At 44.0% G+C, this 562468-nt stretch overlaps 11 protein-coding genes, 2 long non-coding RNA genes, 5 other non-coding genes and 7 pseudogenes across 58 annotated transcripts in view, besides 63 other annotated features; 12 read left to right on the top strand and 13 right to left on the bottom strand.

The window, feature by feature from the left end:
• LOC105378691 (uncharacterized) overlaps nt 1-5763 on the top strand; it is a 7935-nt gene extending 2172 nt beyond the window's left edge. Inside the window, exons 2-3 of the long non-coding RNA XR_947287.4 lie at nt 3637-3823; nt 4833-5763. This is a non-coding gene — a long non-coding RNA (uncharacterized LOC105378691). The remainder of the gene's footprint in view (nt 1-3636; nt 3824-4832) is intronic.
• Nucleotides 1044-1338: a silencer, noted in NCBI's record as "tiled region #9521; HepG2 Repressive non-DNase unmatched - State 8:EnhW, and K562 Repressive DNase unmatched - State 12:CtcfO". NCBI's record gives its function as "represses a minimal TATA promoter and a strong SV40 promoter by Sharpr-MPRA in HepG2 and K562 cells {active_cell/tissue: HepG2 | K562}" and the evidence as "EXISTENCE:reporter gene assay evidence [ECO:0000049][PMID:27701403]".
• Nucleotides 77634-78274: an enhancer, noted in NCBI's record as "OCT4-NANOG-H3K27ac hESC enhancer chr1:45688973-45689613 (GRCh37/hg19 assembly coordinates)". NCBI's record gives its function as "activates a minimal SCP1, AML or CMV promoter by ChIP-STARR-seq in naive H9 embryonic stem cells {active_cell/tissue: H9 hESC(naive)}" and the evidence as "EXISTENCE:reporter gene assay evidence [ECO:0000049][PMID:30033119]".
• Nucleotides 94592-95491: an enhancer, noted in NCBI's record as "H3K27ac-H3K4me1 hESC enhancer chr1:45671756-45672655 (GRCh37/hg19 assembly coordinates)". NCBI's record gives its function as "activates a minimal SCP1, AML or CMV promoter by ChIP-STARR-seq in naive H9 embryonic stem cells {active_cell/tissue: H9 hESC(naive)}" and the evidence as "EXISTENCE:reporter gene assay evidence [ECO:0000049][PMID:30033119]".
• Nucleotides 94592-95523: a biological region, named in NCBI's record as "H3K27ac-H3K4me1 hESC enhancer GRCh37_chr1:45671756-45672655".
• Nucleotides 94744-95163: a silencer, noted in NCBI's record as "silent region_827". NCBI's record gives its function as "represses an Ori minimal core promoter by ATAC-STARR-seq in GM12878 lymphoblastoid cells {active_cell/tissue: GM12878}" and the evidence as "EXISTENCE:reporter gene assay evidence [ECO:0000049][PMID:35858748]".
• On the top strand, nt 94970-285176 carry ZSWIM5 (zinc finger SWIM-type containing 5). 3 transcript variants are annotated; one of them, NM_020883.2, is made up of 14 exons: nt 94970-95819; nt 213338-213694; nt 241328-241476; nt 242816-242966; nt 250322-250501; nt 258180-258356; nt 261037-261183; nt 262502-262639; nt 265276-265536; nt 265752-265887; nt 267106-267263; nt 280787-280950; nt 281428-281509; nt 282259-285176. In NM_020883.2, exons 1-14 carry the CDS (start codon nt 95225-95227, stop codon nt 283119-283121), a joined length of 3558 nt encoding a protein of 1185 aa, NP_065934.1. In that variant the 5' UTR covers nt 94970-95224; the 3' UTR covers nt 283122-285176. The 3 variants fall into 3 exon arrangements, with proteins under 3 accessions (NP_065934.1, XP_047282148.1, XP_011540163.1); XM_047426192.1 differs by lacking the exon at nt 258180-258356; XM_011541861.4 differs by lacking the exons at nt 280787-280950; nt 281428-281509; nt 282259-285176 and having other exon boundaries at nt 267017-267263.
• Nucleotides 95364-95523: a silencer, noted in NCBI's record as "silent region_826". NCBI's record gives its function as "represses an Ori minimal core promoter by ATAC-STARR-seq in GM12878 lymphoblastoid cells {active_cell/tissue: GM12878}" and the evidence as "EXISTENCE:reporter gene assay evidence [ECO:0000049][PMID:35858748]".
• Nucleotides 95492-96392: an enhancer, noted in NCBI's record as "H3K27ac-H3K4me1 hESC enhancer chr1:45670855-45671755 (GRCh37/hg19 assembly coordinates)". NCBI's record gives its function as "activates a minimal SCP1, AML or CMV promoter by ChIP-STARR-seq in naive H9 embryonic stem cells {active_cell/tissue: H9 hESC(naive)}" and the evidence as "EXISTENCE:reporter gene assay evidence [ECO:0000049][PMID:30033119]".
• Nucleotides 97492-97692: a silencer, noted in NCBI's record as "peak198 fragment used in MPRA reporter construct". NCBI's record gives its function as "represses an SCP1 promoter by STARR-seq MPRAs in K562 erythroleukemia cells {active_cell/tissue: K562}" and the evidence as "EXISTENCE:reporter gene assay evidence [ECO:0000049][PMID:32103011]".
• Nucleotides 166844-167138: an enhancer, noted in NCBI's record as "tiled region #10410; HepG2 Activating DNase matched - State 5:Enh". NCBI's record gives its function as "activates a minimal TATA promoter and a strong SV40 promoter by Sharpr-MPRA in HepG2 cells {active_cell/tissue: HepG2}" and the evidence as "EXISTENCE:reporter gene assay evidence [ECO:0000049][PMID:27701403]".
• On the top strand, nt 231121-231795 carry OSTCP5 (oligosaccharyltransferase complex subunit pseudogene 5; annotated as a pseudogene).
• On the bottom strand, nt 286000-289321 carry UROD (uroporphyrinogen decarboxylase). 5 transcript variants are annotated; one of them, NR_158184.1, is made up of 10 exons: nt 289290-289321; nt 288556-288718; nt 288360-288439; nt 288221-288283; nt 287784-288000; nt 287505-287666; nt 286999-287136; nt 286739-286839; nt 286569-286635; nt 286000-286238 (listed from the first exon to the last, which is right to left on the bottom strand). NR_158184.1 is itself a non-coding variant. In NM_000374.5 (10 exons), exons 1-10 carry the CDS (start codon nt 289307-289309, stop codon nt 286077-286079), a joined length of 1104 nt encoding a protein of 367 aa, NP_000365.3. In that variant the 5' UTR covers nt 289310-289321; the 3' UTR covers nt 286000-286076. The 5 variants fall into 5 exon arrangements, 2 of the variants coding, with proteins under 2 accessions (NP_000365.3, XP_047285914.1); NR_036510.2 differs by having other exon boundaries at nt 287784-287981; NR_158185.1 differs by having other exon boundaries at nt 288556-288668.
• Nucleotides 287278-287814: an enhancer, noted in NCBI's record as "H3K4me1 hESC enhancer chr1:45479433-45479969 (GRCh37/hg19 assembly coordinates)". NCBI's record gives its function as "activates a minimal SCP1, AML or CMV promoter by ChIP-STARR-seq in naive H9 embryonic stem cells {active_cell/tissue: H9 hESC(naive)}" and the evidence as "EXISTENCE:reporter gene assay evidence [ECO:0000049][PMID:30033119]".
• Nucleotides 289225-289354: an enhancer, noted in NCBI's record as "active region_959". NCBI's record gives its function as "activates an Ori minimal core promoter by ATAC-STARR-seq in GM12878 lymphoblastoid cells {active_cell/tissue: GM12878}" and the evidence as "EXISTENCE:reporter gene assay evidence [ECO:0000049][PMID:35858748]".
• Nucleotides 289395-289444: an enhancer, noted in NCBI's record as "active region_958". NCBI's record gives its function as "activates an Ori minimal core promoter by ATAC-STARR-seq in GM12878 lymphoblastoid cells {active_cell/tissue: GM12878}" and the evidence as "EXISTENCE:reporter gene assay evidence [ECO:0000049][PMID:35858748]".
• Nucleotides 290205-290334: a silencer, noted in NCBI's record as "silent region_825". NCBI's record gives its function as "represses an Ori minimal core promoter by ATAC-STARR-seq in GM12878 lymphoblastoid cells {active_cell/tissue: GM12878}" and the evidence as "EXISTENCE:reporter gene assay evidence [ECO:0000049][PMID:35858748]".
• Nucleotides 290251-299027, top strand: HECTD3 (HECT domain E3 ubiquitin protein ligase 3). Of its 2 annotated transcripts, NM_024602.6 has the most exons (21): nt 290251-290686; nt 290869-291029; nt 291282-291374; nt 291454-291589; nt 291892-292007; nt 292093-292206; nt 292349-292431; nt 292874-293039; nt 293254-293335; nt 293980-294162; nt 294304-294356; nt 294560-294624; nt 294780-294883; nt 295459-295578; nt 295692-295781; nt 296769-296975; nt 297198-297327; nt 297441-297515; nt 297639-297720; nt 297835-297906; nt 297999-299027. In NM_024602.6, the coding sequence occupies exons 1-21, from the start codon at nt 290318-290320 to the stop codon at nt 298081-298083; spliced, it is 2586 nt and encodes an 861-aa protein (NP_078878.3). In that variant the 5' UTR covers nt 290251-290317; the 3' UTR covers nt 298084-299027. The 2 variants fall into 2 exon arrangements, with proteins under 2 accessions (NP_078878.3, XP_047286443.1); XM_047430487.1 differs by lacking the exons at nt 290251-290686; nt 291454-291589.
• Nucleotides 290415-290584: a silencer, noted in NCBI's record as "silent region_824". NCBI's record gives its function as "represses an Ori minimal core promoter by ATAC-STARR-seq in GM12878 lymphoblastoid cells {active_cell/tissue: GM12878}" and the evidence as "EXISTENCE:reporter gene assay evidence [ECO:0000049][PMID:35858748]".
• MRPS17P1 (mitochondrial ribosomal protein S17 pseudogene 1) lies at nt 309310-309898 on the top strand (annotated as a pseudogene).
• Nucleotides 312805-313429, top strand: PPIAP35 (peptidylprolyl isomerase A pseudogene 35; annotated as a pseudogene).
• Nucleotides 314397-314978: an enhancer, noted in NCBI's record as "H3K27ac-H3K4me1 hESC enhancer chr1:45452269-45452850 (GRCh37/hg19 assembly coordinates)". NCBI's record gives its function as "activates a minimal SCP1, AML or CMV promoter by ChIP-STARR-seq in naive H9 embryonic stem cells {active_cell/tissue: H9 hESC(naive)}" and the evidence as "EXISTENCE:reporter gene assay evidence [ECO:0000049][PMID:30033119]".
• Nucleotides 314637-314686: an enhancer, noted in NCBI's record as "active region_957". NCBI's record gives its function as "activates an Ori minimal core promoter by ATAC-STARR-seq in GM12878 lymphoblastoid cells {active_cell/tissue: GM12878}" and the evidence as "EXISTENCE:reporter gene assay evidence [ECO:0000049][PMID:35858748]".
• Nucleotides 314757-314846: a silencer, noted in NCBI's record as "silent region_823". NCBI's record gives its function as "represses an Ori minimal core promoter by ATAC-STARR-seq in GM12878 lymphoblastoid cells {active_cell/tissue: GM12878}" and the evidence as "EXISTENCE:reporter gene assay evidence [ECO:0000049][PMID:35858748]".
• Nucleotides 314937-315206: an enhancer, noted in NCBI's record as "active region_956". NCBI's record gives its function as "activates an Ori minimal core promoter by ATAC-STARR-seq in GM12878 lymphoblastoid cells {active_cell/tissue: GM12878}" and the evidence as "EXISTENCE:reporter gene assay evidence [ECO:0000049][PMID:35858748]".
• EIF2B3 (eukaryotic translation initiation factor 2B subunit gamma) lies at nt 314980-451053 on the top strand. 6 transcript variants are annotated; one of them, NM_020365.5, is made up of 12 exons: nt 314980-315082; nt 320398-320554; nt 323115-323260; nt 359910-360069; nt 374836-374947; nt 404131-404220; nt 419836-419963; nt 421567-421757; nt 425880-425957; nt 426749-426897; nt 443768-443871; nt 450572-451053. In NM_020365.5, exons 2-12 carry the CDS (start codon nt 320407-320409, stop codon nt 450622-450624), a joined length of 1359 nt encoding a protein of 452 aa, NP_065098.1. In that variant the 5' UTR covers nt 314980-315082; nt 320398-320406; the 3' UTR covers nt 450625-451053. The 6 variants fall into 6 exon arrangements, with proteins under 6 accessions (NP_065098.1, XP_047289455.1, NP_001248347.1 ...); XM_047433499.1 differs by lacking the exon at nt 404131-404220; NM_001261418.2 differs by lacking the exon at nt 443768-443871.
• CCNB1IP1P1 (cyclin B1 interacting protein 1 pseudogene 1) lies at nt 342001-343482 on the bottom strand (annotated as a pseudogene).
• Nucleotides 369144-369252, bottom strand: RNA5SP47 (RNA, 5S ribosomal pseudogene 47; annotated as a pseudogene).
• Nucleotides 411231-411431: a silencer, noted in NCBI's record as "peak197 fragment used in MPRA reporter construct". NCBI's record gives its function as "represses an SCP1 promoter by STARR-seq MPRAs in K562 erythroleukemia cells {active_cell/tissue: K562}" and the evidence as "EXISTENCE:reporter gene assay evidence [ECO:0000049][PMID:32103011]".
• Nucleotides 423665-424336: an enhancer, noted in NCBI's record as "NANOG-H3K27ac hESC enhancer chr1:45342911-45343582 (GRCh37/hg19 assembly coordinates)". NCBI's record gives its function as "activates a minimal SCP1, AML or CMV promoter by ChIP-STARR-seq in primed H9 embryonic stem cells {active_cell/tissue: H9 hESC(primed)}" and the evidence as "EXISTENCE:reporter gene assay evidence [ECO:0000049][PMID:30033119]".
• Nucleotides 424337-425008: an enhancer, noted in NCBI's record as "NANOG-H3K27ac hESC enhancer chr1:45342239-45342910 (GRCh37/hg19 assembly coordinates)". NCBI's record gives its function as "activates a minimal SCP1, AML or CMV promoter by ChIP-STARR-seq in naive H9 embryonic stem cells {active_cell/tissue: H9 hESC(naive)}" and the evidence as "EXISTENCE:reporter gene assay evidence [ECO:0000049][PMID:30033119]".
• Nucleotides 425009-425680: an enhancer, noted in NCBI's record as "H3K27ac hESC enhancer chr1:45341567-45342238 (GRCh37/hg19 assembly coordinates)". NCBI's record gives its function as "activates a minimal SCP1, AML or CMV promoter by ChIP-STARR-seq in naive H9 embryonic stem cells {active_cell/tissue: H9 hESC(naive)}" and the evidence as "EXISTENCE:reporter gene assay evidence [ECO:0000049][PMID:30033119]".
• Nucleotides 458107-458376: a silencer, noted in NCBI's record as "silent region_822". NCBI's record gives its function as "represses an Ori minimal core promoter by ATAC-STARR-seq in GM12878 lymphoblastoid cells {active_cell/tissue: GM12878}" and the evidence as "EXISTENCE:reporter gene assay evidence [ECO:0000049][PMID:35858748]".
• On the top strand, nt 458322-481730 carry PTCH2 (patched 2). 2 transcript variants are annotated; one of them, NM_001166292.2, is made up of 23 exons: nt 458322-458714; nt 459536-459728; nt 469234-469423; nt 469531-469600; nt 469778-469869; nt 470532-470727; nt 471545-471666; nt 471814-471961; nt 472042-472173; nt 472263-472418; nt 472501-472593; nt 472944-473069; nt 473161-473279; nt 473384-473732; nt 473861-474173; nt 474266-474408; nt 474493-474673; nt 474807-475087; nt 475188-475325; nt 478190-478332; nt 478407-478506; nt 478906-478973; nt 480871-481730. In NM_001166292.2, the coding sequence occupies exons 1-23, from the start codon at nt 458643-458645 to the stop codon at nt 480884-480886; spliced, it is 3441 nt and encodes a 1146-aa protein (NP_001159764.1). In that variant the 5' UTR covers nt 458322-458642; the 3' UTR covers nt 480887-481730. The 2 variants fall into 2 exon arrangements, with proteins under 2 accessions (NP_001159764.1, NP_003729.3); NM_003738.5 differs by lacking the exon at nt 480871-481730 and having other exon boundaries at nt 478906-479637.
• Nucleotides 465161-465661: an enhancer, noted in NCBI's record as "H3K4me1 hESC enhancer chr1:45301586-45302086 (GRCh37/hg19 assembly coordinates)". NCBI's record gives its function as "activates a minimal SCP1, AML or CMV promoter by ChIP-STARR-seq in naive H9 embryonic stem cells {active_cell/tissue: H9 hESC(naive)}" and the evidence as "EXISTENCE:reporter gene assay evidence [ECO:0000049][PMID:30033119]".
• Nucleotides 479193-479848: an enhancer, noted in NCBI's record as "H3K27ac-H3K4me1 hESC enhancer chr1:45287399-45288054 (GRCh37/hg19 assembly coordinates)". NCBI's record gives its function as "activates a minimal SCP1, AML or CMV promoter by ChIP-STARR-seq in primed H9 embryonic stem cells {active_cell/tissue: H9 hESC(primed)}" and the evidence as "EXISTENCE:reporter gene assay evidence [ECO:0000049][PMID:30033119]".
• Nucleotides 479581-481096, bottom strand: LOC107984952 (uncharacterized). The gene is made up of 2 exons (XR_001738036.3): nt 481013-481096; nt 479581-480344 (listed from the first exon to the last, which is right to left on the bottom strand). It is a non-coding gene; the product is annotated as an uncharacterized LOC107984952 (long non-coding RNA).
• Nucleotides 479849-480506: an enhancer, noted in NCBI's record as "H3K27ac hESC enhancer chr1:45286741-45287398 (GRCh37/hg19 assembly coordinates)". NCBI's record gives its function as "activates a minimal SCP1, AML or CMV promoter by ChIP-STARR-seq in primed H9 embryonic stem cells {active_cell/tissue: H9 hESC(primed)}" and the evidence as "EXISTENCE:reporter gene assay evidence [ECO:0000049][PMID:30033119]".
• Nucleotides 481163-481819: an enhancer, noted in NCBI's record as "NANOG-H3K27ac-H3K4me1 hESC enhancer chr1:45285428-45286084 (GRCh37/hg19 assembly coordinates)". NCBI's record gives its function as "activates a minimal SCP1, AML or CMV promoter by ChIP-STARR-seq in primed H9 embryonic stem cells {active_cell/tissue: H9 hESC(primed)}" and the evidence as "EXISTENCE:reporter gene assay evidence [ECO:0000049][PMID:30033119]".
• Nucleotides 481163-482476: a biological region, named in NCBI's record as "NANOG-H3K27ac-H3K4me1 hESC enhancers GRCh37_chr1:45284771-45285427 and GRCh37_chr1:45285428-45286084".
• Nucleotides 481196-481915: a silencer, noted in NCBI's record as "fragment chr1:45285332-45286051 (GRCh37/hg19 assembly coordinates)". NCBI's record gives its function as "represses an EF-1alpha promoter that drives an FKBP-Casp9 reporter gene in an ReSE screen in HepG2 liver carcinoma cells {active_cell/tissue: HepG2}" and the evidence as "EXISTENCE:reporter gene assay evidence [ECO:0000049][PMID:32094911]".
• On the top strand, nt 481578-481692 carry RNU5E-6P (RNA, U5E small nuclear 6, pseudogene; annotated as a pseudogene).
• Nucleotides 481820-482476: an enhancer, noted in NCBI's record as "NANOG-H3K27ac-H3K4me1 hESC enhancer chr1:45284771-45285427 (GRCh37/hg19 assembly coordinates)". NCBI's record gives its function as "activates a minimal SCP1, AML or CMV promoter by ChIP-STARR-seq in primed H9 embryonic stem cells {active_cell/tissue: H9 hESC(primed)}" and the evidence as "EXISTENCE:reporter gene assay evidence [ECO:0000049][PMID:30033119]".
• Nucleotides 481826-481875: an enhancer, noted in NCBI's record as "active region_955". NCBI's record gives its function as "activates an Ori minimal core promoter by ATAC-STARR-seq in GM12878 lymphoblastoid cells {active_cell/tissue: GM12878}" and the evidence as "EXISTENCE:reporter gene assay evidence [ECO:0000049][PMID:35858748]".
• Nucleotides 481906-482005: an enhancer, noted in NCBI's record as "active region_954". NCBI's record gives its function as "activates an Ori minimal core promoter by ATAC-STARR-seq in GM12878 lymphoblastoid cells {active_cell/tissue: GM12878}" and the evidence as "EXISTENCE:reporter gene assay evidence [ECO:0000049][PMID:35858748]".
• On the bottom strand, nt 485990-493052 carry BTBD19 (BTB domain containing 19). 9 transcript variants are annotated; one of them, XM_017000448.2, is made up of 9 exons: nt 492669-493052; nt 491149-491362; nt 490968-491021; nt 489477-489536; nt 489085-489117; nt 488511-488579; nt 488306-488437; nt 488035-488201; nt 485990-487937 (listed from the first exon to the last, which is right to left on the bottom strand). In XM_017000448.2, exons 1-9 carry the CDS (start codon nt 492752-492754, stop codon nt 487568-487570), a joined length of 1185 nt encoding a protein of 394 aa, XP_016855937.1. In that variant the 5' UTR covers nt 492755-493052; the 3' UTR covers nt 485990-487567. The 9 variants fall into 9 exon arrangements, with proteins under 9 accessions (XP_016855937.1, XP_006710449.1, NP_001130009.1 ...); XM_006710386.4 differs by lacking the exon at nt 489085-489117; NM_001136537.3 differs by lacking the exon at nt 489085-489117 and having other exon boundaries at nt 488076-488201.
• Nucleotides 487587-487656: a silencer, noted in NCBI's record as "silent region_821". NCBI's record gives its function as "represses an Ori minimal core promoter by ATAC-STARR-seq in GM12878 lymphoblastoid cells {active_cell/tissue: GM12878}" and the evidence as "EXISTENCE:reporter gene assay evidence [ECO:0000049][PMID:35858748]".
• Nucleotides 491298-491387: an enhancer, noted in NCBI's record as "active region_953". NCBI's record gives its function as "activates an Ori minimal core promoter by ATAC-STARR-seq in GM12878 lymphoblastoid cells {active_cell/tissue: GM12878}" and the evidence as "EXISTENCE:reporter gene assay evidence [ECO:0000049][PMID:35858748]".
• Nucleotides 491898-492507: an enhancer, noted in NCBI's record as "active region_952". NCBI's record gives its function as "activates an Ori minimal core promoter by ATAC-STARR-seq in GM12878 lymphoblastoid cells {active_cell/tissue: GM12878}" and the evidence as "EXISTENCE:reporter gene assay evidence [ECO:0000049][PMID:35858748]".
• Nucleotides 491898-493203: a biological region, named in NCBI's record as "H3K27ac-H3K4me1 hESC enhancer GRCh37_chr1:45274044-45274893".
• Nucleotides 492354-493203: an enhancer, noted in NCBI's record as "H3K27ac-H3K4me1 hESC enhancer chr1:45274044-45274893 (GRCh37/hg19 assembly coordinates)". NCBI's record gives its function as "activates a minimal SCP1, AML or CMV promoter by ChIP-STARR-seq in primed H9 embryonic stem cells {active_cell/tissue: H9 hESC(primed)}" and the evidence as "EXISTENCE:reporter gene assay evidence [ECO:0000049][PMID:30033119]".
• Nucleotides 492788-493157: an enhancer, noted in NCBI's record as "active region_951". NCBI's record gives its function as "activates an Ori minimal core promoter by ATAC-STARR-seq in GM12878 lymphoblastoid cells {active_cell/tissue: GM12878}" and the evidence as "EXISTENCE:reporter gene assay evidence [ECO:0000049][PMID:35858748]".
• Nucleotides 493262-494461: an enhancer, noted in NCBI's record as "P300/CBP strongly-dependent group 1 enhancer chr1:45272786-45273985 (GRCh37/hg19 assembly coordinates)". NCBI's record gives its function as "activates an origin of replication core promoter dependent on BRD2, BRD4, P300/CBP, MED14 and CDK7 cofactors, with strong dependence on P300/CBP, by STARR-seq in HCT116 cells {active_cell/tissue: HCT116}" and the evidence as "EXISTENCE:reporter gene assay evidence [ECO:0000049][PMID:35650434]".
• Nucleotides 493262-494904: a biological region, named in NCBI's record as "P300/CBP strongly-dependent group 1 enhancer GRCh37_chr1:45272786-45273985".
• Nucleotides 493538-493787: an enhancer, noted in NCBI's record as "active region_950". NCBI's record gives its function as "activates an Ori minimal core promoter by ATAC-STARR-seq in GM12878 lymphoblastoid cells {active_cell/tissue: GM12878}" and the evidence as "EXISTENCE:reporter gene assay evidence [ECO:0000049][PMID:35858748]".
• Nucleotides 494055-494904: an enhancer, noted in NCBI's record as "H3K27ac-H3K4me1 hESC enhancer chr1:45272343-45273192 (GRCh37/hg19 assembly coordinates)". NCBI's record gives its function as "activates a minimal SCP1, AML or CMV promoter by ChIP-STARR-seq in naive H9 embryonic stem cells {active_cell/tissue: H9 hESC(naive)}" and the evidence as "EXISTENCE:reporter gene assay evidence [ECO:0000049][PMID:30033119]".
• On the top strand, nt 494224-495682 carry DYNLT4 (dynein light chain Tctex-type 4). 7 transcript variants are annotated; one of them, NM_001377536.1, is made up of 3 exons: nt 494224-494250; nt 494737-494791; nt 494900-495682. In NM_001377536.1, the coding sequence occupies exon 3, from the start codon at nt 494907-494909 to the stop codon at nt 495570-495572; it is 666 nt and encodes a 221-aa protein (NP_001364465.1). In that variant the 5' UTR covers nt 494224-494250; nt 494737-494791; nt 494900-494906; the 3' UTR covers nt 495573-495682. The 7 variants fall into 7 exon arrangements, with proteins under 7 accessions (NP_001364465.1, NP_001364463.1, NP_001364464.1 ...); NM_001377534.1 differs by having other exon boundaries at nt 494896-495682; NM_001377535.1 differs by having other exon boundaries at nt 494224-494334; nt 494896-495682.
• Nucleotides 494905-495755: an enhancer, noted in NCBI's record as "H3K27ac-H3K4me1 hESC enhancer chr1:45271492-45272342 (GRCh37/hg19 assembly coordinates)". NCBI's record gives its function as "activates a minimal SCP1, AML or CMV promoter by ChIP-STARR-seq in naive and primed H9 embryonic stem cells {active_cell/tissue: H9 hESC(naive and primed)}" and the evidence as "EXISTENCE:reporter gene assay evidence [ECO:0000049][PMID:30033119]".
• On the bottom strand, nt 495585-501198 carry PLK3 (polo like kinase 3). Of its 3 annotated transcripts, NM_004073.4 has the most exons (15): nt 500902-501198; nt 500628-500735; nt 500423-500539; nt 499824-499953; nt 499643-499730; nt 498720-498815; nt 498422-498620; nt 498184-498307; nt 497884-497975; nt 497551-497644; nt 497329-497412; nt 497074-497236; nt 496796-496925; nt 496196-496309; nt 495585-496088 (listed from the first exon to the last, which is right to left on the bottom strand). In NM_004073.4, the coding sequence occupies exons 1-15, from the start codon at nt 501109-501111 to the stop codon at nt 495897-495899; spliced, it is 1941 nt and encodes a 646-aa protein (NP_004064.2). In that variant the 5' UTR covers nt 501112-501198; the 3' UTR covers nt 495585-495896. The 3 variants fall into 3 exon arrangements, with proteins under 3 accessions (NP_004064.2, XP_047300411.1, XP_047300419.1); XM_047444455.1 differs by lacking the exons at nt 495585-496088; nt 496796-496925; XM_047444463.1 differs by lacking the exons at nt 495585-496088; nt 496196-496309; nt 496796-496925; ... (1 more) ...; nt 497329-497412; nt 498184-498307 and having other exon boundaries at nt 497552-497644.
• Nucleotides 500522-500571: an enhancer, noted in NCBI's record as "active region_949". NCBI's record gives its function as "activates an Ori minimal core promoter by ATAC-STARR-seq in GM12878 lymphoblastoid cells {active_cell/tissue: GM12878}" and the evidence as "EXISTENCE:reporter gene assay evidence [ECO:0000049][PMID:35858748]".
• Nucleotides 500962-501241: a silencer, noted in NCBI's record as "silent region_820". NCBI's record gives its function as "represses an Ori minimal core promoter by ATAC-STARR-seq in GM12878 lymphoblastoid cells {active_cell/tissue: GM12878}" and the evidence as "EXISTENCE:reporter gene assay evidence [ECO:0000049][PMID:35858748]".
• Nucleotides 501342-501731: an enhancer, noted in NCBI's record as "active region_948". NCBI's record gives its function as "activates an Ori minimal core promoter by ATAC-STARR-seq in GM12878 lymphoblastoid cells {active_cell/tissue: GM12878}" and the evidence as "EXISTENCE:reporter gene assay evidence [ECO:0000049][PMID:35858748]".
• Nucleotides 501342-502194: a biological region, named in NCBI's record as "H3K27ac-H3K4me1 hESC enhancer GRCh37_chr1:45265053-45265721".
• Nucleotides 501526-502194: an enhancer, noted in NCBI's record as "H3K27ac-H3K4me1 hESC enhancer chr1:45265053-45265721 (GRCh37/hg19 assembly coordinates)". NCBI's record gives its function as "activates a minimal SCP1, AML or CMV promoter by ChIP-STARR-seq in naive and primed H9 embryonic stem cells {active_cell/tissue: H9 hESC(naive and primed)}" and the evidence as "EXISTENCE:reporter gene assay evidence [ECO:0000049][PMID:30033119]".
• Nucleotides 501782-501841: an enhancer, noted in NCBI's record as "active region_947". NCBI's record gives its function as "activates an Ori minimal core promoter by ATAC-STARR-seq in GM12878 lymphoblastoid cells {active_cell/tissue: GM12878}" and the evidence as "EXISTENCE:reporter gene assay evidence [ECO:0000049][PMID:35858748]".
• Nucleotides 507831-508520: an enhancer, noted in NCBI's record as "H3K27ac-H3K4me1 hESC enhancer chr1:45258727-45259416 (GRCh37/hg19 assembly coordinates)". NCBI's record gives its function as "activates a minimal SCP1, AML or CMV promoter by ChIP-STARR-seq in primed H9 embryonic stem cells {active_cell/tissue: H9 hESC(primed)}" and the evidence as "EXISTENCE:reporter gene assay evidence [ECO:0000049][PMID:30033119]".
• BEST4 (bestrophin 4) lies at nt 508747-519735 on the top strand. 7 transcript variants are annotated; one of them, XM_024446367.1, is made up of 11 exons: nt 508747-508892; nt 511681-511798; nt 513858-514021; nt 514109-514203; nt 514879-515112; nt 515347-515501; nt 515899-515976; nt 516270-516467; nt 516590-516670; nt 516792-516946; nt 517092-517990. In XM_024446367.1, the coding sequence occupies exons 3-11, from the start codon at nt 513870-513872 to the stop codon at nt 517363-517365; spliced, it is 1422 nt and encodes a 473-aa protein (XP_024302135.1). In that variant the 5' UTR covers nt 508747-508892; nt 511681-511798; nt 513858-513869; the 3' UTR covers nt 517366-517990. The 7 variants fall into 7 exon arrangements, 6 of the variants coding, with proteins under 6 accessions (XP_024302135.1, XP_016856512.1, XP_047273779.1 ...); XR_007058647.1 differs by lacking the exons at nt 508747-508892; nt 511681-511798 and adding an exon at nt 519346-519430 and having other exon boundaries at nt 513405-514021; nt 517092-517905; XM_017001023.2 differs by lacking the exons at nt 508747-508892; nt 511681-511798 and adding an exon at nt 519346-519735 and having other exon boundaries at nt 513405-514021; nt 517092-517366.
• Nucleotides 509213-509904: an enhancer, noted in NCBI's record as "H3K4me1 hESC enhancer chr1:45257343-45258034 (GRCh37/hg19 assembly coordinates)". NCBI's record gives its function as "activates a minimal SCP1, AML or CMV promoter by ChIP-STARR-seq in naive H9 embryonic stem cells {active_cell/tissue: H9 hESC(naive)}" and the evidence as "EXISTENCE:reporter gene assay evidence [ECO:0000049][PMID:30033119]".
• Nucleotides 514177-514862: an enhancer, noted in NCBI's record as "H3K27ac-H3K4me1 hESC enhancer chr1:45252385-45253070 (GRCh37/hg19 assembly coordinates)". NCBI's record gives its function as "activates a minimal SCP1, AML or CMV promoter by ChIP-STARR-seq in primed H9 embryonic stem cells {active_cell/tissue: H9 hESC(primed)}" and the evidence as "EXISTENCE:reporter gene assay evidence [ECO:0000049][PMID:30033119]".
• Nucleotides 514863-515548: an enhancer, noted in NCBI's record as "H3K27ac-H3K4me1 hESC enhancer chr1:45251699-45252384 (GRCh37/hg19 assembly coordinates)". NCBI's record gives its function as "activates a minimal SCP1, AML or CMV promoter by ChIP-STARR-seq in primed H9 embryonic stem cells {active_cell/tissue: H9 hESC(primed)}" and the evidence as "EXISTENCE:reporter gene assay evidence [ECO:0000049][PMID:30033119]".
• Nucleotides 514864-514953: an enhancer, noted in NCBI's record as "active region_946". NCBI's record gives its function as "activates an Ori minimal core promoter by ATAC-STARR-seq in GM12878 lymphoblastoid cells {active_cell/tissue: GM12878}" and the evidence as "EXISTENCE:reporter gene assay evidence [ECO:0000049][PMID:35858748]".
• Nucleotides 515074-515203: a silencer, noted in NCBI's record as "silent region_819". NCBI's record gives its function as "represses an Ori minimal core promoter by ATAC-STARR-seq in GM12878 lymphoblastoid cells {active_cell/tissue: GM12878}" and the evidence as "EXISTENCE:reporter gene assay evidence [ECO:0000049][PMID:35858748]".
• Nucleotides 517053-517402: a silencer, noted in NCBI's record as "silent region_818". NCBI's record gives its function as "represses an Ori minimal core promoter by ATAC-STARR-seq in GM12878 lymphoblastoid cells {active_cell/tissue: GM12878}" and the evidence as "EXISTENCE:reporter gene assay evidence [ECO:0000049][PMID:35858748]".
• Nucleotides 520830-521290, top strand: RPS15AP11 (ribosomal protein S15a pseudogene 11; annotated as a pseudogene).
• Nucleotides 521174-521674: an enhancer, noted in NCBI's record as "H3K4me1 hESC enhancer chr1:45245573-45246073 (GRCh37/hg19 assembly coordinates)". NCBI's record gives its function as "activates a minimal SCP1, AML or CMV promoter by ChIP-STARR-seq in primed H9 embryonic stem cells {active_cell/tissue: H9 hESC(primed)}" and the evidence as "EXISTENCE:reporter gene assay evidence [ECO:0000049][PMID:30033119]".
• Nucleotides 521675-522175: an enhancer, noted in NCBI's record as "H3K4me1 hESC enhancer chr1:45245072-45245572 (GRCh37/hg19 assembly coordinates)". NCBI's record gives its function as "activates a minimal SCP1, AML or CMV promoter by ChIP-STARR-seq in primed H9 embryonic stem cells {active_cell/tissue: H9 hESC(primed)}" and the evidence as "EXISTENCE:reporter gene assay evidence [ECO:0000049][PMID:30033119]".
• Nucleotides 522796-526035, bottom strand: RPS8 (ribosomal protein S8). Its single transcript, NM_001012.2, has 6 exons — nt 525975-526035; nt 525435-525541; nt 524801-524900; nt 523786-523961; nt 523446-523575; nt 522796-522999 (listed from the first exon to the last, which is right to left on the bottom strand). Exons 1-6 carry the CDS (start codon nt 525976-525978, stop codon nt 522890-522892), a joined length of 627 nt encoding a protein of 208 aa, NP_001003.1. The 5' UTR covers nt 525979-526035; the 3' UTR covers nt 522796-522889.
• Nucleotides 523117-523185, bottom strand: SNORD38B (small nucleolar RNA, C/D box 38B). Its single transcript, NR_001457.1, has one exon. It is a non-coding gene; the product is annotated as a small nucleolar RNA, C/D box 38B (small nucleolar RNA).
• Nucleotides 523326-523837: an enhancer, noted in NCBI's record as "H3K27ac-H3K4me1 hESC enhancer chr1:45243410-45243921 (GRCh37/hg19 assembly coordinates)". NCBI's record gives its function as "activates a minimal SCP1, AML or CMV promoter by ChIP-STARR-seq in primed H9 embryonic stem cells {active_cell/tissue: H9 hESC(primed)}" and the evidence as "EXISTENCE:reporter gene assay evidence [ECO:0000049][PMID:30033119]".
• SNORD38A (small nucleolar RNA, C/D box 38A) lies at nt 523663-523733 on the bottom strand. Its single transcript, NR_001456.1, has one exon. It is a non-coding gene; the product is annotated as a small nucleolar RNA, C/D box 38A (small nucleolar RNA).
• SNORD46 (small nucleolar RNA, C/D box 46) lies at nt 524986-525083 on the bottom strand. Its single transcript, NR_000024.2, has one exon. It is a non-coding gene; the product is annotated as a small nucleolar RNA, C/D box 46 (small nucleolar RNA).
• Nucleotides 525412-525701: an enhancer, noted in NCBI's record as "active region_945". NCBI's record gives its function as "activates an Ori minimal core promoter by ATAC-STARR-seq in GM12878 lymphoblastoid cells {active_cell/tissue: GM12878}" and the evidence as "EXISTENCE:reporter gene assay evidence [ECO:0000049][PMID:35858748]".
• Nucleotides 525637-525710, bottom strand: SNORD55 (small nucleolar RNA, C/D box 55). The gene has a single exon (NR_000015.2). It is a non-coding gene; the product is annotated as a small nucleolar RNA, C/D box 55 (small nucleolar RNA).
• Nucleotides 525782-525991: a silencer, noted in NCBI's record as "silent region_817". NCBI's record gives its function as "represses an Ori minimal core promoter by ATAC-STARR-seq in GM12878 lymphoblastoid cells {active_cell/tissue: GM12878}" and the evidence as "EXISTENCE:reporter gene assay evidence [ECO:0000049][PMID:35858748]".
• KIF2C (kinesin family member 2C) lies at nt 533808-561738 on the bottom strand. Of its 6 annotated transcripts, none has more exons than XM_047441702.1 (21): nt 561533-561738; nt 560568-560662; nt 554090-554191; nt 553875-553923; nt 551011-551133; nt 548321-548443; nt 547742-547842; nt 546730-546825; nt 545592-545646; nt 545338-545500; nt 543929-544019; nt 543604-543667; nt 543435-543526; nt 542227-542369; nt 541091-541295; nt 540873-540983; nt 539592-539659; nt 539124-539229; nt 538917-539030; nt 534626-534749; nt 533808-534478 (listed from the first exon to the last, which is right to left on the bottom strand). In XM_047441702.1, exons 1-21 carry the CDS (start codon nt 561573-561575, stop codon nt 534396-534398), a joined length of 2151 nt encoding a protein of 716 aa, XP_047297658.1. In that variant the 5' UTR covers nt 561576-561738; the 3' UTR covers nt 533808-534395. The 6 variants fall into 6 exon arrangements, with proteins under 6 accessions (XP_047297658.1, NP_006836.2, XP_047297664.1 ...); NM_006845.4 differs by having other exon boundaries at nt 561573-561738; XM_047441708.1 differs by lacking the exon at nt 548321-548443.
• SNORD160 (small nucleolar RNA, C/D box 160) lies at nt 539468-539540 on the bottom strand. The gene has a single exon (NR_145793.1). It is a non-coding gene; the product is annotated as a small nucleolar RNA, C/D box 160 (small nucleolar RNA).
• Nucleotides 543697-543856: an enhancer, noted in NCBI's record as "active region_944". NCBI's record gives its function as "activates an Ori minimal core promoter by ATAC-STARR-seq in GM12878 lymphoblastoid cells {active_cell/tissue: GM12878}" and the evidence as "EXISTENCE:reporter gene assay evidence [ECO:0000049][PMID:35858748]".
• Nucleotides 561918-562087: an enhancer, noted in NCBI's record as "active region_943". NCBI's record gives its function as "activates an Ori minimal core promoter by ATAC-STARR-seq in GM12878 lymphoblastoid cells {active_cell/tissue: GM12878}" and the evidence as "EXISTENCE:reporter gene assay evidence [ECO:0000049][PMID:35858748]".

Raw genomic sequence — 562468 nt, 5'->3', positions numbered from 1 at the left:
GCTGGGACCACAGACACACCACCATGCCTGGCTAATTTTCCTTTTTTTTTTTTTTTTTTTTTTGAGACGGAATCTCGCTCTGTCACCCAGGCTGGAGTGCAGTGGCGTGGTCTCAGCTCGCTGCAAGCTCCGCCTCCTGGGTTCATGCCATTCTCCTGCCTCAGCCTCCTGAGTAGCTGGGACTACGGGCGCCTGCCACCACGCCTGGCTAATTTTTTGTATTTGTAGTAGAGATGGGGTTTCACCGTGTTAGCCGGGATGGTCTCAATCTCCTGACCTTGTGATCCGCCCACCTCGGCCTCCCAAAGTGCTGGGATTACAGGCGTGAGCCGCTGCGCCCGGCCAATTTTCCATTATTTCTTACCAACGGTCACCTTTCTTTTCCTCCCTTTGTCCCCACCACCTTCTGTACCACCTGGACACTGCAATGATATTCTAATTCTAATTGCCTCCCTGGCTTTAGGCTTGCTACTCTTTTTTTTTTTTTTTTTTTTTTTTTGAGGCAGGGTCTCACTTTGTACCCCAGGCTGGAGTGCCCTGGCGTGATCTCAGTTCGTTGTGGCCTTGACCCCCTGGGTTGAAGTGGTAGGCTTGCTACTCTTTAAACCAGCTTCCACCCTGTAGCCAGAGTTAACTTTGAGAAATGCAGATCTAATTATGTTACTATCCTGCTTTTTAAAACCTTTCAATAAGTTCTGATTGCTCCTAGGGTAAAGACAGAAACTTTTTCCATGGTTGATTAGGCTCAGACAAACTCTCCAGCTTTTTTTGGTTACCGCTGTCCCCTTCTCCATGCCATAATTTGTTTCTTGAAGGTTTTCTGTTCCTTCGCACTCAGGGCTTTTTTCTTTGCTGTTTTCTCCATCCTGGAATGCTCTTTCTTTCCCTCTCACCTTAACCTGGCTAACACTTTTTCAATCACCAAGCCTCAGCATAAATTTCACTTGCTTGCGGATGCCTTCCAAGACCCCTGAGACTTATGCCCAGTGTTGAGAGCACAATAAATATATGAATATGTTTATTCACATTACATATATGAATATATGAACCACAATAAATGTATGAACGAACCACTTACGGGCCAAGTGGGTGATTCTTAGGCTGCAGTTTTTTCATATGACCTGTAGATGTCATCATTGGCCTCAGCTTAACTCAGTCTAGGCTGAGTGGTCCCCAGCCTGGTGTGTTCATCCAGCAAGTTGGAAAGGTTGTCGAAAAGCCCAGCTTCTTCCCACAAGGTCTGATACCTTTCCATCTGTCCTGGCCAGCTGCCTTGATAGGGTGACCAACCATCCCAGTTTTCCCAGGACTGAACTTTCAGTGTTCCAAGGACAAGGAATTTTCAGTGCTAAAGCTGGGATAATCCCAGGCAGGTGGGAGAGTTGGTCACCCAACCACAGTCAGAAGAGCCAAAACTCCCATATCTGACCTGGAGCAAGGTCTATGCCCAGCAAGAGGGCTTAGCTTCAACCCAGCCAAGCCCCTCACAGCAACATCTGTGGTGGGCAGACCCTGCATGCAGCCTGGTGATTGTAAGAATTAAGAGAGAAACAGTATTTACACTGTAAATAAATATAAAGAGACTCACCTTTGCCAGGCAATCGCTACCATTTAGTGAGTGCCACTGGGTATAACACACTTACACATATTGTTTCTAATCCTTATAGAAATCCTAAGAGTACAGTTTACTCCCTTTTTGGAAATGAGAAAACTGAGACTCAGAGATTAAGTAACCAGCCCAAGTCACACAGGTGTTAAGTGGTGAAATTCAAACCCATGTCTGTTCAACCACAGAGCTCCTGTGATTTTCCCTGAACCTGCAGCCTGGCCATTTTTCTGCTGCTCTAATCTTCATTTGGGAACCCAGGGATATGAATGGGAAGCAAGAGGCAGGTGTGGGTGGAAGGGGTTGAGGAAGGGGGCCTGTGATCAGGGCTTGGGGAAGGGGATGGGCACATGGCATTGACAGCTTGCTTGTCCTTTCATGAGTGGGCTCTGCCACCTTGAGCTAAATGTGGACATAGCCTGGGGACATCCAGGGAGGCTCCTTCATGGGCCCTTATTCTGACACCAAGTTGGGTTCTAATTGAGGAGCCAGGGCTATGTTTCCCAGAGTCCAGGATGGACCTAGCCCACTCTCATATGATTGCAAAGGGACTTCTGGACATGGGAGAGCACGAGAGTTAGCCATAAACTGGAGGGACAAGTGCTGGGTGGGGGCTGTGACCAGGGTCATGCTCAGTGAATGACTGCAGTTAATTGTATAGCCAGGCTTCTCTCCTTCCCAGGGACATTGTAAGGCTGAGTTTTATTTTGCCCAGGCAGTCACTTAGGAATTGAGCTGCTTTTGAATAGTGAACAAAAGTTGCTTTTGTACAGGTATGGACCAAGGCCTGACTGTGATGGGCAGTGGCCTGGCAGCCAGATGTCCCCTCCACAGGAAGTGTAATAAGCCAGACTCTGGGATTCCTTCATATTAAAAAACAAAATACAAACATCCTTCAGGAATCTTAAGTTCCCTAGCAGGGAGCTGCTATTGAAATGCAGTGGGCTTTAGGCTGTGCAGGTTCACTGCATTTCCTTGACTCTGTCCAAGAGTCTTAGGGTGCAAAAATCTGCCAAGGCCACCTTGGCCCCAGACCTACCCAGCCCCTGTGTCTGGTGTGACCCATTGCCCTGTGGTGTGGCCAGTTTCTGCCCTGTGGCTCCACTCAGCTAGCCACATCATCGGACAGGTGGAGCTTGAGCAAGTCCTCATCAGAGCTGGGTCATGTCTCTGTCCTTCCACAGCTGGCCTTCCATCTTCTATCAGAGAACTGGGCCTTGCACATTCTAGGGCAGGCTGAGCATAATGCAGGGCTGGAGTGGACAGAAACGACTGATGATGCTGCCTTGTACTCGGGACTCCTGTGTCCTTCATTCTGAAAACACCTAGTGTGTTCCAACTGTGACTAAAGGGAAGAGGGAACTGTGAGACAGTCATCAACAGTGTACCCTTACACTGACCTGGGGCTTCTTGCCAGAAGCTCATGGAAGACAGTCACCTGGTGCGGTGGAAAGCACAGGACTTTATAGTCAGACACAACTGGGTTCTGCTATTTTCTTGGTGGGTGACCTTGGGAAAGTTACTCAACCTCTCTGAGTCTTGAGTTCCTCAACTGGTAAATAGGAATAATAATATCTATGTCACAAGTTTGTTTTGAGGTCTAAATTTGCTGATCAATGTCTATAAAAATGTATATAAAAATAAAATATTCATTGAGTGCTTATGATGTGGCAGGCCATGTTGAAGTGCTTTCTAAGCATGGTGTGAACTCATATACCCTATGAGCTGTGTACTTTCATTATCTGTGCTTTACAGATGCAAAGATTGAGAGAGGAGAGCTTGAGTAACTTGCCCGAGGTCACAGAGTTAGTAAATAGCAGAGCCAGGATTTGGACCCAAGCACTTAGGCTCTAGCTCACACATACTAAGCTACCAAACCATGGTGCCATATGGAGTAGGGCTGAATAAAGACTAGCTATTATGATTATTGTAATTTAGCATTAAGTGCTTTTTATATCCATGGTGCTAAGTGTTAATTATTAGCATATTTTGATGCAACATTTATCCTTTTTGTTCCTATTTTTCCACAGCCATGGCAACAAAGGGCCTTGTGCTCACTCTAGCAGAGCGTCCTGCCTTTGTCTGTGATCCAGCCTGGTGCGTCAGTCTTTGCAAACAAAAGATGTGACCACCCGGCCGCCTATCCCTGCCCCCACCAAAGCAGTAATGGAGGCTGAGGCCTCTCCAGTTGAGCCGAGCCAGGAGAGCAGCAGACAGGTACAGATCAGCAGGCCAGGAACAGGGCTCACAAAAGAGAGGTCGTGCTTAATAAACCTGACTAATTTCTTGGAGCGGCAACAATGCCAAGTGGACAGAGGTGAAATGAGGGACAGTAACTCAGTAACTCATCCTGATTCCGAGGCACAGAAGCACAGCTAAAATCAACAGAGAGAGTTTGTGGAGATGCTGCTGGGGCCTGAAAGGGTCTGGTGGGGCTCAGTTCTGGGGGAAGATGGATGGAAACTCAGTGAGGGTAAGAGGTACCTCTGAGCAGGGACAGAACACAGGCTGCCCAAGCTACCTGATTGAAATGTAAAGCTGACTAGGACGCTTTCCTGCTTAGATCCCATCCATTGGCCTCCCACCACCTAAATATCATAATCATGTGGACAATAATAACTGTAGTTATTTGATATTTACTATGTATAGGGTGCTTTACAGAGGAAGAAACTGAGCCATAGAGCTTAAGTAACCTGCCCAAAGTCAAACAGTTATTAATACACAACTGGGACTTCAATCCAGTTTACTGTCACAGGCTGACCCAACTACACTTTGGGTCCATCTGTAACTGTATTTGATGGCGGTCCCTTCCATCAGACAGGAAGCCCTTCTGCAGCAGGAGCCGTAACTGATTCGGTGTCTGCCTCTGTAGCCTTCCAGTTGAGCTGGATTTCCAGCTCAACTGAAGCGCCTAGGTCCTCTGTGCTTCTCCCTCTGAACACTCTCTGGGTGAGCTCATCCATGCTTTCAGCTTCAATTCCCACCTCCCGGAGGAAGACTTCTAGAGAAGGCATAGGGTTGACTCCCTAAGCACTCTTCCACCCCACATGATTGATCTTAGCCCATCACATTCATTCCATCCTTCTTGCCAGTAGTTGGTTTAGGAATGAAGATATGCTCCAGCCCTGCTCAGTGAGATGAAAGGGACCGTCTTAGTCAGTTCAGGCTGCTATAACAGAATACCATAGACTGGATGGTTTAAACAATACACATGTATTTCTTACAGTTCTGGAGGCTGGGAACCAAGATCAAAGGATGGGAAGATTCGGTGTCTGGTGAGGGCCTGCTTCCTGGTTCATTGACTGTCTTCTTGCTGTGACCTCACTTGGCAGAAAGAGGGCTAGAGAGTTCTCTGGGGGCCAGGCACTGTGGCTCACACCTGTAATACCAACATTCTGGGAGACCAATGCAGGAGGATTGCTTGAAGCCAGGAATTCAAGACCAACCTGGGCAACATAGTGAGAACCTGTAGTTCCAGCTACTTGGGGGCTGAGGCAAGACCATCACTTGAGGCCAGGATTTCAAGGCTGCAGTGAGCTATGATAGTGCCACTGCACTGCAGCCTGGGTGACAGAGCAAGACCCTGTCTCTAAAAAAATAAAAACAAAATAAGAAGAGAGTTCTTTGGGGGTCTCTTTTGTAAGGGCACCAAACACCTAATCACCTGACCTAATCGCCTCCCAAAGGCCCCATCTCCTAATACATACCTTGGGGGTTAGGATTTCAACATAAGAATGTTGGAGGACACAAACATTTATTCCATAATAAGGACGTTTGCTGAAGGCCTTCTGGGAAAGGTTTCCTCACCCCTAGGTGAGAGTGATGTAAACAGAAGTATCTCTTTTTCCCGGGAATGTTGTTAAGTCTGAAGGTGTCCTGGAACTGCTGCAGCTGTTTTGCTAACACCTGAGGATGGAGCCAACAGTAAAGGTGGCAGAGCGGAGAGATGGAAGGAGTCTTTGCCTTTAAGGGCACTCGATCTGCCAACCCTGGAGGCCACACTAACGCTGAATTTCCTCACACAAGGGAAATTAAACATTGTCACTGTTGGAGCCATTGCCAGTGGGTTTCTGTTATAGCAGAAAGCATGTTTATTGTTACAAACAGAGCAGCATTCAGACTTTTGTGGGCCCCTTCCTATGTAAACTTTTTATTTATTTATTTTTTTGAGACAGAGTCTCGCCCTGTCATACAGGCTGGAGTGCAGTGGCGCGATCTCAGCTTACCACAACCTCCGCCTCCCGCGTTCAAGCGATTCTCCTGCCTCAGCGTCCTGAGTAGCTGGGACTATAGGCACACGCTACCATGCCTGGCTAATTTTTGTATTTTTAGTAGAGATGGGGTTTCACTATGTTGGCCAGGTTGGTCTTGAACTCCTGACCTCGTGATCCACCCACCTTGGCCTCTCAAAGTGCTGGGATTACAGGCCTGAGCCACTGTGCCCGGCCTGTAAACATTTTTTTAAAGTTATATTTTATGACTGCATTAGCACAAAGATAAATTATATTAATATTATTTATTAAAACATCTTCTTTGCCAGGCGCAGTCAAGCCTGTGGTCCCAGCTACTTGGGAGGCTGATGCAGGAGGGTCACTCAAGCCCAGGAGTTTGAGGCTGCAGTGAGCTATCATCAAGCCACTGCACCCCAGCCTGGACAACAGAGCAACTCTGTCTCTTAAACAGGCTGGGTGCAGTGGCTCACGCCTGTAATCCCAGCACTTTGGGAGGCTGAGGCAGGCAGATCACTTGAGGTCAGGAGTTCGAGACCAGTCTGGGGAACATGGTGAAACCCCGTCTCTACTAAAAATACAAAAATTAGCTGGGTGTGGTGGTGTGCACCTGTAATTCCAGCTACTTGGGAGGCTCAGGCAGGAGAATCACTTGAATCCAGGAGGTGGAGGTTGCAGTGAGCCATGATCATGCCATTGCACTCCAGCCTGGGTGACAGAGCGAGACTCTATCTCAAAAACAAACAAACAAACAAACCAAAAAACTTTTGACTTAAAAGTTTGTTTTTTCTTCTGATTTAAAGGGAATTGTATTAGGGTGCTCTTGCACTGCTAGAAATTCCTCCAGCCTGGGCAACATGGAGAAACCTCATCTCTACCAAAAATTACAGAAAAATAAAAAATTAGCCAGTTGTGGTGGTGTGTGCCTGTAGTCTCAGCTGCTGGGGAGGCTGAGATGGGAAGATTTCTTGAACCCAGGAGGCGGAGGTTGCAGTGAGCTGAGATTGTTCCACTGCACTCCAGCCTGAGTGACAGAGCAAAATCCTGTCTCAAAAAAAAAAAAAAAAAAAAGAAAGAAAGAAAGAAAAAGAAATACCTGAGACTGGGTGATTTGTAAGAAAGGAGTTTTGGCTGGGCATGGTGGCTCATGCCTGTAATCCTAGTACTTTGGGAGGCTGAGGCAAGAGGATCACTTGAGCCCAGGAGTTTGAGACCAGCCTGGGCAACATGGCAAGATCCCATCTCAATTATTTAAAAAAATGAAAAAGAAAAACAAAGAAAAGAGGTTGAATAGGCTCATGGTTCTGCAGGCTGTACAGGAAGCATAGTGGTATCTACTTCTGGGGAGGCCTCGGGAAGCTTCCAATCATGGTGGAAGGTGAAGGGAGAGCAGGCCCATCACATGGTGAAAGCAGGAGCAAGAAGGCGGGGTGGGGCGGGGGAGGTGCCACACACTTTTAAATGACCAGATCTTGCAAGAACTCACTCACTATTGTGAAGACAGCACCAAGAGGATGGTGCCAAACCATTCATGAGAAGTTCACCCCCATGATCCAATCACCTGCCACCAGGTCCCACCTCTAACACTGGGTATTACAATTTGACATGAGATTTGGGTGGGGACAAACATCCAAACCATATCAGGAATTAAAGCATTTTTGTCAGCCCTAAAAGTCCTGGGGCACTCATGTCTCTACTGTGCTTAGCGGATGGGCTGGTCCTGGTTACAGCTCCCAAATATGTACTCAGGCCCACACCTCTGTTTTGACCTTCGAGCTCCCATGTCCAGCTGTCTTTTGGATAGTTCCCCTTTGGTGTCTTACTCAAATCCAACATGTCTCAAGCTGAACACAGTTTCCCCCAAATCTTTTCTTTGCCCAGCATCCCCTATCTGAGTGAAACATGTACCACCCAGCTAGTTGCACCAGCCAGAAACCTGGACCTCAACCTCTCCCTCACCCTGTAGCCGTGTCCAGTCACCAAGTGCTGCCAATTTTCTCTCTTACATGGCTCTTGAAAGCATCCACTTCTTTCCATTTTCACTTCTGTCTCTACTGCTGTTGTCCTAATCCGCGTTACCAGCGTCTCTTGCTTGGATTACCACCGTCTCTTGCTGGGATTACCACCATGGACACTAATGGTCTCCCTGCCTTTCACTTGCCCTGCAATCATTTATCTACACTGTCCCAGAAGAATCTTTTCCAACTGCTTAAAACCCACTGATGACTTTACTTCATTATTTCTCTGTTTAAATCCAGCTGATGGCTTCCTGTTGCTCTTATAACAGAGATCCAAAACTTCAAGGAGGTCTCCAAGGCCTTGTCTAGCCTGGCCTCTGCCCCTCTTGCTCTGCTCTCTTACCCAGCTTCAGCTACATGATCTTCTCTCAAACACACAGGCTCCCTCCTGGCACAGGACCTTTGCACATGATACTCATCTTAGTCCGTTTGAGCTGCTATAAGAAAATACCATAGACTGGGTAGCTTATAGAACAAAAGAGCTTTATTTCTTACAGTTCTAGAGGCTGGGAACTCCAATATCAGGGTGCTGGCAAATTTGGTGTCTGGTGAGGGCCCTCTTCCTGTTCACAGATGGCGCCTTCTTCCTGTGTCCTCACATGCTGGGAGGGCACACAAGCTCCCTTGAGCTTCTTTAATATGAGCACTAATCCCATTCATGAGGAACCCTCATGATCTAATCTCTCCCAAAGCCTCCACCCCCCAATACCTTTCACCTTGGCAGTTAAAATTTTAACATATGAAACTTAAGGGACACAAACATTCAGACCATAGCAATATTCTTCTATTTTCTACTCCTTCAGCTCAAAGCTTCTCAAGGAAGCTTTCTCTAGTCTAGGTCAAGTATCATTAACTATGTGGCATTAGGCAAGTTTCTTTTATTTATTTATGTATTTAATGAGACAGGGGCCTTCCTCTGTCGCTTAGGCTGGAGCGCAATGATGCGATTGTGACTCACTTCAGCCTTGAACTCCTGGGCTTAAGTGATGCTCCTGCCTTGGCCTCCCAAGGTGTTGGGAATACAGGTGTGAGCCGCTGTGCCTGGCATAGGGAAGTTTCTTTACTGTGTGGTGCCTTCGTTTTCTCATCTGTAAAATGAAGATATAATAATGCCTAACTCACAGGTTTGTTGTGAGGATTAAATAGAATGTCACATGGGAACTGCTGTGAGGGTAGCTGGTGCAGTGCCTGCTTGCCTAGTTGTCCTGGCCCCTGGCTAGCTCTCTAGAGGGGGAAAGTGGTGGAGAGATCCCTCCCAATTAACACTAGCTGGAGATGTTGGGCTGATACAGGTTCTAAAATGTGAGGATTTCAGGGAAGAGCATCTCTACAAGGGCACAGAAGATTTCTGAGTTACCTGAGTGAAAGCAAAGAGCTAATTGTGCCAGAGAGTCATTGACAATGCCTGGGGTTGGGCTAGGGTACTCGGAGAAAGAGGTCAAGAGAACTCACAAAGGTCAGGGAGAGAGAGGAGGTGAGTGGGAGTACACCACATTTCTGTCAAATCTCTGAGTAGCCCAGAGCCCTGGAAGGAAGGGCCCTGGTTGCCACAGGGTCTCTATGTCAAGAAAACCTGGGCTGTCATCCCTAGCCTGTCATTTATGAGCTGGAGGAGGGGGAAAGTCATGTCACTTCTCTGTGTTTCAGTTTTCTTACCTATAAAATTGAGCTAATGATTGACTTTGTGGGGTCGGTGGGAGGATTAAATGGGGCTATAATAGTTTGCTGGGGCTGCCTAATGGCTTGAGCTGAGACGTTGGTCTTCTCTGGCCCTTAGACTGGGACTTACACCATCAGTGCTTCTGGTTCTCAGGCCTTTGGACTAAAGCTGAAATCTATATCACTGGCTTTCCTGGGTCTCCAGCCTGCAGATAACAGATCATGGGACTTTGCAGCCTCCATAACTGTATGAGCCATTTCCTTATAATAAATCTCATTGTACTCTCTCTCTCTCTCTCTGTATATATCTGTGTATATATATATATATATATATATATATATACACACACACACACACACACACACACATACATACACACACTATGCCAGGCCATGTTTTGTTTCTTCTGATCTACAGACGATTAATTGCCTATTTAATATTGATTTTTTCCCTTCTTAGTTAGGGAAAATTTGCTGGCCACATGTCTAGAGGAAAAATTTTACATTCTAACCTGTCTTTTAGATAGGGTGGCCAATGAGCTATAAGCAGTAAGGCTTCCAGAAAAGCCCTTTAACTTTAACTTTAACTTTCATCTTCCTGCCCAGAACTATGATATGATGGCTGGAGTGCCAGTAGCCACATTTTAACCTTGAAGATAGAAGCTGCTTAAAGAATGGTGAAGCACAAAAATAGAATCCTAGGTGACTTTCTAGAGCATACCAGTCTTAGACTGCCTGCCTCTGGAATTCTCTTATGTACAAGAATAAATTTGTACAAGCCATCATAGTTAGATCTCTGTTACTACTCACCAATTACAATCCCTAATAAATAAACATGTCGCCTTTCTGCCGACTCAGCCTAGAGTTCCAGGAACTTTTTTTTTTTTTTTTAAGACAGAGTCTTGCTCTGTCATCCAGGCTGGAGTGGAGTTTGCAATCTTGGCTCACTGCAACCTCTGCCTCCTGGGTTCAAGCAATTCTCGTGCCTCAGCCTCCCGAGTAGCTGGAATTACAGGCATGCACCACCACGCCCGGCTAATTTTTGTGTTTTTAGTAGAGATGGGTTTCACTATGTTGGCCAGGCTGGTCTCAGACTCCTGACCTCAGGTAATCTGCAGGCCTTGGCCTCCCTCCCAAAGTGCTGGGATTATAGGTGTGAGCCACCATGGCCGGCCTCTAGGAATTTAAGTGGGCATTTCTATGAACATCCAATCATTCCTGAAGAAAAAAGGTGCTTATTATACCATATGGTGTAAGAACAAAGATCACTTACTTTTTTTTTTTAATGGAGTCATATATATATATATATATATGTCTATGTCTATACACACATATTTTTTGTCTGATTTCTTTTTTTTATTATTATTATACTTTAAATTTTAGGGTACATGTGCACAACGTGCAGGTTTGTTACATATGTATACATGTGCCATGTTGGTGTGCTGCACCCATTAACTCGTCATTTAGCATTAGGTTTAGCTCCTAATGCTATCCCTCCCCCCTCCCCCCATCCCACAACAGTCCCCGGTGTGTGATGTTCCCCTTCCTGTGTCCATGTGTTCTCATTGTTCAATTCCCACCTATGAGTGACAACATGCAGTTTTGGTTTTTTGTCCTTGCGATAGTTTGCTGAGAATGATGGTTTCCAGCTTCATCCATGTCCCTGCAAAGGACATGAACTCATCATTTTTTATGGCTGCATAGTATTCCATGGTGTATATGTGCCACATTTTCTTAATCCAGTCTATCATTGTTGGACATTTGGGTTGGTTCCAAGTCTTTGCTATTGTGAATAGTGCCGCAGTAAACATACGTGTGCATGTGTCTTTATAGCAGCATGATTTATAATCCTTTGGGTATATACCCAGTAATGGGATGGCTGGGTCAAATGGTATTTCTAGTTCTAGATCCCTGAGGAATCGCCACACCGACTTCCATAATGGTTGAACTAGTTTACAGTCCCACCAACAGTGTAAAAGTGTTCCTATTTCTCCACATCCTCTCCAGCACCTGTTGTTTCCTGACTTTTTAATGATCGCCATTCTAACTGGTGTGAGATGGTATCTCATTGTGGTTTTGATTTGCATTTCTCTGATGGCCAGAGATGATGAGCATTTTTTCATGTGTTTTTTGGCTGCATAAATGTCTTCTTTTGAGAAGTGTCCATTCATATCCTTTGCCCACTTTTTGATGGGGTTGTTTGTTTTTTTCTTGTAAATTTGTTTGAGTTCATTGTAGATTCTGGATATTAGCCCTTTGTCAGATGAGTAGGTTGCAAAAATTTTCTCCCATTCTGTAGGTTGCCTGTTCACTCTGCCGGTAGTTTCTTTTGCTGTGCAGAAGCTCTTTAGTTTAATTAAATCCCATTTATCAATTTTGGCTTTTGTTGCCATTGCTTTTGGTGTTTTAGACATGAAGTCCTTGCCCATGCCTATGTCCTGAATGGTAATGCCTAGGTTTTCTTCTAGGGTTTTTATGGTTTTAGGTCTAACGTTTAAGTCTTTAATCCATCTTGAATTAATTTTTGTATAAGGTGTAAGGAAGGGATCCAGTTTCAGCTTTCTACATACGGCTAGCCAGTTTTCCCAGCACCATTTATTAAATAGGGAATCCTTTCCCCATTGCTTGTTTTTTTCAGGTTTGTCAAAGATCAGATAGTTGTAGATATGCGGCATTATTTCTGAGGCCTCTGTTCTGTTCCATTGGTCTATATCTCTGTTTTGGTACCAGTACCACGCTGTTTTGGTTACTGTAGCCTTGTAGTATAGTTTGAAGTCAGGTAGCATGATGCCTCCAGCTTTGTTCTTTTGGCTTACGATTGACTTGGCAATGCGGGCTCTTTTTGGTTCCATATGAACTTTAAAGTAGTTTTTTCCAATTCTGTGAAGAAAGTCAGTGGTAGCTTGATGGGGATGGCATTGAATCTATAAATTACCTTGGGCAGTATGGCTATTTTCACGATATTGATTCTTCCTACCCATGAGCATGGAATGTTCTTCCATTTGTTTGTGTCCTCTTTTATTTCATTGAGCAGTGGTTTGTAGTTCCCCTTGAAGAGGTCCTTCACATCCCTTGTAAGTTGGATTCCTAGGTATTTTATTCTCTTTGAAGCAATTGTGAATGGGAGTTCACTCATGATTTGGCTCTCTGTCTGTTATTGGTGTATAAGAATGCTTGTGATTTTTGCACATTGATTTTGTATCCTGAGACTTTGCTGAAGTTGCCTATCAGCTTAAGGAGATTTTGGGCTGAGACAATGGGGTTTTCTAGATATACAATCATGTCATCTGCAAACAGGGACAATTTGACTTCCTCTTTTCCTAATTGAATGACCTTTATTTCCTTCTCCTGCCTAATTGCCCTGGCCAGAACTTCCAACACTATGTTGAATAGGAGTGGTGAGAGAGGGCATCCCTGTCTTGTGCCAGTTTTCAAAGGGAATGCTTCCAGTTTTTGTCCATTCAGTATGATATTGGCTGTGGGTTTGTCATAGATAGCTCTTATTATTTTGAGATATGTCCCATCAATACCTAATTTATTGAGAGTTTTTAGCATGAAGAGTTGTTGAATTTTGTCAAAGGCCTTTTCTGCATCTATTGAGATAATCATGTGGTTTTTGTCGTTGGTTCTGTTTATATGCTGGATTACGTTTATTGATTTGTGTATGGTGAACCAGCCTTGCATCCCAGGGATGAAGCCCACTTGATCATGGTGGATAAGCTTTTTGATGTGCTGCTGGATTCGGTTTGCCAGTATTTTACTGAGAATTTTTGCATGAATGTTCATCAGGGATATTGGTCTAAAATTCTCTTTTTTTGTTGTGTCTCTGCCAGGCTTTGGTATCAGGATGATGTTGGCCTCATAAAATGAGTTAGGGAGGATTCCCTCTTCTTCTATTGATTGGAATAGTTTCAGAAGGAATGATACCAGCTCCTCCTTGTACCTCTGGTAGAATTCGGCTGTGAATCCATCTGGTCCTGGAGTTTTTTTGGTTGGTAAGCTATTAATTATTGCCTCAATTTCAGAGCCTATTATTGGTCTATTCAGATATTCAATTTCTTCCTAGTTTAGTCTTGGGAGGGTGTATATATCGAGGAATTTATCCATTTCTTCTAGATTTTCTAGTTTATTTGCGCAGAGGTGTTTATAGTATTCTCTGATGGTAGTTTGTATTTCTGTGGGATTGGTGGTGGTATCCCCTTTGTCATTTTTTATTGTGTCTATTTGATTCTTCTCTCTTTTCTTCTTTATTAGTCTTGCTAGCAGTCTATCAATTTTGTTGATCTTTTCAAAAAACCAGCTCCTGGATTCACTGATTTTTTGAAGGGTTTTTTGTGTCTCTATTTCCTTCAGTTCTGCTCTGATCTTAGTTATTTCTTGCCTTCTGCTAGCTTTTGAATGTGTTTGCTCTTGCTTTTCTGGTTCTTTTAATTGTGATGTTAGGGTGTCTATTTTAGATTTTTCCTGCTTTCTCTTGTGGGCATTTAGTGCTATAAATTTCCCTCTACACACTGCTTTGAATGTGTCCCAGAGATTCTGGTATGTTGTGTCTTTGTTCTTGTTGGTTTCAAAGAACATCTTTATTTCTGCCTTCATTTCATTATGTACCCAGTAGTCATTCAGGAGCAGGTTGTTCAGTTTCCATGTAGTTGAGAGGATTTGAGTGAGTTTCTTAATGCTGAGTTCTAGTTTGATTGCACTGTGGTCTGAGAGACAGTTTGTTATAATTTCTGTTCTTTTACATTTGCTGAGGAGTGCTTTACTTCCAACTATGTGGTCAATTTTGGAATAGGTGTGGTGTGGTGCTGAGAAGAATGTATATTCTGTTGATTTGGGGTGGAGAATTCTGTAGATGTCTATTAGGTCTGCTTGGTGCAGAGCTGAGTTCAATTCCTGGATATCCTTGTTAACTTTCTGTTTCGTTGATCTGTCTGATGTTGACAGTGGGGTGTAAAAGTCTCCCATTATTATTGTGTGGGAGTCTAAGTCTCTTTGTAGGTCACTAAGGACTTGCTTTATGAATCTGGGTGCTCCTGTATTGGGTGCATATATATTTAGGATAGTTAGCTCTTCTTGTTGAATTGATCCCTTTACCATTATGTAATGGACTTCTTTGTCTCTTTTGATCTTTGTTGGTTTAAAGTCTGTTTTATCCGAGACTAGGATTGCAACCCCTGCCTTTTTTTGTTTTCCATTTGCTTGGTAGATCTTCCTCCATCCCTTTATTTTGAGCCTGTGTGTGTCTCTGTACGTGAGATGGGTTTCCTGAATACAGCACACTGATGGGTCTTGACTCTTTATCCAATTTGCTAGTCTGTGTCTTTTAATTGGAGCATTTAGCCCATATACATTTAATGTTAATATTGTTATGTGTGAATTTGATCCTGTCATTATGATGTTAGCTGGTTATTTTGCTCGTTAGTTGATGCAGTTTCTTCCTAGCCTTGATGGTCTTCACAATTTGGCATGTTTTTGCAGTGGCTGGAAGTGGTTGTTCCTTTCCATGTTTAGTGCTTCCTTCAGGAGCTCTTTTAGGGCAGTCCTGGTGGTGACAAAATCTCTCAGCATTTGCTTGTCTGTAAAGTATTTTATTTCTCCTTCACTTATGAAGCTTAGTTTGGCTGGATATGAAATTCTGGGTTGAAAATTCTTTTCTTTAAGAATGCTGAATATTGGCTCCCACTCTCTTCTGGCTTGTAGAGTTTCTGCCGAGAAATCAGCTGTTAGTCTGATGGGCTTCCCTTTGTGGGTAACCCGACCTTTCTCTCTGGCTGCCCTTAACATTTTTTCCTTCATTTCAACTTTGGTGAATCTGATAATTATGTGTCTTGGAGTTGCTCTTCTTGAGGAATATCTTTGTGGCATTCTCTGTATTTCCTGAATTTGAATGTTGGCCTGCCTTGCTAGATTGGGGAAGTTCTCCTGGATAATATCCTGCAGAGTGTTTTCCAACTTGGTTCCATTCTCCCCATCACTTTCAGGTACACCAATCAGACATAGATTTGGTCTTTTCACATAGTCCCATATTTCTTGGAGGCTTTGTTCGTTTCTTTTCATTCTTTTTTCTCTAAACTTCTCTTCTCACTTCATTTCATTCATTTGATCTTCCATCACTGATACCCTTTCTTCCTCAGTATCCGAATCGGATACTGAGGCTTGTGCATTGATCACGTAGTTCTCATGCCATGGTTTTCAGCTCCATCAGGTCCTTTAAGGACTTCTCTGCATTGGTTATTCTAGTTAGCCATTTGTCTAATTTTTTTAAAAGGTTTTTAACTTCTTTGCCTTGGGTTCGAACTTCCTCCTTTAGCTCGGAGTAGTTTGATCGTCTGAAGCCTTCTTCTCTCAACTCGTCAAAGTCATTCTCCATCCAGCTTTGTTCCTTTGCTGGTGAGGAGCTATATTCCTTTGGAGGAGGAGAGGCGCTCTGCTTTTTAGAGTTTCCGGTTTTTCTGTTCTGTTTTTTCCCCATCTTTGTGGTTTTATCTACCTTTGGTGTTTGATGATGGTGACGTACAGATGGGGTTTTGGTGTGGATGTCCTTTCTGTTTGTTAGTTTTCCTTCTAACAGTCAGGACCCTCAGGTGCAGGTCTGTTGGAGTTTGCTGGAGGTCCACTCCAGACCCTGTTTGCCTGGGTATCAGCAGCGGAGGCTGCAGAACAGCTGATATTGGTGAACAGCAAATGTTGCTGCCTGATCATTCCCCTGGAAGTTTTGTCTCAGAGGAGTACCCGGCCGTGTGAGGTGTCAGTCTGCCCCTACTGGGGGGTGCCTCCCATTTAGGCTATTTGGGGGTCAGGGAACCACTTGAGGAGGCAGTCTGTCTGTTCTCAGATCTCAAACTCCGTGCCGAGAGAACCACTACTCTCCTCAAAGCTTTCAGACAGGGACATTTAAGTCTTCAGAGGTTTCTGCTACCTTTTGTTTGGCTATGCCCTGCCCCCAGAGGTGGAGTCTACAAAGGAAGGCAGGCAGGCCTCCTTGAGCTACAGTGGGCTCCACCCAGTTCGAGCTTCCTGGCCGCTTTATCTACTCAAGCCTCGGCAATGGCAGGTGCCCCTCCCCCAGCCTCGCTGCTGCCTTGCAGTTTGATCTCAGACTGCTGTGCTAGCAATGAGGGAGGCTCTGTGGGTGTAGGACCCTCCCAGCCAGGCGCAGGATATATTCTCCTGGTGTGCCGTTTGCTAAGACCGTTGGAAAAGCACAGTATTAGGGTGGGAATGACCCGATTTTCCAGGTGCCGTATGTCACCCCTTTCTTTGACTAGGAAAGGGAATTCCTTGACCCCTCGCACTTCTCGGGTGAGGCGATGCCTCGCCCTGCTTCAGCTTATGCTCAGTGCACTGCACCCACTCTCCTGCACCCACTGTCCAACACTCCCCAGAGAGATGTACCCGGTACCTCAGTTGGAAATGCAGAAATCACCCGTCTTCTGTGTTGCTCACACTGGGAGCTGTAGACGGGAGCTGTTCCTATTCGGCCATCTTGGCTCCACCAACCAGTGTCATTAACTTTAAAAAAGATGGTCAAAAGAGAAGTAGGGGTAGTTCTTGACTTAATTACAACCTGTAATTTTGTACATTACACTTTGATATCTCTAAATAAAGCTTTTTTTTTTTTGGGATGGAGTCTGGCTCTGTCGCCCAGGCTGGAGCGCAGTGGCACGATCTCTGCTCACTGCAAGCTCCGCCTCCTGGGTTCACGCCATTCTCCTACCTCAGCCTCCCAAGTAGCTGGGACTAGAGGCACCTGCCAACACGGCAGGCTAATTTTTTTGTATTTTTTTTTTTAGTAGAGATGGGGTTTCACTGTGTTAGCCAGGATGGTCTTGATCTCCTGACCTCGTGATCCACCTGCCTCAGCCTCCCAAAGTGCTGGGATTACAGGCATGAGCCACTGCACCCGGCCTAAATAAAGCATGTTGAATGTTTGCACATCTGCTGATAAGTGAACATTTTTATCTCATACTGTGCTAAGCAATTCTGGTTTTGCCAACTTTGTCAGTACAAGATGATTTGTACAGCTATTTGATTTTTTTGTGCATTTTACTGGTATTTTATATAAATAAGTGGGAAATGGAAAAATGAAGTTGCTGATAGTGGTGACAAAATGCATATTTTATAAATTTATTACAATTGAGATCCAATAGCCACCATTAAGTTATGCTGAAAATGCTGACTCTTCATGCTAATTTGGATGCCCATTGGTGTTTATTCAGTTCATTCTGTGTTGATTTGCAAGGGAAAAAAATTAAAGAACATGTACTCATACAACCTAATAGTGAGAAAACAATAACTAAATTTAAAAATGGGCAAAGGAGTCTGGGCACAGTGGCTGTTGCCTGTAATCCCAGAACTTTGGGAGACTGAGGTGGGAAGATCGCTTGAAGCCAGGAGTTTGAGACCAGCTTGGGCAACATAGTGAGACCCTGTCTCTATAAAACACAACCCCCCCTTTTTTTTTTTTAGATGCAGTCTCGCTCTGTTGCCCAGGCTGGAGTGCAGTGGCGCCATCTCAGCTCACTGCAAACTCCACCTCCCAGATTCAAGCGATTCTCCTGCCTCAGCCTCCCAAATAGCTGGGATTACAGGCACACACTACCATGCCCAGCTAATTTTTGTATTTTTAGTAGAGACACGGTTTTACCATGTTGGCCAGGCTGGTCTCAGACTCCTGACCTCAAGTGAGCTGCCTGCATAGACCTCCCAAAGTGCTATGATTACAGGCGTGAGCCACAGTGCCTGGCCTCTACAAAAAAAAATTTAAAAAATTTGTCAGACATGGTGGCATGTGTCTGTAGTCCTAGCTACTCAGGAGGCTGAGGCAGGAGCATCACTAGAGCCCAGGAGTTCAAGGTTGCAGTGAGCTATGATCGCAGCACTCTAGCTTGGGTAACAGAGGGAAACCCTATCTCAAAATCAAAAAAAGAAAGAAAGAAGAAAGAAAGAAAGAGAGAGAGGAAGGAAGGAAGGAGAAAAAGAAAGAAAGAAAGAAAGAAAGAAAGAAAGAAAGAAAGAAAGAAAAAGAAAGAAAGAAAAGAAAAGAAAAAGGAAATTGTAAACTTTGTGAAAACACTTCAAAATGTTTTTTATAAAATACTGAAAAGGGAAACAACAAAAATGACCAATATGTTAGGGGTTAAACATATGACATTTTCTAGAAGATTGGGGCTGATGAAATATTTACTTTGCTAATCTGCAATGTATATGGGAATGCTATGGGAAAATAGCATTAGAATCAACAACACAAATAATTATTAAAGTATTAGTGCCATAGTGCATAGTTACCTGTTTTTACCTTAAGACCACATCTCGATAAATGTGAGCATTCCTTTCTCTAAATTTGCTACTTACGATGTGAAAGCAGCTCTTTTCCAAATGATCTAGAGTATAATTTTTAAGAAATCAGAAGAATTGTGTTGTTAGCTATTAGCTACTATTGAAGCTATTTCACTTGCAAAGGAAGGAAAGCAAACCCACAAATGTTGAGCAAATGCCAAAATGCCAAAAAGGTCTTACAAAATGGTACAGAGACCACAGGGAAACAGCTGTGTTTCTGACAAGCAGCGTGCTCCATCCTGGAAATACAGGAATTAAAGGAGTTAATGAACATGAGGAAGGAAAGGGAAGTATGATCCAGTCTTGGCTAACTTTCACCTTGGAGGAGCTAATAACAATTCTAGAAATAAAGCAGCAGGAGGAGAAACTACTGATAAGGGTAGCTCAAAATTTGAGGCCCGTGAGATTAAATCTGAGCCAATTTTGCTTTATTTTTGCTGAAGATTTTTTGCAGAGATGAATGCTGTTTGTATTTGAGAGTTGAGAAGACATAATTTACTTATTTATTCAGTCAGCAAATGTAAGAGGTGCTGGGGATCGTAATGTTTGAGGGAGACTTGAAGTTTCGTATGATGGATGGGCCAAGTGACGGTGCTGGGGATTGTGTGGGGTGTTCCAGGCAGAGGGAACAGTGTATGGAGAGGCACAGAGGATGGGCAGATGGTGATGGTAAAGGAATGATTTTCTCTATGTAATAGTGGGAAGGAAAAATGTTGCTCTTCAGAAAGATAATTCCTGGCTTATTATCACTTCCAGGGAAGGGACAACATTCGCAGCACGGATAGGTGGTTCTTTTTTGTTTGTTTTTTCGCTCTTGTTGCCGAGGCTGGAGTGCAATGGCATGATCTCACTCACTGCAACCTCCACCTCCAGGGTTCAAGCTATTCTCGTGCCTCCGCCTCCCGAGTAGCTGGGATTACAGGCATGCGCCACCACGCCCAGATAATTTTGTATTTTTAGTAGAGATGGAGTTTCACCATGTTGGTCAGGCTGGTCTTGAACTCCTGACCTCAAGTGATCCACCCACCTCAGCCTCCCAAAGTGCTGGGATTACAGGCGTGAGCCACCGCGCCTGGCCAGGTGGTTCTTTTTATTGAGGAAACAGCCAGTGATTCTTGGGAGGGGTAAGGAAGGGAGGGGGAGGTATGAGATAAAGAGAGCAGAATTGCTCTGCTCAAGAAAGGAAGAAGTGAGAGGAATTTGGAGTTTGGGGCAGCCTGGGGGAATAGGCCTGAGAAAGTTGGAGAGAGGGGGTCAGTGAGGAGAATAAATGAGAAGATGGGAAGGTCCAAGGAAGAACCTTAGGTCAAATAGAGAAGTCATCATGAGCTGGAGAACAGGAGAAGCAGAGATAAGGGGAACACGAGATTTTTCCAAGGAATATACAAAACACAAAGTTTTTTAGCACAGACTTCCACATTGTGTGGGACAGGGCTTGAGTAATTTTTTTTTTTTTTTTTTGACACTGTGTCTTGCTTTGTAACACAAGCAGGAGTGCAGTAGCATGATCATGGCTCACTGCAGTCTCAAACTCCTGGGCTCAAGTGATCCTCCTACTTCAGCCTCCAGAGTAGCTGGGACCACAGACACCCACCACCATGCCCAGCTAATTTTGTATTTGTTTTTTTGTGGAGACAGAGTCTCATTATGTTGCCCAGTCTGGTTTTGAATTCTTGGCCTCCAGTGATCCTCCCACTTCAGCTTCCCAAAGTGCTGGGATTACAGGTGTAAGCCATCACTTCTGGCCTGAATTTTTAAAAATTTTTATTTATTTATTTTATTTTTTATTTTTTTTGAGGCGGAGTCTCACTCTGTCACCCAGGCTGGGATGCAGTGGCGTGATCTCGGCTCACTGCAACCTCTGCCTCCTGGGTTCAGCAATTCTCCTGTCTCAACCTCCCAAGTAGCTGGGACTACAGGTGCGCACCACCACACCTGGCTAACTTTTGTATTTTTAGTAGAGATGGAATTTTGCCCCATTAGCCAGGCTGGTCTTGAACTCCTAACCTCAGGTGATCCATCCTCCTTGGCCTCCCAAAGTGCTGGGATTACAGGCGTGAGCCACCGTACCCAGCCATTTATTTATATTTTCATGGACAGAGTCTTGCTCTGTTGTAAGCTACTTAAGAGACAGGGGTGGGAGGATAGCTTGAGCCTGGGAAGCGGAGGTTGCAGTGAGCCAAGATGGTGCCACTGCACTCCAGAGTGAAGACAGGGGAGACTCTGTCTCAAAAAACAACAAAAAAAAAAAAAAAAAAGAAAAAAGAAAAGGAAGAAAGAAAATCCCTAGATATAATGGCTGTGCCACTTTGAGTCTGCAGTGAGCTACGATTGTGCCACTACACCTAGGCTGGAATGCAGCGGCACAATCATAGCTCACTGCAGCCTCAAATTTCTCACCTCAAGAGGTTCTCCCCTCTTGGCCTTCCAAAGTGCTATGATTACAGGAATGAGCCACTGTACCCGGCCCCTATATTAGTTTTAAAATGCATTTTTCTATTTAAAAATGTCATTGGGATTTTGATAAGGATTGCATTGAATCTGTAGATTGCTTTGGGTAGTACAGAAAATTTAACAATATTAAGTCTTCCAATACGTGAACACGTGATGTGTTTCCATTTATAACTTCTTTAATTTCTTTCAGCAATGTTTTGCTGTTTTCATTGTATAAATCTTTCACTCCTTTGGTTAACTTAGTTCCTAAGCATTGTAAACGGAATTGTTTCCAGTTTCCTTTTCAGATTATTCACTGTCAGTGTATAGAAATGCAAGTGCTTTTGCATATTGACTGTATATCCTGCTACTTTGTTGATTCATTTATTAGTTCTAACAGTTTTTTGTGAAATCTTTAGGGTTTTCTACATATAAAATCACATTATTTGCAAACAGATGATTTTACTCCTCTTGTCCAATTTGGATGCGTTTTCTTTTTCTTGCCTAATTGCTCTGGCTAGAACTTCCACCATTATGCTGAAAAGAAGTGGTGAAACAGACATGGTGAAAGTGGGCATCCCTTCCTGCTGCAGATCTGGAAAAAAAAAAAAGTGGGAATCTTGTCTTGTTCCTGATCTTAGAGGAAAAGCTTTCAGTCTTTTTCCACTGAGTATGCTATTTCCTGTGGGTTTTTCATATATGGTTTTAATTATGTTGATGTAGTTTTCCTTCATTCTTAGTTTTTCAAGTGCTTTTTATCGTGAAAGGGTATCAAATTTTGTCTGTTGTTTTCTCTGCATCAATTGAGCAGATCATGTATTTTACTTCCCTTCATTCTGTTAGTGTGGTATATAACATTTTTCAATTTTCATATGTTCAACCATCCTAGCATTCCAGGAATAAATTCCATTTGTTTCTGTTACATAATCCCTTTAATATGTGGCTGAATTTGGTTCACTGGTATTTTGTTGAGAATTTCTGTGTCAATATTCATAAGGGATATTGGTCTGTGGTGTTTTTTTTTTGTGATGTCTTTATCTAATTTTGGTATCTGGGTAATGCTGGCCTCATAGGATGAGTTAGGAAGTATTCCTTCACCCTGAATTTTTAATGAAAGTTTGAGAAGCACTGATATTAGTTCTTCTTTAAATATGTGGTAGAATTAACCAGTGAAGCCATTATATCTAGGGATTTTCTTTCTTTCCTTCTTTCTTTCTTTCTTTCTTTCTTTCTTTCTTTCTTTCTTTCTTTCTTTTTCTTCTTTCTTTCTTTTTGAGACAGGGTCTCACTCTGTCACCCCTCTGGAATGTAGTGGCACCATCTTGGCTCACTGCAACCTCTGCTTCCCGGACTCAAGTCATCCTCCCACTTCAGCCTCCCAAATAGCTGGAACTATAGGCACATGCTACCATGCCTGGCTAATTTTCATTGTTGTTTTTCTAGAGACAAAATGTTTTTAAAAAGTTAGCCAGTCATGGTGGCATGCACCTATCCTAGCTATTAGGGAGGCTGAGGTGGGAGGAGCACTTGAACCTAGGAGTTTGAGGTTACAGTGAGCTATGATCATGCCACTGTACTCCAACCTTGGGTGACAAAGCAAGATACAGTCTCAAACTAATAATAGTATTAATAATAAAGTCTATATTGTCTGGTATTTGTTTTGTCTCTTTTGGTTACTATTTGCTTGGAATATCTTTTCCATCCTTTCACTTTCCATTTGTGTGTGTCTTTGGATCCAAAGTGAGTTTCTTGTAGACAGCATATAGTTGAATCATGTGGTTTTTAATTGTTTTATTTTGTTTTAGAAACAGAGTCTTGCTCTGTCACTCAGGCTGGAGAGCAGTGGCATGATCATAGCTCACTGTAACCTCAAACTCCTGGGCTCAAGTGATCTTCTTGCCTCAGCCTTCCAAGTCATTGGGATTACAAGCATGAGCCACCATACCTGGCCTGCTTTTCTGTATATTCTATGACTTTTTTCTTACCATGGGGATTATATTTAACATCTTAATGTAATAACACTCTAATTTGATTTTGCACTAGCTTAGCCTCAATAACACACAAAAACTCTGCTCCTTTACAGCTTTTCCCCCACTCTTTTCAGTTACTGATTCCACAAAATTACATCTTTATATCCTTATGCCCCAAAACATAATCATTTTTAAATGCATTTATCTGTTAAATTATGTAGAAAACAAAATGTAGAGTTACAAACCAAAACTACAATAATACTAGCCTTTAGACTAATTATTATTATTATTTTTTAAGACGGAGTCTTGCTCGGTTGCCTAGGCTGGAGTTCAATGCTGTGATCTCTGCTCACTGCAACCTCCACCTCCCAAGTTCAAGTGATTCTCCTGCCTCAGCCTCCCAAGTAGCTGGAACTACAGGCACATGCTACCATGCCTGGCTAATTTTTTTTTAGTAGAGACAGGTTTTCACTATATTGGCCAGGCTGGTCTTGAACTCCTGACCTCAAGTGATCCACCCACCTTGGCCTCCCAAAGTGCTGGGATTACAGGCATGAGCCACCATGCCTGGCCTGGACTAATTGTTTTTTAATGTATTAGTTTCTTAAATTGTGTAGGAAACAAAAAGTTTTGGCCAGGTGCAGTCACTTACACCGGTAATCCCAGTACTTTGGGAGGCCAAGGTGGGAGAATTGCTTGAGTCCAGGAGTTTGAGACCAGCCTGGGCAACACAGTGATACCTTATCTCTACTAAAAAATAAAAAATAAAAATTAGGTGGGTATGATGGCACATACCTGTAGTCTCAGCTACTTGAAAGGCTGAGATAGGAGATTGACTTGAACCTAGGAGGTCAAGACTGCAGTGAGCTGTGATCACACTACTGTACTCCAGCCTGGACAACAGAGAGAAACCTCATCTTTAATTTAAAAAATAAAGAAAACAAAAAGTGGAGTTATGAACTATTGTTACAATAATACTAGCTTGTTATAATTGCCTACATATTTACTTTTAATGAAGTATTTATTTCTTCATATACCTTCAAGTTATTGTCTAGTGTTTCTTCATTTCACCTTGCAGGACTCCCTTAAGCATTTCTGGCAAGGCTGGTCTAGTGGTAATTAACTCCCTCAGCTTTTGTTCATCTAGGAATATCTTAATTTCTCCCTCACTTTTGAAGGACAGTTTGTTTGTTTGTTTGTTTTGAGACGTAGTTTTGCTCTTTTGCCCAGGCTGGAGTGAAGGGGCATGATCTCAGCTTGCTGTAACCTCTGCCCCCCAGGTTCAAGCAATTCTCCTGTCTCAGCCTCCCAAGTAGCTGGGATTATAGGCACCCGCTACTACAGCCAGCTAATTTTTGTATTTTTAGTAGAGATGGGGTTTCACCGTATTGGCTAGGCTGGTCTCGAACTCCTGACCTCAGGTGATCTGCCCACCTCAGCCTCCCAAAGTGTTAAGATTACAGGCATGAGCCACCATGCTTGGCTGAAGGACAGTTTTGACAGATATAGAATTATTGGTGTACAGTTCTTTTCTTTTAGCACCTTGAATATATCAGTCCACTGCCTTCTGGCCTCTGAAGTTTCTAATGAAATATGTGCTGATAACCTTATTGAGGATCCCCTGTGATGAGCTGTTTCTTGCTGTTTCAGGATTCTCATTTTGTATTTGGCTGTTGAAATTTTGATTATAATGTCTCAGTGTGGGTCTCCTTGAATGCATCTTACTAGGATATCATTGAGCTTCTTGGATGTTTACATTCATGTCTTTAATCAAATTTGGGATGTTTTTTGTCATTGTTTATTCAAATATTCTCTCCTTCTCCCTTTCTCTCTCTTCTTCTTCTGAGAATCCCACAATATGTATGCTGGTCAGCTTCATGGTGTCCCAGAGTTCCCTTAGGCTTTGTTCACTTTCCTTCAACTTTTCTTTTTTTTTCTGTTTTCCAGACTCACTAATTTTCATTGTCCCACCTTCAGTTCACTGACTCTTCTGCCTGCTTAAATCTGCCTTTGAATTCCTCTAATGAATTTTTCATTTCAGTTATTGCACTTTTAAGCTTCATAATTTACTTTTTGTAGATTAAAAAAAATCTATTTATATTACTATTTTGTTCATACATTGTTTTATTGGCTTTCTCCACATCTTCCTTTAGTTCTTTGAACATATTTAAAACTGTTGTTTTAAAGTCTTTCTTGCCAGCACAGTGGCTCATACTTGTAATTCGAGCTACTCAGGAGGCTGAAGAGGGAGAATCACTTGAGCCCAGGAGTTCAAGGCTGTAGCGCACTGTGATCACACCTGTGAAGATCCACTACAGGTGGGGTGCGGTGGATCATGCCTATAATCCTAGCACCTTGGGAGCTGAGGCAGGAGGATCACTTGAGGCCAGGAGTTTGAGACCAGCCTGGACAACATAGCAACACTCTGTCTCCGCAATAAAAATAAAAATAAAAAAATAAGGGCCACTGCACTGTGGTCTGGGTGACAGACAATGAGACCCTATCTCTAATAAAATAAAATAAAGTCTTTCTCTAGTACATCACCCATTAAGTCTTTTTCGGGGACAGTTTCTGTTGATTTATTTTTTCCTTTGGGCCATATTTTCCTGGCTTTTAAAAAATGTTTTGTGATTTTATTGTTGAAAACTGGACATTTGCATCTAATGTGGAAACTCTGGAAATCAGATTCTCCTCAGGGTTTGCTGGCATTTGTGATTGTTTTTGTTTATTTATTTATTTTTTAAATTTTATATGCAGTGTTTGTGCCAAAGATCAGCCTGAGATGAAAACTTAAGGTCTTCTCAGGTCTTTTCTGAAACTGCACCTTTTCCTAGGCATGTATACTTTTAAATTTTAATTTATATATTTTAACATACAAAAACCACTTTATATGCAATTGTTTTTTAATGTCCTAGTCTTCAGTGTCTGGCTCCCAAAAGGGGAAAAAATGAAAGAGAGAAGAAAAGGATCCTGGGCCTTTAAATCCCCAGGAAGTCACTTCAACTATAGAGGAGGGACTTGTGGCAATGGAGGGAGGTGCAACAACAATGGCCCTTTGACTCTCTGCACTTCTGTTACCAGAAGCAGTAATCAGCAATCAGAGCACAGATCCCTGATATTTGGAGAACAGAGCCATCCTGGCTCCCACAAGCTATGTGCAGGTTGCTCCAGGAACACATCATATCATTCTCCTTGTTGGTGGGAGATGGGTAGCTGCTCCTGTGGTAACAGTTGAAATTTACTGAAATTAACTACAATTTATCACCAAGTCTTCCCCTGGAAGTTGCAAGCTTTCAATAGACTCTGGATTTCCAAAACTGTTACATCAGACAGAATCTGACAGTGCAATTGTTGTCTAGGTGGGGAGATATATTCTTGGTTCTTCCTACTCTGCCAACTGCCCAGAATCATCTCCAGATTTTTGTTTAGATAGAAGTGCAGGTTCCACTCTAAGAAAACCTTGGGGATGTAGGTATCTGAGGGAGTTTGTAGGTCTTAGAGTGGAAGTTCAAGAAGATACAGAAGAATGATTGGGGACCAAAACAAAGAAGGAGGCTGGGTCAGTTGAGAGGATGTATAGAACAGGTAGAGAGTTACAAGGAGAGTTAGAAAGGTAAGGTGACACCTTTGGGTGGAATTTATCTTAAGCATTCCTTGGTGAAAGAGGTACACACAGGCCAGGTGTGGCTGAGAGTCTTCCTGTAGTGATTTGGTAACAACAGGGTACTGGACTCCTGCAGCTTCATATGTGGGTGCAATATAAAAAGAGGGGGTTAGGTGGCCCAGAGCATCTGTCCCAGGGTCACATGGTCACTCAGACCCAGGGCCCAGTTTGTGGGGGGTCCCTGCCTCCCTCTCCAGTCTTCATTGCACTCTGCTGCAGACCCAATAGCCTCCTTTTAGACCCTCCATCATGCCACGTTCTTCCCTACCATAGGAGGCACATGCTCTCTGCCTGGGATGCCCTTAGTCTTCCTTCGGATCTTGACTAAAACATCACTTCTTTGGATATACCCTAGATCCCCCACCATTCTCTCTCATCACATTGTGTATCATTCCTTCAAGAACTTATCACAGTTGTAATTTTACATTTATTTGTGTGTTCATTTGATTAAAGCCTCTCTCCTCTTTCTTGTCTGTAAGTTTCAGAGGGACCATGCCTGTTTTATATACCGGGTCTCCCAGCATTTATCCCAGTACTTACACAAAATAGTTGTGGTAGTTAAAAAATGTCCACAGGCCAGGCACAGTGGCCCACGCTTGTAATCCCAGCACTTTGGGAGGCCAAGGCAGGAGGATTGCTTGAGCCCAGGAGTTCAAGACCAGCTTAGGCAACATAGCAAGACCCTCATCTTTACCAAAAATACAAAAATTAGCCAGGTATGGTGGTACATGCTTGTAGTCCCAGCTACCCAAAAGGCTGAGTTAGGAGAATCACTTGAGCCCAGGAAGTTGAGGCAGCAGTGAGCCTCATGACACACGCTACCATGCCTGGCTAATTTTTGTATTGTGCCATACTGCACTCCAGCCCAGGCAACAGACTGAGACCCTGTCTCAAAAAAAAAAAAAAAAAAAAAGTCTACAAATGTTTTAACACTTTTTTTTTTTTTTTGAGACAGAGTCTTACACTGTCTCCCAGGGTTGGAGTGCAATGGTGCCATCTCGGCTCACTGTAGCCTCTGCCTCCTGAGTTCAGGCAATTCTCCTTTTCTCAGCTTCCCAAGTAGCTGGGATTACAGGTGCCTGCCACCATGTCTGGCTAATTGTTTTTTGTTTTTGTTTTTGTTTTTTGTATTTTTAGTAGAGATGAGGTTTCACTATGTTGGCCAGGCTGGTCTTGAACTCCTGACCTCATTATCCATCCGCCTCAGCCTCCTAAAGTGCTAAGATTACAGGCGTGAGCCACCCACCGTGCCTGGCCCAACACTTTTTTTCAAAGGCAGATGTCTATTTTTCCTCCTCGTGAATGTAAGGCCAGACTTAGTGACTTCCTTCTAACAAATAGACTGTGGTGGAAGTGACTGTGTGTGACTTCTGAGGCTGGGTTAAAGAAGATACAGCTTCCTCCCTGCATTTTTCTCACTCTTGGATCACTCATTCAGGGGAAGCCATACCATGCTGTGAGGTCACTGAGGAAAACCAGAACGCCCCTGTGGTATTCTGTCATAGCAACGCAAAATGGATTAAGACAATGACAAACCAAAAGAAAACAAACAAAAAATTGTTCATAAATATGCTAATTCATTCATTCAGCATTCATTGCAAAACTATTTTATTATTAGTCATCTATTGCTACATAACAAATTTCCCCAGAACTTAGAGGCTTAAAACAACAATAATCATTTATTCTTTCTCATAAGATATAACTTGGTATGGTGGCTCTCGCTAAGAATTAGCTAGATTCTGTGGGAGGCCTCAATTCCTCTCTAGTTGATACCTGGAGAGGAATTGAGGCCTCCCACAAACAGCCAGCAACCACTTGCTAGTGATGGGAGAAAGCTACCTTGAAAGTGGATTCTCCAGCCCCAGTCAAGCTTTCAGATAGCTGCAGTTCTGGTTGACATCTGAACTGTAACCTCACAAGGGATTCTCAGCCAGAACCACCACACCAAGTTATATCCTGTGAGAGATAATAAATGATTGTTGTTGTCTTAAGTCTCTAAGTTCTGGGATAATTTGTTATGTAGCAATGGATAACTAACCATAAAATATTTTGCAATTAATACTGAATGAACAAATCAGCATATTCATGAACAATTTTTTGTTTTCTTTTGGTTGGCATTACCTTCATGCATTTTGTGTTGTTATCCCAGAATACCACAGACTGGGTTATTTTATTTTATTTTATTTTATTTTATTTTATTTTATTTTATTTATTTTATTTTATTTTATTTTATTTGAGACAGAGTCTCACTCTGTTGCCCAGGCTGGAATACAGTGGCATGATCACAGCTCACTGCAGCCTCAACCTCCTGGGCTCAAGTGATCCTCCCACCTGAGCCTCCCGAGTAGCTGGATCCACAGGTGCATGCCACCATACCTGGCTGATTTTTGTATTTTTTGTAGAGATGGAATTTTGCCATGTTGCCCAGGCTGGTCTTAAACTCTTGGGTTCAAGCAATCTGCCAGCCTCAGCCTCCCAAAGTGCTGGGATTACAGGTGTGAGATACCATGCCCAGCCCAGACTGGGTAATTTTAAAAGAACAGAAATTTATTTCTTAAAGTTCTGGAGGCTGTGAAGTCCAACATTGAGGGTCTGCCTCTGGTGAGGGCCTTTTTGCTGCATCATCTCATGGTGAAAAGTGGAAAGGCAAGAGAGGGCGTGTGAGAGCAAGAGAACAAGAAGTGGCCAAACTCGCTTTTATAGCAACCCACTATCATGATAACTAACCTACTCCTGTGATAATGACATTAATCCATTGACGACAGCAGAGCTCTCAGAAACTAATCACCTCTTATCAGGCCCCACTTCCCAAGACTGTTGCCTTAAATTTTTTTTTTTGAGACAGAGTTTCACTCTTGTTGCCCAGGCTGGAGTGCAGTGGCACGATCTCAGCTCACTGCAAACTCTGCCTCCTGGGTTCAAGCAATTCTCCTGTCTCAGCCTCCCAATTAGCGGGGATTACAGGTGTATGCCACCATTCCTGGCTAATTTTTGAATTTTTAGTGGAGACAGGGTTTCATCATATTGGTCAGGCCGATTTCAAACTCCTGACCTCAGGTGATCCTCCCGCCTTGGCCTCCCAAAGTGCTGGGATTACAAGCATGAGCCACCGTGCCTGGCCTTAAAGATTAATTTTATAACACATGAACTTTGGGGGACACATTGAAACCATAGCAGGAATAAATCAGGAATTACATTAGTAATAATTCCAACAGGTGCCTGAAATTTTCTTTTACATTTTCTCTGTACTTTATGGACTTTCTCAACCATACAAATTGGAGTAAAAACACAAACAAGATAGCACAAATATCTAATCCTAGAAAGACTGTGTTGGTTGAGTGATTTCAATATGAGGAAAGATTAATTATACATGTACTTCCACTATCCACCGCCAAAGATTAGTTGGCATACAAGGCACAACGCTTATGGATCATGAAATCATGATGAAATTTTGGTCAAGAAAGGTTTTTTTTTTTTAAAAAAAAATCTTAAATGTAGATTTTTACCCAATCTTTAAGGCAGTAGTTGATTTACATTTTATTACATGCTTTAACCAAAAGTTTGTACTTTTTGGGTTAAAAAAGCCAAATATTTAAGGGTAATCAACCACTGCAACTGCTTTGTCTTTGTCTCTGTCAACAGTACCCTCTGAATCCTTTCAGTTTCATAGAGGATAAAGAGAATTTTCACAAGGAATCTTAATGTATTAGTCTGTTTTTATGCTGCTGATAAAGACATAAGGCTGAGAGGAAAAAGAGGTTTAATCGGACTTATAGTTCCACATGGCTGGGGAGGCCTCAGAATCATGGTGGGAGGTGAAAGGCACTTCTTTACACAGTGGCAGCAAGAGAAAATGAGGAAGAAGCAAAAGTGGAAACCCCGGTTAAACCCATCAGATCTTGTGAGACTTATTCACTATCATGAGAATGGCATGGAAAAGGCCAACCCCTGTGATTCAATTACCTCCCCTGGGTCCCTCCCCCAACACGGGGAATTCTGGGAGATACAATTCAAGTTGAAATTTGGGTGCGGACACAGCAAAACCTTATCATTCCAACCCTGGCCCCTCCAAATTTCACGTCTTCATGTTACAAAACCAATCATGCCTTCCCAACAATCCCCCAAAGTCTTAACTCATTTCAGCATTAACCTAAAAGTTCACAGTCCAAAGTCTCATCCGAGACAAGGCAAGTCCTTCCACCTATGAGCCTGTAAAATCAAAAGCAAACTAGTTACTTCCTAGATACAATGGGGGTACAGGTATTAGGTAAATACAGCTGTTCCAAATGGGAGAACTTGGCCAAAACAAAGGGGTTACAGGGCCCATGCAAGTCCAAAATCCAGCAGGGCAGTCAAATCTTAAAGCTCCAAAATGATCTCCTTTGACTCCATGTCCACATCCAAGTCACACTGATGCAAGAGGTGTGTTCCCATGGTCTTGGGCAGCTCTGCCCCTGTGGCTTTGCAGGGTACAGCCTCTCTCCCAAGCTGCTTTCATGGGCTGGCATTGAGTGTCTGCGGTTTTTCCAGATGCACAGTGAAAGCTACCAGTGGATCTACCATTCTGGGGTCTGGAGGATGGTGGCCCTCTTCTCACAGCTCCACTAGGCAGTGCCCCCAGTAGGGACTCTGTGTGGGGGCTCCAACCCCACATTTCCCTTCTGCACTGCCCTAGCAGAGTCTCTCCATGAGGGTCCCGCCCCTGCAGCAAATGTTTGTCTGGGCATCCAAGTGTTTCCATACATCTTCTGAAATCTAGGTGGAGGTTCCCAAACCTCAGTTCTTAACTTCCATGCACCCGCAGGCTCAACACCACGTGGAAGCTGCCAAGGCTTGGGGATTTCACCCTCTGAAGCCACAGCTGAAGCCATACATTGGCCCCTTTCAGCCATGGCTGGAGTGGCTGGGACATAGGCACCAAGTCCCTAGACTGCACACAGCACTAGGATCCTGGGCCTGGTCCTTGAAACCACTTTTTCCTCCTGAGTGGTCTCTGGGCCTGTGTTGGCAGGGCTGCCATGAAGGTCTCTGACATGGCCTGGAGATGTTTTCCCCACGGTCTTGGGGATTAACATTAGGCTCCTTGCTACTTATGCAAATTTCTGCAGCTGGTTTGAAGTTCTCCCCAGAAAATGGATTTTTCTTTTCTGTCGCATAGTCAGGCTGCAAATTTTCCAAACTCTTATGCTCTGCTTCCCTTATAAAACTGAATGTGTTTAACAGCACCCAAATCACCTCTTGAAGGCTTTGCTACTTAGAAATTTCTTCTGCCTGGCCTGGCGTGGTGGCTCACGCCTGTAATCCCAAAACTTTCGGAGGCCGAGGCAGGTGGATCACTTGAGGTCAGGAGTTCGAGACCAGCCTGACCAACATGGTGAAACCCTGTCTTTACTAAAAATACAAAAAAAAATTAGCTGGGTATGGTGGCGGGTGTCTGTAATCCCAGCTATTCGGGAGGCTGAGGCAAGACAATCGCTTGAACCTGGGAGGTGGAGGTTGCTGTGAGCTGAGATTGCACTACTGCACTCCAGCCTAGGCGACAAAGCTAGACTCTGTCTCAAACAAAACAAAACAAAACAAAACAGAAAGAAATTTCTTCCACCAGATACCCTAAATCATCTCTCTTAAGTTCAAAGTTCCACAAATCTCTAGGGCAGGGGCAAAATGCCACCAGTCTCCTTGCTAAAACATAACAAGAGTTGCCTTTGCTCCAGTTCCCAACAAGTTCCTCATCTCCATCTGAGACCAACTCAGCCTGGATTTTATTGTTCATATCACAATCAGATTTTGGATAAAGCCATTCAACAAGTCTCTAGGGAGTTTCAAACTTTCCCACATTTTCCTGTCTTCTTCTGAGCCCTTCAAACTGTTCCAATCTCTGCCTGTTACCCAGTTCCAAAGTCGCTTCCACATTTTCGGGTATCTTTTCAGTAACACCCCACTCTACTGGTACCAATCTACTGTATTAGTCCATTTTCATGCTGCTGATAAAGACATACCCGAGACTGGGAAGAAAAAGAGGCTTAATTGGACTTATAGTCCCACATGGCTGGGGAGGCCTCAGAATCATGATGGAAGGCGAAAAGCACTTCTTACATGGCAGCAGCAAGAGAAAATGAGGAAGAAGGAAAAGCAGAAACCCCTGATAAACCCATCAGATCTCGTTAGACTTATTCACTATCACGGGAATAGCATGGGAAAGACTGACCCTCGTGATTCAATTACCTCCCCTGGGTTCCTCCCACAACATGTGGGAATTCTGGGAGATACAATTCAAGTTGAGATCTGGGTGGGGACACAGCCAAATCATATCACTTGACCTGGTGAGATGTAATATTCATTATTCCCTGTTGTAATCCAGCACAGAAGTAATGCCTGATACACACACAGCAGACACTCAAAAATATTATTGAATAAACAAGTGAGTGAATAAATCTCTGTACTTATCATAATCATTCAGATGTTAAATTCTATTCCAGTTGCCTAAGTAGGAATGAATGTACAACTAACACTGGTAGAAACAGAGAAAGTCTGAATTATGCAGCATTAATCTAACAAGTACAGTGAACTACTGTATTATTGCTTGTTTGCTCGTGTTTACATTTTCTTCACAAAAATATAATTTTTGTTTTACAACTGTGTGGTAAATTAGGATATGGCTTATTCTGTGACCAGCTCATTCATCATCTCTTCCAATGTCATTATGGTGTGACTTTCTGAAATGCAGAGACTGAAAAGTTAAACTACGTTTCCCAGGTTCCTTTACTGTTAGAGTTCTAAATGAGACTTAGGTTCCTTCAAACAAATGCATTCACATGGGACCTGAAAAGGAACTGGGCTCCTAATAATTCCCTCATACAGTATATGGTAATTTCCCCTACCTGCAGACTCACCTTCCCCTACCCACAATCTATATGGTTCCAGGAGAGAGTTTTAGGAATCCATCTTTCTGGTCCCAATGGTCATAGAGCTGTTTGGTCTGGACCTGGAAGTGCAAGTGATGGCTCCCTAATTTGGCAGGAGCTTCCTGAAGTGGAAGAGGTGGCATGATTTCAGAAAGTTGGTGGCTACTGGGTGTTAATCCCTGATTCAGCTGGTAGTTTACTATTCTTAGTGGGAGCAGCAGCTTCCTTTACAGCTCAGCTCTAGAGTGTGGCTTTGAGAGTTGTTTCTGGAAGACTGGCCTACAGTTTCTCCAGCCCATCTAATCATACTGTAAGCCATTTAATATCTTGCATTACATCCATTTCTTTTTTTTTTTTTTTTTTGAGACGGAATTTTGCTCTTTTTGCCCAGGCTGGAGTGCAATGATGTGATCTCGGCTCACTGCAACCTCCACCTCCTGGGGTTCAAGTGATTCTCCTGCCTCAGCCTCCCAAGTAGCTGGGATTACAGGTGCCCACCACCATGCCCAGCTAATTTGTTGTATTTTTAGTAGAGATGGGGTTTCACTATGTTGGCCAGGCTGGTCTCGAACTCCTGACCTCAGGCGATCCACCCACCTTGGCCTCCTAAAGTGTTGAAATTACAGGCGTGAGCCACTGTGCCCGGCCACAATAAATCCATTTCTGTACAAAGGAGTAGTAATTTTTTTTTCCCTCTGCCACTGAAACCTAACCCAAAGCAAGGGACTAGGAGGTCCTGTACAACTGACATGATTTATTACTATGTAGATTATTAGAATACAGATGTAATTTAATATTTATGAAATTTCACATATTCTATTGTCAGGGCCATCCAGCTTCAAACAAAAATATATGCTCCTGCAACATTCTACAAATTGATTTTTCAAAAAATCCTACCAAATTTAAATTCTATTGAAGTATTCTTTTATTGTTTTCTAGTGCCATTAGGACTGTGGTTTGCATGCAACAGAATTATACTAGATTTAAGCAAAAGAAAAATGAATTTATATAAGGATACAGGTCATCTCATGAAACTCCAGGGCTAGGAAGTGGTAGAACCTCAGGAATAACCTGGAGCCAAGGATTGCAGTGCTAAAGAGAACTTAGGAAGCCCTCTTGCCAGCTCTCACTCTTTCTCTCTCCTTCATTCTTTCTCATTACTAACTGTAAGGAATACGGCTGTGCTTTGGTCAAAAATAGGCCAAGGTAAACATCCAGAGTGACTCAGCGAGTTTAGAGTGCAGGCGTATAACTCCACTTGTTATCACAGCCATGTAGCCATAACATGGGAAGGCCATTCCTTGACTCTAAGCCACTATTGTCTGTAAAAGGTATAATTGCCCTGATAACACTGTACAGGCATGCTGGAGCCAAGAGAAAGAGAAAGAGAGTCAAAGCTGTCCATCTTTGCAGACAGACAGAGGGGAGCCAGGACACAGCTTGGCTTGCTTGTGCCCAGAGAGAGTTTAGCTGCTGACCCTGAAGGCAAGGGAGAGCCAGCCACGCAGCTGTGTGTGGGAGCCGCCGGACTAAGCAGCCAAGACAGGGCGGACAGTGTGAGAGAGCTGTTGATGAGAGCTGCTGCTGAATAAAATCATCTTTCACCTGCTTATGGCCCCCCTGGGTGTTCTTTCTGCTCATCCACCCACTCCCCTCATACCCCAGCATGACAATTGGCGTAGTTGTGAACTTGACACTAGTGTTCTCTGTATCCTAATCCACTGGCTTAAAAAAAAAAAAAAGCCTCTAGGCCAGACGTGGTGGCTCACACCTGTAATCCCAGCACTTTAGAAGGCTGAGGCAGGCAGATCACTTGAGCCCAGGAGTTAGAGACCAGCCTGGACAACATGGTGAGATCCCTGTCTCTACAAAAAATACAAAAATTAGCTGGGCGTGGTGGCATACACCTGTGGTCCCAGCTACTCAGGAGGCTGATGTGGGAAAATTGCTGGAGCCCAGGGGATCGAGGCTGCAGTGAGCTGTGATCATGCCACTGCACTCCAGCCTGGGTGACAGAGCAAGACCAAATCTCAAAAATAAATAAATAAACCAAAATAAAAGGATAGACAGGTAGACTGAGGCAGAAATCTCCCAGACTCAATTCCAGAGTGTTGAGGAAAGTCCATGAGTAACCAGCTTCAGTCTGGTGCCTAGTTCAGCCAAGCTGCACAACTCTAAAGGGTGCCATTCATCTAAACCTCTAAAGGATGCCATTCTATGAAATAGTGCCCCTGGTGCATATTTTACAGAAGGGAATGTGAATGATGCCCCTTTGGCACCAATCAGCTGGAGTCTGGAGTCCGAGTTCCATACAGGAACTTGGCAATGGGTGCTGTGTTCCTGGAACCATATAGATTGTGGGTAGGGGAAGGTGGATTTGTAGATAAGGGAAATTACCATATACTGTACAATTATTAGGAGCTCAGGAGACAAGTTCATGGATGTGTATTACAAGAATGGTATACTGATTTTAAATATATTAGACCAGGAAGAGACAAATTATGGCCCACAGGCCAGATCCAGTCTGCCCCTTGTTTTTGGAAACATGGTTTCATTAGAACACAACCATGCTCAGTTATTTGTATATTGTCAATGGCCTCATTTGTTCTAGAATGGCAGAGTTGAGCAGTTGCAACAGAGATTATACAGTTCACAAAGACTACAATATTTACTACCTGGTTCCTTACAGGAAAATGTTGATCCTTTGCCTAGATCCTTGATGCCCAAAAGGAGGTCCACAAGCCTGCAGTCTCAGCATCACCTCGGAGCTTCTCAGGCCTTCACCTGGAACTACTAAATCAGAACTTGCATTTAAATAAGATCCCCAGGTGATTCAGAGGCACATTAAAGTCTGAGAAGCACCATGTGAAACTTATCAGTGGGCGCAAGCAATACTATTGAAATATTCATTCACAAACCCTTTTTAGCCTATGGGACACGATGCAATACCCCAGCATATTAGATTAGTGTGCCACTATCCCTGGATTTGATGTAGTGATTTTTTTTTCTGACTACGTCAAGGCAGAGTGTCATTACCATCAGCACAAATTCTTACCAAACATCTGCCTGGACAAAAGGATATCTGGCTACAATTTGTTAGGTACCTACTTATTCATTCAATTATAACAGATATTTATTGAGGGCATACTCTGTGCTAGGCATTGGACCACAATAATGAACAAATTGGCACAATTCCAGCCTTCATGTTGTTGTGGAGCTTTCATGTATCATCTTATCTATTTCTTTTTAAAAGCTTTTAGGTGGATATATTAATCTCCATGAGGAAACTGAGGTGCAGAGAGGCTAAATGACTTGCTCAAAGTCATACAGCCGGTGAGTGGCGGAGGTGAAAATTGAACATAAGATGTAAGTCTTTCTGACACCACAGTTTATGTTTTCTCCTATGCAGCAGTTTCATGCGTTCTCCTATTGCAGTGCCAAAGAGAACTTAAGCGTGATTCTAGGAGATTGTAATCTGAAAGAGATCTACATCCAGAGAACCAGTGTTTTCTAGATAAGAAATGGTCTCCCACTTGCCAGATATAGCCAAGATGATACTGCGTGATTGGGGCAGGTTGAAAACTGGAGAAGCCCAGCTCCTTTCCCAAGACCTTCTCTTCAGAAGCCACACACCTGCTACCTTTATCTGTGAGAGAGACAGATGCCTCTGATTCAGTTACTCCTTCCAGACACTTGGAATGAGAGATGCACCTGAGGCCCTGGGTAGGACAGGAAATGCACTCTCTTAGGGAGAAAAGGGGTTGGGGTTAGTGCTTCTTCCTCCAAGAAACTCAGAGTGAATTCCATTCACTGGGGTCACCTTACCTTTCTAGCTCTCCTTCCCACCTGTTCTACACACCCCTTCAACTTACCCAGCCCTTCTTCCTTGTCTTGCTTCTTAATCATTCCATTGTACTTTCTTGAACGTTCATTCTGAGAACTACAAGTATACCTCTCCTAGATAGTTATGTCCTCAAACTGGAGAAGAGAAATGAAACAGGCAGAGGGAGGTGGGGAGAGGGATGGAGAGACGAGGGCACAAGTGAATGATGGAGAAAGATATTGGGCTGGACCCAGGTAGTGAGGAAGGAGGAAGAGGTTGAACACATGGCTGGTTGAGGGAAGAAGGAAGAGCAGGAATGACAGGCATGGAGCAGGATGCTCTCTGATGGAGCATGAGGAAAAGGATGGCACCGAGAAGCTAGCAGCGATGGGCCAAAAACAACAGCAACATCATCATTCCCATCCCCATCTCTATCTCTATAATAGTGACCATATGAAGTAAGTACTGTAACTACCTCCATTTTATAGTTAAGGCAACTGAAAAATAGAAGGATTAGGTAAATTGTTTCTGATCACATGACTGTAATGACAGAGTCAAGATGAAGACAGAGGCAGGCTGGCTTCAAAATCCATGCTCTTATCTACCATCCTGTCCTGTCTCGCAAAGGCACAATGTTGAAAACAATAGGACATATTTCCCTTTAGATATCCGTGGCCCAGAATTGACCTGTTTGTGTTCATTTCAAGCAAGGCATTTTTTTATTTTTTATTTTTTTGAAACAGAATCTCACTCGTTTGCGCAGGCTGGAGTGCAGTGGTGCCATCTTGGCTCACTGCAACCTCTGCCTCCCAGGTTCAAGCGATTCCCCTGCTCACCACTACACCCGGCTAATTTTTGTACTTTAGTAGAGTTGTGGTTTCACCATGTTGGCCAGGTTGGTCTTGAACTCCTGATCTCTAGTGATCTGCCTGCCTCAGCCTCCCAAAGTGCTGGGATTACAGGTGTGAGTGACTGTGCCCAGCTGCATTTTATTAATAAGCAGAAATGGATTAATAATTACCCCAGTTCATCTATACCCCTTAAAAGCACCTAACATAATTAAACAATTTTAAAAAGGCAAACTGTCAGAATTAATATATAAATCTAACAAATTATTGGATTTTTTTTCCCTAGCTGATTTCTGGTTTGAACTGGGGACAAAGTTATTCTCACTTTGTCACAACCTTTATGTGTCCTGATTTTAGCACCTGTAAATAGTACTCACCCTATGGGTAGTATAGGGTTTCTTGGGAGGTAATGATTTATCAGTTAAAATGTAAGAAGAACTTTAAACAATTCAGCCCATTTAGCAGGCATTCGGTGAGCAGTTGTGGTGTGTTGGGAGCAAGGGGGACAAATAACAGGGCATCAGCTTTGAACTATTCAAAGTGAGCCAGTCAGACCTGGAGTTAGGAAGGCTCCAGGACAGTATGACAGAGGCTGGCGAGGAGCTGGAGCAAAGGGAGTATAGCGGAGGTAGCAAGAGCTGTGCCTGGGGCTTGAGAGAAGGCTTTGCTGAAGCTGCACAAGACCTCTGTCTTAGAGTTCATCTAAACAGACTGAGATAACGCGATAAGCACAAGTACCTTACTTGAGGGTGAGTCCAAGAAATATGGTGAGGGAGTAGGAAAGTGAGATAGAAAAGGGAAGAAAGCCATTAATGAGAGGGTTACAGCTGGGAGCAACTGGGGCTCCATCCTGTTGGGTACCCTCTAAGGGAATGGGTAGAAGCACACATCGGAATTGTCCTACCAAGGAGTAAGGAAGCTGGGGCATTTTCCACCAACTCCCACCCCACATTGATTATGAACTGCTCCCGAGGGTGCTAATTCTCTAGTACCTCAGCCTCCCTTTCACATAAGCCAAGACTCCTCCTGCAGCCAGATAAAGCCTTCAAGCCAAGAGATGCAGGTGTTAGAGGTGTATGGCATCCACTGTTCTCAGGGGCTGCAGGTGCCCTCTGGGCTGGGCCAAGGGCAACGCCTCCATTTTGGCAGCAATGTATGAGAGTTCCAGTTTCTCCAAATCTTCGAATCTTGCTATTGCTACACTTTTAAATCTTAGCCAATTTGATGGCATAAATTAGCGTATTTCACTGTTGTTTTAATTTGCATTGTAATTTTAAAGTTTATTAATCTTTTATTTTATAGTTAGAAGATATGGAATCTTGTTTAAGAAATCTTACTCTATCCTGAGGTAAAAAAATTCTCCTATATTTTCTTCTAAATGATTTATACAGGTTTTTCTTCACATTCAAGTCCTTGACATGGAGTTAATTTTTTGGGTTTTTTTGAGACAGAGTCTTGCTCTGTCGCCCAGGCTGGAGTGCGGTGGTGCAATCTCGGCTCACTGCAGCCTCCACCTCCCGGGTTCCAGTGATTCTCCTGCCTCAGCCTCCTGGATAGCTGGGATTATAGGCACACGTCACCATGCCTGGCTAATTTTTGTATTTTTAGTAGAGATGGGGTTTCACCATGTTGGTCAGGCTGGTCTTGAACTCCTGACCTCAGGTGATCTGCCTGCCTTGGCCTCCCAAAGTGCTGGGATTGCAGGCATGAGCCATGGTGCCTGGCTGGAGTTGATTTTTTATAAATGCTATGAGGTAGGGATCAATATGGGTAACTGACTGCCCAAAAATCATTTATTGAATAACTCAACATTTCCCCCACTGATTCATAAGGCTACCTTATAATATATCAAGTTTCCATTTAGATGTATGTCTGTTTCAGGGCTTTTTAATTCTATTTTTTGGTGGACATTTAGGTCCTTATCTTACTAGACTTCTTGGCATTGGATCCTGTTGACCCTCTCCTAAACATTGTACTCTCCTGACTTCAACAATGGTTCTTGTCTTTCCTCCTTTCTCTGACTGCCTTGTAAATGTTGGTTTTCCTCAGGGGCCATTCTCTCTACACAGCTTTTCTCACTCTACACCACAGGGAGAAATATTTTTTGCCTAAAAGCGAACTCAAGGAAAACAGAAATGTTTACTGGGTGCAGCTGTTTAATTATGCTTTTAATTTCAGAATAGTTTCAAATGTAAACAAAAGTTGTGAAGATAGGGCAGAGAATTCTCACATACCCCTCACTCAGTTTCCCCTATTGTTAACATCCTATATTACCATGGGACATATATCACAACTAAGAAATCAACATTGGTACGTGACTATAAATTAAACACTTTATTAGCATTTCACCAGTTTTCCCCCCAAAGTCCATTTGCTGTTTGAGGATCCTCTTCAGGACACCACATTACATTCTGTCATCATGTCTCCCTAGCTTCTTCTGGTCTGTGATAGTTTCTCATACTTTGTTGTCCTTGATGACTTTGACAGTTTTGAGAAGCACTGGCCAGGGTTTGTTTGTTTTTGCAAATGTCCGTATTTGTCCAGTGTTTTTCTCATGGTTAGACTGGGGTCATAGGTTTTGGAAAAAATCACAGAGGTGAAATACCATTCTCATCCCATCATATTGTTACTGAACCAGGCTTCTTCTTCCTGTCATGCAGTATGTCAATCACTGAGATGATGTGTTTTGCTGCAGAGGAAGAGTTTATTCATGAGGCAGCCAAACAAGGATATGGGAAAACAGGTCTCAAATCTGCCTCCCTGAAGATGGAATTTTAGGGATATTTATAGAATAGAGGAGCAAGATGGTCCAAAGCATGGGGAAAGGTGATCGTGGTAAGGAAAACTGAGGTAATTGGTCATCTGTGCAAGCATAACAGACTTCATGGCTCTTCATAGAATATATGTTCAGAAAATTACAGCATTAGCATGATCTGAGGGTGGAGTTTTTGGCCCTCTGACATCAAAAGGTGACCCATCAGATGCTCACACAGGCCCAGTTGAAAGGTTGGTGGTCTCAGCTGGCTTGAACTGGACAAGAACTGACTCTCTAAGTTCCTGAAAAACAACTTAAGCAACCATTACCATGGTGATCTATACATCAGAAATGTTATCTACAAGAAAGCTAGTGGAAATTTAGTTATATATTACTTAGCAATGTGACTTTTAGCTATATAGGTTTTAAAATCAACTAAAAGCAAATTAATAAAGACAAGTAAGGTAAGTTAAATTTGGTGGGCCTAATTGGGTTTGTCCTCAGTTTCAATATCAAGGGTACATTGCCATTAACATGAGGTATTAGTCTTCTCTCACACTGCTATGAAGAAATACCAGAGACTGGGTAATTTATAAAGAAATGAGGTTTAATTGGCTGATGGTTCTGCAGACTGTATAGGAAGCATGGCAGCTTCTGGAGAGGCCTCAGGAAACTTATAATCATGGTGGAAGGTGAAGGTGAAGCAAGGCATCTCACATGGCCAGACCAAGAGGAAGAGAGAGAGGGGGAAGGTGCTACACACTTTTAAACAACCAGATCTCATGAGATCTCACTCACTATCATGAGAACAGCAACCAGGGGGATGGTATTAAGCCATCCATGAGAAACACTCTCATGATTCAATTACCTTCCACCAGGCCCCACCTCCAACATTGCGGATTACAATTTGACATGAGAGTTGGACAGGAACACAGATCCAAACCATATCATTCTACCCCCAGCCCCTCCCAAATCTCATGTCATTTTCACATTTCAAGGTACAACCATGCGTTCCAACAGTCCCCCAAAATTTTAACTTATTCTAGCATTAACCCAAAAGTCCAAAGTCCAAAGTCCAAAGTCTCATCTGAAACGGGAAGTCCCTTCCACCTATGAGTCCGTAAAATCAAAAACAAGTTAGTTACTTCCAGAGACAGTGGGGGTATAGCTGTTGTGTAAATCAAGCTTGTCCAACTCATGGCCCATGGGCCACATGCAGCCCAGGACAGCTTTGGACATGGCTCAACACAAGTTTCTTAAAACACTATGAGATATGTTTTGCAATTTTTTTTTAGCTTATCAGCTCTCGTTAGTGTTAGTGTATTTTATATGTGGACCAAGACTATTCTTCTTCCACTGTGGCTCAGGGAAGCCAAAAGATTGAACACCCCTGGGGTAAATACTCCTATTTCAAAAAGGAGAAATCAGCCAAAAGAAAGGGGCTACAGGCACCATGCAAGTCCAAAACCCAGCAGGGCAACCATTAAATCTTAAAGCTCAAAAATAATCTCCTTCGAATTCATGTCTCACATCCAGGGCACTCTGATGCAAGGGAAGGGGCTCCCAAGGCCTTGGGAAGCTCTGCTCCTGTGGCTTTGCTGGTTCAGCCCCCAGAACAACTGCTCTCAGGGGCTGGCATTGAGTGCCTATGGCTTTCCAGGCACAGGGTGCAAGCTGCCAGTGGATCTTCCATTCCAGGGTCTGGAGGATGATAACCCTCTTCTCACAGCTCCACTAGGCAGTGCCTCAGTGGGGACTCTGTGTGTGGGGTCCAACCTCATATTTTCCCTCTGCATCACCCTAGAAGAGGTTCATCATGAGGGCTCCACTCCTGCAGCAGGCTTCTGCCTGGACATACAGGGTTTTCCATACATCCTCTGAAATCTAGGCGGAGGCTCCCAAGCCTCAACTTGTGTACTCTGTGCACCTGTAGGCTTAACACCATGTGCAAACTGTCAAGGCTTATTACTTGCACTCTCTGAAGCAGTGGCCCAAGCTGTACTTGGGCCCTTTTTAGCCACAGCTAGAGTTAGAGTGGCTGGCACACAGGCAGCAGTGTCCCAAGGCTGTCCTGTGCCTGGCCCACAAACCATTTTGTCCTCCTAGACCTCCAGGCCTGTGATGGGAGGGGATGCCTTGAAGGTCTCTGAAATGCCTTTGAAGCTCTTCCCCCATTGTCTTGGATATTATCACTTTGCTCCTCTTTACTTATGAAAATTTCTGCAGCCTGCTTGAATTCCTTTCCTGAAAATGGGCCTTTCTTTTCTACCACATGGCCAGGCTGCAAATGTTCCAAATTTTAATGCTCTGCTTCCCCTTTAAATATAAGTTTTAGTTTCAGGTCATTTCTTTGTTCATACATATGAGCTATAGGTTGTTAGAAGCAGCCAGGCCACGTCTCAAACACTTTTCTGCTTAGAACTTTCTTCCACCAGATACCCTAAATCATCTCTTTCAAGTTCAAAATTCCATAGATCCCTAGGGCAGGGGCACAATCCAACCAAGCTCTTTGCTAAAGCATAGCAAAAGTGACCTTTGCTCCAGTTCACGATAAGTTCCATATTTCCATCTGAGACCTCCTCAGCCTGTCCAATATCTGTCCATGTCACTATCAGCATTTTGGTCACAACTATTCAACAAGTCTCTAGAACGTTCCAAATTTTCCCTCATCATCTTTTCTTCTTCTGAACCCTCCACACTCTTCCAACCTCTGCCCATTACCCAATTCCAAAGTTGCTTCCACATTTTCAGGTGTCTTTATAGCAATGCCCCACTCCTCAATACCAACTTTCTGTATTAGTCTATTCTTGCACAGCTATAAAGAAATACCTGAGACTGGGTAATTTATAAAGAAAAGAGGTTTAATTGGCTCATTGTTCTGCAGGCTGTACAGGAAGCATAGCAGCTTCTTGGGAGACCTCAGAAAGCTTCCAATTATGGTGGATGGTGAAGGGAGAGCAAGCATGTCACATGGTGAAAGCAGGAGCAAGAAAGAGAGGGGAAGGAGGTGCCACACACTTTTAAATGACCAGGTGTCACAAGAACTCACTTACTATGGTGAGGACAGCACCAAAATGATGGTGCCAAACCACTCACAAGAAGTTCACCCCCATCATATAATCACCTCCCACCAGGCACCACCTCCAACATTGGGGATTACAATTCAACATGAGACTTGGGCCGGGACACAGATCCAAACCATATCACATGACCTGTCAGTGATGATGTTAACCTTGATAACCAAGCTGAGTTAGTATTTGACAGGTTTCCTTACTATATAGTTGTCCTCCACCTCTCCTCTCTTGTTGCATTTAAAAATTTTTAAATGGAATAAAAAATGAAATGGAAAACTAAATGAAGCTTTATTAAATACCATGGGGGAGTGTGCAGGTGCAGTGGCTCATGCCTGTAATCCCAGCACTTTGGGACACCAAGGCAGGTGGATCACTCGAGCTCAGGAGTTTAATCCCAGCCTGGGCAACATGGCAAAACCCTGTCTCTATAAAAACAAAAATTAACTAGGTGCAGTGGTGGGTGCCTGTAGTCCCAGATACTTGGGAGGCTGAGGTGAAAGGATCACTTGAGCCTGGGAGGCAGAGGTTGCAGTGAGCCAAGATCATGCCACTGCACTCCAGCCTGGGTGATAGGAGTGAAACCCTATACCCCCCACCCCCGCCAAAAAAAAATACCATGGGAAGAAATTATATTATTGGAACGTAGGTTATTCACTATTCACCAGAAGTTTGTCCTAGAGAAATTGGCATTACTTTTTAATCCATTAATATTTTAGAGTCTGGGTATATTTGGCCTTATCACTTCCCTTGGTTTTAACTACCATCTATAAGTTGATGACTCACAAATCTTCCCAGGTCCTGATCACTCCCTGCATCTGAAACCACCCTTGCAGAATTATAAGTAATGAGAGATAAATCTTTTTTTTTTTTTTTTTTTTTTTTTGAGACAGGGTCTTGTTCTGTTACCCAGGTTGGAGTGCAGTGGTGTAATCTTGGTTCACTGTGACCTCTGCCTACTGTGTTCAAGCAATTCTCCTGCCTCAGTGTCCTGAGTAGATGGGATTACAGTTGCACACCACCGTGCTCAGCTAATTTTTGTATTTTTTTTTAAGTAGAGACAGTGTTTCGCCATGTTGGCCAGGCTGATCTCAAACTCCTGACCTCAAGTGATCCGCCTGCCTCAGCTTCCCAAAGTGCTGGGATTACAGGCGTGAACTACCATGTCAGGCCAGTAATGAGAGAGAAATCTAACATGACTAATTGCATCTTGCTTCTAATCTCACAGGCTAAATTGCTTTTTTGCTTATTCTGGTATAGAGGCCAAGATAACTGTGAAAGGAATTTAGTTTATAGCTAAACTTTGAGGTAAGGAAAACTGACCCCCTTCCATGTTTGGAGATTGAAGATGCTTTCATAAAACAAGATTAGAATCATGGTAGGGACTTGAACTTTGCTATAGAATAGGCATAAACAATCACCTGTCATTGTTTAACTTTCTTTTCTTTTTTGAGATGGAATTTTGCTCTTGTTGTCCAGGCTGTAGTCCTGTGGCACAGTCTCGGCTCACTGCAACCTCCGCCTCCCTGGTTCAAGAGATTCTCCTGCCTCAGCCTCCCAAGTAGCTGGGATTATAGGTATGCGCCACCACACCCGGCTAATTTTGTGTTTTTAGTAGAGATGGAGTTTTACCATGTTGGCTAGGCTGGTCTCAAACTCCTGACCTCAGGTGATCCACCCACCTCAGCCTCCCGAAGTGCTGGGATTACAAGTGTGAGCCACTGTACCCAGCCAAGCTTGCTTTTCTATAAGCTGCTTTTGCTATCCCAGAGTCATGTAACTGGGGGTCACAAGATTTGTAACTTTCCCAACTATTCAAATGAATTAACATCACTATTGTAAAACCTAAAGAACTAGTCTTTGAGATATTTTTCAGATTTAGCATTTTGGCAACACAAGAGATGCTACCTGGTCCTTAGATGCCCCCCTCCCTGGAACTGATTAGACTGTGCAAAGACAATTTAAACACTCTTGTGACTTTATCCCCAGCCAATCGATAGTTTCAGTTCCCTAGACCCCTGTCTGCCAAAATGCCCTTAACACCCTAGCCTCCAAATTGTTGGGGACATGAATTTGAGAAATGCCTCCTGTCCTGCTTGGCTGGTCCTGTGATATTAAACTCTTTCTTTTCAGCATTATCTGCTGTTCTCAGTGCAGCAGGCAAGAGCCCATCAGGCTGTGACAGGTTGGCTACTTAATGTATTCAAACTCCTATAAAATGTTTCCCCTGTGATGTTTCAGAGACACTTCAAATTCAATGTACCCTAAGCTGAACTTTTTGTGTCCCCTCCATCAATCCCTGCATGACCCACATCTTCTCCTCCAGTGTTCTCTAGCTAAGTGAATCAAACCAAATCTATCCATTTACCTAAGCCAAAAACCCACCCTCCACCTCAAAACCTGAGTGATCTTTCTAAAACATAAAGTCTGTCTATATCACCACTGCCATGTCTATAATATTAAATCCTCTCTCAAGACTTCTATTTCCCTCTTTGGTTTCAACTTTTACCATTCCCAGACTTGTTCTCTACCCTCATGAGTGCCAAATGACCTTTGGTTCATTGAGCATACCCTGTGGTTTATGCCTCTGTATCTTTGTTCAGGCTATTACCTTGTCTGGAAGAGTTCCCTCTTCCAACTCTGTCTGCCCACTATCTTCTTATCCTTCAAGATTCAGCCCAGCATTTTATCTTTGTAAACTTCAAAACATCTAGCCCCATTCAGTCTTCCTCACTAGATTGTAAGTTCCTGAGGGTAGGGACCATATACGGTTCATCTGTTTGTTTGTTTGTTTTTGAGATGTAGTCTCACCCTGTCGCCTAGGCTAGAGTGCAATGGCATGATCTCGGCTCACTGCAACCTCCGCCTCCTGGGTTCAAGTGATTCTCCTGCCCCAGCCTCCCGAGTAGCTGGGACTACAGGCATGAGCCACCATGCCTGGTTAATTTTTGGATTTTTGGTAGAGACGGGGTTTCACTATGTTGGCCAGGCTGGTCTCAAACTCCTGACCTCAGGTGATCCACCACCTCGGCCTCCCAAAGTGCATAAGCCACTGCACCCGGCCTATGGTTCATCTCTGTAGCCCGCCATCCCCACCCACCCTGCTCAATATAGTACCTGCCAGTCAGACTGAAGTCGCAGTCACTCAGGAAATGTTTGGGACCAAGCTGATTTCCACTGTGCTCCTCTGACACTTAAAGCGGTTATTACATTTTATTATTATTATTAATCAAAATGCCTGGCACCTCACCAAGGAAGTGAGCTCCAGGAAGACAGAGTCTTGAGTCTTATTAATGCTACAGGACCAGTGTTTGGAACACAATAGGAGCTAAGTGAGTATTTCTTGGATGAATGATCAGAGCAGGAACTGTTAAAATTGAATTGCTTTTTTCATGACTCTTCAACCAAACATTGGCCAAACCATCCTGAGGGAAGTTTGGTCTCCTTTGTCAATCTACTTAAGAAAAAAAGAAATACATAGCTGAAAATGATGTAAAAATGGCTAAATTGGTAATGTGAGCATCACTAGGTGAAAAGTTTCAAAGCTAGGTTATTTCTCATAAATGGAACATTACAAAATAGGCATCAACTGGCCGGATGCGGTGGCTCACGCCTGTAATCCCAGCACTTTGGGAGGCCGAGGTGGGTGGATCACAAGGTCAGGGGTTCGAGACCAGCCTGACCAACATGGTGAAACCCCATCTCTACTAAAAATACAAAAATTAGCTGGGTGTGGTGGTGGGTGCCTGTAATCCCAGCTACTCAGGAGGCTGAGGCAGGAGAATTGCTTGAACCCGGGAGGCGGAGGTTGCAGTGAGCTGAGATCGCGCCACTGCACTCCAGCCTGGGTGACAGAGCAAGACTCGGTTTCAAAAAAAAAAAAAAGGCATTAATTTTCCTTAGCCAGGTACAGTAATATGCAATTAAATAGTTTTAATCTCATGCCTAAAGCATTGCTGTTTAGAAAAGTAAGACAGGTAATTGTAAAGTTTCAAAATCCAGCAAGTAAAATCAGGAACACTCCCAGAATTGAGTCTAGAGGAGACTGAGAGTCAGAAGAGAGTCTGGCAATTAGGAGAAAAAGGAAGCAGTAGTTTGACATTGGAAAGTGCCTGGCATGTAAGAGAAGAATCTGGCAAGGGAGGGACAGGTGACTAATCAATTACCACAGATTCAGTCTGCCATTGTCTGGGCTTTGGAAATAAGTTGATGAGGTTTGGATTTAATAAACATTAAAATTCTAAGAACACTTAAGAACTGCCCAGGGAGGCTGTGGAGCGATCATCATATGAGTAGATTTCTAAGGCTAGACCAGACACCCATCTATTATGGATGGTTTGAGACTACCACATCCATCCTGCTACCACAGAGAGAAGTTAATGACCCTGCAGATCTTCATTCCAAACTTCTGAAAGGCGGAGAGAGGTTAAATGGTGCTAACTTTGATTCTGCTGTTTCATCACAGATTCCTTGCTATTAATTCAGATACAATTGACAAGCATTTTCTCTAAACAAGAGATTTAATTTGTTGGTCTTTTCATAAACATTGCTATCCAATTTTTATACACCTTTATATATATATATACCAACATTTACATACCCCTATACACAGTAAAATTTCACTTGATACGTTTGCTTGGAATTTGCAATACTTTGAATGGGGTCAGGTTAAAGTTAAACTTTGCTTAGCAAACCCCTCCCATTGTAGATTAATATTCATATTTTGAACAAAATTTGAGAGTACATAAGATGACAAGTTTCCTTGAAGATTTTAAAAAACTGGAAGCCAAAGTGATGGTTACCCTCTGCAACAGCAATTTTAGGAGAGATTGTTCCAAGGTTTATCTTCCCACTAGACTATGGACTTCCATGAGGGCAAGGGCCTTGGTTTGTTTGCTGGGTATTCCCACCATTCAGCCTAGGACTTGGCACATAAAGGGTACACAGTGAATTTTCTGATAAAATTAATCAATCAAAGAAAACATGCTGAGATTTGGGAGCCCTGCCTTAGGACATAGTGAGAAATATATTAGGGGGAGTTTTACTTAGTTTGTACCCAGTTACACCAATTATTGAGAAATGTGTGATCTAGGACAAGTCATTCAACCTCCTAGAGCCTTAGTTTTCTCATCTGTAAAGTGAAGCTAGTGATAATACATATCATATAGAGTTATTGCAAGGATTTAGTGAGATAATGTATGGTCCTACCCGATACCAAGTATCACTATAAGACGGGGTTTCTCAACCTCATCCCTGTTGACATTTTCAGCTGGATAGTTCGTTGCTGTGGGGTACTGTCCTGTGCATTGTGGTTTAGCAGCATCTCTGGCCCCTACCCACTAGATGCCAGTAGCCCCCAACAACCCAGTTGTGATAGCCAAGAATGTCTCCAGATATTGCCAAATGTGCCCTGGAAGGTAAAATTGCCTCTTGTTGGGAACCACTGCTATAAAGTTAGGGTAATTAATTTGGTACGAGGATAGACAAATAGATCCATGGAACAGAAGAGAGAGACTAAAAACATACCCATGCATATAGGGAATGTGATCCATGATAAAGATGGAGTTACATCTCAGTGGAGAAGGGATAGGCTCTTTACTAAATGGTGCTGGAGCAACTGATTGAAAAAAATATAATTCTATCCCACATTATTCATATAAACTTTTAGAAGAAAATGTGGGAGATATCTTTATTGTTTCAGAGTAGGAAGGATTTCTTAAACAGGACACAAAAAGCACAAAACATGAAAGAAAAGGTTGATACATTTTACGTTTAAAACTACATATACCAATGGCATCATAGACAAAGTCAAAAGCTAAGTGGTGAATTGGAAGAAATGATTTGTGACCCAGATATTCAACAAAAGGTATCTATTAAGAATGTAATGAAGTACCAATTAATACCTAAACACCAACTACTGTAACAAATTACCAAAACTGGGTAGCCTAAAACCACAGAAATTTACCCTATCTCAGTTCTGGAGTCCACAAGTCCAAAATCAAGGTGTTAGCAGAGCTGGTTTCTTCTGGAGGCTCTAAGGGAGAATCATGCTGTGCTTCTCCCCTAGCTCCTGGTGGTTGCCACCAATCTCCGGCCTTTCTTGGCTTGTAGCTGCATCACCTCAATCTCTGCCTCTGTCTTCACATAGCCTTCTTTCCTGTGTTTGTCTGTGCCTTCAAATGGGCTTCTTAGAAGGATACTAGTCATATTTAGTGCCCACCCTAATCTAATATGACCTCATCTTCACTTGATTCCATCTGCAAAGACCTATTTCCAAATAAGATCACATTCTGAAGTTCCTGTGGACCTGGATTTTGAGGGATATTCAACCCTGTAGAGTCTGCCCTTCAGCCCCTCAAATTCACATATGTCTCATGTGCAAAATACATTCATCCCATCTCAACATATCCAGAAGTCTTAACTAATTCCAGCACCAACTGTTTTTTTTCCCTTTTTTTTTAACAATCTTTCTCTTTCTTTCTTCTTTCTTTTCTTTCTCTCTCTCTTTCTGTCTTCTTTCTTTCCTTCCTTCCTTCTCTCTTTCTTTTTCTTCCTTTCCTTTCTCTCTCTCTCCTTCCCTTCCTCCCTCCCTCCTTCTTTCTTCCTTCCTCCCTCCCTCCCTCCCTCCTTTATTCAACAAACGATATCTATTAAGAATGTAATGAAGTAAGGATTAATACCTAAACACCAACTACTCCCTCCCTCCTTTCCTTCCTCTCTCCCTCTGTCTCTCTCTCTCTCTCTTTCTTTCACAGACAGGGTCCCACTCTGTCACCCAGGCATGATCATATCTCAAACTCCTGGGCTCAAGTGATCCTCCTGTCTCAGCCTCCTGAGCAGCTGGGACTACAGGCACATGCCACTATGCCCAGCTAATTCTTAAATTTTTATTAAAAAATTAAAACAGTGGCTCATGCCTGTAATCCCAGCACTTTGGGAGGCTGAGGCAGGAAGATCACTGAGCCCAGGAGTTTGAGACCAGCCTGGGCAACATAGAGAGACCCCATGTCCATAAAAATAAATAAATAAACAAATAAATAAATAAATTAGCTGGGCATGGTGGCATGCACCTGCGGTCCCAGCTACTCAGGAGGCTGAGGCAGGAGGATCATTTGAGCCCAGGAGGTCGAGGCTGTAGTGAACTCTTTCTCAGACTTCCTTTCAATCTCATTTCTTTGAAGTCACTAACTATTCATTAACCATTGTCCTTGAATTAATATAAATACATGCCTCTGGCTATCTCTTCTTCCAGGCAAAGTGAACAGCCAGGTGCATTGCTCAAAGTTATGTACATTGGGAAGATTTCCTGTTCATTTAGAGCCACCATTGAGTGGGGCTGTGATGCTGTGACCATTCCCTTTCAGGTGATATCACCACATTGCACAGACTCATCAGAAAATCAGGCCTGGATTTTTTCTTCCTCATGTAACTGAGTTGAAGGACAGGTGTTAATGGAGTAGGAGTAGGTGCTGTAGGAGTCTGAGTCACTTGCTCATGCAACTCACATGTGTCTTCAGGACCAGCTCAAGGGTAATCTCACACATGTGATATATGAGATATATATGTAACATATTTGTATATACATATCTTTTTCTCTTACACTTGATGATAGAATGCTGCTATACCTGTCAAATTTATGGCTTGAAGGATCAGAGAATAGTTTATGATGGGCAACTCAAGTCACATGATATTATTTAGTCTCTATAGAAGCTGTTTTTCATAAAAAGAATGCTTGTCTGCAGAAGAAAACATAATTTTGTTCCAAAATACTGAGAGTTTAAACTATGATTATCCTATTATGACGTGGCAGAGGCTTTATTTTATCTCTGTCTGCTACAGACACTTTGAGCGCCACTGTATTCAGCTTGCATGGAAATCCAGATGTTTCTTTTCCTTGATTTGTGCCCCATTTGAAACTGGAAGCCTAATCAGGCATGGTGGCATGCACCTATAGTCTCAGCTACTTGGGAGGCTGAGGCAGGAGGATCTCTTGAGGCCAGGAGTTCAAGCTGTAGTGTGCTATGATCACACTGGTGAATAGCCACTGCACTCTAGCCTGGGCAACATAGCGAGACCCTATTTCTAAAAAAAAACAAAAAATTAAAAAAATCTGGCAGCCTTGGCCAGGCACGGCTGCTCACGCCTGTAATCCCAGCACACTGGAAAGCCAAGGTGGGCAGATCACTTGAAGTCAGGAGTTCGAGACCAGCCTGGCCAACATGGTGAAATCCTGTCTCTAATAAAAATACAAAAATAAGGTGGGCATGGTGGCAGGCACCTGTAATCCCAGCTACTTGGAAGGCTGAGGCAGGAGAATTGCTTGAACCTGGGAGGTGGAAGTTGCAGTGAGCTGAGATCATGCCACCGCACATCAGCCTGGGTGACAGAGCGAGGCTGCATCTAAAAACAAAAAAAAAATCTGGCAGCCTTATGGGTTATTTCGTGAAGGAAACAGGCCCAAATGTGGTATAGTCAGCCTCTTTCTCCAGCCCTCTACCTCCCACCATTTTCGCTTAACAGGCTCATGAACAAAGTGGTCCTGCTTTCAAAATCTAAAGAGATCCACTAGGCACTGAACTTTTTTCTTAGGGGTAGGAAGTACAAGCTGCAACTTGTCCTTCACCTTGAAGAATATATCTTGCCATCCCTCAGACCATTAGACCCCTGAAAACTTCACTGATGTAAGTCTTTGTCTTTTATTTTTTTTCCAAGGCAGAAGAATTTTTCTTAGTACAGAACAAAATGGAGTCTCCCATGTCTACTTCTTTCCACACAGACACAGTAACAATCCGATCTCTCTTTCTTTTCCCCACATTTCCCCCTTTTCTATTTGACAAAACTGCCATCGTCATCATGGCCCCTTCTCAATGAGCTGTTGGGTACACCTCCCAGATGGGGTGGCGGCCGGGCAGAGGGGCTCCTCACTTCCCAGACGGGGCGGCTGGGCAGAGGCACCCCCCACCTCCTGGACGGGGCGGCTGCTGGGCAGAGACGCTCCTCACTTCCCAGACGGGGCGGCCGCCGGGCGGAGGGGCTCCTCACTTCTCAGATGGGGCGGCCGGGCAGAGACGCTCCTCACCTCCCAGACGGGGTGGCGGTCGGGCAGAGACGCTCCTCAGTTCCCAGACGAGGTCGCGGCCGGGCAGACGTGCTGCTCACATCCCAGATGGGGCGGCGGGGCAGAGGTGCTCCCCACATCTCAGACGATGGGCGGCCGGGCAGAGACGCTCCTCACTTCCTAGATGGGATGGCGGCCGGGAAGAGGCGCTCTTCACTTCCCAGACTGGGCAGCCGGGCAGAGGGGCTCCTCACATCACAGATGATGGGCGGCCAGGCAGAGACGCTCCTCACTTCCCAGACGGGGTGGCGGCCCGGCAGAGGCTGCAATCTCGGCACTTTGGGAGGCCAAGGCAGTCAGCTGGGAGGTGGAGGTTGTAGCGAGCCGAGATCACGCCACTGCACTCCAGCCTGGGCAACATTGAGCACTGAGTGAGCGAGACTCCGTCTGCAATCCCGGCACCTTGGGAGGCCGAGGCTGGCAGATCACTCGAGGTCAGGAGCTGGAGACCAGCCCGGCCAACACGGCGAAACCCCGTCTCCACCAAAAAAATACGAAAACCAGTCAGGCGTGGCGGTGCGCGTCTGCAATCCCAGGCACTCGGCAGGCTGAGGCAGGAGAATCAGGCAGGGAGGTTGCAGTGAGCCGAGATGGTGGCAATACAGTCCAGCCTCGGCTAGGCATCAAAGGGAGACCGTGGAAAGGGGAGATGAGGGAGAGGGAGACCGTAGAAAGGAAAGAGGTAGAGGTAGAGGTAGAGGTAGGGGTAGGGGTAGGGGTAGGGGTAGGGGTAGGGGTAGAGGTAGAGGTCTTTGTCTTAATCTGTTTAGCTACTGTAACAAAATATCATACCATAGAATGGGTACCTTATATGAAGATATTGGATATTCCTTATATAAAGAAGTAAATATAGATATTTACTTCTCACAGTTCTAGAGGCTGAGAAGTCCAAAATCAAGGCGTTGGCAGATTTGGTGTTTGGTAGGGGCTTGGTTCCTGGTTCATAAATGGTATCTTTAAGCTGTATCCCCATCCCCATATGATGGAAAGAGCTAGCTAGCTCTCTGGGGCTTCTTTTATAAAGGCACTGATCCCATTCGTGAGGGCAGAGCCCTCATGTCCTAGTCACTTCTTAAAGGCCTCACTTCCTAATACCATGACCTTGGTGATTCATTTTCAACATAAGAATTTGGCGGGGGAACACAGACATTCAGAACATAGCAATTTCCTGAACTTTTATGATGTTTATTTTCCACTCCAGGCTATGCATGTGTCTTACAAAAGCATCTAGTCAGGGTATTTGTTATGTGACTTCCTGTTCATTGTACAGTCAGCAAAATGTCAACTACTTACAGAAGTTGGTTAGGTGTTATGGAAAGGTGATACAATCAAAGTCTCTACAATCTAGATTATGACAGAGTTGGAGAGTAAACACAGACTTGAGGCAAGATAGTGAAGTCCGTTTTCACACTGCTGATAAAGACATACCTGAGACTGGGTAATTTATAAAGAAAAATAGGTTTAATGGACTCACAGTGCCACATGGCTGGGGAGGCCTCACAATCATGGCAGAAGGCAGAAGGCAAAAGGCATGTCTTACATGGCAGCAGGCAAAGAGAGAATGAGAGCCAAACGAAAGGGGGAAACCCCTTATAAAATCATCCAATCTTGTGAGACTTATTCACTACCACGAGAACAGTATGGAGGAAACTGCCTCCATGATTCAATTATCTCCCACCAGCTCCCTCCCACAACATGTGGGAATTATGGGAGCTACAATTCAAAATGAGATTTGAGTGGAACACAGCCAAACAATATCACCCACTGGCATTCCTGACTTGCAGAGAATGGCCAATACAGAGCCTTTCAAGGATGGTAGTTCTCCTCTCACCAATGCACTTCTCAAAGCTTGGGTTAAAGGAGTCTCTTATATTTTTTGGAGACTACTGTAAGTAATCATTCTGCCATCTTAAAATCAGAAGTCCTAAGCCTTTCCCTTTTCAAACCACTTAATTTGTCTTTCATTTCTATCATTCCAATGCTCTTATTATCAGTAACCTCTCGTTACTAAATCCAAGGGACGCTTCAGCCTTTAGCAGCATTTAACAATTTCTATTCTTGGCTTTCATGTTGTCATTCTCTTTTGGAGTTTATTACATATCTCTGCTTCTTCCTCATCTAATGGCTGGCTCTTCCTCCACTATTCATCCTCCAGTGTTAGGGTGTTTTAGGGCTATTTCTTCAGCTCTTTTCTTTTCTTGCCACACTAACTTCTCTCCTTAGATGATTTCATTCATTGTCATCATTTCGGTTACCATCTATATGTCAGTTGTGCTCAACTTTATCTCCAGGCCAGAATTTTCTCTCCAACAGTAGACATAGAAAACTGACATTATTATCTCTGCCCACTCCCATCTTCATCTCCATTGTTCTCCATTTTACAAAATGGTTCCACCATCCAGTAATTGCTGAATCAAAGGGGTTTATTCATGAGTCCTCAAATTTCTTCACTCTCACATCAGTCCCAACACCAAAGTCTATTGACTCTGTCTCTAAATACATACATATATATATGTATATAAATTTTTAAATAGAGATGGAATCTTGCTATGTTGCCCAGGCCTGTCTTGAACTGATGGCCTCAAGCAACCCTCACACTTTGGTCTCCCAAAGTTTTGGGATTACAGGTATGGGCCACTGCGCCCAGCCTAAATACATTTCTGATACATCAATTTTTTCTCTACCTGTATGTCTACACACTAGTATTTAGTTGCCATGTCTTCCTGGTTTCTCTAGTCTGTAATAGTTTCTCAGTCCTCCCTTGTTTTTCATGACCTTGATTTTCTTGAAGAGTACTGGCTAGGTAGTTCATAGAATGCTCCTCAATCTGAGTTTGTACTATGTTTTCTCATGATTACACTGGACTTTTAGGTTTTTGGAAAGAGTATCACAGAGGTGAAGTGCCCTTCTCATTAGATCCTATCAACAATGAGTGATACCCACATGATATCACTAATGACGTTAACTTTCATCACTTGGTTAAAGTGGTATCTGCTAGCTTTCCATGCAGTAAAGTTACTATTTCTCCCTTTCCCTGCTTTATCCTTTTATAGAGAGTTACTCTGCATAGCTCATCTTTAGAAGGGAGAGGGTAGAAATTAAGCTCCAACTCCTCAAATTGAGAATATCTATATGTATTATTTATAACTCTTCTGAAAGAAGATAAACCACTGGGTTTTTTTGGTGTTTTTAAAATTAATATATAATATTTGTACATATTTATGGGGTACATGTGATACTTTGACACATGCATAAGAATGTGTAATAATCAAGTCAGCATATTTAGGCTATCATCACCTTGAGCATGTATCATTTATTTGCATTGGGAACATTTCAAATCCTCTCTTCTAGCTGATTTGAAATATACAATACATTATTAACCATAGTCATCCTACTCTGCTATTGAACATTATAACTTTTTCTTTCTGCCTAACTATATGTTTATACCTATTAACCCACCTCTTTTCATCTCCCTTGCTTCACACACTCTTCCCAGTCTCTGGTAACTCTCATTCTACTTTACCTCCATGAGATCAACTTTTTTAGATTCCACATATGAGTGAAAACATGCAATATTTATCTTTCTGTGTCTGGCTTATTTCATTTAACATAATGACTCCAAGTTCCATCCATGTTGCTAAAAATAACATGATTTTATTCTTTTTAAGGCTAAATAGTATTCCATTGTGGATAATACTACATTTTCTTTATCCATTCATCCATTGATGGACACTTAGGTTGATCCCATATTTTTGCTATCGTGGATAGTGCTGCAGTGAACATGGGAGCTCAGGTATCCCTTTGATATACTGATTTCTTTTCCTTTGGATAAATACTCATTAGTGTGATTTCTGAATCATATGGTAGTTCTATTTTTAGGGTTTTGGTTTTTGTTGTTGTTGTTGTTGTTGTTTTTTAAGAGATAGAATCTCGCTCTGTTATCCAGGCTGGAATGCAGTGGCACAATCATGGCTCATTGTAATGTCAAACTCTGGGCTCAAGCCATCCTCCTGCCGCAGCCTCCTGAGTCACTGGGATTACAGATGTGAGCCACCATTCCCAGTCCTGTTTTTAGTTTTTTGAGAAATCTTCATACTGTTTTCCATAATGGCTGTACTGTTTTACATTTCCATCAACAGTGTATAAGAGTTCCCTTTTCTCTGTATCCTTGACAGCATCTGTTATTTTTTCTTTTTAATAATAACCATTCTAAGTGGGGTAAGATGATATCTCACTGTGGTTTTGATTTGCATTTCCCTGATGATTAGCAATGTTGAGCATTTTTTCATATGCCTGTTGGTCATTTTATGTTTTCTTTTAAGAAATGTCTGTTTAGATCCTTTGCTCACTTTTTAATGGGATTATTTGTTTTTTGCTGTTGAGTTGTTTCAATTCCTTGTATATTCTAGATATTAGTCCCTTAGCAAACGAATAGTTTGCAGATATATTTCTCCCATTCAACAAGTTGTCTCTTCACTCTGTTGATTGTTTCCTTTGCTGTACAGAAGCTTTTTAGTTCAATATAGTCCTATTTGTCTATTTCTGTTCTTATTATCTGTACTTCTGAGGTCTTAGCTATAAAATCTTTGTCTAAACCAACATTCTGAAGTGTTTCTCCTATATTTTATTCTAGTAGTTTTCTAGTTTCAGGTCTCTGTTTAAGCCTTTAATCCATTTTGAGTTGATTTTTGTATATGGTAAGACAGAGGGGTCCAGTTTCATTTTTCCCAGCACCATTTATTGAAAAGGGTGTCCTTTTCCCCAATGTATATTCTTGGCACCTTTTCAAAAATCAATTGGCTGCAAACATATGCATTTATTTCTGGGTTCTCTATTCTGTTTCATTTGTCTATATGTCTGCTTTTTTGTTTTGTTTTGTTTTGTTTTGTTTTGTTTTTAACAAGGTCTTGCGCTATTGCACAGGCTGGAGAGCAGTGGCATGATCTTGGATCACTGCAACCTCTGCCTCCCAAGCTCAAGTCATCCTCCCACCTCAGCCTCCCAAACAGCTGGGACTACAGGTACTAAACACTAAGTCTGGCTAATTTTTGTATTATTTGTAGAGACAGGATTTTGCCACATTGCCCAGGCTGGTCTTGAACTCCTGAGCTCAAGCGATCTACCCACCTCAGCCTCCCAGAGTGCTGGGATTATAGGCATGAGTATATGTCTGTTTTTATACCAATGCCATGCTGTTTTGGTTACTATAACCTTGTAATATATTTTGAAGTCAGATAGCATGGTGCCTCCAGTTTTGTTCTTTTTGCTCAGGATTGGTTTGGCTATTTGGGCTCTTTTTTGGTTCCATATGAATTTTGTGCCCAGAGATTTTGTTAACACTGTCCAAACACTACAGAATAAATAAATTCAACTAACAGAAGTAACCTTAGGAATGCAGAAAATATAAAACCTTACAATTTTAACTCCTCACCTTGTATGTGGACATTAGCCAAGGGCCTTTTGTTGTTGATATGGTTTGGCTGTGTCCCTACCCAAATCTCATCTTGAATTGTAACTCCCACAATTCCCACATGTCATGGGAGGAACCTGGTGGGAGGTGATTGAATTATGGGGGCGGGTCTTTCCTGTGCTGTTCTCATGATAGTGAATGAGTCTCATGAGATCTGATGGTTTTAAAAATGGGGGTTTCCCTGCAAAAGTTTTCTCTCTTGCCACTGCCATGTAAGAAGTGCCTTTTGTCTTCTGCCATGATTGTGAGGCCTCCCTAGCCATGTGGAACTATAAGTCCATTAAACTTCTTTCTTTTGTAAATTGCCCAGTCTCAGGTATGTCTTTGTCAGCAGCATGAAAATGGACTAATACACTACTTTGGTACCAGTAGAGTGGGGCATTGCTGACAAGATACCCAAAGATGTGGAAGCAACTTTGGAACTAGGTAACAGGCAGAGGGTGGAACAGTTTGGAGGGCTCAAAAGGTGACAGTAAAATGTGGGAAGGTTTGGAACTTCCTACAGACTTGTTGAATGGCTTTGACAAAAATGCTGATAGTGATATGAGCAGTAAGGTTCAGGCTGAGGTGGTCTCGGATGGAGATGAGGAACTCACTGGAAACTGGAGCAGAGATGACTTTTATGTTTTAGCAAAGAGATTGGCAGCATTTTGCCCCTGCCCTAGAGATTTATGGAACTTTGAACTTGAGAGCGATGATTTAGGGTATCTGGAGGAAGAAATTTCTAAGTAGCAAAGCATTCAAGAGATGACTTGGGTGCTGTGAAAGGCATTGAGTTTTAGAAGGGAAGCAGAGCATAAAAGTTTGGGAAATTTGCAGCCTGACACTAAGATAAAAAAGAAAATCCCATTTTCTGAGGAGAAATTCAAGCAGCTGCAGAAATTTGCATAAGTAATGAGGAGCCAAACGTTAATCCCCAAGACAATGTAGAAAATGTCTCCAGGGCATGTCAGAGATAGTTACAATAGCCCCTCCCATCACAGGCCAGGAGGCCTAGGAGGAAAAAAAATGGTTTTGTCGGTTGGGCCCTTGGTCCCTGTGCTGTGTGCAGTCTAGGGACTTGGTGCCCTGTGTCCCAGCTGCTCCAGCCATGACTAAAAAGGGCCAAGGTACAGATCAGGCTGTGGCTTCAGAGGGTCTAAGCCTCAATCTTTTGAGCCTGCAAGTGCACAGAATTCAAGAATTGAGGTTTGGGAACCTCCACCTAGGTTTCAGAGGATGTATGGAAACACCTGGATGTCCAGGCAGAAGTTTGCTGCAGGGGTGGGGCTCTCATGGAGAACCTCTACTAAGGCAGTACAGAAGGGAAATGTGGGGTTGGAGCCCCCACACAGAATCTCTACTGGGGCACTGCCTAATGGAGCTGTGAGAAGAGGGCCACCATCTTCCAGACCCCAGAAAGATAGATCCGCTGACACTTGTGCCATGCACCTGGAAAAGCCACAGATACTCAATGCCAGCCCATGAAAGCAGCTGGGAGGGAGGCTATACCCTGCAAAGCCACAGGGGTGAAGCTGCCCAAGACCATGGGAACCCACCTCTTGCATCAACATGACCTGGATGAGAGACATGAAGTCAAGGAGATCATTTTGGAGCTTTAAGACTTGACTAGGCTGGGTGCAATGGCTCATGCCTGTAATCCCAGCACTTTGGGAGGCTGAGGCAGGTGGATCACCTGAGGTTAGGAGTTCAAGAACAGCCTGGCCAACACGGTGAAACCAAGTCTCTACTAAAAATACAAGAAATTAACTGAGCATGGTGGCAGACACCTGTAATCCCAGCTACTTGGGAGGCTGAGGCGTGAGAATAATTTGAACCCTGGAGGCAGAGGTTACAGTGAGCTGAGATGGCACTACTGCACTCTAGCCTGGGTGACAGAGTGAGACTCTGTCTCAAAAAAAAAAAAAAAAAAAAGAACTGACTGCCCTGCTGGATTCTGGACTTGCATGGGGCCTGTGGCCCTTTTATTTTGGCCAATTTCTCCCATTTGGAATGGCTGTATTTACCTAATGCCTGAACCCCTATTGTATCTAGGAAGTAACTAACTTGCTTTTGATTTTGGCTGATAGGCAGAAGGGACTTGCCTTGTCTCAGGTGAGACATTGGACTGTGGACTTTTGAATTAATGCTGAAATGAGTTAAGACTTTGGCGGATTGTTGGGAAATCTCATGAGGACATGAGATTTGGGAGGGGCCATGGGCAGAATGATATGGTTTGGTTGTGTCTTCACCCAAATCTCATCTTGAGTTGTAACTCCCACAATTCCCACATGTTGTGAGAGGAACCTGGTGGCAGGTGATTGAATTATTATTCCTGTGCTGTTCTAATGATAGTGAATGAGTCTCATGAGATCTGATGGTTTTAAAAATGGGAGTTTCCCTGCACAAGTTCTTTCTCTTGCTGCCGCCATGTAAGAAGTGCCTTTCACCTTCTGCCATGATTATAAGGCCTAGTCACATGGAACTGTAAGTCCATTAAACCTCTTTCTTTCTTAAATTGCCCAGTCTCGGATATGTCTTTATCAGCAGTATGAAAACGGATTAATACAGGTGTGCTGAGAAACAGAACCATTCTATTCCCTGTAAGGGCTGTGTCCCGTGCATTTCATGGCTATCACACTGGGCACTTGGAGGTTACAGTTTTGAGCTTCACCCAATCTGGTTTGATTCCAGCACCAAAGCTTTATCATGTCTCAGTGAATCAATATTTCTATTAATATTTATGTTTAAAATTCTTAAATATTTAGGCCCTATAAGGAAACCACACAGCAAAAATCTGCACTCTGTTTGAACTAAAACCTGACTAAAATAGTGAAGAGTTTTAGTGAGTCATGAAACTTGAAGAGATCTGAAAAAGTGGCATTTCTCCTGGCCTATTTACAGGAGTTTCATGTTTTTAACAACATAATTGCATTGTTCAGCTCATGCCTCCTCCCCACCATAGCACCCAGATTTCCCCTCTCAAAACAGCATTTAAGAACACTTTGCATTTTATTGTGGTATTTTTTTTTTTTTGTAGAAGTGGGGTTTCACCATGTTGCCCAGGCAGGTCTCGAACTCCTGGGCTCAAGCAATCCACCTGCCTCAGTCTCCCAAAGTGCTGGGATTACAGGTGTGAGCCACTGCATCTGGCCCTGCAGTTATTTTTAAGGTAAAATTTACATATACTTAAATACAAAAAAGTTAACTGTATAATTCTGACAAATAGATATACGTCTATAACCCATACCTTCAAGATACAGAAAGCTCTATTGTGTCCTTTCCCCATCACTCCTTTCCCCTGACCCCCAGAGAGAACCACTGTTCTGATTATTTTCACTTTAGATTGGTTTTCCTTTTCTAGAAATTCATATAAATGGAATCACACATTATGTACTCTTGTACATAGTCTCTTTTGCTTAGCAATGTCTGTGAGGTTTTTCCATGTTGGTACATATATCAGTAACTTGTTTCTTTATATTTCTTAGTACTATTCAATTGTAAGACTATGCCACAATTTGTTTATCCATTCGACTGCTGAAGAATGTTTGGGTTGTTGGCTGTTTTATGCTATTGTGAATAAAGCTGCTACAAACATTCTGTACAATTCTTTTTGTGGATATTTGTTTTTATTTCTCTTGGCTGAATACCTAGGAGTGAAATTACTTGAGTAAATACCCCGGAGTGAAATATAATGCTACATGTTTATGTTTGATTTTACCAAATATTTTTCCAAAGTGGTTGTTTCATTTTACATTCTTACCAGCAACATATGAGAGTTCTCTTTGATCCACATCCTTTCCAACATTTGGTGATACCAGTTGTTTTTTTTTTTTTGAGACAGAGTTTTGCTCTTGTTGCCCAGAGTGCAATGGTGTGATCTCGGCTCACTGCAACCTCCGCATCCTGGGTTCAAGCAATTCTCCTGTCTCAGCCTCCTGAGTAGCTGGGATTACAGGCATGTGCCACCACACCCAGCTGATTTTATATTTTTAGTAGAGATGGGCTTTCTCCATGTTGGTCAGGCTGGTCTTGAACTCCCGACCTCAGGTGATCCCCCCTGCATTGGCCTCCCAAAGTGCTGGGATTACAGGCGTGAGCCACCGCACCTGGCCAGGGTGATGTGATGCCAGTTTTTAAAAATTATAGCCGTTCTAGTAGGTGTGTAGTGGTTTAAATTTGCATTTTACTGGTGAGTAATGAGGTTGAGCACTTTTTCTTGTTCATATTGGCCTTTCATATATCTTGCTTTGTGAAGTGTCTGTTCAAATATTTTGCCTATTTATTAATATTAATTTTAGTAATTCTTTGTATATTTTGAATACAAGTCCCTTGTCAAATATATGTTTTGTGGATATATTCTTCCAGTTTGTGGTTTTGCCTATTATTTTCTTTTTGTTGTTGTTTTCATTTTGTTTTTGTTTTTCGGAGACAGGGTCTCACTCTGTCATCCAGGCTGGAGTGAAATGGCACAATCATAGCTCACTGCAGCCTCAACCTCCCAGGCTCAAGTGATCCTTCTGCCTTAGTCTCCTAAGTAGCTGGAACTACAGGCACATGCCACAATGCCTGGTTAATTTTTAAAAATGTTTGTAGAGACAGGGTCTTGCTTTGTTGCCCAGGCTGATCTTGAAGTCCTGGACTCAAGTGATCCTCCCATCCTGGCCTCCCAAAATGCTGGGATTACAGGCATGAACCATTGTACCTGGCCTCCTATTATTTTCTTAATGATATTTTTTGATGAATAGAAGTTTTAATTTTGATGAAGTCTAACTTATTACTTTAAAAATTATTATTGCTTTCCATGTCATATTTAAGAAAATTTGTCTACTCCCAAGCCTCCTTTCTCCCCCACCAAAGGCTTTAGTTTTAGGTTTTACATTTAGGTGTCATGAATTAATTTTTGTATATGGTGTGAGGTAGGAGTTGAGGATCATTTTTTTATGGATATTCATCTATTCTAGCACTATTTGTTAAAAGGCTTTCCCTTTTCTGTTAGATTGCTTTGATTTTCTGTTAGCTTGTCCTTGTGTTGCTATAAATAAATATCTGAGGCTGGGTAGTTTATAAAGAAAAGAGGATTAATTGGCTTACAGTTCTGCTAGAGCCTGCAGAACTTTATAAATTATCCAATCCCAGATATTTATTTATAGCAACACATGTTCAAGCATGACTCCAGCATCTGCTCCTGGCGAGGGCCTCAGAAAGCTTATAAACATGGTGGAAGGCAAAGGGGGAGAAAGCTTGTCACATGGTGAGAGTTGGAGCAAAAGACAGAGTGGGGAGGTGCCACAGGCTTTCAAACAACCAGCTCTTGCCTGAACTAACTGAGTGAGAACTCTCATCACCAAGGGGATGGTGCTAAGCTGTTCAGGAGGGATCTGCCTCCATGATACAAAGACCTCCCCCCGGGTCCCACCTCCAACACTGGAAATCACATTTCAACATGAGATTTGGAGGGGACAAATATCCAAACCATATCATTCCACCTCTGGCCCTCCAAATCTCCTGTCCTTCTCACATTGTAAAATACAATCAACTTTTCCCAACAGTCCCCCAAAGTCTTAACTCATTCCAACATCAAGTCCAAAGTCCTAAGTCTCACTTGAGACTCATCTCCTTCCATCTATAATCCTATGAAATTAAACAAGTTATTTATTTCCAAGATACAATGGTGGTATAGTCATTGGGTGAGCATTCCTATTCCTAAAGGGAAATAAGCCAAAAGAAAGGGAGAAACAGGCACCACAGAAGTCCTAAACCCAGCAGGGCAGTTATTAAAACTTAAAGCTCCAAAGTAATCTCCTTTGACTCCATGTTCTGTATTTAGGGCGCACTGGTGCAAGAGGTGGGCTCCCAAGCCTTGGGCAGCTCCACCCCTGTGGTTTTGCAGGATGCAGCCTCTGTGGCTGCTCTCACAGGCTGGAGTTGAGTGCCTGCAGCTTTCCCATACTGAGGTTGCAAGCTTGCTGGTGCTCTACCATTCTTGGGTCTAGAGGGCATGGCCCACTTTCCACAGCTGTCCAAGTCAGTTCCCTGATGATGGCTCTGTGTGGGGGTTCCAACCCCACATTTACCCTCAGCATTGCCCTAATAGAGGTTATCTGTGAGTGCTCCACCCCTAAGACAGGCTTCTGCCTGGGAACCCAGGCTTTCTCATATACCCCCTGAAATCTAGGTGGAAGCTGCCAAGCCTCCTTCACTCTTGCATTCCATATGTCCACAGACTTAACATCATTTGGAAGCTACCAAAGCTTGTGCTTTCCAAAGTGGTGGTCCAAGCAGTACTTGGGTCCATTTGAGCTGTGGCTGTAGCTGGAACAGCAAGGATGCAGGGATGTGGTTCAGGGCTTTGGTGCTCCACGCCTGGCCCATGAAACTATTCTTTCCTCCTAGGCCTCTGGGCCTGTGATGGGAGGAGCTGCCTGGCAGATCTCTGAAATGCCTTCAAGGCACTTTTCCCATTCTCTTGGCTATCAGCACCTGGTTCCCTTTTAGTGATGCAAATCTCTCTAGCAATTGGTTGCTCTGCAGCCTGCTTGACTTTTTTCTCTCTCACTTGGCCAGGTGGCAAACTTTCCAAACTTTTACACTATGCTTCCCTTTTAAATATAAGTTCCAACTTTAAGTCATTCCTTTCCTCCTGCATCTAATTTTGTAGGTGTTAGAAGCAGCCACATTAATTCTTGAATACCTTGCCACTTAGAAGTTTCTTCTGCAAGATACCCTAAGCTGTCACTCTTAAGTTCAACCTTCCATAGATCTCTAGGATGTGGACACAAGGCAGCCAGGCTCTTTGGTAGGGCTTTGCATGGGTGATCCTTAATCCAGTTCCTAATAACTTCTCAATTTCCATCTGAGGCTTCATCAGCCTGGCCTTCACTCTCTCTCTCTCTCTCTTTTTTTTTTTTTTTTTTTTGAGATGGAGTCTCACTCTCTCGCCCAGGCTGGAGTGCAATGGAGCAGTCTTGGCTCACTGCAACCTCTGCCTCCCAAGTTCAAGCTATTCTCCTGCCTCAGCCCCCCAAGTAGCTGGGATTACAGGTGCTTGCCACCATGCCCAGCTAATTTTTTTGTATTTTTAGTAGACATGGGGTTTCACCATGTTGGTCAGGCTGGTCTCGAACTCCTGACCTTGTGATCCGCCTGCCTCAGCCTCCCAAAGTGCTGGGATTACAGACGTGAGCCACTGGGCCTGGCCAACTCTATCTCTATCAACATTTTGGTCACAACTACCTAACCAGTCTGTATGAAGTTCCAACTTTCTCTCATCTTCCTGTCTTCTTCTGAGCCCTCCAAACTTCCAACCTCTGCCCAATACCCAGTTCCAAAGCCACTTGCACATTTTCAGATATCTTTATAGCAATATCCCACTCTCAGTACCAATCTCCTGTATTAGGCCATTTTTTGCATTGCTATAAAGAAATACCCAAGGCTGGGTAATTTTTAAAGAAAAGAGGTTTTGTTGGCTTACAGTTCTGCAGGCTTTACAGGAAGCATGCTGCTGGCATCTGCTCCTAGTGAGGGCCTTAGGAAACTTACAATTGTGGTAGAAGGTGACAGGGAGACAGCATGTCACATGGCAAGATTGGGAGCAAGAGAGAGAGAGGGAAGAGGTGCCACATTCTTCTAAACAACTAGATCTTGTGTGAATTCATTCATTACCACAAGAATGGCGCAAAGCTATGGACAAGGGATCTGCCCCCCCATGATATAAACACCTTCCACCAGGCCTTACCTTCAATACTGGGGATTTTATTTCAACATGAGATTTGGAGGGGACAAACATCCAAACTATATTAGTGCCTTTGACTCATCATATATACGTGAGTTTATTTATAGGTTCTCTATTCAGTTCCAATGGTCCATATGTCTATCCTTATGCCACCATAAGTTTTGTTTTTTTGTTTTTGTTTTTGTTTTTGTCTTGAGACAGGGTCTTGCTTTGTCTCCCAAGCTGGAGTGCAGTGGTGCAATCATGGCTTACTGCAGCCTTGACCTCCTGGGCTCAAGCAATCCTTCTGCCTCAGCCCCCTGAGTAGCTTGTACAACAGGAGTGTGCCACCATGCCCAGCTAATTTTTGTATTTTTTTTTTGTAGAGATGTGGTTTTGCCATGTTACCCAGGCTGGTCTCAAACTCCTGGGCTCAAATAATTCACCCACCTTGGCTTCTCAAAGTGCTGGGATTACAGACGTGAGCCACTGAGGCTGGCCCCTACAGTCTTAATGCTATCGTTTTATAATAGGTCTTGAAGTCAGGTAGTATGAGTCCTCTAGCTTGTTTCCCTTTCAGGGTTGTTTAGTCCTTTGCATTTAGATTCTAGGTCCTTTGCATTCTCATATACATTTAAGAAACTGCTTGTCAATTTCTACTTAAAAACAAAAACAAAAAACCTGCCTAACCTGATTGAATCTACAGATAAATTTGGGGAGAATTGACACCTTAACAAGACTGAGTCTTCTGACCCATGAACCTGTTATATTTCTCCATTTATATAGATCTTTTGATATACCTCTTACAACTAACTGTTTTGTAGTTTTCAGTTTACAGGATTTCCATATGTTTTGTTAAATTTATACCTAAGTAGTTCATGTTTTTTGATGCCATTGAAAATTGATTTTTTTTTTTTTTGAGATGAAGTCTCACTGTGTCGCCCAGGCTGGAGTGCAGTGGCATGATCTCAGCTCACCGCGACCTCTACGTCTTGGGTTCAAGTGATTCTCCAGCCTCAGACTCCCAAGTAGCTGGGATTATAGGTGCATGCCACCATGTCTGGCTAATTTTTGTATTTTTAGTAGAGACAGGGTTTCACCATGTTGGCCAGGCTGATCTCAAACTCCTGACCTCAGGTGATCCACCCACCTCGGACTCCCAAAGTATTGGGATTACAGGTGTGAGCCACTGTGCCTGGCCAAAAATTGAATTATTTTAAATCTCACTTTCCAATTATTTATTTATACCTCATGCATGAAGTTGATCAGATATTCTGAGGAACTCTCTGACTCATGCTATGGGGTAATTCCAGGCTTCCATGGCTGGGTCCCAGTTCTAGAAAGGTGGCCTGAAGATTGGATACTCCCTACCCAATAAGGCATTTATTTCATAGAATTGCATGAAATTGAACTACTAAAATGGTGCTGACATGCTGACTTGGGGTAAATTAAATTGTTTATATGGGTAGGGGCCCTAGAAAATTTTTTTTCCAGTATCCTTTACTTTTTAGGGGCAGCCCTAACCAGGTGTGTGGTTGTCCCCCTTCGGGGAGGAGAGAAATAGCATATCAGGAGAGTTCTGTTCTCCTCTTTGTGAGAACATTCACTCTGGCAAGAACCACTACTCTCTCTATCCTTCTGGGACCTGAGAGAAAGGTAGTTCACTATATTTCCCCCAATCTCACCAAAGCCTCTGAAATGGATCATCATAGGAAAGTAACTTATCATAACTGCATCCTTGACCAAAAATTTACCCCTTATTTCTATTTAAGTACACATGAAAGCATGGCAAAAATACATTTCAGGGAAACTGATTCCTTACCCCTGCAGCATGCTGTCTGTTGCACAAGAGCTAGTTATGTATCTGAAGTGTGAATGGGCCCAGTTGAGTCTTATTCTGACTTTCCATCACATTGAACTTTGGAGCCTTTTCAAGTCTGTGAAGTTGAGATGGGAACCATTATGAAAAGCTAATGTGGGCCGGGCCCAGTGGCTCACGCCTGTAATCCCAACACTTTGGGAGACTGAGGCGGGCAGATCATAAGGTCAGGAGTTTGAGACCAGCCTGACCAACATAGTGAAACCCTGTTTCTACTAAAAATACAAAAAACTAGTCGGGCACAGTGGCGGGCGCCTGTAATCCCAGCTACTCAGGAGGCTGAGGCAGGAGAATCACTTGAATCCAGGAGGCGGAGGTTGCAGTGAGCCAAGATCGCACCATTGCACTCCAGCCTGGGCGACAGAGCGAGACTAAAAAAAAGAAAGAAAGAAAAGCTAATGTGAATGTTCTGTTTACTTGTGGCTTTTATATAATTTATTCATGCACTTTTAGGCTAGCAGAATTATTCCCATGTTAGTTTAGTATTTCTAATTAACCAAAGTGAACATCACTGATGAGTGGCAAGGCCTCTCAACTGAAGGATGTCTTTATGCTGAAATCAGCACTACTCTGGCAGCAAAGGAAAGACCCTAAGCCTATTCTTCTGCACTGATGAGTAACTTTCTGGGTTCTTACCTGCTCTTAGCTTTTGTTCCTGGGAGAAAAGAGATTGTGATTTTTTTTTCTACGTCTGAATATGCCATCAACCAACAAATTTTCTATATTTAAAAATACTGATTCCCATAGAACTTGTGGCATAAAAAACAAGTGAATTTAATATAAATACAAAGTATTAGTTTGGTGCAAAAGTAATTGCAGTTTTTGCCATTACTTTTAATGAAAAACCGCAATTACTTTTGCTCCAATCTAATAATTAGCTGGCTAGGCATATTTTCTAGTGAGGAGTCCCGATGTCCTCATGGTCAGGACTCCACTCACCATATGAATAAGGTGTTGAAATGATATTTATTTGGTCAAAATGAGAGAGTTATGGTTTGAACTTAAGAAGAATAGCTGGTTCATAATTTACCTGTGGATGGATGTGGGAGACTGAACAATATGGTTTAGAGGCCCAGAAAAGATGTGTCATCTAATGTACAAATTAGAGAGCATGACACTAGATGTAATGTTTTAGTGTAATCAAAAGAAGTTATGAACATATTCAATTCACAGATGCGCTTTTCATTCTCCCTCAAAATTTTATATATTCTCTGATGACTATGTTACTTGTCTATTTTTTCTTCTTCAGACTTCTCATTTCAGCCCAAGAAGAAGAAGCTTCCAGTAAATATATGATCATTCCTAGAAATTTCACATGATTTATGTGACTCAATTATGGGTTTTGTTTGTTTGAGTTGGAGTCTTGGTCTGTCGCCCAGGCGGGAGTGCAGTGGCATGACCTCAGCCTACTGCAACATCCGCCTCCTGGGTTCAAGCAATTCTCCTGCCTCAGCCTCCCAAGTAGCTGGGATTACAGACATGCGCCACGACACCCGGCTAATTTTTGTAGTTTTAGCAGAGACGGGGTTTCACATGTTGGCCAGGCTGGTCTCAAACTCCTGACCTCAAGTGATCCCCCGGCCTTGGCCTCCCAAAGTGCTAGGATTACAGACGTGAGCCACCATGCCCAGCCTCAATTATGTTTGTAATGCTGCTTTTCCCATGCTGCCAAATAGCACTGTTTCACCATGCTATTTCGACCTAAGGCACCCACTATTTATCATCAAGGATCATTGCCAATGATCTTAAGAACTGTCTTTTCTTTTTTTTTTTGAGACAGGGTCTCGCTTTATTGCCCAGGCTGGAGTGCAGAGTGCAGTGGCACGATCTTGGCTCACTGCAACCTCCGCCTCCAAGGTTCAAGCAATTCTCCTGCCTCAGCCTCCCGAGTAGTTGGGATTACAGGCATGTACCACCATGCCCAGCTAACTTTGTATTTTTAGTAGAGACAGGCTTTCTCCATGTTGGTCAGGCTGGTCTTGAACTCCCGACCTCAGGTGATCCGCCCGCCTCGGCCTCCCAAAGTGCTAGGATTACAGGCATAAGCCACTGCGCCTGGCCAAGAGTTGTCTCTTCTTAAAACCCCTCTCTCCAAAATTTTAGGCTTCATTACTCCTCAATCTGTATTCTTTCTAAATGGGGTAACTAAGATAAATAAAAGCTTACTAGGTTTCATCTTGTCAAAAAACTCTATGTCTTGGTATGTTTTCTGCATTTAAAAAATTCACATTGACTTAGGAAAGTGTGATCTAACACTCAGGTTACACTCGGGGCAACTGGCAAGAGTAGGTGGTATGTGTTGGTGATAGTGAGACAGTAAGAGGCTGCTTCCTACCTACCTGCTCCAGGTGGCAGCAGCACCCCAGAAGGAAGGATCAGGGAAGAACTTTCTGAGCAGTGGTAAACCTCCTACAAACCTCCCTCCTCCTCTGGTAGAGGAGTGGGCAAAGTTAAGGCAATGAAGCCCTGACCAAATACAACTATGCCTCAACTAATCCTCTAAGATAGCTTATTTGGATTTTTCCCATACCTACCAGTACTACAATACATGTTGCTGTACACAGGTGAACTTGTCTGATTATTCCTTCGCAATATATATCTACAGCTGAAAATTGCTGAGTTGAAGATATATGAATAATTCTTAACTTTTTGATACAGGTTCTCAACTTGGCCTCCAGAAAGGTGGGTGAAAGTTTCTATTTCCCCATATTCTCACCCATATTCAGTGTTAAGGATCTGTTTCTTTTGCTAGTACAATAGGTTAACTATTGTTAAAATATAGGGTTGTTAGCAGATAATCTTTGTTTTTGAGTTTTGTAGGAACATCTCTGGAGTGTCAACATTAATATACAACATTTGTTGGTGGTTGATATAGTTTTTTTTAATGTTAGAGCGGTATTCTTCCTTCTTTCCTATTTTACTAAAACATCTTTAAATCATAAGGAATATATGCTATACATTATTAAATGCCTTTGGCAACATTTTTTTAAGATCGTGTTCAACCTTTTGGCACCTTTTAAGGTGCTCACATAATTTTTCTTCTTTGAAAATTTATGTGTTAAGTTGTATTAATAGATTTCCTAACAGTGAACCATTCTTACGTTCCTGGAACAAATCTTATATAGTTGTGGTGGATAACTCTTTAATATTCTGCTGAATCAGTGTGCTAAAGTTTTATTTATGAATTTTGGTCAAGTGAGATTTTTCTGTAACTGTTTTTGTGTGCTGTACTTGTGAGGCCTTTGAATTGGGGTTATAGTAGCATTGTGAAAGAAATCATGAACATTTTCTCCTTTTTCTTGGTCTGGAAAATTTTAAGGAATATTGAAATTATATGTTTATTTATGGCTTGAAATAATTTACCTTCAAAATTATTAATAGATGAATCTTGTGCCTTTTCTTGAGATTTTCTTGTATATCTTTTTCAAAATCATTCATGTTTATTGCTACGTCTAGTATTTGGCAAAATGTATTTTGTGAGACACTAGTCCTTTGAAGTAGTCTTTAAAAAACTTTCATGGCCAAAGAAGTCTTGGTGACTCACAATGGACATAACCATGTATTCTGCTGTCAAGAAAAAATGAGGTCTCATTCGTTTAACACAGAATTTCCAAAATGTATTTGATGTGATTTTCTTTTATAACCTAACACTTGTGGCAGAAGCTGCTGATTTTTCAGTCCCAGGATTTATTCTTTCTATCTTCCTTTGGTATTAGAATCCCCAAATCTGTACTGGGCACATGGGTACTCAGAACAAAGACAAAATTTTTCTTTATTCTTTTGTTTTTGTCCTTCTTTTAGATAGTTGCGACTGTATGATTAAGTTCTGGCCAGCAGGATGTGGGTGAAAGTGACATGTGTGTCTTCAGAGTGGTAGCTTTAAAGGAAGGGGCATGATCTACACAATAATTGCCCCTCTTACCAGACTTAATGGAGGGTGCATCTTGGACAAGATGCAAACTGCATGTAGGGTATCCCTGAACAACAAAATAAAAGAAGGCTGGGTGTCTGCCTCCAACAAATAACCATTTCAGCCCTGGGTTTTTATAAAAAAATACAAAACAAAATTTTGTCTCAAACCAAGACACCATGAATCTCCCTTGCCAAAGAAAGTAGCTTGTCTTCCTGTGTTTGCGTACACTAGCCTTGCTTTGGTTGAAAACTGGTAACAACCTAACTGGGATAGTTTTGCAAAGGGATATGCATCCTCCTCAAGAATCACTACAATCACCTTTGGTTGCCACTGGAATCATAAGTAGGATCCAATCTCAGTCTGCTCTAGGGAGTCAGATATTGTGTTAGTCCTTTCTTGCACTGCTATAAAGAAATCCCTGAAACTGGGTAATTAATAAAGAGAAGAGGTTTAATTGGCTTACAGTTCTGCAGGCTATACAGGAAGCATGGCTGGGGAGGCCTCAGGAAACTTTCAATCATGATGGAAGGGGAAACAGGAACATCTTACATGGCCAGAGCAGGAGGAATAGAGAGAATGGGGAGGTGCTACACACTTTTAAACAACCAGATCTCGTGAGAATTCACTCAATATCATGAGAACAGCAAGGGGGAAATCTGCCTCCATGATCCAGTTCACCTCCCACCAGGCCCCTCCTTCAGCATTGGGGATTACAATTTGACATGAGATTTGGGCAGCAACACAAATTCAAACCATATCAGATATACGGTATGACCCAGGAAGAAATAGCTAATTCACCATTATTACACGGTTTGGCTAATATATACAGTGTTAACAGAAACCTGAGAACATTTGTAGTAGGTTCTAAAGGTGTCAGACCAAGGTAACCGGTAGAATTAATTGATCATGTAGAATTATTAATTGGGGACACTTACTAGAGATTCCAGGTTTAATGTGTTAATGTATGCAGATGGAGATGACTGTAACAGCTTTATGAGTTGGTTGACTGAAATTTTAACTCAGGGGTGACATGTTTAATGAGGATGAGATACTGGAGCTTCACTGGCATGAAGTAAAGAAGGAAATCCAAACACTTAAAGGCATTGAAAAGTTGGAGTGAGTTTATTATGTGCAAACTGCACATTCATCTTCCCACTCTAACTCCTGAGGAGGCCTGGAAAACACTTCTGTCACTAGGGCATGGAGTGATACATACTGTGATTGCTTTCCTCTGTGGGAAAGGTATGACCATGTGAGTTGCTGCCATTGAAATGAACTCCCAGATTTCACTAGAAATGATGTGAGCCCAAGTAGCAGATATCAAATGACAGCACTTAACTGTGAAAGACAAGGTGGGTGGCTGCATTACTGTAAAGGGCAGCAGAGATGTTATCAGTAATAAAGATGCTGTGACCCTGTCTTGGTTTCTTTTGGCTGCTATAACAAAAATACCATAGACTGGATGGTTTCAACAACACACACTTATTTCTCACAGTTCTAGAGGTTGAGAAGTCCAAGATCAAAGTGCTGGCAGATTTGGTGTCTGGTGAGGGCCTGCTTCTTAGTTCATAGATGACTGGCTATTGTCTCATTGTGTGCTCACAGAGCAGCAAAGGCAAGGGGTCTTTCTGGGGGTCTCTTTCATAAGGAGACTAATTTTATTCATGGGGGATCCACCCTTATGACCTAATCACCTCCCAAAGGCCTCACCTTCTAATACCATCACATGGGGGGTTAGGATTTCAACACATGGATTTTTTTGGTGGGAGGGGGGATACAAGCATTCATTCTATAGCAGATCCGTAAGGAGCCTTGGTTTTAGCCAATTAATTATGATGTTCTTTGGAGTGAAACAGAGCAGCCTATCCTATGTCTGATAGCCAAAAACCCGACTTGAGTTACCACAATGGAGCATCATGGCCTCTCAGCCAGTTGACATACTTAAGCCAGTTTACAAATTGTACAGCCCTTGACTGAATGGGAGCCTTCTCTCCCTTAAGGAGTGATCCAGCAACATTAAATTCCATCCAGCTGCAAGAATACATTATAAAACCTTCTCTAGGCCTTATCCAAAGAGACCTTCGCCATTTGCTAGAGTGGCTGTAAGCTAGGAAAAAAAAAAGGAATATCCAGACCTTTAAGGTATTAACAGGCACTGTCTCTGAATTGATGCTAAGTAATTGGGATCCAAAATGACACAGGTGGCTCACAGTGGGGCTATCGGTGACAGGTGATAGATGGAATCTTAGCCTAAGTTAAAGTAGGACTGCTTTGTCCACAGAAATATCCTATGGTTGTTTCCCTATCTCCTGAATTGGCATAAACATGTTTATGAGCACCATTGTGGTAGAATGGGCTAAACCTGTCTATCAAAATAGCAAACCAAAAGCAATACTGCATCCCTACAGGAATTGCAGATATCAGTGCCATCAAAGGCTTGAAACAGCTCAGATGCTGATAACTTTCATGTCCACATTCAAAATACCTGTTTCAGCCAAGTGCAATGGCTCATGCCTGTAATCCCAGCATTTTGGGAGGCCGAGGCAGGCAGATCACTTGAGGTCAGGAGTTTGAGACCAGCCTGAACAACATGGTGAAACCCCTGTCTCTACCAAAAATACAAAAATTAGCTGGGCATGGTGGCACATGCCTGTAATCCCAGCTACTCGGGAGGCTGAGACAGGAGAATCACTTGAACCCAGGAGGCAGAGGTTGCAGTGAGCTGAGATGTGCCATTGCACTCCATCCTGGGAGACAAAGTAAGACTCCGTCTCCAAACAAAACAAAACAAACAAACAAAAAAAACACCTGTTTGGCCTCTACAGAGACTGGATGGATCTTAGAGAATGACTATAGATGATCAGGTCACAAGACAATACCATGAAAGGATGGGATTTTGTCTTTCAGCATGCAGTATTATGCTTTGAATCAGAGATCATTATATGGCACTGTCTCTTCCATAACCAGAAACCAGAAATCAAGAGATGGAAATGGCTATTCTCTCTATTACATGTAATAACCCACTCACCAGATTTTTGCTTTCCCCTTCAGCTACTTTGAGCTCTGTTGGTTTGGAGATCTTAGTTTCTAATGGGGAATAGAACAACGATTCCACTGAATTAGAAGATGAAACTCCATTTGACTATTTGGGCTCCCTACGTCACTGAACCAACAGGCAGATAAAACAGTTACTTTATGCAATGATTACTTCCTTAGTACCATGGGAAAATTGAGTTGCTGCTACACAATGGAGCAGAAAGAACGATTCTGACACCAGGGGATTCTCTGGAGCTGCTTTTAATACTTTCTTTTCCCTTCCCTTCCCTTCCCTTTTCCTTCCCTTTTCCTTCTCTTTTCCTTCCCTTTTCCTTCCCCCTCCCTCCCTCGTTTCCTTCCTTCCTTTCCTTCGTTCCTTCCTTCCTTCCTTCTTTCTTTCTCTCTCTCTCTCTTTCTTTCTTTCTTTCTTTTCTTCCTTCCTTCTTTCCTTGATGGAATTTCGCTCTTGTTGTTCAGGCTGGAGTGCAATGGTGCTATCTCGGCCCACTGCAACCTCTGCCTCCCAGGTTCAAGCAATTTTCCTGTCTCAGCCTCCTGAGTAGCTGGAATTACATGCACCTGCCACCACTCCTGGCTAATTTTTGTATTTTTGGAAGAGATGGGGTTTCACCATATTGGGCAGGCTGGTCTCAAACTCCTGACCTCAAGTGATCTGCCCACCTGGGCCTCCCAAAGTGTTGGGATTACAGGCGTGAGCCACTGCGCCCGGCTACTTTTAATACTTTCACACCCAAAGTTAAGGTTACAGAAAACTATAGCACTTTTTAAAAGCACAAGACTATTGAGGACTTTTCAGGAATGAAGTTTCAGCTCACCTCTACATTATAAAAGAGCAAGATGGCTAGTGGAAGAAGGAAGTCATAGATACCACCTATGGCCAATTATAGACGTGAGGACTGTAGTAGCATTACCTATTTTCTCTTTGTTTACTATATGTATGTTTACTTGTATATTTAACTATTTTATCATTCACTCTCTTTTTCCCCTTATTATTTTATATACCAGTTGTTGGAGGTTAACTTTACAATTGTGTCTTTAGGTGGAAGAATATTCAGTGGGACCATGACTAAATTTGAGGCTAAATTATTAGGTTGGTGCAAAAGTAATTGCAGTTTTATATCGTGAATTTTAAGTCATTATAACTAGGCTCAAACACTTATTTATTAATCAAAATAGGAACCATTAAAATCAACACATTTTTGCCAATGAGAAATAAGTTTATTTATTCCTGTAGCATAAACATCTGTGCTTCGGGATTCAACAAACTCTCTTGGAAAGCATTTTCTGCATCCTGCCGGTCGTAGAAGCATTTTCCCTGCAAAAAGTTGTCGACATACTTGAAGGAGTGGTAGTCAGTTGGAGAGAGGTCAGGTGAATATGGCGGATGAGGCAAAACTTCATAGCCCAATTCCTTCAACTTTTGAAGCGTTGGTTGTGCGACGTGCAGTTGGGCATTGTCATGGAGAAGAATTGGACCCTTTCTGTTGGCCAATGCTGGCTGCAGACATTGCAGTTTTCGGTGCATCTCATTGATTTGTTGAGCACACTTCTCAGATGTAATCATTTTGCCGGGATTCAGAAAGCTGTAGTGGATTTGACCAGGTGCAGTGGCTCACGTGTGTAATCCCAGGGAGGCCAAGGCAGGCGGCTGAGGTCAGGAGTGCGAGATCAGCCTGGCCAACATAGTGAAACCCCATCTCTACTAGAAAAATATAAAAATTAGACGGGTGTGGTGGTGCACACCTGTAGTTCCAGCTACTCGGGAGGCTGACGCAGGAGAATCGCTTGAACCCGGGAGGCAGAGGTTGCAATGAGCCGAGATCAAGCCACTGCACTTCAGCTTGGGTGACAGATTGAGACCCTGTCTCAAAAAAAAAAAAAAAAAAAAAAAAAGCTGTAGTGGATCAGACCGGCAGCAGACCAGTGACTATGACCTTTTTTTGGTGCAACTTTGGCTTTGGGAAGTGCCTTGGAGCTGCTTCTTGGTCCAGCTACTGAGCTGGCCATTGCCAATTATATAAAATCCACTTTTCGTTGCACATCACAATCTGATCGAGAAATGGTTCGTTGTTGTTGGGTAGAATAAGAGAAGATGATACTTCAAAACAACAATTTTTTTGATTTTCAGTCAGCTCATGAGGCACCATTTATTGAACTTTTTCACCTTTCCAGTTTGCTTCAGATGCCAAATGAACATAGAATCGTCGACGTTGATTTCTTCGGCAACTTTTATTTATTTATTTATTTATTTATTTATTTATTTATTTATTTTTTTTATTGATCATTCTTGGGTGTTTCTCGCAGAGGGGGATTTGGCAGGGTCATAGGACAATAGTGGAGGGAAGGTCAGTAGATAAACAAGTGAACAAAGGTCTCTGGTTTTCCTAGGCAGAGGACCCTGCGGCCTTCTGCAGTGTTTGTGTCCCTGGGTACTTAAGATTAGGGAGTGGTGATGACTCTTAACGAGCATGCTGCCTTCAAGCATCTGTTTAACAAAGCACATCTTGCACCGCCCTTAATCCATTTAACCCTGAGTGGACACAGCACATGTTTCAGAGAGCACAGGGTTGGGGATAAGGTCACAGATCAACAGGATCCCAAGGCAGAAGAATTTTTCTTAGTACAGAACAAAATGAAAAGTCTCCCATGTCCACTTCTATCCACATAGACCCGGCAACCATCCGATTTCTCAATTTTTTCCCCACTCTTCCCGCCTTTCTATTCCACAAAACCGCCATTGTCATCATGGCCCATCCCCAATGAGCCGCTGGGCACACCTCCCAGACGGGGTCGTGGCCGGGCAGAGGGGCTCCTCACTTCCCAGTAGGGGCGGCCGGGCAGAAGCGCCCCTCACCTCCCGGACGGGGCGGCTGGCCGGGCGGGGGGCTGACCCCCCCCCCCCCACCCTCCCGGACGGGGCGGCTGGCCAGGCAGAGGGGTCCTCACTTCCCAGTAGGGGCGGCCGGGCAGAGGCGCCCCTCACCTCCCGGACGGGGCGGCCGGCCGGGCGGGGGGCTGACCCCCCCACCTCCCTCCCGGACAGGGCGGCTGGCCGGGCAGGGGGCTGACCCCCCCACCTCCCTCCCGGACGGGGCGGCTGGCCAGGCAGAGGGGCTCCTCACTTCCCAGTAGGGGCGGCCTTCTTCGGCAACTTATTGTGTAGTTGTAAGAGGATCAGCTTCGATGTTTGCGCTCTTTTGGTCATTATCAACTCCCAATGGCCAGCCACTGTGCTCCTCATCTTCAAGGCTCTTGTCTCCTTTGCAAAACTTCTTGAACCACCACTGCATTGTACGTTCATTAGCGTTAGCAGCTCCTGGGCTAAATGCATTGTTGCAAGTTGTCTCTGCTGCTTTACGACATTTTTGAACTTGAATAGGAAAATTGCTCAAATTTGCTTTTTGTCTAACATCATTTCCATAGTCTAAAATAAACATAAAATAAACAGCAAGTAATGTCATCAGCAAAATAAATAAATAAATAAATAAAGCGAGAGTGTCCATTAAAATAATGTATAACATAACCACATTTATTTGAGAGTGTATCCCAATATCAAAAGGCAAATTCCAACAATGCAAAAACTGCTGTTCCTTTTGCGTCATTAGTATAACTAATGATGGATATAATGACCGGACTATGTGTCTCCTCATTTTGTGGAGTTGGTGAGAAATTCACTTATATAAAGTTTAACCGAATCTTTTTAGGTAGAAACATAGAGTTGTTTTATTGTTGTATGGAAGTTTGAATGTGTGTAAATGGGTGCATATGGAAGCCAAAGGGATGAATTGTGCCATTTATTAATTTATTGCTTCTCAGATCCAAATGTACCCTTCTTTGCCATGCTATTTAATATTGGAGATGGACCCTGTAAACAGGTTTACTTTGTCAGCTGCTTGATATTAGTCTTGTCAATAGGGAGTTCTGGAGAAACACTGCAAGGCCATAGAAGAAGAAAGATACTTCATTTCCTGGTTCCACTGAGCTGGTTTTTGACATCATGAAGGAGGCCTGGTATTGCTCTCCTCAGCAGCCAGCTTTGCCCTGCATCCTTTAGCATATTTCTCTGCTACCTAGCAGGTTGCTTTTACTGACCAGCTACGGCCAACCTGCGTCCTTCAGCAAGTTTTTCCATCAGCCAGTGGGGTGCCCCTACAAAGCAGATCCAGCTGCCTACATGGTCCGGCAAGTTTTTCCTCCCTCTGGTGAGTCAGTCCTATGAGCCAGCTCTGGTCAGCAACATTCGGCAAGTTCTTTCACTAACTGAAGGCATCTTGTTCCTGAGGCAGCTACTCCCTCTCCAAAGAGGTCTGAGTCTTAGCTTAGTAGTGGGACTCTTCTAAGGCTTTTGTTCTTTCCTTGTTCCCTTGTTTTGCTTTTCCTTCTTAAATTCCAGTCCTCACTGGGCTTGTATGACCACACTCTCCACTTCTTGTATGACTCAGTCTCTTTTGTTGCTTCTCCCTGTATGTCTACCCCTCAATTATTGGTGGTCACTTGGTTTCATCCTAGTTCCTCCCTGCCTCCCCACCCTCAACTCTATATACTTGTTCTGGGTGATCTTAACTTTTTCTGTAAGATCCCAGCTCTTACCCTAACCCTAACCAAATTCTTCTTTGTCCTAAGTTATTCTCCTAGGCTTCAGACCAATTTACACTTGGATTTCTCACAAGTACCTCAAGCCTAACATGTCCCAAAAGTGAACTCATCATTCTTTCCTTGAAATCTGCTACTCCTGAATTTTCTATTTTGGTTATTGACTTCAACTTTTACTACATAGTCCAAGTTAAAGATTTGAAACCACTTTCTACTTTCTTTATTTTTCATCAAAGCTTCTTTATTGCTCCAGGTCTGCTTAGTCCACCTCCCAAATAGTTCTTAAATCTGCTTTAACATTCTTCTCCTAACCCATTGAAATATCCATGGAACCATTCTCATTGCCATTATTTTCTGTCCTCTCCACACCATTTTCATGCTACTGCCATATTTCTACCTCCTCTTTGTATACAATTTAATCTGGTCATTCCCTTCTTAAAAATCTCTGCTGGCTCCTAAGTGCTTACAGGATAAAATGTAAGCTCCTTAGAATGGCATAAAGGGTCCTTCAGCAGGCGTCACTAACTCTTCATGTTCCAGTCAGTTCAAACTTTTTGCCATAGACCTTTCAAATCTAGAAATTTGTGTGCCTCAATTCTGGGAAATTTTATTGAGTTCTTCCTTTCCTTTTTCTTTTTTTAGAGACAGGATCTCACTCTGTAACTCAGGCTGGAGCGTAGTGGTGTGATCATAGCTCACTGTAACCTCAAATTCCTGAACTCGAGAGATCCTCTAACCTTAGCCTCCTCAGTAGTTAGAACTACAGGCATGTGCCACCAAGCCTGGCTACGTTTTTTAAAACTTTTTTGTAGAGATGGGGTCCCACTGTGTTGCCCAGGCTGTTCCCAAACTCCTGGCCTCAAGCAAACCCTCCTGCCTTGACCTTCCAAAGTGCTGGGATTACAGGCATGAGCCACTTTGCCCAGCTTAAATTATTTCATTGATGATTCCCTCCCCTTTGATTTTTTTGGGTGACTGCTATTATTCTGATGTTGTACGTTTTGAACTGGTCATCTAGTTTTCTCATCTTTTCTCTCCTATTTTCCATTTCTAACTCATTTTGCACTACTTTAAAGAGATTTCTTCAACTTTATTAATATGTGAATTTCTGCTATTATGTATTTAATTTCCAAAATTCTTTTTCCTTTGTCCTCTAAATGCTCCTTTTATTAATTCATTCTTGATGACACCCTATTCTTGTTTTATGCATGTGTTATTCTCTCTTCTCTCTGTGGAATTTTCTTCTCCTGGCAGATGCTTTATTTTCCCTAAGATTTTTTTTTTTCCATTTGTTGTTTGGTTGTTTTGATATATGTCTTTGGTGTGAGACATATATCTTCTTCAAAGATATAAAAATTCTTGGTTATCTGATCATGATTACAAGTTAAAGAGCTGATTGGAAGCTTGAGCACAAGGTGGGGCTTATTCATTTTGAGTTTCTCTGTGAACAGATCAACAGGAGCCATTTGTTGGAAAAACCCCTAATGTCAGTATTTTTAGGTCTTTCTTTTGGGATGGTCAGAGTGCCCGGTGAGAGTCTTGCATTTCCTGCCTGCAGAGGTCCAGCTGCAGCCAATGTTCTGGGAGCAGTGTGGGAGATGAACTAAGAGGGTCTCAGCATTTAGTATGTGTATTGTCATCTGATTTCTCTGTTTTTACAAGGTATCCAACCCTTTAACTATACCTGGCACCCCCAGACCAGAGGTCTTCATCATATCTTCCCCAGAAAATCAGCCTCCAAACTTCTACTGTAGTGGGAGAGGGATGGTCATGTAACCATAGGGAAATGGGGGAGGAGATGTAGGAAAGTAATCACTACTCAAATAGCTGTTACCCAATCCTCATTTTAGCCACTCTCCTTCATCCCTAGTTTCAGAAGTAATTGATACTGCCAGTTTTTATTAATGCCTGGGCATTAAGGAGATACTGGTGAAGACATAGAGATCTTTATATCTAGACCACTTATTCAAATATGACAATGAAAAGAGAGTGTGAAATATAACACAAGTCAGAGAGAACTGAGGGGTCAAACAGAGACTCTTTTCCTCTCAGAATAAGAGAGTTTGTACATACTGGAAGGGAAAGTGAAAATCCTCAGCGGAGAGACAGAAATTGAGAAGGTCTGAAAAATAGGGGCGAATTATGACAGGAAGATCCTGAAGGACCCAGAGAAGGTGAGTTGGAGGGCATAGGCAAAGAGCTTAAATTTGGTAGGAGGCAGGATAAAAAGAAGGCAGGATGCTGTGATCTTTAGAGAAAGAAAAGAAGAAGTCAGTGCAATGGCCTATTGTTTTTTGTAGAATAAGTGGATAACTCATCTTCTGAGGATAATAAATTCAGAGCTTTTTTTTTTTTTTTTGAGACGGAGTCTCGGCCTGTCGCCCAGGATGGAGATGGAGTGCAGTGGCGTGATCTCGGCTCACTGCAACTTCTGCCTCCCAGTTTAAGCGATTCTCCTGCCTCAGCCTCCCGAGTAGCTGGGACTACAGGAGACTGCCTTTGCGCCGGGCTAATTTTTGTCGTTTTTAGTAGAGATGGGGTTTCACCATCTTGGCCAGGCTGGTCTTGAACTCCTGACCTTGTGATCCACCCGCCTCGGCCTCCCAAAGTGCTGGGATTACAGGCGTGAGCCACTGCACCCGGTCGTTCTCGTCTTATATATGATTCTGGTAATTATTCCTTATTACTTTTCAGAAATTGAGGCAGGTCCAAGTTTTGTGGGACCAGGAGCCTATGCAATCTAGGTGTTGTCTTTAAGAAAAGGAACACAATTATGAATATAAGATTAAGCACAAAAGCAAATTAGTTACAAGAGTTTAAATGGGGCCAGGTGTGGTGGCTCACGCCTGTAATCCCAGCACTTTGGGAGGCCTAGACGGGCAGATCTCTTGAGGTCAGGAGTTCGAGACCAGCCTGGCCAACATGGTGAAATCCTGTCTCCACAAAAACAGGAAAATTAGCCAGGCTTGGTGGCATGTGCCTGTAATTCTGGCTACTTGGGAGGCCAAAGAAGAGGAATTTCTTGAACCCAGGAGGCAGAGGTTACAGTGAGCCGAGATCACACCACTGTACTCCAGCCTGGGTGACAGAGTGAGACTCTGTCTAAAAACAAACAAACAAAAAGGTGCGGTTTAAAAGCAGCCAGCAGCCAGTGCGGCTGGACGCAGTGGCTCATGCCTGTAATTCTAGCACTTTGGGAGGCTGAGGCAGGTGGATTACCTGAGGTCAGGAGTTCAAGACCAGCCTGGCCAACATGGTGAACCCTCGTCTCTACTAAAAATACAAAAATTAGCTGGGCATGGTGGCGCACACCTGTAATTCCAGCTGCTACTTGGGAGCCTGAGGCAGAAGAATTGCTTGAACCTGGGATGGGGAGATTACAGTGAGCCGAGATCGCACCAATGCACTCCAGCTTGGATGACAGAGCAAGTCTCTGTCTCTACCAAAAAAAAAAAAACAAAAAAAGAAAAAAAAAGCAGCCAGTGCAAGTGAGGGGTTTTGAAACTTATGCTTCATTATAATCATGTTATATCTATTTTTATTCAGAGATCAAACCTTCTCCTCTTATTTAAAGTCCAGTAACTGGGTCTTTGCGTCTCTGTGTCTGAGTTCATTTTATTTTTGTTTTCTGCCCAGGTCGTCAGTTTCTCTTTCTTCTTCAGGACTAGAGACACAGGGTCATGGAATCTGAGAGCTAGAAGAGACCATAAAAGATCATCTGATTTAAACATTTAATTATGGAAAAGAGAATAAGATCCAGAAAAGTGAAATGATTTGCATGAGGCTCCATCACCAAGGAGATGTGAATTAGCACACCCTCAATTGCAAATATTAGAAACCCCACATCAGAATAGCTTTAATGAAAAAGACTTCTGGTTAACTATAATGGGTTGAACATTTGCATTTATTTCTGCTCCTTCCGCTAAATCTCTCTAGATCAGTACTTCCCAAACTTCAACATGCATATGAATCAACTGAGGAGCTCATTAACATGCAATGCATCCAAAAATTCTGGGGTGAGGCTTGATTCTACATTTCTATCAAGCTTCTAGGTGATGCCAGTGTTGCTGATCTGTGGATCACATTTTGGATAGTAAGGCTCTGGATCAGGGGCTGATGAACTACAGCCACAGCCTGTTTTTTGCATGGCCTGTAAAGCCTAAAATATATACTATCTGGCTCTATATAGAAAAAGTTTTGCCAGCCCCTGATCTAGATGGCAAAAAGAGAATGAGAAAAGTATAAACCCATGGAAAGAACAAATGCGATAACAACAGAGGACCAACATTTTTAAACAATCTGGAAGATGAAAAGCAGATGGACAAATTGTCTTTGCTGAATGGAGTAAGAAGAAACCCAGGAATCTTCATGGGGTGAAATCCACAAAGAAGGTTTGTTTAGATTACATCCCTTAGAAAAACTCAGGGCTTGGAGATACCAGGTGCCTGGAAAAGTTGATAAGGGTGGGTGTATAGGAAGAAAGGAAAAAGTGGTAGACACACAACTGGGTCACTGATATCCCCTTTTGAGAAGGACTATTTGCTCCACTGCAAGGAATGTGTTTAGCTAATAGTTTCCAGCTGTTAGCTTCATCAGGTTCTACCTCAGTTTGTGAGCTGAAGGCATGCTTTTCTCAGGGAGGCTCTAGCCAATGACTGTACATGTGCCTTGCCATTTGTGCTTAATGCAGGACTCTTTTAATGGGAAATCTTTGCCCTGAAGCCCTCTATTCGGCTGCAAAGGTTGGCACCATGGTCTGACCATTCTGCCTGTCTGATCCCACCATGCCTCTGAAAATGCCCCATCCCTATGAACCCTCAGAGTTGGGGTGGGGACAGTGGAGGAGATTAGTGCCATGTTTAAAGATTGAGAGGGTGCAAAGGATGCGAGGGGTTGTGATCCCTACTGTAACCCCATTTAACTTGCCAATATGGCCCCTGTAGAATCTAGAAAGTTTCCAAAGGATGCCTGTAGATTACCACAATCTCAACCAAGTAGCAGCCCTGATTGTATGGCAGTAGCAACTGCCATACTGGACATGGTATCATCACTAGATTAGATTAATATGGCCTCAGGTACATAGCATGTAGCCATTTTGTTGGCAAATGCATTTCTTTTCTGTCCTAATCAAGAAAGAATCAGAATGACATACATTCATATGAAACATAGTTATTGTATTAGTCAGGGTTTTCCAGAGAAGATCTACAAGGTAAGTTGGCAAGCTTACCTTGCCTGGAGACTCAGGAGAGCCAATGGCTTAGTTCTAGTCTGAGTCTGAAGGTGTAAGAACCGGGAAAGCTGAGAGTATAGTTCCTGTGTGAATTGTGTGAGGCTTGAGACCCAGGAAAAACCAATATTTCAGTTTGAGTCTGAAGGCAGGAAAAAAGCTGATGTCCCAGTTCAAAGGCAGTCAAGCAGGAAAAACTCCGTCTTAGTAAGGGGAAGGTCAGCCTTTTTGTTCTATTCAGACCTTCAGCTAGTTGGATGAGGCCCACCCACATCCAGGAGGGCAATCTGCTTAACTCAGTCTACTGATTTAAATGCTAATTTCATTCAAAAATACCCTCAGAGAAACACCTAGACCAAATATCTGGGCATCTCGTAGCCTAGTCAAGTTGACACATAAAATTAACCATTACAGTTATTTATAGTTTTGCCTTGGGGTTATATTACATTTCTTGCCCTTTGTCATAATGTAGTATGATCCAGACCATCTCAAAGAACATCTTGTTGATTCATTATATTGATGACATCAAGTTGACTGAAAAGCATAAGCAAAAGTTTGCTAGGATGCTAGTGGCCTTATTAAGACACATATGTGCTGTGCAGGGTGGGAGAAAACTACAGTGAATTGGAGACAGTCATTTTGGTAAAACGCTTAGGGGCCCAGTTTCAGGGCATGTTAGGATATCCCCTTCAAAGTGAAAGATAAAATTGTTTCATCTTGCATCCCAAGTACATAGAAAGAAGCACAGAGCCAGATAGGCCTCTTCAGGTTCTGAAGGTAAGAGGGACTGCACACCTAGGAATACTGTTCTAGCCCCTATACTGAGGTAACACAGAACGCTATCATCCTTTGTGGTGCTTGGAGTAGGAAGGGGCTCTGAAGCAGGGCCAAGCAGTAGGGGAAGCAGCCTTGATGCTTGGGCTGTATAAGCCAGCAGGCCCAGTTGAAGGTATCTGTGGTGGGAAAAGATGCAATATGGAGTTTATGGGAAGCCCCAGTGGAGGAATCACAGTGCAGGTCCTGGGAATTTGGAACAAGGTCATGTTAGTCACAGGAGAGGATTATATACCCTAAGAGAAATAGCTCCTGGTGCCTTACTGGGCCCTGGTAGAGACAGGACGCTTGACTCTGGGGCACTAAGTTACTTTGAGTATGAAACTTTCCATTATGAGCTGGGTTCTGTTAGACCTGCCAAGTCATAAATTCAGCCATACCAGCATCTGTCATTAGATAGAGACATTACATCCAGGACTATAACAGCCTTAGGAGGAATAGAGAGCATGAGCAGGAAGTCTAGGCCTCCTATACCACCTGCTATATTTGCATTATTGCTCTTCCCTAAGCTTGTGCTTATATCTATATGAGAGAAGGTAAGTCTGATGTGAGCGCTGAAAAAGGAAGAAAAAGCCTGAGCTTGGTTTATGGGTAGGCCTGTTTGGAATGTGGATACAAGCCAAAAATGGACAGTAATGGCATTATAGTCATATTCAGCAGTGGCCCTGAAAAATGGCGGAAAGGAAAACTTTTCCAAATGAGTAGAGCTGGGAGCAGTGCATCTGGCTAGCTGCTTTGTGAGCAGGTGAAAGTGGCTAGAGAGGTGAATATATATATATAGATTCCTGGGCAGTGACCAGAAGGCAATGACCAGAGGGCTTGGGCCCTCTGGTCAGGGACCTGGAAGGGAAAGGATTTTTGTGTCACATATTAATGGCCACCTAAAAGCATCCAACATGAAAGAGGCATTGAACAGTCAAGCAGACAAAAATGACTTGGCCAGGTATTGCTAACTAGCCTGGTGCTAACTAGCTGGCTGCCCCAGGACTGGTATGATGGGGACATGACAGAGAACTCATGGTGGCATAAGTGGAAATTACATATAGGCTCAACAGCAGGCATTCCCATCTATCAAGATTTATCTAGCTATTGCTGCCTTGAATGTCCAACCTGTTGGCAACCAAAATGAACAACTAACCTCCTGATATAGCATTGTTCCTGCTACAGGCCAACTGTATCACACAGCACACCAGTCCCTTTCATTCTAAAAGGGTCAAGAGTTTGTTTTCAAAAGGAGAGATACCTGCATATGAGTTTGCCTTTCCTGCCTACAGACCTCAAATAGCCCCAGTACCCAAGGACTTATGAAATGCCTGATCCACAGGCATAGAATTCAACAAGGAATAGCATCCAACCAGGGAACCCACTTCACAGCAACAGGTGTTTGAGAGTCATCTGGTACTATAGTGTGAATGTCCCTTCTAAAACTCATGTTGAAATTTAATTGCCATTATAACAGCATTGACAGTCAGGACCTTTAAGAGGTGATTAGGTCATGAGGGTCCTGCCGTCATTATCATGAGAGTAGGTTAGTTATCACAGGAGTGGGTTCCTGATAAAAGGATGATGTTTGGCTCCCATCCTCTGTCTCACAGGCTCACTTTCTTCCATTGTGGGAAAACACAGCACAAAGGCCCTCACTAGATGTTGGTGCCATGCTCTTGGACTTACCAGCCTCCAAATCATGTGTTGAATAAACTTACATTCTTTGTAAATTACCCAGTCTGTGGTATTCTGTTATTGCAGCACAAAATGGATTAAGATATCTGGCATCACCATTGAATACCCTAGTCATATCATATAACACAATATCCAGCCAGCCTCATAAAATGCTGGAAAGACCTTCTACAGGCATAGAAGCAACCAGCCTTATAAAATGCTTAAATGCCCTTCTATAGACACATTTGATATGCCTAGTTCAGAGACCACATTTTGAAGGGATGGGGTGGCATCCTTCAAGATGATGAGTATGCAATGAATTAGGCACCTCTATATAGTGTTGTGGCTCCAACAGAAATGAGAAACCAAGGAGTAGAGACAAGAGTGGCCTCATTATTTATCATCATTTACAATGAACTTCTGGGAGATTCTGTGCTTCCTGTCCCCACAACTCTAGGTTCTACAGGACTAAAGGTTCGAATCCATTGCACCCTAACTTACGGCTGCTGCCAGGGCATCAGAGACTCCTTGTGCCCAGGGGCTAGCAGGTGAGAAAAGGAGTTAGCATACTGGCAGGAGTCATTGACCCTTAAGCAGGAGGCAGTATTCCTCTTACACAGTGTGAGCAGGAAGGAATACGTGTAGAACTGAAGAGATCTTCCTGATTGCCTCCCTGCCCCAATGTAACTGTGAACAGACACATGGAATAATCCTGGCCTATAAAGGTATGATTGCTGAGAGCTCAGAACTCTAAGGACTGAGGGTTTGGATCACATCTCTAAGCAAGTTCCAAGACCCGCTGAGGTGATAACGGAGGGTGAGGGGAATTCAGAATGGATAGTGGAAGAAGAAAAAGATGAGTTCCAGTTGTGGCCCCAAGACCAGTTGTAACAATAGGGAATAGAGCTCATCCCATTAACTATCCTCTTCTGAGTTTCCCCTCAGGAAGAGAACTGTGGAAGATCTGCTCCCTGATTTGCATGAAGAAGTAAATTGGTGAGGTAAAAGAAGTGAACTGTGGCAGCCATGAAAATGCTCTTCTCAGATTTCTGGCTGTGGGAGGCATACTTTACTGACCACTTTAGCTGCTGTGCTCCAAAATCTATCCCTGCATTTACCTCTGGATAAATGCTTTCCACAGGCTGCTGCCACCCAGTGATTTAGTACAATGAGAAGGAGTACTAAGACAGGTCCATTCCTAGAAGGCGCAGGACTCCTCTGATGGGCACATTTGGTCTTGCCTAACTTTCTTAGAACTATACTGCACTCTAAGACCCCCCCATTCAACCTTCCTTCCTTTCTTTTCTCTTTCATCTGCATTGAGATCTGATGTCTCTTACAGTCTTCCCTAGCTTCTAGCTTCCTCTCCATGTTCCCTATTAAGCATAACGTCTAATAAATCTCTTGCACATCTAATCCCATCTTGACTAATTCACACCCTAAATGTCCATTAGAGGGAGAATAGACAACATGTGGTACATTTATATAGTGGAATACTACTAAGTATAAAAACAGAACAAACTGTCATGAGAATAACATAGGTGACTCTCAATTATTATTATGCTTAATAATAAACCAGACATAAAATAATTTATGCCATATTATTCCATTTAAATGAATAATTGGTATCTCTGGGAGGTGGGTATCAAGCTGAAAGGGACATAAGGGACTTTTCTGGAATGACAGAAACATTCTACATTTTTTCTATGTAAAGACCTCATGGGTGTATACATTTGTAAAAAGTCTTCCTAGAAAGCAGACTCAGGGGGAAAACATCATCAAGCTGTACACCTGAGAATTGTGCCTTTTAATTAAAAGTACTCAAAAAAAAAAAGATTGGTGCTTTTTTTTTTTTTTTTTTTTTTGAGACGGAGTCTGTCTGTCGCCCAGGCTGGAGTGCAGTGGCACGATCTCGACTCACTATAACCTCCGCCTCCTGGGTTCAAGCGATTCTCCTGAGTAGCTGGGATTACAGGCGCATGCCACCATGCCCAGCTAACTTTTGTATTTTTAGTAGAGACGGGGTTTCACCATGCTGGCCAGGCTGGTCTCGAACTACTGACCTCATGATCTGTCCACCTCGGCCTCCCAAAGTGCTGGGATTACAGGTGTGAGCCACCGCCCCCGGCGATTTGTGCATTTTAATGCATGAAAATTCCGCCTCAATAAAGTATTGAAAAAATAATAAAGGAGATTTATTGGTTCATGTAACTGGATGTTGATAGAGGGCTTCAGGTTTTGATTCAGCTGTTTAGCAATGCCATCAGAAATCTCATTTTTTTTTCATCTTTCCCATAAGTCTTTTGGTATGTCAGCTTCAACCCAAGCCTGGCTTACCTTTGTATTCACAGCATGCTACCAACAACCTCCTTTTCTGGGTCGAGGCACTAAGAGAATTGCTTTTGTAAGCTCTCTTAAAAGAGTAAGAACTTTCTTCTTTCCTGGAAGTTGCTAGCAAACCACATATCTTATTGGCCCAATAGGTTATGCTCATTCCTGAACCAATCCCTACGACCAGGGAAATGCCATACACTGATTGACTTATCTCTGCCTATCCCTGAATGAATCACTTTAGAATGAGATATGGAATTATGCCAGTTGATCAGACAAGTTAGCACTTACCCTTGGAGCTAAAGTCCTCTAATTTTATGGCTGCTCCATAACTGAAGGAAGAGAACCACGAAGTCTACCACAAGAAAAATAGCAGTTGACTGGACACAGTGGCTTACACCTGTAATCCCAATACTTTGGGAGGCTGAGGTGGGTGGATCACCCAAGGTCTGGAGTTCAAGACCAGCCTGGCCAACATGGTGAAACCCTGTCTCTACTAAAAATACAAAAATTAGCCAGGCATGGTGGCGGGCACCTGTAATCCCAGCTACTCAGGAGGCTGAGGCAGGAGAATTGCTTGAACTCAAGGGGTGGGGGTTGCAGTGAGCTGAGATTGCATCACTGCACTCCAGCCTGGGCAACAAGAGTGAAACTCTGTATCAAAAAAAAAAAAAAAAAAAAAACCAGAGTTGGGTAATAGGTCCAATCAATTCAAATCATGGTCTTCTAGCCAGGCATGGTAGCTCATATCTGTAATCCCAGCACTTTGGGAGGCCAAGATGGGAGGACTGCTTGAGCCCAGGAGTTTGAGACCAGCCTGGGCAATATAGGAAGACCTTGTCTCTACAAGTGTGGTGGCGAATGCCTGTGGTTCCAGCTACTTGGGAGGCTGAGGTGGTAGGATCGCTTGAGCCTAGGAAGCAGAGGTTTTAGTGAGCCAAGATTGTACCACTGCACTCCAGCCTGAATAACAGAGCCAGACACTGTCTGAAAAAAAAGAAAAAAAAAATCATGATCTTCCTTTCTAATTCCTAAATATTTCTCATTCCCACTTCATTCAGTGTTTATGATATACCCAAACAAAGTGTTATCAGGAAGCACAGGTGTCTATCTTCTACATTTTGAAATAGAAGCCAAAATAAATTTTATTAAATAAATGACTGGGTTGCATACAGTTTGCTTGTCAAATGATACCTAAATCCTCATCTCTGAGTCTCACTCTATCCTTCACCTTCATCTCATCATTTCATTCCATGCAAAGGGGTTGAGGATGTTTCACAAATGCAAATTTAAAGATTTATTTCTAAGGTTGGATCAAAATTTTCCTGACATCAAAAGAGTTGTATTAAGATGTGAGGTATTCTTCCTGGTTATTGATTTTTGGTATTTGTGTTTTCACCCTGGGGATTGCAATGCTGTAAAATAAGTATCTTTAGACTCCCACAGTCTCCTTGAAATATGTCAATTCTCTCATCAGAGAAGAGGGATCAAACAGAGAGAGGTAACACAGGCCCAGAGCCATTGCTAGCCCATATGGTCACTTGGTGAGAATGAGAAAGAGGCACCCAGATGCAACCTGGTTGGTGCAGGGATGGGCAAATGGAGTGCAGGCCAGATTTCAGCCCCTTTTTGCCCGATGTCTAGATATCTTTTCGTCCAATGCCTTCTACAAGCCTTTATTACCTCCTTCCCACACTGTTGGTTTATCTCCAAACTCATCTTTTGCCTCCAGACTTTATCTTTCTCCTGATTCATCCTACATATTTCTGTCTGGTTAATATTCCTAAAACACTGCCTTTTATCATATAACTGTCCTGCTCAAAATACCTTTATTAGCTTCCCTCCACCAACCTAAGAAAATGCAGATTCCTCAAGTTAGCATTTTACAATGCTTTTAAAAGCTTTTCACAATGTCTCCTGTCTCTCTTGCAGTCTTTTCCCACTATTTCTCACCACAAACTTATGGTCCAATTAATCTAGCATTCTTGTTATTCACAACCACATATTGCATATTCCCAAATGTCTTATTTGCTGTGTTATTACCATCTGTATTTATATATTTATGTGCTTATTTTTTATTTTTTATTTATGTTTTTGAGACACAGTCTCACTCTGTCTCCCAGGCTGGCAGTGGTATAATCTCGGCTCAGTGCAACTCCGCCTCCTAGGTTCAAGCAATTCTCCTGCCTCAGCCTCCCGAGTAGCTGGGATTACAGATGCCCACCATCATGCCCAGCTAATTTTTGTATTTTTGGTAGAGGTGGAGTTTCACCATGTTGACCAGGCTTGTCTCGAACTCCTGGCCTCAAGTGATCCACCCACCTCAGCCTCCCAAAGTGTTGGAATTACAGGTGTGAGCCACCACGCCCGCCTAACATGGAGCTTATAGTCTATTTTGGGAAACAGACATTAAGCAAATAAACACATAAATATAGGCTAGGCGCCATGGCTCACACTTGTAATCCCAGCACTTTGGGAGGCTGAAGCGGGCAGATCACTTGAAGCCGGAGTTTGAGACCAGCCTGGTCAATGTGGTAAAACCCCATCTCTACTAAAAATACAAAAATTAGCTGGGCATGGTGGCATACACGCCTGTAGACCCAGCTACTTGGGAGGCTGAGGCAAGAGAATCACTTGAACCCAGGAGGCGGAAGTTGCAGTGAGCCAAGATTGTGCCACTGCACTCCAACCTGGGTGTGACAGAGTGAGACTGCATCTCAAAAAAAAAAAAAAAAAAAAAAAAGACAGTAACTGATTAAATCAGAATAACATATTCATTGATTCAAAGTGCAAATATTTTCTGAACATCTTCTATGTGTAGGCATTTTGGCAGGTGGTAGAAATAGGCCCTTACATGGAAATGGTTCCTGCCCTTCCACAGCTCATAGTCTAGTTAGGGGGACAGGCATTAAAGGAATATTCGTTCTCCCAAAAAACTCTGATAAATTATAGGAAAGAAAATAGTGTGTGTTATGGAAGCCTGTAAATGTGGTACCAGATTCAAGGTGGAGTAGGGATTATGCTATTTTGCAGTAATCTATTTATAGTTATTTACAGATATAAATCCATTTACCAATATAAACAGATTTCTTTTTCTTTCTTTTTTTGTTTTTTTAGAGAGGGTCTTGCTCTGTTGCCTGGGCTAGAGTGCAGTGGCATGATCATAGCTTACTGTAACCTTGAACTCCTGGGCTCAATCAATCCTCCTACATCAGCCTTCAGGGTAGCTAGGACTACAGGGTGTAGGCCACTAATCCCTGCTATTTTTTATTTCTTGTGTAGAGATGGGGTCTCCAGTCTGCTCTGTTGCCCAGGCTGGTCTAGAACTCCTGGCCTCAAGGGATCCTCCACTTTGGCCTCCCAAAGCCTTGGGATTACAGGCATGCGCCACTGCATCTGGCCTAAACAGATACTTATTGAGTACCTACTACACTGAATAAGCAAACAATTTGAATTACTTCTAATTCCAGCCAGCCTGGGCAACATAGGGAGACCGCCCCTCTACAAAAATTTAGAATTAGCTGGGTGTGGTGCTGTGCATCTGTTGTCCTAGTTATTCTGGAGGCTGAGATGGAAGGATAGTTTGAGTCCAAGAGTTTGAGGTTGCAGTGATCACCCCACTGCACTCCGGGCTGGACATCAGAGTGAGATCCTGTCTCTAAAAAAACTTTTTTTAAAGTGAATTATTTCTAATTCTTACAACATTTATGTGTAGAAGCATTATTACTAGCTCCCTTTTGCAAATGATTTAATAGAATCATGAATAGCATCACACACAGCAAGTGTGATTCACACCCAATTCTGCCTGTGCTCTTTAATTCTGAGATTACAGCAAAACCAAACTGTGGCTCCAGCCTGTCTCCAATCATTTACTCTCTTCTTACTCTTATTTTATCCTACACTCTAAATCTCTCTTACTTTGAAGGGCAAACTCAACTATAGAAACTCTTTTAATACAGTTCTTGGAACGTTTTAAAGTTGTAGAGATTAGTTTGTCAGCAAATTCTGAAATAATCTGAGCTTTCTTGATCGAGCAAGAAACAGTAACTTACAATTGCGTGTTGTTTATGGAGTTAGTGATGAAGCTGCCATTCTTGAGCACCCACTATGTGCCAGGCAGAGGATAAATTATAGTGAAGGAAATAGACATGATTCTCACTCTCATGGAGTTGACAGTCAGACATTAAACAAATATATAAAAATACAACTATGTAAAGGTGTAGAAGACTGAGCCAAGTGAGGAAAACATGAAAGACCTAATTCAGATTGGAGGTAGGGGATCAGAGAATTCTACCAAAAAACACGCAAAAGTGTTTTGTATTCTAGGATGCAAGGTGCTAAACCCTCCAAAAGACCCCACCAGGATGCAACCCCCGTGGCGATAAGATCTTGATGCCCCATTGTCAAGGGGTGGTGCGACTTTGTCCCACTCTGGGGTGGGGTGACCGCCGGCTTTATCCTACATTGTTGTGGCGTGAGGTGAGTTTTCATCATCCGAACTTTCTGATGTTTTCCCCTAGTGTCTTCTTTCCCAGCGTCTTTCTGCCAGATCTTCCGCTCTGCTGTGACAACCTCCTGTCACATCAGTACCGTTGGAGCTGGATTGTTTTTTTCTCCTTGTACCCCGCGAGCCTATAACTTCACGGAGGCGGCTCCTTGGATGGCTTATGGCCCCGCCATTTCATTCAGTCACACAGTCCATTCCTGTCTGGCCGGCGGCAGGTGGGTTGGAGGTGCGCGGGCGGGCGGGCGGGCGTGCGAGAGCGTCCGGCGCTCCTCTCCCCTCCGCGGTCGCCGGATCCGCGAGAGCGCTCGGCTCGCGTTCTAGGCTGTTTGCGCCTGGAGCGCGCCGCGGGCCCGCGCTCGCTCCCGCCTGTCTTCGCGTCCGCGGCGGCCAGGACACCGCGCGCCGCCTCACGCTACCCTGCAGGCCGCCCGCGTCTGCCCTCGCGGCGCGCTCCCGGGCCCGGCCGCGGTTCCCCACTCGGGCCGGCTGGCTCGCGGGTTCTCTCGCCCCGCCCCCCTCGGCGCCACCGCTGGGCGCTTGCGCGGGGCGCGTGGCCGTGGCCAGGGTCTCCGCCGCAGCCCGAGCAGCCGCCGCCGCCTCAGTCAGTCAGTCAGTCCCCAGCAATGGCGGACGGAGGTGAGCGAGAGGAGCTGCTCTCGCCGTCACCGGTCTCTCCGGCTAAGCGGCAGTGTTCGTGGCCCAGCCCGCAGGCTCATCACCCTCGCGGTTCGCCTGGGGCAGCCGGCGGAGGGGCAGGGGGCGTCGGCAGCAGCTGCCTGGTCCTCGGGGCCCGCCCCCACCTGCAGCCGGATTCCTTACTGGACTGCGCCGCCAAGACGGTGGCGGAAAAGTGGGCATACGAACGGGTGGAGGAGCGCTTCGAGCGGATCCCGGAGCCCGTGCAGCGCCGCATCGTCTACTGGTCCTTCCCGCGGAATGAGCGGGAGATCTGCATGTACTCCAGCTTCCAGTACCGGGGCGGCCCCGGCGCCGGCGCTGCTGGCGGCGCCGCGGGGGCTTCGCCGGCCGAGGAGGGGCCGCAGCCACCCCCCGGGGCCGCCGCTCCGGCCGGCTCCGCCCCCGGGGGCGTCGCGGCTGGGGCATCCCCCGGGCTGGGCGCAGGGGCCGGCGCGGCCGGCTGCGGTGGCGAGGGGCTCCCGTTCCGCCGGGGCATCCGTCTGCTGGACAGCGGCTCCGTGGAGAACGTGCTGCAAGTCGGTATGTGCTCGTCCAGGCGTTCTCGGGTCCTCAGCCTCCTCTTCCGCGGGTGCCTCTTCTCGGCCCGAGCCCTGGGGCCGAGACCCCGGCCTTCTGCCCAACTCCTGTACCCCTGCCGAAGGACGAACAAGTCACAAAAACTTTTTTCAACCTTTCACTCAGGTCCACCACTGCTCTTTCCTCCACTGACCCTCTACCCCAATTTCTTTTTGTTTGAAGAGTGAATAGATCTCTCTTCTTCACTCTTTCTATTCCCCACACCAAGGCAAAGAGAATGGGGAGGTATGACTTTTTGGATGTAATAATTTCAGAAATGTGTTGTCCTAATTTAAGTTTGGAGAGGAGAGGATTGTTAGTAAATCTGGAACAAGCGGTTTTAGAGGGAGCGTTTGAGGGACAGACTGTCAGAGGCAATCTATAGCCCTAGCCGATTGAGTCTCGATGAAATTAACACTGGGAAAAAAGCCCCAACAAAATACTGCATGTTTCAGACAGTTTTAATTGTCTGCGTTAGGATTTTTCCCCTGGACCGGTGATGCTTGGGAATCTAGGCTGCGGACTAACAATAACCGAAGATGGAAATGTGACAGCTTCTCCTCCACACCCCCACCCAAGGAAAAAAAAAAAAAAAGCCATACAATCTGGAGTGGGGGTGGGGTCTCTCTTCCTTGTCAGACTGGGGTAAATCAAAAGCTGGTCACGCTGGGTTTTTCAAAAGCTTCTCATTTAACAAGTCCTATTTGCTTTTATCTTTTTGTTATGGAAAAATATATTATACAAATGATTTCTTCCTTTACTCCTCCGGAGCTTCTAGTCAGTTTGTTAATCTTATTAAATATATAAATACAGTGCTTCTGATTTGTGGAATGGTTAAGGAGAAGGATAAAAAAATGATTAACATTGACTTTGCTATGTGGAAAATTAAAACACGAATTTTTTTCTATTTGGATTATTATGGCATTCTGGAAGTACATATCTTTATGCGTTTTATTGTACACTATATGCTCGTATTAATTGAAGAAAATACTGATTTTTGAAAGGAGTTGAAGGGAGGTTGTTTTTAGAATTAAACAAGCACAGAAAGACACAAACCCCAGACATCTAGCTCTCCAGGTAAAACCTGGAGAAAACATTTGAAAAATGTTTTTCTTTGAATCGTGCTGTTTCATATAAAGTAATCTGCTTCTGGTTATTGAGAATCATTGATTCCTGTGTTTCTAACCAAAACAACAGCATACCACAACTTGTTTTGCAAATGTGAAATGTAAATTTATCCTGTGCCAGAATATAGTGACAGTGGCTTGAGCAAGTTTTGTTTATTTGAAAGAGGTTAGTCCTTTATTTGTGTATATTTTTGAAAGAGTGACTTGAATAAATATGTAATTAAGGTGTACAGCTTTAATACTGAAACACTGAAAACATGAAAATAAATACAATCATTTTCCTATTAGTCTGTAAATTTTAATTTTTCTGAGTTTCGATCATTTATTTAACTTTTAAGATTCTTGTTTCAAATATTTTAAATGGAAAAGGATCAATTTAAGTGGTCATTTTATAGTAAGAGATGGATGAGGAAGAATTTTCAAACTTGAGGGAACAAATAAAAGAGAGGAAGAGTTTTAAAGAGGTGTCTATTTTTAAAGTAACTAAAGTGTCACTTTCCAAATGAAATAGGATATTTTGGGTAATCTAGATCATGTTTAAATCAGATATTTCCCCTTTATAATATGAAAGTTAATGTGGTTCTGGAGTTATAGGCTCTCTTATGGTAGTTTCAGAAGACACATATAAACAAACATGTTTTCTGATTGACTTGAGAAAAGACACATATAAACAAACATGTTTTCTGATTGACTTTGGATTTCAAAGACGAAGACCGGTGAATAAATTTATCACTTTAAGTTTATGCTACTTGAGAACCACGAGCTGTGTAATTTTTATTATTCTGACCTTAATTTAGGTTAATAAGTATAGGAGAGAAGGATAGCCTGTTCTGCATCTTTTTGAGTTCTGTATTTTGGTATGAACCACCTTTAATAGAGACTCATCCCCCATCTCCTAAACTTAAAGTTATAAGTAAATGACTTAATCTAGAGAGTAGGCTTTCTAAAAGTATTGCCAAGAGATGAGTAAGGAAGTGATTCGTATATACCAAGATAGTAATCGTGTTTTTCAGTTTATAACTGCACTTCAAACTCAATTAATTACTAAGTGATGCTAATTAAGAATTCTACATATTTCCTTACTGTTTCTAAACGATAGAACCTCAGATTTGGGAAGTTACTGAAGGCCGATGCTTTAGGAAGAACAGAAAGTTGGGGTATTTCTGTGACAACATCTTTTTAAGAAAAAGAGTCATAAGGGAATTTAATGAAAAAGGGAATTTAAATGAAAAAAGAAAGCACAAACAAAAAAGCCTTCAAGGCAAATAAATTAAAAACAAACAAAAACTTGTGGAAAGAGTAGGTAGATTAAATTCTGTAATTTCTAATTACTTTCCACACAAAATCTGGTAATGGGAAGTCATGAATTCTGGTTAAAAATTGGATACTTCAGATTTTAAATCAAAACTAAAACTTTTCCAGCTATGCTCAAAGGATACATTTCTTTTATGTAAGTACTGCATCAGAAGTAGTATTCCTTTTAAAAGGGGAAAATTGCAAATTAGTCTCTTCAGGGATGTCTGTAAGTTTAAAGCTATGTCAATAGACTTACAGTCTGATCTCAGTATTGTAAAGGTTAGAGTATGAACTCTATTGAAAACATATGAATGTTTTCAGCATCTGCATTTTTAACTTGTTTCAGAAGCCCATGGATATAGTAGTAGTATAAACTTTGGGAAAATACTTATTCAGGAGTCTGCAGATGGCATAAGAATAAGACACCTATAATTTACTAACGGTTTTAACATTTTGACCCTTTTGCTATCCACTGTATTTTAAATTGATTTCTTTGTATTTGGTAAAACTTAAAGAAGCTTTGCTTTTTCTCAGGAAAATCTGAATTGATTGAAGGAAAAAAAATTAACAGTTTTTCTCACTTAAACACAGAAATGTTATATTTACTTGGATATTTAGTTTTAAAAATTGGCTAAAGGCATGCAGGGGCCTTCTGCGCCTGGTACATCTTAGTTATGTACGTATTTATCCAGAAATTTTAAGTAGATTTTGACAGGTGACTTCAACAAAACCCCATAGTTTTAGTCTACACATTTTTTAATAAGTACATGATTTGTTCTTGAAGTCTTCAAGACTAGAACCAGAATGCTAAGTATTACCTTATGTGGAAGAGGTACAATTACAAAGTCAATAATGGAAATATAAAAAGTGGCCCATTTCAGGAAGTTATCTATAACTTAAACATCAAGTAGTAAGTTTAAAATTGTGTACACTTGTATATCATCAATAAACAGGTCTGTGAAATTTTTCTGTAGTATAACTTTTATGAAATTTATCAGTAACAAGTATTACAGTTTGTTGATTTTTATATGTAATTTGTTTTAATCTATATTGTTTGGGGGAACAAAAGATATCTACATTGAAAAAACTGTGGCATATGTGAGTTAGAATGAATAAAATTATAATAAAATTTCATGTGGAGAAAAATAACTTTATTGATATTTAAGGTATTCCATCACAGAAGGCAGCTGCATTCCTTTAAGCGGGTGTGCTTTTTAGCATAGAAATTTTTCAAGTTTTAAATCACATTATCTTTTTTTTTTCTGATCAATGAGTTCTCTCCCTCCACCCTAACACATCACATATGCACACATTTTAATGTTCAATAAGTGCTTGTTGAATGACTGAACGTTAAGAATGGATTTCTCAGTGTTGTAAAACAGAGAGAGACCTGAATTTTGAGTATGAGTGGTATTGGAATATATGGGGAAAACTCCAGATTTGTGCATATAATAAACTGATAGCATTAAGTAGTATGAGTGTTACAACTTAGGTGTATCTTCTGTGTTTAACCATCTATTTTGTGTGACGAATGGTGATTTATCAATTTCTTCAAATGAAAGCTTTAAATGAATTTTTCTAAAGGTGACTTTCTCAAGGATAGAGCTTTGGATTTTAAAGATGATGGATAAACTAAAGAGAGTGAATTTTATTTTAGAGGTTATCTTTATTTTAGGAATTTTAAAAATATATTATAGAAAAGGCTGGAAATTTATGCCTATGGGAGACAATTTTATTTCTCTTGTTTCAATAATAGCAATTAAAAAACAAGACATTAACTGTCAGTAATCTATTATGGTGAGGGTTATATGAATATATACATGTGTTAAAATGTATGGAACTATACACCAAAAAAGTCAAGTTTACTATATGATACCGTAGAAAATAAAATTTTTAAAAATCAATGCATTGATATAATGTACAAGAGAAACATATATATTACTGTAAAAATGCTGTATTAGTTTCCTATGGCTGCTGTAACAAAGTATCACAAACTGGATTGGCTTAAAACCACACAAATGTATTGTCTCAGAGTTCTGGAGGCTAGAAATCCAAAATCAAGGTGTTGGCAGTGCTATGCTCCTTCTGCAACCTACAGGGGAATCCTTTGTTGCCTCTTGCTAGCTTCTGGTGGTTTGTTGGCTGTCTTTGGCATTCTTTGACTTGGAGCTGCAAAATTCCAATCTCTGATTTTGTGGTCACGTGGCATTCTCCCTGTGTGTGTCTGTTTTCACATGGCCTTCTTATAAGGACACCGGTCATATTGGATTAGGGGCTCACCCTACTCCAGTATGACCTCATCTCAATCACATACACAACAACCCTATTCCCAAAGTCACATCATGAGGGACTGAGGTTATGTTCTGAGGTATTGGGGGTTAGGACTTCAGCATATTTTTTGGGGGGTGACATAATTCAGCCCATAACAGCTTCTCATACTTGTTTCTTGTTGCATATCTGAGTTTCATGTGAATTTTAAACTTTATTACATTAAGTATGGCTTAAGTTAGGAAATCACCACATTAATTTTATTAGGTAAGCATTATTTAGACTTGCTTGATTCAATTTGCATGATTATTTAATCTTAATACATGTGGAATATTTTTGACAAATAAGTGGTTATTTAAAGGTTAAAATTGTCATTCTTGATAAAAAATGATGACTGTGTGATATAGCACTCATGGTATACATATATGAATGAATAGATTACTGTGGGTTTTTTTTCATGCACACCATTTATAACTCAGCTTTAGAAATGGATAACCTTGAAAGCATATGAACAGTGTTTTAATGTCTGTTTCCAAACCCTAAATTACTATGGTTTACAATTAGTGCTTGATATTAGAAATAGATAATAATTTATTCCAGATAATTTTTATGTGAATTTTTTTACCTTGTGGTTTATTTATAGGCTTATTTCTTTCTAACATAGGCAGCATGCTTCTTGGACACTTTTAGCCTATCATGGAGCTAGTAGACTAAGAAAATCATACTTATTTAAATATTAGCTGTAGTATTATGTGATTATACGCTAAATTACTCTGCGATAGTTTTTGTAATCATATATAGTCAACTGATTAATTTTTGGTTTTCAGTGTAATTGTTCTCCCCCTTAGGATGTATAATGTGGTTTGTCCTAAGTTGGTGCTCAGTAAATGTTTATTGAATGAATGAGTACATTGTCATATCATTTTTTATATTTGTGTAGTATGACATCTCTCTTAATTGATTTATATGTAACTGAAGCCTAAAAGATGTATTGGCATTTGTGGCTCAATTTCTGGATGCTTCTGATTTTTAAAGCATTACATAGATAAAAATTATCCTTGAAGCTTATTATTAACTTGTTCTTGGTTCAGTCATTGAATTAACGTTTAGTCACTTATTACGTGTAAGGCTCAGTAAATAATTGTTTACCTGTTTTTGGTGGAAGTCTTTCTGTAGTACTTTGCATTTTCCTATCTTAGAGTACAAAGTTAGGTTGGGCATCAAAGCCTAAACTAAGGACTACATTACGTTGCCTTCCTTAGGTAGGGAGGAAGTTATAAACAGTGAATATTTGACTCTGAGAGTTTCTGAAGCCTGTTTTTGAAAAGTTCCTTGGATACATGTTTTTTGGTCATTTGCCTGTTCCTTATAATGGAGTGATGAATGTGGTATTTAGGGGAGTATAACATAGTTACCTTATTTAAAAGTAGACTATTGAGGCCAGGCGTGGTGGCTCACTCCCAGCACTTTGGTAGGCCGAGGCGGGTGGATCATGAGGTCAGGAGATCAAGACCATCCTGGCCAACATGGTGAAACCACGTCTCTACTAAAAATACAAAAATATTAGCCAGGTGTGGTGGCGTATGCCTGTAGTCCCAGCTACTCAGGAGGTTGAGGCAGGAGAATTGCTTGAAGCCGGGAGGCAGAGGTTGCAGTGAGCCAAGATCGTGCCACTGCACTCCAGCCTGGGCGACAGAGTGAGACTCCGTCTCAAAAAGAAAAAAAAAAAAAAAAGACTATTGAAGCAAAAGCTGAAGTACCCTTCTGCCTAGTGGTTTTCTTGCCTTAACAGCAGTTGTTTGCATACTTTGTATACTTTAGTCCTTAGAGAAATACAAATTAAAATTCAAGGAAATACCTACATTACACACACACTAAAATGGTTAAAGAAAAAAAAAAGACTGTACCAAATGCTGACAAGTATATGGAGTAACTGGAACTCTCATACATTGCTGGTATGTAATGTATGGCATGAATGCAAAATGGTGCAGCTACATTGGAAAACAATGTCCTTTATAGCTAATCATATACTTAAGCAAAAGATTCAGCAATCCTACTCTTAGGTATTTACCTGAGATAAATGAAAGTGTATAAGGGGATTTCAAAAGCTCATGGAAAAATGGAATTAAAGGATAAAAATTAAAAGTATAAACTTTATTTCTCAACATAAACTCCATCAAGTTCAAGAACTTTTGTAAGCAATGATACAAGCCACTTAGCACATCCCTAAAGAAATGAAGGTCCTAGGAATTCAACCATGTCAATGCAGTCTTCTTTACATTATTGACTGAAGAAAAATTGGTGCCTTTTGAAGATTTTTTTAAAGATTAGGGAACAAAAAGAAGTCAGAAGGAGCCAAATCAGGACTGTTAGGTGGATGCCTAATGATTTCTCATCAAAACTCTTATAGAATTGCCCTTGTTTGATGAGAGGAATGAGCAGGAACATTGTTGTGGTGGAGAAAAACTCTGGTAAAGCTTTCCTGGGCATTTTTCTGCTAATGCTTTGGCTAACTTTCTGAAAACACTCACATAATAAATCAAATGTTATCATTCTTTGTCCCTCCGGAAAGTCAGCAAGTAACATGACTTGAATATCCTAAAAAACTGTTGCCATGACCTTTGCTCTTGATCAGTCTGGTCTTGCTTTGATTGGACCACTGCCACCTCTTGGTAGCCATTGCTTTGATTGTGCTTTGTCTTCAGGATCATACTGGTAAAGTAATGTTTCATCTCCTGTCACAATTCTTCAGTGAAATGCCTCCGGATCTTGATCCTACTTGTTTAAAATTTCCAGTGAAAGCCCTGCTCTTATTAGCTGATCTGGATGCTGTGGTTTTGGCACCTGTCAAGTGGAAAGTTTGTTCAACTTTAATTTCTCAGCAGAATTGTGTAAGCTGTACAAATTGAGATGTCTATGATATTGTCTGTTGTTTCTGCTGTAATTGTCTGTCCTCGATTAGAGCACAAACAAGATGAATGTTTTTCCTCACAAATTGATGTGGATGGTCTGCTGCTGCAGGCTTCATGTTCAGCATCGTGATGGATCCTTTTAAAATGAGTTATCCATTTGTAAACTGCTGGTTTATTTGGGGCATTGCCCCATATACATTTTATAAAGCATCAGTGGTTTCACCATTCTTTCTCCCAAGCTTCACCATAAATTTGGTATTTGTTCTTGCTTCAATTTTAGCAGTATTCATGTTTCTCTGATAGGGGCTCTTTTCAAACTAATGTCTTATCCTTTTTAGTGCCTTAAACTAGATCCTATCCAGATATGTTATAGCAAGTTAGTATGAGTTTATCTTAGTGCAAAACAAAGTGAAATCCATGTGCAGTTTTTTTATAATACTCATTTTCCACAAACTTCACAAACTTTTTGAAGACCCTCATATGTTCACATAAAGACTTGTACTTGAATATTTATAGTAGTTTTATTCATAATAGCCCGAAACTAGAAATGACCCAAATGCTTACCAAATGGGGGAATGGATAAGGAAATTGTTGTATATCCATACAGATGGAATACTGTTCAGCAATAAAAAAGAACAAACTTACTGATAGGCTAGCAACACGGATGAATCTCAAAAGTATTATGCTAAATAAAAGAAACCATACCCAAAAGACTATATACAATTTCATATGTATGAAATTCTAGAAAGCCGAGATATAATGACAAAGTAGATCAGTGGTTTGATCAGTAGATCAAAGTAGAAGGGAATGGAGTTTGTGAATAAAAGTTCTCTGAAATGGAATTTAGAGGAAAGAGACTATTCCACAGAACAGCTTGAAAACCAGGAAGATGCAGCTGTTGGTGTAAAACAAAGGTGCATTCCAGAGAACAAGGGATTTGGCTTTTATACTGAAAGTTCCTGTCCAGGTTCCCAAACAGGTTCATGTATGCAAATAAAGGAGTCAAACTTTCTTAGTTCTGATTGGTCAACACAGCTGAGTTCTGATTGGTTGATGCAAGCCACAGCCTATTGGTTGTTTTGGGCAATGTGAATAGGAATAGTCAGCTATGAAAGTCTCAAAGTTAAGCAGAGGTGTGGGTTCTCCAGGAACTCAGAGTAAGTGTGTAACCTCTAGTCAGTAAATGGCTCTTGGGCTCTATTTTAAATGTAGGCCCAGTTAACCACTCAGGATTCATCTTGGGAGATTGGCTCAGGTTTGTAGGTGTGAGAAAACTTCTGGGTGATGGAAATGTTAATGACTGTAGTGGTTACATGACTATATTCTTTTGTCAAAACTTATTAAATTGTATGCTTAAATTGGCAAATTTTACTGATTGTAAATTGTACCTCAAAAATTTGATTTTAAAGAAAAGAATTGTGGGCTTCAGCCGGGCGTGGTGGCTCACGTCTGTAATCCCAGCACTTTGGGAGGCTGAGGCGGTCAGATCACGAGGTCAGGAGCTCGAGACCATCCTAGCTAACATGGTGAAATCCCGCCTCTACTAAAAATACAAAAAATTAGCCGGGCGTGGTGGCAGGCACCTGTAGTCCCAGCTACTCGGGAGGCTGAGGCAGGAGAATGGCATAAGCCCAGGAGGCGGAACTTGCAGTGAGCCGATATCGTGCCACTGCACTCCAGCCTGAGCAACAGAGCAAGACTTCCGCCTCAAAAAAAAAAAAAAAAAAAAAAAGGAATTGTGGGCTTCAATCTTGGTTTCACATTAAAATCACCTAGGGAGATTAAAAAAAAACCAAAAAAACAGTACCTGGCACTCACCCCAAATTAATCACGTCAGAATCTGCTGAGAATTAGGACCAAATTTCAGAATTTTTAGAAAGCTCCCAGGTAATTTTATATGCAGCCGAGGTTGAGAAATGCCGTTGTAGAAAAATGATCACCTGGCCAGGCTTGGTGGCTCACACCTGAAATCCCAGCACTTTGGGAGGCAAGACAGGAGGATCACTTGAGCCCAGGGGTTTGAGACCAGCCTGGGCAGCATATTGAGACCTCATCTTTAAAAAAAAAAAAAAAAAAAAAAAACTAGCTGGGTGTAACGGTGCTCACCTGTAGTCCCGGCTACTTGGGAGGCTGAGGTGGGAGGATTGCTTGAGCCTGGGAGGTTAAGGCTGCAGTGAGCCATGATGGCGTCACTGCTCTCCAGCGTAGGTGACAGAGCGAGACCTGTCTAAAAAAAAAAAAAAGAAAAAGAAAAATTAACACCTTTATTAGTGTTATCATTGTTTCTGAACCTGTTGTTGGCAGTCAAAACATTATGTAATCTTTATTCTACAAATGCTATGGACCATGTCAACTTTCTTTTCTATTTATTGTTTCACCTATCTTTATTAATGGATGTGAAGGAAAATCATTCTCTTAACTACTCAAAGAATGTCTCTCTGTATTTTGGAGAGGCCTTATTCCAAAGTAAAAATTGTCATTGTTACTATCATCAAAAGACATTTGTATTTAATGTAATGCCAAGCTATAATTTTCTTCATGTTTGTTCACCCATTTATTTATTTATAAAACCTATTTTTTTTTTAACTGGGCACAGTGGCTTACGCTTGTAATCCCAGCACTTTGGGATGCTTAGGTGGGAGGATCACTTGACCCCAGGAGTTCAAGAACAGCCTGGGCAACATAGGGAGACCCTGTCCCTATTAAAAAAAATTAGCCAGGCATGTTGGCACACACTTAGAGTCCCAGCTACTTGGGGGTGCTGAGGTGGGAGGAATGCTTGAGCCTGGGAGGTTGGGGCTGCAGTGAGCTGTGATCACAGGCCATTGCACTGCAGCCTGGGCAACAGAGCAAGACCCTGTCTCAAAAACAAAAAAACAAAAACTTTAAATTTTTTAGTATGATCTGTGCAAAACAGAACATAATTTCTATATTTAAGAGGCACACAGTTTACTATGGAATGTACATATAAAAATGGCGTTTAAAAATTTTCTATTAAATCAGTTAAGGGTCTGAATAGATAAAATGGCATTTACCACAATGTTCTGTAATAATAGAAGAAGTTACTATGGGGGAAGAGAGTAGGAAGTGATTAACTTGGGAAGTGGGGACTACAGGATACATTGCTCTATTTTAATATAATTCCAATTATAAGAAATTTTAGAATTATGTCTAATATTGCAATAAAGATTGAAAACACTTTACTGCTTACAAGTTAGATTAACCTCTTTTTTTTTTTTTGAGACGGAGTCTTGCTCTGTTGCCCAGGCTGGTGTGCAGTGGTGCAATCTCGGCTCACTGCAAGCTCCGCCTCCTGGGTTCACACCATTCTCCTGCCTCAGCCTCCCGAGTAGCTGGGACTACAGATGCCCGCCACCACGCCTGGCTGATTTTTTGTATTTTTAGTAGAAACAGGGTTTCACTGTGTTAGCCAGGATGGTCTCGATCTCCTGACCTCGTGATCCGCCCACCTCGGCCTCCCAAAGTGCTGGGATTACAGGTGTGAGCCACCGCGCCTGGCCAGATTAAGCTTTAATAAAATTCTTTCTGTATTAACATTTTTTATGCCCCGTAATACTTTGGTGCATAGTTGATCCAAAGGGGTAATATTAGTAGGAAGGAAGATGACAAGATGTTACCAAATATTAATCCTTTTTTCTGAGAGTAAACTTTACAGATTTCTGGCTTTAAAATAGCTTTTTGTTATCTTCAGATAATCCTTACCTTTTTTGTTAAAAAAAATTGTTGCTTCTTTTAGGTATAAACATACAATGGAACTAATCAGGAAAATAGCTTTTTGTGCTTCCATTATCTTTTGGTCTGTGAGCAACAGGAAAATCTATTGTGTCTTTGAAAGCCTTGGAGATAATTACATTTTTCCCCCTATTCATTCATGGTTTTATTGAATAGAGGCCTGTAGCACTGATAGATTCTGGAAAAGCCAGCTTGTTCTTATTTTGTTTAAATCTGTCAATACCTGCTAACTGATATGAGTAGCCAACATCACCAACATACATTGATGTTATTAGTAATATAAAATCCTTCCCCACATTATGGCTCCCTATTGTGAAAAACTCTTATTTTTGTCTCACTGAATATTATATTATTGTAGTCTTTACCATCACATGTATTTGGATTTATCTACCATATGTGCATGTATGTATATATATATATATATACACATATGCACACATATGTACACATACGTACTATCACAAATATGTAATTCTGGCTCCTTCAAAGTCTCAGTTTTTTCAACTGTAAAAGGGCAAAATGATGGTACCTACTTCATAGGTTGTTTTGAGAATTAAATTAGTTAATATGTAAAGCACTTAGAATGAGGCTGAACACATATTAAGTGCTATGTAAATATTCACTATTATTATTACAGCTTTTACCAAAATTGAGAGTATTCTGTATTTATCTTCCCTCCCTCAACCTTCACTCCACCTTCTAAAGGTTTTGTAGTCTGACTTATGCTTTCATTCACTAAATTAAAATTGATCTCTTAAAGGTCGCTAGTGACCTCATGATTGCCAAACACAGTATCTTTTTTCTAGTCCTCATTCTTCATGACCTCTGTATAGAATTTTCTGTAGTCTACTATACATTTCTCTTGAAATGCTTCTTCCTAGATTTTTGTTTTACTTCACCATTCTGGCTTTCTTTCTGTTTTCTTTTATTCTCTTACCCCACAATAGTAGGATGCGCCTTCTTATATCAAGTCTTCTAATTTACAATCTAATTTATTTCTACAGTTTCAACTACAATTTTATGAACATAAGATAGCATGATATGATGTAGTGGTTTAAAATTTGTTTAAAGCAACTGTACTCTAACTTTCAAAGGAAATCTTATGCTGGAATTCCAGCTTTTGCAGCAGATAAAATCTGAGCTGTGTTGGGGATTGGGGTGGAGACCAGAACTTAATCAGTATGGCCAGCTACTTCTTCCCTTTGAAACTCTGAAGCACTTCCAAATAATCCAAAGATCAGCATATATATTTGCCTGCCAGATATTTCTAAGTGGATATCTTAATAGCCACTCAAAACCGAACTGCTTGATAAGGGGATTAATATCCAGAATATATTAAAGAACTACAACTCAGCCACAAGAAAAAACCTAATTCAAAAATGGGAAAGGACTTGAATAAACATTTCTCCAGAGACAATGTACAGATGACCAATAAGCACAAGAAAAGATGCTCAACAGCACTAATTATTAGAGTAATGAAAATCAAAACCACAATGAAATACTACTTCACACCCATTAGGATGGTTATTATTTTTTTAAAAAGCCAGAAAATAACAAATGTTGGCAAGGATGTGGAGAAGTTGGAACCATTTGGAAATATAAAATGGTGTAGCTTTTGTAGAAAACAGTATGGCAGTTCCTAAAAAAATTAAACACAGAATAACCATATGAACCAGAAATTCTGCTTCTGGTTGTATAACCAAAATAATTGAAAGCAGGGAATTGAATAGATATTTATACAACCATGTTTTATAGCAGCATTATTCACAATAGGCAGAAGATGGAAACAACCCAAGTGTCCATCGACAGATGAATGGATAAACAAAAGGTCTATTTTCCTTCCTTCCTTCCTTCCTTTCTCTGTCTTTCTATCTACAGGAAATGTTATTTAGCCCTGAAAAGGAAGGAAATCCTAATACATGCTACAACATGGATGAATGTTAAAGATTATGCTAAGTGAATAAGCCAGACACCAAAGGACAAACATTATATGATTCCACTTACATGCAGTATTTAGGTAGGCAAATTCATAGAGATAGAAGTAGAATAGAGGTTGTCAGGGGCTGAGGGGAGAGAGAAATGAAGAGTTACTGTTCTGTTGAACTAGAATTTTAGTATGGGAGGATGAAAAATTCTGGAGATAGGTAGGAGTGATGGTTGTACAACCAAGTGAATGTGCTTAATACCACTGAACTGTCCACTTAAAAATGATAAATCTTAGTATATTTTACCACAATAAAAAAGTTAAAAGCCACATATATTATTTTATTTATACAAAATGTCCAGAATAGGCAAATCCTAGAGACAGAAAGTAGGTTAGTGGTTTCTAGGGCCTGTGAGTAAGGGGAGTGATTACTAATGGGTATGGGATTTCCTTCTGGGGTGAAAATGTTCCAAAATTAGATAGTGGCAATGGTTGCACAAATCTTTGAATACACTAAATAACCAAATTGTGTACTTTTCAAAGTTGTGTACCTCTCAAGGGTGAGCTCTATTATGTATGAATTATATAATAAAGCTATCATTAGAAAAGCAAATATTCCAATAAAACAAAAAGGAAAGGAAAACCTTCAAACATTATGTTTCGTAGAGAATGAGCTCTAAATTCCTAAGTGCCGTGTTTGGAGACCTGGGCCCAAATCCCAGTTCTGCCACTTTCTAGCTGTGTAACCTTGGACAAGTTACTTAACCTCTCTGAGCCTCAATTCTCTGTGTACTTTCAGGACACTTATAAAGGAGTGAGGAAAGCACAATTAGGAGGGCAGAGAAGTCGAATTGATGCAATCACAACGGAGACTTCAGTCAATCCTATGGGGAGCTCTGCAGCTGGGATGGCACTTGAGAATTATCTGGAAATAGATGTGGGCTGGCTGACCTGAGGGAGAAGAGGCATAACCCTGGGTGGGGTATTTTTCTTTATGTGGTAGAGATGAAGGTGAACTACACTGTTTCTCTTCAGGGAACTACTTGCTGCCCAGCTGCCGGAAGTGCTTTCATCAGACAGCTTCCAACTGTCAGCTGATTCACGGGCTGTCTCAGCAGCAGAGATCTGCTTCATCTGAGGTCATACTTTTCTAAGGGCAGCCTGCAAATGACTGAGCAAGGTAGGAGCGTAAAGCTCCAGCTATTTCGGCCGGGCGCGGTGGCTCACGCCTGTAATCCCAGCACTTTGGGAGGCCGAGGCGGGCGGATCACGAGGTCAGGATAAGGAGCGGGCGGATCACGAGGTCTCTACTAAAAATACAAAAAATTAGCCGGGCGCGGTGGCGGGCGTCTGTAGTCCCAGCTACTCGGGAGGCTGAGGCAGGAGAATGGCGTGAACCTGGGAGGCGCAGCTTGCAGTGAGAGGAGATAGCGCCACTGCACTCCGGCCTGGGCGAAAGAGCGAGACTCCGTCTCAAAAAAAAAAAAAAAAAAAAAAAAAAAAAAAAAAAAATTCCAGCTATTTCAGTCGAACATGGAACTCTCCGACAGGCAATACCTGCTCCAGAGAGCCAAATCTGGTTGGCTGAGCTTTTATCAGGCCTGCATTGCAGTTTGATTTCTTCCTCTTCCCAGTCCTGCTTCTGTTGCCGTTCTTTCACAGATGTTGATCCCTAGTAAGTGTGTTGCATTTCTCATTCTATCTTGGTGTTTCCTTTCAGAGAACTCAATCTGTGATACTTTGGTTGAGGGCAGCTCATGGAGGAGGACATAGCTGTAACCTCTCAGCAGCCAACTCTCCTGGCAGTTAGAGGAATAAATGCCTTGGTCCTGACGGAAGGATCCGAGCGCTACATTTCCTCTGACTCTTGGATTCATTTCGTAGAGTAAATTCACCCTATAAGGGAACCGCTCCTCCAGGATTGTTTGGTCTCTTTTTTTGGGGATGCTTACAAGAGTAAAATTAGGAGGCAAATCACAACTTCTGTCACTGAAAGTAGTCCCCAGAACACAGCTGATCTTGTCCCGCTCCTCTAATCTCCATTATGGATTCTTAGCCAGAATCTCTGGTGGTCTAAGTGGTTTACCTGGGAATGGGTGGTGACTGTTTTTTTTTGAGACAGGGTCTGGCTCTGTCACCCAGGCTGGAATACAGTGGTATGATCTCAGCTCACTGCAATCTCCAGCTTCCTGGCCCAGGTGATCCTCCTACTTCAGCCTCCCGAGTAGCTGGGACTATAGGCACGCACCACTATGCCTGGCTAATTTGGCTAATTTTTATATTTTTTCTGTGGAGACAGGGTTTTTCCATGTTGCCCAAGCTGGTCTTGAACTCCTGAGTTCAAGCAGTCTGCCTGCTTCAGCCTCCCATAGTGCTGGGATTACAGGTGTGAGCCACTGTACCCAGCAACTGTTTTACAGAAAAGCCTGAGCCTAGTTACTGTGACGTTTCTCAGGCCTTGCCCACTGCGTTTGTTCATTTACTGTCAACATTGGGCTGGGAAGTATCAAGAGATGCCCCAGTGGTAAATTAGATGCTAAATGTCCTCTACTCCCTGATGTTACTTTACTTTGTGTTGATAAATCTGCTTTATTTTGTAAACACCATCTGTTGCTGAGATAGCACATAATGTGACATTAAAATCAGGTAATTATGTAGGTTGTTTTTGTTTTGTTTTGTTTTTTGAGACGAAATCCAGCTCTGTCACCCAGGCTGGAATGCAGCGACAAGATCATGGCTTACTGCAGCCCCTACCTTCTAGGCTCAGGTAATTCCCTCACCTCAGCCTCCCGAGTGGCTGGGACTGCAGGTGCACGCCGCCATGCCTGGCTAACTTTTTGTGTTTTTTGTAGAGATAAGGTTTTGCCATGTTGCCCCACTGGTCCTGAACTCCTGGGCTCAAGTGATCCACCTACCTCGGCCTCCCAAAGTGCTGGGATTGCAGGTGTGAGTCACCAGCCTGGCCTATTATGTAGGTTTTAAAGATCAAATATAGTATTGTTGAATATGCTTTATTAATGGTTCTTTGATATATTATTAAAGTACTAATTGCAAAAGTTTTCAGATTATTACTTTGTGTGTTGTCCCTTGCAAATATTATTATTATTATTATTATTATTTTCTTTGAGACAGAGTCTCTGTCTGTTGACCAGGCTAGAGTGCAGTGGCATGATCTCAGCTCAATGCAGCCTCTGCCTCCCGGGTTGAAGTGATTCTCCTGCCTCAGCCTCCCAAGTAGCTGGGATTGTAGGTGTGCACTACCATCCCTGGCTAATTTTTGTATTATTAGTAGAGACAGAGTTTTTCCATGTTGGTCAGGCTGGTCTTGAACTCCTGACCTCAGGTGATCTGCCCACCTCAACCTCTCAAAATTTCTGGGATTACAGGCGTGAGCCACCGTGCCCGGTCCCTTGCAAATATTACTAATATAGCATCAAGGTAATTAGCAACAAAAGAAGTCACTCAACCAGAATGTTATCCAGTATGTTAGTGTAGTTTTATTTAGAACTTTATTTAGTAGTGAATGGTTTTTCAGTACCTATTCCCTTTTATCTATTCCCTTGGAGATTAGAATTGAAAAGGAGTTGGATTTTAACTTTCCTCAGTTATATATCTGTGTGATAAATATGCTGTCTAGCACACCATCAAAACAGGTTAGCCTTGCTAGGGTTTTTGTTTGTTTTGTTTTTATTAGGGAGGCTATCTTCTCTCTGTTTTGACGTCTAGGCTGCCTAATGAGGCCTTGAAAACCAGTCTCCAGCAGTGTCCCTGAAGACTTTGTAGTCTGGAATGAGGGGACCTTACAGCAGGTTTTCCCCACCTAATATCTTTAGTGAGATATACTTCATGTACTGTATAACTCATCCATTTAAAGTGTACAATTCAGTGGCTTTTACTATATTCACAGGTAGGGGCTGCCTTCACCACAGTCAATTTTAGAAGATTTTCCTCACCTCAGAAGAACCTTGCATCCTTTAGCTGTCACTCCCCAATCCAATCCCATATAGTCCTAAGCAATTACCAGTCTACTTTCTGTCTCTATGGATTTGCTTATTCTAGCCATTTTATATAAATTGAGTAAGAATATGTAGTCTTTTGTGACTGGCTTCTTTCACTTAGCATAATGTTTTAAAGGTCCATAAATGTGTAACATATATCTGTACTTTATTCCTTTTTAATGGTGAATAATATTACATTGTATGGATATACCACATTTTGTTTATCCATTAATTGGTTGTTGCATGTTTGGGTTGTTTTCCTTTTGGTTATTGTGAATAATGCTGCTGTGAATATTTGCATACAAGCTTTTGTGTGGATACGTGTTTTCATTTCTCTTGGGTATACATCTAAGAGTAGAATTGTTGGATCATGCAGTAACTATGTATAACATTTTGAGGAACTGCCAAACTATTTTCCAAAGTGCATCATTTTATAATTCTACTATCAATGTATGAGTGTTCTGATTTCTCCACATCTTTGCCAATACTTGTTATTATCTATCTTATTTATTATTTCCATCCTGGTGGAGGCCCGGAAGTAGTATCTCATTGTGGTTGGTTTGGATTTGCATTTCTCTGGTGACTAATGATGTTGAGATCTTTTCATGTGTGTATTGGTCATTTGTATAACTTCTTTGGAAAAAAATGTTTATTCAGATCCTTTGCCCATTTTTAAATTGGATTTTTTTATTCTTAAGTTGTGACAGTTCCTTATTCATTCTAGATACTAGTCCGTTATCAGATATGTGATTTGCAAATATATTTTCCCATTTTGTGAGGTGTCTTAACTCTCTTGATAGTGTCCTTTGAAGCACAAAAGTGTTAAATTTTGATGAAGTACAATTTATTTTTTTTCTCGGTTGCTTTTTTCTTTCTTTCTTTCTTTTGATAGTATAGCTAAGAAACCATTGCCTAACCCAAGATCAAGAAGATTTACTACCATGTTTTCTTCTAAGTGTTTTCTAGTTTTAGCTCTTATATTTTGTTTTATGTTTCATTTTGAGTTGACTTTTGTGATGTCAGAAGGGGCTTCAACTTTTTTTTAATATGGATATCCATTTTTTCCAGCATTATTTGGTGAAATGACTAGTCTTTCTCCATTGAATGATCTTGACATGCTGTTGAAAGCCAGTTAACCATAAATGAGTTTATTTCAGGACTCTCAATTCTATTCCATTGATCTTTATGTCTATCCTTATGTTAGTATCACATTGTCTTTATTACTCTTGCTCTAGTAAGTTTTGAAATTGCAAAGTGTGAGTCCTCCAACTTTATTCTTCTTTTTCAAGATTGTTTTGGCTATTCTCATTCCCTTGAGTTTCCCTATGAATTTTAGTATCAGTTTATTTTTTGCAAAAAAAAATCTAGTTGGGATTTTGAAAGCGATTGTATCGAATCCGTAGATCAGTTTGGAAGTTTTGGCATCTCTATTAGTGTTCTATAAGGAAACTACTACTGTAACAAATTACCATGAACTTAGTGGTTTAAAACAACACATATTTAATATTTTACAGGTCTGGGGGTTTTCTGGGCTAAAATCAAGTTATTGAGGGCAGGTATGATGGCTCACATCTGTAATCCCAACACTTTGGGAGGACTAGGGCAGGTAGATCACTTGAAGCCAGGAGTTCGAGACCAGCCTGGCCAACATGGCAAAACCCGGTCTTGACTAAAAATACAAAAATTTAGCCAGGCATGGTGGTGCACGCCTGTAATCCCAGCTACTTGGTGGCAGAAGCACCCGGGAGGCAGAGGTTGCAGTGAGCCGAGATCATGCCACTGCACTCTAGCCTCGGTGACAGAGCGAGACACTGTCTCAAAAAATAAATAAATAAATAAATAAATAAAACCAAGTTGTTGGCAGAGCTGTATTCCATCTAGAGGCTTTTCTTGGAAAGAATCTCTTTCCATGTCTTTTTCCAATTTCTAGAAGCTATCTGCATTCTGTGGCTCACAGCCTCTTCCTTTTTTATACCGTATCATTTTTTTTTTTCCTGAGGTTCAAGGGATTTTATTATTATTTTTTCTTTTTTTATTATTATTATACTTTAAGTTTTAGGGTACATGTGCACAATGTGCAGGTTAGTTACATATGTATACATGTGCCATGCTGGTGTGCTGCACCCATTAACTCGTCATTTAGCATTAGGTATATCTCCTAATGCTCTCCCTCCCCCCTCCCCCCACTGCACAACAGTCCCCAGAGTGTGATGTTCCCCTTCCTGTGTCCATGTGTTCTCATTGTTCAATTCCCATCTATGAGTGAGAACATGCGGTGTTTGGTTTTTTGTCCTTGTGATAGTTTACTGAGAATGATGATTTCCAATTTCATCCATGTCCCTACAAAGGACATGAACTCATCATTTTTTATGGCTGCATAGTATTCCATGGTGTATATGTGCCACATTTTCTTAATCCAGTCTATCATTGTTGGACATTTGGGTTGGTTCCAAGTGTTTGCTATTGTGAATAATGCCGCAATAAACATACGTGTGCATGTGTCTTTATAGCAGCATGATTTACAATCCTTTGGGTATATACCCAGTAATGGGATGGCTGGGTCAAATGGTATTGATAGTTCTAGATCCCTGAGGAATTGCCGCACTGTCTTCCACAATGGTTGAACTAGTTTACAGTCCCACCAACAGTGTAAAAGTGTTCCTATTTCTCCACATCCTCTCCAGCACCCGTTGTTTCCTGACTTCTAATGATCACCATTCTAACTGGTGTGAGATGGTATCTCATTGTGGTTTTGATTTGCATTTCTCTGATGGCCAGTGATGATGAGCATTTTTTCATGTGTTTTTTGGCTGCATAAATGTCTTCTTTTGAGAAGTGTCTGTTCATATCCTTTGCCCACTTTTTGATGGGGTTGTTTGTTTTTTTTCTTGTAAATTTGTTTGAGTTCTTTGTAGATTCTGGATATTAGCCCTTTGTCAGATGAGTAGGTTGCAAAAATTTTCTCCCATTCTGTAGGTTGCCTGTTCACTCTGATCGTAGTTTCTTTTGCTGTGCAGAAGCTCTTTCGTTTAATTAGATCCCATTTGTCAATTTTGGCTTTTGTTGCCATTGCTTTTGGTGTTTTAGACATGAAGTCCTTGCCCATGCCTATGTCCTGAATGGTAATGCCTAGGTTTTCTTCTAGGGTTTTTATGGTTTTAGGTCTAACATTTAAGTCTTTAATCCATCTTGAATTAATTTTTGTATAAGGTGTAAGGAAGGGATCCAGTTTCAGCTTTCTACATATGGCTAGCCAGTTTTCCCAGCATCGTTTATTAAATAGGGAATCCTTTCCCCATTGCTTGTTTTTCTCAGGTTTGTCAAAGATCAGATAGTTGTAGATATGCGGCGTTATTTCTGAGGCCTCTGTTCTGTTCCATTGATCTATATCTCTGTTTTGGTACCAGTACCATTCTGTTTTGGTTACTGTAGCCTTGTAGTATAGTTTGAAGTCAGGTAGCATGATGCCTCCAGCTTTGTTCTTTTGGCTTAGGATTGACTTGGCAATGAGGGCTCTTTTTTGGTTCCATATGAACTTTAAAGTAGTTTTTTCCAATTCTGTGAAGAAAGTCATTGGTAGCTTGATGGGGATGGCATTGAATCTATAAATTACCTTGGGCAGTATGGCCATTTTCATGATATTGATTCTTCCTACCCATGAGCATGGAATGTTCTTCCATTTGTTTGTATCCTCTTTTATTTCATTGAGCAGTGGTTGGTAGTTCTCCTTGAAGAAGTCCTTCACATCCCTTGTAAGTTGGATACCTAAGTATTTTATTCTCTTTGAAGCAATTGTGAATGGGAGTTCACTCATGATTTGGCTCTCTGTTTGTCTGTTATTGGTGTGTAAGAATGCTTGTGATTTTTGTACATTGATTTTGTATCCTGAGACTTTGCTGGAGTTGCTTATCAGCTTAAGGAGATTTTGGGCTGAGACAATGGGGTTTCCTAGATATACAATCATGACATCTGCAAACAGGGACAATTTGACTTCCTCTTTTCCTAATTGAATACCCTTTATTTCCTTCTCCTGCCTAATTGCCCTGGCCAGAACTTCCAGCACTGTGTTGAATAGGAGTGGTGAGAGAGGGCATCCCTGTCTTGTGCCAGTTTTCAAAGGGAATGCTTCCAGTTTTTGCCCATTCAGTATGATATTGGCTGTGGGTTTGTCATAGATAGCTCTTATTATTTTGAGATACATCCCATCAATACCTAATTTATTGAGAGTTTTTAGCATGAAGGGTTGTTGAATTTTGTCAAAGGCCTTTTCTGCATCTGTTGAGATAATCATGTGGTTTTTATCTTTGGTTCTGTTTATATGCTGGATTACATTTATTGATTTGTGTATATTGAACCAGCCTTGCATCCCAGGGATGAAGCCCACTTGATCATGGTGGATAAGCTTTTTGATGTGCTGCTGGATTCGGTTTGCCAGTATTTTATTGAGGATTTTTGCATCAATGTTCATCAAGGATATTGGTCTAAAATTTCTTTTTTGGTTGTGTCTCTGCCCGGCTTTGGTATCAGGATGATGCTGGCCTCATAAAATGAGTTAGGGAGGATTCCCTCTTTTTCTATTGATTGGAATAGTTTCAGAAGGAATGGTACCAGTTTATCCTTGTACCTCTGGTAGAATTCAGCTGTGAATCCATCTGGTCCTGGACTCTTTTTGGTTGGTAAGCTATTGATTATTGCCACAATTTCAGCTCCTGTTATTGGTCTATTCAGAGATTCAACTTCTTCCTGGTTTAGTCTTGGGAGAGTATATGTTTCCAGGAATTTATCCATTTCTTCTAGATTTTCTAGTTTATTTGCATAGAGGTGTTTGTAGTATTCTCTGATGGTAGGTTGTATTTCTGTGGGATCGGTGATGATATCCCCTTTATCATTTTTTATTGTGCCTATTTGATTCTTCTCTCTTTTTTTCTTTATTAGTCTTGCTAGCGGTGTATCAATTTTGTTGATCCTTTCAAAAAACCAGCTCCTGGATTCATTAATTTTTTGAAGGGTTTTTTTGGTCTCTATTTCCTTCAGGTCTGCTCTGATTTTAGTTATTTCTTGCCTTCTGCTAGTTTTTGAATGTGTTTGCTCTTGCTTTTCTAGTTCTTTTAATTGTGATGTTAGGGTGTCAATTTTGGATCTTTCCTGCTTTCTCTTGTGGGCATTTAGTGCTATAAATTTCCCTCTACACACTGCTTTGAATGTGTCCCAGAGATTCTGGTATGTTGTGTCTTTGTTCTCGTTGGTTTCAAAGAACATCTTTATTTCTGCCTTCATTTCGTTATGTACCCAGTAGTCATTCAGGAGCAGGTTGTTCAGTTTCCATGTAGTTGAGCGGACTTGAGTGAGTTTCTTAATCCTGAGTTCTAGTTTGATTGCACTGTGGTCTGAGAGACAGTTTGTTATAATTTCTGTTCTTTTACATTTGCTGAGGAGAGCTTTACTTCCAACTATGTGGTCAATTTTGGAATAGGTGTGGTGTGGTGCTGAAAAAAATGTATATTCTGTTGATTTGGGGTGGAGAGTTCTGTAGATGTCTATTAGGTCTGCTTGGTGCAGAGCTGAGTTCAATTCCTGGGTATCCTTGTTAACTTTCTGTCTTGTTGATCTGTCTAATGTTGACAGTGGGGTGTTAAAGTCTCCCTTATTATTGTGTGGGAGTCTAAGTCTCTTTGTAGGTCACTCAGGACTTGCTTTATGAATCTGGGTGCTCCTGTATTGGGTGCATATATATTTAGGATAGTTAGCTCTTCTTGTTGAATTGATCCCTTTACCATTATGTAATGGACTTCTTTGTCTCTTTTGATCTTTGTTGGTTTAAAGTCTGTTTTATCCGAGACTAGGATTGCAACCCCTGCCTTTTTTTGTTTTCCATTTGCTTGGCAGATCTTCCTCCATCCTTTTATTTTGAGCCTATGTGTGTCTCTGCACGTGAGATGGGTTTCCTGAATACAGCACACTGATGGGTCTTGACTCTTTATCCAATTTGCCAGTCTGTGTCTTTTTGTTTGTTTGTTTGTTTGTTTGTTTGTTTTTTTGAGACGGAGTCTCGTTCTGTCGCCCAGGCGGGAGTGCTGTGGCGCGATCTCCGCTCACTGCAAGCTCCGCCTTCTGGGTTCACGCCATTCTCCTGCCTCAGCCTCCCGAGTAGCTGGGACTACAGGCGCCAGCCACTGCGCCCGGCTAATTTTTTGTATTTTTAGTAGAGACGGGGTTTCACCGTGGTCTCGATCTCCTGACCTCGTGATCCGCCCGCCTCGGCCTCCCAAAGTGCTGGGATTACAGGCGTGAGCCACCGCGCCCGGCCCAGTCTGTGTCTTTTAATTGGAGCATTTAGTCCATTTACATTTAAAGTTAATATTGTTATGTGTGAATTTGATCCTGTCATTATGATGTTAGCTGGTTATTTTGCTCATTAGTTGATGCAGCTTCTTCCTAGTCTCGATGGTCTTTACATTTTGGCATGTTTTTGCAGCGGCTGGTACCAGTTGTGCCTTTCCATGTTTAGTGCTTCCTTCAGGAGCTCTTGTAGGGCAGGCCTGGTGGTGACAAAATCTCTCAGCATTTGCTTGTCTGTAAAGTATTTTATTTGTCCTTCACTTATGAAGCTTAGTTTGGCTGGATGTGAAATTCTGGGTTGAAAATTCTTTTCTTTAAGAATGTTGAATATTGGCCCCCACTCTCTTCTGGCTTGTAGAGTTTCTGCAGAGAAATCAGCTGTTAGTCTGATGGGCTTCCCTTTGTGGGTAACCTGACCTTTCTCTCTGGCTGCCCTCAACATTTTTTCCTTCATTTCAACTTTGGTGAATCTGACAATTATGTGTCTTGGAGTTGCTCTTCTCGAGGAGTATCTTTGTGGCGTTCTCTGTATTTCCAGAATCTGAATGTTGGCCTGCCTTGCTAGATTGGGGAAGTTCTGGATAATATCCTGCACAGTGTTTTCCAACTTGGTTCCATTCTCCCTGTCCCTTTCAGGTATACCAATCAGATGCAGATTTGGTCTTTTCACATAGTCCCATATTTCTTGGAGGCTTTGTTTGTTTCTTTTTATTCTTTTTTCTCTAAACTTCCCTTCTCGCTTCATTTCATTCATTTCATCTTCCATCACTGATACCCTTTCTTCCAGTTGATCGCATCGGCTCCTGAGGCTTCTGCATTCTTCACGTAGTTCTTGAGCCTTGGCTTTCAGCTCCATCAGCTCCTTTAAGCACTTCTCTGTATTGGTTATTCTAGTTATTCATTCGTCTAAATTTTTTTCAAGGTTTTCAACTTCTTTGCCTTTGGTTTGAATTTCCTCCTTTAGCTCGGAGTAGTTTGATCATCTGAAGCCTTCTTTTCTCAACTCGTCAAAGTCATTCTCCGTCCAGCTTTGTTCTGTTGCTGGTGAGGAGCTGTGTTCCTTTGGAGGAGGAGAGGCGCTCTGCTTTTTAGAGTTTCCAGTTTTTCTGCTCTGTTTTTCCCCCATCTTTGTGGTTTTATGTACTTTTGGTCTTTGATGATGGTGATGTACAGATGGGTTTTTGGTGTGGATGTCCTTTCTGTTTGTTAGTTTTCCTTCTAACAGACAGGACCCTCAGCTGCAGGTCTGTTGGAGTTTGCTAGAGGTCCACTCCAGACCCTGTTTGCCTGGGTATCAGCAGCGGTGTCTGCAGAACCGCAGATTTTCGTGATCCGTGAATGCTGCTGTCTGATCGTTCCTCTGGAAGCTTTGTCTCAGGGGAGTACCCAGCCGTGTGAGGTGTCAGTCTGCCCCTACTGGGGGGTGCCTCCCAGTTAGGCTGCTCGGGGGTCAGGGATCAGGGACCCACTTGAGGAGGCAGTCTGCCCGTTCTCAGATCTCCAGCTGCGTGCTGGGAGAACCACTGCTCTCCTTAAAGCTGTCAGACAGGGACATTTAAGTCTGCAGAGGTTACTGCTGTCTTTTTGTTTGTCTGTGCCCTGCCCCCAGAGGTGGAGCCTACAGAGGCAGGCAGGCCTCCTTGAGCTGTGGTGGGCTCCACCCAGTTGGAGCTTCCCGGCTGCTTTGTTTACCTAAGCAAGCCTGGGCAATGGCAGGCGCCCCTCCCCCAGCCTCGCTGCTGCCTTGCAGTTTGATCTCAGACTGCTGTGCTAGCAATCAGTGAGACTCCGTGGGTAGGACCCTCCGAGCCAGGTGCAGGATATAATCTCCTGGTGTGCCGTTTCCTAAGCCCGTCGGAAAAGCGCAGTATTCGGGTGGGAGTGGCCCGATTTTCCAGGTGCCGTCTGTCACCCCTGTCCTTGACCAGGAAAGGGAACTCCCTGATCCCTTGGGCTTCCCGAGTGAGTCAGTGCCTCGCCCTGCTTCGGCTGGCGCACAGTGCGCTGCACCCACTGTCCTGTGCCCACTATCTGGCACTCCCTAGTGAGATGAACCCGGTACCTCAGATGGAAATGCAGAAATCACCCGTCTTCTGTGTCGCTCACACTGGGAGCTGTAGACCAGAGCTGTTCCTATTCGGCCATCTTGGCTCCTCCCTATACCATATCATTTTAACCTCTGCTTCCATTGTCACATTTCCTGTCTCTGACTTTAAGCCTCTTGCCTCCCTCTTATAAGGACTATGTGATTACATTGAACCCACTCAGATAATCCAGGATAATTGCTACATCTGAAGAATCTTAATCACATCTGTAAAGTCCCTTTTGTCAGGTTCTGGATGTTAGGGTGTGGACATATTTGGTGAGGGGCATTATTCTGTTTACCATGCCATCATAACAACATCTCATCTTCTGATCCATGAACATGGGATGTCTCCCCATTTATTGGATCTTAATTTCTTTCAACAATGTTTTGTTGAAGTTTTATCTTTTTTCAACTTTTATTTTAGAATTGGGGGGGCACATGTGCAGGTTTGCTACAAAGGAATATTTCACGGTGCTGAAGTTTGGAGTACGTACGAATGAATCTGTTACCCAGGTAGTGAGCATAGTACCCAATAGGTATTTTTTTTCAACCCTAACCCTCTCCCTTCCCTATGTTGTATTCATCAGTGTCTGTTGTTCCCATTTTTACAACCACATATGCCCAGTGTTTAGCACCTTCTTGTAAGTGAGAACATTTAGTCTTTGAATTTCTGTTTCTGCATTAATTAACATAGCATAATGGTTTCCAGGTGCATCCATGTTTTTGTGAAGTACATGGCTGTGTAGTATTCCATGGTGTATATGTACCATGGGATGTACCTCATTTTCTTTATTCAACCCACTGTTGGTGGGCACCTGAGCTGATTCTATGTTTTTGCTAATTTGAATAGTGCTGTAATGAATATACAGGTACACGTATGTGTCTTTTTGGTAGAATGACTTATTTTCCTTGGTTGGATTTACTCCTAAGATATTTTTTTCTTTTTCATGCTATCATAAATGGAATTGTTTCCTTTATTTCATTTTTTAATTGTTTGTTGCTAGTGTATATAGATAGAAATATAACTGATTTTTGTATGTTGATCTTGTACCCCTAACCTTGTGGAATTCATTCATTTATTTATTTATTTTAATTTTAAATAGTATCTTATTGAATGTTTTATTCACAGAAAAATAAGCTTTAATCTACAATGAATGCCAGATTATACAGCAGAGAGCAGTTTTCTTAGTTTTCCACACTGATAGAAAGGTTCTTACTAAGTGAAAAAAGCCATAAAATTATATTCACCAATAGAGTACTCTGTCTCAAAACATTCCACATGATTGTTCACAATACTAATACAATTAAATCAGTCATTTACGTTAAAGTATAACAGTGATAAAAAATGCAAAATCTAATATAAATTACATTAAAACTTTTGTTATATCAAATCAGAAATGCAAATTTCTTACTAAATACAGAAAAATGGTCAAATATATAGTAATTTAAGATATTACATTAATGATACAGAATAGGAAAGTGGTAAACTCCAAAAATCTATAGGCATATCTGCAAACTTCAGACTTCAAAGTAGAATCTGACCACCCAAACATTAATGTAGCATTTGTCTAATTTTTGTTTTGTTTTGTTTCTGAGACGGAGTCTCACTCTATCACCCAGGGTGGAGTGTGGTGGCGCCATCCTGGCCCACTGCATCCTCCACCTCCCAGGTTCAAGCGACTCTCCAGCCTCAGTCGGTCGAGTAGGTGGTACCACAGGCATGCGCCACCACACCCAGCTATCCCTTCATTTCTGCAAAGACAGGGTTTCAGCCTGTTGGCCAGGCTGGTCTCCAACTGCTGACCTCAGGTGATCCGCTTGCCTCAGCCTCCGAAAGTGCTGGGATTACAGGTGTGAGCCACTGTGCCCGGCGCCATTTGTCTAATTTGAAGATACAGTTGTCCCTTGCTATCCGTGGGGTTTTGGTTTCACAACCCCCTAGGACCTGAGGATGCTTAAGTCCCTTAGATAAAATCACATAAGGCCGGGTGTAGTGGTTCACGCCTGTAATCCCAGCACTTTGTGAGGCCAAGGCAGGCAGATCACCTGAGATCAGGAGTTTGAGACCAGCCTGGCCAACACCCTTGTGGAATGAATTTATTACTCAAATAGAGATAAACTTTTATCTTCCTTTCCAATCTGGAATCCTTGGTCCTTATCAAGTCACAAAACTCAGTGTTGTTTGTGCCATAGAATGCATTGTATTAAGGGATTTTTCTGCTTGCATTAGACTGGGAAATGCTTTTTAATGTGCTATTGTGTTATTAAAGAATATGATCCCAGGGAAGCAAGAGTGAGAGAAAATGAAATGAGACAGGGAAGGAGGGTAAGGCAACATAAGGATGTGTCATAGAGCTGGTTACTGCTTGGTATCAAGTAGCAACTGATTGCTCAATCTCCCCGAATTGTCTTATAAAGCAGCAGAGAGAATCCCCTTTTATGCCCATCTTTCATTTCATGAGATTCAGACCTGGGAAATATTTTGCTATTAAAGGTATATTTTGCATACCCCTCTGTAACTTTCACCATTATTGATTTCACAGTTTGGGTTGTAGGAATTGTAGAAATTGCTCTATTGCTGTTACCACTCTGTATAACCTGCAAACTTAAGTACCTTAAATTCCCTGTGTATATGGTGTAGGTTTTTCAGTTCCAATGTGGAAAAGGGGGTTGGCCATAGTTCATAGCCTTGTTAGAGTCTATAACAACTCTTAATGATTGGAAGTGTAAAATAAATAAGAACAAGCATTCAGTACATTTAAGAAATTTTTTTCTTTTTCAGTGTCATATTCTTTTCTTCTTTCCTATTATTTTCTTTAGTGTTTATTCCTTATTTTCTGCATACGTTTTAGAAACATAATCACTGTATAGCAAAATAGCTAATTATGAGGTGTCATACAATGATACTGCTCTTCTCTTCCCTCCTCTCTCTAGTTCCTGAATCCTTAATCATTCCCTTTTCTTCTGACTTCCCTTCCTGAAAACTTTAGTCCAAACCTGGGAGAAGCAAGAGAAAAGGAAGTGAGATGGGAAGAAGGGATAGTAGCAGTGGCCTGAAAGGGTATATTGGAGCCCAACTGGAGCAGTGGCCTAGCATGGGGTGCTAGAGCCAAAGTGGGGTGAGGAGGGTATCCACATGAAGGGGGATATAATTTGAGATGTCAGAGTCTGAAAGGGTTGAGGATGACTTTTGTATAGGGGTGAAGGGGAGTGTAGAGCCATAGGGTGTTAGTGTTCAGATGGGGTGAAGTGGGCATAGCAGGGGGTGGCAGCAGTAGGTGCAGGTTTTTTGAGCTTGAGCACAGTGAGAAGAATGTCCTTATTGGCAGGGAGGAGCTGTGGTGGCAATGAAAGATTGGTTATTTATAGATATTGATCAACTAAGTAAATCAATTAAGGATAACAGGAGCCAAATTTCTCACTATCAGAAAAAGTAGCTAAAATGTAGACCAGGCCGGGCGCGGTGGCTCATGCCTGTAATCCCAACACTTTGGGAGGCCAAGGCGGGTGGATCACCTGAGGTCATGAGTTCAAGACCAGCCTGGCCAACATGACGAAACCCCGTCTCTACTAAAAAATAGAAAAATTAGCTCGGTGTGGTGGCATGCACCTGTAGTCTCAGCTACTCAGGAGACTGAGGCAGGAGAATCGCTTGAACCCAGGAGGTGGGGGTGGCAGTGAGCCAAGATTGTGCCATAGCACTCCAGCCTGGGCAACAAGCAAGACTCCGTCTGAAAAATAAAATAAGATAAGAAAAGATAAAGACCAGGGAGAAAAGGTGAATGAACTCTGGGTTTTGGATTGTAATTGGAGATACCCACGTGAACTCATGGTTTTTAGTATATATTGGAATATATATATAATATATATTATATATATATATGGCATTCAGTTAACTGAGAGGGCCTTAGAGCAGTAATATCCCAATAGCAATAAGCACACCTAATGCCCATATCTTGGTTTCCAAGTACTTTTCTCCGATAAAAGGAACAAAGCCTCCTTGGAGAAATGGCTGAATTTAGGGGTGAGGCAGAGAAAGTATCAAATGAGCCTTGAACATGTTCTTGTGCCAGAAAGCAGGGAGGTTCTTAAAGAATTATAGCAACACATCAAAAAGGATACAAAAGCCAGCTTTGAAGAGATTCCCATTAGCCAAATATGGGATGAATTGAGTGTCAAAATAATGATAATAATGGATATAACCAACCCATTGAATGAAATAGAAACCCATGAGTTCATTGTGTCAATGGTTTTTTTTTTTTAAAGGCCAGGTGCCATGGTTCATGCCTATAATCCCAGCACTTCGGGAGGCTGAGGAGGGAAGATCACATGAGCCCAGGAGTTTGAGACCAGCCTGGGCAACATGGCAAAACACCGTCTCTACAAAAATTTTAAAAAATTAGCCGGGCATGGTGGTGCATGCCTGTGGTCTCAGCTACTTTAGGAGGCTGAGGTGGGAGGATCGCTTGGGCCCAGAAGGTTAAGGCTGCAGTGAGCTGGGATTGCTCCACTGCACTGCAGCTTGGGCGACAGAATGAAACCCTGTCTCCAAAATAAAATATTTTTAGAAAGAGTAAGTTGAAAATTTGATGAGTATATTGGCATAATGTCAATATGGTTCCCATGAGATACTTTAATTATAAGGGGAAAAAGGTAACTTTAAAGTGAGGAATCCAGGCAAACACTACTGTGATCAAATGAGCAAAGTTAACCTCACCAGTGATGGGAGAAATCAAAATTGTGTGCCATTTGATAGGAAACAATAAGAACATGGCTCCACTTCTATGATATTACTGCCAAAGATAGATAACCTGAATCTAATCATGATGAAATAACAGGCACTACTGAGGGACATTCTTCAAAATAGCTAGCCTGAAGTCTTCGTAAGTATCAGAAGTCAGAAAGTTAAGACTACAGGTGGTTCCAGATTGAAGGAGAATAAGGAGACATAAAAACTAAATGCATTGTATGACTTTGGACTGGATCCTTATGGGGACATTTTTGGGGCAATTGGCAACAGTTGAATGGGGCCTGTGCATTATATGATAATGTTATGGTATTGATTTCTGATTTTCATGATTTTTATAGTTCTGTAGGAGAATATCTTTGAAGGAAATACACAAAAAAAGTATTCTGGGGTGATAAGGCAGTACGTTGACAACTTACTCTCCAATAACTCATTTAAAAATTATTTGAACTGTACTTGCAACTTTTCTGTAAGTTTGAGATTGTTTCAAAATAAAAAGGGATAAATATGATAATCTTTTTCTTTTTTTTGAGACAGAATCTTGCTCTGTGGCCCAGGCTGTAGTGCAGTGGCGCGATCTCAGCTCACTGCAAACTCCACCTTGCAGGTTCAAGCAATTCTCCTGTCCCAGCTCCCCGAGTAGGAGAGTATTTTGTATTGGGTGTGTCATGCCCAGCTAATTTTTTTTTTTTTTTTTTTAGTAGAGTTGGGGTTTCACCATGTTGGCCAGGCAGGTCTCAAACTCCTGGCCTAAAGTGATCCGCCCACCTCGGCTTCCCAAAGTCCTGGGATTACAGGTGTGAGCCACCTCACTGAGCTGATAATGAACTTGAATGAACTTTGATTAATAGTGAGTACTCCTCCAATTACCTATTTATTTTGAATTGTTTAAGAGAATATGTTTTTCTTAGCTTACATTAAAAATCTCCAATTATTTTTATTAAAAGATCACTTTTGAATGTTTTAGTTTTATTTCATATTTTGTTTTGTTTTTTTGAGACAAGGTCTCGCTTTCTCACCCAGGCTGGAATGCAGTGGCCTGATCTTGGCTCACTGCAACCTCTGTCTCCGGGTTCAAGCAATTCTCCTGCCTCAGCCTCCTGAGTAGCTGGGAATACAGGTGTATGACACCATACTTGGCTAATTTTTATATTTTTTGTAGAAATGGGGTTTTACCTTGTTGGCCAGGCTGGTCTCAAATTCCTGACCTCAAGTGATCCACCCACCTTGGCCTCCCAAAGTGCTGGCATTACAGTCGTGAGCCACTGCACCCAGCCTTCATGTTCATTTTAAAGGTTAAATTATAATCAGTACAAACATACGTAACTCATCTAATTTCATTTTAAATGATATTTGGTTCCTACTCAGATTATAAGCTAAAGTTTTTTAAGCAATTATGTCTTTATTGGTTATATAAATTTACAGTCTTTTAAAGCTGTGTAAATATTGCCACTTAATATAGTTTCACTTTTTATTTGCATAACAATAATAACAATATTAAAAGCTAACACAAAGTGCTGGGCGCTTTGCCAAATATTTAACATGTTATAATTTATGTAATCCATATAATATTCTTTTGAGGTATGTACTATTATTATCCCAATTTTACATATGAGGAAATGAGGCCCTGATAAGAAACTAGTCCAAATTTATATAGTTATGTGGGGCAGCTGGGGTTAGAGCCCGGCTCCTGTGTTCAAAATCTTAATCACTGTTCAGTTATGCACAGTGAAAAATGCATGGATAACTTAAGTCCTATAGAGATTGAAAAGAATGAAAAAAACTCAGTTAAATTTAGGAATTATATACTGAAATTGTTTCCTTTTCTGTCTATAAGAAAATTCAGACATAGGTTTTGTATTTGGTGTGTGACACTAATATTTATTGCCTTAGTAACATCCATTCTTGCCTTTTATGTAATATCACACTTTTAATGTACAGACTTAAAGAGAAATTATTTAGTTGGTGCTGTACCAGAGCAGTAGCTCCGTTATTGAGACTAATATATTCAGTTCATATGTTGTGGACCTATTATGTATTCATGCAAAAGTAACGTTTCCTCTAGTAGTACCAAATTGTTTAAATTGGTGATGATTATAATTTTTGAGACAAGGTCTTGCTATGTCACCCAGGCTGGAGTACAGTGGTATGATCATAGTGTACTGCAGCCTTGAACTCTTGGGCTTAAGCAATCCTCCTGCCTCAGCCTCCCAAGAAGTTGGGACCACAGGCACACACCACCATGCCCGGCTAATTTTTTTTATTTTTTGTAGAGACTGGGTCTCACTGTGTTTCCCAGGCTGGTCTCGAATTCCTGGTCTTAAGCAATCTTCCCACCTTGGCTTCCGAAAGCATTGGGATTATAGGCATGAGCACAATGCCTAGCAGCAGTAAGTTTTAACAAAGGAAGAAAAGAGGCACAACATTCTGAAGAGTGATTTTAAGAATGATTTGCATAATAATTATAAACTAAATATATGATTCCTTTGTTTAACTGCTCTAAACTGTGATCCTGTAGGTCCAGATAAGACTACAAGGACATGCTGTGGGAGAAAAAGATATATAGCAATCTTTGTAGTTCCTTTTGGGGGAGGATATTTTTCCCCAAAGAGTTCAGCTGCAAGAGGTAGTGTATCTGAGGCACCTATTAAAATATAAAGCTCTGTATTGTTGATGTTATTGTCTTGTCTAAGGTCTTATGTAGCTTGTTTGCTGCAGAACTACCAATTACAACAGCCATTCATTATCATGTTGCAAAATAAAACAGTTCAAAAATATAAATTAGCACTTTTTCAGCTTTTTTACGTAGTAAAATATTTTTAAAAATATTTTGTTCTTTTCAGTTCACTTCACTAAGAATATATCTGCACTGCTAATTTGGTTCTGCGTTCTTCAGTTATTATAATATTGCCTTTAACCAATATATTTGCTGTTTATTACCAATTGAAGTTGATATTTTATCTTCCTTTTTGGACAAGTTAACTTTTTGAGAGACGAGTACAACTATTAATATTTGCTCAGCAAATACGGTCAAAACAAAGTATAGGGAAGCCGCCAACCAGAATCATGTTTGTTTAGTTTCGCAACCGTGAGTCACATTTTGGTTCTAACACTAAATGGATTATCTTTCCTTTTTTTTTGAACATTACATCTGAGTTCACACCTCTGAGCATTCTTACAATATTATTAGATTTTCCTCTGCATTTTGGACGGTGAATTTGAGAAGATTTTAGAAAAAAATTTGGGACTGAAAAATTCATATAATGAACTTATGATTCTTTAAAGCAGAGACTGAATAAATATGAAGTATAACTTGAATAGTCTCATTCAAATCTCAAATTTTGTTACACTTTTTATGTTATAGAAACAATTGTAGTTCCAAATAATTATCTAAAAATTTTGCTAAAATAACTTCTGGTTAGTTGGTTAAATTTAAATAACTTGTGTTAAGTTGGTTAAATTTCTGTTAAAGTGTATTCGTTGAGTTATTCATTATTAGTAAAAATTGGTTATGGTGATGTAATGTTCTCTACAGTATTCCCTCAGAATTTTTTGATAGTATTGGTTAATGTTCACTCTTACAAAGCCCCTTTGATAGTGCTTTATTTCTTTATAATTATACCTTTGCACTTTTGTGGTTCTGATGAGGTTATGGAATTATAATAGTATGATGTCCTATCTTATGAAAATAGGCTGAACTATAGCTGAAAGAAGTATGATAACAGAGCTGTAGCAAGAATCTTTCACATGATTTTGATAGGCTGTAAAACTGTTAGTAGACTTTCGTTTCAGAGACAATGTCTATTTTAGATTAATCTTTGTCAGTTACCTACCACTGTAGGTAATTCAAATTCAATTGATTTTCTGACCTTGTAACAAAGAAATACCATACACTAGTTTTTTCAATATAAAATTAATTTTTTGAGTCTTAGCTACTGTGGTATAGTGCTAGAACTTTTTGAAAAGACAACAGAGGAATGTATTTGGCGTTTGTATTACTTTTTTGAAATAAGCTTGATTTTAGAGAATTGAAAATGTACCTGGAGGAATATATGCTATTCTGGAAACCAACAAAGAGTAGTTATTCCAGTGGTAGAATTTTTCAGTAACTGATCAGGCAGTTAATTATTTGAATAAATCCTCATGTTGAATTTTCTTAGTTCTGCACTGTTAAATGTAGTTTTTCCAAAAGTTGCATCTTCTAAAGTAGATGTGAAAATGTATGATTTATTTTTGAAAAGATTTCTGCATTGTGAAATAAATGTAATTACTATTTATTACATTTTTACTATTACTATTTATTACAATAATTATGTGTAAATTCAGTGCTGTGCCAAATATTGGTAATATTCTAGTCATTTTTAATTTAATAAAAAGTCATTTCAGCCAAGTGTGGTGCCTCATTCCTATTTTCCCAGCCCTTTGGGAGGCTGAGGCAGGAGGATCACTTGAGGCCAAGAGTTTGAGACTAGCCTGGCAGCCTGGGCAACAAAGCAAGACCCCATCTCAACAGAAACCAATAATTTTTAAATTAACCTTGTGTGGTGGCATGCACCTGTGCACCTGTAATCCCAGCACTTTGGAAGGCCAAGGCAAGAGGATCGCTTGAGGCAAGGAGTTCAAAGCCAGCCTAGTCAACATAGCGAGACTCTGTCTCTACAAAAGGAAAGTAAAAAAATTAGCCAGGCATGGTGGTACGTGCCTGTAATCCCAGCTATTTGGGAGGCTGAGGCAGGAGGATCACTTGAACCCAAAAGTTCAAAGTTGCAGTGAGTCATGATCCTGCCACCGCACTCCACCTGGGGTGACAGAGCAAGACCCTGTCTCAAAAAAAAAAAAAAAAGTGATTTTATAGCCTTTGTTTGTATAACATTTCCTCCTAAAATTAAAACTGTCTTCTGATTTATGTAGTTACCTCTTCTTAGGGCTTTAATATTTACTTTGCCAGTGTGACTCAGTATGTTTTTGAGTAAAGTGGGAGGGAATATCTCATTACTGTTGAGGATTCAAAATAATTGTTTCTTAAATAGCTTTATTGTTTTTCAAAAATTACATACTTATTTATAAATCAAACAATATATAAAAATTCAGAGAAAAAAGGTAAAAGTCCACCTTGACATTATTCTAGCTTTCAGATGGCTTTTTCGGAATGTAGGTACAGCAGTGTATCCATACAATGTTATATAAATAGGCTATAATAAGGCATTATTCTGCAACTTTTAAAATGTTTTAGAACTTTCCTTTAAAATGAAATAAAATAGCAATTTACACACACACACAGAAATGTTGCTGAGTTTTAGTATTTCACTAGCTTAGAGGTAAAATGTTAACCGTGTGGAATTTTTTTTTAAAAGGAGGATGATGTTTCATAACTAGTATATATGTGTATAATATAGGTTTTAATACTTTTTTTAGTGCATGCTGTGTATTAAGTGATGTAAGAAATGCTAACGAAAGTATTCAGATTCTACCATCTAATACAGAACACTAGTACAATAGAAGTTTTCTTATTTATTTGTTCCTTTAATAATATGAGTTGAATTAGTTGAGACTATGTATTAAGCTTGTATTGCTGAGTTAGGAATACAAAGATAGAATGGTTTGGATTTGTTTATAGTAGGCAACTGTTGGAGGTACCTGAATAGAAAAGTGACATGATGAAATATATTAGGAAATTTAATCTGGCAGTTCTGTGTCATTTAAATTGAAGTAGGAAGAGACAGTATGGTCTGATGATGATTACATGGGCTTTAGAATTAGAGAGGTTAGGATTCATATTCCAACTGTGTCACTAGCTCCTTAGTCTTGATTAAGTTGGTCTTGATTAAGTTACATATCTTTTTTAAGTAATGATATCTTTGTCTCTTTTATGGTATAATAATTCCTACCTCTTAGAGCTGTTGTAAAGATATTTAATGAGAACTTACTATATGCCAATCTCTGTGCTAAATGTTTACATGCATTATCTCATTTATATAAGATTGTCTGTTTTCCCACCTTCTGGTATGGTTGAGTTTTAAAGGAGGAAGGATTAGAAGAGTTTTTCAGATGCTTAGATACATAGGGAAATGAATGTGGGAGGGTATTCCAAGCAGAAGAAACTAGATATACAGATTGGAAGTGTAAAAGAACGTATAAAGGAACATGATGTGTTGGAAGAAAGATGAGCCTGTTTATGAGAGAGTGCGTAAGAGATGGGCATTGATAGTGGAAAGTTAGCTTGAGCCAGATTATCAAGAGTTTTGTATATCTTTCTGAAGAGTTTGGGTATTACTTTGTAAAGCAGATAGCACAAATTCAGTTGTTTATGGGGAACCAGGCAGGTAAGATAAAATGAATGAATTGGACTTGGTAAAGACTGTGATAAACTGAAAATTGCAAATCACATATGCCATTTTACCTAGATGTCCTTTCCTCTGTTCTAGCTGAGTTTTGCTATGTAGAAATTTGGGCCCAGTGTTGCCACATTTTCTAATTTTTAAAAGTGAAACCAGATATTTTTAAATGTGAAATTTTCCTATTTTCAAAACTAACTTAAAAAAATTAAAAACTCCCATGTAGGAAAAAAAATTCAATCTTTATTCTTTTTTTTTTTTTTTTTTTTTGAGATGGAGTCTCACTCTGTCGCCCAGGCTGGAGTGCAGTGGCGCGATCTCAGCTCACTGCAACTTCTGTCTTCTGGGTTCAAGCGATTGTCCTGCCTCAGCCTCCCGAGTAGCTGGGATTACAGGCATGCGCCACCACACCCAGTTAATTTTTGTATTTTTTAAAAAAAATATATATATATTTATTATACTTTAAGTTCTAGGGTACATGTGCACAACATGCAAGTTTGTTACATATGTATACATGTGCCATGTTGGTGTGCTGCAGCCATTAACTCGTCATTTACATTAGGTATATCTCCTAATGTTATCCCTCCCGCCTCCCCACTTGCCCCAGCCCACGACAGGCCCTGGTGTGTGGTGTTCCCAACCCTGTGTCCAAGTGTTCTCATTGTTCGATTCCCACCTGTGAGCGAGAACACGGGGTGTTTGGTTTTCTGTCCTTGCGATAGTTTGCTCAGAATGATGGTTTCCAGCTTCATCCATGTCCCTACAAAGGACATGAACTCACCCTTTTTTATGGCTGCATAGTATTCCATGCTGTATATGTGCCACATTTTCTTAATCCAGTCTATCATTGATGGGCATTTGGGTTGCTTCCAAGTCTTTGCTATTGTGAATAGTGCCACAGTAAACATACGTGTGCATGTGTCTTTATAGAAGCATGATTTATAATCCTTTGGGTATATACCCAGTAATGGGATGGCTGGGTCAAATGGTATTTCTAGTTCTAGATCCTTGAGGAATTGCCACACTGTCTTCCACAATGGTTGAACTAGTTTATAGTCCCACCAACAGTGGAAAAGTGTTCCTGTTTCTCCACATCCTCTCCAGCACCTGTTGTTTCCTGACTTCTAATGATCACCATTCTAACTGGTGTGAGATGGTATCTCATTGTGGTTTTGATTTGCATTTCTCTGATGGCCAGTGATGATGAGCATTTTTTCATGTGTCTGTTGGCTGCATAAATGTCTTCTTTTGAGAAGTGTCAGTTCATATCCTTCGCCCACTTTTTGATGGGGTTGTTTGTTTTTTTTCTTGTAAATTTGTTTGAGTTCTTTGTAGATTCTGGATATTAGCCCTTTGTCAGATGGGTAGATTGCAAAAATTTTCTCTCATTCTGTAGGTTGCCTGTTCACCCTGATGGTAGTTTCTTTTGCTGTGCAGAAGCTCTTTAGTTTAATTAGATCCCATTTGTCAATTTTGGCTTTTGTTGCCATTGCTTTTGGTGTTTTAGACATGAAGTCCTTGCCCATGCCTATGTCCTGAATGGTATTGCCTAGGTTTTCTTCTAGGGTTTTTATGGTTTTGGGTCTAACATTTAAGTCTTTAATCCATCTTGAATTAGTTTTTGTATAAGGTGTAAGGAAGGGATCCAGTTTCAGCTTTCTACATATGGCTAGCCAGTTTTCCCAGCACCGTTTATTAAATAGGGAATCCTTTCCCCATTGCTTGTTTTTGTCAGGTTTGTCAAAGATCAGATGGTTGTAGATGTGTGGTATTATTTCCGAGGGCTCTGTTCTGTTCCATGGGTCTATATCTCTGTTTTGGTACCAGTACCATGCTATTTTGGTTACTGTAGCCTTGTAGTATAGTTTGAAGTCAGGTAGCATGATGCCTCCAGCTTTGTTCTTTTGGCTTAGGATTGACTTGGCAATGCGGGCTCTTTTTTTGGTTCCGTCTGAACTTTAAAGTAGTTTTTTCCAATTCTGTGAAGAAAGTCATTGGTAGCTTGATGGTGATGGCATTGAATCTATAAATTACCTTGGGCAGTATGGCCATTTTCACAATATTTATTCTTCCTATCCATGAGCATGGAATGTTCTTCCATTTGTTTGTGTCCTTTTTTATTTTGTTGAGCAGTGGTTTGTAGTTCTCCTTGAAGAGGTCCTTCACATCCCTTGTAAGTTGGATTCCTAGGTATTTTATTCTCTTTGAAGCAATTGTGAATGGGAGTTCACTCATGATTTGGCTCTCTGTTTGTCTGTTATTGGTGTATAGGAATGCTTGTGATTTTTGCACATTGCTTTTGTTTCCTGACACTTTGCTGAAGTTGCGTATCAGCTTAAGGAGATTTTGGGCTGAGATGATGGGGTGTTCTAAATATACGATCATGTCATGTCTGCAAACAGGGACAATTTGACTTCCTCTTTTCCTAATTGAGTACCCTTTATTTCTTTCTCCTGCCTGATTGCCCTGGCCAGAACTTCCAACACTATGTTGAATAGGAGTGGTGAGAGAGGGCATCCCTGTCTTGTGCCAGTTTTCAAAGGGAATGCTTCCAGTTTTTACCCATTCAGTATTATATTGGTTGTGGGTTTTGTCATAAATAGCTCTTATTATTTTGAGATACATCCCATCAATACCTAGTTTATTGAGAGTTTTTAGCATGAAGGGCTGTTGAAGTTTGTTGAAGGCCTTTTCTGCATCTATTGAGATAATCATGTGGTTTTTATCTTTGGTTCTGTTTATATGATGGATTACGTTTATTGATTTGCATATGTTGAACCAGCTTTGCATCCCAGGGATGAAGCCCACTTGATCATGGCGGATAAGCTTTTTGATGTGCTGCTGGATTCAGTTTGCCAGTATTTTATTGAGGATTTTCGCATCGATGTTCATCAGGGATATTGGTCTAAAATTCTCTTTTTTTGTTGTGTCTCTGCCAGGCTTTGGTATCAGGATGATGCTGGCCTCATAAAATGAGTTAGGGAGGATTCCCTCTTTTTCTATTGATTGGAATAGTTTCAGAAGGAATGGTACCAGCTCCTCATTGTACCTCTGATAGAATTCGGCTGTGAATCCATCTGGTCCTGGACTTTTTTTGGTTGGTAGGCTATTAATTATTGCCTCAATTTCAGAGCCTGTTATTGGTCTATTCAGGGATTCAACTTCTTCCTGGTTTAGTCTTGGGAGGGTGTATGTGTTCAGGAATTTATCCATTTTTTCTAGATTTTCTAGTTTATTTGTGCAGAGATGTTTATAGTGTTCTCTGATGGTACTTTGTATTTCTGTGGGATCGGTGGTGATAACCCCTTTATCATTTTTTATTGCATCTATTTGATTCTTCCCTCTTTGCTTCTTTATTAGTCTTGCTAGTGGTCTATCAATTTTGTTGATCTTTTCAAAAAACCAGCTCCTGGATTCATTGATTTTTTGAAGGGTTTTTTGTGTCTCTATCTCCTTCAGTTCTGCTCTGACCTTAGTTATTTCTTACCTTCTGCTAGCTTTTGAATGTGTTTGCTCTTGCTTCTCTAGTTCTTTTAATTGTTATGTTAGGGTGTCAATTTTAGATCTTTCCTGCTTTCTCTTGTAGGCATTTAGTGCTGTAAATTTCCCTCTACACACTGCTTTAAATGTGTCCCAGAGATTCTGGTATGTTGTGTCCTTGTTCTCATTGGTTTCAAAGAACATCTTTATTTCTGCCTTCATTTCATTATGTACCCAGTAGTCATTCAGGAGCAGGTTGTTTAGTTTCCATGTACTCGAGCGGTTTTGAGTGAGTTTGTTAATCCTGAGTTCTAGTTTGATTGCACTGTGGTCTGAGAGACAGTTTGTTATAATTTCTGTTCTTTTACATTTGCTGAGGAGTGCTTTACTTCCAACTATGTGGTCAATTTTGGAATAAGTGTGATGTGGTGCTGAGAAGAATGTATATTCTGTTGATTTGGGGTGGAGAGTTCTGTAGATGTCTATTAGGTCTGCTTGGTGCAGAGCTGAGTTCAATTCCTGGGTAACCTTGTTAACTTTCTGTCTCGTTGATCTGTCTAATGTTGACAGTGGGGTGTTAAAGTCTCCCTTATTATTGTGTGGGAGTCTAAGTCTCTTCGTAGGTCTCTAAGGATTTGCTTTATGAATCTGGGTGCTCCTGTATTGGGTGCATATATATTTAGGATAGTTAGCTCTTCTTGTTGGATTGATCCCTTTACCATTATGTAATGGCCTTCTTTGTCTCTTCTGATCTTTGTTGGTTTAAAGTCTGTTTTATCAGAGACTAGGATTGCAACTCCTGCTTTTGTTTTCCATTTGCTTGGTAGATCTTCCTCCATCCCTTTATTTTGAGCCTATGTGTGTCTCTGCACGTGAGATGGGTCTCCTGAATACAGCACACTGATGGGTCTTGACTCTTTATCCAATTTGCCAGTCTGTGTCTTTTAATTGGAGCATTTAGCCCATTTACATTTAATGTTAATATTGTTATGTGTGAATTTGATCCTGTCATTATGATGTTAGCTGGTTATTTTGCTTGTTGGTTGATGTAGTTTCTTCCTAGCATCAATGGTTTTTACAATTTGTCATGTTTTTGCAGTGGCTGGTACCGGTTGTTCCTTTCCATGTTTAGTGCTTCCTTCAGGAGCTCTTGTAGGGCAGGCCTGGTGGTGACAAAATCTCTCAGCATTTGCTTGTCTGTAAAGGATTTTATTTCTCCTTCACCTGTGAAGCTTAGTTTGGCTGGTTATGAAATTCTGGGTTGAAAATTCTTTTCTTTAAGAATGCTGAATATTGGCCCCCACTCTCTTCTGGCTTTTAGAGTTTCTGCCGAGAGATCCACTGTTAGTCTGATGGGCTTCCCTTTATGGGTAACCCAACCTTTCTCTCTGGCTGCCCTCAACATTTTTTCCTTCATTTCAACTTTGGTGAATCTGACAATTATGTGTCTTGGAGTTGCTCTTCTGGAGGACTATCTTTGTGGCGTTCTATGTATTTCCTGAATTTGAATGTTGGCCTGCCTTGCTAGGTTGGGGAAGTTCTCCTGGATAACATCCTGAAGAGTGTTTTCCAACTTGGTTCCATTCTCCCTGTCACTTTCAGGTACGCCAATCAGACGTAGATTTGGTCTTTTCACATTGTCCCATATTTCTTGGAGGCTTTGTTCATTTCTTTTTACTCTTTTTTCTCTAAGCTTCTCTTCTGACTTCATTCATTTGATCTTCCATCACTGATACCGTTTCTTCCAGTTGATTGAATCAGCTACTGAAGCTTATGCATGCGTCACATAGTTCTCGTGCCATGGTTTTCAGCTCCATCAGGTCATTTAAGGTCTTCTCTATGCTGTTTATTCTAGTTAGCAATTCGTCCAATCTTTTTTCAAGGTTTTCAACTTCTTTGCGATGGGTTCGAACATCCTCCTTTAGCTCGGAGAAGTTTGTTATTACCGATCTTCTGAAGCCTTCTCTCAACTCGTCAAAGTCATTCTCTGTCTAGCTTTGTTCTGTTGCTGGCAAGGAGCTGTGTTCCTTTGAAGGAGAAGAGGCACTCTGATTTTTAGAATTTTCAGCTTTTCTGCCCTGGTTTCTGCCCATCTTTGTGGTTTTATCTACCTTTGGTCTTTGATGATGATGACGTACAGATGGGGTTTTGGTGTGGATGTCCTTTCTGTTTGTTTCTTTTCCTTTTAACAGTCAGGACCCTCAGCTGCAGGTCTGTTGGAGTTTGCTGGAGGTCCACTCCAGACCCTGTTTACCTGGGTATCACCAGCAGAGGCTGCAGAACTGCAAATATTGCAGAATGGCAAATGTTGCTGCCTGATCCTCCCTCTGGAAGCTTCATCTCAGAGGGGCATCTGGCCATATGAGGTGTCAGTCGGCCCTTACTGGGAGGTGCCTCCCAGTTAGGCTACTTGGGGGTCAAGGACCCACTTGAGGAGGCAGTCTGTCTGTTCTGAGATCTCAAACTCCATGCTGGGAGAACCACTACTCTCTTCAAAGCTGTCAGACAGGGATGTTTAAGTCTGCAGAAGTTTCTGCTGCCTTTTGTTCAACTATGCCCTGCCCCCAGAGGTGGAATCTACAGAGGCAGGCAGGCCTCCTTGAGCTGTGGTGGGCTCCACCCAGTTTGAGCTTCCTGGCAGCTTTGCTTACCTGCTCAAGCCTCAGCAATGGCGGGTGCCCCTCCCCCAGCCTGGCTGCTGCCTTGCAGTTCGATCTCAGAGTGCTGTGCTGGCAGTGAGCAAGGCTCCGTGGGCGTGGAACCCTCCAAGCCAGGCACGGGATATAATCTCCTGGTGTGCTGTTTGCTAAGATCGTTGGAAAAGCACAGTATTAGGGTGGGAGTGACCTGATTTTCCAGGTGCCATCTGTCTCCGCTTCCCTTGGCTAGGAAAGGGAATTCCCTGACCTCTTGCACTTCCTGGGTGAGGCGATGCCTCGCCCTGCTTTGGCTTATGGTCCATGGGCTGCACCCACTGTCTGACAAGCCCCAGTGAAATGAACCCGGTACCTCAGTTGGAAATGCAGAAATCACCCGTCTTCTGCATTGCTCACCCTGGGAGCTGTAGACTGGAGCTGTTCCTATTCGGCCATCTTGGAACCTCCTCTCCCAATTTTTGTATTTTTAGTAGAGGTGGCATTTCACTATGTTGGCCAGGCTGGTCTCCAACTCCTGACCTCAGGTGATTGCCCGCCTCAGCCTCCTCCCATAGTGCTGGGATTACAGGCGTGAGCCACCATGCCCAGCTTTAATCTTTATTCTTTATTTAGCCTATAAGTTATCAGTTTATGATATCTGTTGTACATAACTGGGAGCCATAAAATCTTTTTAATAACAAGTATGGTGACATGGCTTGCCAGATTTAATTTTCATATGGATCATACTGGTCTCAGTGTAGAGATTGGATGGTGAAATTAAAGAATGAACATAGGATGGCTGTTGTAATAGAAAAAGCGAGAGCAGAGGAGTGACTAACCTAAAAAGTGGCATTAGAGCTGGAAGTGGGAGATGGATTGAATAGATAATTTCAGTGCAGTGATTCCTAATATTTTCACTTTCATGGAGCAGTGTGGATTTACTGTTTGGAAATATTTTTATCTTACAAGTAAGCTGTGTTTATTAGTAATCATATTACCATAAAAATGTAATTGTCAGTTATAAGTTCCTATAGGCATAAGGTAACTAGTGTAACCCTTATTGACTTGATGAAATTCTAGTTCATGGTAAAAAGAAATATAAAGAAAATCCTGAAGTTGTAGTTAGCCTTTGCAACTTTATTGTAATTATAACTACAATAGGGAAAAGTGAACGTGCACACTTCTTAGTTACCACTCAAAATCAATCTAGCCAAAAAAAATGTGGGGGGAGGGAATAACTCACCTAGAAGTTTGACAGACCATAGTATACTTTGAATCAAGAGAACACATATTTTCCAAGTGTTCAGCGTCACCAATTATCAGGGAAGTGCACATCAAATCCACAGTGAGATACCATCTTACCCCACATAGAATGGCTGTTATTAAAAATACAAAAAATAACAGATGCTTGCAAGGATGCAGAGAGAAGGTAACTCTTACACACTAATAATGGGAATGTAAATTAGTACAACCACTATTGAAAACAGTATGGAGATTTCTCAAAAAACTAAAATAGAACTACCATTTGATCCAGCAATCTCACTACTAGGTGTTTATCCACAGGAAAATAAATCTCTATGTCAAAGGGATCCTGCACTTGGATGTTTATCATTAGCACTATTTACAATAGCAAAAATATGGAATCAACCCAAGTGTCCACCTACAGACAAATGGATTTTTAAAATGTGGTATATAGGCCAGGCACGGTGGCTCATGCCTTTACTCCCAGCACTTTGGGAGGCCGAGGAAGGAGGATCACCTGAGGTCAGGGGTTGACCAGCCTGGCCAACATGGTGAAACACCGTCTCTACTAAAAAAAAAAAAAAAAATTTAGCCGGGCATGGTGGCAGGCGCTTGTAGTCCCAGCTACTTGGGAGGCTGAGGCAGGAGAATGGCGTGAACCCGGGAGGCGGAGCTTGCAGTGAGCTGAGATCTTGCCACTGCACTCCAGCCTGGGCGACAAAGAGAGACTCCGTCTAAAAAAAAAAAAAAAAAATTACCCAGGCATGGTGGCGTGCACTTGTAGTCCCAGCTACCCAGGAGTTTGAGGCAGGAGAATCGCTTGAACCCTGGGAAGAAGAGGTTGCAGTTAGCAGAGATCATGCCATTACCGTCCAGCCTGGGCAACAAGAACGAAACTACTTCTCAAAAAAAAAAAAAAGTGGTACATATATACACAATGAAATACTATTCGGCCATAAGAATGAATGAAATCTTGTCACTTGCAGCAACATGGGTGCAGCTGGAGGTCATCGTATTAAGCAAGATAAGCCAAGCACAGAAAGACAGATACCACATGTTCTCACTCAAAGGTAGAAGCTAAAAAAGTTGATCTCATGGAAATAGTAAAATGATGGATACCAGAGGCTGGGAGGAGTACATGAGTAGGAAGGTGGGGTAAAGAGAGGTTGATGATAGAAGAAATAAACCTTAATATTCCATAGCAGAGTGGGGTGATGATAGTTAGCAACAATGTATTGTATATTTCAAATTAGCTATAAGAGAGGACTTGAAATGTTACCAACACATAGAAATGATAAATACTCAGGATGATGAGCACCTCAAATACCCTGACTTGATCATTACACATTCTATGCATGTGACAAATATTCACATGTACCCAATAAATATGTAAAATATTTTGGATCAACAAAAAAAGTATATATATTTTCTAATCAATGCATTGTTATCAGTCTCAAATACTTTGGTTTCAGGACCCTTTTCTATTTTTAAAAATTACAGCAGACCCTTAAAGAGCATTTGTTTATTTGAGTCACACCTATTCATATTTACTGTATTAGAAATTAAAACTTAAATGAAGGGCCTTTGGTGAGTAGAGTTCATCAAAAAAGTGACATTTAAATTGAGATCTGAAGTTTGCAAAGTATATTCTTTCTATCAGTGATTTTTAGTCAGTTTAACAATTGAGAGGCCGGGCACGGTGGCTCACACCTGTAATCCCAGCACTTTGGGAGGCCAAGGTGAGCAGATCACTTGAGGTCAGGAGTTCGAGACTAGCCTGGCCAACATGGTGAAACCCCATCTCTTCTAAAAATACAAAAATCAGCTGGGTGTGGTATTGGGCACCTGTAATCCCAGCTACTCGGGAGGCTGAGGCAGGAGAAGCGCTTGAACCCAGGAGGCAGAGGTTGCAGTGAGCCTAGATCGTGCCACTGCACTCCAGCCTGGCCAACAGAGTAAGACTCAGTCTGAAAAAAAAAATTGAATCATAATCATATCTCAATAACCTCTCCAGATTGGAAAATGTGAAGTCCAAACTAGTCATAGAAAATCTAAAAAACTTTGATTAACATTCTTTAACAATAATAATAAATAATATTTATTTGGTAGTTACTGTATGCTAAAAGTATTCTGTGTTAAGTAAGAGGTTTATAAACTTATTTAATCCTCATTATAGTGACATAAGATGATATTATTATCCTCATTTTACAAATGAAAGAAGTGACATTTAGAAGAGCTAATTAACTTGACTAGTTAAGTGGGCAGAATTTGGATCCAGAACTTGAAATTTTTATAGCAATAAATAAATATGGGAACAGAAAGCAATAAAGCAAGTTCTATATTATATAATATAGCTCTTATTTATAGTGATTACTATAACTTACACTAACTTATATGAAGTTATTAGTATAACTTAGTTGCTTAAAATATTAACATGCTGAAGTTATTGTCTTAAAAATGCTTTTAGGTTAAGCTTTTTAAAATGTGAATCTCTATAGGAGGTGAAATTCTGGTATGGATAGGATTCAGTACAGTTGTATTTGCAGTAGCATGTCATTTAAATTTTCCACTAGGCTATAGGAGATAACTGGTAGCCTAATATAAATTATTCACCTTTTTCTTTCCAATTTCACCTCCAGCTGAATTTCATTTGATTTGAGTATTTTTAGATTTAGCTTTATTTTGCATATGTTAGTGAGCTAGAATAAAAGAAAGACATATTAATCTCTTCCCAGGAGCCCTAATTCTTTATATCTTCTCTATTGTAATGATTTGTACTATTGTGAAAATGTAAATTTTTAGAGTTTTGCAGTCTAAGATTTGCAGTTCAGCTATTTAAGGCAGCAACTGCCACATTATAGAACTGACATTTATTAAGGATCTTTTATGTACCAGACATGTTGAAATCCATTGTCTAAATCATCACAACAAACCTATAAAGGTAATTATTATATCTATTTTACAGATGCAAAAAGATGCCCAGAAAAGTTAAATAACTTGCTCAAATTCTTACAGCTAGTTATATGCAGAGCCAGGTTTTAAATTCAAGGCTATTTGATTTTAAGGAGAGGAGTTCTGTAACATTATTTAAAATCTATAAGTAGTTCAGACCAGGCACGATGGCTCACATCTGTAATCCCAGCACTTTGGGAGGCCAAGGCAGGTGGATCACTTGAGGCCAGGAGTTTGAGACCAGCCTGGGCAACGTGGCAAAACCCTGCCTCTACTAAAAATACAAAAATTAGCCAGGCATGGTGGCACACACCTGTAATCCCAGCTACTCTGGAGGCCAAGGCATGAGAATTGCTTAAACCTGGGAGGTGGAGGTTGCAGTGAGCAAGCCGAGATCATGCCACAGCACTCCAGCCTGGGCGACAGAGCAAGACTGTCTCAAAAATAAAAATAAATTAAAAAAATATATGTATAGTAGTATACATACAAAATATATGTAGTTCAGTCAATAAATACTTGTCCCTTGGGAGATGATATTCACCAAACTTATAGTTGACAAGAAATTGGTATTTAAGATAGCTAAAGAATGCTAACAACTCAATTATAAAAAGAAAACTCAATAAGATATGGACAAAAGATGTGAACAAACACATCACAAAAGATTATATACAAATGGATATTAAACACATGAAAAAACATTCAATCATTAGTCATCAGGGAAATGTAAATTAAAACCACAACGAGATAATACTACATTCCCACCATAATTACTAAAATTTAGAAGCCAATGTCCATCAAGACATAGAGCATTCAGAAGTCTCAGACATACATTGTCATTGGGAATATAAATGGTATAACCACTTTGGAAAAAGGTCCATACATACACTTACCCTATGACCGAGAAATTCTCCTAAGTATTTATGCAAGCCAAATGAAAGTGCATTTCAACAATGTCAACAAAAAAACCTGTATAAAAATATTCAAAGCAGTTTTGGTCATAATAGTCCCAAACTAGAAACATCCTAGTTGTACACGGATAGGAGAATGGCTAAACAAACTGGTATATTCATACAATGGACTACTATTCAGCAATAGCAATAAACTATTGATACATAAAAAGAACATGAATGTATCTCAAAAATAATTCGTTGGCCAGGCATGGTGGCTCATGCCTATAATCCCAGCACTTTGGGAGGCCAAGGTGGGAGGATCACTTGAGCCCAGGAGTTCGAAACCAGCCTGGCCACCATGGGAGACCTTGTCTCTACCAGCAACAACAAAAATTAGCCAAATGTGGTGGCATGCGCCTGTAGTCCCAGCTACTTGGGAGGCTGAGGCAGGAGGATCACCTGAGCCCAGGAGGTCGAGGCTGCAGTGAGCCAAGATTGTGTGCGACTGCCTGGGCAATAGAGGAAGACCCTGTCTCAAAAGTAATCATAACCATAATAATATGCTGAGTGAAAAAAAAAACCTTACTGAAAAGTACATATTGTATAATTTCATTGTATGAAGTTCTAAAATAGGCAAAATTTGTTAATGGTTAAAAAAATCAGAACAATGGTTGCCTATAGAGGGGATTGACAAGGGCATGAGGGAACTTTCTGGGATAATGGTAAGGTTCTATTTTGATTATTTTCTTATTTTCAGTTTTGAATTGTTCATTGGAAGTGTGTAAAGTTCAACTGAGGTTGTGCTTTGAGGCTTTAACTTTGCTGAACTCTCTTATTGTCTCTGTTAATTTTTGTGTAGATTCTTAAAGATTTTCTACATACAAGATCATGCTATCTGTGAATAGAGAGAATAGTTTTACTTACTCCTTTCCAATCTAGATGCCATTTGTTTTATTTGCCCAACTGGCCTTTCTCAATCACCTGTGCAGTGTGTTCTTTTTTTTTTTTTTTTTAACTTCCCACACTACCCCGACATATGCAGTACGTTCCTACTCTACCCAAATTAGGTATAGTTAAGTGCCTTCTGGGTATGTCCATTTACATATCTTTTTAGCCCATCAAACTCAGCATGTCCAAGACTGAACTCTTTTCCCATCAAAGTCCTCCTCCTCCAGAGTCCCCTGTCTTGGAAATGACATCACATTCAACTAATTGTACAGCCAGAAAACTGAGAATTATCTTTGACTTCTCCATTTTCTTTGTTTCTTTTTTTTTTTTAAATAATTTCAACTTTTATTTTAGATTCAGGGGTACATATGTAGACTTGTTACATGGGTATATTGTGTGGTGCTGATGTTTGGGGTATGATTGATCCTGTCACCCATATAGTGAGGATAGTACTCAATAGTTAGTTTTTCAGTCTTTGCCCCCTCCCTCCTTTCTCTCTCTGGTAATCCCCAGTGTCTAATATTGCCATCTTTGTGTCCATGTGTATCCAGTGTTTAGTTCCCACTTGTAAGTGAGAACATGTGGTGTTTGGTTTTCTGTTTCTGCATTAATTCACTTAGGATAGTGGTCTCCAGGTGCATCCATGATTTCATTCTTTTTTTATGGCTGTGTAGTATTCCATGGTGTATATATACCATGTTTTCTTTTTTTCTGAGTTTTAATTTTTTTTCCTTCTTTTAACAAATTTTTATTTCCATAGGTTTTTGGGGAACAGATGGTATTTGATTACATGGGTAAGTTCCTTAGTGGTGATTTGTGAGATGTTGGTGTACCCATCACCTGAGCAGTATACACTGAACCCAATTTGTAGTCTTGTATTCCTCACCCACTTCCCACTCTTTCCCCCCAAGTCCCCAAAGTTCATCGAATCCTTCTTATCCCTTTGCATCCTCATAGTTTAGCTCCCGCTTATGAGTGAGAACATAACGATGTTTGGTTTTCCATTCCTGAGTTAATTCGGTTAGAATACTAGTGTCCAATCCCATCCAGGTTGCTGCGAGTGCCATTAATTCATTCCTTTTTATGGCTGCGTGTATTCCATCTTATGTATATACTACAGTTTCTTTATCCACTCATTGATTGATGGGCAGGGCATTTGGGCTGGTTCCACATTTTTGCAGTTGCAGGTTTATAGCGCTGCCGTAAACATGCATGTGCAAGTTTCTTTTTTGTGTAATGACTTCTTTACCTCTGGGTAGATACCCAGCAGTGGGATTGCTGAAATGGTAGTTCTACTTTTGTTCTTTAAGGAGTCTCCACACTGTTTTTCATAGTGGCTGTACTAGTTTACATTCCCACCAGCAATGTAGAAATGTTCCCTTTTCACTGCATTGATGCCAACATCTATTTTTGTATTATTATTTTTTGATAATGGCCATTCTTGCAGGAGTAAGGTGGTATTGCATTGTGGTTTTGATTTGCATTTTTCTGATAATTTATGGTGAGCATTTTTTCATGTTTGTTTGTCATTTGTATATCTTCTTTTGAGAATTGTCTATTCATGTCCTTAGCCCACTTTTTGATGGGATTTTTTTTTCTTGCTAATTTGTTTGAGTTCCTCGTAGACTCTGGATATTAGTCCTTTGTCGGATGTATAGATCGTGAAGATTTTCTCCCACTCTGTGGGTTGTCTGTTTACTCTGCTGTTTCTTTTGCTGTGCAAAAGCTCTTTAGTTTAATTAAGTTCCACCTATTTATCTTTGTTTTTGTTGCATTTGCTTTTGGGTTGTTGGTCATGAAATCTTTGCCTGGAAGGGTTTTTCCAATGTTGTCTTCTAGAATTTTTATAGTTTTAGGTCTTAGATTTAAGTCCTTAATCCATCTTGAGGTTTTTTGTATTTTTTTAGCTGGAGTTTCACTCTTGTCACTCAGGCTGGAGTGCAATGGCACAATCTCCATTCACTGCAGCCTCCCCTTCCTGGATGCAAGTGATTCTCCTGCCTCAGCCTCCCAAGTAGCTGGTATTACAGGTGCCTGCCATCATGCCTGGCTAATTTTTAATTTTTAGTAGAAATGGGGTTTCATCATTGTTGGCCAGGCTGGTCTCGAACTCCTGATCTCAGGTGATCCACCCACCTCGGTCTCCCAAAGTGTTGGGATTACAGGCGTGAGCCACCACACCTGGTCAATCTTGAGCTGACTTTTGTGTAAGGTGAGAGATGAGGATCCAGTTTCATTCTCCTACATGTGGCTTGTCAATTATCCCAGCACCATTTGTTGAGTAGGGTGTCCTTTCCTCACTTTATGTTTTTGTTTGTTTCGTCGAAGATTAGTTGGCTGTAAGTATTTGGGTTTATTTCTGGGTTCTCTATTCTGTTCCATTAGTCTTTGTGCCTATTTTTATACCAGCACCATGCTGTTTTGGTGACTGTGACCTTATGTTTGAAATCAGGTAATGTGGTGCCTCCAAATTTGTACTTTTTGCTTAGTCCAGCTTTGGCTATGTGGGCTCTTTTTTGGTTCCATATGAATTTTAGGGTTTTTTTTTCTAGTTTTGTAAAGAATGATGGTGGTATTTTGATGGGAATTGCATTGAATTTATAGCTTGCTTTTGGCAGTATGGTCATTTTCACAATATTGATTCTACCCATCCATGAACATGGGATGTGTTTCCATTTGTTTGTGTCATCTATGATTTCTTTCGCCAGTGTTTTGTAGTTTTCCTTGCAGGGGTCTTTCACCTCCTTGGTTAGGTATATTCCTAAGTATTTTATTGTTTTCCCAGCTATTGTAAAAGCGGCTGAGTTCTTGATTTGATTCTCACCTTGGTCACTGTTGGTGTATAGTAGAGCTATTGATTTGTGTACATTAATTTTGTATCCTAAAGCTTAGCTGAATTCATTAATCAGTTCTAGGAGCTTTTTGGAGGAGTCTTTAGGGTTTTCTAGGTATACAGTCATATCATCAGATGCAAACAGCGACAGTTTGACTTCCTCTTTACCAATTTAGATACCTTTTATTTCTTTGTCTCGTCTGATTGCTCTAGCTAGGACTTCCAGTACTATTTTGAATAGAAGTTATCTACCACATTTTCTTTATCCAGTCCACTGTTGATCAGTGCCTAGATTGATCCCATGTCTTTGCTATTGTGAATAGTGCTGCAGTAAACATATGAGTGCATGTGTGTTTTTGGTGGAATGATTTATTTTCTTTTGGATATATACCTGGTAATGTTGGGGAGTCTAATAGTAATTCTATTTTTAATTCTTTTTTTTTTTTTTGAGACAGAGTCTCACTCTGTTGCCCAGATTGGAGGGCAGTGGCACAATTTTGGCTCACCACAACCTCTGCCTTCCAGGTTCAAGCGATTCTCATGTCTCAGCCTCCTGAGTAGTGGTGACTACAGGCACACACCACCACATCTGGCTAATTTTTATATTTTTCGCAATGTTGGCCAGGCTGGTCTCGAACTTCTGACCTCGGGTAATCTGCCCACCTCGGCCTCCCAAAGTGCTGGGATTGCAGGCGTAAACCACTGAGCCCGGCCTCTATTTTTAATTCTTTGAGAAATCTCCAAGCTGCTTTCCACAGTGGCTGAATTAAATTACCACCAGTAGTGTGCAAGTGTGTTTTTTTTTTCTCTGCAGTCTCACCAGCATCTGTTTTTTCTTTTTTCTTTTTTTTTTTTTTTTTAACTTTTTAATAGTAGCCATTCTGATTGGTGTGAAATGGCACTTCATTGTAGTTTTGGTTTGCATTTCTCTGATGATTAGTGATGTTGAGTATTTTTTCATGTTTGCTGGCTGTTTGTATGTCTTCTTTTGAGAAGTGTCTGTTTGCATTTTTGCCCATTTTTTAATGGGGTTATTTGTTTTTTGTTTGTTGAATTGTTTAAGTTCTTTATAGATTCTGGATATTAGCCCTTTGTCAGATGCGTAGATTGAGAATATTTACTCCCATTCTGTAGGTTGTCTGTTTATTCAGTTGATAGTTTCTTTTGCTGTGTAAAAGCCCTCTAGCTTAATTAGGTCTCACTTGCCAATTTTTGTTTTTGTTGCAAATATTTTTGAGGACTTAGTCATAAATTCTTTCCCAAGGCCAGCATCCAGAATGGTGTTTTCTAGGTTTTCTTATAGATGATTCTTATAGTTTGAGATGTTATATTTAAATCTTTAATCCATCTTGAGTTATTTTTGCATATGGTGAAAGGTAGTGGTCCAGTTTCATTTTTCTGCATATCTCTAACCAGCTACCCAGCACCATTTATTGAATAGGGAGTCCTTTCCCCATTGCTTATTTTTGTTGACTTTGTCAAAGATCAGATGGCTATAGACGTGCTCCATTTTCTTTACTCATCATATTTAACCCATCACCAACTCCTGATGGTTCTGCTTTCTAATTATCTCTTGAACCAATGTAAAACTTATCTGCCACCACCACCTTGGCCAAACTACCATCGTCTCTTGCCAGGATTATTGCACTTGCGTAACTGGTTCCCCCAGAAACCACTCTTGACTTTCTCTTCTCTGTTCTTCACTTTTTTTTTGGTCAGATCTTTCTGAAAAGAAATATGATTATATCACTGCCCTGCTGAATGCCTTCTAATGAGGTCCTGTTCAAGTTCAGCATGGCTTGGCCCTGCTTGCCTCTCACTGGTCTTTGTATAAAAATCCAAGTATGGTCTACATGGCCCTGCAGAATATAGCCCTTACCTACCTCCCCAGACATTGTTGCCCTGCCTTTCTTTTGCTTCCTTGAATTAGACATCTATTGAACTGTAAAAGGGCAGGGATCATACACCAATGCATACTCAAGACCTGACACATGGTAGATACCAATAAGTACCAGTTGAGTAAATAAAAATTATGTGCCAAGGTGGAGATGGATATGTTCATTATCTCAATAGTGGTGATGGTTTCATGTATGTCAAAACTCACGTCAAACTTAACATGTGTCAAAACTTAACAATTATATGCTTTAAATAGGTACAATTTATTGCATGTCAATTTTTTCTCAGTAAAGCTGCTAAACAGAAAACATGTTCCTTTTTCGAGTCTTGGCACATTCTTTTTGTCTTGTCTTTTTTACCCTTCTTTGCTTACCTAATTCCTGCTTATCCTTCAGTTTTTGCTTCAGTGTATTTTGTCGGGCCTTCCTAATCCCACTAGGTTAGGTATCCCTGTTATATGTCCTATACTTTCCTTGAGAACATTTGTCATAATTATATATAATAATTATATGCAATTATGTAATGTTTAATGTCTTCTCTTTCCTTATAATCCTTCATAATTATAGAAAATGTGCCTTTCTTCTTCATTAATGTATCCTAGGGGTATATTATAGGCACTTAATATTTGTTGGCTAAATTAACAAATGAAATATATATTCATTTATTTATTTTGCAAACATCCATCAAGCCATACCATGAACCAGGTATTATTGTAGGTTCTGGAGTTACCACAGTGAATAAAACAGACTTTTATCTCAGCCCTCATGGAACTTATACTTAAAGGTTGACATAGACCATTTTTAAGTATATATAAATATATAACTTTTAAGTATATATATATTAACTCAATAATCAGATGGTAGTAAATACTATGGTGAAAAATAAGGCAGAGAAGTGGGGGAAATAAGTAGTGCTGAGGCATATGGAGAATTTGTCTCATTGTCCATAGAGACATATGTGGATTAGAACCTGGGCACTGAGGGATGACCTGGAAGCTCTGGACTCCTTGGAGTGACAGGGCATAGAAGACATTATGAAATTAGTTCTGAAAGTCTCAAGGCATAGTGAAGCCGTGAATGTTGAGCAAGGGGAAGATCAGGAGTCATGCTGGAATTACAGAGAATCCTGGGTTCCTTCTGTTCATCTTGCAAATGGCAATGTGGAAGTTTAGGTGATGTTATCTAGGTCACATAAAGGTCTGGGTCTTTCCCTGGATTATTGTTGATAGATTTATTAAGTACTGATCATGGGCAAGATCTTGTGGGATAAATGAAAGTAATATACCAGACTTCATTTTCTCGCTGCTCTCAAGAAACTCACTATCTGGTCGACAAGACAAACATGTAGAAAAATAATTATGATATAAAACAATGTAATAAGAGTAATAGTAGAAATGTAAATGTGCTAAAGGATCACAGAAGGAAAGAATAATTGCAAAGAGTTAAGGGTATAGGGGCAGAAAGGGGAGCTGGAAGGTGGATAGAGGAAAGATAAAATTTCAACGAGCAGAAATCGTAGTAAATGCATTCTAAGCAAATGAACATCTCTATTTGGATGCCTTTCTTCTGCCTCAAACTCAGCATGCTCGGTCATATGGTAATTGTGTTCAACTTTTTAAGGAACTGGCAAACTGTTTTCCACAGCACCTGCACCATTTTACATACTACTAGCAATGTTACAAGGGTTCCTGTTTCTCCTGATGCTCGTCAATACTTCATAGTTTCTGGTGTTTTTATTACAGCCATCCTAGTGGATGTGAAATGGTATCTCAATGTGGTTATTTGCATTTTCTTAATGATTGATGTAACTATGTTTTCAAAATGGTTATTGCCTATTCATGTATCTTCTTTTTTTCTTTTCTTTTTCTTTTTTTTTTTTTTTTTTTTAAGAGATAGAGTCTCACTTTGTTACCCAGGCTGGAATGCAGTAGTGTGATCAGAGCTCATTGCAGCCTCGAACTCCTGGGCTCAAACAGTCCTCCTGCCTTAGCCTCCTGAGTAGCTAGGACTACAGGTGTACACCACCATGCCCTGCTAATATTTAAATTTTTTTGTAGAGATGTGGTCTTGCTATGTTTCCTGGGCTGATCTTTGAACCCTGGCCTCAAGTGGTCCTTCCACTTTGGCCTCCCAAAGCTGGAGTTATAGGTGTGAGCCACCATGCCCAGAGTATATGTTCCTTCTTGTCCCTTTTATATGGTAGTTTAAAAGTTAATGGATTAATTTTTGTTTCAACGTAATTTATAGGGAAAAATGAACAAAGTATTGTTTTATAAAGAATGTGATAAACTTGAAATAGATTTATTATGAAGATAGATGTTATGTTTTAATATAAACAAATATTTAACTCTGTGTTCTGTACTTCCATGTGGATGCAATGGGTAATGAGCCTGTTATAGATAAATGAAAGCAAGATTTAACTCATATACTACAGTTATGTATGTTCTTTCATCCTTATCTCCATGATTTGATTTGGTTACCTTAATGTATTTTGTTAGGAAGGTTTTAAAAAGCTATAAATCAGTCCCTTGATAGTGCTTTGTAACATGTATGCCAATATGTGAAATTACTTTCATCCATCAGTTATAAATTTAACAATGGTATAGTGTTTATGTATGCCTTATATGAGCATAATCATTCCATAAAGATTTGTGCTAAATTGTATATTCAGTTGATGACATTTATCATGAAGCCTGAAAACGTAGTATGATTTTCAGTTAGTACTTACTATTGGTAGATTATTTTACTGTGTTTGTACATGTGACAATCATGTTTTTGTTTTTCTTTTAGTTTTAGAGACAAGGTCTTGCTCTGTTGACCAGGCTAGCGTGATGTGGTACGATCCTAGCCCACTGCAGCCTCAAACTCCTAGACTCAAGCAGCCCTCCTGCTTTAGTATCAGTTAGGACTATAGATGTGCCACCATGCCCTGCTAATTAAAAAAAAAAAAATTGTAGAGGTGGAGTCTTACTATATTGCCCAGGCTGGTCTCAAACTCCTGGCCTCAAGAAGTCCTTGCGTCTTGGCTTTCTAAAGTGCTGGGCTTACAAGGCATGGGCCACCATGCCCAGCCACAATTATTAATATGTATTTTGAAGAGTTTTGTTGTTGTTATTCCCTTAAGCAGCTGTGATCTTATGGTGTGTTGATACAAATTGAAGGAAGAAAAAAATTAGTATGAATATTATAGGACAAGCACTATAAGAAAAAGTGTCTGTATTTGGTATATTATAAAGGGTTCAGTGTCTACCTTTGAGGAATGAATATTAGCTATCCGAGGGAGGCTATCACTGTGTATAGCTTTGTCTGCTCCTTTTAGAGAAACTTCATGATGCTCTAGAATATGCAGTTAGTTACAAAGCTTTGGATCTCACAAAAGCCTGAATACATCTTTGATTGGTTATACATTAAAAGAAATAGCCCACAGCATGGTGCCAGACAAGTGTAGAGCCCAACCAATTTGATCCTTAAGCAGGGAGAAGAATTCTATTCACTATTAAGAGGTTAGATTATAAAATGTAGCAATTATTTCAGCCTAAATTGGTTTACAGCTTTTTTTTTTTTCAATGAAACTTCTCTTCAAATTGTGTGGCAAGAAGACAGTTTTCATTTTGATGACCTTTTTTGCATTGTGTTTTTCTTCAAGTCCTCCCACCCTACCCTTTGGCCTACTTTATTTAGTGTTCAAATCTGAATCATAATGTGCATCTGGAGGGATCCTGAATCATGTGATTGAAGTGTCTCATCATTTATGAACACTCTTTGAAGGCCTAATTTTGATGTAGTATTTGGTTATATCATGAATAAATGTGTTCCCTCTCTTGATGGCTTTATGGGTTTGTGCATATGTAACATTATTTTTTCTCTTTTTATCCATATACAATTTTTTTGTGTTTTTAAATTACAAAATGAAACAAAGAATGACAGCCACATTGGGCCTTGACAGAGATCCTTTCACTTGAAGGACCACTCCTGTAATGAATGATTTTGATTTAAGTGAATATTCATATATTTCTCTGAGTCTCATTTGTATGAAATGACAGACTGCAAACCACTTTGTTTGATTACAATCCCTTCACCTTCATTATCTTTTATGTCTATTTAAACTCTGGATTTGCCATATCCATCTTGACCCTCCCCCACATCTCTCTGTTTTTATTTTTTTTATTGCAATTTTCCTCTTTTCTGTGGGCATTCACAGATTGTTTTTGGAGTTCATTAAAAAGGAAGTGTGTTGTCTGGGTAGAAAATTACATTTGCATGCTTGAGAGAGGCCTAAGGGCTTTTGTGGGGTTTGGCATGGATCTTGTGTTTTTTGGGGGTGTGGGTGATGAGAAAAGGGAAGAGTAAGAAGAAGGGATTTTTAGAAAGGGGAAAAATAAGAAATGTTGAGATTATTTCTCCTATCCCCATTTTTTCCTTTCCATATTATATATGTCCAACTGGTTTCTTCCTTTTTTTTTTTTTTTTTTTTGCATGTGTAAACCACTTAACTAACAATGGAACAGATTAAGAGATCTTTCTTAGAACTGTATTTGAATGTACAGTTGTGTTCTGCAAAGCAGAAAACGTTTTCTATATGGTAATTCTACATTTACAAGTGAAGCTGCAAGTTGATAAACATATCTGTCTGTCTATCTCTTTTCCTTTGTGGTAATTGGAGGGAATTTTATAGAAAATTGTCTCTTGAATTAGTATGACATTTTATTTAAATTAGTATCTACGTAGAAGTTTAGCCATGTTTTGATTTAGAATTTCCCACTTTCAGAATTTAGATTTTTAGGTATAATGTTTAGCCCTTTTAAAAGTTGATAGTGCTAGCCGGGCATGATGGTGAATGCCTGTTGGTCCCAGCTACTCAGGAAGCTGAGTCAGGAGTTCTCCTGAGCCTGAGAGGCAGAGGTTGCAGTGAGCCAATATTGTACCACCGCACTCCAGCCTGGGCAACAGAGTGAGACCCTGTTTAAAAAAAAAAAAAAAGTTGATAATGCTAATCTTTTCTTTTATTAAAGATGATGTCACTTGTTATTCAGAACATATCATTTTTGTCCATTGGGACGTGGGGAAACCATAGAGCATTTATAATAACAGAACTGTATTTCTCAGCCTTGAAAACTTAGAATTCAGTTAGATTCACAGTTAATAACAGAAATGTGGGTAATGTAGGACCAAGGATGGTCATGTGGTGAGTCAGGAGTGGACTGGGTAATCAGGGAGTTACTTTGACTGTACTATAAAGCATATTCATAGGAAAGTAAGTTGATTTATAGAGCTGGCCAATGGAGCTTATAGTCAATATGAGTACGTACGTATACAATTGTGTGTGTGTGTGTAGTCTATAAAGTCTGGAAACAACTTTGGAAGGCTGAGGCGGGTGGATCACTTGAGGCCAGGAGTTCGAGACCAGCCTGGCCAACATGGTGAAACCCTGTCTCTACTAAAAATACAAAAATTAGCCAGGCGTGGTAATGTACACCTGTAATCCCAGCTACTCAGGAGGCTGAGGCACGAGAATTGCTTGAACCGGGGAAGCGGAGGTTGCAGTGAGCCAAGATTGCACCACTGCACTCCAGCCTGGGTGAGAGCAAGACTCTGTCTCAAAAAAAAAAAAAAAAAAAAAAAAAAAAGTCTAGAAACAGATACTTGTATTTTATACTTTTTTTTTTTTCAAATCAGTTAAGTTTTTGATGACATGATATTTGCTTTTGTTTTCAGACTATGGTTACAACATGGTAGGTATCTGTATAAACGAATAGTTATAAGTGCTGAAAAAAGCTGGACTACATCATCAGCTTTTTATTCTCTATTGGATATTCCCATTAGCATAAAAACATACTTTTATTTCTTAGTAAAAAATATTCTCTTAATTCTACCAGCTATTGTCCTATCTCTTTACTGTCTTTTGTAGCAATATTTCAAGAGTTATCTATACTTGTTAACTCCAATTTCTGTCCTCCCATTTTCTCTTAAATCTGTTCCAACAAGTGTTTACTATGCCAGATCCATTCTCATCAGAGCCACCTCTGCATTGCCAGTTGTCACTTCTCAGTCCTTTTCTTACTTGAATATCAGCAGTTTTTGGTATAGTTGATCACTGTCATCCTTGATTCATTTTCTTCATGAGGCTTTTAGGGTACCACACTCTCCTAGTTTTTCTCCTACCTTGTTAGCAGCTCCATCTCAGTCTCCTTTGCTTGTTCTTCCTGTTCTCTTTTTTCCTTGAAATCTAAAAATAGATAGTATTTTTAAAAATATCACACAATAAAAGTGACTTTTTTCTTTTGATGTACAGTTCTGTGAATTTTAACAGATGTATAAACTTAAGTAAGCTATACCATAGCCAGGATATGAACAGTTCCATCACCCCAAAAAACTCCCTCCCATTGTAGTTACACTCTTAACACTTGGCAGCCACTGATCTGTTCTCCATCATTATAGTTTTGGTTTTTTTTTAAGAATGTTATATAAATGGAAATATATAGTGTGTTACCTTTCTAGATGGCTTTTTTTACTCAGCATAATGGCTTTGATATATTCCTCTAAGTTGTTGCCTGTATCTATAGTTTATTCTTTCTTTTTGCTGGGTAGTATTCTGTTATATAAATGTACTACAAATTGTTTATCCTGTTAAAGGATATTTGGGTTGTTTCTAATTTTTGGCAGTTATGAATGGAGCTGCTATAAATGTTGATAACCAGTTTTTTTTTTTTTTTGTTAACGTAACTTTTCATTTCTCTAGGGAGAAATCCCAGGAGTGGGATTGCTGGGTAATATGGTAAGTAAGTGTATATTTAACTTAAGAAACTGACAAATGCTTTTCCAGAGCGCCTGTACCATTTTGTATTCACGCCAGCAAAGCATGAGAGTTCTGGTTCTGCATCTTCATCAGCACTTGGTATTGTCAATATTTTTTATTTTACTCATTTTCACTGGTATGTAGTAATATTTCATAATGATTTTAATTTGCGTTTTTCTAAGAGCTAATGATGCTGAACATTTTTTCATGTACTTATTTGCCATTTGTATATTCTCTTCAGAGTAGTACCCACATCTTTTGCCTATTTTTAAATTGACTTGTTCATATTCTTATTTTGAGTTTTTAGAGTTCGTTTTCTATCCTAGATGCAAGTCCTTTATTGGATATGTGTCTTGCAAATATTTTCTCCCAGTCTGTGGCTTGTTTCTTCAATATTTTAATAGTGTCTTTGTCAGAGCAAGAGTTTTTAATGTTAATGAAATCCAACTTACCAGTTTCTTCTTTTATGGAGTCTGCTTTTGGTTACATGTATAAAAACTCTTTGCCTAATCCCAGGTCACAAAGATATCCTGCTGTGTTTTATTCTAAACAGTTTAAACATTTTTGTACAAAATGTGAGGTTTAGATTGAGGTTTGTTTATTCATTTTGCTTATTGATGTTCAATGTTTAGTGTTCAGTGTCCAGTCCTATATATTGAAAAGACTGTCCTCGCTTCATTGAATTGATTTTATTTCTTTTGCAAAATCGATTGGCCATATTTGTGTGGAGACAGGGTCTCACGCTGTTGTCCAGCCTAGAGTCCAGTAGCACGATCATAGCTCACTTGCAGCCTCAAACTCCTGGGCTCAAGCAAACCTCCTGTCTCAACCTCCCAAGGAGCTGGGACACAACAGTTGTGCACCATCATGGCTGGCAATTTTTTCTTTTTTTTTTTTTCTAGAGACAAGATCTCGTGATACTGACCTTGCTGGTCTCGAACTCCTGGCCTCAAATGATCCTCCTGCCTCAGCCTCCCAAAGTGCTGGGATTACAGGCTTGAACCACCATGCCTGGCTGCTTTATAGTATTTCTTAAAGTTCATTTGATTCCTCTAACTTTATTCTTCCCTTTCAGAATTATTTTAGCTCTTCCAGTTCCTTTGGCTTTCTGTATAAATTTTAAAATTAGCTTGTCTATATTTTAAAATATCTGAGATTTTGACTGATATTGCATTAAACCTATATATCAAGTTTAGGAAAATTGAAATCTTCACTATATTGAGTCTTCAATCTGTGAACACAGTATATCTCTCTATTTATTTAGGTCTTCCTGGATTTCTTTCATCACTGTTTTATAGTTTTCAGTCTATAGATGCCTACATGTTTTGTTAGACTTATACCTAAATATTTTACTTTTTTGAAGTTATTATAATTGTTTTTTTTTTTAATTTATGTTTGTATTTGTATATTGCTAGCATAAAGAAATATGTTTGGTTTTTTTATGATGATCTTGTAACTGAGTCCTTGCTAACTGCACTTTTTTGTAAATTCCTTGGGAGTTTCTAGGTAGACAATCATGTTATCTTTGAATAAGGATAGTTTTATATCTTCCTTTCCAATCTGTATATTTTTATTACATTTTCTTCTTGTGTTGCACCAGCTAAGATTTTCAGTACAGTGTTCAATAGGAATGGGGAGAGTGTACATCATTGCCTTATTCCCGATATTAGAAAGGAGGCATTGAGTCTTTCACCATTTAGTATTTTGTTAGATGGAGGATTTTTGTAGATACCCTTTACCAGGTTGAAGAAATTTACTTCTATTCCAGGTTTGCTAAGAGTTTTGTTGTTGCTGTTGTTTTTAGTCATGAACAGTTGTTGTATTTTGTCAAATGCTTTCTTCTGTGTCAAATTGTATGATCATGTTTTTTATTCTTTAGACTGTTAATATGGTGGATTACATAAATTACTTTTCAAATATTGAAACAGCTTTGCATTCACAGAAGAAAGCCCACTTTGTTGTGGTATATTATTCTTTGTATATGTTTCTGGACTTGGTATGCTAATATTTTGTTGAGAGTTTTTGTGTCTATGTTCATGAAAAATATTGGTCTGTGTTTTCTTTTCTTCTTCTTTTTTTTTTTTTTTTTTTGAGACAGAGTCTCACTCTGTCGCCCAGGCTGGAGTGCAGTAGCACAATCTCAGCTCACTGCAACCTCTGCCTCCCAGGTGTAAGCGATCCTCCCACTTCAGCCTCCTGAGTAGCTGGGACCATAGGCATGCACCACACCCAGCTAATTTTTTTTTTTTTTTTTGGTAGAGACAGGGTTTCACCATGTTGCCCAGGCTAGTCTCAAACTCCTGGGCTCGTGTGACCCGCTCACCTCGGCCTCCCAAAGTGCTGGGATTATAGGTATGAGCCACCATGTCCAGCAGTCTATAGTTTTCTTCCTTGTGTTTTCTTTTTTTTTTAAATACTGTTGTTGTCTGGCTTTAGTACAGAACAGTGTTGGGATCATGAAACGAGTTTAGAAGTATTCCTCTTTCTTTTTTCTGAATGAAATTTTATAAAATTGGTATTATTTCTTTTTTAAATATTTGGAAGAATTTGCCTGTGAAACCATCTGTCACTGGAGATTTATTTTTCAGAAAGTTTTTGGCCACCTATTCAATTTCTCTTGTAAATATACAACTATTGGCCAGGCACCATGGCTCATACCTGTAATCCCAGTTGCTTGAGTCCAGGAGTTTGAGACCAGCCTGGGCAATGTGGCAAAACTCCATCTCTACAAAAAATACAAAAAATTAGCCAGGCATGGTGGCATGTACCTGTGGTCCAAGCTACTAGGGAGACCAAGGTGGGAGGATCTTCTGAGCCTGGGAGGTCAAGACTGCAGTGAGCCATGATTGTGCCACTGTACTCTAGCCTGGGTGACAGAGTAAGACCTTAACTCAAAATAACAACAAAAAACAAAAAGACTATTCAGATATCTGTTTAATCTTTGGTGAATGTTGGTAGTTTGAGTTTGTGAGAAATTAGTTGATTTCATTAAAGTTGTCCAATTTGTATGTGTAGTTATCTCTAATAATTCTTTTTATTTATTAATTTTTTTGAGACAGGGCCTCACTTTGTCACCTAGGCTGGAGTGCAGTGGTGTGATCTCGGCTCACTGCAGCCTCAGCTTCCCTGGGCTCAAGTGATCCTCTCACCTTGTTCTCCTGAGTAGCTAGGACCACAGACATGCACAACCATGGCTGGCTAATTTTTGCATGTTTTTGTAGAGATGAAGTTTCACCATGTTGCCTTGGCTGGCTTAGAACTGCTAGGCTCAAACAATACACCCACCTCTCATATAGTAATATAAGACAAAGCAGACTTTGAACACACAAAAAACAATGCAGATAAAGAAGAATATTATGTCATAATAAAAGGGTCAGCTAGTAATTCCACAGTGGCTCATGCCTGTAATCCCAGCCACCGTGGGATTACTGCCAGACCCTTTTATTATTACATGATATTCTTTTTTATCTGTGTTGTTTTTTGTGTGCGTGTTCAAGGTCTACTTTGTCTCATACTACTATAACCATTCCAGTTTTATTTTGATTAGTGTTTACATGGTAATATATTTTCCATGTTTAAACTTTTAATCGTTTTAGTCTACCTATATCATTGTATTTGAAGTGAGGTTTTTGTAGTCAGCTGGTTTTTGATAAATCTTACGGATTATGTTGATAGTTGTTGTTTTAGTAGGCAGTCTATCTGGTTGGGTTCAGACCCCAAGTTTCAACCTGGCTGCTATGGCCTATAATTCCAATGAATGTCACTTCTGTTTATTATATGCTGAATTGGACAGATCTACATGTTCTCTACTTGGGCTGGGGCCAGGAGTTCATAAACCAGTTTATGGGCTTGCTCTCCTGAGTTCTTCATCTCTGTGATCTCCCTAGTACTTTCTGGTTCCCTGAGGCTTCCCTTTTCTGTTCTCTCACCAGAAACTTAGAACAGTTACCCCTTTCTGATGTATACTTGCATATCTAGGTCCAAGCAGCAGGAAAACAGAAAAAGACAGAGTGAGAATTGGTCTCATCCTCTTAGAACTACTGCTCTACCAAAAGAGAGGAAAGTCTCCCTTTTTCAGAATTTTGACTTCTGATGATTCCCGTTGCTACTGGTGCTGCAGCTGCTGCTGCTTTCACTGCCATCACGACAGGATTGCCCGGAGGTTGGGGTATGAGTAAATGGAGAAAAGAAAGTGGAAAAAATGGGGGATTTTTCACACTCTCTCTGAGTATTAGGAGTTCTTTTTCCCACCCTTTGAGAGGCTTTTCCTGGATCTTTCTCTGTATGCACCCCAATACTCACTACTGGGCTTTTGAATGTGTTGAATTCAGTCTGGGTATACTAGAGGGAAAAAAAAAGGATAAACTCACTGCTGGTTCAGTGGTACTTCAAATTCTGGTCTCCTTTCCCAGTCTGTCTGCTACTAATGACTTTTCAGCATCTTCAAATACTACTGCATACATTCTTTCCAAGTTTGAAAGCTGCCTTCAGTGGGAGAGAGTAAAGTGTGCTTACTCCATCTTATCCATCTCTAGAAGCTTAATCTTTTTAACCTATTTATGTCTTTATATTTTAAGTGGGTTTGTTGTAGGCAGTGTATGATCAGATCTTGCTTTTTTATCCAATGTAATAATTTCTGCCTTTTTTATTGGGCTGTTTAGGCTGCTTACATTTAACATGGTTGTTGATATGGTTGTGTTTAAATCTACCATCTTGCTATTTGTTGCCTGTTTGTCATCTGTTCTTTGTTCTCTTCTTATTTTTCTGCCTCCTTTTTTATTATCTTTTGTGATTCCATTTTATCTCCTTTGTTGGCATATTAGCTGTATCTTTTTGTGCATATTTGAGAGTGTATAGTATATACCAGAGGTCAGCAAACTTTTTCTATAAATGTTCAGATAGCCTAAATATTTTAGGTTTTGTAGATCACACTATCTGTTGGAACTACAATTCTGCCATTGTTGCACAAAAGCAGCCATAGACAATAGATAAATGAATAACTGTGGCTGTATCCCAATAAAACTTTATTCACAGAAACAGGTGGCAGGTCAGATCTGGCCTGCAGGCTGTAGTTTGCCAACCTTTGGTTGTACCTTTAGCACCGTCTACTTTCAAGTGATATTGTACTATTTCACTAATAGTATTAGTACCTTATCACAGCACACTTCCATTCTCCTCTACCAGCCTTTGTGCTAATGTTTTCACACATTTTACTTTTATACAAAATGTAAACCTTAAAATACATTGTTATTGTTTTTCTTTTAATAGTTGTATTTTCAGGAGATTTAAATAATAAATGAAGTCATTTGAATTTATCTACATTGCTACTGTTTCCAGTGTTCTTCATTTTTATGTGCAAATTCATATTTTTCATTTGGTATTATTTCCTTCTGCCTGAAGGACTTCATTTAAAATTTTTGCTGTTGCTGGGCAGGATGTCTCACACCTGTAATCCTAGAATTTTGGGAGGCTGAGGTGGGAGGATCACTTGAGTTCAGGAGTTTGAGACCAGCCTGGGCAACAAAGCAAGACCCTGTCTCTACCAAAAAAAAAAAAAAAAAAAAAAAATCGAAGAAAGCAAAAGAAGGAAAGAAAAGAAAAAGAAAAGAAAAAATTAGCTGGGCATGGTGGCATATACCTGTAGTCTCAGCTACTCAGGAGGCTCAAACAGGAGGGAGGATTGCCTGAGCCCAGGAGTTTGAAGCCAGGCATGGTGGCTCATACCATAATCCCAGCACTTTGGGTGGGAAGATTGCTTGAGACTGTCTCTACAAAAAAAAAAAAAAAAGAGAGAGAGAGGGAGGGAGAGGGGAGGGAGAGAGGAGGGAAGGAGAGAGGGAGAGGGGCAGAGAGAGAGAGAGAGGGAGGGAGGAGGAGAGAGAGAGAGAAAAAAAAAGAAAAGAAAAGAAAGAGAAATTAGCCACCATGGTAGCAGGCGTCTGTAGTCCCAGCTAGTAAGGAGGCTGAGGTGGGAAGATCACTTGAGCCCAGAGGTCAAGGCTGCTATGTACTGTGATTGTGCCATGGCACCACAGCCTGGGTAACAGAGTGAGACTGTTGTCTCTTAAAAAACGGAAAAAAGGGCCGGTGTGGTGGCTCACACCTGTAATCTCAGCACTTTGGGAGGCCGAGGCAGGCGGACCATTTGAGGTCAGGATTTTGAGACCAGCCTGGCCAGTGTGGTGAACCCCCGTCTCTACTAAAAATACAAAAATTAGCCGGGCATGGTGGCAGGTGCCTGTAATCCCAGCTACGAGGCTGGAAAATCACTTAAACCCAGGAGGCGGAGGTTGCAGTGAGCTGAGATCACTCCATTGCACTCCAGCCTGGGCAATAGAGCAAGACTCGGTCTCAAAAAAAAAAAAAAAGAAAAAGAAAAAGAAAAACGAAATTTCTACTATTGATGAATTATTTCAGCTTTTCATAAGTCCTTGTCATCCACACGTGAGTTAATGTTAGTGAGGATAGGAGCTGGTTGCCAGGAGAATCACTCATGAGATTAGTGGGTTGGAACCTTCACTCTACCTGACCCCCTGATCTCCCCTGGGGAGGGGAGAGGGGCTGCATTTTGAGCTAATCACCAGTGGCCAATGATTTAATTAATCATGCCTGTATAATGAAGCCTGTATCCTCATGTCCCATAGTCAGCCCTGCGGAACCTGCTTATTTGAAAAGTTGACCCTCCATATGTGTGGGTTGCAAATCTCATGAATACTCTATTTTGTTTTTCTTCCTTTCTTTTTTTTTTTTTTTTTTTGAGATGGAGTTTCACTCTTGTCTCCCAGGCTGGAGTGCAATGGCGTGGTCTTGGCTCACTGCAACCTCCTTCTCCTGGGTTCAGGCGATTCTCCTGCCTCAGCCTCCGGAGTAGCTGGGTCTACAGGCACACACCACCATACCCGGCTAATTTTTGTATTTTTAGTAGACATGGGGATTTTGCCATGTTGGCCAGGCTGGTCTCGAACTCCTGACCTCAAGTGATCCACCTGCCTCGGCCTCCCAAAGTGCTGGGATTACAGGTGTGAGCCACCGTGCCCAGCCTTTCTTTTCATTTTTAAAAAATTTTCATCAATACTGTATTTTCTATTTACATTTGGTTGAAAAAAAAATCCTTGTATAAGTTGACCCATGTTGTTCAATCCCATGTTGTTAGGGGTCACTTGTGCATGTTTTCTATTTATGGAGATACATATTTAGGCAGTTTCATAGAAATGAGATTGGTAAGAAAGTAAACCCCAGTATTGGAGGAACTGCTTCCAACCCTTTCCACCGTTATCACCCTAATTCAGGCCAATGTGATCTCTCCCGTGAATTCTTTACAGTAGCCATGTAACTGGCCTCCTTGTTCCTACCCTTGCCTCAGTATAGTATGTTCTCAACACAGCAGCCAGGATGATAGTAGTCTGCTTAGAATGCTGCAAAAGTTCCTCATTTCACTTAGAGTGAAAGCCAAATTCCATACAATAGTTTACAAGACTCCAACTAATCTGTCACCCTTCCCTGTGTTACTGCTCTAACTTCTCTTTTACTGTCCCACTAGCTCATCCTGCACCAATCATAATGTCCTCCTTGCTATTCTTTGAACATGCCAGGCATGTTCCTGTCTTTGGATCTTTATATTGTCTATTGCCTCAGCTTGTAAAGTTTTTGACTCAGATATTCACATGGGCAAATCCCTCATCTTCTTCAAGTTTTTGCTGAGTTTTTACCTTCTTGTGAGGCAGGCCTACCCTGTCCACCATATTTAAATTTACAATTTACCTTCTAGCCCTTTATACCCAACCTTGATCTACTTTTTTTTTCTATAGCAGTTGTCTTCTAATATACTGCAATTTACTTATTTTTTGTTTATTGCCTTTCTTCTAAAATAGAAGGTCCACAAGGGCTAGATAAATATTTTTAAAAATCTGTTTGGATTAGATGCTGTGGCTTATGCCTGCAATCCCAATGCTTTGGGAGGCCACGGCAGGAGGATCACTTGAAGCCAGGAGTTCAAAACTAGCCTGGGCAACATAGCAAGACCCTAAAAAAATTAGCTGGGCATGGTGGTGTGTGCTTGGAGTTCCAGCTACTTGGGAGGCTGAGGCAGGAGGATCACTTGGCCTCAATGAGCTATGATTGCACCTTTGCCCTCTAGCCTGGCCGACACAGTGAGACTCTGTGTCTAAAAAATAAAAAAATCTGAAGGCATCAGAAAGTACCAAGGCAATGAGAATTTGTGAGGGTAAGATCTGGTAGAAGGGAGAAGCTAAGAGAGGTGAGCCCAACATTTAGGACCACTCAAGGTGATTGCTGTTTACAAAATTAGCAAGGATAAGAGGCTGAGAAACTGAATAGGGCTTTCAGCAGTCTTATGGGGCTAGAAGGGCAAAATGTGGAGAGCTGCTAAGGAGGAGAGCCCCTGGTAAACACCCCAGGCTTTTTATTGGAACCCTGAAGAATTATATATACCCTAGGAGTAGGGGTGAGCCAAAAATAGACTAGTATTCACAAGGGCTGAAACCTAATTTTTATCATCTCGATCCTGCTTAAAGCAATCTTCCTTTAGCTTAATTGCCTGTCAAATAAGAAGAGTAAATTTTTGGAGGAAGGTAACGTGTTCCAGAGCCTCAGGTTATTTCTACAGTTTTCCATATACAATAACTGAAACTCAGTAAAAAATAACCAGTTATGCAAACTGACAAGATTTGACTAAACACCAAGAGGGAAAACAAAAAAAGACAAGAGAAACAGGCCCAGGAAATCCTGATATTGTACTTATCAGATGTATACGTTAACGTCATTAAAGAAGACCTTCCATGTCTGTAGTAGGAGCAAAAAAAAGGGATAAAAAGTTAAAGAAAACCCAAATGGGCCGGATGCGGTGGCTCACACTTGTAATCCCAGTTGCTTTTATTTTCGCTATGAAATTTTGTAACCATGATAAATTATATTTTATATATTATGAATTTGATGTATTGTTTAATATATGAAATAAATTATGGATTTAAGATTAATGTAGCTGGCTGAAAGGAAGTGTTAGTTTTTTATGACCTGTTGTGAACTTCAATATTTCAAGGTTTTCTAAATAATAAAAAGCCCTACCAAGACTTCACACATTGAGGCTGGGCACAGTGGCTCACGCCTGTAATCCTAGCACTTTGGGAGGCTGAGGCAGGTGGATCCCTTGAGCTCAGGAGTTCGAGACCAGCCTGGGCAACATGGCGAAACTCCATCGCTACCAAAAATAGAAAAATTAGCCAGGCGTGATGGTGCATGCCTGTGGTCCTAGCTACTTGGGAGACTGAGGTGAGAGGATCACTTGAGTCTGGGAGGTAGAGGTTGCAGTGAGCCTAGATCACACCACTGCACTCCAGCCTGGGTGACAGAGTGAGACACCATCTCAAAAAAAAAAGACTTCACACATTGAGAAGTCCCTCCAAGTTGGACAGCTGTACAACTAAAAAATCCTGAAAATTTTCTACCATTAGGAAGTAGGTGAATGGGAGGAGTAGATGTGTCCAATGGACAATGAGAATTGGTTTGTTCTGATAATGGAAGATTAAAAGTCAAAGAAAAAAAATGGCTTATAGTCTTCAGTTTTCTTATCAGGATTATTAAATTCACTAATCTTAATTCTTAGTAGACATGTGTCTCTTTGAAAATGAAAGACTTTTTCAGAAGTAATCAAGAAATGTCAGAGTATAATTGGAGGCTGTAAATCACACAGTTCAAGCTGTTAAGACATTCCATAAGCATAGATAACGAAGTCTAAGATTTGACCAATAATTGCAGTCAGTTGTTTATATAAAGCTAAACCATTAGAAGATTTCAGTGTGACATAATCTGTTTTTTAAGACAAAACACATAACATTAAGTTTATCATCTTAACCATTTTTAAGTTCAGTAGTGTTAAGTATATTCACATTGTTATGCAGCAGTTCTCTAGAACTTTTTCATCTTGCAAAACAGAAACTCCATACCCATTAAACACTAATTTCCTCTCCTCCCTACCTCATCCCTTAGCAACCCCTTTTCTGCTTTCTGTTTCTATGACTGATGCAGAAAAATTGGAACCCACATGCACTGTGAGTGGGAATGTAAAATGGTATTTTTACATTATGGAAACAGTATGAAGGTTCCTCAAAAAAAAAAAAAAACAGAATTACCGTATGATCTAGCAATCCCATTTCTGAGTATATATCCAAAAGAATTCAAAGCAGAATTTAAAAATAATCCCATGTTCATTGTAGCATTATTCACAATAGACAAGAGGTGGACACAACCCAAATGTCCACTGATGAATGAATAGATAGAGGAAAGGTGTTATATACATACAATGATGTGTAATGCAGGCTTTAAAAAGAAAGAAATCCTTTCATATGCTACAACATGGATGAGCCTTGAGGACATTGTGCTAAGCGAAATAGCCAGCCACTAATTGACAAATATTGTATGATTCTATTCATATGAAGTATCTCACATAGAAGTGGCTGGCCATTACAGGTGTGAGCCACTGCACCTGACCGCTAGAGACTATTTCTGTTCTGTTTTTCTTCCCAGCTCAGGTTTTGCTTGCCTTCCAGTATCTTTCAGCATCATGCTTTTTTCCAATCTAAACCAAAAAGAAGGAAATGATTCTGTTTACATATGCACTGTTTTCCTGGGATTACCCTCTGCTGCTTTTTCCAGTCTGGATGGAAATTTTCTCTTGAACTCTGCTCTACAGCTTCCTGTCCTTTGAAGCCTTGAAACTGTTATAAAAACTAACTGGCATCAGACACAAAAGATTATTCATTAACTTTTCTCTTCAAGACCTACAGCCCTTTCCAAGCCTGAGTCTAACATTTTTAAAGGACTCATCTTTTTCCTTTCTCTTTAGCAAACATTTTAGAATACATTTGGAGTATGGATAGTTTTTAAACAATTGCTTTATATGCCATATTTAGTTTAAAAGTTATTTATTTATATTAATGTAAATTGTATTTATTTTTATACTTTTATTTTCACTAGTTTTGCTTCTAGGCAAAAAGCAAAATGCTCATGGATAGGAAGAATCAGTATCGTGAAAATGGCCATACTGCCCAAGGTAATTTATAGATTCAATGCCATCACCATCAAGCTACCAGTGACTTTCTTCACAGAATTGGAAAAAACTACTTTAAAGTTCATATGGAACCAAAAAAGAGCCCGCATCGCCAAGACAATCCTAAGCCAAAAGAACAAAGCTGGAGGCATCATGCTACCTGACTTCAAACTATACTACAAGGCTACAGTAACCAAAACAGCATGGTACTGGTACCAAAACAGAGATATAGACCCATGGAACAGAACAGAGCCCTCGGAAATAATACCACACATCTACAACCATCTGATCTTTGACAAACCTGACAAAAACAAGCAATGGGGAAAGGATTCCCTATTTAATAAACGGTGCTGGGAAAACTGGCTAGCCATATGTAGAAAGCTGAAACTGGATCCCTTCCTTACACCTTATACAAAAACTAATTCAAGATGGATTAAAGACTTAAATGTTAGACCCAAAACCATAAAAACCCTAGAAGAAAACCTAGGCAATACCATTCAGGACATAGGCATGGTCAAGGACTTCATGTCTAAAACACCAAAAGCAATGGCAACAAAACCCAAAATTGACAAATGGGATCTAATTAAACTAAAGAGCTTCTGCACAGCAAAAGAAACTACCATCAGAGTGAACAGGCAACCTACAGAATGAGAGAAAATTTTTGCAATCTACCCATCTGACAAAGGGCTAATATCCAGAATCTACAAAGAACTCAAACAAATTTACAAGATAAAAACAACCCCATCAAAAAGTGGGCAAAGGATATGAATGGACACTTCTCAAAAGAAGACATTTATGCAGCCAACAGACACATGAAAAAATGCTCATCATCACTGGCCATCAGAGAAATGCAAATCAAAACCACAATGAGAAACCATCTCACACCAGTTAGAATGGCAATCATTAAAAAGTCAGGAAACAACAGGTGCTGTAGAGGATGTGGAGAAACAGGAACACTTTTCCACTGTTGGTGGGACTGTAAACTAGTTCAACCATTGTGGCAGACAGTGTGGCGATTCCTCAAGGATCAAGAACTAGAAATACCATTTGACCCAGCCATCCTATTACTGGGTATATACCCAAAAGATTATAAATCATGCTGCTATAAAGACACATGCACACATATGTTTATTGTGGCACTATTCACAGTAGCAAAGACTTGGAACCAACCCAAATGTCCATCAATGATAGACTGGATTAAGAAAATGTGGCACATATACACCATGGAATACTATGCAGCCATAAAAAAGGATGAGTTCATGTCCTTTGTAGGGACATGGATGAGGCTGGAAACCATCATTCTCAGCAAACTATCACAAGGACAAAAAAACCAAACACCACATGTTCTCACTTATAGGTGGGAATTGAACAATGAGAACATTTGGACACAGGAAGGGGAACATCACACACTGGGGCCTGTTGTGGGGTGCGGGGAGTGGGGAGGGATAGCATTAGGAGATATACCAAATGCAAATGACGAGTTAATGGGTGCAGCACACCAACATGGCACATGTATACATATGTAACAAACCTGCATGTTGTGCACATGTACCCTAGAACTTAAAGTATAATAAAAAAAAAGAAAAAAAATTATTTTCCCGTAGGCACATTATAAATGGTGGTTCAATGTCTCAAACTCCTAAGTCTTTTTTAACTTGAATCACAGTGCTATTTAATTTATAAGTGACAGTAGCTATATCCTTGTTTTTAGGGCACAGGGACACATTTCCCATGATTTATTCTAGTATTGCATAGAGAAAAGTACTGTGCCTACAGTGTCCCAGTAATTTGTTTAACTTTCAATGCTACCAGCATAGAATCATAGACTGTATGAACTAGACGGGACTTCAGAGATAAAATAGTTTTAACTGCTTATTTTATGAGGGAGAAAATTGAGAGCCAGGGAAGCTATTATAAATGACATCTCTTTGAGTAGCATCTTCTCACCGCACATCAGTGAAATTTGCATGTTTTTTTCTTATTTTTTGTTGTATAAATTTAATGTATACAACATGATGTTTTCATATACAAGTACATATATAAATATATAGTGATATTCAATTACATATATACATAGTGAAATTATTATAAAATTATAAAATGTTTGTAAAATTATATATTATTATATAATTTATTATTATAAAATTCTAAAATTTTTTGATCTTTCTGCTTAGAATACCTGATCAACTCCTTAGTATCCGTCAAGTTTCAGTTATTCAGTGAGACTTTGTGTCAGCTGCCCTGCCCCAGCATATAAACTGGTCACTCCAATCTTTATGTTCTCTCCATACATTGTATAATTGTATATAACTTTTATATCACTTGTTAGCTACTAATTGTAAGAAGTCACTAGACAGCTCTATACTTCAGTTTGGTCATCCATAAAATAATAATAATAATAGTACTACCTTTTAGTAGCTACTATCATCATTAATTAATTGTGATTGTGATTTTTTTTTTTTTTTTTTTTTTTGAGACAGAGTCTTGCTTTGTCTCCCAGGCTGGAGTTCAGTGGCCCAGTCTTGGCTCACTGCAACCTCCACCTCTTGAGTTTAAGTGATTCTCGTGCCTCAGCCTCCCGAGTAGCTGGGGCTATGGGTACACACCACCGTGCCCAGCTAATTTTTTGTATTTTTAGTGGGGACTGGGTTTCGCCATGTTGGCGAGGCTGGTTTCAAATTCCGGAGCTTAAGTGGTCCACCCACCTCAGCCTCCCAAAGTGCTAGAATTACAGACATGAGCCACAGCACCCGGCTGTGATTTTGATTTAAATGCCTGACTTCCCCACCACTGCTCTGTGAGTTCATTGGCTCACCAGGGGCAAGAATATTATATATTATTCATCTTTATAAGCATTATATGTTTTTTATTAAACTTTTTATTTTGAGATAATTATAAATTTATATGCAATCCTAAGAAATAATGTAAAGAGATCCCAAATGCCCTTTACCTAATTTCCCCCAATGATAACACCTTCAAACTATAGTAGAATATTACAACCAGGATATTGACATTGATATATTTAAGATTCAAAATGTTTACATCACCACGAGAATCCATCCCATTGTTACTTTATAGCTATACTCATTTCCATCTGGTATTACTCTCTCCATCAACATCCTAATCCCTGCCAACCACTAATCTGTTCTCCTATAATTTTACCATTTCAAAAATGTAAATGTTACATAGATGGAATAGTATAATGTAGCTTTGGGGGATTGTCTCTTTTCACTCAGCATAATTCTCTGGAGATTTTAAGTTGCATGGTGCTGTTGTGTGTTATCAATTGCATGTTTTTTTATTGTTGAGTAGTATTCCATGGTATGAATGTACACTACAGTTTAACTGTTCACCCACTGAAGGACATCTGAATGACTTCCAGTTTTTAGCTGAATATGAATTATGAATAAAGCTGCTTTCAAGAGGTTTATGTGTTCAGTTTTAATTTTCCTGAATGCCCAGGAGTGCAATTGCTAAGTCATTTGTTAGTTGTATGTTTAGTTTTTTAAGACACTCTGAATCTGTTTTCCAGTTCACTGTACCATTTTACATTTCCACCAACAACTTACAAGTGATTCGGTTTTTCTGCATTCTCATCAGTGTTTGGTGGTGTTGCTATTTTTTTTTATTTTAGCCATTCTGATAGGTGTGTTGTGATATCTCATTGTGGTTTTAATTTGTTTTTCCCTAGTGGCCTGTTATGTTGAACATCTTTTTATTTGCCATCTGTCTATCCTTTTTGGTGAGATGTCTCTTCATGTCTTTTGCCCATTTGCTAATTGCGTTGTTTGGTTTTTGGGTTTTGTGTGTGTGTGTGTGTGTGTGTGTGTGTTTTAAGTGTTCTTTGTATATTATAAATAGTGTTCCTTTGTTTGATAATTAGTTTGCAAATATTTTCTCCCAGTCTGTAGCTTGTCCTTTCATCCTATTAATAGGTTCTTTAATAGAGCAAGAGTTTGTAATTTTGACGAACTCCAGTTTACAGTATTTCTTTTTATGATGCTGGGCATGGTGGCCCACGCCTGTAATCCCAACACTTTGGGAGGCCAAGGCATGTGGATCACTTGAGGTCAGGAGTTCGAGACCAGCCTGGCCAACATGGCGAAACCCTGTCTCTACTAAAAATACAAAAATTAGCCGGGCATGGTGGCAGGCACCTGTAATTCCAGCTACTCAGGAGGCTGAGGCAGGAGAATCACTTGAACCCGGGAGGCGGAGGTTGCAGTGAGCTGAGATCACACTGCTGCACTGCAGCCTGGGTGACAGAGCAGAACTCCATCTCAAAAAAAAAAAAAATTTCCTTTTATGGATTATGTTTTTGGTGTCAAGTCTAGGGACTCTTAGCCCTTGATCCTGAAGATTTTTTTCTATTCTTCTAAAACTTTTATAACTTTACATTTAATCTGTGGTTCATTTTGAGTTCATTTTTGTGTAAGGTGTGAAGTTTAAGTCAAAGTTTATTACTTGTATTATTTTTTGCCGTGGACATTTAGTTGTATCATTTGTTCAAAAGACTTTATTTTCTCTCCATTGTATTGCTTTTGTACCTTTGTAAAAAATCAGGATTATAGCAAGGTTGAAGGAAGCAGGTAAATATATGAAAGTCAATTGCTTTCCTATATGTCAGCAATGAACAACTGGAATTTGAAATTTAAAATAACACTATTTATATTAGGACTTCTCCCCACCAAAAAAAGAAAGAGAAACATATACATAACTCTTAAAAAAAAATGCAAGATCTGGCTGGGCATGGTGGCTCACGCCTGTAATCCCAGCACTTTGGGAGGCTGAGGCGGGCGGATCACGAGGTCAGGATATCGAGACCATCCTGGCTAACATGGTGAAACCTCGTCTCTATTAAAATACAAAAAATTAGCCAGGGGTGGTGGCGGGCGCCTGTAGTCCCAGCTACTCGGGAGGCTGAGGCAGGAGAATGGCATGAACTCAGGAGGCAGAGCTTGCAGTGAGCTGAGATTGCGCAATTGCGCTTCAGCCTGGGCAACAGCGAGACTCTGTCTCAAAAAAAAAAAAAAAAAAAAAAAAACAAGATGTATGTGAGGAAAAGTATAAAACTCTGATGAAAGAAATCAAAGAAGACCTAAATAAGGGGAAAGATGTTTCATGTTCGTGGATAGGAAGACTCAATATTATCAAGTTGTCAGTAGGCGAATGGGTAAATAATCTGTGGTATTTCCAGACAATGAGATATTTTTTGGTGCTAAAAAGAGCTGTCAAGCCATGAGAAGACATGCAGGAACTTTGAATGCATATTAAGTGAAAGAAATCAGTATAAAAAGGCTACATACTGTATGATTCCAAGTATATGACATTTGGGAAAAGGTAAAACTTTAGACAGTAAAAAAAAGAAGAAAAACCTAGTGGTTGCCAGAGGTTTGTGGAGTAGTAGCAGGGAAAGGATGAATAAGTGGAGCACTAGGGATATTTGAGGCAGTGAAACTATTCTGTATGATACTGTAATAGTAGATACATGGCATTATGCATTTATCAAACTCATAGACCTATACAACATAAAGGATGGACCCTAATATTAACAAATGTACTTTAAAACAAATAAATATTAGCTGGCACGTTTATGTGAGTCTATTTTTGGATTCCCTGTTCCATTGATTTATGTGCCTCTCCCTCCAGTGCTACATAGTTTTAATTACTATATCTCTGTAACAACTCTTAAAATAGTGGGCCAGGGGCGGTGGCATACACCTGTAATCCCAGCACTTTGGGAGGCCAAAGCGGGAGGATCGCTTGAGGCCAGGAGTTCAAGACCAGCCTGGGCAACATAATGAGACCCTGTCTCTACAAAAATTAAACAAACAAAAAACTAGCTGGGCATGGTGTGTGCCTGTGGTCACAGCTATTTGGGAGGCTGGAGGTGGGAGGATTGCTTGAGCCCAGGGAGTTGAGGCTGCAGTGAGCTGTGATGACAGACTAAGACAGTGTCAAAGAAAGAAAGAGAGAGAAAGAAAGAGTGTAGACTGTTTCTTTCTACCTTATTCTTCTTTTTCCGTATTTAAGTGCCTTTGACTTTCCATATAAATTTTAGAATAATCTTGTCTATGTTGTCTATGTCTGCAAAAAAATCTTTCCAGAATTTTGATGGGAATTACATTAATGGCATTTAGAAAGAATTGACATTTTTACTATATTGAGTCTTCTAATCCATGAACATGGAATGTCTCTTCATTTATTTAGATCTATGTTTTCTTTCACCAGTAGTATTTTATAGTTTCCAGCATAAAAGTTCTGTATATGTTTTGTTAGATTTATATTATACTCCCTCGTCTTTTCTTCTTTTTTCAGTGACTCTAAATAGTATTAAGTTTTTAGTTTGGGTTTCTATATGTTCATTACTAGTATATAGAAATACAGTTTATTTTTCATATGTTCATCTTATGTCATGTGACCTGACTGAACTCACTGATTCACCACTGCTTTGTACAGTAAGAGTGGTGAGGGCTCAAGCCTGTAATCCTAGCACTTTAGGAGGCTGAGGCGGAAGGATGGCTTGAGGCCAAGAGTTTGAGACCAGCCTGGGCAACAAAGCAAGACCCCATCTCTAAAAAAAAAATTTTTTTTTTTAAATTAGCCTGGCATCGTGGTGTGCACCTGTAGGCCCAGCTACCCAGGAGGATCCCTTAAACCTGGGAGATCAAGTATGCAGTGAACTATGATGGCAGCATGGCACTCCAGCCTAGGTGACAGAATGAGACCCTGTCTCTTTTAAAAAAAAAAAAAAAGTGAGAGCAGAATCTTGCCTTGTTCCCTATCTTAGCGTAAAGCATTTAATCTTTCACCATTAAGTATGTTAGCTGTAGGTTTTTTGTAGATGCTCTGTATCAAATTGAGGAATTTAATGTGTATTAAATTTTGTCCAAATACTTTTCCTGTGTCAACTGATATGATTATATGATTATTGGGTGATTTTTTTTTAGCCTGTTAATATGATGGAGCGCATTAGTTGATTTCCAAATATTATATCAGCTTTGCAGCCCTGGACTGAATTCTACTTGGTCATGGTGTACTATTCTTTTTATATATCGTTGACTTCTGAGTGCTCATGTTTTGTTAAGGATTTTTGTCTCATATTTATGAGGGATATTTGTCCTTAGTTTTCTTACTTGATACTGTCTTTGGTTTTGGTATCAGGGTAAAGGTAGTTTAATAAAGTGATTTGGCAGCTGGTCACAGTGTCTTGTGCCTGTAATCCCAGCTACTCGGGAGAACGAGGTGGTAGCATTGCTTGAGCCCAGGAGTTCCAGGCCATAGTGAGCTGTGATCGTGCTACTGCACTCCAGGATAGTTGACAGAGTGAGACCCCATCTCTTAAAACAAGTTGTTGTTGTTTTTCTAATAAAATGATTTGGGGAGTGTTCTCTTCTCTTACATTTCTATAAGCAATTATGTAGAATTGATATAAATTCATTTTTTTTTTCCTTTTTGTGGAGAACAGAGTCTCACTATGTTGTCCAGGTAGGTGTTGAACTCCTGAGCTCAAGCTATCCTCCTGCTTCTGCCTCTCTAAGTGCTGGGATTACAGGTGTGAGCCACTGTGCCCAGCATTGATTCATTTTTGAACATTTGGTAGGATTCTCCAGTAAAATAATTTGGGCACAAGGATTTCCCTTGGGAGTTTTGAGATTATGGATTCAATTTTCTTGATAGTGTTAGGGCTGTTTCAGTTAATCTGTTTCTTACTGGATGAGTTTTGGTAGTTTGTGCTTTCTAAGGAATTGGTTTTTTTTCTTTTCATCTGTGTCCTTAAATGTGTGTGCGTAGAGTTGTTCATAGTATTTACTTATTATTCTTTTGAAGTCTGCAGGGCTGGTAGTAATATTCCTTGTTTCATTCCTCATGTTGGTATTGTGTCTTCTCTTTTTTCCTTTGTCATTCTTGCTGAAGGTTTATCAATTTTATTTATTTTTTCAGTGAACCAGATTTTTGTTTCATTGATTTTTTTTTTTTCAGTTTCATGGATTTCTTCTCTTTACCTTTATTACTTCCTCCTTTCTGCTTGGTTTATTTCAATTTTCCTAGATTTTTCAGGTGGAACTTATGTTAATTTGAGATTTTTTTTTCCTTTAAAATTTTTTTTAAATTTAATTAATTATTTTTGAGACAAGGTCTCGCTCTGTCACCCAAGCTGGAGTGCAGCGGTGCAATCAAGGCTCACTGTAACCTCAAGCTCCTGGGTTCAAGCAATCCTCCCACCTCAGTCTTCAGAGTAGCTAGGGGTGCAAGCTCTTGCCACCATGCCCAGCTAATTTTTAAAATTTTTTTGTAGAGATAAGATATTGCTATGCTGCCCAAGCTGATCTCAAACTCCTGGCCTCAAGCGATTCTCCTGCCTTGGCCTCCCAAAATGCTGGGATTATAGGCATGAGCCATTGTGCCGGCCTTCCTTTTTTTTTTTTTTTGTGAAACGGAGTTTTGCTTTTGTTAGCCAGGCTGGAGTGCAATGACGCAATCTCGGCTCCGCCTCCCAGGATTAAGAGATTCTCCTGCCTCAGCCTCCCGAGTAGCTGGGATTACAGGCGCTTGCCACCATGCCCGGCTAATTTTTGTATTTTTAGTAGAGACAGGGTTTCACCATGTTAGCCAGGGTGGTCTCAAACTCCTGACCTCGTGATTCCCCCTGCGTTGGCCTCCCAAATTGCTGGGATTATAGGCGTGGCCTTTTGTTTTTTTTTGTTTTTTTTGATGTAAAGCAGTTCCTGCTATAAATTTCCCTCTCAGCATTGCTCTACCTGCATTCCACAAATTTTTGTCTGTTATATTTTCATTTTTATTCAGTTTAATATATATTCTTCATTTTCCTTGAGACTTCTTTGACCCCTGGATTATTTAGAAGTATGTTGTTTAATTTCCAAGTGTTGGGTGATTTTCCTGTTACCTTTCTGTTATTGACTTCTAGTTTGATTGTTTAAAAAAATATGGTCAGATAACACACTCTGTATTATTTTCATTCTTTTAAATTCATTGAAATTTGCCTCATTACCTGGAAATGGTCTATTTTGGCATATGTTTCACAAGTATGTGAAAAACAATGTTTATTCTGCTTTGCTGGAGGAGATGTTTTATAAATATCGATTGAATTCTCTTGGTTGATGGCATTGTTGAGTTCTTCTATATATTTATTCCTTGTTGATTTTCTGTATAGTTGTTCTGTCAGTTGCTGAGAGAGGTATTAACTGTATTGTGGATTTGTCTGTATCTTTTTTCAGGTCAGTCAGATTTTGCTTCACATGTTTTGCAGCATGTTGGTTCATACAAATTTAGGATTGCTGTGTCTTCTGGGTTAATTGACTCTATCATTATGTAATGTCCCTCACTTTCTGATAATTTTATTTGCTCTAAAGTCCCTCTGGTAATATAACTACTACTTTCTTTTGATTAATGTTTTCATGATACATCTTTTTCCTTTCTTTTACAATCTTACCTGTATTGTTATATTTGAAGTGAGCTCCTTCTAGACAGGATATACTTGGGTCATGTTTTTAAAATATCTGCTCTACCAATCTCTTGTCTTTTAGTTGGTATATTTAGACCATTTTCATTTAATGTATGTTTTGACATGTCTTTCATTTTATTTTTTGTTTTCTGTTTATTGCTGATTTCTGTTTCTGTTTTCTTTTGCCTTTCTTTTTCTGTGGGTTGTTACTTGAACATTTTTTAGAATTCGATTTTGATCTATCTATAGCATTTGTAGTGTATCTCTTTTTACAGTTTTTATATAATAGCTATTCTAGGTTTTATGTTCTGTATACATAATTTAATCATAGTATACTGATGTTGATATTTTACCACTTCAAGTGAAGTATAGAAACCTTACTTTTCTTTATATCTCTTTACTTTCTCCATTTATAATTGGCTTAAATATTTTCTCTACATACATTTAGAAGCAGATCAGACAGTGTTATAATTTTTTTTTCCAAGTGTCAAATACAATTTAGAAAACTCAATTGGAGAAGGAAAACCTATTTAATTTACTCATATTTTTGTTTACTGCCTTTTTTCTTCTTGGTGTTTTGAGATATCTTCTTTTATCATTTCCCCTCTGTTTGGGAAACTTCCTTTAGCTACTGTTTTAGGGTAGACAGCAGATTTGTTTTAATGTCTTGATTTTGCCTTCATTTCTGAAGGGTTTTTGTTTTTGTTTTTGCTGGAGATAGAATTTGGGGTTTATAGTTGTTTTCTTTCAACACTTGAAAAAACTGTGTTATTTCTTCTGGCCTGCCTGGTTTCTGATGAGAAATCTGCTACCATTTGAATTGTTTTCTCCTGTAGGTGTTATTTCTCTTGCTGCTTTTAAGGTCTGGGGTTTTGTTTACTTGTTTGGTTTTCTTGTCTTTAGTTTTCAGAAGTTTAACTATGATGTATCTTGACGTGGATTTCTTTGGGTATAATCCTCTTTGGGGTTTATTCAGCTTCTTGAATCTGTAGCTTTATGTCTTTTGCCAAATTTGGGGAGTTTTCAGACATTATTTCAAGTATTTTTTCAGCTCTGCCCTCTTTTTTCTGCTTCTGGGATTCCAGTGAGATTAGATCTTTTGTTGTAGTCTGACAGGTCCCTGAGACTCTGGTGTGGTTTTCTGTTTTGTTTTGTTTTAGTCTATTCTCTGTTTTTCAGATTAGGTAATTTCTGTTATTCTGTCTTCAAGTTTACCGATTTCTCTGTTTCGTCCATCTGCTGCTGAGTCCATACATTTTTTTATTTCAGTTATTGTATTCTTCTGTTTTAAAATTTCCACTTTGTTCTTCTTTGTATCTTCTGTTTCTCTGCTGAGAGATTCTATTTTTTCATTTCTTTCACATACAGTTGTCATTGCTCATTGAAAATGTTTTTATAATGGATACTTTAAAATCTTTGTGACAAAATTCTATATCCCTGTCACTTTGGTGTTGATATCTACTTATTGTCTTTTTTTATTCAAGTTGAGATTTTCTTTGTTCTTGGTGTATCGAGTGATTTTAAACCTGGACATTTGGGGCATTATATTATAAGACTCTGGATTTTATTTAAACTTCCGTTTTAGCTGGTTTCCTCTGATACTCTTGTGGCAGAGGTAGGAAGGGAGCAGCCTCATTATTGCTAGGTGGAGGTAGAAGTCCTGGTTCTCCACTCAGGCCCCTCCATGCTTAGAGAATTAGGAATCCTTCATTACTGTTCCTTGCATGGCCTCTACTGACACCAGAGGTGGAAGGGTGGTGGCCTCGTTACCACTGGGTAGTGAAAGTCCTGATTTTCCACTGGGCTTCATCTGACACCACTGCAGCAGGGAGAGGAGGACATAGGGGGCACCTTGTTATAGCCTGACAGATATAGAAGGCTCCCCACTCAGCCTTGGTGGGGGTTTGGTTTCAGTGTTCTCTGTGCTGTTTGTCTGGAGTAGAACTGTTATTGTCTAAAAGTGCCTTTGTCTTCCTAGGCTGCCCTTTAGTTAGAGAGAGCAGGCTTTTTTGTTGGGGTTGGATTTTTTGTGTTTTTCTGTGTTTTTTGGTCTGCATCTGTTGGCATTTCTTGGTTGCAGGCTTATTCACACCTCCAACTCTGAGATATATGAAACAAAAAGAAAACCCAGGGAAATCCTCACTGTGTCATTCCTTGGGTCCTGAAGTTCCTAACCAGTCTGCCTTCTGCCCTCCACCTTTCAGAGTCTTTTTATGTTTGTTTTGTATATAATGTCCAGGGTTTGTTGGATGTATTCATGGGAAGAATAGGAAAAAATATATCTACTCCATCTTCCCAGAAGAAGTTACTAATGGCTGTTATATAAGTTTTAACTGTCATTACTTGTCATTGAGTGTTTACTATATGTTTAGCACTAGTCTGAGTGTTTTGCATACATTTGTTTATTTAATCCTTGCAATGACATGAAATGCAGATTATTATCACCATTTTACATATGAAGAAGCTGTGGTACTGAAAGGTCAAGCAGCTTTCTCAAGACATATAGCTGTTGAGTGACAGAGTCAGCCTTTGAACCCAGGTCTGATTCCAGAGCCAGTTTTCTTTAACACTTGATAATACTGTTTCTCTGGGTATTAGCCTCAATATACTGATATTATTTAAAACTATTAAATAAGTTAATGAGTAAGACAGAATGTAATTAATTGTGTACTATAGATAATAGGTGCCAAACAGGTTAGCAGAGTGAGAAATCAGTATAATTTGAGATCATCAAGGAAGATATTTGGAGTTCATGAGATTTGAACTGTTTAAGAGAGATTAATGGAATTTGGATAGACAGAGAAAGACAAGGATTAGGAAAAGGAAGCATCAAGAATGATTCTTGGTCAGGTGTGGTGGCTCATGCCTCTAATCCCAGCACTTTAAGAGGCTGAGGTGAGGGGATCACTTGAGCCCCGTCATTTAGACCAGACTGGGCAACATAGTGAGACCCTGTCTCTACAAAGGAAAAATTAGCTGGGTGTGGTGACACATACCCATAGTCCTAGCTACTTGAGAGGCTGAGGCAGAAGTGAGCCCAGAAATTCAGGGCCACAGTGAGCTATGATTGTGCCACTGCACTCCAGCCTAGGCAACAGCAAGACCCTGTCTCAAAAAAAAAAAAAAAAAGAAGAAGAAAAAAAAAGATTCCTATCTATAAATGAGTGGATAAAGAAAGAGGTTTGGGGTGAAGAAGAATCAAGTTTTATACACATTAAGTCTAAGTCCCTGCGGAAAATCCAAGTGATAATGAAGTTGGTTACATGGGTTTGGACTAGACTTGTGGTCATTGATGCCATGGGATCATGAGAGAGGATAAAAGGAGACAGCGATTTAAGACAGAATCCTGAGGAACATTAAAGTGATAGGCAGAGGAATAAGAGCCTACAGAGAGGACTGTTGAGTAGAAGCCAATGAATAAGGAAAACTGACTACTGTATGAGAAAAAATAATCCAAAGAGTTGAATTAAGACGAAAGGTGGGCCGGGTGCTGTGGCTCACGCCTGTAATCCGAACACTTTGGGAGGCTGAGACGAGCAGATCACGAGGTCAGGAGATCGAGACCATCCTGGCTAACATGGTGAAACCCTGTCTCTACTAAAAAAATACAAAAAATTAACTGGGCAAGGTGGCGGGCGCCTGTAGTCCCAGCTACTCGGGAGGCTAAGGCAGGAGAATGGCGTGAACCCGGGCGGTGGAGCTTGCAGTGAGCCGAGATCGCGCCACCACACTCCAGCCTGGGGACAGAGCGAGACTCCGTCTCAAAAAAAAAAAAGATGAAAAGTGATAGGATCCAGAGCAGAGGTGGAAGAATTACCCTTAACTAGGAGCGAAACATCTATTTTGACAAGAAGAAAAGTGAAAGGAGGGCTGGGGATGAAGAATAGTGTATAGGTTTAGAAGCTTTGGGGGAGGTTGGAAGTTCGAGAGTAGTGGAGAATGAAATAGCCCCTGTGGGCTGGGCATGGCGACTCACACTTACAATCCCAGCACTTTGAGAGGCCAAGGCAGGAGGATCACTTGAGCCCAGGAGTTCGACACCAGCCTGGGCAACATAGGGAGACCCCCATGTCTACAAAAAAAAAAAGAAAGAAAAACTAGCCAGGCATGGTAGCATGTACCTGTGGTCCCAGCTACTCAGGAAGGATGCTGAGGCAGGAGGACTGCTTGAGCCCAGGAGGTCAAGGCTGCACTGAGCCATGGTCACACCATTGCACTCTCCAGCCTGGGCAACAGAGCAATACCTTGAAAGAAGAAGTAGCCCCTGTGGAGTAAGATAGAGAACTGAATATGGAAACCATTGGAATGATATGAGAAATTGAGAGTGTGTTTGAGGTTGATAGCTATAATTAATGTATTAGTGTCAATTTGCAGTGTTGTGTGGTTTTTGTTGTTGTTGTTGTTTTTTCGCCCTGTCACCCAGGCTGGAGTGTGGTGGCGGCTCACTGCGACCTCCCCCTCCGGGGTTCAAGTGATTCTCCTGCCTCAGCCTCTCGAGTAGCTGAGACTACAAGCATGTGCCACCACGCCCAGTTAATTTTTGTAGTTTTAGTAGAGATGGGGTTTCACCATGTTGGCCAGGCTAGTCTAGAATGCCTGACCTCAAGTGATCCACCCACCTCGGCCTCCCATAGTGCTGGGATTACAGGTGTGAGCAGTTGCGCCTGGCTTGTATGGGTTTTGATAGCAATGTTCAGCAACTGTGGTTGAATTTAGAAAGAACAGGCAATTGGGTTCATCTAGACTTAGGGTTTTGCCATTGGGTAAAATGAAAGGATGGTTGTGCAAAGTAGAACTGAAGTGAGTAAAAGAGAGTGGATGTGATAAAGATAATTTTGTCGGTAGAACAATGGGAAATTACTGTTGGCTTCTGATTTCTCTGGGAGGTGTAAGATGAGATCATCAGAAGAGATGTGAAAATGAGAAGTTTTGGGATTGTAAGTCATTACTACCAGACTGTGCTAGGTTTGGAGATACAAAGGTAAATGATAATCATAAGACAAAACTCCTACTGTTGGGTAACTTATAGTTAGTGTGACAAAATTTAAGACAGCTACTGACGATGAGTGAAAGAAAGTCAGAGTTTCTCAGAGAAACTGAGATTGGAAACCATGAATTTGTAACAGCATACATTGACAAGTTTGTAATATTTCTTTAGCATGCTTCTAAGGCCTGAGGAAACTTAACTAGTTGACCGTCCTTACCCCGCAAGATAATAGCACTTGAAATAAGGCTGCATAGTCATCTTAGGTATCTTTAAAGAAGGAATTTTTGAAATTGAATTTTAATGCTCAGAAAAGAGTAAAGTGCAGTGTCTGAAGGGATGGGCCCGAGTATTTCCGAGCTTAAATACAGTAGCATAAAGGGTGGATTTTATAATTATTTCACAGAGACTTCTATGATACAATGACCTTTTACTGCAGTGTGAGGAAGGTCTGGAATAAGAACAAGGGGGTTGGGATGCTGATGAGAAACTAGAGTGAGGTAAGCAGGACTATAAACTTGGGGAAAAGAATGGGTGGAAAAAAATGGTCTTAAGCCCAGATTAAGATTTTCTCAAATCATGGTAAGTGCTAGAGAATCATGTCATTTCCCTGTTTAAAATTCTTGGGTGGGTTTCTGTTGAACCTGTTGGCTGCTTTTCTTCCAGTTTCAGTTAAAATGTCATCTCTTTAGGCCATTCTTAACCATACCATCTAAAATGGTCACTCTGTTCTCCTTCCCTGTCTACACCCCTGAATATACATGACATTTTAATTCTTTTATTGTACTAACATAGGAAGAAGTTATTTTGTCTACTCATTTATTGCCTGCTCCTCTCTATTATAAGCTCCATGAGGACAGGGCCCTGTTTCTCTTATTTACTACTGTGTTTTCAGTACCTAAAACAGTGTCTAGTACATAGTAGTGCTCAATAAATATTGGATAAGTGATTAATTCGTCCAATAAAATAATTTTTTCTTTTCTTTTCTTTTCTTTTTTTTTTTTTTTTTTGAGACAGGTTCTCTGTCACCCAGGCTGGAGTGCAGTGGCTTCATCTCAGCTCACTGCAACCTCCACCTCCCAGGCTCAGGTGATCCTACCACCTCAGCCTCCAGAGTAGCTGGGACTACAGGCATGCACCAGCACACTTGGCTAATTTTTTGTATTTTTTGTAGAGATGGGGTTTCACCATGTTGCCCAGGCTGATCTCAAACTCCTGGACTCACACCTCTGCCTGCCTCGGTATCCCGAAGTACTGGGATTATAGGCCTGGGCCACCTCGCCCCACCAAAAATCAATAAAATTTTCCCTGAGTTTATTTTTCTTAGTACTCAGGAAATTAGTATCAAAATAAGTGATTAAATTAAAGTATTCCTCACTTTTGTGGCTCTCTGCATCATCTAAAAATTACTGTTACATTTAGCAATGTGATAGACATTTAAATACTTTCTCACTTTGCTTATTGTTTTTGAGGAGAAAAATAATCATCTTGGACCACAGTTTATTTCTTAATGATTGTCTGGCAATGCGTGTGGAGTTAGTTGTACTTTAAAGCATTTAAGTACAAATCTTCAAATGTGAGTATCATGATAGGGATATTGATTTAAAGTGGTAGTTATAGATTTACAACAAGAATTTTTTTTTTCAAGGCAGGGTCTTGCTCTGTTGCCCAGGCTGGAGTGCAGTGGCATGATCTCGGCTCCCTGCAAGCTCTGCCTGCCTGCAAGCTCTGCCTCTCTGCAAGCTCTGCCTCCCAGGTTCAAGTGATTCTCACACCTCCACCTTCCACATGAACAACTACCAAAACCACTATATGACCTATTTTCAGATGCAACCCTCAAATAATCTGGACCTGAATGATTGACACCTGCTTTTTCATACAAACTGATATAGATTGACTTGCCATTCTCTTTTATTAAAGCTACTGAATATTTTCTGCCATCTTTGCTGAATTTAAACAAGGCCACTTAAGTTACAGTAACCAGTCTCTGTACCACTTTATGCTCATACAACCCAACCCTATTGGTTTAAACTAGTGTAGGAGATGATTGAGGATGACCTCCTTGTTACTTTTTTTTGAAACAAGGTCTCTCTCTGTTAACCAGGCTAGAGTGCAGTGGCATAATATGGCTCACTGCAGCCTCAATCTCCCAGGCTCAAGCCATCCTCCCACCTCATCTCCCAGGTAGCTGGGACTACAAGTATGTACTATCATGCCTGGCTAATTTTTTTATTTTTAGTAGACAGGGTTTCACTATGTTGCCAGGGCTGGTCTCAAACTCCTAGGCTCAAGCAGTCCTCCCACTTTGGCCTCCCAACGTTCTGGGATTATAGGTGTGAGCCACTGTGACCGGCCTCCCTGTTATTTTATGAAGTGAATTTAACTGGGCAACCATGTAACCAGGGAGAGTTATATAGGATTTGATTTCTCTATTCTGAATGATCTGATAATGATCCTCTATCTAGAGTTGAAGGAGTTTCTCAACCAGTGACTGGATACAAACACTCTTGCTACATTTTCATCTTCAGTTGTTGCTCTGCCTTCACCCTAACACTCCACTGTTTTATACCTTGCTCCTTCTGATTCGGGTCTTGGTTGTGAGGGTTAGTTATCAAGCTTATAAAAATTCCTTTTTTCTGTCTTTTGAGCTTCCTTTCACCCTCATACAAATAGGCTGCCTTCTGTGTAGGTTCCTGCTGTGGATCCCAACTATTGCATAATAAAATGACTTGACCTTGAATTCTTCAAAGTTTAAAATGTTTTGACTACGTGTGTTACCTTTGGCTTATTGTAAACAGCCTACCCTAAATATAGTTACTTAAAGTTCTTTTGTGTTTTTTATCTGTGTTCTTCCTCTCTTATCCAAGATGGGTATGGACAGGGGTGAGGAGCAAATGTAACATAGTGTCCTGAATTTCTAACCTATCCTTTGGAATTCTTTATGTTGCCAATCGGTATATCCTTGCTGACCATACTGAATAATATCATCCTTTAAAAAAAAACAAAAGTCCTAGACAGTAAACTGGAAGGTAGTCAAATAATTTTTTTAATTCCTCAAGGTAATTGCTTATCATTTTCGGAGGTTATACTGTTTGGCCATTGGTTTTTCCTGCCATACCTTACTGCCTTCAGTTGTTCTCTGGCCTCATAGGAGGGCTTTCTTCTGCAGTTTAACATTACTAAAAAGAAGCTGTGTAAATAGAGCAGGAAGTGGTTTGGTTTTGTTTTTTTAATCACAGTCTGCTATCTATACTTCCAGCTTCAGACTCTACTTGTGTTATTAATGAAGCATTTGCTAGTAAGGAGGAGAAAAGAGAATGTACTTGTGTTATTAATGAAGCATTTGCTAGAAGGAGGAGAAAAGAGATTGCTCATGAAGCATTCCTCAGGATGAAAAAACTGACAACCGTATCGATAGCTCAGGTGCTGATTAAAATCTCCTATATTCTCTAGGGAGAAAAGTCTGGGGAATTGCAACCAGTTCCTTATTTCCAATTTTATAAGTTATGAAAGCAATGAAACTCATTGCTGTAATATACGGCATTTTGTTGAACAGAGTGATACAGGATTGATTAATGTTTGGCTACAAAAAGAAAAGATATAGAGCCCTCTCCCCCTCCCCCTCCCTCTCTGTCTCGCTGTCCCTCTCTCCATGGTCTCCCTCTGATGCCCAGCCGAGGCTGGACTGTACTGCCGCCATCTCGGCTCACTGCAACCTCCCTGCCTGATTCTCCTGCCTCAGCCTGCGAGTGCCTGGGATTGCGGGCGCGCGCCACCACGCCTGACTGGTTTTTGCTGGAGTGCAGTGGCGTGATCTCGGCTCGCTACAACCTCCACCTCCCAGCCGCCTGCCTTGGCCTCCCAAAGTGCCAAGATTGCAGCCTCTGCCCGGCCGCCACCCCGTCTGGGAAGTGAGGAGTGTCTCTGCCTGGCCGCCCATCGTCTGGGATGTGAGGAGCCCCTCTGCCTGGCCGCCCAGCCTGGGAAGTGAGGAGCGCCTCTTCCCAGCCGCCATCCCGTCTGGGAAGTGACGAGCGTCTCTGCCTGGCCGCCCATCGTCTGGGATGTGAGGAGCCCCTCTGCCTGGCCGACCAGCCTGGGAAGTGAGGAGCGCCTCTTCCCGGCCGCCATCCCGTCTGGGAAGTGACGAGCGTCTCTGCCCGGCCGCCCATCGTCTGAGATGTGGGGAGCGCCTCTGCCCCGCGCCCCGTCTGGGATGTGAGGAGCGCCTCTGCCCGGCCGCGACCCCGTCTGGGAACTGAGGAGTGTCTCTGCCCGACCGCCACCCCGTCTGGAAGGTGAGGAGCGTCTCTGCCCGGCCGCCCCGTCTGAGAAGTGAGGAGCCCCTCCGCCCAGCAGCCGCCCAGTCTGGGAAGTGAGGAGCCCCTCCGCCCGGCAGCCACCCCGTCTGGGAAATGAGGAGCGTCTCCACCCGGCCAGCCGCCCCATCCAGGAGGGAGGTGGGGGGCAGCCCCCGCCCCCGCCCGGCAGCCACCTCGCCCGGGAGGTGGGGGGCACCTCTGCCTGGCTGCCCCATCTGGGAAGTGAGGAGCCCCTCTGCCCGGCGGCCACCCCGTCTGGGAGGTGTACCCAACAGCTCACTGGGAACCGGCCATGATGACGATGGCGGTTTTGTTGAATAGAAAAGGGGGAAATGTGGGGAAAAGAAAGAGAAATCGGATTGTTACTGTGTCTGTGTGGAAAGAGGTGGACATGGGAGACTCCATTTTGTTCTGTACTGAGAGAAATTCTTCTGCCTTGGGATGCTGTTGATCTATGACCTTACCCCCAACCCCGTGCTCTCTGAAACATGTGCTGTGTCCACTAAGGGTTAAATGGATTAAGGGCAGTGCAAGATGTGCTTTGTTAAACAGATGCTTGAAGGCAGCATGCTCATTAAGAGTCATCACCACTCCCTAATCTCAAGTACCAAGGGACACAAACACTGCGGAAGGCCGCAGGGTCCTCTGCCTAGGAAAACCAGAGACCCTTGTTCACATGTTTATCTGCTGACCTTCCCTCCACTATTGTCCTATGACCCTGCCAAATCCCTCTCCGAGAAACACCCAAGAATGATCAATAAATACTAAAAAAAAAAAAAAAAGATACAGAGTACAAACATGCTGTGTGCAAGACTTGACCAGCTGTCATTTGAAAAAGCAGAACTATATATTATTTTTTCTATCAATTATTGAAAAAGGAAGTATTGAAGTCTCCACTAAAATAGCGAATTTACCCGTGTCTTCTTTAATTCTGTTAGTTTTTGCTTCATGTATTTTGAAGCTCTGTTATTAAATACATGTGCATTTATGATAATTATTTTCTTCCTATTGATCCTTTTTATCATTATAAAATGTCCTTCATCTCTGGTATACATTCCTTGTCTTACAATTTATTTTATTTTATATTAATATAACCATACTAGCTTCTTTACAATTATATTGAGACAGTAGACATAAGCCCACTTTGTACCAGGCAAACTAGTTACTCTCCTTATAATGCTTGTGGTGCTTTTTTCCCCCATGAATGATCTTCTCCCCAACCTTCCATGCCGAAGGATAGTTATTTAGGTTGATTTCTTCCATGAAGCTGACATCACATGATCCCCTGAACTTTCTTGATTTTGGACTTGCACATTATATTTAAGGATTGTGTTTAATTATGTATTGTCACTGCTCAAATTTAGCACATTGTTCAAAAGATGTTGTTTGATTGTTTGCTTGAATGGTTGGCCAAGTGAATGAACAGATAGTTTCTAAAATCATTTTGGGAGAACTTATAAACTACATATGTGGAAGGTGAGGAAAAGTAGAAGTTGTAGAACATTAGACTAAGCAAGGTTCAACATTAAGTGATCAGGATGGTTTCTTTAACAGATTCTGGGAAATCAGGAGGAGCATAATTTTTAGGAGAAAGATGATGAGTTCAGTTTGGGACAAATTGAGTTTGAAGTGACTTCTTGAGGGGATGTCCAGCAGGCAGTTGGAAATATAGGTCTGGTGCCTAGATTTTTGGAGTTATTCTTTTGGGTATTACCAGCAAAAAGCAATCATTGACATATTTTAAGCTATCTTAATTCTTACCATCATTTTATCTTCTGTAGATAATCATGACAGCCTCCTAACTAATCTTTCTGCTTCTGTTCCAGTTTCTCTCTTTCAATCCATTCTCCACACTTCTAAAAGAATGATCTTTCTAAAACATAGATCTGATCATGACATTTCCTTATTTAAAATAACCTTTTAGCCTGGTGCATTGGCATGTACCTGCAGTCCCAGTTACTTAGGAGGCTGAGGTGGGAGGATTGCTTGAGCCCAGGAGTTTGAGGCCAGCCTAGGCAACACAGCAAGACCCTGTCTCTAAAAAATAAATAAATAAAATTTAAATGGCTCTTCCTTGTCTTCAGAATGAAAATTCTTTACCTGTTTCCTTTATAATCTCATCCCTCCCTACCTCTTCAATATCATCTCTGCCATTCTCTTTTTTATAATCTAACCTTCAGCCATATAGGACCATTTATAATTCCATGTATAAACCACATTACAGTGCTGGTGATAGAGGTGGGTGTTGATACTACTAATCATAGCAATATTTTTTCAACAAGTGTTAGAATTGTGCCCGTCATTACTCTAAGCAGTTTATATGTAATAAAAAATAGCTAACACTTAACACCTATCATGTAGCAGCACTTTTTAAGAGCTTTACAGTTTTCCACATCTACGAGGGTTGTCTTCTTAGAATCAATTAAGCATTCAGACTCGCAAGCCTATAATAGGCCACACTTGACATCAGTCTACTCAAAAGTACATAGGACAGGAGCCAAAGCTTGCTAGCAAGACATTCATTTTCAGTGAGACCTTGTAGCACTTCATAGAACTGTCTACACAGTTGTCCATGAGCTACTCTTTGCCTTCGTTTCCCTGGGTGATGCTCTGGTACAAAGGAATGAGATCCACATTGGATAGATTTATGAGTTGTCCTGTGTATAAATCCTCACATTCCCCAGGAGCTAGTATCTCTTGTAGCAATTCCATAGGCATAGTAGTCAGAGTCCCCTTAAGGGTCATGCTAAATTACAAGAGTTACTACACTTAGGGAAGCCCACAGATTTGGCTTCCAACTAGGTATTTATAAGTCTTCCAGTTCTTACCAATCAGGAGTCATTTTTAATCATAAAGTTGTTCAGGAACATAGCCGACATTTTACCTTTATCAGATTTTCAGGGGAACATAGTTAGAAATTGAATCAAAAGTCAAAATCTCATATAAAACAGTTTCCCTTTACCTACATACATATTAACTCATTGATTTCTCACTACAATGAAATAAAGTAGTTACTATTATTATTCCATTTTACAGATAAGTATACTTATTTGTACTTCAGGTACAGACAAGTTATGTAACCTGCTGAAGATCACAAAACTAATTATAAAGATGGCAGAACATGATGAATCTCAAAATAACTATGCTGGGTAAAAGAAGCATAACAACATACTGTGTGGCTTCATTTATGTAAAATTCTGAGAAATGAAAATTAATGTATAGTGACAGATCAGTTGTTGTCTGGAATGGGGAACAGGGAGCCAGGGCCATGAAGATAGATTTGGGGGTGATAGATAGGTTCACTGTCTTGTTTGTGAAGATAGTTTCGTGAGTGCATACATGTGTCAAAACTTAACAAATTGTACCCTTTAAATATGTGCAATTATGGTGTGTCAATTATACCTTAATAAATCAGCTTTAAAAAAATCCTGTAATATGAACCCAGGCAGTATGACTCCAGCATGTGCAATTTCAATCATTATGTTAGGCAGAATACTAGTTCTCCAAAGATGTCAGCATACAAGCCATCAGAACCTATGAATATGTTGTATTACATGGCAAGAGGGAATTAAGGTTGCAGGGAGAATAAATTTACTAATTAGCTGACTTTGATACAGAGATATTTACCCGGATTATCTGGGCAGGCCCAATGCAACCACATACATCCTTATAAGTGAAAGAGGAAAGCAGTGAAAGAGATTCAATGTCAGATTGATACAGCGTAAGATACAGCCATTGCTGGCATTGAAGGTGGAGGAAGGGGCTATGAGCCAAGGAATACAGGCAACCTCCAGAAGCTGGAAAGGCAAGGAAACAGATTTTCCCCTAGAGCCTCCAGAAGGAATGCAGCCCTGCCAACACTTTGATTTTAGCCCATTGAGACCCATTTTGGACTTCTGACTTCCAGAACTGTAAAATAATACATTTGTGTTATTTTAATCCACCAAATTTGTGGTAATTTGTTACAGCAGCGATAGGAAACTAATACACTCAGTGTATTCCGTTGCATCACATACTGTACTATATTTCTTGTTGCCAGGCCTTCCCACTGCTGTTTTGTTTCTATGTATAACAGTCTGCCTCCTTTACCCACTTCTGGAGAAACTTTCCTGGCCCCCTCTTCAGTCTGGATTAGTTGGTTCACCTTTGTGTTTTTAACTTACTCTGTAGCCATTCTCATATTGCATGTCAAATAATGCAGATCTTAGCACCTATCTGCCTCCTTCCTACTCACATTTCAAGGTTTAACTCAAATGTCGCTTCTGCCTGGAAGTTTTTCCTGAGCCCCCTAGACTTGGACAAGTGTTCCTGCTTTGTTCTACCACTTGCTGAGTTTTGCTATAACATTTACTTCCTCAATTATAAATGTTTACTTGTCTGTCTCTCCCACTAGACAACATTCCTTCTCATCTTAGTATCCTGTATACCCAGCTTAAAGGGTACTGTACTGTAAGGGCTTAAATGTTTGATGAATGAGTAAATGAATCAATCAGTCAGTCACCAGATCGATATCTTGGGATTGCTGTTGGAATATTACATTCATCCTGAGCTTAAAAGTCAATGTTTTTCTCCATCAGGGTACAGAAATTAAGATAAAGAGCTCTCTGTGGCCACCATAAAAAATATGAGTCCTAACTTGCTGATCAGAGATTTATCCCTTTCAGCATTCATTCTCTCAAATGATTATTAAATTTTAGCACTATTTCCGTAGAGACTTGCTTGGTTATTTTTCTTTTTCTTGTCGATTTTGCATGAGAAAATGCTTTACCTGGCATAATATTTTGGCACAGGGAATAGGATTCTACTGTGTGGTCCAAGACTTTTGAGCGAAAGAAACTTACTTGGCTCTTGATCTACATGAATTCTTTAGATTTTTATCTTTCAGCTGCCTTGAAGGTAAGAGTATTTTCATTCACCCTCCAGGACTCTGCATATTCATTTCTGCAAAAACATCCCAGAGCTCTCTTCTTCACCAGCATTCTTAGTCTTGAAAGCCTCTTCATGAACTATAGATGAACTCTTGAATCTAGACCTGAATTAGATGGGAGAAGGCTTCCTCTAGACTTTTTGTTTATCCTACAGACTCCCCCAGTGAGTTTGATTTTTATAACTCACAGAAGAAGGCTTTTCTTTTTCTTGATGTCTGTATACTTTCTGAGCTATAGTCTGCTTTAATTCTGAGAACAGACCAGGGTAAATTGAGCTTCAGCTCAGAATATGACTGTTTTATAAACAAATTTAAACATTGTTTAAATACAAGGGCAGGTGTGGTGGCTCACATCTATAATCCCAGCACTTTGGGAGGCCAAGGTGGGAGGATTGTTTGAGCCCAGAAGTTCAAGACCAGCCTGGGCAACATAGTGATATCCCATCTCTGCCAAAAAAAATTAAAAATTAGCCAGGTGTGGTGGTGTGCATCTGTGGTCCCAGCTTGCTGGGAGGCTGAGGCGGGAGGATCGCTTGAGCTTGGGAGATTGAGAGTGCAGTGAGCTGTCTTCATGCCACTGCACTCTAGCCTGTGTAACACAGCGAGACCTTGCCTAAAAAAAAAGGAAAAATATAGTACATAGAGCGTGAGAATTCATAAATACACAATTGACAGTTTAGGTATTCAAAAGATGTTCAGGGAATCTTTCTGAAGAAGTAGTATATGTGAGGAATAACATTCTTTTTTTTTTTTTCATACGAAGTCTAGCTCTGTCGCCCAGGATGGATTGCAGTGGCTCGATCTTGGCTCACCGCAACCTCTGCCTCCCAGGTTCAAGTGATTCTTCTGCCTCAGCCTCCCGAGTAGCTGGGACTACAGGCGCGCGCCACCATGCCCAGCAAATTTTTTGTATTTTTGGTAGAGACAGGGTTTCACCATGTTGGGCGGGCTGGTCTTGAACTCCTGACCTCGTGATCTGCCCACCTCAGCCTCCCAAAGTGCTGTGATTACAGGCGTGAGCCACCGCGTCTAGCCAGGAATAACCTTCTTTTTAGCAATTTTGTTCCCTGCCTTTGGGTTAGAGCAGCAAAGGAGTTAAAAGCTATATAAGAACACAAGGAGATGCTGGCCAATTAATGGGGTTGTACAGTAATATAATTTTGATTCACTAGAGTTGCTGACACTAGAGGTTTTTCCTATGAAGAACTGTTCCTTAAATCCCATGGGTGATGTGAATGTATATACAACCCTGAATAAAGACTTAATGAGAATGAATATCTTCTGCCTTGGTGTTTATATGGAATCAGGTTACTGTAGAATGTGGAAAAATGGTTTTGCTCCAGTTCCTAAACAAAATGATAAGCATTGTCCTAACTGAATTTGTTTTGACATTCTTGCTGCCCCATACAGGTCAAGTTGCAAGATGGAACAAAAGACTAGAGCTAGAGGGTGATATACGGCCTTGACCAAAATGCTGTAAATGTTTGGAATGGCATTCTTACTAGGATATGAAATCTTTAAATAAAGCATGTAATGGGAAATATGCATTCATCTCCATATTAAAAAGGCCATGTTGGAAATAAAATATCATGGAGTTTTTAAAAGATGAGGATTAAGATCACCTGAAAATTAGTCTTTTGATTACTATGAGAATTTGATTATAGTTTTTATGATATTTATGCATAGGCATTTTTCATTAGATTATTTGAGGTTTGACTCTGCTTGAAATGAGTTTTTTAAGTATTTGAATAAAGGAGCTAGCTGGAATTATAGGCAGAACATTAACATAATAATATTTTTTGAATGCTTACAGTATGCCAGACACTATTATAAGATCATTATATGTAATATATATTATATATAAAACACATTTAAATATAATTTCAGTATATTCTGATGACTTGATTCAGTGCACAGAATATAACTCACAGAAGAAGGCTTCTCAGTCTCAAGAGAAGTAGCCAGGAAATCTCTTTCCTCCTGGAAAAGGGTATGACTAATTTTTTAATACTTTAAAATAAATCTGAAAACTATTTCGAAGGCTCTCAAAAATAAACCATTGATCATGCAATACTGTGGTTGGTCAAAAATAGCTACCTATGTCCTCTTCCTTTTGAAAGAAGTTTATTGTTTACTTTTTATTCTTCCCCTCCCCCACTGTCCTCCCAACATTGATATAATGGAACAGAATAATTTCTAAAATCAGTTTACAATTATATGTTGCCCTTTTCTCTGTTTGAATCAATAAGTCAGGTGGTAGACATTAGCCTCTAACTACCATTTTGGCAACATATGTACCTTGTATGTGTGCACATTATTTCTCCAAAGAAATGCTTGAGGAGGGTGATTTATTTTTCCCAATCTATGTTCAAATCTGTGAGCTGAAAAGGAGGCATCTGGACTCAGCACAGTGGCTCACACATGTAATTAATCCCAACCCTTTGGGAGGCCGAGGCAGGAGGATCCCTTGAGTTCAGGAGTTCAAGGCCAGCCTGGACAATATAGTGAGATCCCATCTCTACAAAAAATAAAACATTAGCTGGACATGGTAATGCATGCCTGTGGTCCCAGCTACTTGGGAGGCTAAGATGGGAGGATCGCTTAAGCCAAGCCAGGGAGATCAAGGCTGCAGTAAGCTGTGATTGTGCTACTGCACTCCAGCGTAGGTGACATAGCAAGACCCTGTCTCAAAAAAATAAGAAAAGAAAAGAAAGAAAGAAAAGGAGGCATCTGATCTGCAGTTCTGAATAGAATGGTTATCCACCATGATGTGAGGTAAGTTGTTCTGTAAGTCTTGTGTGCCACAGAGTTGTTGGGGGAAAATTAAATCACTATTTTTTTTTTTTTTTTTTTTTTTGAGACAGAGTCTCACTCTGTCGCCCAGGCTGGAGTGCAGTGGTGTGATCTCGGCTCACTGCAAGCTCCGCCTCCCGGGTTCACGCCATTCTCCTGTCTCAGCCTCCTGAGTAGCTGGGACAACAGGTGCCCACCACCAGGCCCGGCTAATTTTTTTGTATTTTTTTTAGTAGAGACAGGATTTCACTGTGTTAGCCAGGATGGTCTCAATCACCTGACCTCATGATCCACCCGCCTCAGCCTCCCAAAGTACTGGGATTACAGGTGTGAGCCACCACGCCCAGCCTAAATCACTATTTTTAAAGTAATTGTTTTATGCATGTTAGATTTTTTAATGAATTTTCCAGACAAATGCCTCTCATTTTACCTTTTTTATACACGAAATGTTTCCAAAATAACGAAAATAACATCTCAGTCTTTTTTTTTTAGTATTTATTGATCATTCTTGGGTGTTTCTCAGAGAGGGGGATGTGGCAGGGTCATAGGATAATAGGGAGAGAAGGTCAGCAGATAAACACGAGAACAAAGGTCTCTGGTTTTCCTAGGCAGAGGTTCCTGTGGCCTTCGGCCCTGTTTGTGTCCCTGGGTACTTGAGATTAGGGAGTGGTGATGACTCTTAACGAGTATGCTGTCTTCAAGTATCTGTTTAACAAAGCACATCTTGCACCACCCTTAATCTATTTAACCCTGAGTTGACACGCACATGTTTCAGAGAGCAGGGGGTTGGGGGTAAGGTTATAGATTAACAGCATCCCAAGGCAGAAGAATTTTTCTTAGTACAGAACAAAATGGAGTCTCCTATGTCTACTTCTTTCTACACAGACACAGTAACAATCTGATCTCTCTTTCTTTTCCCCACATTTCCCCCTTTTCTTTTCGACAAAACCGCCATAGTCATCATGGCCCATTCTTGATGGTCGCTGTCTCTTTGGAGCTGTTGGATACACTTCCCAGATGGGGCAGCCTGGCGGAGGCGCTCCTCACTTCCCAGACGGGGCGGCCGGGCAGAGGCGCGCCTCACTTCCCAGACGGGGCGGCCGGGCAGAGGCACCTCACTTCCCAGACAGGGTGGCAGCTGGGCAGAGGCGCTCCTCACATCCCAGATGATGGGCGGCCGGGCAGAGGCGCTCCCCACCTCCCAGAGTAAGAGCGGCCGGGCAGAGGCGCCCCCCACTTCCCAGACAGGGCGGCCGGGCAGAGGCGCTCCTCATATCCCAGATGGGGCGGCCGGGCAGAGGCGCTCCTCACTTCCCAGATGGGGTGGCCGGGCAGAGGCGCTCCCCACATCCCAGACGGGGCAGCCGGGCAGAGGCGCTCCCCACCTCCCAGACGATGGGCGGCCAGGCAGAGGCGCTCCCCACCTCCCAGAGGGGGCGGGGCAGAGGTGCTCCTCACCTCCCAGACAGGGCGGCCGGGCAGAGACGCCCCTCACCTCCCAGAGGGGGCGGCCGGGCAGAGGCGCCCACTTCCCCGACGGGGCGGCCGGGCAGAGACGCCCCTCACCTCCCAGACGGGGCAGCCGGACAGAGGCGCTCCTCACCTCCCAGACGGGGCGGCCGTGCAGAGGCGCTCCTCACCTCCCAGACGGGGCGGCCGGGCAGAGGCGCTCCTCACCTCCCAGACGGGGCGGCCGGGCAGAGGCGCTCCTCACTTCCCATTCGGGGCAACCGGGCAGAGGCGCTCCTCACTTCCCATTTGGGGCAACTGGGCAGAGGCGCTCCTCACTTCCTCCCAGACGGGGCGGCCGGGCAGAGGTGCTCCTCACTTCTCAGATGGGGCGGCCAGGCAGAGGTGCTCCTCACATCCCAGACGGGGCGGCCGGGCAGAGGCTCTCCTCACATCCCAGACAATGGGCAGCCAGGCAGAGACACTCCTCACTTCCTAGATGGGGTGGCGGCGGGGCAGAGGTGCTCCTCACTTCCCCGACGGGGGCAGCCAGGCAGAGGCACTCCTCACTTCCCATTCGGGGCAGCTGGGCAGAGGTGCTCCTCACTTCCTCCCAGACAGGGCGGCCGGGCAGAGGCGCTCCTCACTTCCCAGAGGGGGCGGCCAGGCAGAGGCACTCCTCACTTCCCATTCGGGGCAGCCGGGCAGAGGCGCTCCTCACTTCATCCCAGACGGGGCGGCCAGGCAGAGGCGCTCCTCACTTCCCATTCGGGGCGGCCGGGCAGAGGCGCTCCTCACTTCCCAGACGGGGCGGCCGGGCAGAGGCACACCTCACATCCCAGACGATGGGCGGCCGGGCAGAGACGCTGCTCACTTCCTAGACGGGGTGGCAGGCAGGCAGAGGCTGTAATCTTAGCACTTTGGGAGGCCAAGGCAGGCGGCTGGGAGGTGGAGGTTGTAGCGAGCCGAGATCATGCCACTGCACTCCAGCCTGGGCAACATTGAGCATGAGTGAGCGAGACTCCGTCTGCAATCCCAGCACCTCGGGAGGCTGAGGCGGGGAGATCACCCGAGGCCAGGAGCTGGAGACCAGCCTGGTCAACACGGTGAAACCCCGTCTCCACCAAAAATACAAAAACCAGTCAGGAGTGGCGGCGCGTGCCTGGCATCCCAGGCACTCGGCAGGCCAAGGCAGGAGAATCACCGGAGCCCAAGGCAGGGAGGTTGCGGCGAGCCGAAGATCTCAGTCTTTTAAAATACACATCTAATTTCCTTGTAGGGGCACAAGTGAAAGAACACTAGAAAACTAGGTAAATGCAAGGTTATCGCTGTAAGTGAATACCTGGGCTTCGGAAGCCTCATTGTTCTTGAACTGTGGTTTCTGGTACAGATGGAGAACAGAGACCACTGGCTGCTGAAGCTGGTGCTGAGGGGGGCCAATGGCTGTTCTTCGGAGGTTAATACAGGGAAAACCACTTGATTTGCCAGAGGAGTCTGGGAGGGGAGCAGATGGCCGCAAGAAGGGCCCTCTAGCTTACTCAGCTGCTCTGAGAAGCTTAGGGTGACCTCTATAATACAAACAAACCAAGTAGTTCTCAGGGTAATGGGGCAGCATCATTTGTATTCCCAAATAACAATACTGCTCCTCACTTTGCAATCTCTCGCACCCTCACCCAGTGTTTGGGCACCATCTGCTTCTTGTGAACTTATATAGGCCCCAGGCGTGGCCAGTTGGGATTGCTATTGAATGATATCTTTGGGAAATGTGTTCTTTACAAATTACTTTCACATGAGTCTGATAGGCAGCTAAGTAGTATTATGTCTATTTGCATAATTAAGAAACTGAGGCAAAGAGGAATTGAGGGGTACTAGAATTACAACTCAAGCATTCTGATTCCTAATCTGTTTGTATCGATAGTATATGGAGCCATTCCAGTGCTCTTGTTTAGGCAGTTGTTACCCAGCTTTTGAGAAAGGCTTTCTGGAAAGGAAATTAGTTATTTTATAGATGTCACTCTCATTGTTTTAATTGTTCTGGTTACTGTTTTGCTAAGTGACAAAAAGGAGAGAAAGAGTGGCTGCTTTACTTCTGCTGGTATACTGCTGTGGCCTTCCGGGAGACAGGAATTAAGTGAGAAGGTCTAATTTATACTATGCAGTTTCATCAAAACCAAATTTATTCAAGAGGAAGCTTTCTCAGTCAAAGAAGTTACTTAGTTTATATATTTGCATATCCTTTTTAACTGACTATAAGAAAAAATATTCTTTTCATAAACCACATCTCTTCTTTTCCCTGCTATTGGCTGAAATGATAATCATTTTCATGCATTAACACCTGCCTAGGGGCCTGGTGAATCAAAAGAGCAATGAGAAAAGTGGTTTTAATTGCCCAAGCTTTACTAGAGCCTTTCTTGCACTCAGAAAAACAAAAGGCTTTGAATGGTGTCAAAGGGCTGCACTGAGAAGTGCTTTCCTTTAGAACTCTAAGCAGATGATTCACTCATGTCCTGATACATTTTCTTGTACAGATGAGTTCATGAGCCCACCTTCATTCCAACTATGAGAGCATCACAGCACTTGTCAGTTTCAGTTACCTTGAACATTTGCCCAGGAAAACAGGCAAATGTCAGAGTTTACTGACTTGTTATTAGTGCAGGACTCTCTGTCTTTGTAGAATTACACTTGCTAATTACCTTTACAAAGTTTTGTATACAAATTTAAACTTCAGAGTCATATTTAATATATTGTAGTCCTTAAGAATATAGGCTCTGGAGCCAGACTACCTGTGTTCAGATCCCAACTTTACATTTTACAGGTTGTGTGATCTTAGACAAGTTCTTCTATCTCTCTTATCCTAGTTTTCTTATCGGAAACAGGGAAATAACAACAGAATCTACTTTGTAGGGTTGCTTTGAGCATTTAATTAGTTAATTAGTTAATACATGGGAAGCACTTAGAATACTATCTGTCATGTAGTAAGTATATCCAGTAAATGTTGGCTGATAAAAACTGCTTGTATTTTATATTTTTGAAAATAGGTTATAAAAATTGGCAGAAGCATAACAGGCATAAATATCAATTATGAGCCGGGCATGGTGGCTCAGCTCACACCTTCAATCTCAGCACTTTGGGAGGCCAAGGCAGGAAGATCAGTTGAGACCAGGAGTTTGAGACCAGCCTAGGCAATATAGCAAGACTCATCTCTACAAACATTAAAAAAATAATAATTAGCCAGGTATTGGTGGCGCATGCCTGTGGTCTCAGCTGCTTGGGAGGCTGAGGTGAGAGGATCACTTGACCCTGAAGGTCGAAGTTGCAGTGAGCCGTGATCATGCCAGTACATTCCAGCCTAGGCGACAAAGCAAGACCCTGTACCCCCACCAAATAAATAAATAAATAAATAATTTAAAAATCTATATACATACATTATGGAAAATAATCTTGGTGTTTCAATATTATACCAAATATACAAATTATTGTTACTTTGCTCACCGTCTCAGTAAAATTATTTAATTACTGGCTTATTTTAATCACAAATCAGGAATTTTATAAACATGCTTAATCCTCTGTGAACTGTAGATATAAATATGTAAAAGATTCAGTTTAGTGTTCATTTATTCATTCATCCATACACAGTCAGTTATTAAGTCCTTACCATGTGCCTGAGATGAAAATATAGAGATGAAAAAGATATACATAACTCCCTTATTCAAGGAACTCACAATCTAAAGGGAAACGATAAATGTGAAGACAATTACATTGATGTCAAGTACTATAATGGAGATATGACTGATGAAAAATGAGTGCTTAGGAAGAAGCACTTAACTAGCTGTCCAAAAAGATGAGGGAAGACTTCCCAGAGTAGGGGCTCATTTGAGTCAAGAATTAGCATGAGAAGGAAATGAGAAGGTCATGCCTGGTATAGGAAACTTCACATGCAAAGGCATAAAGGATAAGAAAATGGAGAAAACAGCATAGTCAAGAATCTGCAAATAGTTTGGTGTGTTTGGAATGTGGGAGAGTGGTATGAAGCAAGTCTGAAGAGATAGAAAGAAATCATATTGTAAGAAGTTTGAACTTTATCTTGTAATCAGTGGAGAACCATTGAATGATTTTAAGCAATTCAGTTCAGCAAACACTTTTATAAATGTTTACTCTATGCCAGACTGTTAGGTAACAGAAATATAAAATACATAGTTCACAGTTTTTTTTTTTTTATTATACTTTAAGTTCTAGGGTACATGTGCACAATGTGCAGGTTTGTTACATAGGTATACATGTGCCATGTTGGTTTGCTGCACTCATTAACTCGTCATTTACATTAGGTATTTCTGCTAATGCTATCCCTTCCCCTGCCCTCCACCCCACGACAGGCCCTGGGATATGATGTTCCCCGCCCTGTGTACAGGTGTTCTCATTGTTCAACTCCCACCTATGAGTGAGAACATGCGGTGTTTGGTTTTCTGTCCTTGTGACAGTTTGCTCAGAATGATGGTTTCTAGCTGTATCCATGTCCCTGCAAAGGACATGAACTCGTCCTTTTTATGGCTGCATAATATTCCGTGGTGTATATGTGTCACATTTTCTTAATCCAGTCTATCACTGATGGATATTTGGGTTGGTTCCAAGTCTTTGCTATTGTGAATAGTGTTGCAGTAAACATACATGTGCATGTGTCTTTATAGTAGCATGATTTATAATCCTTTGGGTATATACTCAGTAGTGGAATCTCTGGGTCAAATGGTATTTCTAGTTCTACATCCTTGAGGAATCGCCACACTGTCTTCCACAATGGTTGAACTAGTTTACACTCCCACCAACAGTGTAAAGCATTCCTATTTCTCCACATCCTCTCCAGCATCTGTTGTTTCCTGACTTTTTAATGATCACCATTCTAACTGGTGTGAGATGGTATCTCATTGTGGTTTTGATTTGCATTTCTCTGATGACCAGTGATGATGAGCATTTTTTCATGTGTCTGTTGGCTGCCTAAATGTCTCCTTTTGAGAAGTGTCTGTGCATATCCTTTGCCCACTTTTTGATGGGGTCGTTTTTTTTCTTGTAAATTTGTTTAAGTTCTTTGTAGATTCCAGATATTAGCCCTTTGTCAGATGAGTAGATTGCAAAAATTTTCTCCCATTCTGTAGGTTGCCTGTTCACTCTGATGGTAGTTTCTTTTGCTGTGCAGAAGCTCTTTAGTTTAATTAGATCCCATTTGTCAATTTTGGCTTTTGTTGCCATTGCTTTTGGTGGTTTAGTCATGAAGTCCATGCCTATGTCCTGAATGGTATTGCCTAGGTTTTCTTCTGTGGTTTTTATGGTTTTAGGTCTAACATTTAAGTCTTTAATCCATCTTGAATTAATTTTTGTATAAGGTATAAGGAAAGGATCCAGTTTCAGCTTTCTACATATGGCTAGCCAGTTTTCCCAGCACCATTTATTAAATAGGGAATCCTTTCCCCATTTCTTGTTTTTGTCAGGTTTGTCAAAGATCAGATGGTTGTAGATGTGTGGTGTTATTTCTGAGGCCTCTGTTCTGTTCCATTGGTCTGTATATCTGTTTTGGTACCAGTACCATATTGTTTTGGTTACTGTAGCCTTGTAGTATAGTTTGAAGTCAGGTAGCATGATGCCTCCAGCTTTGTTCTTTTGGCTTAGGATTGTCTTGGCAATGCAGGCTCTTTTTTGGTTCCATATGAACTTTAAAGTAGTTTTTTCCAATTCTGTGAAGAAAGTCATTGGTAGTTTGATGGGGATGGCATTCAATCTATAAATTACTTTGGGCAGTATGGCCGTTTTCATGATACTGATTCTTCCTATCCACGAGCATGGAATGTTCTTCCATTTGTTTGTGTCCTCTTTTATTTTGTTTGAGCAGTGGTTTGTAGTTCTCCTTGAAGAGGTCCTTCACATCCCTTGTAAGTTGGATTCCTAGGTATTTTATTCTCTTTGAAGCAATTGTGAATGGGAGTTCACTCATGATTTGGCTCTCTGTTTGTCTGTTATTGGTGTATAGGAATGCTTGTGATTTTTGCACATTGATTTTGTATCCTGAGACTTTGCTGACATTGCTTATCAGCTTAAGAAGATTTTGGGCTGAGACAATGGAGTTTTCTAAATATACACCCATGTCATCTGCAAACAGGGACAATTTGATTTCCTCTTTTCCTAATTGGATACCCTTTATTTCTTTCTCTTGCCTGATTGCCCTGGCCAGAACTTCCAATACTATGTTGAATAGGAGTTGTGAGAGAGGGCATCCCTGTCTTGTGCCAGTTTTCAAAGGGAATGCTTCCAGTTTTTGCCCATTCAGTATGATATTGGCTGTGGGTTTGTCATAAATTGCTCTTATTATTTTGAGATACGTTACATCAATACCTAATTTATTGAGAGTTTTTAGCATGAAGGCTGTTGAATTTTGTTGAAGGCCTTTTCTGCATCTATTGAGATAAACATGTGGGTTTTGTTGTTGGTTCTGTTTGTGTGACGGATTATGTTTATTGATTTGCGTGTGTTGAACCAGCCTTGCATCCCAGGGATGAAGCCGACTTGATCATGGTAGATAAGCTTTTTGATGTGCTGCTGGATTCGGTTTGCCAGTATTTTATTGAGGATTTTCACATTGATGATCATCAGGGATATTGGTCTAAAATTCTCTTTTTTTGTGTGTCTCTGCCAGGCTTTGGTATCAGGATGATGCTGGCCTCATAAAATGAGTTAGGGAGGATTCCCTGTTTTTCTCTTGATTGGAATAGTTTCAGAAGGAATGGTACCAGCTCCTCTTTGTACCTCTGGTAGAGTTCGGCTGTGAATCCATCTGGTCCTGGACTTTTTTTGGTTGGTAGGATATTAATTATTGCCTCAATTTCAGAGCCTGTTATTGGTCTATTCAGAGATTCAATTTCTTCCTGGTTTAGTCTTGGGAAGGTGTATGTGTCCAGGAATTTATCCATTTCTTCTAGATTTTCTAGTTTATTTTTGTAGAGGTGTTTATAGTATTCTCTGATGGTAGTTTGTATTTCTGTGGGATTGGTGGTAATATCCCTTTTATCATTCTTTATTGTGTCTATTTGATTCTTCTCTCTTTTCTTCTTTACTAGTCTTGCTAGCGGTCTATCAATTTTGTTGATCTTTTCAAAAAACCAGCTGCTGGATTCATTGGTTTTTTGAAGGGTTTTTTGTGTCACTGTCTCCTTCAGTTCTGCTCTGATCTTAGTTATTTCTTGCCTTCTGCTAGCTTTTGAATGTGTTTGCTCTTGCTTCTCTAGTTCTTTTAATTGTGATGTTAAGGTGTCTATTTTAGATCTTCACCGCTTTCTCTTGTGGGCATTTAGTGCTATAAATTTCCTTCTACACACTGCTTTAAATGTGTCCCAGAGATTCTCGTATGGTGTGTCTTTTTTCTCATTGGTTTCAAAGAACATCTTTATTTCTGCCTTCATTTAGTTATGTACCCAGTAGTCATTCAGGAGCAGGTTGTTCAGTTTCCATGTAGTTGTGCGGTTTTGAGTGAGTTTCTTAATCCTGAGTTCTAATTTGATTGCACTGTGGTCTGAGAGGCAGTTTGTTGTGATTTCTGTTCTTTTACATTTGCTGAGGAGTGCTTTACTTCCAGCTATGTGGTCAATTTTGGAATAAGTGCGATGTGGTGCTGAGAAGAATGTATATTCTGTTGATTTGGGGTGGAGAGTTCTGTAGATGTCTATTAGGTCTGCTTGGTGCGGAGCTGAGTTCACAGTTTTATAGGAATGACATGATATTATTTCCCCATTGGAAAGACCTTCTGCTCATGTTTATGGAAGATGAGTAGAGGGAATAAGACTTAAAGGCAGGAAGATTAGTTAACCCAGGCAAGAGATTATTATGATCTCAAATTGAGGTGGTGTTAGGGGAGTTAAAGTGGAGGAACTAGAATGGAAAAATATTTAGGAGGCAGAATCCACAGGATTTAGTGACCTTTTGTATATGAATCAGAAGGAGAAGCCAAGGATAAACCCCAGAGCAGTGGCTCCTGCCTGACTCTACAGCTCCATCACTTGTCACTTTCCCGCTTCCTGTTGGCTTTCCAGTCACTGGTCTTCTTTCTCTTCTTTGAACATTCCATGATCCTCTATGACTCAGCACTTCTGCATATGTGTCTCTGTCTCTTTTTGTCTGTCTGTCTGTCTCTCTCTTGCCTGGAGTCTTCTTTACCACTACTCTGCCATTCTCCATCCTTTCACCTAATTAATTCCTACTTATTCTACAGAATTCTGGACAAAATATTATTTCCTCAAAAACTCATCCCTTACCACTTCTGTCCCTGAATCAGTTCAGGTCCCCCGCTATTATATACTACCCTATCATTTTATACTACTTCTTTATAGTACTTAACACAATTAGAACTCAATAGCCGGGTGTGGTGGTGGGGACCTATAATCCCAGCTACTCAGGAGACTGAGGCAGGAGAATTGCTTGAACCTGGGAGGCAGAGGTTGCAGTGAGCTGAGATCGCACCACTGCACTCCAGCCTGGGTGACAGAGTGAGACCTTGTCTCAAAAACAAAAAAAAAGAAGCACATTGAGTTGAAAGAAATGCTATAAATTTATTTTTCCTAGTTTTTAAAGCCCAACATTGTTTCAGAATGTGAAATTATGATCATTTTATAATAATTTCTGTTACCACGACTATAATCATGCAATAAGATTAGGGCAAATCACGTAACTTCTTTGAACCTTGTTCCTCATCTGTGAAATGATTATGTCTCAGGTCCTTTACTACTTCATTTTGAGTAAAATCTCACTCATATAAACTAGAATATAAGCTCCATACCCATAAATGTTAAGGCTTTTTCACTTACTATGATTCATTTCAACAGTTGGGGCACCAAGTAGTTTTATATAGAGGTGATATTTGAGCTAAGCCATGAAGAACATAGAATTTCCTTATTTGGAGAGGGGAAATTTGTATATATCTGTCTGTCACACATGTCCAAACAGAAAAATGGTCTTTAGTCCTTTTCTGTTTAATCCAAGGTGGAGTCTAGCCCATGCTCGGGATTCCCCAGCCTTAATGCTGGGAAAGAAAACTGTTAAGTGAACAATTTCAGTCAATTCCCGTGTCCTCAGTTTAGAAGGCAGGAGAATCAGAACTCTTTTAAACCATGGATTTTTAAGTTTCTTACTGATCTTGTGGTTCCCAGAGCTCTTGCTGCACATTTAAGCATGTCTAGCTCTTGCAAGGACCACCTGCAAAGTACTTGGTTGTTAGGAGCCTGTGAGGCCATTTTGATACATTTTTAAATCTTTCCTAAGTCGCACTTGGAGCACGTTGAAGGCAAAGAAAGCATGGCTCATTTATAGGATGACATGATGGTGGGGGTTCTTATAATAGCAGGTGTTTATAGAAGGCCAGTGATTTTTCTGGAAGCAGAGATGTCACAGCCAGTGTGATATGTAATGGAGAAGCAGCTGCGGTACAATTTTATTCTTACAGTTCTAAACAATCTACAGGTCAGGTAGGGAAGCTGTCTAAGCCATAGAACGGCATGAAGCATCTCTTCTTCTCAGGGCAAGGCTTTGCTTTGTGATCCGAGGGGCAAGGGGTGGGTAAATGCACTGGTTGTAAAACTAAACAGGAACTCCTTGAAAATGTTTGGTGCTTTATGCAGGGCCTGCTCAGTGTTAAAGCACTTGAGGGCTGTGTGTGTGTGTGTGTGTGTGCGTGTGTGTGTGTGTGTGTTGATAGGGCCACAAGGCAAGCAGCTGCCTGATTGTCCATTTTCTTTAAAAACATACACACATGCACACACACGCACACACACACACACACACACACACACAAACAGTTATCTACCAGGTCCACCATCTCTGACTGCTTTGCATCAAAAAATGGACTGTAGGAAGGAACAAAATAGCGATGTTTTACCTTTATGGCCCACTGGAGTCACTAGTAAAGCAGGTAGGGGTGTGTGTGTGTATGTGTGCGTGCGTGTGTGTGTTTTAACTGTGGTACACTACCAAGTCTAACATTATATATTGCTTCTCTTTATACCTGCCTATTGCTCCCCACAATTTATCTATATCCTAATCACTTGAAGACCTATAACTAATAAAATAGACTGTTTTAAAAGCCTATATAGTTCTTGGGCACTTGAATATTTGATAAGTAGAATAACTTCACAATGTATGTATTTTGTTTTTGTATTTTAGGAAAATGTGAATGAAGGAGTATCACAAAGATGATATTTGGGAAAACGTCTTTTATAAAGTAGTTGTTTTTCCCATGAGTTTCTAAGCAATTTTTGTGGTGGTTGTTTCTGTTACTGTTTTTGTTAAGAGCCTACCAGGTTCCAGGCACTGACCTAACCACTTTATGTGTTTTTTTTCTTTATTTTACAGATAAATGTGTTAAGAATCAAAGAAAGACAGTCAAAACTTTAAATAAAAAATAAATTCACGCCTGATGAAATAATAAGTCAAGGCAACAATCATCAATGACTGTTAAAACCATTAGGTGAAAAGCTGACAAGGAACTTTGTAAGGGAGAGATCAGGTCAAAAACACCAAAACCCACTGGTCATTCCTCAACAGCATGAAAAGAAAGACAATCAGGCGTTATATGTCTCCTGATGTGATGCAATAGAAAGTATGCAACACAGCCTGTGAAGTAATTTCAGCAAAAAACCCAAATCTCATCAAGTCTCTAGAACTCACATTATTTTTCAATATTAGGATGTTGGGGAAGAAGGGAACTTGTAGTTTAAGAGACATAACAACAAAATTAAATGTCTGCACCTTGTTTGCATCTTGATTTGAACAAACATCCTGTTAAAGAAAAATAAAAATAAAGAGCCAGGCACAGTGGTTCATGCCTATAATCCCAGGACTTTGGGAGGCTGAGGCAGGAGGATCAGTTGAGGCCAGGAGTTCAAGACCAGCCTGGACAACACATTGAGACCCCATCTCTACAAAAAATAAAAAAAAATTAGAGATGGTAGCACATGCCTGTAGTTCCAACTTTTCAGGAGGCTGAGGTGGGAGGTTCACTTGAGCCCAGGAGGTTGAGGCTGCAGTAAGCCATGATCACACCACTGCACTCCAGCTTGGGCAACAGAGAGAGACCCTGTCTCAAAAAAAAAAAAAAGTTAATTATGGAAATCTGAACACTGAATATTTGATATTAAGGAATTACAAATTTTAGTTCTTACCTTTTAGAGATTCATACAGAGGTGTTTACCAATGAAATGATATTTGTGGGATTTGCTTTCAAAGTAATCTATGGAGGAGGTAGGAAAGGAGTTGGTAAACGGTAGGTTAAAGAAATTTGTCTTTGTGTTGATAATTGTTGAAGTTAAGTGATGCATACATGGGGACTCAACATACTGCTGTCTCTGTCTTTTGTTTTTTTTTTTTTTGCTTGCCTTGTTCTGGAGTACAGTGATATGATCTTGGCTCACTGTAACCTCGATCTCCCAGGCTCCAGTGATCTTCCCACCTCAACCCCCCAAGTATCTGGGACTGTGGCTATGGGACTATAGGCGTGCACCACCACGCCTGGCTAATTTTTTGTACTTTTCATGGAGGCAGGGTTTCGCCATGTTGCCAGGCTGGTCTTGAACTCCTGAGCTCAAGTGATCCACCTGCCTCAGCCTCCTAAAGTGCTGGGATTACAGGCATGAGCCGCCAAGCCTGGCCCTGTCTCTGTACTTTTTTGTTTGATAGCCAGGCTGGCCTTGAACTCCTGGGCTCAAGCAGTCCTCCCACCTTGGGCTCCCAAAGTGCTGGGATTACAGGCATGAGCCACCACACCCAGCCAGTAAGGATTTTTAAAAACCAAGCTTCTGAGCCCCAGAGTTTGAGATCACCCTGGGCAACATGGTGAAATCCCATCTCTACAAAAAATGCAAAAAAATTAGCCAGGCAGCTGGGCACAGTGGCTCGTGCCTGTAATCCCAGTACTTTGGGATGCTGAGGCAGGCGGATCACGAAGTCAGGAGATCGAGACCATCCTGACCAACATGGTGAAACCCCAACTCTACTAAAAATACAAAAATTAGCTGGGCGTGGTGGCGCGTGCCTGTAATCCCAGCTACTTGGGAGGCTGAGGTGGGAGAATCACTTGAACCAGGAAGTTGGAGGTTGTGGTGAGCCAAAATTGCGCCACTGCACTCCAGCCTGGCGACAGGGTAAGACTCCGTCTCAAAAATAAATAAATAAATAAATAAATAAATAAATAAATAAATAAATAAATATAAAAATAAAAATTAGCCAGGCATAGTGGCATGCACCTGTAGTTTCTGCTACTTGGGGAAATTAATTTGGGAGAATTCCTTGAGCCCAGGAGGTCAAGGTTGCAGCAAGCCGTGGTCGCACCACTGCACTCCAGCCTGGGTAACGGAGCAAGACCCTGTCTCAAAAAAAAAAAAAAACAAGCTTCTACATGTTTGCTTAAATTAATAGATTATTGATGGACATGTTTATGGCTGTTAGGTTTGCAATGGGAAAGAAACACTACATTAAACCTAGTCTACTTGGCTTTATTCTCAGGAGTAATCAGACTTTTTAAAAAATGTTGCTAGGTTACAATAAGGCAAGGGGTATAGATATTTGAAAGGGACTTCCCTTTTAAGATATATGAGGGGAAAAAGAAACTCCCAACAAGGAAACTTACCCAGAGCCACTCAGAGCCTTCTGCCTTTCAGATGGGCCTAGGCCTGAAGCATGAGCTATACCAGTGTTAATACAGCTGACAGAGCCCAAACATTTACACAGCTCAAATGAACATGTTCCCAAGAGCATCAATCATGAGCCTTAGCCAGAGCCTCTAGGGAGCCATGTATAATTAGCTTTGAAAAATATTTTGCAGAAAGTTTCTAGTTGTTTTAATTTTGATCTATTTTGAAGACAACTGGAATCTAAATTGATACTTGAGCTCTAATTGTAGATTAACCTAGAGGTTTCAAGCCATTACCAATGCTGTAAAAACTGAAATTTTAGAATTTTAATAAACCTGATCATTATTTTCTAATAATATTTCTAGTTATATTGTTTTATAGTTTATAATTCCATTAGTTAAATGTGGTATTAATTGCCTACAGTACAATATTATGGAGAGGCAGTATGGTATAAGAGTTAAGAGTTTGAGCTTCAGAACCAGACTGCCTGGGTGTGAATCCTGGCTTTGTCACTTCCTAGCAGAGTGACCTTTGAATGAGTTACTTAAGCTTTCTATGCTTATGTTTTCTCATACATAAATATGGGAGTAGTAATAGTAATCAAAATTTTCCAGAGAATCAAAACTAGTGGGAGATGATAGATAGATAGATAGATAGATAGGATTTATTTCAAGGAATTGGCCTATGTGATATGGGCAGCTGAGAAGTATGAAATCTGCAGGGCAGGCTGGAAATTTTGGGGCAGGCCCCGGTGCTGCAGACTTGAGGCAGAATTTGTTCTTTATCAGAGAAACCTTAGACTTTCGCTTGTAAGACTTTTCAGTCAATTGTATGAGGCCCACCCACATAATTGAGGATAATCTGCATTAGATAAAGTCAACTGATTGTAAATATTAACCACATCTACAAATTACCTGCACAGCAACACCTAGATTAGTGTTTGGTTGAATAGCTGGGTACCATAGCCTAGTCAAATTAACACATAAAACTAACCATCGGGCCAGGTGCGGGGGCTCACGCCTGTAATCCTAGCACTTTGTAAGGCTGGCGGGGGGGGGGGGGTGGATCACGAGGTCACAAGTTCAAGACCAGCCTGGCCAAGATGGTGAAACCCTGTCTCTACTAAAAATACAAAAAGTAGCCAGGTGTGTTGGCAGGCACCTGTAATCCCAGCTACTCGGGAGGCTGAGGCAGGAGAATCACTTGAACCTGGAGGGTGGAGGTTGCAGTGAGCTGAGTTTGGGCCACTGCACTCCTGCCTGGGCGACAGAGTGAGACTCCATCTCAAAAAACAAACAAACAAACCAACAAACAAAAAAACTTACCATCACACCTACTATCAAATTCATAAAACTGTGACAATTAAGTGTGTTAATGCATATAAAGAACTTAGAATGGAGCCTAACACATAAGAAGCCCTCATAAAGGCTAAGTAAAAGACCTTTGCTTTGTAAGATCAGCCACCATTTATTAAATAACTATAATATGCAAAGTTCTGTGTCTAACATTGTGGGAAATTCAGTGATAGTCACTATAGAACCATAATGTATCTGCACAGGATTAAACCATGGAGATCATTTAGGCCAGCCTCTCATCTTAAAAATGGAGAAGCTGAGGTCCAATGTTTTTGTAAATACACAACCAGCGTGGTTTGTTTTTTTTTTTATAACATAGTGATGAACAATACACAGAGAAAGCCCTGACCTCATGAGCCTTACATCCTACTAAGATAATTATTGATGACTATTTCAGTCTCAAATCTAACGAATATTCTTACTCAGTTTTCATGCAGGAAGGGAAGGAGAAGTTGGGCTCAGAGACTGTGCTGCAAGCCAAGTGTGCCTGAAGCATTGAACGGATAAAGCAGAAATGTTTCTATGTTTCATTTTGTTTGTTTGTTTGGTTGGTTGGTTGTTTTTTGTTTGTTTGTTTTTATTTTGAGACAGAATCTTGCTCTGTCACTCAATCTGGAGCACAGTGGTGTCATCATGGCTTATTGCAGCCTCAACCTCCTGGGCTCAAGTGATCTCCCACCTCAACCTCCTGAGTAGCTGGTACTACAGGCATGTGCCACCATGCCCAGCTATTTTTTTTTTTTTTTTTTTTTTTAGAGACAGGGTCTTGCTATATTGCCCAGGCTGGTCTTGAACTCCTGGCCTCAAGTGATCCTCCTGCCTTGGCCCCCCACAGTGCTGGGATTACAGGCATGAGCCACCTTTAGACTCAGGGGCTTAGTAACTAGGCTTTTCCACATTGACATTACTATTTAGTTTGAAATTTTAATGTAGCCCTTCTGTGAGGGTCTTTGTATCAGGATTCAAGTCATTTCTCAACAATGTACTACATACTTCTGAATGGCCCGAGGGAAATTAAGAATGTACTTTCTTAGCACCTAGTTTTCAACCACTGTGAAACTTGGCCATTGGGGAAGTTGTCTCTTATCCCCTTTACATGGAGAGCCATTAATAATAATTGCATTAAAACATTAGTAATACATCTGTAGGACATTTTATAGTTTTACAGAGTACTTTTGAGAGGTAAGCAGAGCAAGTATTATTATACCTACTTAGAAGATATCTAAGGCTCAGAGTTGTAAAGTGGGTGGCCCAAGACTCCATAGTAAATATCAGGTTCTAGCTGCCTAATTCCTAGTGTAATGTGCTCTTTGCTATATATTACTCTGCTGGCAATGTCTGGTGGGTATAGGTCTGGAGAGGAGCTGCTTCCCAACCCTACAGTTCTCTTCTTTAGTTCTTTTTTTTTTTCTTTTTCTTAAAGAGACAGGGTCTCACCCCGTGTCCCAGGCTAGAGTGCAGTGGCACCATCATAGCTATCTAGCAACCTCAAACTCCTGGACCCAAGCATTCCTCCCACCTCAGTCCTGAAGTAGCTAGGACTACAAGTGTGTGCCACCACACCCAGCTTGCTTATTTATTTACTTATTTTATTTTATTTTTATTTTATTTTATTTTACCTTACTGTGCAGTCAGGTCACAAATTTTTTTGATTTTTTGTAGATATGGGGTTTTGCTATGTTGCTGAGGCTGGTCTTGAACTCCTAGCCTCGAGCAATCCTCCCACCTTGGTCTCCGAAAGTGCTGGGATTACAGCACCTGAGCCATGTTGCCCAGCTTTCTTAGTTCTTAAGTGAAGGTAGTCTTTACCTGTAATTAATCTTTACCTATAATTAATTTGAATGTAACTTTTTGATTTTGCTTTAAACAAATGATAGTAAATATTTTTAAACCTGCAGCTTGTTTTGCTGAGAAAAAACCTCTGTGGGGTTTAACCAAACCTGGAGGCTATGAAGTTAGTGAATTTATTTTTATCTTTTTCTTGCTCTGGAAATTAATCTGAATGTTTTCAGTAATGTGTACCTTTCTTTGGATTAGACCTAAATGTGGCTTTATGTGATAATTTCGCTAGGTTTTATGAGCGTACTTGTAAATTTGGGTCTTATTTTAATTAACCATAACTGTCTGAAACTTGAATCTTGTAAAGTTTTCTCTGCATTTGTTAATTCTGCCAGGTCACAATGATGGCTCTGAAACTTATATATGTACCTTTTATTACTTGACAAATATTTCTCCAACAGATATAAGATTATTTAAAATAGCTTTCCTGTTCACAGTGTGTAGTCCAGATAAACAGGAAAGTCTGTGAAATTAGCCTCACCTTTGTTCCTGTCTCTACTATAACATTTGGCACATCATATTGTAATCATTTACTTATATGTGTAGCTGGGACTACAGGCACGTGCCACCATACCGGCTACTTTTTTTTTATTTTGTGTAGAGACAGGGTCTCACTGTGTTGCCCAGGCTGGTCTCCCAACTCCTGGCCTCAAGTAATCCTCTCACCTGCACCTCTTGAGCCATTGGGATTACATATGTGAGCCACCGCACTAAGCATGTCTGTGGGTTTTGATAAGAACTTTGTTGTGGCACCTTTTAGAGGTAATGAAATATAATGAAAAGAAAATTAACATTGAAGTCAGTCAGACCTCCTGGTTCCAAATCTCAGGTCTGTCACATTTGCTAGTGCCTTGGGCAAATTACTTAAACTTTCTGAACCTCAGTTTACATACCTTTAAGGAAAATAGTACTGATTTTATAAGGTTGCTGTGATAAATTATTAAAAGTACCCAAAACAGTTCTGCTACATAGCAGATGCTTCACAAATATCTTCTTTTTTTGTTAGCATCCCTAGGCCTAGCAGTTCAATACTTAAGGTCTCATTAAACTTTTGTTGAATGACTTAATGATTAGATGAATACATACTCTTTTCAAAGAAGAAGAATCATATTTAAAGTAAAGAATAGCCAGGCATGGTGGCTCACGCCTGTAATCCCAGCACTTTGGGAGGCTGAGCCAAAGCGGATTGCTTGAGCCCTGGAGTTCAAGACCAGCCTGGGCAACATGGTAAAACCCCGTCTGCACTAAAAATACAAAAATGAGTCACTGTGCCTGGCTCGTTTTTCATTAGCCTTTCCTTTATTTTCCTGTATTTTTGCACTTGAGGCTGAGAGTGGGAGGATCACTTGAGCCCAGGAGACAGAGGCCGAAGTGAGCCAAGATTGCACCACTGCACTCCAGCCTCGGTGGCAGAGCAAGACCCCAGAGATAAAAATAATAATAAAGCATAATTAATATTATAGAATTGATTTGCTATTGATTTTATCTTTTAATTTTGTTACGTTAAAAATGGGTTCTCCCTACATTTCAAAATTATTGTTACTGTGTGCCTAGTGAGTAGAGGTGTAACACTACATAGTTTCATTGCACCTAGCTGTGCCTTTCATGTCTTAAATTTCTTGCCTTTTATGTATTCCACGTGAAATTTTATGTTTTAAAGAAGAATTATTTTCCTTAGTCTTCTTTGATCTTCCTTCTGTCCTTCCTCATGGCATTTTGGATTCTCTTTCATTTGTGACATCTACCTTACTCTAGATTATACAGATATTATTTGTAGACTTGTCTTTGCCTACCACCTAGAGCTGAAAATCTACTACAGGGGTCCTTAACTTATTTAGGATTCCTTATTAGTCTTTCTGAGACTATGATGATAGCTATGAACTATCCCCACCCCCAGAAAAATGTATACACGTACAAACTAAAGTTTTCATATCAGTGTGAGTTCAGGAGGTTCACGAACTCCAGGGTGAGGACTCTTTCTATATTGTGTGTTTCTTCAGAGCAGTAACTGAATTTCATTGACCTCTGTGTCTGTGGCAAAGCCTATCATGTACGTGTGTAGGAGATACCCAATACATAATTTATGAATTGATGAATTTACATGTAAAATGAGAATCTAAGTTTATTACTCTAGAATCTCTAAACACAGTTTCTTTTGTGTTTCCTTAGGCTTTCATCTGAGTGGCACAGTAACTGAGCTGGCCACTGCCTCTGAACCAGCAGTGACTTATAAAGTTGCAATCAGTTTTGATCGATGCAAAATCACCTCAGTGACATGTGGCTGTGGGAACAAGGACATATTCTACTGTGCCCATGTGGTAGCACTCTCACTCTACAGGATCCGTAAACCAGACCAAGTCAAATTGCGTCTTCCTATCTCCGAAACCCTTTTCCAGATGAATAGGGACCAGCTACAAAAGTTTATTCAATATTTAATCACGGCACACCACACTGAAGTTCTTCCTACTGCACAGAAACTGGCAGATGAGATTCTATCCTCCAACTCAGAAATCAACCAAGTGAATGGTAATTGTACAACTTTTTTATTGAAAAAAAAGGTCTTTTTCATCACCACTGTCACCAAAGCAACCCTCTTACCTCTACTTTGTTGCTTTATTGCATGTTAAGAGGTTGGGATATTTCTGCAGTTGCAATCACTTAACTTTAATCATTTCATTCTATCCAAACAACTGTGTTTAACTCTAAGTTTCTTAAAACAGTCCAACTGTGTATCTCAAAAAGATTTTGGTGAAAAAGAACAGAGAATGATAGTATTATATATTGGTCTAGTTTATGGACTTTGTCGATGCAGACCCTGTCCCTAGGAGCCTGAAGTGTTAAAACAGTAAAAGAAAGCACAAAATAATTTGTATCATTCAGTGAATTGAGATGGATATGAGAATTCCCTTGATATTTCAGGACCCTACATTAGCATCAGAGTTATCCTAAGGAGCATGTGTTAGCATTGTGCTTATGAACTATATATTGGGGGTGCATTAATGGAGAAAGAGTTTATGTTCACTCATTCATTCAACAAATATTTATTAAGTACCATGTGCAGGGAATAGTGCTGATTGTTGAGGGTCTAAAACAGACATGGTTCTTAAAGTAGCTTATAACCTAGTAGCAACAACAGACAGGTCTGAAACAAATGCTTGTTTTTATAATGAAACCAGATTGTAGAAGCCTAATCATAGAAAACCATTGAAAATTTTAAAGAAGGGGCCAGGCACAGTGGCTCACGCCTGTGATCCCAGCACTTTGGGAGGTCAAGGTGGGTGGATCACTTGAGGTCAGGAGTTCAAGACCAGCCTAGTGAACATGGTGAAACCCTGTCTCTATTAAAAATACAAAAATCATCCAGGCATGATGGTGCATGCCTGTAATCCCAGCTACTTTGGAGGCTGAGGCGGGAGAATTGCTTGAACCTGGGAGGTGGAGGCTGCAGTGAGCCGAGATCACGCCACTGCACTCCAGCCTGGGTGACAGAGCAAGATTCCATCTCAAAAAAAAAAAAAAAAAAAATTTAAGAAGAAGAGTTAATAAGCCAGTTTTCATTTTGCTTTTTAGATCCCACTGTGTTCCAAGCATCATGCAAAGGACTTTATTATTTTTTTTATTTTTTATTATACTTTAAGTTCTGGGGTACATGTGCACGAGGTGTAGGTTTGTTACATAGGTATACATGTGCCATGTTGGTTTGCTGCACCCATTAACTCATCATTTACATTAGGTATTTCTCCTAATGCTATCCTTCCCCTGCCCTCCACCCCGCGACAGCCCCCGGGGTGTGATGTTCCCCGCCCTGTGTCCAAGTGTTCTCATTGTTCAATTCCCACCTATGAGTGAGAACATGCAGTGTTTTGTTCTCCATCCACAGAGGACTTTATATATATTAATTCATTTAGGTTTCAAAACTACTTTGTGGGGTATAATAATTTCTACTTTATAAATAAGGAAGTTATTTATAACCTAGGTTCATTTGACATAAGAATTTTTTGAATTTCTCTAAAGTTTTTTGAGTTTCCCTAAACTACCTTTCTCTTTTGGATGATAACTGATACAGTTTGGATTTGTGTCCCTGCTCAAATGTCATATCCAGTTGTAATCTCCCATGTTGGAGGAGGGGCCTTGTGGGAGGTGAATGGATCATGGGGGCAGATTTCCCCCTCTCTGTTCTCCTGATAATGAGTGAGTTTTCACAAGATCCAGTTACTGAAAAGTGTGTAAGCACCTGCCCCTTCTCTCTCTTCCTCCGGCTCCAGCCATGTAAAATGTGCCTGCTTCCCTTTTGCCTTCCACCATGATTGTAATGTTCCTGAGGCCTCCCAAGCCATGCTTCCTGTACAGCCTGCAGAACCATGAGCCAATTAAACCTCTTTTTTAAAAATAAATTACCGATTCTCAGGTATTTTTTTATAGCAGTGCAAGAATGTACCAATACAGAAAATTGGTACTGGGAAGTCAGGCATTGCCATAAAGATACCTGAAAATGTGGAAGCAGCTTTTGAACTGGTTAGAAAAGTGGCAGAGGTTAGAAAAGTGTAGAGGGCTTAGAAGAAGACAGGAGGATGAAGGAAAGTTTGGAGCTTCCTAGAGACTTGTTAAATTGTTGTGACCAAAATGCTGATAGTGATATTGACAATGAAGTCCAGGCTGAGATGGTCTCAGATGAAGATGGGGTGCTTTTTGGGAACTGGAGCAAAGATGTTTGAGGCATTGTGCCCCTGCCCTTGGGATCTGTGGAACTTTGAACTTGAGAGTGATGATTTGGGGCATCTGGCAGAAGAAATTTCTGTGCAGCAGTGTTGAAGATGTAGCCTGACTGCTTCTAGCAACCTCAGCTCATATTCATGAGCAAAAAAAAAAAAAAAAAAACAAACAAACTAACCTAAAACTAGAACTTATATTTAAAAGGGAAACAGAGTGTAAAAGTTTGGAAAATTTTCAGCCTGGCCGTATGGTAGAAAACAATTCCCCGTTTCAGGGGAGGAATACAAGCTGGCTGCAGAAATTTGCTTAAGTAAAGCCAAGACAATGAGGAAAATGTCTCAAAAGCATTTCAGACACCTTCATGGCAGCCCCTCCCATCACAGGCCCAGAGACCTAGGAGGGAAGAATGGTTTCATAGGCCAGGCCCAGGGCTCCGCTACCCTGCTCCTTAGGACACTGCTCCCTGCATCCCAGCCACTCCAGCTCTGGCTGTGGCTAAAAGGGCCCCAGATATGTCTTAGGCCGCAGCTCCAGAGGGTGCAAGCCATAAGCCTTGGCGGCTTCCACATGGTGTTAAGCACAGAGGTCAAGAGTTGAGGCTTGGGAGCCTCTGCCTAGATTTCAGAGGATGTATGGAAATGCCTGGATGTCCAGGCAGGAGTCTGCTGCAGGGGCAGAGCCTTCATGGAGAACCTCTACTAGGGCAGTGTGGAGGGGAAATGTGGGTTGGAGCCCCCACACAGATTCCCCACTGGAGCACTGCCTACTGGAGCTGAGAAGGGGGCTACTGTCCTCCAGATCCCAGGATGGTATATCCACCAACAGCTTATACTGTGCACCTGGAAAAGCCACAGGCACTCAACACCAGCCCTTGAAAGCAGCTGTGGGAGCTGAGCTCTCAGGGGGTGGAGCTGCTCAAGGCCTTAGGTGCCTACCCATTGCATCACTGTCACGTGGATGTGAGACATGGAGCCAAAGGGGATTATTTTGGAGATTTAAGGTTTAGTGACTGCCCTGCTGGGTTTTGGACTTGGTTGGGGCCTGTAGGCCCTCTCTTTTGGCTGATTTCTCCCTTTTGAAATGGTAGGTGTATTTACCCAATGCCTATACTTCCATTGTATCTTGGAAGTAACTTGTTTTTGATTTTACCGGCTCATAAGTGGAAGAGACTTGCCTTGTCTCAGATGAGACTTTGGATGGTGGACTTTTGAGTTAATGCTGAAATGAGTTAAGACTTGGGGGACTGTTGAGAAGGGTGATTGTATTTTGCAATGTGAGAAGGATATGAGATTTAGAAGGGGCCAGGGGCAGAATGATATGGTTTGGATTTGTGTCCCCACCCAAATCTCATATTGAATTTGTAATCCCCACTGTTGGAGAAGGGCCTGATGGGAGGTGATTGGATCATTGGGGTGGATTTATCCCTTGCTGTTCTCATGATAGTGAGTGAGTTCTCATGAGATCTGGTTATTTAAAAGTGTGTAGGCCAGGCGCAGAGGCTCACACCTGTAATCTCAGTACTTTGGGAAGCCAAGGTGTGTGGATTGCTTGCACACAGGAGTTTGAGACCAGCCCGGGAAACATGGCAAAACCCTGTCTCCACAAAAAATTCAAAAATTAGCTGGGCATTGTGGTGCATCCCTGTAGTCCCTACTACTCGGGAGGCTGAGGTGGGAGGATGGCTTGAGCCCAGGAGGCAGAGATTGCAGTGAACCAAAATTGCACCGCTGCACTCCAGCCTGGTGGTAGAACCAGACTTTGTCTCAAAATAATAAATAAATATAAATAAAAGTGTGTAGCACCTCCCACTTCTCTCTCTTCCTCCTGCACCAGCCATGTAAGACATGTCTGCTTCCCGTTTGTCTTGTAAGTTTCCTGAGGCCTCCCCAGACATGTTTCCTGCACATCTTGTGGAACAGTGAGCCAATTAAACTTTTCTTTATAAATTACCCAGTTTCAGTTATTTCTTTATAGCAGTGCAAGAACAGACTAATACAATAACTTAGCTACTAGTGTGAAAGAGGCAATGAGACCAGGTGGGTGGCCTGTATAATAGAGTAGTCTACATGCCAAAGGACCTGTCTTTCCCAGTTGTTCAACAGAGCCAATCAAGTCTTACAAACAACCTCAGAAAGAACAGTCAGAGCTGGGCATGGTGGCTAACGCTTGTAATCCCAACACTTTGGGAGGTCAAGGCAAGAGGATTGCCAGAGTCCAGGAGATGAAAACAGCCTGAACAACATAGTGAGACCTCATCTCTACAAAAAAGCAAAAAATTAGCTAGGCATGGTAGTGTGCGCTTGTGGTCCCAGCTACTCAGGAAGCTGAGGCAGGAGAATTGCTTGAGCCCAGGATGTCAAGGCTGCAATGAACAGTGATCATGCTACTGTCCTCAACAGAGTAAGACTCTGTCTCAAAAAAAAAAATTAAAAGAATAAAGAAAGAACAGTCAGACAGGCTTCTAGGAACTCTTGCTCACTAGCAAAAATGTTACGTTGCTTTATACTCAAAGTTGCAGTGTTTACATAATAACTGAGCTCTCTCTATTTGAGTGATACTGTCAAAAAGTAGCTCTCCATATCTCTTCTTATCCCACACAGAGAGGCTGTTCTACGCTGACCTCCTTTTTGAGACCTGAGTTCTGCCCCCATCCCCCAGGCCTGTAGCACCAGAGAGAAGAATAGCTCTGTACCCTGACAGCTGGGCTATGGCCTGCTTTTGTGCCTCATTCCCACTATCTTTTCCCCCAGAATTATTTCCAAGCTCTCTTGCCTCTTCTTGAATTGGCTGCCTTGGTTCAGGACCTGTATTGGCCTGTCTTTTTCACCACAACTGTCACCAAAACAACCCTCTTCCCTCATTACTACTGTGCTGAAGAAACCTACATTCCTCATTACACTTCCCATTCCCATATCTTAATTTTTGTCTGAAATTAGGCTGCCACAATCAACTTGAGATGTGATTCTCAGCCTTCCCCAGGAACTACTACTTCTGTATACATGTTTATCCCATACTTATATTAGCTTTCTACAACAGGTTCCATAGTATTCTACAGGCTCTTTCCTGATCTATTTCTGTAACCAGTACTGGTATAAGCAATGATACAAAAAGGGGAGACATCACAGAGATAAAATGGACTGGACTGAAGATCCAAGTGTATTGGATGAGTGAGGACTGAATAAGAAGAAGACATAGAACTGAGTTCCAACATGTCTAGCTAGGATGGCACTGATGGTTTTGATAATGATGTTGCCATTCATTAGAGAACAAAAGAGGAGAAATGAATTTAGGAGGAAGATAGATTTAAGTTTGAGATACTTCTAGGACATTTAGATAAAGATTTCTTTTTTTTTTTTCTTTTTTTTTTTTAATTGATCATTCTTGGGTGTTTCTCACAGAGGGGGATTTGGCAGGGTCATAGGACAATAGTGGAGGGAAGGTCAGCAGATAAACAAGTGAACAAAGGTCTCTGGTTTTCCTAGGCAGAGGACCCTGCGGCCTTCCGCAGCGTTTGTGTCCCTGGGTACTTGAGATTAGGGAGTGTGATGACTCTTAATGAGCATGCTGCCTTCAAGCATCTGTTTAACAAAGCACATCTTGCATCGCCCTTAATCCATTTAACTCTGAGTGGACACAGCACATGTTTCAGAGAGCACAGGGTTGGGGATAAGGTCACAGATCAACAGGATCCCAAGGCAGAAGAATTTTTCTTAGTACAGAACAAAATGAAAAGTCTCCCATGTCTACTTCTTTCTACACAGACACGGCAACCATCCGATTTCTCAATCTTTTCCCCACCTTTCCCCCCTTTCTATTCCACAAAGCCGCCATTGTCATCCTGGCCCGTTCTCAATGAGCTGTTGGGTACACCTCCCAGACGGGGTGGTGGCCGGGCAGAGGGGCTCCTCACTTTCCAGACGATGGGTGGCCAGGCAGAGACGCTCCTCACTTCCCAGACGGGGTGGCGGCCGGGCAGAGGCTGCAATCTCGGCACTTTGGGAGGTCAAGGCAGGCGGCTGGGAGGTGGAGGTTGTAGCAAGCCGAGATCACGCCACTGCACTCCAGCCTGGGTGCCATTGAGCACTGAGTGAACCAGACTCCGTCTGCAATCCCGGCACCTCGGGAGGCCGAGGCTGGCGGATCACTCGCGGTTAGGAGCTGGAGACCAGCCCGGCCAACACAGCGAAACCCCGTCTCCACCAAAAAAATACGAAAACCAGTCAGGCGTGGCGGCGCGCGCCTGCAATTGCAGGCACTCCGCAGGCTGAGGCAGGAGAATCAGGCAGGGAGGTTGCAGTGAGCTGAGATGGCAGCAGTATAGTCCAGCTTCGGCTTGGCGTGAGAGGGAGACCGTGGAAAGAGAGGGAGAGGGAGACCATGGGGAGAGGGAGACCATGGGGAGAGGGAGACCATGGGGAGAGGGAGAGGGAGAGGGAGAGGGAGAGGGAGAGGGAGCTAGATAAAGATTTCTGATAAACAGTTGAATATATGGACCTGGAACTGAGGGAGAAAGTCAGAATTTTTGAAATAAAAAATTTTAGATAAAAATGATGTTTAAAATCATATTTCTGTTCCCTGCTAAATCTTTAAACACTTAGAACATTTTCCTTCTCCTTTCTCTTTAACCCCATTCCTCACCAAAACAAACCTAAAACAGCAGGAATAAAATTCCTAAAACTGCTAGCTGCCTGCTTTTAATCTTAAGAACAGATCCAAGCTTTGCTCTGCTCCCTACTTCCCTGAAACCATTTCTTGTATTAGTCCCTATATGTGTTTGTAGCTAGACATTGCCTTGACTTTTTTAGGTGGGTTACTCAGATTTGACTATCCTTCCAGCTCTGCCTCCAGCACTACTCTATGCCCTATTTGTGATTTGCTCTGGTAACTCCATACCCCAAGATTCTCTGGGGTACAGCATCCTGGCCAGGACTTCAGTTCCTCTTATCCAGAAAGAAAGATTGAGGAAGGAGGCAGAACAAGATGGCAGAATAGAAGGCTACACCAATTGTTCCCTACCTCCTCACATGAGGACACCAATCTAAGAACCATCTACACACAAAAAAAGTACCCACATAAGAACCAAAAATCAGGTGAGCACTCACAATATCTGGTTTTAACTTCATATTGCTAAAAGAGGCACTGAGGAAGTAGGAAAAACAGTCTTGAATCACCAGTGCCACACCTCCCCAATCGCCCAGCAGTCATAGCATGGTGTGGAAAGCATTTTGGTGCACTGGGAAAACAGAAATTGCAGCATTTCTGAGGCATTAAACTCAGTGCTGCCCTATTATAACAGAAAACAAAACCAGACCAAACTCAGCTGACACCTCCCCATAGAGGGAGCATTTAAACCAGCCCTAGCCAAAGAGGAATTGCCAGTCCCAGCAGTCCAAACTTGAGTTCCAGCAAGCCTCCCCTCTGTGGGCTAAAGTGCTCTGGGGCCTTAAATAAACTCGAAAGGCAGTCTAGGCCGCAAGGACTGCAACTCCTAGGCAAGTCCTAATGCTGAACTGGGCCCAGAGACAGTGGACTGTGGGGAGACATGTGACCTACTGAGACACCAGCTGGGGTAGCTGAGGGAGTGATGGCATCACCCTTCCCTTAACCCCAGGCAGTTCAGCTTATGGCTCCAAAAGAGACCCCGTCCCTTTGCTCGAGGAGAGGAGAGGGAAGAGTGGGGATGAGTTTGTCTTGCATCTTGGATACCAGCTCAGCCACACCAGGATAGGGCACCAGTCAGAGTCATGAAGCCCCCTTTCCAGGCCCTAGCTCCCTGTACTACATTTCTTGACACACCTTGGGCCAGAAAGGAACCTGCTGCCTTTGAAGGGAAGAAACTAGTCCTGACAGGATTCATTGCCTGCTAGCTGAAGAGCACTGGGGGCCCTGAATAACCAGCAGTGATACTCATGTACTACATTGAGAACCTTGGGTGAGACTCTGAAACTTGCTGGCTTAAGGTGAGTCTCAGGACATTCCCAGCTGTGGTGGCTATGGGGCAAGATGCCTTCCACTTGAGAAAAGTGAAAGTAAAAGCAAAGGGGACTTTGTCTTGCACCTTAGGTACCAGCTCAGCCACAGGGTCTAGAGCACCAAGTGACCTCTTGGGGTCCTTTATTCCAGGACTTGGCTCTTGGATGGCTTTTCTAGACCTGCCCTGGGCCACTGGGGAGTGCACTGCCCTGAAGGGTGAGTCGCAAGCTGGGCAGCATTCACCACAAGCTGACTGGAGAGGCCTTGGGCCTTAAATGGTAGTCTGGCGGTACTCCTCGTGGGCCTGTGGCAATGGTGGCCATGGGAGGCTCCTCTGCCTTTGGAAAGGGGCAGGAAGAGTGGAAGTGTCATGCGCGTCCATGTGAAGAGACCACCAAACAGGCTTTGTGTAAGCAACAAGGCTGTTTATTTCACCTGGGTGCAGGCGGGCTGAGTCCGAAAAGATAGTCAGTGAAGGGAGATAGGGGTGGGGCCGTTTTATAAGATTTGGGTAGGTAGTGGAAAATTACAATCAAAGGGGGTTGTTCTCTGGCTGGCAGGGGTGGGGGTCACAAGGTGCTCAATGGGGGAGCTTTTGAGCCAGGATGAGCCAGGAGAAGGAATTTCACAAGGTAATGTCATCATTTAAGGCAGGGACCGGCCATTTTCACTTCTTTTGTGGTGGAATGTCATCAGTTAAGGCAGGAACCAGCCATTTTCACTTCTTTTGTGATTCTTCACTTGCTTCGGGCCATCTGGACCTATACGTTCAGGTCACAGGGGATACGATGGCTTAGCTTGGGCTCAGAGGCCTGACAGGAAGGACTATGTCTTGTGGTTTGAGTGCCAGCTCAGCCACAGTACAATGGAACAGCAGGTGAACAGCTAAGGTTTTTTTACTCTAGTCCCTGGCTCCTGGATGGCACCTCTGGACACACCCAGAGTCTGGAGGAACCCCCCATCCTGAAGAGAAGGACACAGACCTGGCTGGCTTTGCCACCTGCTGATTGGAGCCTCAGGGCCTTGAGTGAACACAGATGGTAGCCAGGGAGTGGTTACAGCAAACCTTGGGTGAGACCTAGTTTGGTGCTGGCTTCAGATTTGACCAAGCACAGTCCTGGTGGTGGTGGCCACAAGGGTACTTATGTCACACCACTACCAGCTCCAGGTAGCTCAGAACAGAGAAAGACCCCATTAGTTTGGGAGAAACTAAGGGAAGAGAACAAGAGTCTCTGCCTGTGGTTGCCCAGAGAATTCTTCCAGATCTTGTTCTAGACCACCAAGGTAGTACCTCTATGGGTCTGCAAGAACCACAGCATTACTGGGGTTGGGGTGACCACTAAAGCAGATACAGCTTAGATCACAATACCCAAGTCCTTTCAAATATCTGGAAAGCCTTCCCAAGAAGGACAGGTGTTGCGGGAAGTCAGGGACCCCAAACGGAGGGACTGGCTGAAGCCATGACAGAAGAACTTGGATTGTGAAGATTTTATGGACATTTATTAGTTCCCCAAATTAATAGTTTTGTAATTTCTTATGCCTGTCTTTACTGCAATCTCTAAACATAAATTGTAAAGATTTCATGGACACTTATCACTTCCCCAATCAATACCCTTGTGCTTTCCTATGCCTGTCTTTGCTTTAATCTCTTAATCCTGTCAGCCAAGAAGGATGTATGTCGCCTCAGGACCCTGTGATAATTGCATTAACTGCACAGATTGTACAGCATGTGTGTTTGTACAATATGAAATCAGAGCACCTTGAAAAAAGAACAGGATAACAGCAATTGTTCAGGGAATAAGAGAGATAACCTTAAACTCTGACCGCCAGTGAGCAGGGCAGAACAGAGCCATATTTCTCTTCTTTCAAAAGCAAATGGGAGAAATATCGCTGAATTCTTTTTCTCAGCATGGAACGTCCCTGAGAAAGAGGATGTGCACCTAGGGGTAGGTCTCTGAACTGGCCCCCCCGGGGCGTACCTGTCTCTTATGGTTGAGACTGCAGGGGTGAAATAAACTCCAGTCTCCCATAGCGCTCCCAGGCTTATTAGGAAGAGGAAATTCCCACCTAATAAATTTTGGTCAGACCAGTTGATCTCAAAACCCTGTCTCCTGATAAGATGTTATCAATGACAATGGTGCCCAAAACTTCATTAGCAATTTTAATTTCGCCTCAGTCCTGTGGTCCTGTGATCTCGCCCTGCCTCCACTTGCCTTGTGATAGTCTATTACCCTGTTAAGTACTTGATGTCTGTCACCCACATCTATTCGCACACTCCCTCCCCGTTTGAAAATCCCTAATAAAAACTTGCTGGTTTTTGTGGCTTGTGGGGCATCACGGATCCTACCAACGTGTGATATCTCCCCCAGACGCCCAGCTTTAAAATTTCTCTCTTTTGTACTCTGTCCCTTTATTTCTCAAGCCAGCCGACGCTTAGGAAAATAGAAAAGAACCTACGTGATTATTGGGGCAGGTTCCCCAATAGACAGGTACAAACAAGCCCAGGCTGAGAAGACTACAACAAATACCTAACTCTTCAATGCCCAGACACTGACGAACATCTACAAGCATCAACACCATTCAGGAAAACATGACCTCATCAAATGAACTAAAGGTACCAGGAACCAATCCTGGAGAAACACAGATGTGTGACCTTTCAGAAAGAATTCAAAATAGCTGTTTTGAGGAAACTCAAAGAAATTCAAGATAACACAGAGAAGGAGTTTAGAATTCTATCAGATAAATTTAACAAAGACATTGAAATAATCCAAAAGAAGCAAAAATTCTGGAGCTGAAAAATGCAATTGGCATACAGAAGAATGCATCAGAGTCTTTTAATAGCAGAACTGATCAAGCAGAAGAAGGAATTAGTGAACTTGAAGACAGGCTATTTGAAAATTCACAGTCAGAGGAGACGAAAAAAAGAATAAAATGAGTGATACATACCTACAAGATCTAGAATATAGCTTCAAGGGACAAATCTAAGAGTTATTGGGCTTAGAGACGACGTAGAGAAAGAAACTGGAGGTAGAGAGTTTATTCAAAGGGATTATATCAGAGAATTTCCCAAACCTAGAGGAAGATATATCAATATCCAAGTACAGGTAGGTTATAGAACACCAAGCATATTTAACCCAAAGAAGACTACTTCAAGACATTTAATAATCAAACTCCCAAAGGTCAAGGATAAAGAAAGGATCCTAAAAGCAGCAAGAGAAAAAGTAACATACAATGGAGTCTGGCAGCAGACTTCTCAGTGGAAACTCTACAGGCCAGGAGCTAGTGGCATGACATGTTTAAAGTGAAGGAAAAAAACTTTGATCCTAAAGTAGTATGTTTGGCAAAAATACCCTTCAAACATGAAGGAGAAATAAAGACTTTCCCAGACAAACAAAAACTGAGGGTTTTCATCAACACCAGACTGGCCTACAAGAAATGCTAAAAGAGAGTACTTCTATCAGTATAAAAAGGATGTTAATGAACAATAAGAAATCATATGAAGGTACAGAACTCACTGGTGATAGTAAGTAGACAGAAGAACACAGAATATTATAACATTGTAACCGTGATGTGTAAACTACTCTTAAGTAGAAAGACTAAACTATGAACCAATCACAAATAATAACTACAACTTTCAAGACATAGCATAATAAGATAAAAGTAGTAACAACAAAAAGTTAAGAAGCAGGGGCACGAAGTTAAGTTGTAGAGTTTTTATTAGGTTTCTTTTGGCTCGTTTGTTTGCTTATTTAAACAGTGTAAGTTGTTATCAGTTTAAAATAATGGGTTATAAGATAGTATTTGCAAGCCTCATGGTAACTTCAAGCCAAAAAAAAAAAAAAATACAACAGCTACACAAAAAGTTAAAAGTAAGAAACTAAATCATATCACCAGAGAAAGTTACCTTCACTAAAGGAAAACAGGAAGGAAAGAAGGAAGAGAAGACCACAGAACAACCAGAAAACAAATAACAAAATGGCAGGACTAAGTCCTTACTTATCAATAACAACACTGAATGTAAATAGACTAAACTCTCCAATAAAAAGACATAAAGTGGCTGGATGGATTAAAAAAAAATTAGACCCAGTGATCTGTTACCTACAAGAAACACACTTCACTTATAAAGACAAACATAGACTGAAAATTAAGGGATTGAAAAAGGTATTTCATGTCAATGGAAACAAAAAGGAGCAGGAGTAGCTATACTTTTATCAGACAAAATAGATTTCAAGACAAAAACTAAAAGAAGAGACAAAGAAGGTCATGATATAATGATAAAGGAGTTAGTTCAGTAAGAGAATATAACAATTGTAAATACATATACACCCAACACTGGAGCACCCAAATATATAGAGCAAATACTATTACAGCTAAATAGAGAGACCTCAGTGTAGTAATAGCTGGAGACTTCAGCACCCCGCTATCAGCATCGGACACATCTTCCAGACAGAAAATCAACAAAGAAACATTGGATTTAATCTGCACTATAGACCAAATGCAACTAATAGATATTTACGAACATTTCAGCCAGCAGCTGCAGAATACACATTCTTTTCCTCAGCACATGGATTATTCTCAAAGATAGACCACATGTTAAGTTACAAAACAAGTCTTAAAACAGTCAAAAAAAATTGAAATAAGCATCTTCTCTGACCACAATGGAATAAAACTAGAAATCAATAACAAGAGGAATTTTGGAAACTATACAAATACATGGAAATTAAACATTATGCTCCTGGATGACCAGTGGGTCAATAAAGAAATTAAGAGGAAATTGAAAATTTTCTTAAAACCAATGATAATGGAAACACAGCATACTAAAACCTATGGGATACAGCAAAAGCAGTACTAAGAGGGAAATGTATAGCTATAAGTACCTACATCAAAAAGAAGAAAAACTTCAAATAAACAATCTAATGATGCATCTTAAAGAACTAGAAAAGCAAGAGCAAACCAAACCCAAATTTAATAGAAGAAAATAAATAATAAAGATCAGAGCAGAAATAAATTGAAATGAAAACAATACAAAAAAAATCAATAAAACAAAAGGTTGGTTTTTTGAAAAGTTAAACAAAATTGACAAACCTTTAGCCATACTAAGAAAAAAAGAGAGATGACCCAAATAAATAAAATCAGAGATGAAAAAGGAGACATTACAGCTGATACCACAGAAATTCAAAGGATCATTAGTGGCTACTGTGAACAACTATATGCCAGTAAATCAGAAAATCTAAAAGCAATGAACAAATTTCAAGACTCATATAACCTATCAAGACTGAACCATGAAGAAACCCAAAACTTGAACAGACCAATAACAAGTAACAAATTCAAAGCCATAATAAAAAAAGTCACCCAGTAATGAAAAGCCTGAGACCCAGCTGAATTCTACCAAACATTTAAAGAAGGATTAATACCAATCTTATTCAAACTATTCTGAAAATAGAGGAGGAAGAAATACTTCCAAACTCATTCTACAAGGCAAATATTACCCTGATACCAAAACCAGACAAAGACATATCAAAAAAATAAAACTACAGGCCAATATCTCTGATGAATATTCATGCAAAAAATCCTCAACAAAATACTAGCAAACTGAATTCAACAATACATTAAAAAGATCATTTATCATGACCAAGTGGGATTTATCCCTGAGATGCAAGGATGGTTCAATATATGGAAATCAATCAATATGATACATCATATCAGCAGAATAAAGGATAAAAACCATATGATCATTTCAATTGATGCTGAAAAAGCACTTGATAAAATCCAACATCTCTTCATGATAAAAATGCTTTAAAAATGGGTACAGAAGGAACATACCTCAACATAATAAAAGACATATATGGCAGACCCACAGCTAATATCATATTGAATGGGGAAAAACTGAAAACCTTTCCTCTAAGATCTGGAACGTGACAAGGATGCCCCATGTTACCACTGTTATTCAACATAATGCTGAAGGTCCTAGCTAGAGCAAGCAAAGAAGAGAGAGAAATAAGGGGCATTTAAATTGGAAAGGAAGAAGTCAAATTATCCTCGTTTGCAGATGATATGATCTTATATTTGGAAAAACCTAAAGACTCCACCAAAAAACTATTAGAATTGATGAACAAATTCAGTAAAATTGCAGGATACAAAATCAACATACAAAAATCAGCAGGCCGGGCGCAGTGGCTCATGTCTGTAATCCCATCACTTTGGGAGGCTGAGGCAGGCAGATCACCTAAGGTCAGGAGTTTGAGACAAGCCTGGCCAACATGGTGAAACTCTACCTCTACTAAAAATACAAAAATTACCCAGGCGTGATGGTGGGCACCAGTAATCCCAGCTACTTGGGAAGCTGAGGCAGGAGAATCGCTTGAACCCAGGAGGCAGAGGTTGCAGTGAGCTAAGATCGTGCCACTGCAACTCCAGCCAGGGCAACAACAGTGAGACTCCACCAAAAAAAAAAAAAAAAAAAAAAAAAAATTCAGTAGCAATTGTATATGCGAACAGTGAACAATCTAAAAAATAAATTTAAAAAGTAATCCCATTTACAATGGCCACAAATAAAATTAAATACCTAGGAGTTAACCAAGAAAGTGAAAGATCTCTATAATGAAAACTATAAAACACTGATGAAAGAAATTGAAGAAGACACCAAAAAATGGAAAGATATTCCATGTTCATGGATTGGAAAAATCAATATTGTTAAAATATTCATACTACTCAATCTACAGATTCAATGTAATCCCTATCAAAATACCAATGACATTCTTCACAGAAATAGAAAACACAATTCTAAAATTGTTTTTTGCTATGTGAAACCACAAAAGACCTGGAATAACCAAAGCTATCCTAAGCAAAAAGAACAAAACTGGAGTTATTACTTGACTTCACATTATACTACAGAGCTATAGTAACCAAAATAGCATGGTACTGTCATAAAATAGACACACAGACCAATGGAACAGAATAGAAAACCTAGAAACAAATCCACACACGTACACTGAACTCATTTGTTACAAAGGTGCCAAGAACATACACTGGGGAAAAGACAGTTTTTTCAATAAATGGATGCTAGGAAACTGGATATCCATATGCAGAAGAAATGAAACTAGACCCCTATCTCTAGCCATATACAAAAATCAGATAAAAATGGATTAAAGACTTAAATCTAAGACCTGAAACTATGAAACTACTACAAGAAAACATTGGGGAAACTCTCTAGGACACTGGACTGGGCAAAGATTTCTTGAGTAATAACCCACAAGCACAGGCAACCAAAGCAAAAATGGATAAATGGGATCACATCAAGTTAAAAAGCTTCTGTACAGAAAGGAAATAATTGACAAAGTGAAGAGACAAACCACAGAATGGGAGAAAATATTAGCAAACTACCCATCTGACAAGGACTTAATAACAAGAATATATAAGGAGCTTAATTCAATAGGAAAAAATCTAATAATCTGATGTTAAAATGGGCAATAGATCTGAACAGACATTTCTCAAAAGACGACATACAAGTGGCAAATGAGTATATGAAAAGGTACTCAATATCATTTGTCATCAGAGAAATGCAAATCAAAACCACAATGACATATCATCTCACCTCAGTAAAAATGGCTTATATCCAAAAGACAGGCAATAAGAAGTGCTGGTGAGGATGTGGAGAAAAGGGAACCCTCGTACACTGTTGGTGGCAAAGTAAATTAGTACAACCACTATGGAGAACAGTTTGAAAGTTCCTCAAAAAACTAAACAGAGCTACCATATGATTCAGCAATCCTACTGCTTTCCAAAGAAAAGGAAATCAGTATATCAGAGAGAGGTCTGCACTTGCATGTTTGTTTGTTGCAGCATTGTTCACAAAGCAAGATTTGGAACCATCCTAAGTGTCCATCAGCAGACGAATGGATAAAGAAAATGTGGTACTTATACACAGTGGAGTACTATGCAGCAATAAAAAAGAATGAGATCAGCTGGGTGCAGTGGCTCACACCTGTAGTCCTAGCACTTTGGGAGGTCGAAGCAGGCAGATTGCTTGAGCTCAGGAGTTCAAGACCAGCCTGGGCAACATGGCAAAACTCTTATCTCTACAAAAATTACAAAAAAGTAGCCAGATGTTGGTGGCATGCACCTGTAGTCTCAACTACTGGGGAGGCTGAGGCAAGAGAATTGCTTGAGCTTAGGAGGTTAAGGCTGCAGTGAGCCATGATCATGCCACTGCACTCCAGCCTGGGTGACAGAGTGAGACCCTATCTCAAAAAAAAAAAAAAAAAAAGAGATTCTGTCATTTGCAACAACATGGATGGAATTGGAGGTTATTATGCTAGGTGAAATAACCCAGGCACAGAAAGACAAACATCATCACATGTTCTCACTTGTTTGTGAGATCTAAAAATCAAAACAATTGAGCTCATAGAGATAGAGTAGAAGGATGGTTATGAGAGGCTGGGAAGGGTAGTGGGGGGATGTCAGGGAGGTGGGGATGGTTAATGTGTACAAAACATAGTTAGAATGAAAAAGACCTAGTATTTGATAGCACAACAGGACGATTATAGTCAATAAGTAATTTAATTGTACATTTTTAAATCACTGAAAGAGTATAATTGGATTGTAACACAAAGAATAAATACTTGAGGTAATGGATACCCCATTTTCCATGTTGTGATTATTATGCATTGCATGTCTCTATCAAAACATCTCATGTACCCCATAAATATATATACCTACTATCTACCCACAAAAATTAAAATTAAAAAAGAAAGATTGAATACCAAGAGAAAAGTAAGATAACTTGAGAAGTCAGGTCAGGAACCATGTTTTGCTAATTTCTGAGTGTCCCTCACCAAGCACGATACCTGTAAAATAATCAATGTTCTATAAGTGTTTGTTGATTGAAAACATCCTTGAATAAACAGGTGATGAAAGAGGAGCCAATGTAGGAATTAACAAAGTAATGGGAAAAAAACTAGCAAGTTATTATCAAAGAAGATGTAGCATTGAGTTTCAAAAAGTGAATGGTCAACAGTGTGGAATACTGTGGAAGATAGAACTAACAAACATGGAAAGACAATTTGGGGGAAATACAAACTATGCAGAAAGAATAAAACTTTGAAAAATTATTAGTATCAGAAATAAAAAGATATTGCAACCTATGAAATAACAACTAGATACTACAAAAACAAATGCAAAGAACAGAAAAAAATCATGAATATTACAAATTTGATGGCAGAAAATTTTAAAACTCAATAGAATTGTTGGAACATAAAATTCCTATGGAGAACAGCCCTTGCTGCCACCAACATGGAGACTTTGTACCATGTCCCGTTCTTTGTGCTCGAATGTCCTAACCTGAAGCTGAAGAAGCCACCCTGGCTGCCCATGCCGTTGGCCATGACTGTGTATGCTCTGGTGGTGGCGTCTTACTTCCTCATCACCAGAGGAATAATTTATGATGTTATTGTTGAACCTCCAAGTGTTGGTTCTGTGACTGATGAACATGGGCATCAGAGGCCAGTAGCTTTCTTGGCCTACAAAGTAAATGGACAGTATATTATGGAAGGACTTGCATCCAGCTTCCTGTTTACAGTGGGAGGTTTAGGTTTCATAATCCTGGACTGATCGAATGCACCAAATATCCCAAAACTCAATAGATTTCTTCTTCTAGTCATTGGATTCGTGTGTGTCTTATTGAGGTTTTTCATAGCTACTCAAGTATTCATGAGAATGAAACTGCCAGTCTATCTGATGGGTTAGACTGCATTTGAGAAGAAATCAGTGGATACTGGATTTGCTCCTATCAAAGAAGTTTTAAAGGCTGTACCAGTCCTCTAATATGAAATGTGGAAAAGAATGAAGAGCAACAGTAAAAGAAATATGTACTGAAAAAACAGGAAGCATATTGAAGCTTGGCCTAGAATTTATTCTTGGTATTAAAGAGACAAGTTTATCACAGTATTTTTTTTTCCTGCTGACCTTTTGCTATGCCAGCGATGTTGAGTGGCATTTTCTTCTTAGTTTTTCATTTCTTAAAGAAAATATACTCTATATCTACAACTATAATATCAAATAAAGTGATTATTTTTTGCAACCCACTTAAAAAATTCCTATGGAGTAGAACAAAAAGAGAGATGAAAAAGAGGAGGAAAAATGTATCAAAAATTAAAACGAGTCCTCAAATTCCAGTGTTTAACTAATAGGGGTTAATAGGGGTTTCAGAAATAGAAAACAGAGGTAAGGAATTCACCAATGAAATAATTGAACAAAATTTTCTAGAATGAAACGTGAATTTCTTTTTTTTTTTTTTGGAGACGGAGTCTCACTCTGTCGTCCAGGCTGGAGTGCAGTGGCACGATCTTGGCTCACTGCAAGCTCCGCCTCCCGGGTTCACACCATTCTCCTACTTCAGCCTCCCCAGTAGCTGGGACTCCAGGCGCCCACCACCACGCCCGGCTAATTTTTTGTATTTTTAGTAGAGACGGGGTGTCACCGTGTTAGCCAGGATGGTCTCGATCTGCTGACCTTGTGATCCACCCACCTCGGCCTCCCAAAGTGCTGGGATTACAGGCATGAGCCATTGTGCCTGGCCCAAAAACATGAATTTCTAAAGTGAAAAGATTCTGACTGGGTGGGATGGTTCACGCCAGTAATTCCAGCACTCTGGGAGGTCAAAGCAGGAGGATCGCATGAGCCCAGGAGTTCAAGACCAGCCTGGGCAACAAAGTAAGGTCCCCATCTCTACAAAAAAAAAATCAAAAAGATTAGCTGGGCATGGTGGTGTGTGCCTGTAGTCCCAGCTGCTCAGGAGGCCGAGGCAAGGCCAGAGGATTGCTTGAGCCCAGGAGTTTGAGGCTGCAGCAAGCTACAATGGCACCACTGCACTCCAGCCTGGAAGACAAAGATCCTGTCTCAGAAAAAAAAAAAAAAAAAAAAAAAAAAAAGACATACAACAGCAACAAAACAGTGAGAGGATTCCACTAAATGCCAAGAAAGGGAAAAGAATAATCTTTTCAATAAGCGATGTTGGATCAACTAAAAATCAACTTTCCAGTTGAAACTTGATTTCTACCTGATACCATTCAGAAAAATCAGTTGTGGATGGATTGTGGATATAAATGTGAAAAGTAGAAGAGTAAAACCTAAAAGATAAGAGAACACCTTCATGTCCTTGAGGTAGAGAAAAATTTCTTGAGTAGGAAAAGACCAATAAATTGGAATACATTAATTTTTTTTTTTTGAGACGGAGTTTCGCTCTCGTTGCCCAGACTGGAGTGCAATGGCATGATTTCAGCTCACCGTACATTAAAATTTTTAAATTACCACTTATCAGCCAGGCACCGTGGCTCACACCTGTAATCCCAGCACTTTGGGAGGCTGGGGCAGGCAGATCACCTGCGGTCAGGAGTTCAAGACCAGCCTGGCCAGCATGGTGAAATCCCATCTCTACTAAAAATACAAAAATTAGCCAGGCATGGTAGTGTGCACCACCTGTAATCCCAGCCACTTGGGAGGCTGAGGCAGGAGAATGGCTTGGACCCTGGAGGCGGAGGTTGCAGTGAGCTGAGATCACACCACTGCACTCCAGCCTGGGCAATAGAGTAAGACTCCATCTCAAAAAAAAAAAAAGAAAAAAAAAAAAAAAGAAAAATTGCTTCCTTAGACTTAATAACCCCCTCAGGACAGGTCTCATTATATAAGCCTCAATGCTTACGTGGAGGCTGAACCCACACAATGGTTTGTTTCATAATTATTTATAAAAGACATCCTTTCTATCTTATCTTCACTTGTCACCATTTCTCTTATTAGTTTTAGTCCTTAGGAAAAAATTCAGACTATAATGTTAAAGTATCATTTACATTGACTAGGTCTAATTTACTGTTACTAAAGATAAGTGGTTTCATACTCATCTCTTTCTGTGAAAAGACTAAAATATTCTAACCAGTGAACATATAAGGGCATTTTAATTTAATTTGATTTTTAAACTAAAGAAAGGAGTTTTAGAAAAGATGCTGCCTGGGAGTTAGTGAGAGATAGCTGAAGAAGCCAGTTTGTGAACTCCACACCTAGTTTATCTACTTAAATGATTTGTGCCCTTGTTTATTCCTTAATGCTGTCCTCTACTGTGACCTTTGAATATTGACATTTCTTATAGATTAATCTTACATTTTCTCCTCTTCTTATTTTATATGATCTCTGTAGGCAATCTCAGTTACATCCTTGTCTTCAAATATTATCTACATTCCAAGACACACAAATGTATTTCTTTCTTTCTTTCTTTCTTTTTTTTTTTTTTTGAGGCAGGGTCTTACTCTCTCACCTAGGCTGGAATGCAGTGGCACAATCACAGCTCACTGCAGCCTTAGTCTCCCTGGGCTCAGGTGATCCTCCCACCTCAGCCTCCCAAGTAGCTGGGACTACAGGCTCATGTCACCATGCTTGGCTAATTTTTGTATTTTTTTATAGAGACAGGGTCTCACTGTGTTGCCCAGGCTGGTCTTGAACTCTTGGTCTCAAGCAACACACCCACCTTGGCCTCCCAAAGTGCTAGGATTACAGGCATGAGCCACTGTGCCCAACCTCACACATGTATTTCTTCAGCCCATATCTTTTGAGCGTTAGACTCTATATCCAACTATTTAATGTCATAAAGGCATCCCAAGATCAACATACCCAAATGTGATTTTATTATCTTCTTCCCCAAATTTATTTATCCTCCTGTATTCACCATATAGCACCACCATCTAGCCATGGAATCATGATGAAAACCTTGTAGTTACTCCTAACACCTTTGCCTTTTGTGTATTCCACATGCAATATATTGCAAGATATGTTAATTTTACCTCTGAAATATATTTCATAATTTTCTACTTCTCCCTATTAAATCAAACCACTATAATCTCTCACGTAAATTGCTATAGTAGCCAATCTAACTGATCTTTCAATTTCCACTATTAATCCCCTCTATTCCATTCTTCACACCACCATCCTTCAGTGGCCTCCTATTACTGTTAGGATCGAGTCCAAATTTCTGTGGCATACAAAACTTTGCATGATCTGGCTTTTGCCTGCATTTTCACATGATATTCCCTCTCCTTGAGAGAATATCCTCCTTTCCCATACTATTTCTATCCTCCCTCCCTTATTATAGTTGTATTTAATTACCAATTTATGACATAATGTTTTTTTTGAACAAAAAGTACACAGTATTTCTTCCACTCTCTGCCAGGCTAACTCCTATTTATTCTTCAAGTGTCAGCTTAAATGTCACTTTCTCAGAGAAGCCTTCTTTGACTCTTCTTCCTTTCCACACAAAAATGTGTACATGTGATTATTTGCTTCAGGTCTCTCTCCCCAACTATAAGCTCCGTATCTGCTTTGTTTACCATTATATATCCAGTATTTGGCACAGGCACAGGTTCTGTACATATCAAGCTCTCTATAAATATTGGCTGAATAAATGAAAATGTCTTAGAAATGAAAATGAAAATGTCTTAGAAAATTCTCCATGGGGGGGAATACTATACAGCCATAAAAAATGAAGAGTTCATGTCCTTTGTAGGGACATGGATGAAACTGGAAACCATCATTCTCAGCAAACTATCGCAAGGACAAAAAACCAAACACCACATGTTCTCACTCATAGGTGGGTATTGAACAATGAGAACACATGGACACAGGAAGGGGAACATCACACTCCGGGGACTGTTGTGGGGTGGGGGGAGGGGGGAGGGATAGCATTAGGAGATATACCTAATACTAAATGACGAGTTAATGGATGCAGCACAGCAACATGGCACATGTATACATATATAACAAACCTGCACATTGTGCACATGTACCCTAAAACTTAAAGTATAATAATAATAAAATTAGAATTAAAAAAAAAGAAAATTCTCCATGGGGTCTCTTGCCAGTTCATTCTCTTCCCAAATGACTTTGCTTGCCTCAGCAATCACACCAACTCCTTGTAGTTTGTTACCTCGATGCCCCAAATATTAACTCACTTCCTTTTTTGCTGCTGTCACCCATTTTAGCAGCTCAGTTTCTCCTGGGGTCCATTGTAGGCCAGCAAACATTTGTACAATTTACTTTCCTTTCTCTCCTATCAAATAAACAAACCCTTTTGAAGTTTAGGTGAAGTTGTACTGTTAGTAACTCTCAAGGTTTTGCCTCTTCCTAGCCCTATCCCAGCAGTTTTCCATAGATATACACTAGGTATTTATAAACTGTGCCTTATTTCTTCCACAGCTACTGCCGTTATCATCACCTGGGTGCCAAATGTTCTCCACTTTTTTCCATACCCCTTCAAACCCTTAGAGGAGAGGGTGTCAGTCCACACTTCCAGCCAGTTGTTTAAGGCCGACTGCCCTAAAAGACTAGATCCTGTTCCTGCTTTTTCATATCCTAACTTAACCACCCCAGGGTCAGAATTGGTATTCAAACCATCTCTGCCCTCTGCTGCTGGAGCACCATTGCTGTTCATTCCAACCCCAATCCTTAGCTCCAAGGTACTCAACAACCCAGTCCTTGGTTTAACCTGGTTTATCTCAGTTTTATCTCTATGGATCTCCTGAAAACCAGAATTGTTAGGAGTTAGACTCCATAACCTGCATTTTTCACAGAAACCCCAAGTAATTATTTTGTATATTAATATCTGAGAATCACTGTACTGGTAAGAACTCTAATTATCCTCACTGTGGGAAAAATGCATTATTCTGACTAATTCCATATTCTCTGTAGCAGAATAAGCTGAGAAAATATGGGATTTGGCTATCTTCAGATACACCATCAGTTACAGCTTCAGGGGACCTAAAACCAACTAGTGAATCCAGCGGTATGAGACTGAAGGCCAAAGTATAGCCTTGTAGTAAAGAGACAGGCTTTGGAAAGAGACCAATATATATATCCTGGCTGATATACTTTACATCTAAGTTACCTTGTCTAAACTTTAGTTTCTTCATTTTAAAATTAGGAGAATAATATGGCCTCATAGAGTTGTTATGAAGGTTCCTTGGAATTTATTCGATAAATATTTATTGAGCACCTACTATATGGCAGGCACCTTTCTATGTGTTGTGAATATACCAGCAAACAAAAACTTTTGCCCTCAAGGAGCATACATTCTAATGGGTATATGTATAAAAAGTGCCTCTAGCATACAGAAAGAACTCAATAAATTCTTGTTACTTACAAATATTTAAGGATAAGGAGTATATTTGTTTTCTTTTGCCACTTTTGGGATATAAAAGAAGCATAGGACACAATATATGCCTATGTGGTGCTTAGTGAGATATGTATTTGTTCATTCTATAAATATTAACTCAGTGCTGTGATGAGCCTGACACTGTGAAGTACAAAAATGAATCCCTATTTTTAAAAAATTTCAATTTAGTTGGGAATATATGAGAAATGCAAAATTCTAATGTAAAACAAGGTGCAAGAGAAGTAATAATAAAGTGCTATGAAGAACATTTAAGGAACGTAATAATAAAGTACTATGTAGAATGTTAATTAGTAAGTGAATGAATATCAGGAGAATACAAATACAAAAAATAGAGTTATTGCCTTTATATGCTGAGCACATGAGCGTAATAAGATGGGCATACTTTCGGCAGGTGGCAATGGAGTATATGGCTAATTCAGTGAGAAGGTTAAAAAAGAAATCTGTTGCCAAGTAAACTGGCAATACATGAACCTCAGCAGTGTTAGCCTCTCTGTACACTAATTTTATGATTTCTTTTTTTTTTTTTCTGAGACAGAGTCTCACTCTGTCGCCCAAGCTGGAGTGCAGTGGCGCAATCTCGGCTCACTGCAAGCTCCGCCTTCCGGGTTCACACCATTCTCCTGCCTCAGCCTCCCAAGTACCTGGGACTACATGCACCCACCACCACACCCAGCTAATTTTTTGTATTTTTAGTAGAGACTGTGTTAGCCAGGATGGTCTCGATCTCCTGACCTCATGATCCGCCCGCCTCAGCCTCCCAAAGTGCTGGGATTACAGGTGTGAGCCACTGCGCCTTCCTATGGTTTCTGTTTCTCATTGCGGCCCTGACTCTGGAGCTGAAGTAATATTAACAATGAGAACGGTTGGGTTTTTTGGTCAAAGAACAGGTTAGAGGAAGGAGGAGGAAAAGAATGTCATAAGCCAATGTGGTTGACTTCTGGGAACAGTCTTTCTGGCTGAAGCATATCATAAGTGTAGGGGAAGACAAGATGAAAAATAAAAGATAGGGCCTGAGCATAGAGGGCCTTGAATGGCATGCTAGGGCATTTGGACGTAATTTAGTAAGAATAGGGCATGACTGAATACTTTTGAGCAGGGAAGTGATTATGATCAGAACTATGTTTATTTGGGGAGTTCTCAGAGCACTTAAAACAGAACTATGATGCCACCCAGCAATCCCATTACTGGGCATATACCCAAAGGAGAATAAATCATTCTACCAAAAAGATACAGGCACTCATATTCACAATAGCAAAGACGTGGAATCAACCTAGGTGCCCAACAGCAGTGGATTGGATAAAGCAAATATGGTACATATACATCATGGAATTCAATGCAGCTATTAAAAAAAGACCAAAATAATTTCCTCTGCAGCAATGTGGATGCAGCTGGAGGCCATTATCCTAAGTAAATTAATTCAGAAATAGGAAGCCAAATACCACATGTTCTCACTTATAAGTGGGAGCTAAGCATTGGTTACACATGGTCATAAAGATGGGGACAGTAGACACTGGGAACTCCTCGAGAGGAGAGAAAAGGAAGGGACAAGATCTGAAAAAGTACCTATTGGGTACTATGCTCACTACCTGGGTGATGGGATCATTTTTACCCCAAACCTCAGCATCACACAGTATACCCATGTAACAAACCTGTACGTATATCCCCTGAATCTAAAATAAGAGTTGAAATTATTTTTTAAAAAACTCGGCCAGGTATGGTGGGTTATGCCTGTAATAACACTTTGGGAGGCTGAGGTGGGAGGATCTCTTGAGCCCAGGAGTTCGAGACCAGCCTGGGCAATATAGCAAGACCCTATCTCTACAAAAAAAATTTAAAAATAAATTAGTTGGGCATAGTGGTGCATGTCTTTAGTCCCAGCTACTTGGGAAGCTAAGGTGGTAGGATCACTTGAGCGCAGGAGGTTGAGGATGCAGTGAGCCATGATGGCACCACTACACTCCAGCCTGGGCAACAGAGTGAGACCCTGTCTAAAACAAACAACAAAAAACTATGTTTAGAATAAGACATTTGAAGAAAAGTAGCATAGAATAGATACAATAAAGTGGCAGATCATATGTGTTAATTTGTATTTGTGGAATGAGTGAATATGTGAGCCCTCCTAATTCCCTAGAGAATAAGATATACTACAAAAAAGCATAGCAAAGGAGTAGCTTTGTTGTGCTGACCCAAATTTTATTTAAGCAGAGTTCTGACATAGGGAGACGAGGAGTAAGGCAAACTGATTAAACATGACATGAATTTGTAACCTATGGCATGACCACACCTATAGAGTATTGATTTATGGACTATTGTCACTTGGAGGTAGGTTTCTAAAAACTTGTCACAGAATAAGTTTTAGTAATCTATTGCACTACATGGTGACCACAGTTAATAATAATGTTGTCATTTTTGTTGTTTTTGAGACAGGGTCTCACTCTGTTGCCCAGGCGGGAGTGCAGTGGCACGATCTCGGCTCACTGCAATGTTCACCTCCCAGGTTCAAGCAATTCTCGTGCCTCAGTCTCCCAGGTAGCTGGGATTACAGGCATACAGCACTACACCCAGCTAATTTTTGTACTTTTGGTAGAGGAGGGTTTCGCCATGTTGGTCAGGCTAGTCTCAAACTCCTGGCCTCAAGTGATCCACCTGCCTCAGCCTCCCAAAGTGCTGGGAGTGCAGGCATGAGCCACTGCACCCAACCAATAATGTATATTTCAAAAGTACTAAAATAGATTTTTAACATTCTTACCACATCAAAAAAAAAAAAAAAACTGGTGAGGTGATGGGTATGTTAATTGGCTTGATCAAATCTTCCTATAATGTATACATAGGTCAGGCTGGGTGGGCATGGTGGCTCACACCTGTAATCCCAGCACTTTGGGAGGCCAAGGCAGGCAGATCACTTGAGGCCAGGAGTTTGAGACCAGCCTGGCCAACATGGCGATGCCCCATCTCTGCCAAAAATACAAAAATTAGCCAGGCATGGTGGCACATGCCTGAAATCCCAGCTACTTGGGAGGCTGAGGCACAAAAATCACTTGAACCCAGGAGGTGGAGGTTGCAGTGAGCCGAGATCGTGCCACTGCACTCCAACCTGGATGACAGAGTGAGACTCTGTCTCAAAAAAAAAAAAAAAAGTATGCATAGATTAAAACATTACATTGTACCCCATATATACACACAATTATTTGTCAGTTAAAATTTTTTAAAAAACAAATTGTTACAGCACTCTGTCTATAAGAGAGTGAAAGATGATTCAGTTTTCATTTCACAGACATTTTCAGAGTGCTTGTCACATTATCAGCACTATGCTATAGGTGATACAGCTTTGGATTCAACTGGGGATTCAACTGTGAGTAAGGAGTTAACAGACTACTAGGAGAGAGGGATGTGTAAATAACTATAACTATGTTTTAAGTGGTTTTGTCAAGGTGAGCTCAATATGAAAATATATTTTATATAAATTTATAAAATCATATCACCCTGTATGAAACTCTACTTATGCTTTAGGGGACAATTTTCTAGTGAACTTTAAAAAAACAGAATTTTTTTGGCCTATAATCCCAGTACTTTGGGAGACTGAGTTGGGAGGATTGCTTGAGCCCAGGAGTTTGAGACCAGCCTGGGAAACATGGCAAAACCCTGTCTCTACAAAAAATTGTTTTAAAATAGTTGGGCATGGTGGCCCTCTCCTGTGGTGCCACCTACTTGGGAGGCTGAGGTGGAAGGATCGATGGAGCCTGGGAGGTCGAGGCTGCCATGAACCATGATCACGCTACTGCACTCCAGCAGCCTGGGTGACAGAGTGAGACCCTGTCTCAAACAAACAAAAAGAACTTTTCATGTTCAAAGAATGTATTTTTATTTTAAAATAATGTGTGCCTAGTAAGGCATATTTGAACTTCATAGAAAAGCAAAAAGAAGAAACAAAATGTCACTCTCCTGGGGAAAAAAATGCACAATTTGCATATTGTATATCTCTTCTAACCTTTTTTCCCCTACAGTGGTATCTGTAGATCTTAGATGAAGCTATAACTGAGACTTAAGTGAACATGCAAGTAGCATTAGATCTTTTAATTTAGGCTTTTTGAAAAATTAATTTTATGTATTTATTTATTTTGTTTAGGACTATACAGTTGACAAAACCCATATTAAAGCAGAATGACCCATCTCTGTTTGAATATGCTCACAAAGTGCCCCTCCAGCTGAATGTGTAGCATGTGAACTCAGGTGATTCATTTCACTGTTCTCATTCTTCATAGGTGCCCCTGACCCCACAGCTGGGGCCAGCATTGACGATGAGAACTGTTGGCATTTGGATGAAGAACAGGTGAAAGAACAAGTGAAGCTTTTTCTCTCCCAGGGCGGTTACTGTGGCTCTGGAAAGCAACTCAACTCAATGTTTGCCAAGGTAAGATATGAAAAGGTGTTTTTCTTTTGTTGTTGACAAAAGAAGCTTAAGTCAGACTGGGCACACCACACTTCAGGCTTCATGCATTATACCTAGCTCACTTGACATAGCTGAACTGAATACTTGAAATCTAGTGGGAGAGGCTGACCAGACCTGAGCAGGTTGCATCCAAGGAGGCCTCCCACCTCAACCTGGTAGTCCTGTTCCTTCTGCTCTGCTCTCTAAAAGAGTTAGTATTGCTGGGGCATTTTAGCAAGGAAACTACCTTCCCTCTGCTTTTAATCCAGTGCTGCCTGATGAAGCCTGAAGACTAGAGTTTCAACATTGTTCCTAAAGACACTTAATATTTTGAAACTAGGGGCTCTCACAGCAGGCTGTTTTTCTTTTCTTTTTTTTCCCCTTAATACCTTCAGTGAGATATAATTCATATACTATACAATTCACCCATTTAAAGTGTTAAAATTCAGTTCAGTGGTTTTTAGTATATTCATAGTTATATGCAACCATCACCACAATCAACTTTAGGACATTTTCATCACCTCAAAAAGAAACCCTATACCCTTACCTATCCCTCCCTTGTCCTCTATGTCTCCCTCCCTCAGCCCTAAGAAACCACTAATCTACTTTCTGTCTCTATAGATTTCCCTATTCTGGACTTTCATATGAATGGAATCATTCATATAGTATGTAGTCTTTTATGATTGGCTTCCTTCACTCAGCATAATGTTTTTAAGATTCATCAGTGTCATAGCATGAATCAGTACTTCATTCCTTTTTATGTCTGAACAATAAATGTGGATTTATTGTTCAAAATGTGGATACCCTACGTTTTATTTATCCATTCATCTGTTAGTGAACATTTGAGTTGTTTCTACCTTTTGGCTATTATGAATAGTGCTGCTATAAACATTCTTGTATAAGGTTCTATGTGGACATATATTTTCATTTCTTTCTTGGAGTGGAATTGATGGGTCATATGGTAACTCTATGCTTAATCATTTGAAGAACTGCCAGTCTGTTTTCCAAGGTGGCTGCATCATTTTACGTTCCTACCAACAGTGTATGATGTGTCAATTTCTTTACATCCTGTCCAACACTTGTTATCTGACTTTTTAATTCTAGCCATCCTAGTGGGTGTGAAGTGGTATCTTATTGTGAACATCAGGCTTTCTTGGTACATGCAGAGATCTTGCTTACAGAACAAGAGGCCTTCTTTCTGGCTCTTTTGGATATGGTGTACTCAGATACTTCATCTTCACTTCCCCCTCCCCCACTTCCTTCTCCTCCTACTTTTTTGTGATACACAATCACCAATCCCTTGCCACTTCTTATGTGTCAGGTTCGAGAAATGCTGCGGATGAGAGATTCCAATGGAGCAAGGATGCTGACACTAATAACTGAGCAGTTTGTGGCTGACCCACGACTCACACTCTGGAGGCAGCAAGGAACAAACATGACAGACAAGTGCAGGCAGCTCTGGGATGAGCTAGGTAAGTTCCCATCATTCAGAGAAGTGCTTTGTTCTACCATCTTGCCCTGTGGCAACAGTGTTTATGAGCCCTTGCCATCAGTCGTTGCATGGATCTTGCTAAGTCCAGCTGGTAGAAGACTTAGGTTCTACAGAGGCCACCCAGAGTAACACTGAACTCACTTTTGTTGCTTCCACAGCATTGTGCTTTGCTATTGACATCAAGCATTCTGTTCCAGATGTTAACAAGTGGAAACCTTTGTTGAGAGAAAACCTCTTTGCTTGTCTTCTGTTTCATGGCAGTAACCTGGCTCTCCAAATACTTATCAGCCTCACTTTTGTTGCTTTTCCCGAGTCTGCTGTTCTGTATCACTCCCAGCCAGACCTTTAAGACGTAGGGCAGTTTCCAATACTTGGACTTAACCTTCTATTCTTCCTTCATTATATTCCCTTGATAACTTTTTTTAAAATATCATAGCTTCAGAGCTTACTTATATGGTCATTTCACCTTTATATTCTTTCTACTCATCTGAGTTATAGTCCCACATGAGTAGATGTCCACTGACCATTTCCAATGAGAAATCAAAAATGAACTTGGGCTTTCTCCTACAAAAAAAGGCTCTTGTGACTGGCATTGGCACCACCATTCCTTACTTTACCAAACTTATTGCTAAGCACTCATTTTTCTTTCATTCCCTACATCCAGTGACCAACTTTATTTGATTTCTCAACCTTTAAAATGCAATGTAGTGTCCATTCCCCCGTGAAACTTTTAGATTAGATTAGAACTGTGACCTTCTAATGGCCTCACTGTTCTAGGTTCTCCCTCATCAAGGCAGTCCTCTGTGGCCATCATTTCTCTTTAGCATTCCCTTGCTCTAAGACCAGTTTTGCAATGCTAATACTTCTTGCCCTGCTTTCAGAATCTTCCATACCCTGAACTCAGGGTCACACACTAGTAAGTTTTGGCTCTAACACTGGAAGCCCAATCTGTCTGACTTTAAATCAAATATCCCTCTGTAACATCTCCCTCAATTCTATCTTAAGTCCTTTTATTTCTTCAAAGTGCATGTTCCTTAAGAACTTGAAGTTAGCCTTGGGAGAGTCAGTTTCATCTGAGGCCTGAATGTCTTAATTTCTGAACCAGTCACAGGATTGTGCTGTGAACTTGGGCTTTACCTCTGGGACAAAGGTAGTTGGGAGGAAGTAAGTAGAGATGGCTCCTGGTGCTTTTGAAACTCTTGTTATATACTTGGGTTCATTATGAAAAACTCTTGCTTCTGGCATTTTCATATCTAACAAATTACTGTACCTACCATCCAAGAAACCCTCAGCATTCTGCTAAGACAGTGGTTCTCAAACCTTTCAGAATCACCTGGAGTACTTGTTTAAACAGATCACTGGGCCCTATCCCGAGTTTCTGAATTAGTAGGTTTGGAGTGGAGCCTGAGAATTTGCATTTCAAACAAATTCCCAGGGGATGCTGATGCTGCTGATCCAGAGACCACACTTTGAGAACCACTGCACTTAGAGAAGGCTTATTAGGTTAGACACTAGAACACAGTGCATTCATGCTTCCCCTAACTATTCTAAGGGCTCCCCTAGCTATTCTTAGGGCTCCTTACAGATCACAAGGCCTATACACCTATGGAGAACCTAGGCAGGGTTTGTAGGAACTACAAATGTAGAGAGAAATGGCTCACTACTTTCCATTTCTGAACTAGAGAAAATGGGACCGATCACACATGAAGTTTCATCATCTCCCCACCTACAAATCTACTAATGCTTTCTATGTCTCTACCCATATGGTTTGCCTTCTCCTCTATTAAAATCCATAAAGTATCTCTGCTGTCATGAAAGGCCAACCCTTACGTGTTTGCTCTGGGTTCTGTTCTATCTCCTTTTCTCAAGAATGTTGCTCCTACAATTATTTCTTTGCTTGGGCATTATTAACTTTTTTCTCTCTACAGGATCATTTCCATCAGCATACAAATATGCTCTAATATCTTTTTTTTTTTTTGAGACAGAGTCTCACTCTGTCACCCAGGATGGAGTGCAGTGGCGCAGTCTTGGCAGTGGCACAGTCTTGGCTCACTGCAACCTCTGCCTCCTGGGTTCAAGCAATTCTTCTGCCCCAGCCCCCTGAGTAGCTGGGACTACAGGCATGCATCACCATGGCCCAGCTAATTTTTGTATTTTTAGTAGAGATGGGGTTTCACCATGTTGGCCAGGCTGGTCTCAAACTCCTGACCTCAGGTGATCCACCCACCTCGGCCTCCCAAAGTGTTGAGATTACAGGCGTGAGTCACCGTGCCTCACCTGCTCTAATATCTTTGATCTCAAATTTTAAAAAATACTCCTTTGATATTCCAACTGTCCTCACCAACTATTAACCCATTTCTCTTCTCCCCTTTGAAATAACACTTCTTTAAAAAATTATCTGTGGTCACTCTTTCCATTTGCTCCCCTCCATTCTTTCTTGAGCCCACTCCAGTTGGGTTTCCATTGCCCATTGCTGCCAGTCTCCTGAAGTAGCTGTTGTCGAAATCACAAATAATTTCCATATTGCTAAATACAACAGTCACTTCTCTGTTCTTATCTTACTTCAAAACGCTTAGCAGTTTTCAGTATACTTGACCATACTCTTTTATTTTTCCTTCCTTTTGTAGCAACAGGGTCTCGCTATGTTACCCAGGCTGGTCTTGAACTCCTAGCCTCAAGCAATTCTACCGCCTCCATCTCCCAAAGTGCTGGGATTACAGGCACGAGCCACATGCCCATACTCTTTCTGAAACACTCTTCTCTTGGTTTCCATAACTGCATACCCACTGGGTTTCCCCACTGTGTTCCTGGTGACTTTCACTCAGTCTCCTTTGCAGACTTCTCTGCCTTTCCTCAACCCTTCTAAATATTGAGTGCCCCCCAGCATCCACTTTCCTGTTTACGTTCTCTACCTAAATGATTATATATTCAGTCCCATGGCTTTAAATACTATCCAGATGCAGATAAATCACAAATGTATGTCTCTAGCCCTGATCTTTCCCCTGAGCTCCAGGCTGTGTCCAGCTGCCCATCACTTCTAAGAAACATCTCAAAGTTAATACAGACATCACAGAACTCTTAATTTTCCTGCCAAAGCCTTGTTTTCCCCTTGTTGTCGCCATCTCAATATATAGCATCAAGATGTATTATCTTGTTGCTCAATGGCCAGGCACGGTTTCTCACGCCTGTAATCCTAGCACTTTGGGAGGACAAGGCAGGCAGATCACCTGAGGTCAGGGGTTCAAGACAAGCCTGGCCAACATGGTGAAACCCTGTCTCTACTAAAAATACAAAAAACTGGCCGGGCACAGTGGCTCACACCTGTAATCCCAGCACTTTGGGAGGCCAAGGCAGGCGGATCACGAGGTCAGGAGATTGAGACCATCCTGGCTGACACGGTGAAACCCCATCTCTACTAAAAATACAAAAAATTAGCCAGGCATGGTGGTGGGCGCCTGTAGTCCCAGCTACTCGGGAGGCTGAGGCAGGAGAATGGCATGAACCCGGGAGGCGAGCTTGCAGTGAGCCAAGACCGTGCCACTGCACTCCAGCCTAGGCGACACAATGAGACTCCATCTTAAAAAAAATACAAAAAATTAACCGGGCATGGTGGCAGGTGCCTGTAATGCCAGTTACTTAGGAGGCTGAGGCAGGAGAATCGCTTGAACCTGGGAGGCAGACATTGCAGTGAGCTGAGATCATGCCACTGCACTCCAGCCTCGGTGACAGAGCGAGACTCCATCATTGCTCAAGAAGAAAATTTAAGGGTTATCCTTGATTCCCTATTTTCTTTTACATCCAAACCAAGACCTGTTGATCCTCAGAGTTAGAGGACTGAATGAGATAAAGTGCTTAACACCTTAATTCCTAGCTGATGAAAAGAAATCAGTGATAGCTATTATTTTATTATATTTAATATTTAATAATTACGTAAAATTTTAATTTCCATAGTAGCTACCTTTGCTTTGAGTTTTTGATACTTTTAAAATTTTTTGTTGTTGTTTTTTGAGAAAGTGTCTCACTCTGTTGCCCAGTCTGGAGTGCAGTGGTGCGATCTCAGCTCACTGCAACCTCTGCCTCCTGGGTTCACTCAATTCTTCTGCCTCAGCCTCCCAAGTAGCTGAGACTACAGGCGCGCACCACCACGCCCGGCTAATTTTTCTACTTTTGTAGAGACAGGGTTTCACCATGTTGGCCAGGCTGGTCTCAAACTCCTGACCTCAAGTGATCCACCTGCCTCGGCCTCCCAAAGTGCTGGGACCATAGACATGAGCCACCACGCCCAGGCCAAATTTATTTTTATTGATTTACTTTGAGACAGGATCTCACTGTCCCCTAGGCTGGAATACAGTGGTGTGATCATAACTCACTGCAACTCAAACTCCTGGGATCAAGAAATACTTCCACCTCAGCCTCCCAAGTAGCTGGGATTACAGGCAGAGGCTATCACACTCAGCCAATTCTAATTTTTTGTAGAGGTAGGGTCTCACTATGTTGCCCAGGCTGATCTCAAACTCCTGGCTTTGTGATCCTCCACCTCAGCCTCCCCAAGCACTGGTATTACAAGCATGAGACACTGTACCAAGCCAACACTTTTTTTTAAGTTGTAGGAAAATATGCTTCTGGATACTGATAACAGTCTTGTGAGTGATGTTTTATACAGGCAACTAGTAGGATTTTTTGCTTTGTCTCTTTCTCAGGGTTGTAATTGTATTGAAACAAATTTATAAGGATGTAATTAATAAGACAGAAAACTCATTTGTAACTTATAGGTGAAAGTACTTGTGCTCACTTTCTAGGGATCCTTTTTTTTTTTTTTTTTTTTTGAAACAGAGTCTCGCTCTGTCGCCCAGGCTGGAGTGCAGTAGTTCAATCTTGGCTCACTGCAACCTTTGCCTCCTGGACTCAAGAGATTCTCTTGCCTTGGCCACCTGAGTAACTGGGATTATAGGCACACACTATGATGCCTGGCTAATTTTTTGTATTTTTAGTAGAGATGGGGTTTCACCATGTTGGCCAGGCTGGTCTCGAACTCCTGACCTCAAGCAATCCACCTGCCTCCGCCTCCCAAAGCACTGGGATTACAGGAATGAGCCACCGCACCCGGCCAGGATCCCCTTCTTAATATCAAAATGCCTAGGAAATTGGAACTCCTCCAGGACTAGAATTAGCACCCTGTTTCTTTACCTCTTAAGCCTCTCATCTCACCTAATCTGTTTTCCATTCCTATTATCCTATTGATTTTGCCATTCCTAAGGTCACCAGAGTTCTTCTGAAGTTGCCAGATTTAGTAGCTTCTTTTTTTGGTCCTCTTTTTTACCTGTGAAGATTAAATATGAAAATCTGTTTCTACACTATAGATGAAAAGCCCTTCTTAAACTGTAAAATAAATGTTACTATAATCCCCTAAAGAGTCACTGTTGTAAGTATCAGTTCCTTTTTTCTTTTTTTTTTTTTTTTTGTTTGAGACGGAGTTTCACTCTTGTTGCTCAGGCTTGAGTGCAATGGCGGGATCTCAGCTCACTGCAACCTCCGCCTCCCAGATTCAACCGATTCTCCTACCACAGCCTCCCAAGTAGCTGGGATTACAGGCATGCACCAACACACCTGGCTAATTTTTTGTATTTTTAGTAGAGACGGGGTTTCTCCATGGCAGTCAGGCTGGTCTTGAACTCCCGACCTCAGGTGATCCGCCCACCTCAGCCTCCCACAGGGCTAGGATTACAGGAGTGAGCCACTGCACCCAACACATAATATAGTTTCTTTTTCATGGTACATTTAAAAAATTGAATTGAAAAAATAGAAATGAGGGTTTTTTCTTTTTTTTTTTTCCCATCACCCATGCTGGAGTGCAGTGGTGTGATCTCGGCTCACTGTAACTTCCACCTCCTGGGCTCAAACAATCCTCCCACCTCAGCCTCCTGAGTAGCTGGGACCAGCTGGGTGCATACCACCATGCCCAGCTAATTTTTTGTATTTTTGGGAGAGACAGGGTTTCACCATGTTGCCCAGGCTGGTCTCAAACTCCTGAGCTCAAGTGATCTGCCCTCCTTGGCCTGCCAAAGTGCTGGGATTATAAGTGTGAGCCACAGCACCCAGCCAGAAATTAATTTTCATCTTCAATTAATATCTGAAATTGAGGCTAAGATGGCTTTTCAAAACATTCCTATTTGGCTTTGAGAGGCTTTGAAATAGTGTCCAAATGTACTTCTATCCATGGATGTAACTACATCCTAAAGGATGTTTATATTAAGACATACTGCAGCCAGCCATGGTGGCTCACGCCTGTAATCCCAGCACTTTGGGAGGCCAAGGCGAGTGGATCACCTGAGGTCAGGAGTTCTAAACAAACCTAGCCGACATGGTGAAACCTCATCTCTACTAAAAATACAAAAATTAGCCGGGCATGGTGGCGGATGCCTGTAATCCCAGCTACTAGGGTTGGGGGTGGGGTGCGAGGGGGGGCGCTGAGGCTGGAGAATTGCTTGAACTCAGGAGGTGGAGGTTGCAGCAGTGAGCCAAGATCGCCCCATCTCACTCCAGCTTGGGGGGCAAGAGCGAGACTTTGTCTCAAAAAAAAAAAAAAATCCCAAGAAAGTAATGGTTTTAAGGCATCACAAGTTATCAGCAGTTTGAAAATCCAAGTCCAAATAAATTATTTTTCTTGGATAAGCAAATACCAAGATTCTACTATGTGCTAGGTAATATGCTAGACCCTTTACAAAGGTTATCTCATTAAATTCTCACAATATCCCTACAAAGTAGGTATTTTTATGATCTCAGTTTTACAATTGAATGATTTGATGAAGCTCAGGAAGTTCAGCTAAGCAAAAAAATAAAACCTTTTCTGACTTCCTCGCTTCCAACCATGTCCTTGTGTTAAATGCCCTTCCTCTATGCTGCTTTCATACCCTGAACATATCTTTATCTTAATACTTATCATATTCAAATGGAATTATGTTTATTTATCTGTCTCCCTCACTAGACAGTTCCTCAAGGGTAGGAACAGTGTCTGCTTTATTCACCAGCACAGAGCCTTAACATAGGAGGCTCTTAATAAATATTTATTACACTGCAGATTTGAGCTCAGAGTTCAAGCCTAAATCTGTCTTTATATCACAGGCACACAGATTGAAATAAGATAGTCACTCTACTTTAAGGAAGTGTTGGGAAGGAAAAACAAGCCAGTTCTGAAAATCTTAGCAAGTTTTTTATATTAAGAAAAGATAATGCTTTGGAAACTTTCTCTACCATCTAAAAATGAAACTGAAACATTAAGGCTTACACACACATCAAAGGAGAGATGTTAAGAATATGGGTTGCTTTATTTTCCAGGGGCTTTATGGGTGTGCATAATTTTAAATCCACACTGCAAACTGGAGGAGAAATCCTGCTGGCTGCAGCAGCTGCAGAAGTGGAGCGACCTGGATGTCTGTCCCCTGGAGGATGGAAACTATGGACATGAGCTGCCCAACATCACCAATGCACTTCCCCAGAGTGCCATTCACAGCCCAGGTGAGCCAAGTGTCCTTTTAGGCTCTTTGTACCTGGAACTTCAAAAGGTGGGAGGGTAAACCCTAGAACAATGGTAGCTGGATAGCCTTTTAGCTGTCAGAATTGCCATTCTAAATAAGAAAAGCCTGTGTTTTTATTCATCTTGAAATGCCGAACCTTAAGTAAGGATAAGCTTTTATCTTTGACATTGAGTTGCTGTCCTTTTCCACATCTAGAGTGTCCTTACAGTGCCCAGCATAATGTCCTAGAGCCTCTGCGTGACTCCTGGTCTACTCTTCTGGTTCTTCATGTCTAATGTATTAAATATCTTGGCTTCAGTTGGGGTTGGTTTTAGCTGAGACCTAACTTAGGGGAGGAACAAAAGACCTGTAAGAAGCAATTTTAAAAAGTGTCCTGACCATAGCTTTTCTTACTTCTGTTTTCCTCAAATTTTTATACAGCAAATAGCTGGGTGGGATCATCCTCCCATATTATTGGTAGGATTCCTGCCCCATTTTAAGACACATCCAGTACAGTGATACCATACCCTCCACCCTTTGAGCCCACTCGCCTACAGACATCACTTGACATCAGCATTCGTATCAGTTTTAGTTCAACTAATTCAGTCTATTTGATGTTGTCAATTGATTATTCTTTAGCCTATTGAGAGCCTTTATTGGTAGAAGATTTTATCAGACACTGATTTTACAATTGGTTCCTTTTATTTTATTTTATTTGGAGACAAGGTCTCACTCTATCCCCCAGGCTGGAGTGCAGTGGCGCGATCTTGGCTCACTGCAACCTCTGCCTCCAGGGTTCAAGCAATTCTCATGCCTCAGCCTCCCGAGTAGCTGGGATTTCAGGTGTGAGAGCCACCACGCCCGGCTAATTTTTGTATTTTTAGTAGAGATGGGGTTTTGCCATGTTGGCCAGCCTGGTCTTGAACTCCTGACCCCAGGTGATCTGCCCACCGTCAGCCTCTCAGAATGCTGGGATTACAGGCATGAGCCACTGCGCCTGGCAGTTCCTTTTATTTCAAATAACTCTATTGGTATTTTCAGTCTCAAGGAGGAAATCATGAAAATTTTTGTTTTTGTTTGGTCTTATTCTGTACCATAATTAGTTGTCAGTATATTTAAGACAACTAAGGTAATGAAAGAGGTAAAGGCTACAATTTTGCCACTTCTTTACCCTTTCCTGGCATTCATCTAGCTTCCACAACACAGGAAGCCATCTCTTTGATAGTGGCTTTGGATAGCATAGAGAGGGTCAAATGCATACAAACACATGCTTTGTTCTGTTGCCCAGGCTGGAGTGCAGTACTGCGATCTCGGCTCACTGCAACCTCTGCCTCCCAGGTTCAAGCAATTCTGCTGCCTCAGCTTCCCGAGTAGTTGGGACTACAGGCGTGGGCCACCACACCTGGCTAATTTTTGTATATTTAGTAGATACAGGGTTTCACCATATTGGCCAGGCTGGTGTCAAACTCCTCAAGTGATCTGCCCGTCTTGGCCTCCCAAAGTGCTAGTATTACAGGCATGAGCCACCGCGACCAGCCTGGTCTGGCAGTTTCTTCCTTGTCATAATATATTGGTTCTTTGTTGTTGTTAGCTCTCCTTTGAAGATGTTGCTGCTTCTAAAGCCTTCTCAGATTGATATCAATGACATCAATCAGGATGTGATTGATACCTCTCTCACATCCCTTTACCTTTGGGGCTGGAGAAGCAGTTGATTCCTGCCTATTCTTCATAGTCATTTCTACATAATTCTTCCTACCTTCTTAAAATACCCCCAGGTTTAAGTTTCTGCCATCAAACTATACTGTCTGCCACCATCCTGGTTTTTGTCATCTGTAGACCTCTGGGTCAATCCCTCTCAGTCCTTGAAGATTTTTAGCTATTGGCTTAGTAATACTACTTTCTATCACTATTCTGATCATAATTCTTTTTTTAATTTCTTTTTTTGAGACTGGGTCTCACTGTGTCACCCACGCTAGAGTGAAGTGGCGTGATCTCGTCTCACTGCAACTTCTGTCTCCCAGGCTTCAGTGATCCTCCCATCTCAGCCTCCCGAGTAGTTGGGACTACAGGCGCAAGCCACCACTCACAGCCAAATATTTTTTGTGAGTGTATTTTTTGTAGAGACAGGGTTTCGTCATGTTGCCCAGGCTAGTCTCGAACTCCTGAGCTGAAGCAATCCTCCTGCCTTGGCCTCCCAAAGTGCTGGGATTATAGGCATGAGCCACCATGCTGATTCCTATCATAATTCTTGATGACTTCAGTAGCCACATAGATGACCCTTCCAATACCCTGGCCTCTCAATTATTTGATCTCCTCTTTTCCAGTAGTCTCATCCTCTACCATAACTTAGCCATTCAACCTCAAAATCATACCCTAAACCTTGACATTACCAAAAACTACACCCTCTTCATAATCTCAATTTCATGCATCACCAGTTACCACCATCAATCTTGCTAGCTTCTTTTCTTTAGTATCCCAGTTTCAATAATTCTTTTACCCACTAGGAATTTTTGTCTTACTGTGTAAGACAAAATGTGTTTTCACTCTGATAGCCTCATTTTCCTCCTCATCCACGTTAGAGTCCTTGGTAACTCATTACAATCACTCCTTTGCATACACACTTAACTCCCTCTTTGTCTTTGATACACTGATGGAAAAACTCTAAACTTAGTTCATTCCAGCTCTAATTACTTGGTACACTTGCACAGCTGAATATGGCTGGAGAGAAACAACCATGCCGGGCACAGTGGTTCCTGCCTATAATCCCAGTACTTTGGGAGACCAAGGCTGGCAGAACCCTTGAACTCAGGAGTTCGAGACCAGCCTGGGCAACATGGTGAAATCCTGTCTCTACAAAAAATACAAAAATTAGCCAGGTATCGTGGATTGCTTGAGCCCAGGAGGTCAAGGCTTCAATGAGCCACGGTCATGCCACTGCACTCCAGCCTGGGCAACAAAATGAGACCCTGTCTCAAAAAAAAAAAAAAAAAAAGAGAAAAGAAAAGGAAAGAAAGAAAGAAAGAAAGAAAGAAAGAAAGAAACAACCATAATAACTGGTCTTATTTTAAGTTTATGACCACTCATTTCAAGTGGGTCCTCAGTACTTTCTAGACATCTAGTACATTTCCCTAGTCTGTGCCATCTTTCACTCTTATAAATTACTATTTCACACCATCTTTTTCCTAAAATTTTCTGTACTTCCTCTCCTTCCTCAGTTTCAACTGAGGCTTGCTTCCTGTTTACTAAAAATAAAGAAGCAATCAGAAGAGAATTTCCAAAACTCCACCACCACATCTGGTGGTGATGGGTCAAAAGAAATACTGTTCTAGAAGGTCAGAGAATTACTGTCTTTGCCCATCTACTCTGCCTCTTCCCCTGTTGCAGTCTATGCTTCTAAATCCAAGCCCTCCAGTTGTTCTCAAGATCCTATTACATCACTTTTATCTAGGACATCACTCTAGGAATTAACAAGAAATTATTTCCTCTCTCTCCTGCATCTCCAATTTTTCACTCTCCATGAATTATTCTTGAGTGTACAAGCATATTGTTATATTTCCCATACCAAAACAAAACAAAAAACACTCTCATGACTCCACGTGCCTCTCTGGGTGGTAGAAATGGGTGGTAGAGTTAGGAAAAATCATTAAAAAGAATAGTACAGATTTGCCATCTCCATTTCTTCTGTTCTTAGTCTCCCTTGAATTCACTCCAAGTCAGGCTTTCAATCCCTACCATTACTGAAACAGCTCTTGTACCGGTTACTTATGCTAACTGTTGCTAAATCTAGTAGTTGTTACTAATGCTAACTGTTGCTAAATCTAGTAGTTGTTCTCAACTGATACTTGACCTATCCGCAGTATTTGACACATTAGTCACACTCTCCTTGAAACTTTGTCATTTGACTTCCAAGAAACCATTCTCTCTCGGTTCTCAGTTCATTGACCGTTCCTTCGAAGTGTCTTTACTGTCTCTACCCCATTTCCCAATCTAAAATGCCATAGTGCCCAGGGATCTGTCATCAGACCACCTCTCTTTCTTTTTTTTTTTTTTTTTTTTTGAGACAGAGTTCGTTGCCCAGGCTGGAGTGCACTGGTGTGGTCTTGGCTCACCACAACCTCTGCCTCCCAGGTTCAAGCGATTCTCCTGCCTCAGCCTCCCGAGTAGCTGGGATTACAGGTGCCCACCACCACGCCTGACTAATTTTTGTATTTTCAGTAGAGATGGGGTTTCACTATGTTAGCCTGGCTGGTCTCGAACTCTTGACCTTCTGATCCGCTCACCTCTGCCTCTCAAAGTGCTGGGATTACAGGAATGAGCCACCGCGCCTGGCTACCACCTCTCTTTCTATACTTCTTTGTTGATTGCATTGTTTTAGTAATCATTTACATACTAACAGCTCATATATGTGTATACACACACACACACACACACACACACACATATCTTGCCCAGACCTTTCCTCTCAACTCTAGATATGTATATTTAACTGCCTTTTTGATATCTCCATTTATCTGTTAACAGGCATCTCAGTAGGATTCCTACCCCTCAAGCCCCACGCAAACCTGCTCCTCTTGCAGTCTTCCTGTCTCCATATATGGCAACTCTCTTAAAAACCTTGGAGTCATTCTTAATTCTTTACTCTCTCTCACCCCAGCTGTAATCCATGAGCAAATCCAATATATTGCCTTTATCTTTGAAATATATCCAGAATCCAACTACTGCTCATCATCTCCACTCTTTATTTCTCTGCCAACTACCATCATCTCTCAAAAATTATTGTAGTGCCCACCTGACTTCTCCCTCTTCTTCTGCCCTTCCACCTTATAACCTATTCTCAGTACTGCTGCCAGAGTTATCCTTTTAAAATGCAAGTCCCATCATATACCTTCACAGCTCAAAGCTCTTCAGTGGCCTCTCATCTTTCTCAAAAACCCAAAGTCATCTTTTTCTCATGGTCTACATGGCCCTCCATGATCTAGTTCTCTAATATGTCTCTGACCTCATCTCCTGTGATTCTCCTGCTTGCTCATTCCATCCAACTATACTGGCCTCCTCACTCTTCTCAAACACTCCAAATATACTTCTACCTTAGGACTTAGTGCTTGCGGTTCCTTTTGCCTGGAGACCATTCTATATATGAATAAAACAATAACCCCCTGCCTAACACCAGCTTGCTTTTCTCCCTAACTCTGCTTTATACTTTTTCATAGCACTCTTAACTGTACGACATATCTGATATACTATATATTTACTTAACTGTCTCTCCCTAGTTGAATGTAAAGGTCCATAAAGACAGGAACTTTGTATGTCCTAAACACTAAGAACAGTACCTACTGTATAGTAGGCAGAAATTATTTGCTGATTTAATCAATTTAAAAATATATTGGGAGCCCAGTACCCACTGTGGGTTGAGCAGACCGGTGGATTCTCAGTTCAGCAGTAGAGGAGCTTAGATTCCAGCCAGTAGAAGAGTCATTGTGCTTTCTGTGAGGGACAACATGAAGGAGAAGCAATTTCAGTAAATACTGTCAGTGCTACTCTAATGATAATATCCTTCAACCATCTGAGCCTGTACCCAATGGGATGTATTAAATTCTAAAGAAATGACCAGATTCCAAGGACTTTTCCCGAATGGTTGAATATGTTAAGTTCTTTCATATTCAGTATGAATTCTCTGACATTCCCTCATAATTTTTTTGCACAGAATCAGTAGGTACACACCTCATTTGGGCATCTCTGGAAATGTCCGTACAGTATAATACTTCAGTTCTTGATCCCAAAATAGTTTAAATTGCCATTAATCTGGCAAAGCATCAGTTAAATGACTCCCTCATGGTTTCTTATTACCTTAAATATCATTTCCATGATCCTCCCTAAGTCTGTGGTTTGTGGCAAGATATCTTCCATTTGGTCCTCCTACATACCACCCTTAAGAGTTGAGCCTACATTTTTGTCTGCAGTTTTGGTTTCCCTGCAGCCCTTTTCCTGAAGGGAGATGGCATGGTAAGATAAGACTCCAGTGAGAAAACAAGTTTGTCTTTTATTAGCATCAGTTTTTTCTTTTTCTTTTTTCTGAGGCATGATCTTGCTTTGTTACTCAGGCTGGAGACCAGTGGCATGATCTCGGCTCACTGTGGCCTCAACCTCCTGGGCTCAAGTGATCCTCCTGACTCAGCCCCTCTGAATAGCTGGGAATACAGGCCACGCCACCATGCCCGGCTAATCTATATATATATATTTATATATATATATTTATATATATATATATATTTATATATATATATTTATATATATATATTTATATATATATATATATATATATATATATTTTTTTTTTTTTTTTTTTTTTTTGAGACGGAGTCTGGCTCTGTCGCCCAGGCTGGAGTGCAGTGGCGCGATCTCGGCTCACTGCAAGCTCCGCCTTCCGGGTTCACGCCATTCTCCCACCTCAGCCTCCAGAGTAGCTGGGACTACAGGCGCCCGCCACCATGCCCGGCTAATTTTTTTGTATTTTTAGTAGAGACGGAGTTTCACCATGTTGGTCAGGATGGTCTCGATCTCCTGACCTCATGATCCGCCCACCTCAGCCTCCCAAAGCTCTGGGATTACAGGCGTGAGCCACCGCACCCGGCCCAATTTTTATATTTTTTGTAGAGAGCGGGTTTCACCACATTCCCCAGACTGGTCTCAAACTCCTGGACTCAAACAATCCGCCAGCCTCAGCCTTCCAAAGTGCTGGGATAACAGGTGCGAGTCATCACACCTGGCCTCATCAGTTTTTTCTTATTGGGAAAGAAGACTGTAAGCCTGCAGATATCAGTGTAATAAAGGTACCTGAATATACAGAGCTTCAGCTCTTTCTCTCTCTCTCTTTTTTTTTTTTTTGAGATGGGATTTTGCTCTGTCACCCAGGCTAGAGTGCAGTGGTGTAATCTTGGCTCACTGCAGCCTCTACCTCCTGAGTTCAAGTGGTCCTCCTGCCTTAGCCTCCCAAGTAGCTAGGACTACAGGCATGTGCCACCATGCTGGGCTAATTTTTAAATTTTTATTTTTTGTAGAGACAGTGTCTTGCTATGTTGCCCAGGCTGGTCTTGAACTCCTGGCCTCAAGTGATCCTCCCACTTTAGCCACCCAAAGTTCTGGGATTACAGGCAGGAGCCACCATAGCTTCAGCTCTATTTCAACTCTTAATATGAATTTCATGAAAGTCCTTGGTCTGATAAGGGAAAGTTAGTATGAAACAAGTTACAGATTGGCCAGGGATATTACCTAGCTTCTTCTCTCTACCTTTGACCTTGATAGAAGCAGTTTGTGTCTTCATGACTGAGTGGCTAAGCACCACTACTCCTCTTCTATTTCATGTAGCTTCTGGATCTCAGGAGAAATTAGTCTTCTGTAGAAGGAGGAAGTAAGCCATAGATCTCTGTGGGAAGGTTATTCCTATAAAGAGCACACACACACTGAAAGCTTATCCAAGAAGGAGGCAACACAACAGATACTCAGAGAGATTGCAAGTGGCTGCTCTCATTGCCCTTCCTTATAACCTGTTCTCAATACTGCTGCCAGAGTTATTCTTTTAAAATACTATTATTCAGCCAACCTCCCACCCTGAAGAAGACCCAGGGCTTAAAACTTCAAATTGCCTGTCACTGTACTGCTGCATGTTCTTCTTTCTCCAGACTCCTTATCCAGACCAAGACGAACAGTATTCACTAGAGCCATTGAGGGGCGTGAATTACATTGGCAGGATAGCCACCTACAGCGAATAATCAGCAGTGATGTTTATACAGCTCCTGCCTGCCAGCGGGAAAGTGAAAGACTACTCTTTAATTCCCAAGGCCAGCCACTGTGGCTTGGTAAGTCTAGCCCTCCTCTAAGAACTTTAGAGCCACCCTCACTTCATGCCAGGCCCAAATGAGCCATCTTCATACGTACCTGCAACTCAAACTACAATTTGGACAGTTTTCACACAGATATTTTGGGGCTTTTATTAGGGATATTTATGTGAAGCCTAAGCCATTTGCATGTATACTCAGTTGTGATACAGCAACCTCAAATAAGAATTTGCATCCTGTCCTCTAAGTTTTGAGGGGGTGAAAGGAGTTAATGCATCTCAAAGAGCATTAACAAAGCAATTAGGCCTCAGTTCACAGCTTCTCTGAGTTATTGAGCAACATTATAGTCTACTCTGAAATTACATGTTTTGTTAAAAAAGCACTAATTTGAATTTTTTAAAATCTCCTATGCTAGTAAGTAGACACAATCTGCATTTGTCACCAAGCAGTCTTCCTTTTCTCCTCCCCACCTTCCTACCTTCGTTCATGATAACAGGATAGAGCTGTTTCATTGTGAGTTTAAACCCTCCTCTGAAATAGTTTCCTGGCTTTCCCTCAATCAACCTGTCCCTGACTTTATCAAAGGATACCCATTTCAAAAGAGACATTCTTTTTAAAATATTCATTTTCCAAGCCTTACAGCAATGACATACATTTTCATTGTCTTCTCCCAATTCCCTGCCTCCATCTCTCACACCATATCTTTGTCTTGCTCAAGATTTTGCTGAATCTAGATATGCCCCTCTCTCTCTTGAAAGCAATAGCCAGACTCACCGTGTCACCACCTGAAGTTTCCTCTGATCATCTTTCTTCTCCTGTGATCCAGCACTTCTGAAACGTAAATCTAATAAGCATGTGAAAGAATATACATCTCATTAACAAAGATGCAAATTAAAACAACACTGAGCATTTTTTGATTTTCAAATGGTCAGGTGTTTTTAATTAAGATAATTAGTTTCTGGTGTGGGAGAGGTTACATGGAGCTAGGTACTCTCATTTACTACTTATAGGAGTGTAAATACTTAGTCTTTCTGAAGGGTATTTCTTCTTATCAAAAGCCTTAAAATATGTTCATCCCATGTGATCCAGGAATTCTACATGTAGGAATTTATCCTGAGCCATAATTAACTAAGGATATGCATATAGCTAAGGGGCTCATTACAGCATGGATAAAAATAAGGTACAGATGAGAAAAATTGGGAACCATATAAATGTCCAACAATAGGGGATTGATTAGCTCAATAGATATACATGTATTCACCAGAATTATATGTAATCATTTTTAATGTTATAGATGTATATTTGATAACATGGAAAAATATTTACAATGTGTTATTAAGTGGAAAGGCCAGTTACAAAACAGTAAGTATAATACCATCCCATTTTTAGTAAAAACTTACTAGGCTGGGCGCAGTGGCTCACGCCTGTAATCCCAGCACATTGAGAGGCTGAGGTGGGTGGATCACCTGAGGTCAGGAGTTTGAGACCAGCCTGGCCAACATGGTGAAACCCTGTCTCTACTTAAAATACTAGAAATTATCCGGGTGTGGTGGCACACATCGGTAATCCCAGCTACTCAGGAGGCTGAGGCAGGAGAATTGCTTGGACCTGGGAGGCGGAGGTTGCAGTGAGCGGAGATCACACCACTGTACTCCAGTCTGGGTGACAGAGTGAGACTCCATCTAAAAAAAAAAAAAAGTTACTAGAAAAGTGTGAGTAAATATACATGACACTGGAAAGAGTGATTATTTCTGATTTTTATTTTATATTTCTTTATATGTATTTTCAAATTTTCCGCAATTCTATAATTTTTAATTTTATCTTTAAGAAAAAAAGCACAAAATAAACCATAAAGCTTGTTATAGTTACTCACCTATTTGTAAGTCTTTGGTTTGGTAGTCTTCCATTATCCCTAAGGTAAATTCAAACTCCATAGAATGGCATTCACAGCTGTTTACATTCCAGACTCTACCTTTTCCAGGCTATCTTAGGCCACATAACATAATTCTAACTACATGGAACTATTTGCCATACTCTGAAGATGGATGCTATTAATATATTGAATAATTTTTATGCTTTTACAATATGCCCTTGCTTATGTTTCCTTTGTCAGGAATGTCTTTCCCTGTTTGTCTACCTGTTTGAAATCTTACTTGTCCTTCAAAGCACAGCTCAAATATTATTTTCTCTCTGTATATATTTCTATCATGTTACTTCTTTTTAGCTGCTTTATAATTACATTTATGTATCATTTGTGAGCTCTTTGAGGGCAATGACCATTTCCTATTCATCTTTGTACTTTCTTTGCCCAGCATACTCCCTGGCATTTAATAGGTTTTCAGGAAATGTAGGATTAATTAAATGAATGAGACTTTTCCCATTAGGCAGTTAGTTGCTACCTCCATTGGTTTCCCATAGTATAATATATGTTTGCAAAGAGAAACTACATTTTATTATCCTACTTGTGTGTCCCTTTCTACACCATAGACCACGCTGAGGCTGCAAGGTAGCTCTTTCAAGATATCACCTGTGATTTATTCAACTTTTTATATCCTTAAAGATAAAGACACAGTTCCTGGTATACAGTAGGTGTCAGGTTGAATTTGAGGAACTGGACTGAATACAAACTCTCTTTGTCAGGTATAAATTTTCCTGACTTGAAATTTTAACTAGACCAAAATATCTTCTTCTTACTTGGTAGAGCATGTGCCTACAGCCTGTGCTCGAGTTGACGCCCTGCGTTCCCATGGTTATCCAAAAGAGGCCCTCAGACTCACAGTGGCCATTATTAATACTCTGAGGTTGCAGCAGCAGCGGCAACTGGAAATCTACAAGCATCAGAAGAAAGGTATAGTAATTAGGAGCCATCTAACCCCCTTAGGCCCAAAGCTGATGAGGATCCTCAGGGGATACAAGGCCCAGAAGAACTAGGGAATTCCGGGTCATTCTCCTTGCTGTGTGGAATGCCTCACTTTATCTTTATGAATGTCAGTTTTCTCATCTGTTCATTTGGGAATAATACCTGTTTGCCTCCCTCATAAGGCAGTTAGAAGGCTCATTAAGATCTGGTATGAGAAGACCATTTTTAAACTCTAAAGCTGTGGACAGGCATGGTGATTCACACCTATAATCCCAGCACTTTGGGAGGCCCAGGTAGGAGGATTGCTTGAGGCCAGGAGTTTGAGACCAGCCTGGGCAACATGGTGAGACCCTATCTTTACAAAAATAAAATAAAGGCCAGGCATGGTGGCTTACGCCTGTAATCCCAGCACTTTGGGAGGCCGAGGCAGGCAATCACCTGAGGTCGGGAGTTCGAGACCAGCCTGACCAACATGGAGAAACCCCATCTCTACTAAAAATACAAAAAATTAGCTGGGCGTGGTGGCGCGTGCCTGTAATCCCAGCTACTTGGGAGGCTGAGGCAGAAGAATCGCTGGAACCCAGGAGGCGGAGGTTGCAGTGAGCCGAGATCACACCATTGCACTCCAGCCTGGGCAACAAGAGCAGAGCTCCGTCTTAAAATAAATAATTAATTAAATTAAATTAAATTAAATATGCCAGGCACAGTGGCTCACGCCTGTAATCCCAGGACTTTGGTAGGGTGAATCGGGTGGATCACTTGAGGCCAGGAGTTCAAGACCAGCCTGGCCAACATAGTGAAACCCCAGTTCTATCAAAAATACAAAAATTGTCAGGCATAGTGGCACATGCCTGTAGTCCCAGCTACTCTGGAGGCTGAGGCACGAGAATTGTTTGAACCCAGGAGGCGGAGGTTGCAATGAGCCAAGATCACGCCACTGCACTCTGGCCTGGGCGATAGAGCGAGACTCTGTCTCAAAAATAAATTTTTAAATAAAATTAACAGGGCATGGTGGCATGTGCCTGTAGTCCCAACTATTCAGAAGACTCAGGTATCTCTTAAAACAAAAACCTGTAAAGCTCTATCCACGTATGCACTACCAGCAGGCAACCCAAATGCAGACCACGTGACCTTATAGCTGGCTGGTATGTTTGTGGCCAGCCGTATCAACCCAAGGCAAGACAATAGAGAAGCTTTTATTTGACTCTCAGGGTCAAGGCTGGAGAGACTGATAAGAAGACCCAGGCAGGGACAGACAGCAGTTTGTCTCTATCACTGTCTAAAATTTTAACCTGCTTGTTTCCAGAACTGTTGCAGAGAGGAACCACAACCATCACAAACCTGGAGGGCTGGGTGGGCCACCCCCTGGATCCCATCGACTGCCTGTTTCTCACTTTGACTGAGGCCTGCCGCCTGAATGATGATGGCTATCTGGAGATGTCAGGTACAGGGGTCAGCCTGAGGCAAACCAAGACTGCCCTTGTTGGTTAGCATGGTGGCTCACACCTGTAATCCTAGCATTTTGGGAGGCCAAGGTGGGTGGATTACTTGAGTTCAAGAGTTCAAGACCAGCCTGGGCAACATGGCAAAACCCTGTCTCTACAAAATATTAGCCAGGTGTGGTCAGTCGCCTGTAATCCCAGCTACTTCGGGGCTGAGGCAGTAGGATCACTTGATCCCAGGAGATCGAGGCTGCAGTGAGTCAAGATCACACCACTGCACTGCAATCTGGGTGACAAAGTGAGACCCTGTTTCATTAAAAAAAAAAAAAAAAAGACTGCCCTCGTCAGCCCTTTTCTCCCTTCCAGACTCTGTTCTACCTCCTTTTGAAGTTTTTTCCCCCTCTTGTCCAAACTAGAGCACCCTGAGAGGTTTCTTCATGCTTGCCCATTTCCCACCTTCCTTTCCTACCCTTTGGTCTGGCCTTGTCCTGATTTTGCATTTTACCTTGCCAGCCTTCCTTGTTCCTTTTATTTCCCTATCATAAATGCCTAAAGAATGTAGTCCAAGAAGAATAACAAGTGATAGAGAAATTTTAGCAGTCAGAGGCGAGAACCTAGAGCAGTCTGAAAGTGGGAAAGAACTTCCATTAAGAATCTGTGTATCCCTTGCAATTGCATAATAATATTTTCTGGTTTCCTTTGAACTTTCTTCCACATGATGGTTTTGTACCAATTTTACAAATAAGAAATAGAGGAGAATAATTTAATAGAGCCTCAAGACTCTATTAGAGTAGCCAAGAATAGATAGAGACAAAATTGATTCTTTTTTCTTTTATACCTTCACTTACTGTATACATATATCTACTTTAGTATTTAGCATGCTACATTACAATTTATTTACAAATAGTTCTCTCTTACTAGACTGTCAGCTACTTGAAAACAGAAATTATGACTTCTTTATCTTTGTGTTCCTAGCACTTAGTGGAGGACCTGACATTTAACAATCTTTCATAAATACTTATTAGATAGATGAGGGAGAAAAGAAAAGAAACCAAGACTTTGACTTTTAAACCGTGCTTACTTCCTGAAATTGTGCACCCACTGGTGGAGCATATGAGATAATAGTAACATAAAGGTTGCAAATGTTACAAAAGTTAAGAGTTTAACTGTAGGGATTCAGATTTCTCTGGGTAGAGATATAAGGGGTGGCCCCAAGCCAAGTGCAGGCTGCTCCTTATCTTCCCTCTGATCCCTTGCAAAGTGAATCATCATCTTTGGTCTGTTTCATCTGTACAGTGACATTTACATCTTGGAAACCTGAGTTTGCACTTGGGTTTATTCATTCACCACTAACACATAGCAATACCTAGAACAACAAGATGGTCTAATCCCTTTAAGGTGTTCACATTCTATGAAAGAGACAGAAACAAAAACAGACAATTACAGCATTACATAATGTGCTAGCAAAATATAAGATTTTATACTTCCCTAACTGGCTTAGCCAGTTCATATATTAAGAAGGAGATGGGCCGGGCGCAGTGGCTCTCGCCTGTAATCCCAGCACTTTGGGAGGCCAAGGCAGGCAGATCACCTGAGGTCAGGAGTTGGAGACCAGCCTGGCCAACATGGTGAAACCCCATCTCTACTAAAAATATAAAAATTAGCTGGGTGTGGTGGTGTGTGCCTGTAATCCCAGCTACTCAGGAGGCTGAGGCAGATGAATTGCTTGAACCCAGGAGGCGGAGGTTGCAGTAAGCCGATACCGTGCCACTGCTCTCCAGCCTGGGAGATGGAGCGAGACTCCCTCTCAAAAAAAAAAAAAAAAAAAAGGAGGTGGGGCTGGGCATGGTGGCTTATGCCTATAATCCCAGCATTTTGGGAGGCCAAGGTGGGAAAATCACTTGAGCCCAGGAGTTTGAGACCAGCCTGGGCAACATAATGAGACCCTATCTCTACAAAAAAAAATTAAAAATTATCTGGGCATGGTGGCATGTGCCTGTAGTCCCAGCTACTCAGGAAGCTGAAGTGGGAGGGTCGCTTGAGCCCAAGAGGTTGAGGCTGCATCAGTGACCCATGATTGCACCACTACACTCCCGCCTTAGCAACCAAGCAAGACTCTGTCTCCAAAAAAATTAAAAAAGAAAGAAGTGTGAATCTTTGTGGCTCTGTGTAACCTTTTTTTCAGTATATTTTCCTTACTATTCTGGGGTTCTGATTCAGCTTCCCTATGATAGCTGTTGACCAAGCTGTATCCCAAAGGTGGGAGGGAAAGACAGAAGACTAGGCCGAATACGGTGGCTCACACCTGTAATCCCAGCACATTCGGAGGCCGAGGTAGGCAGATCACCTGAGGTCAGGAGTTTGAGTCCAGCCTGGCCAACATGATGAAACCGCCCCTCTACTAAAAATACAAAAATTCGACAGGTGTTGTGGCATGCTCCTGTAATCCCAGCTACTTGGGAGGCTGAGGCAGGAAAATCGCTTGAACCGGGGAGGCGGAGGCTGCAGTGAGCTGAGATTGCACCACTGTACTCCAGCCTGGACAACAGAGCAAGACTCTGTCTCAAAAAAAAAAAAAAAAAAGAAAGAAGACTCTACCAAGCCTAACCTAAAGAATTTGGTGCCCTGTTGCCCTCAGATATGAATGAAAGCAGACCCCCTGTGTACCAGCATGTACCTGTGGCTGCAGGCTCCCCAAACAGCAGTGAGTCCTACCTGTCATTGGCCCTGGAAGTTGCACTGATGGGCCTGGGTCAACAGAGGTTAATGCCTGAAGGCCTCTACGCACAGGACAAGGTATGCCGTAATGAGGAGCAGCTCCTGAGCCAACTCCAAGAGCTGCAGCTGGACGATGAGCTAGTGCAAACACTGCAAAAACAATGCATCTTACTGCTGGAAGGTAAGTAGAAAAGAGTCTCTTGTCACGGTGTCTTTGGCCCATGACCCTGAGCTCCCCTCTCCAATAGAGTACAAGTACAGGAACATTTATGACATTAAAATGTAGTGAATGAAGGTTCCCATGATTAGCAAACATGCATGAGATACTGGGGCTCAAGTCCAGGCTGGCAGATGGAAGCATACAGATAAATAACTGGCTGGCTTATCTTCCTCCAGGAGGTCCTTTCAGCGGTCTGGGAGAAGTCATCCACCGAGAGAGTGTTCCCATGCATACCTTTGCCAAGTATTTGTTCTCAGCTCTGCTGCCTCATGATCCAGACCTGTCCTATAAATTAGCCTTACGTGCCATGAGGTGGGTAGCCCTTTCCCAGTCCAATTGCCTCCACCAAAGCAGAAGTGTCCAGTGCTCTTTTTCATTGCTTATTTCACTTTCTTTTCTTTCCCTCTTTGTCATTCTGTTGGACCCGCTACCAAGTGTACCTTAAAATGGCTCAGATATTTTTATATGATCTAGGATTCATATCTGGATTCCTTGTTGGTGACTTGGTTCCCTGGCAGTACTCATGGTTGATTGTCTGAGGAAGCCCCTGAGATGTTAATAAATAAGGAGCACTTAAGACCTGAGTCTTCCTGTTCAGTGGTTATTCAGGCAAGCTGAGAAGGGGTCTGAGCCCTTCTGTAGTTCAACTCAGTCAAGGTTCCCAGGCACAGGTCCCCAGAAGAAGCTGGGGGAAGTAGAGATAAATATGTTTACCCCAAGACTTGAGAACAATGAGCTATGGGCATCTTGTTTCCAGGCTAGAATAGGATCCTTGGTTTAGGCAGTTAAACCTCTGGGATGTAGCAGACTATACAGAAGAAGAATTTTAGTCAGACTGTAAGGCTGGGAGAATACCTTAGCTAAAACAGGAAATTCCTTGGCATGTATTTCTTATACTTTTAGAAATAACCAGGCTGGGTACGGTGGCTCAAGCCTATAATCCTAGCACTTTGGGAGGCCGAGGCAGGTAGATTGCTTGAGCCCAGGAGTTTGAGACCAGCCTGGGCAGCATGGTGAAACCCCATCTCTACAAAAACAAAAAATACAAAAATTAGCCAGGCATGTTGGTGCACACCTGAAGTCCCAGCTACTCAAGAGACTGAGGTGGGAGGATCGCTTGAGCCTGGGAGGTCGGGGCTGCAGTGAGCTGTGATTATGCCACTACACTCCAGCCTATGCAACAGAGAGAGACACTGTCTCAAAAATAAATAAAATAAACAACCCTATGATTCTTTTTAAAAATGTATTAACTTTTCTCTCTTTTTACAATATATCATACTATTCAACCCGATAGCTCTTGAACGGCCTTTCACATCCATTTGTAGTGGAAACTATTCAGCGTTGAGTACTCTTAAGTGCCCAGGCACTCACCTCATATAGTGTATAGTACCATAGGTTTAAAAACCTTCAAAGCTCTTAGTTAATCCTTTCCTCTCCCCAGTTCCTCCCCAGCAAAGAGCAAGCTTCTCTAAGGTGGCTCGGAAGCCCAGGGTCTGGATGGTGGCTGATGATTCTTCCTGGGTCTTCCAGGTTACCTGTTTTAGAAAACTCAGCTTCTGCAGGCGACACATCCCACCCTCACCATATGGTGTCTGTGGTGCCCAGCCGTTATCCTCGCTGGTTCACGCTTGGACACTTGGAATCACAGCAGTGTGAACTGGCCTCCACCATGCTGACTGCTGCCAAAGGTGAGCATAGATAGACCTTAAGCTCCAGCATCACCCGTCTGCCTGCCCAACCATGGCATGTCAAAGGCTTGGCCTGCAGTCTCCTGAGAAAGAGAAGCTCCTTGACCATTTAGAGTGATAGTGGTCCTCACTTTGATTGCTGCCATTAGAAAGAGCACCTGGCCAGGCGCGGTGGCTTACGCCTGTAATCCCAGCACTTTGGGAGGCCGAGGCGGGAGATCACGAGGTCAAGAGATCGAGACCATCCTGGCCAACATGGTGAAACCCCATCTCTACTAAAAATACAAAAAGTAGCCGGGCGTGGTGGCGGGCGCCTGTAGTCCCAGCTACTCGGGAGGCTGAGGCAGGAGAATGGCGTGAGGCAGAGCTTGCAGTGAGCCAAGATCGTGCCACTGCACTCCAGCCTGGGTGACAGAGCAAGACTCCGTCTCAAAAAAAAAAAAAGCACCTGGATCCAAGCCAAAACTTTACCCTAGTTACTAATTGTAGGATACCAAATATGTAAAATTAAATGATCTTTAAGGTACTTCTAAGTCTAACCTTCTGTTTGATAAAATCACTTCACCTTTCTACGCCTCAGTTTCAAATCTATAAAATGGGGATCATTGTCAATGACCTGTCAGCCTCCCAGGGCCACTGGAAGATCTAATGAAGTGATGACTAAGATAGAGCTGAACTCCTTACAGATATAAGAGTTGGTGATTTTTTTTTCAGTGCCCTGGTAAAAGATAGGCAGTCCAAAGTGATTCTCAGGCCTTTAAGCTCACATACATCCTGTTAGCTATGCAGGTTTCACCACAAACAGAAGTGAAAGTAAGCCCCTATATAAGAAGGAGCTATGATAAAATGCTAGCCACCATGAGCTCCTGAATATTTTAGACCAGGAAACTACATGGATTTTGAAGTTATTTTTTAATTAAAAATAACTTTATGTGGTATCTTCTTATTGTCCCCCCAAAAATACATGCTTATTAGAGAAAAGGTAAAAGTTACATATAAATTAATATAAAAATGATCAGCAAACAAATACAAAAATAGAACAAAGCATATGATCAGACAGTTCACAGAAAAGGAGATACAAATCGTTTTTAGACAACTAAAATACCTGGTATCACATTAGAAATACAAATTAAAATTAGCCTGAGATAACATTTTTTACTGATCTTATTGGCAAAAAACAAATCTGATAATGTGCATTCATGTGAGGAGTGTCAAGTGGGGAGTGGCGGTAGCCTGCATGGAGTATCAGATTCCAAGCAGGATAAGGAGGAGGACTACAGATCTAAGGAAATCAATGAACCACAAGCATAATAAACATGAAGAAAACTATACCATGGCACATCATAACCAAAATGCTTAAAACCAATAATAGAAAATCTACTTAAAAGCAATCAGAGTAAAAAAGATACATTACAAAGGACAAAAAAACAAGTATGGGAACAGATTTCTCATTAGAAACAATGTAAGCCAGAAAACAGTGGGAAAAAAAACCCTTAAAGTACTTTAAAAAAAAAAAAAATTATCAGGCCAGGCACGGTGGCTCACACCTATAATCCTAGCACTTTAGGAGGCCAAGGCGGGCAGATCACTTGAGATCAGGAGTTTGAGAACATCCTGGCCAACATGGTGAAACCCCTGTCTCTACTAAAAATACAAAAATTAGCTGGGCGTGGTAGTGCACACCTGTAGTCCCAGCTACTCAGGAGGCTGTGGCACGAGGATCGCTTGAACCTGGGAAGCAGAGGTTGCGGTGAGCCGAGTTGCACCACTGAACTCCTGCCTGGGTGACAGAGTGAGACTCTGTCTCAAAAAAAAAAAAAAAACAAAAACTGTCAAACTAGAATTTTATACCAATGAAAATATATTTCAGAAACAAAGATGAGGCCAGGTGCAGTGGCTCACACCTGTAGTCCCAGCACTTTAGGAGGCCAAGGCAGAAGGATCACTTGAGACCAGGAGTTTGAGACTAACCTGAGCAACATAGCAAGATCCTGTCTTTACAAAAAATTTTAAAAATTAGCCAGGTGTACTGGCAAGCACCCGTAGTCCCAGCTACTCAGGAGGCTAAGGCAGAAGGACTGCTCAAGCCCAGGAGTTAAGAGACTACAGTAAGCTACCATCATGACACTGCACTCCAACCTGGGTGACAGAGCAAGACCCTGACTCTTAAAAAAAAGAGAGATGAACTAAAAATCTTTTTCAGACAACCACAGTTCAATTAGAATTCGATAATAAAAAGATATTTTAAAATATCTTAAGTTTTTGGAAATTAAACCACATACGTGTATATTACTCATGGAGCAAAGAAAAAAATCACAAGAAAATTAGAAAATCTTTTGACTATATGAAAATGAAAGCACAAGTCAAAATTTGTAGAATGTAGCTAAGGTTTTACTTATAAATTTTTAGCAATAAATGAAAAATGCTTCAAATCAGTGATCTCAGATTTCACTTTTTTTTTTTTTTTTTTTTGAGATGGAGTCTTACTCCGTTGCCCAGGTTGGAATGCAGTGGCGTGATCTCCGCTCACTGCAAGCTCCACCCCCTAGGTTCATGCCATTCTCCTGCCTCCGCCTCCCGAGTAGCTGGGACTACGGGTGCCCGCCACCACGCCCGGCTAATTTTTTTGTATTTTTAGTAGAGGTGGGATTTCACAGTGTTTGCCAGGATGGTCTCGATCTCCTGACCTCGTGATCCGCCCACCTCAGCCTCCCAAAGTGCTGGGATTACAGGCGTTAGCCACTGTGCCCAGCCCAGATTTCACTTTAAGAAGTCAGAAAAAGAAAACCCAAGGTAAGCATAGGGAAGGAAATAATAAAAATGAGAGCAGACAGGTGCGGTGGCTCATACCTGTAATCCCAGCACTTCGGGAGGCCAAGGAAGGCAGATCACTTGAAGCCAGGAGTTCGAGACCAGCCTGGCTAACATGCTAAAACTCCATCTCTACCAAAAATACAAAAAAAAAAAATTGCGTGAGCATGGTGGCATGCGCCTATAATCCCAGCTACTCGGGAGGCTGAGGTACTATAATCATCTGAACACAGGAGGTGGAGGCTGCAGTCAGCCAAGATCACACCACTGCCCTCCAGCCTGGGCAACAAAGTAAGACTCTGTCTCAAAAAAAAAAAAAAAAAAAAAAAAATCAGAGCAAAAATCAATGAAATAGAGAATAATCAATGAAACCAAAAGCTGATTCTTTGAAAAGATCAATTAAGGCTGGGCACGGTGGCTCACGCCTGTAATCCCAGCACTGTGGGAGCCGAGGTAGGTGGATTGCTTGAGGTCAGGAGTTAGAGACAAGGCTGGCCAACATGGCGCAACCCTGTCTCTACTAAAAAATACAAAAATTAGCTGGGCATGGTGGTGGGTGCCTGTAATCCCAGCTACTCAGGAGGCTGAGGCAGGGAGAATTGCTTGAATCAGGGAGACAGAGGTTGCAATGAGCTGAGATCGTGCCACTACACTCCAGCCTGGAGGACAGAGTAAGACTCTATCTCAAAAAAAAAAAAAAAAGAAAGAATGAAAACATAAATCAAATTTAAATCCCTGTCTAGACTGATCAAGAAAAAAGGAGATAAAAGGCAGAAATGACCAATATCAGGAATGAGAAAGGTGATATCACTACAGATTCTAAAGACATCAAAATGGTAATAGGAGAATATTACAAACAGCTTTATGCCAGTAAATTCAACAACACAGATGAAATGGACTAACTCCTTCAAAAACAAAACTGTCAGAGCTCACTTAAGAATAAATAAAAGCCAGGGCCAGGCTCAGTGGCTCACGCCTGTAATCCCAGCACTTTGGGAGGCTGAGGCGGGCGGATAACCTAAAGGTAGGAGTTCGAGACCAGCCTGGCCAACATGGCAAAACCCTGTCTGTACTAAAAATACAAAAATTAGCCGGGCATGGTGGCACATGCCTGTAATCCCAGCTACTCAGGAGGCTGAGGCACAAGAATCACTTGAACTGGGAGGCAGAGGTTGCAGTGAGCCGAGATTGCGCCACTGCACTCCAGCCTGGGCGACAGAGCAAGATTCCATCTCGATCAATCAATCATTCAGTCATTAAAGGCCAAAGTGACTCACACCTGTAATCCTAACACTTTGGGAGGCTGAGGTGGGAAGATCACTAGAGGACAGGAGTTTGAGACCAGCCTGGGCAACATAGTGAGACCCTGTCTCTGCAAAAATTTAAAAACTAGCGGGACAAGGTGGCACCCCCCTGTAGTCCCAGCTACTCAGGAGGCTAAAGCAAGAGGATTGCTTGAGCCCAGAAGTTTGAGGTTACAGTGAGCTATCGTGCCACTGCCTGGATGAGAAAGTGAGACCCTATCTCTAAAAACATAAACAGGTAGGTGGGTCGAAAAAAAATGAACCAGCTATATGTCCAAAAGAATTGCAAGCAGGAACTCAAACAGATAGTTGTACATTTATAATAACATTATTCATAATAGCCAAATGTTCATCAACAGATGAATGGATAAACAAAATGTGGTATATATAGACAATGGAATATTATTCAGCCATAAAAGGAATGAAAGTCTGATACATGGTACAACATGAGTGAACCTTGAGAACATGCTAAGTGAAATAAGCTAGACACAAAAGGATAAAGATCGTATGATTTTGACTTACATGAGATACCTAAAATAGCTGCAGTCGGGAAATATCAATGGATTCAAAGCTAGTGCATGAACATTTGAAAAACAGGATATTCATATAGTCTCAAGGTATCTCTTCGCAAAATATTTACCAATCATAAAGGAAAAATGTATAACTTTACAATCGAAACCTGGCCAACACCACTTTAATCAACTGATCACAGTTAATATCATCAGAAATGAAGTAAAAAACATGGATTACCTGATAGGAAACAATAAGAACTCAGCATCACTTCTGTGACATTACAGCCAAAAGTGCAAATGTACATCTAATAAGGAAACATCAGGAATACCAAATTAAAGGACATACTACAAAATAACTAGCCTGCAAAAGTGTCAAGGTCATGAATGTCAAGGAAAGATGGGGAAATTTTTCCAAATTGAAGAAGACTTAAAGGCACATGACAAACTAAGTGCAACACATGAACTTGTATAAAATCTTTTTGCTATAAAAGACATTTTGGGGACAATTGGTGGAACTTGAATGAGGTCGGTGGTAGATGGTAGGAATATATCTGTTAATTTGCTGCTTTTGATGGTTGTCTTGTGGGTGTAGGAGAGTGTCTTTGTAGGAAATACACACTACAATAGTCAGGAGTGATGGGGCATCAAGTCACTTACTTTCAAATGGTTCAGAGAGAAGAAAAAACATCTCTGTTCTATTCTTCAAACTTTTCTGTAAGTAAAATTATTTCAAAATAAAGGATTTGTTTTAAATTTTATTTTTTAGTAGAGACGAGGTCTTCCTATGTTACCCTAGCTGGTCTTGAACTCCTGGCCTCAAGTAATCCTCCCACCTTGGGCTCCCAAAATGCTGGGATTACAGGTGTGAGCCACCACACTTAGCCAAGGAAAATTATTATTTTTATTTATTTTTTTTTATTTTTATTTTTTGAGACAGAGTCTCGCTCTGTCACCCAGGCTGAAATGAGTGGCGCGATTTCAGCTCACTGCAACCCCTGTGCCCGGAGTTCAAATGAATCTCCTGCCTCAGCCTCCTGAGGAGCTGGGACTACAGGTGCCTGCCACCATGCCCAGCTAATTTTTGTATTTTTAGTAGAGATGGGGTTTTGCCATGATAGCCAGGCTGGTCTCAAACTCCTGACCTCAGGTGATCGACTCACCTCAGCCTCCCAAAGTGCTGGGATTGCAGGCATGAGCCACCACAGAAAATTTTTGATGAAAAAGTGTGTTGACAAAGGTGTGGAGAAACCTTTTTAAAACTCAACTATATGTTGTCTATAAGAAACCCACTTTAAAGACACAGATAGATTAAAAGTAGAGATGGAACCAATAACCTAAATGTAAGAGCTAAAGCCATAAAACTCTTACATGAAAACATAGGAATAAGTCTTCATGACCTTGGGTAAGCCAATGGATTCTTAGCTATGACATCAAAAGCATGAACAACAAAAAAAATATAGATAGGTAAATTAGACTTCATCAAAATTTAAATCTTTTGTGCATCAAAGAACATTATCAAGAAAGTGAAAAGAGCAGCCAGGCGTGGTGGCTCACCCCTGTAATCCCAGCACTTTGGGAGGCCAAGGTGGGCGGATCACCTGAGGTCAGGAGTTCGAGACCAGCCTGGCCAACATGGCAAAACCCTGCCTGTACTAAAAATACAAAAATTAGCTGGGTGTGGTGGTACATGCCTGTAGTCCCAGCTACTCGGGAGGCTGAGGCAGGAGAATCACTTGAACCTGGAGGGAGAGGTTGCAGTGAGCCAAGATCATGCCATTGCACTCCAGCCTGGTCAAGAGAGTGAGACTCCATCTCAAAAAGAAAGAAGAAAAAGAGAAAAGAGCCAGACATGGTGGCTCACACCCATAATCCCAGTGGCTTGGGAGGCTGAGGTGGGAGGATCACTTGAGCCTGGGAGGTCAAGGCTGAAGTGAGCCATGATCACACCACTGCACTCCAGCCTAGGCAAGAGTAAGACCTTTTCTCAAAAAATAGGCCAGGTGCAGTGGTTCATGCCTATAATCTCAGCACTTTGAGAGGCCGAGGCAATCATATGAGGTCAGGAGTTTGAGACCAGGCTGACCAACATGGAGAAACCCTGTCTCTACAAAAATACAAAAATTAGCTTGGCATGGTGGCAGGCGCCTGTAATCTCAGCTACTCAGGAGGCTGAGGCAGAAGAATCACTTGAACCAGGAGGCAGAGGTTGCAGTGAGCTGAGATCGTGCCACTGCACTCCAGCTTAGGCGACAGAGCGAGACTCTGCCTCAAAAAAAATTAATTAATTAAAAAATAAAAATAATTATAAAATAAAATCAATCATCTAAGTTTGCACATTAGTAAAATAGAGAAAGAATAAATAACAATCAGTTTATAAGTTAAACTTCCACATTGGGGAAAATAGCGAAAGAAGAGCAATGTAAATCTAAGTTAGCAGAAGAAAATAGATAACAAAAATTAGAGCAGAAATCAGTGAAATTGAAAGTAGAAACAGTAGGCAAAAATCAATAAAAGCAAGACCGGTTCTTTGAAAAGATCAATAAAATTGATAAACCTTTAGGCTAACCACGAAAAAAAAAAAAGAGGAGATCTAAATTACTCATATCATAAATGAAAGAGGGGCCATCAGTACTGATCCCCATGAACATTAAAAGGATAATAAAAAAAAAATTTGAACAACTCTATGCCCACCAATTTGATAACTTAGATAATTAGATGGACCAATTTCTTGAAAAAAACAATCTACCAAAACTCACAGAAGGAGAAATAAATAATCTGAATAGGCCTATATTTGTTAAAGAAATTGAATTAATAATAACCTTCCAAAACAGAAAGCGCCAGGCTCAGATTATTTCACTGGTGAGTTCTACCAAATATTTAAGGAATAAATGGTACTGATTCTCTAAAGTCTCTTCCAGAAAATAGAAGCAGAGGAAACACTTCCTTACTCTATGAGGCCAGCATTACTCTAAAACCAAAACTAGATAAAGACATTACAAGAAAGGAAAAGTACAGATCAGTATGACTCATGAGCATAAATGCAAAAATCTTGAACAAATTTTAGCAAATCAAACCCAACAGTGTATAAAAAGAATGAACCACAAGTAGGATTTATTTCAAGTATGTAAGTTGTCTCAACACTTGAAAATCAATGAATGGAATCCGTTAATTCCATTAATGGAATTTATTCTTTCCACAGGCAAAGAAGAAAAGTCATTCATCAGTAAATGCAGGAAAAGCATAACTGACACCCATTCATAATTTAAAAAAAAAAACCCTTAGCAAACTAGGAATAGAGGAGAACTGCCTCAACTTGATAAAGAATTTCTACAAAAAAACCTACAATTACCGGCTGGGTGTGGTGGCTTACACCTGTAATCCTAGCACTTTGGGAGGCCAAGATGAGAGAATCGCTTGAGCCTGGGAGTTCAAGACCAGCCTGGATAACATAGCAAGACCTCATCGCTACTAAAAAATAAAAAATAGCCAGTTGTGGTGGGCACACTCCTATAGTTCCAGCTACTTGGGAGGCTGAGGCAAGAGAATCACTTCAGCCTGGGAAGTCAAGGCTGCAGTGAACCATGATTGTACTACTGCACTCCAGCCTGGGCAAAAGAGCTTAAAGATAAAAAATAAAACCTACAACTAACTACCATTATACTTAATGGTGAGAAACTAGATGCTTTCCCTTTAAGATCAGGAATAAGACAAGAATGTTCCCTCTTGCCACTTTTATTCAGCATCATACTAGAAGTTCCTAACTAATACAATAAGATAGGAAAAGGAAATAAATGATACACAGATGCTCCCTGACTAATGACAGGGTTATGTCCCAATAAACCCATCTTAAGGTCAAAAATTCTTAAGTGAAATCATTGTAAGCCAGGGATTGTACATATTGGAAAGGAAGGGATTGTACATATTGCTCACAAATGACATGATTGACTATGTATGAATCCCAAAGAATCAATTTTTTTAAAAACTGGAACTAACAAGTAATTATAGCAAGTTTGCAGTATATAAGATTAATATACAAAATTCAATTGCTTTCCTATATGCCAGCAAAGAACAATTGGAATTTGAAATTAAAAACACAGTACCATTTACATTAGCACCCCAAAAATGAAGTACTTAGGAATAAATCTAACAAAATATGTATAAGATTGATATGAGGAATACTGTAAAACTTGGATGAAAAAAAATCAAAGATGATTTAAATAAATAGAAATGGTCCATGTTCATGGATAATAAGAATGTGTATTAGGAGGTTAGTTCTTCCCAATGTGATCTATAGATTTAACACAATCCCAATCAAAATCCCAGCAATTTATTTTGTGCATATCAACAAACCCTTTCTAAACTTTGTGTGGAAAAACGAAAGACCTAGAATAGCCAACATAATATTGAAGAACAAGTCAGAGGCCTGACACTACCCAATGGAAACACTTACTATAATATTAATCAAGACAGTGTGGTACTGTTGAAAAACTGAGAAACAGATCAATGGAACAAAATTAAAAGCTCAGAAATAGACTCACACAAATATAGTCAACTGATACTGAGAAAGGAGCAAAAGATTGTCTTTTCAACAAATGGTGCTAGAAAATCTGGACATTCACATGCAAAAAGAAATTAATATAGACACTGACCTTAGACCTTTCACAAAAATTAACTCAAAATGGATCATAGACCTAAAGGTAAAACACAAAACTATAAAATTTCTAGAGGATGGCCGGGCGCAGTGGCTCACACCTGTAATCCCAGCACTTTGGGAGGCTGAGGCGGGCAGATCATCTGAGGTCAGGAGTTCAAGACCAGCCTGGCCAACATGGTGAAACCTCATCTCTACTAAAAATACAAAAATTAGCCAGGCATGGTATCACGCATCTGTAATCCCAGCTACTCAGGAGGCTGAGACAGGAGAATATCTTTAACCCAGGAGGCGGAGGTTGCAGTTAGCCAAGATCGCACCATTGCACTCCAGCCTGGGCGACAGAGTGAGACTTGGTCTCAAAAAATAAATAAATAAATAATAATAATAATTCTAGAGGATAATCTAGGAGAAAATCTAGGTGATTTGGGGTTTGACAATGACTTTTTAGATACAACACCAAAAGCACAATCATGAAAGAAAAAATGAGTAGTTGGAATTCATTAAAATTCAAAACTTAAACCCATGAAAAACTGTAAAGAGGCCGGGCTCAGTGGCTCACGCCTGTAATCCCAGCCCTTGGGGAGGTCGAGGCAGGTGGATCACCTGAGGTCAGGAGTTTGAGACCAGCCTGGTCAACATGGTGAAACCCTGTCTCTAATAAAAATTTAAAAAGTAGCCAGGAGTGGTGGCGCACGCCTGTAATCCCAGCTACTCGGGAGACTGAGGCAAAAGAATCGCTTGAACCCAGGAGGCAGAGGTTGCAGTGAGCCCAGATCACGGCCATTGCACTCCAGCCTGGGCGACAAGACCGAGACTCCGTCTCAAAAAAAAAAAAAAAGAAAAGAAAAGAAAGAAAAACTGTTAAGAAAACAAAAAGACAAGCAGAGACTGGGAGAAAAATATTTGAAAAAATCTGATAAAGGACTTATATCCCAAATATACAAAAAACTCTTAAAACTCAACAATAAGAAAACAACCCAATTTTAAAATGGGCTAAAGATCTGGAGAGACACCTCACCAAAGAAGATACACAGATATCAAACAAGCATATGAAATAATGCTCAACTTATATGTCATTAGGGAATTACAAATTAAAACTACAGTGAGATATCATTACACAGTACTAGGATGGCTAAAATCCAAAACTGATAGCACCAAATGCTGACAAGGATGTGGAGCAACAGCAATTCTTATTCATTTCTGGTGGGAATGCAAAATGGTACAGTTACTTTAGAAGACAGTTTGGTCTTTTTTTTACAAAGATCAACATAGTATTACTGTATGACCCAGCAGTCATGCTCCTTGTTATTTAACCTATTTGAAATTATTTGAAAACATGTCGACACAAAAGCCTGCACATGAATGTTTAAAGCATCTTTATTTATAATTGCTCCAAACTGGAGGTAACCAAGATGTTCTTCAAAAGGTGAACGGATAAATAAATTATCGTATATCCATAGAATTGATTATTATTTCTAAATAAAAAGACATGGTTTCTCAAGCCACACACACTCAAAAAAAAAAAAGAGACATGGAAGTTTTGGGTGTAAACTCTGAGGGGAAAAAAAAAAAGATATGGAGGAAACTTAAATGCGTATTGCATGTTGTAAGAAGCCAATCTGTATTATCACACTAGTCTTTAAGTTAAAAAAAAGAAGAAGAAAGAAAAAAGCCAGTCTGAAAAGGCTACTTACTATATGATTCCAAGTATATGATATGCTGGAAAAGGCAAAACTATGAAGACAGTAAAAAGATCAATAGTTGCCAGGGACTTAGAGGGAATGGAGAAAGAGATGAACAGATAGAACACAGGAGATTTTTAGAGAGGTGAAACTATTTTATATGACACTGTGATAGTGGATTAATAGCATACATTTGTCAAAACCCATACAACTGTATAACACAGAGTGAACCCTAATGTAAACTGTAGACTTGAGTTAATAATATATGCATATTGGTTCATCAAATGTACCACACTAATAATTATGTACAATCAGCCCTCTGTATCTGTGGGTTCTGCATCTGTGGATTCAACCAACCATGGATCAAAAATATTCAGGAAAAAAAACTCCTCAGTGTTCCAAAAAGCAAAACTTCAATTTGCTGGGCACAAGCCACTATGTTGAATCCACGTGTAATGATGTATAGGCATTGTATTAGATATTATAAGTAATCTAGAGGTGATTTAAAGTATATGGGAGGGTATGATGGTAGGTTATGAAAGACTTGAGCATCCTCAGATTTTGGTATCCAAGGGAAGTCATGGAACCAATCCCCCACAGGTGCTGAGGGATTTCTGTATTAATATTGGTTTACCAAATATACCACATTAGTATAAGATGTTAATAATAGGGGATATATGGGAACTCTCTGTACTATCTGATCAATTTCCTGTAAACCTGAAACTACTCTAAAGACACAGTCTATTAACTTAAAAAACTGTTTTTAAAGATGATAGAAGAATAAAGGGAATCTCTTGCATAATCCTGGCACCCAAAAACAACTATTAATAAGACATTGGCATAAATATTCCTGGAGATTTTCTATTCATATATATGCACACACACTATGTATCTTTTTTTATAAAAATAGAATCATAGAGGTCAGGTGCGGTGGCTCACACCTGTAATCCCAGCACTTTGGGAGACCAAGGCGGGTGGATCATGAGGTCAGGAGATCGAGACCATCCTGGCTAACACGGTGAAACCCCATCTCTACTAAAAATGCAAAAAATTAGCCGGGCGTGGTGGTGGGCGCCTGTAGTCTCAGCTACGCGGGAGGCTGAGGCAGGAGAATGGCATGAACCTGGGAGGCGGAGCTTGCAGTGAGCCAAGATCGCGCCACTGCACTCCAGCCTGGGCAACAGCACGAGACTCCGTCTCAAAAAAAAATAAAATAAAATAAAATAAAGTAGAATCATAGAATATTACAAATTTTTTATAATTCTCACAACAATTGTTTCCATTTTATAGATGAAGTTATTGAACTCTTATTTATTTTTTTTTTTTTGAGACGGAGTCTCACTGTGTCACCCAGGCTGGAGTGCAGTGGCCCAATCTTGGCTCACTGCAACCTCCGCCTCCCAGGTTCAAGCTCTTCTCCTGCCTCAGCCTCCTTAGTAGCTGGGACTACAGGCTCACGCCACCATGCCTGGCTAATTTTTGTATTTTTTTAGTAGAGACGGGGTTTCACCATGTTGGCCAGGCTGGTCTCGAACTCCTGACCTCAAGTGATTCACCCACCTCAGCCTCCCAAAGTGCTGGGATTACAGGCGAGAGCCACTGCGCCCAACCTGAAGTTGTTAAACTCTTAAATGGCTGAACCAGGTTCGGTCCCCAATGTGTTTTATTCCAAAGCCTGTAGTCATACCATTCCTTCTCTTTGACTTTATCAGCAGTTACAAAGCAAAACATAAGGCCTACTTTTTGTTTTATCTTTACTTAATGTATTTGTCCTTTATAAGATATAACAGTCTTTCATACACTACTGCCTTCATCCAGCAACCTTCACCTCATATGATGTTATATTCCTTAACTCTTTGTTTTTTGTATAGAATCCCTGCCTATTGAATAAGAAGTGGTGGCCCCGCTCCTTTTTGCCCCAGGGTGCTGTAGTGAGAAGCAGACAGTGGGACTGCCGTTCTTTTTTGGCAGTAATGTGACTTTCTGTCTACTGTATAAGTAGCTCTGGAAATTAAGGTGTTCAAGAAAATTATTTCTGGTACCTAAAGATCCTGAGGGTTGCCCGGCGCAGTAGATCATAGGGTCAGAGATCGAGACCATCCTGGCTAACACGGTGAAACCCCATCTCTACTAAAAATACAAAAAATTAACCGGGCGTGGTGGCGGGCGCCCGTAGTCCCAGCTACTCAGGAGGCTGAGGCAGGAGAATGGTGTGAACCCGGGAGGCAGAGCTTGCAGTGAGCCGAGATCAAGCCACTGCACTCCTGCCTGGGCAACAGAGCAAGACTCCGTCTCCAAAAAAAAAAAGGATCCTGAGGGTAGAGGGTATTAGGTAGAGACAGATGAAAAGGTGGAGAGAATAGGATTCACATGGGGGTCTGGGGAAGGAAGGAGCCTCAAATGTGATTAGTGGAGACAGCTCGATAACCCAGAAGGGGCGGTAGCATTCAGAAGCATTCAATGAATTGATAGCAGCCATTTCAATGAGTATCTATTGCAGTCAGCTGACTGTTTAGTAAAACTTTAAAATAGACCCTGCCCCTTCTCTTGACACCTATAGGAGACACTTTGAGACTCCGAACAATTCTGGAAGCAATACAGAAGCACATTCATTCTTCCTCCCTCATCTTCAAACTGGCCCAAGATGCATTCAAGATTGCTACTCCCACCGACAGTAGTACTGACAGCACCCTGCTCAACGTTGCCCTGGAACTTGGGTTACAGGTATGGAGGAAGAGTAGGCCATCCACAGTTTAGACCGCTGACCTAGTGACAGTTGGCAGAAGATAAGATCTCTGGGAGACTGGGCATAGGCCAAGTCTGGCTCTTCCTTTGGGCCCAGAACACAAGTTCTAGGCTAGGGAAAAGGCAAGGATTTCATAAATTGGGCTCCACTTTTAAGTTAAGGCCAGAAGCAAGATAAAGCTTTAGGCTCCCTGGGGTCCCTATCTTCTCTCTACCTCCCCATTTCTACAAGTCAAGCAAGGTATGATAATAAGGACTTTGCTGCAGATCATCAGAGAAGCTTCCTATCTGATTGGTGGGAGGGCTGGGAAAGAAATTAACTGTATTTTATGTTTATCAGCGGAGAGACCACTGTTTAAAGCACCAGAAAATATTTGTCGCATAAATGAATGCAAGGGGAGGGAGAGGTCACAACAGTTAGGCATAGCCCACTGGAAAGGCCTCTTTTGTGCCCAGGTGATGCGGATGACCTTATCAACCCTTAACTGGAGACGCAGGGAGATGGTACGATGGTTGGTGACCTGTGCTACAGAAGTGGGTGAGTCTCCCACCTCCCTCTACCCCCAGGGGAAAGGAGTTTCTAGGCCCTACTCTTGGGACAGGACAATCAATCCTTAGAGCTCTCATATTCCTATGAGATCTTAGGTCCATCAGGAGATGGCCTAAGAAAGGATGGGGCTGCTGGTAGGAGAAGGTGGCCTCTGTTCAGCCAGCCCAAGCCCTGTCTTCACTGCTTGAACCATATCCTGATGTCAGCAGCCCTTGATCCTCTCAACAGAGACATGTCTAAGAGAATGAATTTTCAGTTGCTACTCAAGTGCTCCCTTGGGAGGTAGTGGGCCCAGTGGTTTGGTCCCCATCCCTGTGCATGCTTGTAAAAAACTCCAGACAACTTAGAGGCTCAGGACCCTTTCTAAAGCCCAAAGCCCCAGCACAAGACTCTACCCTGAGAGGCCCCACTTCAGCTAGAACCCCTGGCAGATCTGTAACCCATGCCTCAGGGCAAGCAAACCCCAGGCTCTACTGTCCCATCCTTGTGAGGGGCTAAGAGCACCTGCAGAAACCTTCAACTCTCTGACCTGGGGAAAGAAGGGATAGGAAGAGACCCCAAACAGGGTCTGGCCATCTGGGATGCTCCCCTTGCCCTGGTTTGCCTCATATCATCTCAAGGTTGCTGAGGAGGAAGAATTCATCTCTGCAGGCCAAGTTCAAACCCCAAATGGTAATCTGGGTAGACCTGAATCAGGACCCAGATGGCCACGGCTGAGCTCAGGCTCCCCCTGACAGGTGTGCGGGCCCTGGTGAGCATCTTGCAGAGCTGGTACACACTCTTCACCCCTACTGAGGCTACTAGTATTGTAGCTGCCACAGCCGTATCCCACACCACTATCCTGCGCCTCAGTCTTGACTATCCACAGCGGGAGGAACTGGCTAGCTGTGCTCGCACACTGGCTCTACAGTGTGCTATGAAGGATCCACAGAGCTGTGCCCTGTCAGCCCTTACACTCTGTGAGAAAGACCACATTGCCTTTGAGGCAGCCTACCAGATTGCCATTGATGCTGCTGCTGGTGGTATGACCCATTCACAGCTGTTCACCATCGCCCGCTACATGGAGCTCCGTGGCTACCCGCTACGTGCCTTCAAGCTGGCCTCATTGGCCATGAGCCATCTTAACCTGGCCTACAACCAGGATACTCACCCAGCCATCAATGATGTGCTCTGGGCTTGTGCTCTCAGCCACTCTCTGGGCAAGAATGAGCTGGCAGCTCTCATCCCCCTGGTGGTGAAGAGTGTGCACTGTGCCACAGTGCTTTCAGACATCTTACGACGCTGCACAGTGACTGCACCTGGCCTGGCCGGCATCCCAGGCCGCCGAAGCTCTGGAAAGCTCATGTCCACTGACAAAGCTCCATTGCGCCAGTTGCTGGATGCCACCATCAATGCCTATATCAACACTACACACTCACGCCTAACACACATCAGCCCTCGCCACTATGGAGAGTTCATTGAGTTTCTAAGCAAGGCTCGGGAGACCTTCCTGCTGCCCCAGGATGGCCACCTGCAGTTTGCCCAGTTCATCGACAACCTCAAACAGATCTACAAAGGCAAGAAAAAGTTGATGCTGCTGGTGCGAGAGCGCTTTGGCTGAGAGAGCAGATAGCTCACTGCCAGAGCAGCCTGGGTTCCCAGGTAGTATCAGGTCAGGCCAAGGGCACTGAAACATTTGTCCACCCTGAGAGAACTCTGAGCACCTGTGGATGAGGCCAAAGGACCACAGGGCTAAGGATGGGGAAAGTCCAGCTCTAGTCGATAATGCCTACCTTGGCAAGCTTCTGACTACAGCCTACTGTTCATGGAGGAGCTGGGCCCTGCAGATCGACCAGAAACCCCACAACATGCCACCTCATGCCCCTATATCCTGCGTGTCCTGAGCATTGGCCCTGTCTCCCTTGGCAAACACAGAACACTGTTCCATCTCAGGGATTGCTTAACCAGAGAAACAGACACATTTGTGGGACTGTAAATACTATATGTGTTGCTAATTATTGTAAACTTGTAACTATTTATAATTCTGCTTCTGATTTGATGGGCACTTGAAGTAGCTGTGGGTAGGAGGATATGCTTATTTTCTGAGGAGACTCACAACCATTTCTCAGGTTTCCCTTGCAGAGTGTTTGCTGGTAGCAGTGGAAGAGTGGGGGTGCCAAGGAGAAAAATGGCCAGTTAGGATCAACCCAAGTCTAGTCTATGCAGAATCCCCCACCTACAGACAGGGCATTTATAGTCCAGTGGTGAGTGAGGGACAGAGGCCAGGACTGGACTTAGACTTTTGCCTCACAAAACTGTGAGGACATTGAAGCTCCTGCCTCACACAGCCTCTTCAGGAGCCTGCTGAACACCTGAGAAACAAGTGCAGGGAGAAGATGAAGGTCTGGGAAGCCGCTGAGTTCATAATATTCATCTACTGTGGTCACCTTTGTGTTAGCAAGTGTGTGGTTTCATCTATAATTGTGTGTGTGTATCTTTATGGCTAAGTACATGTGTGTATGTACATAGATACATCTGTGCATGCCTGTTTGTGCACATATATATTTATGTGTATGTGTCAGTTCTATGGCTGTGTACCTGTTTGAATATGTGCACACTGGACTGTGAGTTTCTACGTGAGGATATACACATTTTGTGTACATGTGAGGATGCACATCTTTGTGCAAATGCACTCATGTTTGTGCATGTTTAGTATGTGTATCTGCGTACACGAGTGCATGTGTATAAACATGTTTGTATCCATGTGTATGCTTGTTATCCATGCATCTGTGTCTTTATATGTGTAACTGAGCGTATTTCTACATGTAGGGATGTCTGTGTATTCATGTTTGAGGATCTGCATCAATGTGTCCTTTTTGCCAGATTTCTCTTTCCCATTCCTCTTAAATCTCTCTCGCCAGCTAAACGTTTGTTCCCCATCTCTGTGCCTCCTCTATTCATTCTCTCACCAAACAAGCTTCTAAGCACCAATCTCCCTCTGCCATCAGATTGGCTGCTTTAGCTCCATAGTTCTCTTCTCGCCTCATACTTGCTTTCTTCCCCTGCCTTTCTACCTCAAGCTTCCTCGCCGGCTTTTGTCACAGTCTCATTGCTCGCTGACTTGGAGGCTAGGGCTGGTCTGCACTTAGCCTCTCCCTTCCTAATTTCTAGCCCTAGTGGGCAGTCCTGTCTTAGCCCTGGCTGACCTCCATAGTGTATCATGTTCCTGCTACCTTCCTGACCCCTGTGCTCAGCCTGGAATTGTTATAGGAGGTAGCAAGGGCACTCAGAAAAGTCAGTTGGAACCAGTGTCTTGGTGTTTACTGTTTCATGTCTTAGTTCCTGAGTTGGGGGTGGGGTTTGATAGGGAAGGGGTGGTATAGCTAGAATGTGAACTAAGAACTTCTCCATCTGCTTTACTTTTTCTTTCTTCGACAAACTGTCACCTTTTTTACTCCAAACTGACCAAGAAGTTGTATTTGCCATTTGTGGCTACTCAAGTCTTACTGTCCAGCCAAGGGCCCCTACGTCTCAGCCCAATGGGTTGGTTAAAAAAAAGAGAGAAGCCACTCTCATTTCTGTATCACAGTTGCCCTTTTTTAGCAAGTGTGTGAATTCACAGTGCTTTTCTATGAATAAATCATGGATCACATAAAAGATCATTTTTCTAAAAGCAGAAATTGTGTTCTCTCACTAAATGAAACCCATCTCTCCTTTCTGCATTGCCCTGGCTGGGCCAGGGAGCTGGTTCAGCCTACAGCACAGTGGGTGCCTAGTGGTCTAAGGAGATGCAGAATGACTGACAGATAAAGAATTTCTTGCCATACCAGACCCTTCCCCAGGGCTTACAGACACCTCAGAGCCTTGTCCTGGGAAGCAGGTACCACCAGGAAGGGTGGAATAACCAAGATCTTGAGAAAATTAAAGGGGATGCTCAGAAAAGAATATAAAGCAACCTTGAGTTGCCAGAGGGTCTTTTGGTTTCAGAGGACTTCTTGCTTTGGTGATGATCGACTTGTCTAAAGCTCCAATCCTAAGCAACCTAGCTCTGAGCTTTCATGTCCTCTATATATTTTGGTGTCAAAGCTGAGGGTCCCTCAGCTTCTCCCTGCTTGCCTAGACTCCATCTTCTTCCCCATGCCTCTCTGAAGTGTTCTAACCCCTTCTGTGCCCCTTTTTGATGTATACTTCCCTTTCTCCCCAGACATAAAGCCCTATCAATTTGGCCTTTGTATGTTGTGAGGACCCCACCCGTTTTTCTGCAAATGTCACAACCTGAACTGCTAGGAAAGCTCTACCCTACCCCATGTAGTTCTGGGACTTAGGTATCTGAGAGTAAGATGGGAATGAGAATCCTTAAGTGCTATAGTACATATTCACTGATACCTAACCCCCATGACTTGTGAAGAGGATATAGAGAGGGTTCCCAGGGAAGGAGCAGAGGCTAAGAAGAACTGAGGATATGGGCACAATCTTTCACAAACAAAACTACACAATAGTTCAACTCCGAAACTTTTATTGTCCTGGAAACGATCAATCATCTGTGTTAGTGGTACTTGAGGGTAAAGGTATACACTCAGTTCTGTCGAAGCAGACGTGAGTGTTTATGCACAGCATCCACAAAGGCGCCCACATGTTCTGGGTCCATGTCAGGATAAAGCCCATGGCCCAGGTTGGCAATGTAGCGATGTGGTCCAAAGTCATCCAGCATCTGCTTCACCAACTGCCCGATCTCCTCCTGGGGGACCAACAGGGCACTGGCTACAGGAGGACCAGCAAGCCTTTGTCCTCCCTATATATACTAGTGACAAACGCATATGTAGGCATGCTTCTACTCAGTGTTATTCAGTCATTCAATAAAATTTATCAGATCCCTAGTATGGACCCAGGCATGAAGCATAAACACAAATGAACAACAGCAACAAAAAGTCCGGTCTTTCTAGGGCTTATGTTGTACAGAGTAGAAGAAAAGGACAGACAGACATTAAAAACAAGTGCACACAGAATAATACAGCCACAGCCACAGGAGTGCACAGTAACAGACACACAGAGGGGCCCTGGCTGTTACCTCAGATGCATACAAGGCACAGGGGTCCAGGTTGCCCTGCAATGTCACCGTCTTCCCCACACACTCCCTGGAAGCAAAGCCAGCGCCACGTTCTGGTAACTGCATACATGGCAGCTCCCCCAGCCAACACCCCCACCTCAACCTCAAGGCCTCACCCTTCCATGGCTTACCGGGCTTTCTTTGGGGCCACTGTCCAGTCAAGCCCAACCACCTCATAGCCAGCTTGGGCCAGCTCCTCCAGGGCAAAATGCCCATCCTTAGCAAAGATGATCTAGAAAAAAGCAGATCTCAGGCTACAGAGGGCCTTGCTACAACCACTAATCTTTCTTGACTGTACTTCTGCTGCCCTCCAGTGGTCACTCCAGTCCATGCAGGACTTAGCCTGAAAGCTCCACAGGACCACCTTCACTCAACCCATCCCAATCCTCACCATGGGCACTGGTGCCAGGCCTGCCTCCCGCAACCTGGCCTTCACTTGCTTGGCCACATCACGGATGTAAGGCAGTGCAAACTTGTTGAAGAGCTGTGGGCCAAGATGCCCTGCATGGGACTCAAACAGCTGCAATGCCTAGTTAGGGTATGGTGAAGAAAAATATGTAACACACAAAGAGGAAGTTTCCCCCACATACAAAATCCACCTCAATTTTCCCCAAATGACTTCAATCCCTGATACTGCCTGACCCTAAAAACCCAGTAATTAAAAAAAAAAAAATTTACTTTCCTCAGATCCCAGCACTAACTTTGGTGTCTGAATACTTAGAGCATTAAGCCCCACTGTCAGTGTCAGGATGGGCTTGGCTGCTCCGCTAGATCACTGGAGGCCAAGGTTCTTTCATCCCTGGCATTAAGACCCCTGCCCTCTCAGGTTTAGGACACTCTTGCTTCTGGTCCTTACAGACCAAATCCCAGCCTATTTCTCTCTCTCTCAGGACTCACCTGGGCACCAGCCACCACTTGTCCTACCAGATATGGGACCAGAGCATCAGTGAGGATGCGAAGCAGCTGGTGACTAGCCTGAGGTCTCTGATAGAGCCAGCGCTTGGCCTGAGCCATGGTGCTTGAGCCACCACCCTCAACCATGTATGTCATCAGGGTCCACTAGAGAAGGATAGAAAGATGGTGTCACAGAAGCCAGACTGACCCTTCCTTTTGTCTACCCCAGACCTTCCAGAGTGATCTCCCCGCGCCCCGAGTCCCTGCCCTGTCCCACATTACTGGGGCACCAGCAAAGCCAATCAGCGGCACACGTCCAGCCAGTCGTTGTCGGGTAAGGGTGATGGCTTGGAACACATAGCCTAGCTCAGAGGCTACCACTTCTGGATCCCGTAGGCGTTCTAGGTCCTGCTCTTCTCTTAATGGCTCTGGGAAGCTGGGTCCTTTGCCAGGTACCATGGTCACCTCCATGCCCAGTGCCTGGAGGGGGAGAAAACATCTGGGTTCCCAAAATGGAATCCAGGAGGAAAGGTTCTGTTCAGCTCATTCCAGGAGGAAGGAAAAGGAGAATAAAACTCTGCCAAACTCCATTTCTTTCAACCTTAGTTTTTCCCTCGATCCAGTTAGGATAAGTGCTTATTGTAAACCTTGACTGGACTGATAGAAGGATTTTCAAGGCGTCCTTGGATTATATTCTAGGATCAGGTTTGAGTGGGTACCTGGGGTACAACAAGGATGTCGGAGAAAATGATGGCAGCATCCAGAGGGAAGCGACGCAGTGGCTGTAGGAAACAGGAGACAGGTTGCTAGGTGGCAGACTGAAGGCATAAATCTTTCCCTCTTTTGTGGACCCCTCACCTGCAGAGTCAGTTCACAGCAGGCCTCAGGAGAGCGACACGTGCTGAAAAAGTCCTGGGCAGCCCGGGTTTCCCTAAACTCTGCATACAGAGGGAAGACAGGGCTCAGCCTTGAGGCCCTCCAGAGCCCTCCCCTGCCCCTCGAAAACTTTTCTCCCTCCGGAGTTTTATCTAGATTTCCAGACCCTGACTCTTACCTGGTAAGTAACGGCCTGCCTGGCGCATGCACCAAACGGGAGTGTAGTCTGTTTCCTCTCCCCAGGCTGCTCGCAGGAATGTGTCATTCTTCAGCTCCGGAAAACCCTGAGGTCTGGCGATCAGGTGGGGGTGGGGGTAGGTGTCAGTATGCTACGCTGGAGGCTGGGGAAAGCGCGGGTTCATAAGGCCGATTCAGTCCAGGACCGCTATCTACCTCCTCCAGGCCAGCTCCCAAACCCTGGCTTTCCGCCCGTTCCGCCTCCTCTCTGCCTATCAGGTGGTGCACAAACTCCAGAAGGGCCCGCCCTGGGGCCTCTTCCCTCCACTTAGTCTCTACTCTTCCAAGCTCGAAGCAACCAGAGGGACTGGGGGGAGGGAATGAAGGCCCACTAAGGATAGTTTGGGGGTCTTCGAACTAGTGAGCCTCAGAAACGGGAATGTCACTGGGCTGGTTCAGGGGCTGAGAAATACCCAGGCTGGGGGATAAAGAGGGATCAGAGTTGATGGTCCCAGAATAGAGATCCTGGTTGGAAATCCTGAGGCATCCCTTGAATTAAGGCCCTGGGATGAACATCTCAAAAATCCATGGTTTTAGGATTCAGGATCCCAGCTAACGGAGTTCAGGTTGGGAGGTCTCCAGGGTGGGGAAAGGGGAGTAGAGGGATAGAGTCCTGAGTTGGAAGACTCAAATTAGAAGCCCGGCTAGCCACACCGCGTGCTCTGGAGAACTCACCCCAACCCATTCGCTTCCATGGTCAGCTGTCTGTAACTGCGAGCTCAATCCACAATTTAACCTGAATCTGAGCCTGCCCCCCAGTCCAGGCTCCGCCCCTTTCTGTAGGGAACCAAGAGCGTCGCCATGTTGAAGATCACATGATCGGACTCCAGCGACAGCTCCAGGGCTGCCCTGGCTGCTGCCCGTAGGACCCCTACCTTTTTTCACCGTAAAGTTTGCTGTAGCGACGCAACAACAAAGGCCCAAAAGAAAACTCCGCTGTAAATGTATCTTACGGTGACATGAGGAATTTGTTCTCATCTGACAGTCTGGGTATCCGGAGGCTTGGCGCAAGTCCCACTCATGATACCAACAGTCTTATCCAGCCAGGTCCATACTATAGCCTGGACCTATAGTAGGTGCAGAGGTTAGCTCTGCTCAAGACAGCCCCAGCCTTTAAGGAGCTACAAGACTGGGGAAACAGAAATCAGCAATCACATTAAAATGAATAATGATCTCCAGTGTCCTTGGGATTAGGAGTGACAAACAGAATCAACCCTAATGACTCAAGACTCCTGTCAGTGGCAGGGGAAGGGGCCATTGTCTCAAACACTTTAATCACACCACCCATAGGATAGGGAGTCCAGCAGATTCGCTGGGAGTGGGAGGAAAAACAGCAGGCCGAAGAACCAGAAAAATGACTGTTGGCAATGACCCAGGCTAGCTAGAATGGTGACTTGAATGAGGGTAGTAGCAGTAGAGATAAAATGGTAGTCACAAGGAAATGGAGAGAGGGAGATTGATCAGGTAGCAATCACCAATCTTGGGTTTGGTCGGCTGGGTTAGGGTGGCACAGAGATAAGTAATATGGTTGAGTGTGGGAGTACACAGTCCAATACAGTGAGAGCTGGGGTGCGCTTAGTCCAGAACATACGGCAAAGGCTGGCCAAAGGCGGGGAAGGGCGTGGTGGGAAGCTCTGTCCGCGGTCGCGCCAGCTGTTCCCCGGGCAGGGTCGCCTCTAGGTGCTCACCTCCGCCACTTCGCCATGGCGGGTCCTGGCCCGGGCGCGGTGCTGGAGTCCCCCCGGCAGCTGCTGGGCCGCGTGCGCTTCTTGGCAGAGGCAGCGCGGAGCCTCCGCGCCGGGCGGCCGCTGCCAGCAGCGCTGGCTTTCGTGCCGCGAGAGGTGCTCTACAAGCTTTACAAGGACCCAGCGGGACCGTCGCGCGTGCTTCTGCCGGTGTGGGAGGCAGAGGGCCTGGGGCTGCGTGTGGGCGCCGCAGGCCCAGCCCCCGGTACCGGCTCCGGGCCCCTCCGCGCCGCCCGCGACAGCATTGAGCTCCGGCGCGGCGCCTGCGTGCGCACCACGGGCGAGGAGCTGTGCAATGGCCACGGGCTCTGGGTGAAGCTGACAAAGGTGCGCTCTTCCCTGCCCAGGACCCGGTAAAAGACCCCTGGGGCCAGAGAAACCTCTGGCTGTTTGCCTTTTCTCCCCTGTATTGAGTTGGCATTGCGTTCGGCGCCCTTTGCCCTGGGCTGGGCACGACAGGCGGCTGGGCAGTTCCCTGACGGCTGTCCCCATCCTACGCGTCCCGGCAGGAGCAGCTGGCAGAGCACCTGGGCGACTGCGGGCTGCAGGAAGGCTGGCTGCTGGTGTGCCGCCCGGCGGAGGGCGGAGCCCGCCTGGTACCCATCGACACTCCCAACCACCTCCAGCGGCAGCAGCAGCTCTTTGGCGTGGATTATCGGCCGGTGCTCAGGTACTGCACTTGAAGGAGCGGGGCTGGCTGTCAGAAGGCCGGGCCAGGAGGGCTTGGGAACACTTCAGCCACAGCCTGGGGTGGGTGGGATACTGGAGCGGAGGCAGGGTTAAGAGCAGAAAGGGGCGGGACGTGAAGGGGGCTCGGAGGGAGACTGGGAGATAGAGCCCTGAAGAAGGCTACACGGCATGGAGGTAGTGTCTTGCTGACCGCTGATGTCTCCCCATCCCACTCCCTACTCTGTGCCCACAGGTGGGAACAGGTGGTGGACCTGACATACTCACATCGCCTGGGATCGAGACCTCAGCCGGCAGAGGCATACGCAGAAGCTGTACAAAGGCTACTGTGAGTGAGCTGGAATGGGGTGGGGAGGAAGGAGCTCTGCGTCTGGGCCCAGTCTAATTAGGGGCTTGGGGTTGCTTAGCTATGTACCCCCGACATGGACCTACGAGTGCGACGAGGACCTGATCCACTTCTTGTATGACCACCTGGGCAAGGAGGATGAGAACCTGGGTAGCGTGAAGCAGTATGTGGAGAGCATAGACGTTTCCTCCTACACGGTGGGTGCTGGGGCTCCTCCCACCCCAGGCAAGATATAGTCACACCCCTCAAGGCTAGATCCAGAAAGAACCCCCACCTGCAGGCCAGGACTAAAACAGGGTCCCCACAGGCCACACTCAGTTCAGCTCCCCATCTTGGACGTCTATAGGACCCCTTACATACCCAGCGGCCCCCTATCCCATACCAGTTGCCTGTTAGCCCAACTTCACTATGCTTTCTCTCTGGTGCTCCTGGCCCAGAGCACAAGCCCAGTGCAGGGAGGGAGGGTAACTGCTGACTTCACGTCTCTGCCCCTCCCCAGGAGGAGTTCAACGTGTCCTGCCTGACAGACAGCAATGCCGATACCTACTGGGAGAGCGATGGGTCCCAGTGCCAACACTGGGTACGGCTTACTATGAAGAAGGGCACCATTGTCAAGTAAGTAGGCTCTGGGCAGGACAGGGTGGGTGGGCTATGTCCCTGTGGGTTCACAAAGACTCATATTCACACTCTGACCCTTCAGGAAGCTGCTACTCACAGTGGATACCACAGATGACAACTTTATGCCAAAGCGGGTGGTGGTCTATGGGGGTGAAGGGGACAACCTGAAGAAGCTGAGTGACGTGAGCATTGACGAGTGAGCACGCTGGCCTGGGGAGGGAAGTAGGGCATGTTCCAAGCCTAGCCCAGCTTGAAAGCCTAAGTTTGAGTGAGACTCCAGCAGTCTCTGAAGGCCTGAGGCAGGAGGTATCTGAAGTGCTTCACACTCATCTCCTCAGGACCCTCATCGGGGATGTCTGTGTCCTGGAGGACATGACCGTCCACCTCCCGATCATCGAGATCCGCATCGTGGAGTGCCGAGGTGAGGTTTAAGGCTATAAGGAGGGAAAGAGAGCCCGGCGTGGAGATGGGGGCAAACAGAGAGTGTGTGTGGAGAGAAGAGGATGGGCTTGGAGTTGGGGTGAAGGCGATGCTGAACTAACTCCAGGATTTGGAGCTTTGGGGCCTGAGCCAGCTGGGACATGCCAGGTATAGGCCTGCCTTAAAGCCATACAGGTGGTTGGGCTCACCTGGAAGAGGAACTGAGTTGGGACCCTCAGGCATCCCAGCATTCTAGTGGAAGACAGAGGAATCAGCAGGAATAGATCAATCAGAATCAGGTGATAGAAGGTGATCCCGAAGGTCCCGAGTTTCTAGGGGCTAACGGTGACACAAGGCTGAGCGTTCAAGGAGCCGGTCCCAGGTCTGAGGGCCAAGGAGGCAGCAGGTGCTGTAAATGACCTTACTCTGACCCCTTCCCCCAGATGATGGGATTGATGTTCGTCTCCGAGGGGTCAAGATCAAGTCATCTAGACAGCGGGAACTAGGGTTGAATGCAGACCTGTTCCAGCCAACTAGTCTGGTGCGATATCCACGCCTAGAAGGCACCGACCCTGAAGTACTGTACCGCAGAGCTGTCCTCCTGCAGAGGTGGCTGTGGTCCTGGACCTATGGGCCCTTCCCTTCCCCCAACATTGAGCCTTGTGTGTCTGCATGGAGGAGGTTCCCAAGGTCTCATAGTATAAGCTGTTCAAGGGTCAGAGAAGCCCCCAGGTCCTGCCTTTTCCTGTCCCTTTATGTTGGGGAGTTGGGGGTGTTACAGGTATGCTAAACTCTTTAGCTGCAGTCTATCTACCCATGCCAGATTCATCAAGATCCTCGATAGTGTCCTGCACCACCTGGTACCTGCCTGGGACCACACACTGGGCACCTTCAGTGAGATTAAGGTGAGCCGACCCAGCCAGTGCTGGTCTTGGCATTTCCCCTTCCTGCTCACGTAGTTGTTCATTCCTTAGCAGAGTTCCTAAAATCTACTCTAGGGCAAGACCTTTGCTGGGTCTGGGAACATAGGAAGAAAGCCAGAACAAATGGTCCAAATTTAGTGTTTGGGAGGCTGTTCCCCAGCCTCCTTGGTATTCCAGAGTGTGTGGAATACCCAAGGGCTATTGACAGCACAGGCAGGGCAGTTTGCGTGAAAGGTACATACAGGGAGTTACCAGCAGCTCAAGATGTCTTGAGAAAAGTGTGCCAGTAGGTGTGAGTATGACAGAGGGATGAGGGTGGAAGGATGTGGGCAGGAGACAGGTCCTGGTTGCAGAGGGCCCTGTGGGCCAGGCTGTGAAGCAAGGACTTTGTCCCAGGGTAGTGGAGCTGTTGGAAAGGTAAGGAAGGTAATGACAGTATTAGATTTTTTTGTTTTAGAAAGCTCTCCCTGGTGGCTGAACTAAGGAGGGGACTGGAGACAAAGACAGGGATGGACTAGACTTGAACTGAAACGGTGGAATTGGATACAGGCAGAGGGGAAAGTTCCAGGGCCTGGACGGAGGCTGACTGCCCACTCATTCCTGCTCTGGCCACCTCTCCTCACTAGCAAGTGAAGCAGTTCCTACTGCTGTCCCGCCAGCGGCCAGGCCTGGTGGCTCAGTGCCTGCGTGACTCTGAGAGCAGCAAGCCCAGCTTCATGCCACGCCTATACATCAACCGCCGTCTTGCCATGGAACACCGTGCCTGCCCCTCTCGAGACCCTGCCTGCAAGAATGCAGTCTTCACCCAGGTCTGCACCACCTAGGGTCCGACTGAGATAGGATCAGTCAAGGGCCAAGGGGGCTAGGCCAAGAGGGACCTGAACAAGTTCTTGGGGCAAGTATAGGGCCAGGTCTTGCTTTCCTATGACTCCTTTCCTCCTTGCCTCCAGGTATATGAAGGCCTCAAGCCCTCTGACAAATATGAAAAGCCCCTGGACTACAGGTATGGCATGAGAGTGAGGGACTTACTCGGGACACCTGTTTGTGCACACAAACACACACAAACACACACACACACACACACACACACACACAACTGCTCGAGGCACCCCTCGCCATGACTGCTTTTCCCAGGTGGTCTCTGAGCTGATGAATTGTGCTGCACCTGGCCCCACATAATGACAAATCTGCCCACGTTTTTTGCAGGTGGCCCATGCGCTATGACCAGTGGTGGGAGTGTAAATTTATTGCAGAAGGCATCATTGACCAAGGTGAGGCCCTGAGGGAGGATCTCAAGGGTCCTGCTTGCTGCCCTATCAAAGTGGTAGAGGCTTTTCACCAGCTAATGATGATGGGGGACCTATTCATTACCCCATTATGGGAGCTGGGCTCTTGAGTGCCCAGCTGAGGGCATCTGTCATTTCAGGGGGTGGTTTCCGGGACAGCCTGGCAGATATGTCAGAAGAGCTGTGCCCTAGCTCAGCGGATACCCCCGTGCCCCTGCCCTTCTTTGTACGCACAGCCAACCAGGTAATCTCCGTTTCCATCTCTGCAAACCTCCCAGGTGCCAGATTGAGCTAGAAAGGGGGCAGAGGAGGGGGCCAGATTGAGCTAGAAAGGGGGCAGGCACAGTGGCTCACGCCTGTAATCCCAGCACTTTGGGAAGCCGAGGCGGGCAGATCACGAGGTCAGGAGTTCAAGACCAGCCTGGCCAATGAAGTGAAGCCCCATCTCTATAAAAATAAAAAATTAGCCGGGCGTGGTGGCACGCGCCTGTAGTCCCAGCTACATGGGAGGCTGAAGCAGGCGACTCGCTTGAACCCAGGAGACGGAGGTTGCAGTGAGCCGAGATCACGCCACTGCACTCCAGCCTGGGTGACACAGTGAGACTCTGTCTCAAAAAAAAAAAAAAATAGAAATAGGGCAGAGGAGGGACTGAGTTGCTCAGGGCAACCTCTGGGCAGACAGGGAGAGGAGGAGCCACTGTGCATTTGAAGGGATCATTTAGTGGAAAATGTTCCCAGTGGAAAATGTTCAGGGAAGTCTTTGGGCCAGGAAAATAGGGTGTATCTCATGCCACACTCACAGCTCTGTCTCTGGGGCAGGGCAATGGCACTGGTGAGGCTCGGGACATGTATGTACCCAACCCCTCCTGCCGAGACTTTGCCAAGTATGAATGGATCGGACAGCTGATGGGGGCTGCCCTTCGGGGTAAGGAGTTCCTGGTGAGTAGCCTTATCCACACCCCCGTCCGATCAGCCCTGGCCCTTGGAAGGAAAGGCCAGCCAAACCTGGGCAGCTCAGGGTGAGAAGACAGTGGGGAGTGTTTGTCACACAGGTCCTGGCCCTGCCTGGTTTTGTGTGGAAGCAGCTTTCTGGTGAGGAGGTGAGCTGGAGCAAGGACTTCCCAGCTGTGGACTCTGTGCTGGTGAGTAGGACCTGGAACCAGTGTTTCCTCTGCCCAGCCCCTAAAGGTTGGTCCTCCCTAAGGCTGTTCTGTACCTTGTTCTTTCACCACACACAAGATCCCTCTCCAATCCATCCACTCCCATGGCTTCAACTACTGTCTGTAGACTCGTGACCCCTAAAATCCTGACCTCTAGCCCCAGCCTCTCCTAAGCCTGGGGCCATATATGTATCTGTACCCTCGACGTTTGCCCCAAGATGGCATCTCAGGCTCAGTGTGTTCTTTATCTTCTCCGAAGACTACTCCCCTCTAGGGCTCCTGCCTCAGAAGGGCACCATGTCCCACTCCTCCCCATCCCAAAGCCCACAGGGCCATCCTTCACCCCTTCTTCTCCCTCGCCACCATATTCTTAAGTCTTCCTCTGTAATCTGTTTGCTTTTCCTGTCTCACTACTGTCTCCCTGCCTGGTTGAGGACACCTTTCCTCCTTAGCTAATCACTTACTAAAAAGCTGGTGTCCCTGTCTCCGTTCTTACCCGTTTGGTCTCCATGCAGCCACAGTAATTCATTTCACTCTCCTTATTTAAACTCATTGATGGCTCGGCCCTGGGCTTAGGATAGAATGCAGAATCTGTAAAGGCCTTACGTGAACCCTGTGTCTCCAGCCACTTGGTTCACATTCAGGCTCCAGCCACACAGTTTCCTTAGGCCTTTTGCTCTTTCCAGCTTTCTCCAAGATGTTCTCTCTCCTAACTTCCCTTATGTCCCAGCCATCATTTGGGTCTCAGCTGAGACACCATTTTCCACAGGATGCCTCCTCTGGCCTCCAAGGCTGGTTAGGTGTTGTCTTGATGCTTTTACAGCTCTTGTACTGACACCCTCATTCCCTGCTGCCTCCATGGGGACTGCCTTGCCTGGCTGTCTCTGCTTCCCTGTGAGCATCTTGTGGAAAGACAGGGACTATCTCCACAGTGAAAAGGTTACCTCCCTGCCTCTCTCCAACCCCTAGGTGAAGCTCCTGGAAGTGATGGAAGGAATGGACAAGGAGACGTTTGAGTTCAAGTTTGGGAAGGAACTAACATTCACCACTGTACTGAGTGACCAACAGGTGGTGGAGCTGATCCCTGGGGGTGCAGGCATCGTCGTGGGATATGGGGACCGTTCTCGTTTCATCCAACTGGTCCAGAAGGCACGGCTAGAGGAGAGCAAGGAGCAGGTAGTACCCAGAGGCTAGTAGAGCAGAGAGCTTTGGCCCCTCCTGAGCCCCAGCTCCTGGGACCCAGAACACAGCCTGTAAGCCACCAGTACTCCAAGAACTCTGGCCCCCACCATTCCTCAGTGCCACCTTTCTGCTGCTAAAAGGCCACAGTGATGCCCCCCAGTGTGAGGCGGGAGGTGTGCCCTCTTCCCCAGCCAAGCCTTTTTACCCACTCCCCAGGTGGCAGCTATGCAGGCAGGTCTGCTGAAGGTGGTACCACAGGCTGTGCTGGACTTGCTGACCTGGCAAGAGTTGGAGAAGAAAGTGTGTGGGGATCCAGAGGTCACTGTGGATGCTCTGCGCAAGCTCAGTGAGTTCCCCAAGGCAGGGCAGGGCAGGGCAGCACAGCACAGCACAGGGGTTGGGGCTCAAGGACTGGGCAAGATGAGACCCAAGAATGAATGCTGGCCTTGTCTCCACCAGCCCGGTTTGAGGACTTCGAGCCATCTGACTCGCGGGTGCAGTATTTCTGGGAGGCACTGAACAACTTCACCAACGGTCAGTGGAGGAGGGCAGGGTGACACCTGGGTTTGGACTCTGCTGCTGAGTTGCAGAGGCAGGGTAGAAGTTGTAGACCCTCCCTCACCATCCATGCAGGCACTGATTTCCTTCTCCCTCCAGAGGACCGGAGCCGCTTCCTGCGCTTTGTCACGGGCCGCAGTCGCCTGCCAGCACGGATCTACATCTACCCAGACAAGCTGGGGTGAGTGCTGGAGGGAGGCCTGAAGGTGCCATGGCCGCCTTCTGTCCTCCCTCCCCACACACGTACATGTGCCCCAACACATCTTCCTGACCTATGGTCCCTCAATGCCCCCAGCTACGAGACCACAGACGCGCTGCCCGAGTCTTCCACTTGCTCCAGCACCCTCTTCCTGCCACACTATGCCAGGTGGGTTTTTTCCTAGGCTCGATTTGGGGCCCAGGGGACCCCATCACCCCTGGTAGCGATGTAGGGACCTGACCAAGTCCCCATTCCCACAGTGCCAAGGTATGCGAGGAGAAGCTCCGCTATGCGGCCTACAACTGCGTGGCCATCGACACTGACATGAGCCCTTGGGAGGAGTGAGGCGTGCCGCCGGCTGTGGGACCAGCAAGACTGCACGTGTCCCTCTTGGCCTTGCCCAGGGCGAAGACACCTTCCCTGCCCTGGTTTGGCTGACGTGCTCAGCAAAACCCCATGTGCCCTGCTCCTGTGTGCAGTTGGGGTAGGGGCAGCTGGCATGGTCAGGTAACACTAGTGGCCCAGCCCCGCAGACCCACAAGCCCTACCCGTGCTGGGGCTTGCTTCCCGAGGTATTTCACCTCTTAAGAGGGAATCTTCCACAAGCCCAGCACAAGCTGCCAGGCCTGAGCTACTTGAAGGGGGCCATCTAGGTCCCCAACCCATGGACTTTGCCTCCATTTTCAGCTCCGCCTTTTTTCTCCTATTTTCTCTCTGGCTTTCTTCAGCCATGACTCACAACTAAAAACATAAAACACTGGAGGTTAGTGGAGGCCCCTCCCCAAGCAGGGAGCCTGGGATGGGCAGGGAGTGATAGCCAAACTCCTTGGTCACCTGCTCCAAGAAGGAAGCAGTAGCTGAGCACCTGCCCTCACATTCTGCTCTTTTCCCCTCTCCCTCCATACCAGAGATGTGGTGAGCTCTGTTCTTCTACCAACCCAGTCTCAACACACAAAGTGCCACCACCTTCCCTGACTCAGAACCCACATCCACTCAATGTGAACTCTACTACCACGACCTCCCCATATTCCTCACTTCTCCATCACCTCCAGCCTGACTCCCTGTCTGCCCTTTCACCCCCAAGATTTTGCACAGGTTAAGGCCAGTTATGGCCTTTTTGAAATCTGTAATAGCTCCCCTTTCCCCAACTCTAAAGCCTAGACCTTAAACCTGTTCCTAGAGCTATGCACACCCCTGCCCCAGTTTACCGTTCCTCCCTCAGGGCCTCCGTGACACTCCATGAAAAGAAGTTCTTGCATACCGGAAAGTTGAATAAATGGATGAATTCATTCCTTCAGAATGTGTTTATTGGGCCCTGGGCTTAGGCACAGGGTCACAAGGAGAAATTGACTTTAGTGTCCTACTCGGAGCCAAGAAGATGGATGTGAAATGCAAGTAGAGGTTTCTCAGTGACAGACTTTGCACAGTTACATATCTGGGGCTGAGCAGAGACGTAAGGGCCCCACTGCGCAGAAAAGGGAAAACAAGCAAACAGGCTGGCCTGGCATTTTCTGGCATGGATATGGTGATTTGGAGGATGGGAGTCCACTTCTGGAGCCAAGTGGGCAGAAGAATTTGACATCATAGAAGACAGAGACGGGAGGGCTGACAAACCAGCCAGGTCAGGGTTGTTGACAGAAGTGGAGGAAGTAGTGTCTTTATTACCCTGCCCCCAACCCGTTGCAGTCCTTTTTGGGTGTTTGTTTGTTTGTTTGTTTGTTTGGGTCTCTGTTGCTTAGGCTGGCGTGTAGTGGTGCAGTCACGGCTTACTCCAGCCTGGGCCTCCTGGGCTCCAGTGATCTTCCCACCTCAGCCTCCTGAGTAGCTGGGACCACAAGTATGCCACCGCTTCTGGGTAATTTTTTGCAGAGATAGGGGTCTCCCTATGTTGAACAGGTTGTTCTCGAACTCCTGGCCTCAGGCATTCCTCCCACCTCAGCCTCCCAGAGTGCTAGGATTACAGGCCTGAGTAGTCTTCAAGAACAAGTACCTGGGGCCGGCGACTCATACCTGGAATTCCAGCACTTTGGGAGGCTGAGGTGGGCGGACCACTTGAGCCCAGGAGTTGGAGACCAGCCTGGCCAACGTGGTGAAACCCTCTCTCTATTAAAAATACGAAAATGAGCAGGGCTTGGGTGCGTGTCTGTGGTGCCAGTTGGGAGACTGAGGTGGGAGGATCGCTTGAGCCTAGGAGGTGGAGGTTGTAGTGAGCCAAGATCATGCCACTGCACTTCAGCCTGGGCAACAGAGTGAGACCCTCTATCCAAAAAAAAAAAAAGGAGTATCAGGGAGAACCCTGTGTACGAACAGTCCCCCTACACCCCCACAGTGGCCAGTCACGCTCTCAAGCACAGCCCCAGGGTCCCAGTCGTCTCAGAGTCCAGGTACAATGTGAGACCTTGTGGTGGCTGATTGTCCAGATAAGTGGCTTGGCGGAGTCTCGCCCTGGCAACTCTTCCCCTTCTTGTCCTCTAGGGCACTCCCTGACACTGCCCTAGTTGGGAAACTTACTGTGCAAGAGGTTGATCTCTGCCTGCACTGTGTGCACCCTGAGACCTATCCCAAAACACGGAACTTGACAGCTCAGTCTCTCGGCTGCCACCGCCTCCCCTGTACCCCTGCACCTTGGGTGGTGAACCCCCTTCCCTTCCAGGAAGCAGAAGGCACAGAAACCCCCAAGGCCACCACTTCCACCCAGCTCTGCTCTTCCCAAGTCAGGGTGCACCTCTCCCTTCTCTCCCCTCAGGAAAGGGCCCAGGCCACGTGCTCCTACAGGAAGTAGCCAGTTTCTGTGCCTGGTATGGTCACATGAACTCTTTAGTCCCTTTTTTACTCACACTGTATATTTTGTAGCCTGCATTTCATTTAACCCTTCATTCATTCAATAAACTAATATGCATCAAGCCCCTAGGTCAGGCACTGCACTAGGTGAATGGATAAAATCGTGGCTAAAGCAGTGATAATTTTTACCCTTATGGGATTTAAACTCTAATGGGAAAGACATACAAACAAAGAGTTGCATAAACAACACTTAAGAACACTTTTGTAAAAGCTACAAAGAAGTGAAAATTGTTAGGGGACAGAACAGGATCGTTCTAACCAATGCAGCTCAATGAAATGCGAAATTCCTAAGGCATGTAACTCAACACAGAGGCCAGCTGAGAAGACTGTTGAGTACTGTGTTGCTGGAGTGTAAAAGAAAGAGAGAAATGAGACTCCAGTCTTATAAGGCCAGTTTTAGGATTTTATAATGAGCAGCCCTGAGGGCATTAAGCAAGAAAGTGACATAACTATATTTGCCTTGGTGGCTGTGTAGAGAATGGGTTGAGAAGGATACAGGTGGCAGGGATTAATCAAAGCAGGAAATGATGACGACTGGGCCAAGGGGGCACTCATTTTAACCATTATTATTATTATTATTTATACAGCGTGTCTGTCGCCCAGGTTGGAGTGCAGTGGCGTGATCTCGGCTCACTGCAACCTCCGCCTCCCGGGTTCAAACAATTCTCCTGCCCCAGCCTCCTGAGTAGCTGGGATTACAGGCGCCCGCCACCATGCCCGGCTAATTTTTTATTTTTAGTAAAGACGGCGTTTCACCATGTTGGCCAGGCTGGTCTCGAATTCCTGACCTCATGTGATCTGTCTGCCTTGGCCTCCCAAAGTGCTGGGATTACAGGCATGAGCCACTGCGCCTGGCCGACCATTATTTTTATAGGTAGCAATTGTATTACATTATAAGGAACTTTCATAATTTGTATTTATTTTAAAACCTCTACAGATGGACATTAAGATTGTTCACAAATTTTCAACACTAAAAACTACAGATGTTGCAATAAACATCCTCATGCATATACCATTGCAATATCTATTTATTTCCTTAGAATAACTTCTTAAAATGACTTCATCAAACTGCGAAACTGCCCTGTAAGAAGGATGAATCAATTTTCATTCCCTCTAGTGTCTATTTCCTAAACTCTCACCACCTTTGAGCATTAACACTTAAAAATGTTTTTTGTCAATTCAGTGTGCTGGAAAATGGTAAAATTGTTATGTTTTATTTGCATTGCTTTGTTTACTATATGGAGCCATTATTTTTCTTCTTTATGAGCTATGCTTCATATATTTTTGTCCATTTTTCTGTTGTCTTCATTATATTTTTCTTATTGATTTGTAGCAACCTTTGCATGGTACTAAAATAATAAAAGCTTGGTAGTTGCTGATCATCCTCTTAGCAAAGCACTGTGCTAAGTAACATACATTTACTGTCTTGTTTTATCTTTTCAACAACTCTGTGAAGTAAGTACTATTACTATGCCCTTTTCCAGATGAGAAACCTAGAGCAACGAGGAATTAAATTACTTGCCCAGGATAAGTGGTTAAGTGATGGAGATTAGGATGGTAGTCTGCCAGCTCCAAAGCCAACTGACTCAGTAACTGAGGTGTTATATCCTAATCCCTTTGTCCGTCATGTCAGGTGTTGCAAATGTTTTCCTAGTCTGTCCTTTGCCTTTTAATTTCATGCATGTTCTTTTCTAATGTAAAAAGTTCAAAAATTTTTTAATAATTTTTTTTTTTTTAGATGGAGTTTCGCTGTTGTTGCCCAGGCTGGAGTGCAATGGCGCGATCTCTGCTCACCGCAACCTCTGCCTCCCGGGTTCTAGCAATTTTCCTGCCTCAGCTTCCTTAGTAGCTAGGATTATAGGCATGCGCCACCACGCTCGGCTAATTTTGTATTTTTAGTAGAGACGGGGTTTCTCCACGTTGGTCAGGCTGGTCTCGAACTCCCGACCTCAGGTGATCCGCCTGCCTCAGCCTCCCAAAGTGCTGGGATTACAGGCATGAGCCACTGCGCCCAGCCACATTTTTTAATAATTTATTTATTTTTGTTATGATTATTTTTTTAGACAGGGTCACTCTGTCCCCCAGGCTGGAGTGCAGTGGCATAAGCTTGGCTCACTGCACCCTCCACCTCCAGGCCAAGTGATCCTCCCACCTCAGCCTCCCAAGTAGCTGGGACTACAGGCATGCACCACCACACCCAGCCAAGTTGTTTTTTTTTTTTTTTTTTTTTTGTAGAGCTAGGGTCTCAGCATGTTGCCCAGGCTGGTCTTGAACTCCTGGGCTCAAGCAATCTGCCTGCCTCGGCCTCCCAAAGTGCTAGGATTACAGGCATGAGCCACCACGCCTGGCCAATAATTTTTTATTTTTCATTTTTGTGGGTATATAGGTTTATATATTTATGGGGTACATGAGATGTTTTGATACAGGCATGCAATGTGTTATATTCACATCAGGGTAAATGGGGGTATTCATCCCCTCAAGCATTTATCCTTTGTGTTGCAAACAATCCAATTATACCGTTTTAGTTGGTTTGGTTTGGTTTGGTTTTTTGAGACAGAGTTTTGCTCTGCAGGCTGGAGTGCAGTGGCATGATCTCGGCTCACTGCAACCTTCACCTCCCAGGTTCAAGCGATTATTCCACCTCAGCCTCCCAAGTAGCTGGGATTACAGGCGCAAGCCACCATGCCTGGCTAATTTTTGTATTTTTAGTAGAGATGGGGTTTCACCATGTTGGCCAGGCTGGTCTCAAACTCCTGACCTCAGGTGATCTGCCCAACTCAGCCTCCCAAAATGCTGGGATTACAGGTGTGAACCACCATGCCTGGCCTCTTTTAGCTGTTTTTAAATGTACAATTAAATTATTATTGACTATAGTCACCCTGTTGTGCTTTCAAACACAAGGCATTACTCATTCAAACTCTTTTTTGTACTCGTTAACCATGCTTATCTCCCCTTAATCCCCCCACTCCCCTTCCCAGCCTCTGGTAACCATCCTTCTACTCTCTATCTCTATGGGTTCAGTTGTTGATTTTTAAACCTCAAAATGTTTATGAGCTCAAAATTTTTTCTTTGTGGAAGAACCTATATTGGATATATACCATTGGGAGGCAATATACTGTTGTGTACTAGTTAAGAGCACATTCTTTGGAATCAGCTTGACTATATCCATATTCTGGCTATGCCACGTACTAGCTGTTGACCATGGGCAAGTTGCTTAACCTTTCTGTGCCTCAGATTCCACCTTTAAATTTATTTGTTTGTTTATTTGTTTATTTTTTGAGACAGAGTTTTGCTCTTGTTGCCCAGGCTGGAGTGCAATGGCATGATCTCAGCTCACCGCAACCTCCGCCTCCCAGGTTCAAGCGATTCTCCCGCCTCAGCCTCCCAAGTAGCTGGGATTACAGGCATGCGCCACCATGCCCTGCTAATTTTGTATTTTTACTAGAGATGTGGCTTCTCCATGTTGGTCAGGCTGGTCTCGAACTCCCAACCTCAGGTGATCCGCCCGCCTCAGCCTTCCAAAGTGCTGGATTACAGGCGTGAGCCACCACGCCTGGCCTTAAATTTTTTTAATTAATTATTTTTCATTCACAATAATTGTATATATTTATGGGCTACAATATGATGTTTTGGTCTATGTATACATTGCACAAAGGGTCAATCAAGTTAATTAACATATCCATCACCTCACCAACTAATCATTTTTTGTGGCAAGAATGTGAAAAATTTATTCTTTTAGCGATTTTGAAATATACATTTTTATTAACTGTGGTCACCATGCAGTGCAATAGCTGACTAAAACCTGTTCCTACAGTCTTACTGAGATTTTGCACCCTTTGATCAACATCTTCTCTTTTACCACCCCCTAGCCCTCTCTGTTTATATGAAACAGAGTCTGGGGGACAGAATGAGACCCTGTCTAAAAAAATAATCTTAATAAAAATAAGGCCAGGCGTGGTGGCTCATGCCTGTAATCCCAGCATTTTGGGAGGCTGAGCCGGGTGGATCACTTGAGGTCAGGAGCTCGAGACCAGCCTGGTCAACATGGTGAAACCCCGTCTCTACTAAAATACAAAAATTAGCCAGGCGTGGTGGTGGGCACCTGTAATCCCAGCTACTTGGGAGGCCGAGGGAGGAGAATCGCTTGAACCTGTAAGGAGGAGGTTGCAGTGAGCCAAGATCGCACCACTGCACTCCAGCCTGGGCAACAAGAGCAAAACTCTGTCTCAAAAAGAAATAAAATTAAAAATAAAAATAAGACCAGGTGCGGTGGCTCATGCCTGTAATCTCAGCAATCTGGGAGGCCAAGGTGGGTGGATCACTTGAGCTCAGAAGTTCGAGACCAGCCTGGCCAACATGGTGAAACCCCATCTCTACTAAAATACAAAATTTAGCCAGGTGTGGTGGCAGACGCCTGTAATCTCAGCTACTTGGGAGGCTGAGGCAGGAGAATCGCTTGAACCTGGGAGGCAAAGGTTACAGTGAGCCGAGATTGCACCACTGTACTCCAGCCTGGGTGACAGGGCGAGACTCCCTCTCAATAATAATAATAATAATAAAAATAAATAAATAATTAGGCTGGGTGTGGTGGCTCACGCTTGTAATCTCAGCACTTCTGGAGGCTGAGGCAGGTGGATGGATCACTTGATGTCAGGAGTTCGAGACCAGACCGGCCAACATAGTGAAACTCCATCTCTACTAAAAATACAAAAATTAGCTGGGCATGGTGGCAGGCGCCTGTAGTCCCAGCTACTCTACTTGGGAGGCTGAGGCAGGAGCATCACTTGAACCTGGGAGGCGGGGTTGCAGTGAGCCGAGATCACACCACTGCACTCCAGCCTGGGCAACACAGTGAGACTCCAGCTCAAAATAAATAAATAAATAATTAAAAGTCAGTGAAAAAGCTACTTCCCCCCTCCCCCAGTGACAGGGTCTTGCTCTGTTGCCCAGGCTGGGGTGCAGTGGCACAGTCACGGCTCACTGCAGCCTTGACCTCCTGCGTTGAAGCAATCCTACCACCTCAGCCTCCCGCATAGCTGGGACTACGGGTGCATTCCACTACCCCTGATAATTCTTGTATTTTTTGTACAGACAGGGTTCTGTCATATTGCCCAGGGTGGTCTCAAACTCCTGGGCTCAAGAGATCCTCTGACTTCAGCCTCCCAAAGTGCTGGCATTACAGGTATGAGCCACTATGGCTGGCCAAAATCAAATTCCACTTATAAGTGAGATCACACAGTGTTTTTCTTTTTGTGCCTGGCTGATTTCACGTAGCATAATATTCTCCATCCATGTTGTTATGAATGACAGAAGATCTTTCTTTTTAAAGGCTGTATAATATTCCTGTGTGTGTGTGTGCATGTGTTTATCCACTAATACACACTTAGGTTACTTCCTTATTTTGGCTATTGTGAATAATGCTGAAATGAACATGGGAGTGCAGATTATCTCTTCAACATTCCAATTTCAATTTCTTTGGATATATACCCAGATGTGGTATTGCTGGATTGTAAGTTAATTCTTTTTTGGTGTCGTGGTTTTTGGGTTTTGCTTGTTTATTTGTTTGCTTGTTGAGAAAAGGTCTCATTCTACTGCCCAGGCTGGAGTGCAGTGGCACGATCTTGGCTCACTGCAACCTCAACCTCCTGGGCTTAAGCCATCCTCTGATCTTGGCCTCCTAAAGTGCTGGGATTTCAGGTGTGAGCCACTGTGCTAGGCTCTAATTTAAAAACAAGGGAAAAATCAGCCAGTTGAAAAGTCGTTTTCAATAAGGGGGAAAAAAATCACCAAATTGATTAAATCACTTATTTTTTAAAGTTACTCACCATTTTAGAATATGAATGCCCAGATTCTGACCTTTAAAACCACCAATGAAGAAAATTCTGTGTGCTTGAAAAGAAATACTGAAGTTCTAATTAATGAAGATTCTTTCCAAGCTCCTTTTGTTAAATACTGTAGCATCATTTTATCTCTAACTTATCATGGATCTATTGGGCAATTACTGGGCCTATGTACAAAAATAAAATGCAAGGCTGGGTGCAGTGGCTCACGCTTGTAATCCTAGTTCTTTGGGAGGCTGAGGCCGGGGGATCTCTTGAGCCCAGGAGTTCGAGACCAGCCTGGGCAACATAGTGAAACCTTGTCTCTACGAAAAACAAAAATTTTAATTAACCAGGCATGATGGCAGGCACCTGTAGTCACAGCTACTCTGGTGGCTGAGGTGGGAAGATCGCTTAAGCCCAGCAGGTCAAGGCTGCAGTGAGCTGTGATTGTGCCACTGCACTTCAGCCGAGGTGACACAGAGAGACCCTGTCTCAATCAATCAATAAAATGCAAATATTTTAGGACCTGCAATTGTTTGCCAAAGTGGAATATCTTTCATTCACTACTCTAAAAACAATAATTCCCCGCCCCACTGACAAGTCTCTGGCCAAATGGAGTAGATGAATATTGTGAGGTGGCCAGCAAATTCCCAGAGAGATCTCTAGCAGACCGTGGGAAGACTGTTTGTGAGCCAAGACCCAAATTTTGAAAGATTTCTTTTGTCTTCCACAGTTTAGAGAGCTTGCCCTTGTTAAGTTATTCCCCCACCACATATGAACACACAGACACACACACACATATATACACACAAATATCCCTTAGGGAAGAAATGAGAATAATTATGGTCAAGACGAAACAAACATTTTAGGGAATACCCTGTATTTAATAAGTATTTACTAAGTATTTCCTGTGTACTTAATAATAATAATAAATAAGCATGGGGCTAGGCATGAATTGATAGTGAGGAGGAAAGTTCGGGAGAAGAGATGTTGTCAGCGACCTGGCTCTCAGCCCAGTTTTCCCACCACCAAATGGGAAGTCAAGGGAAAATCTGTAAGATTTCAATTCATCCAATATTATTCACTTAGCACGTCCCAGGTTCTATGCTAGGTCCTGGGGAGACAGGAACAAATAAGATATAGCACTTATCTTCAAAGGGCTCCTAGTGTGATAGAGAAGACATGGAAAAGAGGATGACAATCCTTTATGGTGAGTGCCATAATGTAAGTGCTAGAAGCAGTAAGAGCCAGGAGGAATCCATAAGGCAGCAGCTCTTCAAATGTGCTCCATGGGTTCCCGGGAATCCCTAAGACCCTTTCAGGGGATCTGTCAGGTCAGAACTATTTTCATAATAATATTAAAATATATTTACCTTTTTCATCATATTGATATTTGCATTGATGGTGCCAAAGCAATGGTGGGTAAAACTTCTGGTGCTTTATTAAGCATGAATCGAAGCATTGGCACCAAACTGTACAATAGTCATTTTATTTTTTAGTCCCATACACTTTTTAAAAAATTAGAATAAACATTAAGGCCAGGCGCAGTGGCTTACCCCTGTAATCCTAGCACTTTGGGAGGCTGAGGTAGGAGGATCCTTTGAGCCAAGGAGGCAGAGGTGCCAAGATCATGCCACTGCACTCCAGCCTGGTCAACAGAGCAAGACCCTGTCTTAAAGAAAAAAAAAAATTGGCCAGGCGCAGTGGCTCACGCCTGTAATCCCAGCACTATGGGAGGCAGAGACGAATGGATCACTTGAGGTCAGGAGTTTGACACCAGCCTGGCCAACGTGGTGAAGCCCCGTCTCCACTAAAAATACAAAAATTAGCCAGGTGGCGCACACCTGTAATCCCAGCTACTTGGGAGGCTGAGGCAGGAGGATTGCCTGAACCCGGGAGGTGGAGGGTGTAGTGAGCTGAGATCATGCCACTGTACTCCAGCCTGGGTGACAGAGTGAGACTCTATCTCAAAAACAAAAACAGGCCGGGCACAGTGGCTCACACCTGTAATCCTAGCATTTGGGAGGCTGAGGCGAGCGGATCACGAGGTCAGGAGATCAAGACCATCCTGGCTAACATGGTGAAACCCCATCTCTACTAAAAATACAAAAACAAAATTAGCCGGGTGTGGTGGTGGGCACCTGTAGTCCCAGCTACTTGGGAGGCTGAGGTGGGAGAATGGCGTGAACCTGGGAGGCAGAGCCTGCAGTGAGCCAAGATCGCGCCACTGCACTCCATCCAGCCTGGGCGACAGAGTGAGACTCCATCTCAAAAAAAAAAAAAAAAGAAAGAAAAAAAATTAAACAAAGTCAGTTACACTTAAGAAGGTCTTTGATTAAGCAGTAAACTATATTAATTTTATTAAACCTTGGCCTGAGTACATGTCTTTTTTTTTTTTTTTTTTTTTTTTGAGATGAAGTCTCATTCTGTTGCCCAAGCTGGAGTGCAGTGGCATGATCTTGGCTCACTGAAACCTCCACCTCCCAGGTTCAAGTGATTCTCCTGCCTCAGCCTCCCAAGTAGCTGGGAATACAGGCACACGCCACTGTGCCCGGCTAATTTTTGTATTTTTAGTAGAGACAGGGTTTCACTATGTTGGCCAGGCTGGTCTTGAACTCCTGACCTCGTGATCCACCTGCCTCGGCCTCCCAAAGTGCTGGGATTACAGGCGTGAGCTACTGTGCCCAGCCCATTTTTTTTTTTTTTGCTACCAAATATACTAGTTTACTGAGTATGTGTCTTTTTAATATTCTGTATGATGAGATGGGAAGTACACATTTAACCCTTCTGTGCATACAAAAGAAGTATGATGGTTGTCTCCAAGAGAAACAGTTTTGTGATAGTTTGAGCTGCGAGTTGAACTACTGCTTTTTCATGGAGCACTATATTGAATCGAAAGAACAACTGGAGGTGGCTGCACAGTCGTGGCGGAGGTGACCAAAGCCACATAATGTCCGTAGTTCATTCATCCACCCATGCCAAGTGGATCGTGGGGAAGGTGATTGGGACAAAAATGCAAAAGACTGCTAAAGTGAGAGTGACCAGGCTTGTTCTGGATCCCTATTTATTAAAGTATTACAATAAGCGGAAAACCTACTTTGCTCACGATGCCCTTCAGCAGTGCACAGTTGGTGATACTGTGCTTCTCAGAGCTTTACCTGTTCCGCGAACAAAGCATGTGAAACATGAACTGGCCGAGATTGTTTTCAAAGTTGGAAAAATCATAAATCCAGTGACAGGAAAGCCCTGTGCAGGAATTACCTACCTAGAGAGTCCATTGAGTTTGGAAACCACCCAGCTAAGCAAAAATCTGGAAGAACTCAATATCTCTTCAGCACAGTGGAGGAGGAGTGGAAGAAGGCACTAAAGGGAAAGATTGACATGTTTATGTTATGGAAAAAGAAATTTTTCTAAGTTGCATTGCAAACTGTGTCCAGTTTATCTGTGATGTTTATGAAATAGCTAAAAGCAAATGAAGGGCATATTATGGTTTTTCATTTAAAAAAAAAAAAGAACTGACCAACTATGCCTGCCGATGTATAAACAAAGTGAGCCAGTTACTTCAAGGGAAACCACTAATAGTATTTGCTGCCAATGAGCTTTGAAGAGAAAATTAAAATTTTGGGGGTTTTTTGTTTTTGTTTTTGTTTTTCTGAGACGGAGTCTCACTCTGTAGCCCAGGCTGGAGTGCAGTGGCGCCATCTCAGCTCACTGCAAGCTCTGCCTCCCGGGTTCACGCCATTCTCCTGCCTCAGCCTCCTGAGTAGCTGGGACTACAGGCACCTGCCACCATGCCGGGGTAATTTTTTTGTATTTTTAGTAGAGACAGGGTTTCACCGTGTTAGCCAGGATGGTCTCAATCTCCTGACCTCATGATCTGCCCACCTCGGCCTCCCAGAATGCTTGGATTACAGGCGTGAGCCACTGTGCCCGGCCAAAAATTAGAATTTTATAAAACTTGTATCTGTCATCATCAGCTTCCCAGCTTTCTAATATTTAAGAATTTTTCTGATGAAATTGTTAGTGATATTAACAAATGTGATTTTAAAATATTGTATAATGAGTCAATGTTAGGAAGATCTGCATAACTCTGTGAACGAATATTTTACATATTATTTGTATACCAAGTTGCAAGGTCATGCATGGGTAAAATGTCCATTCAAAGTGCAAGTACTGTAACAAGGTACAAAATGTTCATTGATATAATTTCCGATTCTACATTGCAACAAACCTTTAACAAACTACCACTTATTGAATTTTGGTATAGTGTCAAAGAATACCTATAATTATCTGAAAAGGCTATTAAAAGCTCTATCTCTTACCAACTATGTATCTATGTGAAGTCACATTTTTATGATATAATTAAACCAAAATAATATATTACAATAATGGAAAAATCAAGCTGTTTTCTATTAAGCCAGACCCTAAAGAGACTATTCAAAAAGGTGAAACAATGGCATTCATCTCACTAAACTTTTTGTTTTGAAAATGTAGTTGGCCAGGCACAATGGCTCATGCCTGTAATCCCAGCACTTTGGGAGGTCAAGGCGGGCGGATCACCTGAGGTCAGGAGTTTGAGACTAGCCTGACCAACATGGAGAAACCCCGTCTCTACTATAAATACAAAATCAGCTGGGTGTGGTGGCGCATGCCTGTAAATTCCAGCTACTTGGGAGGCTGAGGCAGGAGAATCGCTTGAACCCGGGAGGCAGAGGTTGCAGTGAGCTGAGATCGTGCCATTGCACTCCAGCCTGGGCAACAAGAGCAAAACTCCGTGTCAAAAAAATAATTTTTTTTCGATATGGTAAATATTGATAAATATAATCCATATAAACAAAAGCTTTCTGGGGTCCTCAGTAATTTTTAAGTATGAAGAGTCTAGAGATGAAAAAGTTTGAGAATTGTTGCCCTCAGGGAATAATTTAAAGTGAGTTTAAACTGAAGCAATCTCTCAACTACTTTCCACAATAGAAGAGAAAACCCTCTAGTTCGTTGAAAAACATTTGCTAGTTTAAACATAAGGATTTGAAATGGATGGCAGATATGGGGCTGACTGCTCTTCTTACTTATAATTAGTTCTTACCTCAAACCCATGCTGTAATTTCCAAGTCTTGGTTGAGGTAATACCAAAGAGAGAATATCTCTGTGTTTCTATAGAGGGGTAGTCAGACTTCAGGCCTCCTGTGGCCAGATCAGTCAGTTCATGGCAAGGCAAAGATAGGCTGGTTTTAGGATATGAGTCCCCCCCTTTTTTTTTCAGGGTCTAAGCAGACCTCCTTCTGGAAAAAATGACAAGTCCTAATCATTAACTGCTGTATCTGCAACACCAAGCATCTAAGACACTGCTTGGCACATATTAGGCACTCAAGATATTGTTGAAGCCAGTCCTCCATGGCACATACCTGTAGTCCTAGCTACTTGGGAAGCTGAGGCAAGACGATCGTTGAGCCCAGGAGTTTGAGTCCAGCCTGGGCAGCATAAGCTGACCTCATTTCTAAAAATAAATGAATAAATATTGTTGAATGAAGTCAAGCTCCTTTATTTTTATTACAGAAATCATGCTCTACCTTTTAACTGGCAGGAAGCTAAAGCAACTCAAGATTTAAGAGATGAATCAGGCTGGGCACGGTGGCTCACGGCTGTGTCCCAGCACTTTGGGAGGTCGAGGCGAACAGATCACGAGGTCAGGAGTTCAAGACCATCCTGGCCTATCTGATGAAACCCCTTGTCTACTAAAAATACAAAAATTAGCCAGGCGTGGTGGCGCATGCCTGTAGTCCCAGCTACTCGGGAGGCTGACGCAGGAATCACTTGAACCCAGGAGGCAGAGGTTGCAGTGAGCCAAGATTGTGCCACTGAACTCCAGCCTGGTGACAGAGTGAGACTGTCTCAAAAAAAAAAAAAAATTAATTAATCGAAAAAAAAGGAAGCTTTCAAAAGATTAGGAAATTGCAGGAATGCATGGGAAAAAGAGAATGGCCATTGGTCCTGTTATCTAGTGCAACTTGATAAACCACTCCAAACCGTAGAGCTTAGAACAACAATTATTTTATTATCTATTCGTCATTTTTTAATATTTATTTTATTTACTTAGAGATCCTGTCTCTTTGTTACCCAGGCTGAAGTGCAGTGATACCATATTGGCTCACTGCCACCTCTGCCTCTTGGGCTCCAGCGATCCTCCTGCCTCAGCCTTCCAAGTAGCTGGAACCCCACAGCGCGGCACCACACCTGACTAATTTTTGTATTTTTAGTAGAGAGGGTGTTTCACTACGTTGCCCAGGCTAGTCTCGAACTCCTGGGCCCAAGGGATCCATCCGCCTCACTTCCTAAACTTCTGGGATTACAAGCGTGAGCCACCGCACCTGGCCTATTATTGTTTTGTTAAAAGCAGGGTCTCGGCTTTGCAAATGCAGCCACCGACGCCAGGAGCTCTGTACGATCAGCCATGGTTAACCCCACCGTGTTCGACATCGCTGTCGACGGCAAGCCCTTGGGCCGCGTGTCCTTCGAGCCGTTTGCAGACAAGGTTCCAAAGGCAGCAGAAAACTTTCGTGCTCTGAGCAATGTAGAGAAAGGATTTGGTTATAAAGGTTCCTGCTTTCACAGAATTATTCCAGGGTTTATGTGTCAGGGTGGTGACTTCACATGCCATAATGGCACTGGTGGCAAGTACACCTGCGGGGAGAAATTTGATGACGAGAGCTTCGTCCTAAAGCATACACATCCTGGCATCTTGTCCATGGCAAATGCTGGACCCAACACAAATGGTTCCCAGTGTTTCATCTGCACTGCCAAGACTGAGTGGCTGGATGGCAATCCTGTGGTCTTTGGCAAGGTGAAAGAAGGCATGAATATTGTGGAGGCCATGGGGCACTTTGGGTCCGAGAATGGCAAGACCAGCAAGAAGATCACCATTGCTGACTGTGGACAACTCTAACAAGTTTGGCTTTTGTTTTATCTTAACCACCAGACCATTCCTTTTGTAGCTCAGAAGAGCACCCCTTCACCCCATTTGCTTGCAGTATTTTTTTTTTTTTTTTTTTTTGAGACGCTGTCTCACCCTGTCGCCCTCTCCCAGGCTGAAGTGCAGTGGCACGATCTCGGCTCACTGCAACCTCCACTTCCCGGGTTCAAGCAATTCTCTTTCCTCAGCCTCCCGAGTAGCTGGGACTACAGGCGCACGCCGCCATGCCTGGCTAATTTTTTCTTTCTTTCTTTCTTTCTTTTTTTTTTTTTTTTTGTATTTTAGTAGAGACGGGGTTTCACCATGTTGCCCAGGCTGATCTTGAACTCCTGAGCTCAGGCAATCTGCCTGCCTCGGCCTCCCAAAGTGCTAGGATTACAGACGTGAGCCACCACGCCCGGCCTGCTCGCAGTATCTTATCTTTGTGCTCTTGCTGCAGTTCCCTTTGGGTTCCATGTTTTCCTTGTTCCTTTCCATGCCTAACTGGATTGCTGAGTTAAGTTTATGATTATGAAATAAAAACTAAATTAAAAAAAAAAAACAGGGTCTCACTCTGTCGTCTAGGCAGGAGGAGTGCAGTGGCCCGATCATAGCTCACTGCAGCCTCGAACTCCTGGGCTCAAGCGATCCTCCCGTTTCAGCCTCCTGAGCAGCTGGGACTACAGGCACACACTACCATGCCCAGCTAATTTTTACTTTTGTAGAGACTGGAGGCTCTCTCGCACAGGCTGGTCTTGAACGCCCGGTTTCAAGCAATCCTCCCACCTCGGCTTCCCAAATTGCGGAGATTACAGGCATGAGCCACCATGCCCAGCCGCCCCCAGTTTTGATGGCTAAAGTTAACGTGAGTGGCCCTGTTACAAATAGGAAGTCCCGGGCCGGGCGCGGTGGCTCACGCCTGTAATCCCAGCACTTTGGGAGGCCGAGGCGGGCGGATCACGAGGTCAGGAGATCGAGACCATCCTGGCTAACACAGTGAAACCCCCGTCTCTACTAAAAATACAAAAAAATTAGCCGGGCATGGTGGCAGGCGCCTGTAGTCCCAGCTCCTCGGGAGGCTGAGGGAGGAAAATGGCGTGAACCCGGGAGGCCGAGCTTGCAGTGAGCCGAGATCGCGCCACTGCACTCCAGCCTGGGCGACGCAGAGCGAGACTCCGTCTCAAAAAAAACAAAAAACAAACAACAACAACAACAACAACAAAAACAAATAGGAAGTCCTGGCAACCCCTGCAGGGGCATTCGGTGATTTTTTTCACTAGCTAGCCAAAATTGCGGCTCCCAATGAGCTTTCTTTCACCGAATGTACTCGAAGCCAGGTCTTAGACTTACTCCCTGAGGAAAGAGGCTGAGTTGTTCCGTCTGGGTTCCCGGCACCCTGCACTGGGAGGAATACTCAAAAGGCGTTGGTAATGTGTTAATGGACAGAGGGACACACGTGTCGAATGCTCCTCGGTGGCCCCGCCCCCTCCGGCCCGCCTTCCCTCCTCTCCGCTGAGTGTGCTTCCCCTCCGTCATCCATCGCTCGGCGGTCTTCTCTTCTCCATGGGTCTGCTCTGCGCGTTCCATCGAGTTTCTCGGCCATCGCGCGCCTGCGCCATTGGGCTGTCAGTCAGAGGCGGCGTGGAGATCGCTGGGAGCGGTTGCGGCGTGCCGGGAGCTGAGTTATAGCTGTGACTTCTGCCCTGCCAGGCCGCACACAAGCTGGCTGACCCGGGTGAGCAGTGCGGTGGGGCCACTCATCTGAGGGAGGCGGGCATGTCGAACTGGGCCGAGGTGGACCCGAAGGGGTAGGAGAGGGTGCTGAGCCCCGAAGTTGTCAGCTCGACTCCCTGCTCGACCCGGTGTAGCTGTGTCCGAAGTAGAAGGGAGGTTGGGGATGAGAATCCGAGCCAACCACCTTATGCAACAGATGGAGGAACTAAGTTTCTAATCTCAGCTACTCGAGAGTCTGAGGCAGGAGAATCGTTTGAACCCAGGAGGTGGAGGTTGCAGTGAGCCTAATTCGCGCCACTGCACTCCAGCCTGGGCAACATAGTGAGACTCTCCGTTTCAAAAAAAAAAAAAAAAAGAAAAGAAAAGAAAGAAACGAAGTTTCGGGGAGGGTTCTGCTTAAAGTCACAGCGAGTGAGCGAGCACCAGACCGGTACCAGACGCCTTTAGCACTGTGCCTGCACTCTTTCAGCCTCAGCCCTTCATTCATTTGTTCAGCCTGCCTTTAGTTGTTTGGATGCAGGGCAGTGAAATATAGGGAGGAGCAGTGAGGTCTCTGCCTTCAGGCAGCACACGTGGAATGACAGACCAATTCTGATACAGTTTTCTTATCTATTTACAACTGGAAAAGGCATGAGTGCTATGATGCAGGCAAGTCTGAGATGCGGTGAACACCCTCTCCAAAGCTTGGGAGGCAGCGAGACTCGTTGCCATGATTCCCGTCAGCCATAGTCGTGGCAGTGACATGAGCATTTGACAGTCTGCCTGGTAGCATGATTAGTTATGTTCATGATTACTATTCATGCTTCCTAGGTTGCCTTTCTTCACCCAGGGCCTCCTTGAGAGCTGGAACCTCAGTTCCTAGTGACCTGGGTTCTAATGCCCTTATGCACATGTTTGAGTTTGACTCTTATACAGTTGTGAAGTTCACAGGTCCTCATTCCACTTTGATTTCTGGCATCTGACTGGGAATACAGTGATGATGCACACACAGTCCAAGAAAGTCACTCTTACACTCTTATGTAGACATTTAAGAGACATTAATGTTACACTTAAGTAGACATTTAAACACATACGTGCAATGAAACCCGTAAAGGCTAAGAGAATCTGCACATGGCAGAATGGAAGCACTTCGGGAAAAGGAGTCACTTCTGGAGGGGTGGGAACGGTTAGGAATGGCTTTGTAGGCAAGAGGATTCTTGAGCTGTCTTCAAAGTTTAATAGGTGATTACTAGACACAAGAGAAAGGCAGACTAGGAAGCAACAGTAGCAGTGCAGAGACCAGAATTATGAAGCAGCATGGCTCAATTAGTACGAAGGTTTTCCATAATCTAGTCTCTGTCTAGTAAAGCAAATACAAATATAGTGCTTCTCATAAGATGGACATTATTGGCCGGGCGCGGTGGCTCACGCCTGTAATCCCAGCACTTTGGGAGGCCGAGGCGGGTGGATCATGAGGTCAGGAGATCGAGACCATCCTGGCTAACAAGGTGAAACCCCGTCTCTACTAAAAATACAAAAAATTAGCCGGGCGCGGTGGCGGGTGCCTGTAGTCCCAGCTACTCGGGAGGCTGAGGCAGGAGAATGGCGTGAACCCGGGAAGCGGAGCTTGCAGTGAGCCGAGATTGCGCCACTGCAGTCCGCAGTCCGGCCTGGGCGACAGAGCGAGACTCCGTCTCAAAAAAAAAAAAAAAAAAAAGATGGACATTATTTTGTCTGCTTTACGTAGAATAACAAATTTAATCTTAACAACAACTCTGTGAAGTGAAACTATAATTATCCCCATCATAAAATGCAAAAATTGAGGCATAGAAAATTTACGTAGTTTGCCCTAGTTCACACAGCTAATAATAAATAGTAGAGCTAGAATTCAAACCTAGGCATTCTAGCTCTATGGTCTGTGAACCTAACCACCAGGCTTCCTTCTAGAAGCTGAGGACACTGAGAGTTTTAAATGTCAGGCCCCTGATCACACCTATGAGTGTCAGAATCATGACTCAAACTCATCTTTTGACTTTTTTTTTTTGGGACAGGGTCTCACTCTGTTGCCCAGGCTGGAGTGCAGTGGTGTGCAGCCTTAACCTCCCAGGCTCAGGTGATTCTCCCACCTCAGCCTCCCGAGTATCTGGGACTACAGGCATGCGCCACCATACCTGGCTAATTTTTTATAGAGATGGGGTCTCACCATGTTGCCCAGGCTGTTCTAGAATTCCTAGGCTCAAGTGATCCTCTCATCTTGGCCTCCCAAAGTGCTGGGAGCATGAGCCACTGTGCCTGGCGCTCTTTTGGCTCTTTTTTATTTTATTTTATTTTTTTTGAGACGGAGTCTCACTCTGTCGCCCAGGCTGAAGTGCGAGTGGTGTGCTCTCAGCTCACTGCAGCTGCTGCCTCCCGGGTTCCTGTGATTCTCCTGCCTCAGCCACCTGAGTAGCTGGGATTACGGGTGCCTGACACCATGCCTGGCTACTTTTAAAAATGTTTTTGGTAGAGGCCGGGCGCAGTGGCTCATGCCTGAAATCCCAGCACTTTAGGAGGCCAAGGCAGGTGGATCACCTAAGGTTAGGAGTTCAAGACCAGCCTGGCCAACATGGTGAAACCCTGTCTCTACTAAAAATCCAAAGAATTAGCCAAGTATGGTGGCGGATGCCTGTAATCCCAGCAACTTGGGAGGCTGAGGCAGGAGAATCGCTTGAACCTGGGAGGCAGAGGTTGCAGTGAGCCAAGATCATGCCATTGCACTCAACCTGGGGAACAAGAACTCTGTTTCAAAAAAAAAAATTTTTTTTTAGTAGAGACAGAGTTTCACCAAGTTGGCCAGGCTGCTCTTGAACTCCTGACCTCAGGTGATCCGCCCGCCTGGGCCTCCCAAAGTGCTGGGATTACAGGCGTGAGCCACCACGTCCAGCTCATCTTTTGACTCTTAAGGGTCCAGTGCTCTTTTCATAATAACATTTGATGTGGTGGATGTTATATAATACCAAAATGAAATTAAATTACACTTTGAGGCAATGCTTGCTAGAATCTACATGACCATATCTTTACATTGTGAATGTTATGCAGGAGCCTTCACTTTGTGCCTTGGGTATAGTAGGTGTTAAGTGCTGCACTTTAGATGTTGATGTGCTGGGCCCAGGAGTAATAATAATTATAGTAAAGTTGCAACATTATTTGGCAATTTGATGTTGAATAGATTGTTTCTTCTGAACGTTACATTTTAACACATTTGTTCTTAAAATTACATCATTGTAAGAGAAAGTACTTTCAGTTTAAATCAGTAAAGATCGGTCAGGTGCAGTGGCTCATGCCTCTAATCTCAGCACTTTGGGAGGCCCAGGCAGGAGGCCTGAGGCCAGGAGTTTGAGACCAGCCTGGGCAGCATAGTGAAACCCCATCTCTATAAAAAATTAATTAAAAGAATTAGCCAGGCGGCCAGGTGCAGTGGCTCATACCTGTAATCCCAGCACTTTGGGAGGCCAAGGTGGGCAGATCACCTGAGGTTGGGAGTTCGAGACCAGCCTGACCAATGTGGAGAAACCCTGTCTCTACTAAAAATACAAAATTAGCTGGGCAGCTGGGCGTGGTGGTGCATGCCTATAATCCCAGCTCTTTGGGAGGCTGAGGCAGGAGAATCACTTGAACCTGGGAGGCAGAGGTTGTGGTGAGCTGAGATCGTGCCACTGCACTTCAGCCTGGGCAACAAGAGAGAAACTCCGTCTCAAAAAAAAAAAAAAAGCCAGGCATGGTGGTACCCACCTGTAGTCCCAGCTGCTCCAGAGGTTGGGGCAGGAGGATTGCTTTAGTGCAGGAGGTTGAGGCTGCAGTGAGCCATGATCTTACCACTGCACTTCCAGACTGGGCAATGGAGCAAGACTCTGTCTCTAAATAAACAATAAATAAATAGGATGGGCACGTGGCTCACACCTGTAATCCCAGCACTTTGGGAGGCCGACTCCGGTGGATCACCTGAGGTCAGGAGTTTGGGACCAGCCTGGCCAACATGGTGAAACCCCATCTCTACTAAAAATACAAAATTAGCCAGGCATGGTGGCCCATGCCTGTGATCCCAGCTACTCGGGAGGCTGAGGCAGGAGAATCGCTTGAACTTGGGAGGTGGAGGTTGCAGTGAGCCGAGATCACGGCATTGCACTCCAGCCTGGCAACAAGAGTGAAATTCCATCTCCAAAAATAAATACATAAATAAAGATTTATGACCTTCTACTGTGCCTCTGTTCTGTGGTAGTTTCTGTAAAGAGATTCTTTTCAAAGTCAAATAGGTTTGTTTATTACCTTGAGTTTGAAAAAAGGAATTAACAGTTTGGTTTGTTTTTATAATTGTGTTCTGTAAATCTAGGTTCAGATACAAGCCTACGTTTGTGTTTATAGTGATATCTTTAAAAATTGGAGGAATAAGATGAGCCGATGGCTGAATTATTGGAGGAGTCTTAAGTCATTTCATACTTTTCAGAAGCCTAACATGCTTGTGTTTCTGCTGTTAATTCTAGTCAGGCATCTTTTAATATTTTCTTTTTTCTCTCTTTTTTTTTTTTTTTTTTTGAGACAGGATCTCACTCTGTCACACAGGTTGGAGTGCAGTGGTCCAATCTCAATCTCGGCTCACTGCAACACCTGCCTCCCAGGCTCAAATGATCCTCCCACTTCAGCTTCCCAAGTAGCTGGAACCATAGGCACAAGCCACCACCCCTGGCTAATTTTTTGTATTTTTGGTAGAGATGGGGTCTCGCCATGTTGCCCAGGCTGGTCTCGAACTCCTGAGCTCATGTGATCCACACACCTCAGCCTCCCAAAGTGCTGGGATTACAGATGTGAGCCACCTCACCCAGCCTAATATTTTCAAAGAATAAAAATTCACACATCAGAAGTCCACTTGGTAAACTCTTACTTCTTCAGAGTCAGCTCAAGCATCACTTTCTATAAAAACTTCTCTGTGTTTTCAATGAAAACTAGGTGTTCCTTTTATTGTATGCCCACTGTATCTTGGATATTTTTCTGCTGTGGCACTAATGACATATATTGTGATTTACTGAATTTGTCTTCTCCACTTAATTGTGAATAACTCAAGGGCAAAGCCCCTGCATTCCTATCCTCCCACTTTTACCAAGGATAGAACTGAGAATACATATTGGTAGACATAATGTTTATCTGCAGCTAAGCTTTTCTTACTGTGATTGCTAGAGTTAGGAATTATGCATTTGACATAGTGGGTATCAGTAACCTAAATAAAAATAGGCTAGTAGTATGTGTGCTTTGATTTTTGTTACATTGTTTTTTTTCTGTTAATTGTTTTTTCTGTACTTGCAGTTTGTAAAAATGGAATTTCAAGCAGTAGTGATGGCAGTAGGTGGAGGATCTCGGATGACAGACCTAACTTCCAGCATTCCCAAACCTCTGCTTCCAGTTGGGAACAAACCTTTAATTTGGTACCCATTGAACCTGCTTGAGCGTGTTGGATTTGAAGGTGAGCTATGACAAAGTGAGCTGTGAACTCATAAAACTTTTAGGAGATTTGATCCCCATGATTTGTCAGCGTTATGAGAATGAGAGAGGGTGACTAGAACTCGTTGGCTGAAGACTGCCTTCTTTAAGGAATGTAGGAGTACTCTATTGCTGTGTGAAAAAGGTTGAGAGGATAGCACTAAGTGTTGTTGTTATGGAGCTGATGTCCACAATGATCCAAGACGAACTCTGTAAAGATATCAGAAAGAGCAGATTGAGACTCTTAAATGCCTCATAGTCAGTACTTACTGAGAATCTATTATGTACCAGGTAATATTTATATTATCTGATATTCAATATATATATGTTTTAAATTTTGTTTTGATGTAAGTACCAGGTTATATATTAAACACGGAGGTACAGAATTGAAAAGACAGCTCAGGCCCTGACTTCCAGAACTTTAAAGTCTAGTGATCCTCTCTACTTTTTGCTTGGGTAGCTAGGTAGATAGTTATGCCATTAAGTAGGAAAAGGAATAGGAGACAAGGAACAGGTGTTTTTTTTTTGAGACAGAGTCTCACGCTGCCACCCAGGCTGGAGTGCAGTGGCACGATCTTGGCTCACTACAACCTCCGCCAGGGTTCAACCTCTCCCGGGTTCAAGTGATTCTCCTGCCTCAGCTTCCTGTGTAGCTGGGACTACAGGCATTTTCCACCATGCCCGGCTAAGTTTTTGTATTTTTAGTAGAGACAGGGTTTCACCATGTTAGCTAGAATGGTCTCGATCTCAGGACCTCGTGATCTGCCCACCTCGGCCTCCCAAAGTGCTGGGATTACAGGCATGAGCCACCGTGCCTGGCCAGGAAAAGGTTTTAATGAATTTTATTTTCATTAAAATAATGAGTTCAGCTTTGGTCACATTGAGTTTGAGGTGTCCTATATTTAGATGTAATAAATCAGGGTGCCAAAGCCTGAGGCCCAGTCTTGTGATCCAGTGTTCATTCCATTATTAGAGTTGCCTCCAATAGGAAGGGTGGTAGCTTAATAGCTCTCTCTTTGTATTGAATGAAGATTTAAAATGTTGGAGTCTCACCCTGTCGCCCAGGCTGGAGTACAGTGGTGTGATCTCAGCTCACTGCAACCTCCACCTCCCAGGTTTAAGCAATTCTCCTGCTTCAGTCTCCCGAGTACCTGGGACTACAGGCGTGTACCACCACTCCCGGCTAATTTTTTTGTATTTTTAATAGAGACAGGGTTTCGCCATGTTGTCCAGGCTGGTCTTGAACTTCTGACCTCAAGTGATCTGCCTGTCTCGGCCTTCCAAAGTGTTGGAATTACAGGTGTGAGCCACTACGCATGGCCCCCTTTGGTTTTTTTGTTTTTTAGAGACAGAGTCTTGCTCTGTCGTCCAAGGCTGGAGTACAGTGGCATGATTTCAGCTCATTGCAACCTCTGCCTCCTGGGATCAAACGATCCTCCCATCTTAGCCTCCTGAGTAGCTGCAACTACATGCATGCCACCACACCTGGATAATTTTTCTTTCCTCCTTTTTTTTTTTTTTTTTTTTTTGGCAGAGACAGGGTTTCGCCACGTTACCCAGGCTGGTCTTGAGTTCCTGGGCTGAAGTTATCTGCCTGCCTTGGCTTCCCAGAGTGTTTTTTATATTTCTTCCCATTTGTATTTTTGATTAATGTTCTTCTGAATTCTTCATATCAAGGAGAAGTGGCATATAATATATTAAAGTGTGGGCACCATTCATATAGACCTGAGGTTTTTTTTTGTTTGTTTGTTTGTTTTGAGACAGACTCACTCTGTTACCCAGGCTGGAGTGCAGTGGGGTGATCTTGGCCCACTGCAACCTCCACCTCCCAGACTCAAGCAATCCTCCCACCTAAACCTCTGGTTTTTTGGAGTTTTTTTATAGAGACAAGGTTTTGCCATGTTGCCCAGGCTGGTCTTGAACTCCAGGGCTCAAGTGATCCGCCTGCCTCGGCCTCCCAAAGTGCTGGGATTTACAGGCATGAGCCACTGCGCCCAGCCAGCATGTCTTTTAATCCAAGATTCCTCATTTGTAAGATGAGATTGTTCTAAGAATTAATTGGGGGGAGGCCAGATGCAGTGGTTCACGTCTGTAATCACAACACTTGGGGAGGCCAAGGCTGGCGGATCCTTTGAGCCCAGGAGTTGGAGACCAGCCTGGGCAACAGAGCGAAACCTCATCTCTACAGAAAATACAAAAATTAGCCAAGCATGGTGGCACATGCCTGTAGTCTCAGCTACTTGGGAGGCTGAGGTGGGAGGATTGCCTGATCTTGGGAGGTTGAGGCTGCTGTGAACTGCGACAGTGCCACTGCACTCCAGCCTGAGTGGCAGAGTGAGACCCTGTCTGTAAAAAAAAAAAAAAAAAAAAAAAAAAAAAAAAGAATTTATTGGGGGAATGCAGGTAAAATATATTGAAAAGGCACAATAATATTAGCAGTTGTTATTACACCTAGAAATAGACCAAATCTAATTGAAATAATGGAACCACTGTCTATATGAGTAAGTTTTTGTTTTTCTTTCTTTTTTTCTTTTGTCCTATAGAAGTCATTGTGGTTACAACCAGGGATGTTCAAAAGGCTCTATGTGCAGAATTCAAGATGAAAATGAAGCCAGATATTGTGTGTATTCCTGATGACGCTGACATGGGAACTGCAGATTCTTTGCGCTACATATATCCAAAACTTAAGGTGAAAAGCAATTTTTTGACTCTTCTTGTTTATTGAAGATAGATGATATCTTATGTTTTCCCAGTGCATTATAGTCTTTTTTTTGAGACAGAACCTCGCTCTGTCACCTAGGCCGGAGTGCAGTAGTGTGATCTCAATTCACTGCAACCTCCACCTCCCGGGTTCAAGCAATTCTCCTGCCTCAGCCTCCCAAGTAGCTGGGATTACAGGCATACGCCACCGTGCCTGGCTAATTTTGTATTTTTAGTATAGATGGGATGTTGGCCAGGCTAGACTCGAACTCCTGACCTCAGGTGATCCACCCTCCTCGGCCTTCCAAAGTGCTGGGATTACAGGCGTGAGCCATCACGCCTGGCCCCCAGTGCATTATAGTTTACAAAACTTTATTTCTGATATATTTTTACATCACATACTTTGTTACCCATGTACTCTTCAGTTGCTCTTTGATTTGGTTACTAGTAAAGATTTAGACATTAATTTGTCATAGTCACTGGTTTCCAATGTTTTTGAGTAATAGCACATTTTTATTAAAAAAGAAAAAAAAGACATACTCTAGGCCAGGCACAGTGGCTTATGCCTGTAATCCCTTTGGGAGGCCAAGGCAGGTGGATCACTTGAGGTCAGGAGTTTGAGACCAGCCTGGTCAACGTGGTAAGACCCTGTCTCTACTAAAAAGACAAAAATTAGCTGGGCATGGCGGTGCACATCTGTAATCCTAGCTACTGGGGAGGCTGAGGCAGGAGAATCGCTTGAACCCAGGAGGTGGAGGTTGCAGTGAGCCGAGATCATGCCACTGCACTCCAGCCTGGGCAACAGAGTGAGATCCCATCTCAAAAAAAAAAAAAAGATATACTCTAAATGTACTTCAAAAGATTCCATTCATATGAAGTTTGTGAACAAGCAATGTTAATGTATAAATCAGAGGAGCAGTTGACTCTGCAGGTGAGGATTGACTAGAAAGAAGTACAAAGGAACGTTCAAAAATTCATAGACCTCCCATGTAATATTTGAACTTTTAGTTAACCTTTGGTTAAGAAACTAAGGAGCACATAGATATGAGAACATAGTCTCCCCAATGGTTTGTGGCCCATGAGCTGAGAAAGATCCACTGTAGATTGTTCTAAAATTGTTTTTCTTTGGAAAAAATTCAATCGTTGTGATGTTGCCATATTACTTGAAATGGGAGACAAACTTTCTTCTGTTATTTCTGGTGATTAAACGGATGTGTTATTTTCAACCGACTTTTGTACTATAAAACAAAAAATTAATGCAAATATGTACATGGCTTTCCCACCCCTTTTATTGAGGAATAATTTATACACAGTAAAATGCACAGATACTAAATATACACCTAGATTACCATTATCCAAATCTAGAACAATTCCATCACCCCTGAAAGTTCCTTTGTGCTTCTTTCTAGTAAGTCTCTGATCTTCTGAGTCAACCACTCTTCTGTTTCTATCACTATGTATTAATTTTATTTGCTTATAAACTTCATATAAATGGAAACATACAATTTTGTTCTGGCTTCTTTTGTTCAACATATTTTTCAGATTCTTTCATGTTATTGAAAGTATAACTAATCTGTTCCTTTTCATGCTTAGTAGTATTCCATTGAATGAATATACTACTATTTATTTATCTATCCTCCTATTGACAGTTATTTGGGTTGTTTCTAATTTTTGGCTATCATGCATAAAGCTATTATGAGCATTGTTCTGCAGGTCTTTTTGTGAAAATATTCTATAGGCTGTAAGGTTTACTTTATTGGAAACTAGCAGTTTTCTAAAGTGATTGTACCATTTTATACTTTCATCAACAGTTTGTAAGAGTTGCGTTTGCTTCACGTCTTCATCAACACTTGGTGTTGTCAGTCTTTTTAATTTTAACCATTCTAGTAGGTATGTATGTAGTGGTATCTCATTGTGGTTTTAATTTACATTTCCCTGATGGTAATGATGCTGAACACCTTTTCATGTGTTTATTGGCCATTTATATATGTTCATGAAGTGTCTGTTCAAAGCATTTGTCTATTTTTTAATTGAGTTGTTTGCCTTTCCATTATTGATTATAGGAATTCTTAATATAGTCCAGATGCAAGTCGTTTGTGAGATATGTGTTGTGAATATTTTCCACCAGTCTGTGGCTTTTTATTTAATGGTGTCTCTTGAAGAAAAGTTTTTAATGATGATGAAATCCAAATTACTGATTTTTTCTTTTATGGTTATTGCTTTTTGTGTCCGGCCTAAGAAATCTCTGCCCATCTGACCTTTGTGTAGATGTTCTTCTATGGTTTTGTCTTTGTTTTGTATTCTTTTTGAGACAGAGTCTTGCTCTCTCACCCAGGCTGAGTGCAGTGGTGCAATCTCCACCTCCACTGCACCTCCTCACCGCACCACCTCACTGCAGCCTCCACCTCTCAGGTTCAACTGATTCTCGTGCCTCAGCCTCCTGAGTAGCTGGGATTACAGGTGTGTGCCACCACACCTGGCTAATTTTTGTAGTTTATAGAGACAGGGTTTCACCATGTTGGCCAGGCTGGTCTCGGGCTCCCAGGTTCAAGTGACCTACCCACCTTGGCCTCCCAAAGTGCTGGGATTACACACATGAGCGACCTCACCCAGCTCAGATTTGACATCTTAATATTGAATCTTTTGATCCTTGAACATCGTATATATAGTAATGTGCCACATAACGATTTTTGGTCAATGACTGGCCACATATGTGGTCCCATAAGATTGTAATACCATATTTTTACTGTACCTTTTCTATGTTTAGATATGTTTAAATACACAAATACTTACCATTGTGTTACAGTTACCTATGGTATATAATAACATACAGGTTTGTTACCTAGGAACAATAGGCTATACCATATAGCCTAGGTATGTAGTAGGCTATACTATCTAGGTTTGAGTAAGTACATTCTATGATGTTCGCACAACGAAATCACCTAACAATGCATTTCTCAGAACATACCGGATTTCTCAGAACATATCGCTGTCATTAAGTAACACATAATTGTGTATCTATTTATTTAAGTTTCGCTTAATTTCTCTCAACTGAGTTTTGTAATTTTCAGTGATGATTTTTTTTTTCTTGAGACAGCCTTGCTCTGTCGTCCAGGCTGGAGTGCAGTGGTGTGATCAAGGCTCACTGCAGCCTCAACCTCCTGGGCTCAAGTGATCTCCACATCAGCCTCTCAAGTAGATGGGACTACAGGCACATGCTACCATGCACAGCTAATTTTTTAGATTTTTATTTTAGTAGAGATGTCTCACTGTGTTGCTCAGGCTAGTTTCAAACTCCAGGGCTCAAGCTGTCCTCCCACTTCAGTCTCCTAAAGTGCTGGGATAACAGGCATGAGCCACCACACCCAGCCCAATGTAGAAATTTTGAACATGTCTTGATAAATTTATTCCTAGGTAAATATTTTTAATGATATTGTAACTGGTATTTTTTCTATTTTCAATTGTTTATTGCTTGTACATAGAAATACAATTGATTTTTGTATTTTGGCATTATGCGCTGTGACCTTTTAAATTATAGATTCGTTTAGGACCTTATCATCATATTGCCTGCAAATAAAAACAGTATTATATCTTCCTTCTTAATCTTTATTCTTTTTAAAAATTAAATTACATTAATTTTATTTTTTGAGACAGTCTCACTCTGTCACCCAGGCTAGTGTGCAGTTGTGTGGTCACAGCTCACTGTAGCCCCAAACTCCTGGGCTCAAGCAGTCCTCCCACCTCAGGCTCCCAAGTAACTAAGTAACTAGGACTACAGGCATGTGCCACCATGCCCGGCTAATTTCTTTTTTTTTCTTTTTTTTTTTTTTAGACCAGGGTCTTACTTTGTTGTCCAGGCTGGAGTGCAGTGGCTCGATCACGGCTCACTGTAACCTCGACCTCCCCAGGCTCAGGTGATCCTCCTACCTAAGCCTCCCAAGTAGCTGAGACTACAGGCATGCACCACCACACCTGGACTTTTTTTATATATAGAGAGAAAGGATCTCACTGTATTGCCCAGGCCTGGTCTGGAACTCCTGGACAGAAGTGATACCCCCAACCTTGCCCTCTCAAAATGCTGTGATTACAGGCATGAGCCACTATGCCCAGCTCTTTAAAAAAAAAAAAAATTGTCTCATTGCCCTGGCCAGGACCTCCAGTACAATGTATATAGGCATTTCCATTCACTTTTGGCCTTCCTTCTACTTTTCTGTATTTTCTCTCAAGTGGATTTTGGGTGCTTCTGATTAGAGTGGGGGCTTCCAATACAATAATGTGGGGTGTGTTGCTTTCTGGAGTACCGCTGATTATTTGTTTAGAGAATATTTGGGGAATTCCATTAGGGTAATGAGAAGAAAATTTGGGTCAAGTGTACAGTTCAGTGGTATTAAGCACATTTATAATGTTGTGCAACCATTACCACCCTCCATCTCTATAACCTTCATCTTGTGAAACTGAAACTCTATTACCATTAAATACTAACATCCCCCTCCTCCTAGCCCATGGCAGCTACCATTCTACTTCCTATTTCTATGATTTTGACTACCTCTAAGTACCTCATGTAAGTGGAATCATAGAGTATTTGTCTTTCTTTTTTTTTGAGACAGAGTCTCACTCTATCACCCTGGCTGGGGTGCAGTGGCATGATCTCAGCTCACTGCAGCCTCTACCTCCCAGGTTCAAGCATGTCTTGTGCCTCAGCCTCCTGAGTAGCTGGAACTACAGGTGCATGCCCTACCTACTACACCTGGCTAGTTTTTGTATTTTTAGTAGAAATGGGGTTTCGCCATGTTGGCCAGGCTAGTCTCGAACGTCTGGCCTCAAGTGATCTGCCCACCTTGGCCTCCAGTATTTATTTTTTGTGATTGGCTTACTTAGCATAACATCCTCAAGGTTCATCCATATTGTAGCATACTGCAGAATTTACTTCGTTTTTAAGGCTGAGGAATATTCTATTTTATGGATATGCCACATTTTGCTTAGCCATTCATCCATCCACGGACACTTGGGTTGCCTCCACATTTTAGCTATTGTGAATAATGCAGCTGTGAATATGGATGTACAAATATTTCTTTGAGACCCTCTTTCAGTTCTTTTGATTTATACTGAGAAATGTAGTTGCTGGATTATATGCTATTTCTGTGTTTAATTTTTTAATGAACTGCCATACTGTTTTCCACAGTGGCTATACCATTTTACATTGCCACCAACAGTGTACAAGGGCTCCAACCTCTTTCTCTCTTTCTTTTCTTGTTTTGTTTTTGAGACAGGATTTCGTTCTGACATCCAGGTTGGAGTGCCATGGCGCAATCATGGCTCACTGCAGCATTGACCTCCCAGGGTCAAGCGATGCTCCTATCTCAGCCTCCTGAGTAGCTGGAACCATGGGCATATGTTGCCACACCCAGCTAACTTTTTATTTTTTGTTGAGATGAGGGTGTTTCACTATATTGCCCCCAAAATACAAAAATTAGCCACGCATGGTGACACACACCTGTAGTCCCAGGTACTCAGGAGGCTGAGGTTGAGGACTGCTTGTGCTCGAGAGGTGAAGGTTGCAGTGAGCTGAGATCGTACCACTGCACTCTAGCCTGGGCAACAGAGGGAGATTCTGTCTCAAAAAAATATATAAATAAATTAAAATCAGTGTGTGTGTGTGTGTGTGTGTGTGTGTGTGTGTATTTATTTATTATTATTTTTTAAAACGGAGTTTTGCTCTTGTTGCCCAGGCTGGAGTGCAATGGCGTGATCTCGGCTCACCGCAACCTCTGCCTCCCAGGTTCAAGCGATTCTCCTGCCTCACCTTCCTGAGTAGCTGGGATTACAGGCATGCGCCACCACACCCAGCTAATTTTGTGTTTTTAGTAGAGACAGGGTTTCTCCATGTTGGTCAGGCTGGTCTCAAACTCCCGATCTCAGGTGATCCACCCACCTTGGCCTCCCAAAGTGCTGGGATTACAGGCATGAGCCACCGTGCCTGGATATATATATATATGTGTGTGTGTGTATATACATGTGTGTGTTTGTGTGTGTATATGTGTGTGTGTGTGTGTTTGTGTGTGTGTGTGTGTATTTTTTTTTAGAGACAGAGTCTCACTATGTTGCCCAGGCTGGTCTCGAACTCCTGGGCTCAAGTGATCCTCCACCTTGGCCTCCCAAAGTGCTGGGATTACAAGTATGAGCCACCATGCCTAGCCTATGGTTCCAGTTTCTCCACATCCTTCCCAGTATTTATTTTCTGCTTATTTTTGTTTGTTTGTTTTTTTGTTTTTGAGAAGGAGTCTTGCTCTGTTGCCCAGGCTGGAGTGCAATGGTGCAATCTCGGCTTACTGCAACCTTTCCTCCCAGGTTCAAGCGATTCTCCTGCCTCAGCCTCCTGAGTAGCTGGAATTACAGGTGCATACCACCACGGCCAGCTAATTTTTGTATTTTTAGTATAGAGACGGGGTTTCACCATGTTGGCCAGGTTGGTCTCAAACTCCTGACCTCGTGATCCACCCACCTCAGCCTCCCAATGTGCTGGGATTACAGGCATGAGCCACCTCACCCAGCCTATTTTTTTCTTAATAGTAGTCATCCCAATAAGCATGAGTTAGTATCTTACTGTAGTTTTGATTTGCAAAGAGCTTGGGATTTTTGGTGGTCTTCTCAGAGCTGTATTAGCTACCATCTAAAAGTTTAGAATGGATGTGTAAACTTTCTTTGCTCTATAATCTCTGAATTTTAGAAAAGTTATTTTTGGCCCAGTAAGCTAGAGATCTTGAAAGTCCCAGGCAAATAAGTTCCTCTAATACTTGGAGGCTTGAGAAGTAATAGTGGCAACTGTTAGGAGAGAAGGCATGAGAAGGAAAGTAAAGTAACCTCCAAAGGGGCATTTTACTCTCCAAGTTACTGCCTTTTTGTATGACTTTGATTTTTTTTTTTTTTTTTTCTGGAGACGGAGTCTCGCTCTGTAGCCCAGGCTGGAGTGCGGGCTCACTGCAAGCTCTGCCTCCTGGGTTCACGCCATTCTTCTGCCTCAGCCTCCCGAGTAGCTGGGACTACAGGTGCCTGCCACCAAGCCCGACTAATTTTTTTGTATTTTTAGTAGAGCCAGGGTTTCACCATGTTGGCCAGGATGGTCTCGATCTCCTACTTCGGGATCCGCCCGCCTCGGCCTCCCAAAGTGCTGGGATTATAGGCGTGAGCCACTGCGCCCGGCCATGACTTTGATCTTTTACTCCTTATTTTAGGGCTTCCCCTTGCACCTAAAATCAGAATCTTTACTAAGTCCTTCTGCAGTCTAATTTCTGTTCCTCCGTTACCCGTTCCCCCACATCATTTACACAGAATCTCTTACATATAATCCTACCTCTGAGCCATCTTCCAAGCTGTGACTTTGGCCAGCAAGTCTTTGCTATCTTTACTTGGTTTTTTCTTACTACAATAGCCCCTGAAATCCTGGCTTCATATCAGATTGCCTTCCAACCAGGAGTAGAAGGCAACAAGGCTAACTGTTGGAAGAACGTAAATAAATGCCCAAATAGCTGTTAGGAACTGAGCTAAGCCAAAATTCAGAATTAACTGATTAGAATTAACATAAACTTGTAGAAAGGGCAGTGGAAGTGCGTATAAACAGTTGAAGAAAGTGAGACAGCCTAAGAAGTAAGTTGTCAGTGTTTGCTAAGGGATGTCGGTTATCTCTCTAAAGGAGAAAGTTGCACTGAGCAGCTGTGCCATGCATGACACAGTGGCCCTTTAAGCCCATGTTTTTTCTTCCCGTGTGCCCACAAAAGAGCTCCTAAACATTAATAGGCTCTTTTGGTCTGTTTCCAATAAGATTTTAGGTAAGATAAGAACATTCCCTAAAAGTTTGAGGTTTATTGGCTTTTGGTTTTATCTTTACCCACTTCCTCCAGATTGAGTTTCCCAGCTATTATTGTGAGGTCTTCGTGTTTGACTTCTGTTCTCAGACAAAGGCCAGAGTAGTACATTCACTTTATTTGGCTTTTTTTTGTTAAAACAATTTTTAACTTATAATGTTTTTCCTTTACCTTATATTTGCTAAATGTATTGCAGTCCTACTTATATGTGGAAACCTCCATCACATGTGCTTATAGGATATTGAAGTTAGATACCATATTTGCTAAGTTATGTTTTTTCACTTAAAGGACACATATTTCATTTGGTTTTATACTTTCTGGCACCATTTTCTACTTCATTTTGCTTTATCTAACCCCACAATTTTACTGATTTACTGGTTCTCACTTTTTATTTCAGCTACCCAAACCTCTTTCCCTGACTTATCAAGAGAGATTATTGGTTCATTCATTCTCCCAGGCCCTGGGTGAGTGAGCTCCACTCTTACAACTGACGTTGATAACATGAATGCTCTTAGATTTCATATTTTCTCCATAATAATGTTTCATATTTGTTGATAAATCATTCATTCTTATCTATGTCTAAACTCATTCATTTAGTAAATATTCAGAGTCAACTAATAAGAATAATGATAATTGCCATTGTTAAACACAAGTTGTAGACCAGACATAGTTAATATTTTAACTTCTTATATGGAAATTTTAAAACTTGTACAAAAGTAATCAACATTGCCCATTTATCTGTCACCCAGCATCAACAGTTAACAACCTATAGCAAATCTTATTTTATCTATATTTTACCCAACTTGCTTTCTCCCATATTCTTTTGAAGCAAATCTTAGACATATAATTTTATCTGTAAATATTTTAGAATATATTATAAAAATAAGGGCACTTTTTAGAAATACCACTATCACTTCTAAAAAACAGTAAAAAACCAAATCAATAATAATTCTTTGGTATCATTAAGTATCTAATCAGTGTTTGAGTTTTCAGTTGCCTCATAAATATAATTTCAGCATGTTTTTTCAAATGTGTTTATTTAACTTAGGAAGTGAATAAGGATTACACATTACAATTGGTTGAAATGTCTTTTAAGTCTCTTGATATATAGGTTTTCCCTCCATTTCTTTTTTCCCCCTTGTAATTTAATTGTTGAAGAAACTAGGTTTTTGTTGATTTAATGAGTGTTTCTCTGTATGTATAGTCTGTAAATTAGTAGTTGAACTTGAGGCTTGATTAGGTTTAGGTTTGAATTTTTGGCAAGGCAGTGGTGTGTTCTTCCATCTGCAGGTACATGATTATCTGGTTGTCTTTCATTTTGTGATGTTAGCAGCCGTTGATGATCACTGCACACGAGTCCCCATTCCTTGTGTCTCCAGTCATTTGTCTGAAGCTTATTTCTAATAGATTCCTAAAGGAGGGCGCATATAATGTTCAACAAGTAATCTGCCACCGTTATGTTTCAAAGCCAATTTATTTGGATATAGAATCCGTGACTGACATGTTTTCCTTGAGTATATTAAATGTATCTTTTTTTTTTTTTTTGAGATGGAGTTTTGCTCTTGTCACCTAGGCTGGAGTGCATGGCGCAATCTCAACTCACTGCAACCTCCGCCTCCCAGGTTTAAGCAGTTCTCCTGCCTCAGCCTTCCAAGTAGCTGGGATTACAGGCACACGCCACCATGCCTGGCTAATTTTTGTATTTTTAGTAGAGACGGGGCTTCACCATGTTGGCCAGGCTGGTCTCGAACTCCTGACCTCATGATCCGCCCGCCTCGGCCTCCCAAAGTGCTGGGATTACAGGCGTGAGCCACTGCACCGGCCTAAATGTATTCTTTCATTATCTTTTGACATACAGCGTTGTTGTCAAAACAGTCCAGATAAAATCTGTTTTTCTTTCCCTTATGAGTGACTTGGTCCTTTTGTCTGGATTCCCAAAGGAGTTTTTATTTTTCTTTAATATCTTGTGGTTTTTCTATATAATGTATCTTATTGATTGTTCTGAATCATGTTTTTTAGATATGTAGTAAGTTCTTTTCATGTGAAGTTTCAGTCTTTTTTTTTTTTTTCCTTTTTTTAAGAGGCAGAGTCTCACTCTGTCGCCCAGGCTGGAGTGTTGCCGAACGTGACTCACTTCAGCCCTGACCTCCTGGGCTCAAGCCATCCTCCCATCATAGCCTTCTGAGTGACTGGGACTATAGGAACATGCCACCACACCCAGCTAATTTATTTTTCTTTTTTGCAGAGACAGGGTTTTGCCTTGTTACCTAGGCTGGTCTCACACTCCTGGACTCAAATGATCTGCCTGCCTCAGCTTCCCAAAGTAATGGGATTTACAGGCAAGAGTCACTGCACCAGGCCTTTTCTTTTATATTTTTATTTTTATTTTTATTTATTTATTTTCAAAATGGAGTCTCACTCTGTCGCCCAGGCTGGAGTGCAGTGGCACAATCTCGGCTCACTGCAACCTCCACCTCCCAGGTTCAAGCGATTCTCCTGTCTCAGCCCCCTGAGTAGCTGGGATTACAGGCATGTGCCACCCCGCCTGACTAATTTTTGTACTTTTAGTGGAGACAGGGTTTCACCCTGTTGGCCAGGCTGGTCTCGAACTCCTGACCTCTTGATTTGCTCGCCTCGGCCTCCCAAAGTGCTGGGATTACAGGCGTGACACCGTGCCTGGCCTTTTTTTTTTTTTTTTTTTTGAAGACAGCATCTCACTCTGTCGCCAGACGGGAGTGCAATGGCACAGTCTTGGCTCACTGCAACCTCTGCCTCCTGGGTTCAAGCGATTCTCCTGCCTCAGCCTCCCCAGTAGCTGGGACTACAGGCATGTGCCACCACACCCGGCTAATTTTTTATATTTTTAGTAGAGACAGGGTTTCACCGTGTTAGCCAGGATGGTCTCAAACTCCTGACCTCGTGATCCGCCTGCCTCGGCATCCCAAAGTGCTGGGATTACAGGCATGAGCCACCACGCCTGGCCTTTTTTTTTTTTGAGACAGAGTCTCGCTCTGTTGCCCACGCTGGAGTGCAGTGGTGGGATCTCGGCTTTTCGCAACCTCTGCCTCCCAGGTTCAAGTGATTCCTCTGCCTCAGCCCCTCAAGTAGCTGGGACTACAGGTGTGAGCCACCATGCCTGGCTAATTTTTGTATTTTTATTAGAGATGGGGTTTCACCATATTGGCCAGGCTGGTCTCGAACTCTTGACCTCAAGTGATCTGCCTGCCTCAGCCTCCCAAAGTGCTGGGATTACAAGCGTGAGCCACCACGCCCAGCCACATTTATCATTTTCTTACTTTAGCTTATTTTGAAATATGAGGCTATGGAAGGCCGGGCATGGTGTCTCACACCTGTAATCCCAGCACCTTGGGAGGCCGAGGCAGGCAGATCACGAGGTCAAGAGATCGAGACCATCCTGGCCAACATGGTGAAACCCCATCTCTACTAAAAATATAAAAATTAGCTGGCCATAGTGGCGTGTGCTCGTAGTCCCAGCTACTCGGGAGGCAGGAGAATTGCCTGAACCTGGGACACGGAGGTTGCGGTGAGCTGAGGTCGCGCCATTGCACTCCAGCCTGGCAACAGAGTGAGACTCCGTCTCAAAAAAACAGAAATATTAGTCTATGGATTTCATCTGTTTGTGGGCATGTCTTTCTTATATGTGCTTTCATTATAGGAATGTTATTTTAATCTTTATTATCTTTTTTGATAATAACTTTGTATAGGATTTGACTGTAATTGTTTTCTGTTTGTAATTTTTATCTGAAGTTGGTCTTTCTACATTTTCAGAAGAGAAGAGTGAGTCAGAATTGCTTTTTTAGCTTCACAGCTCTAGAGCCCCCTCTTTTAAGATCTTCCTCCACTGTTCCTTTATCGCCGTTTTATCTGTCTTTTCTGGTTCCTGTGCTCTTGGATTGTCTTTGTCCTGCTTAATTTGGATTCTACTCCTGGCAATTTCTATTTAGTGCCAGGCTTCTTCTTCTTCTTTTTTTTTTTTTTTTTTGAGACAGAGTCTCGCTCTGTCGCCCAGGCTGGAGTGCAGTGGCATAATCTCGGCTCACTGCAAGCTCCGCCCCCCAGGTTCACGCCATTCTCCTGTCTCAGCCTCCCAAGTAGCTGGGACTACAGGCACCCGCCACCACGCCTGGCCAATTTTTTGTATTTTTAGTAGAGACAGGGTTTCACCATGTTAGCCAGGATGGTCTCGATCTCTTGACCTTGTGATCCTCCTTCCTCAGCCTCCCGAAGTGCTGGGATTACAGGCCTGAGCCACTGCGCCCGGCCTTCATTTTTAAAGACAGTGTTGGTTTGTTAGTTTTGAGAGTTCATAGGGCTAAGACTGCTCTAGCCTTTTCATATCTTACTGTGAATAGATAAGGGGACTGAGTCTTCAGAGTTTAATGGAAGAGTTAGTGATTGAACCGGTTCTCTTCCTTCAGAGGCTATGCTTTTAACTACGCTTTACAGTCTAGGAGAGAAGTAAGAATATGGTATACACTTTTGGCCAGGCATGGTGGCTCACACCTGTAATCCCAGCACTTTGGGAGGCTGAGGCGGGTGTATCACTTGAGGTCAGGTGTTCCAGACCAGCCTGGCCAACATGGAGAAGCCTTGTCTCTACTAAAAATACAAAAATTAGCTGGGCATAGTAGTGTGCACCTGTAGTCCCAGCTACTCAGGAGGCCGAGGCACGAAGATCGCTTGAACCCGGGAGGCAGAGGTTGCAGTGAGCTGAGATCATGCCACTGCACTCCAGCCTGGGCCACAGAGTGAGACTCCGTCTCAAAAAAAAAAAAAAAAAAAAAAAGATGCATTTGTGCATCTCAGATACCCAGGCCTTTTTGACTATTGTATTGCCTCCAAAAGCATTAGTACTTTAGTACTAATTAGTACTTTTAGTACATTAGTAGTATTAGTTGCCTCCACTAAGCATTAGTAGTCTTTATAATCACTCTAACTCTAGACTTTTGGCTTTAGAACACGTTTAGTTCTAAACCTGTTCTAAAGATTCTACCAGGTTTACTTGGTCTGCTATTTTCAAAATTTCTTTTTTTGAGTGGTGTTCTTTTCTGTGGTGTTCAGATATGTAGAATTTTATATGTAGATTAGATAGTTGTATGTATGTATAGAACTCTTTTAAAGTGTACAATTCAGTGGTTCTTAATATGTATAAACTCTTAATTAGTTTTGTGTAAAACATACTTAGAAATGAGCAAATCTCCTAACAGGACTCATGTAGTATCCTTGTCTTGCAGGTGTGCAGCTATTGCTTGTTGATCTCTTTCTCTAAGTGGAGGGAATTCCAGGCTTATAGGAGAAATTTTTGTCCTATGTCTAGAGCCATGTGAACAAGAAGTGTTGTTAAGTAAAGGTGCGGTCTGTGAGCTGCACATAAAGCAAAGCTGGCTGACTCCTTGGATATGGATCCTGACCCATATTAGAGCTGTTGCTCTAACTATCTGGGGTAACCAGCCATTGGTGCTGTTTTTGTGTGCTTTAGAAACAGACTGCGATTATTCCTCGAGAACAAGTTAGTGAGGTATATTTTAGAGGCTTCAAGCAGACTAAATCCATAATAGAGTTCTGTAGCCTATGTTTAAAGTATTTGTTTTATATTGCCGGTCTCATTGCTTCTTTTAATTTAGAAATTCCAGAGTTGATAATTCTCTATTTAATCTAGACAGGAATCTTTGGCTTCAAGCAAGCCTCATTTACCCTGTGCCTCAGTTTCACAACCAAGAAAGTAGGGATAATAATACCAACACACTAGTCGTTAGAGGTATAGTTCCTTAAGTCCTTTGATGTAGAGAAAGGACTATTGTTATGTCTTATGAAACAGCTAACATGTTACAACAAAGAACAAACTATGCCAATGAAATCCCCATGCTGGAGACAGCTTATTAGAAAGACTGAGCATATGTACTATTTTCAGATGTTCAAAAAGCTAAATGCAAGTTATTTTCAGTTGAGTGTTTGATGTCTTTTATCAAATTACAAATCTCTGTCATTCTTTCCTGGAACCTTTCATTTTTCCCAGAGATTTTTATTTGTCAGATTTCTATCATCTTGAAAAGAGTAAATACAGTTGGTCAAGGGAAGATCTGAGAACTTGGTCCCAACTTGCTTAAAGACTTTATTAAGTGGCAACGTTCCTTAAGACTGCTTTGGTGGGCCATGGTTGCTTACGACAGCCTCAGTGTAATCCTGATGATGCCTTCCTGGAGTCTACTGGTGGCGTAGTGAAAAGCCCAACATTACTGGCAGAAACGAGTTGGATATAAAAATTTTGGAGTCTTTTTTTTTTTTTTTTGGCCAAGAAATCTCAATGGAGCTTTTCTTTTGATACTAACCTATTTTGATACTAACCTAGTATATGTATCTACAACATTGAAATGTTTTCACCTTACTTTTTCAGACTGTTACTTTTTGGAACTCTGATCTGTGGGATAGGACTTCTGTAGCCCTGTACTTAATTTGACAGCCAAAAAACTTGCAAGCCCTGTGTTTGAGTCTGATTCTTTTAAGTCATTTTCCTTCCTTAGGACCCTGTCAGGGGATGAAGGGCTATAGGGTAGAGGGAAAAGTTACTAGCTAGCAACTGTGATAACACAGACTGTCATCACAAACTTACTGCATCATTGGATAATAAGCAGCCTGCATGACTTTGATTTTTGGAAACTCTTAGTAGGGCCACTTATTCTACTCTGAATCATGAAGTAACATTACAGCCCGAGTAGTGGAAAGGTGCAGTACAATTTATGGGAAGTCAGTAAGCATTCTGTCACCATGACCAGAGAGTTCATTTGAAGTAGCCTGTAGCTACTTAGGCTCTTAACTTAGGCATCATCTGTGCCAACAAGACTTCCCTGGTTGGCCAGGCACAGTGGCTCATGCCTGTAATCCCAGCACTTTGGGAGGCTGAGGCGGGTGAATTGCTTGAGCCCAGGAGTTTGAGACTAGCCTGGACAACGTGGCAAAACCCTGTCTCTACAAAAAATGTAACAGTTAGCCAGGTGTGATGGCATGTGCCTGTAGTCCCAGCTACTCAAGAGGCTGAGGTGGGAGGATCACCTGAGCCTGGGAGACAGAGGTTGCAGTGAGCTGAGATCAGCCACTGCACTTCAGCCCGAGCAACAGAGTGAGACCCTGTCAAAAAAAAAAAAGATTTCCCCCCTGGTTTTCTGGGGTTTTTTTTTGTTTTGTTTTTTTTGTTTTTGTTTTTGTTTTTTGAGTCCAGATCTCACTCTTGCCCAGGCTGGAGTACAGTGGCATGATCTCAGCTCACTGCAACCTCAGCCTCCTGGGATCAGGTGATCCTCTCACCTCAGCCTCCCCAGTAACTGGGACTACAAGTGTGTACCACCATGCCCATCTAATTTTTTGAAGAGATGGGGTTTTGCCATGGTGCCCAGGCTCGAACTCCTGGGCTCAAGCAGTCTGCTCACCTCCCAAAATGTTGGGATTACAGGCATGAGCCACTGCACCCAGCTGTCTGGTCTTTTAAGACTGAATCCGGTGTCATTTTTCTGTATTTACACAGGGATTAGAAGACATCTGTCATATTGTTGCTATACTGTGAGGCAAGAACTATATCTGGGCCTGGCACAAAGAGTTTGTCCAATATTATTTGTTGAATGAATGAATGACAGCCGGAAGCAAGTTATTTGTAAACATTTAAAATAAGTTCCTTAAGTTCCTTACTCCCTTAATATAGACACACATGTTTAGGTCAGGTACAGTGGCTCACACCTGTAATCCCAGCACTTTGGGAGGCCAAGGCAGGAGGATCACTTGAGCCCAGGAGTTTGAGGCCAACCTGGGCAAGATGGTGAGACTCCCTCATCGCTACACAAATTTTTTTAGATTAGCCAGGTACAGTGGTGTGCACCAGTAGTCACAGCTACTTGGGAAGCTGAAGAGGGAGGATCCCCTGAGCCCAAGAATTTTAGGCAACAGTGCTGTGATCGCGCCACTGCTCCCCAACCTGGCCAATAAAGTGAGAAACTCATCTCTAAAAAATAAATAGATGCATGTTTATGTGAACCTAAGGATGAATTTCAGTGACTGTAGATTAGAAGAACTGATTATAGCATTGGCTGCTTGGTGTTCACTTTATTTGCATCTGTGAGTTTCCAACAAGCCCTAAGTTTACTGACATGGCTGGTCCTCTACCCCAAGAATGTTCTCCCAGAGGAAGGATGATGATGATGATGATGATGATGATGATGATGATGATGTTGATGATGATTGAGACGGAGTTTCGCTCTTGTCACCCAGGCTGGAGTGCAGTGGCGCAGTCTCAGCTCACTGCAACCTCTGCCTCCCAGGTTCAAGTGATTCTCCTGTCTCAGCCTCCTGAGTAGCTGCGATTATGGGTGCATGCCACTACACCCAGTTACTTTTTGTGTTTTTAGTAGAGACAAGATTTCATCATGTTGCCCAGGCTGGTCTTGAACTCCTGACCTCAAGTGATCCACCCGCCTTGGCCTCCCAAAGTGCTGGGATTACAGGTGTGAGCCACTGTGCCTGGCAGGATTATTTTATTTTTTGTGATAAGGTAGGGTGATGTGGTGAAAAGAACACAGGCTTTCATAAGAGAGGTAGACCTAGATAGATAATTCTTGTTCTGTCATTCACTAGCTATGTGACCTTGGAAGTTATGAGTCCCTTTCAAACTTGCATTTGATTCATCTATAAAATATTAATATTTTTAGCTTATTCAACAAATATGTGTTGAATACTTAGTATATATCCTATTCAGAGATGCTATAAATATAGTGGTAATCCAGATAAAAAAGATACCTGTCCTCTTAGATCTACTCTATAAGGAGAGAGAAATAAACAAGGCGATCTTCCCACTTCAGCTCCAAGTAGCTGGGAATACAGGCACACACCACCACACCTGCCTAATTTAAAAAATTATTTTTGTGGAGATGAGGTCTTGCTATGTTACCCAGGCTGGTCTCAAATTTCTGGGCTCAAGCAGTCCTCCTGCCTCTGCCTCCTAAAGTGCTAGGATTACAGGTGTGATGAGCCAATGCACCCGGCCCTGTTTTTCACTTGACAGTATATCCTGGAAATCACTCCATTTCAGTTAATGGAGACTTTTTTTTTTTTTTTTTTTTGAGACAGGGTCTCACTCTGTTGCCCAGGTTGGAGTGCAGTGGCATGATCATGGCTCACTGCAGCCTCGTCTTCCTGGGCTCAAGCCTGTAGCTGGGACTAGAGGTACTCACCACCACTCCCAGCTGATCTTTTTTTTATTTTTTGTAGAAAGGGGGTCTTGCTTTGTTGTCCAGGCTGCTCTTGAAGTCCTGGCCTCAAGCAATCCTCCTGCCTCAGCCTCCCAGACTGCTAGGATGACAAGTGTAAGAAACTGCTTGACCAGATTTTTTTTTTTTAACAGCTACATAGTACCTCATTGTACATATATTTTTAAAAATCTTTTAAATTATTTTAATACAGTCTCTTGAGATCAGTAACACATTGGTAAACTTTCTGCAGAAGTATATTCCTGAATAAGTAAACCAAAGGCAACAGTTGACAAAAAGGTAAGGAAAGAAGTAGCTTTATTTTAAAATACAGTCGTCCTTTGGTATCTTTGGGGTATTGGTTCCAGGAACCCTCACAGATACCAAAATCCTTGGATGCTCATGTTGCTTTTATAAAATGGCATGGTATTTGCATATAACCTACAAGTTCTCCCAAATACTTTAAATCACCTCTAAATTATTTATAATATCTACAGTGTAAATGCTATCCAAATAGTTGTTATCCAGTATTGGTTTTTTGTCTTTTTTTTTTGAGACGGGGTCTCGCTGTGTTGCCCAGGCTGGAGTGCAGTGGCGCGATCTCGGCTCACTGCAAGCTCCGCCCCCGGGTTCACGCCATTCTCCTGCCTCAGCCTCCGGAGTAGCTGGGACTACAGGCGCCCGCCACCTCGCCTGGCTAATTTTTTGTATCTTTAGTAGAGACGGGGTTTCACCGTGTTAGCCAGGATGGTCTCGATCTCCTGACCTCATGATCCGCCTGCCTCGGCCTCCCAAAGTGCTGGGATTACAGATGTGAGCCACCACGCCCGGCCCAGTATTGGTTTTTAAACAGTATTAGTTTTTAGTTTGTATTTTTTATTGTTATATTATTATTTTTATTTTTTCTCGAATATTTTTGATATATGGTTGGCTGAATCTGCAGATGCAGTACCTGCAGATACAGAGGGCCAACTGTAAATGTCAAAAAAGTCAACTTTAAAAAATAACTTTATCAATGTGAGTTATTTTTAAATACATATAGGGACTGAACATACATGCATCAAATTGTACTCTCATTCACTGACATAAGCACACCTCCAAACAAGTTAATATGAAGGTAAATACATAAATATATACAAATAAATACACATACCCAAATAACAAGCCACATATCACCCACCATTTTCCAATTTTCACATAAACATACTGGCAAATACAGCAAAATATCAGTGTAAATTAACACACTTACATATACAGATATGCATAAATACTAGAATTCAAAGTGACGTGTAGCATATAACACAGGTACTTAAGGCATAAACAACACAGCTCAGTCAGAAACAGCCCAGAGTTGAAACAAATACTATTGTGACCTTCTCACTAGGGATGAAGATTCAGCAGTTCACAATGAAATTGAGATTAATAAAATGCTCATGCTTTAATTAATAGGAACAGAGAAACCAGACTCTAAACCATTCCCCATTGCCAATGAGTTTGTTATGTTGATAATTTGATGACAACTTCAGAGACTTAAAAGCACAGGGAGGCTGGGGAGTCGTATCTAGATAAAAGATTTGCTAAATGAAATTACTGAAGGTGAACCTGGAAACATTCTGTAAAGTTAGCTAAATTATCTTTACGTTTTTTAGAAATAGGGTCTCACTCTGTTGCCCAGGCTGGAGTGCAGTGGCATGATCTTAGATCATTACAGTGTCATACTCCTGGGCTCAAGTGATCCTCCCAGCCTCAGTCTCCTAAGTAGCTGGGATCACAGGTGTGTGACACCATGCCTGGCTCAAATTCTTTTTACTTTGAAGGCCCTGCTAGAAATTGCTGCTGCTCTAATTCACCACTCAGAGAGGAGAGGCAAAACTAAATAAGCTGTTGCTGGTTTCAGGTGCTGTGGAAGAACCCACAAAAAAAAAGGTCTGAACTGAAAATCTCCATCTCCATCACCCTGATTTAAACAGGTGTACTATCCAAAGGAAACTTGGAGTTGTTATTCCTAATGGGAAGCCAAAAACACCAGACTGTGCAATCGTAGATGGTTCAAGGGTGCCTTCACGGTTAGCAATAGGGATGTTACGTAGCCTAAGGCTATCATAGAGGCCTTGGAGCTTTTGATGCTGAAGATGGCGTTCCATAAGTTTCTCAGATGTCACTGAACTTTTTCTTGTATTCTTCTAGCACTTTCTTCATGGAGGTGACTTCCCCTTTCATAGAGGTCAATTCTACATCCTCGCTTTGTATTTGCTGAGTATATATTTTCTCCGTCTGTTTCAGATGGCCCTCAGCCTTGATGAAATTGTGTTCTTGATAGAGATGTTCCTGATGTACCTGATATGTCCAGAAGCCCACTGCTCAGGAGCTAACGTCCAACACGATCTCTTGTCGCAGTCCTGCCAATACCATAGCTTTATATTTCTCTGATGGATTGAGTTCTGTGCGGACAATATCTAGCTTTCCAGAAAGGGTACTGTTTCAGGCAGCACAGATAGCTGGTGAGCGACTAAACTCACCACTGCCATGCTGATCACAGAATATGTGAGAGCAGGCAGTGACCCATGCATAGCCATAGAGTTTGATGCCACACTTTTGATAATTACAAAGTAGCATGTCTTCACACAAAGACATAATAGGATAGTGAGGTCTCCAGAAGCTAAAGACAGCCCATAAAAGAAAAACGCAGTAATCATCTACTGTATATCCAGGATTTACAGCACCAAAGAGGTCCAGACTGGAACAGTGAGACTCCGATCTGGTTTCGGTCTCTTAAAATTTTACTTCTCTGGCATCACATGAATCCAGCTTCTATCTAGAAATCAAGTTGAACCACAGGATCTATCAATTACCTAGGATCATCTGTGTAATGAAGAGAACTTAAGGCAGCGTATCTTGATCAAAATTCAAGTACCAGGCTTTAGGTCCCATCAGCCTTTAACCCTTTTTATTGAGAATGTCCAAATCCAAGCCCATTTGATTTTCAGGGGGTCTGTAGATAGGCCAGTTCTGGACTGGCACACAGGGTGCTGAAGACCCAGGCCTTCCCTTCTCAGTGGATTTCATCTTCAACCGGCCCACCAAAATGGAAAGGAAAAAAAGTCATTGTACATATTTTACTCAACCAACTCCTATGGTTGGGTTTTTAGGTAGCTTCCAATATTTTGCTGCAATGAATAACTTTGCAATTAGTAGTGGTATTGTTGCATGATAAATTCTTACAAGTGGGATTACTGGGTCAAAGGATAAAACTGCATGTGTAGCTTTGTTAAAAATGACCAAATTTCCATCCAAAAGTGTTGTACTAGTTAGCATTCCTAGCAACAATATATGACAGTGTTTATTTCCACATGGACTCACCAGTCTAATTGGTGAGAAATGGTAGCTCAGAGTCATTTGAATTTTAATTTGCATTTTTCTTTTTTTTTTGGAGACGGAGTCTTGCTCTGTCATCCAGGCTGGAATGCAATGGCGCAATCTCAGCTCACTGCAGCCTTCACCTCTCAGGTTCAAGTGATTATCCTGCCTCAGCCTCCAAAGTAGCTGGGATTACAGGCACATGCCACCACGCCCAGCTGATTTTTGTATTTTTAGTAGAGACCAGGTTTTGTCATGTTGGCCAGGCTGGTCTCGAACTCCTGAGCTCAAGTGATCTGCCTGCCTCTGCCTCCTAAAGTACTGGGATCACAGGTGTGAGCTGCATTTTTCTTATTATGAGTGAAGTTAAATATCTTTTTATATGTTTAAGGACCATTTAAAAATTGAATACATTATGATCTTTCTTTGTAAATTGTTCATGTACTTTATTTTTTCTCAATTTTAAAAGTACCTTCAGTTTTTGTTGTTTTCCTTCTTGAATTTTAGAAGTTCTGTAACTGTAGCAGTTTGATGTCTTTTGACTTTGTGGTGTTTGGGGGCATAGAAAACTTTTAGGTCTTGCCCTGTCGCCTAGGCTAGAGTGCCATGGCACGATCTCGCCTTACTGCAGCCTCCATCCCCTGAGCTCAGGTGATCTTCCTACCTCAGCCTCCTGAGTAGCTGGAAATACAGGCACACGTCACCATACCCGGCTAATTTTTTTTCTTTTTTGTGGAGACAGGGTCTGGATGTTGCCTAGGCTAGCTAGTCTCGAACTCATGAGTTCAAGTAATCCTCCCACCTTGGTCTCTCAAAATGCTGGGATTACAGGCATGAGCCACCACTCCCAGCCTTGTTTTTATATTTATGTAGTCAAATTTAACAATCTTTAATTCATCTGGATTTTGAATAACAATTAGAAAGTTTCTTCCCACATTTAGGTTATAGAGAAACCTACTTTTGTTTCCTTCTAGTACTTGTATAGTTTCACTTTTTTACATTTAGGTCTCTGATCCATTTGATGTTTGTCTTGTGTACGGTATGAACAGTGAATCTAATTTTATCCTTTTTCCAAATGCTTATTCAGTTTCCCATCACCATTTATTAAAATATTCATTTTGCCCTTGTTATTTAAGTTTCACGATTATCATATACTAAATTCCCAAGCTGAGTCAATTTATATACACACATATATACATATATGTATATATAGCCATAAGATCTTATTGATCATATTTTTAAATTTTCTATATCCATTTTTATTTTTTATCTGCTTCATCTATCTTTTACTAATAGTAGTGTGTTAAAGCTCCTTATTATTAGTGGTTTCTATTGATTTTTTTTTATACTTTAAGTTGCAGATTTGTTACATATGAATACATGTGCCATGGTGGTTTGCTGCACCCATCAGCCCACATCTACATTAGGTATTTCTCCTAATGCTATCCCTCTCCTAGTCCCCCCACCCCCCGACAGGCCCTGGTGTGTGATGTTCCTCTCCCTATGTCCACGTGTTCTCATTGTTCAACTCCCACTTATGAGTGAGAACATGCAGTGTTTGGTTTTCTGTTCCTGTGTTAGTTTGCTAAGAATGATGGTTTCCAGCTTCATCCATGTCTCTGCAAAGGACATGAACTCATCCTTTTTTATGGCTGCATAGTATTCCATGGTGTATAAGTGCCACATTTTCTTTATCTAGCCTATCATCAATGGGTATTTGGGTTGGTTCCAAGTCTTAGCTATTGTGAACAGTGCCGCAGTAAACATACGTGTGCATGTGTCTTTATAGTAGAATGATTTATAATCCTTTGGGTATATACCCAGTAATGGGATTGCTGGGTCAAATGGTATATTTCTGGTTCTAGATCCTTGAGGAATCACCACACTGTCTTCCACAATGGTTGAACTATTTTACACTACCACCAACAGTGTAAAAGCATTCCTGTTTCTCCACATCCTCTCCAGCATCTGGTTGTTTCCTGACTTTTTAATGATCGCCATTCTAACTGAAATTAGATGGTATCTCATTGTGGTTTTGATTGGGATTTTTCTAATGACCAGTGATGATGAGCTTTTTTTCATATGTTTCTTGGCCACATAAATGTCTTCTTTTGAGAAGTGTCTGTTCATATCGTTTGCCCACTTTTTGATGGGGTTTTTTTTTCTTATAAATTTGTTTAAGTTCCTTGTAGATTCTGGATATTAGCCTTTTTGTCAGATGGATAGATTGCAAAATTTTCTCCCATTCTGTAGGTTGCTTGTTCACTCTGATGATAGTTTCTTTTGCTATGCAGAAGCTCTTTAGTTTAATTAGATTCCATTTGTCAATTTTGGCTTTTGTTGCCATTGCTTTTGGTGTTTTAGTCGTGGAGTCTTTGCCCATGCCTATCTCCTGAATGGTATTGCCTAGGTTTTCTTCTAGGGTTTTTATGGTTTTGGGTCTTACGTTTAAGTCTTTAATCCATCTCGATTTAATTTTTGTATAAGGTATAAGAAAGGGGTCCAGTTTCAGCTTTCTACATATGGCTAGCCAGTCTTCCCAACACCATTTATTAAATAGGGAATCCTTTCCTCATTTCTTGTTTTTGTCAGGTTTGTCAAAGATCATATGGTTGTAGATGTGCGGCGTTATTTCTGAGGCCTCTGTTCCACTGGTCTATATATCTGTTTTGGTACCAGTACCATGCCGTTTTGGTTACTGTAGCCTTGTAGTATAGTTTGAAGTCAGGTAGCATGATGCCTCCAGCCACCACAATCAAGTCGGCTTCATCCCTGGGATGCAAGACTGGCTGAACGTATGCAAATCAATAAACATAATCTGTCACATAAACAGAAACAATGACAAAAACCACATGATTTCTTAACAGATGCAGAAAAAGCCTTCAATAAAATTCAACACCCCTTCATGCTAAAAAACTCTCAGTAAACTAGGTATTGATGGAACGTATCTCATAATAAGAGCTATTTATGACAAACCCACAGCCAATATCATACTGAATGGGCAAAAGCTGGAAGCATTCCCTTTGAAAACCAGCACAAGACAAGGATACCCTCTCTCACCACTCCTATTCAACATAGTATTGGAAGTTCTGGTCAGGGCAATCAGGCAAGAGAAAGAAATAAAGGTATTCAAATAGGAAGAGAGGAAGTCAAATTGTCTCTATTTGCAGATGACATGGGTGTGTATTTAGAAAACCCCATCGTCCCAGCCCAAAATCTCCTTAAGCTGATAAGCAACTTCAGCAAAGTCTCAGGATACAAAATCAATGTGCAAAAATCACAAGCATTCCTATACACCAATAATAAACAGCCAAATCATGAGTTAACGCCCATTCACAATTGCTAAAAAGGGAATAAAATACCTAGGAATCCAACTCACAAGGGATGTGAAGGACCTCTTCAAGGAGAACTACAAACTACTGCTGAAGGAAATAAGAGCGGACACAAACAAATGGAAAAACATTCCATGCTCATGGATAGGAAGAATCAATATTGTGAAAATGCCCATACTGCCCAAAGTAATTTATAGATTCAAATCAAGCTACCATTAACTTTCTTCACAAAATTAGGAAAAACTACTTTAAATTTCATATGGAACCAAAAAGAGCCCATATAGCCAAGACAATTCTATTGATTTCGTAATTCATCTCCTGATGTTTTTGCTTTATATGAGTTGTTTTGTCTTTTTTGCTGCATAGATATGAAGAACTATTGTATTTTCACTTTTAATTTTGGCTTCTAGCATTATAAAATAACCTTTGTTTTATTTAATGATTTTGGCGTAATTCTACTTTGTCTGATAGCAGGATCACTTTCTTATTGTTTCCATTTGCCTGGTATATCTTTGCTTTTTAAAAATTTTTTAGCGTTTCTAAATCTCTGATTTAGGTCTGTCTCTTGCATACAGCATAGAATTAGATTTTACTTTCAAGCAAATTGAAAACCTTTTGCTTTCAATGAGTGAATTATGCTCATTTCCATTTATTGATGTGACTGACATGCCTGTTGTAAATGCTGTTGTTATTTTAATAATTTATTTTTGAGACAGAATGTCACTCCAGTGCCCAAGCTGAAGTGCAGTGATGTGATCATGGCTCACTGTAGCCTCGACCTCCTGGGCTCAAGCAGTCTTCCCACCTCAGCCTCCTTGGTAGCTGGGACTACAGGCACACACCACCACACCTGGCTAAATTTTTGTATTTTTTGTAGAGATGGCTAAGTCTTTGTGTTTTTTTCGCCATGTTGCCCAGGCTGATCTCGAACTCCTGGGCTCAAGTGATATGCACACCTTAGCTTCCCAAAGTGCTGGGATTACAGGCGTGAGCCACTGCACCCGGCAAGAACTGATATTAATAAAGAGAATTGGCAAGTTAGGTTCAGTGATGACTTAAACCCTTGCTGGAGTGGTAGGGACAAAAGCCTGATTAGAGAGAATGGGAGAGGAATGAGAAAATGAAGACAGTGAGACAGCTAACTTTTTTTGAGAAATTATGATATGAAGGAAGAAGAAAAACAGGGCAGAAATTGGACCAGAAATTGGACCAGAGTGAGGCTGGTTCTTTTTTTTTTCTTTTTTTTCAATGAAAAATTTCATACCTATAAAAGAATGTGATATAAATAAGTGCTTCCTTGCCCAGCTTATAAAAATAAATTGTGTGTTTTCTGGTTTTTTTTTTTTTTTTACACTTATGGAGGCAAGTTGGGTTTTTTTTAAGGTAGGTATTTTTGTATGTTCTATACTGACGGGAGTGATCCCAAAGAGGAGAGGAATAAATTGATGATAGAGAAAATAAAGCATTCAATTATTCGATTCAACAACTATATTTTTGCTACCTACAAGGAACTAATCACTGTATGATGTATGCTTAGGATGAACAGTGAGTAAAACAAAGTTCCTGCCCTTGTGGCATTTTTAGAGTAGATGAGAGGGACTGTGATCTGGTGCACGAGTGGATGGGTTTCCCTTAAATTGGAGAAAGGACGGCCAGGCGTGGTGGCTCATGCCTGTAATCCCAGCACTTTGGGAGGCCGAGGCGGGCGGATCACGAGGTAAGGAGATCGAGACCATCCTGGCTAACACAGTGAAACCCCGTCTCTACTAAAAATACAAAAAATTAGCCGGGCGTGGTGGCGGGCGCCTGTAGTCCCAGCTACTCGGGAGGCTGAGGCAGGAGAATGGCGTGAACCCGGGAGGCGGAGCTTGCAGTGAGCCGACATCACGCCACTGCACTCTAGCCTGGGTGACAGTGAGGCTCTGTCTCAAAAAAAAAAAAAAAATTGGAGAAAAGACATTTAATTTATTGTACAGGCAGAATGTATAATATGTAATGCATATAGATTAATTAATTTTGTGTCAGAAAGATGTTTGCTGCTTCTAATTGCTTGTATTTTCTTATTGAAATAAGATGTAAAGCCACCAGTTAAGAGTCAGTAGGGCCAGGCTCAGTGGCTTACGCTGGTAATCCCAGCACTTTGGGAGGCCGAGGCAGGTGGATCACCTGAGATCAGGAGTTCAAGACCAGCCTGGCCAAAATGGCGAAACCCCATCTCTACTAAAAATGCAAAAATTAGGGCCGGGCGCGGTGGCTCACGCCTGTAATCCCAGCACTTTGGGAGGCCGAGGCGGGCGGATCACGAGGTCAGGAGATCGAGACCATCCTGGCTAAAACGGTGAAACCCCGTCTCTACTAAAAATACAAAAAAATTAGCCGGGCGTAGTGGCGGGCGCCTGTAGTCCCAGCTACTTGGGAGGCTGAGGCAGGAGAATGGCGTGAACCCAGGAGGCGGAGCTTGCAGTGAGCCGAGTTCCCGCCACTGCACTCCAGCCTGGGCAACAGAGCGAGACTCCGTCTCAAAAAAAAAAAAAAAAAAAAAAAAAATTAGCCAGGCATGGTGGTGCGCCCCTGTAATCCCAGCTACTCGGGAGGCTGAGGTGGGAGAATTGCTTGAACCTGTGAAGCGGAGGCTGCAGTGAGCTGAGATTGAGCCACTGCACTCCAGCCTGGGTGACAGAGCGAGACCCCGTCTCAAAAAAAAAAAAAAGAGGAAGGGAGAAGCTGCTGAAGTTTTAAGGAAGGATGAGAATATATGAAATTATCTCTGAGAATGTAAAAGTTAATTGGCTAGGAAATGTATTGCTGGACAGTGTGAAGGATCCCCTTGAGATTTGGGTTATCAGTTTAAAAGGAGACTAGCCAATGCTGTTACCAGTTTTCTATCCATGTTTAGCTTCTTGGGTTCATATGCAAAGTAGGCAGAGAGTTAGGATATAACTAGCATCTTTACCTGGTGAGTACAAGGGATGAGAGTAGTAAGGAAGACAGTGATGTATATTAAGGAGTATTTATAGTGATGGACCACATAAGCTGTGTAAACGAGACCACCAAAGGAATTAGGGTGCTATAAATCAGTGTAACAAATGGATTGAGGATCCTGTTAGAATCAGAATTGCTGGAGCCAGAGTAAAAAGTCAGTGAGTTGGAAAAATAGAAGGTGGTGATCAGACAATAGGATGTAAGCTTTTTGAGGTCAGGGATTTTTGTTTGTTTGTTCATTGCTGTATCTCTATAATGCCTGGCCATATTCAGGGTTCAATATATGTGTGTCACATGAATTAATATGATATTTTAAAGTGAGATTTTGGAGTTGGTGCAATTTTTGGTAATGCCAAGGAGTAGAGTATAACAAAGTGGTTGAGTGACTAAGGCGAGAAGGAGAAAAAAAATAATTGAACGTGATGAGGTCATGGAGTCTCAGCCATAAGGATGTTAAAGTCACTGAAGTAATTTTTTTAAAAAACAGAGATAAGAAAATAGTCCTAATGTCTTTTTTAAAAAACTCATACTGGTCAGGTGCAGTGGCTTACGCCTGTAATCCCAACACTTCGGGAGGCCAAGGTGGGTGGATCACTTGAGGCTAGGAGTTTGAAACCAGCCTGGCCAACATGGCATAATCCTGTCTCTACTGAAAATACAAAAATCAGCCAGGTGTGGTGACACATGCCTGTAATCCTAGCTACTCTGGAAGCTGAGGCACAAGAATCGCTTGAACCCCAGAGGTGGAGGTTGCAGTGAGCCAAGATCGCACCATTGCACTCCAGTCTGGGCGATAGAGCAAGACTCTTGTCTCAAAAAATAAATAAATAAATAAACACCTTATACTTATTGAAGTTATATGTATATATCATTTAAATAATTCAATATCATTTAATAAATTAATAATTTAATAATTTAAATAATTCAATAGTTCAAGCTTTGTTCCTAAAAATATTAGTCCCCTGACCACCCCCACCCCATATCCCTAACCCGAAAGGTTCTCTTCTTTTAGCTACTTTGTTTTTTATCTGTATGTCTCTAAATAACATGCTAAAATTGTTACTTCTTGAATTTTCTGTTTTGTTTGTTTGTTTTTTAGAAACACGATCTCACTCTGTCACGGGTGCTGGAGTGCAATGGCACAATCATAGCTTACTGCAGCCTGAAACCTGGGCTCAAATGATCCTCCTGCCTCAACCTCTCAAGTAGCTGGGACTACAGGCATGCACCACCATGCCTGGCTAATTTTTAAAATTTTTTGTAGAGATAAGGTCTCGCTATGTTGCCCAGGCTGGTTTCAAACTCCTGGCCTCAAACAGTTCTCCCACCTTGGCCTCCCAAAATGCTGGGGTTACAGGCATGAGCCATTGTGCTCAGCCAACCCTAAGTTTTAAAAAGATTTATTAGTTGTATTTTTTCTCATTGTTATGAACTTCCCTTTAGAGTGAAAGTTTGATTTGGGAGAACAAAAAAAATCTCTTGTTTTTTTCTATTCCAAGTCAGTGCATTTAGAGATGAAAATTAAATTGCATATATCTAAATCCTAGAAGAGACGTGACAGGCATTTTTATAGGGAACTCATTTGAACATAATTAAAAATTAATATAGGTGCTTCTTTCCTAGCTTCACACAGTAAGGAAGAATATAATTCCTCTATTTGTTCTTAATCTGAAGAGGAAAATTTCCTTGGAGGACGTGAATGAATTATGAATATTAGAACCATAAATGTTGAGCCTTCATTTTAAGTTGTAAATCTAGCAAGCATATCATCATTCTTCAGCCGTGCCCTCCAGGACAGCTGCTTTTGACTTCTTTCCTTTCAGACATCTCTGCCTTTTGCTTCTTTGGTAGTAGCAGGTTCATTTCCTACCTTCTTGCATTAGGGAACTGCAAAGTTGTCTCTGTGGCCCCTGTCCTAACTCTGAACAGTCAGTCTCTACAAAGGGAGCATTCACCTCTGTCAGAATGTATACTGTTTCTAAACATTTAAAATCAGATGTTTTAATATTTGAGTCAAATTAAACAAAGAGAAGGAGATAACAGGAAAAGTACTAACATTTACTCATGCGTGTTTGCCAGCACTAGGTTGAACTCTGAATATACAAAGATAAAAGGGCTCCTTATGGAGCTCAAAGTCTAGATGGAAAAAATATATATGTAATCCAATTAGTGATTTAAGGTCTGTAATGGATCAGAAAATGCATCATCTCTAGGGGAGATAATATATCGGCTCTGCCCTTTCTAGTAACTGTGACAAGACCTGAATTTTGATGGATAAATATATAATAGAGTAGGAAGACAGACTAGGGTATACATTCTTGGCAGTCGACTCTATCAAATTAACACTGGCGGCCAGGTGCAGTGGCTCATGCCTGTAATCCCAGCACCTGAGGAAGCCAAGGCAGGAGGATCACTTGAGGTCAGGAGTTTGAGAACTAGCCTGGCCAACATGGCGAAACACTGTCTGTACTAAAAATGTAAAAATTAGCTGGGCATGGTGGCATGTACCTGTAATCCCAGCTACTTGGGAGGCTGAGGCACAAGAATTGCTTGAACCTCGGGGGGCGGAGGTTGCAGTGAGCCGTGATCGTGCCATTTTACTCCAGCCTGGGCAATAGCCTGGGCAATAGAGCGAGACTCTTTCTCAAAAAAAAAGAAAAGAAAAGAAAAGAAAAAGTTAACATTGGCTATGTGGAGGGGAGTTGGGGGAGAGAAGACTGAATTAGGTAGGTGGAGTCATATTTTGAAGACCCTTAAAATCATGCTAAGGAATTCCAACTTAATCTTGTTGAGCAGCAATCTCCAAAATAGGCTGTACTCAAAGCCAGGTGGTGTACAGAATTAAGTACCAGAGGAAAATGTTAGAATTTCTTGTTTTTAAATGTTTTATTTATTCCTTTTTAAATGTCTATCTTTATATATATTATATAAAGAGCATATCATATTATAGTGATCTATATATTTTTTTAAAAATTTTAAGGTAAGTGGCAATAAGTTCAACTTTTTTGATGTTTGGAAAACACTGTTTTAGGGTGTCTTTGAGCAGGGAAAAGACATATGCAGTAGAAATTAGAGTATGGATTAGAATAAGGGAAAACTGGAGCAAGAGAGACACCAGCCAAGAGACTGGAAGAAGATTTTGAGACCTGAACTAAGGCAGTGCAATAGGGGAAGAGTAGGGGACAGGGCAGGAGAGGAAGGACTTCCATCCTGGACTATGGGCGGATTTCTGGCATCAGATTCTGGATGGTAGCAACAGCATGATTAAACTAAGGAATATAGTAAGGATATTTAGCTGTGAGCCCAAGGATTATCACATTTCTTACTTACTGACTGAGTTGGTCATTTCCCTTCCTAGAGCTACTGCCCCAACCTCAGTGAAAACAATGTGGCAGTTGGCCCTTGGCCTTGCACTTTGAGGACTATAGACTGGAATCTTTTCCAAGCATTTTAAACCAAAACTGAGGTCTCCATTGCAGTTAGCCTTTGGTGTTTATTCAAGCACACAAACTATGCCAGGTGCAGTGGCTCATGCATGTAATCCCAGCATTTTGGGAGGCTGAGGCAGGAGGATTGCTTGAGTCCAGGAGTTTGAGACCAGCCTGGGCAATATAGGGAGACCCCTTGTCTAAAAAAAAAGAAAAGAAAAGAAAAAGCACACAAACTACTCTTGGGGATTTGACTGGGATTGGACCACATAGGAAAATGTAAAATGTGACCTTCATAGTCACACCAAGTAGCTGAATTCATGAGTTCCATATGGGCAGGGGTGGCATGCAGGCTGGTGATTTGGATCATAGCCATTATTTGTGGAAGCACTGGGTGAGTAGAGAAGCATGGTAGTTACCTTGCCCTGACAGTTTTTTTCCAAGGGAGTAAATGTGTTTTTCTTTCTCCTTGTCATAAGAAATCGGTTGCCAGATTGTGTTATTTATAACAATCTGTCATGGAACAGCTGCCAGGAAAAGAAAAGAGGCTATTCCCAGTAGCTCTCCTCACCTCCCGCCCCACCACTACAGCCACACACACACACATCCGGTTTTCTGATTTAACCTTTTTTCCCCTCTAATTTTACTCAGTGGTTTTGGCTTGATCGAAAATGTTCTTGTAATGAGAGATTTCTGGGCTTTGCCATGGCTTGGTAATTGGGTTTTCTGAGCTTAATTTGTTTACTTTAGTCAAGACTAACTGGCAGCAGTTTGGATTTTGAATTCCTGGGTGTTTTGGACACTTTAAACACTAAAGTGCTGCCTTCCCTTGAAACCTTGCATGTTTCTATATTGTCAAGAGTGCACACATCTGCTTTCCTTCTGAGTTGTGCTTTCTGCCCTTGACATTGCCCTGGCTTCTCTAGAGGAGCAGGCTTGGGATGAGGCATACCAATGACTGTTGGAATAGTGAGTAGGGAGATCTTTGGAGAGGCCAGTTGGTCTCTGCAGAAGAGGCATACTGTTGGCATTAGAAAAGAAGTGGGTCCATGAAACAAAGGCAGCTGAGTGTTGGCATGTTCAGGGAACTTTAAAATTAACTGCATTTCTGACACACAGTTGCTTCACAGTCCAAACAGTCCATGTTTATTCATGGCTTGTGGTCACACATGATCAAAAATACTTCTCTGGGTCTTATCAGTTTTTCTACTTTCTCTCTCTGGGCTCCAGTTACTAGAAAGCCATTTGCATTCCTAGAATGGGCTTTACATTTTAGAATAAAAATAAAAACAATGATCATTTCTTTCTGTTACAGCGTTTATAAAATCAGGCCAGGCTCAGTGGCTTATGCCTGTAATTCCAGCACTTTGGGAGGCTGAGACAGGAAGATCACTTGAGCCTAAGAGTTTGAGACCAGCCCTGGCAACATAGTGAGATCCCGTCTCTACAAAAAAAAAAAAAAAAGAAGAAGAAGAAGAAATTAAAATTAGTGGACATAGTGGCATGTGGTGCCTGTAGTCCCAGCTACTTAGGAAGCCGAGGTGGTAGGATGCTTGAGTCCAAGAATTTGAGGTTACAGTGAGCTATGATCACACCTCTGCACTCCAGCCTGGGCAACAGACTGAGACCCTGTCTCAAAAAAAAAAAGGTATTATGAAGGTATAAGTGTGATTTAGCTTTCCTTTCTTTCTTCTTCTGAGATTTCCAGCTTTGGAAATTGATCAGACAACAAACACTTTCCTTTGGAAGTGATGGAGTTGCACAGAGGATGAGATGTGTTTGGTCTCAGTGACTCTTACATGGTGCATTCTCTGGGAACAGAGGCAGGAGAGGGGCTGATGGAACAGCACCTCCGTCTGTATGCTAGGCCCTGTTCTTTCAGACCCACGCCTTTCTTTTCACACTAAGAACAGATGGCAACCAGACATTGAGTGGAGGGGTCTGTTCCTTGTGATCCTTGGGGATTTTGCATTCAGTTTAGCAAAAAGTCATCAAAACGCAAAGAGAGAAATGAGCCTACAGCCTGTTCACAATTATGCAGGACTTGTTTGGCATTCACTGTACTGACAGATTTAAACACTTTTGCAGATATCGAATGATAACAGCATTTATTTGCCAAGACAACATTGTTACCACTTCTGAGGCATCTGCATTGGAGTCATTTTCTTGATTTTGGAGTATACTTAATAGTTCAATTTATTGTAGATCAGTAAACTTGCAAAAAAACAGCCATCTTATTAGAGAAACTTAGAAAAATAGAAAGGGGATTTTTTTCCTCAGCAAATTGTCATTTTCATTCTGATGAAATGGGGCAACTTCTGTACTGTTGTAATGACAACTCTGTGAATGTCTTTAGTAATGATTTGTCTCCTTGTCTTTCTAAGCATTGTTCTAAGTAGGATTCTGCAGGCTGTTTCTTTAGTTTGTATGTATGTGGTCTGATTTGTTCACGTTTGCTGCTTCCTGCATGGTGAGTTGCAGGTGTAGGGTTTTTTTTTTTCCTAAAGAGATGTTTATGGGAACTTTTTTTTTTTTTTTGAGACGGAGTCTTGCGCTGTTACCCAGGCTGGAGTGCAGTGGCGCGATCTCGGCTCACGGCAAGCTCCGCCCCCTGGGTTCATGCCATTCTCCTGCCTCAGCCTCCCGAGTAGCTGGGACTACAGGCGCCTGCCACCACGCCCTGCTGATTTTTTGTACTTTTAGTAGAGACGAGGTTTCACCATGGTAGCCAGGATGGTCTCGATCTCCTGACGTTGTGATCCACCCGCCTCGGCCTCCCAAAGTGCTGGGATTACAGGTGTGAGCCACCGCGCCCAGTGGGAACTTTTTTTTTTTTTAGTCTCAGAGTTAAAATCTAAAAAGAATTTAGAGAGCCTTAAGCAGAAGAGTAGGAAACAATCCGAATTTGAGCTTAACTTTAAAAGGCCTTCAAAAGAAATTGTTCAGGCTATAAATAACAAGTTACATGTGGAAAAAGAAATGGTGATTCTGTTGCAGATTCTATATTCAGAATAAGAAATTTCAGGCAGTAACATAAGGCATTCTGATGGTTGAGTCTCACTTTCTGAGCAAACAAGACTCTTTGATTTGGTAGACTATGAGTTGAAATCATCCATTTTCCCACCCAAACCAGGAATCATGATTTTAAATTAAAATATTAGGAAAGTTTGGAGTACTTACAAAAAAAAAAATACATGTAGACTCACTTCATTCTTGAACCCAAAATAATTTGGTCCAATGTTTTCCAGACTATTTATTTATTTGAGACAAGGCCTCACTCTGTCACCCAGGCTGGAATCCAGTGGAGTAATTGTAGCTCACTAGAGTCTTGAACTCCTCTGAGGTTTAAGCAATCCTCTTGCCTCAGCCTCCCAAGTAGCTGGGACTATAAGTGCATGCCACCACACCTGGCTAACTTTTAAAAAATTTTATTTGCTAATTTAAAAAATGTTTTATGTATTTTTAGAGATGGGGTCTTACTGTGTTGTTCAGGCTGGCCTCAAACTCCTGGCCTCAAGTGATGCTCCTGCCTCAGCCTCCAGAGTAGCTTGGCTTACAGGTGCAAGACACTGTGCCAGGCCTTTTTTTTTTTTTTTTGAGACAGCATCTTGCACTGTCACCCAGGCAGAAGTGCAGTGATGTGATCATAGCTCACTCTAACCTTGAACTCCTGGGCTCATGCAGTCCTCCTGCCTTGGCATCCCAAAGCACTGGGATTACAGGTGTGAGCCACTCTGCCCAGCCTAGACTTTTTTAAAGTAGCATAATTGGTTTTCCAAGACAAAGCTTATCCAGAAGCCTGGAAAATAAAATTAATAAAAGAGGAGCTGCCTTGGTTGATTCACGAAGGGCAAATCAGAACCTGCCTTTCCCTGAGGCACCTCTGGGATTACAGGCATGTGCTACTGTGCCTGGCCCTAAACTATGTTTCTTTTTTTTCTTTCTTTGGAGATAGAGTCTTGCTCTGTCACCCAAGCTGGAGTGCAGTGGTGCTATCTCGGCCCACTGCAATTTCCACCTCCTGGGTTCAAGCAATTCTCCTGCCTCAGCCTCCCGAGTAGCTGGGACTATAGGCATGTGCCACCATGCCCGGCTAATTTTTGTATTTTAGTAGAGATAGGGTTTCACTGTGTTGCTCAGGCTGGTCTCAAACTCCTGAACTCAGGCACTCCGCCCACCTTGGCGTCCCAAAATGCTGGGATACAGGCATGAGCCACTGCGCCCAGCCTAAACTATATTTCTTTAACACTATTCAGTAATACAGATTCTTTAGTTATACAAATAGCCATTACTAATTGTTAAATCTTAGTTACATAACTACTATAAATCTGTTTCTTCGTTGGTAAAGTGCTAATAATAACAGCTCTGGGCTAGGCGCGGTGGCTCACGCCTGTACTCCTAGCACTTTGGGAGGCCAAAGTGGGCAAATTGCTTGAGTCCAGGAGTTCGAGTCCAGCCTGGGAAACATAGGAAGACCCTGTCTCTACTAAAAATAAAAATAAAAATTAGCCAGGTGTGGTGGGGCACGCCTGTAGTCCCAGCTACTAGGGAGGCTGAGGTGGGAGGATCACTTGAGCCCAGGAAGTCGAGGCTGCAGTAAGCCATGATCATGCCACTGCACTCCAGCCTGGGTAACAGAACAAGACCCTGTCTCAAAAAAACAAAAATTTAGATATAGATATAGATATAGATATAGATATAGATATAGATATAGATATAGATAGTTCTTCCTGCATATGGTTGTTGTGAAGATTGAAATATGTTTTTGGCCAGGCGTGGTGGCTCACACCTGTAATCTCAGCACTTTGGGAGGCTGAGACAGGATTGTTTGAGCCCACCAGTTCAAGACCAACCTGGACTACATAGTGAGAAACATAGTGAGACCCTGTCTCTATTTTTTTTTTAATTTAAAAATAAAATTAAAATAAAAAATAAGGCCGGGCGTGGTGGCTCACACCTGTAATCCCAGCACTTTGGGAGGCCAAGGCAGGTGGATCACGAGGTCAGGAAATCAAGACCATCCTGGCTAACACGGTGAAACACCGTCTCTACTAAAAACACAAAAAAAATTAGCCGGGCGTGGTGGCGGGCGCCTGTAGTCCCAGCTACTCAGGAGGCTGAGGCAGGAGAATGGCATGAACCCGGGAGGCGGAGCTTGCCGTGAGCCGAGATCTTGCCAGTGCACTCCAGCTTGGGCAACAGAGGGAGACTCTGTCTCAAAAAATAAATAAATAAAATAAAATAAAATAAAATAAATAATGTTTGCAAAGTGTTATCACAATTCCTGGCCAATAGTAAGCATTCAGTAAACATTAGTTATCATTGTTAGTTTTTATTATAATTAATCTGAGATATTAGAATTATAATCAGGCATGGTAGCTCATGCCTATAATCCCAACACTTTGGGAGGCCGAGGTGAGTGGATCATTTGAACCCAGGAGTTTGAGACTAGCCTAGGCAACATAGGGAGACACCATCTCTACAAAAAATGTAAAAATTAGCCAAGTGTGGTGGTACATACCTGTAGTCCCAGCTACTTGGGAGGCTGAGGCAGGAGGATGACTTGAGCCTGGCAGGTCGAGGCTGCAGTGAGCTGTGACCGCACCGCTGCATTCCAGTCTAGGTGACAGAGTAAGACCCTGTCTGGAAAAAAAAAAAAAAAAAAAAAAAAAAATATATATATATATATATATATATATATATATATATATATAAAATCAGAAAGCCCACCAATAAGAGAAAACCTTTTCTTCGTTGATTTATTCATTCATTTGTTAAACAATTATTAAATACCAACTGTGTGTCAGACACTGGTAACAGGCCTTATTTTTCTCAGCTATAAAAATAGAGGCCAGTAATATTAATAATAACAATGCCTTTCTGTCATTCTTATGCTATTTTTATAAGATTGAATGGGTGCCTTGTACATACCTGAGGTTACATTGTAATTATTTACTATAGAATGTTAAGTTCCTAAGAATGAAGCATTGTATTCTGTTCATCCTGTTATTTCCTAGTACTGTAGTAAAGTGATTGTTCTTTGCCATATTAAGTCATCAAACTATGTGAAAATGCTCTTTTAAACTATAAAGAGATGTATAAATATAAGATCATATATTCCATAGTCATAGAAATAGACAATGTGGTGGTTTTCAGACTGTTTCTTAGAACCTAGGGTTCCAGAGATGTCTCAGGGACTGCCCACACAGTTCCTGAGGTACACAAGGGAGAGGTAGAGTTTCCAGACCCTATACCAGCACAATTCAATGAGAACAACCCCATTTATTTTACTTGTTTGGCTATGAAAAATGCTTGAAGAGTATTGTCTGATTTGTGTGGTTTTAAGCCATCCTAATTTTGTCTTGTGATGATTTGTGTAATCCATTGTCCTTTATGATATTGACTTTTCCCATCTCCATTTAACAGACAGATGTGCTGGTGCTGAGCTGTGATCTGATAACAGACGTTGCCTTACATGAGGTTGTGGACCTGTTTAGAGCTTATGATGCATCACTTGCTATGTTGATGAGAAAAGGCCAAGATAGCATAGAACCTGTTCCCGGTCAAAAGGGGAAAAAAAAAGCAGGTAAGGAAGATTGGAGTTTGTTTTGTTTGTTGAGTTTTCGTAATTATTATTCTCACTCATGCTTTCCCTGAAAAAACATTTATTAAGAATCTACTATACATCACAGATTCTGTGCTAGGAGTTGATGACATAAAGTCAAATAAGACACAGTCCCTGAATGGAAAATGCTTAGAACTATTGATTAGATTCTTTAATGTCCTTTTGTATGCAGAGAGGAACATTCAGAACTATTTGCATTGTATTTAAGGCTCAAATAATTGAATACGTATATCTAAGAAACAAACAAACAAAAATCCAATTTAAAATTAACTTTTAAAAATAGGCCAGGTGCGGTGGCTCACACCTGTGATCCCAGCACTTTGGGAGACCGAGGCAGGGGGATCACAAGGTCAGGAGTTTGAGACCAGCCTGGCCAACATGGTGAAACCCCATCTCTACTAAAAATACAAAAATTAGCTGGGCGTGGTGGCGTGTGCCTGTAATCCCAGCTACTCAGGAGGCTGAGGGAGGAGAATTGCTTGAACCCAGGAAGGGGAGGTTGCAGTGAGCCGAGATCACGCCACTGCACTCCAGCCTAGGCAACAGAGCAAGACTCCATCTCGGTGGGGGGAGAAAAGGAATTAAAGTTACTATCACAAATTTAGTATGGCTGGTTCTTTCAATGCTTCAGTCACCCTAAATGACCAATAAATGTGATAGTTGTTTCTTTTTCTTTTTCTTTTTCTTTCTTTTTTTTGAGATGGAGACTCGCTCTGTTGCCAGGCTGGAGTGCAGTGGCACCATCTCGGTTCACTCCAATCTCCACCTCCCGGGTTCAAGCACTTCACCTGCCTCAGCCTCCCGAGTAGCTGGGACTACATGCACATGCCACCACACCCAGCTAATTTTTGTATTTTTAGTAGAGACGGGGTTTCACCATGTTGGCCAGGATGGTCTCTTACTTATCTCTTGACCCCGTGATCCACCTGCCTCTGTCTCCCAAAGTGCTAGGATTACAGGCATGAGCCACTGTGCCCAGCTGATAGTTGTTAATCATGCTTATCTTCCTAGGATTATAACATACTTATTTTGATTGTAACATACTTATTTTGATACTTATTTTCCTAGGATTCTAGTAGTCCTTTTATGGGTTTAAATTTTCCTGAATGATGTGTTTTTTTCCTTGAAGTTTTCCTCTGGAATGATGTATTCTTTAGGTTTTGCTTTGCCAGCATTATGTAACCCACTATTTTGTCATTATTATATGTTGGCATATTTTGTTACAATTATTAGACTATGTATAGCTTATTAATTTCTTACTATTATTAATAGAGCCACTGAGAGCCTTCATACTTAGGATTTGAATAATCTAGTTAATATTTTAGGACGTTTGGTTAAATTATAATTTTCCAGTATAACATTGAAACTTGTTTCTAGTTGCTTTTTGTGTTCAGATGATCACTGGTGCAGATTAATTGTTGGATACTTTTTCTACATTATTGTTATGTGATGATACTCATGCTGATCAGTCTTTTTGTTCTTCATATAGTTTCTGCTTTTGCAAGGTCTGGTTTACTTACAATTCCCTGTATTCATTCTTTTCTGCCTACACAGATAGAAATAAATATATAACCAGATTTTATAAACAGATATATGTTTCATAATTAATTTTTTTGTTTCCTTTGTACTCTATTTATAAAAATCAATTAAAAAATCAACTTATTCTTCTTGTCATTAGAACTTTTCTTTAAATTTTCTCCCTTTTCATAGGCATTGATAAAACTTTTTAATACACTTTATATATAGTTTTTATGTCTTAAGTATCATTATAAATGCACAGATTTTCACAATTCCTTTTCTTTTATTGTAAATTTAACAATTTATAATTGTATAAATTTATGGGATACAAAGCGATGTTATAATTTATGTATACAATGTGGAATAATTAAATTAAACAGGTTAACATATCCATCCCTCAAATACTTAACATTTTTCATGGTGAGAACATTTGAAATTTACTCTCTTAGCAATTTTGAAATGTACAATACTCTTGTTAACTATATTTACAACATAATTCTATTTTAAATTAACTGTAACTATTAGCTACCTACCATCCATTTTTAAATGTTTTCATGCTTAAATTGTCAGTTTGGCCAATGGAAGTCCTTTAAGCTGGATCCTTTATCCTCTGAAAAAGTATGATGTATACTGGTAACTTTCTATAGCTGGAGTGTGAATATAGGAGGCAGAGAAGCAGATAGGACTGGAGAAGAGCCAGATATCAGACGAAAGAGTTTGAATTCTTGCCCAAAACAGTGAGGAAGTTGTTGAAGTAAACAAGATAGTGTCATAATTAGATTAGATTAATGTTTTAAGAAGATTTTTCTTTCCTTTTGTTTCTTTTTTTTTTTTTTTTTTTTTTTTTGAGACAGGGTCTTACTCTGTTGCCGAGGCTAGAGTGCAGTGGCTCAATCTTGGCTCGCTGCAAACCTCTGCTTCCTGGGCTCAAGCAATCCTCCCACCTCAGCCTCCCGAGTAACTGGGACTATAGGCACTCGCCACCATGCCTGGCTAACTTTTTGTATTTTTTGTAGGCACAGGGTTTCACAATGTTGCCCAGGCTGGCCTCGAACTCTTGAGCTCAAAAGCAATCTCCCTGCCTCAGTCTCCCAAAGTGCTGGGATTAGAGGCATGAGTCACCACACTTGGCCTCTTTCTTTCTTTCTTTTTAAAAAGATACTGGGGGGCACCATGGCTCAGGACCGTAATCCTAGCACTTTGGGAAGCTGAGGCAAACAGATGGCTTGAGCCCAGGAGTTTGAGACCAGTCTGGGTAACATGGTGAAACCCCATCTCTACAAACAATTTTTTAAAAATTAGCTGGGCATGGTGGCTTGTGAGCCTCTAGTCCCAGCTACCTGGGAGGCTGAGGTGAGAGGATCACTTGAGCCCGGGATGTCGAGGCTACAGTGAACCATGATCATGCCACTGCACTCCAGAGTCTCACTCTGTCCCAAAAAAAAACAGAGAGAGAGAGAGAGAGAGAGAAATTAGGTCTCATTATGTTGCCCAGGCTGGTCTCAAACTCTTGACCTCAAGCAATTCTCCCACCTCAGCCTGCCAAGTAGCTGGTATTACAGGTACCAGCCATCACTCCTGTCAAGTTTTCATTCTTAATATGAAATTTTAAACTTCTCAATACCTATATTTTGTTACATTTGAAGGCTAAGATTCACCTAAATAATTGAGTTTTAAATTCCTCCCATAGAATGCTATGCATTTCCATCATAAGCATTTTTTAAAGAATCGTAAGTTTTTCAGATTATATATTTGGCATGCCTCTTGGCTGCTGTTGTGTGCCAGAACAGCCTGCAGTCCACTGTTTCCCAGATATTGTTTAATAGTCTAGATCTTCTAGACCCAACTTCCTCAAATGGCGTTCTTACTGACTTATAGGGGAATGGCTAATCTCTGGATGTTTCTGGAGCCACCTTTCTTCCCCTTGCACTTTCTTCTCAGAAAATTTATAGGAGATACTGATACTAAGAGGGCAGGATCAAATTCATGTTTAGACTTTTTGGAGTATTTCATTCCTGCTGCAGGTCTTTTTTTTTTTTTTTTTTTTTTTTTTTTTTTTTTTTTTGAGACGGAGTCTCGCTCTGTCGCCCAGGCTGGAGTGCAGTGGCGCGATCTCGGCTCACTGCAAGCTCCGCCTCCCGGGTTCACGGCATTCTCCTGCCTCAGCCTCCCGCGTAGCTGGGACCACAGGCGCCCGCCACCACGCCCGGCTAATTTTTTGTGTTTTTTAGTAGAGACGGGGTTTCACTGTGTTAGCCAGGATGGTCTCGATCTCCTGACCTCGTGATCCGCCCGCCTCGGCCTCCCAAAGTGCTGGGATTACAGGCGTGAGCCACCGCGCCCGGTCTGCTGCAGGTCTTTACACAGCTTCCTTGCCTGAAATGCTCTCTAGTCCCTTTCTCCTCCGAACACATATATTCCAAATCCAGCTTAGCCTTCAAGTTATTTCTGAGAAAGACCTATCCTGACCTTTTAATATAAACTATATCCTTTTGTTTGCCTACATATAGCAGCCTGCTCTCTTATTTACTCTTTCCCCTACTGGACTATAAGCTCCATAAGGGAAGGGATCATATCTGTTTTGTTTATTTTATTCCCAGCACCTGGCCCAGTTATGTCCCATGGTGAACAATCAATAAATATTATTGAATGGCCTGCTTATAAAGGCAGCTCTTCTTGCCCCCCACCCCAGGTAAGTGAAGATAGACCTGAGCACTAGCAGTTTAAAATCCTAAAGATGTTAGTCTGAGCTATAGTTGGATTCATAAGTAGGTATTACAAGAGCGCGTGAGCTTGTAATGCTTTTAGCAATATGGATCTAGCAGACTGATACTGACTACATTGTCTATTAATTTTATGTTTAGAAATGGTTTCAAGATTTTTAAAAAAATACCCAGCACTGCACCATGATTGTTAAGAGCACAAGGTCTATAGAGTTCAGACTGGGTTTCAGTGCTCAAAAGCTGTGGGATTTTGGGCAAATTACCTTGATCTTCATGAATTTCATTTTCTTCTGTTGTAAAGTGAGCCTGAATCCTTTCAGGATTTTTGTGAGAATTAAATGACATGTTTATAAGGCATGTGGCCCATTCGTTACCTGAAAGATAGTAGATGCTTAATAATTTGTAATTACTATTGTAATTTGGTACTGAAACTTAACAAATCTCATTTAATAACTTTGTAAACATTCTATATCACATATTTATTTCATGTAAAATGGCAGTACTTTAAAAAACCACAGAATATCAGAGTGTTTTTGTTTGCATTTTTACCATAATAGCTTGTAAGTTTGAAGGGAAACTCATAGTGACAAATGTCTAGACAAGCCTCTCTGGAAGGCTCACATGTAACTTTTTTTGAGACAGAGTCTCATTCTGTCACCCAGGCTGGAGTGCAATGGCGCGATCTTGGCTCACTGCAACCTCTGCCTCTCGGGTTCAAGCAATTCTCCTGCCTCAGCCTCCTGAGTAGGTGGGTTTACAGGCGTCCACCACCACGCTCAGCTAATTTTTTTTTTTTTTTTGTATTTTTAGTAGAGATGGGGTTTCACCATGTTGGCCAGACTGGTTTTGAACTCCTGACCTCAAGTGATCCACCCGCCTTGGCCTCCCAAAGTGCTAGGATTACAGCCATGAGCTACTGCGCCCAGCCCACATGTAACTTTTCTAGTGATTCAAACAGCCCTGCTTTCTAGCATTTTCTAGAATGTACCAACTTTTGAAAAAAAAATTTTTTTCTCAGGAAAGAAATGGACAACTTAGAAGTGTAAGCAAGACCCAGAAACCCAGCTAAGGCTGTGCGGGGAAATGGGGTTCTAAACTCTGAGAAACCTCATTTCTTTTTTTTCATCAGTAGATACCATTATTATTCAGCCATTGTCTCGCCATTGCTTGATACTACTTACTGAGTGAAAGGGTGAAGAGATCAGCTTACCACAGTTACTGAGTATGTATTATGCCAACTCCTGAACTAGGCACCAAGGCTATAGAAACAGAAAAAAAAAAAAACCAAAATGCCACAATATCCCTACCCTCAAGGAGACACAAAAAAGTGTTCATTGTACTCTCCCCAGTCATAGGGCATTTTAAGAAACTTGGAGTCTGATGGGGAAAATTAGACTAGGTATTGTGTTTTTAAAAGAATTTACAGGCTGGGTGCAGTGGCTCACGCCTATAATCCCAGCAGTTTGGGAGGCCAAGGTGGGAGGATCATTTGAGGTCAGCAGTTTGAGACCAGCCTGACCAACATGGTGAAACCCTCTCTCTCTAAAAATACAAAAAAATTAGCTGGGTGTGGTGGCACATGCCTGTAGTCCCAGCTACTCGGGAGGCTGAGGCAGGAGAATTGCTTGAACCCGGGAGGCAGAGGTTGCAGTGAGCCAAGATCACGCCACTGTATTCCACCCTGGGCAACAGAGCAAGACTCCATCTCCAAAATAAAAAAAGAATTTATAAAAGCCTCTCATTTGTAATTGTTTACATTCACAAACATCAAACAGTAAAGACGACACATAGAGAATTTCAGTGACACCGTATATGCATATATATCTTAAACTTGCAATAATATGTAAAAATAATTTGTTTTCCATCCCTTGTTAGAAACTTTCCTTTTCTCAATTTCAGTGAGAAGATAATATATTTATATTGCTTTATTGCAGATAATATGTTTATTAGGGGGCTTTTTTTCCTGTACATTCCTCTATGTAATTGTTTAATACTATCATGATTTAATGACACAAATCATTGACTATTGTCTCTATAGTCCCACTGTATCTCTTGGAATACTTGAAATAGAAAATGTTCTAGGAAACTTTATTTAACCAATCCAATTCACTGTAGTATTTCCCAAACTCCTTAGTTCTCAGAGTTATATGGCCTTGGCCCAGACTAGAATCAGTACATGTTAATGTACTTCAGAACCATGAGTGAAAACTCTTACTTGGCTGTCACCTCTTAATCGGCTTAGCTCCCTCTGCACTAACAGATGTTGGCAGGCAGTTCTGAGCCTGTACAGTATTTCTTTTGCTACAGCTTTCTTTACTTCTCTTGAAGCTGTACTACCAAAAAAAAACCTGTTTGGGCTTCTGTGTTAACTATTTTCTCCTCTCAGTCTTCCAAATCCCACCCCATTTTAAAAAATAAAGTGGGCCAGGCGTGTGGCACACACCTATAATCCCAGCACTTTGGGAGGCTGAGGTGGGTGGATCACCTGAGGTCAGGAATTCAAGACCAGTCTGGCCAACATGGTGAAACCCTGTCTCTACTAAAAATACAAAAATTAGCTGGGCGTGGTGGTGGGTGCCTGTAATCCCAGCTACTTGGGAGGCTAAGGCAGGAGAATTGCTTGAACCTGGGAGGTGGAGGTTGTAGTGAGCTGGGATCACCACTGCACTCCAGCCTGGGCAACAAGAACAAAATTCCTTCTCAAAAAATAAAAATAAAATAAAAAATAATAAAAAATTAAAAAAATTTAAAAAACAAAATAAAAATAAAGTGACTTGAAATTCCTACATACTCAAAATTGAATTTTGTTTTGTTTTGTTTTGTTTTTTGAGACAGAGTCTCACTCTGTCACCCAGGCTAGATCGCAGTGGCACAATCTTGGCTCACTGCAACCTCTGCCCTCCGAGTTCAAGTGATTCTCCTGCCTCAGCCTCCCGAGTAGCTGGGATTACAGGCGCCTGCCACTGCACCTAGCTAATTTTTTGTATTTTTTAGTAAAGACGAGGTTTTACCATCTTGGCCAGGCTGGTCTTGAACTCCTTACCTCGTGATCCACCTGCCTCAGCCTCCCAAAGTGCCGGGATTACAGGTGTGAGCCACTGTGCCCAGCCTGTTTCACTCTTGTTGCCCAGGTTGGAGTGCAATGGCACGATCTTGGCTCACCGCAACCTCCACCTCCTGGATTCAAGTGATTCTCTTGCCTCAGCCTCCCTAGTAGCTGGGATTACAGGCATGTGCCACCATGCCTGGCTAATTTTGTATTTTTAGTAGAGACGGGGTTTCTCCATTTTGGTCAGGCTGGTCTCAAACTCCCAACCTCAGGTGATCTTCCCGCCTCGGCCTCCCAAAGTGCTGGGATTACAGGTGTGAGCCACTGTGCCCAGCCATAATTTTCTTATTTACCAAGTGTTTGTCTTGTTTTTTATGGCCTAATAGCATTTTGACCTAATAGCATTTATGGCCTAATAGCATTTTGTGGACAGTTGCTCGAGATAACATCAGTGGTAAGTGGTAAGAGCCAGAACTCAAACCCATGCCTTCTGATTCCATAACCTGTGCTATTTCTTTTTTGAATTTAGTTTTTATCTTTATCAAAGTTTTATATGCCCAAAATTTAAAGAGTATCTAATTATCTAAGATATATTATAATAAATAGCAGCCCCTCACCCTATCTATCCTCACCCCACTTAGAGATGCCACTTTCAACATTTTCAGCTAATTTTTTGGCATTTAACTCCATATCTCCAAATAACGTGCTTTTATTTTCTGTGTCTTAATTTTTTTAGCTTTAAGAATTATCTGTTCACTTCTTACTATAGAATGTAAAGATTTGGTTCTATTTTACCACATGCTCTGCCCCCACTACATGTATGCAACCTTGTATTTGGCCCAATTTCCTAATATAGTTATTCATATTGTATTATTAATTAACTGAATATTTTATGTTTATATTATCATGACTGTATAAATAGTATTCACAGTTGAGCCTTGTAGTATATGATTACTTTTCTCTTTCCTCCTTTTGTTTTCCTAAAGATTGTCTTGTTTTTTCATTTGCTTGTTTTTTATGTATTTGTCACTAATTCAACCCAAGCTCCAATTGTGTGAATTTCCTCTCCTTACATTGCAACACACTAGATGTCCTCTCAATTTCAAATTCTTCAAGGTACCTCTCCTAAAGCTTTTCTAACCTGAGTTAGTTGCCCTGCTGTAGAGCTGTCATTTTAGGTTCACCCTTCACTGTCATATCTTGAACCTCACGTTTTCTTCTTTCTTACTTTATACCCACATTTTCTGTAGGACACATCCTCTGGAAGCCTCCTGAGGTACAGATTGTGAGAAGTAAATTTTTGAGCTTTTGTATCCCTGAAAGTGTCTTTATTCTGCCCACATATTTGTTTCATATTTTGGCTGGATATAAACTTCTCTTGGAAATCATATCCCCTCAAAATTTTGAAGGTTTTTTGTTTTGTTTTGTTTTGTTTTGTTTTACTGTCTTCTAGCTTTTCTTTTAAGAAGTCCAACATCATTCTGATTCTTGATTCTTTGCATGAAACACTTTTTTCCTCTTTTTCTTGGGATGGGAGGGGGAGCTTATAGGATCTTTTTGTTTCCGAAGTTCTTCAAGTGAGAACACTTAAAATCTACTCTCTTAGGAATTTTCAAGAATACAATACATTGTTACTAACTAGTCACCAGGTTGTATTAGGTCTCTTTATGAGCTTATTCCTCCTAAGTGAAATTTTGTATTCTTTGACAAAGGTCTCACAATAGTTTTTTGTTTGTTTGTTTGTTTGTTTATCACATGGTATTCCTAAGCAGACTTCCATGCAAGTACTAACTAGGCCTGACCCTGCATAGATCAGATGAGATCAGATGCCTTCAGGGTGATATGGCTGTAGACTTCCCACCCCCACCCAGTAGTCTAAGTTTCTGGTTTCTTTTTCTTGTCTTACTGTGCTGGCCAGGACCTCCAATAAAATTATGTGTACAAATGATGCTAGTTGGCACCCTTTTCTCATTCCTGATTTTAAAAGGAATATTTTCAACATCTCTCCAGTTAAAATGATGTTTATTACTATAGGGGTGTGTGTGTGTGTGTGTGTGTGTTCGTTTTGAGACAGTCTCTCTCTGTTGTCCAGGCTAGAAGGCAGTGGCACAATCTTGGCTCACTGCAACCTCCGCCTCCTGGGTTCAAGCAATTCTCCTGCTTCAACCTCCCAAGTAGCTGGGATTACCAGCATGTGCCACCATGCCCAGCTAATATTTGTGTTTTGGTATGAGGTTTTGCCATGTTAGCAGAGATGATCTTGAACTCCTAGCCTCAAATGATCCACCTGCCTTGGCCTCCCAAAGTGCTGGGATTATAGGCGTGAGCCACCATGCCCAGCGTACTATACATTTTTATAGGTACTTGTTATCAGATTGAGAAAGTTCCTTTCTAGTTCTGGTTTATTGGGAGCTTCTTGGCCTAAGGATATAAATTTTATCAGATGCTTTTTCTGCATCTATCAAGTGGTATATGATTTTTCTCTGATGATGTGATGATGATACCTGGGATAAACCCAACTCGGTCATGGCTTATTATCCTTTTACATGTTGTGTTAGTTTTTACTACATAACAAATGTTCGTAAACTCTAGTGGCTTAAAACAACAAACATTTACTTGCTTATGAGTCTGTAGGTTGGCAGTTTGGCCTAAGTGTAGCCAAGATGGCTCATCTCTGTTCAAGTGATATCAGCTAGTGTTTTAACAATTAATTACTTATAAAAGTTGCCACACATTTAACAGTTTAAAACAACACTGTGGGCCAAGAATCCAGGCATGACTTAGCTGGTCCACCAGTCTTTCAGAAGGCTGCAGTCAAGATGTCAGCTAGGGCTGGAGTCTCATCTGAAGGCTCAACTGGGAAGGGATTTGGTTCCAAGCTTACTTGGTTATTGGGAGAATTTCATTTCCCTAGGACTGTTGGACTGAACCTCAGTTTCCACCATGCTGTTGGCCAGAAGCTACCCTCCTTTCTTTATCACTTGGGCCTTTCCAACTTGGAAACTTACTTCATCAAAGCCAGCAAGGGAGAAACTCTTCTAGAAAGACAGAAGTCACAATCTTATGTAACCTAATTATAGAAGTAACATTTTATTACCTTTGCCACGTTCTGTTGGTTAGAAGCAAGTCACTAGGCCAGCCCACATTCAAGAAGGGATATACAAGAATGTGAATACCAGGAGGCAACTATCATTCTTATCTTAGTCTCCTGTAACTGGGCTCATTAATATGTATAGAGCCTTGGTTGGGCACAGTGGCTCACACCTGTAATCCCAGCACTTTGGGAGGTGGGTGGATCACCTGAGGTCAGGAGTTCGAGACCAGCCTGGCCAACATGGCAAAACCCCGTCTCTACTAAAAATACAAAAATTAGCTGGACATGGTAGCACATGCCTGTGGTCCCAGCTACTTGGGAGGTTGAGGCAGGAGAATTGCTTGAACCCGAGAGGCGGAGGTTGCAGTGAGCCAAGGTTGCACCACTGCACTCCAGCCTGGGCGACAGAGCAAGACTGCACCTCCAAAAAAAAGAAAAAAAATATATAGGGAGAGCCTCAGCCTTGACAGCTGGATTTTTCTTTTCATCTAGTCTCTTACCATCCAGGGGGTTAGCCCAGGCTTGTTTACAAGGTAGCAGCAGCAGGTTCTAAGCATGACAGCAGAGGCTACAAAGTCTCTTGAAGTCTAAACTCAAAACACACACTGTCACTTCAGCTGCTGCGCTCTGTTAGTTCAAAGCTAGTTATGGAGCAAGCCCAGATATAAAGGATAGGGAACTAACCTTACCTTTGGATAGGAGGAGCTCCAACAAGTTTGTGACCCTTTTTAATCTACTCGACATACTATTTTGACTTGCTAATGAGTAAATTTGCCTGTTCCTTTCTCATAATATCCTTGCCTGGTTTTGGCATCAGGATCATGCTGGCCTTATAAAATGAGTTGGAATTCCTAACTCTAGACATAGCACCTACCATAGGGTAGGTGTACAAAGATATTTATTGGTAGAATGAATGAATCAATGAATGAATGGATAAGCAAAATGCCTGTAGATGAGACAGAAGAATCAGTCAGAAAAGTAAAAATCAACTAGGGAAAAAAACGTGAATACTTGAATATGACGGACTTTTTTTTTAATAGAAGTTCAGTTTTGTCTGCTTTCTTAAGTTTGTGTAGCCTTTCTTCTTAGGAAGACATTCTACAATTACCTGCTCTGCTCCCAAAGTGAAATTCCTATTTTGCTAAAGCAGAACAGAAAGAAACCTTTCCAAGTTTCTATAATTTGTATCACATTCTGAAGTCCCAGTTACTGTAATAGCTGCAAAGAAGCAATACAAGGTGGAGGGTCTGAGAGGGAGAGAAAAATGACTAAAGTGCAACATAGCTGAAAAATTGGCTGGCTGGAAATTATTGCTCCCAGGACATCAGTGATTCAAGGTTTCTGTGAGCCTTAGGACTTGAGTAGGGGAAGCATTCCAAATTATATCCAAAAATAACATCTCCGTGTTTCTTTTGTTAAATGGCTGGCTCATAATGAGACCCTTACAGACTTTGTTACATTCTCAAGTTTCCATGTAATGTATAAGTTGATATATGTCTAAGCTGCTATGTGGCATTTGAAATTCTCTGCAAAATTTAGCTTCAGATTGGCAGCATTTGCTCTTCCTTTTTTGGATTTCATTTGGTTATTGAACTAAAAAACCCCAACATATAATTTTTTATAATTGTTTTTCCTCATTTATATTAAAACACTGCATATAAGATGACCAGAGACCATCTGATTGGTGATCTTGAATACTTTCAAGTACCTGAGCTAAACGTATTGTACAATTGAATCATATATTTGGTTATAGGTATACAGGCAGCTTTAGCCAACAGCGAAACATATTCTGTTATTTAGCAGCCATTGTCTGTCAGTAGGAAGCAAATTCATCTTTACAGATCTCATTTTTCCTAGAGCTAAACTTTCTGTTTCTCCTATGTAAAGAGGTATTGAGGCATTGCTTTATGTGGTTGTTGTGAGGATTAAATTAGAGGGTGTATTTTGTTTAATTTTTAAACTTAACATTTTATTTAATGTTTTAGTTAATAACACTATTATAAATTCTTTACAAATATTAATTCACTTATTCTGCATAATAAACCTGTGAGACAAACACTATTATTATCCCCATTTTATAGATGAAACTGAGGAAGAGAGGTTAAGTAACTTGCTCTAACATAAACTGGTAATTGGCTGAGCTGGGATTCATACCTAGGCAGTCTGGCTCCAGAAGTTCTGTTCTTAATCATTCTGCTATTTTGTCACTATGAGAAAATGTTTCTGTAAGCTATAGATACTGTACAGATGTTAGTAGCACATATTATTAAGTATGTAACACTGTACTAGATGTTATGGGAGATAGAAAAGAATCAGAAGCCTGCCTTTGAAAAGTTTATAATCTAGTCGGGGAAGAGAAGTATGACATAGAAAATAGCAATAATATAGCAGCCTGTAAGATCACTGTCTACCAAGACCTCTTCACACATAATAAAATATAGACTATACATAGCATAGAATCTACTGCCTGTAGTTAATGTTGGTTGAATGTGGATGACTTTAAATAATATTATTCCCATTTTCACAGTAAGAAGACCTAGGTTATTATTTGCAGAGAGAAAATTCTTTAAAAAAAAAAAAAACGAAGCGCCCTAAATAAATAAAGTAACTTTACTTAATTAATTAATTTATTTATTGAGATGGAGTCTCACTCTGTCGCCCAGGCTGGAGTGCAGTGGTGTGATCTCAGCTCACTGCAGCCTCTGCCTCCCAGGTACAAGTGATTCTCCTGCCTCAGCCTCCCAAGTACCTGGGATTACAGGCGCCTGCCACCACACTCGGCAGCTGATTTTTTTATTTTTAGTAGAGACGAGTTTCACCATGTTGGCCAGGCTGGTCTGGAACTCCTGACCTCAGGTGATCCACCTGCCTTGGCCTCCCAAAGTGCTGGGATTACAGGTGTGAGCCACCATGCCCGGCCTATTTATTTCTGAGAGAAGGTCTTGGTCTGTCACCCGAGCTGGAGTGCAGTACAGCAGTCATGGCTCACTGCAGCCTTAGCCTCCCAGGCTAAAGGGATCCCCCTGCCTCAGCTTCCTCACTATAGGTGCATGCCACCATGCCCAGCTAATTTTTTTATTATTTGTAGAGATGAGGTCTTGCAGTGTTGCCCAGGCTGATCTTGAATTCCTGGGCTCAAGTGATGCTTCTGCCTCAGCCTCCCAAAGTGCTGGAATTACAGGCAGGAACCACTGCCCAGCCACTCTCTCTTTCTTTGTAATATATATTCAATATATATAATGCATACATAATATAATATATATGATTATTATTTTCTGAGCTATCTGAGAATAAGTTGCAGATATGATTTTCCTTTGCCTTTAAATACGTCAATAAGTATTTCCTCCCTCTCCTCCAAAAATGATAGTCTCTCAAAACAGGAAATTACATTGGTACCATACTTTAACATACAGACCTTGTTTAAACGTCACCAATTAATAATATCCTTTAGAGCAGTACAAAACAAATTTGATCACCTATGTTTTAAACACCATGGCATGTGCTATAGGACACTCATTGGTATAGTTTGGATGTTCCCCCAAATCTCTTGTTGAAATGTAATCCCCAGTGTTGGAGGTAGGGCCTGGTGGGAGGTGTTTGGGTCATGGGTGCGGATCCCTCATGGCTTGGTGCTGTTCTTGTGATAGTGAGTGAGTTCTCATTTAAAGGTGTATGGCATCTCTCCCCCAGCTCTCTCTTATTCCCTCTCTTGCCATGTGACCAGCCTGCTCTCGCTTTACCTTCTGCCATGAGTAAAAAGTTCCCTGAGGCTTCCCCAGAAACCTCCTGTATGCTTCCTGTATACCCTGCAGAACCATGAGACAATTATAAATTATAAATCTTTCTTTGTAAATTACCTAGTTGCAGATTCTTTATAGTAACGCAAAATGGCCTAACGCACTTATTATAGCTCCTCTCTCATCTCAATCCTGTTTTTTTTTTTTGAGATGGAATCTCACTCTGTCACCCAAGCTGGAGTGCACTACAGTGGCACGATCTCAGCTCACTGCAACCTCCACCTCCCGGGTTCAAGTAATTCTCCTGCCTCAGCCTCCCAAGCAGCTGGGACTACAGGGCGTAACACCACACTCGGCTAATTTTTGTATTTTTAGTAGAGACAGTCTTTCGCCATGTTGGCCAGGCTGGTCTCAAAGTCCTGACCCCAGGTGATCCACCCACCTTGGCCTCCCAAAGTCTTGGGATTACAGGCGTGAGCCACTGCACCCACCCTTCAATCCTGTGTTGTTTCCAAGAGCACTGAGCAGATACTGTGTTCCCTGGTGTATTCATACAGGCAGGGCAAATGGCTTTATTTGATTTTTTTTTTCTTTTGTATGATTCAGTGGAGCAGCGTGACTTCATTGGAGTGGACAGCACAGGAAAGAGGCTGCTCTTCATGGCTAATGAAGCAGACTTGGATGAAGAGCTGGTCATTAAGGGATCCATCCTACAGAAGTAAGCCCTAGGGTTTTTTCTTCTGGCAATTCTCCTTGTCTTAAAACAAAATAAAACCACCCAGTGGATGGGAAAGAGGGAATGAAAACTAGACTATACTGTGTGAAATTGACAAAAGTATGTGAATATTTTTCCCATGAGACAGGATGAAGGCTTTTCTTCACTGCATAAGCCTGTTTCCCTGTCTTTTCTTGCCAAGGTAGAGCCAAATCCTGCAAAAGAGTAAAGCAAAGCAGCTGTGAGGAGAACAGGACTGTCTTTCTGACAGTGTTATAAATCCCCTTTAAAAAAAAAAGTGGTAAAAAAAACACATGACATAAAATGTACCATTGTAACCTTTGTTTTTTTGTTTTGTTTTGGTTTGGTTTGGTTTGGCTTTGGTTTTTGTTTTAAGTTTTTTGAGACTGAGTCTCACTCTGTCACCCAGGCTGGAGTACAGTGGTGCAATCTTGGCTCACTGCGACCTCTGCCTCCTGGGTTCAAGTGATTCTCCTGCCTCAGCCTCCTGAGTAGCTGGGATTACAGGTATGCGCCACCACGCCCAGCTAATTTTTGTATTTTTAGTAGAGACGGAGTTTCACCATGTTGGCCAGGCTGGTCTCTAGCTCCTGACCTCAAGTGATCCGCCCACCTCGGCCCCCCAAAGTGCTAGGATTACAGGCGTGAGCCACCGTGCGGCCCATTCTAAGTGGCCTTTTTTTTTGGAGAGGGAGTCTTGCTCTGTTGCCCAGGCTGGAATGCAATGGTGCAATCTTGGCTCACTGTAACCTCCGCCTCCCAGGTTCAAGCGATTCTCCTGCCTCAGCCTCCCAAGCAGCTGGGACTACAGGCATGTGCCACCACACCCAGCTAATTTTTGTATTTTTAGTAGATACGGGGTTTCACCATATTGGCTGGGCTGGTATTGAACTCCTGACCCGTAGTCCACCCGCCTCAGCCCCCAAAGTGCTGGGGATTACAGGAGTGAGCCACCGTGCCCAGCCCTAAGTGGCCATTTTTAAGTGAACAGTTGAGTAGTGTTAAATGTGTTCACATTGTGGTGAAACAGATCTCGAGAACTTTCATCTTGCAAATCTGAAATTCTATACCTATCAAACAACAGCTCCCCTCCCCATTTTTTTCTCCCCGCAAGGCCTTGCTACCCACGATTCTACTTTAAATATCTAAGTGAAATCATACAATATTGGTCTTTTTGTGACTGGCTAATTTTACTTAGCATAATGTCCTCAAGGTTTGTCCATGCCGTAGCATATAACGGATTTCGTTTTTTTTAAGGCTGAATAATACTCCGTTGTATGTATGTAGCCACATTTTGTCATCCATTTATCTTCTGACAGACATTTGAGTTGCTGCCACCTCTTGGCTATTGTGAATAGTGCTGCAGTGAACGTGGGTGTACAGACATCTCTTCAAGACCTTGCTTTCAGTTCTTTTGGATATATATTTAGAAGTGGGATTACTGGATCATATGGTAGAGAACTATGATGTTTAATTTTTTGAGGAAACTACATACTGTTTCCATGGCATTTTCACTATTTTACAATCCCACCAACAGTGCATAAGAGCCCCAGTTTCTCCACACCAGTACTTACATGGTAGCTGGTCTCAGATACAGAAGGAAAAGAGAATTCATTTATGTTATATCAAAACAAATAAAACATCTGGGCAGAGCCATGACTCAAGCATGAGTAAGCTCAAAAGAATCAGAATGTCAGCTGTACAAATATACTACAGAAAACAAAATGAAAGCAAGAAAAATGTCCCGTAAAAGACAAAGAAGCTATCCTGAAAAGAATATAACTCAAGAAACAGAAGAAATTTTCTTAAAACTATGCAACTGTATAACCATAAAACTACTTATTACAACATGAATTTAATAAATAAAAGTTCAGTAATGAGATGATAAAAAAGAGGATATTATAGAACCAAAAAAAAGAGGATTGGCCAGGCATGGTGGCTCACGCCTGTAATTCCAGCACTTTGGGAGGCAGAGGCAGGTGGATCACAAGGTCGGGAGATCGAGACTATCCTGGCTAACACAGTGAAACCCCGTCTCTACTAAAAATACAAAAATTAGCCAGGCGTGGTGGCATGTGCCTGTAGTCCCAGCTACTTGGGAGGCTGAGGCAGGAGAATTGCTTGAACCCAAGAGTCAGGGGTTGCAGTGAGCCTAGATTGCGCTGGGCGACAGAGTGAGACTCGGTCTCAAAAAACAAACAAAAACAAACAAACAAAAAAAGGATTAAATTATTACAGAGTTAATAAATTTTAAAATAGCTAAAGAATGGCATAGACACCACTGAAAATCAAATTATTGACAAAGAGGAATGGTCTGAGATATCAGTGATCTAGGTAAAAAAGAAAATCGTTTAAGAAATTAGAATCTCTGGCTGGGCGCGGTGGCTCACGCCTGTAATCCCAGCACTTTGGGAGGCCTAGGCGGGGGGATCACGAGGTCAGGAGATCAAGACCATCTTGGCTAACACGGTGAAACCCTGTCTCTACTAAAAATACAAAAAATTAGCTGGGTGTGGTGGCAGGCACCTGTAGTCCCAGCTACTCGGGAGGCTGAGGCAGGAGAATGGCATGAACCTGGGAGGCAGAGCTTGCAGTGAGCCGAGATTGCACCGCTGTACTCCAGCCTGGGTGACACAGCGAGACTCTGTCTCAAAAAAAAAAAAAAAAAAGGAAAGAAATTAGAATCTCTGAGGTTGGAGGATTGCTTGAGCCTAGGAGGTTGAGGCTGCAGTGAGCCATGATTGTACTACTGCACTCCAGGCTGGGTGACAGAGTGAGACCCTGTCTCAAAAAAATGAAAGAAAGAAAGAGAGAAAGAGAAGGAGGGAGGGAGGAAGGAAGGGAGGAAAAGAAAGAAATTAGAATCTCATAGAAATGAAATACAAAGATGATTAAATGTAATTAATGAATTAATGCCTCTGAATTAGAACATGGATTTCTAGAAAGAAAGAAATGGAGAGAAGAAAACATCAGTGAAATAATTTTTAAAATTTTCTGAGGATAAAAGGAACTGGGTTTCTAGACTGAAAGGAAACTGAGTTCCCAGTAAAATGGAGAAAAGAAACATACCAAGGTTATCATTGTGAAATTTTATAACTGCTAACAAAGAGATCTTACAAGCTCCCGGAGAGGAGAGAGGATATCATATACAAAGGAATTAAAATAGCTTTGAACTTCCTAACAGCAATACTGGCAACTATAAACAATGACTTTAACATTCTTATTTCTATCTAATCAAACTATCAATCAAATATGAGAGTAGAATGAGAACTTTTTAGACATTTGTTTTCCATGCATCTATTTTGAGAAAGCTTACTAGACAAGGATGCCCACTTTCACTGCTGTTACCCAGCATAGTACTGGAAGTCCTAGCTAGAGCAGTCAAACAAGAGAAGGAAATAAAGGGCATCTAAATTGGAAAGGAAGAAGTCAAATTATCTGTGTTTGCAGATGAAATAATCTTGTATTTGGAAAAAACTAAAGACTCCATGAAAAACTATTAGAACTGATAAATATAGTAAAGTTCCAGGATACAAAGTCAATATATGAAAATCAGTAGTATTTCTATATGCTAACAGCAAAGGATCTGAAAAAGAATTAGCCAGGCATGGTGGTATGTGCCTGTAGTCCCAGCTACTTGGGAGGCTAACGCATGAGAAGTGCTTGAAGCTGGGAGGCAGAGGTTACAGCGAGCCGAGATGGTGCCGCTGCACTCCAGCCTGGGCAACAGAGCAAGACTCAGTCTCAAAAAAAAAAAAAAAAAAAAAAAAAAATCTGAAAAAGAAATCAAGAAAGTAATTCTATTACAATAGCTACAAATAAAATAAATTACCTGGGGATTAACTTAACCAAAGAAGCAAAAGGTCTCTACAATGAAAATTATAAAATATTGATGCAAGAATTTGAAGAGGACACAAAAAATGGAAAGATATTCCATGTTCATGGATTGAAAAAATCAGTATTGTTACAATATCCATACTCCTCAAAGCAATCTGCAGATTTTTTTTTTTTTTTTTTTGTCTTGAGACAGAGTCTCGCTCTATATCCCAGGCTAGAGTGCAGTGGTGTGATCTCAGCTCACTGCAACCTCCACCTCCCGGGCTCAAATGATTCTCCTGCCTCAGCCGCCCAAGTAGCTGGGATTACAGGCGCCCACCACCATGCCCAGCTAATTTTTGTATTTTTAGTGGAGATGGGGTTTCACCATGTTGCCCAGGCTGGTCTTGAACTCCTGACCTCAGGTGACCCTCCCGCCTCGGCCTCCCAAAGTGCTGAGATTACAGGCGTGAGCCACCATGCCTGGCTGCAATCTATAGATTTTATGCAATCCCTATCAAAATACCAATGACATTCTTCACAGAAATAGAAAAAACAATCCTAAAGTTTATATGGAATTGGCTGGGCATGGTGGCTCACGCCTGTAATTCCAGCACTTTGGGAGGCCAAGGCGGGTGAATCATTTGAGATCAGGAGTTAGAGACCAGAGACCAGCCTGGCCAGTGTGGTGAAACCCCATCTCTACTAAAAATACAAAAATTAGCTGAGCGTGGTTGTGGGCGCCTGTGATCCCAGCTACTTGGGAGGCTGAGGCAGGAGTATCACATGAGATGGAGGTTGCAGTGAGCTGAGATTGCGCCATTGCACTCCAGCCTGGGTGACAGAGCAAGACTCCATCTCAAAAAAAAATAAATAAAATAAAATAAAATAAAAAAATATATATATATGGAATTACAGAAGACCCAGAATAGCCAAAGTTATCCTAAGCAAAAAGAACAAAGCTACAGGAATCATATTACCTGACTTCAAATTATACTACAGAGCTTTGGTAACCAAAACAGCATGGTACTGACATAAAAACAGACACATAGGTCAGTGGAACAGAATAGAGAACCAGAGATAAATCCATACACCTTCAGTGAACTCATTTTTGACAAAGGTGCCAAGAATATACGTTGGGGAAAGGACAATCTCTTCAATAAATGGTGCTAGGAAAACTGGATATCCATATGCAAAAGAATGAAACTAGACCCCTGTCTCTTGCCATATACAAAAATCAAATAAAAATGGTTAAAGACCTAAATCTAAGACCTCAAACTATGAAGCTACTACAAGAAACCATTGAGGAAAGTCTCCAGGACATTGGTCTGAGCAAAGATGTCTTGAGTAATACCCCACAAGCACAGGCAACCAAAGCAAAATGGACAAATGGGATCATATCAAGTTAAAAAGCTTTTGCACAGCAAAGGAAACAATCAATAAAGTAAAGAGACAACCCACAGAATGAGAGAAAATATTTGCAAACTACCCATCTGACAAGGGATTAATAACCAGAATATAGAAGGAGCTCAAACAACTCTATAGGAGAAAACCTAATCTGACTTTTAAATAGGCAAAAGATTTGAATAGACATTTCTCAAAAGAAGTCATACAAATAAATGCCAAGCAGATATATGAAAAGGTGTTCAACATCACTGATCATCAGAGAATGCAAATAAAAACAATGAGATGTCATCTCACCTTAGGTAAAATGCCTTTTATCCAAAAGTGAGGTAGTAGCAAATGCTGGCAAGGTTGTAGAGAAAGGGGAACTCTCATATACTGTTTATGGGAATATAAATTAGTACAGCCACTATGGAGAACAGTTTGGAGGTTCCTCAAAAAAGTAAAAAATAGAGCTACCATACAATCCAGCAATCCCACTCCTAGGTATATACCCACAAGAAAGGAAATCAGTATATTGAAGAGATATTTGCGTTCCTATGTTTATTGCAGCACTGTTCACAATAGCCAAGGTTTGGAAGCAACCTAAGCGTCCATCAACAGATGAATGGATAAAGAAAATGTGGTACATATACACAATTAAGTACTATTCAGACATAAAAAAGAATGAGATCCTGTCATTTACTACAACATGGATGGAACTGGAGGTCATTATGTTAAGTGAAATAAGCCAGGCTCAGAAAGACAAACTGCATGTTTTCACTTACTTGTTTGTGTGAGCTAAAAATCAATGGAACTCATGGAAGTAGAGAGTAGAAGGATGATTACCAGAGGCTGGAAAGGGTAGAGAGTGTGGGGGTGGTGGGAGTGGGGAATGGTTAATGGGTACAAAAAATTAGTTAGAAAGAATGAATAAAACCTAATATTTGCTAGCACAACAGGGTGACTATAATAAAAAATAATTTAATTGTACATTTTAAAATAACTAAGAGAGTATAATTGGATTGTTTGTCACACAAAAGATAAATGCTTGAGGTAATGGATACCCCCATTTACCCTGATGTGATTATTACGTATTGCATGCCTGTGTCAAAATATCTCATGTAACCCATCAGTGTATGTACCTAGCATGTACTCACAAAAATTAAAAATTAAATTAAAAAAGGAAAGCTGCTAGAGTTTATATAGCACCAAAACCTTAGCATAAACTAAGAAAGAGGAAGACACAGGATATAAGAAAAAGGGCACTGATGCTTGAACCTGGGAGGCAGAGGTTGCAGTGAGCCTAGATCGCATCATTGCACTCCAGCCTGAACGACAGAGGGAGACTCTGCTCGAAAAAAAAAAAAAAGAAAGAAAAAGGACATTCAGGCCGGGTGCAGTGGTTCATGCCTATAATCCCAGCACTTTGGGAGGCCGAGGTGGGCGGATCACGAGGTCAGGAGATCAAGACCATCCTGGCCAACATGGAGAAACTCCATATCTACTAAAAAAAAAAAAAAAAAAGTAGCCAGGCATGTTGTCGCATGCGTGTAATCCCAGCTACTTGGGAGGCTGAGGCAGGAGAATCGCTTGAACCCGGGAGGTGGAGATTGCGGTGAGCCGAGATTGCACCACTGCACTGCAGCCTGGTGACAGAGTGAGCCTCCGTCTCAAAAAAAAAAAAAAAAAAAAGGACATTCAATTAAGATGAAATGAATCCCCAGTATGATGATGAAGGGAGATTCCAGGCTAACACATGTACACCCAGTATAAATGGCAACCAGACCACACTGGAATAGGTCAGAAAACTTGGGAATGATTTCTTCAAGATGATCATATTTCTTCTGATGAAAATGACACAACATGTGATGTGTTTCAACATTTTGAGACGATTTGGAGCACTTAAGTAGTTAGTTTGGAGTTGAACTATTGGTAAGCACCTAGAAAACTAAGAAATAAGACAATTATTCACACCAAGGCAAACCACAAAAATGTGCAGGTGAAAAAATTCTTAGTGACTGTGTGGTTCAGCTGTAACTAATTTTTTTTTTTTTTTTTGAGAGGGAGTCTCAGTCTGTTGCCCAGGCTGGAGTGCAGTGCCGTGATCTCAGCTCACTGCAACCTCCACCTCCTGGGTTCAAGTGATTCTCCTGCCTCAGCCTCCCGAGTAGTTGGGATTACAGGCGTGTGCCACCACGCCCAGCTAATTTTTTTGTATTTTTAATAGAGATGGAGTTTCACCATGTTGGCCAGGCTGGTTTCGAACTCCTGACCTCAAGTGATCCACCCACCTCAGCCTCCCAAAGTGCTAGGATTACAGGCATTAGCCACTGAGCCCGGCCTGTAACTAATATTTAAATATGCATACTAATGCAGTCACTGATACAGTCTAACCCAAATTATGATTTAATTACTTTGGAATGATGAGATGAGGTTAGTATGTTGGAAGCATGAGGGAATAAAAGAGTGAAATCGTCCTTTTCTATAGTAAATAGCTAATACGTAGAGCTGAAGTCATAATAACTTAAGCATTGATTATTGAGCTGACCAAAATAATATAACAATTATTGGGAAGGTAAAACGCATAAGGAAGTATGGGTGTATATGATGGGAGCAGGGTTGATGATGAAAATAAGTTAAATCCTGTTTTCCACAATGGAAAATCAGATTATTCCTGAAATGGAAAACCTGAAAAATACCAATATAAGAATGCTATTGGTTAGGTGCAGTGGCTTACGCCTGTAATCCCAGCACTTTGGGAGGCAGAGGCAGGTGGATCACCTGAGGCCAGGAGTTTGAAACCAGCCTGGCTAACTTGGTGAAACCCTGTTTCTACTAAAAATACAAAAAATTAGCCGGGTGTGGTGGTGTGCACTGGTAATCCCAGCTACCCAGGAGGCTGAGGCAGGAGAATTGCTTGAACCTGGGAGGCGGAGGTTACAGTAAGCCAAGCTGGCGCCATTGCACTCCAGCTTGTGCAACAAGAGTGAAACTCCGTCTTAAAAAAAAAAAAGCTACTATGCTATTGCTGGGCACAGAGGCTCACTCCTATAATCCCAGCACTTTGGGAGGCCAAGACGGCCAGGTCACTTGAGGTCAGAAGTTTGAGACCAGACTGGTCAACATGGTGAAATCCTCTCTACTAAAATTAGAAAAATTATTTGAGCGTGGTGGTGGATGCATGTAATCCCAGCTACTCGGGAGGCTGAGGCAGGAGAATCGCTTGAACTTGGGAGGCAGAGATTACAGTGGAGCCAAGATTGTGCCACTGCACTGCATTCCAGCCTGGGGGACAGAGCGAGACTCCATCTCAAAAAAAAAAAAAAAAAAAAAAAGGCTGGGCACAGTGGCTCATGCCTGTAATCCCAGCACTTTGGGAGGCCGAGGCGGGTGGATCATGAGGTCAGGAGATTGAGACCATCCTGGCTAACACGGTGAAACCCCGTCTCTACTAAAAATACAAAAAATTAGCCGGGCGTGGTGGCAGGCGCCTGTAGTCCCAGCTACTCAGGATGCTGAGGCAGGAGAATGGTGTGAACCCGGGAGGCGGAGCTTGCAGTGAGCCGAGATCGCACCACTGAACTCCAGCCTGGGCAACAGAGGAAGACTCCGTCTCAAAAAAAAAAAAAAAAAAAAAAAAAAAAAAAAAAAAGAGTGTTATTGGTGGCAAAATAAATACTAAGTGGATCTGCTAAAAGAGTTACAAATGGGCATATCTGGGGAACAGAAAATGGGCAGGAAAGGGAATAGATGATTCAGTTTTTTTCATTAAAAGCCTTGAGAAACTACTTGCCTCTTTATATGCATATATAACTTCAATTTTAATTTTTTAAAATAAGAGCAAGATATATAATACATTAAAATTTCTGAATCAAGTAAAATCTGAAGATTTTTTTTTCTTTTTTTTTTTTTTGAGATGGAGTTTTTGCTGTTGTTGCCTAGGCTTGAGTATAATGGCGTGATCTCGGCTCACCGCAACCTCTGCCTCCCGGGTTCAAGATATTCTCCTGCCTCAGCCACCAGAGTAGCTGGGATTATAGGCATGAGCCACTATGCCTGGCTGATTTTGTATTTTTAGTAGAGACGGGGTTTCACCATGTTGGTCAGGCTGGTCTCAAACTCCTGACCTCAGGTGATTGGCCCGCCTTAGCCTCACAAAGTGCTGGGATTACAGGTGTGAGCCACCGCACCTGGCACATCTGCAGATTTTAAGAGTATAGTGTGTTCTAAGATAATTTGGCCAGATTTATCCTAATGTACTTATGAAGCTTCAGGGATAAAGAGAGAATTCAAGTATCCAGAGGCAAAAAGCAAATCATTTACATGGAAGAAAAAAATTAGGCTTACCTCTGAGTTATTCCCAACATTTAATACAAGAGGAACAATGTCCCGTCCACAGACTTTTCAGGGAAAGCAAGTGGAACTCGAGAATATTATAAACTGAGTATGCAGATTGATAGATAACCAGAAAAAAAAGAATATTATAAACAATGAAGATTTTATTCAAATATAAAAGCAGTAGGCATTCTCAGGCATGAAAAGACTTATGACATATGAGCCCTGAGCCCTTCCTTTTCTTTTTTCTTTTTTTTTTTTTGCGACAGAATCTTGCTCTGTCTCAAGGCTGGAGTACAGTGGCTCACTGCAGCCTCTGCCTCCTGGGCTCAATCAATCCTCCTACCTCAGCCTCCTGAGTAGCTACCACTATGGGTGTGCACCACCACATTTGGCTAATTTTTGTTTGTTTTTTGTTGCGAGGAAGTCTCATTATATTGCCCAGGCTGGTCTCAAACCCCTGGGCTCAAGTGATCCTCCCACCTTGGCCTCCCAAAGTGCTGGGATTACAGGAGTGAGCCACCATGCCAGGCCTGAGCCCTTCTTGAAAATAAAACTTCAACCAGCCTGTAATCCTAGCACTTTGGGAGGCCAAGGTGGGAGGATCACTTGAGCCCTGGAGTTTGAGATCAGCCTGGGCAATATGGTGAGATCTTGTCTCTATAAAAATAAAAATAAAAAAAAATAACCAAGCATGGTGGTGTATCCCTGTAGTCCCAGCTACTCCGGAGGCCAAGGTAGGAGAATTGTGTGAGCCCAGGAGGCAGAGGCTGCAGAGAGCCAAGATGATGCCACTGCACTCTAGCCTGGACAACAGAGAGAGACCCTGTCTCAAAATTAAAATAAAATAAAATGCCAAGAATTGAGTCAAAATAAAGAATATGGTAATAGAGAAACCATGTTCATTAACATTTAGCCCATTTATATGTAGAACTGACACACAACAACTATAGGAATTATGGTTGCAGAATGTAATTTAAATATCTTGAACCTGGACAACATAAAAATATAACTGCCAAAAATCAAGAGATAAAAGTGTGGGAAGAAAAAACATTGCTAGATATTAATAACATCATCTTTCATAGTAGGAAGTTAGAAAACATTAACAGACCTAAAAAAACCATAATAATTTCAACCTCTTAATATTTTGTTCTTAAAATCTGTTTTTAGGCACAAGATCTTCTAAGAAATAGTATCTTTAATGGTGAAGATATATTAAGTTTACTATTTCCTTCATTTTTACTTTTTCTTTTTTCTTTTGTTAAATACCAGTAAAATTGAATAGTCATTTTTATATTAAAAATAAAATTTTTAAAATAGCATTTTGTTTTTTATAACAGTACATCTATTTGTATATGTACATAAAGAAATGTCTATAATGATTGTTATTCCTGGGTAATAAGAATTAAAGCCAGGCACAGTGGCTCACTCCTGTAATCCCAGCACTTTGGGAGACCTAGGCTGGAGAATCACTTTAGCCCAGGATTTCAAGAGCAGCCTGGGCAACATAGCAGGACCTCATCTCTATAAATATTTTTTTTTAATTCGCTGGGCATGGCAGCACATGTCTTTAATCCCAGCTGCTTAGGTGGCTGAGACAGGAGGATTGCTTGAGCCTGGGAGGCCAAGGCTGCAGTGAACTTTCATCATTCTTGAGAGGAATTACCGGGGAGTTCGAGGCTGCAGTGCGTTGTGATCATGCCATTGCATTCCAGCCTAGATGACAGAACGAGACCCTATCTCAAAAAATAATAATAATAATTTTTTTTTTTTGAGACAGGGTCTCACTCTGTCACCCAGACTGGAGTGCAGCGGCACAATCTCTGCTTGCTGCAATCTCCGCCTCCCAGGCTCAAGCAATTCTCCTGCCTCAGCCTCCCAAGTAGGTGGGATTACAGGCATGTGCCACTACCACTCAGCTAATTTTTGTATTTTAAGTAGAGACAGGGTTTCACCATGTTGGCCAGGCTGGTCTTGAACTGCTGACCTCAAATGATCTACCTGCCTCGGCCTCCCAAAGTGCTGGGATTACAGGTGTGAGCCACCACGCCTGACCAAAAAATAAAATAAAATTTAAAATAATGGGCGGGGCATGGTGGCTCACACCTGTAATCCCAGCACTTTGGGAGGCCGAAGTGGGCGGATCACAAGGTCAGGAGTTCGAGACCATCCTGGCTAACACGGTTGAAACCGCATCTCTACTAAAAATACAAAAAATTAGCTGGGCGTGGTGGCGGGAACTTGTAGTCCCAGCCACTTGGGAGGCTGAGGCAGGAGAATGTCGTGAAACAGGGTGGCGGAGCTAGCAGTGAGCCAAGACCGTGCTACTGCACTCCGGCCTGGGTGACAGAGCGAGACTCCGTCTCAAAAAAGGAAGGAAGGGAGGGAGGGAAGAAAGGAAGGAAGGAAGGAAGGAGAATTTTTTAAACTCTTAGTAATTCTCTAAAATCCTTGAATTCTGTAAAATAAGTACATCTTTTTTCATAAAATAAATGTGATGTTTCTTTTTTAAAAACAACATTTATGCTGAGATAGTAACAATTCTGGAATGTGGAAGTATTGATGATTATTATTTTTTTCTTTGTACTTTTCTGTATTTTAAAAAATTTTCTGGCTGGGCACAGTGGCTCACGCCTATAATCCCAACACTTTGAGAGGCCGAGGTGGACGGATCACCTGAGGTAAGGAATTTGAGACCAGCCTGGCTAACACAGTGAAACCCATTTCTACTAAAAATACAAAAAATTACCCAGGCATGGTGGCGCACACCTGTAATCCCAGCTACTTGGGAGGCTGAGGCAGGAGAATCACTTGAACCTGGGAGGCGGAGGTTGCAGTGAGCCAAGATCACGCCATTGCATTCCAGCTTGGGCAACAAGAGTGGAACTCTGCCTCAAAAAAAAAAAAAAAAATTCCCAATTTAAAAAGTTTTAAAAGCAAGTAAGGCTGGGTGCGGTGGCTCACACCACTAATGTCCACTTTGAGAGACCAAGGCAAGAGAATAACTTGAGGCCAGGAGTTTGAGACCAGCCTGGGCAACATCCTGAGACTACATCTCTACAAAAAGTTTTTGAAAAAATTACCTGGGCATGTTGACGCGTGCCTGTAGTCCCAGCTACTTGGGAGGCTGAGGCTGCAGAATCACTTGAACCCGGGAGGCGGAGGTTGCAGTGAGCCGAGATTGTGCCATTGCACTCCAGCTTGGACAACAAGAGTGAAACTCCATCTAAAAAAAAAAAAATTCCCAATTTAAAAAGTTTTAAAAGCAAGTAAGGCTGGGTGCGGTGGCTCACACCTCTAATGTCCACTTTGGGAGACAGAGGCAAGAGGATCACTTGAGGCCAGGAGTTTGAGACCAGCCTGGGCAACATCCTGTGACCCCCATCTCAGTTTTTGAAGAAATACCTGGGCATGGTGACGCGTGCCTGTAGTCCCAGCTACTTGGGAGGCGGAGACGGGAAGATCCCTTGCACTCAGGAGTTTGAGGCTACAGTGAACTTTTTTCATGCCACTGAACTCTAGCCTGGGTGACAGAGTGAGACCCTATCTGTACAAGATTTTTTTTTTTTTTCCATTAAAACAGGCAACAGGGCCATCTAACTGGCAGGCTGTAGTTTGCTGACCCCACTCGGATTCTTTTTTTTCTCCATAAAGAATATCTGTGACAGAGCCTTGTGAGCACAGCTTGTTTCTTACAGTGGTCAGGATATAGCTGACTAGCTCTGGAATTCTGCGAAGAAAGAAGTAAGGGTTTTGTTTTGGATTTTTTTTTCCTAAATCCATTTATCAAAATAAAAACGTAGGAAGCAGAGGGAGTTTTTTTGTATTTCAGAAAAGCTCGCCACAAGATGCAATTAAACAATATCTCTTAATGTATTAAAAAATATGATCTTATTTGTAGCTATTAGGTTGGTGCAAAAGTAGTTGCGGTTTTTGCCTTTTTTTTTTTTTTTTTTTTTTTTTAACAAAAACCGCAATTGCTTTTGCACCAATGTAATATTTCTAGAATTACGAACTGCCACAGCTGGAAGGTCATTTAGTTAGTCTAGTCTTCTATATTTCAGGCAATGATTCTGAAAGCAAGGAAGAAGGGGTTTTGTTCAATGTATCTAGTTAGGGACAGAACTAGTCCTTATTCATGAGGACATTCTACTTTCAGGAACACATCCTTCAAATCTGGTCAAACCACTGTTTTGGTATTTAAGGCAGAAGACTTTTTCCTTGAGGCAGGGGACTTTATCTCAAATAGCTCATCAGCCTTGGTGGAAGATTCAATTATGCATGGAAAAGGTTAACAAACAATAGCAAGGGATATCAGATACTGAACAGTTATGTCCAACAGACAGTGTTCTAAGAATTCAAAGGAGGTATCTAATCCTAGGCGCTGAGGTGGTCAGGGAAACAGAATAGAATAATTCAGACTTGAAGGATTGATTTGGTCCGGATATGGAAAGGGACATGGGAAGCCAGCTGAATCCTATATGCCGAGAATGCCACGAGCAAAGGTGGGGAAGGACAGTTTGACCTGAATGGAAGGTTCATGTTGGGAAACTTGAGGAGATAAGGCTGAGATGTTAAGTTGGTCTAAAAATAGAGAGCCTTGAATACCAGGGAATTATTAAAAACTTTTGAGGAAGGAAATGATTATTCAAATATAGGATTCTGAAAAAAAATAATCTGACAGAAGTATGTAGGATAGATTTAAGGTATATAAGACTTGAAAAGTATCACAGTGTTGGATTGCTAAATTCAAGACTCTCAAGGAATTCTGTCCTTTGGAATACAGAAAGGAAAACTAATTGTGATTAGCAATTATTATGTGAAATGAGGGTCCTGACTCACATGCATCCATCAAGCACTGATGTTTATGCTTTGTTCTGTATTAGAGATAGCAGCCCTAGACATTAAGTTCTTAAAAGCACTATTCACAATAGCAAAGACTTGGAACCAACCCAAATGTCCAACAATGATAGACTGGATTAAGAAAATGTGGCACATATACACCATGGAATACTATGCAGCCATAAAAAATGATGAGTTCATGTCCTTTGTAGGGACATGGATGAAATTGGAAATCATCATTCTCAGTAAACTATCGCAAGAACAAAAAACCAAACACCGCATGTTCTCACTCATAGGTGGGAATTGAACAATGAGAACACATGGACACAGGAAGGGGAACATCACACTCTGGGGACTGTTGTGGGTTGGGGGAGGGGGGAGGGATAGCATTGGGAGATATACCTAATGCTAGATGACGAGTTAGTGGGTGCAGCGCACCAGCATGGCACATGTATACATATGTAACTAACCTGCACATTGTGCACATGTACCCTAAAACTTAAAGTATAATAAAAAAACAAAACAAAACAAAACAAACAAACAAAAAAGCAAGACTCATACGTTTCTCTGGTTACAACTAAAGGGTGGGTGGAGGTTGTTTTCTGTTTTCTTTTTAACCTCTGTGGGAACTAGTTTATGGCTCCATACAATGGAGTGTTAGTAACTGCCTTAATTGTAATTACATTTGACAATGAGAGCAAGGCTTGGGCATGATGGGAGCAAAGAAGATGGACCTAGTCAGAGGTGAGGTGATAATGAAGAGCAGGTGGATGTGTCTTTTTCCTTCATAGATGTCAAGCTCAGGGCCTTGACTAAGCACTGGGGTCATTGAGAGCAGATCTTCTATCAGTTTCCTAAGACTAGGCTGCATTTTTAGTTGTTGGCAGATTTTTTTCCTTGTTCTTCTGATTTATAATCCACACCCCAGTGATTCAGGATCTTTGGTGTGTAGTTATAAAAGGGTTGCAGGCTGGATAAATATGCATAAAAATATTCTCTCATTCCTATGACCCTCTGGGGTGTTGTGCTCCTCCTGCCTCAAGTGAGATGCTGGTTAAAAGCTAATTAGATTCAGATTTTCAAGCACTTTCTGATTATGAGAATACAGTACTTCCTTCTGTTTTTATCTTTTTTAAAACGCTGAATTTCCAAAGATGGAGGTTAGCTCCTAGTGAGCAAACACCAGTTATCTTGGATACGGCCTTCATGTATATAGGAAAATCAGAAACTTCTTGTAAAGTTTTTTTAACTTTTGTAAATTGGGTTCAGTCTATACTGCTCAGGAGATGGGTGCGCCAAAATCTCAGATTACCACTGAAGAACTTACTCATGTAACCAAATACCACCTGTTCCCCCAAAACCTATGGAAAAAAAATTTAAAAAAGAAAGAGAGAGAGAAAAGGACAATGACAGAATGTACATCCCATCAGTTTTCTCTTTCTGAGAGAGAGGCTGGGTGTGGTGGCTCACACCTGTAATCCCAGCACTTTAGGAGGCTGAGGTGGAAGGATTGCTTGAGCCCAGAAGTTTCAGACCAGCCTGGGCAACATAGCAAGACCCATTTCTCTCTTTTAAAAAAAAAAAAAAAAAAAAAAAAAAGCATTACTTGGGGGGGTGGGGAGGGATAAAATGTTTGCTTGATTTCAAAGACACCTGTTAGAATATGGTCAGGTGCAGAGGCAGCCTCCCCAGCAAGCTAGTCATCAGTCAGTACTAGTAACTTTACCTCAAAGGGCCCAGATTCTTATGACCTTGTTGGATTTAAACAAAGCACAACACCTTTCCTACATGTCTGATTGTTGCATTTCTGACTTGGAGAGGCATTACATGTAGTAGGAAAGAATGTTCTGGTAGAAGGAGCTTGTTACTGAAAATTCAGGTTCAGAGAATTTGCAGTCTAGTCTGGAGACAAACCAGCTGTGTGACCTTGAGCAAATAACTTTATTTTTCTAAGCCTCAGTTTCCCCCAGCTGAAATTGGCTTAGTTGGTCTTTAAAGAAACCCCCCTCCAGCTCTAAAATTCCTGCTTTATTTCTGACAGACATATGTTTTTAATAGTTCATAAGTAAAAGATATTTGTGCCAAATATTTAATAAGAAAATCATGTAGCTTTTCCCCAATGTTACATTGTTTTCTTTTGAATAGTTGTCAAGCTTTTTTACTGGAAGAGTAATGAAAATATTAAAACAAGCTCCTAAAGGATATCTTTAAAATGGAATAAAATGTTCACAAGGTCATCTTGGAAGGTTTAGACATCTATATCTGGGGAGTCAAGGACTTCAGTCAAGACCTCAAAGATCATGGCCAGATCTGTATTTCTGGGACTACAGATGATGAGAAATGGTTTAAACCCTTGATTATTTTCCCAATGGTGTGGGAGTCTTGAAATACTATTTATGTAAGTTAGTACCTCTGCTGCTCCTAACCAGCCCTAATTCCCAAAATACCTCTCTTAATTTGCAGTTTGGGATGGGGGCAGGTACAGAAGGGAAGAAGGGCTTGTGGAAGTTAGGATCACAAACCTTTCCCAAGGTATCTTGTCCAGTGTATTCTTACTCTTTTGTACTTTTAATTTACTTCTATAAAATGATATGGCTGTAAGATAACCCATGTCAATATCTTTAAGTCTTTGCTTTGGAGCTGGCCATATAGACTTCAGAGAAAAATCTTCCAATCTCCTGCCTGGGTGGGTAAAAGCTGTGCTGCCAATTCCTGATCATTTCAGGGCTCCTGAGATACAAATCAAGCTGCTTCTTAGCTTTCCTTATAGATGGTTTAGGATTCACCTTTCTTGGATATGCTAAATCTGTTACCACCACCATCCTTTTGTTTTCCAGCTTCCAAAATTTTGTTGTCATCTCTTCTTGTGGTCTTTGTCCTTGTGGGTTTATGTCTTTAAAAAAAAAAAAAATCTGTACTGACACTTCAGTGAGTTTTCAGAAAGAGGATGGGTTAACGCTTATGTTTAATCTGCCATCTTTACCCAGAATCCTGTTTCCTTATTTCAGCCTCAAATCTTTCTAGTCCCTTACTACCACCACTCCTACCCTCTCTTTTTTCTCTCCCTCTCTCTCTCTTTTCCCCCCTCATTTCCTTCTTCATCCAATCTAGGTCCTGTGCCTTCAGGCATTTCTCTCCAAGTCCAAAGTCTTTAGGAGAAATATTATGCACGGATATAAATTGGCAGCACTATAAATTCATGGCTCCTATCTTAGCTGAACCCTCAGAACCACTCTTCATTCTTCCATTTGTCCTGGGCCAGCTTTCCACTCCTCTCAGAAGCTGTTCTCTACCATCACCATTCTCCTGTCAAAACATGGGCCTGCTGATTTCCCCAGCTACCCCATCCATGACTTTGCCTTTATTCAGACCCACCTTCGATTCCTTTCCTCCAGCATTAGAAGAAGTTTGGGGCCAGTCCCTTCATTTATGCCTTTTACCCCCTTTCTTCTGCCACTCCTGGAACCTTTTCTCCATTAGTTTTTTCAACATTCTCCAGAATTTTCAACTTTGCTTTCCACTATCTCTTTATCCCAAATCTATAAATACATTGCTTGTAGAATAAAGCACACATTCCTAAAGCCCTCAGTTATCTAATCATGCTTACCCCTCCAGCCTTATATCTCATCTTTCTCTAACACAACCCCATTCTCAACATTCTATCAGTAGCTATGAAAAATTGCTTATAGTTCTGTTAACTTCTGCATTCCTTGTAATGTCTTTGTCCTTTTACTTTTCACCGTTCCTGGTAATCCTTCAGCCAAAGTTACTCTTCTCTCCCTGGCTAAGAACTTATTTTTCTTTCAAGACTCAGCTCAAATATCATTTTTCTGTGAAGATTTTTCTAATCTTTCCTGTCATAGGCAGAACCGTGCTTCTTCCTTTGTGCTCCCCTATATACTGAAGAAAGTTCTGTGGTAACATTTATAACCCTGTATTGCTCTGGACTATAAGTTACATAAGGATAGTGGTTGTATTTTGTCTTTGTAGGCCTAAGGTCTAATACATGGCCTGACATAGTAGGATCCCAGTAAATTTGTTGGAAGAGGACATTAATGGAGCCAGAGTGTCACCTTGTGTTTGAATGTGCTTTGGCAACAGAGTCTTTATAGGCAGAGCTGAGACTTCTTAATCTTGTGAATTGGAGAAAGGGCTGGAACAGCATTATTTGCACCACATTCTTCAGATCAAAGCAGTCATAAGCCCAGCCCAGAGTCATGAGATGCAAAATAGACTCTACCTCATGATGGGAGGAGCTGCAAAGTTACTTTACAAAAGGATATGAGTACAGAGAGGGGAATAATTGTGGCCATCTTTTTTTTTTTTTTTTTTTTTTTTTTGAGATGGAGTTTCGCTCTTGTTGCCCAGACTGGAGTGCAATGGCGTGATCTCGGCTCACTGCAACCTCCACCTCCTGGGTTCAAGCGATTCTCCTGCCTTAGCCACCGAGTAGCTGGCATGCACCACCATGCCCGGCTAATTTTGTATTTTTAATAGAGACAGGGTTTCTCCATGTTGGTCAGGCTGGTCTTGAACTCCTGACCTCAGGTGATCCCCCCACCTCAGCCTCCCAAAGTGCTGGGATTACAGGCATGAGCCACCGTGCCCGGCTGTGACCATTTTTAAAACAATCTACTGTAGTCCCAACTACCAAAGCATTTTTTGTTTGTTTTTGAGAAGGAGTTTTGCTCTGTCGCCAGGCTGGAGTGCAATGGCACGATCTTGGCTCACTGCCACCTCTGACTTCCTGGTTCAAGCAATTCTCCTGCCTCAGCTTCCCAAGTAGCTGGGATTACAGGCACGCCCCACCACGCCCAGCTAATTTTTGTATTTTTAGTAGAAATGAGGTTTCACCATGTTGGCCAGGATGGTCTCCATCCCCTGACCTCGTGATCCACCCACCTCGGCCACCCAAAGTGCTGGGAGTACAGGCATGAGCCACCGCGCCCAGCCACTACCAAAGCATTTTAAGCAGGGAATGACACAATCAAATTTGCCTTCGAAAGATAACTCTGGATACAATATGGAGAAAGGATTGGAGTTGGGTAAGAGAGGATGCAGAGAGACCAAGTAAGGGAAGGTATTGTAGTAATCCAGGTAAGAAGTAATGGTAATTTGAACTAGGGTATTGACAGTGGAGTTGGAGAAAAGTAGATAAGTTAGAGAAGGATTTAGCAGGTAAAATCTGAGGACTTGGTGTTTGAACCTTGGGGTTGAGAAGTGTAGTGGTGTCAAAAAAGACTCACATTTCAGGTTTGAGCAGCAGGATAATAATCAGATAGGAAGCACTGGGTTTGTGGCAGGGAGATCCGAAGTTCATTTGGGGATCCAGGTAAACAGGAGTAAGTCATATATAGACTCGGTGTTCAGAGGATAGGACTATGCTTCAGATATAAATTTGTAAGCATTAATATATAGATGTCAACTTAGTGTCTTGTACATACCTGGTACTTAGGAGAAAGTTATTTGCCCAGCTGTTGAACCTCAAGGGTGGGGAATGTCTGAGCTAGGTTGTTTCATAATATCTTTTATCCCGGGCACGGTGGCTCATGCCTGTAATCCCAGCACTTTGGGAGGCCGAGGTGGGCGGATCACCTGAGGTCAGGAGTTCAAGACCAGCCTGACCAACATAATGAAACCCTGTCTCTACTAAATACAAAAAATGAGCCGGGTATGGTGGCGCATGCCTGTAATCCCAGCTACTCGGGAGGCTGAGGCAGGAGAATCGCTTGAACCTGAGAGGCGGAGGTTGCAGTGAGTCGAGATCGTGCCACTGCACTCCAGCCTGGGCAACAAGAGTGAAACTCTGTCTAATTTAGTATAACTCTAGCCATGCAGAAGCTGAAACAAAGCTTTGAGGCATGAACTCCTGAGTGATCCTTCACTGAACCTTTGCCGTGACCATCTCCTACACAACCAGCTTGGAACCAGGCCTGAAGACAGTAGGAATATTGCTTGTGTACTTGGGATAATTCTGGTCAAGGCTGTCACAAGGCCAGCCTAGATTCATGAGACGAGAAAATAGACTCTACCTCATGATGGGCATGACCTGCTGAAATGTCATATTAGCTAGACCAGTGAGACTAGAGTGGAGTGCAAATTAATGTGTCAGTTTTCCCCACCCAGAGTTGTATGGGCCAGACAGCTTAGAAGGATAGCTTGAAAGATGTAACACTCTTGGGCTTATCTTTGAGTAGAAGCTTCTTGTCAGTGGTGCTGTGCAGAATGCTTTCTTGAGCACCTCTTGGGGAGTGAGATGCTTCTAGATCTCAGCAGGTTCTGGCACGCTGAGTTGAGATGGGTGAGGGTGAACAGCAGTGTGATTCTGCCTAGGAAGGCTTTGCTAATTCCTGTGTTACTTATTAGACATGTGGCTCTCATTAGTCTGTGTGATGGTTAGTTTTATGTATCAATTTTGCTAGTCTGTAGTACCTATTTATTCCATCAAACACTAATCTAGGTGTTGTTATGAAGGTATTTTTGTATGTAATTAATATCAACAATCCATTGATTTTAAGTAAGAGAGATTATCTTGGCTAATCTGGGTGGGCCTCATCCAATTAGTTGATAGGCCTTTAAATCTAATCAGATCAGAGAACCAATTCCAAATAACACAGAACAAGTTCAGCAAACCCATCTTTAAGATTTTTTTTTTTCCAGGACCACTTCTAGTAGCAATTTTTATATCAGAGAAACAGAAATGCTGTGAGTCATAGAGAATAAAGGATTTATTACACAATTACGGAAGCTCGTAGAGTAGTGTATGTATGCTGTTGTTTCTGTGTCTAGTGTTGAGCCTGAAATCACTATCAGTCAGCCAGACCATCAGTCAGAAAGGAAAGCTGGATCTGGACAAGAACAAGAACAAACCCACAAGGTCACCTAAAAACTGGACCTGGAGCAGAACTTGGAACTCTTAAGAATCCTTCCACTGTTGGCAGTCTCTGCTGCTTTGAGTCCAGGGTTTTCACCTCAACACAACTGCTTTTTTTGGAGAGGGCCTGAGCACCTCAGGGCTATGGTGTCATAGCCTACCCTGCTGAACAGGCAGACCTCTAGTTTGATAACTCCATATGCACTCCTAACAATCGAGAATCTGTTATTCCTACCACTTACAGTGTGACCAAGATCAGGCATTGGGATGGTATGGTTAGTGCCTTCCTATGTAGCAAATACCAGATAGCCACACCACAGGTGCTTGCCCCAGCACCTCTTGTTAAAATTATAGGTAGCTAGTAAGTAGTAGCCATAGGTCATTCCCTTTTCCCTAGTTCTGAGAAAACTTGATTATTTCAAGCATATCTTGGTCTCTAGTTTCTTCTAAATTGCAGTGATTAGGGAGTAGTGAATTAGCTCTGATTCTTTTAGCGGGAGAGAAGATGCTTCTTTGTTGGAATATGTTTAAGATTGCCAAATCTGGCTGGACATGGTGGCTCATGCCTGTAATCCCAGCACTTTGGGAGGCCGAGGTGGGCAGATCACGAGGTCAGGAGATCGAGACCATCCTGGCTAACACGGTGAAACCCCATCTCTACTAAAAATACAAAAAATTAGCCGGGCACGGTGGCAGGCACCTGTAGTTCCAGCTACTCAGGAGGCTGAGGCAGGAGAATGGCATGAACCCAGGAGGCAGAGCTTGCAGTGAGCCGAGATTGTGCCACTGCACTCCAGCCTGGGCAACAGAACGAGACTCCGTCTCAAAAAAAAAAAGATTGCCAAATAAAGTAGAAGGTGATTATCTGAAGGTCTTCAAATAGAGGAGTTGTTTATGTTGCTGCATTGAACACTGCAAGATAGTTAAGTTACTGTAGGAGGCTTTTATCCTCATCTGAATTGTTATCTCTGGTTTTATGAATAACTGTTTCAAGCTCCAGTTCCACTGGCATCTGAATTCAGAAGCCATCCATGACACTTCCTTCTCTGTTAACATTCATATTCATGCAAAGAGAAGCCTGTGATAAAATTAATTTTCTCTTGTATTTGACTTTTTTTTGTGCAACTGGGTTTTCTTCATTCTGTTCTCACCCAATACCATTCTCTGGTCCCCAAACTTTGAACTTAGCTTGGTTAGGAAAAAGTCATTCTGTGCAGCCATATAAGCTGGCAGGACACACTCAGTTTTTTGGGTTTTTTTGTTTGTTTGTTTTGTTTTTTTGAGATGGAGTCTGCCCTGTCTCCCAGGCTGGAGTGCAGTGGCATGATCTCAGCTCATTGCAACCTCCACCTCCCGGGTTCAAGCGATTCTCCTGCCTTGGCCTCCTGAGTAGCTGAGATTACAGGTGTGTGCTACCACACCTGGCTAATTTTTTTTGTAGTTTTAGTAGAGATGGGGTTTTGCCATGTTGGCCAGGCTGGTCTCGAACTCCTGACCTCAGGTGATCCATCCATGTCAGCCTCCCAAAGTGCTGGGATTATGGCATGAGCCACCACACCTAGCCAACACACTCAGTTTAAATTAATGATGGCTTTCCTTTCTCACTGAGTAACTGTGGACTATATCAACATGCATACCAGTTCTCCCACTAGGCTAGAAATTCTTACGGTCTCATTCACAGCAATGCTGAAAATCTAAATGTGTTCACACAGGGTGTCTAGATGAATTTCAGTTTTTAAACATGCAGCTACTATAAACTGCTTCTTTGCCTGTCAGCTCTTTTCTACCCACCCTTCTAGGAACTAAGCATTGTACAATGAGCATATTGGGGAATAGAACTCCCAGTTGGCTTCTGCTGTACTTAGGCAGTGAGCAGGATAAAAACAACTCAGTTCCTCCCACACACATGATGATGCTGGGAATGGGGAAGAAGGGAGCAGACTTCAAGAACATTTGGCATTGCCCTGAGCCTGGGGACCTTTGTAGATTTGAAGGGAATGAGGATCTGAAAATCCCTGGAGATCTTTTGGGGGAAAATTAAAGATCTTGTTGTTAACTAAAGACCTTTTTTTAGAGTCACTAAGAGCTTTGGACATGTAAAGTACTAATTTTGTCTTTCATGGACATATTTCCTTCTTTCAAGGCTGCCTTTCAGAACTGCTTTTTTTATTCCCTAGCTCTATCGTTCACAGATGTTTTGTACAGTGTTCATGGTACATATATCTTTGTGTTCAGCTTTCTTTAAATTAAAGCAAATCTCAGAAAAGTTCAAAGTATGCAGTCCTGCATAATCTCATAGACCAGTAGCTGTGTGTTAGTCTTTCTTACAGCTTCCCTAGAAATCCTAAAGCTTTGCCCCTGACATACAGTATGTGTTGTTAATATTTGGAACAAACTTGGGTAAATAAATATTGAAACACGGGTACAGCTTGGTTCTTGAACTACTCGAAATTTAAAAGTAATCTGCCCAAAGCAGGCAGCCGCTTCTTTGGGAGCTTTCTTTTTTTTTTTTTTTTTTTTTTTTTTTAAAGAAAGAGTCTCTTTTCTGTTGCCCAGGCTGGAGTGCAGTAGCACGTTCATGGCTCGCAGCAGCCTCGAGCTCCTGGGCTCAAACAGTCCTCCCACCTGAGACACCCGAGTAGCTGGGACCACAGGCACATGCCACCATGCCTGGCTAGTTTTTCTTTCTTTATTTTTTGTGGAGACAAGGTCTCCTTATATTGCCCAGGCTGGTCTTGAACTCCTGAGCTTGAGCAGTCCTCCCACACTGGCATCCCAAAGTGTTGGGATTACATGCATGAGCCACTGTGCCTGACTGGAAACATTTCTTTCTTTCTTTTTTTCTTTTTTTTAATTATTATGAGACAGGGTCTTGCTTAGTCGCCTAGGTGCTGGGGTGCAGTAGTGCAATCATAGCTCACTGCAGCCTCGACTTCCTGGGCCCAGGTGGTCTAAGAGGGCAGCTCTCACAGATCTATAGGATTATCACAAACCCTATTAGAATCTCAGTTGGATATTTTTGCTGAAATTGACAAGTTGATCTTAAAAGTTATATGGAAATACAAAGAACACAGAATATCCAGAACAATGTTGAAAAACAACAAAAAAGTTGAAGAAATTATGCTTCCCAAGCTCAAAACTTACTATAAAGCTATGGTAGTCAAGACAAGTATGGTACTGGCATAAGGACAGACAGACAGATCTGTGGAACAGAACTAAGAGTCCAAAAATAAACCCTTAGGTTTATGGTCATTTGATTTTTACCTGAGATGTCCAGGCAACTCAACAGGAAAAGGATAGATTTTTACACAAATTGTGCTAGAACAGTTTGATCCTTACTTGCAGAAAGATTGATTTAGAACCTTACCTCACTCCATACAGAAAAAAGAAAATGGATTACAGACCTAACATGAGAGCTAAAACTGTAAGAGTTGTATAGATTTTATTTCTTAAAAATTAAAGATTTTGAACCCCAAAGACACTATTAAGAAAATGAGGGCCGGGTGCAGTGGCTCTTGCAGGTAATCCCAGCATTTTGGGAGGCCAAACCAGGTGGATTGCTTGAACCAGGAGTTCAAGACCAGCCTGGGGAACATGGCAAAACCCGTCTCTACAAAGAAAATGCAAAAAGTAGCCAGGTGTGGTGTCACGTGCCTATAGTCCCAGCTACTCAGGAGGCTGAGGAGGGAGGATCACCTGAGCCCAGGGAGGTTGAGGGGGCAGTGAGCTGTGATCACGCCACAGCACTCCAGCCTGGATGACAGAGTAAGACCCTGTCTCAAGAAAAAAAAAAAAAAAAAAAAAAAGGCCAGGCCCAGTGGCTCATGCCTGTCATCCCAGCGCTTTGGGAGTCTGAGGCAGGAGGATCGCTTGGGGCCAGGAGTTTGAGAAGAGCCTGGGCAACAAAGTGAGACCCTATCTCTATAAAAAAATCTTAAAGGGACTGGGCGCAGTGGCTCACGCCTGTAATCCCAACACTTTGGGAGGCCGAGGCGGGTGGATCACCTGAGGTCAGGAGTTTGAGACCAGCCTGGCCAACATGGCAAAACCCCATCTCTACTGAAAATACAAAAATTAGTTGGGCATGGTGGTGGGCGCTTGTAATCTCACCTCCTATGGAGGCTGAGGCAGGAGAATTGCTTAAACCTGGGAGGCAGGGGTTGCAGTGAGCCGAGATCACGCCATTCCACTCCAGCCTGGGCAACAAGAGCAAAACTCCGTCTCAAAAAAAAAAAATTTTTTTTTCAATTAGCCAGGCATGGCACGAACCTGTAGTCCCACCTCTTTGGGAAACTGAGGCATTAGGATCACTTGAGCCCAGGAGTTCTAGGCTGCAGTTTTGATCATGCCTGGGTGATGGAGCGAAACCCTGTCTCTGAGAAAAGAAAGAAAATAAGGAAATGAAAAGATAAGAACTCTTCCAACTCAAAAAAATCACTAACAGCCTAATTTCAAAATAGGCAAAAGACTTGAATGAACATTTCACCAAAGAAAATACACAAATGGCTAACAAGCACATGAAAAGATCCTCAACATCATGTCATAGGGAAATGCAGACCAAAACTTTGATGATACTGCTTCACACCCATTAGAATGGCTGCAGTTTTTTTTAAGTGACAGAAAAAGCAAATCTATAAATCTATAGAGACAGGAGGCAGATTAATGATTGCCTGAGATGTGATAAGAAAGGGGATTGGTTTTTTTTAAATTATTATTTCAACTGTTATTTAGATGTGCAAGTATGTTACATGGTATATTGTGTGATGGTGAGATTTGGGTGCGATTGAACCCATCACCCAGGTAGTGAGCATAGAACAAAACAGGTATTTTTTCAACTCTTGCTCTCCTCCCTCCCCCTGGTTGTGTATCCTTGTTGTCTGTTGTTCCCTTTTTTTTTTTTTTTTTTTTTTTGAGATGATTCTCGCTCTGTTGCCCAGGCTGGAGTGCAGTGGCATGTTATCAGCTAACTGCAACCTCTACCTCCCGGGTGCAAGCAATTATCCTGCCTCACCCTCCTGAGTAGCTGGGATTACAGGTATCCGCCAGCACACCCAGCTAATTTTTGTATTGTTAGTAGAGATGGGGTTTCACTGCGTTGGCCAGACTGTTCTCAAACTCCTAACCTCAAGTGATCCACCCACCTTGGCTTCCCAAAGTGCTGGGATTACAGGTGTGAGCCACTGTTCCCAGACTTTTGTTCCCATCTTAATGTCCATGTGTATTCAGTGTTTAGCTCCCACTTATAAGTGAGACCATGTAATATCTGGTTTTCTGTTTCTACATTACTTTGCTTAGGATAGTGGCCTCCAGCTGCATCCATGTTGCTGCAAAGGACATGATTTTGTTCTTTTTTATAGCTGCATAGTATTTCATGATATATATTGCACTACATTTTCTTTATCCAGTCCACTGTTGATGGGCACCTAGGTTGAATCCATGTCTTTGCTATTGTGACTAGTACTGTGATGAACATGCAAGTACACTTGTCTTTTTGGTAGAACAATTTCTTTTCCTTTGGATATATACCCAGTAATGGATTGCTGGTTGAGAGGTAGTTCTAGTTTTAGTTCTTTGAAATATCTCCAAACTGCTTTCCACAGTGGCTGAACTAGTTTACATTCCCACCAACAGTATATAAACATTTCTTTTTCTCCACAGTCTCACCGGCATCTGTTGTTGTTGTTGTTGTTTGACTTTTTAATAGTAGCCATTCTGACTGGCATGAGGTGGTATCTCATTGTGGCTTTGATTCATATTTCTCTGATGATTAGTGATATTGAGCATTTCTTCATGTGTTTGTTGTCTGCCTGTATGTCTTCTTTTGAGAAGTGTCTGTTTATGTCCTTTGCCCACCCTTTAATGGGGTTGTTTTTTGCTTGTTGATTTAAGTTCTTTATAGATGCTTGATATTACACCTTTGTCATTTGCATAGTTTGAGAATATTTCCTCCCATTTCTGTAGGTTGTCTGTTTACAGAACAGTAGTTTCTTTTGCTGTGCAGAAGCTCTTTAATCAGATGGAAAGGGGAATGTTTGATTATAAACAGTCATGTGAGATCTTATTTGAGTAAAAGAAATGTTCTGTAACTGGATTGTGGTGATAGTTTTATAGCTCTGTACATTTTCTAAAAATCATTAAATTGTATGTCTAAAACAGGTGAATTTTATGGTATGTAAATGACACTTCCATAAAGCTGTTTGTTTTGTTTCATTTTGTTTTGTTTTGTTTAAGACATAGGCTGAATGCAGTGGCTCATGCCTGTAATCCCAGCACTTTTAGAGGGCAAGATACAAGTATCGCTTGAGGCTGGGAGTTCAAGATTAGCCTAGGCAACATGGTGAAGCCCCATACAAAAATACAAAATTAGCCAGGTGTGGCAGCTTGCTCCTGTGGTCCTAGCTGCTTGGGAGGCTGAGGTAGGGGGATTGCTTGAGCTCAGGAGTTCAAGACCAGCCTGGGCAACATAGCGAGACCTTGTCTCTACCAAAAATAAAAAAAATTAGCCAGCTGTAGTGATGCATGCCTGCAGTGCCAGCTACAGGAGGCTGAGGCAGGAGGATCACTTGAGCCCAGGAGGTAGAGGCTACAGTGAGCAATCATTGTGCCACTGCACTCCAGCCTAGGCAAGTGGCTATCTCCAGTCAGAGCAAGACCCTGTCTCTAAAAGTAAACATAAAAACCTACAAGGCAGTCGAAGCCAAGCAACACAGAGTTAGAAGACAACCAGGCATCTATGACTGGAATCTTCTTTTTTTTTTTTAACCATACTCCCCTTCCCTGTGTATTTATTTTTATTAAATAGAATGACCTCAAACATTACAAGCATGGCATTTTTTACACCTAGGCAGATGCCTTAATTTGACCTCATTTATTCATTTATTTGTTTATTCAACAACTATTTATTGGACATTTACTCTGTGTCAGGCACAATGCTAAGTGCTAAGGATGTGAAGATAAATCTCTGCTCTACTGAATTTCAGTCTAGTGGGAGAGAGAGAGACAAGTAAATAGTCTATTTCTTTACTATATGTTAAGTTATCCAATAGAGGTAGATACCAAGTTTTGTGGGAGCACAAACTTCACTGTTGTCAGTGAAGGATTCCTAGAGGAAGTGTATCCTGGGGTGAGTCCTGAGGAATAAATAAGAGTAGCAAGTTAGGATTATTCATAGAATTTTACTCCATCTTCTGTGAAGATGGAGAATACATACCAAATTGTGGAGGCAAAAGAAAGCATGGCATGGTCTGAGGAAAATAGGATAATTAGGGTAGAAGCAGGAAAATGTTTGTTATAAGAATTGTGTGTAGGAATTTATAATAGAGGCCAGGTGTGGTGGCTCACACCTGTAATCCAACCACTCTGGGAGGCTGAGGTGGGTGGATCACTTGAGACCAGGAGTTCGAGACCAGCCTGGCCAACATGGTGAAACCCCATCTCTACTAAAATACAAAAATTAGCTGGGCATGGTGGTGTACAACTATAGTTTCAGCTACTCGGTAGGCTGAGGCACAAGAATTGCTTGAGCCTGGGAGACGGAGCTTGCAGTGAGCCGAGATCACGCCACTGCACTCCAGCCTAGGCAACAAAGCAAGACTGTCTCAAAAAAAAAAAAAAAAAAAGTTAACGATCAAATAGAAGAAGGTAGATTATCAGTGATATGATGTCTCACCAGATTTCTTTAGAATCGTAAAAGCCTCAGAAAGTATGCCATAGGGTTTCTAGGGAAAACACCTTTTATGTGGTAGAGTCAGGGCTGGGGTCCACTGTCCTGGTCTCCCCAGAAAGAGATGTAGGCAGCATGCCTCTGACCCTCATAAACTTACCAGTGCCTACTACCTGATAATAGAATGGAGACCATGTTACCTGATTGTGAGCCTCTTCTTTCTTTCTTTTATTTTTTATTTTTTTGCAGGCATCCTAGAATACGTTTCCACACGGGTCTTGTGGATGCCCACCTCTACTGTTTGAAAAAATACATCGTGGATTTCCTAATGGAAAATGGGTAAGAAAAAGGGTGGTAGAGTCAAACCTACAGTACTTAACAAGCTACTTTGTGAATTCCTTAAATTTTAAACCTTCATAATTTAGATAACCAGTTTCTAAAATTAGCACAATAGCACAGTTAGTTCTCATTTTTGTTTTAGAAATGAAATTATGTCATCAATATAGTGTTGTTTTATCTGTACCACAGAGTCCCCTGCTTATATTTTTGCAGCGTGTGTTATAATAAATCAGCAAAATATTTTGTAACACTTAACGGTAACCCATGATGCCTCTTTCTGCCCAGTTCCAGGCTCTTCTTCCCTCCTTTGACAGGAGTGAGCTCCACAGCCCTTATGCTGTTTGTCTCTAATTACATGTTCTCCTAGGCAGTTATCCTGTAGATGGGCCCTCTTAGCAAAGGGCTACAGACTTAACCATAGAAGAGAAAAAGGAGAGCAAGTTTCCCCCCAATTTTAGAAAAGAAGCCCACTTCAGTGAGTGCAGAGAAACAAAATTTGGCACATTTTCTGATTTTTTTGTTTGTTTGTTTTAGAACAGAATTGTAGGACTTAAATAGTTTCCAGAGATTGTGTCTGGCAGATCACCGGACTTGAGTTTTCAAAGAGAAAACCCCTTTTGCAGTTGATCTCAAGGATTTTTTATAAGAAAAGCAGCTACAGTCCTCAAAGGAACAGGTGGAAAAAGATTTAATAACTGCATGGTTAAGAATAGGAGCAGCTAGCTTCCCTTGATGACTGCTGGATAAGTTTGGAAAGTTCACCAGTGCTATCCAAGGCGGAAACTTATCTAGGTGAACAGATACCACAGTAGCAAGAGGTATCTCCGACCATCTGGAGAAAAGAATTTGAGAACCTGAGTTTAAATGCTAGCTCTGCCTTTGGCTGATGGACTTGAATATATATCGGAATATTAAGAGGAAGGAGGATTGCTCCCCTGCCCAGTATGATCTTTCTTGCAGTGTCCTACCTGTCACCCCCCCACAACACTTGCTAAGTTCCTGTGGAGAGGCCCATGTAGAGCCAATGGTAAAACAAATCATTTGGACTTTTAGAAAGCTTTCCCAAGGATTGTTATAGCTCTGTTTCCCCTACCAAGGACACAGTTGCCCTGCTCCCTTCTGACCTCTGAAAAATGTTTTCATTCCATCTACACATACTTATTAAGCACCCATTATGAGCCAGGCATTGTGCTAGATCAACCATGGGATCAATGATAAATAAACAGATATGGCCCTGCCCTCATGGAAATTACAGCCTAAGCTCATGGTGGAATGTGGAGACCTTGCTTTTTAGATAGCAGGGTAACTTGTTGCCAAGATTTAGAGGGTGATCCAAGAGCTATTTCTCAGTGACCAGTCTAAGCTGTTTGTATTCCAAAAATGAAATTAACTCTTGGCCATTGAAGGGTTTATTTTTCACTCCCAAATAAAAATGAAGCCATATGAAATGAGCCTAGGCCTTGATAGGCAGAAGAGAACACAACTGTGTTAGAAAGGATGACTTTTTAAAAAATGATTTACTATGGAAAATTTCACATAAATGCAAAAGTAAAGAAAATAATGAACTCCCATGTATCCATCACACAGTTTCAACAATTATCAACTCATTGTCAATTTTGTTTTATATATGCCACCGTTTCTCTCCCCCCATTACCCTAAATTGTTTTAAAGCAAGGCATTTTGATATAATTTCATCTGTAAATATTTTGATATAATTTCATCTGTAAATATATTTCAGCATGTATAGTTAAAATATAAGGACGCTTCCAGGATAAGGATATTTAAAATAGATATATATTTTATGTATATGTACATATATATATATAGAGAGAGAGAGAGAGAGGCTTTTTTTAAATAAATACCTTAATATCATTATCACACCTTCAAAAAACTGACAGTGCTTTCTTAATACTATCAAAGAGGATTGTGGCTTTTGGTGTCTGTATATGCAGGCAGTTTTACAGCAAACCTAGTCATCTCATCCTGGTTGTTATAGCTTATTTGTAGTTCATTTGGCCACTACCAGTTAGTTATTCCCACACCTGGCAAGTGTAACACAATGGTGTGTGTACCTTGAGGACAAGCCTGAAGTTTGTGATATGGCTATAGGTCCTGGCCAGAAGCTCTGCCAAATGGGACTTTCCCAGAACCTGCTGCAGTAGAGAATGATACAGAGCCTCAGCACATACTGTTTCCCCACCTCAAGATCTGTTTAGGAGACCCTTATCTCTTTCCTCCCCGCATCTACCTTGACCTCTCAGAGTCGCTACAATCAAAGAGCATATATTGAAAATTGATATATTTCAATATATTGGAAAAAGTAAAAAGGCACAGCAGGGCAAATTAGAATGTTACTTGAGGGACAGTCTTTACTCCTGGCTGGAATAGTGAAGGTCTTTGAAAGGTTGTGGGAGATGGGATTGAATTGGTTGGTGGTAGGTAGCAGCATGTAGAAGGTCTTGAAAGCTGAGCAGGGAGTTACAGATCTTTAAACAGAATAGTCTTACAGGAAATGAGCAATGATACAACCTGGCAAGTGAACATAAACCATTCTGCATGGGAAAGAGATTTCTTCAAGATAAGTAGGAGGCACTTATAATCATCTGGTCATCAGATGATGACTCCTTTAGGAATGGAAAGGAAAGAGTAAACCTAGGAGACACAGCTTCAAGAAAGGACTGTTGTAGCAATCCTTTGTTATATTTTACCTCTGAGAGTTAACATATTCTACCCTGTGTTATTTATGTAGAAAAGCATCATGTTTTCAATAAAGTCACACTTAGGTTTTGTTATTTGTTTACATGTTAACATTTTCCACTCAAATTCTTTGAGAATGGATATCTACCTGGATTTGTAAGGCATTCATTATATACTTGGTGAATGAGGGAAAGGAGATGTAGTGACAGATAACAGAAGCAGTTTAGTATTAATACATTAATAGTGGAAGAAGAGAGGTGGGTTTCTACAGTTGACCAAGCAGAAAAGCTACAGGGAGAGCTGCAGAGAGAAGAAAATCTGTACTCTCTTTGATGAGAATTTAGTAACTGTACACATTTTACAAGTTTTTTATCCACTTCTGAGTGTAGTATGATAGATGAATGTTCCACAGAATCTCTTGAACATTTTAATTCAAAATGTGTTGGATTCTGTGTCCAGGGCCAAAGCAGATCTTAGTCTGAGTATTGTGACTGTGATTCCTCTTGATAACTGAGTGTTCCTCCCTGTTTTATAATGTCAGCTGGTTTAAGCCTAAAGAAGCTGATCTCTTAGGAGATCTAGAAGCCCAGGTATTGGCCCAGCTCTTTGCTTGCCTTAGTAGGAGCTGCTCCTAGACCTGAGTCAGGGCCCTAGATTGTCACTGGCCCTATGAAGGACTCAAGCAATATGCCAATATGCCAGCTTTGTGAGCTAAAGCCATGGGCAATATATACCAGGCAATGTATACCAGGATTAGTCTTGATTTCCTTTTAGTATAGAACCTCCCCCGCTCCCCACCCCCACCAGCCCCATTTATCTTTCTCTCTTTAAGAGACTTAAAGATTAGTCTCCTTAACAGGGAGAATTGAGGCTGATTACTTCCTTCTTGTCCAGAAGTATCCACGGTTACAGTCAGCCTCTTATAGTGTTAGAATCTGATATTGCCATGCAGTACTTACAGTCTTGGGGTTGGACCTTCAGAGCAGGAAGAGAGAGGAAAGAAGAAAATTTAACCACCTACTGTGTACCAGGCACTGTGCTGGGTGCTTTTCACATATATTCATTTCTTACAATAGTTCTCTCATTAGGTATTATACTCATATTATAGAGGAAGATAATGCTCAAAAGTCATTTGCTCAATATCATGCAGCCACAGCCTCAACAAAATCCATCACTGTTTAATTGATTGCCAGCAACATCCACCACAGATGTCGGATATCTCTGTTGCCAACATGCTTATATGCACATGCACATGATTTGCACTTGAAAGAGTAACAGAGCAGTCACAACTTCCTTGCCTCAGCTATGTCAGGATACAGAGAAATAAGGATAGGACCCACAAAGTGAAGTCAAGAGTTGGGGATAGGCAGCCATGGCAAGGTCAGAATCAAGGTAATAATTAAAGCCACATACAAAATGAAGTTATGTTAGCTGGGCATGATGGCATATACCTCTAGTCTCACCTACTCAGGAGGCTGAGGCAGGAGGACCACTTGAGCCCATGAGGTTGATGCTACAGTGAGCTATATATGATGGCACCACTGCACTCCAGCCTGGTAGACAGAAAGAGACCCTGTCTCTAAAAGAAAGTTAAAAATTAAAAAAGATGAAAGTGTAGAATAGCTAGAAAGCCACGAGTAAGCACAAGACAGCAGAGTGGAGATAAGCAGAGATGAGGGACCAGATAGTGCTGTGAGAGGCTGGCAGTAGTAGTCTTGGTTTCTTACTGTTCAGTTCAGGCATCCATTGATTTGGCTGTACTTGGTTTCCTTACATATCCTTAGATGTCCTAGAGATTGCACAATGTGTCCTTTACTTCAATAACAACAAAATTAAGCTAAGAGTATGTGACTTACACACCTTCTCAACAGGGCTGTTATTGGGTGGCTGCATACTGATATCTGAAGATGCAGGTGCTGCCAAGATTAAATCAAGGTAGTCTCCTTTGAACTTCCTAGTTGCATTCATTTTTATCTCTGGGACTTCTAGAAATATTAGTAATATTAGTAATAGAGAAACGTATTTAGAATTCATTACATTTCCAAATTAGGAAAGCTTTACTTTTTTTTTTTAAGAGACAGGATCTTGCTCTTTCGCCAGGCTGGAGTGGAGTGCAGTGGTGTGATAACAGCTCACTGCAGCCTCCACCTCCTGGGCTTAAGTGATCCTCCCTCCTCAGCCTCCCGAGTAACTGGGACTACAGGCACTCACCACCATGACTGGCTAATTTTCTTATTTTTTGTAGAGATGGGGTCTCAATATGTTGCCCAGGCTGGTCTCAAACTCCTCGGCTCAAGAGATCCTCCCACCTAGGCCTCCCAAAGAGCTGGGATTACAAGTGTGAGCTACCAGGCCCAGCCAAGAAAGCTCTACCTTCTGTATCCAAAAATCTGTGTGTTTATGGGTAAAGAGACAGCAAGCAGAGAATTCTAAATCCTGTGGAAAGTGCTTTGGTTGAACTAAGCACAAGATGCTAGTTAATATGGTATAGTGGAAAGAGCCATGGACTATAGGACAGATGTGGAGTGACTTTCAATTCTATCAGTTATAAAAGTTGTATTAACCCTAGGCAAGATAGTTAACCTCTCTAAGCCTTGATTTCCTTCTTTATAAAATAGGGGCCAGGTGCAATAGCTCACGCCTGTAATCCCAGCATTTTGGGAGGCTAAAGTGGGAGGATGGGCTGAACTCAGGAGTTCCAGACCAGCCTAGGCAACATAGCAAGATGCCATCTCTACAAAAATTACAAAACATAAAATAAGAATAGTAATACCTATCATAAGCATTGCTATAAGAACTTGAAATGATCTGTATTATTTTCCTAGCATAGTACCTCAGACATGATACCTCCTCACACATGATCAAAAAGCAGTACATATAACTGTCTTTACTGTGAGAGCATAGAAGCCTACAAATGTTATAAAAGGCTTCCAAGCAGAGATCATATTTGAGAAGGGTGTTATGACTTGATAAATTTTCACAAAGTGAACATACCTTATGAGTACTATATTCAGGTTAAGAAACAGAACATTGCCAGAATTCCAGAAACTCCCCTCATTCTATCCCCCTACCCCACCACATACACAAAAGTAATCACTATCCTGAGCATTAAATAAGTGTAAGGAGATGGGATGAGATTTGTACTTTAGAAAAATCACTGTGTCTACAAAATAGAGGATGGATTGAAGGAAGAAGAGACATGATCAGATTGTACTTCAGAAATATTCTGTCAGCTGGGTGCGGTGGCTCATGCCTGTATTCCCAGCACTTTGGGAGGCTGAAGCAGGAAGGATTACTTGGAGGTAGGCAGGAGGATCACTGGAACCCAGGAGTTCACGACCAGCCTGGGCAACTTAGGGAGACCTCATCTCTACAACAAATTTAAAAATAAAAAAATTAGCATGGTGGCACATGCCTGTAGTCCCAGCTACTTAGGAGGCTGAGGTGGGAGGATTACTTGAGCCCAGGAGGTCAAAGCTGCAGTGAGCCATGATAACACCACTGCACTCCAGCAGCCTGGGTGACAGAATGAGACCATCTTTAAAAAAATTTAAAAATTTAAAAAAAGTCTCTTTTTTTTCCCATCTACCGTATGAAGGATAGATTTTGTGGATAAAACTAGAGGGAGAGAGACCAATTAAAAGCAGGTACAGGAATCCAGGCAAATGATGACAGTAGTCTGGACCAGGCAGTGGCAGTAAAGATGAAGAGAAGTTGAAAGTCTTGACAGAGATTTAGGGGATAGAATCAGCAGTGCTTGGTGATTGATTATATGTGAGGAGTGGAAGAAGAAGTCAGGCTGTTTTGTGAAAGGGCCATTTATCACAAAGCAACCCCCAAATGCAGAAGGAGCTGAGAAACCAAAGAAGAAGGCAGACAAATCTAGTTTGACAGTTTTGGATGATTTATTAGGGCAACTTATAGACAGAGTCGTGGTCTTGGGTGGGTGCAAGACAGGTAGATCTCCACACTGCAACCCCCCAGACCCAGAGCCTATACCTTGGGGAAAAAAAACATATATGCTTTGGAAGGAATTTTCGAAAGTCAAAGCAGTTTATGACCTTAAGGCATTTAGCAAACCTAATATCTGACCTGCCTAATTTAGACCAAATGTCTTTATTTTACCAATAATCTTTAACATTTTTTATTTCCCAAAGATTACTAAAGTTACGTGAACTAAAAGGCATTACAGTTTTTATTTTTTTCAAAATATTTTATTTAAGTGCTTATTTTTCTTTATGCCAATTAATTAGAGCTTTTACATAAGCATCACACACATAACATATGTATAAACTACACAGACAGACAGAAGAAGATCCAGTAGTTGTAAGATTTTTCATTTGCCAGTTTCTTAATTGGATTACTGGCCTCACGGTAGAGCCCTTCAAGAAACAGGTCTAGGAAAACATGCAGTTTCTGGGGCCTAATAAGCAGGCACAGCTGGAAGACAAAAACAGACCCCCAAAATCAAGAGTCCCGTTTTTATATCAGATCCTGGATCCCAAAAAGAGGGAATTAGCCCATCTCCCATGAGAGTCTTATCTCTCAGTGAGGAGTGGGAACATTTCCATAACTTCTAGGTGGCCAAGAGCATGCTTCTCTGATGTAAACATGCAAAGAGCCACGTATTCCCTGATAACTGCCATTAGCCATTGTCAAAAGTATATTTAGCCTTAGATTTTCAGAGGAATCTATCCACCACCCATTCCTGGGGTTTTATGAGGAAAACAGAGTTTTTTCCCAGAACAGGGTCTGTGACATCTCCTCTGTTTTTCACAAGGAGTCCCAGTCTATTAGAGCTTGAATATCCACTTTTAATTAAGCTGACTGGCCAGATGCAGTGGCTCACACCTGTAATCCCAGCACTTTGGGAGGCCAAGGCAGGTGGATCACTGGAGGTCAGGAATTTGAGACCAGCCTGGGCAACATGGTGAAACCCCATCTCTACTAAAAATATAAAAATTATCCAGGTGTGGTGGCGTGTGCCTGTAATCCTAGCTACTCAGGAGGCTGAGAATCGCTGGAACAAAGCAAGACTCCTTTTCAAAAAAAAAGATAAAAAACAAAGTAAATAAAAATAAAAGCACTATGGTTAAAAGTCAGCTTAATTTTTTTTTTTTTAAGATGGATCCTCGCTCTGTCACCCAGGCTGGAGTACAGTGGCATAATCTCAGCTCACTGCAACCTCCACCTCCCAGGTTCCAGCAATTCTCCTGCCTCAGCTTCCTGAGTAGCAGGGATTACAGGCACAGGCCACCACACCCGGCCGGTGTTTTGTATTTTTAGTAGAGATGCCATTTCACCATGTTCACCAGGCTGGTCTTGAACTCCTGACCTCAAGTGATCCACCCGCTTCAGCCTCCCACAGTGCTGGGATTACAGGCGTGAGCCACCACTCCTAGCCATAGGACTCTTTTAAAAAGCACTTTTAAATTTCTTATTACCCGACTCTAGCCACACTGACAATATTTCTGGCTTTTGAACTTAACCAAAGGTAACTTCCCAGGTGCTTAGGGAAAGGAAAATTCAAGATGGTTCATGGAGGGAAAGATAATCAACTAACAGTAAAGGTCACACAGATATCAAACCAGAAAGGACTCATTCCCTAAGCCAGGAATTGAACCCAGGGCATCACTGTGAAAAGTCAAAGCCTTAGCTGCTGAGCTACAGCACTGGTGGTTTCCATTGCTCTTCCCACTGTTCCCAGAAGGAATCTAAAATAGTTAATTTTGTGCTTGCAAAGGCTTTTAACTACTCAAGATAATTTTTAGAGCTAGCTATGACATGAATCCCAGAATTCCTGTTCCCTGGAAGGAAGAGACCGAGAGACATTATGGCCACATGGTTACAAGGTCAAGTTGCCAAGGACATAAAACCAGATGGAGACCTCACCCAGTTTTTTTGTTTGTTTCAAGGACCTGCAGTAAAATTTATTACCAGCTTGCTGGGCCGTCTTGAGCAGTTTATGGGGTCCTAAGCCCCTGTTCTATCCTAAGGTACCCTTCTTTATGACAGAACAACACAGACAAATTCATAGCACAAAATACATTAGATTCGTTACAACTTAATATGAGCCTCAGAATTTTTTCTCATTAATCAAAACTTTACAGAGGAGATAAACAGTGATTTTTACCATTCATTCAGCCAATTTGCACAGAGAGAGAGAGAGAGAGAGAGAGAGAGATTGAGAAGCCATAAGTCTGACTGGCAAGAAATTTTTACCCCTTTGCCGGCATGTCCCGTTTCTGGGTTCCCCTTCCCTGAGCGGCCCTAGCGACCCTGCTTGCCACACCATCGCTCCTGGGGCCAAGCTGCATCACAAAGGAAAATCATGGAACCACAGGCAAAATCCTCTAAATTTTGTAAGTTGCCGCCCAAACGGCTGCATGGGGGACCTGAATTCTAATATTTTCCATTCTGGACGTAGCAAAATACATGTGACAAAACATAGACATTAGCCACCATATGGATGCTTAGCACCCAATATTGAACTGGCAAGGCCCAAACTTGCCCCCAGTTGGGCCCTGTCATCTGTATCCATTTTTAACCAAGAGGGACTTTATTGAGGGAAGGGCCTCTCACCCAATCCCATCCTTTACTCAGGTAAAATGTATCCCCATTACGTATCCAAAGTCAGCCAATTGGTGCTGCAGACTGTTTCTTTTGGGTCAGATAGTAACTAAGCTAAAAGATTAGTAAATCTAATTTTTTAATCAATTAGTCATTTAGGTGCCTTTCATAAAGTCTTTTTTTTTGGGGGGAGACAGAGTCTGGCTCTGTCGCCCAGGCTGGAATGCAGTAATGCCATCTCAGCTCACTGCAACCTCTGCCTCCCGAGTTCAGGCATGCCTCAGCCCCCCGAGTAGCCAGGATTACAGGCCTGCGCCACCATGGCTGGCTAATTTTTGTACTTTTAATAGAGATGGTGTTTCACCATGTTGACCACCCGCCTTGGCCTCCCAAAGTGCTGGGATTACAGATGTGAGCCATCGCGCCCGGCCTTCATAAAGTCTTTAAATAAAAATATTGAAATCTTTTTAGAAGCGTCTGCATATCAGTAAGCATCCCTAGATGAGTCTCAATGCACTTCAGTGCATTGTTCATTCGGAACGTTCTACTGTAAGTTATCTTTAGTAAGATTTCGCCATTTCTGTAAGACTTCACTGCTTACCAGCTAATGTATAAGCTGGAAGGAATTCAGTTTTCCAAAAATGAAGGATCCCATTTTTACCTAAAATATTTGCTTTGCTCTCAGGTTCCCTTGATGAATTTAGCCAATGATTTTTCCTACCTAAGCACACAAGAAAAATGAAACAAAGGGGTAGAACACAAACATCCCTGTGAATTTTCAAGAGCCAAATTTTACAACCCCTACAGTATTACCATTTACAACCAGTTTCTTTCTGACCCAGTCAGATGTAAGAAGCCAAGTAATTAGCTGGATCCAAGCCAGCTAATTACTGGATCAAGTCCAATCCTGGACCCACTCAAGTTTCTCTTGTGACTTCCAAACCTAGTTTGGATCAGAAATTTGCTCAAAGAAACTTGGACAGCTCAAAACACAAATCCTTGGAGCTCTGAAATCTGAGAGAGAGCTTACCCACAATCCCCAGTCACTCTGAGAGATCAATGGACATAAGTGGGTCCTTGCAGGTACCTTGCTTGTTCACTCAGCGCTCCTGGGGTTGTTAAAGCTCTACTTCAGATCCCACTTCTGACACCATCTGTAGAAAGAAAAGCTGAATTAAGTTTAAAGGAGTTTAATTGAACAATTAATGATTCATGAATTAGGAAGCCCCCAGAATCACAGCAAATTCAGAAAGACTCCAAGGATGCCTCATGGTCAGAGGCATTTGACAATTTTTAGACAAAAAAAGGAAGTGACGTACAGAAATCAGAAGTGAGGTACAAAAACAACTGGATTGGTTACAGCTCGGCATTTGCCTTATTTGAACACGGTTTGAACACTCAGCAGTGTATGAGTAGTTGAATTATGGCTGCTGGGATTGGCCAATTCTCAGCTATTAGTACAGGCACATACTCCTAAGTTAGGTTTTCAGTCTCATCTACCTATTAAGTTAGGATGCAGTTTGTCCACAAGGACTCAAATATAGAAGTATGAAGTCCTTCTCAGGCCATATTTAGTTTGCTTTAACATTCATAATTCCACTACTGTGAGATAACTATTGTGAACATTTTAGTGTATTTGTTTCCATTGTTTTATTTTCATATATATAGTAAGAATACATGCTTGAAATCACACTTTAAAAATAATCGGGGTCGGGCACAGTGGCTAACGCCTGTAATCCCAGCACTTTGGGAGGCTGAGGCAGGTCAGATCATGAGGTCAGGAGTTCGAGACCAGCCTGGCCAACATGTTGAAACCCCGTCTCTACTAAAAATACAAAAAATTAGCCCAACATGGTGGCAGGTGCCTGTAATCCCAGCTACTCGGGAGCTTGAGGCAGGAGAATCGCTTGAACCCAGGAGGCGGAGGTTGCAGTGAACCGAGACCGTGCCACTGCATTCCAGCGAGACTCTATCTAAAAAAACAAAAATTTGCTTTTTTCATTGAGTGTTATAAGCATTTTATTCTATCATTAAAGAATTCTTGGCCAGGCACGGTAGCTTACGCCTGTAATCCCAGCACTTTGGGAGGCTGAGGTGGGCGGATCACGAGGTCAGGAGTTCAAGACCAGCCTGACCAACATGGTGAAACCCCATCTCTACTAAAAATACAAAAAAAAAAAAAAAAATTAGCCAAGCGTGGTGTCAGGCACCTGTAATCCTAGCTACTCAAAAGGCTGAGGCAGGAGAATCACTTGAACCTGGGAGGCGGAGGTTGCAGTGAGCCAGGATCGTGCCATTGCACTCCAAGCGAGACTGCGTCTAAAAAAAAAAAAAATTCTTTACAGTCACAGTTTTGCCTATATGACATTCTGTTATAGAGGTATTTTGATCTATCATTGTTGAATATTTTATTGTTCTCCATTTTTATAAATAACGGGAATACCTTTTTTTGAAAGATTCTTGTTTATAATCTGATGATTTCATCTATTCAGCAAATATTTACTGAGTAATATATTTTCCTTAGGATAGACTTATAGAAATGGAATTACAGGGTGAAATTATATGAATATCTTCAAGTCTTTTGCTATAATGTTGCCAATTATTTTTCAGAGATTTTATCAGTTTATACTCCGACTCCCATTATGTGACAGTAACGGTTCTCAAAGCACTCTTATCAGTAATGAAAATTGTTTTGAATCAGTTAATTTAGTTGGAGGAGAAATTGCATCTTATTTTAGTTTTTTACTTCTTTGAAAATATTTTATATGTTTTTTTAACACATATCTGTTTATTAAGAATATTCTTTGCCCTATTCATAGCAATTATTTTGTCTTTTTATTTGGTGGGATTGTTTGCTAGTAGTCAAGTCTATTGTTCTCCTTTGTGATTGCTTGAGAAGAGCTTATGATTTCATGAGATAAGACAGGTGTTTCTAGGAAGGCTGTGTATAAGAGGGAAAGGAGAAAGTAAGGTTGACCAGGGCACTGTATCCAGCAAGTGGCCTAGGCCCAGGATGTTCACAATGGTTCACTGTAGCTTTGTAACATTTCTTGGCACAGCTCTGAGCTGCCTGCACTTTAACTAGGAAGCAGGAAGAGTAATTGTTTCCTTCATTATGTTTCTAAGTCAACTGCATCATGGGGATTGACCTAATGTTGAGCTCCAGCAGAGGTGGGTGGGACCTGGCAGGGCTGTTTCATAGCCTCTCTTCAAATCATGGATCCTCTCGAAGGTTCTGCCTGATGGGGCCATGTGCCAAGGCTCGTCTGCTTGCCTCTTGCAGTGACAGTTCTTTTTGGTCTGTAATGTAAATATCATGGCCCTGAAATCCCCTAGCTGTCCGTGCTTTGTCACTTCTTCAAAGGGAACTGACTTGTTTTCCAATGGAGGAGGAACATTTGCTGCCTACACTGGTTTGAAGCATTAAAAGGGGAGAAAAAGAGCTAAGAGTAAGTGTTGCTTCATTCTTTGTATTCACATGGAAATTTTTAAATCTTCATCAAAGGATCAGGAGAAAAATCACATTGAAATTCAATACAAGAGCTCACAGCTTAACACAGAATTTTTCAAAATTGATTCTTTAAAAATTGCAGAAACTATGAACTGTGTAGCTCCAGGGTTCATAGTTTTCCTTACCCTCCTCAGCCTCTGCCTCTGTCTTGCCTTCCTTTCTACCTACACTCCATCTGTTTGGTTTTGTGTCAGCATGCAGAGCTTTGAATGGGGGCTGGGAGAGGTGGTGGGAAGTATGCAGCAAGTCAGGTTTATAGAGCTGCCCATACTTTCACCCCTCTCTCAGGCCTCATTATCTCATCTCTCAGAATATTGTAACTGGTCTCCCTTTCTTCAGTTTCCTTATTCCAGGCTTTCTTCCACATTGCTACCAGAATTACCTTAATAAGAGATAAAACTGTTCATGTCACTTTCTTGCTTAAAAACTACCACTGGCAGCCAGGTGCGGTGGCTCACACCTGTAATCCCGGCACTTTGGGAGGCTGAGGTGGGAGGACTGCTTGAGTCCAGGAGTTCAAGACCAGCCTGGGCAACATAGTGAGACTTTGCCTCTACAAATAATAAAAAAATTAGCTGGGCATGGTGGCACATGCCTGTGGTCCCAGCTACTTGGGAGGCCAAGGCAGGAGGATCACTTGAGCCCAGGTAGTCAAGACTGCAGTGAGTTGTGATTGCACCACTGCACTCCAGCCTGGGCAGCAGAGCAAGACCCCGTCTAACAAGGAAAAATTACCACTGGCTTCTCAGTCCAGACTTTCTAGACTGCTACTGTAACTCCTCAGTGGGTTCATCTTACCTGCTGCCGAGATAGAGACGATTTATCAAGATGGGAGAATTGCAATAAAGAGTTTAATACACATAGAGGCAGCTAAACGGGAAACCAGAATTTTATTATTACTCAAATCAGCCTCCCCCAGAATTCTGAGGCTAGGGTTTTTCAAGGATGGTTTGGTGGGCAGGGGTCTAGGGAATGAGTGCTGCTGATTGGTTGGGGATGCAATCATAGGGGTGTGGAAACCAGTCCTCTGCTGAGCCCAGTTTTGGATGGGGGCCACAGAGGGGTCACTGGTCCCAGTGGAGTCATCCAGTCATCAGAAATGCAAAAGTCAGAAAAGACATCTTAAAAAGCCAATCTTAGGTTCAACAATAGTGATGTTACTTACAGGAGTAACTGGGGAAGTTGCAAATCTTGTGACCTTTGGAAAAATGATTGGTAATCATGAGAATTCAGGCCCCTCTTGTAATCCTAAATTTGTACGCTTTTATTAGTTTTATAAAGGCAGTTTCATTTTGAGAAGGGCTATTATCATTTAAACTATAAACTGTAATAAATTTCTGGCTAGGCATGGTGGCTCACACCTGTAATCCTAGCATGTTGAGAGGCCGGAGCAAGCGGATCACCTGAGGTCAGGAGTTCAAGACTCCTGACCTCAGGATGGTCAACATGACGAGACACCATCTCTACTCAAAATACAAAAATTAGCCAGGCATGGTGGCCGGCGCCTGTAATCCCAGCTACTTGGGTGGCTGAGGCAGGAGAATCACTTGAACTGGGAGGTGGAGGTTGCGATAAGCCAAGATCGCACCGCTACACTCCAGCCTGGGCCACAGAGCGAGACTCCATCTCAAAAAAAAAAAAAAAAAAAGAAAAAGAAAAAAAAGTCAGGCACAGTGGCTCATGCCTGTAATCCCAGCACTTTAAGAGGCTGCAGCAGGCGGATCACTTGAGGCCAGGAGTTTGAGACCAGCTTGGCCAACATGGCAAAACCCCATCCCTACCAAAAAATACAAAAACAGCCAGGCATTGTGGCATGTGCCTGTAGTCCCAGCTACTTGGGAGGCTGGAGCACAAGAATCACTTGAACCCAGGAGGCAGAGGTTGCAGTGAGCTGAGATCATGCCACTGCACTCCAGCCTGGGCGATAGAGCAAGACTGTCTCAAAAAAAAAAAAAAAATTAGCCAGGCATGTGGCTCTCACACCTGTAATCCCAGCTTTCCAGCCACTCAGGAGGCTGAGGTGGGAGAATCACTTGAACCTGGGAGGCAAAGGTTGCAGTGAGCTGAGATCGCACCACTGTACTCCAGCCTGGGCAACAGACAGAGTGAGACCCTGTCTCAGAAAAAAAAAAAAAAAAGTTTTCTCCCAAAGTTAGCTCAGCCTATGTCCAGGAATGAGCAAGAGCAATTTGGAGGTTAACAGCAAGATGGAGTTGATTAGGTCAGATTTCTTTCACTGTCATAATTTTGTCACTGTTATTTTTGCAAAGGTGGTTTCACCACAAAAAGCTTTCGTGATCTGGCCCCCTTGCCTACCTGATTAGCTTAACCTTCTGCTTTTCCTCTTAAACTCATACAGGCTACTGTCCATTGGATTATGAATTCCTTGAAGTCAGAAATGATGTATTTCCAAGGCCTAGCACAGTAACTCGCATATGCTTGGTAAATGCTACATAAATTAATTAGCAATATAAAATTCTAATAAGGTCACAGTGTGAGAGAACACTGAAAAACATGTGCTAGTTTCTCATCTCTCTGCTTTCCATTGCTAAGTATAAATAAAAACATAAATAAAAAACACACACTGAACTAAAGATCAGGTCCCTTCTTCCCCTAGTACAGATTCCTGATCACTTAGACCCAACATCCTGTCTCAGTACCCACCAGGAAGCACTCTGCTTCTCCGAACTGCCAAGTCAATGCCACATTTGATCTCTGACAGTCCCAAGGTGCCATGACAGGAAAGGATTTGGCTTTTCCTTGTATGCACAGAGCTTTTGATCCGGGTATGTTCCAGACAGTCAGGTTTCTCATATTTGGCCATTCTTTCTTTCTAGGTCAATAACTTCTATCCGGAGTGAACTGATTCCATATTTAGTGAGAAAACAGTTTTCCTCAGCTTCCTCACAACAGGGACAAGAAGAAAAAGAGGAGGATCTAAAGAAAAAGGAGCTGAAGTCCTTAGGTCAGTTCTTGGGTTGGTTCAGTAAGAGGGGCAAGGGTAGCAGCACCTTTGGAAAGAGTGGTTGGGCAGCTTAGCCCAGCCCAAGATGCCTGACTCAAGGCAGCAGACTATTTCTAGCCTACGAGGCAAGACAGGCTTGCCAACCCACTGAGCTCTGGGTAAGCTTGCTCAGGCAGATTCTGCCACTGTGCTCTCGGCAACAGGCTAATCATGCCTCCAGCCCCATTCTCTGATTCATAGCTCTGGTTTGGCTGTGTTCCTCACTAGACCATTTTGCCTTTAAACTCCACCTGCCACTTCTTAGTTCCCCTGTTCTCTAGGCTCTAGGCAGCCCCGTTCCTGATTAAACTCAACCTCTTTTATCAAGGGAAGGAAAGTGAAGGAATGTACAATTGCAGTCCAACCACAGGCCAACCCAGGTGTCTCCGTGCCAGGATCTGAAGATCGGATCTGTCTTGTTTGCTGTCATATCCCTAATCCCCGGCCCAGTCGTGGACTCATAGTAGATATTCTGAAAAAGTATTTATCAAATGAATACACTGACAGTACAGCATGATGATTAGGACTGTAGAACTGGGCATCAGACAGTTCTGGATTTGAAATCTGACTGCCTCTTACTAGCATTGTGTCTTTTTTTTTTTTTATTTTTTTGAGACGGAGTCTCCCTCTGTCGCCCAGGCTGGAGGGCAGTGGCGCAATCTCGGCTCACTGCAAGCTCCGCCTCCCGGGTTCACGCCATTCTCCTGCCTCAGCCTCCCCAGCAGCTAGGACTACAGGCACACGCCACCACGCCCGGCTAATTTTTGTATTTTTAGTAGAGACGGGGTTTCTCTGTGTTAGCCAGGATGGTATCGATCTCCTGACCTCATGATCCACCCGCCTCGGCCTCCCAAAGTGCTGGGATTACAGGCATGAGCCACCGTGCCCGGCCAGCATTGTGTCTTGAGGCAGGTTACTCAGTCCTCTGAGCCCCAGTTTTTTTATGAGAAAGTAAAAGATCTCAAAGGATCGTTGTAAGAGCTGAAAAACTAGAGCCCTGGTACTCTGGGCTCCAAGTTCTGTACTTTCTGTCATAGCACAGCTACCAGATATGGTAATAGAGACTAGCAGCACAAAGTCAACCTGGCTGGCCACTAAAGCCTGGATGCTGGCTTGTGTTATTTCATGATTTACAAGGGTCATCTGTTTTATTTTCCCTAGTGGTCTTGATTACCGGTCACATGCTTTTAGGACCTCGTATTAAGCATTTTTATATCATATGATATTTTAGGGAAGTACATTTCCTCTTTTAGTTTGACTTTCTCTTACAGATTTTAGTGGGATTTCCTCAGGGTTCATGTTTTGTGGGTGAGTTTCAAAGGAAGAAGTGTGAGCTGTAATCTCTTTTAAAACTTAGAGCCAAGCATGGTGGTGCACACCTGTAGTCCCAGCTGCTCAGGAAGCTGAGGTGGGAGGATCCCTTGAGTCTGGGAGTTTGAGACCAGCCTAGGCAACATAGCAAGACCTCGTCTCTTAAATAAACAAAAAAACAACTTGACTGAGTCTGTATCTGTTCTGTTATCTCTCTCTCATTTATTTCCTTGGTTGGGTGTTTGTTCTGAAGATATCTACAGTTTTATAAAAGAAGCCAATACACTGAACCTGGCTCCCTATGATGCCTGCTGGAATGCCTGTCGAGGAGACAGGTGGGAAGACTTGTCCAGATCACAGGTGCGCTGCTATGTCCACATCATGAAAGAGGGGCTCTGCTCTCGAGTGAGCACACTGGGACTCTACATGGAAGCAAACAGACAGGTGAGAGCATGAGTTAGAAAATCATGGGGCTCTTGTCCTAGAAACAGACTGAGCCACTTGTCTGTTTCTTCATTAGGTACATAGTAACTTGTTAAGAATCCCTGTCATTCCCAAGGTTGAGCAAGACCTGGCACGTCAAGGGAGACTACTAGGGTACTCAGGTGCAGCAAAAAGGGAAGCAGGGGGCCTGGTCCATAGTCAGGGCCTCTATGGCTCCAGGGAAAGGCTAAGATCTTCAGGAAGGCTAACTTCTGGCCTTTGGGTCAGCAGGTTCCTCCTGTTCTGTTCAGCATGGGGATATCTGCAGTACTTACTTCATAATAAGCAGGTAAATACTCTGTAATCATTACTCTGATGAAGTAAACATAGGCATACAGAGGAGGCTTCCCTGAGAAGGTGAAGGAGCAGAGTATAGAGTGGCCAGATGGCAAAGCCTCAGGAAAGGAATGACTTTGAGAGAGAATTGTCTGCAAACAGCATTAATGAGGAGTCTCTTGCTAGCCCCTCCTTTTAACCTTGAAGTTTGTGAGATATGGGGAACAAATAGCTTCCACTGAAGGAGAAGCAGTGTCCTCAAAGATAAGCCAGGCCTTAATGAAGGCAGGGGGTGGAGAGGGGGACAGTAAAGAGGCTGAAGGTATAAAGGAACTCTGTATTGTATAGTAGGCCCAGGAGGAAGGTTTTGGGAGGGAGGAATAATAAGACTAGGAAAAGGAAATGCAGAGCAGTAAAGGGTTTAGATGAGAATAAGAAAAGAGTCCGGGCACGGTGTCTTACGCCTATAATCCTAGCAATTTGGGAGGCCGAGGCAGGTGGATCGCTTGAGTCCAGGAGTTCGAGACCAGCCTGGGCAACATGGCAAAATCCTGTCTCTACAAAAATACTACAAAAATTAGCCAGGTATGGTGGCATGTGGCTGTAGTCCCAGTTACTTGGAAGGCTGAGGTGGGAGGATCACCTGAGCCTGGAATGCAGAGGTTGCAGTGAGCTGAGATTGCACCACCGCACTCCAGCCTAAGCCTAAGCAACAGAGTGAGACTCTGTATTAAAAAAAAAAAAAGAGGATAGGAAAAGATAAATAATTGAGGGAACTACATTGGGGTGGCATTCAAGGATAACAGAGGTGAGATAATGAAAAGATTAGTTATTGACATTGCTCCTGGTAGAACCCTGTGAAAATATAATTGCAGGTGTAGACCAGGGTGGCAGTGGAGCGCAGAATAATATAAAAGAAATTGTTGAAAATTGGGATTGAGGCCGGGCACAGTGGCTCACGCCTGTAATCCCAGCACTTTGGGAGGCTGAGACGGGTGGATCGCCTGAGGTCAGGAGTTCGAGACCAGGCTGGCCAACATGGTGAAACCCTGTCTCTACTAAAAATACAAAAATTAGCCAAGCATGGTGGCATGCACCTGTAATCCCAGCTTCTCAGGAGGCTGAGGCAGGAGAATTGCTTGAACCTGATAGGTGGAGGTTGCAGTAAGCTGAGATTGTGCCACTGCACTCCAGCCTGGGCAACAGAGTGAGACTCTGTCTCAAAAAAAAGAAAAAGAAAATTGGGATTGACTCCTGAAGAAAACCTGGCTCAGGAATCTGTAGGACCCACACCAGATAAAACCTCAGGTGAGCCTCAACCTGTATTGGTTACAGATCCAAGGGAGTCCCAAGCCAGAGAGCTTATGAGAAATCATAGCTAGTCCCACATTTACCCATGACTAGCATCTTTCACGCTGGTCTGGAAAGATGTTCATGGATAACCTGAGTGGGAAGACTTGTCCAGATCACAGGTGCACCGCTGTGTCCACATCATGAAAGAGGGACCCTGCTCTCGAGTGAGCATGCTGGGAAAAGTATCCTTTGAAGTGCCAACAGGGACTATGCAGCAGACGGGCCTGAAGGGCCTTGGGTGGAGTGTGGAAGAAGAGAACCTAGGGCTGGGGGCTTGGAATTAGCCTTCACATTCCAGTGTAGCCGTGCTGACAAGGCCTCCGTCAGCTAGTGTGGCTGCCACGCACAGTGCTCTGACCAGCATTCTGTCTATGCTGGAGAATCATAGACAGGCGCACTACCTGTGCCTTCCTAATAGACTGGTAGCCAAAGCCCCCCATACCTCTAACCTTTCCAGGTTTCTCACACTGGAGAGGGAATAGTGTGAACTTCCCCTTCATGTTTTCTTTTGGCTGGGGGATAGATGCCTTCTCAGGGTCTGTCCTTGATTTCGAATTTGTCTAAAATGGATCTCATCCTCACCTCATGCGTGGTCACAGTGGTCCAGGAGGTGACCAGGAACCCAGGATGCTTATGATCAGGATGCGGGGTGTTCCTTGACCTGATCAGGCCTCCTTTCCCAAGAGGTGGTATGTGGGTATCTCAAAGACTGGTCTCAGTGCCTCCCAGCCAAGGGACATGGCATTACTTTCAAGGAGGAGCATTCAAAGCTAAGAGACTGACAATAAGGCCATCTAGAAGCTGCTGCATAAATAATCTTGGTCCTAGGGGGAATGCAGCAGCCTCCTGCTCCCCCTCACTCAGACAGGAAGCTATGGCTGAGAACTCCCTGTATCTCTGATTGAGCACTGGGTTCTACCTAAGGTGTTTTTTTTTTTTTTTTTTTTTTTTTTTTTTATTGATCATTCTTGGGTGTTTCTCGCAGAGGGGGATTTGGCAGGGTCATAGGACAATAGTGGAGGGAATGTCAGCAGATAAACAAGTGAACAAAGGTCTCTGGTTTTCCTAGGCAGAGGACCCTGTGGCCTTCCGCAGCGTTTGTGTCCCTGGGTACTTAAGATCAGGGAGTGGTGATGACTCTTAACGAGCATGCTGCCTTCAAGCATCTGTTTAACAAAGCACATCTTGCACCGCCCTTAATCCATTTAACCCTGAGTGGACACAGCACATGTTTCAGAGAGCACAGGGTTGGGGGTAAGGTCGCAGATCAACAGGATCCCAAGGCAGAAGAATTTTTCTTAGTACAGAACAAAATGAAAAGTCTCCCATGTCTACTTCTCTCTACACAGACACAGCAACCATCCGATTTCTCAATCTTTTCCCCACCTTTCCCGCCTTTCTATTCCACAAAACCGCCATTGTCATCATGGCCCGTTCTCAATGAGCTGTTGGGTACACCTCCCAGAGGGGGTCGTGGCCGGGCAGAGGGGCTCCTCACTTCCCAGTAGGGGCGGCCAGGCAGAAGCGCCCCTCACCTCCCGGATGGGGCGGCTGGCCGGGTGGGGGGCTGACCCCCACCTCCCTCCCGGACGGGGTGGCTGCCGGGCGGAGACGCTCCTCACTTCCCAGACGGGGTGGCTGCCGGACGGAGGGGCTCCTCACTTCTCAGACGGGGCGGCTGCCAGGCAGAGGGTCTCCTCACTTCTCAGACGGGGCGGCCGGGCAGAGACGCTCCTCACCTCCCAGACAGGGTCGCGGCCAGGCAGAGGCGCTCCTCACATCCCAGACGGGGCGGCGGGGCAGAGGCGCTCCCCACATCCCAGACTATGGGCGGCCGGGCAGAGACGCTCCTCACTTCCTAGATGGGATGGCAGCGGGGAAGAGGTGCTCCTCACCTCCTAGATGGGATGGCGGCCAGGCAGAGACGCTCCTCACTTCCCAGACGGTGTGGCGGCCGGGCAGAGGCTGCAATCTCAGCTCTTTGGGAGGCCAAGGCAGGCGGCTGGGAGGTGGTTGTAGCTAGCCGAGATCACGCCACTGCACTCCAGCCTGGGCACCATTGAGCACTGAGTGAACCAGACTCCGTCTGCAATCCCGGCACCTCGGGAGGCCGAGGCTGGCGGATCACTCGCGGTTAGGAGCTGGAGACCAGCCCGGCCAACACAGCGAAACCCGTCTCCACCAAAAAAATACGAAAACCAGTCAGGCGTGGCGGCGCGCGCCTGCAATTGCAGGCAGTCGGCAGGCTGAGGCAGGAGAATCAGGCAGGGAGGTTGCAGTGAGCCGAGATGGCAGCAGTACAGTCCAGCTTTGGCTCGGCATCAGAGGGAGACCGTGGAAAGAGAGGGAGAGGGAGACCGTGGGGAGGGGGAGTGGGAGAGGTAGAGGGAGAGGGAGAGGGAGAGCTACCTAAGGTGTTTTCTGATCTTTAGTGACCAAATCTCTGTCCTTAAGGTGCCCAAATTGCTGTCTGCTCTCTGTCCAGAAGAACCACCAGTCCATTCGTCAGCCCAGATTGTCAGCAAACACCTGGTAAGTGCTAGTGTGGCCAGGACGGGCATGAGATGTTCTTTGGGAGCATCGAGACTTGTTTTTGAGAAGCCGGATTGAGGCCTTTAAGTCCTGAACCTCATCAGCCCCAGGGAAATCACAGTGGGTTCTGAGAATAAAATCTCACTCAACAAGACTGCCTGGGCAAGTAATGACCTTGTAAGGAAGGGTCCATTATAGTGTTGGGACTCAGACACAGGAGCTCTCAATCTCAGCCTGAAAGACTCTAGTCATGGGTAAATGTGGGACTACCTATGATTCTCATAAGCTCTCTGGCTTGGGACTCCCTTGGATCTGTAACCAATCCAGGTAGAGGCTCACCTGAGGTTTTATCTGGTATGGGTCCTACAGATTCCTGAGCCAAGTTTTCTTCAGGAGTCAGTCCCAATTTTCTTTTTCTTTTTTTTTGAGACAGAGTCTCACTCTGTTGCCCAGGCTGGAGTGCAGTGGCACAATCTGTCCCCCTTCTAACTCTGATTTGAGCACACTCTTTAAGAGAGCACATCTGTATACACAAGTGCATGAGTGTGTATATGTGTCTGTTGTTTTATTTTGTTTTCTTGGCAAGAGAGGAGGGCCCATGCTTCAAATAGGTTTGAGTTGGTCTCAGAGGTGTTGTATGACCTTGTGGCCCTGAGAAATACTGATCATGGTCCCTCTTGCTGAAGTGTCTCTATGGAAAGATCCCATTAGATCCCAGCTTGAGGGATCTGGAGGGTGGTTTGCAGTTGGTTGAGATGGGTGGACAGAGTTTTATATTTTGCCTTTTACAGGTTGGAGTTGACAGCCTCATTGGGCCAGAGACACAGATTGGAGAGAAGTCATCCATTAAGCGCTCAGTCATTGGCTCATCCTGTCTCATAAAAGATAGAGTGACTATTACCAATTGCCTTCTCATGAACTCAGTCACTGTGGAGGAAGGGTATGTTTCCCCCTGTACCCACTTGAGGCAAAGATAATGGAAAAATGCCTTCAAAATTCTGAAGGAAGGTTAATTTTAACCTAAAATTGTATACCCAGGCAAAGTGCTAATCAAGAGGGCAATAGAATAAAAACATTTTCAGATATCAAAAGTCTCAAAAACTTTACTAGGAAATTTATTCCTCTAAAATGGAAAATAAACCAAACAGAGAAAGATCAGAAACAAGAGATTCAACTCAGAAAAAGGGCAAAAAGAATCCATGGGATAACAGTGAACAGAGATAAGAATGACAGCTCTAAATGGGGCATAAAGGGATTAGTTAATCCAAACTGGAACAAAACCAAAGAATCCAGGAAAGATTTATTCAGCAAGATGCAACTGATAAAATACCAGATACATACAAACATTTGAAAGTCGATTTAGGCAACTGGCTAAAAGTTTGAAGTTGAATCGGGGATAACATAGAAAAAACAACACTATTTAACAAAAACAAGACTGTTATTAACTCTGGGAAAATGAAGAAGTTGTACAAGTTGAATATCCCTAATCCAAAAACCCAAAATCAAATGCTCCAAAATCCGAAACTTTTGAGCACCAACTTGACACTCAAAGGAAATTCTCACTGGAACATTTGAGAGTTCAGATTTTTGGGTTAGGGATGCTGAAACGGTAAGTATAATGCAAATATTCAAAAAAATTTTAAAAAATCCAAAATCTAAAACACTTCTGGCCCGGCACAGTGGCTCATGCCTGTAATCCCAGCATTTTGGGAGGCTGAGGCAGGTGCATCACCTGAGGTCAGGAGTTCGAGATTAGCCTGGCCAACATGGTGTAACCCCATCTCTACTAAAAATACAAAAAAAAAAAAAATTAGCCAGGTGTGGTGGTGTGCACCTGTAGTCCCAGCTACTCAGGAGGCTGAGGCAGGAGAATGGCTTGAACCCAGGAGGCAGAGGTTGCAGTGAGCTGAGATCGCACCACTGCACTCCAGCCTGGGTGACAGAGCAAGACTCTGTCTCAAAAAAAAAAATAAATAAATAAAAAATAAAACACTTCTGGTCCCAAGTATTTCAGATAAGGGATACATAACCTGTATAAGAAATGAAAAGACCATAGTTTGCTATGGATCAGCTACAAAATAGAATTTACATAGTCATAATAAACCTGACTACTGGCCAAAGTTATGCTATAACTCTATTGAAAGGATGAAAGATGGAAAGGGAAATGGGGGTAAGGGAGAAAGGAGAGCTAAATTCTCATTTTTCACTGTAGAAAGCCAATTGATAATGCCTAAAGCTGAAAAATAAAGAACTAGTAATACAATTATGTTAATACCTAGAGGCATGGAAGTAATACCAAATTACTCAGCAGAAAGAATTAAAAGAGTTGCCTCTGGGAAGAGGGAAATGAGGAATAGGGGTTGCAGGGGACTGCTGATTTTCATAACAAAATCTTCAGAAGTATTTGCTTTAAACTACTAATATCAGTTGGCCAAAAATATCCAGAGTTTTGTGGTACGCTGCTACCAGTGGTATGCTGATAAATTGTTGACAACCAGCCCTCCAAAGGAAAAAATAAGCGACATAATTCGAAACATTTGCTAATTTCTGTGGTGTAAATTATTCCACTATAGCCAATGATATCACCTAACGCTGAGTTGAGAAGAGATGCTAATAATTGCCTCTCCCAAGCTAAAACAAGCCAGCGTCAGCACACCACTAATAGAGACCCCTCTCAAGCATTTCACTGATTTATCAGATACTAACAGACCCACTCTCTGATTAAGATTGTGCTAGGCAGTGAAAGAAACAAAACGACATAAGTCTTAATCTCTTCCCTCAAGGAATTTATACTATGTGCAGTAAGAAGTGATAGGTGCTATGGTAGAGATCTGTAAGGTCAGAAGGGAGGAAAGGGTCAGGAAAGGCTTAAGGAAATGACCCTTGAGCTGAATCTTGGAAAATGAGTAGAGCCACCTGAGCTGGAGAAAGGAGTGGTTTTGGGGGTAGTGTTTTTTTGTTTTTTTTCAAGACAGGGTTTCCCTCTGTTGCCCAGGCTGGAGTACAGTGGCATGATCATAGCTCACTACAACCTCAAACTCCTGAGCTCCAACAGTCCTCCTGCCTCAGCTTCTCAGGTAGCTAGGACTACAGGCGCACACCACCAGGCCCAGCTAATTTTTTTAAAAAATTTTATAGAGATGGGGATTTTACTGTGTTGCCCAGGCTGGTCTTGAACTCCTGGCCTCAAGCAGTCCTCCCACCTCAGCCTCCCAAAGTGCTGGGATTACAGGCATGAGCCACTGCACCTGGCCAGAGGTATTCTAGATACATAAAAAGTGAAGTGGCCAGCCACATTGGCTCATATCCATAGTCCCGGCACTTTGGAAGGTCGAGGTGGGCAGATTACTTGAGCCCAGGAGTTTGAGACCAGCCTGGGCAACATGACGAAACCACATCTCTACAAAAACTACAAAAATTAGCCTGGAGTGGTGGCATACATCAGTAGTCTCAGCTACTCAGAAGGCTGAGATGGGAGGACCGACTGAGTCTGGTATGTCAAGGCTGCAGTGAGCCAAGATTGTGCTACTACACTGCAGCCTGGGTAACAGAGTGAGAGCCTGCCTTAAAATACATACATATACAAGAATTAGTTGAGCATGGTGGTGTGCACCTGTAACCCCTGAGGTGGGAGGATCAACTGAGCCCAGGAAGTGGAGGTTGCAGCAAGCAATGATCATGCCACTGCACTCCAGCCTAGGTGACAGAGTGAGACCCTATCTCAAAAAAAAAAAAAAAAAAAAGATTGTGAAGTATGAAAGAGCATATCTTATTCCAGAAACATCTCCCTATTTTGATCTTAGCTCAAATGTCACCTCTTCAGAGGAACCTTCCCCAACTACCCTATTGGAAATAATCTGTCCCACTAACCACCATCACATCAACCTGTTTCATTTCCCTCATAACACCATCACTATTTAGTCTTATCTTTACTTGTCTCTCACAAGTAAAACATTAGTTTCAGAATGTAAGTGCCTTATCTCTCTTGTTCACTTTTATATCCTGAGGGCCTACAGGAACTCAATAAATATTTGTTATATGAAAGAATGACAAACAATTCACCATGACCAGAATATAAATCAGAGAGGGATGGATACAAGAGACAAGGCTATACATGCAGATGGACAAGGGCCAAGTAATGGATTGTTCCCTGAGGCGTTTGATAGGTAATGGTAATTTAAGAGCTTAAAGCAAAAGAGCAGCATGATTAAATTAGCATTTCAGGAAGATTATTTGGGCTACATTAGGAAGGTTGGCCTGAACAGGGTAAACATGGAGGCAGGAAGGCCATTGAAATAATTCTGGTAAAATAGAAGAGGTCCTAAACTAAGGCAATAAATAGCAGTAGAGATGGAGAAGACAGACAATAAGGTGATTAAAAACTATAAAACATGTGTCTGCCTAGATATATGAGGTCAAAGAGAAATTAAGGAAAAAAACAGATTTGTTGCTTGAGCAATGAGATTTCTGGTGTGCTATTCAAGATAGAAATTAGTAGAGGAAGAGCAAGATTGGCAGGCTGGGAGATGGGAAGAGTATAAATTCCATCTGGGACAAGTTGAATGCATGGTGACGTACAGGAGGCCTTGATCTACAGGGCTGGAGCTTAGGAAAGAAGCTGTGCTTGAAGTACGAATTTGGAAGTGGCAGGCACAGAAGTGGTAACTGAAGGCTGGGTGTGGTGGCTCATGCCTGTAGTCCCAGCACTTTGGGAGGCTGAGGTGGGCAGATGAGCCCAGGAGTTCGAGACCAGCCTGGGCAACATGGCGAAACCCCATCTCTACCAAAAATACAAAAATTAGCTGGGCGTGGTGGCACACACCTGTAATACCAGCTACTCGGGAGGCTAAGGCAGGAAGGTCACTTGAACCCTGGAGGCAGAGGTTGCAGTGAGCCAAGATTGCACCACTGCACTCCAGCCTGGGTGACAGAGTGAGACTCTTTCTCAAAAAAAAAAAAAACCTGAGAACTGATAACTGAAGCCTTGGGAGTAGAGTAGATGAAATCACCCAAGGAGAGTGTGTGACATGAAAAGAAAAGAAACCAAACAAAACCTTGGGGATTGGGAACTAACAGCAAGCAATTTTAGACATAAGAAAAGGAATCTAAGGAGACTGACAAGGAATGAGCAAGAAGGGGACATGTGGGGTAAGGGAGAGGAGAGTTGACAGGTGAAGCCCAGGTTTCCAGTTACGGAAAGAGTGGATGGTGGTGCACTCACTGAGATGAGGAAGGAGGGACAGATTTGTGGGAGACAAGGTCTGTGTAGGGCACAAGAGGTAGGAAGTGCCTGTAGGGCATCAAGTATGTGGAGATGTCTGGTATTCAGTTTGTGGTTAGAGCTTAGGAAAAGAGGTCAGACCCAGAGATAAAGTCTTTGTCTCTTTCCCAAATCATTCGTGTGATATTCTCTCTCTCTCTCTCTCTCTCTCTCTCTCTCTTTTTTGAGACGGGGTCTCTCTTTGTCCCCTGGGCTGGAGTGCAGTGATGTTATCATGGCTCACCGCAGCCTCAACACCCTGGGCTTAGGTGATCCGCTCACCTCAGCCTCCTGAGTAGCTGGGACCACAGGCATGTGCCACTATATTTTTAGTAGAGACGAGGTCTCACTATGTTACCCAGGCTTGAATTCCTGAGTGCCTCCTAAAGTGCTGAGATTACAGGCATGAGCCACTACACCACCATATTGTGGTGTTCTCCAACTTATTTTTCCTGTCTTCATCATTCTTCGTCTTCTATATTTACCCTTCCCCCATTGTTCTTATGAATTAGAACATGAGCTTTGAGTCAGACTGCCAAACTGAATCCTAGGTCTGTCACTTTAATTAGTCTCTTAAAGAATTGGCCAAATTAGCCAGGCGTGGTGGCTCGCGCCTATAGTCCCAGATATTCAGGAGGCTGAGGCAGAAGAATCGCTTGAACCCGGCAGGCAGAGATTGCAGTGAGCTGAAATCACACCACTGCACTCCAGCCTGGGTGACAGAGCGAGACTCCATCTCAAAAAAAAAAAAAAAAAAAAAAAAAGGCCTTACCTCTTTGTGCCTGATTTTCTCATTATAAAATGGGGGTAAAACTGAACTACCTTGTAGGTTTATTGGGAGTACTAAATTAGTTAGTAAATATAAAGCTTTTTTTTTTTTCCGAGATAGTCTCACTCTGTCACCAAGGCTGGAGTGCAATGGCGTGATCTCAGCTCGCTGCAACCTCCGCCTCCCAAGTTCAAGCGATTCTCCTGCCTCAAACTCCCGAGTAGTTGGGATTATAGGTGCGCACCCCCACACCCTGGTAGTTTTTGTGTTTTTAGTAGAGACAGGGTTTCACCATGTTGGCCAGGTTAGTTACGAACTCCTGACCTCAAGTGATCTGCCTGTCTCAGCCTCCCAAAGTGCTGGGATTACAGGCATGAGCCACCATGCCCGGCCATATAAAGCATTTAGGATAGTTAGTTGCTATTTTTATTTATTTATTATTGTTGTTGTTATTATATTACTACTTTATCCCATTTCACAAGGATGGCATGTTGCCAACATTGTCTTTCTAAAGAATATCTCTGATCACATCCTTGTTCTATTAAAAACCTTTTGAAAGCTCCCTCTTACCTTTAGAAGAAATTGGAACTTCATGATTCCTCATGGTCTGGCTCCAGCACTGAGTCTGGAATGCTAGTGTGAGATGAGGCCTTAGAAGTCATCCAGCTGAACTCCTGAATTTTTATAGATGAATAAATGTAGCATTCCAGACATTTTTCTTGTTGCACCCCTGCTACGCCATGTCCTCTTCCAGACTCCTGGATAAGACTGACAGACATCACCATTCTCTTAAACCAGAACTACACTTGCCTTCATCCATTTGATCACCTGGTTCCAGGTAACTCATGAGCTTTGTAGCTTCCCTTCTCTCAGACCTTCCAAGGAAGACAATGGCATAATTTTCCCCATATGCTCTAATTAGCAACCTTTCCCTGCCCTTCTGTGGGTGGGCAGGGCCGGACACAGTGGGTCACACCTGCAACCTGTAATCCCAGCACTTTGGGAGGCTGAGGTGGGCAGATTGCCTGAGCTCAGGAGTTCAAGACAGTCTGGGTAACATGGCAAAATCCTGTCTCAAAAAAAAAAAAAAAATCCAGTGTTAGTGTCCTAATTGATATGAAGAGACTTGGCGAGGAAACCATGGCTCCCTAAGACACTACAGCTTTCTTTTTTTTTTTTTTTTTTTTTTTTGAGACGGAGTCTCATTCTGTCACCCAGGTTGGAGTACAGTGGCGCAATCTCAGCTCACTGCAAGCTCCGCCTCCCGGGTTCACACCATTCTCCTGCCTCAGCCTCCTGAGTAGCTGGGACTACAGGTGCCCGCCACCACGCCCAGCTAATTTTTTGTATTTTTAGTAGAGACGGGGTTTCACCATATTAGCCAGGATGGTCTCGATTTCCTGATCTTGTGATCCGCTCGCCTCGGCCTCCCAAAGTACTGGGATTACAGGCTTGAGCCATTGCGCCCGGCCAACACTACAGCTTTCTATGTGAGAAAAGAAGTTCAGAGAAAAGGCCTAGCATATCTCATAGTCATTTGCCGTCTTGGAGGAGACAAGTTTTCATTCTGTCACCCAGGCTAGAGTGCAGTGGCGCAATCATGACTTACTGCAGCCTCAACCTCCTGGGCTCAAGTGATTTTCCCACTTCAGCCTCCCAAGTAGCTGGGACTATGGGCGTGTGCCACTACACGGCAAATTTTTTTTTTTTTTTTTTTTTTTAGAGACAGAATCTCTGTGTTGCCTAGGCTGGCTACTTCTTTTTTTAAAAATAAAAAAGTTGAGGTAAAGCTATAGACAGCCCACACAAGGCTAATGACTGGGAAGGCCATTAGCAATTACCCAATCCTGCGAATGAGTTCCTGCTGATAAGATCAGACATCCTACATCCCATATGAACTTTTTCCCATTATTTTGGGGTCACTTAATTTTAATTACTTACGGCAAACCTGGGAAAGGTAATTAAATTGCAGTCAAGTGAGACTTGATTACCCTGCTGCTATTATGTCTTGGCTAAGTGGCAGGGTAGGAGCATAAAATTGTTCAGAAGGGAGTTTCTCATATTCGTTATGTGCTTGTCTCTGCCAGCAGTGGTGGGCTGCTGAGGCTTGAAAGCTTGCTGAGGCTTTCTGGACACCTGCCCAAGGTCTTCAGGGCTTGAGGGATGCTAATAGGACCACCTTGGAGAAGGTGTAGGCGAGACTATTCAGAGAAAGCTCCTGCCCATCTTTCTCATGTTCTGGCATTTTATATGACAGCTGATGCTCAGGAATCCACAATGTAGTAAACACTTCATTGTCAAAGCTTGAGTGTCAGCCCTGTATTCTGCATGTTTGGTCCCCTGGTCCCAAGCAACCTCTCCTGCATTTCCCCCTAATCCAAGGCACATGACCCAAGCAGCAGTCTAGAGTAGCATCTTCACATGCTGACAGGCTAGAAAGCCAGGTTCTCACCTAGGTTTTCCATGCTTTTTGCAGTTAGCAAGTGTAGACCTCAGAGCCAGGTAAGAAATTACTACTTCTCATCATTACCCTGAGTGTACCCTTCACCTGCACTCAACTGACTGACTGCCCTGCCCACTGGGTTCCTTACATTCCTACTTCCCTTTATTTCTAACATTCACTCTGCCTGAATTGCCTCTCTTTGGAGCTCTTTCCTGTAAAAATCCTACCCATCTTGCAAGATCCAATGCATATTCCAACTCTTCCATGCAGCTTTCTTAAGATGTCATAGCCGGCCAGGCATGGTGGCTTACGCCTGTAATCCCAACACTTTGGGAGGCCAAGGCGGGCCAATCACCTGAGGTCAGGAGTTTGAGACCATCCTGGCCAACATGGTGAAACCCCGTCTCTACTAAAAATACAAAAATTAGCTGGGCGTGGTGGTGTGTGCCTGTAATTCTAGCTACTCAGGAGGCTGAGGCAGGAGAATCGCTTAAACCGGGGAGGCAGAGGTTGCAGTGAGCCGAGGTTGCACTATTGGACTCCGGACTGGATGACAGAGCGAGACTCCATCTAAAAAAAAAAAAAAATTGTCATAGCCATAAACTATTTTCCCCACCTCTGTGCTCCCTATGCACCCATAACACTTTATTCATGCTCACATGGTACTGTGGCACTTACTGCATCTTTCTTCCCTCTTCAACTAGACTATAAATGCCTTCAATATAGTTTTGTTTGTTTTTTTTTTTTTGAGACAGAATCTCATTCTGTCACCCCGGCTGGAGTGCAATGGCACAATCTCAGCTAACTGCAACCTCCACCTGCCAGGTTTAAGCAGTTCTCCAGCCTCAGCCTCCCGAGTAGCTGGGACTACGGGCACGTGCTACCATGCCCAGCTAATTGTTTGTATTTTTAGTAGAGATGGGGTTTCTCCATGCTGGCCAGGCTGGTCTCAAATTCCTGACCTCATTAGCCGCCCACCTCCAGCCTCCCAAAGTGCTGAGATTACAGGCGTGAGCCACCATGCCTGGCTAAATATAGAAATATTTTTATATGTCTTTATATCCCCTAACTTCTTAATACTGCACTTTTTACGTAGTAGATATCTTATAAGCATTTACTAAATGAAAAATGGAGATCTCTGATTTAACCCCTCTACTATAACTGGCTAAATATCTGTTAAGAGATCCCTCTCTGCTTCTAGAAAAAAATATTGTACATGATTATAGAGAGGGAGAAAAAAATAAATAAATAAAAATTTTAAAAGTTGGTACCAATGATGGCCAGGCTCAGTGGCTCATGCCTGTAATCTCAGCATTTTGGGAAGCTGAGGCGGGTAGATCACCTGAGTCAGGAGTTCGAGACCAGCCTGACCAACATGGAGAAACCCCATACAAAATTACTCGGGCGTGGTGGCGCATGCCTGTAATCCCAGCTACTTGGTTGGCTGAGGCAGGAGAATCACTTGAACCCCGGAAGGTGGAGGTTGCAGTGAGCCCAGTTCGCGCCATTGCACTCCAGCCTGAGCAACAAGAGCAAAACTCCATCTTGGAAAAAAAAAAAAAGTTGGTACCAATGTTACAAATACAGAAGAAAATTTGTGGATGAGTGCTTCATTCCTTAAAGCTCACCAAATTGAAAAAACAAAACCACAGAAGGAAGCTTTATCTATAATAAAATGAAATAACCTACTCATACCTATGCACAGACTACAGAATATCTGCCAGATACAGTGAAATTTAGATTAAATCCAAAGAGAACACCAAGATTCAACATAAAGAGAAGAAGGAATGGGAACATGGGTGAACCAAAGAAAAGACATCAAACATCCTTTTTTCAAAATACCAAGGCATGCAGAACTGAAAGAAAAACATCAGGCCACATAGAAGGGAGAAAATCAGGCTGGCTTCACACATTTCTTTTTTTTTTTTTAAGATGGAGTCTCGCTCTGTTGCCCAGGCTGGAGTGCAGTGACAATTTCAGCTCACTGCAACCTCCACCTCCCAGGTTCAAGCAATTCTCCTGCCTCAGCCTCCCAAGTAGCTGGGATTATAGGCGTGCGCCACCACACCCAGCTAATTTTTGTATTTTTAGTAGAGACAGGGTTTCACCATGTTGGATCAGGCTGGTCTTGAACTCTTGACCTCAAGTGATCCCCCTGCCTTGGCCTCCCAAAGTGCTGGGATTACAGGTGTAAGCCGCCACGCCCAGCCTGGCTTCAGACTTTTCTATGATAACATTTCAGGCCAGAAGACAGTGAAACAACATTTAGAGAATTTAGAAGGGAAACATTTGTGACCTAAGAATCTTATAACCTCCCATATTTCATCCCTACAAGGAAAGAAAACACAAAAGAATCCTATAGCCAGTTATGGTTGCTATGTAAAAGCATCAGAAGTATTCCAGGGCTCAGGACCTGTGTCACCCATGAACCCTCTGGAAAACTCTACCTGAAGACATAATATAGCCAAGGAAGAAATGAAAATGGATAGTTTAAGGTATAAAAGTGAATCCTCTTAAATATAAGTCCAATTAGAGGTAATTAGAGTTGCAGAAAAGTACATAATTGTTAAAAGAATTCTTTTTGGAGGCAGAGTCTCGCTGTGTCACCCAGGCTGGAGTGCAGTGGCATGATCTTGGCTCATTGCAACCTCTGCCTCCTGGGTTCAAGCTATCCTCCCACCTCAGCCTTCCGAGTAGCTGGGACTACAGGCACACACCATCACGCCAGGCTAATTTTTGTATTTTTAGTAGACGGGGTTTGCTATGTTGGCCAGGCTGGTCTTGAACTCCTGACCACAGGTGATCCACCCGCCTCAGCCTCCCAAAATGCTGGGATTACAGGCATGAGCCACCGAGCCCAGCACTTCTGTCATACTCTTAAAAACACCAAATTATGACACTTTGGGAAGATCCCCTGGATTAAAGGGGCTCCTAATGGCTTTTGGTTCATTCCCTACCTTTGAACCATTTGCACTAAACCCATCTTAGATGAAGAATTCTGCAGCTTAACTCTTTAAGGCTGTTACATCTTTGCTTTGATTTCCCCTAAACTCCCTAGCCTCTGCTTAGGGAATACAAGGACTTAGATTTCTTAGGAGGGAGCCATTTCTCACCACAAAATCTTATATAGTGAAGGGGGGCATACAGAACTAAAAGGAGGAAATTTTCAGCCTGCTCACTGGAGTCAGTACCTTTTAATCTAGAGGACCCAAGAGCAAGAGTGACCAGAAACAGGGAAAAGGTAAGATCATTTCTTCAAGTATTATATATATCATTACCTGAATTAACCTGGATAAATCACAAATATGATGTTGAAGAGGGGAAAGCAAGTTGCAGAAGGATACACAGAACGGTAACATGTATGTACAATTCTAAAACATTAAAAATATTGTATGTTTAATAAATGTAGTAAAAATACTTAGGAACAAGAAACACCACAGTCCAATAATGGATACCCTGGTGGAAGAAGGAAGGAAATGGGATGAAAGAAAGATGCTTAGCAAGTTGGATTGTTTGTTTCTCAAGCTGTTTGGTGGATACACAGGCGTTCTTTATATTATTCTCTAGGTTTTTTTCTATACTTAAAATATTTCATTAAAAATAATACATGGTTGCCAGATGCAGTGGCTCACACATGTAATCCCAACACTTTGAAGGCTGAGACAGAAGGATCACTTGAGGCCAGGAGTTTGAGACCAGCCTGGGCAACATAGCAAAATTCCATCTCTACCAAAAAGAATTGTTTTAAATTATAAATAATAAAAAATAACTTTTAATAAAAATAACACATGATTCTTTCTCTAGAGAGATACTTGGACCAGCTTAGAAGGGCTTAGGTTAGGAGGCTCCCAGTACCTAGAGAGATTATGGGTGACTCAGCCATAATCTTTCGGCCAAAGTGTTGAGTTGGCCTAGAGCAGACCTTAGTCACATGCCTAGAAAAGCTACACATATCTTCAGTTTCATTCTCTTTTCTTCCCCCAGGGTCATGAGTAGTTTAGAAAGCCTGTCAACTCATCAAAAAAGAAAAGAACCTCCCCATCCTCAGTTACTGAGAAGTTTCATGGCTCTTTGCCGAATATTCTCTAAGTCAATATCTGAAGCAGGAGCCCGTGATACAGTGGAGTGTCACTTTAGGCCTGTGCACATTGCCTAACATCTGTGAGTCTCAATTTTCTCTGTAAAAATTGGAATAAATACCACCATCCCTGCAAGTTTGCTGAAAGGATTCAGTTATAAAATGAGTGTAGGCTGGGTGCAGTGGCTCACGCCTGTAATCCCAACACTTTGGGAGGCTGAGGCGGGTAGATCATGAGGTCAGGCATTCGAGACCAGCCTGGTCAACATAATGAAACCCCATCTCTACTAAAAATACAAAAAATTAGCCGGGCATGATGGCAGATGCCTGTAATTCCAGCTACTTGGGAGGCTGAGGCAGGAGACAGTGAGCCGAGATCGCGCCACTGCACTCCAGTCCGGGCGACAGTGTGAGACTCCATCTCAAAAAATAATAATAATAAATGAGTGTAAAGTGCTTTATATAATGACTGAGATGTATTAGACATTAGATATATGTGAGTTCCCTTTCCTCCCTTGAAATAACTGAAAGAAGTCCTACCTAAAGCCAGAAGAGGAGCAAGAATTTGGAGGCACTCTTGCTTCTCAGTTAGCCTTCTTCCTCAGGTGATATGCCACAACATAGTATAGTGTGGTGTGCCTGGCCAAGCAGTGATCTTACTGTAGTACTCTGTTTTTCTCATGGCCTCCTTTCCACTGAAACGTTACAGTTTTCAGAGTAATTTTGCAAAGCCTGCCTCTGTGCTTGAAATTTGAACCTACCAAGGAGAAATGAGGACCAAGTCTCCATTAGTCTTAGCCATCACTGAGCAGCGTCTTAGAGAACACAGCTAGACATTAGCACAGCGGAGTGCTTCGTGCCAACCTGAGAGTTAAAACTAGGATGCAGAAGCTGTAATTCTAGTCTGGAACAAGCTCTTTTGTTGGACTATAGGAACTCACCTCTTCTCTCTCCTTAGGCACTAAACAGAAAAGACAGAGTCCTTGCTGCCAATTGGCAACCTAGAGAGGGTTTGTTTGATAAGGTCCTATCTTTCCATTCCCTGTAGCATGAACAGATACACTCCCAGTAAAGTCCTTGATCCTGGAGTTTCTTCTTGGATGGGGAAAAGCTGTGTTGGGTTGAAATTTTTCCAAAGTACCTCAGCCTTGCTATTGGAGGTGATTTGGGCTGCACAATAATACTGGGGAACAATTGAGGATACAAATGGTCAGAAAAGAGCTTCACAACCAGTAAGCTGTTTTCAGGTATTCATCTCAAAGCCTTCCACAGATCCACTTACCAGGAGCCTCAGGAGAGCCCACAGCTTTCCATCCGTCACCCCACTTTCCCTATCATATCCGCAGGCTCCACAGCAGTGGTTTATGTGTCTCAGAAAGAGCTACACATCAACTGGATGAGACAGACAATGTGGGAGGTTCCTGAAGACCCCAATCAGATCCACTAAGCCTAAGGAAAACCAGGCTGTTTATTGCTATGGAAATCTGACCTCAGTTATTCTTGTCTCTTCCTTCCAGAAATCTCTCCCACTTATATCCCAGATTCCAAAATAGACATTTAATTGTCTCTAATTATGGCTGCTTGAGTTCCTGTTGGCTGTTTCTTGTCTGCTGACTATGTTTACCTCTTGCCTAGCTTCAGAGCATACATTCTTTGGCTCTTACGACTGAGTAGGAAGCATACCCCTACTACCACCTTGGAAAAAGAAATAAGACTTTTCCATTATAAACTAGTAGCCAACTGAAAGGCAGCTCTGTCCCAGGAGCCTCTGTATCTAAAGCTTTCTATACTTCCCTATTACCCCTTTTGGAGGAATTTCCCCCAAAAAGCAGGAACCACCCTAACTGACCCTAACTGCTTACTGGACTGCTTTGCAAGTTAGGCAAGTTGGAAAGTTATGGAAGCTCTCTTAAAAGCCCACCCACTGAGTGTATCCCAAGTCTGCCAAAGGGCAAACTAGTGCTGTCTCTGCCCATCTCTAGCCTACACCACAGAGGTGCTGTGGTTTTGGCCTTTTGCTACTTTCCAAAAGGCTTTAACCTCCTAGGAGAACAGAGATAAAGAAGACTCTGAAATGCCTTAAAGTGCTAGTATTTCTTTTTGCATTTTACTAAGTTTTGGCATTTGGGAAGAATCTTTTTTAATGGTCTGTGTATCAGTGTTTTTAGTCCTTGGAATGTCCTCTTTCCCACCCCCTCATGCCTCTTGGGTTGGGAATTTTTCCTTAGTTTTGTTTTGTTAAAAGGGTGCTTACACCCTCTCTATCCTCCTCCTTCTCCCTTCCAGCTGCCCATTTTTTCTCTTCCCATTTCTGACTCGGGTACTGAATATCCCCTTGTTAGGAAAGAGCTTCTTCCACTGAGCCATATCAGCTCAGAATAAGGCAGTTCTAGGTCTCTTCTAGTCTTTTCTTAATTTCTTTGTATTGCATTATGATTAAATTATGGATTCTGAAGTCAGGCAGACCTAGATTTAAATCTGTTACTAGCAGTTATATGGTTTTGAGTGAATGGTTTAACTTCTCTAAATCTGTTACCTCATCTGCAAAATGTGGTTGCTCTTTTTTAGTGCATCAGAGATAAAAATAGTACTCCCAGAATCATCTAGGAGGGGTTTGCTTCTAGTTAAATACATTTAGCTCCTATCCGAGACCTACCAAAATAATTGATGGGGGGCCAGGACACTGAGGGTGGCATTATTTGTCATTGTTTACACTACTCAGGTGATTTTCAGATGAAATTACTAGATTTGTTAGCCAGGCATGATGGCGCATGCCTATAGTCTCAGCTACTTGGGGGGCTGAAGCAGGAGGATCACTTGAGCCCCAGAGATGGAGGCTGCAGTGAGTCAAGATCACGCCACTGCACTCCAGCCTGGGTGACAAAGTGAGACCTTGTCTCAAAAAAAAGAAATTACTAGATTTGTGGCCAGGAGCGGTGGTCATGCCTGTAATCCCAACACTTTGGGAGGCTGAGGCAGGCAGAGGTTTACTTGAGGCAGATCACGCCACCGCACTCCAGTCTGGGGGACAGAGCAAGACTCCATCTCAAAAAAAAAAAAGAAGGCTGGATCACCTGAGGTCAGGAGTTGGAGACCAGCCTGGCCAACATGACGAAACCCTGCCTCTACTAAAAATACAAAAAATGAGCCAGGTGTGGTGGCAGGCACCTGTAATCCCAGCTACTTGGGGGGCTGAGGCAGGAGAATTGCTTGAACCCGGGAGACAGAGGTTGCAGTGAACTGAGATCACGCCATTGCACTCCAGCCTGAGTGACAGAGCGAGACTCTTTGTAAAAGTCAGTCCTATAATGTACAGAGAGTATTTATTTAGCACAATACCTGGCATAGAGTAGATGTACAATAAAGGTTAGTCATAAATTTCTTTTTTCTTTTCTTTTCTTTTTTTTTGGAGATAGAGTTTTGCTCTTGTCGCCCAGGCTAGAGTGCAATGGTGCAATCTTGGCTCACTGCAACCTCCGCCTCCCAGGTTCAATTGATTCTCCTGCCTCAGCCTGCTGAGTAGCTGGGATCACAGGTGCGCACCGCCATGCTTGGCTAATTTTTATATTTTTAATAGAGGCGGGGTTTCACCATGTTGGCCATGGCTGGCCTCAAACTCCTGACCTCAGGTGATCCACCTGCCTTGGCCTCCCAAAGTACCAGGATTACAGGCATGAGCCACCGCACCCAGCCAGGTTAGTCGTAATTTTCAAAAGGACATTTCCTCCAACCTGGCAGTCTTTAAGAGCCAAGAAGATGCTCCGTTTATGACAAGATCTCCCTCTATTGCCCAGGCTAGAGTGCGGTGGTGCGATCACAGTTCACTGCAGCCTCTACCTCCTTTGCTTAAGCGATCCTCCTACCTCAGCCTCCTGAATAACTGGTACTACAGGCATGCACCACCATGCACAGCTAGCTTTTTTATTTTGTGTAGAGATAAAGAGTCTCACAATGCTGCCCAAGCTGGTCTTAAACTCCTGGGCCCAAGTGATCCTTCCACCTCGGCCTCCCAAAGTGCTGGTATTACAGGGGTGAGCCACCACACGTGGCCTAGGAGAATGCTTTTTAAATACATTTAAATGCTGTGAGCAAGTGGCGCTGCTCTTGGTGTATGCTTTAGGGTCTGGAGTAGTCTTTTATGTGGAATGGAGTTGGCTTTTAAAAAATCCTTTTTAGCCAGGCATAGTGATGGACACCTGTAGTCCCAGAGACTTGGGAGGCTGAAGCAGGAGAATTGCTTGAGCTCAAATTTGAAGCCAGCCTGGGCAACATAATGATACCTTATCTCTGAAAAAATTGTTTAGGCCAGGTGCGGTGGCTCACTCCTGTAGTCCCAGCACATTGGGAAGCCAAGGCGGGTGGATCACTTGAGGCCAGGAGTTCAAGACCATCCTGGCCAACATGGTGAAACCCTATCTGTACTAAAAATACAAAAATTAGCCAGGTGTAGTGGCTCTGTAGTCCCAGCTACTTGGGAGGCTGAGGCAGGAGAATTGCTTGAACCCAGGAGGTGGAGGCTGTAGTGAGCCAAGATCGTGCCACTACACTCCAGCCTGGGTAATCCGAGACCCTATCTCAAAGAAAAAAAAATTTTTTTGAATGAGTATGGCTTTGCTTAACCAGAGTCTGTGGTGAGAGTGTGGGGAGCCCATTGTTTCCAGAGTTGATGTCCTAGGAGGATTTGTGATTTCTGAGCCTCAAATGAAATTTGGTATATATTCCCAGATGAGAAGCAGCAGTGATGGGTCAGCCTAAGGACCAGCCCCAGACCAAAGAACAGATTGGATGGAATTTAGACCTCTAGGTTCTGGGATCCTAAAGAACTGAAGTAATTAGCCAGACATGGTGGTGTTCACCTGTAGTCCCAGCTACAGGTTGAGGTGGGAGGATCACTTGAACCCAGGAGTTTTAGAGGCTGCAGTGAGCTATGATCACACCACTGCACTCCAGCCCCAGGGCCACAGTGAGACCCTGTCTCAAAAAAAAAAAAAAAAAAAGGAACTGAAGTGAAGTCAGAATATCTTCTTTTCAGGCCTTAGAGAAAGATCGTTATGAGCATAGTCCCAAATCTGGATTTCTCTGAAGCCAGGTCCTCCCTTGGCTTACCATTCTGTCTTCCACTGATAACTTGAGGCACGTAGCCATTAACTGGACTGCCCAGCTGTTCCTGGCCTAGGGAGGAGCCAGAACCCCCAACCAATAGTAATGAGGATGGTGATGCGAGCCTTGGGTCCTCCCTAACTTGGCTACTGTGTTACAGAAGCAATATCCAAGGCAGTGTCATCTGCAACAATGCTGTGATCGAGAAGGGTGCAGACATCAAGGACTGCTTGATTGGAAGTGGCCAGAGGATTGAAGCCAAAGGTAAACCAGATTACAATCACAGATTCCATTTTTACTTCTCACACCAGCACTGATAATGCCAAAGGCTGGTGAGGATGTGGGAAACAAGCACATACGTACACTGCGGGCGAGAACATAAATTGATAAAGCCATCTTTGGAGAGCAGTTGACATCACTGTCAATTTTTTTTTTTTTTTCGGAGTTTCACTCTTGTTGCCCAGGCTGGTGTGCAATGGTGCAATCTCAGCTCACTGAAACCTCCGCCTCCCGGGTTCAAGCGATTCTTCTGCCTCAGTCTCCTGAGTCGCTGGAATTACAGGCATGTGCCACCACGCCCAGCTAATTTTTTGTATTTTTAGTAGAGATGGCGTTTCTCCATGTTGGTCAGGCTGGTTGCGAACTCCCGACCTCAGGAGAACTGCCCACCTCAGCCTCCCAAAGTGCTGGGATTACAGGCGTAAGCCACCGCACCTGGCATCACTGTCAAATTTTTTTACTTTGACTTAACAGTTTCATTTCTAGAAATTAATCTTATAGATAAGCTTATACATGTATGCACCCTTAATCTCAAAACCTTGAAAACATATCAATAGATCTAATGGCCCAGGTTGGCACCAATACTGTACAGTGATTCTTGAAGCCTAGGCACAGTGGTTCATGCCAATAATCCCAACACTTTGGGAGGCTGAAATGTGAGGATCGCTTGAGCCTAGACAACATAGCAGGAACCCATCTCTACAAAAAAATTAAAAATTAGCCAGGCACAGTGGCACACACGTGTTGTCCCAGCTACTCAAGAGGCTGAGGCAGGAGGATTGCTTGAGCCTGAGAGGTCAAGGCTGCAGTGAGCTGAGATCGCACCACTGCACTCTAGCCTGGGTGACAGAGGGAGACCCTGTCTTAAAAATAATAATAAAAATTAAAATGACTGATTGCTTTTGGTATTATTCCTAAACCTAAAATAAGGTGGGGAGGGGAGTTGCTGAAGGAATTAACCCCACCAACTCTGTAGACGCCACATCATTTCCTTCTTCAGTTTCTTCCCCCTTCCCTTTTTTAAAGTCATATGCCTTCCTTTTGGGCTTTAGAATCAAACAGACCTCAGTTCACATCTCAACTCAACTTAGTGGCTGTGCACCAAGTGAAATTTTTAATCATTAAGCCCTCAGATTTTCCTTTTTTTTTTTTTTTTTTTTAATTTTAATTTTTTGAGACAGAGTCTTGCTCTGTCGCCTAGGCTGGAGTACAGTAGTGCTATCTCAGCTCACTGCAGCCTCCTCCTCCTGGATCCAGGTGGTTCTTGTGCCTCAGCCTCCCGGGCAGCTGAGACTACAGGGGCACACCACCACCCTTGGCTAATTTTTGTGTTTTTAGTAGAGACAGGGTTTTGCAATGTCACCCAGGCTGGTCTTGAACTCCTGGCCTCAAGCAAGCCACCCACCTCACTTTCCCAAAGTGCTGAGATTACAGGTATGAGCCACTGCGCCCAGCCCCAGATTTTCTTAATTAGACAATTGGGACAATAATAGCTACCTTGGAGAATTGTGAGAATTACATATAATTAAATGACAGGTATATGCACTACTCCTTGAGTGTACCAAAAGACTTAGAATTCCTCATACATACCGTGCCATTATACCTCTCCATGCTTTTACATGTGCTCTCTCTAGATTTCCTCTCTTGAAGACTCCGACCAAGTGTTTTCTCCTTTGTAGAACCTTCTCTGCCTCTTCCCATGACTCCCCATAGCAGAACTACACATTCCTTCCACTGTGTCCTTGAGCTTTGCCACACCTTTATTAAAGTATGTTTCACAAGCCATGGCAATTATCCGTGAATCAGCCTTCCCTACTAAGATCCTCAAGGTCAGCTGGGCATGATGGCTCACACCTGTAATCCTAGCACTTTGGGAGGCCGAAGTGGGCGGATCACCTGAGGTCAGGAGTTCGAAACCAGCCTGACCAACATGGTGAAACCCCGTCTCTACTAAAAATACAAAAAATAGCCAAGTGTGGTAGTGCATGCCTGTAATCCCAGCTACCTGGGAGGTTGAGGCAGGAGAATTGCTGGAACCCAGGAGGCGGAGGCTGCAGTGAGCTGAGACTGCACCACTACACTCCAGTCTGGGTGACAGAGCAAGACTCCATCTCAAAAAAAAAAAAAAGATCCTCAAGGTCGATTGTCTCATAACTATATGCATCCCTAGCTCTCAGAACAGGTCCTGATTTATGGTAAATGCTCAGAAGGGGAAAAGAGTGAATGAATGAATGTTGGATCCATGAAACATATTTTGGGGGATTTCAGGGTATAAAGTTAGGGTTCCAAGAAAGGCCTCTGTGCGATGGTTGCAATCATCATGAGATGGGCTTCATAAACTCCTGGGCTTTCTGGCTTTAATTAACACTATGTGTCCACCTTTTAGCAAGGAGACCCTTTAATGGTCCTGCTGAAGGAGGGCTGGCCAGGGAAGTCATCTTGTCTGGGCTCTAAACTGGACAACCCCACCACTTCCTTCTCTCTGTCCTCTGCTGGAAGGACCAGTGCATCCAGCACAGTGGTCAGTGCCCTCCTGCCACAGGAACTCCCTGGCCAGTTGCCTTTTTCCACTATTACTTCTTCTTTTTTTTTTTTTTTTGAGACTGAGCCGTATGGTGAAAGCAAACTCCTAACCATCAGTGCAGCACTCAAGACTTGTTACTATAGGTGACCTAGGCAAACACCAACAACTCACATCCTTACCAGCAAAGAGCTCAATAGATGGCAAAGTCTTCCGTCAGTCTTCCTCACATGAAGGGGTTTCAGGAAAAAACATTCATCCTAAGAAATAATGCAGTCTCAGCCGGATGCGGTGGCTCATGCCTGTAATCCCAGCACTTTGGGAGGCTGAGGCGGGTGGATCCCTGTGGTCAAGAGTTCGAGACCAGCCTGACCAACATGGAGAAACCCCATCTCTACTAAAAATACAAAAAATTAGCCGGGCGTGGTAGTGCATGCCTGTAATCCCAGCTACTTGGAAGGCTGAGGCAGAAGAATTGCCTGAACCTGGAAGGCAGAGGTTGTGGTGAGCTGAGATCACGCCATCACACTCCATCTTGGGCAACAAGAGCGAAACTCCATCTCAAAAAAAAAAAAAAAGACATAATGCAGTCTCCTCTCCAAATTCTAATCATTTTCATGCTCCAGAGTCACCACATCCATAGCAGTCTTTTTCCCCAAAAGTATGGCTCGTAACTCAGTGTAGGCCTCCCTACCCTCTTCTAGCACCAACACGAAAACAAGCCATTTTATAACAACTCTGACTTTTCTCACCCCATCCCAATACTCTCATTGGTTATCTCTGGCAAAAATACTGGCAGCCAAATTTGACCTTCTCAAGCAGTAGAATGGCTACAGCTAACAGTCAAAACCTAAAAAATGGCTGGGTACAGAGGCTGTAGCTCACGCCTGTAATCCCAGCACTTTGGGAGACCAAGGCGAGTGGATCACTTGAGGTCAAGAGTTCGAGACCAGCCCAGCCAACATGGTGAAACCTCATCTCTACTAAAAATACAAAAATTAGCTGTGTGTGATGGCACACACCTGTAATCCCAGCTACTTGGGAGGCTGAGGCAGGAGAATCACTTGAACCTGGGAGGCGGAGGTTGCAGTGAGCAGAGATCATACCACTGCACTCCAGCCTGGGCAACAGAGCAAGACTCCATTCAGAAAAAAAAAAAACAAAAAAAAAAAACACTAACTGCTAAAAGCATGCTTCATCTGAGTCTCTTCTTACAGTCAGTGACAGAACTTGGATCTCTTCCCTATGGCCAGAGTGATCAGTTCTTTGACCATGAAAGTAGACCTGGTATAGGTCAGGCTGTTGATGTATACTTGACACAGGTCAAATCCTCCTGGCCAGCAGGAAGCTTTCCCAGTTTCCCAACAGTGCACCTTTTATTTGTGATGTTTTTCCCTTCTATCCCATTGCTATTTTCCCAACTTATCATCCTCCCTTGTATTTTTCCCCTTGGGATCTTTCCCAACCTGATTCCAGCCCAAAGATTTTCCAGTGTATTTACTGGACCCTACTCCCATCCCTGACCAAGCATCACTAGCTTTGCTTAGTTTTTTGTTTTTTTGAGACAGGGTCTTACTCTGTCACCCAGGCTGAAGTGTAGGTGGCACAGTCACAGCTCACTGTAGCCTTGACCTCCCGGGCTCAAGCGACCTCCCTCCCTGGCCCCTGAGTAGCTGAGACCACAGGCATATGCCACCACATCCAGCTAATATTTTTATTTTTTGTAGAGATGGTGTCTAACTATTGCCCAGGCTGGTCTCAAACTCCTGGGCTGGGGCAATCCACCCACCTTGGCCTCCCGAAGTGCTGGATTGCAGGAGCGAGCCACCACGCCCGGCCTAGTTCTGCTTGTTGTGCCTCTACAGGTTTCCTCCAACTTACTGAATCACCATGAAAATACATCAACCCCAACATGCCAGATATAGTCTCTGTTCCCTGGCTCCCCCTGCCCCTTCCAGGCTATTGGCTCACTGCCTCCTTTCTATAGTTCTTTTTCCTTGAAAGTTTTCTATAGCTCTTCTTACCTTTCACCGCATCATTGATCAGCTTCCAGGGTACTTCCCTACATTTATTAAGAGCTTTAGCCTGTGGTTCACAGTCTTCCTCTCCTCTCCCTCACTTGTCCATAACATCTTGGACAACTTAAACATATTCATCAGTAAACTGTCCAGCTCTCCGGCTTCATGATTCCCTGAACTTCTCTACCAACCTTCATCTGCATTCAGCTTTAGCTCTCCAGTTATATGACCATATCCTATCTTAGTCATTACCCAAAACCTCTAAAATCATCATGTGGCAGTAGCTATGCTAGACACTGGGGATATAATCATAACTACACTGTTCCATCTCTCCTCTCAATGTTCTTGGTTTGTTTTTTTTTTTTTTTTTGAGACAGAGTTTCACTCTTGTTGCCCAGGCTGGAGTGTAATGCTGCGATCTCGGCTCACTGCAACCTCCACCTCTTGGGTTCAAGCAATTCTGCTGCCTCAGCCTCCCGAGTAGCTGGGATTACAGGCATGCGCCACCATGCCTGGCTAATTTTGTATTTTTAGTAGAGATGGGGTTCCATCATGTTGGCCAGGCTGGTCTTGAACTCCCGACCTCAGGTGATCCACCTGCTTTGGCCTCCCAAACTGCTGGGATTAGAGGCATGAGCCACCGCGCCCAGCGCCCTCAATGTTCTTATAGTGAAGTAGAGGAGAGTGGTATAATGATGTAGGAATAGAGATATATATTAGGTACAGTGGTTTCACAAAGCAGGAAATGGACAGTGCAAAAGGGAAGGCATCGCATATTAGAGGTGCTACGTTAGGGCACATAGGGTAGTAAGAGTGCAACAGGAAAAAATGGAGGGGGAAGCATTCTAGGCAGAGGGTTGTGCCAAAGTTCAAAGGTATAAAACAGGGCCAAGTGCGGTGGCTCACGCCTGTAATCCAGCACTTTGGGAGGCCAAGGCAGGGCAGATCACTTGAGCCCAGGAGTTCCAGACCAGCCTGGCCAACATGGTGAAACCCCATCTCTACTAAAAATACAAAAAAAAAAAAAAAAAAAATTAGCCATGTGTGGCGTCATATGCCTGTAGTCCCAGCTACTGGGGAGGCTGAGGCGGGAGAATCACTTGAACCCAGGAGGCGGAGGTTGCAGTGAGCCAAGATTGCGCCACTGCACTCCAGCCTGGGTGACAAAGCAAGACTCCATCTCAAAAAAAAAAAAAGGGATTAAAACAGTATGGCTTACTGGCAAAATGGAGAATAGTGGGAAATGAAGCTGGAGAGGTAGGCAAAGATGTCATGGAGGGCCTTATGGGTTTGACCTTTATAGAAATAATAATAGCCACAACTTATTGAGCATTCACTTACCTTTAACTCATTGAATTCTCACAACAACCCTATGCAGTAGGTGTCATTATTTCCATATTATATATGAGGTATTGCCCTTTCTTATCTCCGTTTATCCTTTTAGCCTCATTTCTTACCCTTATCCCCTCATTTCCTATTCTCTGGCCACACCACAGTATTTCATGGTCCCCTTTCTCCCATCTCACTGTCTTTGCCCTTGCTGTTCTAACAGCCTAGAATCCCTTCCATCACTGCCTGTAGAAACTATTCACCCTTTAAGACCCAGTTTCAGTTCTCCTATTTAAAGCCTCACCACAGCCAGGTATATAGACAGTTGGTCCCATCCTCCTGCATAGGAAGGTGCTCTCTCTCTCATATCCCTATTTCCAAGAGCTTCTCAAGATCACAGCCACAATAGTAGAGAAATAAATTTTTGTGAACACAGAATTAGAAGCAGTTGGGTTTGGCTGGGCGTGGTGGCTCATACCTGTAATCCCAGCACTTTGGGAGGCTGAGGCTGGCAGATCACCTGAGGTTAGGAGTTCGAGACCAGCCTGGCCAACACGGTGAAACCCCATCTCTACTAAAAATACAAAAGTTAGCCAGGCGTGGTGGCGGGCGCCTGTAATCCCAGCTACTCAGGAGGCTGAGGCAGGAGAATCGCATGAACCTGGGAGATGGAGGTTGCAGTAAGCCGAGATTGTGCCACTGCACTCCAGCCTGGGTGACAAGAGCGAAACTCGGTCTCCAAAAAAAAAAAGCAGTTGGGTTTGAAATGTCATCTTGCTGCCAGTTCTCAGAAAACTTTTTTCCTTTTCTTTTGTAGCTAAACGAGTGAATGAGGTGATCGTGGGGAATGACCAGCTCATGGAGATCTGAGTTCTGAGCAAGTCAGACTCCTTCCTTTTGGCCTCCAAAGCCACAGATGTTGGCCGGCCCACCTGTTTAACTCTGTATTTATTTCCCAATAAAGAAGGGCTTCCAAAGGCATGCTGGAGACTTGTGGAGCAGTCCAAAGCTCCATGTCAGGTGGGCTCCAGGTGTACACAGTGTATGTTCATGTGTCATGTGGTAAAGATCATCTGGAGCAAGTGTGTGGGACAGGACAGATACAGTGGCCTAACTCTTGTGTGCCAAGATGTATCGGTGGGGCAGCAGCTGTCCAATGTAAAGCTCCTAGGAAGGCTACTTTCTGACTGGCTGACCCAACCCAGTCCTGAAAGTATCCCTCACCTAAAAGGACCTGGGAGTACTTCAGTCCCTTATCCTAATCAGCCTTTCTAGACCCATAGGCCTAGCTGCTGGCAGTGCCACGCCTGAGCATCAGCCCAGGACTCTGCTCCCATACCTACCATACAGATTCCCAGCCCCTTCCCCCACCTCACCCACAGCCCCACCCTCCATGCTCACCATTCACTCCCTCTCCTCCCAGCCTCTAGCCATTTTCCCTAGTTCAACTAATATCCCTTGGAGACTGAACAGAAGCAGGGGCAGCCCCTGCCTAGCCAACAAGCCTATTCCCACAGGTTCTAGTGGAGATAAGAACATGAAGAGCCATGGTCTGAGCCAAGCCAGACCCCGCTGCACCTCACCTCACTGAGGTTTGCCCAACCTGGGAAGGAAGAGCCAGGAACCTGTATCATGGCTTGAAATTCCTTCTGACTCTCCTCCAGCTGCACTCCTTTATATCCTAATTCTGCAGACTCTCCTGCTTCAGATAATTGAGGAATGAAATTTCCATACTCACAGCCCTTCTAGAGGCCTATCCACCTTCCCTCCACCACCCCTGCTCCCAAACACACATTCACTCTGCTCTCTCCCTGCATTGCTTTTACAGCCTGCAGGTGTTTGGTGGAAGATAAAAGTGGTTCCTGGGGTGAGATTTCACCTCCTAGAATTATCAAAGTAAAGGCTTCTCTTGATGTCTTCACTGTGGGTGGCAGTAATTAGAAAGAATTATTTGAAATACTGGTTTCTGCATTGCTTCAAAAACCTCAAGGCTCTCAAGTTTACTTGAGTAATCTTGCCTATCTTAGTCATAGAACTTGTGAGAGACTCCGTGAGTATTTCTACCCTGGGGGATCTCCACCTCTGTCAGCCTTCTTGAGAGCCCTGGTGCTCCCACTGGTCAGAACAAGGCTCCTGAAAGTTTGCCCTAATCAGGCAGGAGCTGAAATGGCCCGGCAGAAGTGGTTGAAACCAATAGGGCTGAGAGGGATGTGGGGATAAAGAGCTGTGGTGGTGCCCAACATGGTCCCCTTTGGAACTGAAATTAAATTGGTGGGGCCTAGATGGTGCTGGAGACAGAGTCCTGGCCTGGGTGGAAGAAAATCTGTCCTCTGTAATGTTGTTTGGTTTGGGTCAAATCACTCTCTCCTCTCTGACCTTGAGTGTTTCCATCTGCAAAATGAGAAAGTTCGACTGTTTGAATGTTAAAGGCCCTTCTGTTTCTCAGGTTTTGTCCTCTTTCCCAGAGCTTTCTTCCCCTTAGGGTCTCCCAAGGAGCCAGAAGATTGCTCCTTGAGCAGAGAAAAGGGTTGGGAGGGAAAGTGCGGTGGAGGAGTAAAGGGCATTGATTAAACTGTCTCAGAGCCCTCCTATGTACCCTTTCCTGTCCTTCCCCATGGAGCCCTTAGAACCCCTGACAGTGAGACAGAGGAAAAACCTCTCCTGTGCCTTCCCTTTGCACAAGTCCATGGAACGGCCTCTGCATCAAGGAAAGGAAGGAGCTGGAGAAAACAAAAGGTAAAAGCTTTCCCAGAGGAAGGTGTTGTTGAGTTTGAGTCCCAGCTGGGAGCAGCCCCCAGCTCAGGACACTGCTGCTATTGTCTGACAGTTCCAGGACTGGCTGGGTGCCCAAGATGCTTTGATTTTTCTTCTCTTTGCCCTGTTTGTCTGCCAGAAGGCAGGGACAGTTTTTGTTTTCTTTTGGTAGCAGCTACAGAGGGGCTGAGTATGTCTGAAACATAGTGAGCAACTGAATGTCCACTGGCCGGCCACCTCTCCATGGACAGAAATCAGAAAAGCAAGGCAGGCAGAAGAGTTAATAGGGTCTGCCCTGCCTCTCCCAGTGATGCTCAATGAGGGAAGTGGAGGAAGAGGAGAAAGGGGACCTCGAATGCCGAATCAGGGAGGACCCTGGGGATGTGCTGAGGAACAGGGTTCCGGGAGCTTGCCGGGTCAGACAAAACTTGACAGCTGCTACTCCAGGAATCCATCCCCCAGTTACAATTCATCCTTGCCTGCTGGCAAGAGTTCCTTGAGCCGAGAAGACTGCCACTACCCAGGATGATTGCATCAGGGGCCTTCTGCCATGGATAAATGGGGAGCTGCTGCATTGGTTCTTAGCCTCTCTCCTTTCCCCATACTTGAAGTGAGGGCCCATAAGCTCCTGTGAGCCTATAAGACTGCCAAGATTGCCCTCCAAGCTGTTCCCCAAGGCCAAAGGTCGAACTTCTTCCCAGTTCTTCACTACTTTACTATTACCATCCCACTTCCATACTCAGTGGAGAGAGGGAAATTGTGTTTAGCTGTAGCCCCAACAGGAATCTAGGGCCTGCATGGCCTAGTTGAGAAGTTGTTTCTATTTCCAGAGAATTGCAGGGGATACACTTTCTTTATCCACAGCTATCCCTACTCCTAAGGAGGTACATAAACCAGGCCTTTGTATGCAGCTTTCTAAATAGTTAAATGTGTCTGAGGAAGGGGGAGGCCCATGGAAAGGACCACCCAGACAGAAAGTCTAGAAAGCTCTGCTCTAATGAAGCTGACCCAGAGGGAGAGAGACTGGGCAGGAGAACACATTCTACTGGAAGCCAGTATGACCTGTCCTTGGCCTGAGCCATCTGCCACTACCCAGGATGATTGCATCGGGGCCTTTCTGCCATGGATAAATAGAGAGAGGCTGCATTTGTTCTTAGCCTGTCTCCTTCCCCCACACTTAAAGTGAAGGACCATTCCCTAATCTCTGGCTGCAGCCCTGGCACCAAATACTTGATAGGTACGCCAGGCGCGGTGGCTCACGCCTGTAATCCCTGCACTTTGGGAGGCCAAGGTGGGTGGATCACCTGAGGTCAGGAGTTCAAGACCAGCCTGGCCACCATGATGAAACCCCATCCCTACTAAAAATACAAAAAGTTAGCCCGACGTGGTGGCGGGCGCCTGTAATCCCAGCTATTCAGGAGGCTGAGGCAGGAGAATCGCTTGAACCCAGGAGGTGAAGGTTATAGTTAGCCAAGATGGCACCACTGCACTCCAGCCTGAGCAACAAGAGCAAAACTCCATCTCAAACAAACAAATACTTGATAGGTGCTATTGGCCTCAACCTGCCCACAGGGAAGGAGCATACATACCCAGGCTTGGCCCCTAAATATAACAGGTGGTGATGGGGCTGCCCAGGACCCCCACTTCCCTCCTCCACATCTCAGGGTCATTGACTCTGCTTGGCCTAGATAACAGAAGCAGCCAAAAGCTGGCGAGTGAGAAGCCTAGAGGAATGCCAGAGAAAGCAAGCCTGCCTTGCCTCCACCATGAATTAACTCCCACATGAACCCACCCCTGAAGCCAGACTGGTCACTTTACCCAGCACTGTGTGTATGTGAGTGTGGGCTGCCTCACTTTTCCTGGCACTGTTCCTCAGCCATATGTATTATCTCATTTAATCCTTATGTTAATGTCAGAGATTATGTGACTTCCCTGAGATCTCACAACCAGCAAATGAAAGATCCAGACCATGAGCCATTCCTTTTCCTTTTAGATTCTGTCATCCTCCCACCTCTCCCATCCAGTTCCTTTCACTTCTGGAAACATCCCTGAGTACCCCCAACTCAGTGGTTTCCCCTGTGGTCTCTGTGCTCCCCCTCAGGCTATGAACTTCTAAAAAGCAGGTACCCTGCAACACCAGAACCCAGCAAAGGAATGGACACATAAGAGATCCCAAGGCTGGGCGCGGTGGCTCATGCCTGTAATCCCAGCACTTTGGGAGGCCGAGGCGGGTGGATTGCCTGAGCTCAGAGTTCAAGACCAGCCTGGGCAAAACGGTGAAACTCTGTCTCTACTAAAATACAAAAAAATTAGCCAGGCGTGGTGTCACGCGCCTGTGGTCCCAGCTACTCGGGAGGCTGAGATGGGAGGATCACTTGAGCCTGGGCAGTAGAGGCTGCAGTGCACCAAGATCATGCCACTGCACTGCAGCCTGGGTGACAGAATGAGACCCTGTCTCATTGAAAAAATTTAAAAAAAGGAGATCCCAAGACGTTTGTTTCATGAGTCAGTAATGAGATTTAATTAGATTGCTTTTATCCTGTTATTTGGAGAATATCTCTAGTTTAGGCCCAAAACACGTACCCAGGACCAGTGGAAATGACAGTGAAACAAGCTGTTCTATCATAAAGGAGGCTGCTTGCAGAAAGAGAAGAGAAGCCTCTTTATCCCTTCCTATTCCTGGGGTCTATGGCTTTGGCTCTGGCTGAGCTTAGCTGGGCTCAGGAAACCATTTTGTTTGGGAGAAGACAGGTCATTTTGTAGCTTGGAGCAGCCAGACAGCACTAGGCCCTAGGTTGGAAAGGCTGGAAACTGTAGACCCATTTCTTCCATCCTAGTCTTTGAACTATAAGGCAAGAGGTTTCCTTAATAGACAGACTTGGCCTTGGAAGCATCCATAGAAATGGTGGACTTTGTCACAATTGTTAGCAGTGATGGGCCTATGATGAAAGCAGAGTCCCAAGGCCCAAGTGGTTACAAATCTATTTATCCATGGACCTTATGTCTTGCAGAGTCTGGTAAAAAGGAAGGAGATTAAGACTTACTTAAAGCATAGCATCGGGAGTTGTACTCCTGATGACAACCAGTGCTGAGTCCAGGCCACTCCCTGTCTTCAGCTATTGCCCCAAGAGCAAACTAGGGGCCCATACAGACTTAAGTTAGAGGCTGTTTCTATTTCAGAGACTTGCTAGGGGTACAGTTCTTTTTAACCTTAAATTTTTTATGTTATCATTATTATTGTTTTTTGAGGCAGGGTCTCACTTTGTCGCCCAGGCTGGAGTGCAATGGCACAATCACAGCTCGCTGCAGCCTCTATCAACTCTCCTGCCTCAGCCTCCCAAGTAGCTGGGACTACAGGTGTGCGCCACCACACCCAGCTAATTTTTTATTTTTTGTAGAGATGGGGTCTCACTATGTTGCCAGGGCTTGAACTCCTGGCCTCAAGCAATCCTCCCGCCTCAGCTTCCCAAAGGGCTGGGATTACAAGCATGAGCTACCATGCCACTTTATGCTCAGCAGGACACACTCTATAACAGGGAGAAGAAAGTGCTATTCAGGTAGGCTGCTTTTCATGTGCAGTTACTGTTTGGCCAACAGCATCATACATATATTAGTTCCTCCATAGGCATTTTTCTGGGTGAATGGACAAATGGAAATGGCAAACCTGTTAGGTGTTCACCCCTTCAACCTAAATGTTCCTCTTCCCCAGGACTGAGGCTCTAGAGATGATGTTAATTTGCACAAGCTTTCAAAAAATCAGTTGAGCAGTGTGTATCAAGAGCCATAAAAATGTTCATACTCTTTGACCCAAACAACCCACTTCTGGGAATCTGTCCTAAGGATATTCTCCAAATGATTGATTACAAAAACTACATAGTAACATGAAATATTTATGATGGAATGATTTTTTTTAAGTCTGGAAGAACTGACCAAGAAATTTGCCAGAGATAATAGTAGTTGTGTTAGAAAAATTAGCTTATTGTAGATTCATTTTCTCTTTCTCAAACTTTACATATTGGAATATTGATTTTACCCTACTCTGCCACTTGAGGTTTATCAATCAGGAACCCAATAGAAACAGCACACTCAGATAGGATAGTTGAAAGTTTAATAGAGGGACTATTGCCTCTATTCTTCCCAATTTCCAATCCTTTACACCCTGAATTCTGCAACTCTTAGTGACTCACTCAACAATTATTAAGCACCTATTTATTGTCTGGTGAAGAAGGCAGACTTTCAAGTACATAAGTTTTTGTGTCATAAATGCAATTATACATATATAAATTGAGTTGTTATGCAGAGCACAAAGAAGCAATTATCTGCCAGGAGAGAGACATGAATCAAGGAAGGTTTCAAAGAGGGGGTAGGCTGGGTACAGTGGCTCACGCCTATAATTCCAGCACTTTGGAAGGCCCAGGTGGGCAGATGACCTGAGCCCAGGAGTTTGAGACCAACCTGGGCAACATGGCAAAACCCTGTCTATACAAAATTACAAAAATTAGCTAGGTGTGGTGGTGCACACCTGTAGTCCCAGCCATTTGGGAGGTCGAGGTGGGAGGATCCCTTGAGACTGGGAGCTCAAGGCTGCAGTGTGCTGTGAAGGCACCACTGCACTCCAACCTGGGCAACAGAGGGAGATCCTGCCTCAAAAAAAAAAAAAAAAAGGTGGGTTTTGGGGGTGATTCAAGTTCAGTTTTTGAAGATTATCTGCCAAGACAAAAGGACCAAAACATGTACAAAGGCAGGAACGAGGGAACACTGATGTGAGGGAACTATGGGAGAGAAGGCTTTAGCTAGATCACACAGGGCCCTGTGCTCCAAGTGGGCCTTGTGCTTTGGAGCTATCAGATTTGCATGTTAGAGAAATGACTCTGGTCTCAGTGGAGAGAGTGGACTGAAGAGGGCAAGAATGGAAGCCGGGAAGAGTGAACAGAAGAAATCTTGGGCTTTGATTGGGTCGGAAAGAAAGTGTGGCCCTACCCACTTTGATGCCATCTCTAAGACCTACTGCTACCTGACCCCCGACCTCTGGAAGGAGACTGTATTCACCAAGTCTCCCTATCAGGAATTCACTGACCACCTCGTCAAGACCCACACCAGAGTCTCCGCGCAGAGGATCCAGGCTCCAGCTGTGGCTACAACATAGGGTTTTTATACAAGAAAAATAAAGTGAATTAAGCCTGAAAAAAAAAAAAAAGAAAAGAAAAAGAAATTGTGGCCCTAGGCCGGGCGCGGTGGCTCACGCTTGTCATCCCAACACTTTGGGAGGCTGAGGCGGGCGGATATCCTGAGCTCGGGAGTCTGAGACCAACCGGGGCAACATGGCGAAACCCGTTCTCTACCAAAAATACAAAAAGCCGGGCGTGGTGGTGCATGCCTGTGATCCCAGCTACTCGGGAGGCTGAGGTGGGAGGATGGCTTGAGCCTGGAAGGCGGAGCCTGCAAGCCGAGATGGAGCCACTGCACTCCAGCCTGGGTGACAGAGTGAGACCCCGTCTTAAAAAAAAAAAAAAAAGTGTATCCCTAACAGAGCCCGCAAAGGCCCTTTCTCAGCGTAAGCCTCTGGACTTACACTTGGCCGGCGCTGCGCCTCTCCGGGATCCCCCTCCCTCCTCCTCCCTGGGGCCCCGCGGGCGGGAGGGAGGCGCGGGGTGGCCCAGCCTGGGTGGTCTCCCGCCCCGCCCCCTGCGGCGCCGTTACCTAGCAGCGGGCCGGGCCGCGCGGCTAGGGTAATTTGCGGGCCCCTCAGCCAATGGGAGGGCGTCGCCCCGGCCAGCTCCCTTTTCTGGAGCTCCAGCCGCCTCCCGGGGACTGCAGTTGCCACCTCGAGCCCTGCTGTGCGTCTCGGGCCAGCAATTCCGCCTGCGCGCGGGACCCATTCCTCCTCCAGCCGCCGCGGCCCACGGCCCACGGAGCGGGTGAATCCCGGCGCCGCGCCCCGGACCCGCAGCTCCCTGCACTCCTCCCTCCCAGCCGCTTTAACACCCACACCCCACAGTCTCTCCCACGCCCGCGCCTTGGCGGCCCCACTGAATCCCTACGCGGGGCCCAGCGGTACCGGGAGACCGGGCTAGCCTATGGGAGCGCCCAGATAACGCGGGTTGGGGGCGCCCGCGCCCCCCATCCCCGCCAGCATGACTCGATCGCCGCCCCTCAGAGAGCTGCCCCCGAGTTACACACCCCCAGCTCGAACCGCAGCACCCCAGGTGAGTAGAGGGGGAGCTGGAAGAAGGAAGAGAGCGGAGCCAGGTCTGTCACTCGGGCCTCTGCAAGGTTTGTGATGTCTTGAAGTGCCGAGTGTCATTAGATGTCTGAAGGCAAGTGAGAGCCAGCACCGCAAGCAAGTTGTGCGTGTGTGTCGGTGTGTCTGTGCCGGTGTCTCCTCATCGTCTGGCCAGTGAGAATGAATGTCTGTGGGTTCACCTCTGTGTCCACCCGACGACAGGTGTGTGTACATATGTATCCTGCTCTCAGAAAATGGGCCTATGCCGGCCGGGCGCGGTGACTCACGCCTGTAATCCCAACACTGGGAGGCTGAGGCAGGCAGATTACCTGAGGTCAGGAGTTCGAGACCAGCCAGGCCAACATGGGGAAACTCTGTCTCTACTAAAAATAAAAAATTAGCAGGGCGTGGTGGCGGGCGCCTGTAGTCCCAACTACTCGGGAGGCTGAGGCAGGAGAATCTCTTGAACCTGGGAGGCGGAGGTTGCAGTCAGCCGAGATCACACCACTGCACTCCAGCCAGGGCAACAGAGCGAGACTGCGTCTCAAAAAAAAAAAAAAAAAAAAAAAGGAGAGAAAACAAAAAGAAAAGAAAGGAAAATAGGCCTATGCCTTCCTCAGGTGTGTGCTGGGGATGGTGGGTGTTACATCTTCCAAGTCTGGGCCTGTGTCTGTGTTGGTGCTCCCTGTCCCACATCCAGAAATCAAGAAGCGAGGGCTGGGCAGCAGATATACAGGGTGAGAAGGGAAGGATTTCATGCATTGTTGCAGTGATGCCTGGCTGACCCTTCTCTTTCCATCCCAGATCCTAGCTGGGAGCCTGAAGGCTCCACTCTGGCTTCGTGCTTACTTCCAGGGCCTGCTCTTCTCTCTGGGATGCGGGATCCAGAGACATTGTGGCAAAGTGCTCTTTCTGGGACTGTTGGCCTTTGGGGCCCTGGCATTAGGTCTCCGCATGGCCATTATTGAGACAAACTTGGAACAGCTCTGGGTAGAAGGTAAGTTGTGGACACTGGCCATAGCTGCTCAGGTATGGTGAGCCCAAGACAAGAACGGGGTGAGGAGCTGGCTACTGAGCTCTAGCAGGCCTGGCCCTGGGGCTGGAGGGTCACCTGCTGGCCAGAGTCCTACACCTGGGCATCTAGGAACACCGTTCCCTCCCACAACCATAAATGGACATCTGCAGATGTTAGACCTTGTGAATTGGGTGTATAGAATATTTGTCTGTGATTTTGTACGTTAGCATTTATTGCTAACTTTCTATGTGTGTCTTTGACAATGCATCAGGGTTTTACAAAGGCAGCTAAAACAAGATTCATCTTTCAGTAGCAAAGAAAGTAAAATATGTGCTGGAATAACTAAAATACAATACAGAGCATCCTGTGATTATGTGGTATAAGATAGGGTAGGGAGAAATCACTTCTGACCAGCAGAATCAGAAAAGTTAGAACTAGAAGGCTGGGGAAACTGAGTAAATAATCTGGCCAAGCCTGCAGGGAGAGGACTCAGGCACCCAGGCCCATTTAATGGAAAAGCAATACAGAATCCACACTTTGAGGCAATAGCCAGGGTCAGATGGAATCAAATCCTCACTTTCTTAAGGAAGCATAAAAGAAGAATGATTTTCTTGGGGTTTTTTTTTGGGGGGGGTTGTTTTTTTGTTTGTTTGTTTGTTTGAGACAGAGTCTTTCTCTGTCACCCAGGCTGGAGTGCAGTGGTGCGATCCTGGATCACTACAACCTCACTTCCCGGGTTCAAGTGATTCTCGTGCCTCAGCCTCCAAGTAGCTGGGATCACAGGTGCCCACCAACACACCCGGCTAATTTTTGTATTTTTAGTAGAGACAGCCTAGACCTCCAGGGCTCAGGTCCTCCCACCTCAGCCTCCCAAGTAGCTGGGATTACAGGCGTGCGCCACCACACCCAGCTAATTTTTGTTTTGTTTTGTTTTGGAGACAGAATCTCACTCTGTCACCCAGGCTGGAGTGCAGTGGTGTGATCTCAGCTCAGTGCAACCTCCACCTCCCAGGGTCAAGTGATTCTTGTGCCTCAGCCACCTAAGTAGCTGGGACTACAGGCATAAGCCACCACACCCTGATAATTTTTGGGTTTTTGGTTTTTTGTTTTTTTTTTGAGACAGAGTCTCACTCTGTCTCATCCAAGCTGGAGTTTAGTGGCTTGATATCGTCTCACTGCAACCTCTGCCTCCCAGGTTCAAACGATTCTCCTGCCTCAGCCTCCAAAGTAGCTGAGATTACAGGTGGGCGACACCATGCCTGGCTAATTTTTGTATTATTAGTAGAGACCAGGTTTCACCATGTTGGCCAGGCTGGTCTCGAACTCCTGGCTTCAAGTAATCCGCTCACCTCAGCCTCCCAAAGTGCTGGGATTACAGGTGTGAGCCACCGTGCCTGGCCAGAATGATTTCTCATTAATAATTTCAGCAGGCCAGGCACGGTGGCTCACGCCTGTAATCCCAGCACTTTGGGAGGCCGGGGCGGGCGGATCAAAGGTCAGGAGTTCAAGACCAACCTGGCCAACATAATAAAACCCCATCTCTACTAAAAATACAAAAATTAGCCAGGCGTGGTGGCGGGCGCCTGTAGTCCCAGCTACTTGGGAAGCGGAGACAGGAGAATTGCTTGAACCTGGGAGGCGGAGGTTGCAGTGAGCCAAGATCGCCGCACTGCACTCCAGCCTGGGCAGCAGAGGGAGATTCCATCTCAAAAAAAAAAAAAAAAAAATTTCAGCATGACTCTCTTCTTTCCTGAGGGCTGGTTTCATATGGCAGCCCTTTGATAGGAGTCAAACTCCAGTCTGTTTTTCCCTGGGAAATTTGCATTTTGTAGACTCCCTCAGCCCTGGCCCATACCCAAAGGCAGAACCCAGGTTGGAGTCTCACACCCTCGAGTTATTTCAAATACTGGCAAGTCCTAGGATCCACAGCAGATGTTTCTCAGAGCTTGCCTGCCTGTTGAGCTCCCACACGCCATCCCCACCCTACCTACCCCCAGCCCTGCAGACTCTCACATCCATATACACTCTAGGCCAGCCCTGGGGTCCAGAGCAGATGTCTCGCTCTGCCTGCCTGCCCCCAGCCCCAGGACACAGATGTGCATACACGCACATACACATATCCCCACCCACACCACTGCTGCCTGGGTGGTCCCAGATGACTCTTGGATTTCCTGCCCCAACAGAGGCAGTCTCCCTTCCCTTCCTCCCTCTCCATTCCCCACATTCTCCCCATCTAAACACTGCTTGAGCCTCCATGTTTCCTCATCCTCTCTCCTATACTCCAGCATAGGATAGGCTAGACCCCAGCAGTTTTTTGCTGTTGTTTGGGGGAGGGTTTTATAAGAGGATGGTAGCCAATTCCTAGGCTTTTTTCCTTTATTTCAGAATATCACTCTTGTCCTATATTGGCTGGGGGTGAGGTAAAAATCTTTTTTTTTCTTTCTGTTTTTTTTTTTTTTTTTTTTTTGAGAGTAAGTCTTGCTCTGTTGCCCAGGCTGTAGTGCAGTGACGCAATCTCGGCTCACTGCAACCTCCGCCTCCCGGGTTCAAGCGATTCTCCAGAGTAGCTGACACTATAGGCATGCGCCACCATGCCCGGCTAATTTTTTTGTATTTTTAGTAGAAACAGGGTGTCACCATGTTGGCCATGCTGGCCTCGATCTCCTGACCTTGTGATCCGCCCGCCTTGGCCTCCCAAAGTGCTGGGATTACAGGCCTGAGCCAGACGCTAGGCCAATCTTTTTTTTCATAGAGATGGAGTCTCACTGTGAGACCCAGTCTCAAAGAAAAAGTGTAAGAAGGCAGGGTGCAGTGGCTCACGCCTGTAATCCCAGCACTTCGGGAGGCCGAAGTAGGTGGATCTCCTGAGGTCAGGAGTTCAACACCAGCCTGGCTAGCCTGGCTAACTTGGTGAAACTCCATCTCTACTAAAAATACAAAAATTAGCCAAGTGCGGTGGTTCGCGCCTGTAGTCCCAGCTACTCCAGAGGCTGAGGCAGGAGAATCGCTTGAGCCCAGGAGGCAGAGGTTGCAGTGGGCCAAGATCGTGCCACTGCACTCTAGCCTGGCGACAGAGCGAGACTCAAAAAAAAAAAAAAAGAAAAGAAAAAGAAAGATTAAGCCGAGGAAGAAACCGAACATTGGCTATCACAGTGTTCCAGACCAGAGTTCAGGGTCCTCCTTAACTTTGCCTCAGTGAGACTTGGAATTTGACTTGTTTGTCTTTCCTGGCCAACTGTAAAGTCAAGCGTTCAGAGGCAGATTGTTCTCTAAAATGAAAATTACAAAGGCCTGGCACGGTGGCTCACGCCTGTAATCCTAGCACTTTGGGAGGCCGAAGCGGGTGGATCACTTGAGGTCAAGAGTTTGAGACCAGCCTGACCAACATGGTGAAACACTGTCTCTACTCCAAATACAAAATTAGCCAGGCGTGGTGGTGCATGCCTGTAATCCCAGCTACTGGGGAGGCTGTGGCAGGAGAATCGCTTGAACCCGGGAGGCAGAGTTTGCAGTGAGCCGAGATCGCGTCTTTGTACTCCAGCCTGCGCAACAAGAGCTGCCATTCCATGTAGAAGACAGAGGATGGCCTTATATCAGTTGGTAGAATCACCATCCACTTAAATACCTAAAGCTAAAACCTTAGGAGTCAGCCTCAGTTCTTGTTCACCCAATTGTTTACTAAACTATTAAATCCTTGCTTCTTAACCTCTCTCATAACAAACCCATCCTTTCTTTTTTTTTTTTTTTGAGACGGAGTCTTGATGTGTTGCCCACACTGGAGTGCAGAGGTGCGATCTTAGCTCACTGCAAGCTCCATCTCCCGGGTTCACGCCATTCTCCTGCCTCAGCCTTCTGAGTAGCTGGGACTACAGGCACCCGCCACCATGCCCAGCTAATTTTTTTGTATTTTTTTTAGTAGAGACAGGGTTCCACCATGTTAGCCAGGATGGTGTCGATCTCCTGACCTCGTGATCCGCCCGCCTCGGCCTCCCAAAGTGCTGGGATTACAGGCTTGAGCCACCGGGCCCGGCACAAACCCATCCTTTCTACCTTGTGGTCACTGCTCTAGTTGAGGCCTTGTTCTATCTCTGGCAATACACTTCTGATTGTATCATTTAGAATGCTTTTAGGCCAGGCGTGGTGGCTCATGCTTGTAATCCTAGCATTTTGGGAGGCCAAGGTGGGAGGCTTGACTGAGCCCAGGAATTCAAGACCAGCCTGGGCAACATGGCAAAAACCCATCTCTATTTCTAAAAAATTAAAAAATAAAATAAGGCCAGGCACAGTGGCTCACACCTGTAATCCCAGCATTTTGGGAGTCCAGGGTGGGGTGGATCACCTGAGGTCAGGAGTTCGAGACCAGCCTGGCCAACATGGCAAAACCTTGTCTCTACTAAAAATACAAAATTTGGCCACACATGATGGCATGTACCTGTAATCGCAGCTACTCCGGAGGCTGAGGCAGGAGATCACTTGAACCCAGGAGGCGGAGGTTGCAGTGAGCTGAGATCGTGCCATTGCACTCCAGCCTGGGTAACAGCAAGACTCTGTCTCAAAAAAATATATAAATAAATAAATTAAATTAAATAATAGAATGCTTTTAGCCACATGAAAAGAGAAGAAAAGGAAAGGAAGAAGGGAAGAAGGAAGAAAGAAGATTGATTTATTATTCTCTGTAACAGGAAGCCTGGTTAATTCAGTTAATTCGGCAGCCCAAGGACATTAGCAAGGACCCAGTTTCTTTCTATCTTTCTCCTCTGCCATCTTCAACATTCTGGACTTTTGTCCTCAGACTTATCTCAAAGTGGCTGCTGCAGTGTCAGGAAAAAGAAATCATTCTTGTCTTGCATTTCTTTTTGTTTTTGTTTTGTTTTATAGAGACAGGGTCTCACTCTTTCACCCAGGCTGGAGTGCAGTGACACAATCACAGCTCACTGCAGCCTGGAACTCCTAGGCTCACACAGTACTCCTGCCTCTTTCTCTGTAGTATCTGGGACTACAGGCACATGCCACCATGCACAGCTAATTTTTTTGTTTGTTTGTTTGTTTGTTTGTAGAGACGCAGTCCCACTATGTTGCCCAGGCTGATCTTTTTTCCTTTTTTCTTTTTCTTTTCCATCCCCCGAGACAGAGTCTTGCTCTCTAGCCCAGGCTGGAGTGCAGTGGATTGACCTCAGCTCACTGCAACCTCCGCCTCCTGGGTTCAAGCGATTCTTCTGCCTCAGCCTCCTCAGTAGCTGGGATTACAGGTGCGCACCACGCCTGGCTAATTTTTGTATTTTTAGTAAAGACAGGGTTTCACCACGTTGGCCAAGCTAGTCTCAACCTCTTGACTTCGTGATCCGCCCACCTCGGCCTCCCAAAGTGCTGGGATTGCAGGTATGAGCCATCGCGCCTGGCCGGCCCCCAGGCTGGTCTTGAACTCCTGGTCTCAAGCGATCCTCCTGCCTTGGCCTCCTGAAGTGCTGGGGTTACAGGCATGAGCCACCATGCCTGATCTTGCATCTCTTTTAAAAAGTGAGGAAAAATGTATTAGTAGCCTCCCAGCCAACTTCTCATTTGCTCTCTTTGGCAAGAACTATGTAGCATCCTATGCCGAAATCCTTCACTTGGCAAAGGCAATGGAATTACTGATTGGCTTCTTAAACTAATCAAGTTTCACCTCCTGATGCTGGGGAGGAGCCCAGCTGTCCCTAATCACTGGGCCTTTCCGATGACGGCCACGGAAATCAGGGTCTGTTAGAAAGGAGGAAGGTGCTGACAGCCTCACCTTCAAATCTGCCTCCACAGCACCACCCTGTGGCCAATCTCCATCTGGCCAAGTCAGTCCCCTTCTTAGTGCCCTTCCACCGATTTCCACCAGATTCTGTAAAATCAAATATAAACTCCATAGCACACACTCTAGGCCCTCCATAATTGGACTTGATTGCTTCTCCAGCATTGCCGCTGGCTCCTCCCTGGCTCACTCTTAGCAGTACCGAAACACGGAGTCTTTGACAGTTCCCTGCGCACACCTGGTCCAGGACACGTTTCCTGACTTCTTCTCGTGGGCACCTCATCATTCACAACTCACAATAGTGTATTCACAAAAATACATTGTTAGGTGATGAAAACGTCAGATCCCCTCTGCCCAAAATCTACCATGACTCCCATTTCACCTAGAGAAAGCTTAAGTCCCTACAATAGTATATAGGCCTTTACACGTGAAACTTCTGGACCAAAGATTATGGAGCATATATATTGCAATGTTGCTTTCCCCCGAAGAGTGTACCATATTACACTCTCATGGTGGGTTAGAGTGTACTCTTGTAAACCAGCAACGAGTGCCATCAATTTTAAAATTTTTGCTAAATTGTTAGATAGTAACTTATTGATGTTTGTATTTGCATTTACATTATTATTTATAAGGTAGAGTCTTTTTCCATATTGGTTAACCAGTTATATTTTCCCGTTGGTAAAGACATAAAAGTTTGGCCGAGCACAGTGACTCATGCCTGTAATCCCAGCACTTTCAGAGGCTGAGGTGGGAGGATCACTTGAGCCCAGGAGTTCGAGACCAGCCTGGGCAACATAGGGAGACCCTGTCTCTACAAAAAATACAAACATTAACTGGGCATGGTGGCACACACCTGTAGTTCCAGCTACTTGAGAGGATTGCTTGAGCCGGGAGGTCAAGGCTGCGGTGAGCTGTGATTGCACCACTGCACTCCAGCCTGGGTGACAAAGCGAGACCCTGTCTCAAAAAAAAGAGACAAGTTGTTTTTTCATGTATCAATCTTGATATTCTCCCTCCTCTGTCCTATTTCCTCCCCTGTCACCTGCAGTCTTTCCTTCAGTTCCTTCTCATTTTTCTGTCACTTCATTTCTCTACCAGCAACTATTGAAAAATAACTCCACATCTGTACCTACTGTGTGCCATGCAATTTCCTAAGTACTTTGCCTGCATTTATTCTAATTCTACCAAGGTAGTCACTGTTTCTGTTTGACAGATGAGGAGCTGGAGACCCAGAGAGAATAACTAATGAGCCCAAGGCACAGACTAAGCATTATCGACTCTTCCTTTCTGCACCACAATGCATCCCAGTTCACCTGTCCATATCTATCTTTGTCAACTAAGGTTTATCTTTTTCTCTGCCCCATTTTCTCCCCTGAGGAGTCTTTATTCTCTTTGATGCTCCATTTTAAATTATCCGTGTTTCTTTCTCTTGCTTTCTTATCAGATCTCTCTGGGTTCCTTCCTCCTCCCATGCCTCCTTCCTCTCAGCAAACCCACTTACTATGGAGAGCTTATCTCTGTCCTCTTCTTCCCTTCCATGCGGCAGCCTTCGGCCTAATCTTGGTGAAATAAACACTGCAGTACAGGCCTGGCAAAAGAGTGGGGAGTAGGGGAGAGTCGGAGAAGGAGAGGCTGGGCACGGTGGCTCACACCTGTAATCCCAGCACTTTGTGAGGCCGAGGCTGGCAGATCACCTGAGGTCAGCAGTTCAAGATCAGCCTGGCGAACAGGGTGAAACCCCATCTCTACTACTAATAATATAAAAATTAGCCAGGCGTAGTGGCAGGCACCTGTAATCCCAACTACTCGGGAGGCTGAGGCAGGAGAATCGCTTGAACCCGGGAGGCAGAGGTTGCAGTGAGCCGAGATTGCACCATTGCACTCCAGCCTGGGCAATAAGAGCGAAACTCAGTCTCAAAAAAAAAAAAAAGGGAAGGAACTGGCAGTGTGGGGAGCAGGACAGGAAGACTGTTTTCATGAGGTGAAGGCCAGGAATGTGACTTTTGGGGCACGAGGGGACATGTGAGCATATGGGTAAGTATGTGTTGGGGGCTACCAAGGATTTGGGGCTTTTGTGAGTGAGAAGATTACATGGGTTTGAAAAAGAGATTGGAGGGCCAGGTGCAGTGACTCACACCTGTAATCCCAGCACTTTAGGAGGCTGGGGTGGGAGGATCGCTTGAGCCCAGGAATTTAAGACCAACTTGGGGCCGGGTGCGGTGGCTCACTCCTGTAATCCCAGCACTTTGGGAGGCCGTGAAACCCCACCTGTACTAAAAATGCAAAAAATTAGCTGGCCATGGTGGCAGGTGCTTGTAATCCCAGCTACTCGGAAGGCTGAGGCACGAGAATCGCTTGAACCTGGGAGACAGACGTTGCAGTGAGCCACAAAAAAGACCAGCTTGGGCAACATAGTGATGAGACCTCGTCTCTACAAAAAATTTAAAAATTAGCCAGGCCTGGTGGCGGGTGCCTGTGGTCCCAGCCACTTGGGAGGCTGAGGTGGGAGGATCACCTGAGCCCAGGAAGTCGAAGCTATAGTGAGCTATGATCAGGCCACTGCACTCCAGCCTGGGCAATAGAGCAAGACTCTGTCTCAAAAAAAAAAAAAAAAGGAAAAGAGATTGGGAAACATGACGATCTCAGATGGGGCTTGAGTCTCAGAGAAGCAGTACGTTTGGGTCCCAGCAGGCAGCAAAGACTAACAGGAGGAGACCCCCAGACAGGTGGAAACAGCGCAGGGTCTGAGATCAGACCAAATCCGCAAAGCCTCCAGAGGTAGATTTGGCCCTCACTCTTCCCCACATCATAGTTAGGTGATAGCCCCTCACAATGTCCCCACCTCCCCCAGGTCCCAGTTACAGAGCAGGAGCCTGTGGCCAGCATAACGCAGGACTGGAGGGGCGCTAAGATCCAGGACACTATGGCAGGCCTGGCGCCGGGAATCCCTGTGGTCTGGACAGTGAGGGCGGTGAAAAGGATCTGGACACCTCCCTCCCCTTGGCCCACTTTGATTTCACCCCTGCCAGGGTTCGTGAGCTGATTCCATGCACTTTCTGCCTGAGTGGGAGCAGCACACTGAATGACTGTCCCATCCTCCCTCTCCCCCACACCAACACAGGGCCCATTATTATCACCCATTATTATCAGACACTCCTATCCCTGCCCTCTCCTTAGGACACTTTGCAGAAAGGTGTGTGGATATAAATCACTGCCCAGAGCAACCTGAACTAAGAACCAGCCCTAGCCCTACACCTGTTCTTTTAGGAAACCCTCCTAGCAGCAGCCTCCCTATTGGCCCCTATTGGCCCTCCTTGTCCTCCCCACCAGAACAGAGAGGGACTGAGCGAGGGTTCCCTTACCAAGATGCCCCTACAACCCCCACAGCCCACGGCCAGCTCATGCTGATTGTCATTTTTAAGTTTACACCCAAAACCCAGCCAACCTGGTTCATGCTTAAGCCCTAGACCACACAAGAAATCCGCAGAGCCACACAACCGAGGCTTCTCCACTTCCCTGGCAGAGCTCCAGGACCCAGAAGCCTGGGGAGTCGGCCTGGGCCATGACCAGGCCCTCAGGGATAAGGCAGGGACTCCTCTCTGCCGCACCTCTCCCACTTGTCTGGGGAGGCCTCAGAGTTAGAAGCCCCCTTCCCAAGTTCTGACCCGCCTAGGCCCTTTCCCCCCCAGCTTTCTCTGTTTGCTCTGGCAGTGGGCAGCCGGGTGAGCCAGGAGCTGCATTACACCAAGGAGAAGCTGGGGGAGGAGGCTGCATACACCTCTCAGATGCTGATACAGACCGCACGCCAGGAGGGAGAGAACATCCTCACACCCGAAGCACTTGGCCTCCACCTCCAGGCAGCCCTCACTGCCAGTAAAGTCCAAGTATCACTCTATGGGAAGTGAGTCTGGCTGAGCCCCTGAGCAGCTGGGGGCGAGGCGTGCTGTGGGGGTTCTGGAGTGGGAATCCCCTTCTTCTGCTGATCTCCTATGCCCCTGGCTATTGCAGGTCCTGGGATTTGAACAAAATCTGCTACAAGTCAGGAGTTCCCCTTATTGAAAATGGAATGATTGAGCGGGTAAGTGTCCTGAGAGGGAGTAGAGGCAGAACTTTTTCTGTAGCGTGGGAGGACTCAGAGACCGAGCAAGCCCCACAGCCTGCAATCTGCCCCCTTAAAACTAAGGAGGGGGATTGCAGAGGGCATCCTACAAAGGTTGTGGGGCAGGACTGACGTGGCCCGGGGTATCCCTGGCAGATGATTGAGAAGCTGTTTCCGTGCGTGATCCTCACCCCCCTCGACTGCTTCTGGGAGGGAGCCAAACTCCAAGGGGGCTCCGCCTACCTGCCGTGAGTGCCACTCCTGGGGCCCTGCTTCATCTCCCGCTGGGGACTCTCCCAGCAGAAAGGAGGGGTCTGGGGAATGAGGATGATCAAAACCTTACCAAGGTCCTAATTACCTCCCAGGCCAGGAACAGAGAGCATGGGCTTCCCCAAGGCTCTCTCCACATCCTCCTTCTCTTTCCCTCTCAAGGAAGGAAGACCTGACTTATTTACACAAAACTAAACACAAAGATCTGTAAGATCTGAGCAAAGGAGAAAAAGATCCCCACAAAGAGGCTTTGCTGGGGGAAATTACCTAGGTGTTTGCTAAGCCATTGCCCAGGCCAGAAAGAAAACCTGCTACAGGCATGTGCCTGCTGGTTGTATATTAGAACCAAGCACACAGCTTGGTAAGGAACTCAGTGGGGCCTTTCTGGGCCCTTTCTATGTATTAGGTAACCCTGCCCTGATATTCGTCTCAGCCCCTTGTACTCTTCTACAGCTCACTGTAGCACCCTGGTGGGCCCATGCAGCCTGGCAGTTCTGAGAAGCTGAGGCTTGCACACCCTCCATATGGAAGGACAAATCGGCAGATAAGAGGAGGGTGGGGTACAGCATGGCGCCCCAGCAGCAGTTTGGAGCCTGGGTTTTCGTCCCTGACCCTCACCAACTATAGGCTTTTCCCTCAGCGGCCGCCCGGATATCCAGTGGACCAACCTGGATCCAGAGCAGCTGCTGGAGGAGCTGGGTCCCTTTGCCTCCCTTGAGGGCTTCCGGGAGCTGCTAGACAAGGCACAGGTGGGCCAGGCCTACGTGGGGCGGCCCTGTCTGCACCCTGATGACCTCCACTGCCCACCTAGTGCCCCCAACCATCACAGCAGGCAGGTGGGTTCCAACCAGGTCTGCCAGGGAAAGGCTGTTTTCCTTCCCTTTCCCTTCCTCATACTCCTGTGTTCTGGGGGAGCTGACTGCTCTGTGCCCTGACCCCCCACTTCCTGGCCATTATTACCCTGCTCCCACAGTGCCAGGCCCCCAATGTTCCATTCCCATTCAGTTATCCTACGGAGCCCTCAAGTGGTATATATGAATCCCTTTTTCCTTTTCTAAGCCTAGATAAGGCTGGACTTCTTTTTTTTTTTTTTTTTGAGTCTCACTCTGTCACCCAGGCTGGAGTGCAGTAGTTCGATCTTGGCTCACTGCAACCTCGGCTCAAGCAATTCTCCTGCCTTAGCCTCCTGAGTAGCTGGGATTACAGGTGCCCACCACCATGCCCGGCTAATTTTTATTAGCCTCCCAAAGTGCTGGGATTACAGGCGTGAGCCACTGCGCCTGGCCAAGGCTGGACTTTTTATCAAAATAGACTAATACAGGGAAACTAAGAACACAGCAGGTAAGCATGAATATCATACCTGGTTTCCCAGGTTTCTTTGTGGCCCTGCAAATGTGGTACTTTTTTCAGAATCCGCCAGTTACACCAGCTCCTCCCAGAAGCCCTTCCAGGCCTCTGCTTCCCCTTGGGGCTTCCTGTCTGCGGGATACTAGCTGTTCACTCCTGCAGAGCAGTCAAGAGGCTCAGAATAGTTACCTACACTCCAGCCCTACTGAGCTTCATGGCAGCGTGGTTCCTGGAGGTGGAAGCCCAGGGACACTCAGTTATCCACGGCCAGGGCCTTGAGCATTAACCCCTCCTGTTCCCCTCCAGGCTCCCAATGTGGCTCACGAGCTGAGTGGGGGCTGCCATGGCTTCTCCCACAAATTCATGCACTGGCAGGAGGAATTGCTGCTGGGAGGCATGGCCAGAGACCCCCAAGGAGAGCTGCTGAGGTAGGGTCTCCTCTGGGAGTTGGTGAGGGGACTCTGTTCATGAGAACCCATACTGTAATGCCAGGCAGCTCTGGCAAAAGGCCCTTCACATCCCTCACCAGGTGTTTGGGCCAGCTCTGACCCCTGGTTCTCCCACACCCCCACCAGGGCAGAGGCCCTGCAGAGCACCTTCTTGCTGATGAGTCCCCGCCAGCTGTACGAGCATTTCCGGGGTGACTATCAGACACATGACATTGGCTGGAGTGAGGAGCAGGCCAGCACAGTGCTACAAGCCTGGCAGCGGCGCTTTGTGCAGGTCGGTATGGACAAGGACAAGGGGGGTGCCCTGAGGCCATTCCCTCCTCCTGCCCCCTCCTATCCACCCTGTTTCTCCAGCTGGCCCAGGAGGCCCTGCCTGAGAACGCTTCCCAGCAGATCCATGCCTTCTCCTCCACCACCCTGGATGACATCCTGCATGCGTTCTCTGAAGTCAGTGCTGCCCGTGTGGTGGGAGGCTATCTGCTCATGGTGGGTCTTGCACCTGGCACCTTGCCCCCACCCCACCTCCAACCAGTGCCCACCCTGGGAGCCCCTGAGACTGCCCTTTCCCCCCACAGCTGGCCTATGCCTGTGTGACCATGCTGCGGTGGGACTGCGCCCAGTCCCAGGGTTCCGTGGGCCTTGCCGGGGTACTGCTGGTGGCCCTGGCGGTGGCCTCAGGCCTTGGGCTCTGTGCCCTGCTCGGCATCACCTTCAATGCTGCCACTACCCAGGTACGCCAGGACTGCAGGGCAGACTCAGTGCCAGTCACCAGGCTTCACGGGTCCTCAGCTGCCCGCTCCTCTGCCCCTCCAGGTGCTGCCCTTCTTGGCTCTGGGAATCGGCGTGGATGACGTATTCCTGCTGGCGCATGCCTTCACAGAGGCTCTGCCTGGCACCCCTCTCCAGGTGGGGCCTTGTCCCCCAGGGCTCATCTGAGGCAGCTCAGCTTACTGGTTAAGAGCCTCTTGGTTCAAGTGACCTTGGGCTGCTAATGAACCTCGGTGCCTCTTGTCCCCATCTGTAAACAGGGGAAATAATAGTGCTGTGTCCTAAGGGTTATTGTTTGGATCAGTGAGGTAACTCAAGTTGAATGCTTAGAACAGCCCATCATACGTACATGGTACCCAATAAATGCTAGCCACTGTGTTATGACTGCCCCACCTCTGCACCCCAAGTTCCTGAGCCTCCCCTTCACTCCACTTTGACACGGCCCCTCCCTTGTGACCTGAGGGCAGGTCCCCACTCTGTCCTGGCAGGAGCGCATGGGCGAGTGTCTGCAGCGCACGGGCACCAGTGTCGTACTCACATCCATCAACAACATGGCCGCCTTCCTCATGGCTGCCCTCGTTCCCATCCCTGCGCTGCGAGCCTTCTCCCTACAGGTGAGGCCTCTCACACGGGGCAGCTCAGGGTGGGTGTGGGGCTGAGGCCAAGCTTCATCCAGCCTTCATTCCCCTCCTGTCCGTCCCCCAGGCGGCCATAGTGGTTGGCTGCACCTTTGTAGCCGTGATGCTTGTCTTCCCAGCCATCCTCAGCCTGGACCTACGGCGGCGCCACTGCCAGCGCCTTGATGTGCTCTGCTGCTTCTCCAGGTACTGCCTGCGCCCCAGCCCCTTCCTCCCGTGACCCACGCCAGCCTGTCCCCTCACCAGCATTTCAAGGCACAGACCTGTCATCCACTCTCTACCTCTTCCAGTCCCTGCTCTGCTCAGGTGATTCAGATCCTGCCCCAGGAGCTGGGGGACGGGACAGTACCAGTGGGCATTGCCCACCTCACTGCCACAGTTCAAGCCTTTACCCACTGTGAAGCCAGCAGCCAGCATGTGGTCACCATCCTGCCTCCCCAAGCCCACCTGGTGCCCCCACCTTCTGACCCACTGGGCTCTGAGCTCTTCAGCCCTGGAGGGTCCACACGGGACCTTCTAGGCCAGGAGGAGGAGACAAGGCAGAAGGCAGCCTGCAAGTCCCTGCCCTGTGCCCGCTGGAATCTTGCCCATTTCGCCCGCTATCAGTTTGCCCCGTTGCTGCTCCAGTCACATGCTAAGGTAAGACTGGGCAGAGCAGGGCAGAGACTTAGCATCTCTGGGCCCAGAAGGGCAGAGAGGGCTTAGTCCACTGCCTGAGGGGCTGGGGGCAGCCCTGGGGTCTCCAGCTTAGTTGCTACATCCCGCAGGCCATCGTGCTGGTGCTCTTTGGTGCTCTTCTGGGCCTGAGCCTCTACGGAGCCACCTTGGTGCAAGACGGCCTGGCCCTGACGGATGTGGTGCCTCGGGGCACCAAGGAGCATGCCTTCCTGAGCGCCCAGCTCAGGTACTTCTCCCTGTACGAGGTGGCCCTGGTGACCCAGGGTGGCTTTGACTACGCCCACTCCCAACGCGCCCTCTTTGATCTGCACCAGCGCTTCAGTTCCCTCAAGGCGGTGCTGCCCCCACCGGCCACCCAGGCACCCCGCACCTGGCTGCACTATTACCGCAACTGGCTACAGGGTGAGAGGCGAGGAGACGGGCAGGGAGGGGTGCTGCAGGGAGAAACGCCCTGGGGCCACCAGCTAATAGAACCCTATCCTGGTCTCCCCCAGGAATCCAGGCTGCCTTTGACCAGGACTGGGCTTCTGGGCGCATCACCCGCCACTCGTACCGCAATGGCTCTGAGGATGGGGCCCTGGCCTACAAGCTGCTCATCCAGACTGGAGACGCCCAGGAGCCTCTGGATTTCAGCCAGGTTGGGAGAGGGCTGGAGGGGTCCACTAGTACAGGGGCTGCAGGCCTCCTGGGCCCAGGCCTTCAGCCCTCTCTGCCTCTGCAGCTGACCACAAGGAAGCTGGTGGACAGAGAGGGACTGATTCCACCCGAGCTCTTCTACATGGGGCTGACCGTGTGGGTGAGCAGTGACCCCCTGGGTCTGGCAGCCTCACAGGCCAACTTCTACCCCCCACCTCCTGAATGGCTGCACGACAAATACGACACCACGGGGGAGAACCTTCGCAGTGAGTCTTGGGGGGAGCTCGGCAAGAGCCTCAGCCTCGCCCACACAAGCCCTGAGCCTGAGGCCCTGCCCACTCTGCCCCGTGCTCACCGCCCTGTCCCTCTCCCTCTTCTCCCTTCCCCTCCCCTCCACAGTCCCGCCAGCTCAGCCCTTGGAGTTTGCCCAGTTCCCCTTCCTGCTGCGTGGCCTCCAGAAGACTGCAGACTTTGTGGAGGCCATCGAGGGGGCCCGGGCAGCATGCGCAGAGGCCGGCCAGGCTGGGGTGCACGCCTACCCCAGCGGCTCCCCCTTCCTCTTCTGGGAACAGTATCTGGGCCTGCGGCGCTGCTTCCTGCTGGCCGTCTGCATCCTGCTGGTGTGCACTTTCCTCGTCTGTGCTCTGCTGCTCCTCAACCCCTGGACGGCTGGCCTCATAGTGAGTGCTTGCAGGAGTGGGGACAGAGACACCCCACCCTTCCCTGCCCAGCCTGTCATCCCTCCTGCCAGGAGCCCTCTGTGAGCCCTGTCTCCCTCAGGTGCTGGTCCTGGCGATGATGACAGTGGAACTCTTTGGTATCATGGGTTTCCTGGGCATCAAGCTGAGTGCCATCCCCGTGGTGATCCTTGTGGCCTCTGTAGGCATTGGCGTTGAGTTCACAGTCCACGTGGCTCTGGTGAGCACGGGCACCCCGGGGAGGGACCAATCAGCTGATTCAGTATTCAACACATATTGTTCAAGCCCCTACTATGTGCTAGGTACTATTTAAGAATTTGGGCTGGGTGGACGTGGTAGCTCATTCCTGTAATCCCAGCACTTTGGGAGGCCGAGGCAGGTGGATCACCTGAGGTCAGGAGTTCGAAACCAGCCTGGCCAACATGGTGAAACCCTGTCTTTACTAAAAATACAAAAAATTAGCCAGGCGTGGTGGCACATGCCAGTAATCCCAGCTACTTTGGAGGCTGAGGCAGAATTGCTTGAACCTGGGAGGCGAAGGTTGCAGTGAGCTGAGATCGTGCCATTGCACTCCAGCCTGGGCAACAAGAGTGAAACTCTCCGTCTCAAAAAAAAAAAAAAAAAAGAATTTGGGCTGGGCACAGTGGCTCATGCCTGTAATTGGGATGATGCTGGGGCATTTTGGGAGGCCAAGGCAGGCGGATCCCCTGAAGTCAGGAGTTCAAGACCAGCCTGGCCAACATTGCAAAACCCCGTCTCTACTGAAAATACAAAAATTAGCTGGGCGTGGTGGCTCATGCCTGTAATCCCAGCTACTCAGGAGGCTGAGGCAGGAGAATTACTTGAACCCAGGAGGCGGAGGTTACAGTGAGCTGAGATCACATCACTGTACTCCAGCCTGGGCAAAAGAGCAAGATTCAATCTCAAAAAAGAATTTGGAAAATAAAAATAAAAAAGAATACGGGATATAATAGCAATACAGTTTTTTACCTCCAAGGAACTTATATTCTAGGGATAGAGATAGACAATAAGGGCTGGGTGAGGTGGCTTACGCCTGTAATCCCAGCACTTTGGGAAGCCGAGGTGGGCACATCACTTGAGGTCAGGAGTTCAAGACCAGCCTGGCCGACATGGTGAAACCCCATCTCTACTAAAAATATGAAAATTAGCTGGGTGTGGGGGTGCATGCCTGTAATCCCAGCTACTTGGAAGGCTGAGGCAGGAGAATCACTTGAACCCGGGAGGGTGGAGGTTGCCATGAGCCGAGACCATGCCACTGCACTCCAGCCTGGGAGACCGAGCAAAACTCCATCTCAAAAAAAGAAAAAAAAGAAGAGAGAGATAGACAGTAAATAAGTAGACAAATAAATAAGCAGCCATTTCAGTAGAGAGGAGTAGACAAGATCCTGTCTGGAATGTGTTAAAGACAGAATGGAAGATGAGAAAATGGGAATCAATGATTCTTTTGAATGGTTTTACTGTGAACCATTGTGGGATGGGCCAGGCATGGTGACTCACACCTGTAATCCCAGCACTTTGGGAGGCTAAAGCTGGTGGATTGCTTGAGCCAGGAGTTCAAGACCAGCCTGGGCAACATGGTGAAACCCCGTCTCTAATAAAAATACAAAAATTAGCCAGGCGTAGTGGCAGGTGCCTGTAATCCCAGCTACTCAGGATGCTGAGGCAGGAGAATTGCTTGAACCTGGGAGGCAGAGGCTGCAGTAAGCCAAGATTGCGCCACTGCACTCCAACCTGGGCAACAGAGCAAGACTCCGTCTCAAAGAAAAAAAATTTTTTTTAAATAATTAGCTGGGCATGGTGGTGCGTGCCTGTAGTCTCAGCCACTCAGGAGGTTGAGGCGGGAGGATCACTTGAACCTCAGAGTTTGAGGCTGCAGTGAGCCATGATTACACCACTGCACTGCAGCCTGGGCAACACAGTAAGATCCTGTCTCAAAAAAAAAAAAAAATGGGATGGTAGCGGGATGGCAATGTGGGCTTAATGGAGGGGTTCTACAAAGATACCAGAGATACAGAGATGCCAGAACCAAGGAGGGCCTCGCCCAGGGCTGCATATTCTCTGGCAGAGGAAAGGGGGGACCCACAGACCAGCCAGACTCCACAAACAGCTCCCTTCCTTTCCCCCCACCAAATATCTCTATTATTATTCTGATTATAAAAACAATATATGATCCTTGAAAACAAACAAAGCCAGCATGCAGAAAGGTACAAAAGAAGAATTAGAAATCCTCTGAAACGCTACTCTGAGAAGTAACTGTTATCACTTTGATGTCCCTCTTCTAGATGGACTAGTGGTTGGCCAACTTCTTCTATTTATAGGACCAAATAATAACTATTTCAGGCTTGGTAGGCCATAGAGTCTCTGCTGCAACTCTGCCATCAAAGCACAAAATTGTCTAGACAATACATTAACCAATGGGTATGGCTGTTTCAACAAAATTTCATTTACAAAACAAGTGACAGGCTGTAGTTTGCCCAACCTATGTTTGTTTGTTTGTTTGTTTGTTTGTTTGAAACAGGGTCTCACTCTGTCGCCCAGGCTGGAGTGTAGCAGTGCAATCTCGGTTCACTGCAACCTCCACCTCCTGGGCCAAGCGATCCTCCCACCTCAGCCTCCCAAGTAGCTGAGACTACAGGCACACACAACCACACCCAGCTAATTTTTGTATTTGTTATAGAGACAGGGTTTTGCCATGTTTCCCAGGCTGGTCTGGAACTCCCAACCTCAGGTGATCCACCCACCTCAGCCTCCCAAAGTGCTGGGATTACAGGCATGAGCCACCGTGCCCGGGCTTGTTTGTTTTAAGAGACAGGGTCTCACTCTGTCACCCAGGCTGTACCCTATTTTCTACGTGTCTCTGTGTCTAAGCTCACCAAACCCATCCATACAGTGTTACCTAAAAGGACTCACGCATGCTCCCTGTACAGTTCCCATGAACTTAGTTCACCCAGCCTTTGGTGGGCCAAGGTATCGTTGAGCTCTGAAGACAGATACAGCTCGGGACATGGCTGAGCTGGCCATGACTGGCAGAGGAGCAGCTCCAGGACCACTCTGTTTTCCTAGGGCTTCCTGACCACCCAGGGCAGCCGGAACCTGCGGGCCGCCCATGCCCTTGAGCACACATTTGCCCCCGTGACCGATGGGGCCATCTCCACATTGCTGGGTCTGCTCATGCTTGCTGGTTCCCACTTTGACTTCATTGTAAGGTAGGGAGGGCTCGGGGCAGGGAGGCAGGGCTCAGGACAGGCCTGGGCTGACTCCCCCCACACCCTACCCCTAGGTACTTCTTTGCGGCGCTGACAGTGCTCACGCTCCTGGGCCTCCTCCATGGACTCGTGCTGCTGCCTGTGCTGCTGTCCATCCTGGGCCCGCCGCCAGAGGTGACCACACCCTCGGCACCATCCCTCTACTCCCAGCCCAAGGGACGGGGTAGGGAGAGGCAAGGGAAGGGACAGAGCCCTGTGGCCCACAGACAGGTACCTCCCCAACAGGTGCCACCAGCTGAAGGTGGCAGCCTCCTCCTTTCCCCAGACACCATGTTCCTGCCCCTCAGCCCTCCTGGCTTCTTCATGGGACCCACCTTAGACTTTTAGGATCCAGAACAAGGTGCAGGGTTTGCCCCAGGCCTCAACATCCTGTCGCCTGCCAGCTCTCATATCCTGCTGGAGACCAACAAGGGCCCCAGCTTCCCAACAGTCATGGTAATCCCCAGCGAGATGCTAAAGGGGACGGGAGCCCCAGGGGCCCGTGGGCTTACTGGGGCTGGTGTCTCCCCACAGGTGATACAGATGTACAAGGAAAGCCCAGAGATCCTGAGTCCACCAGCTCCACAGGGAGGCGGGCTTAGGTGGGGGGCATCCTCCTCCCTGCCCCAGAGCTTTGCCAGAGTGACTACCTCCATGACCGTGGCCATCCACCCACCCCCCCTGCCTGGTGCCTACATCCATCCAGCCCCTGATGAGCCCCCTTGGTCCCCTGCTGCCACTAGCTCTGGCAACCTCAGTTCCAGGGGACCAGGTCCAGCCACTGGGTGAAAGAGCAGCTGAAGCACAGAGACCATGTGTGGGGCGTGTGGGGTCACTGGGAAGCACTGGGTCTGGTGTTAGACGCAGGATGGACCCCTGGAGGGCCCTGCTGCTGCTGCATCCCCTCTCCCGACCCAGCTGTCATGGGCCTCCCTGATATCCATACAGAACAGCCACCGATTTGCACATCCAGGCCTGTGTGAGCCTGTATCTGTGTCACTTGAGAGTGAAAGCTGGCACTTGGGGCTGCAGTGCAGCCCTGTCCCCCTTCCCACCCCACACCACTGCCTGCCCAGCTGACCAAGCCTGAGGGACCCTCCAGCACCCTTCCGTCTGGTGACTCCTGGGCAGGCTCTCCATATCCCTGCCCACCTCCTACCACATCCATTATTTATATGAAAATGTCTATTTTTGTAGTATACATACATGTTAGCTATGATGAAAGTTTTATTTTTTAAAGAATGAAATATATTCTATGTGAACTAATCTCAGATGACTTCAGTGCTTTTTTTTGGACAGAGTGGGGAGTTTGCAAGTGAACATTAGCTATTGGAAGGAGCTTCTCTGGTGCCAGGACCTGAGGTATTAGCTTCTCTAGTTCTGGGTGGAAAAGACCCCAGATTCTGGATTTTTGTCATATACTTGGTAACATCATCTGGATTAAGTGCTTACTATACAAAACGATAACAAATTTTGTTGGTGTGAAATCCTACTGGGTTCAATCTGGAGACCGAGAGCAGAAAAAAAAGAACCCCACTGTGTGGCTTTCAGAGCCACCATATTCCAGCCTGCCCGTCTCTCCAGACTCACCTCCACCTACCTGCTTCACCCGCACGGGAAACGGCAAGGCAGAGGGGCAAAGCCATGCAGCAGGTGGAAGGCGAGGTGGAGGCAGATCAGGAAAGCAGCCAGTTGAAGCAGAGAGAGGTCAACAGGGTCTGGGGAGCTTCTCAGGAGGTTTGTGGACCCAGGGAAAGGAGCCAGGTTCCAGAGCAACCTCCAAGGCAAAGGCCTCTGTAAGTTGGTTGTCCTGACAGCCGAGAGGTGTCTTTGGCCAGTCAGCCAGTGGATCAGTTGCGGGAACTGCTCAGAAACTGAGGTGCTAGCAGTTAGTGAGGACACAGCGTAAGTTGTTTGTTCTGTGAAAGTTGAACAGCTCCACTAAGCAGAGGCCTTGAAGAGTGGCCACAGCCCTGGAATAGAGCACAGAGCCTCACCTAGAGGCGTGGGGAGGTTTGCAACTGCCCCTTCCCAGCCATAGCTTAGGACCCATAGTCTAGTTCACATAGACCCTGGGCTCCAACCACCCACTCACCAGGAATGATCCCACCCCAGGAACAATGCGTTCTCACATCCCACCCCACCTGGACAAAGGCCAGGAAATCATGTTCTGACCAAAAGATACAACAACAAAAACAACAACAACAAAAAACGCCTATTGCAATTGAATCCACGCTAAAATGCCTAAAAAGCTCAAGAGAAGCGGGTAGTTGGCAGAGAACCTAGAGTAGGGGGTGCAACCAGCAGGCCCAAGGGAGGGAGGCTGCATTTGGGTCCAGCAGTGTTTGGGTCACCAAGAAGGGCCTTCTAGGTGGAGCAGAGAGAGCTCACCAGGCCAGAATAGTGCAAAGGGGGTCAGCCCTCAGTGCCACTTACCAGCGGAGTAACCCTGGGCAAGTTAGCCAGCCTCACTAAGCCTCCTCATCTTCATCTTTCCAGGCCCGAGGAGATCTAGCCTCTGCCTCCCACCCCAGCACCCCCTCATCAGACACACGGAGCGCCACTGTCTGGACAGGCTGAATTGGTCTTCGGGTCCCTAATTTCTCATACGCCATTCCCTCTGCCTAGAACACTTTCTCACCTCCCCTTGATGTGACCCCATATCACCCTTCGAGGTGAATTGGATCGGATGCCATCTCCTCCAGGAGGGGTGGGGTCGTGCCTCCTGTGAGGTCCCAGTGCCCCTGAGTGTCTGTGCCCGTCTGTTTCCCCGTCCCTCTCTCTAAGCCCGGAGGCTTACTGCGGGTAAGGACGGCGGGACAGGACCTTAACCCCTGGGACGAACACCAGCTCCGCAAAGGACTCCGCACCCGGCGCCGCCCACGGGGTGCGGGTCCCAGGAGGACCAGCAGAGAGGAGCATAGGAGAGCAAAGGAGATCAGTGACCCATGGCTTCCCCGGTGGCGCGGAACAGCCCGGAGCCGCCTGTGATTTGCATACCCATGGTGCACCACGAAAAGATACCCTCAAGATGCTTGCACTCCCTCTGTGCGCGCATTTCTGCACTGTTTTAGAGCATGATGCCTCTTACACGCATCTGTGTGCATAAACTACATATAGGGAGTGCGTACCACGCAGGCATCCAACAACCATAAGTGTGTTAAGTGTTAGTTCTCCCTGCGAGGTTCGAAGCGGAAGTCACGAATATACTCGGGTTTCTCTTCAAAGCGCATAAATCTTTCGCCTTTTACTAAAGATTTCCGTGGAGAGAAAGTTGTGAGTTTTTATTCAATTTTTTGAGGCCTCTTATTTCCTGAGGCTACATTTTTAAGTATTAAAAGTTAGGCAACTACAACCAAGGAACTTGGTCATTTGTTATTTGTACCAAATGTTCACAAACTTATTCGGGCGTGGTGGTGCCTGTTTGCAATCCCACCTATTGGAGAAGCTGGGGCGGGAGAGTCTCTTGACTCTAGAAGACGGAGGTTGTAGTGATCCGAGATCGCGCCACTGCCCTCTAGTCAGAGTGGCAGAGACTCCTGGGGCGGGAGAGTCTCTTGACTCTAGAAGACGGAGGTTGTAGTGATCCGAGATCGCGCCACTGCCCTCTAGTCAGAGTGACAGAGATTCAGTGTAAAACAAAAAAAAATCAGAAGTTTGCGTGACACCTTGTTTTGAGCTACATTTGGGGTTTATTGGCTTCTGCAGTGTGCAGTAAGACTGGCTTCTATTGTTTATTTCTTGCGTTTTTGTTGCATTTCGTTGCAGATTTAAGAGATAAACAGTGGAAGGCGCTTTCAAGTCGTCCGGTCATTAATTAAGCCTTATTGTGGCTAGAGGTTCAGGGGCGGTATATCGCGCCAACCAAACTCCTTGTTCTATTCCCAGAGACAGTAGCTGTTAGCGGTTTGGTGTGGCTCTTCCAGACTGATTTTTTTTTCCCAACTCGATTGCGAATCCAAACACAGTTTATGTGGTGAAGAGACAAGGTTCCTTCTCCTATGGAGCTTTTTTCTTTTGAGATGGAGTCTCACTTTGTCACCCAGGCTGGAGTGCAGTGGCTCAATCTCGGCTCACTACAACCTCCGCCTCCCGGGTTCAAGCGATTCTCCTGCCTCAGCCTGCGGAGTACCTGGGACTACAGGCGCCCGCCACCACACCCGACTAATTTTTGTATTTTTAGTAGAGACGGGGTTTCACCGTGTTGGTGAGGATGGTCTCGATCTCCTGACCTCGTGATCCGCCTGCCTCAGCCTCCCAAAGTGCTGGGATTACAGGTGTGAGCCACCACACCTGGCCCTTTTCTTTCTTTCTTTCTTTTTTTTGTTTTTTGTTTGTTTGTTTGTTTGTTTGTTTGTTTTTGAGAGGGAGTTTCGCTCTTGTTGCCCAGGCTGGAGTGCAGTGGCGCGATCTCGGCTCACTGCAACCTCCACCTCCCGGGTTCAAGCGATTCTCCTCCTCAGCATCTGGGATTACAGGCGCACCACCACGCCCGGCTAATTTTTGTGTTTTTAGTAGAGACAGAGTTTCACCATGTTGGCCAGGCTGGTCTCAAACTCCTGACCCCAGGTAATCCGCCTGCCTCGGCCTTCCAAAGTGTTGGGATTACAGGCAAAAGCCAACGTGCCCGGCCCCTATGGAGCTTTTCTAATAGAACCAAACACAAAACAAATTGAATAAATAATATAAATCCCAGATAAATAATATCTCAGTGAGAAGTGCCCTGTAGAAAGAGCATTTTGATAGAATGGTCTACCTCCTTCCTATTCCCTCTCCATAAGGGAGCTCACCTACTTCCATGGCTTTAAGTAAATGCCATCTGATAGCTAGTGACCCCCCAGTTTACAGCCATCAGCTAGTCCTGTTGACTCCCTTCCATCAGCTGGTCCTGTTGATACCTTCAAAGCGTACGCTTCATCCAACCACATTTTACCACCTCCACTGCTGCCATCCTGGTCCAAGATCTCTTGCTGGATAATTGCAATAGCCCCTAACTGTTCTCCCTAGACCACTCTTCTACCTCGCTCTTGCCCTTCTCAATTCCAGTCCTCCACATAACGGCCAAATTCTTTTTTTTTTTTTTCTGAGAGGGTCTTCCTGGAGTGCAGTGGCTGGAGTGCAGTGGCACAATCTCAGGCTGGAGTGCAGTGGCGCAATCTGAGTTCACTGCAACCTCCACCTCCCAGATCCAAGCAATTCTCCCACCTCAGCCTCCCAAGTAGCTGGGACTGCAGGCGCGTGCCACCACACTGGCTAATTTTTGTATTTTTTGTAGAGACGGGATTTCGCCATGTTGCCCGAACTGGTATCAAACTCCCAGATTCAAGTGATTCGCCCACCTCACCCTCCCAAAGTGCTGGGATTACAGGCAGGAACCACCATGCCCAGCCCAAATTATTCTTTTAAACTAAATCTGATCACACATCACTGTCCTGCACAAAACCCTCCAATGCCTTCCCCCATGACACATAGCTCCCTGCAGATCTCTTGTCAAATGTTATCTCATCAGAGGTCTACAATCAGTGCCCTGTACGAAATAGTCCCACTCCCACCACATAGCTATCTCTTCAACCTGTTTTGCTTTTCCTCATAGCACAAACTACTCCCTGAATAGAGCATACATTTCTTTACTTGTTTACTGCATGTTTCTCCTCTTAGAATGTTAGCTCCATGAGGCAAAGACTTGACTTGACTTGTTGTCTGATGTACTTATTCCATGACCGTAAATCAATGTCTAGTGTGTGAGCACTCAATGAATAGTTGTGGAACAAATGAATGAATATGTTTTCTAAACACATATACAGAATTTAATCTGTCCCACTACAATTCTAAGTATTTTATGAAATTATTTTCATCTTCCTAAAAACTCTACTAAATAGGTTCCATTATCTCCATTTTATAAATAAGGAAGCTGAGGCAAAGAAAGGTTAATCACAAAGAAAATATGTGGCGGAGCTGGGATTCAAATGCAAGCATTCTGGCTCCAGGAGACACGCTCTTAATCACTATGCTACCTTTTTTCTTTTAACAAGAGGAATCATGCTGTAATTGGTCTATTCTGTGCTTTTTTCACCAAAGATCATGGATTTTTTAAATATTACAGGAATATACCATAGTTAATATAACCAGTCCTCTGGTAATGGACGTATAGATGATTTTCAATTTCCACTATCCAATCAATGCTGCCATGTACTACTGAGTAAGCACATTTTCTGTCGAGAGATAATGCTAAATAACTATCTTTAATCCCTGTGCAATATATATACACACACATCTATGTGTATATATAATATACACACACATCTATGTGTATATATAATATACACACACATCTATGTGTATATATAATATACACACACATCTATGTGTATATATAATATACACACACATCTATGTGTATATATAATATACACACACATCTATGTGTATATATAATATACACACACATCTATGTGTATATATAATATACACACACATCTATGTGTATATATAATATACACACACATCTATGTGTATATATAATATACACACACATCTATGTGTATATATAATATACACACACATCTATGTGTATATATAATATACACACACATCTATGTGTATATATATACACACACATCTATGTGTATATATAATATATACACACATCTATGTGTATATATAATATACACACATCTATGTGTATATATAATATACTCACATCTATGTGTATATATAATATACACACACATCTATGTGTATATATAATATACACACACATCTATGTGTATATATAATATACACACACATCTATGTGTATATATAATATACACACACATCTATGTGTGTGTGTGTGTGTGTGTGTGTATATATATATATACATATATATATATATATTTTTTTTTTTTTTTTTGAGACAGAGTCTCACTCTGTTGCCTAGGCTGAGTGCAGTAGCACAATCTCAGCTCACTGCAACCTCCGCCTCCCAGATTCAAGCAATTCTCGTGCCTCAGCCTCCCAAGTAGCTGGGATTACGGGCATGTGCCACCACACCTGGCTAGTTTTTTGTATTTTAGAGACAGGGTTTTGCCATGTTGCCCAGGCTGATCCCGAACTCCTGAGCTCAGGCGAACCACCCACCTCGGCCTCGCAAAGTTCTAGGATTACAGGCGTGAGCCACGGTGCCTGGCCTCCTGTACAATATATTTTTGTATGAAGTCCCTGAGATAGAAATCTAACTTTATTTTCTTCTAAATAGTCAACTGTCTCTCATTTTAGATTGACAGTATCTTGCTTTGCAGCTCCTTTAAAACTCTTCATGGAATAAAGTGGCATTTAAATGAGGAAATAGGCTGGGTGTGGTGGTGCTTCATGCCTGTAATCCCAGCACTTTGGGAGGACGGAGTGGGACCATTGCTTGAGCCCAGGAGTTTGAGAACAGCCCGGGCAACGTAGGGAGACCTCATCTCTACAAAAAGAAAAAAAAAAGTTAGCCGAATGTGATGGAACATGCCTGTAGTCCCAGCTATTCAGCAGGCTGAAGTGGGAAGATCACTTGAGCCTGGGAGGCTGAGGCTGCAGTGAGCCGAGATTGCACCACTGCACTCCAGCCTGGGTGAGAATAAGGTTGTGTCATAAATAAATAAATAAAGTCATTTACTTAACATTTACATAGCACTGATTATCTGACAGAGACTGAGGAAGCAGAAACGAGTAAGACACCACTCCAGGCCCCAGGGATCTTTCTTGAGGGAGATTCACATCCTCGGGAAAACAAGATGTATAGTGAATGAAGGAGGTAGCAGAGGGGTCTGCAGTAACTGAGTAAGGTATGGAGCTAGAGGACTAATACCTCCAGGATAAATGAATTTATACAAAGATTGTATTTGAGAGAAGAGGTGAGGAACCACTCACTAGTAGTTTTGAGTGCCCTGAAAGTGAAATAGATTGAATTTTGTCCTGGAGGTCAATGGGATGTTCCAGGACTTAAGCCCCATAGGACTGACAATCAAAAACAGGTCTGGCTGCACTGTGGGAAATGGATTGAGGGGGCGCTGGAGTGAAGGCAGGAAGGCTGTGAGACGTGTCAGACAGGACAGGTTGAACCTGGGGCTGAGAGAACTGAACCAACTGGAAAGGTCTCTTAAGGTCTCTTACAAGGTAAAAAGAGACCTAAGGCAGGTGTGAAGAGCGATAAGGCAAGGATGAGATCCAGGTTTCTGGCGTGGGTGTCCACGGAAATGAGAAACACGATGGGGGCAGAGCTGGGGAAAAGCTGGGGAGATCAATTTCTCGCCGAGCCTGTGGTGTCTGAGGGGCATTCAGGGAGCGATCTCCAGGGGGGCAGGTCTGGAATGAAAGAAGGAGCTGAGGCCGGGCATGGTGGCGCACACCTGTAATCCCAGCACTTTGGGAGGCCGAGGCTGGCGGATCACATGAAGTCAGGAGTTCGAGACCAACCTGGCCAACATGGTGAAACCCCCGTCTCTACTAAAAATACAACAATTAGCCGGGCGTTGTGGTGCATGTCTGTAATCCCAGCTACTCAGGAGGCTGAGGCACGAGAATCGCTTGAACCCGGGAGGCGGAGTTTGAAGTGAGCCGAAATCGCACCACTACACTCCAGCCTCGACGACAGAGCAAGACTCTGTCTCAAAAAAAAAAAAAAAAAGGCCGAGGCGGGCGGATCACAAGGTCAGGAGATCGAGACCATCCTGGCTAATACGGTGAAACTCCGTCTCTACTAAAAATTCAAAAAAATTAGCCGGGCGTGGTGATGGGCGCCTGTAGTACCAGCTACTCCGGAGGCTGAGGCAGGAGAACGGCGTGAACCCGGGAGGCGGAGCTTGCAGTGAGCCGAGATGGCACCACTGCCCTCCGGCCTGGGCGAGAGTGCGAGACTCCGTCTCAAAAAAAAGAGAGAGGAGAGAAAGAAAGAAAGAAAGAAAGAGATAGAGAAAGAGAAAGAAAGAAGGAAGGAAGGAAGGAAGGAAGGAAAGAGAAAGAAAGAAAAAGAAAGAAAGAAAGAAAGAAAGAAAGAAAGAAAGAAAGAAAGAAAGAAAGAAAGAAAGAAAGAGAAAGAAAAAGAAAAGAAAGAGGGAGCTGAGCTGAACAGATAGATATGTGGGAGTCATCAGAATAGACTAGTAGACGACAATGCCCAGGGGCAGGGCGTAGAGTCAGGGTGTGGAACGAAGGAAATCCTCGTTTTCGAGTTTCACCCCCTCAGGGAGGCCCAGCCCAAGCCCTGCCCGGCCCGACCCCACCTCGCCCACACGGGCTTGATCCCGCACAAGGGGCTGCGCGTGGCAGACAACGGTTCTTCCGGCGCCCGGCTCACTGGGCACGCTGGGAACGGAAGCCCGCTCCGAACGCCGAGCACTTCGGGAGCTGTAGTTTGGGGCAGGCTCAGCTGGGCGGGTCGAGGGCTCCCTGCGAGTCCCGGCGTTGGATCATTTGAAGGACAGGTCCAGAAAGCGGTGATGCTCCCGGGGCAGGGTGCCTCTCCGGCGGCGACACGGGGCGCCCCGGGCCTCATCCCCTCTCCGCAGGGCATGGCATTTCCACGCCTCCACAATCTGCTCCACCTGCAGAGCAAGGCCAGTTAGTGCGCAGTCCCGCGGTGGCCCCTCGCCCCGAGGACCGTGGGCCGGGCTGCTCCTGCCCCCTCCCAGCGCCCTGTACCCCCTGCTGAGTGGAGCTGGGCCGGTTCCCCGCGTCCCCACCGGGATGAGTGGTTCCTGCCGGTTCTGCTCTTCCAGGGCGCTCAGCTCCGCCGGGGCCAGCAAGGCTAGTCTCAGCTCTTTCACCACCGGGGCCGCCACCTCAGCCACCGGCCGCTCCAGCACCGCCTGCAAACGCCAGCCCTGAGTCGGGCACCTGTCCTGCCGCCCGCTCACCAGTCTCGTGGCCAGCACCTCCTTCCGTGCCCTTGCGCTCCCCCAGCCCCACTCACCGCGCCCACGCGCGCCCAGCTTCGGGCCGCGCGGACCAGTTCAGCCTCGTCCACGCAGAGCTTGTCGCTGCGGAGCAGGGGCAGCAGCGCGGCCGCCGACAGCTCCAGGAAGCCTCGGGTCCGGAGGGCCTCCTGCGAGCCGGCAAATGGGTCAGGGAGGAGCAGAATGCGGTGCGTAGGGTGAGGAGTATGAAGGGAGCAGTACCTGGCTGTGGGCCTCTATGAAAGCCACGCAGCGCTCCTGCAGCTGCCCCAGGCCAAAGGTTACGGCCACCTGCGAGCAGAATGAGGGAGATCAGGTTGGAGACTGGAGAGGCCGTAGCCCAGCCTGCTCACTGGGACCCACCACTGCAAGCCTGACCCTAGCCCTAGCTGGGGAGGCTGACAGGGCCCTCAGCCCTCCAGGAAACTAGACCCAATGAAAGCCTGCTACACACACACACACACACACACACACACACACACACACACACACACACACACGTGGACTCACTCTACAACCTGCTCTTCCCTACAGGAGACCACGCCATGGCCTTCAAACCCCACCTGGGACCTAGGCTTGATTTTTTTTGAGGCAGAGTCTCACTCTGTTGCCCAGGCTGGAGTGTGCAGTGGCGCAATCTCGGCTCACTGCAACCTCTGCCTCCCGGGTTCAAGCGATTCTCCTGCCTCAGCCTCCAGAGTAGCTGGGAGCATGCCACCACACCAGGCTAATTTTCTGTATTTTTAATAGAGACAGGGTTTCACCGTGTTAGCCAGGATGGTCTCGATCTCCTGACCTCTTGATCCGCCCGCCTCGGCCTCCAAAAGTGCTGAAATTACAGGTGTGAGCCGTTGTGCCTGACCCAGCTTGACTTCTAAAGTCTACAGCCACCCTTTCCCTACCCCAAGTCAAGCTGAGAACCATTCCCCAGCCCTGACAGACAGAAGACCAGCAAAGACCTCCAGCCCCTTCAACACCTGCTCCTGCACCTGACCCTGCTGATACACCCAGGATCCCACAGATCTAGGCACAGAATTCATCCTATAAACATCCTTGGAGCACCCCCACCACCACCATGTACCCAAGTTATTTCCAGGCCAGACACAGCAGGCCCAGGCTCCCAGGTGCTGGGAGCCCATTTCCACACACAGAGCCAGACTCCTACCATGCCTGTCCAGCAGCACCCACCTGCAGGGCCTCACAAACCAAGTCCACATCCAGCACCTTCACCACAAACTGCAGGCACAGCTGGGAACAGAAATGAATGTGGGTTGGGTGGCGGTGTCCCTGCTCCAAGACACTAGTTCCACCCCAGAAGCAGTGAGCAGGCTTGGAGCGGTGAGTCACCCAGCAGCCCCAGACCCATCCTGACCCAGGCCAGGGGAGGCAGGGAATTGCTAGAGCCTGAGACAGCAGGCTTACAGGAACTGGAGACTAGCAAAACCAAGCCCAGCCACCCACCTTCTAGTACATTCGCCACTAATCAAAACCAGATAAAGGCCATGCAAAATTCTCCCCTTCTTTCAGGATGCTTATCTTCCTCCACTTGTTCCCTTCCTGACTCAAGGATACTTCTATTTTTAGCAGAAACTTGAATTTCATCCGTGACATCTCTCATCTCTTGACTGCTGCACTAGCCTCCTGACTGGACTAGCGAGTCCTCTCCACCTCTTCCAATCCCTTCTCCCCTGAGTTTCCAATTCTTCACTCCCTTATCGGAAACCTTCAGTGAATCTCCACTGCCCTCTGCTTAAAAGAAGTCCAAAAGCTTGAGGGCCCTACATGAACCAGGCCCTGGCGTCCTCTGCAGTCTCGTCTTGCCCTCTCCTCACAGTTCAGACACACCAAATGTCTCACTAGCTCCTTTGGTGCCTCTGTGACTAGAATACCATCTTCCCACTTCCCCTAGGAACAAAATCCTATTTGTTCTACCAGATCGAACACAAATGTTTCCTCCTCTGGGAAGTCTTCTCCTCTCCCTAGTGGCGGGACTGGAGAGTCCCCCCATACAGTCTCGGCACCATTCACGCTTCTCTATCACACTTTCTTTTTTTTTTTTTTTTTTTGAGGGCAAGTCTTGCTCTGTCACCCAGGCTGGAATGCAGTGGCACGATTTCAGCTCACTGCAACCTCTGCCTCCCAGGTTCAAGCGATTCTTGTGCCTCAGCCTCTCAAGTAGCTGCAATTAACAGGTGTGTGCCACCATGCCTGGCTAATTTTTGTGCTTTTAGTAGAGATGGGGTGTCACCATGTTGCCCAGGCTGGTCTGGAACTTCTGGGCTCAAGTGATCCACCTGCTTCAGCTTCCCAAAGTGCTGGGATTACAGGCGTGAGCCACTGCGCCCGGCCTCTATCACACTTCTTATGCCACCCAGGTAAGCATTTTCATGTGTCTGTCTCCTCTCCCTCTCTGGAGAACACGGATCAAGGCTGATATCTTTGTATCTACAGCACCAGCCATAATCACCCCCTCTTCCCACAGCACACACAGGGCAGGCATGCATGGATCCTTTTGCACACAGGCACACATACATGCCCTACTTACTTGGGAGAGATATACATACTTCTCTCTGTGTGGGCACACGTTCCTCTCCAGGCCAGAGTGTGTGTGAGGCAGGGCGGGAAGTGAGCCCGTGAGAAGCAAGGGAAATGAGACAGGGACCTGGCACAAAAACCCACCTCTCTCAGTTCCTCCAGCCCATACTCCACAGCCGCTGTCAGCACTTCCAGCACCTGTAGAGTGGGTGGTTGGGGGAGTGGAAGGGAGTTTCCCCTGCCCTGTGCCCACAGTGTAATGGGCAAACTCCTGCCTCTGGCACCCCCCACCTCTCCCACCCAGGCCCCTGGTCAGCAGGCTCACAGAGTGGCGGTACAGCTTGACACTGTTGGTATATAGGAACTCCAGCACTGCCAGGAAGGCCTCAGTTGGCACAGTGCTTAGCACCACAGGACTGGGCACCCCGGGGCCTGGCTCTGTGCCCAGAAGTCGCTGGAAGAAGTTGCATCTACAGGCCAACAAGCACCGATGGGCAAATACCTCCTGCCGTTCTTGACCAACCACGAAGCAAACATCACTGTGGGAGACAGGCAGAGAGGCAGCGGGGAGGAGGCCAGCACCCGGAGTGCAACTTGGGCTGTGCCTTTGCCCACTCTGGGTCTTAGTTTCCTAACCAGAATGTAAGAGACAGGGCTTCGTCCCTCCAGCAGAAGGTCTGGGACCCAAAGCCCTGAGTTCTAGTCCCAGCTCCACCTAATGGGTACCATAGGCAAGTGACTTCCTATCTTTGAATCTCAGGTTTCTCACCCATGAAATGGGACAATAATCCTAAACCTCAGGTCTCAGAGGAGATGACTATGCTTGATTACTGAGGGGCATCTGGGCTAATAGAAGCAAGGTTGATCCCACCTTCCCCTCTCCTCCCCAGCCTGAGTCTTGGGGGCAGGGAAGCTTCTTTTGGCTCCTCCTCCACCAGCTGCAAACTCAGCTTTTTTTCAGCCCTCCTCCAGACAGGAGGGTGTGGGGGTGTGGGGCACAGAGTGCACAACGACTGCAAACAGACACAGCAGTGATGCACCATCATGAGCCAGACCACAGTTTCCATCTTCATGATCACTTCCGGCCCCAGCTCTGGGCCTCTGAACAAGGCAGGGGATAGGAGGCAGATGAGGCTGGAGCCTCCTAGAGCCTCTTAGTCCCAGGTCCAAAGCCTGGGGGGTTCACATTACCCAGACCAGACTGTGACCCCAAAGAAGCAGGGTGATGGAAGTCACCACCCTTTGGGGAAGAGCTCAGATCTGAGACCATGAGGACAGAGAACTTCATTCTAGCTCTCCTGAGCAGCCCGGCCTCCTGTAAACTCTACCCCTGGTTTCAGACACCACTGGCATCCCGGCCAGCAGGGAGCAGCCAGCACCCCCGAGGCTTCCTGTCAGGGACTATGGCTCAATCTCTGGAGCTTTGTTCTTCTTGTGAAGCCTCAGTTCCCAGAACAGGTCATCTGTTCCTCTTCTTCTAGCAGTGAGGCCTCAATACCAAGCTGAGTGAGTGGAGGGAGGAGGGGAATCATGACCCACCATCTCTAAGGATCCCAGGGGCTGAGAATCATTTTCTTCTGCCAGGGGCCAAAGTCCAAAGAAGGAAGGGCTTTGCCTGAGCTCACACAGCAGCTCCACCCCGCCAGCCTTGCCTCTGGCCCTCAGGGTCTCACAGACACTGAGTGACCAGTAGCCATGTTCCACATTTGACCTCCCCATAGCCTAAGTTCACCAGGGAGGATGGCCAAGTTCTAATTCCCAGCCTCTTCTCACCAGGGCCTCCTTAGAGTCCTGGGGCCCACAGAGCCAGCTAAGAAAAACCCGCAGGCAGGGCCCACCCCTCACCTGTATCGCGGGTTGTTGACAAGGCTTCGGAGTGCTGCGGAAAAAGGTTCAGCTTTCCCATGCACGACCAGTCCCAAGGGCTCCATGAGTGAGAAGGGGTTGGGGTGGAGGAGGGAGCCTGGGAGGCCTGGCCAGGCCCTAGAGCTGGTGAGGTTAGCAAGGCCTGAGAGGGAGAAGCAGGGACTTGGGAGGCCTGTTTGCTGAGAAGCTGAAGTTTAGGAGTGGAGCAGGAGAGGCCCAAGCTCCTGAAGGCATCAGAGGCCAGAGGCTCGGGGACAGGAACAGACACAGGGAGGGGGCCAGGAGAAGCTGAGGCTGGAGTGGCCTATGGTCCTGGGAAGAAGCTGGCTGGCTGGCGGCGGCGGCGGCGGCGAAAGAGGCCCTGGCTGGGAGTCTGCCCAGGCAGCCGACGGGGTGGGAAGCCTGTGGGTTTCCATGGAAACTGGAGCTGGCCTGAGAAGAGACTCCACCCATCTCCCGGGCAGGCCCAGGGAAAACTTCAGCCCTTAGAGGGGCATTAAGCGCCATACGAGGGTCTTAGCCCCCGAAGCTGAGCCTGCCCTAGGTTCAGAGTTCAAACTCCTTGCCCTCCTAACCCTTCCCTCCTCCACAGGCACACAGGGTCAGGATCCGGTTAGCCAGGCCGGGGAAACCCCCACTCAACAGGGAAAATCCTCGCCCCCATAGATGGGTCAGGGCCCCGACCTGGCTTGTTTGGGAGGGGACAGTCCCATCCCTGCCAGAGGAGGAGTCACATGAGTTGTCAGCCCTGGCAGAGGTGTCACAGCCTCTGCCATCTCTGAAATGTAACTTTGGGGAAACCTAGGTACTAGAGGTGTAGCCAGCTAGGGACAAGCCCCAGGACACTTGGGTCAGCAAAGGTCACGAGGCTGGACTCGGGGTTCACTGCCGAGTCACTGCCACTTTATAAGGCCTGGTGCCTACCAGCTGAGCCAGTGGGCCTCCCCTCCCCCGCACATAGCCCTGAACTGAGGAAGTCATCCAAGCCCCACCCTAACTCTGCGCCGGGAGCGGAAATGTTTGTCCTTGTCGAGGCCGATGGGGAGACAACAGAGCCATGACGTGTTCCTTCCTGTGGGCCCAGACTCTGGATTCCTGAGCCACCACCCCCGCAGCCTCAAGATCTCCCCCTAACCTAGGCCTCTGTGACTTGTTCACGAATGGCCAGTCATCTGGCCATTCCACAAGGGGAGAAAATGGGCCCTGGCTCAAGAGTCCTGGGGTAGGACAAAGCCTTTCTGACCACAGCCTTGCTCTACATCTGCCCCTCTGTTGCCTGCGCTTAGGAAGTTTGCCTCTAAGCTGCAAGACCCTGTCGGCCGCTCTCCCTGATGACTCAGGGGCACCCCATGCTCAGCACATGCTCACAGCAACAATGCTCTCAGGTTAAGCCAGAGCCAGACTGGAGGGAGGGATCCTGGGAGGGAGGAGTGTTTGCTCTAGCAACCCATGGCAACTCCACAACACAGGTCTTTCCCCTCCCACTTGCCCTTCAGGCCAGCGGGGCCAGGGCTGTGCAGCCAGGACAGAACTCAGAAGCCAAAGCCTGCGGGTGACTCAGGTGCCTGAGGGAGTTTCGGGAGCAGAGGGCAGCCATCTCAGAACTGATTCTGGAGGAAGTGGGATCAGAGGCCAAAGGCAGAAGGTGGAAGGGGGCTTCATGAGTCATCTGCCCTCAGCCTGGGCCAGGTGTAGGGGAGATCTTTGTGCCAGCCACCCTAGAGTAGATCTGGGTGGAAGATGACTGGATTCAACACCCCCAGGGCTGGAAGGATCTGTGGGGTTGAAGGAGCTGAGTCTGTCAGTCCTTCCTGGTTAGGGGTTGGAGGCTCTGCCTCCACAGTCCAGGCTGAGGCAGAGGCCTGCCTCTCCTTCCAGAGAAGTCGGGTGGAAGGGAGAAATGGCAGTCTCTAAGACTCCGAGCGTACCTGGCTAACTTCCATAGTGCCCAGAGAAGGAGCTCAGTCGGCAAGGACTAGCCGAGGATCCCAGTCCTAGCAGCCTCCTGTCCCCTGCTCATGTGTCTAACAGCCTTTAACCTTCTCAGCACCTAGGAACCCAGGCAGCCTGGGACTATCTGATCCACTTGTTCTAAAACACAGGTAAGAAGGGGGTAGAAGGTAAAAACCCTTGACATCACTGAGCAAGAGGCTGGGGTGGGTAGACAGATGCCTGGTGAAGGCCACCCTGAGTGTGGTTCCTCCAGCCAGCAGGTCCATGGCCAGCAGGCCTCTGCCCCCGGGACGCCAGGAGGAGGAGAATGCCAAAGACTCCGGGCGGAAACCCTCACCGGTGCGGCCCCGAGGCTGCCTGCCCAGCATTGATGAGGCCCGACCGGCAGGTCCAGGTCCAGCCCCGGCCTCGCGCCGGGGCTCCATGCTGGGCCTGGCCGCGTCCTTCTCCCGCCGCAACTCGCTGGTCGGGCCAGGCGCGGGTCCTGGGGGTCAGCGGCCATCCCTGGGCCCGGTGCCCCCTCTGGGCTCAAGGGTCAGCTTCTCAGGGTTGCCCCTGGCGCCCGCCCGTTGGGTGGCGCCCTCCTACCGCACGGAGCCAGTGCCCGGGGAGCGCTGGGAGGCTGCGCGTGCACAGCGTGCCCTGGAGGCGGCGCTGGCCGCAGGGCTGCACGACGCGTGCTACTCCAGCGACGAGGCCGCGCGGCTGGTGCGGGAGCTCTGCGAGCAGGTGCACGTTCGCCTGCGCGAGCTCAGCCCGCCACGCTACAAGCTGGTATGCAGTGTGGTGCTGGGGCCGCGCGCGGGCCAGGGCGTTCACGTGGTCAGCCGTGCGCTCTGGGACGTGGCGCGCGATGGGCTGGCCTCGGTCTCCTACACCAACACCTCGCTCTTCGCGGTGGCCACGGTCCACGGGCTCTACTGCGAGTGAGGGGGAGTCCAATTCTGCAAAATTGTTTATTATCCTAGGAGGAGGCCCCCCTGGGGCTCACATCCCAATAAATAAGTGTCTGACAATAAATAAAAGTGGTCCATAAATAACGCCCCCTAGCTGGGAGCTAAGGCTCAGGCTTATCTTGGAGATGGGGTAGGAGCCAGCGAAGACAAGCCGCCCCCAACTCCAGTAAAGCTGGTCCCTGATTCCCTGGGGGATTCGGCCCAAAGCCCCCAGTGAGGCACCAAAGGAAGGGGGAAGGCCACAAAGGCAAGGGCCAGAGCCTGACAGGCACAGGCCTCAGGCCTCAGGGCTTGGGTCCTAGGCTGGGCTGCGGTCCCGGAGCAGGCGCAGAGCATAGCGGAGTCGCTGCCGCAGGTCTGGAGAGCAGCCCAGCTGCCGAAGGTGGGAAGCGAGGTAAGTACAAGCACTACGATTTCGGGCCACAAAAGTCACAAGGAGGGGCTCCCAGCCACTGAGAATCAGCTTGGTGTGGTCCCCGTAGAAGTTCACCTGCACACAGAGCATGACAGTGGTCAGGACCTAGGCTCCGGGCCCAGCTTCCTCCCCAGCACCCTGGGCCTCCCAGACCTTCCCGCAACTCCTGGATAGGCTCTTACCTGGACAGTGCCATCACTAAACAGCATGAGGAGAGCCTGATCCGTCTTGACCCACTGCAGCAGCAAGGGCGGAGCAGGTACCTCTACCTCTTCCACACTGGGCAGATCTCCACCCTGGGAGCAGGATCAGGGCAGGTCACTGATCCAGCGTGAGACAGCCCCCTCCCCATTAGTGTATGCCTTATCCTCTAGCTTTCAGCAACCCCAACCACCACCAAGGGGGAATCAGAGGGATCAGGATGGGTTAGTTTTCTTTTCTTTATTTTTTTTTTTTGAGATGGAGTCTCGCTCTGTTGCCCAGGCTGGAGTGCAATGGTGCGCCATCTCTGCTCACTGCAAGCTCCGCCTCCTGGGTTCGCCCATTCTCCTGCCTCAGCCTCCCGAGTAGCTGGGACTACAGGCGCCCGCCACCACGCCCGGCTAATTTGTTGTATTTTTAGTAGAGACGGGGTTTCACCTTGTTAGCCAGGATGGTCTCGATCTCCTGACCTCATAATCCACCCGCCTCGGCCTCCCAAAGTGCTGGGATTACAGGCGTGAGCCACCGCACCCGGCCAGGATGGGTTAGGTTTCAATGTACCACAGCCCCAGCCCTCACACCTTCATGAGGTGCTGCTCCATGTAGGAGGCGAAGTACCGCAGGATACCCAGCTGAGGCTGCAGGGCCCGGGGCACAGCACCCACGGAGAAGGAGAAGTGCTTTGTGCTGGTGGGATTGTAGTGCACAGTCCTAGAATGGGGAGGCAGAGGTCAGAGGGAGCCCTGCACCAATGCCCCTCCTCTGAGAAACCCAGACCCCTGAGCCCAGGAGCACTCACGAGGGTGCGGCCCTGCTGGATTAGTGGCCTGAATACAAGGCACCCCATAACAGCACTTACTTTCTGTTGGCCGACAGGGCCATATGTGTGCCATCGTTGAAGAGCACAGCCACACGGCGGCTGGACAGTTGATACCCAAAGCCGAACTTATTGGAGTAGTCAACCCACTTGCTGACCCACACCAGAGGCTCTGGCTGGGCCAGGGGGGCCGGGTTCTGTTCCGCTGTCATGGGAGAGGAGGGAGTCAGCACCTGCTCCTGGCCTCCCAGCCACAGAACTCCCACCACAGCAGCATGTACCAGACCCCACCCTTACCTGGGGGCATGAAGGCTATACAATTTCTCAGAGCACAAAGGGCTGACTCCACTACTGTGGCCACAGTCAGACCTTCTTCAAATCCTGAAGGAGACAGGGCACTGAGATTTAGGAATTAGCACCCCAGGACCCAGGCCAGGCCCCTCTGCCCACTCCTTCCCTCTCGCCCCTGATCTCAGCTCCAGCAACCTCTATCACCTCTCATCCTCCCTGGCTCCTCACCATCTCCACTGCTTGCCAGTGTCCCACGGGGTGAGCTGTCTTCAGGTGCTGTCTCTACCAGGCTGACAGGGGCTGGGCCAGAAGCTGCTGGAGCCTGGAGGGTTGGGCAGGGAAAGGGAGTGACACAGGCCCCAAAATCCAAACCCTTGAGTCCATGGCCTGGCCCTGCCCTGGCTCCCAGGGCACCCCAGGTCAGCCCCGCCAGGCTGGTGACACACAGCCAATTAGGCCACCACGAGGCTGGATGCTTCAGCAGCCTCTTTTATCCCCGGCTTCCCTCAGCTGCTAGGGTGGGGGTGAGTCAGGGGAACAGTGTCCACCTGAGCGCCTCACCTCTGGCCTGGCATCCTGATGGCCAACGGATGTGCGCATGAGGCCGCTCACCAAACCGGAGACCTCATCCCTCTCCTGGGCATGATTCTTACCTGGGGGTGAAAGGTGATACCGTCCTCAGTATCCTGCCCAGCCCCTCCACTTCCGACAGGGATGACACAGAGATTGGCCTCCCCAAGTGCCTGTACTGCACATGCTCTCCCCAGGAGTTTCCAGGCACCCACACTCACACACCCAAGACAAATGTGACAAGCCGCTCTACTGCTCTGCCCCCTCAACCCACTGACACCCCAGACTCACTCTTCTTCTTTCTGCCAAAGAGGCTCTTGGTAACTTTGGCAAACAGACTCCTAGCTGGGTTGGGGGGTGTCAGGTCTGGGACTGTCACGCAGCTGCTGATAGGGAGTCGATCGGGGGTGTAGCCCTAGGGAGGGGAACCATGTGAACAGAGAAGAGAGGCTCCAGGGGTCCTGTCACCTGCCCCCTTTCAATCCCTGGGAATACACAGATGGACTTAGAGGTCTGGGGAGCCACAGACCTTGGTAAAGAAGTCATGGCGCAGGATCTGGTCAATAGAGGGGCGGTCTCGGGGTGAGGCCCGAAGGATGGCGGCCAGGAGCTGCCGGGCAGGCAGTGAGAGGCTGGCAGGCAGCGTGTAGTGAACCTGCTTGATGCAGCGGTACGTCTCCTTCAGGTCAGCCGTCTCAAAGGGAGGGCTCCCGCAGAGCAGCGTGTACCTATAGGGCAGGGCCAAGGGGTCAGGAGTAAAGTGGAGGAGATGCTCCACCCACACACCCACCACCTGTCTGCTGCTGAACCTGGACCCTGCAACTCACATGACACAGCCCAGTGACCATACATCCGCCTCAGGGCCGTGGCCCTGTCTCAGCAGCACTTCTGGAGCCACATAGTTGGGGGTGCCACAGATGGTCCTGAAAGAGGGTGGGGAGGAGGAGAGAAGGCTGAGACCCAGCCCAGCAGCCCCCCGACTCCTTCCCCCACTGTTAGTCCAGACAAAGCAGCTGCCTGTCACCAAAGGCCAGAGAACTCCTGCTTGTCCTGGGACAATGGATGCCAGGGATGGCAGCTGAGTCCCCGCCCACCCGCCTGGCCCAGCTGCTCAGCTGCTCTTCATGACAGGGGGAGGGCCTGACCCCCAGCCCAGTCCTCTCCTCTAGGGTCAACACAGAGAGTCCACAGCTGATCCCTTCCCCCTTCCTGCACTCCTGTCTGTCAGACAGGCATCAGGCTGTCACCTCCCACGGTTTGTGCCACACACACACCAACACCAGCTGTCACAACCCCCATAAACACTCATCTGCCACATACGCTATCTGTGTCACACACACAAAGTATGATGGCCACAGCAGGGTCTTCTTACACCCACAATGTCATATCCCACCATTTCCACACTCTCAGTCTGTCTCTCACACACACATACACGCTGCCTGTCACCTTCCCCCATCCACACAAAGGGTAAGTCATGTGCCTCCAAGAATCTGTATACCCCCATCTGTCTCAGGGACTCAGAGTCACCTACCCTATCTGTGTCATACACCTATAGGATCCTCCCCCTCTCCACCGGTCTCGGTAACACAGGCTGCCACCTCCACCTTCACACATGCATGAACAGCCCATCATCCCTTCCCATTTATCTCATGCACACATCAGGCAGTCACCTTGCCTCCCACATACATATGCACTGTCTATCACGCATGTCATCTGTATCACACACAGGGCCCCTTTCCTCAAAACTCACTTCTTCCTCTGCTCCGGAGGCTCCAACCGGGCTGCCAGCCCAAAATCCCCCACCTTCAGTTCCATGTTCTCAGTGATGAAAAAATTTCCTAGATGGGGCAAGAGAGGTGTGTCAGATTCTTTCCTTCCTCCCTCCCTCCCTCCCTCCCCAACCTCCCATCCTCCAGGCTCAGGAGTCTCACCCAACTTGAGGTCCCGGTGCAAGATGCCGCGCTGGTGCAAGTACTTGAGGCCAGAAAGGATCTGCCGCAGGTAGTAGCGCACTTCTGGCTCCAACAGGGTGTGCCGGGCCTTCCAGATGTGGGCCAGGGACTGCAGAGAGCCACTGCCTCAGCCCCTGGTGAGCCCTCCCTCCCCCTCCCCCTCCATCTGTGCTCCCTGAGGAAGAAACAGGGCCCCAGCTTTGGGTCTTAAGACTGTCTTCTCGGCTGGGTGTAGTGGCTCACGCCTGTAATCCCAGCACTTTGGGAGGCCAAGGCAGGTGTATCACAAGGTCAGGAGTTTGAGACCAGCCTGACCAACAGGGTGAAACCCTGTCTCTACTAAAAATACAAAAATTAGCCGGGCGTGGTGGTGCATGCCTGTAATCCCAGCTACTCAGGAGGCTGAGGCAGGAGAATTGCTTGAACCCGGGAGGCAGAGATTGCAGTGAGCCGAGATCGCGCCACTGCACTCCAGCCTGGGCAACAGAGCAAGACTCCATCTCAAAAAAAAAAAAAAAAAAAAAAAAGACTGTCTTCTCTCCCTCACTCTCATCCCTGCGGGAATCACCATCTTTCACCTTTCGGCTGCAGAGCTCCAAGAAAATGTAGATGTTGTCAGCGTCCTCAAAGTGGTGCGAAAAACGCACGATGTGGCGGTGCTGCAGGTCTCGGTGCAGCTCAATCTCATTTAGGATCTGCGATGAGGGCGCGGAGTCGTCATCCTTCCATGGTTCCCATGCCACCGTCCCCACCCCACCCCTCGCCCGCTGAGCCTGGACCCACCTTCTCGCGCTGATGCGGCTTGGCGACGCGGCTCTGCGGGATGACTTTGACAGCGTAGGCGCTGCCAGTCTCTGTGTCAGTGGCCTCGTAGCAGCGGGCGAAGCCCCCCTGTGAAGAGGGGGCATCAGGCTGGTTGTTCCAGGGGGGCCGAGTCTGGCCCGCGGGCGTCCCCGCGTTGGGGGTCAAGTGCCCACGCCCTGCTCGGCGCCAGAAAAGAGGCCGGCCGGGACCCCCACCTCCACCATCACCACCCCGCGGACGTCCCTCGGCCCACCTTGCCCAACAAGCGGCCTTTGAGGTAGGTGCGGCCGCTGCGCGGGTCCGTGATGAGGCGCCCGGGGTCTGACGTCGGTAGCCCGGCCAGCATCTCCAGCTCAGGTCCGCGCAAGGCACTCGGAGGCGGCCCGGGCCCGGCCGGGGGAGCGGGCGCGGCGGCCGCACGCTGGAAGGGGCGCGGAGACAGGAAACCGGCGGCAGGCTCCATGCGGCCGGCGCGTCGCAGCGCGGTCCCGGCTTCTCGGTTCCGCCCGGCCCCGGCCGCGCGTGGCGCTGCCTGGATTTGCTACGCTGCGCTGGCGCCCAGGGGAGCCCAGCGTTTTATCAATGAACGCCTGCCCCCTCCCCGGCGTCTGGTCACCGAGAGTCCCGCCCCCTTCCTAGCAGCGAGTCGAGGAGAGGCCACTCCCATTCCCGGCCTTACATCACCCAGAAGCTCCTCCCCCACCCAACGCACTGCCAGACCCCGCCTCCTCGCCGCGCCCCGGGGCGCAGCCCGGCAGCTAGTCACCATGCAGGTGCAACCAGGCCGCAGGGGCCAGCTGATCCCTGTCCGCCTCTCACCCCTCCTTGGCCACTGCGAGTCCCGCTCGTGGGGGCCTCTTTCTTTCCCCATCCTTCGGGATGTGTGCTGAAGTCCGAGTGGGGCCCGGGCATCTGGGGGCGTCTCCCCAGCAACTAGATAGATCAGCGTTCCAGCCAGCAGCGGAGAGGCAGGGGCGGCGCTCGCTTTTGCCCGGGCATGTTACCCGACACTCCCCTTTCAGTGTGCCGGACCGCGTGTGTCCCTCGCCCTCGCCCGGGGCCCGGCCCAGTGCTGCCCTCTTTAGGGCCTGGAAGGAAGGCACAGTCTCGCGCCTGGCTTGCCTGGCCCGAGGGCTGCCTTGCCAGGTTTAGGAGTCAAGCAGAGTCTGGAATTTCAAGGCTTTTACCATGCTCCAGGCCACATCTTCCGCTACCCACTTCTACACTCTTGAGGGGCAAATTTCGGGTTCCTCCGGGGTCCGCAATTCCCTTCCTCTGAAAATACCCCCGGGCCTGGGTCAGCAGCCAGAGGCCAGAAAGTGAATGGGAATTGGATTTTCTTTTTTCTTTCTTTCTTTCTTTTTTTTTTTTTTGAGACAGAGTTTCGCTCTTGTTGCCTAGGCTGGAGTGCAATGGCGCGATCTTGGCTCATCGCAAACTCTGCCTCCCAGGTTCAAGCGATTCTCCTGCCTCAGCCTCCCGAGCAGCTGGGATTACAGGCATGCGCCATCACACCCGGCTAATTTTGTATTTTTTTTTTTTTAAGTAGAGACGGGGTTTCTCCATGTTGGTCAGACTGGTCTGGAACTCCCAACCTCAGGTGATCTACCCGCTTCGGCGTCCCAAAGTGCTGGGATTACAGGCGTGAGCCACCTTGCCTGGCTGGGAATTGCATTTTCTCAAATGCTAGACACGGGCACTTGGGCAGCTAGTCTCTGGACCACGTGGACCCCTAGACCCCTGCGCAATGCCCACCCTTCCCAGGGCCAGAGACAGAGGCCCAGGACCACAGGCCTCCTGGCCTTGTCTCTCACCTCTCTGCCCTCCCTCTGTGCCAGCCAATCAATTACCATGCCATTCCTCAAAGATTTATTGAGAGCATCTGCTAAGTGCTGGACACTATCTCGAATAAAACTAATCAAGCTTGCAGCCCTCATTTAGTTTACATTCTGCTTGATGGAAACAGACAATAGGCAAGCAGATAAACAAGGTAATTGCAGGCTGTGAAAAGTGCTATGAAGGAAGAATAAACAGAAGAGCAAATGAAGAGCCTACTTTAGAAAGAGTAGCCAGGAAAGTCAACAAATATTTGCTGAGTACCCAATTTGTGCCAATTTTACCTCCCAAATAGCTCTGATATCTATCCCCTTGGCTCCATCTTCCCCTCACACCCTGGCCTGGGCCACAGTCTCTCTTGTCAGGATGATTGCCACAGCTCCTTGCTGCTCTCCTGGCCTTTGGTCTCATGCCCATTTCATCCCCTCCATATGCTATTAGAGGGATCCCACCCAATCCCTCATCAGACTCACGAGGGCAAACTTCTCCAACCTTGTCCTTCATGACCACTGAAGGGAGACCCACGATAGCCTCAGATGTGGAGAAATACTAGTAGCCAAAATTACTGAGGGGGAGTTGGGGATAGGGATGGGCAGGAAGACCCTAAGTGCCTGCTCAAGAGTCTGGTCTTTATCCTTATAGGTCAGCAGTCTTCCAGAGGGGAGATGGTGGTGGGGCTAGAAAGGACAAATCCCCAGGGTAAATGGATCTGAGGCATTTAGAGAGTCAAAAAGGCATATTCAATTTTGCACCGTTATTTATTTTGTTTTGTTTTGTTTTGTTTGTTTTTTGAGACAGAGTCTTGCTCTGTTACCCAGGCTGGAGTGCAGTGATGCGATCCTGGCTCACTGCAACCTCTGCCTCCCCGGTTCAAGCGATTCTCCTGCCTTAGCCTCCAGAGTAGCCAGGATTACAGGCTCGTGCCACCACGCCCAGCTAATTTTTGTATTTTTTAGTAGAGACAGGGTTTCACCATATTGGCCAGGCTGGTCTCAAACTCCTGACCTTGTGATCCACCCACCTCGGCCCTCCCAAAGTGCTGGGATTACAGGCATAAGCCACTGTGCCTGGCCCAAAATTCGTGTATATATATATATATATATATATTTTTTTTTTTTTTCTTTTTTTTTGAGACAGAGTCTTAAAAAAAAAAGAATCACTTGATCCCAGGAGGGGGAGGTTGCAGTGAGCTGAGATCGTGGCACTGCATTCCAATCTGGCAACAGAAGGAGACTCCATCTAAAAAATAATAATAATAATAAAATAAATAAATTTTGGGGCCGTGCAGTGGTGGCTCATGACTGTAATCCCTGCACTTTGGGAGGCTGAGACAGGCAGATCGCTTGAGTCCAGGAGTTTGAGACCAGCCTGGGAAGCATAGTGAAACCCCCGTCTCTACCAAAAAAATGCAAAAATTGGGCCAGCCGCAGTGGCTCATGCCTGTAATCCCAGCACTTTGGGAGGCCGAGGCAGGCAGATCACCTGAGGCCAGGAGTTCGAAACCAGCCTGACCAATGTGGTGAAACCCCGTCTCTACTAATAATACAAATATTAGTCTGGCGTGGTGGCACCCACCTGTAATCCCAGCTACTCAGGAGGCTGAGGCAGGAGAATCGCTTGAACCTGGGAGGTGGAGGTTGTAGTGAGCCAATATCGCCCCATTGCACTCCAGCCTGGGTGACAGAGTGAGACTCTATCTCAAAAAAAAAAAAAAAAAAGTTAGCTAGGTGGGCATGGTGGCAGGCGCCTGTAATCCCAGCTACTCTGGAGGCTGAGGCAGGAGAATCGCTTGAACCCAGGAAGCAGAGGTTGCAATAAACCAAAATCACGCCACTGCACTCCAGCCTGAGTATGACAGAGTGAGACTCCATCTGAAAAAAAAAATACAAAATTTATCAGGGCGTGGTGGCTCACGCCTGTAGTCCCAGCTACTCAGGAGGCTGAGGCATGAGAATCACTTGAACCCAGGAGGTGGAGGTTGCACTGAGCTGAGATCACACCACTGCACTCCAGCCTGGGTGACAGAGAGAGATTCTGTCTCCAAAACAAAACAAAACAAAAATTAGCTGGGTGTGGTGGTGCATGCCTGTAATCCCAGCTACTTGGGAGGCTGAGGTGGGAGAATCACTTGAGCCCTGGAGGTCTAGGCTACAGTGAGTCATGATCATGCTGCTGCACTCCAGCCTGGGAGACACAGAGCTTGTCTCAAAAATATATATAGGGCCGGGCGTGGTGACTCATGCCTGTAATCCCAGCACTGGGAGGCCGAGGCCGGCAGATCACCTGAGGTCAGGAATTCGAGACCAACCTGGCCAACATGGTGAAACTCCATCTCTACTAAAATACAAAAATTAGCCGGGCATGATGGCAGGTGCCTGTAATCCCAGCTACTTGGGAGGCTGAGACAGAATTGCTTGGACCCGAGAGACAGTGGTTGCAGTGAGCCGAGCTCGTGCCACTGCACTCCAGCGTGGGTGGCTGAGCGAGACCCCATCTCAAAAAAATATACATATATTTATATGTATATATTTTTAATATATATTTATATATTTTTATATTATATTTATATATCTTTATATATTTATATATTATATTTATATATCTTTATATATTTATATATCTTTATATATTTATATATCTTTATATATTTATATATCTTTATATATTTATATATTTATATATCTTTATATCTTTATATATCTTTATATATGTTTATTTATATATATTTATATATGTTTATATATTTATATTTATATATTTATATATATTTATATATTTATATTTATATATTTATATATATTTATATATATTTATATATTTTTATATATTTATATATTTATATATATTTATACATTTATATATTTATATATATTTATATATATATTTATATATTTATATATATTTTTTATATTTATATTTATATATTTATATATATATTTATATTTATATATTGTTATATATTTTTATATATATTTATATTTATATATTGTTATATATTTTTATATATTTATATATTGTTATATATTTATATATTTATATATTGTTATATATTTTTATATATATTTATACATTTATATATTTATATATATTTATATATTTATATATATTTTTTATATTTATATTTATATATTTATATATATTTATATTTATATATTGTTATATATTTTTATATATATTTATATTTATATATTGTTATATATTTTTATATATATTTATATATTGTTATATATTTTTATATATTTATATATTTATATATTTATATATATTTATATATATATTTATATATATTTATATATTTATATATATTTATATATATTTATATATATTTATATATATTTATATATTTATATATATTTATATATATTTATATATTTATATTTATATATTTATATATTTATATATATTTATATATATTTATATATTTATATATTTATATATATTTATATATATTTATATATTTATATATATTTATATATATTTATATATTTATATATATTTATATATTTATATATATTTTTATATATTTTTATATATTTATATTTATATATATTTATATATTTATATATATTTTTTATATATTTATATATTCATATATATTCATAAATACTTATATTTATTTATTTATATATGTATATATGTATATATTTATATATTTATATATATTTATATATTTATATATATTTTTTATATATTTATATATTCATATATATTCATAAATACTTATATTTATTTATATATTTATATATTTATATATATTTATATATTTATATATTTATATATATTTTTATATATTTATATATTTATATATATTTTTATATATTTATATATATTTATATATATTTATATATATTTATATATTTATATATATTTTTATATATTTATATATATTTATATATATTTATGTATATATTTATATATTTGTATATTTTTATATATTTATATATTTATATATTTTTATATATTTATATATATTTATATATATTTTTATGTTTTTATATATTTATATATATTTATATATATTTATATATTTTTATATATTTATATATATTTATATATATTTATATATTTATATATATTTATATATTTATATATATTTATATATTTATATATATTTATATATTTATATATATTTATATATATTTATATATGAATTTTGGAAGGGGGCACAGTTCTGCCCATAATGGCCTCTTAATTATATCACCAAGTCTAGCAAGATCTAACACACTGTGTTTTTTTGTTTTTTTGTTTTTGACAGAAGGTTTCACTCTGTGGCCCAGGCTGGAGTGCAGTGGCATAATCATGGCTCCCTGAAGCCTCGACCTCCCTGGCTCAGGCAATCCCCCCAACTCAGCCTCCCAAGTAGCTGGGACTACAGCTGGTGCATACCACCACACCCAGCTTTTTTTTTTTTTTTTTTTTTTGAGACAGAGTCTCGCTCTGTCACCCAGGCTGGAGTGTAGTGATGCAGTGACAGGATGGCAGATCACTGCAACCTCCGCCTCCCAGGTTCAAGGGATTCTCCTGCCTCAGCCTCCCGAGTAGCTGGGATTACAGGCACGCACCACCATACCCAGCTAATTTTTTTTTTTTTTTGAGACGGAGTCTCACTCTTTCGCCCAGGCTGGAGTGCAGTGGTGCCATCTCGGCTCACTGCAAGCTCCGCCTCCCAGGTTCACGCCATTCTCCTGCCTCAGCCTCCTGAGTAGCTGGGACTACAAGCGCCCACCACCGCGCCCGGCTAATTTTTTGTATTTTTAGTTGAGACGGGGTTTCACTGTGGTCTCGATCTCCTGACCTCATGATCCACCCGCCTCGGCCTCCCAAAGTGCTGGGATTACAGGCGTCAGCCACCGCGCCCGGCCTTTTTTTTTTTTTTTTTTTTTTTAAGGCAGAGTCTGGCACTGTTGCCCAGGCTGGAGTGCAGTGACACAATCTCAGCTCACTGCAACCTCCGCCTCCCGGGTTCAAGAGATTCTTGTGCCTCAGCCTCCTGAGTAGCTGGGGTTACAGGCCCCCGCCACCACGCCTGGCTAATTTTTGTATTTTTAGTAGAGATGGGTTTCACCATGTTGGTCAGGCTGGTCTTAAACTACTGACCTCAAGGGATCCGCCTGCCTCGGCTTCCCAATGTGCTGGGATTACAGGCATGAGCCACTGAGCCAGGCCAGTTGTTCATTTTTTCAACAAACGTTTTCTTGAGCAGCCTCTATGTGTCAGGTCCTGTGCTGCACCCTGGCGTGACCTGTCGGTAGGACAAGGACACTGGACTGTAATTAGTGCTAAGTGGTGAAGACAGACAGGGTATAGAGGTGGCCTATGGGAGCCCAGAGGTGGGATCACACCCAGTTTGGGGAATGTACGTAGGCTGAGATTTCTAAGTTGAAACCTGAGAGCTGAGGAGGAGTTAGCCAGGAACAGTAATGGACAGGAGGAGAAAGTATTCCATAAGAGGAACCCTGTGCTCCTTAAGGCATGGAGTGAGAGCTGTTGGTCCTTGAAAAAGCTGAAAGTTCAGAGTAGCTGGAGGAAAGGGGAAGGGTGACTGGAACAGTCCAGGGGCCAGAACTCCAAAGGCTTTGCAATGTGTGTGGAGGAGTGAAGGTCTACTTGCCCCTTCCCCAATTTGCCAAGTTCCCAAGCTGACCTAAGTTTTGAATTTGGTGAGTTCAGGTGAAGTCTGACAATATAGCCAGGGAGTGGGTCTGGAAAGTTAGTGGGAAGGAGGGGCCAGGACAGGCTCCTTGCAAGAGAAAGCTGATTTGCCCTCCTGGCCTGGTTCCCTAGAGCCTCCTCCGCAAAGCTGAGGAGCTCCTGCCAAGCACGTAGGTGCTGAGCCTAAGACTGGGTTCCCTTCTCTTCCCAGGCTGGGATTTAAGGTTGAGCTCAGGCTGTCTGATCCATGGCCATGTTACCTCTCTAATCTCTGCCACACAGGACCCTAGCCAGGGGCCACTACTCAGGCACAAAATGAAATCCCATCTGGCCTTTCTTGCTGTTGTCTTGTGGCTTCCTCAACTGGCTGGGTGGGCCCACACCCAGGCTGGGGCTGTGAGCTTATTATCTTGTCTTCCTCTTCTGTCTTTTGTTGTTGTTTGTTTGTTTGTTTGTTTGTTTGTTTAGATGGCGTCTTGCTCTGTCACCCAGGCTGGAGTGCAGGTGGTGCAATCACAGCTCACTACAGCCTCGACTTCCTGGCTCAAGCGATCCTCCAACCTCAGCCTCCAAGTAGCTGGGACTAGAGGCATGCGCCACCACACCCGGCTAGTTTTTTGTATTTTTTGTAGAGATGGGGTTTTGCCATGTTGTCCAGGCTGGTCTCGAATTCCTGGACACCGTGCTTGGGCCAGAATCTCTTGAGTGTCAGGTCACAGAGGCCAACGGAGGAGGGTCAAGAACAAGAGATGCCAGGTAAGGTTAGGACTTGGGAAGGGCTATTGGCTTCAGCAATAAGGAGATGGCAGGTGTCCTTGGTGGGTGCAGAGGTGGAAGGGATAAAGCCAACCTGAAATAAGAGATGTGCTGATAGCCACGGTAGCACTTCCCACTCACCTGGTGCTATTGTGAGCACTTTATACTATTAACTCACCTAATATGCGCAACGACTCCATGTGATAGGCATTATCATCCCCGTGTTCCCATGGGGAATTTTTTTTTTTTTTTTTTTGAGATGGAGTCTTGCTCTGTTGCCCAGGCTGGAGTGCAATGGCATGATTGGGGCTCACTGTAACCTCCACCTCCCAGGTTCAAGCGATTCTCCCACCTCAACCTTCTGAGTAGCTGGGATTACTGGCTCCTGCCACCAAGCCCGGCTAATTTTTGTATTTTTAGTAGTGACAGGATTTTGCCATGTTGGTCAGGCTGGTCTCGAACTCCTGACCTCAAGTGCAATGGCATGATCTCGGCTCACCGCAATCTCCACCTCCCAGGTTCAAGCGATTCTTCTGTCTCAGCCTCCGGAGTAGCTGGGATTACAGGCATGTGCCACCATGCTCAGCTAATTTTGTATTTTTAGTAGAGATGGGGTTTCTCCATGTTTGTCAGGCTGATCTCGAACTCCCGACCTCAGGTGATCCGCCTGCCTCGGCCTCCCAAAGTGCTGGGATTACAGGCGTGAGCTACCGCACCCGGCCTCTCATGGGGAATTTAAAAGGTTCAATGGCTTTCCCAAAGTCACAAAGCTTGGTGACTTTGGTGACCATGGTGAAGCATGGACTTGGGAACCTGGGCAGTGTGGCTCCGGAATCCATTTCACTGCCAAGCCATATAACCACTTCTCAGCTGTGAGGAGGGGACAGGGGAATGGGTGGGCAGGACCAATAGGGAGGGAGAGGAGAGCTGGAGGATAAGGAAAGGTGGGGCAGGTGATTTATGGGCTGAGTGGTTCCCTCTCCTGCACCATAAACAAAGGGACTGGTCAACAGCTGAGAAGGAGATAAGGTGATTCAGGAGGTAGGGACTGGGTGGGCCTGGGGACCGCCCTCTTCCTCTGGCAGAGGCTTCAGGTCACGTACTTTTATCCCGGGCTCTGTGGGAAATTCACAGACCACAGGGCTGGGAACAAGCAGAGGTGTGAGGGCCACAGGTGCGGGTGGCGGTGCAGGATTGAAATGCAGCCAGCTGGTCTTCCTGGGGTAGAGCTGTCAGGGAGACACGGCCTGAGCTCCTGCACTCCCAGGACCTGGCTTTCCAAGTCCTAGAACATCTTTAAGTGGTAAGCAGCCCAGATGCTCTAGGAAAGCCACAGATCAGAGCATGAGAATGAACTGCCTGGCCATGATGCCTGAGGCCCAGGAGCTGGCATCTCACCCTCCCCAGGTCAGGTCCTGGACACACACAGACACACACACACACACACACATACTCTCTCTCTCTCTCTCTCTCTCTCTGAGTCCTGTTCTTTCCTCATATTGACATCTCCCATGGAGAATGTAACGCCAGTCAGGCCATGAGTAGTTTTCCAGATCTTGGCTCATCTGGGAAATCTCACAAAATAGCAGGGGTGGGGTGGGGGACCAGATGTCTTTCATCTTAAAAGGGAAGAGAGAAATGGAGAACAAAAGAGGGGGTGGAGGGAGGCAAGAAGGAGGGAAGGATGAGAAGAAAGAAAGAAAAAGAAGCTTGCTTGGTTTCAAGTCCTCCCCAGCTTTTTCTTTTTCTTTTTTTGTTTTTGTTTTTGTTTTGAGACAGGGTCTCACTCTGTCACCCAAGCTGGAGTGCAATGGCTGTATCATGGCTCACTGCAGCCTCAAACTCCTGGGCTCAAGTGATCCTCCCACCTCAGCCTCCCAAGTACCTGGACTATAGGCACACACCACCACACCCAGCTAATTTAAAAAAATTTTTTGTAGAGACAGGTCTCACTATGTCGCCCAGGCTGGTCTCAAACTCCTGGGCTTAAGTGATCCTCCCACCTCAGCCTCCCAAAGTGTCAGGATTACAGGCATGAGCCACTGTAATCTAGCTTTACCTAGATGAATCAGATTCAAAACTGTTCTCAGGTGTCTCACAGGCTAGAGGGGAGATCTCCCTGTAAACAGATCATAGACCACTGTGATTAACTGCTGCAAGAGAGAAAACCCAGAGGGTTTTGAGGAGTAACCTGGGGAAGATCATGGAAGGCTTCCTAGAGGGTGCTCTGAGCCACATCTTGAAGGAACAGTTACAAATGAGCTAGGCATATACACCTACTATGCACTCACAAAAATTAAAATTAAAAAAAAATTTTATATGAGCTAGGCAGAGACTGGTGATGAGGGTAGAGGTGGGTAAGTCTCAGAGGGCCTTGTGTATTCAGCTTAAAAGCCAGGATCCAGCACTGTTTGGTCTGGGGCAGGTTAGCAGGACATGAAGAAAAGGTCTCTGCCTCCTCATTTCTCAGGGACTGTCTGGCTTGGAAGGCTTGGTAGGCAAGACTGGACCAGTCGTGGGAAACCAAAGAGAACAGATTCAAATTTTCATAGTAACAGCAGCCCAAGCCAACCACCCACAGTGCTTTAGGCCATAGGCATTGTTTCTGTGAATACTCAAAATTGCCCCATGAGGTTAGGCGTTCTTGATTCTGATTTGCAGAGGAGGAAACTGAGGTTCAGAGAGATTAGGTAACTTGCACAGTTACAAAGAGCTGGGGTTCAGACCCAGGTTTGTCCAATTCCCAAGCCTGTGCTCCTAATCACCTCTCTATGCTTCCTATCTTTAGGAAACTTGCAGAAGAGAACCAGCTCACAGTGTAGGGGGAGGAGCTTCCCAAAACAAGACAGAGGCAGGACCACCACTCTTGGGATTTTTCAGTGTTCACTTACCTCAGCACTGGGAGGGTAAGTAAGCTGCCAATTCTCTTCCACTTTGAGGTTCTATTTCTTTTCTTTTCTTTTTTCTTTTTCTTTTTCTTTTTTGAGACAAAGTTTTGCTCTTGTTGTCCAGGCTGGAGTGCAATGGCATGATCTCGGCTCACCGCAATCTCCACCTCCCAGGTTCAAGCGATTCTTCTGTCTCAGCCTCCGGAGTAGCTGGGATTACAGGCATGTGCCACCATGCTCAGCTAATTTTGTATTTTTAGTAGAGATGGGGTTTCTCCATGTTGGTCAGGCTGATCTCGAACTCCCGACCTCAGGTGATCCGCCTGCCTCGGCCTCCCAAAGTGCTGGGATTACAGGCGTGAGTCACAGTGCCTGGCCTTTTTTTTTTTTTTTTTTTTTGAGACAGAGTCTCTGTCACCCAAGCTGAAGTGCAGTGGCACAATCTCAGCTCACTGCAACCTCTCCCTCCCGGGTTCAAGCGATTCTCCCATTGAGATTCTATTTCTTTTTCTTTTTCTTTTTCTTTCTTTCTTTTCTTTTTTTTTTTTTTTTGATTACCCAGGCTAGAGTGCAGTGGCACGATCTCAACTCGTTGCAACCTGCGCCTCCCCAGGTTCAAGCAATTCTCCTGCCTCAGCCTCCCATGTACCTGCTGGGATTACAAGTTCGTGCCACCACACCCGGCTAATTTTTGTATTTTTAGTAGAGACAGGGTTTCACCATGTTGGGCCAGGCTAGTCTCGAACTCCTGACCTCAAGTGATCCACCTGCGTTGAGGCTGCCCAAAGTGCTAGGATTACAGGTGTGAGCCACCTTGCCTGGCAGCGGAAGTTCTATTTCTATCAGCGCCTTAGGTATTACTTCCTCCAGAGGTGAAAGTGGCCACTCAAATCTTGGGCACCCCTAGGAGTCAGGATGTTGGACACAGGGCTTAACGGAGCCTGCACTCCTAGGCCTGAGCTTCCAGATCTGTGGCTGTCAGCCCCGTGGCATGGATGGAGAAGAGCCTGGCCAAGCCCCCAAGCCCCTGTACAAGAAGACTGGGAGTGTGGCCAGTGCACAGGATGGGTCCTGGAGCTCATGCCTTTGCTAGGCCACTTCCAGCCTTGGAAGTCCATCAGCCCTGGCTTTGAATCCTGCCTCCAACATGTTCTAGCTGTATGGCCGACGGCGGGCAAGTCATTTACCTCTTGGAGCCTCATCTGTGAAATGTGGATGATTGATTCCCTACCTCATGGTGCTGTGATGAGGATTTCTTGAGAGGATGACCTAGTAGTGCCCTTGGCATGGTTCCTGTCACTTAGTCAGTGCTCTGTGATCAGCAGCTGGTATTATTATAACAGTTTATCATGCATCTGTCTTCCCACCTGAAACGTGGGACAATAACCCCTGTCATACTGGCTTGAAGGACATGGTGTCGTCTGTGTGAGCTGTGGGGTCAGTATAGCTGGCATTTCTGCCACTCGAAGGCCAGCCCAACCCTACAGGGGTAAGGAGACACACCCAGTTCCCAGCACCAGGGGAAGCTGGATGACAGCTTCAATCCATCAATGATAGGCCTCAGTCCAGCCTAACTTTATGGACTGCAGAGGTACTTAAGTCTGTGGGGGTTGAAGTCTAGCCCAGTTCATCTTCCACACGGGCTGCTGCCCAGAGCAGGTAGGCAGGTATGGGATGGGGGTGAGAGTGCCCTGGGCCCTGGTAGTTCTAGTTAATCAGCTTCCAAAGCAAGGCCCCAAGGAATAGCAGTGGATTTGGGCTGGAGCTGCGTCTCTTGTCCGCAGCAGTTCAGGATCTGGTTATCCCTAGCCCTGCAGGCTGAAGAGGAGCTTGAGGAAACCTCATGCATGAAGGGACACAGATCTCAGTTCTACCTTGTCCAACTCTAGCCTGGCTTTGCCCATGTACTGCTCAGTTCTGCAGGGGGTGGGGTGTACTTTTCTGCTCTGCAGGCTCCTACCCCCTTGTCCACTGACGCAGGGTGAAGGCTGGGGTGTGTGAGACCAGAGTGGAAGGGAGGTTGTCTGGAGAACTAAACGACAGCCCTGGGGGCAACTCTTGTGACCTCCTGCCCCAGGCTCCCAGCACCATGACGGTTTCATACACTCTCAAAGTGGCGGAGGCCCGCTTCGGAGGTTTCTCTGGCCTGCTTCTCCGCTGGAGGGGAAGCATCTACAAGCTCCTCTACAAGGAATTCCTCCTCTTTGGGGCCTTGTACGCTGTGCTTAGCATCACCTACCGGTAAGGGCAGGGTCTTAGAGCTGGCGCAAGTGGGGAGACTGGGCCACCCACCTCCCTCTAACCCAAGCCTACACCTGCCTTCCCCAGGCTGCTGCTGACCCAGGAGCAGAGGTACGTGTATGCTCAGGTGGCCCGGTACTGCAACCGCTCAGCAGACCTCATTCCCTTGTCCTTTGTATTGGGTAAGGCTCCCTTCTAGTTTTCCCTGTGTCCCCCTTACTGTGTTCCCTGACCTCTGGGTTGGGTTGACAGCTCCGAGGGTCAGAATTACCCAACAGATGGTGTGGTGACACACCTGCAGTCTCAGCTACTCGAGAGGCTGAGGTGAGAGGATCGCTTGAGCCCAGGAGTTCCAGTCCAGCCTGGGCAATGTAGCGAGACTCTGCTAAAAAAAAAAAAAAAAAAAAAAAGAATTACTCAACACGGTGGCAGAGCCTTCCTGGTCAGCCAGAGCAGGCCCAGCAGGCACAGGAGCTGGGTGCTGGGTCCAGGACTTCCAGAGGGCAGGGCCCTATCACTTGCCGGACCCTCACTTCCAGCAAGGCACAAGACACCTGCTGGCCTCACAAGCCCACCCTGGGCACTGCAGGGGAGCTGGACAGAGGTGACAACCCCTTCCCCACCCTCCTGGGAAGCAGTCTCCTGGCTTTGAATCCCCACTTTCCCTCTGCTGAAGGAAGTTTGCCCTCCTCCCTCCTCCTGGCCTCGCACAGCAGGGCACTGGAGCTGAATGTTTCCTTCCCCCTGCCACGATTCAACTGGCCTGGACCAGGCCCTTTGCTGGGGGAGGTGAGGCGCTCCGACCCCCAGGCTCTCCACTCTCCCTTCCTACTCCCTCTATCACGGCGGCCAAGCAGGTTTCTATGTGACTCTCGTGGTGAACCGCTGGTGGTCCCAGTACACAAGCATCCCGCTGCCAGACCAGCTGATGTGCGTCATCTCGGCTAGCGTGCACGGCGTGGACCAGCGGGGCCGCCTGCTGCGCCGCACCCTCATCCGCTACGCGAACCTGGCGTCCGTGCTGGTGCTGCGCTCGGTCAGCACCCGCGTGCTTAAGCGCTTCCCCACCATGGAGCACGTGGTGGACGCAGGTGCGCCGCCCGCCGGGAGCCTCTGGGGGTCCGGCCCACAGCCGGATGCAGGTGGCGCCTGGGAGAGTCCTGGGAGCAGGGGCCTCCAGGGAAGGGTCTGGACTGCGACAGGAACGCGGAACCGCGAGTCCTGGGACAGCCGGTGGACGCGAGGGAGGGGAGCCAGACGGCGGAACAGCAGCCTCCCCTGGCGGCAGAGGGTGCAACTGCACCCCACCTGCTTTACCCCCTCAGGTTTCATGTCCCAGGAAGAGAGGAAAAAGTTTGAGAGCCTGAAATCCGACTTCAACAAGTACTGGGTCCCCTGCGTCTGGTTCACCAACCTGGCGGCCCAGGCCCGGAGGGACGGGCGAATACGTGACGATATCGCTCTCTGTCTACTTTTGGAAGTGAGTGGGCTCAGGACCAGACCCATCTGCCCTCCTCCCTCTAATTTTAAAGATGAATAATAATTTTAATACCTAACAGTTGTATGGCATCAGCTGTGTACCCCAGCCTTTTGGAAGCCCTGTACCCATGTTAACTCATTCATCCCTTACAGCAACTCTTGACATAGGTACTATCATCCTCCTTGCACAGATGTGGAAACTGAGGCACAGAGTAGAAAAGAAATTTGCCTAAGTTACACAGCTAGTTAGCAGAGCTGGGATTCAAGCACCCCATCTTAATACACCTCTGAGGGCAGAATGAGAAAGAGCCTCCTGGCCAGGCCCAGGCCTAGTTTGTGCTGGGCACCCCTGTTCCTTCCTCACCTCTGCTGACTTCCTGTTCCTGCTGTTCCCCCAGGAGCTGAACAAGTACCGAGCCAAGTGCAGCATGCTATTCCACTATGACTGGATCAGCATCCCCCTCGTCTACACCCAAGTAACTGCCTCTCCCCTCCCGAGTCCCAGTGCCTACTGTATGTCCTGTGCTGTGTGTGAGATGAGAAGAATTAGCGATGGTACTTGCCTGGCCATTTCAGTCCCCTGAGGCACCGGGTTCATCCTAAAAGCCCCCCACCACCCCCAACAAGGTGACCCTGTCCCCACTGGTACTGCCACACCAGGATACATGTTTGATTACTTGTCAGACTTCCCATAGATCCTCAGAGGCAGGGGCAGCATTTCTCCTTGGCCCGCTGCATCCTGCACTGAGCCTGGCTCTTCATTCTCCAGGTGGTGACCATAGCCGTCTACTCTTTCTTTGCCCTCTCCCTGGTTGGCCGCCAGTTTGTGGAGCCAGAGGCAGGGGCTGCCAAACCTCAGAAGCTTCTGAAGCCAGGCCAGGAGCCAGCCCCAGCCCTGGGAGACCCGGACATGTACGTGCCTCTCACCACTCTGCTGCAGTTCTTCTTCTATGCTGGCTGGCTCAAGGTGGGCACTGCAGATGGGCATGCCAGCCTGCTCTGTGGAGATGTGGGCAGAGGGGCTGCCCCGACTTTGGGGAAAAAGAGTGGGGCTCTGAACCCAGAAAACCCTGTCTCTGCCACCTATAGGTGGCTGAACAGATCATCAACCCATTTGGTGAGGATGATGACGACTTTGAGACAAATCAGCTCATAGACCGCAACTTGCAGGTGAGCAAGCATCAGGATCAGGAGTCCAGGGCAGCTCCTGGGCCCCCTCTCCCGGTCAGCTCTCAGCCCGGCCGTGGGAAGGAGAGGAGAGGAGGATCCTTGTAACTTGCTGGTGGCCCAGGTGTCCCTGCTATCCGTGGACGAAATGTACCAGAACCTTCCCCCCGCTGAGAAGGACCAGTACTGGGATGAGGACCAGCCGCAGCCACCCTACACTGTGGCCACGGCGGCCGAGTCTCTGCGGCCCTCATTCCTGGGCTCCACCTTCAACCTGCGGTGAGTGGCTTGCACTGGGCCTGACCCGGCACGCGGGTCCTCGCTCAGCCTCTGGGGCACCGATGCCTCGGTCCTTCCCCGAGAGCCGATCCCGCGTCCCCGCTCCCGCCCTGTGCCCCGGCTCAGCCCGCCCTCCCGCCCGCAGCATGAGCGACGACCCTGAGCAGAGCCTGCAGGTGGAGGCGTCCCCCGGATCTGGTCGGCCCGCGCCCGCCGCGCAGACCCCGTTGCTCGGCCGCTTCCTGGGCGTAGGGGCGCCCTCCCCGGCCATCAGCCTCCGGAACTTCGGCCGCGTGCGAGGCACCCCCCGCCCCCCGCATCTGCTGCGCTTCCGGGCGGAGGAGGGCGGCGACCCCGAGGCCGCAGCCCGCATCGAGGAGGAATCGGCGGAGTCCGGGGACGAGGCCCTGGAGCCCTGAGGTCTCGCCTGCCCCCGCCCGGTTTCCCCCACCCACTGCCCTCCTTCCCTCCCGTGCCCGGTCCTGCCAGCCAGCTCTATTAGAGCAGCTTTTCCTGTGTGCCTTGAAGGCCAGAGCATTTAGGGACAGAACTTGAAAGAGAAGATGGCGAAAAGGGCCTGAGCCAGGGCTGGGAATGTGTCCACTTTGGTGGGAGAGAAGGTCGGTTGCTTGGGGGACGTGAAGCTAGAAAAATAAATGAGCCCAGGCATAGAGGACTAGAGCCCAGGTGCACGGTTAGCTTCACAGCAACAGGGAGCTAGGCCATTGGTTCTCAAACTTAAGGAAGGATCAGCATCACGGAAGGTCTTGTCAAAAGAGTGCTGGGCACCACTCCCAGCATTTCTGGCACGTTAGATTTGGGATGGCGCCCAATAACTTGCATTTCTAACAAGTTCCCAGGTGATGCTGTGCTGCTTGTCCAGGAAACACAATTTGAGAGTCATGTGAAACGTGCTTGAAGGGGTATACCTTACCCTGGTAACCTTACTCAAAAGAAGGGTCAGTGTGTGCTGGGGGACTTTTGCCTTGTTTGTAATGTTAAAGTTTTTGTTTACATTGAGAATATATTCAAGTTTTTGTTTAAGTGTTGTTTAGTTTTTGTTTATATTGAGAATATATTTATTACTTGTGCAGTTATAATTGTTTAAAATTGAATTGGCATGCATGCAGTAGGATGAAGATGAAGGAAGGGTTTGGGAATCTGTCTTGGAGGCTGATTAAAGTCAGATGTGAAGGCAGCCATCCACCACCCACCCTAGACCTAGCATTTGGACTTGTGTGCCAAGCTCTTCTCCACTGCCACCAACCACACAGGGGGAAAAAGTACAGTTTACGGGTAGAAGCCTAGGCCCATCTCCATGGTGGGCCTGCAGCGCTGGGGGCACTCGGCTGATGTAAGTAAAGAGCCTTCTGTGGCTGGGCACAGTGGCTCACGCCTGTAATCCCAGCACTTTGGGAGGCCAAGGTGGGCAGATCCCCAGAGGCCAGGAGTTAAAGACCAGCCTGGCCAACGTGGTGAAACCGCATCTCTACTAAAAATACAAAAATTAGCTGGGTGTGGTGGTGGATGCCTGTAATCCCAGCTTCTTGGGAGGCTGAGGCACAAGAATTGCTTGAATCTGGGAAGCGGAGGTTGCAGTGAGCCAAGATCACTCTACTGCACTCTAGCTCTCGGTTACAGAGCCAGGCTCTGTCTCCAAAAAAAAAAAAAGTCTTCTGGAAACAGTCTGCCACAGAGCACTACATTGGAATTGTGATAAAACTATGCTCCTATACGATTCTTGCTTTTTAAATCCCAGTCTTCACCTAAAGAAATCAGTGAAGGCCAAAACTGAATATTAAGGCCACAGGATAAATGCCAGAACAGAGGAGGAAGACAGAGGGGGGACACTAGAGTGCAGTGAGTAGACTCCAGCCTCTGGCAGGGTCAGTTGACTGGATTCTAATGCTGGCTTTGCTTCTTTCCATCTGTATGTCCATGGGATAGTGAATATTTCTTATTTATTTATTTATTTATTTATTTATTTATTTATTTATTTGAGACGGAATCTTGCACTGTCACCCAGGCTGGAGTGCAATGGCCTGATCTCGGCTCACTGCAACCTCCACCGCCTGGGTTCAAGCAATTCTCCTGCCTCAGCCTCCCGAGTAGCTGGGATTACAGGTGTCCACCACCACGCCCGGCTAATTTTTTGTATTTTTAGTAGAGACCGGGGTGTCACCACGTTGTCCAGGCTGGTCTTTAACTCCTTACCTCAGGTGATCCACCCGCCTCAGCCTCCCAAAGTGCTGGAATTACAGGCGTAAGCCACCGCGTCTAGCCAATAGTGAATATTTCTAAGCCTCAGTTTCCAAATCTATAATGTGGAGACAGTAGCACCCCACAATGATGGCCATTCATTCACGAGGTATTTGAGGTTTTTTTTTTTTTTTCTGCAGCTTTTACAAGCCTTGTTCCATGGTGAGAACGGTCATCTGTGAAGGTGGTAGAAATGGAGAATGGATGGATTTCAAGACTTTAGAGAAAGAACCCACTGGTTTTATGGACAGATCTTGGCTCACTGCAACCTCCACCTCCCCAGGTTCAAGAGATTCTCATGCCTCAGCCTCTCAAGTAGCTGGGATTACAGGCACATGCCACCACACCCTGCTAATTTTTTGTATGTTTAGTAGAGATGGGGTTTCACCATGTTGGCCAGGCTGGTTTTTGAACTCCTGACCTCAAGTGATCCACCTGCCTCGGCCTCCCAAAGTGCTGGGATTACAGGCGTAAGCCACAATGCCTGGCCAAACTTCAAATTTAATAAAGTCTCAAGACTTTTTTCCCAATTAATCTTGCATATATTTGAGTACCCAGTATATGTCCATACACTTTTCCAGGTGCCAGAGACACAGCAGGAAACAAATATCCTTGTTTCCCTGGAGTACCATTCCAAAGGGAAAAGAGCAAACTTTGTCAGATTAAGGAATAAAGAGAAAAAACAGGCGAAGTGTAAGACAGTTCAGAGGGGCGACTGCAACTTAGAATATTGTGATCCGGCAAGAATTCACTAGGATGGCATAGCAAAGACCTGGAGGGAATGAACCATGTGGGGTTTTTTTTGTAGAAACAGGGTCTCACTTTGTTGCCCAGGTTGGTCTCAATCTCCCAGCCTCAAGCAATCCTCCTGCCTTGGCCTCTGCCTCCCAAAGTGCTGGGATTACAGGCATGAGCCACCATGCCCAGTGTCCAGCCCCAAGTGGATATTTGAAGGAGCGTGCCTAACAAAGGGAATAGCATGTGTACATGTATGTTCAGTAAACTAGGATGGTTGTGTGGTTGATGGAGGGAGTCACTATAGAAGGAGCTAGGTCACATCAAGTCATAATACTTGGTAAGGATTTTCATTGATGAGATAGGAAGCTGTTGCATTAAAAATATAATCTTGGTGGGGTGCAGTACCTCACATGTGTAATCCCAACACTTTGGAAGGCCAAGGCAGGAGCATTGCTTGAGGCCAGGAGCTCAGGATTAGCCTGGGCAACAAGAAACCCCATCTCTACAAAAAAATAAAATGATTATTCTGGGCCCTGCACCACAGCTGTAGTCCCAGCTACTCAGTAGATTGAGGCTGCAGTGAACAATGATCGATCCGCTGCACTCCAGCCTAGTGTGAGATCCTGACTCTTGAAACTGAGGAACATGGCAGGTGGGGGCAGACAAGAGCTCAGTTTTGAAAATGCTGGCCTTTGGGAGCCCTATTAAAATATCCAAGCACAAAGCTGGGCGAGTGGCTCATGTCTATAATCCCAGCACTTTGGTAGGCCAAGGCGGGTGGATCACTTGAGGACAGGAGTTGGAGACCACCCTAGCCAACAGTGAAACCCTCTCTACTAAAAATACAAAAAGTGGCCCATAACTCCGTGCGCTCTCCCCTCCCGTCCTCTTTCCGCCATCTTTCCACGCCGTCACAATGGTGCGCATGAATGCCCTGGCAGATGCTCTCAAGAGCATCAACAATGCCGAAAAGAGAGGCAAACGCCAGGTGCTTCTTAGGCCATGCTCCAAAGTCATCGTCCAGTTTCTCACTGTGATGATGAAGCATGGTTACATTGGCGAATTTGAAATCACTGATGATCACAGAGCTGGGAAAATTGTTGTGAACCTCACAGGCAGGCTAAACAAGTGTGGAGCGATCAGCCCCAGATTTGATGTGCAACTCAAAGATCTGGAAAAATGGCAGAATAATCTGCTTCCATCCCGCCAGTTTGATTTCATTGTACTGACAACCTCAGCTGGCATCATGGACCATGAAGCAAGACGAAAACACACAGGAGGGAAAATCCAGGGATTCTTTTTCTAGGGATGTAATACATATATTTACAAATAAAATGCCTCAAGGACAAAAAAAAAAAGTGAGCTGGGCATGGCAGTGCACACCTAGTAATTCCAGCCGCTCAGGAGGCTGAGGCATGAGAATTGCTTGAACCCAGGAGGCGGAGGTTGCAGTGTGCTGAGATTGCACACCACTGTAATCCAGTCTAGGCAACGGAGTGACTATCTAAAAAAACCCAAAAAGCAGGCCGGGTGCGGTGGCTCACACCTGTAATCCCAGCACTTCGGAAGGCCGAGGTGGGCAGATCACGTGAGGATGGGAGTTCGAGACCAGCCTGACCAACATGGAGAAACCCCGTTTCTACTACAAATACATTATCTGGGCATGATGGTGCACGCCTGTAATCCCAGCTACTTGGGAGGCTGAGGCAGGACAATCGCTTGAACCTGGGAGGTGGAGGTTGTGGTGAGCCAAGATCCCGCCATTGCACTCCAGCCTGGGCAACAGAGCCAGACTCTGTCTCGAAAAACAAAAAACCCAAGTGCAAAGCTGGGTGTGGTGGCTTATGCCTGAAACCTAGCGCTTTGGGAGGCAAAGGTGGTAAGATTGCTTGAGCCCAAGATTTCAAGACCTGGGCAATGAAGTGAGACCCTGTCTCTACCAAAAAAAATAATTTAAAAAAATGGGTATAGGCCAGGCATGGTGGCTCACGCCCGTAATCCCAGCACTTTGGGAGGCCAAGGCAGGCAGATCATCTGAGGTCAGGAGTTCAACACCAGCCTGACCAACAGGGAAAAACCCTGTCTCTACTAAAAATACAAAATTAGCTAGGTGTGGTGGCGCATGCCTGTAACCCCAGCTGCTCGGGAGGCTGAGGCAAGAGAATCCCTTGAACCCAGGAGGCAGAGGTTGCGGTGAGGCGAGATCACGCCATTGCACTCCAGCCTGGGCAACAAGAGCAAAACTTTGTCTCAAAAACAAAACAAAAAGGGGTGTAGTGCCTATTGTCTCAGCTACTTGGCAGGCTGAGGCAGTATTACTTGAGCCCCGATGTAAAGGCTGCAGTGAACCATGATCATGCCACTGCACTCCAGCCTGGGTGACAGAGACTGTCTCAAAAAAAGAAAAAAAAAAAAAATCCAAGTGCAGATGTCAGGCAGGTCAGGACTAAAGATAAGTGTTTGACAGGGCAAGTTTAAGTCAAAGAAGTGACCCTTGGAGACCAAGCAAGGCAGAAATCACTGTTAATCTTACAATGGGTACAAGATCCTTAAAATTTTTTATAAGCAATATAGCCTGAGATTCTAATCATGACTCAGCCAGCACAATATTACTGAACCCCAAGGTTGGGATACCCCCTCATAGCCTCTGCCACATCCCTATCCCCACCAAAATGTGGTGAGAAATGTTCCCACTATAGACATAGCCCACATAATAAATCTGGCCTTCAGGGACATGGAGTTGAGAACAGGGACTTTACAGTGTGGTGAGCCTGGCTCAGGACAGTAGGAGGCAGAGGTTAAGGCAAGGGGTTGCAGCCACCCACCCAGATCAGTTTTGCAGGGCAAGGAAATAAAGCAGAGAAAACAGTCATATATTCAGGCAACATAAATGTGGGAACAAAACAATAAACACCTTTATTACATGGGTGAAGACAAAACAAGGATTTATTTGCCTTTGCGGGCCTTGATTTTCCTAAGATAGAACTCCAACTCTTTGCCCTCTAGCACATAGCCATCTGCTCGGCCACACTGTCCCGGCCTTGAAGCGATGCACGCTGCAAGAGAGTAGGTGATCCTTAGCACAACGACAAGGTGGCCCTACCCAAACCTCTCCACCCGCTTAAGAATCTCTGTGGGTTCAGGTACCCTGGGGGCAAGCATGAAGCCAGCTGTCTCCTCAGACACACTTTATCTTCACTTACTGTCAGTAGCAGAACTGGACAAAGTTTTCATCACTGAGACAGCCCCCTCAGCCTGGGCAGAGACTTCCCCAAATACAAAGACTCCAAGCACGGGCCTATGCAGACTCTTCTACCCAATGCTTCCCATTTCAGCTTCATACGAATAGGGTGACCAAACGTTCCCCTTTGTGCTCGCAGCCTGTTATCAGTGAACCCTTTAGACTGCATGGCTGGCAGTCAAAGGAACTGAGACAAGGGAAAAGTGCCTCGGCACACTCAATCTCTGCGACTCCCCACCTCCAACACAACAGCCTTCTCACCAAGAAGCTTGCCCTGCTGGAACTGCTCCTCCAGGAGACTGCTGATTTTGGCATTCTTTTTCCTTTCATCATATTTCTTCTGAATTTTTTTAGATCGTTTTTTGTTTAAAATCTCTTCTTCCTCAGGAGTCTGAAAAGGGGATACAAATATATGAGCTCAGGGAAGGAAGGCAGGCCCTGGGAGCTTTCTCGAACCCTGCACACCCCAGTGCTGGCCTTCCTCAGCCTAAAAGGCTCTCATCTCTCTCCCTTCAGTAGCAGAACTGGACAGAGTTTTCATCACGAGAAGGCTGGAGTCAGGCTGCCCTCCCCACAACCCCTACAGGGAAGTAACACGCACCAGCTTGGCTCCCTTCTTGCGGCCCAGGGGCAGCGCATAGTGGGACTCGTACCACTGTCGGTACGGTGTGCTGTCGATGAGCACGATGCAATTCTTCACCAGGGTCTTGGTACGAACCAGCTCGTTATTAGATGCATTGTAGACAACATCGATGATCCTTGTTTTACGAGTACAACCTGCTCACAGGAGAAATTTGGCATCAAGTAAACTGGAGGACAAATGGCCCTGGCACACTCCTCCAGGTTCTTCAGCCCCATGAGGCCTTAAGGAGAAATAAGGGAACTCTCAGCCTTTACAAGCCATGGGGCATCAGTTCGTCTTCCACAACCCCCTAACCCACGTTTCTAGTTATGTTTGGCAACCCGCAGTCTTTACCAGCCCCAATCTCTCAGGCTGCAGAGTTCAGAAAGATCAGAGCAGGTCGGGCACGGTGACTCACGCCCGTAACCCCAGCACTTTGGGAGGTCAAGGCGGGTGGATCACTTAAAGCCAAGAATTTGAGACCAGCCTGGCCAACATGGTGAAACCCCGTCTCTACTAAAAATACAGAAGCAGCCGGGTGTGATGGCACACGCCTGTAATCCCAGCTTCTTGGGAGGCTGAGGCAGGAGAATCACTTCAACCCAGGAGGCGGAGGCTGCAGTGAACCAAGATCACGCCACTGGCACTCCAGCCTGAGCAACAGAGACCCAATCTCAAAAAAAGAGATTGGAGCAGGACAGCCTGGGTGGAGAGAACTCCCCAGCTACCTTAAGATCTTTCAGCAAGGAGAAACTTCAAATGCCTTGGTCTAAGCCACAGACTACTTGCTAAAAGCACTTGAATCTTTTTTTTTACTGAGAGTCTCGCTCTGTTGCCCAGGCTGGACTCGAACTCCTGACCTCAGGTGATCCGCCCGCCTCGGCCTCCCAACGTGCTGGGCTTATAGGCGTGAGCCACCGCGCCAGGCCCACTTGGTGAATCTTAAGACCGTTTAGGTGCGTTTTCCCACCCACTCCCAAAGGGCCTCACTCACACTCTGAGCCCCAGGAGAAATTCCCCACGTCCAACCTCAGGGCACGGTATTTCTTGTTACCTCCCCGCACACGGACTGTGTGGATGCGGCGGGGGCCAATCTGGAAAACACAAGGTTACAGGAACTAGGTTACCAAGGAGAGCAAGGCAAGTGAGGGAGAGGAACCTGGGCCGGGAGGAGGCAACAGTCAGTGTAACTATGACAAGTCCTTGCATTGGCAAGTGGCACACAGGTGACCAAGACGGCCACAACCACGCCTAAGGATTCTTTTTCATCACCCTACTTGCCTCCAAGAGGAAAGCCTGACCCCAAATGCTGAAAATTAAGCCTCTGTAAAAAAAACAAGACTAGGCTTCTGACTATGACGCGAGGCGCCACCCTCTCCAGAAGCTCAAGTCCCCACACAGTATCCTTCTCTCTGAAATCCTAAGCTCCAGGTTTGGGGGCCTGAGGGAGCATTCCCTCTTTGGTACTTACTTATCCAACAGCTAAAGGGGGACAGGACACCCAGGCCCTACTACAGAGAAATCAGAGCCCAAGAAAGAACGCACAACTGTCACACGGAAAGACCCGAGCACGCTGGAGAGCGGGGGAAGGCGACCTCCCAGGCGGACAGGCCCACGCTCGCACCCACCTTGGTGTTGGCAGCTGGGCGCCCCAACTCATACTTCCGCTTCTTGTGGTAGGGCTTTCTCTTGCCCCCGGTTTTGCGGCGCTTGTGCCAGTTGTCCCGAGAGATGCCTGCATGTGGAAGCGGGGAAGGAAGCTTGAGCCACTGTGACTCGGTGCTAGCGACTCGCCAGCTCCCGGAGACCCCCGCGCCGGGCCGGTCGCACGCTCAGCTCTCCAAGGTTGGCTTCCCCACCGCGCACTCGGGAGTATGCAGCATTACCGAGTTGTCATCATACACGTGCGGCCAGGCCGGGGCCTCCTCCTCGCGGCAGCCATGTTGGCGCCGCTCGGAGCCCGCAGCCCGCGGCCCGGAACCCGGAGCCCAGAGCCTTCGCAGCCCCCAGAGACGGGCTGGGCGGCCGAAACCCGAGGGCCACCACTCCTCGTGGCTGTCCCTGGCCGGGGGTCGGGGCGTCTGGACTCCTCAGTAGGCTGTGAAGCAGGATGGGGCCTGATTGAGCTCAACCTCCCTTCACCCGCCTCAATGCAGAGCGACACTCACCCATCGCTCGGCGCTGGCTGGAAAGAGAAACCGCAAAGATTCACGGTTCGGTTTGTAAAACGCTGCCCCGCCCCTTTACTTTACGTTGTTTCTGAGCGCCGAAACAACGTCGGGCGACGAGACTTACGTGTCAGCTGCCGCGCCTAGGGCCACGAGCCTAGGAGGGTCTCGCAGGCTGCTGACCTCTGCCGACCCCCGGCGACTCGCCTCCGACCCTGGGCTGGGGGAAGGGGGTCTGCGGCGTCGGCAGATCTGGGCGTGTTTAGACTAGTTTCAGAGGCTGCTGCGGTCGTTTAGGATGAGATGTGGGTGCGGCTGCGTTGAAAAAGAGTGGAAGGCAATGGAATTGGAAACGAGTGTGGACTTGGGTTTTGTTTTGAAGGGTTTGGTGGTAGATTGGACATGGGGATTGAGGGAGAGGGCGGTGTCAAGGATTCCTAAGATTGTCACTTGATCAATCGGATAAATATTGGGGCCATTTACTGAGATGGGGTAGGCTAAGGTAGGAGCTGTTCTGGACACGTTCATTTTGAGATCTTGCTAAGTCATGTTGAGTGGGACTAACAGATAGGAAGCTGAATATTAATGACTGGTCATCCTTATAAGGGATCTGCACCGAAGATGTTATTTTGGGAATCGTTGGCTTATAAATGGTAATTAAAGCCACCAGAATGAACGGAACTTAGGAAGAGAGTATAAAGGAGGGATCAGCTAACTTTTCTGAGCTAGAAGGATATCTATTTTTTAATTAAAAAAAATTTTTAGGCCTGGCGCGGTGGCTCACGCCTGTAATCTCAGCACTTTTGGGAGGCGGAGGCGGGCGGATCACGAGGTCAGGAGTTCGAGACCAGCCTGGCCAACATGGTGAAACCGCGTGTCTACTAAAAAAATACAAAATTTAGTTGAGCATGGTGACGCACACCTGTAATCCCAGCTACTCAGGGAGGCTGAGGCAGGAGAATCGCTTGAACCAGGGAGCTGGAGGTTGCAGTGAGCCGAGATCGCACCACTGCACTCCAGTCTGGCGACAGAGCGAAACTCCGTCTCAAAACAAAACAAACAAACAAAACAAAATTAGCCGGGCGTGGTGGCGGGCGCCTGTAATTCCAGCAACTCCGTCTGGAGGCTGAAGAAGGAGAATCACTTGAACCGGGAGGTGGAGGTTCCAGTGAGCCGAGATGGCACCAATGCACTCACTCCAGCCTGGGTGATGGAGTAAAACTCTGTCTCAAAAAAATAAAATACACAAGTTATTATTGATTATAGTCACCCTGTTTTGCTATCAAATAGTAGGTCTTATTTATGATGATATTTTATTTTTGTACCCATTAGCCATCCCCACCATCCCCACTTCCCCCTACCCTCCCACTACCCTTTCTAGCCTCTGGTAACCATCCTTCTACTCTCTAGGACCATGAGTTCAATTGTTTTGATTTTTAGATCCCACAAATAAGTGAGAACATGCGATTCTCTTTGCATAAGTGTGTTTTTCTGTGCCCAGCTTATTTCACTTAACATAATGACCTTCAGTTCTACCCATGATGTTGCAAATGACGGGATCTCATTCTTTTTTATGGCTGAATAGTAATCCATTGTACATATGTACCACATTTTATCCATTCATCTTTTTTTTTCTTTTGAGACGGAGTCTTGCTCTGTCACCCAGGCTGCAGTGCAGTGGCATGATCTCAGCTCACTGCAACCTCTGCCTCCCAGGTTCAAGCAATTCTCCTGCCTCAGCCTCCTGAGTAGTTGGGATTACAGGCATGCGCCACCATGCTTGGCTAATTTTTGTATTTTTAGTAGAGATGGGGTTTCACCATGTTGGCCAGGCTGGTCTCGAACTCTTGACCTCAGGTGATCTGCCCACCTCAGCCTCCCAAAGTGCTAGGATTACAGGCGTGAGCAACCACACCTGGCGCCATTCGTCTTTTTTAACTTTAATTTTAATTTTTTTTGAGACAGTCTCGCTCTGTTGCCCAGGCTGGAGTGCAGTGGTGCGATGTTGGCTCGCTGCAACCTTCATCTCCTGGGTTCAAGCAATTCTCCTGCCTCAGCTTGCCAAGTAGCTAGGGTTACAGGCATGGGCCACCATGCCAGCAAATTTTTGTATTTGTAGTACAGATGGGGTTTCACCATGTTGGCCAGGCTGGTCTTGAACTCCTGACCTCAAGTGATCTGCCCGCCTACGCCTCCCAAAGTGCTGGGATTACAGGAGTGAGCCACCGCGCCCAACCTGATTTCCTTTCTTTTGAGTATATACCCAGCAGTGCAGGAACCTCCAAACTGTTCTCCATGGTGGTTGTACTAATTTACATTCCCAACAACAGTGTACGAGCGTTCCCTTCTCTCCACATCCTCGCCAGCATTTGTGATTGCCTGTGTTTTAGAAATAAGCCATTTGAACTGGGGTGAGATGATATGGTAGTTTTGATTTGCATTTCTCTGATGATCAGTGATGTTGAGCACCTTACATATGCCTGTTTGCCATCTGTATGTCTTCTTTTGAGAAATGTCTATTCAAATCTTTTGCCCATTTTTTGATCAGATTATTAGTTTTTTCCTGCTTAGAGCTGAGCTCCTTAAATATTCTGGTTGTTAATCCCTTGCCAGATGGGTAGTTTGCAAATATTTTCTCCCATTCTGTGGGTTGTCTCTTTACTTTGTTGATTGTATCCTTTGGTGTGCAGAAGCTTTTTAACTTGATGTGATCCCATTTGTCCATTTTTTGCTTTGGTTGCCTGTGCTTATGGGGTATTGTTCAAGGAATTTTTGCCCAGACCAATATCCTGGAGATTTCCCCCAGTGTTTTCTTGTAGTAGTTTCATAGTTTCATAGTTTGAGGTCTTAGATTTAAGTCTTTAATCCATTTTGATTTGATTTTTGTGCAGTGCTGTACATGTTCAGAGAAACTTCCCTAGCAACAAACTATAGAAATGATCCCTAAAGTATAGTGTTTAACATTTCTTATAAAGAATATGTAGGAGGCCGGGGTGGTGGCTCACGCCTGTAATGCCAGCATGTCGGGAGGCTGAGGCAAGTGTATCACGAGGTCAAGAGATCAAGACCATCCTGGCCAACATGTTGAAACCCCGTCTCTATTAAAAATACAAAAATTAGGCCGGGCGCGGTGGCTCACGCCTGTAATCCCAGCACTTTGGGAGGCTGAGGCGGGCAGATCACGAGGTCAGGAGATCAAGACCATCCTGGCTAACACGGTGAAACCCCATCTCTACTAAAAATACAAAAAATTAGCCAGGCGTGGTGGCGGACACCTGTAGTCCCAGCTACTCGGGAGGCTGAGGCAGGAGAATGGCGTGAACCCAGGAGGCGGAGCTTGCAGTGAGCCAAGATAGCGCCACTGCACTCCAGCCTGGGCGACAGAGAGAGACTCCGTCTCAAAAAAAAAAAAAAAACAAACCAAAAATTAGCTGGGTGTGGTGGTGCGCACCTTAGTCCCAGCTACTTGGGAGGCAGGAGAATCGCTTGAACCCGGGAGGCGGAGGTTGCAGTGAGCCAAGACCACGCCGTCACACTCCAGCCTGGCGACAGAGCGAGACTCCATCTCAAAAAAAAAAATATGTAGGAGCCAGGCATGGTGGTATGTGCCTGTAGTCCTAGCTGCCCGGGAGGTTGAGGCTGTAGGATTGCTTGAGCCTGCAATTCAGGGTCACAGTGAGCTATGATCATGCCACTGCACTCCAGCCTGGGCAACAGAGCAAGACCCTGTCTCAAAAAAAAAAAAAAAAGAAAAGAAAAAAGAAAATAATTGACCTAAGCAGCCTCTCCAGCTGCCTATTAAAAAAAAAAAAAAAGAAAGAAAAAAATACAAGAAAAAACATAGGTCCAAGGCTTTAGGAATATCTACATTTCGGCTGGGTGCGGTGGCTCACGACTGTAATCTCAGCACTTTGGGAGGCCAAAATGGGCAGATCACCTGCGGTCAGGAGTTTGAGACCAGTCTGACTAACACGGCAAAACCCCGTCTCTACTAAAAATAACAAAATTAACCAGGCGTGGTGGCACACGCCTGTAATCCCAGCAACTCAGGAGGCTGAGGCAGGAGAATCGCTTGAACCCAGGAGGCAGAGGTTGCAGTGAGCTGAGATCGCACCATTGCACTCCAGCCTGGGCAACAAGAGCGAAACTCCATACCCACCCCGCAAAAAAACAAAGGAATGTTGTCATTTCAAGGCCAGATAGAGAAAGATAGCTGGCAAAGGACACAGAAAGAGAAATTAGAGTGACTAGAGGAAAGCCAACACAGGGTGCTGCCGTAGCTTAATGCTGCTGTGAATGCTAGTTAAAATGAGACTAAAAAGTGATTATTAGGCCAGTGCGGTGGCTCACGCCTGTAATCCAGCACTTGGGGATGCCAAGGGGGTGGATCACCTGAGGTTAGAAGTTCGAGACCAGCCTGGCCAACATGGCGAAACCCCATCTCTACTAAAAATACAAAAATTACCTGGGTGCAGTGGTGGACACCTATAGTCCCAGCTACTCTGGAGGCTGAGGCAGGAGAATCGCTTGAACCTGGGGGGCAGAGGTTGCAGTGAGCCGAGATCACTCCACTGCACTCTAGCCTGGACGACAGGAGCAAAACTCCGTCTCAAAGAAAAAAAAAAAGGTGATTATTGGATTTAGTAACCCGAAAGTCCTTGGTGATATTGGCGAGAGCAGTTTCTGTACAGTACAGTGGGAAAAAACTTGAAATAGAATGGGAAGTTAAAAAATCCAATGTATGTAGACAATTATTTTGAGAGGTATGACTTTAAAGGGGAAAGAGAGAATTAGGTTGTTGGCTGGAAAGGAATGTAGAGCAGAAGGGTAGTGTTTTCTTTTTTTTTTTTTGAGACGGAGTCTCACTCTGTTGCCCAGGCTGCAGTGGTGCGATCTTGCCTCACTGCAAGCTCTGCCTCCCGGGTTCATGCCGTTCTCCTGCCTCAGCCTCCTGAGTAGCTGGGACTACAGGTGCCCAAAACCACGCCTGGCTAATTTTTTGTATTTTTAGTAGAGATGGGGTTTCACCGTGTTAGCCAAGATGGTCTCGATCTCCTGACCTCATGATCAGCCTGCCTCGGCCTCCCAAAGTGCTGGGATTTCAGGCTTGAGCCACCACGCCCGGCCTTTTTTTTTTTTTAATTTTAGACACAGGGTCTCATTATACTGCTCAGGCCACAGTTCTGAGTCTGCTTTCTAAAGCAGCAACACTCTCTCATCTTTCTCTACCCACTTACTACCTATCATTTGTTTACATGCACATTATCTGTCTTCTCCACTGAAATACTATGTGCATAAGGGTAGAAACTTAGTCTTATTCACTGCCATATTTCTAACACCTATACATAGAATAATGCTTGCTATTTAATAAGTACTCAATAATTTTATTTTTTTTGGAGACAGAATCTTGCTCTGTCGCCCAGGCTGGAGTGCAGTGGCACAATCTCAGCTCACTGCAAGCTCTGCCTCCCGGGTTCACACCACTCTCCTGCCTCAGTCTCCTGAGTAGCTGGGACTACAGGCGCCTGCCACCACTCCTGGCTAATTTTTTTTTTTTTTTTTTTGTATTTTTAGTAGAGACGGGGTTTTACCATGTTAGCCAGGATGGTCTTGATCTCCTGACCTTGTGATCTGCCCGCCTCGGCCTCCCAAAGTGCTGGGATTACAGGTGTGACCAACCGTGCCCAGCCTTTTTCTTTTTTTTTTTTTGATACAGGGACTGGTTCTGTTGCCCAGGCTGGAGTGCAATGGCGCAATCTCGGCTCATTGTAACCTCTGCCTCCCAGGCATAAGCCATCCTCCCACCTTACCCTACCAAGGAACTGGGACCACAGGCACATGCCACCACGCCTGGCTCCTTTTTGTATTTTCTGTAGAGATTGGGTCTTTTTTTTTTTTTTTTTTTTGAGACAGAGCCTTGCTCTGTTGCCCAGGCTGGAGTGCAGTGGTGCGACCTCAGCTCACTGCAGCCTCTGCCTCCTGGGTTCAAGCGGTTCTTCTGCCTCAGCCTCCCGAGTAGCTGGGATTATAAGCATGCGCCACCACGCCCAGCTCATTTTTGTAGAGACAGGGTTTCACCAGGTTGGCCAGGCTGGTCTCCAATCTGGCCTCGTTTTCCGCCCATCTTGGCCTCCCAAAGTGCTGGGATTATAGGTGTGAGCCACAGCACTCAGCTCATTTTTGTAGAGACAGGGTTTCACCAGGTTGGCCAGGCTGGTCTCCAACTCTGGCCTTGTTTTCTGCCCATCTTGGCCTCCCAAAGTGCTGGGGTTATAGGCATGAGCCACAGCACCCAGCTGAGACTGAGTCTCATTTTGTTGCCCAGGATGGTCTTGAACTCCTGAGCTCAAGCCATCTGCCCGCCTCGGCCTCACTCAATAAATATTTAAATGGCACTAAATATTCGAGCAAATTATTGTTCTACTCACCACATTGTATTTGCTTGGTTTTCCCAGGTTTAATGTACCATATTAATGGAGTAAAGGAGTAAAGGAAGAAACAAATGGAGTAAAGGAAGAAACAAAACCACCTGATCACTTCAAAACACAGAAAAAGCATTTGACAAAATCCAATACCCTTTGGCGATTAAAAGACTCAAACTAGAAATAAAAGTGAACTGCTGGCATAGTGCAGTGGCTCATGCCTGTAATCCCAGCACTTTGGGAGGCCGAGGTAGGAGGATTGCTTGAGGCCAGGAGTCTCTGTGACTGAGGGCTTCCCACACATTTGCTTGTATGGTTCCTAGGTTAAACCTTTTAGTGGCACCTCATTACCATTCAGATAATCCATGCTCAATGACATGGAATATAGAGTTCTCCAGTTCCTAAACTGTTCATGCCCTATGACTGGGCCCTCAGTCCACTGGACAGACTTTTTTTCAAGACCAAATTGGTGTTTCCCTTTGGATCCTTCCCTGTCCAGCAAGTTAAGTGCTTTCATCAGCCTTTGTGTGAATGGTAATGAGGTATCACTAAAAGGTTTTAAGCAAATGTGTGTTCAGGGAGCCCTCAGTCAGGGGGACTCCTGGCCTCAACCCCACAGAATCTTTTAACAGGCCCTGGGCTGACTGTAATAGGGTGCCATCTTCTTTTTTTTTTAACACGGAGTTTCGCTCTTGTTGCCTAGGCTGGAGTGCAATGGCGCGATCTTCGCTCACCGCAACCTCCGCCTCCTAGGATTACAGGCATGCGCCACCACGGCCGGCTAATTTTTTGGATTTTTAGTAGAGACGGGGTTTCACCATGTTGGTCTCCAATTCCTGACCTCAGGTGATCCACCTGCCTCGGCCTCCCAAAGTGCTGGGATTACAGGTGTTAGCCACTACACCTGGCCTTTTTTTTTGAGACAGCCTTACTCTGTCTCCCAGGCTGGAGTGCTGTGGCACAGTCTCGGCTCACTGCCGCCTCCGCCTCCCGGGTTCAAGCAATTCTCCTGCCTCAGCCTCCTGAGTAGCTAGAACTATAGGTGCGTGCCACCATGTACCATGCCCAGCTAATTTTTGTATTTTTAGTAGAGATGGGGTTTCACCATGTTGGCCAGGCTGGTCTTGAATTCCTGACCTTGCGATCTGCCCGCCTTGGCCTTCCAAAGTGCTGGGATTATAGGCGTGGGCCACCGTGCCCGGCGGCCATCTTCCTTCTACTTAAGAGTTTCTGTTCCCAGGCCTAGTAAGCATCTCATAGACATCAAACAAGTCACAGGAGTCTTCAGCTTGTCATTGGAATTGTAGGTGTGGATATGGCCTCCTGGAAGGAGTACAGAATCAGTACTACCCAGAGGCCAAAGGTACAGTCATGTCCTTAGTCCCAAAAGGCTCAGACACATCCCAGGCCCTTTCCACACACTTAAACAGCTGATTTATTTTTTCTCTTTATTGTTACATACAATGTATAAACACATAAAACAGAAAACAGTAGGGATCCTCTAGGATCTCTAGGGAGACAGTAAAGTAGAAAGAGGTCTCAGAAACATTTTTTTAAAGTACAAGACATTCAGTGCTCGGCCCAAAGGCGTAGAAGGTTTAGAGCCAGCAGATAGCTGTACTAAAGGCTCCGTCTCTCTCCCCAGAGCCAGGACAACCCCAGGGAGCTCTCCATTAGCAGCCAGTCCACGCAGGCAGGATGCTGCGGAGAAAGCTCTATGCTGAGAACATTCCCCTTGATGGAAAGAAGGGCAACACAAAAGGGTAACTAAGAGCTCCTTCCTCTCGTGAGGGCGACAACTGAGGAACAGAAAAGGAGTGTCCCATGTCACTCTGACCCCCTCCCCAGCTGCCCTGGGCCCAGATGCCCCCATACTTGGCATTTACCAGAACCTGTCCCAGCTCAGACCCTGCCTAGACCCACCAGGTACCCAAAGTTCTCTGGGGAGGGCCAGGGAAGAGGCTGGGTGTCAAACCAAACAGATTTTTATTTGCAGTCGTCACTGGGGCCGTTTCTTGCTGCTTATTTGTCTGCTAGCCTGCTCTTCCAGCTGCATGGCCAGGCGCAAGGCCTTGATGACATCTGGAAGAAAGGGTAGCGGTACATATGGGGTTAGTGAGAGTCTGAGGAGCCCCCATTCACTCAGGGCAGAGCTGCCATCACCTGCAGCTGCCCAAGAGCCAGCAGAGGCCACCATCGTCCACCTGCACCCCATCCAGCCACACCCACCTCGCAGGGCTGAGAAATGCTTGGCTTGCTGGGCCAGAGCAGATTCCGCTTTGTTCACAAAGGTCTCCAGGTCATAGTCTGGCTGCTCGGTCATCTCAGAGAGCTCAAGCCAGTCTGGTCCTTGCTACAACACAGGGAGGACCTTGTCAGTTCAATAACCATTTAGCAAATCATTCCTGGGGTCCTACCAACTGCAATGCAGACACCTGAGTAAGATGCTTTACCTCTGGTCCCTGACCCATACCCTGGCTGTTCACCCTCTCCCCAAGGAAATCCTTAGCTTGAATTCACCCTCTTCCTACCCCAAGCTTGTTTTTTTCGTTTTCTTTGTTTCTTTTTTGAGACAGTTTCACTCTTGTTGCCCAGGCTGGAGTGCAATGGCGTGATCTCGGCTCACCATAGCCTCCACCCCCCGAGTTTAAGGGATTCTCCTGCTTCAGCCTCCCAAGTAGCTGGGATTACAGGCAAGTGCTACCACGCCCAGCTAATTTTGTATTTTTAGTAGAGACGGGGTTTCTCCATGTTGGCCAGGCTGATCTCGAACTCTCGACCTCAGGTGATCCGCAGGCCTCGGCCTCTCAAAGTGCTGGGATTACAGGCTTGAGCCACCACTTCCGGCCTCCTATCCCAAGCTTATCCCCATCTCTTATGTCAAATGAATAACATCATTGGTCCTGATGCCCAAGCTAGAAATTTGAGTGATTTTATTTTTATTGTTTTTTGAGATGGAGTCTCACTCTGTCACCCAGGCTGGAGTGAAGTGGTGTGCGATCCTGGCTCACTGCAACCTCCGCCTCCCAGGTTTAAGTGATTCTCCTGTCTCAGCCTCCCGAGTAGCTGGGACTACAGGCACACACCACCATAGCCAGCTAATTTATTTATTTATTTATTTTTTCTTTAAGACGGAGTCTTGCTCTGTCGCCAGGTTGGAGTGCAGTGGCGTGATCTCGGCTCACTGCAACCTCCGCCTCCCGGGTTCAAGTGATTCTCCTGCCTCAGCCTCCCAAGTAGCTGGGATTACAGGTGCCTGCCACCATGCCTGGCTAATTTTTGTATTTTTAGTAGAGACAAGATTTCACCTTGTTAGCCAGGCTGGTCTCAAATTCCCGACCTTAGTTGATCTGCCTGCATCAGCCTCCTAAAGTGCTAGGATTACAGGCGTGAGCCATCACGCCCGGTCAAATGATTCTTTTTAAATAATAGGTATACAACTCAGCCTCCCGAGTAGCTGAGACTACAGGTACGCGCCACCACACCAGGCTATTTTTTTTTATTTTTTAGTAGAGACAGGGTTTCACTATGTTGGCCAGGATGGTCTTGATCTCCTGACCTTGTGATCTGCCTGCCTTGGCCTCCCAAAGTGCTGGGATTATAGGCATAAGCCACCGCGCCCAGCCCGAGTGACTTTATTCTTTCACCGTACTTGTCACCAAATCCTCCTCAATTCTGCTCCCTAAATGGTTTTTTTCTTTCTTTCTTTCTTTTTTTATTATTATACTTTAAGTTCTAGGGTACATGTGCACAACGTGCAGGTTTGTTACATATGTATACATGAACTATGTTGGTGTGCTGCACCCATTAACTTGTCATTTACATTGGGTATATCTCCTAATGCTATCCCTACCCTCAGTTCTTTTTATTATAATTTTTGCTGCACACACCACCTTTGGGATATTTATTTATTTTTATTTTTTGTAGAGATGGGGCCATGTTACCCAGGCTGGTCTCGAACTCCTGAGCTCAAGTGATCTTCCTTCCTTGACCTCCCAAAGTGTTGGGATTACAGGCATGACTCACTGCACCTGGCCAAATGATTATTTTATTTTATTTTTGAGACAGTCTTGCTCTGTTGCCCAGGCTGGAGTGCAGTGGCACCATCTCGGCTCACTATAACCTTCGCCTCCTGGGCTCAAGTGATTCTCCTGCCTCAGCCTCCCAAGTAGCTGGGATAACAGATGCCTGCCACCATGCCTGGCTAATTTTTGTATTTTTAGTAGAGACGGGGTTTCACCATGTTGGCCAGGCTGGTTTCAAACTCCCGACCTTAGTTGATGTGGCCGCCTCAGCCTCCCAAAGTGACAGGATTACAGGCGTGAGCCATTGCGCCCGGTCAAATGATTCTTTTTAAATAATAGATATACGACTGGGCGTGGTGGCTCACGCCTGTAATCCCAGCACTTTGGGAGGTCGGGGCGGGAGGATCACCTGAGGTAGGGAGTTCGAGACCAGCCTGACCAACATGGAGAAATCCCGTCTCTACTAAAAATACAAAATTAGCTGGGCGTGGTGGCACATGCCTGTAATCCCAGCTACTTGGGAGGCTGAGGCAGGAGAATTGCTTGAACCTGGGAGGTGGAGGTTGTGGTGAGCCGAGATGGTGCCGTTGCACTCCAGCCTGGGGGACAAAAGCGAAACTCCATCCCCCCCCAAAACAAACAAACAAACAAACAAACAAAAACCAACCAGATATATAGGCTGGGCATGGTGGCTCACACCTGTAATCCCAGCACTTTGGGAGGCTGAGGCAGGCGGATCACTTAAGATCAGGAGTTCAAGACCAGCCTGGCCAACATGGTAAAACCCCATCTCTACTAAAAATACAAAAAATTAGCCAGGCATGGTGGCACGCACCTGTAATCCCAGGTACGCAGGAGGCTGAGGAAGGAGAATCGCTTGAACCCAGGAGGCGGAGGCTGCAGTGAGCCAAGATTGCACCACTAAACTCCAGCCTGGGTGACGAGTGAGACTCTGTCTCAAAAACATATATATATAGAGAGAGAGTACATATTTTGGGGGGTACCTTGTAAGATTTTCATGCTTGTATATCTAAATGGTTCATGAATCTCATGTCCTCATTCCAATCCCATGAACACGGACACAGTTTGGTCTAGGCACTAGTTTCTCTTTTTTTTTTTCTGAGATGGAGTCTTGCTCTGTCACCCAGGCTAGAGTGCAGTGGCACGATCTTGACTCACTACAACCTTTGCCTCCCTGGTTCAAGTAATTCTCCTGCCTCAGCCTCCCAAGTAGCTGAGATTACAGGCGCCCGCCACCATACTCGGCTAATTTTTTGTATTTAGTAGACATGGGGTTTCGCCACGTTGGCCAGGCTGGTCTCGAACTCCTGACCTCATGATCCACCCGCCTCGGCCTCCCAACGTGTTGGGATTACAGGCATGAGCCACCGCGCCTGGCTGGCAATAGTTTTTCTTGAACCCTTTCCAACAATCTCCTAACTGCCTCTACCTTTGCTTTTCTCAAGCCCCCAAACCAGGCTCCACATGGTGGCCATATGATATATCTAAAGCTCTGACATGCCCATGTCACCACTCTGCTTAACACCCTCCAAAGGCTTCCTCATGATGCAGTCCAGGCCTGTGAGATGAACCATCTAGAAGACTCTAGCATCAGATCCCTGTTGACCTGTCCACAGCCTTAACTACCCTCCATCACCTGTTCACTCCTTTTGCTCTGACCACGGTGAGCCTCTCATTCATCCTGAAAGTGCCATGTGCTTACAAAACTCTGTACCCCTGAGCACTCCAGGAAGGGGAGGAGAGGCCTGAGCACTTACCCTTCACAGTCCCTCCTCAGTTACACCTGCCCCAAGTTCTTCCTTCCTGCTCTGCAATCCTCTGAGCGCCCCACCATTGGGACGTAAATTCCTGCCTCCCAGTCACTTGCTCTTCCACAGTAGGGATTACAGTAGCAGGGGCACCTACCAGTTACTGAACCCTGACCACACACTGGGTACTGTGCTGACACTTTATAAGCATATTACTGAACGCTCAAATACAACCATCCTACCTTGACCATTTCAGAGATGCAAAAACTGAGGCCCAGTGAGGCTAAATGAATTTCACAAGGAAATCAGTTTGTGAATGGAAGAGACAGGATTGATCTCAAGTCATACCCTTAGGGCCTATTACCTATACTTCATGTTTTTTGGCCCTTGGATTCAGCACAAGAGTTGCAACATTCACCAAAACACAAGACAAGATCCCTGCATATGGATCACCCTTCAAATCCTCTATCAGGAGCGTGGAGGAGAGACTAGCTCTGGCTAGTGTGATGTCAGAAAGCCTATGTGTGCCAACCTGCAGAAGGGGTTGTGATAATTAGAAGAACAGCTGGGTTAACAGGCAAAGAATTAAAGAGTGCTGGTGTAGAGGGCTGCTTCTTGCTATGTGAATACCTGTGGGAACAAGGCCCAGGTCATGTTCTGGGAATGGTGTGGAGCATACTGAGGGCCGTGCTGCATCCAGCTCCCTGTCCAGGGCCAGCTGCCTACCTGTATGATCTCCTTGAGCTCTTCCATAGCCTTCTCCTCCAGCTCCCTGATCTGAGTCATGGCTTCGTTAAAGCTGGACATCTGGGAAGACAGTTCCTCCTCTTCCTTGGATAACTGAGAGGGCCAAAAAGAAAGACAATTATGTGACCCAGGTGCCGCCTCAGCAGGCCACACTTCTGTCTTGCTTGGCCGCATCCTGGTCCTTACATTGCCTGGAATCAGCGCCCCGTTAGAGCAGGCTTCCATCTCTTCTGTTTCCATTTGAATCAACTGCTCTCCACTGGGCCCACTGTGGGGGCTCAGCTCCTTGACCCTGAGGAAACAAGGAGGTCTCAGATCCCACAGCACCCCCTTGGTACTCACCAGAGGAATGTGGCACCGCCCAGGCTTCGAGGCTTGAGGCTCCAAGGGGATGGAATGGCAACCTTGCCTTCAGCCAAGGAGAGAGAAAACTAAAGCTGGACTGGAAAAGCCCCTCACCCAGCTGACTCTCCAGCAGGGCCCGGAGAGGATTGGGACAGACCTAGCATCACGGCGGAACTCCCAAGCCTCAGGTTCAGAGTCACAGAGGAGTATACAGTAGGCCCTGAGGCCCCAGAGCCTCCTCCCCTCTCATCACTGCCCTTCCCTTGCCCAGTCCTGTTCCGCATCCCACCTAGCTGTAGGTACTAGTACCTGTCTGCATATCTCAGGGTGTTTAAAGTATATTCACAGGAGCTTATGCCTGGTGAGATCGTGGCAATCTGCAAAAGAGGGGTGGGTGATTAAAGGCTGAGAGGCACGGTGAGGATGCTATATAGCCTGTCCCTGAGGGGCCTCCAGTCAGGGTGTTTCTTCAAGCTTTGGAGACCCACATGGTATTGGTGGGAGGAGTCATTTAGCACCGCGCTGTGCTAGGCCACTTGCCCCATGGGCACTGCAAATTAAGGTGCCTCAGACATTGGTTTCCTGCTTTCAAAGACACATCTAATTATCTTTTGCTTCATTATTCCTTCACTGAGACAGTCTTGCTACCAAGGTCCTATCTTTTTCTTTTTTCTTTTTTTTTTTTGAGACGGAGTCTCACTCTGTCGCCCAGACCAGAGTGCAGTGGTGCGATCTCAGCTCACTGCAAGCTCTGCCTCCCAGGTTCACGCCATTCTCCTGCCTTAGCCTCCCGAGTAGCTGGGACTACAGGCACCTGCCACCACACCTGGCTAATTTTTTTTATTTTTTAATAGAGATGGGGTTTCACCATGTTAGCCAGGATGGTCTCTATCTCCTGACCTTGTGATCCACCTGCCTCTCGGCCTCCCAAAGTGCTGGGATTACAGGCGTGAGCCACCGCGCCCAGCCCAAGGTCCTATCTTAAAGCTCTGTGGCTTCTGCTGGAAACTTCAGTTCCCTTAGGCCAAAGGATAATGCCTTAGGTAGAGCTTAGTCAGAAAATCCCACCTTCCTCATGAAAGGACTCCTACCCAAAGGGTAGGGGAGAATATTCTCTTGAGGGGAAGGATGGCAGATCTCACATACAGGGGCTTGGGGATAAAACAGGAAAGAGGACGTCATTCAAGGACACAGCCTTATGATCCAGGCTATTTCTATTTTCTAGGCTGGGAGCCAGTGAACCTGAGGGAGGCCATGGAAAAGACAAGGACTTCCCTCTCCTGCTGACCCAAAGGCCCATCTTCCGAATTCTGGAACCCCCTTTTCATCAGGTAATGCAGGAATGACCTCTCCCAAACCAAGAGCTGCACCTACACATCTTAAAGGGAATAGATCCTTTCCTCCACGCTTGGTTAGGCCACAAGGAGTCTCGTGCATTAAAGCAGGGTCTGGAAGCCCAGTCACGGTACAGCCTGGAAACCCAGGCAGCCAGCAGTGCTGAGCTTCCAGCCCAGGGACAGGACTAAGTGTCTCTGTGGAAAGCAACTCTGTCTCCTCCTGTACCATCACCTTCAAAGTGACCCTACTCACCATGCAAGTCCTAGAGTTCTCCCCAATGAAGGAGTCCCTCAGCACCTGTGTCAGCTTGCTCTCACGGAACGGGGTGTGAGCCTTGTTCTGTCCCAGGGCCCTGATGCACTCCTGTGGGGGCAGCAGGAACAACTGAGGTCCCTTCTTTCCTTGCACTGATCCCTCCCCATCCCTTCCCAGTAGCTCTCCCGGCCAACCAGCTCTAGCTGCCCCACTACCTTCAGGGCTAAGAGACTCTTGTTGATTTCTGCGCCCTCCATGCGGGTCTGCCGGTCAGCACTGGAAGTGTCCGCGCCTCGCTCATTCCCTGCCAGATCTACCAAAGAGAACTTGCCATGCATTCTCCCTTTAGCTCGAAGAATAATTTGGAAGCACGCGTGGGAGCGGGAGGAATTGGAGTTGGCAAATGTCTGCCCAGAGGTTCTGTGGTAAAGAAAGGTTATGAGATTCTGTGGTCACCAGCCCCCATGGCACCCAAGTCCACAGAAGTTCTCTAGGAAGGGAGGGACACAGGTTAGGAGGCGAAAAAGTCCTGTTTTCCTGTCCCAGGCTTCCATCTTGCCCTCCCTGGGTAGCAATTCTCCCTCCAGCTCTGGACCTAATACATTTTCCTGGCAGCCAAATTAGTACTGGATTCTGGACTAGGGCCTTTGTCAGACCTGGAGCCCTAGAAGGACACGGGGAAGGATAAATTCCCTCTGCTAAAGGGCCCAAAGGGAAGGGGGAAGCTGTCATGAACCACCTGCCAGAACTTGAGGACCCTGTAGAGGGCAGCCCCCTCCCTGGGCCTCTATAGCTGCGTAGCGCCCCACTGTACCAATGTCTACAGCCCTAGTGGAAAAGTGCTCCCCTAATTCTGTGCAGAGGGGGTATGAACCCATTACTTCCAGCCCAGAACAGACCCAGAGCTCCCGACTTCCACCACAAAGGGAGGGAAGAGCAAGGAGAACCCAAAGAAGCCAGGAAGCATGCCTTTGGGGTAACACTTTGACTTGTTTTTATTTTTATTTTTTTGAGACAGGATCTTGCTCTGCCCATGCAGACTGGAGTGCAGTGGTGCGATCACAGCTCACTGCAACCTCTAACTCCTGGCCTGAAGTGATCCTCCTGCTTCATTTTCCCAAACTGCTGAGATTATAGGTGTGAGCCACTGTGCCTGACCTGACTTGGTTCTGATAAGCCTCTGGCCCTGGGGTCATATGTCTTATTGAGACCCCGTAAAGCAGAGGCCTTCGCAGCCCTTACCAAACTGGGCAAAGCAGCACTCTGGGTAAACAGAAATGTGCTCAGAGCTAGACTTTACTCATAAACCAGACATGAGAAGGTCGCTCCTTCCCCTCACCAGGACTCTCACCTGCAGGCGCTGCCCATGTCGATCATCTTGATGACATCATCAGCAGAGTTAACCAGATGCTCCTGCAGCCCCACCACTTGCACCTGTTGCTTGCCGTCCTCCAGCACGCGCAGCTTGGCCTTCTTGTTGAGCAGGTCAAACAGCTGTGCCAGGCAGGGGGAATGAGGCTAAGGCCACTGGGCACCCGGCACCCCACCCGACTGCTTCCTCCTACTAGCCTGCCCAGCTCGGACAAGAGCCAGCAGCAGGAAAGGCAGAGAATACGAACTGATGGATGTCAGCCTAGCAGAGGTCAATATACTTGGGATCTGAGCCGAACTGCCTCAGTTTGCTGTGACTCTGGTAACTTACTAGCTGTGTGAGCCTGGGCAAGTTAATAACCACTCTAGCCTTGCATCTCATCTGTAAAGGTGAGACAGGTAGTGCTTAGAATAGTGCATAGCTCCTAATATCTTATTATTATTATTATTTTGAGACGGAGTTTCGCTCGTATCGCCCAGGCTGGAGTGCAATGGTGCGATCACGGCTCACTGCAACCTCTGCCTCCTGGATTCAAGCGATTCTCCTGCCTCAGACTCCCGAGTAGCTGGGATTACAGGTGCCCCTAACCATGCCCAGCTAATTTTTTGTGTTTTTAGTAGAGATGGGGTTTCACCATGTTAGCCAGGCTGGTCTCAAACTCCTGACCTCAGGTGACCTGCCCGCCTCGGCCTCCCAAAGTGCTGGGATTACAGGTGTGAGCCATCACGCCTGGCCCCTAATATCTTATTAATGATAAATATTAGCTATTTTTATTATCTAGATCCCACTCTAAGGAAAGCAACTCTGCAGAAGCACACAGTGAATAGAGAGAGGGGTGGAAGAGATATATGGTGGTGCGGGCAGGGAAAGAATGAATATGAGACTGAACGTGCACAATCGGGGAAGAAGGGATGAAGGAGGTCGGCCGAGGGAGGTCAGGACACACACAGGCAAACCTTGCACCTGAAAGGGCGCCCTGAGGAGTATTCTTGCCATACTTCTTGAACTTAGGTGCCATCTCACCATCAGATTAAACCACCTACATGTGTATGCCAGGGCAGAATGGCCCATCAGTGGCTTGACAGCTAATCAGCTAATAGGTTTTTGGCCTCAACTTCTAGCCAGCTTCAAGGTTTTAAAAAGTGCTGGGCCCCAACAGTGTAAACAAGGGGCTTCCTGCCAGCTACCTTCCCATTGTAGATCTCGAAGAATGTCACATAGACTTCCAGGCCCAACTTCCGGTAGCAGGGTTGATTCTTCAGGAGGAAGACGTCCCGGGCTGAGGGAGAGAACTTTGCTAAGCAAACAACCTGCCTTTCTGTGCCCAACCCTGAAGCAGCAGTACACAGTACTTACAGGCCATGGCATAGATCCCTTTGGATGCATTCTGGGCTTTCCCAGAGAGGTCTCCGCCCATAGTCTGCAAAGGGAAGGGGTAGAAGACCATGGAAAAGGGCTGTTGGCCTAGAGCAGAGCACTACTGGCTCCTTCACTACAGTGGGCCACAACAAAGCCAGAAGGCTGGACCTAAAGCCCCTCCCTGCATCTGACATGGCAAGGCTATCTGGTGATGGGGCATCTGTAACAAGGGGCCTTTCTCAACAAACTCATTGTCTCCCTTTATAGGGAGCCAGGGGTGCACAAGGGAAAGGCTCTTTCCCCGCCAGGCCTCAATACTCACATGTGTCTTGCCACTTCCTGTCTGGCCATATGCAAAACAAGTTGCTTTTCCACCTTCAAAGATTGTCTGTACCAGTGGCCTTGCTGTGAACCTAGAAGAGGGGTAGAGTATTTGTATCTGTTCCCAAACTGTGCTCCCTGGAACATGTCCTGCCACCCTTCCACTGCAGAGTTCTAGGGTCGATTCCTCCTTCTAAGAATAGCACTCCTCTCCTGCCTCAGTGGTCCCACCTGACCCCAACCCCACTTTACAAATCTGAAATACTCCTAGCAAACTGGCAGTGGGATGGGTGTTGGGGGATCACTGGGCCGACTAACCAGAAGCAAGCTGATGGCCCATACTCTAAGCCATCTGACCTTTCCTCTGACCCTGGAGACACAGCATAAAAGCCTAAGCTCAGCATCCAGCTTCCAGCAGAAGAGACACTACTGGCTGGGCACAGTGGCTCACGCCTGTAATCCCAGCACTTTGGGAGGCCGAAGTGTGTGGATCACCTGAACTCAGGAGTTTGAGACCAGCCTGACCAACATGGTGAAACTGTCTCTAATAAAAATACAAAAAATTAGCCAGGTGTGGTGGCACGTGCCCGTAATCCCAGCTACTTGAGAGGCTGGGGCAGGAGAATTGCTTGAACCTGGGAGGCGGGGGTTGCAGTGAGCTGAGATCTCGCCACTGCACTCCAGCCTGGGCAACTGACTGAGACTCTGTCTCAAAAAACAAATAAATAAATAAAAATAAAATAAGTAAATATCCCTATGAGGGTACTGGGTGCTGTATTAGAAAGAGCAGATCTGGGGCCAGGTGCAGTGGCTCACACCTTTAATCCCAGCACTTTGGGAGGCCAAGGCGAGCGGATCACCTGAGGTCAGGAGTTTGAGACCAGCCTGACCAACAGGGCGAAACCCTGTTTCTACTAAAAATACAAAATTAGCCAGGTGTGATGGCAGGCGCCTGTAATCCCAGCTATGTGGGAGGCTGAGGCAAGAGAATCGCTGGAACCTGGGAGGCGGAGGTTGCAGTGAGCCGAGATTGTGCCCCTGCATTCCAGTCTGGGCAACAAGAGCAAAACTCCGTCTCAAAAAAAAAAAAAAAAAAAAAAAAAGCAGATAGAGCAGATCTGGAGTTCCCCAAATCTGTGAACCCCAGTGGGCAATGGTGTGGCTGCATAAGGCACAGAAGAACCCCTGGAGCCTGGCCAGCCCTGCCTCAGCACGTAACGGGTGATACCTCATTCAGTATCCACTCAAGGATGGGCCACTAAGCTGCCAAAGGGTGTGACCCAAAGAAAACACAAGAAGCGAGGAAGAGCCTCAGAATTCAGCACGTCTGTGAGTAGTGTTACCACGATGTCCCACAAAAAAAGGGGATGGAAGGGCACAAGGAGGGAAAAATGGATGCAAGGGACTAACCTGTAGACAACTTCATTCGAAGCTGTTTCATCAAATGCAAAGTCAAAGCAGAATGCTTGGTTCTCCAGATACTTTGTTAAGTCCACTTTCAACTTGGGTTCATGTACCAAGAGGAGACACTTGCTAGGAATGGAAATCACATCAATTTCTTTCTTGGCCAATTCTGCAGAAGGAGAGTATTTCAGGGGGTGCTCCCTGGAAACAGAAGGCCCATTAGTCAGTCTGAAGCCTCTTCCTGACTGAACAGGACTTACCTTGCTTATTCAGTGGGCGTTTCCTAACACAGACACATATTCTGTGCTCTTCGATCTGCAAGCGGATGAGAGGAGGCAACCAACAGCAAAGGGTCAGAGCAATTTCAAAAGCGAGCTTGTCCAGAACTCCCACCCCTTCCAATCCCATGTCTGGCCCAGTCAGAGGCCAAGATCTAACACTAGGACCCCTGCATCCTCCATTAGATACTCCAGAGCACAAGAAGGGAGCACTGGATTTTGTTCCCATTTTTCTCACTCTGCTGCCTACAAGAGTTTCAGCACTACTTTCATGATTTTTACTAATGCAGGAATCTAGCCAACCTATGGTATGGGGGTGGAACCCAGTTTATAAAGATCAGACCCCTCCCCATGTGGGCCTCACTAGCTTCAGCCCACCAAAGGATATTAAAAAATAACCTCGGCTGGGCATGGTGGCTCACGCCTGTAATCCCAGCACTTTGGGAGGCTGAGGTGGGCAGATCACGAGGTCAGGAGTTCGACACCAGCCTGACCAACATGGTAAAACCCCATCTCTACTAAAAATACAAAAATTACCTAGGCGTGGTGGCACATGCCTGTAATCCCAGCTACTGGGGAGGCTGAGGCAGGAGAATCACTTAAACCTGGGAGGTGGAGGCTGCAGTGAGCCAAGACCATGCCATTGCACTCCAGCCTGGGCGACAGAGCGAGACTCTGTCTCAAAAAAAAGTAAAATAAAATAACCTCAGCCAGGCACAGTAGCTTACACCTGTAATCCCAGCACTTTGGGAAGTCAAGGTAGGCGGATTCCTTGAACCCAGAAGTTCCAGATTGGCCTGGGCAACATGGTGAAACCCTGTCTCTACCAAAAATACAAAAAATCAGTAGGGTGCGGTGGAATGCATCTATGGTCCCAGCTACCTGGGAGGATGAGGTGGGGAGGATCACTCAAGCCCAGGGAAGTGGAGGTTGCAGTGATCCAAGATCGTACCACTGCACTCCAGCCTGGGTGACAGAGTGAGACCCCATCTCAAAAAAAAATAATAATAAAACCCTCAAAGGTGAGTAAAGATTCCTGCATGCCCTCATTCCTGTAAAGAGAAGTTTTCTGTCTCTCAATTGTACACTTAAGAAAGAGAAGTTCTTTGGATGTACTTACAGGATCAGTCATAGTAAGTGGATGACATTCCAAAGTAGCCCGAAATTCTTTAATCATTCGGGCAAATTCCCAGTTTGGAAAACTACTGTCATACTCCTGGTTTGAGACGAGAGTGAAAAAGGGCAGACTGTTAAGATATAAGTGCTCTCAGACCCCTATGCGGCAGCAGCAACAGCTCTTTGCTCACCACCCTTCATAGTTGTCAAAGTCCCTGCCCTGGCTCTGGGTTGAGAAGCCAGGTACAAAGCACTGGGGAAGAGATTGGCAGAGGGGCCTAAGCATACGCCAAAGCACGCTAGGAACTGGAACTAGGGCCAGTTCCACATTTTAGGAGGCACAGCAGATCGGGCTTCCCAGAAGCAATGAACCCAAATAAGGGGACTGTACTGCAGTCCCTGCCCTCCAAATACGTACAACTTGGGGGAGGATAGGAGAGAGCAGACCAATTGTGCCCTGCAGCCCCTCTGGCCATCACGCCATGTGAGCATGTGATGGGCTTGCTTACTAGACAGTCAGCATGAAATGTTCCTCATCTGAGGGCCTTCAGAAACATTTCTGAATTATTTGTTCTCTGAATCCTGATAAACCAGTTAAATTTCCTGGATATCAGAATTGGAGCGTCAGAGGCCAGGCGCAACAGCTCATGCCTACAATCCCAGCACTTTGGAAGGCCAAGCATTCCAGACCAGCCTGGGCAAAATAGCGAAACTCTGTCTCTACTAAAAATACAAAAAATTAGCGGCACATGCCTGTAATCCCAGCTACTTGGGAGGCTGAGGCCCAAGAATCACTTGAACCCAGAGGTGGAGGTTGCAGTGAGCCGAGATCACACCACTGCACTCCAGCCAGGGCAACAGAGCAAAAAAAAAAAAAAAAAAAAAAAAAAAGAATTGGGGCCTCAAGAACTGGAGCCTCAGAAATGCTGGGGCCCAACTGTATCTCTGTTGCCCGTAGAGTTTCGGTTAAGGACACCTGTCCAAAAACCCTTACCCTAGTCTCCCAAGAAAGGTACCTGAGCTCTCTTCATTCTCATTTCAGAGTTCTGGGCCTTCTTCTCTTCTCGCTTGTTCTTCATTTTTTCCACTTCCTTCACAAGACATGATTTCCTCCGAACTATGAAAACATAAAAAAAAAAGAAAAAAAAAGGAAGCCCACTCTGTTACCAGTTTAAGCCAGCCTACTCTTCTCTGGCTATTTACTGAGTACTGGGCCTTTCCCAGGGAGAGGCCTTCTCTAGATCCTTACTCTTAAATCACTATATGCAAAAAGAAGTAATAGATGTGACTCTCGGGATGGACAAGTCCACAAAGTAGTGGCCTGGCCAATATGAAGTCAAATAGTGATAACTGCACTCCAGTTCTAACCCAAGCTCTTCCTATGCATCTTGGCTACTTTCTCAACAACCACAGAAGTGAAACAGTTCTTGTTTTGTCTTGATAATGAAAGACTGATTCCATGGCCAGAGGAAAACATGCCCCCACGTGACAAACAGGGCTTGAACTCAGGTGCCAAGGTAGGCCAGGTTTAGGACAGGATGTAAACTATCTGTGCCTCACTAGAAGCAGAACAGCAGACAGCTCAGTGTGTCTACCTGAGTTCACAGGGTTTGCAGAAGAGCTGCCTCGGATGGAATGGACTTGCTCTTCCATCTCCTCGCTGACCATCCTCAATGGTATTTCAGCCACTGCAGGGCAGGAAGGCCTAGTGGGGGCAGCTGTAGGGGAACAAGAGTCACTGGAGAAGCAGGCAAGTATACCACAGGCATCTCACCTGAGCCCATGGCCCTGGTTATGGGCCGGGAGAGCGACCTGCCTGCTCGGTAAGGCTTACAGTATGTGCAGAGCTTGTGCTTTTCCCTTCACCTCAGCCCACACTCTCACCCTTTCTGCAAGGGCTGGCTCCTGGGGTCAAAATATCTTAAAGGGTATGTGAACAGTTCAGTATGGGCTTTGACATGAAGGGAAAAGCCTCTGAGAGCGTGAACTCTTTAGACTTCACCCAAGCATGGGTTCTCAGGCCAGGCCAGGTCTGGTCTTAGGGAGAAAAGCCAGGCCTTTCTGACTTCTCTCAAGCCTCAGGAACCCAGGTGGTTAACAGGAGCAAAGACTGAAAATCTAGGGTGACAGGGAACTGGGGCAATAACTAACCAGATTGATTCAATACAGAAAGGTCCAATCCACAACACCTCATTACTTCCCATACGTGGTCATGACCCATTCATTTACCTTCATCGTATTAGAGCTGAATTTGATATATGTAAAGTATAATGGTTGTGTGTCTTACACAATTTGCATCTAATTTATATAATCTATTAAAGACTGACAAATAATTCACATTACAAATTTTTATTTATATTTACTAATTTTCCACACCTCATCTGACTCACTTAAAAAATCTTAAAATTCAATTTATAGCCGGGCACGGTGGCTCACGCCTGTAATCCCAGCACTTTGGGAGGCCGAGGCGGGCGGATCACGAAGTCAGGAGATCGAGACCATCCTGGCTAACAGAGTGAAACCCCGTCTCTACTAAAAATACAAAAAATTAGCCGGGCGCGGTGGCAGGCGGCTGTAGTCCCAGCTACTTGCAGGCTGAGGGAGAATGGCATGAACCCGGGAGGCAGAGCTTGCAGTGAGCCGAGATCGCAGCACTGCACTCCAGCCTGGGCGACAGAGCGAGACTCTGTCTCAAAAAAAAAAAAAAAAAAAAAAATTCAATTTAATATAGGCCGGGCGCAGTGGCTCAAGCCTGTAATCCCAGGACCTTGGGAGGCCGAGGTGGGTGGATCACGAGGTCAGGAGTTTGAGATCAGCCTGGCCAATATGGTGAAACCCTGTCTCTACTAAAAATACAAAAATTAGCCAGGTGTGGTGGTGTGCACCTGTAGTCCTAGCTACTCGGGAGGCTGAGCCAAGAGAATGGCTTGAACAGGGGAGGCAGAGGTTGCAGTGAGCTGAGATCACACCACAGCACTCCAGCCTGGGCGACACAGCGAGACTCCATCTCAAAAAAAAAAAAAAAAAAGGTATAAAAAGAGGGCCGGGTGCAGTAGCTCACGCCTGTAATCCCAGAACTTTTGAGAGGCCAAGGCGGGCAGATCACATGAGGTCAGGAGTTCGAGACCAGCCTGACCAACATGGAGAAACCCCATCTCTACTAAAAAGACAAAATTAGCCTGGCATGGTAGCACATGCCTGTAATCTCACCTACTCGGGAGGCTGAGGCAGAAGAATCAATTGAACCCGGGAGGCAGAGATTGAGGTTAGCCAAGATAGCGTCATTGCCCTCCAGCCTGGGCAACAAGAGCAAAATTCCGTCTCAAAAAAAAAAAAAAAAAAGTACAAAAAGAGGGCTGGGCGAGGTGGCTCACGCCTGTAATCCCAGAACTTTGGGAAGCCGAGGTGGGCGGATCACTTGAGGCCAGGAGTTCAAGACCAGCCTGGCCAACATGGCGATACCCCACCCCTACTAAAAATACAAAAATTAGCCGGGCGTGGTGGCACATGCCTGTAATCCCAGCTACCCAGGAGGCTGAGGTGGGAGAACTGGTTGAACCTAGGAGGCGGAAGTTGCAGTAAGCCAAGACCACGCCATTGCACTCCAGCCTGGGTGACAAGAGTGAGACTCTGTCTCAATAAATAAATAAATAAATAAATAATAAAATACAGAAAGAAAAAAAGCTAATTAATGCTATTAGAAGTCAGGATTATGGGTACCCTTGGGGGAATTAGGAGCTGCAAATATGCCCAACAGGGACTTTTGAAGTTCTGTTAATGCTCTGATCATGTTAGTTACATGAGTGTGTTCTGTTTATGAAAATTCACTGAACTATATACTCAATGCTCTGTGTACTTAGACCTTAGACTCCTCAACTATCTCAGAGGGCTTCTGCCTAGTCTTTCACCTCTTCCAAAAGACTGATTCCATGGCCACAGGAAAACATGCCCCCATGTGACAAACAGGGCTTGAACTCAGGCGATTTGAAGTACTGGTAATGCTCTGATCATGTTAGTTACATAAGTGTGTTCAGTTTACAAAAATTCACAGAACTAAATACTCAATGCTATGTGTTCATGTCTGTGTTTATGTGTGTGTAATGTTTCAATTAAGTTTTTTTAAAAAAGAGATGATTTCCAAATAAGAAAGCCGTGTTGGTAGGGCAGGAGCAGACCAGTTCTGAAGCTGGGGGAATGGATGAATCTCAGGATATTCTAGCACAGGGACCAAGCAATGTGCTCCAGGGCCTCAAACATGGTGGTTGGGGGCACATTCGTTACTCACGAGGAACTGAAAACTGCTTGCGGGAGTTTGCAGCTGCAGGCAGCTCCACCTCCATGTCATTCTCCTGAGCCGTGATGCGAAGCTCTGAGACAGTGGACATGCGAGTGGAGCGGCTTCGAAGACCTGGAGAACCGAGAGCAGTAGCCAGTCAGTGCTGCACGATCTCGAGGGTGGTCAGGGGCAAACCTCCAAGTTTCTGTACAAGGTGAAATAGGTCCCAGCTACCAGGAAAGGGGCTCGCCAACTTCCCATATTCCTTAGAAAGGAAAAATTAGAAAGACCAAGTACCAGTAACCCCAAAACCTCTTTGTCCACATTGTGCAAATCTAGGAGCTCCTGAGGGCAAGGATATCTCCCACAAAGAGCGGCTGTCTTGAGTAAGTACAGGAACCTATAGCTATCCTGAAAACATTTCTGGAGAGAGAGAGACCTAATCTAAGTCCTTGAGAAAAAGTATTATGAATCTTTTTTTTTTTTTTTTTTTTGAGGAGTTTCGCTCTTGTTGCCCAGGCTGGTGTGCAGTGGCGCGATCTCGGCTCACTGCAACCTCCACCTCCTGGGTTCAAGCAATTCTCCTGCCTCAGCCTCCCAAGTAGCTGGAACTACAGGTGTGCACCACCAGACCCAGCTAATTTTTGTATTTTTTTTTTAGTACAGACGGGGTTTCACCATGTTGGCCAGCATGGTCTCAATCTCTTGACCTTGTGATCCACCCGCCTCGGCCTCCCAAAGTGCTGGGATTACAGGTGTGAACCACCGTGCCCAGCCCATCTTTTTTGAGAGACAGAGTCTCACACTGCCACCCAGGCTGGAGTGCAGTGGCATGATCTTGGCTCACTGCAACCTCTGCCAAAACCAACTTCTACCCAGTTTCTGAGTATTATAAGTTCAGGCTGATGGCTATATATAATCCATGTTTTGAATTTTTACAATCGTCCTATTTCCCTAATGATTTTATTTTATTTTTTATTTTTATAATAAGACTGAGTCTTGCTATATTGCCCAGGCTGGTCTCAAACTCCTAGGTTCAAGCCATCTTCCTGCCTCAACATCCCAAAGCACTGGGCTTACAGGTGTGAGCCATCACATCTAGCCCCAAATGATCTGTAATTTTTTTTCTTTGTTTTTTTGAGACCGAGTCTCACTCTGTCACCCAGGCTGGAGTACAGTGGCATGATCTCGGCTCACTGCAACCTCTGCCCCCCCGGGCTCAAACGATTCTCCTGCCTCAGCTTCCTGAGTAGCTGGGATTACAGGCACCCACCACCACGCCTGGCTAATTTTTGTATTTTTAGTAGAGACAGGGGTTTCACCATGTTGGCCAGGCTAGTCTTGAACTCCTGACCTCAGGTGATCCACCCGCCTTGGCCTCCTAAAATGCTGGGATTACAGGTGTGAGCCACCACACCCGGCCAGTTTTTTGTATTTTGAATAGAGACAGGGTTTCACCATGTTGACCAGGCTGGCTTGGAACTCCTGACCTCAGGTGATCTGCCCACCTTGGCCCCTCAAAGTGCTGGGATTACAGGCATGAGCTACTGCTCAGGGCCTTAAAGATTTTTTTTTCCATTAAAATGAGCTGTGTAGCTGGGCATGGTGGTGTGTGCCTGTAGTCCCAGCACTTTGGGAGGCTGAGGCAGGAGGACTGCTTGAAGCTAGGAGTTCAAGACCAGCTTAGGCAACAAAGCGAGACTCCATCCTAAAGAAAAAAAGCTATTGGCTGGGCATGGTGGCTCGCGCCTGCAATCCTAGCACTTTAGGAGGCTGAAGCAGGAGGATCACTTGAGGCCAGGAGTTTGAGACCAGCCCAGGCAACATAGTGAGACCTTGTCTCTACAAAAAAAAAAAAAAAAAAAATTAGCCAGGTGTGATGGGGCACACCTGTAGTCCCAGCTACATGGGAGGCTGAGGTGGGAGGATTGCCTGAGCCCAAGAGTTCAAGGCTACAGTGAGCTACGATCATATCATGGTATTCCAGCATGGACAACCAAGTGAGACCCTGCCTTTGAAAAACAAAACAAAACAAAGCTGGGGCAATATCCTTTGAGGACATGAACACGGAATGGGACTGCTGCGAGTCCCAACTCTCCTGCATGACCTTACGGTACACCCAGCAAGAAAGGGCCAGCACCACAATAGTCAGGCCCAAGCTTGCAATGGCACCACCTTCCACTCAGGGCCCCCAGAACCTGAAGCTCCAGCCAAGTATTCTGTGAGTCCCTGAGGTAGCTGAATCATTTCAGGGCAATGATGACCCCTAGACCTGGAGAGCTGTGCAGGTCACCAGCCTTCAAGGTACAACTGGCTTTAAGCTGGATCTTTTGGGAAGCTTACCCCCTAGAGTCACAGTCTATCATGTTGTCAAAGTAGGTTTTCACAGACTACTTCTGCAGAGAGACTCCCAACCTCCTAGACCACGAGGCAATGCTGTTATTCTCTCCAGCCCCAGCCATCCCTCTCTATAGCGCCACCAACTGTACTTCTAAACAACCCACAGGCCTAGTGTCTCCCATTTTCAAAATCTCTTTCCAAGGCATACTGTTCCACTGAGGGGGCTGAGCCCCGAGGGAAGAAAAAAGGCCTACCAATGGCTGATTCCTACTCTCCTCAGCATCAGGCTCTGGATTCTACAGAAAAGGTTTCTAGGCCAGGCAGCAAATTTCCTAAATGCACCAGGTCTCTTAAAGGTTGGCCTGATAGCTGTAGATTGGATTCTTTCTCATAGAGAAAGATGCTTGGAACACAGGCAGGACTCAACCCACATAGAAACCACCTGCAAAAGAGGAGCTTCCACAACTCTGAGTCCTAGAAACATAATTCCTGACACAAATTCCATGATAGTAAGCTAGTAGAAATCCACTTACTTTCTTTTGGAGCAGGAATTTTGGAGTTGACGGATCTCCGTTTTTGTTTCTGAAAAACAAATCAAATTGTCACAATATATGGCTCTTATCAATTCTCAAGGGCCCATCCTGGGCCCATGTACTATGCTAAAATGCCAGACAATCAATCAGCAAAGAGTCAATAAGCAAAGTGAATTCTCTGGCGCACTGGCTGCAGCCAGATGACAGGCACCTACCTGGATTGTTACATTTTCCTGCAAGGGCAGATTGTCCTTCGGATGTAAGGGAAGAAGCTGTAAGAGTTCTGGGTTTATTGCAGCCACATCATCAAAATCAATCTGCAAGGAGCAAGTAAAAGTTTCAATGAAACAACATTGTTCAATCCAAATACATTTTTTCTTTTTTTTTTTTTTTGAGACAGAGTATCGCTCTGTCGCCCAGGCTGGAGGGCAGTGGTGCGATCTTGGTTCAATGCAACCTCTGCCTCCTGGGTCCAAGCAATTCTCCTGCCTCAGCCTCCTGAGTAGCTGGGACTACAGGCATGCGCCACCACGCCCAGCTAATTTTTGTATTTCCAGTAGAGACAGGGTTTCACCATGTTGGCCAGGATGGTCTCAAACTCCTGGCCTCAGGTGATCTCCCCACCTCGGCCTCCTAAAGTGCTGGGATTACAGGTGTGAGCCACTGTGCCTGGCCCCCCCGAGGCTGAGGCGGGAGAATTGCTGGAATCCAGGAGGCGGAGGTTGCATTGAGCTGAGATTGAGCCACTGCCCTCCAGCCTGGGCAACAGAGCAAGACTCTGTCTCAAAAAACAAAAAACAAACAAACAAACAAAAAAACAACATAGAAAAAATTAAATTTCTATAGACAGGGGTACCCCTAAATTCAAACTTTACCAACTTTAAGTTCCACTAAGTATGAATAGCTATAAAACAAATAGTTACTCCTTAATAATGGTTTACCATCTAGATGGATATGGGTTTCTGATTTCCAAGCCAATGGTAGACGTCAGTGATGAGAATGAGGTGAAGAGGAGGGCAGACAGGCAGGCAAACAGTCGGGTACTCCACAGCAGATCTAGGCCACTTGGCTCCCCTGCTGATCTGCTGGGCAGTGAGGTCCTGCTGGGCACAGCCCCCCAAGCACCTCTTGATGGCTGACACGGAGGAGGAAACAAGTTCTAACTGTCTGGTGAGAGTCAAATGGGGGCCCTTTAGGATCTTATGGGCAGGGGCAAGTTCCTGACAGCTGCTACCTAACCCTAAGACTACCTACATTTTCTTCTGGGCCCAGAAACTTCCCCAGTTACGGCTTCCTGCCCATGCCTTACCTATTTCCTGTTGATGCCTGCAATGAGGTCACAATTCTAAGTTTACATCATCAGAGTCCTGCAATTCTCCAGGAACAACTCAAACTTCACCAGGATAGCTTTACAACAGGTTCAGACATATTAAATTTGTCCCAACTTTGTATTTCAAAATGTGACAGAGCTGAAGCATGTACTCTAGGGTGAGGGCTTTACTGCCTAGAGATGAAACCTGCAGGACTGGGTGCGGTGGCTCACGCCTGTAACCCCAGCACTTTGGGAGGCCGAGGTGGGCGGATTACCTGACCTCAGGAGTTCAAGGCCAGCCTGGGCAACACGGTGAAACCCCTGTCTCTACTAAAATACAAAAAGTTGGCTGGGTGTGGCAGCGTGCACCTGTAATCCCAGCTACTCAGGAGCCTGAGGCAGGAGAATGGCGTGAACCCAGGAGGCGGAGCTTGCAGTGAGCCGAGATCCCGCCACTGCACTCCAGCCTGGGCGACACAGCGAGACTCCGTCTCAAAAAAAAAAGAAAAAGAAAAAAGAAATCTGCAGTTATTTGCTGCCTATTCAAACATTTGTTAGGCACCACGAAGACAGCAGCCTACAGGGGGAAGGTAGTCAAAGATGAATTAAGACATATATAGGCCGGGCGTGGTGGCTCACGTCTGTAATCCCAGCACTTTGGGAGGCTGAGACAGGCAGATCACCTGAGGTCGGGAGTTCAAGACCAGCCTGACCAACATGGAAAAACCCCGTCTCTACTAAAAATAAAAAATTAGCCAGGTGTGATGCATGCCTGTAATCTCAGCTACTCGGGAGGCTGAGGCAGAAGAATCGCTTGAACCCGGGAGGCGGAGGTTGCAGTAAGCCAAGATAGCGCCATCACACTCCAGCCTGGGCAACAAGAGCGAAACACTGTCTCAAAAAAAAAAAAAAAAAAAAAAAAAAGACATATACAACCCCTGCCACCATGAGCTCAATTTCTAATGGGGATTATAAGTCATATGTACAAAGGAAATCAAAGCAGAATGAGATTTAAATAAAAAAAAAAAAAGGAGGATAGAATCACTAAATGCAAAAGCTGGCAAGCACTTCAGTAATCACACTTCTATCCACACTTCTGGGACAGCCACAGACTCTTGGTACATACCTCCCCCATTTCTAACCCCTAAACTACAGAGAGCATAAACAACAAAGAAAACCAGAGGTTTTTTTTTTTTTTTGAGATGGAGTTTCACTCTTGGTGCCCAGGCTGGAGTGCAGTGGCATGATCTCGGCTCACTGGAACCTCCGCCTCCCAGGTTCAAGTGATTCTCCTGCCTCAGCCTCCTGAGTAGCTGAGATTACAGGCATGCGCCACCATGTCCAGCTAATTTTGTATTTTTAGTAGAGACAGGGTTTTACCACGTTGGCCAGGCTGGTCTTGAGCTCCTGACCTCAGGTGATCCGTCCACCTCAGCCTCCCAAAGTGCTGGGATTACAGGCATGAGCCACCACGCCCGGCCTTTTTTAGACGGAATCTCACTCTGTCGCCCAGGCTGCTGGAGTGCAATGGCGCGATCTCAGCTCGCTGCAACCTCCACCTCCCGGGTTCAAGCGATTCTTCCGCCTCAGCCTCCTGAGTAGCTGGGACTACAGGTGCGCACCACCACATCCGGCTAAGTTTTTGGATTTTTAGTAGAGATGCAGGTTCACTATATTGGCCAGGCTGGTCTTGAACTCCTGACCTCATGATCCGCCCGCTTCAGCTTCCCAGAGTGCTGGGATTACAAGTGTGAGCCACCACGACCCGCGAAAACCAGAGTTTTAAGCCTTGCTCTGACAATCAACTGATTCTCATGTTGATAATTCAGGGTGAACATCCCAGGAGAAAGGAATAAGAGTGTAAAGGCAGCAGGGAATTAGGCAGTCACAGAGCAGTAAACTGCCTCATTTGCCAGGGCATAGGATATGTGGAAGAAGAGTATGTGGTACAAAGAAAAAGGGTGATTAGAATCAGAGCTTGAGCCACATGTGGTGGCTCATGCCTGTAATCCCAGCACTTTAGGAGGCCAAGATGGCCAGATCACTTGAGGTCAGGAGTTTGAGACCAGCCTGGTCAACATGGGGAAACCCTGTCTCTACTAAAAATACAAAAATTAGCTGGGTGTGGTGGCAGGTGCCTGTAATCCCAGCTACTTGGGAGACTGAGTGAGGAGAATTGCTTGAACCTGGGGCATGGAGGTTGTAGTGAGCCGAAATCGGCTCACTGAGGGAGATCGTGCCACTGCACTCCAGCCTGGCGATAGAGTGAGACTTTGTCTCAAAAAACAAACAAACAAACAAAAAAAAAAACCAGAGCTTGAAAAGGCTCTGAATGCCCCACTAAGAAGTTCGGATCTTATTCCAAAAGCAGTATTTGATCTGAGGTAAAACAAGGGATATATTTCTAAACAAGCAACAAAAACAAATCACAAAAGACTGATAATAGCTGGTTGAAAGGAATTTTAGGAACCTCTTAATTCTTTAGGGGCAGATAATGGAAAGTATTCAATCCTTTTATTTCTCAAATATACCACCTAAATATCTCTACTATACGTACTATGCTAAGCAAGCTTTTTACATGTTTTATCTTTTTTATTTATTTGTTTTTGAGACAGGGTCTCACTCTGTCACCCAGGCTGGAGTGTAGTGGCTCACTGTAGCCCTGAACTCCTGGGCTCAAGCAATCCTCCTGCCTTAGCCTCTGGAGTAGCTGGGACCACAGGCGCAAGCCACTATGACTGGCTAATTGTTTTTTATTTTTAGTAGAGATGAGGTCTTGCTGTATTTGCCCAGGATGGACTCAAACTCCTGGCCTCAAGAGGTCCTCCTGCCTCAGCCTCCCAAAGTGCTGAGATTACAGGTACTGTGCCCAGCTACATGTATTATTTTATTAAGCTCCATGGAAGAGAGTCCAAGAGTCTGTCTCCTTCACCTCTGTATCCCTAGCACCCAATAAGTGTCTAGCATTTTGGAAGCAGTCCAAAAAATGTGCTGAGTAAATCCTCACAACAACCCTGTGAGGTAGACATTATTATCATCCTCACTTTATAGATGAGGAAACTAAACTTCGAAGAGGGGCAGAAACATGCCTGAGAACACAAAGCAGTGGCAGAGCCAGACTAGAATCCAGGTTTTCATACTCCTAGCCCAGTGACCTTTTCACTACACCACAATGCCACTAGAACAGAAATGTCTTAGTCACAGTGCTCTCCTCAAAATCCTTCCAAGGTTCCCCACTGCCTACAGAAGAAAACCTAACCAGCTCAGTGCCAGACATGAAGACCTTTGTCTCCTTTTTCAGCTGTTTTGCGGCTGCCAAGCATCCTGGGCCCTGCACTGCTCGTGGCCAGCTTCTTCATGGTCCCCATGTGTGCCATCTTGCTGCTTCAGCTAAGCCTTCACACTCCACCCTCTAAGCCCAGCCCATTCTCAGCAAGTTTCCACCTCTGAGCTGCTCTAGCAATGCTCATCTGTGCCATTCATCACAAGTTGTCTTCTGTTAGTTGGTTAGTTGGTGATTCAGAAACGTCTTTTTGTCTCCTCAACCAGGTTATTGATTTCATTCACCAAACTGATATCACAGGTAGTGTGCATGCAGAACCTAGCTTGGGCAAGCAAAGTTTTCTAAAACCTAAAATTCTGTGCAGTTTGTTTTTTTTTTTTTTTTTTTGAGACGAAGTTTCACTCTGTTGCCCAGGCTGGAGTGCAGTGGCATGATCTCAGCTCACTGCAACCTCTGCCTCCCAGGTTCATGTGATCCTCCTGCCCCAGCTTCCCAAGTAGCTGGGATTACAGGCCCGTGCCACCACACCCAGCTAATTTTTGTATTTTTAGTAGAGATGGGGGTTTCGCTATGTTGGCCAGGCTGGTCTCAAACTCCTGATCTCAAGTGATCCGCCCACCTCGGCCTCCCAAAGTGCTGGGATTACAGGCATGAGCCACTGCGCCTGGCTGCAGTTTGCTTTCTACAAACATACCAGAGCCGGGCATGGTGGCTCACGCCTGTAATCCCAGCACTTTGGGAGGCAGAGGCAGGCGGATCACGAGGTCAGGAGATCGAGACCATCCCGGCTAACACAGTGAAACCCCATCTCTACTAAAAATACAAAAAATTAGCCGGGCGTAGTGGCGGGCACCTGTAGTACCAGTTACTCGGGAGGCTGAGGCAGGAGAATGACGTGAACCCGGGAGGCGGAGCTTGCAGTGAGCTGAGATCTCGCCACTGCACTCCAGCCTGGGTGACAGAGTGAGACTCTGTCTCAAAACAAACAAACAAACAAACAAAAAAAACCCAGAAAATTATTGATTGCTTCAATTTAGAATGGACCTGACTAAATAAAATCCCAATGCATCTGGAAGGGGACCATTCTTTTTTTTTTTTTTTTTTTTTTTGAGACAAGTCCTCATTCTGTTGCCCAGGAGGCTGGAGAGCAGTGGTGCAATTTCAGCTCACTGAAACCTGTGCTTTCCCAGACTCCAGCAATTCTCCAGCCTCAGCCTCCAGAGCAGCTGGGACCACAGGCATGCACCACCATGCCCGGCTAATGTTTTTTGTATTTTTTGTAGAAATGAGGTTTTGTCATGTTGCCCAGCCTGGTCTTGAACTGCTGAGCTCAAAGCGATCTGCCCACCTCGGCCTCCCAAAGTGCTGGGATTATACATGTGAGCCACTGTGCCCAGCCAAGAAGACCATTTTTATTTTTTGAGGAAAGGTCTCACTCTGTCGCCCAGGCCAGAGTGCAGTGGCTCGATCATGGTTCAGTGCAGCCTCAACCTCCCAGGCTAAATCAATCCTCCCACCTCAGCTTCCCGAGTAGCTGGAACCACAGGCGTGAGCCACCACACCCTGATAATTTTTAATTTTTTTGTAGAGACAAGGTCTCAACATTTTTCCCAGGCTGGTCTCGAACTCCTGAGCTCAAGCAATCCTCCAGACCAGGCCTCTCAAAGTGTCGGGATTAGAGGCAAGAGCCACCGCACCCAGCCAATTTTTTTTTTTTTTTTTTTTTGAGACAGATTCTCACTGTCACCCAGGCTGGAGTGCAGCGGCACAGTTTCGGCTCACTGCAACCTCCGCCTCCCAGGTTCAAGCAGTTCTCCTGCCTCAGGCTCCCAAGTAGTTGGGATTACAGGCATGCACTACCACGACTGGCTAATTTTTGTATTTTCAGTAGAGACAGGTTTCGCCATGTTGGCCAGGATGGTCTCGAACTCCTGACATCAGGTGATCTGCCCGTCTCAGCCTCCCAAAGTTCTGGGATTACAGGCGTGAGTGAGAAGAGCACAGCATCAGAAACTAGGCTCTCACAGATTCCACTTCTGCACAGATCCTTTATGTAGGAAGACATTAAATGTGGTAGAGGAATTCTCATAGAACCTACCTCTTTGCCCTTTGTGGCACCTCCTTCTGCCCATTCCACTGAAACACAGGATTTCTCCAAGTTCACAGTCCTTACATTGGCACTGTGAATTAAACCTATAAAGTATGAAAAAACCAGAGTTACCCATCTCTTTCCTGAGAGCTTCACTTTTAGGATTCCACAGAGATTCCCAAAGTGGAGTTAACCTGAAGGAACAGGCAGCTACCTTAAAAAAAAAAAAAAAAAAAACTAAGAGAAACAAATAAATCTCCTGGGCTTCACCTTTAGAATATCCACAGTGAGGTGGGCTGGGGACAGGTTTTTAAACTGAGCTGCATGGGATAAGGATTCACCCCTACTCAAGAGAGCCTACAAAAAAAGAGAGATAGAGCCTACAAAAGAGAACATACAAAAGGTATGTTTGAGCACAGGATTCCCCACAACCCTTAGATGAACTTTTCCTCAACATAGCATTGAGGATCTGGCCCTTTTGGGGTTTTCCTAACTCATTTCTGGCGGTCATATCTGTCCATTTCCCTAATGACACGGGTATCAGACCTGCCAGAACTGCGGTACCTGCTTAAGCAAAAGAGAGAACGACTACAAGCTCCTCAAGCGCAGGGTTCTTGTCTGTCCCGTTTACCTGACATACCGCAACTGCGCAATATTTATTCGAGAGTAAAGGGGCCAGGAGACCGAGGTCCCCATAAGAGCAGGGCATTTTCAGGGGAGAATTTTGGAAGGGAAGTGAATTTAGAAGTCCCAACTTCCCTGGGAGGTCTACCAGCCTTGGAGAAGGTCCGCCCACTCCCAGAGGACTGCGAAAGGGACCACGTACAGCGCAGGGACTCTCACCCCTGTGTAGGCAAGAATGACTGCCAGTGCAGAGACCCGGAGTGAGTGCGTGTGAAAAGGAGGGAGGGAGAGAAAGAGAGTGAAAGCCCATCTGTGTGTCCGGGGACGGGCAGTAATTTCAGTCGTCTCACCGCTCACGAGTCCCCTTGACCTAGGGACCCCGCTCCTCACCATTACTGCGTTGGATCTTGATAGCGAGACCGGGAAACAGGCGGGCCTGAAGCGACGAGTCCATGGCCATTCGGAGAGTCAGCAAGGAAGAGAAACGCGCAATACCAAGAAACCTCAATTTCGCTAACCCTACGAAGTCTTAACGCCGCGTAAACCGCCGCAGTTTAAATCCCGCGCGCAAGCGTCCTTAAAACGTCATTCCGCTGTCCCCGCCCTCGCTTCCGCCAGTCAGCGGCGCCCTGCGGAGCCTTGGGGGAGACGCAGTTCCCAACCATCTTCCTACGCTTGGCACCGCCCATGCGTCTGGCCACACCCCCGAGCGCTGTGCCTTCTGGGAACTTCGCCGCTACGTGGGGTCTGGGGCTCCCATTTCTGGTATTGTCCTCGGTCACCTTGTACTGCGGGGTTCCCGAAAACTGGGAAACTTCAGTATGTATTTGACAATGAGGGCTCTGGGATCCTACAGACATGGGTTCGAATCGTAGCTTCTTCAATTGCAAGTTCAGTGACCTCGAGCAAGTTGGAGACTTGGCCGGGCGCGGTGGCTCACTCCTGTTAATCCCAACACTTAGGAAGGGAGAGGTGGGAGTGATCGCTCGAGATCAGAAGTTCGAGACCAGACAGGGCAACATAGCCAAGACCCTGTTCTCAAAGCAAAACAAAACCACAGATTAGAAACTTGACTTAGTTTTTCTTATTAAATAGTGCAGAAGCATGTTGCCTCATTCAAGGAGTTATGTATAAATTTCCAGAAAGACACTGATTCACCAGATATTTATTGAGTGAAGTCTACCACCTGCTAGGCATGGTACCAGGAAATGGAGATAATGAACTAGACACATAGTTCCTGTCCTCCTTTTTTTTTTTTTCCATTTAACCCTTAGTGGACACAGCAC

This window comes from Homo sapiens, chromosome 1 (genome assembly GCF_000001405.40).
Source record: "Homo sapiens chromosome 1, GRCh38.p14 Primary Assembly".
Classification (NCBI taxonomy): domain Eukaryota; kingdom Metazoa; phylum Chordata; class Mammalia; order Primates; family Hominidae; genus Homo; species Homo sapiens.
The sequence above is the reverse complement of the archived record's forward strand: the minus strand, read 5'-3'. Positions and strand labels throughout refer to the sequence as shown.

Excerpts from the sequence above, each read along its gene's own strand:
- BEST4 (XM_017001023.2), top strand. The coding sequence starts at position 513,870 with ATGACGGTTTCATACACTCTCAAAGTGGCGGAGGCCCGCTTCGGAGGT. Across the intron at positions 514,204-514,878 it reads TCCCTTGTCCTTTGTATTGG|GTTTCTATGTGACTCTCGTG; the intron begins GTAAGGCTCCCT and ends GCGGCCAAGCAG. Across the intron at positions 516,468-516,589 it reads TCTATGCTGGCTGGCTCAAG|GTGGCTGAACAGATCATCAA; the intron begins GTGGGCACTGCA and ends TGCCACCTATAG.
- PTCH2 (NM_003738.5), top strand. The coding sequence starts at position 458,643 with ATGACTCGATCGCCGCCCCTCAGAGAGCTGCCCCCGAGTTACACACCC. Across the intron at positions 472,594-472,943 it reads TGCCTGGCACCCCTCTCCAG|GAGCGCATGGGCGAGTGTCT; the intron begins GTGGGGCCTTGT and ends CTGTCCTGGCAG. Across the intron at positions 475,088-475,187 it reads CCTGGACGGCTGGCCTCATA|GTGCTGGTCCTGGCGATGAT; the intron begins GTGAGTGCTTGC and ends TGTCTCCCTCAG.
- DYNLT4 (XM_047419617.1), top strand. The coding sequence starts at position 494,907 with ATGGCCAGCAGGCCTCTGCCCCCGGGACGCCAGGAGGAGGAGAATGCC.
- ZSWIM5 (NM_020883.2), top strand. The coding sequence starts at position 95,225 with ATGGCGGACGGAGGTGAGCGAGAGGAGCTGCTCTCGCCGTCACCGGTC. Across the intron at positions 213,695-241,327 it reads AGAAATCAACCAAGTGAATG|GTGCCCCTGACCCCACAGCT; the intron begins GTAATTGTACAA and ends CATTCTTCATAG. Across the intron at positions 262,640-265,275 it reads TGGCTATCTGGAGATGTCAG|ATATGAATGAAAGCAGACCC; the intron begins GTACAGGGGTCA and ends TGTTGCCCTCAG.
- RPS8 (NM_001012.2), bottom strand. Across the intron at positions 523,576-523,785 it reads GCAAGAAGGGAGCCAAGCTG|ACTCCTGAGGAAGAAGAGAT; the intron begins GTGCGTGTTACT and ends TCCCCTTTTCAG. Across the intron at positions 523,000-523,445 it reads CCAGCAGGGCAAGCTTCTTG|CGTGCATCGCTTCAAGGCCG; the intron begins GTGAGAAGGCTG and ends ACTCTCTTGCAG.
- EIF2B3 (NM_020365.5), top strand. The coding sequence starts at position 320,407 with ATGGAATTTCAAGCAGTAGTGATGGCAGTAGGTGGAGGATCTCGGATG. Across the intron at positions 320,555-323,114 it reads TGAGCGTGTTGGATTTGAAG|AAGTCATTGTGGTTACAACC; the intron begins GTGAGCTATGAC and ends TTTGTCCTATAG. Across the intron at positions 419,964-421,566 it reads AAAGGAGCTGAAGTCCTTAG|ATATCTACAGTTTTATAAAA; the intron begins GTCAGTTCTTGG and ends TTTGTTCTGAAG.
- KIF2C (NM_006845.4), bottom strand. The coding sequence starts at position 561,642 with ATGGCCATGGACTCGTCGCTTCAGGCCCGCCTGTTTCCCGGTCTCGCT. Across the intron at positions 548,444-551,010 it reads CAAGCAGTTTTCAGTTCCTC|CTGCCCCCACTAGGCCTTCC; the intron begins GTGAGTAACGAA and ends GTTCCCCTACAG. Across the intron at positions 543,668-543,928 it reads CAGGAAGTGGCAAGACACAT|ACTATGGGCGGAGACCTCTC; the intron begins GTGAGTATTGAG and ends TTCCCTTTGCAG.
- UROD (NM_000374.5), bottom strand. The coding sequence starts at position 289,309 with ATGGAAGCGAATGGGTTGGG. Across the intron at positions 286,840-286,998 it reads GCCTGGCACCAGTGCCCATG|ATCATCTTTGCTAAGGATGG; the intron begins GTGAGGATTGGG and ends GCTTTTTTCTAG. Across the intron at positions 286,636-286,738 it reads GTGGCCCCAAAGAAAGCCCG|GGAGTGTGTGGGGAAGACGG; the intron begins GTAAGCCATGGA and ends CTTTGCTTCCAG.
- BTBD19 (XM_011540803.3), bottom strand. The coding sequence starts at position 492,754 with ATGGAGCCCTTGGGACTGGTCGTGCATGGGAAAGCTGAACCTTTTTCC. Across the intron at positions 489,537-490,833 it reads AGTATGTATATCTCTCCCAA|CTGTGCCTGCAGTTTGTGGT; the intron begins GTAAGTAGGGCA and ends TTCTGTTCCCAG. Across the intron at positions 488,438-488,510 it reads TCATAGAGGCCCACAGCCAG|GAGGCCCTCCGGACCCGAGG; the intron begins GTACTGCTCCCT and ends GCCGGCTCGCAG.
- PLK3 (NM_004073.4), bottom strand. The coding sequence starts at position 501,111 with ATGGAGCCTGCCGCCGGTTTCCTGTCTCCGCGCCCCTTCCAGCGTGCG. Across the intron at positions 497,645-497,883 it reads ATCAGGATGCCAGGCCAGAG|GCTCCAGCAGCTTCTGGCCC; the intron begins GTGAGGCGCTCA and ends CCAACCCTCCAG. Across the intron at positions 496,926-497,073 it reads GCCCTGTCGGCCAACAGAAA|GACTGTGCACTACAATCCCA; the intron begins GTAAGTGCTGTT and ends TCCCCATTCTAG.
- HECTD3 (NM_024602.6), top strand. The coding sequence starts at position 290,318 with ATGGCGGGTCCTGGCCCGGGCGCGGTGCTGGAGTCCCCCCGGCAGCTG. Across the intron at positions 294,163-294,303 it reads AGAATGCAGTCTTCACCCAG|GTATATGAAGGCCTCAAGCC; the intron begins GTCTGCACCACC and ends CCTTGCCTCCAG. Across the intron at positions 294,625-294,779 it reads AGAAGGCATCATTGACCAAG|GGGGTGGTTTCCGGGACAGC; the intron begins GTGAGGCCCTGA and ends CTGTCATTTCAG.